This window comes from Myxocyprinus asiaticus, chromosome 47 (assembly GCF_019703515.2).
Source record: "Myxocyprinus asiaticus isolate MX2 ecotype Aquarium Trade chromosome 47, UBuf_Myxa_2, whole genome shotgun sequence".
NCBI lineage: Eukaryota > Metazoa > Chordata > Actinopteri > Cypriniformes > Catostomidae > Myxocyprinus > Myxocyprinus asiaticus.
Window position 1 is genome coordinate 20,571,576 of NC_059390.1, and position 454,310 is coordinate 21,025,885.

The 454,310-nt window shown below is 38.9% G+C and overlaps 7 protein-coding genes across 15 annotated transcripts; 3 read left to right on the forward strand and 4 right to left on the reverse strand.

Annotated features, from left to right (window-relative positions):
- Positions 1-1,103: 1,103 nt before the first annotated feature.
- On the reverse strand, positions 1,104-46,995 carry LOC127436796 (protein lin-7 homolog A). 3 transcript variants are annotated; one of them, XM_051691187.1, is made up of 6 exons: positions 46,847-46,995; positions 32,568-32,686; positions 17,546-17,617; positions 10,004-10,213; positions 7,376-7,591; positions 1,104-2,739 (listed from the first exon to the last, which is right to left on the reverse strand). In XM_051691187.1, the coding sequence occupies exons 1-5, from the start codon at positions 46,884-46,886 to the stop codon at positions 7,376-7,378; spliced, it is 657 nt and encodes a 218-aa protein (XP_051547147.1). In that variant the 5' UTR covers positions 46,887-46,995; the 3' UTR covers positions 1,104-2,739. The 3 variants fall into 3 exon arrangements, with proteins under 3 accessions (XP_051547147.1, XP_051547149.1, XP_051547148.1); XM_051691189.1 differs by lacking the exon at positions 32,568-32,686 and having other exon boundaries at positions 46,847-46,936; XM_051691188.1 differs by lacking the exons at positions 32,568-32,686; positions 46,847-46,995 and adding an exon at positions 24,902-25,000.
- A 20,287-nt stretch (positions 46,996-67,282) lies between these two features.
- acss3 (acyl-CoA synthetase short chain family member 3) lies at positions 67,283-120,825 on the forward strand. Its single transcript, XM_051691169.1, has 16 exons — positions 67,283-67,813; positions 68,997-69,141; positions 70,573-70,761; positions 75,005-75,139; positions 78,617-78,757; positions 82,084-82,164; positions 86,705-86,800; positions 92,812-92,963; positions 98,306-98,409; positions 111,119-111,214; positions 111,371-111,434; positions 113,154-113,235; positions 119,214-119,336; positions 119,444-119,543; positions 119,751-119,926; positions 120,068-120,825. Exons 1-16 carry the CDS (start codon positions 67,416-67,418, stop codon positions 120,149-120,151), a joined length of 2,166 nt encoding a protein of 721 aa, XP_051547129.1. The 5' UTR covers positions 67,283-67,415; the 3' UTR covers positions 120,152-120,825.
- ppfia2 (PTPRF interacting protein alpha 2) lies at positions 120,800-339,154 on the reverse strand. 3 transcript variants are annotated; one of them, XM_051691157.1, is made up of 32 exons: positions 338,933-339,154; positions 328,228-328,485; positions 187,614-187,715; positions 180,499-180,663; positions 178,033-178,107; positions 168,348-168,455; positions 162,290-162,511; positions 160,697-160,843; positions 157,904-158,038; positions 156,987-157,070; positions 155,307-155,438; positions 155,170-155,232; positions 154,978-155,069; positions 154,698-154,836; positions 154,400-154,617; positions 149,714-149,954; positions 149,436-149,465; positions 146,838-146,965; positions 146,542-146,717; positions 146,050-146,143; positions 139,214-139,295; positions 138,607-138,807; positions 135,844-135,906; positions 133,348-133,380; positions 132,751-132,926; positions 131,688-131,785; positions 130,033-130,208; positions 129,874-129,942; positions 129,500-129,656; positions 128,177-128,233; positions 126,006-126,084; positions 120,800-123,476 (listed from the first exon to the last, which is right to left on the reverse strand). In XM_051691157.1, exons 2-31 carry the CDS (start codon positions 328,474-328,476, stop codon positions 126,026-126,028), a joined length of 3,771 nt encoding a protein of 1,256 aa, XP_051547117.1. In that variant the 5' UTR covers positions 328,477-328,485; positions 338,933-339,154; the 3' UTR covers positions 120,800-123,476; positions 126,006-126,025. The 3 variants fall into 3 exon arrangements, with proteins under 3 accessions (XP_051547117.1, XP_051547118.1, XP_051547119.1); XM_051691158.1 differs by lacking the exon at positions 128,177-128,233; XM_051691159.1 differs by lacking the exons at positions 128,177-128,233; positions 328,228-328,485; positions 338,933-339,154 and adding an exon at positions 268,031-268,366.
- A 52,896-nt stretch (positions 339,155-392,050) lies between these two features.
- On the forward strand, positions 392,051-394,418 carry llph (LLP homolog, long-term synaptic facilitation factor). 2 transcript variants are annotated; one of them, XM_051691192.1, is made up of 3 exons: positions 392,051-392,131; positions 393,223-393,447; positions 393,525-394,418. In XM_051691192.1, exons 2-3 carry the CDS (start codon positions 393,234-393,236, stop codon positions 393,692-393,694), a joined length of 384 nt encoding a protein of 127 aa, XP_051547152.1. In that variant the 5' UTR covers positions 392,051-392,131; positions 393,223-393,233; the 3' UTR covers positions 393,695-394,418. The 2 variants fall into 2 exon arrangements, with proteins under 2 accessions (XP_051547152.1, XP_051547153.1); XM_051691193.1 differs by lacking the exon at positions 392,051-392,131 and adding an exon at positions 392,136-392,251.
- On the reverse strand, positions 394,416-406,590 carry hcls1 (hematopoietic cell-specific Lyn substrate 1). 2 transcript variants are annotated; one of them, XM_051691172.1, is made up of 17 exons: positions 406,467-406,590; positions 405,716-405,799; positions 405,462-405,535; positions 404,845-404,974; positions 403,518-403,628; positions 403,338-403,392; positions 403,123-403,233; positions 402,878-402,988; positions 402,662-402,772; positions 402,446-402,556; positions 402,045-402,100; positions 401,876-401,945; positions 398,614-398,759; positions 398,344-398,472; positions 398,060-398,222; positions 397,732-397,800; positions 394,416-395,320 (listed from the first exon to the last, which is right to left on the reverse strand). In XM_051691172.1, the coding sequence occupies exons 2-17, from the start codon at positions 405,797-405,799 to the stop codon at positions 395,187-395,189; spliced, it is 1,665 nt and encodes a 554-aa protein (XP_051547132.1). In that variant the 5' UTR covers positions 406,467-406,590; the 3' UTR covers positions 394,416-395,186. The 2 variants fall into 2 exon arrangements, with proteins under 2 accessions (XP_051547132.1, XP_051547133.1); XM_051691173.1 differs by lacking the exon at positions 402,662-402,772 and having other exon boundaries at positions 406,467-406,587.
- A 142-nt stretch (positions 406,591-406,732) lies between these two features.
- Positions 406,733-442,330, reverse strand: LOC127436781 (golgin subfamily B member 1-like). 3 transcript variants are annotated; one of them, XM_051691153.1, is made up of 20 exons: positions 442,240-442,330; positions 432,067-432,154; positions 431,794-431,964; positions 428,234-428,356; positions 427,554-427,709; positions 426,572-426,691; positions 425,898-426,011; positions 424,616-425,759; positions 424,381-424,463; positions 423,396-423,465; positions 414,852-419,910; positions 414,325-414,748; positions 413,481-413,714; positions 412,549-413,376; positions 410,911-411,071; positions 410,614-410,767; positions 409,773-409,858; positions 409,606-409,677; positions 409,049-409,139; positions 406,733-408,957 (listed from the first exon to the last, which is right to left on the reverse strand). In XM_051691153.1, exons 2-20 carry the CDS (start codon positions 432,145-432,147, stop codon positions 408,820-408,822), a joined length of 9,309 nt encoding a protein of 3,102 aa, XP_051547113.1. In that variant the 5' UTR covers positions 432,148-432,154; positions 442,240-442,330; the 3' UTR covers positions 406,733-408,819. The 3 variants fall into 3 exon arrangements, 2 of the variants coding, with proteins under 2 accessions (XP_051547113.1, XP_051547114.1); XM_051691154.1 differs by lacking the exon at positions 406,733-408,957 and having other exon boundaries at positions 409,053-409,139; positions 409,495-409,677; XR_007896458.1 differs by lacking the exon at positions 406,733-408,957 and having other exon boundaries at positions 409,073-409,139; positions 409,338-409,677.
- Positions 442,331-446,296: 3,966 nt separating this feature from the next.
- On the forward strand, positions 446,297-453,295 carry guca1a (guanylate cyclase activator 1A). The gene is made up of 4 exons (XM_051691190.1): positions 446,297-446,623; positions 449,649-449,798; positions 449,882-449,975; positions 453,147-453,295. The coding sequence occupies exons 1-4, from the start codon at positions 446,426-446,428 to the stop codon at positions 453,272-453,274; spliced, it is 570 nt and encodes a 189-aa protein (XP_051547150.1). The 5' UTR covers positions 446,297-446,425; the 3' UTR covers positions 453,275-453,295.
- The last annotated feature ends 1,015 nt before the right edge of the window (positions 453,296-454,310 follow it).

A 454,310-nucleotide genomic window follows, 5' to 3' on the forward strand; every position in this document is an offset into this window, starting at 1 on the left:
GTTGGTCCATAGAAAGCAAGTGAATGGTGAGCAGACCTTTGAAGCTCAAAAAAGCACATAAAGGTAGCATAAAAGTAATCCATAAAACTCCAGTGGTTAAATTCATGTCTTCAAAAACGATATAATAGGTTTGGGTGAGAAACAGATCGATATTTAAGTCTTTTTTAACTATAAATCTCCACTTTCACTTTAACATGCTTCGTGCATATCACCACCTACTGGGCATGGAGGAGAAAGGGAAAGTGAAGATTTATGGTAAAAAAGGACTTAAATATTTGATAACACTTAAATGAGAAATATTGTTTCTCACCCACAACTATCACATCGCTTCTGAGGACGTGGATTAAACCACTGGAGTCATACGGATTAATTTTATGGTACCTTTAAGTGCTTTTTGTAGCTTTAAAATGTTGGTACCCATTCACTTCCATTGTGAGGACCAACAGAGCTGAGATATATTCTAATATTCTAAAAAATCTTCGTTTGTGTTCAGCAGAAAAAAGTAAGTAATACACATCTGGGCTGGCATGAGGGTGAGTCAGTGATTTAATACCTTTGAAATTTTAATTTTGGGGTGAACTGTTCCTTTAAGTGTTCTGAGTGGCTGTTAGTGTGTTGCTATGTGGTTACTAGGGTGATCTTGTTGAATTGAGGTGGTTGCTTACTGGCCCATATCACAAGAGCCCAATTCTCTATAATATTCTGGTCATTGGATATGATTCGGATCCCTCCTTCAGTGTAAGTCTAATGGATTTTCTCACCTGTTTTATGAAAAATTGTAAGTCTGATTGCCTAAAATAGCACACCCCTCCATAACAAGCTGCATGATTTGAGGTATCATGTCCGTAGCACAAATGGCATGGGACTAGTTAAACGGCAAAATGTAATACTTTGGGTTAAGTTTTTTTTTTTAAAAACATGAGCAACAGTATGCTACTTGGCAAGCACCTCTAATAATGCACCTTTAAATGCCTGAGTACAGGGTGGTCCATTAACCAATTGTTTGTAATTAAATCAATAATTTTAGTTACTTTTTAGCAAAGGTCAGGCATGGATAGATCCAGTTTAGAATGTGAAGCAAAGAAGAATCGAAGCATTGCACACACGCACATATATTTATTTATACAAATATAATATGTATAACAATTGCATATCACTTGGTAGTTTTTTTCCCGCTGTCATAAGATCAGCTTGTCCAGTCTCAAAAATGCAAGTCTTTAATAAGCAAGTCTGTAAGTAAACATATAAAAGGGAAGAGAATCAGTTGAAATGAATGAATCAATTGAGAATCAAGGAACAAATCACTTTCACAGCTTTGCGTGGTTTTGTCTATTAGGATGAAACATTTAAAGGTTACCCACAGTCGGAGGTTACTCAAAAACCAACCATCAAAGGAATCAATTCAAGTATCTACCAAAGTCCTTTGCAGGAAAAATTAGAATTAAATTATAATAACACATATACAATATTACCTTTGATTACTGGTGGTCATCAACTACTTGACGATTTACAGATTTGCTTCTAAACAGTACAACTAAAGCATTGCAATGGATAGACATGTTGCCTGATTTTGTCAGCTTATGTTGAGGGAAAAAGGTTGAAATGCAATCAAAATGTCACTTTATGAAATAAAAGAGAATAATGCAGTAAATTAATGCTTACATCATAAGTTGATTGTCAAAACAGGAGAATGTAACAATGTTTCCAGTAAATGAGGTGGTCGGTTAAGTTAAATATAATGCCATAAAATATACAGAACAGCACAATTAATATTATTTGAAACTTCTGAGATAAACTTGAAAATATAACTTTAAAATAATAAAATACTATGTTATGATTTTCCTTCATTTGTTGATCATATATCTGTTTGACATTCTTTTTGTCCTCGTATATAAAAAATGGTCTTAAATAGAATCTTTCTGAATTAGATTTTAATTTCAGTAGTGACATCACAACCGTAAAACTGCATTGAAACTGTCATCGATGAATGACCTTTCAAATATACCTGCCATACTTATGCCAAATGCACAAAATAATCTCCGTCAATGGCGATACAGTGATCTAACAAAAACATTCTGTGCAAATGATGTTCATGATGTTGTGAGACTTACGTCACATGGGTCATAAGATACAGTTTAGTAATAACTTTACCATCATAAAAACATCTTTTACCCATTATTTGACAATAGAATGACAAAACAAGTGTGTTATTGCTAAATCTACTTTCTTGTCAAAAAATGTCTTGCTACAATATGGTATAAAATACCTTAAAGTTATCCATTCAAGGACATAAAAGCGCTTTCTATTCACAGACACGAGCACCAAAAGAATCCCTCAAAAGGTTACTGTACAAAGCAGTGACAACGAAAATATAACATTGATAAAAACAAAGTCAAATGCATTACAAATATATGTCGAGAAAACACGTTTTCACAAAACTACAAGAGGGACTCAACTTGCGACTAGTTCCAGACAATTGAAATATGAACAATAAATGCAGAACCGTGTACTCGGTGCTCGCCTCCTCTCTGCCATCATGTACATTTTTCCAAGCACCAATTTGGGACACCTATCATGGAGTTTTCGACCTTTTTGAGTAGGTAGTACACTGAAAGAGGACAGTCTTTACTGCGGAACAGTAAGGGTCCTCTTCCGATCTCTTGGGCCTCCTTACATCACTGTGAATGTGATATCGAGTAGCTCGCACTCAGTGTCCTCTACTTCTTCTTTTGGAACAGCCTGTGAAAGACCAAAAGGACAAAAGCTGAGAGACAAGTTTAATGGGACTGTCAAAATGTTTGTTGGTATGTCTGAGCTTTTTGTTTTATTTGTTTGGCTTTTTTAGATTAAAAAATAGTGGACAGTGAGGACTACAAATTTTTGTGAGGTTCCATTTTAATTTAAAATACTGCCTGAGGGGGCCGTTCACACCAAACTCGTTTATGTTCGTTCGCGCTTTTTAAAATTGTAATCGTGCTAGATGGATGTTTTGGACCATTACGTTGCATCTCATTGCTTTTTTCAAAACTGCCTTTTTTGACACCATGTCAGGTTAAAAAAAGAACTTAAACGAGCAGAGTTAATGTCATAGTTTGAGTTAGGCATATCGATCCTAAAATATCCATACTTCCAATTCTGATTTTATCAGCCTGATCTCATGAAAATTGTTGCAAAACTAAATTACGTGCTTCATTACACATTTCGCTGCAGTTTACCAGTGAAATATCCAGCGGGGGGCGCCAACGTGAGTGAAATGGTGTCGTAATCAGACAAGGTTTTTAAGGATGGAGGCAAAACGTACCTCCCTAACCTAAAACTTTAACCTAAACCTAACTAATAGCGTCCTAAATGCAAATGAGAGGTTAACAAAACAGACATCCTTAACCAACACCTAAACCTAACCAATATCCCTAACCGTGTTCTAAAAGCAAATGTGACATGAAAAGTGCATTTTCTGAAGCAACCACATCATTTTGTGTGTCATCTATATTGTTCTTTCGTCTCAAATGTCAGCTTGCATTCCTCGTAGGGCTGGGCGATTTGGCGTCAGAATTTATCTCTCGATATTTTTCAGTAAATTGACGATATTCAATATACATCTCGATAATTATGTTTTTGCTCTAAAATAGCATAAAAGTTTTTTTGTTTTTTTCCAATCAGAGGAACCATCATTTAATCTAAACAGCCACTGTAGCCATGTAGAATTAATATTTCAAAGGTATTAAATAAAAATCAATTTAAAAATGAAGGCATGTTTCGCACAGTTTTTCTCTAAATTAACACAAGGGAGAGTAAAATGTAAACATTTTCAGTAAACTCATATCATACAATCATACATGGAAGCTTAATAAAAATCTTATTTACCTTCATATATTTTTACTAAAACATTTTTCTTTGTGAATGAACAAGGTGTGCAAAAACTACTTATTATTCACAAATTATTACCTGACACAGGTCAGCGTGTCACCAGTTCATTCTGAAGTGCACACAGATCATGTATATCCATCTTAAATCGCAGCCTTTGGCAGTTAAATAATCACATATGATCATTTCTCCATTTTGATGTTATTTTGATTAATTATACAGCCCTGAAGGATCGTGAAATTAGTCTACTGATGCACTGTATGAAACTTAATGGCCAAATAAAAGGCTCATTAAAATCATTGCGATATTCACAAAACTGTTGAATTTTATATCGTCAGCAAAATCATCGCGATTATATCGTGGGTATTCGATGTATCACATAGCCCTCGTTCCTGGCTGGGCTCAAACCACGATTTTCCGAATCTAAAATCAGGTGAGCTACCGCGGAAGCGAATTACACTGGAATAAGTGTGTAAATGTATGCGAGTTTGCTACAAGGATTAAAATATTTTCCAAATGACGCGTTAGATTAAAAGTGTTTCGAAATCATAACATAGCGGTAAAAAAGTGTAAGTAATAGAGTGAAAAATAAGTGTTTAAGTTTTAATCAGCCGTTGTACTCGTGCACTCGATTTGTGTGAAAGTGAATAAGACGCACAGTTGTTGTAGCGCCTCTAGGGTTTCACCAGGAAACTGCAGCGAAATGTAGAACGCAACATGTAAAAGTCAGTTCGCTACTTTAAATGGAGGTATAGTAATGTTCATTCTATAAGACTAGGTTCAATTTTATTATTACTAGTGATTTTACTATTTACAGGTGCATCTCAATAAATTAGAATGTCGTGGAAAAGTTCATTTATTTCAGTAATTCAACTCAAATTGTGAAACTCGTGTATTAAATAAATTCAATGCACACAGACTGAAGTAGTTTAAGTCTTTGGTTCTTTTAATTGTGATGATTTTGGCTCACATTTAACAAAAACCCACCAATTCACTATCTCAAAAAATTAGAATATGGTGACATGCCAATCAGCTAATCAACTCAAAACACCTGCAAAGGTTTCCTGAGCCTTCAAAATGGTCTCTCAGTTTGGTTCACTAGGCTACACAATCATGGGGAAGACTGCTGATCTGACAGTTGTCCAGAAGACAATCATTGACACCCTTCACAAGGAGGGTAAGCCACAAACATTCATTGCCAAAGAAGCTGGCTGTTCACAGAGTGCTGTATCCAAGCATGTTAACAGAAAGTTGAGTGGAAGGAAAAAGTGTGGAAGAAAAAGATGCACAACCAACCAAGAGAACCGCAGCCTTATGATTGTCAAGCAAAATCGATTCAAGAATTTGGGTGAACTTCACAAGGAAATGGACTGAGGGTGGGGTCAAGGCATCAAGAGCCACCACACACAGACATGTCAAGGAATTTGGCTACAGTTGTCGTATTCCTCTTGTTAAGCCACTCCTGAACCACAGACAACGTCAGAGGCGTCTTACCTGGGCTAAGGAGAAGAAGAACTGGACTGTTGCCCAGTGGTCCAAAGTCCTCTTTTCAGATGAGAGCAAGTTTTGTATTTCATTTGGAAACCAAGGTCCTAGAGTCTGGAGGAAGGGTGGAGAAGCTCATAGCCCAAGTTGCTTGAAGTCCAGTGTTAAGTTTCCACAGTCTGTGATGATTTGGGGTGCAATGTCATCTGCTGGTGTTGGTCCATTGTGTTTTTTGAAAACCAAAGTCACTGCACCCGTTTACCAAGAAATTTTGGAGCACTTCATGCTTCCTTCTGCTGACCAGCTTTTTAAAGATGCTGATTTCATTTTCCAGCAGGATTTGGCACCTGCCCACACTGCCAAAAGCACCAAAAGTTGGTTAAATGACCATGGTGTTGGTGTGCTTGACTGGCCAGCAAACTCACCAGACCTGAACCCCATAGAGAATCTATGGGGTATTGTCAAGAGGAAAATGAGAAACAAGAGACCAAAAAATGCAGATGAGCTGAAGGCCACTGTCAAAGAAACCTGGGCTTCCATACCACCTCAGCAGTGCCACAAACTGATCACTTCCATGCCACGCCAAATTGAGGCAGTAATTAAAGCAAAAGGAGCCCCTACCAAGTATTGAGTACATATACAGTAAATGAACATACTTTCCAGAAGGCCAACAATTCACTAAAAATGTTTTTTTTATTGGTCTTATGACGTATTCTAATTTTTTGAGATTTTGAGTGAATTGGTGGGTTTTTGTTAAATGTGAGCCAAAATCATCACAATTAAAAGAACCAAAGACTTAAACTACTTCAGTCTGTGTGCACTGAATTTATTTAATACACGAGTTTCACAATTTGAGTTGAATTACTGAAATAAATGAACTTTTCCACGACATTCTAATTTATTGAGATGCACCTGTATTTACCATGGAAATAAATATATACTGCATCATAAGCTTGTAAGTGGAAAAAAAATAATTTTACTAGCAAACAGATGCATAGAGCAGGAACTAGATCCTCTTCCGCTCGTTTTAATACGCAGAAAGTAAAAAAAAAAAAATTACCCATTTTATCCTATGGAAAAAGTGGTATTACCCATCCCTAGTTATAATGCCTTGTAATGCCTTTGATATATTTTAGATTTTCTGCACTTGGTTTTATAGTTGTGTCCATTTATATAGTTGTTTTGCAGTAAAATTCTATCTTTATTTGTTGGCAGGCTATATAAAGATTACCTACCGTATTGCTCTGTTTTGCAGCAGCTTGTAAAAAATGCTTTTGAATGGTTTCTAGTAAATATAATCTTGTTTTGGAGTGGTGACTAGATTGATCTTGTATTTCAGTGTGTGTGTGTGTGTGTGTCTTGTCCACAAGAGACAAGTGAAGAATCTCAGTGCCCCTCGGTTGATAAATGCACAGTGGCAATTGCCTATCTAAGTTATTTGAAATGTATATCCGCATAGACATGCTTTAGAGCGGGGGTGCTGCTTATAGATTCATTTTAGGCATGGCTGGCTTCTACGGTGAGGTTACATCACTGCCAGCTATCTTACTGCTCAGAGCTAACTGTTACGCTAGCAGCCAATGAGGCAAGAGATTTGCGAGAGTATCTCTAATTTGACTAGAATTGCTTTGGTCTGTCCGGAAAATACTCTTTGACTAATAGAATTCTCTGCTATTTTATTGCATTTGCAAAGAGGAAGGAGGTCATGAGAATATGAGAGAGCTGTTATTTCAGAACAGTGATAATGGACTTGCAAATGGCTGCGTTCTTTATCATTTTAATACAGAAATGGAGGAACTATTTGAGAAGCTGATATGTGAGGTTACTTACTGTACATTTGGTTTTGAGAATGACATCATTTAGACAAAACAGTTAAGTATCGGACACAGTAGCAGTCTGTTTCACTAGTGACAAACCATGGCAGTCCTCTGATCTCCAACAGGCCTCAAAGGATCTGGGGCAGCTAACTTGTCCAAGTGCTGCCCTCTTAAGGTCCTGTTACCCTAAAAGCAATGAAAAGCCTCACCTACGACATGTGGTTCTGCTGAGAGGCCAGGTTCTGCTGCTGCTGTTGCTGTATGAGGAGCTGCTGTTGTTGCCGTCTGCGGGCAGTGCGGAGCTTCTCAAACCGCGCCTCCATCTCCTCCAGGACTTTAGGGGTGTAGCGCACCACCAGTTTGACACTGTCCTTAGCTGCTTTCAGCAGCTCCACGGCCTTCTCATGGTGTTCGCCCTCCACACTCTGTGGAGAATATCCAACATGATCTCATGAGCATTAAAAGGTATTCGTACATAAAGTGTGGTTCTATCATAGACACTGAAACATAACATATTGACATTGACAGCATCTGAAATGTAAACCCTTTTACGTTTGAACAACTTCAGAGATGTACAAATGTTTACGAATCCTTTGGGGTTCAAATAATAGAAATTTCGGAATAATCGCAACAACAAATACCCGTGAATTTCAGTTTCGTTAAGATTTTTACGCCTCAAAAGCCTTGCATATGTTAAAGCACTTGCATTTTATGTGCAGTGAATACATGGATATTGTATGTTTTCGTAACTATCCAAATGTACAAAAATGAACATGTAGGCCTAAGCGTTAGATACAAACATCTACAGTTGCCAGTTTTTCAGAGCAATTTGAGCGTTCATTCCATACAAAGTTATAGTTGCTTTTGTATATCTGTCCATGTTATTGTGGTTGGGGTAGAAATCTTTAAGCATCTCATGATTTGATCTCATTTCAAAACAATTCTGGATGCATCAAAATGATTTGCTCCTGCAACTTTAATATTTCCAAACTCATAGCATTGTCGGTTCACAACTGCAAAGAAAAAACGCTCCACAGTGATGAACATCCAATTAAATTATGGCTCAAGAGAGTTATTAATTTCCTTTTAACTCAGTAAGCATAACATGTTTGGTTTAATGAGAAATTGCTTCTCAAATGCTCAATCACAACACGCTTTCTTATTACAATCTTTGACGCAAATGAAATCAAATGAAACCTTTCAGAAGTCGTCTGTCTTCGATCAAGAAAAAAGTAGACATTAGTTTCTATACACTTACATAAATTACTCTTAGCATAATAAAATCGTCACATACTGGAATGTTGGCAGAAAACAGTAAAGAACCAGACTTCAAAAGGTTTCCCACAGCAATGACTCCGAGCACTTTATAAGAAATGGCAGCGTTTTTTTTAGAAAGATTGTTCAGATTCAGTGAAAGATTAATTTGGACATCTGACAGTGCTTTGTCATTTTAAACATTTACTATAGAGTGAATTAAGAACAGCAACATTTCACTGACATCTGCCCATTTCACTTTAAAATACAGACTCTCATTTTAAGTCTTAATCATCCATTTTCAGTACCTTCATTTCAAACTTTGCCTAAAAAAAGAAATATTAGGACTTTAATATAAATTCAGCATCGGATTAGTCTGAGAGAGTCACAGCTGCAGAGATTGACTCATTAATCTAGTATGCCATGATCTGATCAGCTTGTCAGAAATGTTTGTTCATTAAAATCAGTGGAAAAATCCTTCAGCCATAATAATCTGACTACACTTCACCCCAGGCTGATGTGTTTCGATTAAATGCCAGTGGGTCCTACAGCATTAAGAGGCATGTAATGTAATGACAGCATGGATAAACTTCATAAAATGTATCTGCACAATTGATTTGTCAAGAAAAAAGAAAAATCACTTTTGAAGTGTTTAATAGCAGAATTCCTGGTGGAAAAACTATACAACCCATGAATCTTGAAGAAAAAAGTTACTGCAAACGAACTCTGCAGTGAATCGAGTCGGTCTCCCAACATTCTCAAGCTACTTTACTACTACTACTTTACTACTACTACTACTACTGAACTACTAGGCCTTCTATGTTTTGCAGAAACAATACATTGTTTCTTTAATCAGAATCAACAGCTTCAAATGAATAGTTTTATATATTTTCATCGTTTTTTATTTGATTACGCCATCCGCAATGCTTCATTAGCTTGTCGTTCATTCCCTAATTAAAAACATTAAGCACACATTCTTGTACCTTTTTTTTTTTTTTGCTTCAAATCAAAGCTTGAAATCTTTCTGGTTGGTTTGGTTCATGGCTTGGAAAGCTTTTATGAAGACTTTTATAAAATCGCTATGGAGAAAATTAATCCAAAAAACACTTCAGGAACCAACTAAAAAGTGAGCGTTGCACTCTTTTGGACTTTTGTGATTTTTAGTCCAAGTCTATTAGCTTTGAGGCCATCTATATTCTAGTGCACTCCTAAAAGTTGACAATCAACTTTTAGCACATACTGTATGTACATTTAAATTGTACAGTTTTTCGAGAATACAAACGAAAAGTATTGATGGCTCATCTTGTTCACAAGGGTTATACAAATTTTGCCCAATAAAATGCTCTCTAGAATGAGAACATCTGTCCCCCTAATTAAAACCACCTTTTTCTGACTAGCAATACCAAGTAGCAAATTACGGTTCACGGCTGTGACGTAAACTAAAGACTATTGGCTATTTAGAAAAAGGGCTAGCTCATCTACATTTTAAACTTCCTGTTTCAATAAGAAATACATCAACATAAATAAGAAAACGTACTTTCTTGCATTTAGTGTTAGTTGTGAGTTAAACACTGGCCACTTACCACTCCGTTGACAGACAGGAGCTGATCACCTCTCTTTAGGCCTCCGTGCCTCTCGGCCACGCCCCCAGGGATGATACGGGAAATGTAGATTGGAGAGTTCTGCTCTTTTCCGCCCATCACATTGAAGCCCAGCCCCTCGTCTGTCTTGGGCAACTCCACCACTCTTGGGTGAGAATGACCCTCGCTGGCTGCAAACGCTGCCACTGTGGCCTGGCAGGAACCAAAAAGTTGTAAATTGTGTCAAGAGTGTGTGATCATGAAACCTGAGAACTTGGCAATAGTGATGGACCGATATATCGGGCAGACTGATTAATTGGGAGATATTCATCCACTTTGAGACTATTGTATTTGGTACTGCCTTGTGTCAGTTCCAAAATCTACTGACAGCTTTGTCGATGAGCAATGCACTTTTTCTTTTTTCATATATTCTTGAGTGAATTTCGAGTAAATATTGCGTAGACATTGTGTAGAATCTAATTTCAGCAATTTTGTGTGCATCACATTTGCTTTCATTAAACTGTATTTTATAAAGTGGCCCCAAAATGTATTTGGTCACTTAAGTCACACTTAAAAATGTATGAATGGCACTGTATTAGAAAAAAAATAATAAAATCAAACCAAGTGGCATTTATTTGCAAGAAGCAAAGCACAGGCATGCAAAACATTTCACAAAAAGAAAACTGTTAGGTATAGAGTGATACAACAGTTACATATACTGTTAAAAATAAATACAAATAGGTTTTGGACACTTTCTGGTCGTCGAACAGTTGATAGACAAATATGTCCATAGTAAATGTGATGGACTACAAATGTGGTTACTCTGCTAAAAGACCTGTGTGAACTTAAGGGGAACTTACTTCGCATATCCACAAAAATCTACTAAAATTGACCTTGGCATCATTGTAAAACCCATATTGGTTGACCACTACTGAGATGTGTCCTATGCTTTCAAGAAAGGAATTCTTGTGTTATATGGTTTTTGTAAAAGATCCAATTAGCTGACTGGCATGAGCCCCTTTCTCTTAAATCACCTTTAAAGTGGATTGATATTCAAGGACTGTCAGCCTCTAAAGCCCTCTATACAAAACAGTCCTCTAACATGACATTCTTAAGAGCCAAATTAAACAACTACCAACTTACGAAGGCTTTCTATCTTGACTAATTGAAAGTATGGTCTGGTCATAGTCTATCTTTGTAAAGGCCCTGAATTTTGAGTTGACCGTCCCAGTGATATACTCCTACAGAAAAGTGGCTGTGGAAATACTCGAATACGTGTCTATGAATAAAAATCTCCTCATGGTGGGGGGAATCACAAATGAGATTCAATTGTTTCTTCTAGGCCACAATGAGATTAAACGGAGAGCAAATAAAAATGCTTTTATTAAGTCTCTCATATGTTTCCCCTGAAAAAGGCCCAAATAATCTCAAATGTCTCCTCTATAGAGTTTAAGAAGAGACATCTATGACCCCGTGGTCAGGTCAGACACATCGCTGTTTACACCTGGTCGCTTAAATGCGTCTCCTGTGACCACTTGTGTTCGGATTTGGAGGGGAGGGACTCTGTTTCATGACGACATACATCAATCACTATGTCAGTGTGTTACTGCATGATAATAAACCGCAACAAAGTCAGAATAGACAAAGAAAGCGCAAAAAAAACAAAAAAACAACGCCGTGCTATTTCTCCCTGATGCTGCTGAAATGTAATCTAAGCACAAAAGCAACATTTCGAGCAGAATTGTTAGTTATTTTAGTGGATTAGTTGTATTAACCTGAGCTGCAGATGTTCATGCTTCTTATAAGTGTCCCTGCATGTTGATATCAGACACACTGAAGAAGATCCGTGAAGTTCTCATGCTTGTGTATATATACGCTTTTTTAAAATTTTCCGATTGGATGAGTATTTACTTTTAAATCCGCTCGTAACCGGCAAAGTTTAAACTCTTGTTTTAGCGCAGCGGTTGATTGACAGGTCAGGGGTGGTGCTTTGCTGCTGTCGGGACGCATTCAGGACAGATTAGCATTTACACATCAAATGTGATTCGGTCAGACGCGTTTTTGACCACATATGTGGTTTTTGTGATCTGATCACAAAACATTTTAGACCCCATTTAGACCTGTATTTAGCTCTGACAATGTGATCCAATCACCAAAAACATATCTTAATACCAGGTTTAAACGGGGTCAACAATGTCTCAAACTGTACTCATATTTGCCCAGATATGAAAGTTTGCAATTAAAAGTCAGAGATTTCAATATGAACTCAAACATTTTGCATTGAATTCTTCCAATGCCAAATTATCTGAGCTATGCTTTCAACATTAATTTCCCATCTCTATACTCTGTCAACAATTGTCTCATTTGTGTCTCATATTTACTGTATATCTCCTAAGGTGTTAGAAGGCGAAGTTGATACTTAAATGTAACATAACTAGCAATAGCAATAAAGGTTAGTTGTTGCCTGTTAGCTGCCCGTCACAATATCTTAATATCATGTTCATGGGGGGCCTGGGTAGCTCAGCGATTATTGACGCTGACTACCACTCCTGGAGTCGCGAGTTCGAATCTAGGGTGTGCTGAGTGACTCCAGCCAGGTCTCCTAAGCAACCAAATTGTCCCAGTTGCTAAGGAGGGTAGAGTCACATGGGGTAACCTCTTCGAGGTTGCGATTAGTGGTTCTCGCTCTCAATGGGGCGCATGGTAAGTTGTGTGTGGATCGCTGAGAGTAGCATGAGCCTCCACATGCTGTGAGTCTCCGCGGTGTCATGCACAACGAGCCACGTGATAAGATGCGCAGATTGACTGTCTCAGAAGCGGAGGCAACTGAGACATGTCCTCCGCCACCCGGATTGAAGTGAGTAACCGCACCACCACGAGGACCTACTAAGTAGTGGGAATTGGGCATTCCAAATTGGGATACAAGGGGATAAAAATAAATAAATAAAAACAATATCATGTTCATGGTGTAAATTCAATGAAAAAACATTTGCATCCGATATGCAGAACCGCTGCCCACTTTGTTGTCTGAATTCCTGTGACTATGGAGCTTATTATCAAAGTGCAACCCAGGTAACCAACTGGGAAGAAAGACTTCTGCACTTCCTGCTGATCCAGACTGACTCTAAAGGTGCAGCACTGTGGGACTCCCCTCATTATTAAGGCATTCACCAACAGGAAAACAACACCAAGGATTTTCAGAGACTTTGCAGGCAGCAGATTCACGAAAGGCAAACCAAGCAGTTTTCTGATCTCTGGAACTGAAGTCAAACTCCAAGAAATGCTGTTTGAAAGTGCTCTGCATGCAAGACAATCTACCCACTTCCTACATCCTTTCTAGGGGTAGAAGATGCAAGGGGACATATGGCAAAACATTTTGAAGCCAGGACTTCTTCATTTGCTTGGCTGAGCTATGTAGATGGTCCCAACAAATGTCTCATGTGTCAGCCTGTACTAGGGCTTGCACGACTACTTATATTTACTTGCAACTAGTCTATGTTTACCTTAAGTAAATGAGTCAGTAAATGCTGTGCAGCATCTGCGGTCTGTTCATTTCGGGCAAGGCTTTTTCAGGCAAGTCCTTTGCTTACCTGTTTCTGCTGTTTCTTGGCAACTTGCTTATAGTCTACATTAGCATTTTATATTCCTTGTAATACACAATAGCTCCTTAAAAATTTCCATATGCATTAGTGAGAATCTTTAATAGCAATGAATATTGGCTTTTAACATTTAAATCAGTAATGCATTTGAAATGCATTTAGCGAATGATGAAATGCATCTCAGACCCCCGGAGCTCTATGGCAATCGCTGCAGGGAATCCCATAGGATGACTGGGGCTTTCAGAACTGTTCTCCATCCTATTTATGTGCTATTGATTGAAAACTCTCCCAACGGCATCCATGCAAGCCGCTCACGGCATGCTAATTGCCCTTATGCTGGCGTTTTGCATTCTATATTCTTTTCAAACCTGTAGCAGGGTGCTGTGAGTCATTCCAAGGCTTTTGTAATTTACATCTATATTGGAACTTTAATTGACATGTTAATTTTACTCATTTGGGTAGACTTGCTCATGTAGGATACTAATTAAACAAGGTGCCATGCAATAGCTTTATATTATCAGCACAAGGTAAGCTCAAACAAGGAACACAAATCGTAAAGTTATTGCCTTGTTTTATTTGTGCTGAAATTGTTGCAGTTATTGTCAATGACATCTGGGCTTTCAAAGTATAAATAGTAGCCCCATAAAAAGTCCCATCAAAAATGTATTCTAACTTTGCATTAGTGACAAGGACATTGATTCATTAAAATTCTGAAAGCATACACTGCACATGAATTACCATCCAATCAAGAGATTACAAAGAGGAAAGTCATCGTAGAACATGAAACCATTATCCCAGAATATTCTGTATATCACCTCTTCAACTTTTGTTCTTTGCAAGTATCAGAATAATAGTTTGATAAGATGAAGGGCTATATATGTTTTCCTGAGGCCCACTTATAATGTTAGTCAAGGTTTCTTGCACCAAAAACATCATTTACTCTTGCATAACAATTTTCCAGCTTTTTCCTGATTGTTAGAATTTAGACCTTTTTGTGCTGTTTTGCCTTTAAGACCTCCAAGTAAACAGCCTCTTTGCATGTACACTGTGTAAGAACACTTTGTGGATAAAGACTTACTGTTGGGTCTAACATAGTTGCTGTTCCATCTTTCAATAACAGCTTCTGCAAATCCTGAATTATAGCAACTTGTTCACAAAACAATCCAAGCCAAAATGCCACTCAAACGGTTAATATAAGACCGAAATTACCAGGGAACTTGGCCGTTTCTAACCTTACGTCGAACCAGCCAGGAACAGCACAATGTTTGGCAACCCCAAATAGACTATTACCCTCAGTTTGGGCCACAATTACAACAACACCCACAAGAGCGGCCTATTGAGCTATTCATTCAAGGTATCACTGGGTACCGCTCCGCATTCTTGGTAGCATCCAAACATGCATTGTATTTTCTCTCTCTGTTCATTGACCTCTTTGCTCTTTATGTTCAGCGCTGTCGCTTGGCACGAGCGCTGCTGGTTTGTACACTCAAGCGGGAGAGATTGTGTTGTCTTGATGGCAGTGTGGCCTTTATTTGGCAGGGCAAGCGTTTGGCCAATTGGCGTATATGTCCCTCTGTGTGATGGATCGAGACCAATTCAATGTTGTGGCATGGCTGAAAGTGCTAAATTGAAATTCTGCCACTGAGGCTGCATTTACAGCCAATTATATCAGACGTTTGGCACAGATGAGATCTTGTTGCATGTGTGTGTATACAACAAAAGCACTTATGAGATGAGATTTTTGGGCGTCCAATTTGGGACACTTTTAAATTTAGTTCTAAATCCAATGTGTGTCTGACATCTGGTCATGACTTGTGTACAAATCTCTTAATTCAGGATTTTTTGTCATTGTTAAATAACAGAGGCTTAGGTTACTTGACCTAATGCATGGGAACTCCAAAGTGTGAATCATGGAGGGAGTACATGCGTTTTAAGTGAGTATTAAGTGTGAAAGCGATTAATACTTTATTTAGCACAGTCTTCAAATTTTACAAATGTTTTCCCTCACAATTGCATGTATAATTTAGGTATGTGCAAATCTACCCATTTTCAAAATTGACTAGTCGGTGGGTTGCCTGAAGGACTAGTCAACAAATTGGACCTTGTATATTTTTCTGGTTTCAGGATCAGGCATGTCTCATAGTGAATTTAAAGACACAATGGTTTTACCATTGGGAAGTGATATGGTTTACTGTGCAAACTGTCTATCAGTAAAAGCACAGCAGGCTGTCAGCATGGTGATTAAAACAGCACTATCAAAACAAACAAAAAATTACAGAAAAAAAAAAATTTGTTGGATGACTAGTTGACGTGACGATCGTGACCCATCCCTTGCCTGACTGACAAGTCAACTGTTTTAAGTTTACCTGAGGGGAGTTTTACATTACAGAATGTTAAAAAACTCCAAGACAGGCACAAAAGAATGGAACAGAATGCAGAGGTCTCGAGATAAAACTGACTATTTTTACTTTAAAAAGCAGTGTGAGATGTAACGCTATGGCTGGTGTTAACCCTAAGGGGGTTAAGTTAAAGATTCTAACTTTTCCTAGAGTGTTTTACCGCACAAACTGTCTAACAGCTTATTAACGCACCGCTGCTAAAAATATAAAAACTATGAAAATAAATATCTAGATAAAATAGTCAACCTCACTAATTTGTTATTGGAATACTACTTGACTGCTTGACCATTGTGGCCCATCCTTAGTCAATTTACCTATTACAATAACCCTCAAATTCATGCAGCCTGTTTTATTTACTCACTAAGCACTTTATTAGAAACACCTGTACATATACTTATTCATGAGATCAAATCATCCAATCGTGTGGCAGCAGTGCAATGCATAAAATCAAGCAGATACAGGTCAGGAGTGTCAGATAATGTTCATATCAACCATCAGAATGGGGAAAAAATGTGATCTCAGTGATTTCGACCGTGTCATGATTGTTGGTGCCAGGCGGGCTGGTTTTAGTATTTCTGTAACTGCTGATCTCCTGGGATTTTCACACACAACAGTCTCTAGAGTTTACTCAGAATAGTGGCAAAAACAAAAAACATCCAGTGAGCGGCAGTTCTGTGGACAAAAACGCCTTATTGATGAGAGAAACCAAAAGAGAATGGTCAGACTAGTCGAGCTGACAGAAAGGCTACAGTAACTCAGATAACCCCTCTGTACAATTGTAGTGAGCAGAATAGCATCTCAGGATGCACAACACGTCGAACCTTTAGGGCAAATGGGCTACAACAGTAGAAGACCACGGTGGGCACTTTATTAGGACCACAGTGTTCCTAATAAAGTGCTAAGTGAGTGTAGGTATAACCTGTATGGCAAGCCAAATGTTAAAAAATACGAAATTGTTTTAGTACTATACAGTGCCCACTAATAACCACGTGAACCCACTGGACAGCCCAGAGTGAATCAATTTAATTGTGCAATCCACTGATAACGCATTACAGATCAACTGTCACAGATCAAAGTCTTGTAAATTATCGAAGTAAACACAGTCGGTTATATCTAAAGTGAATGTAAACAGACGGGACATAATATTGGTTCTGTGCTCTAGGCTTTGCAGTGTAAATGCAGCCTAAAACATACAGCAAGACCCATCCTTCAGCGAGTCAGCTCATTCAGTAATTCTTTCCATCTCTTTCTTTTTTTTTTTTTTTAACTCTCCTATCTTTCTCGCAAGATTGTGCTCTTCATACATAGTATACATTTAAAAAAACACTGGTGCAGTGACTGAAGAGTATTTAGGTGTCTGCAAGCACATTCAAAATATTCTCAGTTGGATGTTTCAGCTCAATTTCAGCTTACTGCTCATTAGACTACTGAGAAGGGCTAAAAAGAGGTATGATTATTAGTCTGGCAGACACATAATTTAATGTGTAGTACAGAAACACAGATATTTGAACAAACAGGCAATATACAAACAACAAAGTCAGACCTACCTTAGCCGTGGCACGTGCTTGATACTCCGGACAGCCATTCACCGTTATCGTTTCATGCATATATTGATAGACCTTTTAAAAATAGAGAGGAAGAAAGACAAAGAGAGAAAGACATTTCAGTTGCATATATTAAACAGATCTTTAATTATCAAGATGATGAATATCAGGATGGAAAAGTGATTGATATTCTTCAAAAGGCATGCTGCAACTAACAAACTTGATTTCATGCATTGTTGCATTCTGAAATGTGTCAGTACGCAATTCATAACGCAATGTACGTACATTGCATTCTCAATGTTACTGCAATTATGTGCCTATGATACTTTCCATCCACCAACATACAGGTTCGAAAAAAACAAAATATGCAAGTACAAAAACACAAATGCTTCTAGGTACACAAACTCAATTTCATGCATTGTTGAATTTCGAGATGTGTCAGTACACAATTCATAAAGCAATGTAAGTATGCTTCATTCTAAACATTGCTGCAATTATGTGCCTATGATACTTTACCATTCTCTAAGATGAAGGTTTGAAAAACAAATGACTCCTGTACATAAACATAAATGGTCCTAGGTATGTAAGCTTGATTTCATGCATTGTTGAATTCCAAAATTTTTCAGTAAATATGTTTGAACGCCAATTGCGCAATGCAAGTACGAACTGCATTCCTTGAACTGCCTCAAGGGGCACTATAGTAGGCATTAGTTTCTTCTACGTTCAATTTCCTTTTTCAGATCAACTACTGGAATCTTGCTAAACAAAGTTAGTTAAACTGTTGACATGTTAATTGCGAGCAATTATGTTCTTGTCTAAAATCTTTCGTTGAACGAAGAACCTCTGGATAGTGGTCTTTAGATTAGGGCCTGTTAGACATGATATGATTGCACAAATAGCTGAATAAAAATACTGATAGAGGGATCTAAAGTATCAGACAATATTGTGAGTGCAATATTGTAGAGTATCGCAGTATTTCAATATATGTCTGTATCAGCACAGCCCTATTTCAGATATTATGCTAAGACCTTTGTCAATATGCTAAAGAAACAAGTCTACATGACCATTAGTGAATACAGTGCATCCGGAAAGTATTCACAGCGCTTCACTTTTTCCACATTTTGTTATGTTACAGCCTTATTCCAAAATGGATTAAATTCATTATTTTCCCCAAAATTCTACAAACAATACCCCATAATGACAACGTGAAAGAAGTTTGTTTGAAATCTTTGCAAATTTATTAAAAAATAAATAGATAAATAAAAAAAAAAAATCACATGTACATAATTATTCACAGCCTTTGCCATGACACTCAAAATTGAGCTCAGGTGCATCCTGTTTCCACTGATCATCCTTGAGATGTTTCTACAATTTGATTGGAGTCCACCTGTGGTAAATTCAGTTGATTGGACATGATTTGGAAAGGCACACACCTGTCTATATAAGGTCCCACAGTTAACAGTGCATGTCAGAGCACAAACCAAGCCATGAAGTCCAAGGAATTGTCTGTAGACCTCCGAGACAGGATTGTATCGAGGCACAGATCTGGGAAAGGGTACAGAAAAATTTCTGCAGCATTGGGTCCCAATGAGCACAGTGGCCTCCATCATTTGTAAATGGAAGAAGTTTGGAACCACCAGGACTCTTCCTAGAGCTGGCAGCCTGGACAAACTGAGTGATCGGGGGAGAAGAGCCTTAGTCAGGGAGGTGCCAAGAACCCGATGGTCACTCTGACAGAGCTCCAGCATTTTTCTGTGGAGAGAGGAGAACCTTCCATAAGAACAACCATTTCTGCAGCACTCCACCAATCAGGCCTGTATGGTAGAGTGGCCAGACGGAAGCCACTCCTCAGTAAAAGGCACATGACAGCCCGTCTGGAGTTTGCCAAAAGGCACCTGAAGGACTCTCAGACCATGAGAAACAAAATTCTCTGGTCTGATGAAACAAAGATTGAACTCTTTGGCCTGAATGGCAAGCGTCATGTCTGGAAGAAACCAGGCACCGCTCATCACCTGGCCAATACCATCCCTACAGTGAAGCATGGTGGTGGCAGCATCAAGCTGTGGGGATGTTTTTCAGCGGCAGGAACTGGGAGACTAGTCAGGATCGAGGGAAAGATGAATGCAGCAATGTACAGAGACATCCTTGATGAAAACCTGCTCCAGAGCGCTCTGGACCTCAGACTGGGGCGAAGGTTCATCTTCCAACAGGACAACGATCCTAAGCACACAGCCAAGATAACAAAGGAGTGGCTACAGGACAACTCTGTGAATGTCCTTGAGTGGCCCAGCCAGAGCCCAGACTTGAACCCGATTGAACATCTCTGGAGAGATCTGAAAATGGCTATGCACCCATGCTCCCCATCCAACCTGATGGAGCTTGAGAGGTCCTGCAAAGACGAATGGGAGAAACTGCCCAAAAATAGGTGTGCCAAGCTTGTAGCATCATACTCAAAAAGACTTGAGGCTGTAATTGGTGCCAAAGGTGCTTCAACAAAATATTGAGCAAAGGATGTGAATACTTATGTACATGTGGGGTATTGTTTGTAGAATTTTGAGGAAAATAATGAATTTAATCCATTTTGGAATAAGGCTGTAACATAACAAAATGTGGAAAAAGTGAAGCGCTGTGAATACTTTCCGGACGCACTGTACAACATTTTCGGCCTTTGAAAATTTGCTATGTAAATGTATTCCCCATTCAGTTAATACAAACCTTTATCATGCCTTTTATATTGCTTTGTTAAATAGTCTCAATTTCTTAGTTGTGCTTGATCATGTTCAAGGTATGGACTTCAAAGTCATTTGTAAAGCACACAGCTTGAATCGTCTTTCATCACTAGTTCTATTTCCACAAACAGGTGCATGTACTGTATATCTTTATTCACAGCACCCAGGGACGAGACTATAAGCTTCAAGTCCTTTGTGCATTTGGAGGAACTATGTTTATCATATTACCCAACGCTTCTGAAATGCAGCTGGTGCAACAAGAAGTCTGTCTCTACCAAATAAGAAGTCTGGGGCAAATTCACTAAACAGTTGTGTCGCTTCACCGTGCGTAAGCGATAGCTCATTTCCAATCTTCCTACTGAGACTCTAGTGTGATAAAATACTTTTTTTAAATGTCTCTTTCTATGCCTGTTGCTCTGCCAACTTTAAACAGCTCAATGTAAACCTTCTCAGCAGGCAGGTATTGTTGAGTGGCCTTTAGAAGCTGCTTTAAAAGAAATGATAGTGTCTGCTTAGTGTCAACGCCTAAACAAAATATAGTCGAGTACGAAGCAGAGATGACAACCTGCAGGTGAAATATGCTCAATTCTGAAAGCACTGCCTTTATGATTTGAACACAGCATCTTCTACAGCATGTTGTTCCCCTTATTTATTTACTGCAGTTGTTATTTTATGTATGGCTTGTCATCGCTTTAAAAATTCAGCATGTTTGGGAAGTCTCTGGAGGCTTTGCTGCAGGTTCAATGAAGTCTTCCTCAGTTTAAGGAATGGTTCATTTAAAAATGAAAACTCAGTAATCATTTACTCACCTTCATGTCATTGCAACTGTATGACTTACTTTCTTCTACAAAAGGAATTTCTGAACTCTTTTACCAACAAAATCATAGTGATCAGCCGTCAAGCTCCATAAAAGCACTAAAAGTTCAATATACAGTGCATCCGTAAAGTATTCACAGCGTTTCACTTTTTCCACATTTTGTTATGTTACAGCCTTATTCCAAAATGGATTAAATTCATTATTTTCCTCAAAATTCTACAAACAATACCCCATAATGGCAATGTGAAAGAAGTTTGTTTGAAATCTTTGCAAATGTAATAAAAAAAAGAAAAACAAAAAGAAAAACAAAACAAACAAAAAAAACCATCACATGTACATAAGTATTCACAGCCTTTGCTCAATACTTTGTTGAAGCACCTTTGGCACCAATTACAGCCTCAAGTCTTTTTGAGTATGATGCTACAAGCTTGGCACACCTATTTTTGAGCAGTTTCTCCCATTCTTCTTTGCAGGACTTCTCAAGCTCCATCAGGTTGGATGGGGAGCATCGGTGCACAGCCATTTTCAGATCTCTCCAGAGATGTTCAATCGGGTTCAAGTCTGGGCTCTGGCTGGGCCACTCAAGGACATTCACAGAGTTGTCCCAGAGCCACTCCTTTGTAATCTTGGCTGTGTGCTTAGGGTCGTTGTCCTGTTGGAAGATGAACCTTCGCCCCAGTCTGAGGTCCAGAGCGCTAGTCTCCCAGTTCCTGCCGCTGAAAAACATCCCCACAGCATGATGCTGCCACCACCATGCTTCACTGTAGGGATGGTATTGGCCAGGTGATGAGCGGTGCCTGGTTTCCTCCAGACATGACGCATGCCATTCAGGCCAAAGAGTTCAATCTTTGTTTCTCATGGTCTGAGAGTCCTTCAGGTGCCTTTTGGCAAACTCCAGGCAGGCTGTCATGTGCCTTTTACTGAGGAGTGGCTTCCGTCTGGCCACTCTACCATACAGGCCTGATTGGTGGAGTGCTGCAGAGATGGTTGTTCTTATGGAAGGTTCTCCTCTCTCCACAGAGAAATGCTGGAGCTCTGTCAGAGTGACCATCGGGTTCTTGGTCACCTCCCTGACTAAGGCCCTTCTCCCCCGATCACTCAGTTTGGCCAGGCGGCCAGCTCTAGGAAGAGTCCCGGTGGTTCCAAACTTCTTCCATTTACGGATGATGGAGGCCACTGTGCTCATTGGGACCTTCAATGCTGCAGAAATTTTTCTGTACCCTTCCCCAGATCTGTGCCTCGATACAATCCTGTCTCGGAGGTCTACAGTCAATTCCTTGGACTTCATGGCTTGGTTTGTGCTCTGACATGCACTGTTAACAGTGGGACCATATATAGACAGGTGTGTGCCTTTCCAAATCATGTCCAATCAACTGAATTTACCACAGGTGGACTCCAATCAAGTTGTAGAAACATCTCATGGATGATCAGTGGAAACAGGATGCACCTGAGCTCAATTTTGAGTGTCATGGCAAAGGCTGTGAATACTTATGTACATGTGATTTTTTTATTTTTAATAAATTTGCAAAGATTTCAAACCTCTTTCACATTGTCATTATGGGGTATTGTTTGTAGAATTTTGAGGAAAATAACGAATTTAATCCATTTTGGAATAAGGCTGTAACATAACAAAATGTGGAAAAAGTAAAGCGCTGTGAATACTTTCCGGATGCACTGTACAATATCATTGCAATATATAATATCATATACACTGATCAGCCACAACATTAAAAAAACCTGCCTAATATTGTGTATATCCCCCTCGTGCCACCAACCTGCTCAATACTCAAACCAGCCCATCTGGCACCAACAATCATTACACGGTCCAAATCACTGAGATCACATTTTTTCCCACATTCTGATGGTTGATGTGAACATTGATGTGAACATTAGATCCTGACCTATATCTGCATGATTTTATGCACTGCACTGCTGCCACATGATTGGCTGATTAGATAATCGCATGGATGATTGCTGGTGCCAGATGGGCTGGTTTGAGTATTTCTGTAACTGCTGATCTCCTGGGATTTTCACGCACAACAGTCTCTAGAATTTACTCAGAATGGTGCCAAAAACAAAAAACACCCAGTGAGTGGCAGTTCTGCAGATGGAAACGCCTTGTTGATGAGAGAGGTCAACAGAGAATGGCCAGACTGGTTTGAACTGACAAAGTCTACAGTAACTCAGATAACCACTCTGTACAATTGTGGTGAGAAATATAGAATCTCAGAATGCTTTTCTGATATGCGGGTTGGTGCTGTTATGGCGGCACGAGGGGGACCTTCACAATATTAAGCAGGTGGTTTTAATGTTGTGGCTGATCGGTGAATACATCCATATACAACTTGCTATATTTCACGTCTTCTGAAACAATGCAGAGTATATTACAGTAATGAATCTAAGTAGATAGAACCAATGCCAATTGGCATCAAACCTGACACGTAGCACCCTGGTCTATGGTGTTTGACAAAAGGGTGGGTAAATGATGACAGAATTTTCATTTTTAATGATCTTTTTCCTTTAAAATCTCCACGTCATGGCTTCTGTCTCAAAACACTCAAGTTCACCTTACACAACCAAATTTAACAACCAGTATTTTATATGAAAACTGAACAAAACTTTTCAATCACAATCACCTGTTAGAGTTGCTGCACTAAACTTTTTAGCTCCTTATTTTGTTTAGTGTGCCATTAACAAAGAACCCACTAATAAAATACCTTTTATTAGCAAAAATACATAAATTCAATAGATTTTTGAAGGATCTATACATCCAGACAAAACAATTCAATAGATTTAAGACCCAAGTAAGACTTTCAAGAGCAATACCTCTTTGTGTGTGCGTCTTTACCTGTAGAAGATTGTGTGTCTTGTAATTGTGTCTTGGAAAGGCATGAATATCAATAAAGGTCAAGCTATTTCAGGAGGTAATTTTATAAACTGGCTACAAAAACAGCTAGTGGTTGAAATGCCAATATGATTTATGTTTTGATTTTGTACTTTCTAATAAGCAATTAAATTAAAGCTATTAAACAAAAATCTACACACAAGTTACCCTTAAACTTACTTTTTCTGGTACTATCTCTGATCCTGATATTCAAACCAGTTATTGCTCATCAATATCTATTTGGGATCTGAGATTGAGAAAACAGACCTTGGGAACTATATTATGTTGTACTTCTATTGGAAAACAATCCATTTGCAGTCAGCTAGACTAATAGGGCTCTTTATAACCACTTATCTCATTGTGCTACGCTTTCAATAATATCACCTCTCTCTCTTTCTCCTTTTCAGTTAAAGCTTATGAAATCTGTCAAGATCATGTCAAAGTAATATTTCATGACAAAATCAAAAGAACAAAATATATAAGAAATTATATATTCTTTTTTTAAATAAAGGATGCATATTTTAGGACAATTTCATATTTTTGCTTTGACATTATTTTTGTGGCAATTAAACACATTTTTTCCTTAGTTCTCATACCATAAATAAAAAAGAAAACAAAAAAAAACAAATGTGGAAAAATTATATATTAGGCCTATTTAAATGGTAAAGTATTTAGGCATCATGGTACCATTTTTGTATTACCTTTCATTTATGCTAATTGAATAAAACATTATTGTCCGAAAAGGATAATATTCATTACTGTATTATTGTAGTAATAAGCAAAATGGCAAAATATGCTAAATTGTAATGACAATAATGTTACAATTCCAAAAAATCTTAATGGTCCTAAAATAGGCTCTGTTTACTTTATGCAATATGATATATAATTTCTTATTTTTTCTTTTGATTTTGGGGTGAAATATGACATACTTTGAGATTCATCCTCTCAGTCTTCCAGCTCTCCTTTCTCCACAATCCTGTCTCAGCTTAGTCCTTGTTTCTCAGTCTTCCTTTCTGCCATGTCTACAGGGAGCACTCTGTTTCCTCACAGCTCACTGGGTGTTTGATTGGCTTTCATTAATCCAGATCTGTTTTACCTTAGCGGGAATAGCACACGCATACAGGTGTATTGCCCCTGACTCCTCACTACTCTTATTGAGAGTGGGAAAAAAATGCCCATAGGCCGGAGTGACGTGCTTCATGTAACCATGGTAGCCTTCCTATAAAGAGGAAATGATAGTCTGTAATGTCTGTAAAGAGAAGAAAACAGAGATAGAGATACGAGGGAGGCAGAGTGAAAGGAGACGCCTTCAGTTGTTCTCATTTGAAACGTCCTTCCCTTTTCTCACTCTTTACATCTTTCGTTTACATCTTTAGAGTTTTGTTTGAGGCAGCTGGTCGCTAGATAGTCACTAGGTATTCACAAGTATAATTGTATATTCCACTTAGTTTATTGTCTGTGAAATAAAAGAAATTCTGATCACACATCTACACACATTTCCTCTAATTTCTTTGGAGTTTTCTGTAAAACCATCCTTTGAATTTAGGTTGTTGTTTTTTTTTTCTGTGGCAATCTATTATGGCCCTTTCACATGGCTTCAATGCACCGCTCAATGCAAGCGCCATGCGTCACTTTGAATTCCTCAAGACAAATGCTGCAGATAGCGTCACGGAAGAGCAATTTTGTGAGTTTGCTAGGAAAAAACATGCACTAGTGATGTAACGCTAAAGGCCTATTCACACCAAGGGCTCTGTTTTCGTGACCACGCAAAGCGCAGCGCTACACGTAATGACCGTGCGCTACGTTTTATCCAATTTTTGTGAGGCGCTGATTCTAAGCGCAATTTTCATGCCAGCACAAAATGCAAGTGGCCATGGGTGGGAGTGTTTGAGCTATATGTGGGTGTATATGTGCAAACTGTGGGTGTACTGTATGTTAATGAAGTGGTGCAAAGCGCAATTTGCTATTTTCCTGAGAAATAGGTCACTGCACTAAGACAATTCGGAACCATGTCTGTTTTCAGAGCAAAGTCTAAATTCAGTTCCTGCATTTGCAGTTTGGAGATTCCACCAGCAGGTGGCAATAAAGTTCATGTCCAAACTTTGAAAATATACTTGAACATCAAATTCTGTCCCTGACAATCACTGTTGTAGCCGTTTTATGAAACAAAATTTCATGAGATTTGTGTTAAACTATCTCTAGGTCATGGTTTTATTAAGCTTATATTTACAATTGTATCTATGACCTAATTTGTATTGGTATTTTTCCACCTGTTGTCGTAGAGTGATTTTAAGTCACTGCAAAAGAGGCTGGTGGATGAAGTTGGAGAGGGTAAAATGTTTGGATTTGATATGATTTTTTTGCCACTTCGTTACTTTGATTATATTTTCATTTCATTTGAAGCGTTATTTGAATTTAGAAATATTTTGGGTTTAATTTTTTTGTGTTTCAATAAATTAATTAAATTTTTCAAAATCGACCGGTAGAAGTGAGGTGCGTGCCGATACAATCACTGAACACTAGCCATGATTTGTGTGTTAGTAGATGAAAATGATTAATAATACTTACATTCTATATCATTTAACGGAGCGTACATCCAAATCCTGACGAGAACCACATTTTCCATGCGTATAAAGGAACGTGTCATAGAAATATGCCTGACAATCAACAAGGAAGCAGTTAATACACAAAATTGCATACAGTCCATTTACACTAACAGCTTCTTATGAATGGGCTGTCTCTGTTTATATCACTGGTGCTTGACATGAATTGACTACATAATAGGACGCAGACGGTGCAATAACCGGAGAAGAACCTCTCCGCTTTTGCCTTGTCTTTATATTTGCATAATTTTCAAACGCAATCCCGAACCCAGCTTCTCTTATTTTAATGCCTGGATAATAAAACACTAAGTGTATTGATGATATAAGTACATGTGAAATAATGTACATTAAGTAAAAATAGTATAAAATATGATGCATCAGATCATTAACAAACAAATATAAAAGAAAACACGGGATCACAGTCTTTTCTTTATTTATTGCATATTCGTATTCAGAGTTTCTTGTGCGTGACGTGCAAAAGAACATTGTTAAAGGAATACTTGTGTTGTATAAAGCTGGCATTAAAATAGCAGAGAGGTTTGGCAATGCGTTTGACTAGACTCGAAGTATATATATATATATATGAAAACCAAAAAGACTCTTTATATGCAATATTTGACTACGCGTCTAGCCAAACTAATTGCCAAACCTTGCTGCTATTTGTGATGCCTGGATAATACAACAGGAACAGTGATATTCTAATGTAATACCACGCGAGCAAGAGTGCTGTTATGGCCGTATGTCAGCACCAGTGGCGAATTCTCAGGGCCAGCAAAGCCTAACATGCCAAATAAATAAATATTTTTCATCCTTTCATTCTTAATCACCTTTTTGCCTATGTATTTTTAATCGCTTTCCACTCTTAATTAATCTACAAACAAATAGAGAAAAACGAAAAGTTTATCCAGTAAGAATTTGTTCCTTGATGTTTACAAGTGAAGCGTGACAACTTTTTCACAAATCGCATGCCCAAAGCAGCGTGTGAGAATGAGCTCCAACCTGTCAGGCCTTCAGACTTTCTACAGAATCCCTCAACAGTGCAAATGAATGGGCAACTAAAGTCAGATTGTCAGATTCATCAGCCAATCAGATTGATTTATTTGTTCTTGATGGGTGTGATCTTTAGGATATGTCCCGGTCGAGGCCTTCTAGCTGGCCTTGAGTGACACAATCACACTTTGAGTGATTTGAAAGCAAAGAGCGCGAGATCGTCATCACTGCTGCTATCACCATTGAGAAAGAGATCCTTATGAATTTTAAAACATGAGACGTTCTGCATGACTGTGTGATTGCTTAATTTATTAATCATGAAAGGAGGACTGATTTTCACTTCAAGTAAACTGGTAAGAGCTTTTTGCATTGTTATAGCAACATCAGGAGTTTTCTAAGTGTAAACAGGCTGCTTGAGCATTCAGTGTCGGATCAAGTTGACACAAGGAGTGCTGCATTCCATTCAACTCGGGAAGTCAGATTTTACAACTTCCTACTAGGAAAAGTGCAATGGAATGCATCTTTAAGTCAGAATTACAACTTGTAGGCTTGTGCAGAAATTCTCAACTCCGATTTTGCAGAGATGCAGGGGCATGATGTCACACAAACATGTCGACGCTCAGGGAGATATACAAAGTGCACTTTGTGAATAAACATTCACGTTATTAAGTAATATCGATAAATGAGTTCATTTCCACATTACATGATATTAAAGCTTGTTTAACAAATGCCTGCAGAAACAGGTGTATAAAACATTATAATCTCTTTTGATAATCATACACCTGAAGCACAAATGCTAGCGCTGCAGCATTTTATATCAGTTGGGTTGCTAGGAGACATCTCTAATGAGAGTCAAACCCCTGCTAAGCTAACGGGAATGTTGCAGTTTTGTTTCCTTAAATGTCATCTTCCGAATATCAGGGAATGGATGCATTTATGGTCAGAGATATCAAATAGGAATATCTCACATCCAACTTGAATGGAACGCAGCATAACCGTGTACACAGATGAAACAAAATTTAATGCAAGCAACATTTAAATTGCAAATCTTATTAGATAAATTTTTCCAGATATTATAGACCTCCTTGGTTGATTCATGAAAAATTATGATTTTTGAATTTCTGTTCGGGAGACGTTCATTTCACAAAACAGTCATGCTGCAGTTAAAATTAGGCTTGCTTGAGCGTTAAGTGTCGTTTCAAGTTCTGGCTTTCGTGCGTGGACGTGTTTTTAAAATGTCAGTTGGTATTATTAGTTGACTGCCATGTAATGATTGATGTCTTATTCATTGTGAAACTGTATTTTCTTAATGGCATGAATCGCACTGAAGGCCTAGACTTAAAATGCACGGCCTGCGGCTGGTCAACACGGCTGTGATTCGGCCATAGGCACTCAAGTTCTATTTCAGATATTTCAGATTTACCCACCGCTAAACAGCATGAGAAAACAAAGCCACTGAACCGTGGTTGGTCACTTTACATGTTGTCAGTCCCTCCCTGTCTAAGTGGGCTGGTCTTTGCCAGAAGTGGACCAGACTTTAAGACTCAAGTCAAAAATCTGGCTTCGCAAGGATAGATTCACCGTGACACTTCTCATTTGCATATTTTTCCAGACAAACATGGCACAAAGAGACTATTCCACTTACAGAAATACACAATTTCACAATTCAAAAAGAGAGAATGTGACAATGCTTAAGCATTGACTGACTAGGCTCTCAGTTGATAATGGCTCTGTTGTCGTATTCCTTTGGGATTTGTATCGGAAGTCAAACACACGTTTGCAGAGTTGATGATCTCTCTGACAGACTGTGGGATTGTGGGAAATTATTCTTGCCAACATTAAAGCATTCCATCTGAAAGCTCATTACTGGAAGAAATCATTTTAGGTCAGTCCAGTTTTTTCTGATTTTCAAAAATACATTAGAGTAGCATTAAATGATCAGATACCACTAGAAACAGGAAAAAAGACTGATTTCTCTGTTGGTGTTCAAACAATAGTCAAAGACTAGATGAGAATAGCTGTAATCTAGGACTGACTGAGGTCTTGAATAGGTAAATATACATTTGGTTTGGTTGGAAAGACAAGCTGAATTATTTTGACAGCATGTCAGAGCAATTAAAGCCTGTAGTTCAGAATCAGTCCGTGTTTTGCAGATGGTTAGTGTCTTTATTGATCTTCATTTTGCCAATCACTTTCATTTCACATGGCTAAGAGCTTAAAGACTCATTTGAATGGGTCAGAGCGACACCTCTTGTCATTAAGTACCACAGTTACTGTAGTCATAATCTTCTTTTTCTATTCTTTTTGGAGGACGTTGCATGGCACAGCTCGTCATACTGACATTGTTCCTGCCATGCAGAGCTTTACTGATGGTGCTGTAAACTGAACCAACGTTGTGGCTAGCGAACATTGTCTCACACCCTCGTTATGGGAATGTAAGAGACAGATTGCACCATATGATACCGTGTGCAATGAAATGAGCTCATAGGGCATCAATGCACGGCTCGGAGAAACTGCAGCCTGATGGATGCTGGAAGAGTGAATTGATGTCCCAACGAAAGTTTTTTTACAGTTATGCACTGTACTTTCGGCTGATAAGAGATTGTGATGCTACAGTGGCAAAATGAAACGGTGCTTAATGATTCATCTGTTGTGTCATCTGGTGTGGAGCTTGATAAAATGAATCTCAAATCCAATCTGAAGCATGCCTCTACAGATGTTCCACGTCCAGTTTTGGCACATTTGATCATGCATAGCAACTAGTGTATTAGTATCAGCCTCAGACAGAATACCAGTGCACCGTCTGATGCATATTACACACAAAAATGGCAAGAGATTTTCCAAAATTGCAAGATCTGATTGTCTGGCTTTAAACAATATCCGTGAGTCAGGGTGCATAGGTTTGTACGAATTTGCCAGGAAACAAAAATTACTTTTTTTTAATCATCGGTCTGAACAGTTCTGAGCACAGTGAGTAACGGTTCTAGCAGCATTTCAGCATTTGATGGTACGGTACGTATGCATTTTATTTTTTTAAACCTTGGTGTACTCACAGAAAGCACATGCACAGACCATGTTCTTCTGCAGCTAATATAGTCCTGAATCAACTTTATACTGATTGGGGGTAACATTTGGGAGCAGAATGGAGCACAAACTCATTGCTTTTGGCTTTTTAGCTGTAATAAGCCATAGGAAACTGAACATTATCACAAAGTAAGGCCTAAAAAATTTGTATGGATAATTGAATTTTAATTACAGATCTGCTTCTCAGTCAATATCAGGCTGTATCAAAACTGTATTAATGTATCATATCTAACAATAATTTGTTCCTTGAACCTTTTTTGGACTGTTCCGTGACAAGAACTATTCAGCCTGTTGGGGGAAAAGCTCCTAAAGTCATGTTCACAGGATACAAGCCTACATACTTCAGAGGAATATCTAGGCGCATGTTTTTGGAAGCTTGAGAGGTTCATGGCATCAAATCTTTTTGTTTTAACACACTTAATATCAAATAAATTAGATATCCTTGAGCACACCTGAGTTGTTCTCAGAGAAATGTCTGATTTCAGATTTTCCACCCTAAATGTCACGTAAAAACAAAACGAATTAGGGCTGGGTATCAATACAGATGTCCCGATTCAATTCGATTTTGATTCACATGCTCTCGATTCGATTGCGATTTTGGCTGGATTTGAATAGATTATGATTACTTGGGTATATGAAGGTAAAAACATTGGAGCCGATGAAAAAATATCTGATAGGAGATGCCGTTTGTCGGTGAGTCGGCATAATGTGTCTGATCCTGGGGTACCGGAACTCTCGTAAACAACATGTCGACTTCCCGTGTGATCATGCTGGTCAAACAGCGCACGGGTACCGAAATGAGGAAATAAAAAGTGATATTTAAGATTCTCATTATTTGTGAAGTTTCTCTCTTAACTCTCCTTTGGTTTTGGCCTGTTAATGAGATCAACCAGTGTTTGTCTTGCAATAAATACTGCCATAGAGTAAATGATCTTGTAATTTTTAAGAATCGATATTGTTCAAATGAAGTAGGTGATTAATCAGAAAATCTATTAAAACAAACTGCTGTTAGTCAGATAATGTGTCCATTTTATGGTCTCTTCTTGTCTAAGTTTGCAGTTCTTGGCCAGTATAAGCTCCAAAGTGGACCAGACTTTCTGTCAAAAAATCTTGCTATATGAATGAATGAATGTTACACTTATATAGTGCTTCTCTGACACTACACTCAAAGCCCTTTACATAGTGGACTCTCCTCAACCACCACCAGTGTGCTGCTTCCACCTGGATGATATGATATTATTGGCACATTAAAATAAGGGATCAGTTAATATTCTGTATTGTTTCACAATGAACTATCACAGAGCTATACACACTCACAGCATATAATCATCCTTGTAATAATGAATTAAACAAACATACAAATTAACATTATAATTTCTTTGCTCACCCTTTGCTCTCAGACACCCCTAGATGGAAAAAATATTTCCACCAAGACAGCACATGAAGGCAATATTGAAAAATGTGCCTGTGAGTGAGATAAAGTATGTTGAAAACCATTTCTAGCTGTTTACTTGTGCGGCTCTGCTATTTGAGTATGGAAATGGGCGATGGGGACATCTTAAAATGGCAAGGATGTTGTGCTGCAACCGCACTTAAAACCACAGTGGCCCAGGTCACTATCTACCAAACCTCATTCTCTGAATAAATGTGTTTCAGAAAGTGCATGTAAGAAGCAGGGAAGAGCAGAGAGAAACAGGCATCCGTCACCACTATCTCTGCCTGACAGACACATACTGTCTTCAGACATATAACGCAAGCCTGTCACTAACAACACGCTCAGATGAGGCTGAGATTCCATCCCATAATTGATGATGTTCATTTTATTCCCTTAAAATCTTCACTTCTGCTGTAGCCAACACTGGGTTTTCAGAGAGAGGTAACAGCAAGGCTTATTACAGGTCACATACATGTGACTCACCTCTCTAATGGCCGTGCAGAACTCACTCTGTAGAACCTTCTTCAGGGACTGCAGCTTGTGACCTGGGACATCGCCTGACTCCTGTAATTTTTCCAGCAGTTCAATTGCCCTGGCAACATCTGAGAGAGAAAGAACGAACAAATGTGTTAAGAGTAAAGGAGAGAAAGTGTGCACCACTGTTACATTAGCAGCAAAAGGCAGGGAGAGACGGTGGAGCTGCAGCGAATTGATTGGTGGGATAATGGAAATAGACTTGCTCAGGGCCAGTGGGGCCAGTGAAAGCATTCAGTGCTCTCTTTACATGGAGCAAAAGACGTCACATTGCCATACCCCCTCCATTCACCTCGGCATAGACACGCCTGGTGTTGCAAAATAGTCATGGAATTGAAGAGAGGTGAAAGATTGTTATAGCTTTCACTGACGTAGTCTCTGTATGATTCAGTTCATAATCAAGACACTAAATGGGGATGGTTGGCTAGTCGTCTAAAAACCAACATATTAATTAATGAGTTCAACTTTATCTACTATTTTATGAATTTTTTGTCTTTGGCTTTAAAGGTGCACTCAGCAGTTCCTGAGAAACACTGTTGATATTCGAACTCAACTGCCAAAACAAACATACCCCTCCCTTCAGTGCTCCTTTGGAAGCTCCGCCCCCCCCAAATTCATGCGCGCGAGACGGTTTTACGCACACCAGCTCCAGACACTCACAACTCTCCTGCTACTAAATCTAACATCACAACAACAGCATATATGGGTGCTGTGAAACATAGCAAAATGTATGTTATCCACCTATTGAGACGAAAAAGAGCAACTTCTGCTTCCGTCTTCAAACCTTTTACCTCTCAGAGGTCTCTACACTGCTGAAAAGCCTCGCAAATGTTGACACGGCTCCCAGCCCTCGATTTATAATCCTTCTTTTTTAGTTTATATTCATCTGACCTTTTTCTCTTGGTCTGTTTCTTAGCCATTTGTCCTCCTTGGAGTTTAGAAAGTTCGCATCAGCCAGATTTGCTGTCACTCTTCTAATGAATTTCCCTATCGCTCTGCCCCCACCCCCCATCCTGTGCACGTGCAAGAACCACCCTCTGTTGCCAATTGGCTGGAGTAGTGTTGTGTGGATCAGTCTGATCCACTTTGTTTGTGTCCCATATACAGAGCCAGGGCTGTGTACATATACTAGATTTTTTTTCAGCCCACCCACAGAACGGACAACTAGCAGACTGTGAGGAGATATTTGCAGAATTTGACAAAGTGTACTGGATTAGAATTACTGAGTGCACCTTTCAAGGTGGTGTGTAATTTCTGGCCACTAACACCACCAAGCAGACTAGACCCTTTTCAATGACTGACGACACATTTCTGACTTACTTTAGCAGGGTACGTTTTAGGGCTATTGCTTTAATGTGTTAATTCAGTGCGACTGATTATTTAAAAAATGTGCTAAACAATTTACACAATTAATCATACTATTATTTACTGTAATGCTTCAGATGTATCTGAATATATTCAGATATACAACTTTTTCTGTGGTTTTAGTGTGCTGACAGTATGCTGTGCTTTAGCAAGAAGTTGTCATCAAAGCATTACTTTTGTAACAAATTTACTGCCATGAAAACAAATTTCAATTACTGTCACGTATGAGCAATGTTCCAGTTACTAAGCATAGTCTGTTTATTTGTGAGTGCTATGATAGTTTTGTGCAATAAAGGGTAGCCTGTATTTATTTATTATTAAATGGACTATTAAATGCAGATAGTGGAAACGTGTCAGTCTTAGTTCTTTTGAACTTAAGTGCAGCATTTTAAACTGTAGATCACTGCGTACTCCTTAACAGTTGCATCAAAATATCTTCCAAATCTTTTTTTTGCTGTCTACAAATGCTTTGTATATATATATATATATATATATATATATATATATATATATATATATATATATATTAGCGTTTGGTTGGTATGTAGATATGTAGAATGTGTGAATGTTTATTTTTCTTTATTTTACTTTTAACTATTATAGATTTATTATTGTTTTTATTTTAATATATACATTTTCAAACAAAATTATTACAAATTTTTATACACTTATTTTTGTGCAGTCATGTTCATTGACTTTTAATTTCTGATATGTGAAGCATTCTGAGCTACACTTGATGTATGAAAGGTGCTATACAAAAAAGTTATTATTATTATTATTATTATTATTATTATTATTATTATTATTATTATTATGTTAGTTGTTTTCAAAGCTGTCATTTATTGTTGAATATTTAGTTGATGCTGAAAATATTTAGCTCCTACTAAAGAGGCTAAAATTTTTAGCACTTATCACAGTTGTTTTTTTTTTTTTTGCAATGGCAACCATATGGCTAATTGTGCTTGTACATCTTTTGGCCCGTGAAAAATTGCACCCATTTTTTGTAATGTGCAACACCGCTCAGGGAGAAAAATGAAGAAGATCTTAAAGTAAACACTGTCTCACAAATAGACCCAAACCAGCCTACATGAGGAAATACCTTTGTTTGTACACAGACAGCAGAGCAAAGTGGGCCAAATCCTGACAGGAACTAATAAAACCCAACCCAGCGAAACTAGGGGAGCAAATACAAAAGCTATTAAAGCCTGTGGGCTCATGGGAAAAACAACAAATGCGAGAATGGAGCATCAGAGCAAAATCTCTCGCAGCTTGAGGTCATTTCTGTCCATCACGTCAAGATGAGGTTGCAACCTTTCGCTGAAATCTTTAAACGGCAAATGAGTTTGGCACATTTTTCATCATTTTGTCACATTGCATTGAATTTTTGCACTTATTCACTGAAATTATGTGTTTAAATTGAAGCTCTTCTGTTAATAAAGCATCTTAGATTCTATTAAAAAGTTGACAGCAAGATCCATAACAGCGGTTCCCTGGCATGCCCCACTTGGCTTCAGCACAGAGCTGTCAGAGGAATGTTTGCATGACATTAATCACTCTATTACCACCACACGTCACTAAAAATTGATGAGTGATGCTTTATGGTGAAAAAATAAATACAAGCAATGGCATAAAATGGCCCCAAGCTGCTTTCTGGCTCTTGGGACAGCAGATATCAACTAGGGGTGAAGCAACAGAGGCCCAAGTTGTCACTGGTCCACCAGATTATCATAGTTATTATTATAGTTTGGGAATATTTAAATTTACATTATTCAGAGGCAGATGCTTTTTTTCTTACAGTGCATCCAAGGTACATACTTCATAATCAAATGTACTGTATGTGTTCCCTAGGAATCGAACCCATGAGCTTTGTATTGCTAGCACCTCACTTTACAGGTTGAGCTAAAAAAAAAAAAAAAAAAAAAAAACTGTATTTTGTCATAGACAAAATAGTCATTGCTAAAATATATCGAGTTGCATCAAATTTGAATGCAAATTGGTCATGCCACAATTTTGTGCAGCACTATCCACTCATGAATGAACAGATCGATTATGTACAGATCAATAGTGTCAACCTCACTTCATTTATTTCAGTGTCACTCCACGATATCCAGTGGGCCTCGCAGATACATTTTTGTGCTTATTGGTTTGGTTTGGTAGCATTTGTGAAACATGGCTGATAATATGTTTAAGTAAATAGTGGTTGACCAATATATATATATATTATTTTAATGGCTAATGCCTATACCAATATCTATAGAGCAGGGTGACTGATTTCTGATAAAATGCTGATAGATATACAGTACTGTGCAAAAGTCTTAGGCACATAAGATGTTTAACAAAAACTTTTGTCTTAAGATGGTTATTTATATCTTCAGCTTTAGTGTGTCAATAGGAAATATACATTTTATACTCCCAAACATTCCTTCTGCAAACAGAATAGAATAGAAGAACAGGGAGCCCTGCAACAGATGTCCTGCCCCCACAATGCCCCCCACTGAACATCGAGTCAGTCTGAGATTACATGAAGAGATAGAAGCAACTGAGACAGCCTAAAGAACTGTGGTGAATTCTCCAAGAAGGTTGGAACATCCTATCTGCCAACAACCAAGAAAAATTGTGTCCAGGTGTACCTAGGAGAAATGGTGCTGTTTTGAAGGTCACACCAAATACTGATTTAGCTTTTTTATGTTTACTAGACTTTGGATGATGTTACCTGAAAAATTAAAACTATTTATGGCACTATTTCTGAAGAAATCCTCACTATGCAACATTTTTCACAAGTGCCTAAAACTTTTGCACAGTACTGTATAATACAATTTCATGGTTTCAAATTATTTCTCAAATGGCCTCACGGGCTGGGTAAAATGGTCTCACGGACCTTATACAACCCTGAGGCCTGACGTTCCCCACCCTGATTTAGAACAACATCTGCATATACATGCATATTTGGTGGTTCTACTTTTCTGTGCTTGTTTCAAATCAGTGGTAATTACATATTTTTATTTTATAACTTTGATCTGTCTTTACATGTCTTCCATGTTTCAGAATTACTAGTCTCATTTATAAACAGCCAATGTCCGATTGTGCAGATAATTGCTTTTATCAGCCGATACCCATGTTTGTGCCTCTCTACTATCCAGTGGGTAATGCTTACTTAATTTATTTCAATGTCACTCCACGATGTCCATTGAGCAATGCAGATCATTGGTCTGCGCTGGCAAGCTCAGTTGGCTAGTGTTCATGAAATATGGCTTACAAAATATATCAAAGTCAATAGTGAGATCGACCGATATGGGTTTTAACCCATATTGCGATACCAATATCTCAAGAGAAGGGTGGCTGTTTTCCAATATAATGCCAATAGATATACAGTAGGTAGTCAACCAAAAGGATCCTTACTGCCGCGGAGAGTATCGCCATAACACAGGAAATTTTATGATAGCAAATAACACACAAAATTACTGAATTTATTTTACAAATAATAAAACAGAAAATATGCATCCATTAACAAGGCTTTCCATTAACTGACCAATACAGCACAAGTACTGGCCAATACCAAAAATCTCAAAATGGGCAATATCGACCGATTACTGTGCCTGGCTCAATTATGCAGTTGTACGGAAGGCCAAAACGGAGAGAAAAAGATGCGTTTTCAAACGAAAACATATTAGTGTGGACAAGGCCTAGATCAGAGGTTAGTCATCTTTCAATCGCTTCACTATATTGAGCTGAAACTCTATAACTTCAGGGACAGAAATTATGTCTAATGCCTTATTAACTGTCTAAAGATCAATTACCATAATATCATTTAGTGGGCAAAGTTATTTATGAAAATATAAATGGACTGGTTAATGCATTCGTGCAAAATTTTAATGACTACAGTATATCTTCGAAAGAGCATGAAGCAACACTGAAGATAAATTCATCCATTAACAAAGTTATATGATGAAAAAAGCCTCTAAAAGCATTTTAAGCTCGTGCATCAGGCATAGCTATAACAGATAGGATTAAATTCTCTGTGGCGCCTCAGGTTTTCTTCCAGCTTTCAGTGAAGACTGCACGAGCAGAACATCCGACATGCATTTAGTTCATTTGAACAGGTCTCATCCCATATAAAGCCATTTCTCAGACATCTCAGTGATGTACACAATCATTCAGAAAAGAAAGAGGCACATTGTTGCTCACAGCATGAGTACTCTGAAGTGACAGCAAAGATTGTAAATAATGAAAACTATGATCTACAATGATGATGTGTGATGTGACTTTCTGAATTCAAAGGCTGGTCAATACTACTCCAGTCATTTTCCCTGCATTCCAAATGGAAGATATTATCTTTTTAGAGGACACTTTGAAGGGAAAATAATCATGATAGTCATGTGTATGATTGTTTAAAAGGAAATTTCTAATGAAAAATGACTTAAAAATTGAGATCTGAATGACCGTTATTTTGAGCACACACCTTTCAGCCCTTCAAAGCTCTTACAATGAATGGTAAAGTCTAAGAAGGGAATAGGGCATAGGGAGGATTACTTCTGAATGGAACGCACCCTTTAAAAAGTTGCTTTCAACAACGCACATTTATCGTTTCTATTCCTGGAATGTATTGCAGAAAAAAAACAAAGGCTGCATGTTCGTCACATCACTTAATCAACCTGCATACATTAGGTTACACCAACAAAACTCTTTTTAAGGGTTAGATTAGGTAAATTAAATAGCTCTTTAAGGTAACAACTGCAGGACAGGTTACCACTTTTTACAGCGTGGTTTATAAATCTTGTGTTGTTGTAGGAAAGTCAGGCTGTTGCATCTTCATCAGTAAGAGAGGAGGAGGGTGTTTGTTCAACCTCTACAGGATGTTCACAAGTGATAAAAGATCAATAAAAGTAAAGACTGGGGTAAGTCGTGTCCCCGCCCATTTAAGCAGACTACTAGACATGTGTTGAATACGTAAAGCTATTTTAAAGCTGTGTGCATGTACTTTAAAATTGCTGCTTTGCCCCTGAAGTATACTGTCCTCCAAAAGCCAAGAAGAATTTTTATGTCAATTTCGGGCAAGCCAGCCAAAGTTTGATAAAACGAGGTCATGCCATCTGTGACAAAATAGTGGTCCATGCTTATTAAGACAATTACGGTATTCTGCAGGAAGTCCAGAGAGTTTTTTTTTTTTTTTTTTCATTGAGTTAGTCAGGGAGTCCTTGGTTAATTTATCTGTAAAGTCCTCAAGTAATGAATAAAATGCCCATCCCTACCAACCAACCTTATTTCAAGCACTAAACCTGTTGGATACGTATTTGCATAGTGGCAACAAGCAGTGTGTAAATCTAGCCTGAGATTTACATCAAGTCTACTTGTTCTAGCTCAGAAACTGGATGTTTAAAGGGCTTGTTGTAGACACTCCAGGTCTCTGATTGGTACATTTAACCACATTACCATGGAGACTGTTAAGGGCGTCACTGCAAATGTGTTGGCTACGCAGTTGAGGAGTTAAACACTATTATCTATCTGTTTTCGTAACGTGTGGTCTTAAAAAACGAGAAATAAGCCAGAGTGATTGCGTAATTTCACACCCATAAATGTACAGCCCACGTGGATTTGCCCACCCACATGGATCTATGAGTAAGCACAGGGGGCAAAGATAGCATAGAAAGAGAGTATTCAATCTTCAAATTTAGCACTTTACTCTAAGCATGTGACCCGGCTCTCCATTAAAACCACTGGAGCCTTCAGCTTCACTGCTAATAGTGCAGGGACCAACATGACCCTATTTTTAACTCTGTATATTTGGACCACATACTGAAATACCACTAACCATAGTATTTAGACCATGTACTGAAATAAAGGGCTTTCAATAATGTTTAAAGGAATATCAGTTACCCTCAAAAATCCGTTCGTGTCATACCTCAGTTTGCTGAAACAAACTCTAGGATCTCAGAGCGCAAGCCCAGTCCTGTGCTCGAGCCCCTCTGTTATGGATGGACAGCATGCCAAATCTGTTTACCTTATTGCGCTCCAGGACTATATGAACAAGTGACCTAATGAAATTTTGTTTGCGTTTCTCTGACAAAAATGACCAAGTCAGCAATGGCCATCTGTCAAAAAAGTATTTAATAATTTGTGTGCTGTCTGTAAGTTCTCACTATATTTTACTGTGACGTGGAGGAAGGCGGGCCGTGAGTGTGCACGGCCTGCCCCCAATCGGGCTAATCAGCCGAGGAGAGGGATAAAGCCGAGCCGGGTGTGGCAGTTTGGGAGAGAGAGAGAGCCATACGCAGCTTCCTTGTGTGTATTTGTTTGTGTCTTTAAGTTTTCATTAAACATTATTTTGATGGTTCGTCCAGTTCCCGCCTCGTGCTTACCCATCCTTTATACTGTTACATTGGTCCCAAAACCCGGGAAGCAGGAGGGATGCGCTGTCATGTAGTCCTCGCCACTGTCGTGTGCAGAAAGGAGTCTCCGCTGCCGGCCGCCTGGATGCGGAGGAACGGCCGCCATCCGCGAGAGGAGGAGGGACTCACTGCTGGCCACCTGGAGCTGTAGAGGGGCTCACTGCAGGCTGCCTGGAGTGGTAAAGCTGCTGCCAGGGGTGGAGGGGCTCACTACCGGCCGCCAGAACGCGGAGGGGTCGGAGGAACAGCCACTGTCTGCAGGGGGAGGAGGGGCTCGCTGCTGGCCACCTGGAGCAGTGGAGCCGCTGCCAGGGGCAGAGGGGCGTTCCATCCACCAGGGGTTGGAGGACTCACTGCTGTCCGCCGGGAAGGAGCGGCTGTCCTCAGCCAGAAGGTGGAGTAGTGGTCGAGGACCAGGCAGCACATCGCATCTTCTGGAGAGCAAAGTTTGTTGTCCTCCAACACCCGATGCTTGTGGATGTTTGCTTCGCAAGTGGTATTGCATTGTGCTTGTACTTCTGCTATACTGCAATACTGCATTGCCTATCTTATAAATAACCTCGTCGTCCTTTCAGTCAAAATGGTCCCACGCAGTACTACTTTTTGCTCGCTTCATTTTGCTCCCTCAGCGAAATACGGCTGTAGGCACGTGTGGTTGGTTGCATGTGTCGTCAGGCCCCCATGAGTTGATTGATATGTATAGCCTATTTTTCTTTTACCATGCAGCAAACATTTTTAAATTACTTTTTTTAACTGTTTAACTGATAGTATTAATCAGTCAAAATTCTTACTGTTGTTTAACGGTTTACCAGTTAATTATAATCATCCCTATTCCGCACCTAAATGTATAACTTACTAGGGTTTTTTGGAAATCCCTATCATACTGTAAGGAATATTTATATTTTAACAGTGCTATTAATATTTATAGTGATGCTTGCCTAAAAAAATCAACCCTGATAACAGAGAAATGCTCAGTATATTTCCAAAACATGGCCCAACTCTTTGCAAAAGTTAAAATACAGTGAAATTCCAATGTTCTCTAAAAAATGCTATTTTGTCAGCATGTCTAGAGCAGTGACTAGATATCTACAGAAACCCAGTGTTCCTATTCAAGGGAGTCTAAAACTCATCTTTCACAGCTCTGTTGAGGTTTCCTTTCATAGACAGGATCTAATAACAAGGGCATCAATCTCTGTGGCAAGATTGCGGCGGACGTACACATTGCAAGACCACAATTCAATTCCATAACAAATTACGTTACTGTTTTGAAGACACCACATGATAAGAAGGTGCGACTGAGTGTTGTGTGCATTGTGTTTCAATTAGTTATGTCTTTCATATGATCATCTCAATATGTGGTGCAATACAATTTGCATACAAAACTGCACATTCTAAGGTAGGGATAATGCTGTGTTCATTCAAATCAGAAAGTCAGAATTTCCAACTTCCTACTTGGAAAAGTGCAATAGAACTCCTTTTGATGTTGGACTTCCAACTTGGAAAGTTGTGCGTAAATTTAATTTGATTTCGATGAGATGCAGGAAGGTGATGTCACACAAACCCAGGTGGTGGCATCCAGGGCAATTTACAACATAAAAAGTGATATACATTTGTTTTTAAGTAAATAAAATTTAATAATAGAGTCAACGTTCCTCTATTACTTTATAATAATTGCTAATATTTCAAGCATCTGGCATTATAACGCCTATATGGTTGGAAGTCGAAGATATCAAGTAAGAATCTCCTACATTTGTCATGGCTTTCGATGCAGCATAATAAGGTTAGAAAAAAAGACCATGTTGTATTGAGCACGCAAATCTGAAGGTTGTCAAGCCATTCGATGTGGTTTTCTCAATCCATTTTACTTACGTACAGCAGGCAAAAAGGAAAGTTTTTTCAGAAGCGGAGCAGGTTTTCATAAGGACTTTGGAAACAGTGCCAGTTTTGGACTTCATGTTTACTTTAATTTGTAAAGTTAACATACTGTCAACTATATTTCCTTAAAACGTGTAAACACTGTGGTTCTATTGTGTGCTTTCAAAAAATTACTCCGTCTGTTTGAGCATCAACCAATGGTGTGAGTTTGGAGTGACAGCAGGTTGTCCATTAGAAAGTTAGAAAATAGTCATCTTTTTTGCAATGCTGTTTGATGATTCTTGTGACAGAAATAACATGACAATTACATTACAGTTTTAGGGTGTTCTTTTTTAAATTCAGTTAAACATGAGCATCCTAAGTAAATTAATCTACACTTTTTCCAAGACTGACAACACGATTAGTTGAGACACTTCTGGACTATGTTTCACACATTTGTAACAGAACAATTTTACTGAGGAGTGCACTATCCTCAACATTTTACATGCCAGAATGAATTTCCTGAGAGAGCACTAGCCATCTGCTGCTCTCTCCAAATTCAGATGGGCAACCTTTAAGGGTCAGACAAGCCTGAAGAAAACGCTGGTCTCTGGATAACAGGCTTGCCAAAACAGCAGGAGTTTGCACAGACACAAAGCCATATCCATCTTTGGGGTCCAGCTCGTATCCCATCACCTCACTTTATCAAACCACATGAATTAGCAATAATTTGCCAAACTGTGACATTCCTGACAGCAGAGGCCACATAAATCACCAAACAGTCTAATAGCGCCAACAGAGAATTATGCAAGTGCTGTACAGATGACCTCTCAGTGCTTTTGTGCCTTGATGTTTACTACTGTCTGTCTTTCCTTATGAACCCTGTCTTTTGTTGTATATGCAATTACTGGCAACACTGACAGTTCTGGTCAGATAAAAATAGTCTTAGATATGGTTCCTTGACCTTGATCTCAGGAAGTCTGGTCTTTTATCTTCAAATGGTAGACAGAGAATGTTTGCAATGCAAACTTTTGCCTACAGGAATGATTATATAACCTCTGTTTTATGCAATATAACTAGATGGTACAAGTTGTAAAAGTATCCTAATAGTATGACTCAGTACTCGTAGGATGAAAATTGGAAGTGGTGAAAGCAAGACATATTATTTGCAATAGTTGTCCTGATATTGTTTTGGGTAAATATTCTCTTGGAATGTTCCCAAAGAAATTTGATGAGATTCTTGCATGTCAACTTAAGGCCAAAAACTTCATGTATAATTAAGCAAAGTACTTTGAAGCAAATTTTGTCTTTCTGAATAAAAGAATATTTTACACCAAAATCAATATGACATACTTCATATTGAAGTAGCATGATGTACAGTACGCCAGGTCAGAAGTACTGCTCTGGTTTCAACAGGGAAGCAACCACCATAGACACTGAGGGGGACACATCCCCCCACAAAATTCAGAAAAGTGGACAATTAATATGGGATTTTAAATGGTTGACTGTTAAATGATTACATGAGCATTTTTATACTATACACCAGTGATTATTAGCAGTGTTTATACATAATGGATGACATACTGAATACCCACACAGCATGCTGCATGCCCACACAGCAAGCTATTTGTGAATGTCTGTTATGTACATACAAGAGCAGGAAAATCATAACCTCCAGTTAACCAGCTGCACCCAAAACACAGGGAAACAGGTTATTTTCTCTTTGATCAAAGTATAATTTCAAAGTCTTATTTCAAGAGAGTAAGGTGCCAGTTGAGTAATGTGGCCTGTGGCTTTCTCATATCATAAAACTGTCTCTTTAAATGTGCTTTCCTTAAGCAAAACCATTACTTTGGATTTCTGGAAGTGCTCAAAATATGTAACCCAAACAAATCGGTTTCGGCTAAATGTAATTGTAAATGGGGGTTCTGTGTAAATAACATCAGAATCAGTATACTTACACATACAAGGAATTTGTCTTGGTGACAGAAGCTTCCAGTGCACAAACAATACAACAAGACAGAAATAATAATAAAAAAACAGAATAAAAATAAAAAGTGAATAGAAAATATAAGTATATACAGAAATACACAATAAGACAATATATATATATATATATATATATATATATATATATATATACACACGTATGTACAAACACAAATCTGTCATATACAGATAGTATATAACATACAGTAAATTGATAACTATGGGGCCTTTGCAATTTCTCATATACGCTTTGTAAACCATGTCTAAAATGTATAGGTGGCCATTTTCAGCATTGTGTCCCAGGGATATTTTCATCTAAGGTTTTCATTGAATGGTAATATTAGTCATTATATACTTACATTAGTCAAGTTCACCCTTTTGATAGCCAGAGTAACTGCATCGCATCCATTATGGTTGAGAAATAACCTTATCCAAGAACCAATTGGAAAACAGCAGCCACTCTTGCTATGCAATCTTTTAGTTGATCCAACACTTTGTTGAAATGAATTAAACAAACTGAGCCACTCACTTGAGTGACACTCCACTTATAAGCAAATCTATCTACTCTCCATGCACGCAAAGTCAAGAGCTTAATTATTTATAATAGATTGCAGCAGTCGGGTTCCCAAAATAAAAGTCCTATTCATTCACTCAATAGGTGAATTGATCTTTAACGAAGACAGTCTTTCCATGAGCTCCCAGGTTGTTAACCAGTGGTTTATCTGTTTGTGCTGAAGCCACCAGTCTGCATTATTTGAACTTGATTGTTTGACAATCATGTTTACTAGCAGAATTCCTGTTGAAGAACTACAGCACCTGTGATCCAGCAGAGAAAGATCCACCAATCAGTGAATCACACCCAACAAACTGCGCCAAAAATGCTCCGCAGTGAAACTCTCATTCACATGGTGCACAGTAAATGGCACATTCAAGTCAGTCTCCCTAAACTCTATACTTATACATTTGTACATATCAGCTTTAAATTTAAATCAATAGTTTTATATTTTTCCATCATTTTTAATTCAATTACATCATTCACAATGCTTAATGGGGACTCCCTATGGATGGAAATAATGTGAAAAATACTTTCAGAACCAAGACGGCTGATAAAGTTGGTGGACACAGTTGCGCTCTATAAAGCATTTTGATTAGTCAACTGGGTTGCTGATGTCAGGATCACTTGTAGTGTAGACTGCTTTGTGATTATGTCCTTTGACTGTATCTTTTTTACTTGATCACATATACATTATATATATATATATATATATATATATATATATATATATATATATATATTTTTTTTTTTTTTTTTTTTTTAACACAAGTTCTCATCTGCTATCCCCAAATTTGTGATCTTCATCCAGGATTCTAACTCAATATTGTTAACTTTCCAAACATTTAGTAACACACACACACACACACACACACACACACACACACACACACACATATATATATATATATATATATATATATATATATATATATATATAAACTGTGACTTTATCTGCGAAGTTGATGAATGCCTCGTGATTACTGTATTATTGCTTCTTTTTCTCTCCTTTTTTTAAAGTTAATTTTTGTTTATTTCTGTCATTTAGTGCAGTTGCTTGACATGTTTTTGCTATTGTCATCCTGTACAATTATTGCAATAAAGAATAGCTTCGTGACAGCGTTCTAGAGTTGTAGAGTCTATTGCTTGAATTGCAGAATGTATGCAATTCGGGACAGTCATTTATTCTAATCTGAAATACACACCTAAATCCCATGCATATATCCTTAACCACGATGTGCACATGCCAGAGGGATCTCATTACTCTATAAATATCTCCATTTCCATCACCTTGCATGAGTGCCGCTTGAACTGGCTTCAGTTGCCATAGGTAATCAGTCATTCTGCGCGCTATATAATCGTTACTTAACGAAATTGAATTTGCGGTTTGCTTTCGCGGACATTTAATCGCGCAATAAAAGAACAACAGCGCGCCATCAGCCAGCACATATGGTTGCTCTCACTGTCGCTTGAGTCTTCTCTTCACAGTTTAGACCCTTGGGCACTGACTGGTGTTGTTAAATTAAGCAACGACAAGGTTGCTGCCGTGATAAAAGTCACATTGTGAAATATTTCCTTTATTCCAACAGGACTATGCATGTGTAGGATGTGCTAAAACATTTGTGGTTCATTGTAAAAAAAATTATAAAAATAAATAAATAAAAAATAAAAGCTTTGATTCGTTTTTTACGTGGCATATAAAAACAGAATAATAACGGTCGGAACGCCCGTTTTGCATGCACGAAGTTGGATAATCTTCTGTAAAGTAGAATATAAGGATGGGAAAACCTTGCATTGAGTCGCAGCAAAGTGCATGAAGGAATTAGCGCCTAAAGTGCTGAAGTGTGCGCATAGAGCCCCAAACAACTGTCTGCGGATGAATAATGAATAATAATCATCATACCAAGCCGAAACGAGAAGGCAACATTCACCAAAACATCTACAGCCCAGTGACAATATATCATTCCTCCAAGTTCAATAATCCAAAAATACATAGAAACGCATTGGGCAAAACCCTAAAGTTACCTCCACCATCTCTCATCAAGCGAGAAGTGAATGGGCGTGCGTTTGTCAGTACTCACCACGCTCCAGGGTGATCGGTTGGACCGTCATTGTCGCCATGACTGTGCTGTGTGTTTATATCAGAGAGAGAGTGCGGCTACTGGAGCTGCGGCATCAGCGAGCACACTGGAGCGGGAAAGAGAACGAGTGAGAGCGGATTGGAGAAGCGTGTGGATGTTGGGAGTGGTTGGGAGGGGAACGGGATTATGTGCCACCCGCTTGTTTTATAGAAGCGGCGAAATTCTTAATGCTCAGTGAACGTGGGATAAACCAGATGGAGCTGGGTGTATACATTCGACGAGCGTTGAAATTCAAATTTGTGGGGTATGGTATCCTATCCTGTTTAAAATTTCAATTCCACGCTTGAAATGTAAAATTCTAACGCTCGTCGAATGTAGAATAAATCATACTTTTAAAATCAGGTAGAGCGGTTTATATTCAAATCTTTTTGCATTTAATTTGTCTCTGTGTACATGTGTGTCTTATCCCCGTTTAAAATTGTAAAAATGTTAAGTTGCGGATAGGACAGGCACAGGTATCAAACACAGGGCATGTCGATGCGGTTCAGGTAGACAGTAGGCTACACACAAAAGTTACAAAGGGTTTTCTCATCTTCAAGAATGAACAAGGCTAGAGTAAATAATCTATTTCCTTTGATAATAATTTGGGTTGAATTTAACGGAGCGGAGTATTAATTTGTGCAGCCTCCGGAGTCCTGGTTGGGCCCCGCCGAAAGACGCCGAGCAGCGGTAGCAGTGTGCATACATTCATTGAATACAGTTGTTTCAAATTTTAGAACGCACATGTCGTCCGCCAGACGCGTCTGGTGTGCGACCCCCTAAACTCTCTTGAACGTGTTATATAATCCTACATTTAAAATTTAAATTCCACACTCACTGAATAGATTAAACATTTGAAATGTAAAATTCTAACAAAGGGGCGGTTCACACGAATGCCATTTTTGCGTCAGTACGCTCTGTTTCTCAGTTGTTGTTTTCTATGTGCTTTCTAGACGGATGCCTTTGACCGCTGTTCCACATCTCGCTGTTTTTTCAGTGACTAGATTTACATGAACACCACAAAGCGGCTTATTGCAAGAAAGCAGCGTTACAGTTTACATGCACTGCATAAGCGGCATATTCTTTACTCTTCCATACATACGGATCGTTCAGTAAGCAGCTTTCTCCACAGTAACATAATTTCCCTGCAACGCTTGTGTAAATAACAAATATGGCTTACAAGGAAGACTTTATTTTGTTCTCTGCTGCTTCGCTTTATTTCCAGATATTCCAATATCTATTCCAGATATTGTTGCTGTATTTGTTTCCTTAACTTTGCATCACAACCTGCAGTGGAATTGCACTGCAATAGTGGGGTTACCCTCTTGCGTCAAACTCCGGAATTTCCCCAATGTATGAGCATGTATATGCGAGCGTGAGGGACAGCCGATATTTTACATTGGTGAGAATAATGGGAATAGTTTATAGTGTGTGTGCTTTTCCCATGCGCTCCTAGAAATGTTGAATTCTTTCTGCTGTGTTGACTTGCTGTTGGGCTCCATCCTATAACGTTTGTGATCCGCTCCATTCATGCACATGCACACTCCTCAAAAACCTGTTACAGAGCAGCTTATTTGTTTACATGGCCAAATAAGCCGTGTTCTCCGGGAGAAACTCTGGTGTGTTAAACCACTTTCTCTTAATCTGTTAAGCGGCATAAGGAAATCGCCATTCTCGTTTACATGATGTTTCAGAACCTTGGAATAAACCGTTTTCTTAAATTCATGTAAACATGGTCAGTGTCTTGTGCAGAAGCGTTGCATTTTGGAGACATGTTTTGTTGTATGTAAGAACATGAGAAAAATCAGGTGGAAGCGTGTCTTTATCCCACAGCTAAAATTGTAATTTCTATTGCCCATGGAACATGGGATAAATCAGACAGTTAAGATATAAATTATGTAAGGAAATTGGAGTAAACAGTGAATGCGATGTTGGGGTGCAGCATTTTGATGTTTTGAGTGGGTAACGTTCTATTACGGTGGAGGGGAGGGGAGTTGTTTGTGCTATCCCCCTTGGTCGTTTCGCCTGTCTTTAAAATAATCTAAATATCTAAAGCCCAAAGTATAATTCATTTGAACACTCAAGCCTTTTAAAGTGTACTCCATTTGACCTTGCACGCACACACAGGTGGTTGATGCATGCACGCTATGACTGCTAAGCAGTACTGGACTATTTCTCTTTGGGAGGTTAGATCTATAAACATGTCTTTATAGTCTTTCAGACTCAATATATACAAATGCAGGTATCTCCTGACCTCCTCACACATACTCTTGATGTGCACATATACTGTTGTTGTTTCCACCTTCGTCTTCTGTTGTTCTCTGCGGGTTATGTCATCATCTTGCACTTCTTTGTGAAATCTCAAAGCAAAGGGTTAAATGCAGGACTTACATTAAGTAGAGGCAAATCCCATGCATGGCCTACGACCTTGACAGTGAATTGACAGCAGCAGCTAGCTACACAGTGTGGCACCTTCCACTAATTTGCTCCCTGCAGTGTGAATGCATGCTCTTTATTCCATATTCAGTGGTTTAATGTGTGTTGTACAACTTAACACAGAGAATGCACAAAGTAATCACAAGGATTAGACAATTCTTTGGCGCTTCGGCATCTTTGGGTTCATAAATGAATTGGTAGAGTTAACTTTATTCACTAGTCTCACAAGTAACAGCCAACAGGAAATGTGCTGTGATATTTTTCACTTCCAATTTTCTTTTCTTCATGTCAAGCACCACTCATATTATCTTAAAAAATCTAAAAATCGTGTTTTGCAGTATTGTTACCATTTCAAAATTAAATTTGTTCTCTGTTAAGAAAATTCTTCTGGCTTTGGAAATTGCAACACTGATGCATTGCTCTGTCAGTCCTCCAGCTGCAGACAGATGTGCGTAGTAGCTAATGGGATGGATGGATGGAGGGCTTAAAGCCAGAGAGAAAGAGGGCACAGGGAGATTACGCTCTCGTGGCCATATGTGATGCAGCCTCTGGAAAACAGTTCTGCTGAAAAACATGGGATTAAAAGAGTGCGTTGAGAATGAATTAATTTCGGAATGGATACACCGCTTTGAGAGCAAACAGAAATGGGTGTTTGAGAGGAAAAAGTGAGGAGGAGAGATGTAGTAAAAAGACTATATAAAGGCTGTGTGAATAGGAGTGTTTATGGTAGCTTGCATGATATTACTAGAGATTTAGATTTATCTGAAATTGGTATATTATTTTAGGCCTGTGTGTGGGTGTAATTCAACAAGTAAGGACATAGTATAGTCTTTCCTTTATATTTTCTCAATAGGCTTGTCCAAAAATTCTTCAGTAGAGTTCTACTCCATTAAACAACAACAACAGCAACAGCGTTGAGATGAATCACAATACATTACAATGTTTGATTTAAAGTATGCATTTGAAAATCGGAAAAAAAAGACAAGCACAAGGCTGTGTTCTTAAATTCATTTATGAGGTATTGAGGTATTCATCTCGTGAAGCATTGCCAATTATGTAATCAAAGTAAACACAACTTCAAAATAAAAATCACATTTTTGTAGTCAGTGACTATAAGTATAAACTATATAATTTTAGTTTATTTCAAAATATTCAAATATGTACAAACAGAAAACTGTTTGAGAGTGTAGCGAGACTGACTGAATGTAATTTGCAATGGTTTATGGGAGTGGGTGGCCACTGCTGAGCTTTTTTTACAAGATTCCTCTTTCCATGGTAACAGCGACTACTCTGATTGGTGGATCTTTCTTCAGGATTATGGGTAGTATAGTTCTTTACTTCAGAAACTCTGCAATTTAACACAGTCTATTAAATCTATTAAACTACTAAACAATCTACTAAAATTACATCAAAATCTCACATCTGGCATCTACAGAAGCGTAGGCCTATACTGACCAACCCAGTCTCATCATAAGTCTGGGTTAGGCTATTCCTTACCCTAATATTAAAAGATAGAGAAATCTGAAGAGATCATACAAAAACATACGACTACTCCCACAGAGACAAATAGACGAACCAACGATCAATGCTATTATGATTTTTATTCATATAAGTTTAACTCTTAACCTGAAACAAAACCAATATAAATCAAGGTTTATTTTTAAACCTAAGTAAAGTCTTTATAAAGTCTAAACCCTTATCCAAACCATCCTACCAAACCTACCATCTCACAGGACCTGAAGTGGGAGACCCACATTGACTCCATTGTGAAAAAGGCCCAGCAGAGGTTGTACTTCCTTCGCCAGCTGAGGAAGTTCAACCTGCCACAAGTGCTGCTGATACAGTTCTACTCATCCGTCATTGAGTCTGTCCTGTGTACATCTATAACCGTCTGGTTTGGTTCAGCCACCAAATCAGACAAAAGGAAACTACAACGGACAGTCAGGACTGTTGAGAGGATTTTTGATGCCCCCCCTGCCCACCCTCCAAGACCTGTACATCTCCAGAGTGAGGAAATATGCAGGTAGAATCACTCTGGACCCCACACACCCTGCCCACTCCATTTTTGAACTGTTGTCCTCTGGCCGGTGCTACAGAGCACTCAGCGCCAGGACATCCAGGCACAAGAACAGTTTTTACCCTCAGGCCATTTTCCACATGAACAATTAAACTGCCTTCAGGACTTCCCCATAGAGCAATAATGTAAATGCATACTGAATCTCATGTACACATGTAAATTCACTCATATTTAATTCAATAACTGTACATACCCCTACCTTGCACATATATTGCCACTTGCACATGTACATACACCATTCTATGTTATATGTCCTATTTTTTTATGTCTATTTATACTCTTACCTTGTTTTATATTCTGTGTGCACTTGTTTCTCCTATCACCCAAAACAAATTCCTTGTGTACGTGAGAACACTTGGCAATAAAGCTCATTCTGGTTCTGATTCTAAATGTGTAATGAGGAACAAAATTTGTTTACAGACGTTGCCTTTCTTAAAATAAGGTGTTAGATAGGAGGCTATCTGCCTGTATTGTATCGATTTGAAATTCTGTTTATTGGTTGGTGGGTCTCTATGGGAATAAAAGTTGAAACTTTTCGTTTGAGCTAAGTCGTAATACAATATCTTATGATTTTGCCATTTTGTACAAATTATGACAAGTAGTCATTATGAGATGCTATATGAGTTGTATTGCCTAACCACTCAGAGCTCATTGTAGGTCCTGTGTATACATAATCCAGTGTTGTAGTACTCAAGATTGGACTCGGTCTCGAGACAAAGTCCAAGACCATATTTTCATGGTCTTGGGCTTGTCATGGACTCATGAGCAATTTGACTCGAACAAGTGTGGACTCAGACTTAACCCAGAGTCCAGTTGAGTCCCTTTTCAAAAAATATACTGTGAAAGCTTCAACTTATCTGACAAATATTTTTGACTGACAATATCAGAGATCTTGACGTTTGTCCCGCATTTCAGTCTGTTGCGTAGAATCGGAACTAGTGATGCCCAGTTCACGAATAAATTCTGTCGAGTCGGTTCTTTTTAGCGAATTGGCCAAACAGGTTAGCAAAAAAGTTTGAATCGATTGGCTATTCAGTCCAATTAGTTCAGACTACTATCTCACTGAATAATTTCAGCAGTTTCTCACTCATTAAAACAGCATCGGGATATTTTAGAAAACGGAAAACAAACCAATTGTTGGATAAAGTGGTGTGGAGCCGAGGAGGGCGGGGCCGGGTTGGAATGAGACACACCCGGTCCCCAATCAGCCTGATGGGGCGTGCGAGGGATAAAGGCGGCCGGGGACGACAGTTCGAGAGAGAGAGAGAATTACAGACAGCTGTGCTGTGTTTTTAGTTGTGTGTTTTTGGTTGGGGTTTTGTTTAATAAATTATTATTTGAGTTGTCAAGCCGGTTCTCGCCTCCTCCTTTCCTCTAAACCCCCTTACACTGGTGCCGAAACCCGGGAAGGAGGAGTGTAAGGGGGTTTAGAGGAAAGGAAGAGGCGAGAACCGGCTTGACAACTCAAATAATAATTTATTAAACAAAACCCCAACCAAAAACACACAACTAAAAACACAGCACAGCTGTCTGTAATTCTCTCTCTCTCTCGAACTGTCGTCCCCGGCCGCCTTTATCCCTCGCACGCCCCATCAGGCTGATTGGGGACCGGGTGTGTCTCATTCCAACCCGGCCCCGCCCTCCTCGGCTCCACAAGTGGATATTTACCTACAGTCAACAAAAGACTGCTTTTTTGAGAGGTAACTTTGAGAAACTTCTATTGGTGCTGTTTCTTGGTAATAAGGGGCTGTTCACACCAAACGCGTTTTGCGTCCATCCATGCCGTTTTTCAGTTGTTTTTCTATGTAAACATGCTAAATGGATGTCTTTGATCACTGCATTACATATTGCTGTGTTTTTGCCTTTTTTTTTTTGTGCAGGAGCACCACCATTTTTTTTTTTAAGTTCTTTTTTCAAGATAAAAAGGACATCATCTGTTAAAAACGTGTCTCGAGACACCTGTGTTATACTCTATTCCCTGATAGCACACGTACAACACCCAGACGTCTATTTGATGTGTGTTTACATCTGTAAGACATCTATTTTACGTTGTTAGCTATAGGACGTATGTCAATAAGTATGTTTCAGATGTCAATAAGATATTCAGCAGACATCTTTGAGATCTTTTTAATATGTTTAGCAGATGTTAGATGTTTTCCAGATGAAAAGATCTAAAACAGACATCTCGGAGACGTACTTGTGCTATCTGGGTTTGTTGCACTGCCTTGGTCTGAACAGCCTCTAGTCTTTTAGAACACGTACAGTATTGAAGAAAATGTAAAAATATTTCTCTATTGTCATCAGAATTGAATAATTTCTGAAAACAAAAACAAAAAACGGTTTCTGTGTGTACCTCGAGATAAAATCTTGCAGGCAAAAGTAAGAAGAAATGCTTACTTGACTTGCAGTGAATGAAATATAGTAGTGCGATTGAGGAAATTGTTAACAAATTGAATATAAATGTTTATATTCACTTTCTACATAAACATTGTCAATTGTACATTATTTAAATTATTGTTTGGTGTTTAGGCCCATTTAGTTATAGTACAGTAATACTGTATTTTGTAAAGCAGAAATGTTTACTTGACTTGAATGGAATATAGTTTACATTTAAACCTTTAATTTGAGTTTTTCACTGACATTTTGTTAACACTGACATGTCGTAATTGTAATACCAATTTGTTCACTTAACCTAGGACATGCAGTTTATTTAATTTTTACTCTTAACTTTTAGTACTGTTTAACCAACATAAGGTTAAGCAAATTATAAATTAGATTTATATATGCGCCTAGAGTCAATAGTTCTTTAAACTATACATTTAATACTGTAACAGATAAAGGACGGGCAAGGAGGAGGCGGGAACTGGCTGAACAGTAAACAGAGTTTAATAAGAAACTCAACATAAAACAAGCATAAACAAACACAGACGCACATACAGCATGGCCGAGTGCGTCTCTCTCTCTCTCTCGAACCGGCGCCTCCGGCTTCCCTTTATCTCACTCTCCTGCTGATCAGCTGATTCTGCACTGGCCGTGCATCATCACAGCTCGGCCACGCCCTCCTCCTGTCACAAACACATTCATAAAAAACTCTTGTCTTAGACTCAGCCTTTAATTTACTTGACTCGGACTCGACCCTCTCCGGACTTGGTCTTGACTGTAACTCGACCTACTCTGGTCTCGGACTGGACTTGGACTTGGATGAGCTGGTCTCGACTACAACACTGACATAATCTCAAAAAAATTATCTTTGGAGAAAAATGAATGGGATTTTTTTACTTCTGAATCTCTACTGATGAGCTCTTTGATGCATGGGTACATGATGTAATTATGTAGGCTGCTTCCAAAAACATAATGGCTGACAGCTAACAGCATTTTTGAATGAATGGACCTCTTAAAGACAACTGATCTCAGAACAGTTTAAAAAGGACCTTATTTTAATCCTATCTCTGTATACAGGCTTCAAAGGCAGCATTTTCCAGTTTTCAGACGTAGCCATAGACTACTGATTTCAGCCTGTTTTGAGCAGAAATTTTAAGTGTAACTCTTATTGCTCAGTGTAGAAATACTATTGCATTTTGGATCTGCACTCTCCTTAAGACAACAGCACATAGTCATTTGGCTGTCAGAAAGTTTTGAAACATGACACCATATCCCGGTATGGCATCTCCACAAGTGAAATGTTTTCAGCGCATGGACAGCATATTGTTAGATGAAAGTGTTGGTAGTGGGGCAGTGACGAGATGGCTGCTGTTATCTCACATTTGCGAGTGTGAGTGACAGCTCGCTTTTGTTATTTTTCCTCCGTTTAGGACAGCAGAGGCTATTGTCTGATTTGTGAAATAATGAGATGTATGGGATCATGTGCGTTACTTTGACACGTCTCTCACAAAACAAAACAAACAGTCTTTCACTGTGATATGTCAAATGTGGCTTGTCTTCTTCAAACAAATCCAAATTTTTTAGTGGTGCTCACATAGGCAAGCATCACTATTACTTTTGCTCATACTAAGAGTAAGGGATTTGAACAAACCCCTTGTTGAGGAGAGGTGTGCTTACTTTTGTAAACAATCAGACTTATGAGTTTCACCTGGTAGACAATAAACCGGGTGAAAAAAAATCACACACCCTGCGTTCCAAACAGGATAAATGAGCCTTCAAAGGCCGCCTCAAAGGAATCACAGTCATGATAGTCATGCTGTAAGATTGCTTCAAACTGAATTTCCACTTTAAAGTGAGTTCCGAATTACATTTATTTTTGAGCCCCACACTTTTCAGCCCTCCAAAGCACTCATAGAGGATGGTAAAGTCTGTGAAGGGAATAGGGGCATAGGGATGATCACTCCTGAATGTAACATACCCATATATTTATCCTGAAGGAGGGACCTGAATATCAACTAAACTATCATAGAGACTTGGGTGTGGGCTCTTACGACCAACAACTCGCTAGCAACTGCATAGCAACATGCTAACAACCACTCAAAACTAGAGTTCCACCAATATGAATTCCTTAATAGTTGATGCTGATTCTGATATTTATAGAGGGGGTGGCAATGGCCGATATAATGCTTATTATATATTAATGCTGTTGATTTTTCATATAAAAAAATAAGACAATTAATTATTCATCCTAACCATGTGTAACTTCTGTAATAAGGAATTGTCCTTCCAACTGAGTAACTTAAAGGGATAGTTCACCCAGAAATTTAATTGCTCTCATAATTGTCTCACCCTCATACCATTCCAGATGTATATCACTTTCTGTCTTCTGCTGAATACAAACAAAGATTTTTAGAGGAATATTTCAGCTCTGATGGTCAGACAATGCAAGTGAATGGGTACCAAAATTTGAAGCTCCAAAAGCACATAAAGGCATCATAAAAATAATCCAAACGACTCAAGTGGTTTAATCCATGTCTTCAGAAGCGATATGATAGGTGTGAGTGAGAAAGAGATCAATATTTAAGAAATGTTTTACCAAAAATCTCCACTTTCACATTCACATTCTCTTTCTTTTGTTTTTGGTAATTCACATTCTTCGTGCATATCGCCAACTACTGGGCAGGGAGGAGTATTTATAGTAAAAAAGGACTTAAACATTGATCTGTTTCTCACCCATACCTATTATATCGTTTCTAAAATATAGATTTAACCACTTGAATAATATGGATTATTTTTTTGCTGCCTTTAGGTGCATTTCGGAGCTTCAAAATGTTGGTCCCCATTCACTTGCATTGTGAGGACCTGCAGAGGTGAGATATTCTCAGCATGGTCTCATGAAATTTACGTGAGCATTGCAACGTTTTTGCAAAACTGAAATTACATGCTTCATTACACGTTTGGCTGCAGTTTTCAAGTCAAATGTCCAGCGGGGGCACAAAAACCAAGCAAAATGAAGTTGTAATCAGATGAGGTTTTTATGGTGAATTTTAGATGGAGGTTTTAATAAGTAAAATGTACCTCCCTAACCTAAAACTTTACCTTAAACCTAACCAATAGTGCCCGAAAAGGTAAATGAGAGTTTAACAAAACAGACACGCTTAACCAACACCTAACCCTAACTGATAGTGTTTTAAAATGCAAATTCAAAATGAAAAAACAAAATGACAACAACACATATTTACTGAAGCAACCAAGTAATTTCATGTCATTTCTATGCTACTTTCACATTCGTGCATCTTTGGCTGGATTTCAAACCATGGTTGTCAAGTCTAAAGTCCAACACTCTATCAGGTGAGCTACCAAACAAGCTAATGGTGTAGAAATAAGTGTGTATATGTAGGTGGGTCTGTAATACAAGTGTTAAAATGCATCAGTTTTCAAAGCATGCGTTAATGTAAAGTGTTTTGATATCATAACATAGCGGGGGATGGGTAATGGAGTGAAAAATACATTTTTATAAAGTCATAATCAGCAATTGTACTCGAGATTTGTGCGACAATGATAAAACCCACAGTTGTTGTAGTGCCTCTAGTGTTCATTTCACCAGGAAACAGCAGAGAAACGTAGAAAGCGGCACGTAAAAATCAGTTTGCAAAAATGGATGTAAAGTAATGATAATTTTATGAGACCAAGTTGGATATTCTTCTAAAAATCATTGTTTGTGTTCTGCAGAAGAAGAAGAAGAAAGAAAAAAAAGCCATACACATCTGGGATGTCACGAGGGTGAGTAAATGATGGGAAGGCTTGACTACCACCTTCATATTTTTGTGAGTTACACTCAGCAGGGGGCAGTCAGCACAACTCCAGCTGTTTCGAGGCACGTTTTTCAGTTTTAAGTTTCAAACTACATTTAACTCTAGACTTCATCCTAAAAATGCTGGGTTTATGGTGTGAGGTGCTGACAACCAGGGAAATGCAACACACAACCACAAAATCTTCTGTCTGATGAATGTGTACAAAGACCCACCAAAATAGCACAGACTGATGCAAGAATAAGTCCTATAAGAAAATACCTGTCTACCTCGTACAGGTAGACAAATGCAGTTGCAAAATGGATTGCTGTGGACTGTATGGCAGGTCAATAATAGGCTTATGTTCAATGCTATGAAACAAAGAATATATTGTCTTCCAAAGCCACTATTTGTAATGTTTAATCAACACTTTACTTGTCTGCCGTAACAATGTAATGTCTTTGAATGATCTTTATTATTTTATATTTTTATAATTATTTTGATTATTGTATATTGAATCATCTTTATTTGGGGCCTTTCTCATCAAATATTTATTTATGCAATTAATTACGCCAGCCCTAATACATATATACTGATCAGCCACAACATTAAAACTACCTGCTTAATATCATGTAGGTCCCCCTCGTGCTGCCAAAACAGCTCTGACCCGTACAGACATGGACTCCACAAGACCTCTGAAGGTGTCCTGTGGTATCTGGCACCAATACTTTAGCAGCAGATCCTTCAAGTCCTGTAAGTTGCAAGGTGGGGCCTACATGGATCGGACATGTTGGTCCAGCACGTCCCATAGATGATCAATTGGAATTAGATCTGGGGAATTTGGAGGCCAGGTCAACACTTTTAACTCTTTGTCATGTTCCTCAAACCATTCCTGAACAATTTTTGCAGTGTGGCAGGGTGCACTATCCTGTTGAAAGAGGCCATTGCTATCAGGGAATACCGTTGCCATGAAGGGGTGTATGTGGTCTGCAACAATCTTTAGGTAGGTGGTACGTGATGCCAGGACCCCAGGTTTCCCACCAGAACATTGCCCAGAGCATCATACTCTCTCCACCGGCCTGATTTCTTCCCATAGTGCACCCTGCTGCTATCTCTTCCCCAGGTAAACGACGCACACGCACCCAGCTGTCCACATGATAGAAAATGTGATTCATCAGACAAGGCCACCTTCTTCCATTGCTCCACGGTCCAGTTCTGATGCTCATGTGCCCATTTTTAGCAGTTTGTGCTATAGTAGCTCTTCTGTGGGATCGGACCAGACGGTCTAGCCTTCGCTTCCCACACGCATCAATGAGCCTTGGGCGCCCATGACCCTGTCGCCGGTTGTCCTTCCTTGGACCACTTTTGGTAGTTACTAACCACTGCATACCGAGAAAATTCCACAAGACTTGCTGTTAAGAGATGCTCTGACCCAGTCGTCTAGCCATCACAATTTAGAATATATATGTATGTATATATATATATATGTATATATATATATATATATATATATATATATATATACTGTATACTAATATATATACACTGTATAATATATATATATATATATATATATATATATATATATATATATATATATATATATAGCTCTGGAAAAAATTAAGAGACCACTGCAAAATTCAGTTTCTCTGGATTTACTATTTATAGGTATGTGTTTGAGTAAAATGAAAATTTTTGTTTTATTCTTTAAAGTACTGACAACATTTATCCCAAATTCCAAATAAAAATATTGTCATTTAGAACATTTATTTGCAGAAAATTACAACTGGTCAAAATAACAAAAAATATGTTTTCAGACCTCGAATAATGCAAAGAAAACAAGTTCATATTTAATTTTTAAAAACAAAATACTAATGTTTTAACTTAGGAAGAGTTCAGTAATCAATATTTGGTGGAATTGGCATGATCTCTACCAGTCTTTCACATTGCTGTTGGGTGACTTTATGCCACTCCTGGTGCAAAAATTCAAGCAGCTCGGCTTTGTTTGATGGCTTGTTGCCATCCATCTTCCTCTTGATCACATTCTAGAGGTTTTCAGTGGGGTTCAGGTCTGGAGATTGGGCTTGTCATGACAGGGTCTTGATCCGGTGGTCCTCCATCCACACCTTGATTGACCTGGCTGTGTGGCATGGAGCATTTTCCTGCTAGAAAAACCAATCCTCAGAGTTGGGGAACATTATCAGAGCAGAAAGAAGCAAGTTTTCTTCCAGGATAACCTTGTACGTGGCTTGATTCATGCATCCTTCACAAAGACGAATCTGCCCGATTCCAGCCTGGTTGAAGCACCCCCAGATCATCACCGATCCTCCACCAAATTTCACAGTGGGTGCGAGACACTGTGGCTTGAAGGCCTCTCCAGGTCTCTGTCTAACCATTAGACGACCAGTTGGAGGATCGAGGACTCAAACATCTATAAACATCTATATCAGAGAAACTGATAATTTTGCAGTGGTCTCTTAATTTTTTCCAGAGCTGTATATACAGTATATAATACAATTTAATGAAATCGAATAAGATTACTTATCTATTAACAAACTATTGGTAGATTTTAGAGCAAAAACTGAGTAAAATGACCTTTTCTGTTAATTGGCCAAACGGGCACAATTACTGGCCAATAATTGTCTTGGCCCATCACAACTCAAAACATCTTAGCAACCACATAACAATCACCCACAGAATCCTAGCATTGTGGCAGCTACTTTTGCGTCTGCATGCACCACTCATTATTTTTTTTCTGAAAATATAAAAATATAAGTGGTAAGTTTGAGTTTAAGTGGCAGTCCATCCGCTTCAATTCCACAAATTATATCGCCACTCATATGATCAGACATTAAGTAGAAGAAAAGGAAAGAGAAAGGCTCTTATGTAATGCACTCTGAGCAGAGACATGTCCTTAACAGGGAAGAAAGCAGACAACCAAACAGGCCAGACAAAATAAAAATGAAATATTTCCAGTCACACAGTAGCTGTGCTATTACAGCCAGCGAGAGTGAGAGTTATGACAATATGGTTTTAGAAAATCCTTGTCTGACAAATTGGAGCTGGGAGCAAGTTGACGGGCATTAAGTTCTAAAGGCTTGATTCTTGTCTTGAATTCTGCAACACAAGGAAGAAACTAATTGTAGATGTGCTGCAGTTTGTGTGATGAGCAGGCTGAATGCAGATCAGAGGCGAAGACATGCTGTGAGAGTATTTTGAATGCAAAACCTATAAACAAATACATTCAAATGGAGATCAGCGCATTGAGGCAGATGCCAGATGGCAGGATAGAGTAATTCATGAAGTACTTTTAATCATTCAGCACAAGACTGCTTTATCTTAGTGGGGTCATATCATGAAGAATCTAATTTTCCTTTATCATTCGTTTAAAAAAAAAAAAGAGCTTGATATATTATTAATTAAACATACTGTAACTTCCACAAGTCAAAACTTCATTCCCAGTCCATAAAGAACATTTATTAACCCTGTAAAGCCTGACATAAGAAAGAATTGTCAGAAATTTATATATATTTTTTTAATTTATTTACTTTATTTTTTTTTACATTAAACTGGTTTTAGTACCATTAGACAAAGTATAAAAATTGCACATGCTTTTTTTAATGTATCATATTTGATACATTAGGCTTTAAAGGTCACAATCTTCCTGAGGCCCTGCAATTTATTTTGTATAGGACATTTTCTTATCCCATACATGCTACATTGGTAAATCTTGGGGTATTATCAGTGGACTCCCTGGGCTTTTCAGAGATACCAAATACTTGAGAATTTGGCCATGACAATTTCCTCTCCTTGGTCCATAAATATGGATTGAAATGTATCACAGCTCAATTCAGCACATCAAATACAACATGAATAAAAAATAAAACAATTAAATAAATTTTTTTTTACCATATGTATCTTATGCACCAAACACAATATTGACTTTTAAAAAAACTTTTTTGCTGGGTCTCAGGAACTTATGGTAAAATGACATCATAATAGCTTGTAATGTATAATAATGAGATCTTTATAATGACAGAGCAGGCTGCATATATGAAAATACACAGAAGTATTAGTTCACACTTTAAATATATCTTATAAAAAGTATATGTCAGAATGTTCAAAGCTCTATGATTTTTATATATATATATATATATATATATATATATATACATACACACACACACTACTGGTCAAAAGTTTTGAAACACTTGACTGAAATGTTTCTCATGATCTTAAAAATCTTTTGATCTGAAGGCGTATGCTTAAATATTTGAAATTAATTTTGTAGACAAAAATATAATTGTGCCACCATATTAATTTATTTCATTATAAAACTAAAATTTAATTAAAAAAAAAAAAAAAAAAAAAAAAAACGTTTTTGAAATTGATGACTTGGACCAAATAATAAAGAAAAACAGCCAATAAGTGCCCAGCATAGATGGGAACTCCTTCAATACTGTTTTATATATATATATATACAGTTGTGCTCAAGCTCTACCCTTGGAGAATTGGTAATATATGTACCATTTTTAAAGAAAACATGAGTGAGAAGGCAAAACACATTTCTTTTATTTCTTATGGGATTCATATTCAACTGTAGGTTATAACAGAATGGCACAATCATAAAACAAAACATGGCAACAAAGAAAAAAATGAAATGATCCCTGTTCAAATGTCTGCATACACTTAGTTCTTAATACTGTGTATTGCCCCCTTTAGCATCAATGACAGCGTGCAGTCTTTTGTAATAGTTGTCTATGAGGCCCCAAATTCTTGCAGGTGGTATAGCTGCCCATTCGTCTTGGCAAAATGCCTCCAGGTCATGCAAAGTCTTTGGTTGTCTTGCATGAACTGCACGTTTGAGATCTCCCCAGAGTGGCTCGATGATATTAAGGTCAGGAGACTGTGATGGCCACTCCAGAACCTTCACCTTTTTCTGCTGTAACCACTGGAGGGTCAACTTGGCCTTGTGCTTAGGGTCACTGTCGTGCTGGAAAGTCCAAGAGTGTCCCATGAGCAGCTTTCATGCAGAAGAATGCAAATTGTCTGCCAGTATTTTCTGTTAACATGCTGCATCTTGCCATCAGTTTTCACAAGATTCCCCGTGCCTTAAGAGCTCACACACCCCCAAAACATCAGTGAGCCACCACCATGCTTCACAGTGTGGATGGTATTCTTTTCACTATAGGCCCAATATATATATATATATATATATATATATATATATATATATATATATATATATATATATATATATATATATGGGCATGAATGTAATGTAATAGTGATTGAGAGGTATACCTCAAAAGCCTGTTGTATCGTATTTGATGCATGTAATTTCAACATGCTTTTTCAATAAAATAATATACAAAATTTTAACCAAGCACAAGTTGCTTCTATTCCGCAAATACTCATTTTAAAATATCAATGAAAATATAATCATTACTGTCACTTTTACTTAATTTATTTTTTTATTAATTTATCCCAACATAAGAGTCATTTTTTGCAGAAGTCTTCTGCCATTTTAAATATATCGATATAAACATTGACGCCACATTTTTTTCACAAATAACCACTAGATGGTGCCATAAACATATGATTTTTTTGCTTTTCAGCTGGAACAGAGAATGAGACAGGAGCCATCAAAGGTTGTGTATCATATTTGATGCCTACAGCGGTATAGTGTTAAAACTAAACTGCAAAAATGTCTCGTTCTGAACTTTCTCAGCTTTCTGACATTGAATACATCAACATGGGACCACTCACTTTCACACGTCTTTACACAGGTGAGGTAATACGCTCTAACATTCATTACCCTAACTTAATTGAATGAGATTTTAGAAGCAATTTAATGTCTTTCATTCAGATTAAGTCAGTTTCATTGAGACAGCATAATTTAGTTGGATTAGTTCAAATCAATGTACTAAGTTCATTAAGATCATCAAACTCATTTGCTATGGTTTAATTTGATTAATTTTCTTATGTTGGTCTAACTTAATTTATTGTATTAATCATTAGTATATGCCAGGTGATCAAGTGTAAGGACATTAATTATTGCAACGGAATATAGCACTGAGCAGCACTCAAATCAAGTAACTGAGCATAAGCGTCCTTCTTTACCACAATGGCAAGCACAAAAACCCCAGCATAACAGAGCATTAAACATGAAAAAATCTCCTCATATTCTCATCTTGCTTAAAAATGCATAAAATAAAACTTATTTAAACTCTTGTCTCCCTATCCCGTCCCATGCAAAGCATGCAAGGATTTGGAAATCATCTGCCCAGTTTTATTATATTAACTATATTAACACCACACAAAAGTTGTTCCAACTAAAATTAAAACATTTAAATGAATAGAACGCAATCAAATCAAGTTGTGACAGTGTTCTAGAATCGTGTTGCTTTAATTTATTTTAATTAAGTAAACTGAACAAGCAGCAAAAATCCTTTTTTTTTTTTGTTTGTTTTTTTGTTGAGTGAACAGCGGAAGCAGCAAACAGATAAATGTCACCAACCTTGCAATGCGCATCTTACCGCAAGATCTATTTATCTGATTCAGCTCCATTAAATTCTGAGAAACTCATTTCCTGATCAGCGTAAAGACCCCACTGGAATAGGACCACTAGGCATTAATCGCCTCAGCAACCCTAATGGAAAACATTGCACAAGCGATTTGTAAATCACATCATCCCTTACCTGTCAACCAGATTGATGAATGACTCAATCACCATCTCTAGATTGCACAGTTAACACGGGACTACAGTCAATAGAGTTAATGACTATAGAAAGCTGGCTGAAGAAAAACTCAGTGACTGTATTATGTATTATGCTTTGACTGTTACAATGACCATAGCAAATGCTGTCTGTTGCAAATATGAAATGTAAAACAGTTTATTAATCCTTTTGTCATACAAAACAATATATTTGTAATGAAATAATGCAAAATGCAGTTTCATGGCTGGGGAGAAATATTTATGGCCGGTAATTATTATTATTTATTTATTTTATTCTCATGCCATTGGAAGGTAACGCAAACAACACATTTTGGACCTTGAACGTGAGGGTGAGTAAACGACCATGATGACAGAATTTTCATGTATGGTTGTACTCTTCCTTTAAGAGAAAGAAAGATAAACTGAAAGAGAGGGAGAAAAAAAAGGAAAAATCAAAAATGCAGTCAGACAGGACCCCAGTCCTTGAGAGCACTGATGACACTTAACCCTGATCAGCTATTTATATCTCAACTTGTTTGCCTTTATCTAGTGTTTATTCATCATGAATTTGTCTTTAAAAACTAAAGAAAAATTCACCCAAAATGATCTTATCATTTACTCAGCCTAATGCCATCCCAGATGTGTATGAATTTCTTTCTTCTGTAGAACACAAATGAAGATTTATTTAATTTGTCTTACATAAAGCACGTAAAAGCAGCATTAAAGTAATCCATATGACTCCAGTGGTTATATCAATGTCTTCAGAAGGGATATGATAGGTGTGAGAAAGAGATCAATATTTAAGTCCTTTTTTACTAAAAATGAACACTTTCACTTTCACATTCTGGTGTGGATGTGACTTTCACTTTCGCATTCAGCCACCTTCTGGTTGGGGCTGGTCAAACGTGGAGATTGATAGTAAAAAAGCACATAAATATTTATCTGTTTCTCACCCACATCTATCATATCACTTCTGAAGAAATGGATTGAACCACTGGAGTAGTATGGATTACTTTTATGCCACCTTTATGTCCTTTTTGGAGCTTCTGAGTTCTAGTCACCATTCACTTGCATTGTGTGGACCTGCAGAACTGAGATATTCTTCGAAATATCTTCATTTGTGTTCTGCAGAAGAAAGAAAGTCATACACATCTGGGATGACATGAGGGTGAGTAAACCATCAAATTCCATCAAACTGAACTGAGTAGTCTTTAATATTTTACATTTGATTAACTTAATTTGGTTAAACATTATTCAATTTGATAGAATTTTGTTATTAAATTGAAATGCGTACATCTTAAAAACAGGCTACAACATTTTTGAAACGTTCAATGTGCAGAAGCCTAATGTGTAATAAAATAAATGTTCAGGCTTCATTTACGTATTTCCCCATGATATCAGTACTTTTCTTTTCCAATACAATATAACACAAAGTGAAGATGTATCGTAATTACAATTTTTTTAATAGATTAAATCATGTTTAAATGCTACTTAACGTAAAGAAAAGTTAGTTTTTTCATGTGCAAAACATTTATTGCTTCAGGTTTTTTTTCCCCGTGATCTGTCGCTGAAAATGACAGCAAAATTCTGCGTCTGCAGATTAGGACGTAATGATTTGCAAAATCATACGTTTATAAGTTTTGATGCATTTTGTGTGATTTTTGTGTGTTTGCTGGTATTCAAGGAAATCTGCTTGCCAATTTACAGTATTAGTCTTACATATTTAATTGAGCAGGGGTGTGCAATTATTTTGGTACAGGGACCACATCAGCCATTAAGTAGAACATGGAACAGAGAAGATAAAAAGTTCTGCATAGCTTTATCTTTTAAGCCCAGACATGCACTCAATGAATGATGCACAATTTTCTGAAGTGTATACTGATGGGACCATTCTGCGATTGCTTGAAGTTTTGCTGCTATACTTTCTATCATGTGTTAGTAAAACTGATTAAAGGCTGCATAAAATTATTAATTGATTATTTTACCATACTTCAATGCAGTGGTAATATAGTATTCAATTTAACACTCTACATCAGGAGTCTGGTTTAAAAGTCAAATAAAATATTTGGGAAAGAGATTCTAAAAGCTTATTTTAATGTTGGCCGCAAAGTGGACCCATTTACTTGTTTTATTCTCAGAACATTATCAACCTGTTTACACGCTCATGGGTCATGATGTGGGTCTTGTCAATGTTTGGCACCCCATTCAGCACACCACTGAATAAAACAGGCTGCATGACACTGATAAATGATTACTGCCAGATAACATTAGCATACAGGTGTGAGGGACTTCAGCATTTTACAGATAACACAAAGAGTAAATATATTCCTTTCTCACTTGGTTTTACTCGCGTGTCCCCTCCGTGCACTATTGAGCGCTAAATTGTTGTTTGTTTGTTTTTTGCAGAGAGAAAGCGCGTGCAATCGCATGTATGGTTATAAATTAAGTATGACATAAGATGAAATATTTCCAATTTGTGCAAGTATAAATCTCTGATTGGGGTGTTGCATATATTATCTGCCATCCCTGAGCATATTAAAAGCTTGTGGATGTGCAGTAGGTCCAAAAGCCAGATAAATGAAAGATCTAATAAAAGAAATTCATGATAAATCAACCCGCGGGCAGTAGTTTGCCCTGGTCTGCAATTGAGGGTGATTTAAGGTTCGTTTAGGGGTGTGTAGTACCCTCAAGCACCCCTGTAGGACCGGGCCTGATCTGCTGCAGTCTGGAATGTCTGCATCAGTCTTGCCTCCAAGTGCATTAATTAAACTGGGCTATCATTAGGCAAGCAACATGATTTTCCAATGCACATCACTTCCTATGCCAGATTTGACTGTAAGCAACAGTTCCAAAAACTAATCTCAAATGTTCAGGAATTTATATGCAGATTTAAGCATTGCCTAATTGCAAATGACCTTTAAAATCCCTTATCATTGCGCAACAATGTTATTTCATGGATTGCAGTATGGGCTGCCCCTGCCTGTCATCTGAAGTATATAAAAGTATTGCACGGCCATTTTTGAGTTCGGATTGTCGGAAACGTTAAACTAACGTGGATCAGCCGTGCTCGACTTTAAACAGTGAAGTATTAACGGCGTGATTACCGTCAGCTGTGCGACAACAGACATGCGTCTTTACCAAACCACGCGTTTAAAATACATCTGTGCTGGAAATATTACAGTGTGTAGAGCTACGGAAGTTAACAAGGCAGTGGGGGTTGGTTCAAGATGCTTGTTTGGTGTTAAGTTTTCGTGCACAGCTGTATCTAGACCGTATTACTTGCCGAATGGAAAAATAAACACCTGGCAGCAGTGTAAATCGCTGGTTTGCACGCCAACTACCGATTATAGCACACACCGGAAACATTTCAGTCGTGTATTTTCATCCAAACACACATATGAGGACGCTTTTGGTCAGGCACGGGATAAACCTGAAAAGTTTTGGAGTGAAGCGGCACGTGGTATCAGCTGGTTTGAACATTGGACCCAAACTTTGGATAACACGGATGCAGTGTTTCCAAAATGGTATGTACATCATTGCGTTAGGTTAGGGGGTGTTCACACAGGCAGAACGCTGCATAATAGAACTGAACGCGTTTTAAAAGTTAAAAAAACCTGACGCACCGTCTTTAAACGCGAACGCAAACGTCCGTCTGACGGCCAAATCTTAAAAAGATAGGCTGACGGAACGCCATGCGCTGCCGGAACACAATATGCGTCCGTTGTGAACGCCCCCTTGTAGTCTCCATAAGGCATATGAGTGCATTAATGTAGTGAACTCAGAATATTATATTATTTTCACCAATATTACACGAGTGTAAGTTTTTGGTCGTTGGCAAAAACGTAATGTCATTTAACGATGTGGGATGGATAAAAGTTTTATTTACTCGTGTCACCAGGCATGTTTATGATGTTCTTTTTGCATTTCCTGGAGCGTGAAAGTGTTGAATACGAATGCTGGTAAATTAGCATTCTGATTGCTTTGATTAGCACACGTTACGTTATTCATTTCGTGAGCCACAATACTTAGATTCAACTAATCATGTTATTAAACTGTTGTTGATCAAAGTGGCAGTGAATTTAAAGGAACGAGTTACTCAAAGATGATAACTTTGTCATTATTTACCCACCCTCATATTCTCACATATTCATGCAGTTATTTTCCATACAATGACAGAAGAGCTCAGAATGGACCAAAACACCTTTTAAAGTACCATAAATGTAGTCCGTAGTACAACTTTTGCACTGTACTCCTTCAGAAAGTATTTTGAAGCCAAACGATAGCTTTGTGTGAGGAACGGTGTAAAATTTAAGTTGTTACTCACTGACAATCTTCCCCTTGTACACTGTGTTATATAGCTGTATGTTACGACACATGCAACATCCAGCGGCTTTATTAAATGCGAATGAGTATTCAGGGATTATTAGTACGTTATGACTTAAATTTTGGTTAGTTCTTCAGAAAAAGCCTTTGGATGTGGCTTCAGAAGACCTGTAATATAGTACACAAGTCATATGGACTACTTTTATTGTGCTTTGTGTTTAAAAAAAAAAAAAAAAATGTACTTTTTGCATAAAGAAAACATTTTCTACAGAAAACAACAGCATACAGGTCTGGAATGGCATGATTGGGGGAGTAAATAATGTCAGAATTGTCACCTTTTTGGGAAGAACTAGGCTATTCCTTTAAGAACATCTGTTTCCACAGGTTTGTTGGAGGAAAGCTAAACGTATGTTATAATGCTGTGGATCGGCATGTGGAGAATGGAAGAGGTGATCAGGCAGCTGTCATCTATGACAGTCCCGTTACCGGCACTAAACAGATCATCACATACAGAGAAATGCAAGATCAGGTAACGAGCGTTTTGAGTCTCTGTTCCTTCTCATCTAAAGTGCTGTCTCATTTGCATTCAGTGTCTATTGTTCTGTTATTTTAATGAGTCTGTATGGCATCATTTTTAACCTTGTCCCCAGCCCCCCAGAATTTGTTTATTCTTTGACACTGGCATCAAAACCAGGGCTCAAGGCAATAATACCACCGAAAGTGACAAAAAATGGCCCAGATATTTAAAATGTGGGGCCAAGAAAATCCCCATATGGTGCAAACCATAGTTTTTTTTTTTAATCTGTTATCTAACATTTTAATATATTGCACATGTTCTAATATAAACCTATGTATTGTTGGGGTTTGTATGCATTTAATGCCTCTTCAGACACTGTAGTGACCTGTAACTGTCTGTAAACCTCTTGTCCATCAGAAAGGAGGAAGTGAGAACCGTGTTATCAACCAAAAAGGCTTTTAATAAAACAACACACAACATGAAACTCAGCAGAACAAAACAAATGCGCACACACAAACACGGCTCCGTGTGTCTCTCCCTCTCTCTGGCGTCTCTGGCCCCTCATTATGTCTCTCTTCCGCTGATTGTGGCAACTTCCCCATTGGTCTTCCCTGCCTCCTGGGAAACTGAGTTGGATGAGGGGAGGGAGAGGGGAGAAAGAAAGAGCGGGAAAGCCCGAAAGAGCAAGAGAGAGGGAGGGCAGAGAGACACTCCGGTTCCCGAGCACTTACAATGGAAGTAATTGTGGCCTATCTGTAAATGTTAAAATACTCACTGTTTCAAAAGTATAGCCACAAGACGTAAACAATATGCGTGCTAACATGATTTTAGTGTGATAAAATCACTGTCATTTTCTGTGTAGTTATGTCCAATTTTGCAACACTGTTGCCATGACGACATAACGCTGTAAACCCTAAAACAACCGTAAAAATGACTATTTAAACAACTTTACAGCTCAAATAATACACAAGTATTAAAAAACAATTATTGTAAGTGCTTTTATAAAATAAGCTTTACATTTCTGCCCTTAAAGCCCCCAAACTGGCCCCATTCACTTCCATTGTAAGTGCCACTCTGTAACCTTGATTTTTTTTTTGTGCTTTTGTTTTTAAAGAAAAGGAAGGACAAGTCTAAATTATTTTTGTTATTAATATTACTCCACAAATGCTGTCGATTTAGCTTAACTTGTATTGAAACCGGAAGATTCTTTTAACAGTTTGTTAAAAGCCCGGCCCCGCCCTCCTCCTTGTCACACAGTTGTAATTGTACAGACTGAGAATTTATTTAATTTAATTGATTCATGAGGCAAGAATATGCCACAAATGGACAACACATTTTGATATGATTAGAAAAACATGCCCTTGAAAATCAATTTGATGGGGCAAATATTGCCCCTTACCAAAAAGTGAATTTCTGACACTGTTCCATACCCTTTTTTTGTAGGTGTCCAGGTTGGCGGGTGTGCTGGTGAGGCATGGTGTAAAGATGGGGGATCTGGTGGTGATCTATATGCCCATGGTGCCTCAGGCCATGTTCACCATGCTGGCATGTGCCCGTATTGGTGCCACCCACAGCCTCATCTTTGGGGGATTTGCCTCTAAAGAGCTTTCCATCCGTATTGACCATGCTAAGGTAAGCCACTGTATTTATATAAGAAAATAGGTAATGGAAGCTTTGATTTTCAAAATGTATCAATTTGACCACCAGATGTATCATAAACTTCAAACTTTAAAGGAATAGTTCACCCAAAAATGAAAACTCTCATAATTTACTCACCCTCATGCCATCCCTTTCTTCTGTGGAACACAAATTAAGATTTTTAGAAGATTATATCAGCTCTGTAGGTCCATACAATGCAAGTAAATAGTGACCAGAACTTTGAAGCTCCAAAAAGCACATAAAGGCAGCATAAAACTAATCCAAACGACTGCAGTGGCTTAATCCGTGTCTTCTGAAGTGATCAAATGGATTTTGGGTGAGAACAGACCTAAATGTAACTCCTTTTTCACTTTACATTTTGCCATTGCAGTCTCTAAGTATGATCATGATTTCAAGCTTGATTACATAGTGCATTCATAAAGTATTTAGACCCCTTCATTTTTTTTCTTCACATTTTGTTATGTTGCAGTCTATGCAAAATAAAATTCACATTAATCTACACTCCATACCACATAATGACAAAAAGCAGATTTTTCATAATTTAGCAAATTTATTAAAAAGAAAAAACTGAGATATCACACTGACATGAGTATTCAGACCCTTAACTCAATACTTAGTTGAAGCACGTTTGGCAGCGATTACAGCCTCGAGTCTTTTTGGGTATGATGCGACAAGCTTTGCACACATGGATTTGGGGATTTTCTGCCATTCTTCTCTGCAGATCCTCTCAAGCTCTGTCAAGTTGGATGGACAGCCATTTTCAGGTCTCTCCAGAGATGTTCGATTGGGTTCAAGTCCGGGCTCTGGCTGGGCCACTCAAGGACATTCTCAGAGTTGTCCCTAAGCCACTCTTGCGTTGTCTTGGCTGTGTGCTTAGGGACATTGTCCTGTAGGAAGGTGAACCTTCGGCCCATTCTGAGGTTCTGAGCCCTCTGGATCAGGTTTTTTCTTTAAGGATATCTCTGTATTTTGCTGCGTTCAGCTTTCCTTCAACCCTGACAAGTCCCTCAGTCCCTGCCGCTGAAAAACACCCCAACAGCATGATGCTACCACCACCATGCTTCACTCTAGGGATAGTATTGCGCAGGTGGTGAGCGGTGCCTGGTTTCCTCCAGACATGATGCTTGGAATTGATGCCAAACAGTTCAATCTTCGTTTCATCAGACCAGAGAATCTTGTTTCTCACAGTCTGAGAGTACTTTAGGTGCTTTTTTTTTTGCAAATTCCAAGCAGGCTTTCATGTGTCTTGCACTGAGGAGAGGTTTCCGTCTGGCCACTCTGCCATAAAGGTGAAGTACTGCAGTGATGGTTGTCCTTAGGGCTGTCACAATTATGAAATTTGATTGACGATTAATTGTCAAACAAATAATTGCGATTATGATGATTAATTGTTTGTTTTAAGGCTATGACGATTGATTGTCTGTTTTAGGGCTTTCACAAGTAATTGTCATATACATTTTTATATTTAAGATATAAATCAGATAATAAAATAGGGATTTATGATTTCCTTTTAAGACTTTTTATTTTTCATGTAATTTATAAGTTTATCAAAATATTTCTTAATAGTTTTTGATCAACTTTAGTTTTGGTCAGGTTTGCATTAACGCTGTTGTTCTGGAACTCCTTTATTTTATATTTTATATATTTTTCAAAAAAATAAAATATAATTTACATTTTTTATATTTATATCATTATGCAATAGTAAATATTTCTGCCCTAATTTCTTCACTTTCACACACTTTTTAATGCTCTTTGATTAAACCCACGAGCCCTTATTTCACATGAAGCAAAGCCTTTCAGATGTCGCTGCGTGCCTCTCCTCCGCGGTTTCACTGCGTGTTATTAACACTGCGTATATGAACTCATAATGACTAGAAATATTTGCCATTACACAATCTTTTAAAGTGAAGGCATGCTGCCAAAACATCTCCGACCCGTCAAGGCATGGACCCCATAAGACCTCTGAAGGTGTCCCGTGGTATCTGGCACCAAGACGTTAGCAGCAGATCCTTTAAATCCTGGAAATTGCAAGGTGGGGCCTTCATGGATCGGACATGTTGGTCCAGCACATCCCATAGATGCACAAACAGATTGAGATCTGGGAAATTTGGAGGCCAGGTCTACACCTTGAACTCTTTGTCATGTTCCTCAAACCATTCCTGAACAATTTTTGCAGTGTGGCAGGGTGCACTATCCTGTTGAAAGAGGCCACTGCCATCAGAGACTACCATTGCCATGAAGGGGTGTACGTGGTCTGCAACAATCTTTAAGTAGGTGGTACGTGTCAAAGTGACATCCACATGAATGCCAGGACCCAAGATTTCCCAGCAGAACATTGCCCAGAGCATCACAGTGCCTTCGCCGGCCTGCCTTCTTCCCATAGTGCATCCTGCTGCCATCTCTTCCCCAGGTAAATGACAACAGCGATGCACTGTGTGTTCTGACACCTTTCTATAATGACCAGCATTAAGTTTTTCAGTAATTTGTGCTACAGTAGCTCTTCTGCAGGATAGGACCAGACAGGCTAGCCTTTGCTCCCAACGCGCATCAATGAGCCTTGGGTGCCCATGACCTTGTCGCCGGTTGTCCATCCTTGGAACACTTTTGGTAGTTACTAACCACTGCATACCAGGAACGCCCCACAAGACCTGCCGTTTTGGAGATGCTCTGACCCAGTCGTCTAGCCATCACAGTTTGGCCCTTGTCTAAGTCGCTCAGATCCGTACGCTTGTCCATTTTCCTGCTTCCAACACATGAAATTCAAGAATTGACTGTTCACTTGCTGCCTAATATATCCCACCCCTTGACAGGTGCCATTGTAACGATATAATCAATGTTATTCACTTCACCTGTCAGTGGTTTTAATGTTGTGGCTGATTAGTGTATATTCAGTATATGCATTCACATGTGATTGGAATTTGAAGTGCACAATAATCGCAATTATTAAATAATCGTCTGATCGCGGTTATTTGAGACAACTGCGACTAGATGATTATATAATAATTGCAACAAGCCTAGTTGTCCTCCTGCAAGTTTCTCCCCATCTCCACACATGATCTCTGGAGCTCTTCTTCTCTTACCAAAGCCCTTCTTCCCCAGTTGCTCTGTTTGGCTGGGTGGCCAGCTCTAGGAAGAGTCCTGGTTGTTCCAAACTTCTTCCATTTAAGAATTATGGATGCCACTCTGCTCTTGGGAACCTTCAACGCTGCTGAAATTTTTTTTGTAGCCTTCCCCATATCTGTGGCTTGACAAAATCCTGTCTCTGAGCTCTGCAGGCAATTCCTTTAACCTCATGGCTTGGTTTTTGCTCTGATATGCATTTTCAGCTGTGAGACCTTATATAGACCATTCCAAATCATGTCCAGTCAATTGAATTTGACACAGGTGGACTCCAATCAAAGTGTAGAAACATCTCAAAGATGATCCAGAGAAATGGGATGCACCTGAGCTAAATTTCAAGTGTCATAGTAAATGGTCTGAATATTATGTCAATGTGATTATTTCAGTGTTTTAATAAATTTGCAAAGTTACCAAAAATCTGGGTTTTGTTTTGTCATTATGGGGTATGGAGTGTAGATTGATTTGGAAAAAAATTATTTAAAGAATTTTAGCATAAGGCTGCACCATAAAATGTGAAAAAATGAAGGGGTCTGAATACTTTCTGAATGCACTGTATGCTTGATGCATGCATAGAGCAATGGATGGAGCTAGAAGGTGTAATCAAACTTAAAATCATGATCGCCAAGGAGACTGCTAATGTCAGAATTTATGGAGAAATGGAGTTACATTTTAGGTCTGTTCTCACCCATAAATCCAATGGATTGCTTCAGAAGACATGAATGAAACTGTATGGATTACTTTTATGCTGCCTTTATGTGCTTCTTGGACCTTCAAAGTTTTGGTCCCAATTCATTTGTATTGTATGGACCTACAGAGCTGAGATATTCTTCTAAAAATCTTCATTTGTGTTCTGCAGAAGAAAGAAAGTCATACACATCTAGGACATTTTCATTTCTGCCGAACTATTCTTTTACCTCTATCCTTTTGGTGTCTTGCACCTTCTTGAAATGCAAATCTAGTATATTAATAAACTAATGTTTGTGACTGCGGAGTAAATTGATACATTTATTTAAATCTGAATGCATTTCCATGATGTATCTCTCTACTGAGGTTGGTGAAATCAACTTCCTCCCTTAAATTATAATTTTCCCTGCAGCCCAAGTTGCTGGTGACTGCATCATTTGGCATCGAGCCGGGCAGGAGAGTGGAGTACATTCCCCTGGTGGACAAAGCTCTGGAGCTTAGCAGCCACAAACCACACAAAGTCCTCATCTACAGCCGTCCCTGCATGGTGAGCTCCCACAAACCCACAGCACCATGACACCAGTCTCATTATGAAGCTGGCTGATTGCCTAATAGCTGGTTAAAGTGAAGATGTTGCTAGATATTGCAGCAAGAGACTAAATTACAGTTGGTTTCCCCTTTTTTTTGCTGGACTCAACAGTAAACATGCTATTTTGTTTATGTTTGTGTATATACTGTATGTGTAAAACAAAAATAGTTATGCTATTTTTTTGTGTTGTGTATATACTTTATGTGTAAAACAAAAATAGTTTTCCAGAATTCCCTAGTGTACCTTTAGTTATCTTTATATGTAAATGTACACTCACTGATCATTTTAGTAGGTACACCTGCACACCAATTTATTGGCCATATCTGATTATTGGAGGGGACTTGTCCCCCTCAATGTATATCAGAATCAGAATCAGCTTTAGCTTTATTGCCAAGTATGCTTACACATACAAGGAATTTGTCTTGGTGACAGGAGCTTCCAGTGGACAACAATACAAAAACAATACAAAAACAGCAGCAAGACACAGATAATAATAAAAAATAAAACTAATTATACACATACGTACAGACACACACATACATACATGCACATGGGTAGTGCAAATCTAATACAATCCGTTATGTACAGTGCAAATACAAATCTGTTATGTACAGTGCAAATTATTATAATTTTTTTTTATTTATTTTTTTTCAGAGGAATGAAATGGCAGAAGAGGTTGGGTGTGTTGGATAAATATAAGAAAGACTAAACTGTATTTTACATAGTTATTGCTCAATGGGGCAATTTAACTTCATGAGATGGATAGCCTGAGGGGAAAAAACTGTTCCTGTGCCTGACGGTTCTGGTGCTCAGAGCTCTGAAGTGTCGGCCAGAAGGCAGCAGTTCAAAAAGGTAGTGGGCAGGATGAGTGGGGTCCAGAGTGTTTTTTCCAGCCTTTTTCCTCACTCTGGAAGTGTATAGTTCTTGAAGGGGTGGCAGGGGGCAACCAATAATCCTCTCAGCAGTCCGAACTGTCTTTTGTAGTCTTCTAATGTCCAATTTCATAGCTGACACAAACCAGACAGTTATTGAAGTGCAGAGGACAGACTCAATGACTGCTGAGTAGAACTGTATCAGCAGCACCTGTGGCAGGTTGAAGGAAGTACAACCTCTGCTGGGCCTTTTCGCAGTGGAGTCAATGTGGGTCTCCCACTTCAGGTTCTGTGAGATGGTAGTGCCCAAGAACCTGAATGACTCCACTGCTGCCACAGTGCTGTTTAGAATGGTGAGGGGGGGGTCAGTGTTGGGGTGTTTCTCCTAAAGTCCACAATGATCTCCACCGTTTTGAGCATGTTCAGCTCAAGGTTGTTTTGACTGCACCAGACAGCCAGCTGTTCAACCTCCCTTTTGTATGCAGACTTATTGTCATCTCGGATGAGGCCGATGACAGTGGTGTCAGCTGCAAACTTCAGGAGCTTGACAGAGGGGTCCTTGGCGATGCAGTCATTGGTGTAGAGGGAGAAGAGTAGTGGGGAGAGCACACATCTCTGGGGGGCACCAGTGCTGATTGTACAGGTACTAGAAGTGAGTTTCCCCTGTCTCACAAGCTGCTGCCTGTCCGTCAGAAAGATGGTAATCCACTGACAGATAGACATGGGAACAGAGAGTTGGTGTAATTTATTCTGGAGTGTAGCTGGGATGATGGCGTTGAAAGCCGAACAGAAGTCCACAAAAAGGATCTTTGCATATGTCCCTGGTCTGTCCAGATGTTGCATGATATGATGCAATCCAATGTTGACTGCATCATCCACAGACCTGTTTGCTCTAAGCAAATTGAAGGGGATCTAGAAAGGGTCCAGTGATGTTCTTCAGGTGGGTCAACAGCAGTCTCTCAAATGATTTCATGACCACAGACATCAGGGCGACAGGTCTGTAGTCATTAAGTCCTGTGATTTTTGGTTTCTTTGGGACAGGAATAATGATTGAGCGTTTGAAGCAGCATGGGACTTCACACTGCTCCAGTGATCTATTGAAGATCTGTGTGAAGATGGGGGCCAGCTGGTTAGCACATGATTGAAGACACGCTGGTGTGACGCCATCTGAGCCTGAAGCTTTCCTTGTCTTTTGTTTTTGAAAGTCGTGGCTCACATCATCTTCACAGATCTTAAGTGCAGATTGAGTAGCAGCAGGGGGTTGCAGGAGGTGTTGGTGTTTGTGTGAAGTGAAGGTGGGTGTGGGGTGTGAGATTGGGCCTTTCAAATCTGCAGTAGAACACCTTCAGGTTGTCGGCCAGTTGTTGCTTCCTTACAGGGTTGGGGGTAGGAGTCCTATAATTTGTGAGTTGTTTCATGCCACTCCACACTGATGCAGGGTCATTAGCTGAAAACTTGTTTTTCAGCTTCTCAGAGTATCTTCTTTTAGCCACTCTGATTTCCTTGTTCAGTGTGTTCCTGGCCTGATTGAACAAGACTTTATCCCCACCCCTGTAAGCATCCTCTTTGGCATGACGAAGCTGCCTGAGCTCTGCTGTAAACCATGGTTTGTCATTGTTGAACTTTAAATAAGTCCTAGTAGGAATGCACATATCCTCACAGAAACTGATATATGATATAATAGTATCTGTGAGCTCGTCCAGGTCTGTTGCTGCAGCCTCAAAAACACTCCAATCCGTGCAATCGAAGCAGGCTTGTAGTTCCCACTCTGCTTCATTGGTCCATCTCTTTACAGTTCTTACTACTGGCTTGGTTGATTTTAATTTCTGCCTGTAGGTTGGAAGAAGATGTACCAGACAGTGATCAGAGAGTCCCAAAGCTGCTCTAGGAACAGAGCGATATGCATCCTTTATTGTTGTGTAGCAATGATCCAGTATGTTCCTGTCTTTGGTGGGGCATGTGATGTTCTGTTTGTATTTGGACAGTTCAGTGCTGTCGAATGTTCAGCAGTTCGTCTCTGTTAAAACTGACTGGAAAAAGATTACTAAACATAGGACAAACAAACAAAAACAACAAAAGAACTGAGGAGCTCCACACCGAGGCAGCCATCCGCAGCACCATCATGTCTGAAGAGGGATTCCAGCCCAGGATTGTGGTTACGGCCCTGTTCTGATGCATCCCGACTTAAGACTTAATTCTGTGTTGTCATGGAAACTGTCAGGAAATAGCTTTTTGATTATCCAACAGATTGGGGTAAAGAAACAGTCCCAAATGGTTAGTGGAGATGAACAAAACCAAATTTCAGAAATGTGGAAAAAAAAAGTTCAAATCAGTTTTCATATTTCCCAGCCCCAGAAATATGGACACAACGTTCAATTTATGTTATTCCTTTAGAAGATTCCTATATGCCTCTTAGTTTCTGAAGCTTTTAGAATATTCAGAGTTACCTGAATATACAAAACCGAGAGATTCAGATTTTTCATTTCTTGCTAAACATTTTTATTTAGGCCCCTTTCTGAAGGCCTCAGTACTTTGTAGATAAACATTTCCATCTTTTCCCCAGGAAAAGGTGTCCATGCATCCTGACCTAAGTCTGGACTGGGAGGAGGAAATGGCTACTGCTCTCCCTCATGATTGTGTCCCCGTCCCCGCTCATCACCCGCTTTATGTCCTCTACACCTCTGGCACCACTGGCACTCCTAAGGTAAAATCTTGTTTATGACAATACGTGGTGATAAAACACAGCTGAGGAAATGATTGAGGGTGTTTACTGTGGAATAGATCCGTGTTGTCAGGGTCTATTGCATATTCTGTTTGGAAACCTTGAGCCATACATCTCTATAAAATCTTGTCTGTTTTCAAGTTCAGCATGACCTGTGAGTTTCAAGGTGTGTAGATACACTCTTGTCTGATGCTCTATATAGGCTTTTGTCTGGCTTGTTGTATGTGGCATTTACTATTCATTTAATGTTGATAAAAGAATCTGAATTGGACTTGTCAACTTTTCCCTTAAGTTGACAATAACGTTACTATCAAATCATAGGGACAATGAAATAAGAGACAAAAAGGGGTCTATATTTGAATTTAATAATAATTGGCACCTGAATAATGACATTAAGAAACTTCAAGTTTTCATACAGTTTCAATGTTTGAACTTGTAATTAGAGGCGGCCGATCGTGGATTTTTGCCGATGCAATTACTAAGGTGGTGGGGAAGGCTGATAACTGATAAATTGGTCTATAGTTTTTATTTATAGAATGTTAAAAGTTTCTTATTCTTTCCTTACTGTGATGGGCACAGACAAAGAGGCCACAAGAGCCAAAATGAATAAAGTCCCAGATGCAGTTTATTCTTTAACCAAATTCCCAATAAGAACCAGAAAAAAAAAATTATGATTTGGTGCATAACATGGGACTTTTACCTTATAAACGAGCCCGAAGTACACCAGGGAATCTTATTTTGAAATGTTGGAGACTTGTCTCTGTTACAGTGCTTTAAGTATTAACCAAAATTAAGCTTTAGCCTATATATTAACCAGGCGAAGGGTTTTGTAAATGTATATTTCCCCAGATGAGGTATAATGAGCAATAAGGTTTATTATTATTCACAAGATATGAAGTTGGAGACATGATGTATGTGTTGACGGGGCATGTTTCTATATAGTCACATTTTTCTTTGCATCCCCTTGCTTCAATTTAGAACACGCGATTAACTAATCTAGATAACAAAATATGCATTAAAGAGACGATAAAAATATGGATGAATATTGCCAATGATGACCGATTTAGATACAGGAAATCCCCTGATGATTGTTTTTCTTTCAACTTTAGAGGCTGCTGTTATACTGTGGAACCAATGCGTTCTAACTATATAATCCTCTATCGCTGGCTACAGGAACATGGAGGGAAAAAAAACTATCGGCACGGAATGATCAGTAAAACCGATATATCGGTCCACTTTTACTTTGAATTACAAGTTTGTCAAAGTCGTGAATGGTTTTTAGAAGTCGGCTTCTCAAAATGTAGGCTAAATCTAACATGATATAAAAGTAAAAAAAACTGCTATGAGCCATTGTACCTGACCAATCAGAGACATCCTGGCTGTTAAGCCCCTCCCATTTCCAGGATCTCTTTTTCAGTGCTACTTGCCATTCTGCCCGCCAATTAAATTTTTATGATTCCACCTCTTATTCAAAGACCACCTCTAAATAAAATTTTATTTTCCCCACATGATATTGTGCATGAGGTGAACAGCACTTTGAAATTTTCATGATCATGCCTCAGGTGCTATTCTATCCTGAACATCTCACTTATAGAAGGACACTTCTATAAGCGAGGCAAAAGAAGAGAATAAAAAAAGCGCACACAGGAGGAAGTATCATGGCCTGAAGGCACAGTGAACAAAACACAGCTCTCCATTGACTTAGACTTCAGCCACTGTGAAATATCTGGCCCAAGGCAATACTGCCCTGTACATAAACCACTTGCTAATAGTCCTGCCTCACTTGCTCAGTCAGGCACATGCCTCTCAAATTTATGGATTTGGCACAATTTACCAGGATTTAATTAGCACCCTACAACTCAAAATATACCTTTCAAGCCGACCCTCAGCCTCCATCGTGGTGATACACATGCCTATACTTGGGTGAATCTCACAAAACATGTCAAGAAAAATTTACATAATTTACAAGTTGGCTATTTCGTATGGTCTTGCACATTGTTGTTCGCATAAACGAATTCATCACGTGCAAATTCCCAGATGTCTAATGCGGAAGTAAGCGCGGGTTCCGTGCACGAGGTGTTAAGGACATACTTATTCATATTATGCCCTTACCCAAACCCCTTATCTAAACTTAACCAATCAGTAGAGTGTGTAAACATGATAGGAAACTGTTGTGTGTGACAGAAGAAAGTAATTGTTACGTATTAGAAAGGAAACGTTGTCCAGCGACATCATTGGCTGTAGTGAAAGTCGTAGGATTTCAAACGAGTGCAGTCGCACGATATCATTCGAATTAGCCAAATTTAGAAACGTTGTATGAATCCTGGCAATTTCGCCTTGAGAGTGTGTTTACTCGGAGAGGCATTTAGGGCCATGAAGATCATGACAGTTACGTACATTTTACCCCCTTAATTCTCATTACTGCAGCATTACAAAAATATACTATTTCAAATGTAATGTGTAGTATTTAAATTGTATAGTGCAATAAAATAGTATCTGTTTTACTGTAACTGTGGAAAAAATTATTATTAGCAATGGGATTAGTAAAAGTATAATGTACAGCCATGTTGAGGTAATGCAAATTGGGGGTTAAAATGCATTTAACTGTCATGAAAATAATGTCACAATGCAAAAAAATCTTAAAGGCCCTAAATGTGGGGGCCTGGGTAGCTCAGTGGTAAAAGACGCTGGCTACCAGCCCTGGAGTTCGCTAGTTCGGTAGTTCGAATCCCAGGGCGTGCTGAGTGACTCCAGCCAGGTCTCCCAAGCAACCAAATTGGCCCAATTGCTAGGGATCATTATAATGTGGTTCGTTCTCGTGGGGCACATGGTGAGTTGAGCGTGGATGCCGCGGTGGATGGCGTGAAGCCTCCACACGTGCTATGTCTCCATGGCAGTGCACTCAGCAAGCCACGTGATAAGATGCACGGGTTGACGGTCTTAGACACGGTCCTTAGATTCGTCCTCCGCCACCCAGATTGAGGCAAGTCACTACGCGACCACGAGGACTTAAAAGCGCATTGGGAATTGGGCATTCCAAATTGGGTGAAAAAAGGGGAACACCCCCCCCATTTCTCTATGCAAATATATATATCACCACCCAGTTAGTCATCACGAATGGTAATGTGTTGTGCAAAAACGAGAATTCTGTCTTCATGTACTCACCCTAATGTCCTTCCAAACCCATATGACTAATAAATAAATCTCATTGACTGAAGAATTGGTGTGTTCACATGAAGAAATTATTTCTTGACATTGTGATGTGTTTTCCTGTGAAATGTTCCAATTCTTCTATTCTTTCCTCTCAGGGTGTAGTCCGAGATACGGGCGGATATGCCGTGATGTTAAACTGGACCATGTCTAATATTTACGGACTGGCTCCTGGTGAGGTAGGCCATGATTCAGTATTTTTGCAAGGGGGGAATCAAATTTTCCTTGATCTTTTGAAATTAAAGCCTTCAGTGTGCAATAAAAACATACTGTACATTTCTAAACTTAAACGAGGTGCCCTAGCTAGGGACTAGAATATTGTAGATATGACTCATGGCACCATACAGAGCCAATTTCCAACATTGTAATGACCAGTTTTGCATCTTCTTCAGGCAATGTTGTTTATAAATAAACATTTAGATTTTATTCAATACTTAAAAGTATAGATAAAACAGTTCAGTGTAATTAAAAAATATATTATTTTACCCTGTATTTGTGTGCACAATGTATTTTTATGCTTTTACGTGCTGTTAGAATGTCTCTTGAGATCAATTGAGTTTCTGCCCTTGAAGAGCTTTACAAATCACTCACTTATAAGGTTCCATTATGATTGGAATCTTGTTATTTTGCAGTTTCGTTTGGTGACACTAGTAGCAAAAAAATTACCCACTTCACCTTAAAGGCCTTTTCACAACAAACGCGAATCTTTGCCGCAATTAACATTTTCAGTCAAAACAATGGATTCCTAATGAACCATTCACACCTGGAGTGAACATTTGCACACCAGCAAAGCAAGGCTTTTTTTTTTGAGTGTGTAAAAAAAAAAAAAAAAAAAAAATTCTTCGCCAGGCAATAAAATGCCCTGACCAATAAAATATGAGCTTTGGATCAGGAGCTGCTGCAGTAACCAAAACCAGCGCAACTGGTGGCGCTAATGCACATAAAGCTGTTTTAACCACCGACAATAAATGCTGAAGGAACTCGAGGAAGAAATCCTGAACCATCTGTTAGGACGTGTTTGTTATCTAATGCCTTAAAAACGGAAACTTTTTTTTTTCTCATATGGGTTCTCTTAACATGTAAATGATATAGCTGCATCACTGCCTTTACATTGCCTTAAAAAACTTTCTGATCTTGCTTGGTTTGTCTTCATAATATATTCCATATTGCTGCAATTTTTGCCTTTGCATTTAATCTTATGTGAGTTCTCTATCTCTAAAATAATATAACTTGTGGTATCTTTGCCTTTGTATGAACTTTTTTTAATAAACTTAAGACCTTAAGTGTTTTTCCCCCCCCCAAATATTAATACTGCTGCAGTGACTGGCAGTGCATATACGTATGTCTTTGTGTTCAACATGTCTTTGTATACCAAAAGCTTGGTGGTGTCCCCAGAAAAATTATATAATAGTTATTGCTGTGCTACCATTTACCCTCATTGACAGCAGTTAAATGGCTAGTTCGCCCAAAAATGTAAATTCACTTATCATTTACTCATCCTCATGCCATCCCAGATTTCTATGACTTTCTTTCTTCTGCTGAACACACATGAAGAGTTTTAGAAGAATATCTCAGCTCTGTAGGTCCATACAGTGTATAGTGGTGGCCAAAAATATTGGCACCCTTGGTAAATATGAGCAAAGAAGGCTGTGAAAAAAAAATCTGCATTGTTTATCCTTTTGATCTTTCATTCAAATAATTCACAAAAATGTAACCTTTAATTGAAGTAAAACAATTGAAACCGGGGAAATATCTCATTATTAAATACATATTTTTCTCAAAAACACGTTGGCCACAATTATTGGCATCCCTAGAAATTCTTATGAGTAAAATATATCTGACACATATTCCCATTCATATTTATTAAAAAAAAAAAAAGGGTTGTGCACCTGGGTGTCTAGGAACATGAAATTGTTCAGGCATGACTTCCGTTTCACAGGGGTATAAATATGAGGTAACACACACAGGCCAAATTCCCTTAATCATCAATCACAGTGGGTTAGACTAAAGACTATAGTTCTGATGTGCTGCAAAAGGTTGAGCTTCACAAAATGGGAAGTGGCTATAAGAAAATAGCCAAAGCATTGAAAATGCCCATTTCCACCATCAGGGCAATAATTAACAAGTTCCAATCAACTGGAGATCTTAAGATCGGCCTGGAAAAGGACGTGTGTCTATATTGTCTCCACGCACAGTGCGGAGGTTGGTTCAAGTGGCCAAAGAATCTCCCAGGATCACAGCTGGAGAACTGCAGAAATTAGTTTGGTTTTGGGGTCAGAAGTCTCAAAAAAAATATCAGACATCACCTACATCACCACAAGTTGTTTGGGAGGGTTTCAAGAAAAAAAGCCTTTGCTCTCATCCAACAACAAACTCGAGCATCTTCAGTTTGCCAGACACTACTGGAACTTCAAATGTGGTTCTATGGTCAGATGAAACAAAAAAAGCGCTTTTTGGCAGCAAACACCAGTGATGGGTTTGGCGCACACAGAGATGAAGTACCACCAGTGATCCAAAACAAACATCAAAATCAACACACACATGGTTCACTGACCACAAAATCAAGGTTCTGCCATGGCCGTCCCAGTCTCCTGACCTTAACCCCATAGAAAATTTGTGGGGTGAACTGAAGAGGAGAGTCCACCAACATAGACCTCTGAATTTGAAGGATCTGTAGAGATTCTGTATGGAGGAATGGTCTCCGATCCCTTACCAGGTGTTCTCCAACCTCATTAGGCATTATAAGGGAAGACTCAGAGCTGTTATCTTGGCAAAGGGAGGTTGCAAAAATTATTGAATAAAAGGGAGTCAATAATTATGGCCAATGATTTTTGGAGAAAAATATTTAATAATGAGGTATTTCCCCTGTTTCAATTGTTTTCAGTTAAAGGTTACATTTTTGTGATTTTTATATATATATTTTTTAAATGAAAGATCAAAAGGATAAATAATGCAGATTTTTTTTCACAGTCTTCTTTGCTCATATGTACCAAGGGTGCCAATATTTTTGGCCACCACTGTAAGTGAATGGGTGCCAACATTTTGAATCTACAAAATCCACATAAGGGCAACATAAAAGTACTCCAGATGACTCCGGTGGTTAAATCCATATCTTGAGAAGTTATATGATTGGTGTGGGTGAGAAATAGATTAATATTTAAGTCCCTTTTCCTTCTGTTTTTGGTGAATCACATTCTTTGTGCATATCGTGCCCTACCGGGCAGGCAGGTGTGGTAAAGTATGATTCAAAATTACTTAAATATTGATCTGTTTCTTACCATGCCTATCATATTGTGCCTGAACACATGGATTTAACCACTGGAGTCATATGGATTACTTTTATGCTGCCTTTATGTGGATTTTGGAGCTTCAAAATTTTGGCACCCATTCACTTTAGACCTACAGAGCTGCTTCTAAAAATCTTAATTTGTGTTCTGCAGAAGAAAGTCATGAGGGTGAGTAAATGAAGAGAACATTTTCATTTTTGGATGAACTATCCCTTCAAGTTTTAAAATATCTCATAATAGGTCATACAGAAGATGGGTTTTGCTGGTTGGGATTTTTGTTTTATCGTGTGCATTATATAGACTTTTAAATAACATGTTTAATTTGTAACATTCAGGGTTTTGAACAAATGTATAACACAAGTAGATAGAGAGTACATGGCAATAAGAGACAATCAAACATTTTTTTTAACAGTCATTGTGTGTGCATTACGCAGTGGTTTTAAACAAATGTACTTAAAGGTGCTGTAAGCGACTGAGCCGTTGAATTAGCCACGCCCCCTTATTCCAAAACCCTTCCCTCCAAAGTTAATTTTGAGTCCAAAACCGAGCAAAAGAGCAGCATTGTTTGTTCCTGTGGCTGACAAATTCAACAGTGGCACAATAGCGCCCTCAACTGACAAATATTATGAATCATAGCCTCAATGATCCGCTTCAAATACAACACTATGAGAACTAGCAAAATTATTGACAGGTGAAAAGTGTCGATGCCAGCGGACCGATTTTTGTTTTCTGTTTACAAAGTCTACAGCTGTCACAGAGACCGGTGTGATATCTCAGGAAACTTATTTCATTAAGATAATCAAGGGAGTAGGACATTTTTTTGCATACTTTTCCATGAAAAAATAGCTTACGGCAACTTTAACACAAATATATACAGTATGCATGCTTGATCCGAATGTTGTAACAGCTAATATTATTTTTTGCCCTCAATTTTTACCCTTTCTAATCACTCCTCAGACTGTGTGCACATGATAATACTGCCAGTCAGCTTGTCCAGCAGGTGAACTGAAATAGTTTGTGAAAGTGTTTTCTTTCTCGTTTAACAAATCAACAACAAACTCGTCATCGCTGCTACACCTGGTAGAGAAATCAGTTTTTTTTTATTTTTTTGATCTGCTCAATGGAGAACTTGCTTGCTTGTCTTGGTTGTTTTCAAACTTGTCACCCAAGGCGTGAATGTCAAACATTCGTGTCGCTTTCTATGTGAAAGGGACATTCATCACAATTTGCTCCGTATAATCGCGCCACCTCGGGTGTGAAAGGGCCTTAACCACACCATAATAAACTGGCTTAAATTATCTTTTAGGTGCAAAAAAAAAAAAAAAAAAAATGTTAAAAAAGGAATGGGATGACTCTTTCCAGGTATGAACTTAATTGAAGTTCCTGTTCATTGTGTCTGGCACCATTTGACCAGCATGTCTCTCTTTGTCAGGTTTGGTGGGCTGCATCTGACCTCGGATGGGTGGTGGGCCACTCGTATATCTGCTATGCTCCCCTTCTACACGGCAACTCCACCGTGCTTTACGAGGTACTGGCCATGTGTGTGTGTGAGACTGTGAGTGTGAATGTGTTAAAGCAGTTGGCCTGTGGACTGAACCTGCTAACACTCAATTGTCTGCTGTTGCCGGGTTACTCGATCCTGGTGCTCCGACTGACCTGAGGTCTGCCAAGTCCTTACTGTGGAATTTTATAGACCCTAGCAAGTGTTTCTCTCAGGGAATGCAAGGAAGGAAGAAAACTCATTAAAGTGTTAAAGGGATAGTTCACCCAAAAATGAACACCTTCATTTATTCACCAAACTCATATGAATTACTTTCTTCTTCATAAATAGGAGAGTTTAGGCAGAATGTTAAGTCTCAGCCACCATTCACTGTCATTGCATGGAAAAAAGATGCAAAGAAAGTGAATGCTGACTGAGACTGTGAGTCTGCTTAACATCTCCTTTTGTGTTTCACCAAGAAAGAAAGTCATATGGGTTTGGAGCAAAAACAAATTACAGAATTTGTACCTTTGGGTTAACTATCCCTTTAACGTGTGTTTTGTAACTTGCGTAAATGCTAATGCATTTTCGTTATTCACTTACAAATAAATGATATGTAATGAGGTTGTGCTACAAATAACCATTATATGTCACTTTGAATAACTTGGTTGTAAGTTTTCCGCCATGCTCCGTATATCCATCATTAAATTGTTGTGTTGTGGTTTCTTGGGATTTCTTTTTAATCTGCTCTTGCAATGTGAAAAAGACACACATCAAACACTGCAGCCTTGCAATCTGGTCTTTCGATTTAATGTACAACATTCCATGAATTATTCCACTGGAATATCTTGCTTTTCTCCTCAATTCATCATCCACATCTCTCTCCTGGTCTATTTTCATGGGGGTGCTTTTAAAATGTTATTTTCTCCCCCTTTTCCACTTATAATCCCTATTTGCATCCCCTTTATTGTGGGAATGTTTCTAAAGTAGGGAAATGCAACAGACAAAATCACTTGTTTTTTTTATTTCAAAATAAGAAGCATTTTGAATTGTCTTTTTTGATTTCATAAATGAAGGAAACTATTCAATTAACAGAACCTCTGTAATATTTAAGTACCATTTTCCATTTTGCACGGGTAAATGCGATTGGATCTTTATCTGATAACACTAGAAACAAATTGGAATGTGAGGTGTAAAAGCAATGCAACTAAAAAAATATCCAGATACTATCTAGACACAAAACACATCTATGCTCCTTCAGGACAATCTGTTTGATTTACTGACCCAGTTTGACTATAGTCTTGCATTCAATTTGCTGTTGCTTTTCATTTCAAAAGCTTTTGTGCTGGTGGAAGAGCAGCACTTATTTACTCACCCTCATGGCATCTCAGATGTGTATGACTTTCTTCTGCTGAACACAAACAAAGATTTTTAGAAGAATATTTGAGCTCTGTTGGTCCATACAATCCAAGTGAATGGTGGCCTGAACTTTACAGCCCTAAAACGCATTTAAAAGCAGCATAAAAATAATCCATATGACTCCAGTGGTTTAATCCATGTGTTCAGAGCTGATATGGTGTGGGTGAGAAATGGATCAATATTTAAGTCCTTTTTTACTATAAATTCTCCTCCCTGCCCTGTAGGTGGCGATATGCATGAAGAATGCAAAATGGAAGTGAAAGTGGAGATTTATCGTTAAAAAGGACTTCAATATTGATCACTTTCTGACCAACACTTATCGTATCCCTTCTGAAGACATTGATATAACCACTGAAGTCATATAGATTAATTTTGTGCTGCCTTTGTGTGCTTTTTGGACCGTCAAAATAGTTGCACTATGTGGACCTAAAAAGCTGAGATATTTTTATAAACATTTTTGTTTTTGTTCTGCAGAAGAAAGAAAGTCATACACATTTGGGAGGCATGAGGGTGAATAAATGAGATTTTTTATTTTTGGGTGAACTATTCCTTTTAAGTACTTGTTCTTGTGAATACTATGTAACATAATACTAAATAATATATGAATACTTAAATAATTTGCACTTGGTGGGAGGTGACCTGCCCGTGTTGGTTTTCCATCAAGAGATTTTGCCAGTGGCGTCTCCTCCACTAATTAGACGTGTTGCCTCTCTACACGAGAGAAAATAGAAGATAGATGCTGGCTGAATTTGTTAGTTTGCTACAATGGTAGTTTAATCTCAACAAATCTCTCAATAGTACACTCATAAAAAAAATAAAAAAAAAAAAAATAATGAAAATACAAATTTATTAGAACAGATTAATTAGAGTGCACATACACATTTGAGTTTATTGGCAATGATTGACGTTTTATTTTAACAGCTGATGAAATATGCCAGATATGTTTATTATTAAATAATGATGCTCGCTATAACAGTTAATTTAGCTCAAATTTAGGGTTAGAGATTTATACAAACCATAAACACTAAATATGAAGTGTAGGCATGTAACTTGTCCCACACCACTTGTACATGAACGATTCCTCAAAATGCACAGCTTGAGAAGTGTGCTGTGATTTTTTCAGAGTAAACAGAATTACTATTTTCACCTAGTAGAAGATAAAGTCCCATTGACTTGCATTTAAGAAGGGATTAAAGCCATATCTAAAGACCAGACTTGGCGGTGGACCTTTTTATTATTTTCTCCCCTTTTTCTCCCCAATTTGGAACGCCCAGTTCCACTCTTAAGTCCTCGTGGTGGCGTAGTGACTCGCCTCAATCCAGGTGGCGGAGGACGAATCTCAGTTGCCTCCGCGTCTGAGACCGTCAATCCACGCATCTTATCACGTGGCTTGTTGAGCGCATTACCGCGGAGACATAGCGCGTGTGGAGGCTTCACGCTACTCTCCGCGGCATCCACGCACAACTCACCACGCGCCCCACAGAGAGCGAGAACCATATTATAGCGACCATGAGGAGGTTATCCCATGTGACTCTACCCTCCCTATTAACTGGGCCAGTTTGGTTGCTTAGAAGACCTGGCTGGAGTCACTCAGCACACCCTGGATTCGAATTCGCGACTGCAGGAGTGGTAGTCAGCGTCGTTACTGGCAGAGTTACCCAGGCCTCCCTGGCGGTGGACTCTTTTGATTCCATAGTTATTAATACAATTATTTCTTAATCGACATGTTTATTTTACCCTTACTGTTTTACTGGGATCAGTCAGATAATTTTTTTTATCTTTCTATTCTGTATCTATAACAACACCCAAGTGTCAAAATAGTTGTATTAGCTTTCTTCAATCAAAGCTTGTCTAAGAAAAATCTGTTCATTTCTCATAACTTTAATATTGATTCTCATTATTTTCTAAGCAGAATACACAAAAATGCTCTTCTAAAAATGAGATTTTGATATTCCTGTGTGATCTGTTTGATTTGTCCCAGCTATTATGAAGTCTTTTAGTTTTTAGAGCATTCTTTTTGAGCAGCCAGGAAGAAACATGAATATTTCAACAGCTCAGCGTTGTGCAATGCTTATTGTGTGTAATCTTTTTGCAACAGTATTATTCTGTTTCTTAGTCACTCTCTTGGCCCATCTGCCACCCAGGCACCTTTCCAAACCACTCTCCATTTCAAATACATCCTTCATTGAATATTCTCTCCCCAACCTCTGCAAATGCCCGTGCTGATCCAGTTCGATACTAAAAAATGCTTGTGCCCACTTCTGAATTGGGCGATAATAGAAAATGGAATAGAGATTCTGATTTTACTTTATACTGCAATATATCTGTGGAGCAGTTTTCACAAATTCACAAAAAACAAATACTTTCACTATTGTCAGTTTTACTTAATCCTACCATGATCATGTTAATAATAATAATAAAAATTATTTGTTCCAATTACTTAAATTCAAGTAACCAAGGGAACTTAAATTAACTGAGTTTTTTTTTTAACTAAAAAGTGTCTTGTCTGCTTTACTTAATCTATGTGTGTTGGGACAACATGAAGTTTTATTTGGTTAACTGAAACTGGGCAGATGATTTCTATTTCCCAACCTGCCTTGCATGGGACTCAACAGGGAGAGTAAATACAAATAAAAGTAAATATTAACAAGAATAAGAGTTCAAATCAAGTGTTATTTTATCTTTGTGCAAGATAAAGGGGGAGAATTGTTAGTGTTTTGTTGAGATTTAGAAAAGTTTCTTTTATGTTATAGTTTTTTGGGTACCATTATGGTGAAAAGTGGAGCTTGACCTTACGTTGAGGACCAATAAAGTGTATTTAGAGTATTCTACACTTTGCTTTATCCATTGAGCAGTTCCTGTGCTAACCAGAGCATAGTGACCAAGTTGCATTCCGTTGTGCTTCCCACCAGCATGTGTTTAGCATGCTAACTTTTATAAGCTAGCATATCACTAAAAGAGTTCATTTGAGTTATTTTGACATGTCAGATTGTGTTGGGTTTACTTGATTCAGTTAGGTTCCTTCTACTTGAAGTATTTAAACTGAATTTACATGGTGATTTTAATTTAAGAATCTAATTTCAAATATTTCAGTTACGAATTGTCATGTATCCTGGATTTTTCAAGGCAGTGAAGTTACACATTATGCTTAGCGTTTGCTTCCAACAAGAATGCTACAGACTTCCGGCTCTCAGCTTATACCTATTACCAAGCACTGAAATATCACTATAAACAGTCAAAATGGGCAGAACAGCCTGTCACTAAACATACATCTTTTTCTCAATGAAAGCTGTATATTTACCTATGCTATTGACGTCAATCCCAAATAGAAAGCTACACAATCACAAACATTTACATGGTAAAGTTACTCATTAGACACTGAGCTCTCTCTCTCTCTGCATGCATCCTGTATGTGACGCACAGCATTTGCAATTATACATCAATGTTTTAAAAAGTTAGCAAATGACGGAGAATTCGGGTAATGCATCTTTTGCTTATTGCATCTTATTATATTTACTTATATATCTGGTGCATCTCGAAATGTTTTGGGCGTTGGTAGCTTTTTTTTTTTTTTTTTTTTTGCCTCTGCTGCTCGCCATCAACAGTAGATTTGTTTAGCTGATTATAACAGCTAAGCGGAAGTGTGGAGCATCCGCCAGGAAATATCTTTTTGTAGTGGCACCGAAGCGAGGAAAAAGGTGGATGCTTGCTCAGACAGATGAAAGCTGTATGCTAAAACCTGCCGTAAACATACCAAGTGTTGCAAAAGAGCAGTACAGTATAGACAGCTTTGTTGATTTCAATGGGAGTGATTTAGTTTTGATGTAACGCTTGCATCCGGTGTAGTCACAGTGTGACTGTACTTTGTTTTCATTTGCAAAGCAGTGTTGCAGCTTGGAAAGGCACTTGTCAAATCAGAATAGAGGACCAGAACTAACTGTTGTATAAAATTATTCATACTGGGATTTAAGATTTTGGTCATACAGGCAACAAGGGGACGAAGTAAATACTAAATATTTTTTTATTTTATTGTTTTATCCCCTTTTCTCCCCAATTTGGAATGCCCAATTCCCACTACTTAGTAGGTCCTCGTGGTGGCGTGGTTATTCATCTCAATCCGGGTGGCGGAGGACAAGTCTCAGTTGCCTCCGCTTCAGAGACAGTCAGTCCATGCATCTTATCACACGGCTCACTGTGCATGACACCGCGGAGACTCGCAGCATGTGGAGGCTCATGCTACTCTCCGAACCACACACAATTTACCACGCGCCCCATTGAGAGCGAGAACCACTAATCGCGACCACGAGGAGGTTACCCCATGTGACTCTACCCTCCCTAGCAACTGGGCCAATTTGGTTGCTTAGGAGACCTGGCTGGAGTTACGTAAATACTAAATATTAACATTAATGTTAAAAATGACCATAATTGAGAGGAAATAAAAGGTTGCCCTCTTGCAAAATAGAGCAAATAATTCTATAAACCTTTCCAGAGGCTTTCTGGCTGCCAATTTGGAAATTTTTTGAAATCTTGTCTTAGATACATTTTTGAAAGGCAATGTTGATAAATTTCTTTAGTGTTTGGTTAAAAGAATAATGTTATTTCTGCATTTAGATAGCTGTAAGGAGGTGTTGTCTCTGCAGGGTAAACCGGTGGGGACTCCGGACCCCGGGGCATTTTTCCGTGTGATGTCGGAGCACGGCACAACTTCCATGTTTACAGCTCCCACTGCTATCAGAGCCATTCGCCAGCAAGACCCTCAGGCAGAACACAGGAAACGGTACCAGCTCAGTAGGTAACCAAACATTTGTACCTGTACACAAACCATTACCATTTAAGCAACAAGTCACATAAGGGCCCACAACTGGTGATCTCCTTCATCTGCAGTATAGCATCTGGAAGAAGTGCGTTTTATGTGTTTTGTCCACCAAATTATTAGTTTTCATAGCAAAATCTAGCATAAGTACTCTAGGCCAGTGTTTCTCATTTGGTGGGTCATGGCTATAGAGACTGATTGATATTGTTTTTTTTATCTTAATTTTAAATGTTCAATAACTGATATATGCAGATATGTTCTAAAGGATTTGAAAATAAATAAAAATAAATTTATATTTATAAATAATTTTGTATAGTGTTTTTTAAAAAAATAAATTTTATTGGCTCTATTTTATTGGCTTAGATGCTAATGACTAAATCGGCAGACTATAACAATAAACACGTTCTGCAATATGTGTCATGAATATTAAAAAAATAAAATAAATTTAAAATAATTCATTTGTATACATTTATCTTTTTTATTTTTATTTGAGTTTTTTTTTACTGCCTTTGCCAGACTTTAACAGTAAACACATACTGTGATATTTGTCATGAATATTTTGAGGAAAAATAAAATAAAATAAATTTTTTTTTTTATCTTTTTCTTGGGCTATGTGTAACTGCTTCTCATTTGAGAATGATTGGTTGCTACTTAAAAATTATTATTATTATTATTATTATTATTTTTCCTCCCCTTTTCTCCTTAATTTGGAATGCCCAATTCCCAATGTGCTCTAAGTCCTCGTGGTGGCATAGTGACTCGCCTCAATCCAGGTGGCGGAGGAAGAATCTCAGTTGCCTCTGCGTCTGAGACTGTCAATCCACGCATCTTATCACGTAGCTTGTTGAGCGCATTACCGCGGAGACGTAGCGTGTGTGGAGGCTTCACACTATTCTCCGCGGCATCCACACACAACTCACCACGCGCCCCACCGAGAGCGAGAACCACATTATAGCGACCACGAGGAGGTTACCCGACGTGACTCTACTCTCCCTAGCAACTGGGCCAATTTGGTTGCTTAGGAGGCCTGGCTGGAGTCACTCAGCACACCCTGGATTCGAACTCGTGACTCCAGGGGTGGGAGTCAACGTCAATACTTGCTGAGCTGCCCCCCCCCCCCCCTTAAAAAGTTAAGTAATTATGCAAATAAATGAAGTTATTTCACCTGTGAACACCACTGTTTTCTGTTGAATGCACAGTGGTGTAATGCCGTGATTTGGTGCTAATTTACAAAGACCCTCCAAACAGTGCCATTTTTAGTGCCAAATTGTCAATTTTTCTTTTTAGCCTATTTCATGTGAATAATTTTGCATATGGTTCAGCCTTTGCAGTTCATGGTAGTAATACATTTCATGTTTTGTTTTAAAGGAGATTTTTTTGTACTTTGTACAGTATACAGCTTTGTACAGATTTTGGTCAACAATTGATGTTCAGTGTAAAATCTGGGTCCTGAAGCATAACCAGTTCAGAACCATTGATCTAGGTTTGTACAAAAAGCCTGTTGCTGTTTGGTTTGACAGTGCATTAAGGGACAAATTGAGTCAATTGTGTAGTTACCATGGTGATAGTAATGGGTTTGATTCAATAAAGCAGTATAAAGCTTCTATACTCTACGTCTATTATGGCTTTGATTAAACTAAATCACTGTTGCATTAGACTGTAGCAGTTCCTCTTGTTCCTTGCACTCAAATAATAGTCTGCAAATAATAACAGTTTAGTGCCCATTTAAACACATTATGACAATTAATGTTTTACAACAACATCCAGTTAATAGATGGTTAAGAGAGCTTTTACCTCAGGGAAGAAGAACCACAGGTTTGGGTAAATTATAATCCTCATGTAAGATGCTAAATGTCTTTTATGATATGCGAGTAAAATGACTTTGAGTAAATAATACAGTTACTGGCTAGTAACCCTTTTCGAATTTCTATGTCATGCATGGTTTAAATGTCAATTATTGCTACATTCACTGTATACAGGCTACTGCAAAAAGGTTTTGTCATAAGTACAAAAATATTTTACCTAATTATATATTTGACAGTATCTATTGCAATTAAAATACCTTTGACTTGACTTAATTTGATAGTAAAAAAAATTGTGGCCAGTAAATTCAGTTTTAATTGAATTACATTTTTCAAAAACTAAAAATGTAATTATATTTAAAATATAATTTATTCTAATTGAAATTTAATTTCAGTTTAATTTTTAGTGTTTGCTTTAGGTTTTGTTAATCTTACCAGCATATTGGACTCTGCTAGATAAAAACAGTACTGTCTGTGATGCTTTAATCTGTCTAATTAAAGCATAATAGTCACTGTCATTTACTAGCTTGCACTCGTTAAAATGTTTGCCACCTAATCAATATCTTCTTTAGCATTTAGGTTATGCACATCTTATTAGAAAGAATGGGTTTTTATTTTCCACCAGAAAATTAACATATAGCTACTATTTCCTTCTAAATGTGCTGCATTTTGATCTAGCTCTCCCATTGAACGTTAAACTATATATATTTAAAATGACCCTTAATGAATATATAAGTCACTTTCTTTAGTTAAATCAGCATAATGGCACAATCAAAGACTTATGCACGAAATACGTTCCCAGGGATGAAATAGGAGAATTCAGCTGGACCCAAAGGAGTCGTGAAATGCGTGACTACCACACAAAAGGACAGGCACTCAGTCGTGCAGTGTGTCTTGTGTGTTGGTGCCGTAACCTGCAGCTCTCAGCTCAGGTTTAAATGCATGCTAGAGGGCACAGCTTTACTCAGTAGAATTTTCCATCTCAGAGGATTGTAAGATCAGGATCTGCCCTTTCGCCAGGATCATAAGACTGATATTAACCTACACTTGCAGAAGGTTGCTGTTCTAGATTATGTGCACCTGGCTATGAAATTAATGTACATGCAGAAATTTAAATAAACACTTGAGTTATACAAAAATGCAAAAGCACTCTTTAAAACAACCTTTTCACCCACTCATTCAGACAACAGTAAATTATGCTCGCTCTATATAAATCAGTGCCTCATTTCTGTGTTGTCATTGTCTGTTTTCCACAGGGGGCTGCACTGACTCATTAATGATAGTTTTTTGACAAAGGTGTGTGTATGTGTGTTAATGTACCATGTGTTGTAGCCCCATCACATTCGAGCTTGTTCTCATGCAGATCTCACACACACATCTGAACTTGACTCCAGATAAATGAGTCGTTTGTGCGTTGTTTGACCCTGGAGTGATACAGTGAAAGAGCTCTGCTTTAATACTGTCCTTAATCATAGATACCGACTCATAGAGTCAGACTGCAACCTGGTCTCATAGTGAAAACATGACTCTATATACATTTTTAAAAAACTTGTTATACGTGTCTCCAGGTACAATACTCTGCAGTTTCCAGGTGAAATGAACACTAGAGGCGCTACAACAACTGTGTTTTATTCACTTTCACTCAAATCATGACTTAAATGGCTGATTATGACTTTATAAATAAAATGACATTTTAATGCTTGTATTACAGACCCATCTACAGATATATACTTATTACAAGGTGATTCGATTCTGCAGTAGCTCACCGGATAGAGCATTGGACTTAAAGTCGGATGACCGCGGTTCAAGTCCAGCTATGAACTCAAGCTGACACGTGATATTACAGAGTCATAGAAGTGGCACAAAATGATGTGGTTGCTTCAGAAAATGTGCTTTTTCATTTCGCTTCTGCATTTTAAAACACTATTGGTTAGGCACTGATTTGGAAAGGATGTCTTTAACGTCTCATTTATATTTGAAAACACTATTGGTTAGGTTTAGGCATTGATTTAGTAAGGATGTCTTTAACGTCTCATTTATATTTTAAAAATCTAATGGTTAGGTTCAGGCAAAAGTTTTAGGTTAGGGAGGTATGTTTTACAAAAATGATCTAAAATTCACCTTAAAACCTTGTCTGAATACGACACCATTTTACTTGCTTTTGGCGCCCCCAGCTGGACATTTCACTGGAAAACTGGAGCCAAACGTGTTATACAGCATGTACATTTTGAATAGCAAAAATGTTGTCATGTTCACGTAAATTTCATGAGACCAGGCTGTCAGAATGATTTAATGGTGAAAGGGACCTTATAAATTCATAAAGTCACATCCTTTCCTATTATTTTTAAAATTTAAAGACTTGGAATTTGTACCTAATGTGAAAGGACTATTAAAAGAGCTGCTGTTCTCTGGGAGAGCTGTTTCAAATCTTTCACTGTTAAATTGGCGTTCAACCAATGCTTTTAAAATGTCAGATTTTCTTTTAGAAAAGCCTTTGGGTGGGGGATAGGACACCAGCATCTGAGAGAGAGAATGCAAATGACTGCCTAAATCATTAATATTATCTGTATTTGTATAATATTGTGTAAAATAGAAGTTGCATATATTTCAGCTGCTTTTTCAAACCATATTAAACACTGCTTGTCATAATTTTACAGTTTGTTAAATACTTTTATTTCGTCTGTTCACAAAATAAATTCTGAGCATTCATTCAAAATTAAAATAAATATCTAGCCCTAGATTTAAAGTGTAGGAAATGGATCAGAAGTTACAAATGCTAAACGGGAACCATGCAGGCTTTTTCCTCACATATTTATAATTTTGGAAGCACTTCTGTGACTTTCAGTGGCATTTTCATTTCTGACCCTGGTCATATCCTGATTTGTTCAAACAACATTGCAACATTAATAAACATAGTTATTAATAAAAATGTTAAACTTTAATATTGTAATTATTATCATATTTGTATTAACATTATATTATAACTTATAATATTAGTAACATTATATTCATATTAACATGTTGAATTTGCATTTATTTGCATTTCATTCAGTGCAAATGCAAAGACACTTGTAGGATCTGTGCTTGTGCCTGTCAAGGCTAGAATCACTCACTATTCATAGTATTCATATTAGCATTTCAAACATGCCTCAATGATGAAAAGATGTTTTGACCGTACTTTGTAGCTCTGACAGCCTCCCTTTGGTTTTACTGTTATAGTTATATAAGCAAGAACACCGTAAGTTGACACTAGTCTTATGGAAATGAAAAGATATTATAATGTAACCACATACTGAACATTTTTCATATGTTCATTGTTTGCAAACTGTGGGAGAGTCCTCACCAGTACACCCACTTTGTCTCATCCATCCAGATGCTCTTTTTGTTCCTTTACTATAAGAATGAGCTCAGTAAATATTTAATTCACACCTGCATTCTTTATTTTCACACGTTTGTTTCTTGTGAAATCTGCTATAGGTCCGGTCTAGAGACTTTCTAAGAATTGTTTTTCTTCTATAGGTTGAGGAGTTTGTTTGTTGCAGGAGAGCGCTGTGATATAGAGACCCTTGAATGGGCCAAGAGGAGTTTTGGAGTGCCAGTGCTGGATCACTGGTGGCAAACTGGTGAGTGAACATCTCGGGCTCACTCACTGTAATATTTGGCTGCCTGTTTCATAATACATGTTGTCTCTAAGGGTTTCTTCACTGTTTCTTTCTGAATGTCATTTTTGCAATTGATGAAATTAGATCTTTTCATTTCAGATAGTGTCGTAAATGTTCAGCATACTGTATCTACATTGGTTGCCATAGTAATGACTTGAGTGTCAGCACAATGTCAACTGACGTTGTTCTACGACAACTGAGGGTAGCTGTCATTGTGCAAAGAGAGGATGCACAACTGGAAATTTGACCACAAATCTGATTTAAATGCATTTTGTGCTGTTCACTAAAAACAATGAAACTGATTTGAGTCAAACGTACAAAAAAATAAATCGATTTGTACTGCCTCTCTGAACAAAGTGGGCCCAAATACAGTGGTGATCCTATTTATCAGCTCTACTGAAATCCAACTACTTACACTGATGAGCCAAAACACTCACAGGTGAAGTGAATAACGTTGATCATCTCCTAATAAGGGCACATGTCAAGGTCTGGGTGGATTAGATGGTAAGCAAACAATCAGTTCTCGTAGTCAACGTGTTGAATGCAAGATTAAAGACCTGAGCGGCTTTGACAAGGGCCAAATTGTTATGGCCAGGTGACTGGGTCAGAGCATCTCTGAAGTGGCAAGGTTTGTGGGGTGCTCCCGGTCAGCAGTGGTGAGTACCTACCAATAGCGGTCCAAGGAGGGACAAGCCACAAACCAGTGACAGGGTGTTGGGTGCCCAAGGCTTGGGCACCCAACACCCTGGGTTGAAACGTCTGGTCTGAACCAATAGAAAGTCTACTGTGGCAAAGTCACAGAAAATATTAATGATGGTTACAGAAGGAATGCGTCACAACACAGTGCATCGCACCCTGCTGCGTATGGGGCTGCGTAGCCGCAGACCGGTTAGGGTACCCGTGATGACCCCTGTCCACCGTCGAAAGCGCCTACAGTGTGCACGCTAGAGTCGGAACCGGACCTTGGAGCAGCGGAAGAAGGTCGCTTGGTCAGAAGAGTCCCGTTTTCTTTTACATCACATAGACAGCAGTGTACGTGTGCAACGTTTATCTGGGGAAGTGATGGCACCAGGATGCACTGTGGGAAGACGACAAGCCAGTGGAGGGAGTGTGATGCTCTGGGTAATGTTCTGCTGGGAAACCCTGGGTCCGGCCATTCATGTGGACATCAATTTGAGATGTGCCACCTGCCTAAACGTCGTTGCAGACCAGGTACTCCCCTTCATGGCAACGGTATTCCCTGATGGCAGTGGCTTCTTTCAGCAGGATAATGAGCCCTGCCACACTGCACACATTTCGGAAATGGTTTGAGGAACATGATGAAGAGTTCAAGGTGTTGCCCTGGCCTCCAAATTCCCCAGATCTCAATCCGATTGAGCATCTGTGGGATGTGCTGGACAAGCAAGTCTGATCCATGGCGGCTCCACCTTGCAACTTACAGGACTTGAAGGATCTGCTGCTAATGTCTTGGTGCCAGATACCACAGGACAACTTCAGGGGTCTTATAGAGTCCATGCCTCTGTAAATCAGCGAAATTTTGGCAGCATGCGGAGGACCAACAGCATTTTAGGTAGGTGGTCATAATGCTTTGGCTCATCAGTGTATGTCAGCTAATATTTCTACCAGGTATTGGCACACTGGACCATCTCAGCCAAAGATAAATCAAGTAATGTCTGATTTTGACCAATCAAATACTTGTTTAATTTAATGAAGGTGTGTCTTTATTCAAAATGTGGTAGGAGTTTATTCAGCAGTAGTTTTTGACCAATATGGGGTTTTTAATGTTATACAATACTGTTATAGATAATACAGTTTAATAATAGCAGATAGTGACTACAATATGTTAAATTCATTACAGAATCTTGCAGTTGTTTATTCACTGACAAAGCTATTGGTAGATTCTGACACAAGTGGAACTACCACTACTGTTAATCCACCCATTGGGCATTGATTATTAATAATCTCAAAATGGCCAATATTGGCAGATATGTTGATTAGAGGTTGACTAATATTGGATTTTGCCAATACCAACAACTAAACTTGTAGATAAGGCAAATAACCAACTGGTTAACCTGTCGATAGTTTTGAAAAAATGTATTGAATGTAAAAAATAAAATAAACACAAATAAATGTTTTGTCTTTTCCTTTCTATGACGGGCACAGACATAGAGGCAACAAGTCAAAAATATATAAAAACCCAGATGCAGTTTGTTGTGCAACCAAAATCCCAATAATAACCAACTTTTCTTTCTCTAGCATGCCAGAAATGGATTGTCTGAAAAACAGAACTCATCTTTTTATATTCATAACTCCCACTGCCAGCATGATGCATAAACCATCACATATATAATGAATTGAGTTACTTCCTTCATTCTATACAGTGCAAAAAACATTCAAAATATTTGTATCTTATAAATGTCTCCAAGAAATAAACAAGAATTAAATTGTCCTGGTATCCACCTGCTAGTTGGTACTTGCATACATTTTTTGTGTCATTCAACAACACAAATCTAAAACCAGAGTCAGAACTGTACTGACGTAATGGCAGCACTAATGGTTCTGTGAGCACAGGATCAGAGAGGGTAAAGTACTTAATGTGATGAATGATTCTGTCCTGTGTGTGTGTGTGTGTGTGTGTGTGTGTGTGTGTGTGTGTGTGTGTGTGTGTATGCATGTGTGTCCTTCCATTTATAATTTCACTTGTGCCCTCAAATTCATGATTAAAAGCTTGTTTCTGGATCGCCACCATGACGAGTCGAGTTATTATTTGGCTTGTAATGACAGCCACATTTCCGCTGGTGCCAGTGTCTGCACACAAGCGTACAAACGGCACTCTGTGTTTGAATTGATCAGTGGCACAGAGCGGGATTTGATTAAAAGAGTTGATGAGCTGCAGTGTAATAGCAGTTTGGTTGTGCCAATGCAATCTCTTTTCTGAAATAAAGTGGAAGTGACTCGAACCCACATTATCTTTGTTGTTACCAGCTCAGACCTCTCCAGACTCACACATATATCTCTGTCAACACACACACACACACACACACACACACACACACACACACACACACACACACACACACACACACACACACACACACACACACACACACACACACACACACACACACACACACACACACACACACACACACACACACACATTTCACTTAAACGGAATGCCTTTGCACTAACTTGTAGATGAATATGGAGTAGCGATTATTATAAAATGAATTGTTCAGGTCCCGGATGCTGATTGGTCAAAACATCGTCCCAGCCATACTAAAATTTATGATAAACCGCTATTTTGCGAAACACCTTTTCACCTACTGTAGCTACCGTGTATATGACTGAGCAGCACACTTAAAAGGAATGTTCCAGGTTCAATACAAATTAAGCTCAATCAACAGCATTTGTTGCATAATGTTGAGTACCACATAAATTTATTTTGACTTGTCCCCCATTTTCTTAAAAATCGACGTTTCAGTGAGGCACTTACAATGGAAGTGAATGGGGCCAATTTGGAGGGTTTAAAGGCAGAAATGTGAAACTTATAATTTTATAAAATCACTTGCATTAACTATTCTGTTAAAGCTTATGTATTATTTGAGCTGTAAACTTGTTTAAATGGTCATTTCTACAGTCATTTTAGGGTTTTAGGGTTTGTTGACATTACATCGTCATTATAACGAAGCAGAAAAGGTTTATAAGTGATTTTATTACACTAAAATCATATTAATACACACATTGTTTATGTCTTGTGGCTATTCTTTTGAAAAAGTGAGTTTTTTAATGTTCAAAAACTGGCCCCATTCACTTCCATTGTAAGTGCCTCGCTGTAACCTCGATTTTTTTCTTTTTTTTTCTTTTTTTTTTAAACTGAGGGATGTCGAAATTAATTTTTGTGGTCATCAACATTGTCACAAATGTTGTCGACTGAGCTTAACCCGGAATATTCCTTTAAATGGCCTCCATTTAATGTAAATCGTCAGCATCAGCGTTATCCCTGGTGCAAAGTTCAAACAATTTCAACTTTAAACCCCATTGCCACTGATTTTTCGACACATCAACCAATAATTACTGGACAATTCAGATCACACATACGTGGGCGATTAAGTGCTTCTGCACACGCCAGTTGCGGAGGTTCAGGCCAAATTCCTGCAAAAATACAAGCGAGTGCTTCGGTTTGGAATTTTTGTGAATCTCAAAGGTCTTTCTTCCTACGAAATAAGGGCTTGCGGGTTTAACAGAAGAGCCTTAAAATAACTTGTAAAGAATTAGGACAAATATTTTACTATTGCATAAGACAATACAATACAATAAAAAAAAAAATTACTATTCAGGTTAGCTGGGTTTCAAAAACAACAGTTTAAATGTAAACCAAGAATAAAGTTGACCAAAAACAGAGATATATTTTAAGTATTTGTAAATATTTTGATGTTTAAAATATTATGTTTCTTGTCATATTTTTTTTAAAGGAGAACGTACTGTGCAAAAGTCTTAGGCACATAAGATGTTTCACAAAAACATTTGTTTTAAGATGGTTATTTATATCTTCAGCTTTAGTGTGTCAATAGGAAATATAAATGTTAGACTCCCAAACATTCCTTCTGCAAATAGAATAGATTAGAATAGAATAGAATAGAATAGATTAGAATAGAAGAACAGGGAGCCCTGCAACAGATGGCATGGCCCCACAAAGACCCCCACTGAATATCATGCCTGTCTGAGATTACATGAAGAGACAGAAGCAGTTGAGACAGCCTAAATAGACTGAAGAACTGTGGCGAATTCTCCAAGAAGCTTGGAACATCCTATCTGCCAACAACCAAGAAAAACTGTGTCCAGGTGTACCTAGGAGAATTGGTGCTGTTTTAAAGGCAGAGGTGGTCACACCAAATATTGATTTGGCAATATTTCTGTTTACTGGAATTTGTATGATGTTAATTAATTAATGCAAGCTTTTTATGTCATTATATTTTTAAGAAATCCTCACTTTGAAAGTTTTTCACACGACTAAAACTTTTGCACAGTACTGTACATCCCTATTTTATTATGATTCCAAGTGAAATATGAAAATGTGTATGAACATTAATCATCATAATCATGAAAGGCCTAAAACAGATGATTTATTAATCGTCATAAATCACAATTATTTGTTTGACAATTAATCGTCAGCCAAATTTCATAATCGTGACAGCCCTGCACTGACGCTTTATTCCACAGACTTTAACGGAAGGTCGCCACTTAATGAAATTGCTTAAAAAATATTTAAATGAAAATTTGTATCCTTAAAAGTTAAGTCTGTTATTTATACACAACTACCATCCCCAAACGTAATTGCAAAAATTATGACTCTTTTCAAACATGTCTCATGAACGCTCCCCCGTCTGCCGTTGGTGCCGTTTAAAACATGGAAAACAATAAATGTAAACTTTTAATATATTTATAGTATGTAATGTGCAAATGCCTAACAACACCCTTCAGCCGAATATTCACAGACTATATTCATATCTCAAACTGTATGCACAAGTATATGTAAAAGTGTCAGTTAATTATTATTCTCCGAGGCAGCATGCATCCAGAACATACATAAAATGAAAGGCTTCCGCTCTTGAGACCTGATAATAATCTGTGCTATTTTAAGACCCAGTCCTGCCGTGAAGAGGTGGGGAGCTTGATGATGAGGGCTGCTGATGTCACTGCTGTTGCTGGGCAACTGGTATGTTTCCAGTTGGAAGTATGTGGCAGTGCCGGCTGGCTGCACAAACGACCTTAACACTGGCCTTGAGCGCTGGCACCTGTCTCTGTGCTCTGTGTGCACAGACGGTCACAGTTTTTGACTGGTAAACTTTTTATCTGTCCACTAAATCAACTTTTATGGTGGCAGATGGCTGGCAATAACATTCAAAAACTGGTGATGGCATACCATGAACTTCAAAAGGAACAAATTAGTAATTTTTCTCTCAAAACCTTCAAGGTTATTTGGACCAAAATTGGACTAACACAGTTAAGTTTTCCTGCACTTGATGTCTTGCAGGAAGAAGACACCCAAAAATTAAAATGGCCTTTTATTTACCCTCATGTTGTTCATAACCCATATGGAAACCTGTGTGTGTGTGTGTGTGTGTGTGGCAGTTCTCTATTAATATAGATCTTTTAATAAGGCTTTTCACTTGGAGAAAGGCTTCATATCATTATGAGAACAGGCACTTTCTCCTGCTCTTTCTCTCTCTCTCTCTGTGTGTGTGTGTGTGTGTACACGCTTTATAACCTGTGAAAAGTGTTTGAGGCTTTCTGTATTACTCACATGTGGCAGCAGTGCTAGACAGACTCATGGTGCCACACGCTGTGATGCCAACAAATCTCTCATTCACTCGATGTCTCTCCTCCTGCTGTTCACAGTACTCCTCAAGCATCTGGCTTTGAGATGCAGTAGGACTCAGTCAGGCATCTGTTTGTGAACCCTTTGCTCTGGGTCATGCTATCTTCGAATGATTGTGAAGTATTTTTGCTTTGTGTTCTACCCTCTCTCTGACCCTTGGAATTAAACGCGCTGTTTTTGCTTTACGACTTTTATATTATATACATTTATTACAGGTTGATCGATACATTAGTTTTATTATTTGATTATTTGATGCCGATAACTGCCTTTTGGAATGATTCATTATTGCAAAAATAGACAATAGTTAATTATTGTTTTTAATTTTTTAAATCCTCTGTGTTGGCCAAAACCTTTCATGTAGTAAATATACAGTTAAAGTCAGAAGTTTACATAGACTTAAACCTAAGACATTAAAACTCATTTTGTAACCACTTCACAGATTTCATATTAGCAAACTATAGTTTTCGTTTAGGGCATCTACTTTGTGCATAACACGAGTAATTTTTCCAACAGTTGTTTTCAGACAGATTGTTTCACTTTTAATTGACTATATCACAATTCCAGTGGGTCAGATGTTTACATATACTGAGTTAACTGTGCCTTTAAACAGCTTGTATAGTTCCAGAAAATGGTGTCAAGCCTTTATGAATTTAGCCAATTAGCTTCTGATAGATGTATTGAATTCAAAATCAAATCAAATCAAATCACTTTATTGTCTCACAGCCATATACACAAGTGCAATGGTGTGTGAAATTCTTGGGTGCAGTTCCGATCAACATAGCAGTCATGACAGTGATGAGACATATACCAATTTACAATAACCTCAAATTAACACAGCACAATTTAAACGTCTGATATGCACATAATTACACACAACAATATACAAATAATAACATACACTATACAGTATACAATACGCACAATTTAGATACACATTATTCAATACAAATAAAAAAATATATAAAGTGTATATATAGTAGTGTATATATAGAATGTACAGTAGGTTGTATTGTACTGTATTGACATTCAGGCTGTCGGTTGATAGTAAGTTGTTAAGAGGGAATATAATCTAATAATAATATAATTTATGACAGTCCGGCGTGAGATATAAGAGTAAGGGTAATAAAGTGCAATGCTGATGTATATTGATCGTGGGAGATCAAGAGTTCAAAAGTCTGATTGCTTGGGGGAAGAAGCTATCATGGAGTCGGCTGGTGCGGGTCCTGATGCTGCGATACCGCCTACCTGATGGTAGCAGTGAGAACAGCCCATGGCTCGGGTGGCTGGAGTCTCTGATGATCCTCTGAGCTTTTTTCACACACCGTCTTGTATATATTTCCTGGAGGGAGGGAAGCTCACCTCCGATGATGTGTCTGGCAGTTTGCACCACACTTTGCAGTGCTTTGCGGATTTGGGCGGTGCTATTGCCGTACCAGGCGGAGATGCAGCCGGTCAGGATGCTCTCTACAGTGCAGGTGTAGAACCGTGTGAGGATGTGGCAGTTCATTCCAAACTTCCTCAGCCGTCTCAGGAAGAAGAGGCGCTGATGAGCCTTCTTCACAACAACTTCAGTGTGGATGGACCATGTGAGTTCCTCAGTTATGTGGACACCCAGGAACTTGAAGCTGCTGACTCTCTCCACTGGTGCTCCATTGATGGTGATGGGACTGTGTTCTCTGTCTTTTCTTCTGAAGTCCACCACAAGCTCCTTTGTCTTACTGAAGTTGAGGGAGAGGTTGTGCTCCTGACACCAGTGTGTCAGAGTGTGCACCTCCTCTCTGTAGGCTGTTTCATCATTGTCAGTGATCAGACCTACTACCGTCATGTCATCAGCAAACTTAATGATGGCATTGAAGCTATGTGATGCCACACAGTCATGTGTGTACAGGGAATACAGGAGTGGGCTGAGAACACAGCCCTGCGGGGCTCCAGTGTTGAGGGTCAGTGATGAGGAGATGTTGCTGCCTATTCTAACCACCTGGCGTCTGCTTGACAGGATGTCCAGGATCCAGCTGCACAGTGAGCTGTTTAAGCCCAGAGCCCAGAGTTTCTCATCTAGCTTGGAGGGCACTATGGTGTTGAATGCTGAGCTGTAGTCTACAAACAGCATTCTCACATAAGTGTTCTTTTTTTCCAGGTGGGAGAGAGCAGTGTGTATTGTAGATGCAATGGCATCATCAGTGGAGCGGTTGTTGCAGTAAGCAAACTGCAATGGTTCAAGAGAGAGAGGCAGCACAGAGCAGATGTAATCTCTGATTAGTCTCTCAAAGCATTTGCTGATGATGGGGGTCAGAGCAACAGGACGCCAGTCATTTAAGCAATTTATTTTTGATTGCTTTGGAACAGGCACAATGGTGGATGTTTTAAAGCATGTGGGGACTACAGACAAAGAGAGGGAAAGTTTGAAAATGTCTGTAAAAACACCAGCCAGCTGGTTCGCGCACGCTCTGATGCGGCCCGGAATGCCGTCTGGACCCGCGGCTTTGCGGATATTCACCCGTTGGAAGGATCGGGTTACATCCACTACAGAGACGGAGAGTGAACTAACCTCTGTAGCTTCGGCCGTGAGAGCTCTCTCCGCAAGGGCGGTGTTATTTCACTCAAAACGAGCATAAAAAGTATTTAGCTCATCCGGGAGAGAGGCAGCGGTGTTCATGGCGGAGTTTTTATTCCCTTTAAAGTCCGTGATGATGTTAATTCCCTGCCACATGCTTCTAGAGTTGGTGCTGTTAAACTGTCCTTCAGTCTTGCTCCTGTACTGGCGTTTTGCTGTTCTGAGGGCATAACTGGCTTGTTTATGCTCCTTCACGTTCCTGGAATTAAAAGCGGAGGTCCGCACATTAAGTGCCGCGCGAACATCGCTATTTATCCATGACTTCTGGTTCGGATAGATCCGTATTATTCTGGTCGGAACCACGTCCTCCACGCACTTTTTGATGAAACACATTACGCTATCAGCGTAAAGCTCGATGTCGTCATCGGAGGCGGACCGGAACATCTCCCAGTCCGTGTGATCAAAACAGTCCTGTAGCATAGTCTGATTGGTCCGACCAGCACTGGATCGTTCTGAGGGTGGGTGCTTCCTGTTTCAGTTTCTGCCTGTAAGCGGGCAGAAGCAGAATGGAAGAGTGGTCCAATTTGCCAAATGGTGGGCGGGGGAGGGATTTGTAGCCATCCCGGAAGGGAGAGTAGCAATGGTTCAAACCCGGTCCCCTTGTGTGTTGAAACTAATGTGCTGGTGGTATTTTGGTGCGACTGATTTGAAACTGGCTTTATTAAAGTCCCCGGTCACAATGAACGCGGCCTCAGGGTGCGCGGTTTCCTGCTCACTTATACTCCCATACAGTTCCTTGATTGCCCGGTCCGTGTCGGCTTGTGGCGGGATGTACACAGCAGTGATATGACCGCTGTGAATTCCCTCGGTAGCCAGAATGGTCGACACAGAAGCATGAGAAATTCCAGATCAGGAGAGCAGAAAGACTTGATAGAATGAACGTTCCACTGATCAGACCAGGATTTGTTGATCATAAAACATACACCACCACCTCTGCTTTTACCTGAGAGGTCTTTTGCTCTGTCCGCTCTGTGCATAGAGAACCCCACGGGTTCAATGGCTGAGTCTGGAATCTCCGCAGACATCCAAGTTTCCGTAAAGCAGATAATGCAGCAGTCCCTTGCCCCCTGCGCTTTCAGCTCGCAGAACTTGTTATCCAGAGACTGAACATTTGCCAGTAGAATAGTGGGTAGCGGGGGTCGATTTGCATGGCGTCTTACTCTGATGAGAACGCCGGCTCTGTTTCCCTTTTGCGTTTTCCGCATCCGGACTGCCCATACAAAGGGCTCCGCTTGCGTGTTTGTAAACAGCGGGTCGGCATTGAGGAATTTGAAGTCCGGTTTACGGTGTGAAATTGCTGAACCAATGTCCAAAAGTGTTTGTCTGTCATAGACAATAAGGCAGACAACATCCAAGACAAAAATCATAAGAATTGTGAACAAAACAAACAAAACACTACTATGTTGTGTCGGAGCTCGCAACGCAGCAGCCATACTCGGCGCCATCTTGAGTCCAATCAAGATGGTGGTATAGCTGTGGATGTTTTTTAAAACCTACTTTCAAACTCAGTGCCTCTTTGCTTGACATCATGGGAAAATCAAAAGAAATCAGCCAAGACCTCAGAAAAAAATTGTGGACCTCCACAAGTCTGGTTTATCCTTGGGAGCAATTTCCAAACGCCTGAAGGTACTACGTTCATCTGTACAAACAGTAGGACACAAGTATAAACACCATGGGATCACACAGCCATCATACAACTCAGGAAGGAGATGCATTCCGTCTCCTAGAGATGAACGTAGTTTGGTGTGAAAAGTACAAAACAATCCCAGAACAACAGCAAAGGACCTTGTGAAGATACTGGAGGAAACAGGTGGACAAGTATCTATATCCACAGTAAAACAAGTCCTATATCGACATAACCCGAAAAGCTGCTCAGCAAGGAAGAAGCCACTGCTCCAAAACTGCAATGAAAAAAGCCAGACTATTGTTTGCATGTGCACATGGGGACAAAGATCTTACTTTTTGGAGAAATGTCCTCTGGTCTGATGAAACAAAAATTGAAATGTTTTGCCATAATGACCATTGTTATGTTTGGAGGAAAAAGAGCGATGCTTGTAAGCCAAAAAACACTATCCCAACCATGAAGCATGGGGGTGGCAGCATCATGTTGTGGGGGTGCTTTGCTGCAGGAGGGACTGGTGCACTTCACAGAATAGATGGCATCATGAGGCAGGAAAATTATGTGTATATATTGAAGCAACATCTCAAGATATCAGCCAGGAAGTTAACCAAATCTTCATTTGTTTTCTGTTTCTTATGTAATTTTGGTTGCACAATAAATGCCTCTGGAATTTTACTCATTTTGGACTCTTGCAATTTCTGTCTGGACCCGTCACAGTAAGGAAAGACTACGATTCATTTTTATTTTTTTTACTTTTTATAGTAATCAAATCAATTTTAAAAACTATCGGCCGATTAAATCGGTTATCTGCCTTTTCTACTACCTTAGTTATCGGTATCAGCAAAATCCACTATCAGTTGACCTTTAATATAGATTTATATTTATATATATATAATATAAATTACCTCTCATTGATTCTTGAGAAATGGGACAAAACAGGCTACAAATTTAAGTTTACATGTCATGGAATTATTTTGTATGAATCTGTTAAACATGTTCAGAGGTATTTACCTATTTCTGCTGCTTCCATTTTCTTACAAAATGCATGCTTTTGACTTTCCTATAATTCAGTATGGGTCAACGTCATCAGAAACAAAAAGGCGTCAAATATTATAAAGTTTGACAAGTTTGGCATTCACTTCATTGTATGGATGAATTGAGACTTCAGGATGGTTTTAAACTGATTTTCAGTGCCATCTACTAAATTGTCAGTACTGTCAGACAGTCTGATGGTGTTGAAAAAATAACCATAATTTTCATTTCACTGGGGCAAGGTATCGAGATATAGATTTCCCAAATTTATTTGATTCTGATTTACAAGCTTTCAATTTGATTCAATTCTGATTCATTTGATTCATTCACATAATTTCCATTTTGCTTACATAGGAAAGAAATTCTATCTCGGTTAATTCTGTATATTATACAGGGAAACTTTTACCTTGGTACATTACAAAAAATGTTTTCTGTTAATTAACAACAGGGCCCAAACTATGCAGTTCCATTGATGTTTATTTCACAGATATAATAATCAAACCAACCAAAACTAAAGTCAACTTAAAAGTAGAAGTAAAAGATTGATCTTAAATTAAGAATCCATATCGGTAGCGTTAAAAAATGAATATTGCGATTAATCAGAAAATCGATATTTGCCACATCTATTAAAAGAGGTATATTTTGAAAGTTAACATCTTCCTTCTGTCAGGACAAAGTATCAATATTTGTTTAAAAAGAAATATAAATGTGTATCTTTAAGTTAAATATATTTTTAATCTGTATAATGTATTGATTTATGGTCTGAGGACATGTGGTTTGGGGGTGAGGATAATGTATTATCAATTTGGAAATAAAAAAAAAAACATTTGAAAGAGAATCAAATAAAATGCTAATTTTGTGTTAAGAACATTCTAGTGATGTTTGATTTATTGTATATTTGAATACTGAATAGGTGTTGACATATAAACATATTTCTGAGTGACCCGTTTCTGCAGCTTGATTTTTATTGTTTTTATTTATTTCTCACTGTCGTCACAATCATCATTTCTCTCTCCTGTAGAAAGTGGCTCGGCCATCACTGCCTCGTGTATCGGTCTTGGTTGCTCACTCACTCCTCCTGCTGGTACAGCAGGAAAACCCATACCCGGATACAATGGTGAGATTTCATTTGCTTGAGATTCCATGTGCTGACAGTAATGTGTTTATCACTACATCTGTAGAAACCGTTTCTGCAATTTTAGTTTGTAATAGCCAAACATGCCACTTCAATAAATGCCTGAAGCATTTTACTCTCTTCATCTTTGTCTCATAGTGACAGTGATTGATGACGAAATGCAGCCGGTGAAACCAAGGACTCTGGGTAATATTGTTGTAAAGTAAGTCAATTTCTTGTTCATTTTGTCTTTTTTTTTTTTTTTATTATTTTTTTTTTATTGATGGAGACAGTAGAGAGTGTTCTGCTGGAAATTATTGCAGAGAGAGAGAGAGAGAGAGAAAGGGGGAAAAGGATCGGGAAACATTGCAGGCCAGATTCAAACCTGAATCACCTGCATGAGCACCACAGCTCAATGTCTCAAGCATATGCACTAACCAGCAGAGCAAATATTGTGACATTTTCTCTTTTAGGATAATTTAGTTAATTTTCTCTAAATCTGAGAATAGTTCAGCTAAATCCGTCTGTCACAAGAAAAATCAGTCTTAGAGTTGTGATTTCATTAACTCAAATTTGACAAAAATGTCTAGTTACTGCGTTTTGCACGGCAGCATAGGAAGTTATACATGTATGAATGAACGTTACATTTATATAGTGCTTTTCTGACACTACACAAAGCGAACAGGGGACCCTCCGCAACCACCATCAGTGTTCAGCATCCACCTGGATAATGTGACAGCAGCCATAGTGTGCTCACCACACACCAGCTATTAGTGGAGAGAGTAGATTGATAGAGCCAACTCATAAGAGGGGATTATTAGGAAGCCATGATCAATAAGGGTCAATGGGGGAATTTGGCCAGGACACAAGGGTTACACCCCTACTCTTTACGAGAAATGTCCTGGGATATTTAATGACCACTGAGAGACAGGACCTTGGTTTAACGTCTCATCCGAAAGACAGTGCCTTTTTAAAGTACAGTATCCCCATCACTATGCTGGGGCATTAGGACCTACACAGTCCGCAGGGTGTGCACCCCCTACTGTGCTCCCTAATACTTCTTCCAGCACCAACCTTAGTTTTCCCAGGAGGTCTCCCATCCAGGTACTGACCAGGCTCAGCCCTGCTTAGCTTCAGTAGGCAACCAGTCTTGAGCTACAGGGTGTTATGCCTGCTGGCTTGTACACATAAAAATGAATAAAAGGATCTAAGTACTGTATTTATATTTTCATGTTTTGACAAAAAAGTCTCGACCACCCGAATAGGCCTCTACTGTGTCCTATAGATGATAGTGTAGCCTTTTTTAAATCTTCACAAACAACGGACACATTTTCTCTGCCTTTCATTTCAATCCACTCACCCTCATCTTCCTGCAACACAATAAAGAATTTACAGACACAAAGCAAAAGAAAATCTTTTCATCACAGATCTTTTCACAAGGACATCAACCCCCGAGTCTGAGCTGAATGACTAATGGGCTCTCGTCTCATTGGAAAAGACTATTATAATGTCTTATTTCAGCCTTTCTTCATGTACCATACCTATCGAAGCCAGTGACGCAGGGGGAAATAATCTCATTGATGTTTGTTTTGTATTGGTTTCTGTGTTCTGATAGATTTGATTTTAATTAAGAGCGTGTTTGGAATAAAATGAAATTCTGAAATTCACAAGATATTTGGCTGAAGACTGAATGGATGTTTTATGTCCTGCATGTGGGTATTCAAGGGGAATATTTCTTCGGTCCTGTAACTGATCACAAGTTTATCACAATTTTTAATCACCTCTCATGCCTTTTTTTTCCAAATGATTTTCTTTTCTGATTTTCCTCTGACAATAGTTGTGTTTGTACTATAAAGAATTCTCTGACCCTGAAAGGTTGAAAAACAGCCTGTTTGATGGTTTAAAGAGGAGCAAAGTCACATCAAGGTCTCTCTTTTATCAGGCTTCCTCTTCCTCCTGGAGCTGCTCTCAGTCTCTGGCAGAATCAGAAGCTTTTTAAGGAGCTGTACTTCACCAAGTTCCCTGTAAGAGTCCCTACACACACACACGCACACGCACACGCACACGCACGCACGCACACACGCACTCTAGCTGACTCAAAATACTTGTTTTTTGTCCGAGGGTGTCATACCTACTGACTGTTTTGCTGAGATCCTTCTCTCTTGTTTGTCACTCTTGCTGATTCAGAATAAAGCAGGGATGAGAGACTTACCAAAATTCTCTCAGATTTCCTGTCTGATGGAGCTCGATGAAATAATGTGTAAACAATTATAATAGATTGAAATAGGATGCGATTCATAGAGTAACTTTAGCCTGTGAATGTCTGTGATTGTGTATTTATTAGTGCTGTAAATCGATTCAAATATTTAATCATGAAATGAATGAATCACATAATTTGAATGCAATTAATCACGTTAACGCATTCAGTTCCAAGTAATCGGCCTATGTGTGAACATTGTTCATCATGTTTTTGTGGATGATGCTCATAACATCGTAGATTTATGGATAAGTGTTTCAACAGATTCTGTAGTTCTCAAACTGCATCAAAATACGGGAAATAAAATAATGAAACAACGTTTTATGAAATTCTGTTCCATTGCTATTTACAAGTTGCTGGTGTAGTGGTTAAGGCATAGAACTCGTGATTACCAGAAGGTTACTCATTTGATCCCTGCAAGAAGCGAGCCATGTCATCATCACATTGCCTTGTGCAAGACATTTCACTCATTTTCCATCCTCCAATTTATTGTTTTTAGAGCATCAGTATAATTCAGTCAGAATATCTAAAAACGAGGAGTTTTCATTGAGATTCATTGAGCTATTGGTGGACTGGGTAAAGCACTTGACTCAGAATCTCACTTCATGTGCAGACACCAGTGTCTCACTGGTATGAGCGCTGCAACTGGAGCAGGAGGTCCAGTGTTTGATGCTGACCAGAGCAGGGTCTGCACCGGAACTGGTGAACATATACTAAATCACAAGAGGGGGGATGCCTGAGTGGTGTCCTCCCTGGCTTTCCAGAGAGTTGACCACAGGGGTTATGTGTCAGGTGAGACGGACCGAGCATTATTTTTGTACCATTTACAAAGCACCAGACTCAGAATTGTTTGGCCAATTTCTCAAAACATGTTGTTCCCCCCCCAACTGAAGAGAAATGTTGTACTTGTTTCAAACCAGCGCTCCTTTCGTCTCAAGGCCATTCTCTCCCACCTACCTACACCTAGCACAGGTTCTGTGGGCCTTCTTGTCTGAATTAAATCTGAAGATGAGCTAACTAATCTAAAAACATCTTCAACCTGAAGGGAAGAGCAGCATTGTCGTCTTTGTTGGGATTTGGTCTCAAGGCCATTACCTTCAAAACTGAACTACTACTGATTCCGCCCTTCAGAACAGGTTCTGTGGGCCTCCTTGTCTGCAGTATTTCTGAAGATGAACTAACTATTCTTAAAACATCTCCCATGTGATGGCAGGAAGAGTATTGCTGTCTTCCTTGGGACTTGAACCAGCACTCAAGTCTCAAGTCTATTTCTTTCTATACTTAGCTTACCAATTCTCTACATCTGCACAGGTTCTGTGACCCTCCTTGTCTGAAGTAATTCTGAAGATGAACTCCTCAAAACGTCTTCAATCTTAACAGAAGTACAACAGTGTCGTCTTTGTTGGGATTCAAACCAGCGCTCCCTCTGTCTCAAGGCCATTCCCTTCTGTACTGAGCTACTGACTCCCTACAACAACAAAGGTTCTGTGAGCCTCTTTGTCTGAAGTTATCTGAAGATGAGCTAACTAAGCTCATGTCAGCAGCCATATCACCCTGCAGCTCTAGTCTGGTTGCACACTGAGTTGAGCCTGGTCAGTTTTCCCCAGGAGGTCTCCCATCCAGGTACGAAGGTTGCTGATGGAAGAGGTGTTAGTGAGGCCAGCAGGGGGTTCTCACCCTGTGGTCTGTGTGGGTCCCTAATGCTCCAGTATAGTGATGGTGACACTATACTGTAAAAAAGCACCGTCTTTCGCATGAAATGTTAAACCGAGGTCCTGACTCTCTTTGGTCATTTAAAATCCTAGTGCACTTTTTGTAAAAGAGTAGGGGTTGTAACCCCAGTGTCCTGGCAAAATTCCCCCCATTGGCCCTTCTCAGTCATGGCCTCCTAATAATTCACATCCACGAATTGGTTCTAACACTCTCTCATCTCCACCAACAGCTGGTGTGTGGTGAGTGTACTGGCACACTGTGGTTGCTGTTGCATCATCCATGTGGATGCTGCATACTGGTGGTGGTTAAGGAGAACCCCGTTCACTATGTAAAGCACTTTGAGACTAGTGTCAGAACAGCGCTACATAAGTGTAACATTCATTCATTCATAATCTTAAAATGTCTTCAACATGAAAGGAAGTACAACATATCTTTGCAAGTCATCTTTGTTGGGATTCAAACCAGTTCTCCTTTAGTTTTAAGGCCATTTCCTTCCATACTGAGCTTCTGACTCTGAACATTAGCCCAGCTTTTGTGGCCCTCTTTGTCTGAAGTAATTCTGAAAAAAAATTTTTTTTCCAAAACATCTCACACCCAAAGAGAAGTACAGCACTGTTGTCTTTGGGATTTGAAACAAGTGCTCCTACAGTCTCAAGGCCTTTTCCTTCCATACTGAGCAACTGATTCCTCATTTCAGAACAGGTTCTGTGTGTTAGCAGCCCTTTATACAGCGAGTAAATCACTCGCATATGCAACCAAATTTCGCGCTGTGCGACTAAAATATGTATTTGTTTTAGCCACTTGCGAGTAAATATTCAGATTTTACTCGGCAGAGCTTGAGTTGTGTAGTGACAAAGAAGAACTTGAGTGCCACAATCCTTTTACTAAATAAGAAGCTGGCGATTAAGAAGCTGGATTCAGCCTTGTCTTTTACAGTGTGTTGTGTCTTGTGAGAGCGCGCCCTGAAGGAAACTGACCTTATTTGGCTGCAGTGGGTCCAGATCAGTCATGATCGCGCTGTCACCATCGCTTTAATTCAGCTGCGAAATAACATTTAAATTGCATTTAATGACGTCAACTCTGACTTTGGTTAAACTTTTCCCCAGACTGTTTTCACATCATTCTCCATTTTAAAGCACGGCTACAGACCAGTAACGTGTCTGTTAGAAGGTAAAAGTGTTGCAAAACTTGAGAGCTTGTAGATTTGAATTTTAGAGCATGTACAATAAATATTTGCACAAGCAAGTCATACACATTATACAAGTAAAAGATTCCTTTTGCTTCGTTGCATGTATTTTGTATCCAGAGATGAGACTCAGGCACCCCATTTACATTTCTTGTCTCTTTTAAAATCCTTTTTGTTATTATAGTCAGTTGGTGATCAACAAGATAAAAGAAACATTATTTCTAATTCTACATTGCACACTCAATGTAAATCACACAAGTGCATATAAACAAACGTTACAAAATGTAGTAAGTGTTACAAATGTGTAAATACATACATATTCAAAAGGCACAATCATACATTGTGAAATATTTTAACTTCAGAAAAAACTGTAAATATGAAAGAATTTAACAAATAGGCTTGTGCCGCATCTATGCAAGGGTTTGGTAAAGTTTTTTTTTTTTTTTTTTGCATTGTAGTTTTGATATAGTAGCACATAAATTATTATTTTTATAATATAATTATTAATTCTATTTTCATTAGGTTCCAACCTTGTTTTTGTTAAATTTTGTTAGAAAAAATTAATGAAATTTCAAACAGTGACAACAGCTTGTATCATTATTAAAAATGCAATTTCATGACATCATATAAATTGATAAAATGTGAAATTTGTACACAAGCTAAAATGTGATTAAAAGCATCAAAAGCGATATATGAAAAAAATTACAATCTCGCATACTATATTGCATGAAATCATATGTACACAGTATACAGTATATTATATATATTTACTCTACAGGCCTATTGAATACTTGATTCTGATTGGTTGACAGACGTTCTAAGGTGTGCAATTATTTTCCAGTAAAAGCACGGCTATGAAGTAGTTCCAGGTCTTGACCGCATAACGGTTCCATATCACTATGCCAAATTATTTCAGTTATTTCAGAGCCGTACAGGCTACCACAACAAAATAACCTATTAAAACTAAGACATTGGTTAAGTACATTTGGATAAGAATGGCAAAAAAAAAAAAAAAGAATTTCAGTTGAAAAGCACCCTTGCACTCCCTCTTCCTCTCTCCCTTTCTCTCTCGTCTCACCCACACACACAACGTACACAGGCTACCACAGCAAAATAACCATATAAAACAAAGATATTGGTTAAAGTAAATGTCACGTATAGACAAAAAGTTCTATAATATCCTAAATTTATATAAATTTCGGTTGAATATTGCCCTTGCACTCCCTCTTTCTCTCATCTCACCCACACTTCCACACGCTGACACACATACATTTGCAAGCACGCACACAAACATAGACTCGAGTCGCGAACAACAAACAGAGCCTCAACCCAGCGACTTGATCAATACACCAGTTTCTATGTTATCCGAAATATCTTTTAATGTTTAAATATATTTCGCCCTAATCAGCATCCCAAAGTTACAATGGAAAGCGCAGTCTTGCTCCCCTCTCTTTCGAATGGCAACACTCGCTGTAGCTGAGAAGAATACTTAAACTTACACTTTGGCAATTTGAAGCAATGTTATTTCTGATGAGAGCCGCCCCAAACACAGGTAATTCAACTCGTGATCTATCTGTTTCTCTTACTCTCTCTAAAACACACACACTTCCTTGTTACTGCAAGGCTGAAGAGCAGTGAGTCCTTCGTTGCTAGTTCTAAAGTGACATTTTTGAACTAGCAATGAAGGCTTGAGCTGTAAATTAGTTCCACTCACAAGAGTGTTTTAGGGATGAAAACCAGAAAATTACTTGGGATAAAACCCAAATTAAATTTTAAAGTGTGGTAACTTTTAAAATGTACAACTCTGTTGCGTGTCGTGACCGCATTACAACCTCGGGTGTGCATTATTTTTCTATAATTAAACGGTCCGCCGTAAATTGTTCTTTACATATTATATAGGATGCCCTCTTATCGGTTTTCTTAATATCTTTTTTTAGTATTTAGTTGCATTACTTTTATGTCAAAATACTGGCTAGTAAATTTTTGTTTTTACTTGCCAATGAGGATTCTTTCTCCAATGTGTCTGTAGAGGGTTGGTTAGGTAGGTACATGAGCAGAGTGTTTGTATGCAATGTGTCGTGTGAGGAAATCTAATCATTGATGAACAACTGTATTTAAACAGAGCTGATTCCAATATGGTGATGACGTTGATAATATATATCAAATATACATTTTGGGGTTTTTGGTTAACTACAGTATTTCTTTGATAACAGAAGATCTAGCATGTGATGCCATATCCTTGGTTACAATTTCTGTAGTAATTTTGCATACCGTACATTCAAGTCTCTAACTACTCATTACAAACACCCACACCTCTCACGGCGTTTCTCGTTCTTATCTGTAAAGATTGTTTGTCATAGCATGTTTTTTTGGGTTGTAGTCAGTTTTTTTTTTTTTTTTATCCCAGTCCACAAAATTAACATTCCTTTATCAATGTTTTCTTTCTTTTTGACAGGGATTCCACTGTGGTTTTGCTTGTGCAGTACTGTTTGTTATTGTTATTAGAAGGTTATTACTTCTTCAACATTTTTCAAAGGTTATTTAGAACTTTAAAATGTTTTATTTTCTTTGTATTGTTGTGGGTTACCATAGCTAAATGAAATATATTTTACAAAATGTTAACATTTTATAACTTGATCACGCACATGCCTAAACACATATGACAAATTATCAAAGTAGACTACCTGCAGAGTCTGTTGTTCTTTTATGTGGTGCACAGCGCCATCAAGTGGTACAAACAAGTACTCCTCATCCTATTAGAATAGAATCCATCCAAAATCACCCCTAGAAAAACATGCATTTGCATTGCTTCTGTTTTGATGTCTTTTTGCTACACTCACTCATAGGGCTACTATGACACCATGGACGCAGGTTTTGTGGATGAGGAGGGCTTCTTGTACATCATGTCACGGTCTGATGATGTCATCAATGTCGCCGGTCACAGGTTATCCACTGGTGCCCTTGAAGAGGTACGAGGAGAGGGACCGTCTCACAGATGACACAATGCAGTTCAGTTTAACATAACCACATGCCCATTCTTGCTGTACCAACAAACCTTATCTTGTGTGCCTCTTAGTCTGTCCTGCAGCACCCTTCAGTAGTGGACTGTGCAGTGGTGGGACTGGAGGACTCCCTAAAGGGACACATTCCTCTGGCATTATGTGTGCTCAGAAACAGTGAGGAACAGAATGAAAAAAGTGTTCTTAAAATAACTTTGGAAGCAGGATTGAATGGTTGAGCTTTACAAATGTGTTAATGTCTTGATGTGTTAAAATTAACAGCCTGGAAATTAGCTTGTTTTAATGTTCGATAATCTTCTGCGATGCATGCATAATACAGTTCTCTTTTTTTTTTTTTTTTTTTTTTGCTTTTCTTGTTTGTAGACTGTCAGAAGAGTGAAGATGTGTTGGTGAAGGAGATCGTGAGTTTGGTACGGGAAACCATCGGGCCGGTGGCGGCTTTCAGGAAGGTGCTCTTTGTCAAAGTTCTTCCCAAAACCCGCTCAGGAAAAATTCCACGATCATCTCTTGCTAACCTGGTCAACTCTAGGCCTTATAAGGTATTTTTACCACTTTTTCCATAAAGATAACTGTTATTAAATACTGTTTTAATGTAAATGGAGGTTGTGTATTGGGCAGATGCAAATATTATGGTACTGCAGAGCTTTCTAATTTAGACATTTCTAATTTTAAATGTATAGATCACTCCCACCATTGAAGATCCTGAGGTCTTTAAGGACATTGAGAAGATGGTGAGAGAAACACTTAAAAGACCTGGTAAATAATTCACCATGAGATGTAGACAAATGCACGCATGCAGAGCCAGGTTTCCCTCCAACATCTGACATTGTCAAACTGTGAAACTCATTATGCGTAAAGAATCTAATCATGGTATCCAATAGGAAGTATGGCAGTAATGATACTTACAATAGAACAGAATAATCTCAATGGCTTGGCTTTGTATTAGTTGGACCAAATATAACTACCTGTTGACTTAAAGGAAAAATCTTGAGATAACCCTCTTTGGATGAGTATGAAAGTGTGAATATCACAAAAATGTTATATTTTACCCCAGAATTAAATATATTATCTAACTTTAGGGCCATAAAGATTTGTTCACATTTTTAAAAAAAAATCTCATTACCATTCTCATGGTGTTCAGGTGTTTTTTTTTAATACAAATATTTAAATAAGACTTTTTTTTCCCCCCAAAAAACTATCATGTCAATTATCATGAAAATAATGGTCCTGAAAGTAGGCTTATTTTTGATTTTCCATTTTAAATTTTGGGATAAGACATGTTTTTGGTAGGGTTCGTGAAATTCACCCAAATATGTGTTTTCTTTGCAACCCAAGAACATTCTTTATAAAGCTGTCAACTTGAAGAAATTTTGTAAAACATTTTTGACAATGATTTTTATAAACAAAACCTATTAAACTGTACTTTTTTTATTGACAATGTAAAGTTCTTTGATCACCACATAGTTTTGACCAAAATACAATCATTAATAAAAATAAAAAAAATGGACACAATCAAATTATTCTCGTGCGTGCAAAACAGGGATGTATAAACTGTTGAAGATTGTGTCAGAAATAACTCAAAGACAGGAAGTCAAGATTTCCCCTGCGACCTCGACAGAAACAGAGTTTGAAAACAGTTTTACACCAAAGTAAGTCACAGCAAGCAACAGGTTTGTCTTTTAAAAAGTTTAATCTGGACTTCAACAAGTTGATATACACTCTAAGTTCACTATGAGCTAAGCCTGTCTTTTAGTTATTTCTCCTACAAGAGTCTGAGGCCAGCTGATTGGTTGATGGGTGGTCAGGTGTGCCATCACGCAGAGTGTTGAGTAAAGCGAGTAGTCCATGTCATAGTGGCGATGAGACACGCTGTGCTTTCCTGGGACATTTGTTTTACCCACAATGGGTGACAATTTGATCTAAAATGGTAAGTGTTATGCTTTATTCTTGCCATACAATAATATCTGTGATTAGATGCTTTAAAGTCAACATGAAATCAACATTTACTTTCTGTAAGTGTTCTGTATCTTGCCTCACCTAAAATGACTTTTTGTTTCAACTGACATCACCTAGGCTGCATGGGACGGTGAAAATAATTTTAACCAACAGGCAAATTTTTGGCACCGAGTGCACATTTAAGGTCATGCACAAAAAAATTATTTGTGTGCCAACTTAAAATTTTCCTTACACCGTTTTTGTGCTGCATGTAAACACCTTTACCGGCATTCTTACAGGCTTATACAATGTGCCCAAATGTTGTACACATGCCTGTTTTCGTTTCACCATCAAAAGCAGAGAAAAACCAGATGATTAAACGTGACATGTAAACGCGATTTACCCCAATAACCTCAATATTGCGTCGCATATAAACACCGTTACCAGCGTTTTATCCAATGTGCATGAGCATTCTATGCTTGATTACATTGTAATGTCAAAAGCAGAGAATAACCCGATTATTTCAAATCGCATGTAAATGAGATTTTCTTGCGTTGGATTTTGTCACTATTAGCATATTGGTGTACATGTAAACGCACTCACTGTTGTCATGTAAATAAGCCTTAAATGGTTTTCCTTTATCAGGGTGAGGAAATAATCGGGACACATGTAGATTTTTGCCCATTACCCTGATTTTGCATTGTATGTAAACACCTTTAGCAGCAGTCTTACTGGCTTAAGGGGTGGCCACACTAGGCTTTGAGGACGCAATTTGTTTTCGGACAACGCAACGGACCAGGATATGATTTCATGTGAGGGCTTCTGGTTTAAGTAAATGACACCACACAAATAATATTATATTAAAAATGTTAAAATATACTGTCTCCTCCCTTTCCCCCAACAATAAACATGTATTCTTTGTATTGAACCAAAAGTTCAGTGTGTGACATTTCGATCTTCTATTGGTCTCGTGTCGTATGGATTAGTAGCTCAGTGTTCACCAAACTTGAACTTTCGAAATGCAGCGTAGTACAGAATTTCTTTGCATGAGGTTGCATTTCAATGGGAGTGACTGGAGCACGAAGTGTAGTGTGACTGCCCCTATATCCAATGTGCGCAAGTATTCTGTGCATGACCGAACATTGTGACGTTAAAAGCAGAGAATAAGCCTATGATTTAGACTCTCAAGTAAACATGGTTTTAACAAGCTGATTTTTGGTAGTTATCAGTAAACTCACACACTTGTAGTTCATGTACCTTTTCTAACTGAATGCCGTTTATCGTTAACATAAGTAATGGCAAATATTAACAGACGTGAAGCAGTGTTTCCATTGGGATACTACTGTAGAGGCATTTCCATGTCCCTAAAAAGTGGGTGCTCACAGAGTTTCAGGGGTCATGCAGTCCTCTACAATCCACTTCAAATGGGTATTCACGTCTGGCTCCATTCTAGTATGGATCAGCAACGTTTTATGATCCAATTCCCGATGGATAAAATCACATCGCGCTCTACGTTTTTTTTTTTCTCCTGTGGAACTTAAATGGGTTGCAAATGCTGTTTCATGTAGACTTTAAAATCTCACACCTTGGTAGGTTTGAGCTTCATGATGAGTGATGCAACTGGTAGGACATGATGGGTAAGTACAGCTCTCATTGTCCGACAGCAGGATGTGAGTGGGAGGGGCTTTCAACCACCAGACCACAACAGGCCTCAAAACACATGAACGAACAGCATGTACAAAACATCTCTCAGATCTAGGCTAATAGTTCGAAGAGCAGCATCATTTGAAACCATGACGTTAAGGGACATAATCTGCACAAACTCTGAATATTTTCATCTTTTTTGTTCATCTTTTTATACAGACATGTGTGTGTGTATATATATATATAAAAAAAACAGCTTTATTTATATTAATTTACAGTTGAACCTACACATCCCCCGTAGAATACACAGTATGTAAGCTGAAGTAGAAAGGGTGAGAGTGTGTTAGCACCTGTGGGGGGTGCCTGGGTTGTGGCCTTGGCTTGTTCAGTGCAGAGGAGGGGGTGTGGGGCTGGCACACCGTTACCCGTCCTCGCCCCGTCCTCTGGGGCTTCTCTTGGCAGTGTGACTCGACAGCATTCTTCATTCAGGCCCAACTTCAAGGTACGACTCTAAATACAAACGTTTTACATTTAAAGATTAGAACAAGCTGTTACTAGCGGTTATGGCTAATGTGTCCATACATTAAAAATCCAAGGCTTTTAGGTTAAAGGGTTAGTTCACCCAAAAATGAAAATTCAGTAATTGTTTACTCACCCCTGTTTTGTCATAACCTCATATGACTTGCTGTCTTTTTTTAACACAAAATCTCAATCTAAAAACAACACGACACAGCTGCACACAAATCACAGAACAGATCTTACTAAACATGACTGATGAGTTTGTAGTCAGAGAATAGATGCATTTCGATGCCCAGCCTTATTTGTTTGAAATGGACTCAATCAAACAGAGAGATGGAAGAAGCTGAAGGCAGCCACACATACACACCCAGATGCTACAGTCAGACAGAGAGTACAGGAGACTGCACTGTTTTGGAGGTTTTGCTTACTGAAAGTGCACTGGAAGAACCAGAGAGAAACGTGGAGGGCGCTGGTTTGTGTCACCTCTTCTCCATTCTGAACCGGTGTGTGTATGACAGACCTTCTCTGAAGAGAGCGAGACCTCAGCTAAACATTCGGTAGGTGTAACATTATCGGCCAAAATCATCTGGCTCATGAGATGCTAGATTCAATATACTGTTACGAGAAAGAGGCATTCTCGTACCGCCACACCGCCGCAAATAGAAACTAAGTGATCGACAGAATTTCCTGTCTGTCATTGCGGCTGGTTAGGACAAAAACTCTGATTAACATTGAAAAGATACCTTTTTATTGCATGTCGTTTTCTGCCAGGTTAGGAAACGTCATGCAGTGCGACTGGCTTCATCAGCCTCTTCAATCTCTCTCAGTTTGATTTCTGAACACTCCGTTTCAAACATATAAGGCCAGGCATAGAAATGCATCTCCTCTTCGACTTTTAGATGTGTTTAGTAAGTTCTGTTATTTGGTTTGTGTGCAGCTGTGGTGGACCTGTTTTCGAAATGAGTTTTCGCTTGAACGCCCCATCTCATGAGAGGGTGCAGCATAACTGCTACTCTTGGGCAGTCCATGAACGCGCACAGGACAGCAACGGTTGGTCAAGAGTTTCACTAAATGATACATTTGATTTTGGTTTGTTTCTCACCAACTATGCTTTCATAACAATCATGAGTCTCATAGAATTTATTAGACTTCTGAATTATACTTTTGCATGCTTTTGAAGCTTGAAGAGGTGGTCATCATAAACTGCTTTTGTATGACATCACTGAGCACAAATTTTTTTCACATCTCTCCCTTTGTGTTAAGAAAAAGAAAGTCAAATAAGGGTTATAACAACGACATAATTTTCATTTTGGGGTGAACTATCCCTTTAAAGGAACATTGCGGGTTCAAAACAAGTCGATCTCTCACTATGGACCCTATCTACAGTAGCTCTTTAATTTTTGATGGGAATAACAACAAGGATGTAAGGGATAGACTTAGTCTTTTCAATGAGTTGTTGTTAGTTGGGTCACTGCATTTTTTGCTGCTCTCCAATAGTTTGGTAGTAAAAACAAATCAAATCAAAGGTGAAACAGCTTCAAATCGATGATGCAAGTAATTTCCAAACCCACCGAGGTTTGGAAGAACTTAAAGGAAAATTCCACATTCAAAACAAGTTGAGCTCATTCGACAGTGTGGCGGTACGGAAAACCGGCAAAGCCCGATTGATTACACCGTCTTTAATTAACAGATGAAAGGGGACAGTTTAAAAGATGGCAGACTGAAACGTTGCAAGACCGAAAACAGAGTGGAGCAGAATGCAGGTGTAGGGGCGTTTGGTGCAACGAAGGTGGTGGTTGAGACATTATTGGAGTGTCTGTTCCAAGCACTGCCATTGCACTATCCAATACTACAGAGGCCGTTATGGTGAGTGAGATGTCTGGAGGATCATGTGGCAACGCAGTGACGAAAGCCAATGATTGGAGTCTACACTTGATTTGCCGACATTGATTTGCACTGGCAAGGATGTTGAGGAAGTGTGTGGTGACAAGGTACAGGTATTTGCTTCTAAATGTGTTTCCCACCTAACCCCAGGAGTTCCTAATCGAGACTGAATTTAGCATAATTCAGTTCTTTGGTCGTTTATTCTATAATGATTTGTCAAACTGTTTATGTAAATACATATTTTTTTCATTTGTAACAGGTGGTTTTTAGTTCAGTTAAAGCTGTCCTGGGCAATTGATTTATTTTGACAGGATAAACCTGTCTAGCGCCTGAATACATTTAATTTATTATAAATTTAAATGCAAGTTGGGTTACAATCCACCATTACAACAGCATTTGTGGCACAATGTTGATTACCACAAAAATGTATTTCAACTTGTCCCTCTTTTTCTTAAAAACTGGGGGCCGAGTCTAAATAAATTTCTGTGGTAATCAACATTATGCCACAAATGCTGTCGACTGATCTTTACCCGGAATATTCCTTTAATTCTGTTTTGCTCTAAAGTGTGAAAACAACATGAGTGACTGGATCAGCTTCATTAAATGCGTGTGTGTGTGTGTGGGTATGAGACTCACGGCTTATAGTCTGTCTTCTCTCAGCAAGAGTATGTCCTCACAGTGGAACTGTCCAAACGCTGTAACGCTGACGGCCCGACTGCAAGCAAACAAAGACATTGATATAATAAGCTACCATATGTAGAATAGACTGTTGCGTTCTCTGACCGTGTACACACTGCAACGTTTTGGGAGTGAATGCCCTAAATTATCATTCTGTGTGCGTACAGAATGCTGGACTCACTCCTGAAATTGGGAAAATGGTTGAAAGCTATAAACACTGCATCAGTCTGACATCTCTCAGAATATAGATGCCAACATTGAAACCCATTCGCTATTTATACTTGATATTTATGATGAAAGAGATATTAGGTACTGTGGATTGGAGATATTATTGTCTGACATGAAGTAAATTGTTTTGTAAATGCTCTAGGATGCTAAAATATGCAAGTCAACACACATTCCTCTGTATAGTGGCCTGAATAGTGGAGAGACCGACAAGTGTCAACATTTGTGAATGAGTGAAGACGTACCTCTGTTTATGTGATTTTCTAGTTGTCCATGTCCAAAAATTCGTCGCGTCACTGCCTAAACAACTAGTTGTTCAGTTTCCGTTCACTTTTCAGATTTAATATAACTACCTGATTTTTCCATGAGTAAATATGGTGGCAGAAATAACCAAATTCAGTGTGCGATACAGAACTGAGCCCAATTAAGCACTCAGAAGAGGAGTGAAAACCACATTTTAGGGCATAGGACTGCTCATTTTTACTTGTCGATTAATCATTAGTTGAAAATTAGTCAACTTAATCAGATGTCAAACAATCTCCAATTTCATCAGCGCACATATTGTGGTTTTCTCGTAACGTGATTTGTAAATGCAAAGCGCTTCGGGTTCACTTTATTTTCACTTTTGCGTAATTCCAAATATATTTGGCTGTTACAGGTAATATAAAAATCTATTGTCACACAGTTACACTCGGACGCAGTTTATGGACAGGAATTTACTCCAGCTGTCAATATTTATAAAACAAGCACAACTTGTGATCCATGACTAGTCGACACAAACTAGGCACGTCGATTTGTGGCAGAACTAATCGACTGGTCCGTGCAACCCCTATCGTATTTACCTACAGTGTGTACATGGCCACTCTGTTACAGACAATGTATATCAACCCAGTCACAATGTTCTTTACTCTTGCACCCACAAAAAAAACAAGCAACCAGGACAGCACAAATTCAAAAACAATCACATGGTTAGTTGGATAGTCACCAAGTCAGTGAGTTCCCTAGAGTCTCCCTGCTGCAAGCGGTTAATCTCCACACAAAGACTAGAGGAACCAGAACATGAAGGGAGTCCAGCAACACTGAAGTAAGGCGTTAAAGGAAAGCACCGGTAAAAATGCTGTTCTTTACGCTATGCAAGATGCACCACAACTTGAGAAAAGTGTGAATACATATCACATAATGTAAAAACAGTCGATTTTAACCAGTGTATACTTTTAACGCAAGGCAATGAGTAATGTCGAAGTCACGTTAAGTAATACATACAATTTACATTGATGCAATTTTATGAGGTTTTACTAATGATCTAGTGTGTCCTAATTTGTTCTTGCATAGCTTGGTTCATTTGGGGTGGTTTTAATTGGATTTACAATATCCAACGTAACCATTTACCCAAGTCCTGATCGCACCAAATGCAACGCAACTAAATGACACAAAAGTCTGAAATTTAGAAAGAACACTTTAGGAAGAATTCTTTGAATAAAGTCTAAATACCTCAATTGAATATTTGACATCCAAACCATTTAAAAAGAAACTCATCCTAGCCTATGAATTAAAATGAAAAAGCAAGGGACTATTAAAAGTACAATCATTTGAAATGAGTGTTTTGTTCATAGTATAATTGTCATGCATCTTTTCATGCATGACAATTTTGGATTGTGAATAAAAAAATAAGTTTTGCTAACCCACAACTGCTGGCATACCATGACCAATGTATGCCTTAATGTTGAAGCCAAATACAAATCAGTTGTCGTAGTAACACTCCACTGTTTGCAGTCACTGTAGTTGACAGGTATATTTGACAGTAGAGAGGGAAGGAGACAGTGAGACCACGTAAGGGGGTACGAGTACAGTTTAGGAGTGGGGGTCTGGAAAGCCACACGACTGGAGGCTCAGTTATATCTGACCTTGAAACCAGTCCAAATACATGTCGTCAGGACTGTCATCCATCACCTCATACAGGACTACAGCGGCAGTCCATAGAAAACAACAGAAACACAATCAGACCAGTGTGTGTGTGTCTTTCTTTCTGTTTGATGTCTTCCTGGAAGTGTATGGCCATGTTTGGAGCAGTATACTAGTTTACTTCTTACAGAACACTCCACAGTATGCTATGGAAGCCCATTTCCGCAGCATAAGAAAAAAATTGCACTTTGGTAAGTCAATATTTTGAGGTACTAAGTCATATTTATGATGTAAAAATAATTGAGTTTTGAATCTCATAAATGTGCTTTGGTATTCATTTAGATACCAGTTCATAATTATTTTCATGTGGCAGAAGCAAGCTTCCATAGTATTCTCTGTGTACTGCCTACCTATGATGCACTCAGTAATTTTTTCCGCATTCACAAATTTGACACCTAAAGAAATCGTAATTTTGAAACACTTGTTTAAAATGATTAGCACTCACATGGGATGAAGTCTCCAGTCATATCAGTAACCTTATAAAAGCTGTTTTATTCTACATTAGCGGTTACCAATTAGCGGACTATGGTCCGGGACCGGACCCCGGCTTGGTTTATCTGGACCGTGAGGCATCATGACAGCGGTTGCCCCATCTTACCGTTTCAGTGGGCAACGTGTCAAAACTACAGAGCTGTACACACCACGCTAATTAATATTTTTCTCTACCGCCGAACGTGCTTCATTCCCACTCTGCGCGCATTGCCTCTCTCTCCATGCTATAGACATAAGGTGCTGCATAAACCCTGATAAGTAGAGTTGCAGGCGCGGTTATTTTAACAACAGTAGCGGAGACATGGTAAGCAGCAATATAGATGGATACTAGCATCTTTCTTCTAAACACATTGCAGAAAAAAAAGTGAAACTATCTTCATCTGTCTAATATATGACTCCGATGGTTCAGCTAAGGCAGTTTGTGACATGACAAGTTAACGTGGCGCCTGCTTTTCCATTATTTCACTGTCAGCCTATTTATGCCTACAGCCTATATATCTATATATAGCAAACAGTATTTTTATGCTGCATTATGTAAAATGTTTGTTTATGTTAGTAGATTGTCACTTTAAGGAATATATAAAAATGGTCCATTCAGACTTAAATTTTATCCCATACTGTTTCACTATTTTAAAAAGTAGTAGTTTATATACAGTATACGCAGTGCAGAGAGAGAAGGATGCTCTAACACTACACTGAGTGCTTGTGTATGTGGAGAGTATGTGCTCTGAATGGTAGTGTGTATTTTTGCACATGCAGTTGCAATGTCTCACCCTCGGGTGGCAGTCTGCGTGAGTGTGCAGAGGTGGCAGTGAGACGGAAGCCCGCAGGCAGGGTCTCCGCAGAGCCGGGCATTATGCTGATCCCGTGAACGTCCCGTGGAGGAAACTGCCTCCTCCACGATGGCCCTCTGAAGTCTTTCTCATCACACTGCACACAGTCCAAAGACAGATTCAGACCACAATCATTACATAATGCTGTATCTGCCTTAAGCTTTGCTGTCTGGTGACATTACGTTGGCTTTATTCCCAAAACTAGTAAGCTGCCTACAGGGGCCAAATCAGTCACTTCAGTTAGGATGCTACTTTAGAAGGCAGCTCACTATGTTTTCAAAATTTGTGCAAAATATAAGAAACTAGTGCTTAACCTCATCTAATCGTCTTTCTGTTCCCAGTGCCAGCAAGTTATTGTATTCTCGTTCCAGAATTTGTCTCGCCTGTAGAGGGGAAAAAAAAAATCATTTAAATATTCTTCCTTTAAAATAAAACCAGCAGTAACGGTAGTGCTAGTGAATGTGTGCAGAGACCTGAGTGTTTTGGTTGGGGATCTGCAGCAGCAGGGCCAGACTGCTGTAGTCAAAGTTGTCATCGAGTGCGATAAGCGCCCCGTGCACACCGCTCTCCAACAGGATGTTGGCATAATCACGGAGACCGATGTTTTGAACCCATCGAATCACACGCTCGTTGGTCCACACTAGCACATCTGAAAAAAATAAATAATATATTGTCATATGCATTTTTTCTTGGTCATAATGATTTACAAGAAAGTGTAGTTAGACATGTTGTACAAGTCAGAAGTTTACATACACATTAGCCAAATATATTTAAACTCAGTTTTTCACAATTCCTGACATTTAATCATAGAAAACATTCCGTCTAGGTCAGTTAGGATCACTATTTTATTTTAAGAATGTGAAATGTCAGAATAATAGAGAATGATTTATTTCAGCTTTTATTTCTTTCATCACATTCCCAGTGGGTCAGAAGTTTACATACACTTTGTTAGTATTTGGTAGCATTGCCTTTAAATTGTTTAACTAAGGTCAAATGTTTTGGGTCTGCCCACATCGGATTGAGGTCAGGGCTTTGTGATGGCCACTCCAATACCTTGACTTTGTTGTCCTTAAGCCATTTTGCAACAACTTTGGAAGTATGCCTGGAGTCATTGTCCATTTGGAAGACCCATTAGCAACCAAGCTGATGTCCTAAGTCGTTGCTTCAATATATCCACATAATATTCCTTCCTCATGATTCCATCTATTTTATGAAGTGCCCCAGTCCCTCCTGCAGCAAAGCACCCCCACAACATGATGCTGCCACCCCCATGCTTCACGGTTGGGATGGTGTTCTTCGGCTTGCAAGCCTCACCCTTTTTCCTGCTAACAGTAAAATTTTTGTTTCATCAGACCAGAGGACATTTCACCAAAAAGTAAGATCTTTGTTCCCATGTGCACATGCAAACTGTAGTCTGGCTTTTTTATGCTAGTTTTGGAGCAGTGGCTTCTTCCTTGCTGAGCAGCCTTTTAGGTTATGTCGATATAGGCCTCATCTTGCTGTGGATATAGATACTTGTCTACCTGTTTCCAACAGCATCTTCACAAGGTCCTTTGCTGTTGTTCTGGGATTGATTTGCACTTTTCACACCAAACTATGTTCATCTCTAGGAGACAGAATGCATCTCCTTCCTGAGCGGTATGATGGCTGTGTGGTCCCATGGTGTTTATACTTGCATACTATTGTTCGTATATTTTAACCTTTTTCTGAGGTTTTGGCTGATTTCTTTTGATTTTCCCATAATGTCAAGCAAAGAGGCACTGAGTTTGAAAGTAGGCCTTAAAATAAATCCACAGGTACACCTCCAATTGACTCCAATTAGCCTATCAGAAGCTAATTGGCTAATTGCCTAAAGGCTTGACATAATTTTCTGGAATTTTCCAAGCTGCTTAAAGGCACAGTTAACTTAGTGTATGTAAACTTCTGACCCACTGGTGATTATAGTCAATTAAAAGTGAAACAATCTGTCTGTAACAATTGTTGGAAAAATTACTTGTGTTATGCACAAAGTAGATGTCCTAAATGAAAACTATAGTTTGCTAATATGAAATCTGTGGAGTGATTAAAAAATGAGTTTTAATGACTTCAGCCTAATTGTATGTAAACTGCTGACTTCAACTGTACTTACCTCTGATCTCATGTTGGCTGCTCTCTCTGCGTCTCTCCAACTCTTTCCTGTCATAGTTGAGCTTCTTCAAACACATGATGCCGTACTGCAGGCTGGTTCTGTTACCATTTTGAATAAGCATCAGTTAATGCAGCTTAAAAGGATGATTAATTTGTCATTATCTAATCACCCTCATGTAATTCGAAACCTGTATGGACTGCTTCTGTGGTGCTTTTTTGTCCTTTCTGGAGCTAGACAGTCACTGGTTACTGCCTATTTTCATTGTATGGAAAAGAGCAGCATAAATGTTAATTTCCATGGAAGACAGTAATACAGGTTTGTAACGACGGTGAGTTAATCATGACAATTTTCATTTTTGGGTGAACTAACCCTTGAATAATACAGTAATATTAGAGTCTAAACATGTTAAACAGAACAGCTACTAGAACATTAAAGGAATAGTTCACCCAAAAATGAAAATTCTCTCATCATTTACTCAACCTTATGCCATCCTAGATGTGTATGACTTACTTTCTTGTGCTGAACACAAATTAAGATTTTTAGAATATTTCGGCTGGGAGGAGAATTTATAGTAAAAAACAAAAAGACTTAAATATTGATCTGTTTCTCACCCACACCTATCATATCGTGTCTAACAACATGGATTTCACCACCAGAGTTGTCTGAAGTACTTTTATTTAATTTTGGTCACCATTCACTTGCATTGTATAGACCTACAGAGCTGAGATATTCTTGTAAAAATCTTAATTTGTGTTCAGCAGAAGAAAGTCATACACATCTGGGATGGCATGAGGGTGAGTAAATTATGAGAGAATCTTCATTTTTGGGTGAACTAACCCTTTAATATATTATATAAAAGGTTTCTAAAGAACAGATGGGGATTTTCCACCTTAATCTGTGATAATTTTCACTAGTTTACTCATCTAGTTTACATTAAACTCCTTACTATAATCCTTATCCAAAAGTAGACTTCAGAAACAAGTGCTGATTCAAGGACACGTTCTTTCACTATTCAAATTGGTAATAATATAAGAGTGATTTAATGTAGTTCTGGATCATTTACCTGTGGAAGCTGTCCACCATTTTTAAATGCACTCTGAGGTCTTTCTTGGTGAGATGGTCCAGCATGCGTGCGTCCACCAAACACTCCATGAAGTAGCTGCGGTACTGAGGTAGACCTAGACTGGGCAGCCACTCGTTCCCAATCCATTCATGGTTCATATCGCCATATGCCAGAGTCTAAATGACATATACAACACTTTAGAATAAACAATCATGCCATTGCAGCCTAACTAAATTTTTTTTTTAAAAAAACCTACTTTTGTTTGTCTAGTCTATACACTGAAAGCCCTAATAAGTTCACTTTACTCAAGTGAATTGAGTAATGGCATCTTCAAAACATGTAATTAAGTTCACTTAACTTGGAAATATTGGATCTAATTTTATATTGCATATAAGACAAGATAGGAAACAAGTCTATTACACTATTTTCATGTGAACGTGTGTGTGTTATGGTAATACCTTCAAAAGAGTTTGATAACTACATTTTTTACATTTATTCCAGAACTGTACAAGTGCCCCATAAACATTCAATGTAAGTGCATTTGCAAATAAATGTATGTTGTGTGAGAAAAATTAAAAGAAACTGTTGTACTCTTACCTGTGACCAACTCCCCTCTTCTGACTCTGACTTCTGTGGGGTGAAGCGTAAGAAAAGTGATTTTATCCATACAAGGTCTTTATTTTGTTTCACAATGCACACAATTATTTACTTTGTAAAATAATTGACTAATCTACAAATTCTTCCTTTTGTAATATCAGTTCATACATCCCACATAATCACCCAATCATACAGAGCAAATTTGTTAGGAATTAACATTTCTGCAACACATGTACTGTAAAAGCACAGTCATGCAAACATACAACAGACTTCAACATCATTTTACATCACAAATACATAAAGCATACATGCACTTTAATCACAGTATATCGTTTTCCATTGTGGACTCATGTTCTCAGTTTTCAGTGATTGTTATGTTGATGAGAGGTACAAAATGAGGTGAGCTGTGATTGTGCTCCTGCTCTGACATTGCAGTGAGGCTCAATGGGAAATAACAAGGCTAGTTTTATTCTCTTTCTACTGATTACATTTGATTTGTACATTAAACCATCTATTCAGCCTTGGTTTTGTCAGAGCTGCTCTATGGGAAATTAGGGCCTCTATCATTGCCAGTTCACCCATCTAAAGATCACTAGTCATGCACTTGAGCTGGCAAATTGACCTTTTGTATAAAGGAGTCAAGTAAAAAAAATTGCTTGCATTTGATAAGCAATCTAGAAACTATTTGGAATCTGAAACATTTATTTTTCATTTTATTCATTTTTAAAAATCTTAAGACTTTAAAAATCTAAAAAATGTTTATGTCCAGGTTTAAATCCCAGATTTTCAATGTGGTGTCAGACTTTTGGACCCCAATGTGTCTCAATTATGTATCTTGTGCATGAATGGCTAATGTGAAATTCCTGTGACATGTTTGTTAATGCTCATAGAAATGCTTATTTTAGATAGTGAAAAAAGCATGCAGACATCATAGACGCAGTGTCAGAGGGCATATCTTATAAAAATAGCTGTCTAAATCCGCTCCCTAGTTCAGCAGCATGAAATTTCCACTTTCAGTGGAGCAAAACTCTGTTACAGTGTGGATGAGAGGCGAAAACACAATCAATTCATTTTCAAATGAAAATACACTGGCGGCCAGAAGTTTGGAATAATGTACAGATTTTGCTGTTTCGGAAGGAAATCGGTACTTTAATTCACCAAAGTGGCATTCAGCTGATCACAAAGTATAGTCAGGACATTACTGATGTAAAAAACAGCACTATTTAAAAAAACAAAAAAGTCATTTTTGATCAAATCTAGACAGGCCCCATTTCCAGCAGCCATCACTCCAACACCTTATCCTTGAGTAATCATGATAAATTGCTAATTTGGTTCTAGAAAATCACTTGCCATTATATCAAACACAGCTGAAAGCTATTTGGTTCATTAAATGAAGCTTAACATTGTCTTTGTGTTTGTTTTTGAGTTGCCACATCATGCAATAGACTGGCATGTCTTAAGGTCAATATTAGGTCAAAAATGGCAAAAAAGAAACAGCTTTCTCTAGAAACTCGGCAGTCAATCATTGTTTTGAGGAATGAAGGCTATACAATGCTTGAAATTGCCAAAAACTGAAGATTTCATACAAAGGTGTACACTAACAGTCTTCAAAGACAAAGGACAACTGGCTCTAACAAGGACAGAAAGAGATGTGGAAGGCCAGATGTACAACTAAACAAGAGGATAAGTACATCAGAGTCTCTAGTTTGAAAAATAGACACCTCACATGACCTCAGCTGACAGCTTCATTGAATTCTACTCGCTCAACACCAGTTTCATGTACAACAGTAAAGAGAAGACTCAGGGGTGCAGGCCTTATGGGAAGAATTGCAAAGAAAAATACACTTTTGAAACAGAAAAACAAAAAGAAAATGTTAGAGTGGGCAAAGAAACAGACATTGGACAACAGAAAATTGGAAAAGAGTGTTATGGATCTTAACCCCATTGAGATTTTGTGGGATCAGCTAGACTGTAAGGTGCGTGAGAAGTGCCCGACAAGACAGCCACATCTATGGCAAGTGCTACAGGAAGTGTGGGGTGAAAGGTCACCTGAGAATCTGGACAAACTTACAGCTAGAATGCCAAAGATCTGCAAAGCTGTCATTGCAGCACATGGAGGATTTTTTGATGAGAACTCTTTGAAGAAGTTTAAAAAGTTCTGAACATTTTTTTTTTTTTTCAAATTGTAATAGTAATTCTTCACGTTATTAATGTCCTGACTACACATTGTGATCAGTTGAATGCTACTCTGGTGAATAAAAGTAAAAATTTCTTTCCATAAGAGCAAAATCTGTACATTATTCCAAACTTTTGGCTGCCAGTGTATATTAGTGTGGACATGGTCTTTGTCATCAGTGACCCAAAGTGGACCAAGGCCCTTGCTAATGCCTTAAATCGAGTCCATGATATACTGATTCACGTCACTGAGAACTAGGGAGTGCAATGAGACACAGCCACTGTTATGAAAACAAAGTGGAGAAGGACATGGTGACTGACCGTTTTGGAGGGGGCAGCAAGGGTCTCCATTTCCTCATGGGTTACCCACACGTTACCTGACGGCTACATGGGCGGCAGCAAATCCAACAGGAAGGGCAAGCAGTGTTAAAGAAGAAGAGCAGCAGCACTGTAAGCCAATAGTGTTACAGCATCACAGTCAGATCAGTAGTAAGACCCGCCCACTGAGGCAAAGGCCTGAGACAGCACAACACACAGAGCATCAATCCTATTCACAGGACAGGAAATGCTGCTGGGGAAAACGCCATTGCAACATGCTAAATGAGCTGATGTAGTTAGTAGAATGACTGCTGAGTAAATGAAAAACAAGAACTTTGATAATACAGTTCGTTGGACTGCTGGGATGTGGATGTGTCAGTCTGTGAAAATGTGATTACACAATATCATCACGGCTCAGCTGTCACAGCGAATGCCAAACACACATTACCATGGCAACGGGAAATCGTAATGCTGCAGATGGATTAAAAATGGATGAATCTGAGAATGTTTGGATGGGATTTGTTTTCAAAGCCATGCTTCAACTTTAAGCACTTTCATGTCCCTGAGGTTGATTTGTCTTAAACTTTTCTCTTTTTGTTTTATAAAGGTTTCATTAAAACTGAAAGGAAACATTTTACCAGGCCTTCATAATTTTTTAATGCCTTTTATGTATAGATTTGACCCAGACCACAACTTTCTGGGTCTTATCTGATCCCATTTCTTATACATGTTTAAAACTATGATAATCCAGAGCAACATTTCAGATGCAAGTCCAGTTATGAACAAATGATTGAGTCACATGACTTTTTATGATGCACATCTGATATTAAATTGAGAAGGACTTTATTCTGTACATGTGTTTCTATCATAGTTTATGCTTACTTCTTCTTACTGAATAAAGGTGTATCCACCTCAAGCAAGCGCATATGTTTTTTTATGTGCATTTTGGAGTTTTAATTTGCATCTTAGTTTTTCCATCCAGCAGTTTTTATTAGGGCTGTAACGATACACAAAATCCTCAGTTTGGTTCACACCTCGATTTTTGAGCCACTGTTCGGTTCATACCTCGATATGTGTTTTGATTATTTTTGGGGGGGGGATTGGGGTGGGGTGGAATAATAGGGTTCAAAACAGTGTTACTATGAATGCAAACTTTAATACAGTGAAAAAGACACTATTAGCATAACATAAATATATATAAATAAAGAAATAAAAATGTCCAACATTCTTTTGAATGACCATGTACTAAAATAAAATATTTGATGCCATGAGTGTACCTTCAATTACTTTTACTATTATTTTGAATGGCCATGGAAAATGAAGCAATGTGATAACAATTTTACCTGGTCGCAAAAAAGTAGTCCGTTAATTTACCTGATGAACTTTCACCTTTTGCTGACCCTTTATGCTTCGCAGAGTTAATGTGTGCTTCTAAATCACTTGCACCTTTATAAGCAACTGACACATAAGTGCCAGCATTACATGTCATACATTCTGCTTCCCACGGATCTCGACCTGGACGAAAGCATGGGAATTTTTTGTGCAAATCTTCTGTAAATTTGCACTTTTGTTTGGGCATTGTTTCCACTCAGCTGTCATTTGCTGCTACTGTCAAGCAACTGTTTGATGCCGAACACAACAGCGCTTTGCATGTTCACGGAGAGATTGACAGGCAGGAATTTGGCCAATAGTTGCTGCAAGCCTCTTATAATCGACCAATTGGTGTGCGAGAAGGCGGGACTTACAAAGAGGTGTTAAAGCAATGCAAATATGCACGCACACACAATGAAGTATTAGACCAGATGCACATCATAATGCAACTAAACCCGAATCCCGGACATTTTCACAAACTTAGAAATCCCGGCCGGACGCTTTTTTAAGGTCAGAAAAAGAGGACGTATGGTCACCCTAATTTTATTGTAGTGTGTGTAAAGAGCTCAAGGGGCTGCATCTGTAACTGATGGCAGGCTGCTGGGGTTGGAGAGGGGCATGTGTCGCAGTTCGGTCTTCTCAAGGGAGGATGATTGTATTGCGATTTCGGTTGTGGTTCGCGTATCGTTACAGCCCTAGTTTTTATGCAATATCCCCAAATGCGCAAATAAATAAATATGTGGATGGAAACCCAGCTAGTGAAGAGCATGCTTGAGATGCAATAAGAGACAAGCGATGTCTAAAGAAAACAAAGAAAAATCATGGCAAATATCAAAATTTTTAATCAAGATCTAATTTTGACAAATTACACAATAAGTGTGAAAATGTTATTTAATTATGTGTAACTATATAAAATGCTAGCTATAAAATTAGCCTTCCAGAAGGCAAAATTAGCAAGACAAAGGTGGTTTCAAAAATAATATCAATAATGTAAACAAAATTCAGTTCCATCCACGTCATTTTCACCACGGAATTCTATTTAACACAATACAGAATTTGAGATGTGCTGGGACTAACACTGGAAGGAATTATCATGACTTTCAGAAGAAATGACAAAAAAACTACATAAATATCCTGAGATGCATATACTGTATGTATACTGTTGGACATTGTTATTAAAGTCATAAATATATATATATATTAAGAATGTGAAAAACAAAGTGCCATAAGATGAAATAATGGGAAGTTTTGGGTTCTGCTGCACATTAGAAACCAGTAAACAATACTGGAAATTCAAATTCAACAATTTTGTAAACTCATTTTATAAAATGTATGTTATGGAAAAGAAAACGTAGTGACAAAGTAGTGGTATACAGTGTGTGTGCGTGTACTCACGGTTCTAGATGTAGGGGGTGCTGAGGGGCTGGTGAGTGAGACCATCTCCTGTATGGCCAGGCGTAGTTTGAGGCGGTGCAGCGGGTTACTGATGCCGATCTCTCTCTGGATCTCAGTGTCCGACAGGGCTGACATAATAGCACCGCTTTTCACGTTGGCACGACATGCTGCCACATACCATGCTGGCATGCCCAGCCACAGCTACAGACACAAACAAAAACGCAGTAGCAATTTTTCAACATGTACACATAAAAAGTACAGAAATGTTCTTAAACATGTCCAAATGTGCAATAGATAAATTCCTAGCTCCACCACTAGGTCACAGCATTGCCTCATATAGCCAAAGGATGTTTTGATGTTTTAATGATGAGGTTTGTAATTTCTTCACCACTAGCATCACAAAAATAATGACTCTTTTCAAACAGGTTTCCAGAACACTCATTCTCGCCTGCCACTGGTCGCCCAACAGATACTTCCACCCCTAACTAACTCTGATTAACATGGAAGAGACATCGAGTTCACGTCTCTCACATTGCAAATATACATCATACAGTATATGGGAACAGAAACTGTTAAATTTGCTTTGGGGCAAGTGAATGCCGCCCACCTCCAACCACACAACAACCGTAGGACCGTCCCACTGAGCGAAGGGTAACCCCTTTCTTCTGGCTTCTTCCAACAACTCGTGCCTAAAGAGAGACAGGGAAAGACAGAAAGTAATGTAGATGAGTAGAAAGTACAGAATCAGACCCCTTAAGAAATAATCAACTGAACAGACAGAGAGAGATGTAGAGATAGAAAGTGAGATGCATTATTATCTGTTTCTGCCAGGTTTCCTGTCCTTTAACGGCCAATATCTGTTTATCACCAGAGCAACATGTAACCTAATGCATCACATTTTATTCGATGCTGCTTCCTAATCAGTGTGCTACATGATGAATGCATGTCTTTTAAAGAACTTTGCCATGTAGTCTCTGTAAATAAGCAATGCTAAAAGTAACATACTGCACTGTTTGAAGTGACATCTCTTCAAAATTTAATTTAAGAGTCAGTCTCGTCTCACTCTCAGTCAGGGTTTCCGGTTTCGAATCAAAGACGAGGTTTGGGGTGGGATAAAACAAAGAAAAGAAACTAAGGGAGAAGAAAATCATGCTGAGACTTAAGCTAACAGAAAGTTCCTGTTTTTTTTAGATAAAGACATTGTGACATGTCCTTGCTGTGCCTTGATCACCACCTTTAAAACTGAGATTGTGTTCAGAGCTTCAGGACACTGAAAACTGCGTCTTATCAAGGGAAAACAGAAATTCATTCTCTTTTGATCCTCTGTGTTTTTCTTGATAAATATTTGTGCTTTTAGACAAGAATGCTATAATAAACTCTGATCAAACAATTGTCAAACAAGGTTGCCTCCTTTTCATTTAGCAACTTTACAAGTACTACAAGACTTGTAACTTAGACTGTCCTCCACAATGTTCCAACAAATCTTTCCTAATGTCAGAATGTCAAAAAGCAAGAGAGAAAAAACAAGGATCCATCATCTTCCATGTTACAGTCTGAAAAATGTATTGAACCGTCTTGTAATTTCAAGTCCATTTTTGCTACACTGAATATTTTATGGTAGATGAATGTTGTGGTGGACTTTAAGGCAGAGACAGTGTTGGATGTTCCTCCCTCAGAGAGCAGCTTCATCATCCACATGTTTGCAGGCTGAACTAAGGACACGTTGATGAACTGTTGTGCACAGTTTAACACATGCTACAGTTGACTACAGTTCTGTCTGGACAAACTAATCCTATAACTCACAAAAACGCAAACTTTTCGGCCGAAACGGTGCCATGCTGGAGCCAGTGTTCAACCAGGGGATCACATGTCCACTGACTCGAGATTCGAATAACGGTGTAACTATGTTAACGCTGGGTATCGGCAAGTACGTCACAATACGATAAGTTTTAGAGACATTGATTATAGAGACAAAATAAATACATTTGATTACGCTTATGAGCGGGGTTTCAATTTAACAAAGCTATGTTAGCGCATACTGACTCGTTGGGTCAATTGTAACATGGCATAATGCCACCATTAATTTGCTGCATTTTGTGCATTTTTCAGTGGGCTAACAATCAAATGAAGATAGTTTACAAAGTGTTTTCATTTTGATATTCAGGAAAGTCATATGATTAACCAATACTTATGAAGCAATGGTTTCCATTTATTAAAAAAAGCGGTGTTTTTTCCAAGTTTCAAACTATGCTCAACTTGACAGCAGCCTAAAACGCTGCGTTTATGATGCACCAACCAAAGTGAGACCCTCCAAAAGCGTCCGTCTGACAAATATGTACATTGACGCATCCTTAGAAAAGCCCTTATCATAAGTCTACCTCAGACTAATTGACGAACTAAATTGCAAAATAGATTGCTGTGGACTCTAGGCTATGATATGGTCAGTGGTATGGAAATAAACAATATGTTTCTTTCTAAAGCCACATTTTGTATTTTCCTAATCAATGCTGAACATCCTGCTACAATAATGTAATGTATTTTGATTATCTGAATTATTTTTAATTTTGCGATTTCTTCAGCCGATCACAAACTAGGGATGCTCCAATACCATTTTTCCCTCTTTCGATCCGATACCGATATCTAAAATCTCAGTATCGGTCGATACCGATCCGATACCAGTGTTGTTTTTGTGCATAATCAGTTTCGAATATCTTTACTTATTTACTTAAAATATCTTTACAGCCTATTAAAAAAAAAAAAAGCTTTATTGTTGTTAACTATTCTACTGGATAAAGTAGCAGCATATGCATACTGACTTATAAGACACAGCCTTTTGCGATTCCCAAAGCTATTGCATGTCTTCAAGTGGCTTTGAATAAAATGCACGAGTCATATGAACTATTTTAATGGCGTTATAATGGTTCTTTATGTAACTGTGGGAGCTTGACAGTAATGAACATGACTAACACAGTATCGGATTTGAATCGGGCCCGTCGGACCGATACCTGATCCGCCTACAAATGTCAGTTTCTAAGCCGATACCGATCCTGATATCTTATCGATGCATCCCTATCACAAAACACTACAGTCAAATTAACTGAGTAAGGTTTTTTTTTATCCACTCAGGGCTGCGTTTCCCAATAACAATCGATCTTAGCAGTTAAGAGCATTTTCAACTAGCAATTTTATGAACGTTCGTTATTTTTTACGTACGTTTCCCAAAGCTGCACTTAACATGAACATGCAAGGACAGGCTTTAAGTGCTAATTAAGAGAGTTGCTGTCCATGTGACGGTGCTGAAATGTGACGATATAGTGCTGCTCATCATTGTAACTTCATTATATTTGTGCAATAATTTACCAATTTGTAATCTACCTTATTAAATATTCGAACTACTTAACTGCATATTATTGTTTTTACAAAAATTTTGTGCAGAACGATCTTTTTCTTTTACACAATCTGCTTCCATAATCAGGTGTGCATTTGTAATATTTCGTTTTCAAAATCGATATAAAAGCTTCCGGGATTAGTGAAGACAGTGGAGGCCCTGTGTGTTGATCCTGCTAATTAAAAGCATTCATTGAATATTATTCCGTGTTATAGCGGAGTGCAAAATAAGGAGACGTTTAGAAGATGCCCTTTATGGACATTCACCAATAATACGGAGGTCTGCTCTTGTGGTGACAGCAATGCTGCAGGTGTGGTGCTACACAACTTGTAGTGCTGGTGAGAGTGCCTCTGGGTGTCAGAGAGGAAGAGGAGAAGAGGAGAAAAGCATCTGCAAATAAATTTAGGATGATGAGCAAATATATACGGACGATTTTTATGCACGGCAGCAAGTTAATTACTTTTTTCTTCTCTTTCTAATATTAATTTATACAGTTGTCTGCATCAATCATGCCAAACTTGTTGTTACCAGCTTGTCCAACTAGTCCACACAAATAACTTTATTTGCTTACTATTTAATCTATTCATCCATTTAGACTATCTATTTTATGTATTTCATTATAATAATATGTTCGTTCAGGCAGGTCACATTAGTCAAGCTTGCAATCTATTTCACATAAGTGAAAAATTGTGCCATGCTGCACTGTCAGAAAAAAAGTGCAATAATTGTACCATGTTGTATTGTAATTCTGATGGATCTGTTCTGATACCCCTGGGGAGGTTTGATTTGCTGCTCTCTCTGCTCATGACTGCAGTGATGGGTGTGGAGTTTGCCCAGAACAGAACCATACTGCCAACACCAACAGATTTGCTCTTCAAATTGTCTATATGTCCATAAGTGTTCATTTGGCAAAAGTGGTCCTGACTGAAACAAGCTTAAAAAGCAAACCAGACTTTGTGCCAATAGTCATAATGTTGTCTATGCAGAGTAGTGGTTCACACATGTAAAAGGGCCAGAATGAGCTTTGGCTCCAGCACAAGTTAGCAGACCATTCAGCCGCAGATGAACTTAAAGGCAATTTCAAGTGCTGTAAAGACAATAAGGCCTTCATGGTGGTGATGTTGTTACTCTCATTATCGTTACATGTTGGATTGAATATGTTCAGGTTGTCTATGAGTATATGAGTGACTTCCTTTGAACATACTTGTAGCTGGGGAGGGAGAGAAAGAGTTATGAAAAGTAAAAGAAAAGGAGAGCAGGGAAGTAATCAATGAGTTGACAGTCCATAACCAGAGATTAGACCTGGTTATTGAGCACAGCACACAATGCACACGCGCACACACATAAATACACAAGAGGAGAAAGGCCTCGGAGTGGCAGATCAAGAACAGGTTGTTATAAAGGCACACGTTTTCTCTCCAGGCAGAAATGCATCATCTATAGTACTGCAGAGGGGAAAATCACATTTACAATCAAATGAAAAAGAAGGCAGAGGCGGGGGTCTCAAGATGGACATAGAGGAAATGCGTCGGACCCCCCTGAAGATAGACACACACTTTAGGAACATGGACGACAGACATGGACAGAGCGTCGACAGTGGATAATGCATCAAAGTCTCAGCAACACAAACTAAACTTACCCGCTGATACAGATTCAGATGAGGAGAAAGAGAGAGAGAGAGAGAGAGAGAGAGAGAAAGCGATGGGAGACAAAATTAAATGTTTGTTATTGAGCATACTGTATGTAGACTTTTTCAAACATCTTAGCTTGACGTGCACAAACACGATTAAGTCTGGGAATTCTACTTAAGTTTTAGGTTGACTTATTGGTCACAATTGAACAGGTCTACTTGTCTTGGAAAGTTTTATCATACAGCATGCAGAAAGGGTGACTATGCAATGGGGACGGTGAAGAGTCGTCCTCCTCACAAGGCACCACAATGGATGAAAATAACACAAGTCAAATGACATGAAACGGTCAAATTCAACCAATAGCAGTGAGTCAAAGAAATGTGATACAGCAAGCACTTCAACAACATGCTTTAAGGGCATCAACATATCCAATTATGCAACAAGCTCCCAATCCTGCTATAAAGAGCATAGCATAGGTCTAATGTTAACATTCAGTAAACAAATGGCAATCCTAGAAATTCTGAAAATGTCTTTGTTTAAACAGTAAACCACATGGCAAAAACTGGCTGTTTTCTTAAAGCAAACAGGTATGAAAATGGGCCTGTATTCTTAATTGCACTGAAATTATACATGTTATAATAGCAAATCAGTGGAATGTAAAAGGGCTTTCTCATTACATTAACAGTACTGGGCTATACGGTAGGAACTAAGACTATGTTCACACAGTTAGTGTTTGGAAATGGCAACTGTGTTTATGAACAGGTCCTGCACTGTACATAGTACAGCAGAATGACAGACTGAATAATGTCTGTATAAGCAGTTAACTTAAGTCAGTCACCTTCACCTTACTCATGTTAGGCTTGAGTAATGCCTGTAACCATAGTGAAAGATACTTTGTACTGCTTCTTCAAGGATTGATTTTTTTATTCTAGACTGTTCAGAATTTCAGGAAACTTCCACTGCTTTCATTCTTTCACATTCAAGTGGTCAAAAACTTTTTCCAGTTCAATTTTTTCCCCCTCATCCAGCAAAACACTTACCAGATGTTTTGAAACCTAGTCTCACATAAACATGTTCCTATACCTACATTTTTGATAAATGTTTTTTTACGTGGCTCGTTGTACGTATCACAACAGTTTCCTGGTGAAATGAACAGTAGAGATGCGAAAACGAGTTTGATGGCAAATGAACACTTCATAAACTGTTATGTTTCATCCTGTTCCTCACACATGGCTGATGATATGACATCAAATCACTTACTATAGCGCATGACTGTAAGACGATACATTTTAACGTTTGCACTACACAACCAACTACATTTGCAGAAATTGATTCTTTGCTAAGCTCCGCCCACAGTTTAATCCATGGCATGCTCTTCTCAAAATATATTTAAAGATAAAAAAAATAGAGAAAAAAACAATCTGTGTATCCTCGCGTCACTATTGCAAGTGAGCCAGCAACAAAGTTTTTTTTTTATTATTTTATTTTTTTTATAATTTCTACAAAATTCCACTTAAAACAACTCTAAACACAAATTACTCCCATAGACTCTCATTGGAAAAAAGCAAGTGCTTGTCAAAGAAACGGTGGACAGCAACAGTTGGTAAGATTGGATTTATCAGAAAAGATGGGGCTTAGCGAAGGGTCAATTGTGCAGTAGCTTTACTGGTAAAGTCATTGAAGCGCCACAAAATAACCTGGTTGCTTTAGCAATTCTTTTTTTCATGTCACGTTTGCTTTTTATGACACTATTGTTAGGTTTAGGTTTAGGTTTCAGGTTAGGGTAGGGAGATTGGATTTGTTGATTTAAAACTCCATAGAGCATTAACTATCAAACCCTAAAGGCTGATCTGTTTGGCTGAAAATTTAACTCAGTTTTCGCACCACACAGTGGACATTTCACTTCAGAATTGCAGCGACACCTGTAATATGTCATACATACTTCAATTTCAATGACGTGACAGGTTGTCGACTGTGGTGTCGAGCAAATACCAACCAAAATTTGGTTGCAATGCAGGAGTCACTTCAGTTAGGGAATGCGGTTCTTAGTATTTTTCAAACCCAAATTTTATATAAACAGAATCGTATTTAGCACTCTGAAACAAGACTGACAACACTATATTGCTGCTGTGTGAATGTAGCTTGAATGAATTCCTTTCAGGTGAGCTATCATAAGACACTACAGTGCATTTAGAGGGGTTATTTGTAAAGTATTATTGGTTTGTGAGAGGGGTGTGTGATCTAGGAGAAGCATCTTGGGAAATATGTGTGATTATTAGCTTGAGAAGGAGGATGATACGCGTGATCTTCTGTGTCAGTATTATTTACCTTGTGTTTAAATGTACTTGGGGTCTGGAAGTATTACTTTGAAGATTGTCTGGGATATTTAAATAAAAGATAGTTTGTAAAATACTCAGTACTCACTTCTTTTTTAGTCTGCGATCTTTCTCCGCCTGTGTTCCCAGCTTTCCCACTGCAATATCCTGACCCAGAAGCTCAGGATCAGATACATTCCCTGCTGCAGGAGAAGATTCATTAGTCCATCAGCTAATGATGTTTCATCGTACTTAGTACTATATTTTCAACTCTAGATACAGTATCTATTATACAGTATTTATCTTTAAAAGAATGTTATGGGCTAAATACAACCTAAGTCATACTGACAAGTATCTGTGGCATGCCGTCATTTACCATGGACAATAATTTTCGACTAGGTTGACAGTTACATAATGACAATCGCTCATAGACTTCCATTGCCGGTGGATTTCAGTCATTTTTTGCTTGTTTTTACAAACTGAGTGGCAAAACTATTTTCTGTGGTTATCAACAGCATGCACACCAATGTTTTGGATAGAGATTTGGCTGCATTGAACCCAGAATGTTCCTTCTGTGTAGAGCTGTGTGTATGTATTGTACCTTGTCCTGGTCCCACCATCTCTTTCCCCAGTTGTCCCAGTCTGGCCTTCTCTTTCTTCCCAAACAGTCTGCCAATGGAGGACTTGATGCCTTTTTTCTTTGGCTGCTTGTGGAGGGAGTCCTGACTGCTAGCTACACTGCTCAGAGCACTGGCCTCTATCTCTAATGCAGTCAGCCTGGAGACAAACACAAACACACAAATAAACTACATGAAAGCTGCTAAAAGAGGGCAATTGGGTTGAGCTTGTACACAGCATGTGTCTGATTACTGTTGTTGTGTGCATTTGTCGTCTCACCGTGCATCGTTGTGCGAGGAGGCGGGGAGCGTGTGTGTCATGCGGACTTGGCGAGGTGTGGGAGGTGGAGATGTCTCACATTTAATGGTGGCCTTGTCCTCTCGGCCGTCCTCGTCCACTGCTGCAATCTGTGAAAGGACAGAACACTATAGTGTCCTCAAAGGTGCAACATTCAGAACTGAACTGAGAACGCCTATAAAATTCCTGAATTTGAATTGTGGTAGCAAACAGAATGCACAGATGTACTTAGAATTTGAATTTATAGAAGTAGAATTGAATGTAATGAAATTCCATAAAATTCCTATAACTGCTGATTAGTTTTTAGTAATATATTTCTTTGGTCAGTGGTGCCTGCAGCTGTACGGCCGTACGCACTGTGCATACCATGAGCGCTCCAACTGACATGAGAAGTATTTACTCTCAGAATATTTCACCAATCATGAAGTGTGTCCCGTGGCAGTTTAAAAGAACTAGCGATGACCAATTTGTGAATGGATAATTCTTTTGAGTGGTTCTTTTCAGTGAATTGGCCAAACGGGCTTACAAAACTGTCTGAATCGATTCGTGATTCAGTACAATTCTTTCAGAGCGCTCTCTCACTGAATCATTTGGAGCGGTTTCTCTCACAGTAAAACAGTATCGGGATATTTACGAATACAGCACTGGATACAGTGTAAATTTACCTACAAGTAAATTGTATGTAAAGGTAACTTTAGGAAATGTCAGCTAGTGCTGTGGCATATGAACAAGGGGCTGTTCAAACTGAACGTGTTTTTGCATCCACTCACGCTGTTTTTCAATCGTTTTCCATGTAAACATTCGCTAGATGGATGTCTTTTGACAACTGTGTCACGTTTCACTGTGTTTTTAACATCTCTCACGGGAGCGCTGCATTTTTAGAAGCCACTTTAAGTTAAAAAAAGAACTTCAACTGGGGGGTCTGGGTAGCTCATTGAGTACTGATGCTGACTACCACCCCTGGAGTCACGAGTTTGAATCCAGGGCGTGCTGAGTGACTCAAGTCAGGCTTCCTAAGCAACCAATTGGCCGGTTGCTAGGGAGGGTAGAGTCACATGGGGTAACCTCCTCGTAGTCGCTATAATGTGGTTCTCACTCTCGGTGGGGCGCGTGGTGAGTTGTGCGTGGATGCCGCGGAGAATAGTGTGAAGCCTCCACGCGCGCTACGTCTCTGCGGTAACGCGCTCAACGAGCCACGTAATAAGATACGCGGACTGACGGTTTCAGACTCAATCCTCCACCACACGGATTGAGGCGAGTCAATACGACACCATGAGGACTTAGAGCGCATTGGAAATTGGGCATTCCAAACTGGGGAGAAAAAAGAACTTCAACTGATAAAAACACGTCTTGAGACACCTGCGTTCTGCTCCATTCGTTGTGGTGCGTTTTGCTTTTTTAGCACGAGAACATGTCTGTTCTTTACGGTTACTGGAAGAAATGCTTTAGCCAATAGTTACATGAACGCTACTCATACTCAAGAAAAAAAAAATTATTTCTCAAAGTCACCAGAATTTAATGCTTTGGTGTTGTTTTTGCAAAAACTTATCCCGGGGGAGCATTCCCCCGGACTCCCCTTGACATAAGGTTGTACAAGGCAGATTTCTGCGTGTACCCTCAGATGAAATCCTGCAGGCGCCCATGTCTTTGGTAACACTTTACAATGAAATGTTGTATCCGTTAGCATTAGTTAACGCATTAGTTAACGCAAATTAACAATAAACAATACTTTTACATCACTTATTAATCCTGGTTAATGTTAATTTCAACTATTACTAGTAGATTTTTAAAATTGAAATTTGTTTATGTTAACATTAGTTAATGTGTTATGAATTAACATGAACTAACAATGAAAAAAATCATAAATGTATTATATATTATTAACCAAGATTAATAAATGTTTTAAAAATTGTTCATTGTTAGTTCATTATATCTAATGCATTTACTAACGCTAACAAATGCAACCTTATTGTATAGTGTTACTATTTCATTTTTTTTGTAAGATATATGTTATCATACACATAATGTATGGGCTATTTCCAGAAACATTAGTTGATATAAATAAATGTTTGTAAAAAAAATAAAATGGCACCTATAAAAACTTTGTTTACTTCATTGTATGTTAATTTATTAAACTTTTTATTTAATTAAATTAAATTAATCTATGGACCAAGGTAAAAAGAACACTTAATTTCCCAGAAAGCTCAAATTCACCCAACAAGTCAATATTTATTTTTATGAAATAAAACATTAATAAATAAAAATGTGGTGGACATTTTTTGGTGCTGTATGGCAAAATTAATTGTTAATTGTGAACTTTTAAAGAAATAATTTAGAAAAGAAAAATTACAAATCAGGGATAAACAGACATTAATATGTCAAAATTATTGATGTAATTGTTGCAAACTTTGTGTTAGGACTATGGAAATGTTATATAATATACTATACACATTCATTTCAGCCCACATAAGAATATTTTCAATTCCATTTAAGCTTGTCAGAGCAAGCAGTGGTAGCCAAGATCGGTGGTGCTTAGCAAAGGGTCAATTTGCTTTTTTGTGACTGGAGCACATTAAGTACCTTTCGCCTGTGTTTCCGCAAGTCACTGGGCTGCAAAACAGAAAACAATGAATGTAAGTGTGTTGGCGCCTGTTACTGGACCTGATAGTCATGATGCACTCAAAGCAAATAGATATTTTCATGTAGAAAGCTGTTAATGTATTAACTACCATTGTACTTGAATGACTAATACAATAAAACTTTTGTAAATGAACTACTCTTTTGTTTAGACATTTTACTAGAAACAAGTAAAAACATTTTTTGAAAAGTTACAAATTGATGTTTTGCAGAGTATATACCAGCGTCATGACCCCCATGCGCTCCATGTCGCGGGCAGGGCTGCGGGGGGTGAGTTTGGGGGTGGAGTGTCCGCTGGGAGGTGAGGATGAGGCGAAGGAGGAAGCGGTGGCCGAAGCAGTGATGGAGGCTCCAGGATGGTGCACCCGCGCCAGGTTAAGCCCCTCCAGACTCACGCTGGCCACACGGTTCTCAATTTCCTCCGCCCTCAATTCTGTTGACTCCTTCTCTTCTTGGATCAACCTGGAAAAAACATGAGTGTGAATCAATAAGACATTATCTGACATTAAACTCATGGCACATTGGCCAGCAACTTTACACCAACATTATTTTAGTGCTTAAGAGTTAAAACCAGCTAAAACCAGCAAATACATTGAAAATACACATCGTGCAATTGTAACCGGTCCAGCTCGACCCATTCCGAATGGGATTTGAACCGGCATCTCCAACATTGGAGGCTAAAGGCTGCAGCCTCTAGCATCAGTCGCTAGTGTGCCTCTTGAGGCCAGGGGAGTGAGGTTTACACACTGCACAGCTAACTACCAGCTAGCTACCGATACGCTCACTCCCCTAAACCTCACTCCCATCTGGATCATGGCACCACTGTAACCGGTCCTGCTCGACCTGCTCCGAACAGGACTGGAACCAGCATCTCTGGCATGGGAGGTGGGTGCGCTAACAAGGAGGCTAAAGGCTGCAGCCTCTAGCGTCAGTCGCTAGTGCACCTCTTGAGGCCAGCGGAGTGAGGTTTACACACTGCACAGCTACCTACCAGCTAGCTACCGATACACTCACTCCCATCTGGGTCATGGCACCACTGTAACTGGACCTGCTAGACCCATTCCGACCGGGACTCGAACCAGCGTCTCCGGCATGGGAGGTGGGTGCGCTAACAAGGAGGCTAAAGGCCGCAGCCTCTAGCGTCAGTCGCTAGTGCACCTCTTGAGGCCAGGGGAGTAAGGTTTACACACTGCACAGCTAACTACCAGCTGGCTACCGATACACTCACTCCCCTAAACCTCACTCCCATATGGGTCATGGCACCACTGTTACCGGTCCTGCCAGACCCACTCCGACCGGGACTCGAACCAGCGACTCCGGCATGGGAGGTGGGTGCGCTAAAGAGGATATCAACCGTGAGGCGCTCCATTTAAACCAAAACAGCATTTATTATGCTACTGATATGACATTAGTCTTTATCTAATGTGAGTGCACATTATTTTAAACATACATTCTTGGGTGAAATATTCCTTTAAGTTACTACAATTTTTTAGTGTAATCTATTTGCAGATTCAGTGATATAATGGGTTCATCTCAAGGTGAACGTCTCTGTGAAGACACAATCTTCAGTCTAAGCACAGTGGCTTAGGTCAGACAAGCAAGATTTTTAAAAGGCACTATGCTTTGTCAGGCCTCAGATAGCGCACCGACCGTTTTAAATTGCTCTACCGATGCCAGTCTTCACCAGCTGTGTGCACCTAAAGAGATAAATGGCACGGCCCTGATGACTTGATTATTGCGTTATGAGGGGGAAATCTCCAACAGGAAATACAGTCTGTGGAAACTAATGCTCTCTGGGTCTCAGAAAATCCACATTCTGTTTTTGTGACATGAGGTTATGGCTTCAGGCAGGTTTTTAGGCTGGGCGTTCACGGTGCGAGTTCTGACACTGGAGAGGTCGTGAGCCCAAGCAGATGTTGCGAGTCCGTTTATCTGATAATTGTACAGATGCAGTAATACACGACACAACTTTACAACCTGGCTAATTTCTAAGTAATTGCATTAATGTTCGCCAGAGGAGGATACTGCTTTAATTCCTTGTAGCTTGCCATTTAGAAATAAAAAAGATTGGCATGGCCAGGGGCTGCATTATCTGAAAACTCATCTGCCGATTTAAATAAAATAAAATATGGATAATCATTACAAATGCTGTCCAACATTTGACAGATTCAGATTTTGAAGGGAGGCTGTGTGATTTCACGTCTGCATACTTCAATCATAATGTCAGTGTGTTGCTGCCAGTTACGGCATGACAATAAAGTGCACAAAATGCACAAGATTAAAAAGTGCAGACAATTCATGCACCATTTCTGCCGGTTACTTGGATTTAATCTAAGCGCAAACATGACATTTAGTGCAGAATTCTGAGTTAGTTTAGTGGAGTAGGCTACCTGAATTATTCAGCTTTAGATGTAGGCTACGTCCTTCTCATTTGTGTCACACTGTCACTGCTTGCATGTTGATAGCAGACATACTGAAGAAGATCCGTGAGGTCTTGTCCTTGTCATTGTGCTTTAAAGCCGCAATGTAACAAAGTTTTAAAATCAAGTGGTTGATTGACAGGTAGAACTTTTATCCTTGGTGTCACCAGACTCGCACTTGGGGAGTTGAAAAAATGTATCACATATCCATTATCGTGTGTATATACAATTATAACAGATGCTATACCCCCCTAAATGTCGCCCTAGAACTGAAACGAATGCAAGTATGACAAATAAAAATAGACCATGATGGAAATGTTAAAACTCTGTCCATCAGAGTAATAAAGATTGTTTTCTAGCGCAACCCGTATAGCAGATGGTTTGAAGGGCAGAGAGCAGCATGGCATTTTTGTAGAATCCTTCTCAGAGATGTGGTCGTGAATAAAATGGGAAAAACACAGTTTTAAAAGCTTCATGAACATTTAATTGATCATGTGAGTTGTAACACCTTCTCCTGATTGGTCAACTTCAGGTAGATCTCCAAATTGGCATGTTCAACCTCACACACCTAATGAATTCAAGCCAACAGCGGACACATTTTTTAGACATTTAAAAAAATTGCCGGGAGGTCCTTCGCTGCTCGTAAACCTCTTGGCTTGTAATTCCTCTCACGTGATGCAAGAAAAAAAGAAAAAAATCGGTCGGGAGCTCGCAAGACAGCCGAAAATAACATCATGAACGCCCGTCCTTTGAAAACCTTGCTTTAAAGCTGCTACTTTAAAAAGAGTTTAAGAAAGTAACGTACAAATATTGGTTAGATTTGTCATCCAGAGCACTTCCTGCCCTACAAGTGATGAAAATAAGCCTACAGGAGCTGCACATCTAAATAATGCCATTTTAAAATCAAACACAAATGGCAACCGCAACACATTTTTCTTTCATGATGTGCCGCATTTATGAGTGAAACAGTATATTCTGAGTGAAAATGTAGGACAGGGCATGATTTTATCCATCTGGAATTGATTGGAAAGCAAAACAAATCTGACAGGGGGTTGGATGAAAGGGGTTGAAAAATAAGATGAAAAGGAAAGTCGGCACAGAGTCTGAGCGAGTTATTATATTTTGATGAAAGGCTATGAAAACAAACTTGCATCTTCTTTGGAATACTGTAACATGCACTGGTGGATCACACACCAGGAACAAGAGACCAGGAACATGTATAACAGGGGTCAGCCGATATATCGGTTTTACCGATTTTACAGTATTTATCGGTTTTACAGTATTTATTAGCCTATATGACAATGCTTACTATATAGTGTTTATATTGTAATACATTTTAGATGATTGAAAGACTACATGTTTTCTTTCCCCTATTGGGAGCACAGACTTTACAGATTAAGAGTCCTCAGGCTTGTATTTCCAGCTTGTTTACAGTTATGGACCAAATTTGATTTTTTGTTTTATGGTTATTGTTGGGATTTTTTGTTGCAAAATAAACTGCACATGGGATTTTATTCAATTTGGACTCTTGCTGACAAATGTCTGTGCCTGTTACAGTAAGGAAAGACTTTCTCTTTTTTTTTTACATTCAATAAATTGATTTAATTAATTGGTTCTGCCTTTTCCACTTGCTTAGTTATCGGTATTGGCAAAATGCACTATTGAATGACCTCCAACGTCTTAGTCTATTTTGATTTCATGTTAACATCAAATTTATTTTTCAACACTTTTATAAAAAATATATATATATATATATATATATATATATATATATATAAAGTTAGAAATGGGTACGTTTTAAGCTTTTTCTCTTAATGATAAAACACGTCATAGGTTGAAGGTTAAGTGTTTAACATAAAGAACTGCAAAAATAAAAAAATGGCTTCTACTCAGTTTTCCCAAACACTCTTACCATCCCTTCACCCAAGCCCAGTCTGCCATGGTTTAAACAAACAGGTTGTCCAAATTTAAAATCATTGGTTGATATGTCAGACCTCTGAAACAAACAATGTTTTAAAAGCGCCACTGGGTTTATACTTTTCAGGGAAATCAACCTTCAAATGGTTCACTTAGTTGTCTCTGCATATTAAGCTGGGATACAAGGAAGTATTTTCACAATGCTTCACCCATAAAATGCCTGTCTTAATATGTTTACTCAGACAGAGAATGAATAAAAGTGTTTGCTTAACTGTCTGAAGACTGATGCAGTAGGTGGCAACAGTTTTAGAAATCGCTTGAGAAAATTAACTACTGTAGCAATGAGTGTACTACTACACTCAAACTGAACATTACTGCTCTTGCAGTTTCTCATAGACCTAGATTATTGGATATGTTGTAAAACTACCATCGACCATGCTGCAAACAATTCAAGCATTTAACATGTCTACAGTTGGCCGTCAGACATACAACAGACTCATGACGGATAGCCCTGACCATGACAGGGAAGCAAAATACTGTATAGAGAGTGATCGCAGCGAGTAGACTGACCGGATCTCTTTATTAATGGCGTCCAGCTGTTCTTGCAGCATTATAGCCAGAGTCTGAGCATCTGAATGTCCTCCAGGAGACAGGAGATCCATGGAGCTGAAGAGGGTCTCACGGTCATCGTCATCGATATCTGACATCTCCGTGTCACTATCGAACGGGTGGCCTCCTAGAACGCCAAGCTGCTGAGAGCGCCATTCATGTTCGCCCAGAGACTTAGCCTGCGGGAAGATGAAAAGAGACACGGGAAGACGTGATATTTAACACAAACCTCATGACTGCTGTGGTGAAGAGCTCCTACCTTCTGTTCCTCTATACGTAGACCCATGCGTCCTCTCCTGGGCCTGCGGATCACCTTGGTGGAGCGGTAGTGATCCGACTGCATCTCGGCTAGAGAACCCAGAGAGAAACGCAAATCTCCGGATGCATCCAGATGGGACCTGGAATCAAGATGTAGACACACAGATAACATCTGAAATGCTTTAAAAAATTAAATAATAAAATCTCATGTCTAAAATATCTCATAAGCAGCACATAATTGTTTTGTAAATGGATATTTGGTGTGTTTCTATGTGTCTCACCGTGACAGTGTGGGCTCTGTAAGGGATCCAGTCCTCAGCCGGTACTGATCCAGTTCAGATCTCATTTTGTCCATCTCCTCCGAGAGATGAGACTACAACCACAAAGCACATTAAAGTTTCATTTTACTCAGAATGGTGAGCAAAGCATATTCGTTCTGCTCAGCTGGTTTTCAGAAAATAAAAACTAATGACCTTTTCTTGAATGGAATCTTCCAACTGCTTCCTGTAACTCTCAGAGTCTTGTATTAAAACATTCTGAAAGAGAAACAAAGAATGAATGATGAACATGATGGAAAACAGTCAATGCTAACGTTTGGCTCTTCTTCTACCTTCTCCTCAAGCGCGGCCATCCTTTCTTTCAGATGAAGTTGCAATCGTTCATTTGACTCGGTCAAAAGTCTGTCAACTGTATCTGAGAGACGCTTGTTGTGCTCTTCGTTCATCTTTTCTCTCTGTCGAGCCTGAAAAAATAAACAAAATTTTTAGTTTTACATTTAAACACTAATCTGAGATACAGTATCCACATATTCACACACACTCACTCACTCACTCACACACACACACACACACACACACACACACAAAAAAACTATTTTATCATTTTTATATCATACATACAGTATGTGGACAAGCTTGATGATTTTACGAGTAAACAGTTTTAGGGGCCATTCAGGGCAAATGCGTTAATGTGCAAACAAATAGAACAGAATGCAGTTATCTCAATACACTCTTTTTAAAGTTGATGCTATTTTTACTTCACACAGAGTCTAAAAAAACGTTGCACTCCTGTGACATACTGTAAAAAAACAAAAACAAAAAAAATGAAACGAGGTGAAACACTTATAGACTTCCGTCTAGTGCATGTTTACATAGAAAAACAGAGCAGACGGATGCACTGCAAAAAAATAAATAAAATAATAATAATTCGAAACATTCTTAAAACAAGATAAATTTACTTGGAGGAAAATGTCACATGATGTTTTGTAGCATTTATGCTTATAACAAGAAAAAAACAATTGGGTAAAAAAAAAAAAACAAAAGTTATATATATATATAATTATTTTATTTTTTTTACCCAATTGTTTTTTTCTTGTTTTAGACAAATATATATATATATATATATATATATATATATATATATCTTTTTTTTCAGTTAAAAAAAAAACATTAATAATAATAATAATTTGAAACATTCTTAATACAAGATAACTTTACTTGAGAATGTAAAGATATTTTGTCTTTTTTTTTTTTTTTTTTTTTTTTTTTAAGAGAAATGTTACAAAATTTTGTAGCATTAATGCTTAAAACATAAAAAAAACAAAAACAAAACAAATTGCCAATGAGGTAAAAAATACAACTTAAAAGGTAAAACTTTTAAAAACCTAAAAAAAAAAAAAAAAAAAAAAAAATTATATATATAGTTTTACCTCCCCACCAAAGTTTGTTAGATTTCTCTGAAAACAAGACCAAATATCTGGTCATTTCACTTTTATTTTTGCTTGTCTTAAGGATGTTAAGATATTTTTTACTGGAAAACTAGACAAAAATACGCAGTAAGAAAATAATTTTAGCAGAGCGCAAAACATTTATTCAGGCCCCTTATTATAACAGTGGGTCAGTATGTTCAGAACGGAATACAAGCACACAAAGTACTCCGTACTATTTAAAAAAAAACTGTATGTGAAAAAGTATGCTCTGTGCAACAATTCAGTAGTATGAAACAGCGTTTCATGACCTCGCTATGTTGCATTTTTAATTCATAGTGTCGTCCAACACTAAAACTGTTATTTTGCACTTTAAATACAATTTTGTCTAAAAATATTTGACTCTTAGCAGACCGTCCAAATAAAGATTTAAGAAAGAGATGTTAAAAATCACAATTGATATTCCTGGTTCATTCATCAGACTGGAAATGTAAATACTGAATACTGTAGTACTGTGAGTCATAAGGTACTATGCCATTTCAAATGAACCCTGTGTGCTTTTTAATAATATAAAGTGAAACTGACCCTGAGCAGTTCCTGGTTCTTCTCCTCCAATTGTCCTTCTAAATGTCTCATACGCTCCTCGATACTCCCGTGCCGCTCCTCCGCCTGAACAACACACACATTTAATTTAATCAGATGAGACAAGGTAAATCCACAAATTAGCACAAACAAGCAAAGAAACGACCCCTTGAACCATGACTGTGACGTCAGCTCATGTCTTTAGCCAGATTTATGAGATAGACAGTTTGGTTTATAAGGTACCGTCAGACCAAACCTCACAGCTATGGTTGAGCAGACAGGTAAAGAGGAGTGTGTATTTCCTCAAGCTTTTGTTCTCTCCGTGGTGAATAAAAAGTACCACCTCAGCAACTCAAAGACACAAAGCAGACAGAGACTCTAAAATACATCTAAAAGATAGAGTTAAGTGAATGAAAGAGAGAGAGAGAGAGAGAAATTCCTAAGTCTGCAGTTTATGTCCTGGAATTTAGCTTCCATATCAGACTAGTAAACCACAAAGTACAGAGAATGTAGCGCATCATTAATGATGAATATACAATAGTTTAAATCATTTCTATCAGCCAATATTTACACAGCAGCTGTGGAAAGTATGAACAAGCATTTCATTTCTGTCTTGAACCTCCTTACTTTGCCTAATAATGTCAGCTTTCCCATTAAGCTGCATCCCAATATCCATATTTCCCCCCTGTGCAGTAGAAGACTTTTGAGAATGTCAATGAAATTGCTGTCATAAAATCACTAGAGATAGTCGGTAAAGAATCCTGTGGGTAATATTAGCCCAAAAAGCATGTACTGTATGGATGCATACTTCAAAAATCACCTCGGAAAAAAAGTATACCATCAAACCAACTACATCATACAAATAGTATGCGAACAAGTTAAGAAAGACCGTATGTGTGTGTGTGTGTGGTATACAATACCTTAGTGAGAGCTGCTATCCTCTGCGCTAGTTCAGCCTCTACCTCAGGCAGTGTCTCGGCTTTCCTCATAGTCTGCTGGAGCTTCTGTTCCGCCAACTCCAAGCGCTCCTGTAACTGCCTGTTCTTGTCCTCCATCTGTGAGAGGAACACACACACACACACACACACACAGTCTCTGATCAGACAGTTTATCCTTGTATTGCAGATACCATAAGACAGCCTATCTATGGCAAAACAAAGATCAGCATGCCCAAACAAACTAAATGTCATAACGGCCCATTATTTTTACTGTTTTTGGCACCAGTAAACTCTTAATAATGTAATCTCAGTAACAGAGCTACAATGGAAAAACACTCATTAGAGGGTTTAAAGTGAATGGGGACGGGTGCTCTCATGTACCAAAAAAGTATAATCAAATTATTAATCACGTTTGGTCATAAAACATGCAAGAATTACATTTGTTGTAACAGACGTCAAACCTGACACGATGCATCAAACGGTACTATTTTTTATTTCAGAGTAACAGCAGAGGGCAAGATTATTAGCGCATGACAACTTGTATTAAAGGAATAGTTCACCCAAAAATGAACATTTGCTGATTATTTACTCACCCTCAGGCCATCCAAGATGTATCTGAGTTTCTTTCTTCATCAAAACAGAATTGAAGACTTTTAGGATTTCATTTCAGGCATCCTCCTTTAAACAATGCAAATGAATGTCCTCCATTTTTTGATGGTCCAAAATGCATATTTAGGGTGCATCAAAATAATCCACACGACTCCAGTCGACAAATAAAGTTCTTCTGCACCCAAATGATTGATTATTTTTAGAAATAAAACAATACTTATATACTTTTTAACTACAAATGTTCGCTTCAGTACATCTCTGTGACGCACGCTCATGAGAGGGATGACGTAAGATCGTTGGTAAGGTCACGAGTCACATGGAGGACAAGGAGGCAGGAAGCGCGTCATTGTTTACAAGAAAAGGAGCGCTGTACAAACGTTTAATTGTCTTTGCTGTATATTTGTATTTGTATAAGTGTATTGTTCAAAATGGTCATTTAGTGTGTGCCTCCTGGATGCTTCAACCTTCAGAAACCCCAAAGAAAATGCACGACGGGAAAAATATTAACTTTTCATCAATTGCCTAAACATGATCATGAGCGACTGAAGCTCTGGCTTATTGCGCTGAACATGGATATCAGTACACCCCTACATTCTCTCAAATATTGGAGGGTGTGCAGTGAACATTTTACTCCTGAGGATTTCAGACCATCGAAAGAAACAAAGGGTCGATATCTGAATTCATCGGCTGTGCCCGTGCTGTTTTTCCATTGAACTTAGGTATGTGTGAAAACTTTGTCATTGTCTCACCTCCCTCGGGCTCTGCACCTCCCTCAGCGCTCCGCTCCTCATCACTTGATTTCTATTTCACTGCACGTGCACTTAATTCACTCGCTCATCACTGCCTGCATAAATACGTTTGTGAAGCTTCTCATCTATGTGATGTAACCTGTACCATTGATCTCACTCTGTAAACCCTGTGAATCTCAGTAAACGCTCTTGAACTTGGTTTCACTAACTACAACTTGTGTGGCTTGAATTCCTAACAGCCATATAGCCTATATATTTCTGCTAAAGAAAAAGCACAAGTAGATAACACAACGGCATTGCTCCGAAATAAAGGTTGGTTATTTACTGCAGTAATGTTTTTTTATTATTATTTGGAAATTATTTTTTATTTTGTATTGTTTTGGTTTGTGAACGGCACTTGGTCTGTGGTCTGTGCAGGTTTCTCTTGTAAACAATGACGTGCTTCCTGCCTCCTCCTCCACGTGACGCGTAACCTTACCAACGCTCTTACGTCATCCCTCTCATGAGCGTGCATCACAGAGATGTACTGAAGCGAACATTTGTAGTTAAAAAGTATATAAGTATTGTTTTATTTCTAAAAATAATCAATCATTTGGGTGCAGAAGAACTTTATTTGTCGACTGGAGTCGTGTGGATTATTTTGATGCACCCTAAATATGCATTTTGGACCATCAAAAAATGGAGGACATTCACTTGCATTGTTTAAAGGAGGATGCCTGAAATGAAATCCTAAAAGTCTTCAATTCTGTTTTGATGAAGAAAGAAACTCAGATACATCTTGGATGGCCTGAGGGTGAGTAAATAATCAGCAAATGTTCATTTTTGGGTGAACTATTCCTTTAAGGTCCATTTGTCACACAAATTTCATTTGGCTTCAGAAGACTTGAAATACAGCGAACAACTTGCAAGGACCACTTTACTGATACATTTACGGTGCTTTTTGTCATTTATTAGCTTGACAGTCCCAGTCCTCATTCACTTTTATTTTATGGAAAAGAGCAGCCAGTATAGTTTTAAAAAATGCACCTTTTGTGTTCCACAGAGGGAAAAGCCATAGGGGTTTAGAGTAAATGATGACAGAATTTTTTCATTCCTTTAACATATTTGTCATGCCCTTCCATTATAAAATACCCCAGTAATATGTTCTATGAACATTTTTAATCAGATTAGCACTAGAGACATTCTGACATCTTGAATATGACATCAGAGGAAGAGAAAGTTCTGTTAAAAATGGAAAGACTATTTGCCAGTTATCCAACATTTGAAGCAGCATGCTTTTGCAGTCTTTACTTGAAGTCTACCAAGTACTGTATGTGATGCAAGATATTAAGCAACTGCAGTGCCTCCAAATGATTTGAAATAATACTAAAGGGAAATTGAGAAGGTAATTTGTTTTGTGCATTCACAGGGGTCAAACCTGTCTTAGGAATGCCTCCTTATTGGCCAGTTCGTTTTCCAGCTTGTCTGTGATGTCGTGTAGCGACGTGGACTCTCTCTGCGCACTGAGATAGCGCTTTTCAAGAGTCACGATCCGTTCCTCCATGTCTTCTTTTTGACACATCGCCTGTAAACACACACACACACACACACATGCAGACAATTGGTAAATGGCACTCAGACACACTGAGGCTGGAGCCTGCAGGTGTAACAGTCTGCTGTCAATCAAGAAACCTGCCCTATAATTACATACAGCCTTCAGGACAAATATCAACACAAAAGCAAACACAAACACACATATTGTGACCCAGACATACACTCTTGCTGCGAGCTGCCACAACTAATCTCTATCAATATCTATGTCACCAATCCAACAGACATTTCTTAGCATCTGTCCGGCTGTCACTAATTATTAATTTGATATCGGGAGGCTGTGTTCAAAAGCAAAGGCAGCTGCCTTGCTGCCTCCATACTCAGTTAGTTAGTGCCTTAAAAAACCTTCGTATGCAGGGTTTGAAATTAACACCCACCAACCTGCCAACTGCAGGTGAAAATCAACCGTGGCGGGTAAACGGCGTCAACTCACTAGCCAGTTTGACGGTTATAATTCAATATTCTATCTACCACAATGCAGGCCATGTATCTCAGTGATTCCCAGCTGGCAGTATGCGTACCCCACGGGGTGCTCATTACATCTCGATAACAGGTCAAAGGGGAGGAGGAGAGAAGAAAGTTTAGGGAGAGTGTCCACTGCGAAATTCATTTCTGCGATGAAAGGTTGTTGTCATTTCTGAATAACAGGGAGAGTGGGGCACAATATAATGCAGGGCTAGTTGTAACACATGGTTTAGAAGTTTCCACAAACACTGGTAAGACGAAACTTCATTTGTTTACTTGTTTCCATATGAACATTCTGTAGAGAAAACGAAAAGTTCATTTTACAGATGGGCTGGTTTGAGTATTTCTGTAAGTGCTGATCTCCTGGGATTTTCTCACACAACAGTCTCTAGAATTTACTCCGAATGGTGCCCAAAACAAAAATCATCCAGTGAGCGGCTGTTCTGTGGACGGAAACGCCTTGTTGATGAGAGAGGTCAACAGAGAATGGCCAGACTGGTTCGAACTGACAAAGTCTACGGTAACTCAGAAAACCGCTCTGTACAATTGTGGTGAGAAGTATACATTCTCAGAATGCTATTCTGAGATGCGGGTTGGTGCTGTTTTGGCGGCACGAGGGGGACCTACACAATATTAGACAGGTGGTTTTAATGTTGTGGCTGATCAGTATATAATTAATTTACTTCTCTGAACCACTCTGTCACAGGGCACTTTCATTCTTTCAAACAACCACCGAACTGCATGCAAAGGATTGTGAGATGATATAGACAAATATATCTATACTGCCTTCAAATATAAACCAGATGAGTACATTTCAGAAGATAAGGTATTATGCAACCACTGGATTTGAATGTATACTGCCCGATAAGGGAACATTTTGGAGGTTTCGGACATAGTCCGATTTGAGACAGATGCTTCACTTTTACTGTTTGTGTGACATCCACCAAGATCGCACCTCTTTAATATCTCTCTGGTACTTGTTGTTCATGTCTTCACTCTTGATGAGGTCTTTGCGTGCCGTCTCCAGCTCCTGCTCCACCTCAGACACACGTGAGGACAGTGAGGACATGCGCTCCTTCATCTGTGCCAGCTCATAGTTCTGCTTCTCCAGTAATTCTTGCAGCTCTACCACTTGACTGGCCTCATCACCTGACTCCATCGACCCATTAGACAACCTCTGCAACACAAACACACAATAGATTATAATTTATAATGTATAATGGGAAACTGATCAATTAAATCATGATTTTGTAAATCACTTCTTTAATTTAGTAACACTTTATTAGTGTTATCAGACTTATTGAACTTTCATAAGTCTTTCAAAAGTTATTGACAAACATTATACAATGCTTAGTTGAGATCAGTAGTTCATGTCCATTCAAAATATATATGAATCCAAGGTTCATTTCCATCTTTTTGAACGTACATTAGCTATTTTATTTTTTGAATGTTATGTAATTATATAAACATAGTGCTGCTACTAATTCTGTATGTGCTAATGAGATATTCTGAGTTATTTTGCTTTTAGGAGAGTTCTTTATAAAATATTATTTGACAATCAACTATTGTTAATTTGATTGATTTTACTATGTAACATAATTTTTGTTCCTGGGTAGTAAATGTTATTTCCTAATTGCTTATGCCTCAAAAGTATAGAAAATGGCTATTATTTCCCCTCAAACTTTGCTTTTGTGACCAGGACAGTGATATTTTGAAAATGACCTATTTCCAATGAGAAAACGGGTGAATTTGTGTCTTTTCGTTCACATGAAGTCAGATAAAAACCACATATGAATCCAAATTAACATGTATTTATACTAAAGTAATACAAAAATGACTACAAAAGATTTAGAAGTGAGTCCTTTTTCGAGATTTACGATTATACTGTAAATCACTTTCACGAATCAGCCCCCAAATGTAGTCTCCCATCATGGTCTCGTTATACTGTCCTTGGTAGTGGTGTTCAAAGTCCAGTATATCCTGATGGAAGTGCTCACCTCACTCCTCCTCCAAATACGCTCCCATATTCTCCTTGAATTTATCAAGATGAGCATCAAGGATATGGACTTTGATGGACATCCTACAGCCCATTGTGCCGTAGTTCTTCACCAGAGTCTCAACCAGCTCCACATATTTTTCGGCCTTGTGATTGCCCAGGAAGCCCCGAACCACTGCGATAAAGCTGTTCCGAGCAGCTTTCTCCTTACTAGTGAGCTTCTTGGGGAATTCACTGCACTCCAGAATCTTCTTTATCTGTGGTCTGACGAAGACAGCGGCTTTGACCTTTGCCTCAGACAGCTTAGTGAAAAAGTCTTGAAGGTACTTGAAGGCTGCCGACTCCTTATCTAGAGCTCTGACAAATTGTTTCATAAGGCCCAATTTGATGTGCAGTGGTGGCATCAGCACCTTCCGGGGGTCCACCAGTGGCTCCCACTTGACGTTGTTCCTCCCCACAGAGAACTTGGTCTGCTGTGACCAGTCCCGCCTGTGGTAGTGTGCCTTGGTGTCCCTGCTGTCCCAAAGGCAAAGACAGCAGGGAAACTTGGTAAAACCGCCTTGGAGACCAATCAGGAATGCCACCATTTTGAAGTCTCCTATGACCTCCCAGCCGTACTCATCATACTTCAAGGCATCCAGCAAGGTCTTGATATGTATCCACTTAGGCAGCTGGAACTAAACTGAACTGGTGGGCTTAAGGCCTCTGTATTTATACTACTATTTATATTACTGGAAAGTTCTAGAAAGTTCTAGAAGTTACTCCAAGTTTACTCAACAATGAATTTATCTGGAATGTTCTGGAAAATAGGTAAATTTCAAAATATCACTGTCCTGGTCACAAAAGCAGTTTGTGGGGAATAATAGCCATTTTCTATACTTTTGAGGCATAAGCAATTAGGAAATAACACTTACTACCCAGGAACCAAAAAAAAAAAAAAAAAATTCACAGTGTTTTCAGCACAAATACGTTCACTGATCAAATTCATAATTCTTAATGGTATATTAAAAACAATACACCATATTAAATAGTATTTTATATGGTGTATAACACACTATTTGGTATATTAAAAATAATATACACAATTCTTAATGGTATATTAAACAAAAATAAAAATAATATTAAACAAATGCTTTGAAATATAGCAACTGAAAATGAACTAGAGGAAAATACCAGTAATCAGTATATTTTGTTGAATTATAGTTCAAAAATATGCTACATGTCCATGGTATTTGGAGTCCTCTGTACATGTTTTGCATACAATCACCTTAACGATTAATCAGTCTATAGACCACTCATTTAAATGACAGTCGATTCTAACGATTTCTAAAAATTGACATCCCCAACATTAATCTTTTTATGGCTTAATGTATTCTGCAAGTTCATTCATTCATTCAATCATTGTCCTTTACATTAAGAACTGTGGTCTGTTTTGGATTATTAAACACCCAGCATGCTCATTTCAGTCCATTCAGTCCAACTGCATTATTTTCACAGTGTGTGACACAGAGTGTCAGCAGATCTTTCCTCTGCAGTGCCTAAAATAAAGATTTCTCTCACACTTTCACACTAAAACATGGCACGTCTTATGGCACACTAAAATTAGACTGTATTTCCAGCTTAATTTATGGTGCAGACACCAAGACAGAAGGGTGATAAAATCATTTGCAGAGCACACAAAATGTATTCTGTCAAAGCTGTGAAGCCATGAGCGATCTACACGAGTTCACCAGGAGAGATTCTGTGATCACAAACAGACTAACAAGACAAAGAATTGCCAAGAATACATTCTAGAGAGGCTGGGGGGGGGGAGAATGACTCACTTTTTCTGTCTCTTTCTCTCCCTCCAGCCCCTCTCATTTTCTCTTTCTGGGCATCTGACGGTCAGATGCTCATCCATCCATGTACACTCTTTTTTCCTTACTGCAGTAAATTTTTGTTTAATATGTACTGTTAAGAATTTGATCACTTAACATGTTTGTGCTGAAATGTATTAATCAGCAGTCAATAAGCTTACTCCATACTCCAACATGCTTAATTATTTGCTTCCTTGTTTACTTCCTTACTTTTTTCCTTCCTGCCTTATTTACTAACTTCCTTATTTACTCGCTTTCTTGCATACTTCCTTATTTACTTCCTTCGTTATTTGCTTGCTTCCTTATTTTCTCACTCTCTTCCTTATTTAATTCCTTACATCCTTGTTTACTTCCTTCCTTATTTGCTTATTTATTTCCTTACTTACTTCCTTCCTTAGTTCCTTTCTTCCTTACTTACCCACTTCCTTGCTTTCTTTCTTGCATACACCCTTTTTTACTTCCTTCTGTGATGAGGAGGAGGGTGTGGCCGGGCCGTGAGGGTGCATGGCCAGCGCTGAGTCAGCTGATCAGCGGGAGAGTAAGATAAAGGGGAGCCGGAGACGCCAGTTCGAGAGAGAGAGAGATGCACATGGCCGCTGTGTGTGTGTCTTATGTTTTATGTTGTTTTAAGTAGAGTGTACGTCATTAAAGTTTACGCTGACTGTTCTGCCGGTTCCCGCCTCCTCCTTGCCCATCCTTTACCCGTTACATTGGTGCCGAAACCCGGGAAGGATGAGGGATGCGCTGTTGTGGGGTCCACACCTCTGCTGTCCGCTAGGGGAGGAGCCGTGGCCGTCCACCGGGGGATGGAGAAGTTGCTGCCGGCTGCTGGGAGTCGGAGGAACCGCTGCCATCCGCCAGGAAGGGGAGGGGCCGTTCCGTCCACCAGGGGTCGGAGGACTTGCTGCCGTCCGCCAGAGGGCGGAGGAGTGGTTGAGGACCAGACGACAGCGTGTCCGGGGACGGGCGAGCAAGTTTTTCTTTCTCTCTCCTCTCTCTGTGTCTCCTGCTCACCCTTTCCCTCTCCCCTCTCCCTTCCCTCATCTCTCCCCCAGGTTCCCAGGAGGCAGGGTGGACTACCGGCTGGCAGAACGGCCGAAGGGCAGCATCTCCCCTCCAGAGATGGGGTGGGTGAGTAGGTCAGTCCGGATGGTGCCCCGGCCTCAATCAGGCGGGGGAGGAATGTGATGAGGAGGAGGGTGTGGCCGGGCCGTGAGGGTGCACGGCCGGCACTGTGTCAGCTGATCAGCGGGAAAGCGAGATAAAGGGGAGCCGGAGAAGCCAGTTTGAGAGAGAGAGAGAGAGAGAGAGAGAGAGAAACGCGGCTGCTGTGTGTGTGTGTGTGTGTCTTATGTTTTATGTTGTTTACGTTGACTGTTCAGCCAGTTCCCGCCTCCTCCTTGCCCATCCTTTACCTGTTACATCTTCTTTAATTTGCTTGCTTCCTTCCTTATTTACATCCTTACTTCCTTATTTACTTCCTTTCTTATTTTCTCACTTTCTTCCTAATTCAATTCCTTACTTCTTTATTTGCTTCATTATTTGCTAATTTCCTTCATTGCTTCCTCATTTTCTTTCCTTCCTTCCTTACTTCCTTCTATCCTTCCTTATTCACTTCCTTCTTTAAATTCTTACTACTTGCATACTTCTTTATTTACTTGATTCATCCTTTGCTTACATCTTTATTTTTTACATCATTCTTTATTTACTTCATTCCTTATTTGCTCACTTTCTTCCTTATTTATTTCATTACTTCCTTGCTTATTTAATTTCTTACTTATTTACTTGCTAACTTTCTTATTTACTTTCCTTACTTACATCCTTTTTTACTTACATCCTTATTATCCTACTTCCTTATTTACTTATTTCCTTCCTTATTTAATTCCTTCCTTAGCTTCTTCCTTGCTTTGTTCCTTCCTTGCTTATTCACTTCCGTCCCTACTTGTGTACTCCCTTGTTTACTTCCTACCTTCCTTATTTACTTCCTTATTTGCTTATTTCCTTCATTGTTTCCTTCTCTATTTGCTTACTTTCTCATTTACGTATTTCCTTCCTTATTTTCTTACTTCCTTATTTACCTTCTTCCTTCCTTGTTTCTTATTGGTCAGAAAAACAAAAACTAATGACCTCTGATAGGTGGGTCAGGCTCCTGCATCAGTCACTAGACTGAATATTGTCCATATTGTTACTAAATCGATCATCCATGGTGGAAGATAAACTAGGCTAACTGCAAAAACTGTAAAAGTGCCAGCCTTTCTTATACGAGGCCACACTTTACTAGCATCTCTGTCACCATGCCAACAAAGTCTAACGCCACACACAACACCTGTGAAAGTGAGAGGGGGTGGCACTTCTCTCATCCTTTTGATCCTGTATCTTTTCATCACGAGCGTGAGCCACCGCTCAGAGGAAGATTCCAGCTTAATGGCACATTGAATGTGATCTAGAAATACAGTTTGAAAGAATGAGTGCTTGTGATGACTGTACAGTGAAGGCTTTGTGATTGTACCTGTTCACAAACTGATTTGAAGTAGATTATTTCTGTCCCTTCTAGACTAAAAACTGCTTGTACGTCAAAACAACTGCATCCCAAGACTATAAATATACAGAGTTGGCATGCAAGGCACAAAATAGGGCTGTGTTCCAAAACATAATAAGCTGCCAATGTAGGCAGCATTTTAAGACATCATATGCATGCTCCTGACATATATTTATGCTGCCTTTAAAGATACCCTCGTTTGGCCAAATTCTAAGGCAGCATCATTGGTATCCTTTGTGGAGAAGACAGACATTTAATAACTGTGTGTGCAATGTGTTTTTATGTTTATTAAAATATTGTACTGTTAGCTCAGCAACTTGCTAATGGCAAACTATTAAACTATGCAAAGTGTTTTTTATGCTTACAAAAATATTGTACTGTTAGCTCAGCAGCATGCTAATGGCGAACTATTAAAAATATTTGTGAGTCGACTATCCTGTGCACTGCACAAAAAGTGGTATATGCATGATGCACAGAGTTGCTGCCTATCTAGAGCGTTCCAAATCGTTCACTTCGGAGGTTCCATTTAGGTTAAGATACTGTCTTAGAAGGCTCACTAGGTTTTGAAGGCTGGATGACTTAATTAACCCCACAAGGCAGTTCAAAGTTCTTAGATACCCACCTTGCCATGCACTTTCTGGGCATCAGTGCCCTCCAGCAAGTCTTCACCCCCCTCTCCTGATGCCACCTTCCTCTGGATGTGGGCATTCTGTTCTCTCAAGGCTACAATCTGCAAAAGAGGGATACAGAGAGACAGAGAGACAGAGAGAGAGAGAGAGAGAGCCAGAGAGTATTACTGGCAAATAATAACCAGCAATACTGATATTTGAAAAATGTATAACTATATATTACATTTCTTGCTTACAGGACACTTCATATACAAACACCTGCTTAAAAAACACTACATAACTATACTTTTACATCGTAAGAAAATGTGGGTAGTAATTGCTCATGCAAAACTCACTGCAATGATGCTATGGTTTTGTGGAAGGCTAATGCTTGGAATTATAATACTCTGTCCCTAAGTATTAGCAACAACAACAGTGATGAACCACCAATGATATGCCAAATCCTACTGGCCAAACAATACAGACATAAAACGAACATATGACCATCCTGACATAGGCTTCACTGGTCCACCAAATCCTTAAACCTGCACTTAATCAAATGCTACATCAAATAATAAACTATTAATACTTTAATGCCTTGTGCTTGCTGATGTTGTCTTTCCATTGCATTCCAGGGTTTGTTATGTGGATTAAGACGCGCATTAGCTGAGGATACACAGTTATGTGTCGCAATCTTACTGATTAATATATAATCTTGTAAATGGAAGCCTTATGCCTGTTTATCACTGGCAAGAGGTACATATTTTGAATGCCATTCTGGTGGGTAAACAATATCAACAGTAATTAGTGTTTGTGGATGACAACAATCGGTTATTACTTTTGTCAGGCAGGACGATTGCCAGGTGCCAATTTTATTTTGTAGTTGCCTTGCATTACAGCTCTGTGGAATATCCATTTGGTTTCTATCAGCAGACTTAAACCAGTTTTTCTAGCGTGGGAGGGTTATGTCCCAATGATATTCATATATAATGTTGATTGCTCATGAAACTGCATGCATTGGGAAAAACAGCATTATATATCAAGTGGAGACAGCCTAGAAGTGTTTGCTGCATACATATGGCACATTAACAGCAAGCACAAAGTAATTTTTCCATCAGTTTTTAAATGCAAACACACATTATGAAGGGCACAGACGAGACCAGCCTATCTACACTATTATCTGTGTTCATTCTGACAGGAAATTATTGGGAAGAGAGAAGAATGGGCTGAGAAAGTGTCGCAGGCCAGACTCAAACCTGCATGAGCAACATAGCTCAACGTGCCAGAAGCATGAGTGCTAGCCACTGCACCCCAGCTCTGACAACCTGTATAGGCTTAAGCAACCAAATACACAGTGAAACTGACAAGATTCATTTTCAAAAGGGTCATGCCATGCAACAACAAAAAAAAAAAAATCTAATTTCCCTTGATCTTTTGGAGATTAAACTGTTAAACGTGCAACTTTCAGCTTTGTGATGCATTAAAATATGACAGTCAATATTTACAGTACATGTGAATGACAAGTATTTTGTGTAAAGAACTTGACCCACACAGTCATGATAAGGCAATAAGGATGAATCCCATTATTTATAAATACCAGAAGAAACTACTATTATTCCAGTTTATATATAACCAGCAGTAACAGTATGCTTCTGAAGGATTCCAACATTAGGGATTTACAACTCACAAGTGTTGTTTCTCATTTCACGTGCAAAGAGGGTGTTTACATAAAAGTCTTAAAGGAACAGGCGCAAAAAAAGACATATTTAATGTTAAGGGTCAGAGAGATGGTCATAAAAAACTCAATTATGACTGCAAAAATTAAGTCCCCTTTATTTGACTCCTTTAAGTGCATTAAAACTGATCATCAGAGTGATCGACAATCCACTGCTGTCACATGACTCGAAATCTTGCGAGAAGGTGAGTTAACAACTCTGACCTCACAGGATTTCATTTGTTCCATCTTTGCGCTAACTATAGACAGTGTGGCAAATGTACTTTCAAATAACTGCATACCTCTGTGATGCCTCTTAAAATAGATAAAACAGAGAATTTGTGGATCTCCCTTCAGGATTATGGAGGGTTTAGTTCTTCGACAAGAATTAAACATGTTTCTTAAAAATTAAGTTGAAATTGCACTAACTCGTGGCTTCTACAGAAGCATAAACAATCGCTTTACAACTTAGGAGCTCATGGTAGGTTTGTTTTGAAAGGTTTCTATGTTATTGCAAAAAATCTATTTGTCTATGGAGAAATACTTCTGGAATGCTACTCTTGCACTCCATTTAGGAATTATATCCCTTATGAAAGAGTACTGTGGTTGTACCATGGTACAGTGATGGTATCAGATTTTCACCATTTTCATATACCATCATATTTACATTCTACTCCAAGGTACTTGGTACATGGTATTTCCATCATATTGTCTATTATGGGAGGTTAAATTAGACCAGAACAATCAGAAAAAAATATTAGCTGTTTTTTTTTTTTTGTCAATCCATTCCATTTGCTGTATGTCAAGAATTGGATCAGACATAAACTGGATAGGAGAATTCTGGCCCTATTTTCAAGTAAACTCACTCTAAAACTAATTTATTCTGCAGATTTGGTTTAGGTTTTTAAAAAAATAAATAAATAAAAAATAACTTTAAACCAAGACCAAAACTTTGAAGCTACATCCACCAAACTTGGCCCACACCTTCAGAATGTTCTGACTCGGGTTGCCATGACTTTTCTAACTGATTAGAATTTCGGTTTTCACACAGCGGACGATCAAATATCCCCCCAAATTCCATAGACTTACATTGATGGACTGTTCAAACAAGCCTAGACTTTTCAAATGTCCCAAAAAAAATAAATAAAAAAAATATATAAACAAACACAAAAGACCTTAATCTGCTTTAAAGGTGCTGTAAGCGATTTTAGCGTTCCAGAATTTTCAATGAGACTGAGTCACTGAATTAGCCATGCCCCCTCTTCCCAAAACCCCGCCCTCTAAAGATAATATTGAGACCAAAACCGAGCAGTAGAGCATCATGTGTTTCCATGTCTGTCAAACAGAACAGTAGCACAACAGCAACCTCAACTGACAAATACTATAAATCTGAAAACGGCAGTGAGCCTCAATGATCCGCTTCTTTGGGGGCCTGGGTAGCTCAGCAATTATTGACGCCGACTACCACACCTGGAGTCGCGAGTTCGAATCCAGGGCATGCTGAGTGACTCCAGCCAGGTCTCCTAAGCAACCAAATTAGCCTGGTTGCTAGGGAGAGTAGAGTCACATGGGGTAACCTCCTCGTGGTCACGATTAGGGGTTCTTGCTCTCAATGGGGCGCATGGTAAGTTGTGCGTGGATCGCGGAGAATAGCATGAGCCTCCACATGCTGTGAGTCTCCGCGGTGTCATGCACAGCGAGCCACATGATAAGATGCACGGATTGACTGTCTCAGAAGCGGAGACAACTGAGACTTGTCCTCTGCCACCCGGATTGAGTTGAGTAACAACGCCACCACGAGGACCAACGTGTATAGTATAGTTTATAGTCCTACACTGTCATTTAATCATTAAATGTAGTATTTCTGGACCGGCAAAAACCTGCCATAGCCCAATACCGTAAAACTGCAGTGCAAACAAATATAGCACCAGAAGTTGCTGACCGTGTCCATCAGCATATGTTCCCTAATAAAATAATCTTGTATTCCTCACACGAGTGTCTCTGAAGCAGGCGACCTGACTGATGACCACTGCCACACCAACACACACACACTGCTCTCTCCAGGCTAAAGGGCACTAGGAGATTATTCCACACCCATGTTGAGACACTCTGTCCACTGTGAGCTCAAAGGCAGAGTGACAGATAGACAGAAAAGAGAGATCTGCTTCCTTTTATTTGGTTTATTGCCGCTCGACACACATTCCTTTAATGAGGCGGCAATTAAGGGGATTCTCGCTTTTGAAGGCACGGAAAGGGGTTTGTCTGGCCTTTTTTTAGCCCTGAAAATCAAACAAACTCCACACCTTCTGACTCCACAAAGAGCCGAACTATTGAGTCACCACGCAAATGGGGGTAAATGATAAGTGGAGGCCCAATCAAAGTGAGCATGTCTGCTTTGATGTCCTTCATTTTGTCTCATCAAAGAAGAGCACATATTAGAGTGGCTGATATGTTGGTTTGTTTCAAACAGAAAACAACTACTTCATAAAAACCGGATTCATCTTGATGACGCACCTAAACGGGAAGAGTAAAACAGCTTTTGTTTTATTTTTTATTTATTCCCTTTTCTCCCAATTTGGAATGCCCAATTCCCACTACTTAGTAGGTCCTCGTGGTGGTGCAGTTACTCACCTCAATCCGGGTGGATTGAGGTGAGTCAATCTGCGCATTTTATCACGTGGCTCGTGCATGACACCATGGAGACTCACAGCATGTGGAGGCTCATGCTACTCTCTGCGATCTATGCACAAATTACCACGCGCCCCATTGAGAGCGATAACCACTAATTGTGACCATGAGGAGGTTACCCCATGTGACTCTACCCTCCCTAGCAACTAGGCCAATTTGGTTGCTTAGGAGACCTGGCTGGAGTCACTCAGCACACCCTTGATTCGAACTCGCGACTCCAGGGGTGGTTTTTACTTGTTCAGAAACTGCAGGGACTCGATGAGGACTAATATATGCGAAGAATGATGCGAATGATGATGTCACTCTATTGCTCAAATGTTGCTTTTTTATAGCGTTTATATTTAATTTAGGTTTCAACTTGTCACAAATGTGTCTCTTCTTTTTAAGACAAAAAAATAGACATACATTAAGACAAGCAAGTGACACAAAAAGTTAAAAGTTCCAGTGCTGTTTTAAGAAATAGCAGCACTCATGGAATGCAGCTTTTCTAATCAAATAAGTAGACTGAAACCAGCTGTTGTATAATAACTAGTCCTGTGAGTCGATTAAAATATTTAATCAATATTAATCACATGATTTTTTTATTAATCATGATTAATCGCAGATTTTGAAAGTGCTGAAATTTGACTCTATATACTCCTTTTTTCCAATTAAAATGCATTTAGTTCCTTCTTAAGAAAGAAATCAATATGCAACAATATAGTTTATTAACATTTTCCAAACAAATCCTTCCAGAATGTCATGACAGAAATGCACTAAATAAGCACCAATTCAAGTAACATTAAACATTTACCAAAGTGTAAGTGGGAGTTTGACTAATTGAAAGAACTAGTCCTTATAGGTTGAGTATTCTTTGAAATGAACATTAAATCTCTTAACATTCCACAGGGTTGCTGCAGAGTTTTTAAAATCAAACTTAAGACTTTTTTCAAGACCTGAACAAATAAAATTAATACCGTATCCCCATACCAAAACAAATCTACACAATCTCAAAATAAATCATGTATCACAGACAACATGGCCTTGACATTGTTTATCGGTAAAACAGAGCAGGCAATATGCAAGTTAAAAATACTCAAGCCATGTTTTCCCACATATATCACATTAAAATTGGTTTACGTGCCATTACATAAATAGATTAGAGGTCGACCGATATTGGACTGTGCTGATTCAGTAATGTGTTGAAAGAAATCCAGTTAATCTGCCAGTATTTATTTTTTATTATTTTTTTTTTAATTGGAAGCCCATATTATACTTTTAACTTTGAAATACACTGGGGACTCTTATTTTGAAATGTTTGTGCTTCACTGCTTCCTGCTGCTCAGACAAATAAGGGATATAAAATGTGCACTCCTACAATAATCTACAACATATTACAATATAAACAATTAAAAGTAAACATTGTCATATTTCATCAACACTATATCACCATCATCAACAGTTGATCATTAGTGATAGCTTGTCATAAATTTCCGATTTGGCCTAATGATTGAGAACTGCTCAGCAACAGCAGGAAACACTCACAAGCCCCTGTGTGCTTGGAAAAATACAACAGTGCCGCATTTTCACTTTAAAGGATGCAGCACATGCATTTATTTAATTAAATTGTATTCTTTTGAAGTTTGATAATCACATTAGGTCATATCACGATTCCTGTCTTTCCGCCCCCACATTTAAGACCTCTTTAAATAAAAATTAAGACTTGTTGTATCATTTAAGATATTTAAGACTTTTTATGACCTTACATTTCTGAAAACTGAATTTAAGACATTTTAAGAATTTTAGGAATCCACGGGAACCCAGTTCCTATATTGTTCGGTTATTTTTGACCTAAATCACTTTTTCTGACTTAATAAAATGGGATTCCTTCATCTGAACAGTACAAGCCTTGGTGACTTTTCCTCCACTTGCCATCTGAACACACACATACACACAAAAATGTACTTTATTCGATAAGTCTAAATGGTCGTTAAAAAAAGCAACACCTTTACTGTTCATGGTCATAATTGACCGACCATAGGAAATGAATGGGATTTTTTTTTTCACAATGTTTTTACACTTATACACACAAATATGAACTGAATGAAATTTGTTTTATTTGGTCAAAGAAAATCTATAAATCAGACACACAAACACAAACACAAACACACAAACACACTAACGTACGCACACACAAAGAACAAAGTCTGAGTCTTCAATTTTATACACTAATTGAATTTTCACTGTTTATTGCTGTATATTTCTGGTTATTACTGTTCATTTTCTTTACATTATTATTAAATTACTTTGAGTTATTCAGTTTTGATGTTTGAAACAAATGATTGGTAACAAAATGATTAGCCTGTCTTCTTTTTTTAACACCAGGTCAGGTTTGACTGCAAGCATAATGTGAATGCATTGCAAAAACTGACACTTCAAAACAGTAAAATAAATAAAATTAATGCTAAATTTTGAAAAATAATATTTTGATAATGTCTAAATATACATATCCAACTGCATAACTTGTAATAAAGTTTAGAATTACTTCACAGTAGGTGGTTAAATAGAACACTGCAGCCATCTATTGGCTATTATTGTCATAACATGATTTTCAAGTCATGTAATTTTTATTTTTTCAGCAGATGGCAGCAATCTGCCCCCAATACATGACACATTCTCATACAGTTGTGCTCACAAGTTTGCATACCCTTGGAGAATTGGTAATATATGTACCATTATTAAAGAAAACATGAGTGAGCAGGCAAAACACATTTCTTTTATTTCTTATGAGATTCATATTCAACTGTAAGTTATAACAGAATAGCACAATCATAAAACAAAACATGGCAACAAAGAAAAAAATGAAATGACCCCTGTTCAAAAGTCTGCATACCCTTAGTTCTTAATACTGTGTATTGCCCCTTTTAGCATCAATGACAGCGTGCAGTCTTTTGTAATAGTTGTCTATGAGGCCCCAAATTCTTGCAGGTGGTATAGCTGCCCATTCGTCTTGGCAAAATGCCTCCAGGTCATGCAAAGTCTTTGGTCGTCTTGCATAAACCGCATGTCTGAGATCTCCCCAGAGTGGCTCGATGATATTAAGGTCAGGAGACTGTGATGGCCACTCCAGAACCTTCACCTTTTTCTGCTGTAACCACTGGAGGGTCAACTTGGCCTTGTGCTTAGGGTCACTGTCATGCTGGAAAGTCCAAGAGTGTCCCATGAGCAGCTTTCATGCAGAAGAATGCAAATTGTCTGCCAGTATTTTCTGATAACATGCTGCATTCATCTTGCCATCAATTTTCACAAGATTCCCCATGCCTTTAGAGCTCACACCCCCCCAAAACATCCGTGAGCCACCACCAATCTTCACAGTGTGGATGGTATTCTTTTCACTATAGGCCTTGTTGACCCCTCTCCAAACATAGCGCTTATGGTTGTGACCATAAAGCTCTATTTTGGTCTCGTCACTCCAAATTACAGTGTGCCAGAAGCTGTGTGGCGTGTCAAGGTGTTGTTGGGCATATTGTAACCGGGCTTTTTTGTGGCATTGGCGCAGTAAAGGTTTCTTTCTGGCAACTCGACCATGCAGCTCATTTTTGTTCAAGTATCGTCGTATTGTGCTCCTTGAAACAACCATTCTGTCTTTTTCCAGAGCAGCCTGTATTTCTCCTGAGGTTACCTGTGGGTTTTTCTTTGTATCCTCAGCAATTCTTCTGGCAGTTGTGGCTGAAATCTTTCTTGGTCTACCTGACCTTGGCTTGGTATCATGAGATCCCCGAATTTTCCACTTCTTAATACGTGACTGAACAGTACTGACTGGCATTTTCAAGGCTTTGGATATCTTTTTATATCCTTTTCCATCTTTATAAAGTTCCATTACCTTGTTACACAGGTCTTTTGACAGTTCTTTTCTGTTCCCAATGGCTCAGTATCTAGCCTGCTCAGTGCATCCACGTGAGAGCTAACAAACTCATTGACTATTTATACACATACACTAATTGCAATTTAAAAAGCCACAGGTGTGGGAAATTAACCTTTAATTGCCATTTAAACCTGTGTGTGTATGTAAACATTTGTTCAGGGCCATTTGGGTGATTTCTGTTATCATAATGATTTAAAAAGGAGCCAAACAACTATGTGATAATAAATGGCTTCATATGATCACTATCCTTAAATAAAAGACAGTTGTTTTTTTTTTTGCATGATCAGTAATATTTTCAAAATCAATGCCAAAATTTCACAATTTCTGCCAGGGTATGCAAACTTTTGAGCACAACTGCATATTCTTCATGTTTCAGCTCATAGAAGTGTGGGTTTTTACTTAAGTGAAGTTGTATAAATGTGCTTATTTGCATATACAAATGAATGGTGAAACTGAAAAATATTTATGACAATAAGATCGAAAAAACATAAAATCCCAAAAGTAGTGCATCATTTTATTTTATGTTTTACTTCAGGGAAGAAGAAATGTCATAATTTCTTTAAAAAAAAAATAAAGTTACACCTGTACTTCTTCCGGTCTAAAATGACCATGAACATTAAAGTAAGCCACCCTTCTTTATCAAAATAGCAGGTTTAAACCTTAATCCTCCAATAATTGGCCGGCAGTCAGTGCCTATCCTCTTAGCTAAAGCAATCGTGACGCTGCATTCAAATTATTCACGTCAAGGAGTCAATGCACCACTCAACATCATCATCAAGTGATGCAGTGAGCTCCACATGAAAAGCACTGCAGACAATATCTGCTTTTAGCTGGCACTGCCCACATAATGATACCTTGTATGAACTGTCCGTTAATCATCATCAGCTAACACTTTGAAAGGTCTGAATTTAGGTCCTAATAATATTTATTAAGCCTTTATTTTATAATTAATTATTCTAAATAACCTTTATTTGAATTAAATATTGGTATGCAGTTGATTTGATTAATTCATCGTCTCATCATGTAATTAATTTGATTAAAAATCGTAATCAATGGACAGCCCAACTTTTAACCGAAAACTCTTCACCACAATGCCACGAAAAGCTATTTGGCTCTTGTAGAGAAGACTTTTGAAACCCTATCATTTCAAACGGCACCATCTGGACTGCTAGTATTTGAAAAAAAAAAATACAGCACTAAAATTTTGATGTAAAAAATGAGCAATTTGCTTCGTTACATTTGACACTGATCAGATCAAGCAAAAACAACATGGAATAGCGAAGCATACATCCCATGTTTACTCTGTTTATTTAACTCAATGGTGAGTAGAATTATGCTGTAGATAGTAACCCAAATGACATAACTGTGCAGCAATCATTAATGTGTTTTTTACCTCCTGATTGGCTGCGGTTAACTCCTCCTCCAAGGCAGAGACCCTCTCAAGTGATACCCGCAATCTCTCTCGTACCTGAAAAAACACAAAACTGCAATCACTGTGTATATTCTGATCCTCTATAAATCTGGACCCATGGTGTAACTATTATCTAACTTGGGACAGTATGAAAAATGCCAACAAAAACAAAAAGGATTGATTTGTAAATTATATTCACCCTTTGCTATATTGAAAGCTCTACAACTAAACATTATATGATGTTTTACCTTGTGAATTTCATTGTTTTTTTAAATGTACAATAATTTCAAATCAGATGATTGCAACACACTCCAAAAAAGTTGGGACAGTCAAGTGTTTACCACTGTGAAACATCACCATTTCTTCTAATAACACTTATTAAGCATTTGGGCACTGAAGACACAAGTTTAAGTTTAGAAAGTGGAATTTTCCCCCCATTCATCCATTATGTAGGTCTTTAGCTGCACAATTGTAGTGGGTCTTCATTGCCGTATGGTGTGCTTCATAATGTGCCACACATTCTCAACTGGAGACAGGTCAGGACTGCAAGCAGGCCAATCTAGCACCCACACTCTCTGCTCACACAGCCATGCACTTGAAATCTGGGCAGTATGTGGTTTGAAGTTGTCCTGCTGGAAAATGCAGGGACGTCCCTGGAAAAGATGGTGCTGGATGGCAGTATATGTTGCTCCAAAATTTGTACATATCTGTCTGCATTCATGGTGTTCTTACAGATGTGCAACTTACTCATGCCATGGGCACTGACACGCCCATAGCCCATACAGACACTGGCTTTTGGACCTGACGCTGATAACAGCTTGCATGGCCCTTTTCCTCTTTGGCCCGGATAACACGACGGCTGTGTTTTTCAAAACTATTTGAAATGTGGACTCTTCGGACCAAAAAACACAGTTCCACTGTTCTACTTTCCATCTAAGATGAGACCGAGCCCAGAGAAGTCGGCAGCACTTCTGGACAGTGTTGATGTATGGCTTCTCCTTTGCATAGTAAAGTCTTAACTTGCATCTGTGGATGCAGCAGCGAGTGGTGTTGACTAACAAAGGTTTACTAAAGTAATCCCAAGCCCATGTTCATGATATCCATTATGGATGAATGCCATTTTTTAAGACAGTGACGTCTGTGGGATCAGAGCTCACGCGCATTCAGAAGTGGTTTTCGTCTTGCCCTTTATGCACGAGATTTGACCAGATTCCTTGAATCTTTTAACTATATTGTGCACTGTAGAGGGTGAAATGCCCAAAATCCTTCCAATTTATCTTTGGGGAACACTGTTCTCCAAGTGCTGGAGTATATGCTGAAGCATCAGTTGGCAAATTGACAAGTCTCGAAGGATCCTTGCTCTTGAAGGACTAGGCTGTTTTTGGAGGCTCCTTATATACTATGACACAATTGCCTCACCTGTTTAACATCTCCTGTTTCACATCGCCTTGTTATTTCAACTCGTCAAATTGCTATTTGTCTTAAATTGCCCCATCTCATCTTTTTTTAAGTTAAAAATAAAATTAACAAGGTAAAACAGCATAGAATGTGTAGTTGTGGTGCATTCAATATAGCAAAGGGTGAATATAATTTACAAATCACTCCCTTTTTGTTTTATTAGCATTTTTCATACTATCCCAACTTTTTTGGAATTAGGGTTGTATTATTATTATTATTATTATTATTATTATTATTATTACAACAATGCCTCTGTGACCATGTTTTCTCTTGGTCTTACATGTTAACAACTGATAATAAATCTTTTCAAATTTTTCCAAAGTTCAAAACAGAGAAGAATGAGCCAACAGAAAGAAAAGTTGAATAAAAACACTCCCATCTCTCACTGGCGACCTGTTTGATCACTGTAATCATTCCATTGGGTCCAGTCCTTCATCACTGGACAGACAGTGGTCACAGTGGTCCCATAAATCACAAGTGTTTTCCTGCTGCCTGTTACCTAACGCCTTTTAAATGACACTGTCTGTATAAGGCCTTAGAATGGATTACAGCTGGATGAACACAAGGACTTAATCCATGAATAAAAGGCCACAGGATCAAGAATAGGAGAGGTGGGATGATGCAGGTCACATTTTAAAATAAATATACTTTAAATAGATAGATTAAGCAATTGATCAGTCAGTCTAATGTATGGGTTAAACTTTGACAGATTTGTATTTGGAAGGGTTAATTACATTAATGAGTCTGATCTCATGAAAAAACATGACTGTGACAACATTTTTGGAAATGTAATGATATTACGGTTCTATTACATATTCATGCTTAAAATCTGATGCTACCGGCCGGGTCAAGTTGGGTCACAACTCTCAGGTATGGGGCAAGTTCCGGTCTCATTTTAAGGCCTGTGCAGACCTCTAATTGTGCGTGAGCATATACTACATTGTGACTGCCTCAAATTCAAAAGAAAACCATAGGAACCTCACAATTTACCTTCTCATCCAATGCTTTGTGATGCTCAAACAGGGACTTGAGGGCTTTAAGAACCTCCACCTCACTGGACACTCCTGAAGGAGACTGAGCCTGTCGCTTCACCACCGTCATGCGCAGGGAACGCTCGTGCCGTGACACCAAACACTCCAAATGTTCCAACAGCAGCTGTGGAACACGACAGTTTGTCATAATTACTGTCATCATAATCCACTAATACATTTACATACATAAAAAATAAAACTAATACTACAAATAAAGCTAAAACTAAAGCTAAAAATGTTTTATCTTAAACCAACCTTAGCTGGTGAGCTGGTTGGCCAGACCAGTCTGACCAGTGGAAACCAGTGGCCAGCCAATACCAGCAAACCACCTGAGGCTGGTTTAAGGTGCTGCTTTCAGCAGGGAAACTAAAGCTAAAGCTAAAGCTAAAACAAAATGCTAAAACTAACACTCAAACAAAACTAAAAATAAAGTAAAAATTGAATTTTAAACTTGAACAAAAGCTAAATCTAAACTTAAATGAATACTAAAACTAGACCAAAACCTAAATCTTAAACAAAACTAAAAAATAAAGCTAAGACTACAGCTAAAGCTAAAAGCTAATGCTAAAGCTAGGACAAACTACAACTAAATTTAGTTTGTCTTGAAGTATTCTAATACCAATAGGCCTACTATAATTAATAACATTGATATATATACATAAATACACACATACACAGTAGATCTGCATTTAAATGGTGACGATGATTTTCACTTCTTTAAATGAAGGAGCTGAAAGTTTTTCGTCATGTAACTGCACCCTCAAGGACATTCTTCAAATGAAAACTAATGGCACGCACTTAACACACCATTTTGTCTTTTCTCATTTTAAAAGAGACCCGTTTAAGAAGGTTTACAACATTGGACACAAGAAAACCCATTACATTACTTGACACATTAATGCAGACTAAACAAATTGAAACCCCTTGGACTTGACACAAAGGAGATTATGTTAATGTAGTTACTCTCTGGTCTGGTTCACGGCATACAAAACAATTCAGTCCCACCGTCCCAAGGACACTGAGGGAAAGAAAGAGATAGTACTGACTGGCTTAAATGAGCAGAGAAAACAGTGAACATAGAGAGTTGTGGATGGCCAGATAGAATGTTGTTTTGAAATGCACTGGTAATGTACAGGAAACCTGCTCTGAATAATTCTGCGCTGGATCCAAAGCCTGATGTGGGATGTTCCTACTTGATTTCTCCACCCAGCTCTACTGTTTGCTTTGCAGGTGTTTGGTTGTCAACAAAGAAGTCTTCAGGAGCTGCAACCACATTGTGGGAAAAAAAAAGAAGATTCTAAGCAATGCTCGTATTTTCTTCAAGCTCATTTGTATGATTATCAACAGAGGTTTTGTGAAGTGACTAAGTAGTGACGCAACTGATTTAACTACTTTTTTTTTTTAAGTTGCTGGACAGGAACTCAGTTGTTTTTAAAATAATGCAGCTTTTCCATTAGTACATCACTGTTTCTATTTCTACATTATTTACAGACGAGGGATTTGAGACGATATTTAAACACACTTTCAAGGCATTGAGAAGTCTGAATCATTTTAGTGAATCGACTAGTTCGGTAAATCAAGAAATTATGTACGTAAATAAAGCAGATCTTAAAATAGATTCTTATTTTGTAGTGAATTACAGTTAGATACTGCAGTTAATCAGTGTTAGATTCTGCTGTTTGTAATGGGTTTTTTGTTCCCAAAAATTATTTTGGTAACACTTTGCAATAGGGTTGCATTTGTTAACATTAGTAAATGCATTAAGTATCATGAACTACCAATGAACAATATATATTTTACAGCATTACTGATCTTAATGTTAGTTGACAAAAATACAATTGTTCATTGTTCATTTTAGTTCATAATGCATGAACTAATATTAACAAATACAACTTTTAATTAAAAAAAAAATGTTTTAGTATATGCTGAAATTAGCATTAACCAAGATTACTAAATGCTGTAAATTATTGTTCAATGTTAGTTCATGTTAACTAATGTTAACAAATACAACCATATTGTAAAGTGTTACCATTATTTTATTTTATTTTGTCTTTTATTTTAAAGTCAAATATTTAGCAAATCTTGTGTTTTAGTAATGGGAGAAACAAAACATTCTAAAACCTTGAATCAACTGAACCAACTGCTTCGCAAAATGTGCTGTAAACACCGCACGCTGAGGACATCTGTTTGTCACCTGCGTGTAAATGCAGAGGGACGACTCAAGAATTTAAAATGACTGAGTTCAAATGAACAACTCTTGTTTGAATCAGTCTGAAGTTATTGCTTTACTGACTCGAGATCAGTTACTGCCTGCATATAACACTGATTTAGGGTTTCACTTTGGGAAGAACTCTTCCTAGTGTCCAACTTCGAAACATTTCAAAACGTTTTGAAATGGTATGATGTAACGAAGCCTCATTTTCTGAAATCACATGACTTGGCCAGTTTGATACGTGCTCCAAAGTACTGATTCAAAACAAATGATTTGTAAAGGTTCACGAGTGGTGCAATGCAGTGTTTCGAAAGTGCCTATTACTGTTGTGTTTCCTGTTCTTCTCGTTCCTGTTTCCTGGCCGTTTTGATTTTAACTGTTTTTTTTATGATTGATTATCAATGTTTATGAGTATATAGCCCCCACGTAACAACGTTAACTTTCACTTTCAGATGTAAAAGTGAAAGTCGAGATTTAGAGTTAAAAAAAAAAGACTTACATTTTGATCTGTTTCTCACCCACACCTATTATATTGCTCCTGAAGATATGGATTTAACCACTAGAGACTTATGGATTACTTTAGAAGACAGAAAATCATACACATCTGGGATGGCATGAGGGTGAGTAAATCATGAGAGAATTTTCATTTTTGGGCAAACTATCCCTTTAATGTTGTTCGCTAGGTTGTGTTAGTAGCTCATAGTAGTTAGTAGCTCGTTAGTTGTTAACTATCTTTTAAAAGTGGCCTTGACTGTAGTTTAGCTTGTAGCTTGGGAATGTACCTGCCTTAGGACTGTACTGGCAGCTGTACTGTACTGTGCTGATCTAGAGAGCTACAGAAAAGCTGACCTTTCCATTTCTGTTCGGTTTCATGCTCTCTCATTCATAACCCTGAGTATGTGTCAGCCTCTGTCTTTCCCTGTGCCAGCTCAGCATTAAACAAACTCAACAGCCGGATAATGCTGGTTAGGTTACTTTTTCTATCTTTCCCTCTCCCTCTCTTTATGTGTTTTAGTGGATCGGATTCACACTCGTGCCATCAACAGACAGCCATAAACAAATACGTGTATCTCTCCAGGGTCATGAATTTCAGCTGTTTTTTTTCTTTATACTATGACAGTGAAACATGACTGAGGATAACATTCTGCTTAACATCTCCTTTTGTGTTTCATGGAAGAAAGTCAGTCATTCAGGTTTGGAATGACTTAAGAGAGAGCAAATGATGAAATAATATTCATTTGTGGGCAAACTATCCCTTAAAATAATCCACTCACAATCCACTCATAAAAGCTGTGCCCTGCGTAGGAGACAAACTTCTGCTTAAAATGCTTCAACCAGAGTCTGTTTCTAATCTTACACAACCTTTCCTCTTCTTTCCATATCATTTGTTCTCCTTATTGCCCTTGATCTAAGCTTCCCTACGGTTTTAATACCCTCCAATATCCTCAATTCCATAATAGACTCTTCAAACGTTTGGCTGCGGCCAAGTAACGCAAGTAATTAATTGAATTGCAGCGCAGAGGCTGGAGTGCTGGGTTACATTAGCACAGTGACTTGAGCAGGCGCTGAGGGGTGCAGCAAAAAGAATGGAGGTGAAAATGAGGCAGAACAAGTGAGAATGACTGCTTCCTTGTGAGATGGAAGTGATAGCCAGAGTGGCGGTTCTTCTCAGACCTTTTGGTGGCTTTTTTGTGCTAGATGAAATTCTGCGGTGAAGACAGCTCAGATTTCATCGAAAACGACAGCCTGTTTTATGACTTCCAGGGAATTATGATCTCGCTCTTAGAAGTAATTATTGAATATGCTTACTTACTGTCCTCTCATGACATTGAAAACATGTTGTTATGACTCACAGGCTGTGAATCATTGGTCTATATCGTTGGTCTTTATCTTGGTCTTGTTTCAGAAAAGCGAGTAGGACACTCCGAATGCAGCTTACGAATGGGACATTCTTTCAAAGGAATTCGGAGTATAACATCGTTATAACTCTCACGCAGGTTGAGAGCGATTCGTACTGTCATAGCAACCACGATACATTCTTTTTCCATTTGTTCTACAAAGGCCGTCTTGTTTAAACAAAGCTAATTCAAAGTTGAGGACACTCAACCTAACACCAGCCTTTGAAACGAGACACAGCCAGAAAGACGATTGTTTGTACAGCCAACATATTAAGCATTGCAATGCTTCTATCAAGAAGTTGATTGGCTCTTTAAACTGCAAGGCGGGGCTTCCTTGTCTACAGCTCCATACTGAGCGTTGCTATGGCCTTTATCAATAAGTCGATTGGCTATTTTAATTCTAAGGCAGGACTTCCATTTCCACAGCCACCATACTGAGCTTTGTGATGCCTCTATTAATAGGGCAACTGGCTATTTTTAACTCTAAGGTGGGACTTCCATTTCTGCAATCACCATAATGATTGTTGCGATACCTCTATCAAAAAGGCAAATGGCTCATTTAACTATAAAGTGGGACTTCCATTTCTACAGCCACCATATTTAGCGATGCTATTGCCTTTATCAGTAGATCGATTGGCTATTTTAATTCTGAGACGAGACTTCCATTTCTACAACCGCTATATTGAGTGTTCATGATACCTTTATCAAAAAGACAATTGTCTCTTTTAAATATTAGGTGGGACTTCCATTTCTACAGCTGCCATCTTAAGCGTTGCAATGCTTCTATCAATTAACCGTTTGTCTCTTCTAACTTTAAGGTGGGACATCCATTTCAACATGCACCATATTGAACACAGAGATGCCCTTATAAAAAAGAAAACTGGCTCTTTTAAATATTAGGTGGGACTTCCATTTCTACAGCCGCCATCTTGAGGGTTGTAATGCCTCAATCAAAAAGCTGATTGGCTCTTTCAAATTTAATGAGGGACTTCTATTTCTACAGCTGCCATCTTGAGGGTTGTGATGCCTCAATCAGTAAGCTGATTGGCCCTTTTAACTGTAATGTGGGACTTCTAATTCTACAGCCACCATACTGGCTGTTGCTATACCTCTATCAAAAAGACAAGTTGCGCTTTTGTACTGTAATGCAGGACTAGAGCCGTGATATTTATTGTTACAAATTCCCCAATTACAGGTGCACCTCAATAAATTAGAATGTCGTGGAAAAGTTCATTTATTTCAGAAATTCAACTCAAATTGTGAAACTCGTGTATTAAATAAATTCAATGCACACAGACTGAAGTAGTTTGAGTCTTTGGTTCTTTTAATTGTGATGATTTTGGCTCACATTTAACAAAAACCCACCAATTCACTATCTCAAAAAATTAGAATATGGTGACATGCCAATCAGCTAATCAACTCAAAACACCTGCAAAGGTTTCCTGAGCCTTCAAAATGGTCTCTCAGTTTGGTTCACTAGGCTACACAATCATGGGGAAGACTGCTGATCTGACAGTTGTCCAGAAGACAATCACTGACACCCTTCACAAGGAGGGTAAGCCACAAACATTCATTGCCAAAGAAGCTGGCTGTTCACAGAGTGCTGTATCCAAGCATGTTAACAGAAAGTTGAGTGGAAGAAAAAAGTGTGGTAGAAAAAGATGCACAACCAACCGAGAGAACCGCAGCCTTATGAGGATTGTCAAGCAAAATCGATTCAAGAATTTGGGTGAACTTCACAAGGAATGGACTGAGGCTGGGGTCAAGGCATCAAGAGCCACCACACACAGACATGTCAAGGAATTTGGCTACAGTTGTCATATTCCTCTTGTTAAGCCACTCCTGAACCACAGACAACGTCAGAGGCGTCTTACCTGGGCTAAGGAGAAGAAGAACTGGACTGCTGCCCAGTGGTCCAAAGTCCTCTTTTCAGATGAGAGCAAGTTTTGTATTTCATTTGGAAACCAAGGTCCTAGAGTCTGGAGGAAGGGTGGAGAAGCTCATAGCCCAAGTTGCTTGAAGTCCAGTGTTAAGTTTCCACAGTCTGTGATGATTTGGGGTGCAATGTCATCTGCTCGTGTTGGTCCATTGTGTTTTTTGAAAACCAAAGTCACTGCACCCGTTTACCAAGAAATTCTGGAGCACTTCATGCTTCCTTCTGCTGACCAGCTTTTTAAAGATGCTGATTTCATTTTCCAGCAGGATTTGGCACCTGCCCACACTGCCAAAAGCACCAAAAGTTGGTTAAATGACCATGGTGTTGGTGTGCTTGACTGGCCAGCAAACTCACCAGACCTGAACCCCATAGAGAATCTATGGGGTATTGTCAAGAGGAAAATGAGAAACAAGAGACCAAAAAATGCAGATGAGCTGAAGGCCACTGTCAAAGAAAGCTGGGCTTCCATACCACCTCTGCAGTGCCACAAACTGATCACCTCCATGCCACGCCAAATTGAGGCAGTAATTAAAGCAAAAGGAGCCCCTACCAAGTATTGAGTAAATATACAGTAAATGAACATACTTTCCAGAAGGCCAACAATTCACTAAAAATGTTTTTTTTATTGGTCTTATGATGTATTCTAATTTTTTGAGATATTGAATTGGTGGGTTTTTGTTAAATGTGAGCCAAAATCATCACATTTAAAAGAACCAAAGACTTAAACTACTTCAGTCTGTGTGCATTGAATTTATTTAATACACGAGTTTCACAATTTGAGTTGAATTACTGAAATAAATGAACTTTTCCACGACATTCTAATTTATTGAGATGCACCTGTAATTTATAAAAGAGTGGTCCATCTCCTCAACCTTATAATGTCTCTGCTTCAACTGAACATCCATTAATAAAATGCAGAAGTCGTCGGGTGGGCAGCTGTTAAAATTGTTCATTTTCTGAGGCGCATGAGGGTTGAGGAACACAATCAGTTCTTTGAAGTATCTGGAAGACATATTGTGTGAACTCACTCGGGTATTGTTCCTTTCAGCCTTCAACTCAGAAATCTCCTCCTCTTTCTCCAGCAGCTGTTCTCTGCAGGCGTTCAGCTCCTTTGTCAGGGCGGCAAATTCCTGCAAGACACCAAACAACCATTTTAACATCATAAGCAAACATTGAGCAAACACTTGCAATAAATGGCATAAAACAGGAATGATGTACCTCACTGCACATGATCAAAATACCCTTGATGAGAATGCCTTGATGATATGATTTATGTCAGGACTGCTAAGTCCTATTCCTGGAGATCTATATTCCTACAGAGATTAGCATCCACCCTAATCAAACACATCTTAACCAGCTAATCAAGGTCTTCTGGGTTACTTTCAGCCAAATTACAGACACGTCTGGCATCGAATACTCGAAGAAGAGGACTGGACATCTCTGCTTTGAACTTTATTGGCCCTCTTCCTGCTATCCGTGGTTGCAATTTAGTGACGTCATAGTTTATCATACAGTATTTTTCAGACCTCTTTATGATTCATTTTTCAGCAGTGAAACCTGTATGGTTCCGGGAGAGCAAAATCCCATGCAGAGTGACAGGTACAGATTCAACACGCTAGTGGTAATCTGCATTCCGTGGCATTAAGAGGATTTCAGAAATGGGGCCAGGCATCAATTCAGGCCTGTATTCACTGCAAAAAACATGTGGTGAAACAATTGTTTTTACATGGTACAATTAGGTTCCACAATGAGCCAAATGTGATGAGCAATACAGATAAAGGTCAGAACTGTCCAGGTCAGAATAAACTACTGGTGTTAAGCAACAACACATTTTCCTGCCGACAATAGCCTTCATCCACTCTCTCTAATGACCCGATTCCAGCTTATTTCAGCAACAGGAACATCGCAATGGAGATATATGAAATCTATTTTGTTGCTTGATAATTAGGACCAGCAGAGTTGATGTGAATCCAACTCTGTGACTGGGTGGGCTGAAAATATGCTTGTTTCTTGGATCTAATGGAAACCACTATGCAAACATGTGGACAGGTGGATGGGGAGCCTGATTGACGTGCATGCACCTGCGCATTTTGCAAGCAAAACCAGGCTTCAGTCAGCCTCACAGATGCACATGCCAAATGAAAAGCATATTTAGAACTCGAACAGCACCGTACACAACATTAATATCATTACTGTAAATACGCTGGGGCAGCTGTCGAAAACATTTGAATGCAGGAAAATCCCTGATATTGTTGACCTACTGTATGCAGTTCAAAGTATGCTACTTTTGCACGATGAACAATTCTGGTGCTGTGTTGGGCTGCCATTTGATGTCAAAGTAATGGATCAGAGGTCTTATTCAAATCAGCAGGAGTTGAAGAATCAATAGCTGTAATTTTGATTGATAAACATGAGCTTAGCTGAAGATGATGACAGGCCTGTCTCACTATGACCAGACAGGAGGGATTGGGATCATGTAAAGGTTACCTTCAAGAAACAATAACGCACACCATTATTGATCTAAGCCTCTCCTTTGCTGCAGGGCTCTGACAATAGAGGGATAATTGAACAGGACTCTGTCCAGCAAGGCATCAAAGACTGTAGCAAATGTATTGCTGTAGTTGGCAAGGTTTTGCATCAAGTGGGAGCTCATGGTAGTATGTATATCTACCAAATCAACCTTAATGCAACCACTATGTCTTGCTGTGATGGCACTGACTGCTTATGTTAAGTAATAAAATACCAGAGTACATCAGTATTTGAGCAAACAAGAAGCAAGGCTTCATGAGGTAGCTTTTGAAATGATTTGCTTGAGGTAATCTTGAAAGTCCAATTAAGCCCAGGATGAATCACACAGTTTGCATCTTTGGAGGCCTTAAGATTCAAAAGGTGCATATACAGTATGACAGTATAGACATGGAGACCAAAATAGGCCATCAACAAATCAGCGCTCCATGAGTTGGAATCAGAATCAGACATGATCAAAACTCTCCTGCAGACTCCACAGATTAGTGTGTTCCAGGTCAAAGGTCAATGTTCTAAGATCAAATAGAACTCACGGCACAGGGTGCCTACTCTTTCCTTAGGTAGTAAATGTGGGGGGAGCAAAAGCACTGGATCAACATCTGACAAACTCATTAGTGTACGAAGGTCTCACAGATATATAAAACATATAGCTAATTACTCCATCATCTACCATATTATTGGTGTCTCAGACTGCTTACATTTGCCAAGATACCAAAGAACTCAATATGAACTTATAAATGTTCCAAAACCAAATTACCTGAGCTATGCTACATTTCTTGCCACTGTACATACTCTTACTGCACGTCAACAAATGTCTGATAAGGAATTTTAAGAGAAACTTCAGAGACAAAGTTGATACTTCATTAAGTCTCCTGAGGTATGAAAGAGCAATTTTCCTCTTTTCGGCTAGGGAGCAAATAAAATCACAGCCAATCAGGAATATTTTGAGTTTAACATACAGTTATGTGAAGTGGGATTTAGGAAGAATAAGATAAAAGTAGAAACAAATAGACAGAAATAGTAGATAAAAGTAGATAGAGATTTAAATAAGAGTGTCCATCAAAATGTCTCTTCGCAGCAGCAATGTTGACAATCATTGTGGGTAAGACAAAACTAATTTAAACAGATTAACATGGATTAGATGTGACCAACCACTTCACAGTTTATCGCATCGTGACTTGGTTTTGACATGACAGTTGATTTGTATGGCTATTGAGGGCATTTATATTTCATAATTAATCTCTACAGACTGTAATTAGAGAAAGCCAGGAAGGTTTCAGCAACCCTGAGGACTCTGACCATGGAATATCTCACCATAGTTCTACCATACAGAGGGTGGCAGGGCCCAGAGGCCTGCTGATGGCTGATGCCTATAATGGGCATGATGAAGACGCTGCTGTCTAACAGAAGTCACTCAGTTTGGTTTGGCACACACGTCACTGCGGATCAGTTAGCATAAGCACAAATTAAAAAGTGTTGATTAGAGAGGTGGTGCTGCAGTGGTGTTAGTTTAAGGGGAGAGACAGGCGTAATTACACAGAGGTGGGTAGTAACTTGCTACATTTACTCCGTTGCATTTACTTGAGTAAATTTTTGGAGAAAATGTACTTTTAAGAGTAGGTTTATTAGTGGGTACTTTTTACTCTTACTCAAGTAAATTTCTAATGAAAAAAATTTACTTTTACTTCATTATAATGGGCGACATTACTGTCGTTACATTACTGGTTTTAATTCAATGCGTGTTATTAAAAGCGTAATTTATTGAGAGTTTTTGAATGGGACTTTTACGACTGTGGAACTTATTGCGGCGCTCTGTCACTCGAGTCGAGCTCATCACTCCTCCAGCAAGCGCTCAAACCAAACTCTGTCTTTCGCCAGGCAATCCTTCATTTTACACCAAGACAAGTGGACATGCTTAAGAAAGCATGTTGCGGTAAGTTTTGGCGATTTTGTGATAACATGAGCTTGTCTGTATCATGGTGGTCATTTTCAGGTTGATTCTGTATCTATGGGCTCTTAGGACCTCAGTTTAAACATTTTTATATCAGTGCTGCAATACATCTGTGTCTGTATCCATGTAAACATCTGCGTTAAGTGTAAATGCCTTTTGCTCTGCCCATCACGTGCAGACAGCATTTCTGCGCGTGCACAGCATTTCTTTGTTTGACAGATGCGGCGCGTTTTTCTAATGGACAACAGCGAACAAGCTTTGAACTTAAATAAGCCTAACACGCTTCCAAACACAGAGATAAGGTGCAGTTTACTCTTAGTGTACAGAACTAATGATCTAAATTCTTTCTACGAAATACTTAACCTATCCTGAACTAAGAATCCATGCAGGATTTTAAAAAGCTGTGAAGTAGTAACAGTAGGCATTAATAAAGCATGATCTTGCTTTGTTTTATTCAGCATTATATATAATTGGGCCTGTGGAACATTGTTTATGTTTTTCACCGTAATAATTACTAGAAAGGTTTCCAAACTTTTCTTCTAATTGACAGATTAATCTAAATCTGAAAAGCATCCTTAAAGTGATAGTTTATCCATAAATTAATATTCTGTCATCATTTCCCACCTTCATGTTGTTCCAAACCCATGTGACTTTCTGTATTTTGAGGAACCCAAAAGATGTTAGACAGAATGTTAAGAGACTGACAGTCTCAGTCACCATTCCCTTATATGGAGGGAAAAAAAACACACAGTGAAAGTAAATGGGGAAAAAAGGCGGTCGCACACCAGATGAGAAGCGCCTCGCCGCATCACAGCTAGGATACAGCACAGGTATCAAACACTGGACACATCGATGCTTTTCAGGTAGACAGTACACTTCAAGAATGAAGAACGCTAAAGTAAATAATCTATGTCCTTTGTTAATGATTTGGGTTGAATTTAATGGAAAATATGTGAGTTGTGCTCCGTGGTGCGAGATGCCTCCGGAGTCGTAGCTAGGTGCTGACATTTTTGATCAAATCTAGACAGGCCCCATTTCCAGCAGTCATCACTCCAACACCTTATCCTTGAGTAAACATACTAAATTGCTAATTTGGTACTAGAAAATCACTTGCCATTATATCAAACACAGTTGAAAGCTGTGGCAAAAAAGAAACAGCTTTCTCTAGAAACTCGTCAGTCAATCATTGTTTTGAGGAATGAAGGCTATACAATGCTTGAAATTGCCAAAAACTGAAGATTTCATACAAAGGTGTACACTACAGTCTTCAAAGGACAGAAAGAGATGTGGAACTAAACAAGAGGATAAGTACATCAGAGTCTCTAGTTTGAGAAATAGATGCCTCACGTGTCCTCAGCTGACAGCTTCATTAAATTCTACTCGCTCAACACCAGTTTCATGTACAACAGTAAAGAGAAGACTCAGGGGTGCAGGCCTTATGGGAAGAATTGCAAAGAAAAAGCCACTTTTGAAACAGAAAAACAAAAAGAAAAGGTTAGAGTGGGCAAAGAAACAGATATTGGACAACAGATAATTGGAAAAGAGTGTTATGGATCTTAACCCCATTGAGCTTTTTTGGGATCAGCTAGACTGTAAGGTGCGTGAGAAGTGCCCAACAAGACAGCCACATCTATGATAAATGCTACAGGAAGTGTGGGGTGAAATGTCACCTGAGAATCTGGACAAACTGACAGCTAGAATGACAAGGATCTGCAAAGCTGTCATTGCTGCACGTGGAGGATTTTTTGATGAGAACTCTTTGTAGTAGTATAAGAAGTTCTGAGTTCACGTTATTAATGTCCTGACTATAAATTGTGATCAGCTGAATGCCAATTTGGTGAATAAAAATACCAATTTCTTTCCATAAGAGCAAAATCTGTACATTATTCCAAACTTTTGGCCGCCAGTGTGTGTGTGTTTGTGTGTGTGTGTGTGTGTGTGTATATATATATATATAAACTCAGGAAAAAAGAAACGTCCCTTTTTCAGGACACTGTATTTTAAAGATAATTTTGTAAAAATCCAAATAACTTTACAGATTTTATTTTAAAGGGTTTAAACGATGGTTAATGAACTATAAACAATTAATGAACATGCACCTGTGGAACGGTCGGTAAGACACTAACAGCTTACAGACGGTAGGCAATTAAGGTCACAGTTATAAAAACTTAGGACACTAAAGAGACCTTTCTACGGACTCTGAAAAACACCAAAAGAAAGATGCCCAGGGTCCCTGCTCATCTGCGTGAACGTGCTTTAGGCATGCTGCATGGAGGCATGAGGACTGCAGATGTGGCCAGGGCAATAAATTGCAATGTCTGTACTGTGAGACACTAAGACAGCGCTACAGGGAGACAGGAAGGACACCTGATCGTCCTTGCAGTGGCAGACCACGTGTAACAACACCTGCACAGGATCAGTACATCCGAATTTCACACCTGCGGGACAGGTACAGGATGGCAACAACAACTGCCCAAGTTACACCAGGAATGCACAATCCCTCTATCAGTGCTCAGACTGTCCGCGATAGGCTGAGAGAGGCTGGACTGAGGGCTTGTAGGCCTGTTGTAAGGCAGGTCCTTACCAAACATAACCGGCAACAACGTCGCCTATGGGCACAAACCCACCTTTGCTGGAACAGACAGAACTGGCAAAAAGTGCTCTTCACTGACGAGTCACAGTTTTGTCTCACCAGGGGTGATGATCGGACTCACATTTCTCATCGAAGGAATGAGCATTACACCGAGGCCTGTACTCTGGAGCGATTTTGAGGTGGAGGGTCCGTCATGGTCTGGGGCGGTGTGTCACAGCATCATCGGAATGAGTTTGTTGTCATTGCAGGCAATCTCAACGCTGTGCGTTCCAGGGAAGACATCCTCCTCCCTCATGTGCTACCCTTCCTGCAGGCTCATCCTGACATGACCCTCCAGCATGACAATGCCACCAGCCATTATACTCGTTCTGTGCATGATTTCCTGCAAGACAGGAATGTCAGTGTTCTGCCATGGCCAGCGAAGAGCCCGGATCTCAATCCCATTGAGCACGTCTGGGACCTGTTGGATCGGAGGGTGAGGCCTAGGGCCATTCCCCCCAGAAATGTCCGGGAACTTGCAAGTGCCTTGGTGGAAGAGTGGGGTAACATCTCACAGCAAGAACTGGCAAATCTGGTGCCGTTCATGTGGAGGAGATGCACTGCAGTACTTAATGCAGCTGGTGGCCACACTATACCCAGTACAGTTTACATTTCAAGTTCAAGGAAATTAACTGTTAAAAAAAAAGTTCAATAAATGCATGATGTTTCCAAAGTCAATGAGTAATCGTGTTAAATAATCGTGATCTCAATATTGACCAAAATAATCGTGATTATGAATTTTGCCATAATTGAGCAGCTCTACTGAGTACTTTAGAATGCACAATAGGGCTGAAACTATCAACAACTTCAACAATAAAAAAATAAAAAATTGTTGACAAAAACTGTCATTGTCGAATAGACGTTTGATCTCATTTAACGTAACATGAGATCAGATATGAAACTAATGATTGTGAAACCGGAGCTGCCATTCCACTGAAGCAAAACTTGCATGTCGAGCATCTTTAAAGGAAACACCTCACTGTTATATCTTTAATGCATCCTTTACTAAAGTTCAAATAATTCGGAAGCAGGTCATGTAAATAAGTATAAACTCTGAAACGGTCATTTCTCTGTGCGGTCAGCGCCGCTTCTATGAGTCACGTGATGTGACCCGATCTGAGGGGGAGAGATTGAAACTGCATCCGGCTGATAAACTCTCTTGTGCGGAGAAGCTCATCCCTCGAGCACGCTTAATGCAGCTAGATTATAACGTGATGGCTCGCCACGAAGTGAATCATGATAGATATGTGTTGTAGGCGATATGCAGCTTTATTAATAAGATGGATAGAAGTGAACAGAAAGGTGACAGAGGGTAATCTTCACCCCATTATTAACTGCAACCAAATATGTTTTTGATTTGTTTTTGTTTTGGCTTGTTTTCCAACATAAATATCTAAATCTCCTTTAAAACAACATATATTTACTTTAGCAGCTATACTGCAGAAGAAAAATTTGTTATTTGTGAATGTTGAGTATAACATTTTAAAATCCTCAAAACAAGATACATTTACCTGAAGCAACATATTACATAACAACAAATAAGATATTTAGACTTATATTCAAGATCTATTCTCTGAAAGCAAGTATATTTTGTCTTTACTGCACTCGCAGAAGTATAACCAAGTGAAAAAATACACTTATATACAAAATACACTTATATTTAAGATCCATTCTCTTAAAGAAAGTCTAAATATCTTATGTTGCTTCTCAAGTAAATGTATCTTGTTTTAAGGATTTTTAGACTATTTTAAATGGAAAACAAGACAAAAACATTTGATAACAATAGGATTTTTTGGCAGTGAATTTTTTACTGAATTAAACTTAATAAAAAGTAATTTTTTTCCTTTTAATTCAACGAATGTTATTTAGAGGTATTTTTAAATGATGATTTTGCCCTCTTTATTGTTAGCAAACACGTTTAATACAACCTTTAAGTCGAGGCACAAGCTGAATAATCGGTTAAGAGCAAATGATTAATTGTTGCAATCGGTGAATAGTCGAATAATCATTCTAATAATCGTTAGATTAGTAGATTATCCAAATAATCGTTAGTTGCAGCCCTACTGCATAAAGAAAAAAAAGAGCTAAATTAGAAAGAAAGAGTTTCATTTTCAAATAAACACTTCTGATCTCCTTTCATTCCAACACTCCAATGTTCTGTAAGAAAAGACATTTGCAATCCACAAAAGCAAAAAGCTGCTTTAAAAGGCACAGCCGTTTGGAGCAGTCCTTCAAGACTGGCCCCATGTCAGTGAAGCATAACCAGAGCTAACCAATGACATTAGGAGGAGGAAAGGCCTATATAACCATCAGTAGTCAGCACATCTCATTTCCACTCCTTTAAATATTCAAGAAGGTCATATATGAATCTTCCAGCATCTCTTCAAGAAACGGGCCTTTCTGTTTTGTCGAAGGTTGTTTACAGAAATAGGCCAGCACTTTTGTAAAGACAGCATCTGTATGGGGCATCCAAATGAATCTTGGCTAAGTGGGAAACGGCAATTGCAATGTGGACACAACGTCCTAAAATTGTGTAAGTGTAGAGCTGGGTGATATCCTGAATATATATGATATATATAGTATGATTTTGTTGGCATTGTAAAATTAATCAGCATTTTTAATAGTGCAGTGATTTTAAGGTTTTATTTGGCAAGTGAACGGTTTTCTAAAAACCGTGCCTGGTTTTGTGCCCTCTTCACGATTTGTATGACAGATAATAGCATCTCTTTTTCAAACCACACAATGACAAAAGAGTTGGATCAATTGTTTCAAACTATTTCAGTGATTTGTTTGCGTAAGCTTTTGCAGAAGTCCCTGCATGTAATTTTTTATGTAATTAAATGCTTCAGTAAAATATATATTTAAACAAATATTTCTGTATTACTATATATTATTAAATTGGTAAATATAAATGAATATTATATAAAGATTAATTATATATACATATCATTTATAATATATGTTTAATATTTATAATATTTATTATTATATAAAAACAAAATATTGTCAAAATTCAGATTTCTTTAGCAGGGTATCAATGAAACCACTTGTATAAGCCAGTAAAAGATCATTTTGCTTGAGAAAATAAAATGTTACCATCTTTAATATATTCCCAATTAAAGCACTAAAAATAATGAGCTCACATTGATCCTTAATTAATGACAGATAACGGCAGCAACAAAGTCTATTATTTCTAACGCAATGATCTGCATTCAGCAGTTTACTTTTAAATTAAACTAGCAAGATGCTATACAAGGTCGAGTCAACTTTGAATTAAAACTCTAATTGTTACATTTAATTGCATGAGAAATTTAATGTCTAATGCAAAGTGCTCAATTCCACTCTTTCAGATGCAATTTGCAACATGGGCCCACAGCGGACCTGGTCCCCTGATAGCATTCTTCTATAACCCCGTCTCTCTCTCTCAGCATGAGACTAAACCGTATAAATCCATCGGCAACACACAGCCATGTCACAAAGCCACTCCAGCTCTGTCCCCATGGCTTGTGTGTCCGTAAAAAGCAGGAGTCTGTGCGCTGGAGGGACCAGCGGGCTTGATTTACTATAACCTTTGGCCACAGAACTGAGAGGGGTCGTCGGCAGATGTCGAGCCACCTATAAATCTATAGAGGGGGGTAATTACAGCCCTGGGATTTAGTGCTCGTCACAGGCCTAGTCGGCTAATTCTGTCCTCCTCATGACAATCATTAGAAAGCACAGAAGAAGCTGCTATTCTGAAGACTGAGAGGCTGTTAGAGGTTAATTCAGTCAACTAGCAATCACATTTAAAACAAACCAAAAATAAAAGGCCAAACTGAAATAAAAACGTATGCCAATGCAATAGCTAGTGTTTTACTAATGCTCAAACTCAGGGTAGATATTTGCGTTGACCATTCCAATGCAAATATCGACAACACTTATTCATGTTATTCAAGGAAAACCCATTCTCAGCATTGCAGGACACTAGAATTGAGGGCAAATGAGAACACGGCCACACCTATGTGTAATGAGTGTCACACATTCTCAATTTAAAACCAATCTAGTGGAGCAGTCAGGCAGCAGAACACAGTAACACACATTCTACAAATGTCAGCCCATGCATCATCCATTAACCAGCTGTGAATACCAGCAATGAACAAGACAAATTGAGTCTGAAGCTGCTGACTTTTCAAGGGAATCTCTCTGATCAACCTGAACTCCCCTCTGTTAATGCAAAACACTTCAATACATTGAACGCAGCATGCTGTCTAGTTCCACCTGTGCTATTTACTACTTTATTTTTTACTTATTTATTTATCACACATTATACATTTGCACATATACAGTGAAATAATTTTTTTTTTCCACATATCCCAGCTAAGCTGGGGTCAGAGTGCAGGGTCAGCCATGATACAGCGCCCCTGGAGCAGATAGGGTCAAGGGCCTTGCTCAAGGACCCAACAGTGGCATCTTGGCAGTGTTGGGGCTTGAACCCCCGACCTTCTCATCAGTAACCCAGAGCCTTAACTGCTTAGCCACCACTGCCCCTAAAACATTTTTACAGGGGTAGAAACACCCACTATGACCTCTTCACAAATTTATCTAAAATAAAAGTCATCCTGCCTTTGAGAGTGGACAAAACCAGAAAACAATTACTGTCAGATCAGATAACCACAGCCCAGAGTACGTCTATGTATACGGCCGATAATATAAAAGGGCGAACGGCAGTGTAAGTACCCATAAATCACCTCTACAAGCAGCTGCAGGAAGCTGTTGTGATTGGTTTAAGAATCTGGACATGTCTAGAGATAAATCTTTGGGGAGATCATTGAAATAAGAACTAGTCAGAGACCAAGTCCTGATAGGTGACACAATTTCATTTAGATGATAAACCAGGCACAGGCCTGAATGCATGCTTAACTCATCCTAGTGGAATGTAAAATGTTGACCAGATATAAAGAACAGAACCTACTACTTTGGGTTGCAATACTAGCCCAAACACTCTAAAAACTAAAAGATGTTCATGGCTCACTGGAAGAACCCTCTGGAGAATCTCTAGGCCCCCTTGCAATCTGAGGAACCCCAAATGGTGCCTTGAGTATCTTTTCATTTCAAAGTGTATATTCTTCACTCCACACCTGTACGTTCATCATTAGAAATTGAGCGCAACAGTGCCCGCACACGTTTTCAGCCATCTTGGTTTCTGAAGTATTTTTCCAATACATTTTTTCCATAGGGATAAAAGAGTTGTAAGACATGAACCAAAGCAACCAGCTCTGAGGTGAATCAGCATGGAACTTAACCTATGTATGGTAGGTCTGTCTTGAAAGCTTTATAAGTTATCATTAATAATCAATTTCCCTATGCAGAAATGAATAGGATTTTTACTTCCTGAACCTGACTGATGCGCTCTATTCTCATAAATTCAACAAGCAAAAAATTTAATTTTTGGTAAATTAATAAAAACCATTTCAGAAATGTTCTGCATAAAATCCACACTGTCATCCAACTAACTTGGGAAAGACAAAGTGCTAAACGATTTTTCACTCGTTTGCCTTTTTGTTCTATCCATACTGTTTCTAGATACATAATTCTCTCTTTTTGTTGAGTGGAGCAGCAGGTGAAACGATGGCCATTTGCACCAGGATGGCCTTTGCCCTCACTTTATTCTGTCTTTCAGTGAGTCTCTCAGGAGGCCCGTCTATAAAACCAGACCATTTCACAGAGTTCCTGATGTCTGGCCTCTCTCATTACACTCTACTTTAAAACAAAGGACTCAATTGAAAAATGAGAGACCAGAGAAAATGTTTTGAGGGGAAAAAAACTTCTCAGAGCACAGATGGGACTCGCATTGAGCGAAGACTAAACATGCTGCCCAATTTATTTTACTTAGCCAAAGATGGTATTATCTTCTACAGAAACCATTTAAACACAAAATTATTGTCAACAAATCCACGGACCATTGGAAATACTCAAGTGCTGCTACTGTAAATGGTAGGTAATTTGTTAATTGCCTGCAATTACCACACCTATAATGTCACCACAGCAAAAACGGTAGTAACAGGTTCCAGGGATGGGGATCATTGGGAACATTGTAGTAAGTTAATAGCAAAACAGACCAGCCAATTAACATTCCTGACATCTGTACAGAACTTGCCTTGCATTACCATCCGTTCAGAGTACTCTCAAAAACTACGGAGCTCCGGTATTTATCTGCACCACTAGTTCACAACAATCTTGCAAAATGAAGCATGCAATTCAGAGACGTTGAGCCTGATTAATGTAACAGGAACAGGACTTGATAAAAAAAACTGCTTTGAAAATATTACAGTCAAGGCCATGTCAATACATCAAAACTTTTATCAATAAAATAATAGATGACCTCCATAAAACCACTGACTTCTATTTCTCCATTCTTCATATCCAAGTACACACCAATGTTTGTTAAACCGTTAAGACTTTGGTTTATATTTATCCACATTTCTTGTCGTGTCTTAAGGCTGTTAACAGCCTCTCGTTGAGCTCAGATCCTATCTGCTTTGCCCAGCTTGTTTTTCCATAGACTGTGTTTGGCACTTCGGCTGGCCCATGTCATAAGATTTTAACATAAATCGAAAGCGTAATAACGCAATAAAGTGTCGGTTTGCAGGAAGTGTGACACAGAGGGAGGTTCACTGCAGATAATGGCTGGCCGTCACAAGAGACGAGATGTAAATGAAAGTCCTGTCATTTGCGTCCAGCAAATAAAGTTTGAAAGGCCAGGACGGACTCGGTCTTGAAACCTAGAGTTATGCCCACTATTATGCAAAGTGGTGCAGATAGACAGATACACATCTGCATATGTACAAACCAACCTGTGTGAGACCAGCCAGGCAAACACACATACACACACACAAGCGGCAAGTGTTCACTCTGCATTAGCGTGACGCCTGGTGATGAGAATCTCTGGCATTTTCTTAAAGGTCTTTGGCGTGGAGCTCAGCGCAGGGGGAGGATCCATGTTACCTTGGATTTTGTGTCTAAGAAACACACCATCTACCAACAGTTATTATTAGTTAAGCTCATTTGTAATTGTAGTCCATTTCAGGTCAGTTTATTATAGGGCTTGCATGGCCACTCAATGTTTACCTTGTATGGATAAATCTTTTTTTTTTTGGTAGATTTTCTCCCTAATTTGTTATGCCCAGTTCCCAAAGCACTCTAAGTCCTCGTGGTGGCATAGTGACTTGCCTCAATCCGGGTTGGCGGAGGACGAATCTCAGTTGCCTCCGCGTCTGAGACAGTCAATCTGCACATCTTATCACGTGGCTCGTTGAGCGCATTACCGCGGAGACCTAGCACGTGTGGAGGCTCACGCAATTCTCTGCGGCATCCACGCACAACTCACCACGCACCCCACTGAGAGCGAACCCCACTGAGAGCGAACCACATTATAGCGACCACGAGGAGGTTAACCCAACGTGACTCTACCCACCCTAGCAACCGGGCCAACTGGTTGCTTAGGAAGCTTAACTGGATTCACTCAGCATGTATTTTTCACATTTTAAAAACATTGTAGGATAATTCCAAATGATTATTTCATAAAAATTCATCCCTAAACAGAACATAAAAACAAAACACACTCCAAAAGTGGAGCTGACTTGATTAATGATACTTACATTCTACTATAATTTAGCCAAGCGTAAATCCAAATCCTGATGAGAACCACAGTTTCCATGTGTATAAAAAGAGGGTGTCACTGTCATAGAAATATGCCTGACATTCAAGAAAGACAGTTAATGCACAAAGAACGTAAGTCCATACTATATTTCTATTCTTCTAATTTATTGCATATAGTCTGTTTACACTAACAACTTCTTATGAATGTGCTGTCTTTGTTTATATCAGTGGTGCTTGACATGTAATATCTGTCATTAAATTGCACTTGGCCCATTAGCGCTTTGCATGCGCAATTTTGCCAAACTCACTTGTGCCTAGACTTAGCAGATGCTTGCACGAAAATACCAAAACTTTATGGCCATGCCCACCAACTTTGCACTTCTGACTTATGGCATAGCACTAGGTTTAGCATTAGTACTCTTAAAATAGGGCCCTCAGTGTTTACATGCACTTTAAAGGTTTTTTTTTTTTCCAGTTGCACACATAACATTTTTTTATGTTATGTAGATGCTTTAGTCCAACTAAAATTGTACTACTACGTTTTTTTGCAAAGTTGGACTAACAAACCTAGATAATGCAACTGTACTGTGGCTCGGCTTTGTCCAGCACATGTTAAAAGGACCCCAACTGGCCTTGGAGTTGTGTGCATAATCCGAAACGGAGGTGACGAGCATGTAAGGCATAATTTATCTTAACTGATATCAAAATACGAAGTGACAAAATCAAAGTCAATAAGAACATTTGGGGGTGAATTCACTAAACAGTTGCGCCACTTTCGTACGTGGTATTTCAGCGCATAAATTTGCGTCTTATACACTAACCACCTGCAATCTAGTTTAAGCAGGCGTAATCAGTGCTGAAATTGTGCTGCGTCATTGTCAGTTCTTTCCATGCAAACACGCCTTCGTTCTATGTAAATAAGTTTCATTCACAAAAATTGCCCAGCTCAATTAATATCATGCTGTTATCACCAGATAAAAGCAGGCAGTAAAATGAATTTTATTTTAAAGAGATGTTGGTGTATATTTTCCATCGATCATATCAGGTGTCTGGATCACAGTATTGCTGCACAGTCCCAGCAGAGTTGTCAGATGGTGGTGGTCTGCTGCATCCTCCACTATATAGCGCTCAGAATCAGCCCGCATGATCAGAATTGCGCATGCAATTAGGTCATGATTTTGTGGCCGCGTTTGCACCATTGCCTGATCTGCATAGTTCCTTTAGTGAATCGGCACTAAACCAGCGCATGTAAATAACAAGTGCTTTTACCGGGTGTAATTCATTCTTAATTAATTTCCCCCAGTGTTGTTTAATGCGCTCGTTACTCATTACATATTCATTAACATAGAAGACATGTGACTTCTTAGTCATTCTGAACCAATAATAAGCAGTAGTATTGCATTTGCAGCTTTTAATACTCTGTTTTTAAAACTCTGTTAGATTTTAGCAGACCTTGTCAATTGTTTCATAATTTTATAGATCAGCACATTATAAAATGGTTTAAAATACTCCATCACTGGGGCCTGGGTAGCTCAGCGAGTACTGACGCTGACTACCACCCCTGGAGTCACGAGTTCGAATCCAGGGCGTGCTGAGTGACTCCAGCCAGGTCTCCTAAGCAACCAAATTGGCCCGATTACTAGGGAGGGTAGAGTCACATGGGGTAACCTCCTCGTGGTCGCGATTAGTGGTTCTCACTCTCAATGTGGCGCGTGGTAAGTTGTGTGTGGATCGCAGAGAGTAGCATGGGTCTCCACATGCTGTGAGTCTCCGCGGTGTCATGCAAAACGAGCCATGTGATAAGATGCACGGATTGACTGTCTCAGTAGCGGAGGCAAATGAGACTTGTCCTCCACCACCCGGATTGAGGTGAGTAACCGCACCACCACGAGGACCTACTAAGTAGTGGGAATTGGGCATTCCAAATTGGGGAGAAAAGGGGATAAAAAATAAATAAATAAAATAAAAAATACCCCATCACTGAGTCACTTTTTACATCCCTCTGTTGTGAGAGCTATTGGGATGAGCAGAAAATTATGATTACACAGGCCAAATGACTCTCTCTCTCTCACACATACAAAAACACAAACAGAGAGAAACACACTTGAAGCCCCAGAGTAGCACCCCAGAATTCAACATCACAGTGATGTGGTTGCTTTATTTGGGAGTCCATTAACCAACTACTTCACTAGTTATCTTTTACCACTGTCACATTGGTTATGTTGTTGTCAAAGGTTCAAGTTGTTTTTCAGACTGCAGAAATCAGCAGTGGCTCTGCAGTACAGAATGAGATGTTCTGTCTTTGGGAGGGTCTATTTCCTCCTGCATCATCAGGAACATCTCCAGAGCTTTTGGAGGTATTGTTTTCCTGCTGAGAATCCTGTTAGACCTGCTGTGCCTCTCCAGATATGGTCTTTCAACTGCAGTTGTGCTCCAAACCCCACAATCTCTCACTTTCTCAACCCACTGCCCTTTTGAAACTCGCAAAACTTTCAAGTACTTTCTAGTCTCATTTTCATCTCTTTTTCTTTCTGTTTCCACAGTCCCTGTAAGGACAAAAAATACAATAATATGATTATTTTTGTGTCTTCTGAAACCAAGCAATTGACCAAAATTCAAGTTGCTATTCAATGAAAGGTTTCTTCCCCATCAAAGCTCCATCTCATTCACAATTCAGATTAAAAAAAATGGCACCTCAGTGCGAGTAGTGGATGAAAAGACTGTGGATAAGTGGATAACGACTTACATTTGGATCTGTTCTTCATGTGACTTCAGACTAAATCAACCAGCTCCGAGGTGAATCGAAACATCTTAAACTTATGTAAAAAGTATTATTTGAAAAACAGACAAAAAAGTACTGCGTACCAACCGTCTTTCATGATTGAATGAACAACAACCCCTTGAAGCATTGTGAATGGTGCAATCAAATTAGGCTAACAATGACAGAACAATCTCAAACTATTGATTTAAAGTTGATGATTTTAAGTATAGAAACAATACATTTTAAGTTTATAGCAAAATATTCAGACAAAATATTCAGCAAATATTTAAGTTGTATGGGAGTGTAGGGAGAATGACTCAATTGCAGGGCATCATGGAAGTGGGCGTCACTGCAGAGCTCTTTTGCTGAGCTTTGCTTGCCGCCATTTCTGCCATTAAACACATTTAAAAAAGAAAAAACAGAAATAGAGTCGCAAGTTCGAATCCAGGGCGTGCTGAGTGACTCCAGTCGGGCATCCTAAGCAACCAATTGGCCCGGTTGCTAGGGTGGGTAGAGTCATGTTGGGTTAACCTCCTCGTGGTCGCTATAATGTGGTTCGCTCTCGGTGGGGCGTGTGGCGGTTGTGCGTGGATGCCGCGGAGAATAGCGTGAGCCTCCATGCACGCTATGTCTCCACGGTAACGTGCTCAACAAGCCACATAATAAGATGCGCAGATCGACGGTCTTAGACGCGGAGGCAATTGAGATTTGTCCTCCGCCACCCGGATTGAAGCGAGTCACTACGCCACCACATGGACCTGGAGCGCATTGGGAAATGGGCATTCCAAATTGGGGAGAAAAGGGGAGAAAAGCCCCCACAAAAAATAAATAGAACTGAAATAATGCAGACTGATTGTTTCAATGGAAGCATATAATATTAATTTACAACCACAGAGCTCACGGTAGGTCTGTCTTAAAAGGTTTTTAAGTTATTGTTAAAAATCGATTCGCCTATGGAGAAACTTAAAGGGATTTTTACTTCCAAAACCAGACTGTAGCATTCTATTGAGATCCTCATGTTTTATGCCTATTAAATACTGATGACTTTTTTAAGCTATATAATCTAATGGTAGCTAGTAGTGTAGCTAACTATATTTTCATATTTTCAAAAGGGTAGTTTGACTGTAATTCAACTACTATGAGTTGTGTGTAGCATGAAGCTTGGGAACTTTCAAAGTAGTTTCTCAAACTCTGCTTTGTATGCATACACCCACACATCCTTCTATCTTCACTAAATCTATCAGAGTAGTGTTGTGCTCTGTGTTTGAGAGGATTAACCTCCTGCAGACACTCTACCTGTTCAGTACACCACAAAAACATAAATCACATCCTTCTGCAGTGACGGTAGAGACCAGCTTAGACTGCACGCCAGAATTCAGGTATACAAACAGTCCCAACACACTGAGTTCGTCAATGTGTCCAGTTTTCTCAGTACACAGGTCTTGCGTTCCGTCTGCGCTAGTTTTAATTGTCGCTCCATGTCCATGTGTGTGCCTCAGACGGACGTGTTTGGAGCCTCTCACTGGTATTCAGCATAATAAACGGCCCGTTTTTAGGATGCTGTGTCAAATTAAAGGTAGTGGAAACTTTAAAATCGCATCTCAAGATTCGACCAGATACCCAGAAGAGTGGAAGTTGTCAGGGAGGAGTAACTCCCTAATAACACGCATGATTTCGAAATGAAATGCTTAACAAGCTGTTTTGGTTTGGTGCTTGGGTGTCCGCATACTTTTGGCCAGATGGGAGTTAATTCTGCTTGTCAATCTCTGTGGCTTCCTTACGTTGTTCCTTGAGGGTCTGCGTTCTCTTTTCAGCAATTTGTGCCTTCGAGGAATCCGGCATGAATCTTTTAAAGCGAGATTGCACAGTTAAGATTAATGACTGTGTCAAACAAAGGGTAGAGGGACTGTAAAACATCCCAAAACTACATTTGAAACATTTGCCCTCTAGACTTCGTTTCCTCTCGGAGGATCTGTTTGGTTCCTCACAGCAAGGCATGGCAGTAATAAAAACGCTGAACTTTTAGCTGTCTCGAGCGCACAGGGAGCAAAACTCTGCAATGTTTTTTAATGAAGACAGAGGTTCACTTTAAGGTGAAGCGTCAGGTTAAAGGGATGTGACAAGTCACACAAAGCTAACAGGTTGCAGCATAATGGCACAAGCCACAGAGGAAGCACTTTTCAGGAAATGTTTTCCTGAAAAGACTTTATGCATCACCACTGCAAATGTTGCAGAGAGTGTCTGATCTCATCAATAAATAATCTACCTGAACTATAAATCTATTTAGGTTTTCCCAAAAATATTACATCAGGAAGTCGTAAGCATGTCTGTGGAGAAGACTGAACTTCATAACTATATTGACTTCAATAAACGATATTGATTAGGGCTATTCTGATAGCTGGTAGATTTTAAAAGCTGGTGTATTCCTGAGTTGGCTGTATTCAGGTTTTTCTAGAGGCTGAGGATGCCAGATGGCATGCTGGGCATCTTGTGATTTCTCTGCCAAATAAATAACAATGCAACTGACGAGAGTGCCAAAGAATCATTTATTTCATATGGGTCCTTGTACAATAAGAGCCACCTAAATAAAAAATATGAAACAACAGAAAACAATGATAGGCCTAATAGAAAGATTTGTACTTTATTTATTTATTTTGCTTTGTTCTTTGTTCTTTGATAAAGAATAAAACGATTTTAAAAGTCAGGGCAAATAGCCGAGTGGTTTTAATCTATTTGTTCACAATGCAAACACCCATTTTACCTGCATTAAACACATTTTATCTGAGCCTGCATTCTTTCCCTTGATCAACTGTAATTACTGAATTTTAGCCTAGAGAGAAATAAAAAAAATTCTCCTTGATTTCACAAATTGCTATTAGGCCTATTTCATAATTCTGTTGGCTTGACAAAGCCAACATACTGTTATTCTACAGCCATTGTTTAGGGTTTTTCCAAAATCCCTTAACCAAGACCAAAATGATCTATTTTAACTTCTGGCGCTTTCAAGCTACGTGCACCAAACTTTGCACGAACCTTCAGACTGTTCTGAATTAAGCCTCTATTTTCGTGAGTGTGCAATGTGCAGCGTTACGCGCAACGATCGTGCACATAATTTAAGCACGCTAATTCTAAGCGCAATTTTCGAGCACAAGTGGCCGTGGTTGGGTGTGTTTGCACCTAGACTTGTGCGATCTGTGAGTGTATGTGTGCAAACTTTGGGTGTATTGTATGTTAATAAAGTGGCGCAATGCACAATTTTCTGTTTTCCTGAGATTTAGGTCACCGCGCTAACACGTTTCAAAAGCAGGTCTGTTTTAACGCAAAGTCTAAATTCAGTTCCTGCATTTGCAGTTTGGAGAGTGGTGAAGTCCATGTCCAAACTTGGAAAATATACTGGAAATTATGACCATGACAATCACTGTTGTAGCCGAGATTTGTGTTAAACTATCTATACATCATGGTTTATTTTTCAATTATTATTATTATGTTTATATTTACAATTGTATCTGACCTAATTTGTGTTGGTATTATATGACCTGTTGTTGTAGAGTGATTTTTAAGTCACTGCAAAGGTGGAAGAAGTTGGAGAGGGTGATTGTGAAGGCCGTTATTTATGATTTTTTGACCACTTCGTTACATTTATTATTTTTTGTTTTGTTTCAAGTGTAATTTGAATTTAGAAATATTTTGGTTTAGTTTTTTCATGTTACAATGAATGAATTAAATTTTTCACAATCAAAATCGACCATCAGAAGTGAAGTGTGTGCCGATACAATCACTGTTAATACTAGCCATGATTTGTGTGTCAGTACATCAAAAATGATTAATAATACTAACCTTCTCTATGATTTAACAGAACCTACATCCAAAATCTGACGAGAACCATATTTTCTATGCTTATAAAAGGAGCATGTCAGTCATAGAAATATTTATATTCTTCAAATTCATTGCAAACAGTCCATTTACACTACTAACATCTTATGAATCTGCTGTCTTTGTTTGAAATGATTAGTCTACGTTATTGACAACGTCAACAATAAAAAATTGTCGACAAACATTTTCGTTGTCGAATAGTTGTTTAATCTCATTTAACGTAACATGAGATCAGATACGAAACTAATGATTACGCGCGAGAGCAGCACTGCAGTTCGCGCCTGACTAAGGAGAGAAAACACAGCTCACAGTCCAGATGTACTTTAAACTTTCCAAACAGCTTCAGGTGATGTAGATCGCAAAGTATGAGGGAATTATAATGCAAAAATACCAAATAAGTAAATACAGAAGCACTCTCATTGTGGATTAACTGATGCCTGAGCGTTTTAAAGGAAACACATCTTGTAACAAGCGTTACATCTTTAATGCAGTTATATTTAATGCATTATAACTTTATTAAAGTTCAAATAATACGGAAGCAGATCATGTAAATGGTCGAATAGTCGAATAATCATTCTAATAATCGTTAGATTAACCGATTATCAAAATAATCGTTAGTTGCAGCCCTAGTTTCATTCAATAGTGCTTGACATGAATGGACTATATAACAGGACACAGACGGTGCAATAACCGGAGAAGAACCTCTGAATTAAATTGCTCTTGACCCAGCCCATTAGCGCATTGTGTGCGAAATTTCACCAAACACACTTGCGCCTAGACTTAGCACATTCTTGCATGGCCATACCCATTGACTTTGCACTAGCAAAATGTGCCATACCCACACTAGCACACTTAGCGTGCTATATCTTTTCTAACAGATTGGAATTAGAGTTTCTGCACAGCAGATGATCAAATATAGGGAAAATCCTATAAACTTACATTTGACAGAATGTTCAAATGGGCCAAGATTTTTCAAACATTCAAAAATTCAAATGTAAACAAAACCACACTAGGTCTATAATCTGCATTAAGTCTCTCTCTCTCTCTCTCTCTACCTATCAATCTATATATTAGCTAGCTAGCTTTTTAAACTTTCAGGCTCAGTCAAGCCAACATCAAAGTATGTCCTGACAAACTGGGTTAGGGTTTGTTTGTTTGTTCAGCTCTTAATGAATCTGTATAGATTTGGTTATACTTTATGTAAATGAGAACCATCTTTTTGTTACGTTTCAGCAAATTTTATGTGGTCACTAACGTTTGAGGTCACATTATTCAAACAAATCTCTCTCTTTCTTTGGCACTGAGCTGGTGTGCCTGTGCCCACATGCACCCACCATCAACACAAACAACACATTGTCTATAAAGGGTACATGGGCATACTTACAGTAGCACTGCTGACTAACACAACACTAAGTGTTGATTGATGCTATAGCAACCAGTTCTACTGACAAATGTCAGAGCTTAATATTAGATCTCGACACAATCAAAGTGGGAGTAATTCACCAGAAGCTCAGACAAAATAAAAATGTCAGAGCAATTGTTGGCACACAGTGTTATTCTATCAATATCATCTCAAGGTTTTTTTTTTTTTTTTTTTTTTATATAGGAGAGCTCAACCACAGCTCTCAAATCTATTTCATGCATGTGCTCAGTTCAAAACATTCAAATCGCAATTAGTCACAAGACATGCGAGAACCAATGATGTTTGACAACGTGTCTTGAGGAGCTATACTGTAATGTGCACAAGCATGAATGTGATTATCTATTATGGAGGATAAGATTTTCAGCAAATAACAACATAATTACAATCTGTTTCTCACACAAAGGTATTGTATCTCTTGGACTAAAGGGCACAAGCCATATGGACTTCTTTTATGATTTGAGCTTTTGGAGCTAGTGTCCATCCCCATTCACATTCACCTTAAGGAAACATTCTGCTTTTAAAAAATATGGAAAGACATGAGGGATATATATATATCTATAGTATAGTATAAAGTATATATATATATCATCAGTTAAAGTGATGACAGAAAGCCAAAACAATGTTCTGCTAAATTTCAGACAGTTTATTTAGCTGTAAATGATTCAGCCAAATGGCTAAACCTACAAGCTTAATGTATCTGAGGTTACGGTACTTTTAGTTAATACTGAAATAATATGTGGGTGTCTATGCTAATCAAATCAGCTAGAGTGATTCGCTTTAGCAGCTCAGGAGGGAGAACTTTACATCCTCACTCGAGGGATCTAGTGTAGTTAAAATAATCATAGAGTCAATCTACTTTTGCTATAAGCTAATATTACACAGTCTCAAACAACAATCAGAGATCCAATACATTTTCCACTCATATACTAGTTGTAATACAATTACATAAGACAACATGCTATTGGACCTATTGACAATTCAATAAAATATCACTATTGAAGTTTTGTTTTGCTCATTTTTAAGCTGGCCCTTTAAAATCTTGATTAATAACAGAACTTTAGTGTTCAAGCTTATTAGATCTCTCAAAATGGAAAAAGAAAAATGCATAAAAATGCAGAAATCACTTTGACCCTAAAGGGCGTACTCCTCAGAGGGGTGTTTATTAGAATTTCTCATTAATTAATTGGATAAACATGCTGCATATGGATTTCTAATTGTACTGCCTAAGAAACTGAACAACTAATACGTTTCAGGTTGACTCAGTGGCAACTGCCCGTTAATATATTAGTTGTATTAAATGATTTACACCAATCAGCCACAACATTAAAACCACCTGCCTAATATTGTGTAGAGTCCCCTCGTGCCGCCAAAACAGCGCCAACCCACATCTCAGAATAGCATTCTGAGATTATATTCTTCTCAACACAATTGTACAGAGCGGTTATCTGAGTTACCGTAGACTTTGTCAGTTCGAACCAGTCTGGCTATTCTCTGTTGATCTCTCTTATCAACAAGGCGTTTCCGTCCACAGAACTGCCGCTCATTGGATGTTTTTTGTTTTTGGCACCATTCTGAGTAAATTCTAGAGACTGTTGTGTGTGAAAATCCCAGATCAGCAGTTACAAAAATACTCAAACCAACCCGTCTGGCGGGCTATTAATTAATTAATTAATTAAAATATTGATTTGTGTTGAAATTATGTAATTTAAGAAGAAAGAAATAGCTAAAGAACTGAAATCAACCACCGGTTTGCGCCAGATTTCTGTTGGTGTTTACTTTGTAAAAATGACTATCTGACTCCTCAATATTCAGCCTATTACAAGACTACTTGCCAAATAAATAAATGCACATGAAACATTAATTTGAGTTGAAATTATCTTATTAGCTTACTTGTAGAGATCGCAGAGTGATCTGAGAAGCAGGAAAGATGGCTCGCAGATCCCGGATGTGCGGTAGTTACAGAACAATATCTGACTACTGGATGGTGCCATTAACCAATAAGAATGGAGTATTCCAAAGAACCATGTAATAAATAAAAAAAATAACGCGTAAAAAAAATTAAGCAATTAATCGTGCCCTGACCACAAGAAGTACATAATAAGTATTCCTACCAACGGAGCAATTCTAGCTTGAAGTACCAGCTGTTTTCTCCAGGGGGCAGTAAGCGAAACTCCAGCTGTTTAGGCAATGCGCATCTTATAAATGTAAAACAAACCACAGTTACCCACAGCAGATGGCACAAGATGAGGACTCGTGTTCAAACACAGCTTGATGGAGTGCAAAACCAAATACAGGGATCAATCCTTATATATTGAGGTGTTATTTGAAGGGCTTTCTTAGCAAATATTTGATACATCATGATGGCGCCGTGGATGGCTGCCTCGGTGTGGAGCGCTCCTATTGTTTTGTTGTTTTTGTTTGTTTGTCCTGTGTTTAGTAATCTTTTTCCAGTCAGTTTCACCAGAGACGAACTGCTGAACATTCGACAGCTTATACCAGACAGTCTTTTCCCGGTTTTTGAATATTCAGACGTTTTGCTGGACATTTTAGTTGGCTTTGTTGTTCAGGAGAAGCAGGCGAGGAAGACGAGCCGGTGTGCTGGTCAAACTTCATCGGCAGGGCTTTCGAACAACGCTGCCGAGCATTCATCTTGCCAATCTCCGCTCTCTTCCTAACAAAACGGACGACTGCAGGGCTTCCAGCTGTTCAGAGCAGATCGCATTGCGGCGTTAACGGGGAAAACGAGAGGCGGTGGAACATGCTTTTACATCAGTGAAAGTTGGTGTACAGATGTAACAACGTTAAAGAGGATGTGCTGTCCTAATTTGGAAGCGCTCTTTATTAACGGTAAGCTTTTCTACTCACCGCAGGAGTTTTCCTCGTTTATTCCTCGTATATCGCGGCAAACGCGTATTTGAATGTGGTGCTGCAACAGCTGGCTGATCAAATCACAGACACAGAACAACAATACCCGGACTCAGTTTTTATTATTAATGGGGATTTTAACAAAGCAAATCTCACATGTGAACTGCCCAAATACAAACAGCACATTACATGCCCCACCAGAGACAAGAACATACTGGATCATTGCTACACAACAATAAAGGATGCACATCGCTTTGTCCCTAGAGCAGCTTTGGGACTCTCGGATCACTATCTGGTTCATCTTCTTCCAACCTACAGGCAGAAATTAAAATCAGCCAAGCCAGTGGTAAAGACTGTAAAGAGATGGACCAATGAAGTAGAGCCGGAACTACAAGCCTGCTTCGATTGCACGGATTGGAGTGTTTTTGAGGCTGCAGCAACAGACCTGGACGAGCTCACAGATACTGTTACATCATATATCAGTTTCTGTGAGGATATGTGCATTCCTACTAGGACTTATTTAAAGTTCAACAATGACAAACCGTTGTTTACAGCAGAGCTCAGGCAGCTTCATCAGGCCAAAGAGGATGCTTAGAGGGGTGGGGATATAGTCTTGTACAATCAGGCCAGGAACACACTGAACAGGGAAATCAGAGTGGCTAAAAGAAGATACTCTGAGAAGCTGAAAAACAAGTTTTCAGCTAACGACCCTGCATCAGTGTGGAGTGGCATGAAACAACTCACAAATTACAGGACTCCTACCCCCAACCCTATGGTGGACCAACAACTTGCTGACGACCTGAATGTGTTCTACTGCAGATCTGAAAGGCCCAATCTCACACCCCACACCCACTCTGACCTTCACTTCACACAAACACCTCCTGCAACCCCCCTCCTCCCCCTCCTGCTACTTAACCTGCACTTAAGATCTGTGAAGATGATGTGAGCCGCGTCTTTCGAAAACAAAAGACGAGGAAAGCTTCAGGCTCAGATGGCGTCTCACCAGTGTGTCTTCGATCATGTGCTAACCAGCTGGCCCCCATCTTCACACAGATCTTCAATAGATCACTGGAGCAGTGTGAAGTCCCATGCTGCTTCAAACACTCAACCATTATTCCTTTCCCAAAGAAACCAAAAATCACAGGACTTAATGACTACAGACTTGTCGCCCTGAAGTCTGTGGTCATGAAATCATTTGAGAGGCTGGTGTTGGCCCACCTGAAGAACATCACTGGACCCTTTCTAGATCCCTTCAATTTGCTTATCGAGCAAACAGGTCTGTGGATGATGCAGACAATGGCATCATATCCTGCAACATCTGGACAGACCAGGGACATATGCAAGGACCCTTTTTGTGGACTTCTGTTCGGCTTTCAACACCATCATCCCAGCTATACTCCAGAATAAATTACACCAAATCTCTGTTCCCATCTGTCAGTGGATTACCAGCTTTCTGACGGACAGGTAGCAGCTTGTGAGACAGGGGAAACTCACTTCCAGCACCTGTACAATCAGCACTGGTGCCCCCCTTAGGGATGTGTGCTCTCCCCACTACTCTTCTCCCTCTACACCAATGACTGCATCGCCAAGGACCCTTCTGTCAAGCTCCTGAAGTTTGCAGACAACACCACTGTTTTCGGCCTCATCCGAGATGACGATGTGTGACTTTAGGAGGAACACCCCAACACTGACCCCCCTCACCATTCTAAACAGCGCTGTGGCAGCAGTGAAGTCATTCAGGTTCCTGGGCACTACCATCTCACAGGATCTGAAGTGGGAGACACACATTGACTCCATTGTGAAAAGGCCCCAGCATAGGTTGTACTTCCTTCTCCAGCTGAGGAAGTTCAACCTGCCACAGGCATTGCTGATACAGTTCTACTCAGCGGTCATTGAGTCTGTCCTCTGCATTTCAGTAACTGCCTGGTTTGTGTCAGCTACGAAATCAGACATCATAAGACTACAAAGGACAGTTCAGACTGCTGAGAGGATTATTGGTTGCCCCCTGCCCCCCCTTCAAGAACTATACACTTCCAGAGTGAGGAAAAAGGCTGGAAAAATCACTCTGGACTCCACTCACCCTGCCCATTACCTTTTTGATCTGTTGCCTTCTGGCCGACGCTTCAGAGCTCTGAGCACCAGAACCATCAGGCACAGGAACAGTTTTTTCCCTCAGGCTATCCATCTCATGAACAGTTAAATTGCCCCATTGAGCAATAACTACGTGCAATACACAGTTTAGTCTTTTTTTATATTTCATTCCTCTGAGACAGAGAAAAAAAAAAAAAACATTTGCACTGTACATAACAGATTTGTATTTGCACTGTACATAACAGATAACAGATTTGTATTAGATTGCACTATGTGTGTGTATGTACGTATGTGTATAATTTTTTATTATTATCTATGTCTTGATGCTGTTTTTGTATTGTTTTTGTATTGTTGTACACTGAAAGCTCCTGTCACCAAGACAAATTCCTTGTATGTGTAAGCATACTTGGCAATAAAGCTGATTCTGAAATATTTATATATGTGATTAATTGCAATTAATTGTTATTGACTGACAGCCCAAATAATAATGTTTTAGACCCCATTTTGTATCCTATTAGTGGAAAGTGCCAAGATACTCCAAAATAATTACAACAGGTGTGTCACAATTTGAAATAATCATACTTTTTCCGGGCACCAGTTTTCCAAAACACATGCCAAGTAAAAAAATAAATAAATAAAAAAATAAGAATAAAAACAAAAAAAAAAACTGTAAAAGGAACATTGCATCTCCCTCAGAGTCACACATAATAGCCTAATAAATAGGAAAATCAGAACCAAAAATACAGTGACAGTTCTAATCAATCAATGCTTTTGGTTCAGAGCAAAAGTCATTCAGCAAGACTCTGTGCAAAGGTCCAGCCATGAACATAGTACATTGATCTCAAAGCAAAACACTGGAAGAACATGTGCAGAAACTGCTGCCAACATCTATCTTCTAACCTCCCCACAATATGAGAGGAAACAAATCGAAATAAAACAGTAAATGCTAAATTCACAGTGAATACATGGGCATCTTCCCGTGGGCTGCACCCCACTGATGACAACTCAGGCGCACTGAAAACAGATGCTTATTATAGGGGATCATTAGGCCGCAGTGGGAGGCAGGGGTGACATGCTATTAATTATAGCCAAATCTCGTCAAATGGGAGATAGTAAAAACCAATAAAAATGCTAAACTGTACTGCTGAGGTTACTGAAGTTAACCTTGAACATCTCTGCTTTACCGTATTGTACATATTAAAGAGAGGCTCTTCTGACATATTGACTGTGGTGGAATTCAGTTGCGATAATTTATTTGCAAGAATCTTATTTTTTTTTTCAGCCTTTTTTTCACTTTTTATTGATTTAAGTAGTGCTAACAGAAAAATCAGCAAATGAGGGGGAGAAAGGGACATGATGCAAGCCAGGTTCAAACTTGCATCTCCCACATGAGCGTCATAGCTCAATGTGTTTCGAGAACACACTCGCCAATAAGCCGCAACTCCAACAGAAAGCCACTTTTAAAGGAATGCCGAAACCAGTTGGCTTGAAAAGGTTAAGTATGGTTGCATTACAACTGCATTTGTTGTGAACTTTAATCACACTCTGGGAGCATAAAGAATACAATTTCTACATTAAAGATTTTTTTGTGTGCTGTGGTCAAGAATATTGACTTGCACAATAAGCCATCCAATGCATGCACTGCGGCAGAGCATTCAATGGTAATCTGAACAGACAGTTCCACACTGAATCTCTGCTGAGAAAGGAATGGATTAGTGCCACTCTGAAGAGCTTCTATTCTCACATCTCTCTTCCCAGGACAGATAAAGGTTAGCCCCAGCCAGTGGGATTCTGCACAGGTGGAGCTTTCTCATGTCAAAGTCTATTGAGAAATCACGCTGTCAAGTCTGAATTAAAAACAGACCCAAAAATGGCCACAGCCTTCAAACTGCACGCTCCTGTAGGAATACAACAAAATGCCAATGAACGAACAATCAAACAGCACAAAGAGCACAATATGTTGGCCATACTGTAACTCACTTCAGAAAATGAGCATGTGTTGATTCTGCTGGGTTATCGGTTTTCTTTGAATTCAAAGCCAAGGCACAGGGTTAATATTGCCTTTTGGTACAAAGTTTAGCCTTGAAAAGTGCATAAAAACTGATACTTGCAGAAATCATTAGAAAAGCATTGGCGGGTAATGCACATACCCCGACACGGAGTATCATAGCACCTGTGTTCTCCCTGACTAGTCCTACTCCCAGCCTCAGTGACACATCCCTGGAACGCCCATAGACCGTTCACTGACCATCTAATTTATATCACAAACAATGATGGCAAGAGCTGGCTAAAATTACCAGTACTTATTACTTTTGAAAAGGGTTGGGAACCAAGAACCGGTTCCATTTTGTAAAAAATACAGTAACCAAATTATTTTCATGACTTTCGGTTCTGTTAACGTCTCTCAAATGTGCATTTTCTGTCGATCCAGATTGAATGACACCGTGCTTAATGTAGTCTGACAGTGTTTCCTGCAATATCAATGAGAGGCAGTGCAACACCGCTACTAAATCAGCAGTGCAACCAGTCTAGTCCGATTCATGAACAAATTACTCTTATTGACCAATTCTTTTGAATCTACTGCAGGAAACATGAAGCATGATCAGTGTAGCTCAATTCCCGAACGAATGACTCAAATGAGCCAGTTCTTTTGAATCTACTGCGTGACATATACAGCGCAACCAGTAGTCTGATTCCTGAAGGAATGACTCTCATGAGCCGGTTCTTTTGAATCTACTGTGTGAAATACAGTATACAGCGCAACCAGTGTAGTCTGATTCCCAAACTAATGTTTCTTATGAACCAGTTCTTATTCATCTACTGTGCAAAAAATATAGAACAACCAGTGTAGCTCAATTCATGAAAGAATGACACTTATGAGTCAGTTCTTTTGAATCTACTGCACAAAACAAAGCATCAAAAACTTTGATGAACCAAGAATTGTTACTGTGTAATGTGTTCTTAAGGATCGTGGGACATCCATCAGAGTAAAGACTGAATGATAGTTGATATGACAATGTGTAGTTAAAGATACACATTGAGTTTTGTTGTAATTAGTGGATTGTATTAATAAAATATCTTAAAATGTCTGAGCAAACACACCTTTTTCAAGATTCTGTTCTGTTTAAATATTCAATGACTCATCATTTGGTAACAGTATGAGGGCAGTCTATTAAAGATTTATTTCCAAATATTTCTACCTCAATGATACTAAACGAGCCGTTAATGCACCCGTCAAAGAAACTGAATCGTTAAGAGGAATCAGAATTGGAACCGAAATCACTCAATGTCTTCCGATTCCCATCCCTACATTTGGAGAGACAAGACATTACAAAGCACACAAAGTCTACACACATTTATGCTAGTTTAATCTGTATTTTCTGAATTAGTTTTTTCCACTCCAGTCTTAAATTATGGTATCAACAGTTTCAAATATGCCCGCCTGTAAATGACACATTAAAAACAAAACAAACTGTGGTTGGTCACTAGGGTTGCAAAATTCTGGGAATTTTCAAAGTTGGAAACTTTCTATGGGAATTAAAGGGAATATATGGGAATAAATTGGAAATTTGCAAAATTGCAAACAGGGAACTTAAATTTAGTTGGGAAAAAAAAACATCTTGCAGCATAATCTTGGTTAAAACAACCAGATTTAATGCAAATTCAGTTTAATTTCTACCCTGTGCATTCCTCAATCACATGCACACAGCACACTACTTACAGCAGTCTACTTACTACAGCAGGACTATTGAAGTCACACTACTGCATTTGAGCCCAAGAACTACATCCAGTCAAGTTTTGATGATATTACTAGGGTAAATATATTTGATCTATGGTATTAAAGTTTAACAAGCAAATACTAAATCAAAATGTGTTTATACAGTAGCTAGCTAGCCAGTAAATCAGATATGCTAAATGTAAGCTAGCTAACACCATTTCATTGACAATTTAAGAGGCTAGCTATCATGGTGCTAGCTAGCTCAACTGTGATGCTGTGTCTTCTGCCTTCTGCTAGAAAGTTTTCTGTTATCATACAAGAATGTTGGTTATAGTTTGATTTAGCATGCTGATTGAGGAGTGTTAATCTATTCATCTAGCCAGTTTCTGTTCATTTGTCCATCATCAACTGTAAAATATTTTTAACATTCCAGAATATTCCAATTGTTTAGCTAACTACTTATATATCTGTGCATGGCATTGCATTAGTGCTTTTTACAAACTTTTTTCTAATCTTATTCTACAGAAAAATGCCATGTGCACCATCTGGCTGTGTAAATTTGCAAATACTGTGCAAAGACCTATGTTAAGAATGCCACAAAAATGCAGCAGCATATAGCCAAGTGCCCAAAGTTTTTTCCAATATTTCCAAAATTCCCCAGCTTAACTTCCCATGGAAAGTTTCCGGAAATTTACCGGAAATGTTCTGGCCCTTTGCGACCCTATTGGTCACTTTACATTTTAGTTCGATGGTCTCATCAAAATAAGCTGTTCGTAAGCTGTAAAGTGGACCAGACTTTATTTTGACAGTCAAAAGTCTGGCTATGTGAGACTACGCTCTGAATGACCCTTTCTATAAAGCGGCTAAAAGGGCAAAAATGATTTAAAAGGGTAAAACTGCAAAATTCAGAACTATTGTTTTTGTGGTTTTAAATACTGCCAACAGCAAATGAGTGCCAAATTTCCAAAGAATTGTTAGAAAGGGAAATCAATTACGATGAATCTTTTGTAATATCCAACATTCCCTATTCATGCAACTTATTCATTTCAATAAATGTATGTATTCCTCTTTGGATATACAGGTGCATCTCAATAAATTAGAATGTCGTGGAAAAGTTCATTTATTTCAGTAATTCAACTCAAATTGTGAAACTCATGTATTAAATAAATTCAATGCACACAGATTGAAGTAGTTTAAGTCTTTGGTTCTTTTAATTGTGATGATTTTGGCTCGCATTTAACAAAAACCCACCAATTCACTATCTCAAAAAATTAGAATACATCATAAGACCAATAAAAAAAACATTTTTAGTGAATTGTTGGCCTTCTGGAAAGTATGTTCATTTACTGTATATGTACTCAATACTTGGTAGGGGCTCCTTTTGCTTTAATTACTGCCTCAATTTGGCATGGCATGGAGGTGATCAGTTTGTGGCACTGCTGAGGTGGTATGGAAGCCCAGGTTTCTTTGACAGTGGCCTTCAGCTCATCTGCACTTTTTGGTCTCTTGTTTCTCATTTTCCTCTTGACAATACCCCATAGATTCTCTATGGGGTTCAGGTCTGGTGAGTTTGCTGGCCAGTCAAGCACACCAACACCATGGTCATTTAACCAACTTTTGGTGCTTTTGGCAGTGTGGGCAGGTGCCAAATCCTGCTGGAAAATGAAATCAGCACCTTTAAAAAGCTGGTCAGCAGAAGGAAGCATGAAGTGCTCCAAAATTTCTTGGTAAACGGGTGCAGTGACTTTGGTTTTCAAAAAACACAATGGACCAACACCAGCAGATGACATTGCACCCCAAATCATCACAGACTGTGGAAACTTAACACTGGACTTCAAGCAACTTGGGCTATGAGCTTCTCCACCCTTCCTCCAGACTCTAGGACCTTGGTTTCCAAATGAAATACAAAACTTGCTCTCATCTGAAAAGAGGACTTTGGACCACTGGGCAGCAGTCTAGTTCTTCTTCTCCTTAGCCCAGGTAAGACGCCTCTGACGTTGTCTGTGGTTCAGGAGTGGCTTAACAAGAGGAATACGACAACTGTAGCCAAATTCCTTGACATGTCTGTGTGTGGTGGCTCTTGATGCCTTGACCCCAGCCTCAGTCCATTCCTTGTGAAGTTCACCCAAATTCTTGAATCAATTTTGCTTGACAATCCTCATAAGGCTGCGGTTCTCTCGGTTGGTTGTACATCTTTTTCTTCCACACTTTTTCCTTCCACTCAACTTTCTGTTTACATGCTTGGATACAGCACTCTGTGAACAGCCAGCTTCTTTGGCAATGAATGTTTGTGGCTTACCCTCCTTGTGAAGGGTGTCAATGATTGTCTTCTGGACAACTGTCAGATCAGCAGTCTTCCCCATGATTGTGTAGCCTAGTGAACCAAACTGAGAGACCATTTTGAAGGCTCAGGAAACCTTTGCAGGTGTTTTGAGTTGATTAGCTGATTGGCATGTCACCATATTCTAATTTTTTGAGATAGTGAATTGGTGGGTTTTTGTTAAATGTGAGCCAAAATCATCACAATTAAAAGAACCAAAGACTTAAACTACTTCAGTCTGTGTGCATTGAATTTATTTAATACACGAGTTTCACAATTTGAGTGAAATACTGGAATAAATGAACTTTTCCACGACATTCTAATTTATTGAGATGCACCTGTAGCACAACAATTACCTGGAAATAACATCCCCCCCCCCCCCCCGTTTTGGGGCCCATTCTGCATAACAGCAAACGTCCCGGTTCTCTCGATGGCCAGTCCGACTATGCTCCAGGTCATCCTTTGCATAGATTCATTAAAAAGTCAAAGCTCTGCACCATTCATCCTCAGAGACGGCCAAGAGATTCAGGACAACTTCCATTTAGCAGAACTGACAGGAGGCAGCCAGTGGGACTAAATGCGGTTGCGAGAATAGAATTGAGAACATATGTCAAGGAAGTTTGGCAGCTGTGTGCATGGAGATGGGAGTGGAGAATTCCTCAAGGGAATGTGGTGAAAAGCTCTGGAAGCCTATGAATCTGGTATTCCTTACTGCCATGTTAAAAATACAGCAGCCTGAACCTGAAAATTACACTAAAGCTTCATTTTCACTGACTGCATTATGATGTATGGTAGCCCCAAAATACATTTGGCCACTTTTACACCAGTGTCATAAATTAACAATATTTCCCCTCTGGAACTGATTTTCCGGGGCATTAATTTAACCTCTATCAGGGCTTTTTTATTTTTTTCATAGAAAAATACACACTGTGTATCATCCTTTCATGTAAAATACTTTTAATCAATTCATTAAAATACATTTTCAATCTAATTATTAGGTTACCACCAATAAAATTAAATCAACTCATAGAGTATTATGTTTGATCATAAATTTAACTAAGGCAGGATCCACACTGATATGTTTTTGTTTAAAAACGCATTGATTTTGCTACGTTTGCGCCTCTCATCCACACTGGGACAGTGTTTTGCTCCGCCAAAAATGTAGACCTTCTGTTAGAAACTCTGCTAAACCTTTTCTCAAAAGAAACTTTGAGCCATTTTTAAAATTGCTTTCAACCAAGGTCTCAAGATCATATTTAGCAGATATAGCAAGGCAGTTCCTCTCAATAACTGGAAACCTAAACATCTTTGATAAATGTGTCTGAGCTATATTTAATTAAAAATATTGCCATTGGTTTGGTAAGTTTTAACTAGGGCTGTAAATCGATTCAAATTTAAAATTAAATGTATTACATGATAAGCAGATTTATTAATCAAATGAATCCCAATTAAGCGCATACATCAATATTTGTCGAGAAAGGCCTCCAAATAAATAAAAAATATTCCATATATAATGATAAAATCATTATAAATAATCATATTTAAATAATACAAAAATATAAAATTGTGGTGGTAGGGGCGTGGCCGAGCACCAGCTTGTGAATGGACAGCGAGATCGGGAGATGAGAACGGTAAGGATCATCACCTGTCAATGATTGTCTCTAACAGCTGTTTGTCATTGTAGTGAGAGTTGAGTTGGAGACGGACTTAAGAGCGAGCCTGATGCCAGTGAGGGGAGAGAGAGAGCGACCACGCACACCCCGAGACGGTGCCGTTTATGTTGCCATTTGAAGATTCCGCTGGAAAGAGTTTTTTTTTTTAAATTAAATATCTTTCGAGTTGGATTTTGCCGTCTCCCGCTTCCTCCTTATATCTTCCACAAACTTGTCACAACAATACATATACAATAAATATAATAATTCAGACAATTAAAATACATTAAATTGTTTGGCAGACAAGCGCAGCATTGATTAGGCAGTACAAAATGTGGCTGTAGAAGGCAATATATTGTTTATTTCCATATCACTGAACATAAGCCTACATTGGCCCACAGTCCACAGCAATCCATTTAGCAACTGAATTCGTCAATCTGTCTGAGGTCGATTTTAAGGACGCATCTATGTACACATGCATCAGACAGATGCCTTTGGAGTGTCTCACTTTGGTTATGTTGCATTATTAACCACGTTTAAGGACGCAGTGTCAAGTTATACATACTTTAAAACTTAGGAAACATGCCTCAAGACCCCTGCATTCAGAGTTGCACTCCATCCAGCTGTGTTTGAATGCAAGAATGCGTTCTCATCTTGTGCTATCAGTATTGTGGTTGGTTGCCTGTGCAGCTGGAGCAGCGCTTACTGCCCCCTGCTGAAAACATATAGGTGGTACTTCAAACTTGAATTTCTTCAATGGAAAAAAAAAATATACCTTATTTCAGTCCAGGGGCATGATTGTGTTAATTGATTTTAACATTATATTTTATATCATTATTATTATACCTTTCCTGAATTCTAGAGATTGCACTTACAAAGAGACATGTTAGCTAAAGAAATATTTTAGAGGCGAACTAAAAAAAATAGTTTCCACTATAGAAATGTCCATGACTTTTTAGGAATTGGCTAATTTCAGTAACTTTTCCAGGCTTGGAAATCTCCATTTTAAAATTCCCTGATATTTCCAGGTTTCCTGTGATCGTGCGAACCCTGAAATCAGTATGGGGCTTAATATGCTGTGATAAACGGGAATGCTTTAAAAAAACGACTATTCCTGCAAATGAATTTGACTGAAGAATCCGATTCATATTCATCCATGAAAGACCCATAATAAGACATGAGAGAGCTCTGCATGAACTCAGAGGTTTATCAGAAACCACAGAACAGTGGGTGACTCAAGTGCTCAATCAAGAACTCAGCCAGTAAACCTTTAACACAATAAGAATTATGAAAATATTATTCATTTATTCCACTTTAATTGAGTCTCATTTCTTGAATTAGCACTCCCCCTCACTCAACCTGCTAATAGCAATAGAGCAAAATGGAGAGAGGAGTTGTACACTGATTGGGTTGGCCCCTTCGAGTAAATGTTGCTCCGAGGTCATCCGTTCGCTCGGTAAGTCCGAAATATCACAGCATGTGAGAGACTTTAATCGATGGCTTTTATCGATGGCTATACAATGAAACATCCCCAAAGTAGAATAACTCACTATAGATATCGTGTGAGGTGTCATGGCAATCATTTGACCGATGGTCACGTTTGATCCCCTACTGACTCAATCTGAGTCACTTTACATGCATCAGTTTTAGATAATCTGTGATATACGGAGGACTAAAGGGTGAATGTTGAAAGGTGCTTCTTAAGAGCTAGTGATGGATAGATGGTCTGGACAGAGAGCACCTTTGCAGCGCCCTATCATGTTTTATTTACAGAGGCTGTCAGTCACGTCTTCATAACCACTTTGAGATGGTACAGACACTGCGTGAGGTGATTTTGGCTGTCTCTCATTCAGACTGGAGGACAACCAAAGCTTTAAAAAGAGCAATGTGACACTGGCTTTGTTCAACAGCAGAGGACAAACTATAAACTTAACACCAGAAAAAGTCAGCCTGATCTGATTAAATGTATGTGTCCAAGGCAACATTTTTGCCAACCAAAATTCCGTGCTGTATTATATGATTGGCTGCAGTTTCCCAATGAAATGTCCAATTGTTTAACCTAAACCTAACCAATAGTGTCCTAAAAGATAAATGAGAGGTGAACAAAACAGACATCTTTACCCTAAACCAAAAACACAGTGTCCTAAAAGCAAATCTGACATGAAAAGCACATTTTCTGAAGCAACCACATCATGTTGTGTCACTTTACACATGACACTTTGGTCTCACATGTCAGCTTGCATGCTTGACTGGTCTTGAACTGCAGTCTTTCAAGCAGGGACTAAAAATGGTTCAAGGAACGAAAACTGAAAACAAACAAAAAAATTTAGCAGAACGTAACTAAAAACGGGAACAAAATCCCATTCAATAGTTCTGGAGTGATTTAATGGAACTTTATTTTTAAATGTTGGCAACCAGTTAATAACCGGTTCATTTTGTTTAGATAATTTTTGTAATGAAACCAAAGACCAGTGGGTTTCTCATATAAAATTTTCGGAATTACACCACTTCCACAAACACCACAAAAAATAAGCCTTCTCTCTTTTTAGTAGAACATAAGCATGCGCTTTCATTTTGAAGGACACAGCTAAAAAACAATATATATATATCTAAATCATTTGGCCTGCAAAAGGAGACGTTTAGCCCAAACGAACCCACGCAGTGTGTGCGTGCATGCAGGAGAGAGAGATTTAGGGTACGTTTACACGACAACGATATACTAAAAACGGAAAAGTTTTTCCTTTGTGTTTTTGAAAAGTTTTGCGTACAGACGACAACGTTGTCAAAATGATCCCCGTTCACACTGATCTGCGAAAACGACTAAAATACTGTATTATGCATGCCAAGCCAGTAATTGGCGATGTCACTCTGTAAAGAAACACTACGCATCTGCGCACATAAACATTCTTCCACAGAGCGGTGAATACAAACAATGAAGATGGTGAAAGCATCGAGCAATTTTGTCTGGACGGACGATGAGGTTGCTTTATTACTACACGTGACCCTGGACTATAAAGCACGGCACCTTTTTAAGGACACCAACTGGTGATCTCATGTTGGTCTGTTCGCCCTGGAGGTAAGAACGAAGTTCTCGAAGTTCATGTCTATAGACTGAACACGTAATACATGTGCGCATGACCTCATCGTTTTCACAAATTTGCGTTTTTGTATGTTTACACGGAGGCGATAACGGCATCGTTTTCAAAAACTTGCACTTTGAAAACCGTTTTCAAAAGATTGCGTTTTCAGGCCCCAAAACGCTGTTGTCGTGTAACCGAACAGCCAAAATGCATAAAAAGTTTTCTGTTTTTGGTTGAAAACGTTGTCGTGTAAACGGCCCTTTAGGCTATAAAATTGATTTTAGGTGGCCATATGCATATTTAAAACATTTCTGGGGATATCTTTAGTATTAAGAATACATTTATTGAAAACACGTTACTTTATTAAGGTTAATGTATAATTTGCTTGTTGAATTCTATCCTGAAAATTCCTTTGGGTCCCTAATTTTGACAAGGCGCCTTGTTTCTCTTGGGAGATCTGGAAACCCTGCAACTGGTATTTCACCCACCCTTATCACAGAGTACTGTCATTTTAAAAACAACATTATTAACCATTCTTTTATTTAGTTCTAACCCTTTACCCGTTGGAATGGAGGAATGCTGGAACCAGAATAAAAAATTAAATTAAATACTGTCTTGGCTCAGAACGAACCAAAATGAAAAACATTTTGTTTTTCAGTCCCTGCTTTCAAGTCCAAAGTTCAACACTCTATCAGGTGAGCTACCCCGCAAGCTCACATTGGAATAAGTGTGTAAATGTAGGTGGGTCTGTAATTGCTTTTCAAATGATATGTTACAGTACAAGTGTTTTGATATCATAACATAGCAGTGTGTAAATAGAGTGAAAAATAAGTGTTTGTCATAATCAGCCATTGTACTAGTTGTTGTAGCACCTCTAGTATTGTAGTTTGGATAAGACATGAACAAGTAATACACTATTTTTTACATTACTTAAAATTGTTTTAATTATTATAGTAATTATAAATGTATATAATATTTACAGTATAATAAAATTATAAAAATATGTATCTGCCATGAGGCGAATAAAGCGAGCAAAGTTTTTATTTACATCTTGTGTTTATGTTGATGAAGTCTTTTGAATACCCTTAAAGTTGCAAGTATATTTTGAACATGAAAATATATTATTCATTTATGGCATTGCAAGCAGGCATCAGACAGGCATATGTAACCTAAAATGAGAAATGATTATATATGACCTAATACAACATCTCAAAGGGCAAACAAGGGATGTCAAGTCATCTGTCTGGAGGAAACTGCGTCGTGCAGTGAGGATAGTGAGGCATGGTATTAGTTGAGAAAATGAACAACACCTGAGCTTTGCACTTAATGCATACTCACACACACGGGCACATGTACACACACAGAACCAAGATGAATGGACTATTGTTAATGCAAAGTCACAGCATATATGCTCACCTTAGTGGACTCAGGTTAATCAATGGGGCAAACTGAGCCAATTCATTAAAACATTTTAAATTATAGCACATTAAAATATTCTATAATAAACTTTTATTACTCATTTTATTACATTATATTTCCAGGAAATTAGGTCATATGCCAACTTATGCAAACAGTCCCATACATGAATACGCAACACAAACTCTATCACTTCTAGAAATAATTACATCCTCAAACAGAGTATAAGCTTCAAATTGAAAAATCACATTACAGACCTTAGATTAAGTGAGAGTGTTTTTATTTTCAATAGTCGTTTGCACACAAGTGAGGTTCTGAATATGAATTTATGATGAGACACTTATACAATCAGGATTATTATGTCTTCAAGTACAATAAAAGACTCTGTATTGATAAAAGTAAGATTGGATCATTTTAATTTGAAGGAGAGCCACTTTTATTACAACTAACAAAATGAAATTAATCTATTTTTATCTGATATACTCTAATATAATTACTTTAATTTTAAGCTTTTTGCCCTTCTTGATAGGACATAAACACTTTATTTTTAATAACAATAAAAGTACCAAAAATAACATAGTACCACCATGGTCTATAGATATGTGACATGGTAGAATCGTGGTATTCTTTGAAGCACCTTGGAGTACCATGTACTGTAAATACCATGGTATATGAATATGGTAATAATTTTTTTATCTCCTTTTCTCCCAATTTAGAATGCCCAATTCCCACTACTTAGTAGGTCCTCATGGTGGTGCGGTTACTCACCTCAATCCAGGCGGCGGAGGACAAGTCTCAGTTGCCTCCACTTCTGAGAGAGTCAATCCATGCATCTTATTACGTGGCTCGTTTTGCATGACACCGTGGAGACTCACAGCATGTGGAGGCTCATTCTCCGCGATCCATGCACAAATTACCACACGCCGCATTGAGAGCTAGAACCACTAATCGCGACCATGAGGAGGTTACCCCATGTGACTCTACCCTCCCTAGCAACCGGGCCAATTTGGTTGCTTAGGAGACCTGGCTGGAGTCACTCAGCATACACTGGATTTGAACTCGCGACTCCAGGGGTGGTAGTCATTGTCAATACTCGCTGAGCTAACCATGCCCATGAATATGGTAATCACTGAGTACAATGTTAGATATCAAAGTATTATGGTATTACCATATGATATTGTCAGTGTACCAAGGGACCATTGCATTTGAATGAAAATATTTTAATTTAACCCATCAAAAATTATGTCTTAATTATGTATAAATGTAACAGTCCAATGTACAAAGCTGAACGATTCAAAGGCTAAAAATCTCTATAGTGATGAAACATTTGCATGCTAATGCAGATCTGTTAATGAATTGACCAGATGCAAGCTCTTAGCTAAATGGACCCAAAATAGCTTTTATATGAACTCCCTTTATGATCCCACTATAGCTTTACAAGTTAATGATCGGTAGAATAAGCTTGACCCCACCAGCAAATGAACCACAGGGGTGTGGTTTTCAATCTTAACCTGAGCCCACCAAGCTTTCAAACTCAAAACAACATCGCAAAACCTTTCTTGAGGCCGTCATCTTGGACCATCGAAGCAGAATTCACAAATCTATCCTTTCTGAAGAGGAAAAGCATGCAAAAGAAAAATGACAAGAAAAAGAAATATGAGGGGAAAAAGCAAACAGGACATAGCATGCATAACAGAACATGGTCACTAAGTTTTTGCATACAGATGTCACAAACAACAAAAAATGGATAAGAAAATAAGTATGAAATTGTCAAAATGAGTCAGTAATAAGGACATCATTTCTGAGGAAGAAGATTAAAGGAAGCAATCACTGAGCACGTTTACATGCACGTTTTTACAACAATTATGCTTAATAAGCCTACAATGTGTGTGTGGTCATGTAAACGCATTAAACGCCATTCATTTATATATGCAAGGTCATAAACGGCAAAAGAATAAACCAATCGACAAGGGTAGATTTTGCACATTACGCTGATTTTGCATTGCATGTAAACACCTTATCTGGCGTACTTACCTGCTTATCCAGTGTGCGAAAATATTGTGTGCATGCCTCTTAATGGTTTGACGTCAAAAGCAGAGCGCAACTTGATTATTTCAAAGAGTTATCAGCGTATTAGTGTCCATATAAACAGGCTCATTGACTAGAAGATACTTGAGGATACTGTATTATTTTCAAAGCACAACTCAAAACTATTGTTCGCACAACCACTGCTTTCATACCCTGCAAGTGCACTTGTTCACACTGAAAATATGGCTTTACTTATTCAGGAAGCTCTTTTTTAGTATCCATTCAGAAGCTGCAAAATTGAGATTGAGACTACGTTTAAATCGACACTAGAAAGCGGTTTATTGCAAGAAAACAGCGTTCAGATTTACATGCACTGTATAAGCGGTGTGCTGTTTATTCCTGTATACATGCGGCTCGGTCAGTAAACAGCTTTCTCCACAGCAACGTAATTTCCCCACGATGCTTGTGTAAATAACAAATATGGCATCCGAGGAAGACTTTGCTACTGTAATCTCCGTTGCTTCACTTTATTTCCAGATATTCCAGAGTTGTTGCTGTGTTTGTTTCATTCATTTTCTATCACGACCTGCAGCGCAGTATTGGGGTTTCCCTCTTGTCAAACTCCGGGATTTCCCCAATGTACGAGCGCATATACGGACATGAGGGACAGTTGGTATTTTACATTAGTGTGTATAAATGGGGTTATTTTATAGTATATGTGATTTTCCCTCTGTACTCCCAGAAATGTTGAACTCTTTCTGCTGTGTTGACTTGTTGTTGTGCTCCTATGATGTTTGTTATCCCAGTCTGTTCCAAGGACATACACTCTTGAAACACCCATCTGAACGCTGCTTATGTGTTTACATGCCCACATTAGCTGCATTCTCTGAGAGAAACCTAGGTGTGTTAAACCGCTTTCTTTTAATCCCTTAAGTGGCATTAGGAAATTAGGGTTCTAGTCTACATGACGTTTCAGAATGCCGCTTTCTACTAAAACTCTGGAATAAACCGTTTTCTTAAGTGCATGCAAACGTGGTCAATGATAGTATTTCAATACTGCAGTGACAAACAGTATATAAAAATAATCATATAAAAAGTATCAGCAGTAAGAAAAGATTGATTGTAGTTTATCTAGGAAGTTAGAAGTTTAGTTAGGAAAACTCTCATATCGAAAACACCTTCCTTGGCTCCCATACTGAGTTTAAGCATCATTAAATTATACTGCATGGCTTATAACACCAAACCAATAACTACTAGGGGTGTAAACATTTACTCTAGCAACAATCTGATTTGATTACGATTCTTCACTTATTGATGCATTTGAGAAATCTGGCAATTTCTATTATATTAGTACAATTTACATTTATTTTCAGAAATATGAAGACACAAACGTAAGTGAGGTGCAATTGAAAATGTCTGCAAAAGAATTAGATTAGAGGAAAATTTTAAAAACTGTCAACTGGTCAAGAAGTGTAATAATGACAACCTTTTGCATGATTAGAAATCATTTAAAATAATCTTAATATCTTAATTATTGCACAAGTACTAAATAACTTCAAAAGGACAACAGAAGCCAGCTCAAACTTTCTGAGTGAACTTTCATTATGTTAAAAAGAAAAATGACTTTATGGGAAGCAAAATGAAAACATAAATGAACACGAACCAAATCTGCATTAATGTCATTTAGTTGAAAGAAGAATGTTGACCTGATGTCCGTGTGGCCTGTGAATGTGACCCAGTGAAAATGACATTACTGCTGAGTATCTTTGATCACTGTCACACTTTACAGGTTTAGCAACTGGCTTTGTCTCGCTGTCACGCACTACCACTTTAATACTGGACATCACTGCCTGGGAAGAACATACATTTCAGAAGAGTGAATAAAAACCATGTCTCCTGGAAGAACCACATCTCTGTCTACTGTGGCCATGAAGATTCATTTAATTGTGAAACAAGTCTTGGCTCAATGTACAGTTGTGCTCAAAAGTTTGCATACCCTGGCAGAAATTATGTAATTTTGGCATTGATTTTGAAAATATGATCATGCAAAAACTGTCTTTTATTTAAGTGTAGTGATCATATGAAGCCATTTATTATCACATAGTTGTTTGGCTCCTTTGTAAATCATAATTCTAACAGAAATAACCCAAATGGCCCTGATCAAAAGTTTACATACCCTTGAATGTTTGGCCTTGTTACAGACACACAAGGTGACACACACAGGTTTAAATGGCAATTAAAGGTTAATTTCCCACACCTGTGGCTTTTTAAATTGCAATTAGTGTCTGTGTATAAATAGTCAATGAGTTTGTTAGCTCTCACGTGGATGCACTGAGCAGGCTAGATACTGAGCCATGGGGAGCAGAAAAGAACTGTCAAAAGACCTGCATAACAAGGTAATGGAACTTTATAAAGATGGAAAAGGATAGAAAAAGATATCCAAAGCCTTGTAAATGCCAGTCAGTACTGTTCAATCACAAATTTCAGCCACAACTGCCAGAAGAATTGTTCGGGATACAAAGAAGAACCCACAAGTAACCTCAGGAGAAATACAGGCTGCTCTGCAAAAAAGACAGTGTGGTTGTTTCATGGAGCATAATACTTGTTGATCCCTCTCCAAACATAGCGCTTATTGTTGTGACCATAAAGCTCTATTTTGGTCTCGTCATTCCAAATTACAGTGTGCCAGAAGCTGTGAGGCATGTCAAGGTGTTGTCGGGCATACTGTAACCGGGCTTTTTTGTGGCATTGGCGCAGTAAAGGCTTCTATCTGGCAACTCGACCACGCAGCTCATTTTTGTTCAAGTATCATCGTATTGTGCTCCTTGAAACAACCACACCGTCTTTTTCCAGAGCAGCCTGTATTTCTCCTGAGGTTACCTGTGGGTTTTTCTTTGTATCCCGAACAATTCTTCTGGCAGTTTTGGCTGAAATCTTTCTTGGTCTACCTGACCTTGGCTTGGTATCAATAGATCCCCGAATTTTCCACTTCTTAATAAGTGATTGAACAGTACTGACTGGCATTTTCAAGGCTTTGGATATATTTTTATATCCTTTTCCATCTTTATGAAGTCCCATTACCTTGTTACACAGGTCTTTTGACAGTTCTTTTCTGCTCTCCATGGCTCAGTATTTAGCCTGCTCAGTGCATCCACGTGAGAGCTAACAAACTCATTGACTATTTATACACAGACACTAATTGCAATTTAAAAAGCCACAGGTGTGGGAAATTAAACTTTAATTGCCATTTAAACCTATGTGTGTCACCTTGTGTGTCTGTAACAAGGCCAAACATTCAAGGGTATGTAAACTTTTGATCAGGGCCATTTGGGTGATTTCTGTTACCATTATGATTTAAAAAGGAGCCAAACAACTATGTGATAATAAATGGCTTCATATGATCACTATCCTTAAATAAAAGACAGTTTTTTTGCATGATCAGTCATATTTCCAAAATCAATGCCAAAATTTCACAATTTCTGCCAGGGTATGCAAACTTTTGAGCACAACTGTACATGATGATATGCTACTATATTTGTATGTGTTGGCTGAAGGGAAAGCTAAGCCAAAATGAAAATTCTGTCATCAATTATTTACCATTTTGTTACAAAACCAAACTGTATGACTTTCTTCCACGGAATACTAAAGTTGATGTTAGCCTCAGTCACCATTCACTTTCATTGCATCTTTTTTATGAATGGTAACTGAGGTGAACTATTGCATGAGCAATCCCTTTAAGTTTCATATGTTGCTAGGAGACATTATACTGTCACTAACATTGAGCAATATATTGAATATTTATGCTAAACCAAATATGATTTTGTTAGCGATATATAAAATTAAACAACATCCTGAATATCACCGTGACTTCAATGTGCTTTTTTATTGACTTCCTTAAAGACTATAGGGTAGTTTCGCAAGTGTGAGTAATAATGTAGACACTGTATATATTAATGCCATCTCTGATTTAAACCTCAGTGGCAAAAATTGCAACAGTGTTGGAAAGAGCTTTCGAAAGTTTCCTTTCAATTAATCAGTTGAAATACTGAAAACAACAATTTATTTGCATCCTTACTCAAAAATGTTCACAAAAACGTAAGAGATATAATTTTTGAGCTATATGAGCAAGGCCTTTCCAATCGGTCCTCAATCAATTTCTTAATAAGTTAGTTTCTTAAATGTACTGCAATTGACAAAGTATGCTTACGATACTTATAAAATGATCGTATCTGAACACAAACACATGGCCAGTCCCTATCAATGCTTAACCTTTTCGCACGTACGATCAAACCGGTGCGATTACACTAGGCTGGGCTCAGACGCATACGATCAAAACGGTTTGATCTGCATTCATGCTGCTGTTTACCAGCAAAATCAGTTGTCATAATGACTGAAGCAGTTGTCATATAGTCAAATAGTCTTTTCAACATCACAATATCTTTATTTTTATGTTGGAAACTTTAAAACAATCACTAAATAAACGTATAAAGTTTTGATGCAGCGCAGCGGCCATGTTTTCTGACGTCAAAAAATACACGAACTAGTCAGTCCACTCGAGCCTTGTCCCATAACAAAAATGCTGATGATCGTGCACTCAGGGGTATATGAAATCTCTTGTCCAATAAAATGCAAAGACTGTGAGAATATACCACCTGTATAGCAATAGCACGTAAGCAAATCATGATTCACAGCTAAGATGTAAACAAAAGGCTTTTGGCTTTTTTGAGAAAAGGGACAAGCCCTTCGATATATCTTTGATTATCTGCCACAACAGAAGACTATCCACCAATCCGCACAGCCTAAAATCTAATAGCAGGTTTCAGATTGAAGCTGAACATGTAAAATTGTAGCCCAGTGTCCTCATTCAGTGGAAACTTCTAGGATTTATTCCCAATGTGGTGTCCACTCATCCCTGCACACAGTAAACATGCGTATGAATAATTCAGCAAGCTCAGAATAACGGAGATGTCTGCATATAAGAGCCGAGTCCAGGATCAGTCTGAGGGTGTAAGATTACAACTTTTAACAACAGTTAATCATACAGCACAGAGTATACAGTATAGACTTCCTCTTCAAAAGCACTCTGAGAAAAACACAATGTTTGAAGAGGATGTTCTGCTCCCAGTGAGCCATAGATCAAATCAATTCAACAAATTGGTTTGTGCTGACCACTACAGCCCATGTTTCTATCAAAGTCTTATTTTTCTCCATACAATCCTTCTACTCAGTAGTGATGATTGGACTAGGGCACAACAAAAGAATATGACCACAGCCAAAGATCACAATAATTGTGGTAATACCATTTAATTCTAATATGCAGGTTGAACTACTAGCACAGCTTGGTCATCTAGGGCTACCCTGCTAGAAAAACCAAGTTGGTAGCTATGTTTTGGGAGAGTGCAGATGTTTTCTTGCTTGTCCAAACTGGTCATTAGTTGAAACACGCTGGTCATTAGCTGTTCCAAGATGGACAATAGCTGTTCCAAGATGGGCAATAGCTGGTCTAAGATGGACATTAGCTGTTCCAAGATGGGCAATAGCTGGTCTAAGATGGACATTAGTTGTTCCAAGATGGGCAATAGCTGGTCTAAGATGGATATTAGCTGTTCCAAATGGGCAATACCTGGTCTAAGATAGACATTAGCTGTTCCAGGATGGGCAATAGCTGGTCTAAAATGGGCAATAGCTGGTCTAAGATGGACATTAGCTGTTCCAAGATGGACATTAGCTGTGCCAAGATGGACAATAGCTGGTCTAATATGGTCATTAGCTGATCCAAATTGGTCATAGTTGGAACAAGCTGGTTATTAGCAGGAACAAGCTGGTCATTAGTAGGGATACACTGATCCTGCTGCCAATCTAGATCTGCCGATCTTCATCCTAAATCTGTGATCGGTGACTGGCTGATGTTGCCTAGATTCAGGGCCGATCTTTTATTTTAATTTCAGCATGCACAAAATCATATATACACTGCTCCCCTAATGAATGAGTACTTGCTCAGCGGTCGAAGCATGACACTGCGGCCACTGGAGGATGAGTTATTTGCAATTCTAAGAATTTGTGAATTTACATTTTCAGACATACTGTAATTCAGATGAATATGTTGATTTGTTTTAAAAATATGTATGAATGACGTGTATGAATATGAAGGTGCCCATTTTCAGGAGTCGTTACATTAGTAATTCTGACTCACTGTACGGACAGTGCTGGGCAGATTACTTGTGAATTGTAATCAGGTAGTGATTACAAATTACATGCCAAAAAATTGAATCAGTAACCTAATCTCATAGATAACATTTTTGTGGTAATCTAATCCGATTACTTTTGGATTACTTTCAACCTAATTCTATTTTATTTTATGTCACATGCATTTGAGTAGGATAATCAATCAATTTAACATAAAAGTACAAAGAGAAAGAAAATCTATTCCATTCAATACTACTAACAAAAAGAGCCTCACAAAAAGAGCTCATGACATTTTTAAAAAGTGCATTAATCGTTACATTAATGAAATAAACAGTCAATCTAACAGCAATGACAGTGCATGTCCAAAGTTTATAATTCAAAACACAGAGATCACATTCATTATAAGTGCATAAAACAATAGCAACATTACGAAAATTAATGACCACAAAATCAACAGCAACAACGTTGCTAGGTCAAAGCTTTCATCTAAAAACACTGAAACACTTTTAACCCTTACTGCTTACTGATAGTCCATCACCTATTCCAAAGGTGAGGTGCAAGGTATTATCTTTTGAACAGCAAGAATATTCTGAAAGAGCAGAATATTTTAAAACAGCAGGGTTCAACCGAGTCACACAAGGAACAATTGTGTCAAATTTCATGCAGCAGACTCATGCATCAGTGCATCAGTGGCAACAGTAGGGCGATGGCCTTTGTTCCATATTGCTGCACATTTTGCAGTTGAACTATTGTGCACCCTGCGGGCAGGACCCTTAGAGAAGGCATACACTAAATCCTTCAAAGCAATTAAGGTCAATGTGTGAACTGCACTCCATTGGTGTAATTTCATTCTTAAAAATTAATTATTCTCTTTAGATCCAGTGGTTAAATGCTGAGGTAGACCGCTCCATATTCACCTGGTTGGCTAGTAACGAGATCAGTTCTGAATGCAATACACACAACCCTCCCCCTCTCTTTTGAAAACACTCGAAGATTTACCAAACGTATATCAGCAGTGTGCTGTAGTTCAGAATGAAAAATTTAAAAGATTGAAAAAAGAGAATGATTAGGATGATCAATAAATCAACAATTTACTGCCATTGCCTTGTTAATATGTAATCATGTAATCTATAAAAAGTAATTGTAGTCAGATTACGAGTATTTTAAAATTTAATTTAATCAATTACAAGTACTTAATTTTATAATCTGATTATGTAATCCAGATTACATGTAATCCATTACTACCCAGCACTGGACACAGAGAAGAGAAAGACGCTGCAAACGGATGTATAAACAAATTAAACAAATAAAGATGCAAATACAAATCTAAGTATACATGATGTAACGTGAGTCACTACAGTCAGATGGTGTGTGGAGCGATAGAGACAGTTTGAGCGATTATCCATGCGTTTTGATTTAAATCAGAGATTACAGTTTAACCTTCAATAATGGCACTGCGTCTTCACGCAGTTGCTTAATAATAAGTGATTTGTGTTACAACAAAATGCCAAAGACAGTAAACAAATCATAGATATTAATGATTTCTCACTGAAGCTGTTTTGGAGCTTGTGATGGATATTTCTCTCTTATTTTAGAACATATATCTGCTGTGTGTGATGCTCTCATGGTGTTTACTGGTTACCAGTATGTCACAATGAAATTTGATAGTGACAACTAAATTATTCACTATTTTCAATTAAAATAAATGTCAGCATTTCACAATTAATGTAAATAAAATGTAATTTTACAGTGTGGGACATAAACATATAACTGTGGCATATACAGTAATTTAAGGTCTGGCAGGGGGCTCTTTTAAAAAATAAATATTAGTTATTGGATTGGAATCTGTCAGTGATCGATCAAAATATCAGTGATCAGTACTGGCCTCAAATTTCCTAAAGGCTGAACAACTAGCCATTAGTCCAAGCTCGTCCCAACTGATCAGTAGCTGGTTTAAGATGGTTATTAGCTGGTCCAAGCTGATCAGATGCTAATCCAAGCTGATCAGTAGCTGGTCATTAGCTGGTCCAAGCTGGTCACTGGATGGAACAAGCTGGTCATTAGCTGATCCAAGCTGGTCATTAAATGGAACAAGCTGGTCATTAGCTGGTCCAAGCTGATCAGTAGCTGGTCATTAGCTGATCCAAGCTGGTCATTAAATGGAACAAGCTGGTCATTAGCTGGAAAAAGCTGGTCATTAGATGGTTCAAGCTGATCTGTAGCTGGACCAAACTGATCAGTAGCTGGTCCAAGCTGGTCATTAGATGGAACAAGCTGGTCATTAGCTGGAAGAATCTGGTCATTAGATGGAACAAGCTGATCATTAGCTGGAACAAGCTGATCATTAGCTGGTCCAAGCTAGTCATTAGTTAAAACAAGCTGGTCATTAGTTTGGTCATTAGTTGGAAGAACCTGGTTATTAGCTGGTCCAAGCTGGTTATTGGCAGGTTGACCAGCCACAATGTTTGAAAAAACAGCTTGAAAACCTTAAGCCATCTAAAAGCTTGTCATACCATCTTGACCACCTTAAGCTGGTATGACAAGCTTGTAGCTGGTCCAAGATAGTTTACCAGCTCAGACCAGCGAATGACCAGCTAAAAAACTGCAACCATGTTCAAAAACATAGCTACCATCTTAAGATGGATTTTCCTGTAGGATAGTTAACTGGAAGATTATAACAATAATAATTTAGTGTTTCATTTGAAATATAGTTGGTCATGGGGGCCTGGGTAGCTCAGTGGTGAAAGATGCTGGCTACCACCCCTGGAGTTCGCTAGTTCAAATCCCCATGCTGAGTGTCTCCAGCCATGTCTCCTAAGCAACCAAATTGGACTGGTTGCTAGGGAGGGTAGAGTCACATGGGGTAACCTCCTCGTGGTCACTATAATGTGGTTCGTTCTCAGTGGGGCGTGTGGTGAGTTGAGCATGGTTACCGTGGTGGATGGCGTGAATCCTCCACACGCGCTACGTCTCCGTGGCAACGCACTCAACAAGCCACGTGATAAGATGTGCGGGTTGACGGTCTCAGACGCGGAGGCAACTGAGATTCGTCCTCCGCCACCCGGACTGAGGCAAATCACTACGTGACCACGAGGACTTAAAAGCACATTGGGAATTGGGCATTCCAAATTGGGAGAAAAAGGGGAAAAATCCACAAAAAAAAGAAAGAAATATAGTTGGTCATATTCAAGGATTGGTTTCCCTTATAGTCAAACTGTCAATAGGATAACGGTAGAAAACAGCACAAACGTCATGTTCTAAAACCATTGAGCTCTTAGTAATAAATCATTCATAACTGTATTCTGTCCCTCCAGTGGTTAATGGGTCATCATATTTGTAATCTGTAGCATAACGACTCAAAGTTTTCAATCTGGAAAGCACTATCCCAACTATATGCTTTGACCATACATCAATGTGCATCCACCTGCAAGATCTAAAAATAGTTCACCATTTAATGAAATATTCAACGTATATTGCATGTTAAATTATTGACAACAAAAAGTTAAATGCTCTGGTGACTGAAGGGTGCTTTGATTATCCTCTGCGAACAGAGACATGTGGGTTGGATAGCTAACCCATAAAAATTCTGTTTGTTTTTGGTGCTAGCTCCGAGACCCAGACTATCCTCACAAAAAAAAAAAAAAAAAAAAAAAAAAAAACTGACAAATATCAGCTAGTGCCCTTAATCCCAAAGCCATAACAGCACATATGGTGTGACAAGACTACCAGCGATACGTCTTATTCATTGAGTTTCTACCATACAAGATATGCTAGTCTTTGAAGCAAGTGTTCAATGATGTACCAAGCATAGACTTTTGCAGCTGAAGCTCCTTGGTATTCACAAAGGCACAGAGTATGGGAAGCATGAGTATACAGTCATAAATTATCAATGTGATGTACGACTAATGCAAATGAAGGGGTCTGTCTTGATTGCAATAAGTTGGCAGTCAGTTAGCGGCTGTGCTATTTCCTAAACTGCCAGCCCTTCTAAATTTGCAAAAAATTAACAGTGTTGCAGACAAATCCCTCTTGTAATAATTGGTGGCCTCAGGATTTAACAGACTGTTTATCTGAGTATGTTTATTTCAAAGATGAGGGAAATTGGTATGACGTTGTAAACGCTAGTGGCGTGACTAGCTCAATGAGGAAGATTATTTGTAAACTGGGGATTCAAATTGCCATTTAACAATATGTCAGATCCACAGGGTGTTAAAAGATGAACAGACCCAAACAAATTACACATTAGCGGTCAAACCATGTTTGACTTTTGCAATGAGCTGATCAGACTTTCATGGTTGGAGAATCAGGAAACATTAAGGCCCCTATTCTGACAGAATACCATGTAAACCAGCTTCTTTGAGCATATGAAACTTGACAGCTATGTTTTGCGAACTTCTAACGTTTCACATCAGCCAAACAATGTAGCCCAGGGATCTCTTGGATGACGTTGCCTATCATAAGCTTTTTGCTAGCAACATTAAAAGTTGCTCACAAATCCCTTTTGCGAATGAGCATATTCAAACGTGGCATATTGAGACACGTTGCACCAGCTAGCAAAAGTAGCAGAGAAGGCAAATAAATATTACTCAGTGAAAGCAGTCATGAGCCTCAAAAATTAAATGAGCAAGTCTGTCTAATTTGCAACCCATGTTTCTCTGACAAAATCAAATATTCAGACAACAGGTATGCCATCAGCTTCTATTAACATAGTCGCTACTGATACTAGAAACCACACAAAGATCTGCTCTACATTCTGCAGTACTCTTTTAATAAACAACATGAACCCAATATACAGACATTTAGTCACTTTCAGGAACCATCAACAATTCATGCAAAAGCCACTTGTTTCTCTCATGTGCTCTTGTCCATGGCACAAAAGCCCCTCACATTACAAAGCTGCAAAGAAAGAAACAACAGAGTATATGTATATAGAGTATATGTGTTATATAAATTTCTTTGAATTTCTTTCCTTTTTAATTCTACTTAAATGTGCAGTATGTAAGATTCAGAAACCCTTGTTATTAATGACACCTGTGGCCGTTAAGTGAACTGCAGCCAGCTACCTGTTGCCCGTGATAGCGCACACTCCATAAGGACACGAGCGAGCGAGCATCGACCAAAACAATGAAGTAACGTACAAAGAGGCTGAACGTGATTCACCGACATCATGCTAACAGATGAGGTAGCATAATTAAAATTACACAGTTATGATTGTTTTACTACAAACTTTGAGACTGTATATTATATTTGACTCTCCAGTGCTGGAACAGGGCTAAAACAAAGTGTGGATATAGGTCTGACTATGCGAGACTGTAGTTTGAAGTAATCACTTTTCTTTGCATGATGCATTGACTGCATTTATACAATAGCCTATGTCGACGTTAGCTAGCTAGCCAGCTTTATTAATAGCTGTTAGCTAAATTTGGTGGATGATGACAGTAGCTGTTTATAAAATAGACTGTACATTATAAATACGTTGACACAATTCAACTGTCATTTTGATATATCGATGTGCCATTGTTTTAAAATAATAGAATGTATATATTTTCTGTATAACTAAGTTACGTTACACTAATGAATGGAGCTTTTTGCATTATCTTGAACATTATCTAGCATTCATTTAATGTATTATTGTAGTTTACCTTGCTGAATAATTACAGATTGGCATTGACATTAACCTGACTTTTAGTATAAAGAGAAGATCATTGAAATTATTTCAAAGTTACGAAGCAAGGTAGCTTGCAATTTGTCAGTGTTAGCAGGCAAGATCAAGTTAGCTAAAATTACACAGATCAGTCCTTATGGCACTATAGTTCACATGCTTTGCAGTTTTGTAAGCTTACGTGTCCAATAAGAAGAACACCAATTCAGGGTCGGTTTTGATCCCCAAAACCGAACGAATGTCCCTCCAGTAATCAAATGTCCTGCCGATGTTCACTCTAGTTTTCGTTCGACCACGATCACGTTCCCGCTTAGCCAGATGGGATTCAGTAGATAAATGTTTTTTTTGGCTTACTCGGAGTTTGTGTAGGAGTAGGTGTTGTGCTGGGACCCGGACGTTTGCTGGATTCCATCTCTAAGATAACGTTACCTAGTGTTGCAGACTGTCTGTTGACGCTGTCTGAGGCAAGGCTCTCGGGAGTACACATAAATGTCACATCCTTTGGATTTTCCCGGCAAAAGCGACCCGCTCCCTTCACATGAAAATCAGTCTACAGGCTTTAATAGGCAACCTAGGAAGTCCGGGAAGGGCTCATTTTTTAAGTTGTGTTACAAGCCGTTCACACATTGGCAAAAAAAAGCAAAACAAGAAAAATGTTACATATTGCACCTTTAAACTCAAATTTTAATTACAATTCCACATTCAATTCAAATGCAATTCAAATTCAGGAACTGAATTAGAATTTGAATGAATTTTCCAGGTTAAAAACAAGTTAAGCTCAAATCAACAGCCTTTGTGGCATAATGTTAATTATCACAGAAAATCTTATTTACAATAAAGCACGTACAATGGAAGTGAATGGGGCCTATTACGTTATCATAAACTATGTTTCCATCCAAGGATTTTGTGCGAAAAAAGTTTTAGCGCATCAAAATTAAGCTGATGGAAACGCAAATTATCGCTAACATTTCACAAGTGTCGACATAATATTTTTCCATTTAACTCTAGCGCATAAACTCTATGTCGATACTTCAAATGTCACGAAAAACTGGTTTGGAAACACTTTTTGTCGAGAAAATTGGCATTAACGCAAAAATGTAGTGTCACATGACAGAATTTGCCCCAATCGTTATCCTGTGTTAATCATGACGACAAGGAATACATCCTTGAAAGCCAATTTATTGTACGTGATTATGGATTGATCCTAATGGCATAAAGATACGATCACTGCAAACATGACACTTCCAGGAGTGCCAACACAAATATCTCGTATCATGCACATTGACAAGTGCACAGAGAAGAAATTAATAGCCACTGTTTGTGATTAATGTAATCGCGGTAGACATCCGTTTATTTATTAAAGTTGCTTTTTCACACCATTCAAAATAATAGACAGCAGTCATGGAATAAGCCCACAATACAAAAAACATATCATTTCTATGCACAAAGATGTTTTAAATTAAAAAATATATGCACAATACTAGGAGAAAAGCTTCAGTGTGCTTTTCTGGAACACGAACATAGCCCAATTCTATAAGATTATTGTTTAGCTTTTGGAAAAAATACCAGCAAAATTATATTATTTATATTAAATTAAATAAATTACCAAACGAAAAACGCATTAAATTAAAAAAATAAAACTACCAAACGAAAAAAATTATATTGTTAGGCCTAAATAATTACCTTTTCTTTACATAAACTTAAATTAGCCGTACCCTGTTCTGTAGATGAATAAAGTCGGCTGAATGACATTTTCTACCCTTCAAGACTATAAACTATCAGAACTATTTGTCCAATGAGATCACTTTCAGAAAACCAGCTTTTGAACCTTTTAAAACTTTTACATTTTTTAAATCTAATCCTCTTTACCTCAGATCGCATTTGCTGAGCTTCTTCAGAAAATGTAAATTGCATTATGACGCTAAAATGTATTTTAGATGACAATCAAGTTCAGTTGGTCGTTAAAAGTTGTGGGACAAATATATGGGACATAATGCAGTTGTGATGGCAATGCTTTAGATTATATGACTGTTCAAAATAGCCTGTTGAATATCAGGAATGCATCATACGTAAACCCTGAAATTACACCGCATCAGTTTTTCTTTAATATCTGTGCACACAGTACATACACATCGATGGATGGTCCTTATACTAAGACCGAAAGTTTCCCCCACTACTTGGTGCAGGTTGCCAGCTTGAACAGGGCATGACGATTCGCTTTCGGGTCGGAACCGGTCACAACCTTCGATAGGCGCAACATCAGGACCAATATTACAGTCCTATCAGAAGGGCAGCTGCTCCCTTTTGATTGCAGTTCCTCCTCTTCTGATTGCATTTATTTGTGAAATTAAAATGACAATAAGCTGTCTAATTTCAATGAATTGTCTCAATACTCTCCCCATTTTACCAAAACTTCAGAGGAAACAAATTAGGGACATCTTGGAGTAGAATTAGTGATAAACATACATTTCTGTACGGAAACGGCTTAAGAGCAGATTTCTTTTGCGATAAACCAAAACTTATGCGACAAAGTGTTTTTTTAGGCATGACGTCATCACGCACACCATTTTTATCAATAAAAGGCCATTTGAATGGAAACAGGCAGAAGACGGCAAATTTCGCAAAACATTTTTTTACGCATTTTCACTTTGTCGATAACAAAATAGCGCGAAAAGTGGATGGAATCTAGGCTATAGACACTGTTTCAAAGGTATAGCCACAATAGGTAAACATAACATGAGTTAAAGTGGTGCAATACATGTTCTACATGATTTTAGTGTATAAAATCGATGTACTGGGATAACAGGATTTACTGTTGGAATTTAAATTTAAATTTAATATTGGATATAACTTTACACAGATAAGGTTAGTAAGCGATTTTATCACACTAAAATCATTTTAACACATGTAATGTTCTCATCTTGTGGTTATACTTTTGAAACAGTGCGTATTTTCACTTTATCTTATTTTTAATTTAAACCTTAATGAACAGGCTTCATTCACTTACATTGCAAGTCAAAATTATTTTCTGTTGTAATAAACATTAGGTCACAAATGCTGTCGATTGAGCTCAACTTGTATTAAATCCAGAACATTCCTTTAAAAGGCATTCTCATTTCAATTCTGAGTGGTGCAAAGCGCTGAAGCTCAGCAATGCACAAAAAGAGAACACCACAACTCAGGTAATTGACTCCTGGCACAAAATGCCCAGAAATCTGACAGGTCAAGAGTCCTGTTGATGGGCGTCCCAGGAGAACAAACCTACAGTTCTAATGTTACTTGGGTAATGACTGAAACTTGACTTGAAAATTACAGAGAAAAAAATAGGGCCAATCTCAGCTCTCAACAAACATGGGTGAAGAAGCTCTCAAAAATGTAATCTAGTCTAGCTTTAATTACATTTTGCCTGCAATTTTCTGATGCAAGTTGTCCCCTGTGCTCTGTTATAGAGCTTCTTAACAGACGGCTGATTTTTTCTGGTTAGTACTGGTTTTGGTGCTGGTCTAAAATTGAACTGGTAAGGTCAGTCGAACGACATGGGCTTTCTGATAAAGGAAGTCTGGCTAGTGATGCTAGAAGTCTGGCAGTAACACTAACATCCTATCCCTGCTGAAAAAAAAAAAACCTAGCTGGTTTGTACTGGTCTGAATGGTCTCTCAGCCTGGCCAAGCTGGTGCTCAGCTGGTTTAGCTGATTATTCAGCGGTCAAGTGCCCAAAACCTCTCTATAAACCTAACCTAACCCTAACCTAACCCCTCAAAGCCTAACCTAACCCTTAACCCTATGCCTTCACATTATCCCAAACCCAAACCCCAAAACTAAACATAACCATCAGTGGAGTAAAAATGTAATGTTAGAGGGAAAAATGCAACCTCAAAATTGCTCTAATCACTGATTTTGTGAAAGTAATTACTTGATTACTTCCTGGTTCCAACGTGGTATCCGAACCCGTGTCTCCCACTCTGCTGATGCAAAGCGCTTCCGGCCGTGCCACAGGGTAAGGTAAACACACTGGAGCTGATGCATACATGTCTGATGAGAGATGTTGCTTGTCAGGGAGTCGGCATAATGTGGCTGATCCTTGGGTACCGGAAGTATCGGAAACAACATGCCAACCTCCCATGTGATCATGTTGAGGGACAAGCACTTAAAACATATGCTGGTGACCAGCCATACTGGGTAAATTCAACAGGTATAACTCAAATCCACATAGACCTGGGCATAAAATAAAAGTCATCCAGCTCAGCTGACCTAATTCAGATTTTTTGATTTACTGATATAGGGGTCAGTCTGGCTGTAGTCGTCCATATTGAGCTGCAGCAATATCAGCAGGAGTCAGTACAAGAGTGATGAAATGTGCTGGAAGCGCCATGGGCATTTAAAGCATTTTCAGCACATAAGTTTATTGATTTCTCTGGAATCCTTTGGCTGAATGTCAGGCCATCCTGAGGCGATGCCATTAACTGTGAGCTGCCACAGGGAATGAACAGCCTTCAATTTGCATGCTCCCACAACCATTGTGTTTAGATGAAATCTCTGACAATGTTTGAGAAGGTGCTTCATGAAAAGCTGCTGTGTTGCTGGGGGAAAATTATTTTGGGAAAAGGTATTTCAGTTTTAACATTTCAATCAAATTTGTCCTGGTTGGAATGCCAATTTGACAAAGGAAAATGTCGGGAAACATAGTTGAATTCAATCTGAAGTTGGAAACAGTATTAGGTCTAAAGTACAATACGCACTACGCCAATCCAGACCCAAATATTATACAACTGCACAACTTTAACAGCCAAGCCCATCTGTTTTCACCGCCTGTATTCATAGTCTGGAGAGGTCAAATGTCAGCACTGATGCTCTAATGCCCTGATCATCTCAATGGCTTCACTTCCTCATAAGCTAACAGAAATAACCACTACAGTTCAACTGCAAAGCTAAATAAATCATTTACAGCCGATACCTTACTTGACCTGCCACTAACATCGAATGTTTCTCTATTCCATATTTTAACAGTCTCTTCTCTGCATTGCACTGTTTTAATGAACAAATAAAGGTGAAATATTATTCCCATCAGTGCAGCTTTATGAGACTGTTTCTACCTTATGGAACATCCCATAAATGAGGAAATGGCCAACGCTCAGCAAATTGAACACTGTGAGGCTTTAATACACTTGTATTATTCAAAAATATGAGTGGGCGAAGAAAGGAGTCAACCACTAAGCTATGAATAACTGCTTTAGGGACTGTTCACACTGAATGTGCTCTGGCTCAACATTCAAAGATACATTTTTTAAAACTTGAACTTTAGCATGCTCCTGCTCATGATGTAAGGCCCTGAAGAAAACAGTGAGACATGTCACAACAGTCAAAGGCATCCATCTCGCATGTTTGTTTGTTTGTTTTTTTTTGGGGGGGGGGGGAATTTTCTCCCCTTCTCTCCTCAATTTGGCATGTCCAATTCCCGATGCACTCTTAAGTCCTCGTGGTGGTGTAGTGACTCGCCTCAATCTGGGTGGCGGAGGATGAATCTCAGTTGCCTCAGAGTCTGAGACAGTCAATCCGCGCATCTTATTGCGTGGCTTGTTGTGCGTGTTACCGTGGAGAACTAGCGCGTGTGGAGGCTCACCGAGTGCAAACCACACTATAGCGACCATGAGGAGGTTAACCCAACGTGACTCTACCCACCCTAGCAACCGGGCAAATTGGTTGCTTAGGAAGCCTGACTGGAGTCACTCAGCATGTCCTGGATTCGAACTTGCAACTCCAGGTGGTAGTCAGTGTCTTTACTTGCTGAGCTACCCAGGCCCTCTGTATAACGCACGTTTAAGCACATAGACAATTAAAAAATAGTAAACATTCAAAGTGGTTCACACTGCATTGGCTAGCGCTAAAGCTAGTGAGTTCTTGCATAAAAATATGTGCAACTTTGAAGGAGATTCTCGCACTCATGAATGAGCAATCGATGTCAAGCTTTTTCCTGAAAAATGTCTCACTAAAACCTACCTAATATGATGCACGAGTCGCATCGACTACTTTATGATCCTTTTGGGTTCTTTCTTAAGGTTTACAGTGAGTCACTGTCAACTGCCAATGCAAGACAAACCAGGATATTCCTTTAAACATTCCCTTTTCATTTATGAGTGCACTACTTCTTTCATGTGAAGTGTTTCTTTTCAAGTAATTTGCTTTATTCTTGAAGCAATAAAGGCTTCTATTTCAGCCTTTTTCACCCTACGCAATAATGACGAAAATAAAGGCTGATAAAGGAGTTCATGAGATGTTAGCTACTGTGTCAATTAACTTCACACTCATTTAGAAAGAGAAGAAAGAGTCCGAGACCTAAAATGCTAATCTGAACGACATTCAAAAGAGTGCAAAGATTATTCTCTCTCAATATCGCTCTCTCAGACTCTCTTTTTTTATATTAGCTCATTTAAAGTGATAGTTCACCCAAAAATTAAAATTCTCTCATTATTTACTCACCTTCATGATATCCCAGGTGTGTATGACTTTCTTCTGCCGAACACATTTTAAGAAAAATAAAAAAAAATATCTTAGCTCAGTAGGTCCTTAAAATACAAGTGAAAGGAGATTTTTCTTTGAGGCGCCAAAAATCACAGACAGTCAGCATAAATGTAATCAATACGACACCAGCGGTTAAATTTATGTCTTCTAAAGTGATATGATCACTTTTGGTGTGAAAAGAGATCAATATTTAAGTACTTTTGAACTATAATCCAAAGTGAGGGTAAACTGCACGAGAGGGTGGAGTCCAAGCTGTCTCTCATGTGACGAATTCACGTTGCCAAGACACCAACGTAATCTCACATTCTCCACTCGGTTGAGACAACCAGGATGAGCACACAAATGCACCATTGTGAGTAAAGAAACAGATAAATACATATCTAAACCAAAACCAACCAAGCTACTGTACAGTGTTCCTCCTTCTCACTTGGAAACAGCGCTGCTCTTCCGGCTGTGGAAGCATGATTTAGAGTTAAAAAAGTACTTAAATATTTATCTTTTTTGCACCAGAAGTGATGGTGTCGCTTTAGAAGTAATTAATTAAACAGCTGGTGTTGTATGGATGATATTTATGCTGACTGTCTGTGATTTTTGAAGCTTCAAAAGATAATTCTCCTCCATTCACTTGCTTTTTAAGGACCCACTGAGCTAAGATATTTTTCTAATTTTCTTCAAATGTGTTTTGGTGAAGAAAGAAAGTCATTCACACCTGGGATATCATGAAGGTAACTAAATGAGAGAATCCTAATATTTGGGTGAACTGTCACTTTAATCCCTTAAAAATAAATGTGCATTTGAATTTGTCCAAAACAAAGAATGAGACAGCTACCAGCTACCAAACGACTCGAACAGCCTTGATGCCAACATTTTTTACCTAGGTAGGCAGCTCAATAGAGTTTGGAACAGAGCCAGTGGGAGCAAGAAAAAAATATGGAAAATCTAGGAATAGGTGACAAATGACACACAAATAAAAAGTGTCTAAGGGAAAGGCAGAGTTTACATGTAAAAAAGAAAAGAAACTGGAGAATAAAATAGGGATAAAGTAGGATGAGGTGAAACAGGGTGAGAGAGATTCACTCCATTGAATCTCAAGCTTTCTTAACCCCCGGTGTGAAACATATTCATCACTAGATAAAACAATGATATACTGACCCTGGGGAAACGTGTTCTTCACAGCAAGCCCAATATGCTAAGGATGGCCAAAGTCAGGGCCGGAGTGGCAATCGGGAAGATCGGGAGAATTCCCGCTGGGCCGGTCAAAAATTGGGCCAGTTAGGTCCGCATGTTGATTGACAAACTTTCATCATATGTCGCATAACAATTGCCAACAGTCCGTAACATCCGGTATTTAAAGGATCAGAATTGCGTTCCGTATTATAGCGGACGCAGTCTGTATTTTATCATCTCACACCCAAACAAATGAGAGGGTAGCCTGTGAGAGACCAAACTGATGTTGCGCCGCTTCACTTGACAGCGCGGGAAGGATCACAGAAGATCCATCGAGAACAGATAGGCTACTAATAGCTGAATGGATGAACGTGCTTCAGGTACAAGATCATCACAAGTTTAATACTGACTGCAGTCTCACAATCTCAATCAATTAATCTCTGAAATCCTCTTCCCTAGCAGTGCAGAATGATAAGAGCAAAATTATTTTTTGTCACAAAATAACAGAATACTTAAAGTAAATGAATACAGATGCAACAGCACGACACGGTACGAAAATAATGGGACTTTACAGCGCTCAAACAGATTAAACTCAACGAAACAGACTGCACAAAGTGCCTTCAATGTTGTATCATGCGATAAAACTCTCTTAAAGAGACAGTAACCATACAAATGTGTTATTTTTAGTCTTTTATTTCACTCTTATCATTGTATAATGGCATATTTTTGAATGGCATGTAAAAATGTAAAAACAATCACTCAACCTTAATTGTTTCACTGGATCTGTTGCTATTTTAATTATCTAAAATACTAAGCACTGACCATTTAAAGTGTGAGCCTGTACATCTTGAAAGAGTTATAAACATTTACAGTTCTATAGTGTTATTATGTGCCTAGATAGTCTTTAAAATATACTTAGTTAACCCAAAAATTTAAATTCTATCATCATTTACTCACCCTCATGACATCCCAGATGTGAATGACTTTCTGTCTTCTGCTAAACACAAATGAAGATTTTTAGAAGAATTTCTCAGTTCTGTTGGTCCTTTCAATGCAAGTGAATTGTGACCAGAACTCAGAAGATACAAAAATCTCATAAATGCAGCATAAAAGTAATCCATACAACTCCAGTGGTTTAATCTATGTCTTCAGAAGCGATATGATAGGGGTGGGTGAGAAACAGATCAATATTTTAAAAAAAATTTCTTTTTTTTTTACTATAAATTCTCCTCCCTGCCCAGTAGGGGGCGATATTTTTATGTAAATCACCAAAAACAGAAGAAGAACTCTTGAGAGAGAAGAGTGCTTATGAAAGTGAAAGTGGAGATTTATAGTAAAAAATGACTTAATTATTGATCTGTTTCTCACCGCTTCTCATTTACTTGCATTGAATGGACCAACAGTTCTTCTAAACATCTTCATTCATGTTCTGCAAAAGAAAGTCATACACAACTGGGATGGCATGAGGGTGAGGAAATGATCAAATATCCCTTTAACATTCACTTATTTTTACAACACATACAATGATGTCTTCTGACAAAGTGAAAATCTTAGTGAATGCCGTATGTGGTATAATGACATGGAGAGCTTAAATAATTTTCAGGTAATTACATATATTGCATATTTTTGCTGTGATCTTGTTTTATTGTTATCATCTTCACCACCAACCCCCATTTGGGTGTGGGCTGACTTGGACATGACATATGAATCCCACTCCGGCCCTGGCCAAAGTGGAGAGAACCACACACAAACACGCATGCAGAGGGACCGCAGGCTTTCGAAAGCTTTCTCATCCTTTTAATCGGTGTGGAAGCCACCAAAAGTGGGTCAAACTGCGTCCCATCTGCCCCGCTGAGATTTTGATGCACAGGGCCTGATTAAAACACATACACAGATGAAAATAGGCCACGTTTAGGGTGCTGCTGGACGCAGGAAACTCCTGCATGGGTCTCCGTTCTTTTCATCAAGGACTTTTGCGAGCAATTACGCCAGGTGTCACAGCGGTGAATGAAGGGTCAAAACACTACAATTCCCAAGAGGCTGTCTGCTTGATCAGTGTAAACAAATGCCTTTGTTCTGTTCTTGGCCTGTAACACTACGATCCTGCAATCAGTACAGCTGTATGTGTCCCCACAATGAAAATGGCTTCATAAACATACTTAATGTGTTAATAAAAACGGTTTGTGTGATGGTTACGTTTAGGGGAATGTGTAGGGTTAGAGGATAGAAAATGTATGAGTGTATGTACACAATCACTCAGGATATGGCCTTCTCACAATAATGTAATTCAAAGCTACAGTATGTTGTATTTGTTGTAGTCGTTTATCACAATTAAACACAGAGCATTTTCTAGAGAAATCACAAAGTCATACACTGTAATAATATCATTTCCCCATCTCTTGTAAGCTGGCAAACATTTTCGGTCGTATTTCAGCACTACTGTTATAATCACGCCTCTTTGTTCAAAGAATATCACCATCGTGTCAAAGTCACAAGTCATGCCCTGCTGTCCTAATCCATGTGCATCTGCTGCAAGGAATCTCCATTGTAATCCCATAAGGGCATATATGCGAGAGAAAGAAAGAGTGGTATGTTGAAGCTGGTGGTATTGTGGTACTGTAGATTTAACTCACTGACATTGAAAGACTATCTCAGTTTCAAAAGCTAGAAAACTGCCTCGCTATCTACAGTCTCAACGTGATCTCATAAGAATTCTTATGTATTCTTACGTAAAGTTTGGTTCCATCAATCGTACATTCTCTTACGTTTGCACAGACACTGAAATGTAAAATATTGACTAGGGATGTGCACGAATAGTCGAATACTCGTTTTGCAATAAGTATTAGAAAAGTAAAAATACTATTCGAATTTCACAAAGTTTTGCTTTGCTGGCCATATATGCAGTGAGATGCATGTTAAATCCTGAACAGTTATAACAGAATGCACTGGGTGGCGCTGTTGAGTGTGGACACAAGTTGATCACATTTGATGAGCAAACCGTTCTGTCAGTACGTTCAGATGGACGGGTTATTGCGATGTGGCTTACTGTGAGAAAGCTGTGTTCCTGTTTAAATGTACTGGATAAGCGGTGAACAATTTACTCTCATATATGTGCAGCTGGACAGTAAGCAGCATCCCCGTTGCAACGTTATCCCCGCGACACTTCTGTAAACAACAAACATGGCATCCGAGAAAGTCTATGCTAGCGGAGGGACATTCCATCAATTAAACTGGTGTGTATAAATGAGTATAGTTTACTGAGCACATGGATATGCTTGTTTTTCTCAACAAAAACATGACATGAGATACAATATAAACATAACAATTATACGCCGAGTGTTTATACTCGTCCTGTACGTTAATTGCGTCAGTCTACTTTATTAGCGTTTCTTTTCTTCGCTTTGCATGAGCTTAAATGCTTTCATTCTGTACTTTTTTGTTTTCATGCATTGCTTGTTTAAATGTTTTCAACAAAAAAAAAACTCAGGAAATAATAAAAGCTTGTTTTGGATGTAATTAGAAGCTTGTTTTTTTTTATGGTGATGCAGCCTTTATGATTAAAAAAAAAAAATCATTTTACAACGTCTCTTTCTCATTAATTACCTTCATTTAAATAATAGAATATTCAAGTATTCATTTTTTTTATTAGCTTAAATATTCGAATACCAAATTAATGATGAATGCCCATCCCTAATATTGACGTATTGACAGCATCTAAACGTTATGATTTTACACATTAACACCTATAGAAATGTACAAATGTTTACGTGTACTGTTTGAAATTGATTAATATTGAATAGTTCATAGAATCAATCAGTTAATTACATTTAACTTATAATCAATGAGATTAGTTCAATGCCATCACATTTATTTTACACAGTTGACATCATAATATTACATTTTAACGGTTTCATTCAGTTATGTGTGATTTCTGCTGCCCTATACAATGTTTTAAAGGATTATATCACTTTAACCAAGACTAAACTTTAAAATGTTAATATGAATAAAAACTATAATCGATTAATCGTTTATCATTTTATATTTGTTTGCCATGGGACACAAAAGGAGTTTTCAGGATACGCCAAAAAACAAAATAAACCACAAAAAACACCAAAACAATAATAAAATTAATCCATAAATTTGTTAGCTGTAATCCAAATTTTCAGACTGCTTTCTGTGAAGAACAGACCCAAATTCAAGCCTTTTATTCAACGATCTGCATCTCCATCTGCTGTTGCGCCTGTAACGGTCAACCCGCATTGGTTTTGTTTACAAAATCCAAAAATCGCCTCAAGAAGCATTACGACCAGAAACGGTTTTACTGCAGTGATATCAAATGCTCATTGGCTCTCAAGTGTCTCGTGACCGTTTGCGACATGACGTATTCCGAGAAATGACAGTGCCGTTCTGGAGTGCATCAGGAGAAGATTTACAGCGATTAATAATTTAAATTCTACTCTCCACCTCACACAATGCTATTGTATGCCATCAGGGAGCACATCAGATGCAGCGTATCGCCCTTTGGACTACTTTCGTACTGTATTTGTATTGTGATTCAATATATCTGCCTGTTACATGTTTTAGATGCTTAATAAATGGTTATGGTTTAGGAGTAGGTGTGGGATTAGCAGCTGTAGAGTATATAAATTAACATATTGTAACAAAAATTATTGCAACTGTACATTAATCTACTTGTTACATGTTTTTTATTGTTGAAATGTGGTTATGTTTAGAGGTTGAGGTAGGGTTAAGGGAAATAAAATATCTATAAAACAGTAAAAATGTACAAATATATTTATAATCAATTAGTGTATACAAATATATTTGTAATGGATTCGTCAATATTTTACGTTTCTAAAGCTGTAAATACGTTTAGATGCTTTCAAATGTCTGTACGTTTTAGTGTCTATCCAAACGTACTAACATACATTTAAATGTTACAAATATTAACATAGAAATAGCTACGTTTATTAATGAGTTCAGGCTGACAGTCTAAATAGGCAAACCCCTACTTTCTAAGGAGCTGTTCACATCGAATGTGTTTTTGCGTCCTTCTGTGCTGTTCTTCAAATATTTTTTATGTAAACGTGCTAGACGAACATCTTTGATCGTTGCGGTGTTTATGTCGTATTAATGTCGATTAAAAGATTCAATTACTGTGACATCACAAAATAGGCAACTGCATGGTTCTTCAGAGTAGCAGATTTCAGTGGTGGATATGAGCTGCGCTCCAGTTTCTTTTAAGCAACTGTGAAAGACCTCTGCTTGTTCGGGAAGGTGGAGGCGGGAGCCGAGTGCACATCCAAACATATGACATTTATTTTCACACTTTTCAACACACACACACACACACACACACACACACACACACACACACACAGCTTCTTTGCATCTCTCTCTCTCTCTCTCTCTCTCTCTCTCTCTGTGTCTCTCCCAACTGCAGTTCTGCTTGCAGCTTTACCCTCGCCCGCCAACACCACAATCATCAACAGCCGGACGAGATAATTCGCCCCTGGTGTCCATCCTATCCATGTCTTGGCCCCGCCCTGCTCACCACAGCATCTTTTAACCATTAAATATTGTAATAATGTTTAAGTTAGGCCTGATTGAAGTTATTTTAAAGGGATATCTTTGGAAATATTGTCAAACCCAGTTTTTACTTGATTCAGTATGCCTGTTTGACATGTAACGGCTTGATACATACTCATCCCCACACATTAAACACACCTCTAAAGCCTAAAAGGTGGCGTAAAATCAAAAACTACCATCAGACATCCAATACATGTCTTACCCTCTTGAATAATTGGTCCAGGTGTGGTAAAAAATATGACATATTTAATATTAAAATGTATTAACAGCCGATTTAAATTGACCAAGTTACTGCATTCAGTGAGCACTGTGGTGACGAGACAGGTGCCCATTTGATCCCGTTTGATCTTCAATGGTGATCTTGTTCATGTAAGATCATTGTCAGATCATAATTGGCCTCATTGGCTGCGATTGGAGTTTGTGCGATTTGTGAAAATTTTAAATCAACCAAGAGCAGCAGCGGGGCAAATGGGACTTATTAGAGCAAATGCGATGCCAATGACGGTGATCGTGAAATATGCTATTCATGCCATGTTCTTTATGTTGGCCACACCTCCAAAACAAGCTTGGAACAGTCTAATTACTTTATTGATAATTTATACGAATCAAATTCACATAGGCCTACTTATTAACAAGGCAAAACTAAACCGTAATTTAATTTTTAATAAATTGTTCAAAGAAATCGTGAAACGAGATGAACTAACTCATTACAATGACTGCTGTCACTCACTGCAGGTTTATACTGTTTGAGCCCTGCAGTTCAGCACGAGATCAATGACTCGCGAATGCTCTCATTGAAAACGAAGCAGTCTAATCAGCATAATAAATCAATTATTTACACCACATCTATGCCTTGATTAGAACGGGATCGTTTTAGTTTTGTCATGTTGCTCATTTGCAGTGTATTTACCATCTACGTTCAAAGCGAACGGTGCAATATGCAATGAATCCAAAATAATTCCAAAGTGCTTTTTCGCTCTTGTTCTACAGCTTCTTTTCGAGTGTCAGATGATGTTTCTTCAGTATTAAGTTTTGTGTGCCACCGTGAACAGAGGTGGAACATAAAGTAAGCATCTAAGCATCAGACTGTTTAAAACTTGCGCATTAGGATCAGTTGTCATTACTGATAGGACGGAGGACTAATTTAAGCGGATCTGATTGGCCATTGGCATTTCATTGCTCAACGGACATGTTTGTGATTGGTTAGAATACTCAACCCCTGGGGGCCTGGGTAGCTCAGTGGTAAAAAGAAGCTGGCTACCACCCCTGGAGTTCGCTAGTTCGCTAGTTCGAATCCCAGGGTGTGCTGAGTGACTCCACCCAGGTCTCCTAAGCAACCAAATTGGCCCGGTTGCGAGGGAGGGTAAAGTCACATTGGGTAACCTCCTCGTGGTCGCTATAATGTGGTTCGTTCTCAGTGGGGCGTGTGGTGAGTTGAGCGTGGATGCCGCGGTGGATGGCATGAAGCCTCCACACGCGCTATGTCTCCGTGGCAATGCGCTCAACAAGCCACGTGATAAGATGCGCGGGTTGGTGGTCTCAGATGTGGAGGCAGCTGGGATTCGTCCTCCACCACCCTGATTGAGGCGAATCACTACGCGACCACGGGGACTTAAAAGCGCATTGGGAATTGGGCATTCCAAATTGGGTGAAAAAAAAAAAAAGAATACTCAACCCCTGATAAAAAACTTTGTAAATAGAAAACATTGACGCATCCTTGTTAACATAATCGTGGCAGCCCGAGTCGTAATCGCGCTTAGTTTTTTGATTAATTGTGCAGCCCTACTCATGAGTGCCAAACTAATAGCGCTCCTCACGCAAAGTGGACAATTTAATCGACTACCGCCCAGAGTTGATTCAAATACAGTCTGATGTTAGGAAATAAGAAAAGAAAAAACAGAACACAAACAAATATTAGGTGAAATAGTGCATTTTTTATTTCATGGAACACTTATCAGTACAATAGAAATAAAACGGCCTATGACTAAATCTGACCTGTCGCACTATTTTTACATGCATTAGCTTAAGCAAACCAGCCGTTCTTCGAAATCTGTTCGGCCAGTGGGCACACTTCCTGTGAATCTAAACAGCTGACTAATTACTGATACCACACTGTGTACAATCAGTCCACAAATGCCCTGATGACAGCATCACATTATAGCTCAGAAGTGCTTTGTATGTGCTTATCAGCCTCTTTATATGCATTGACAAGCTGTGTGAGATTTGAAATCGCAGTGCGAACAAAGCACTATGCTGCTAACGTCGAGTTATACCCCAATCCACTTCCCCCCAACACCCCCGTGCTAAATGCTGCAGCGCCCAAAAGTGCTTGCCAAAACAAAACAAAAGTTGCACTTTTGACGAGGAGGCGAGGCTCCATCATCTGTTTCGCCTGACACTTGGTTGGAACATCATCGGAGCGTGTCTGCTCAGACAGAGCTGAGAAAGTGTTTAATTGCTGTGATGAAGTGCTCACGAGGGGAATGAAGAGAGAGAGAGGAGAAAAACTCTGAATTTGTCTAGAACGGTCCCAATGATTATTGCTAGCTTCAGGAAACAAACTGCAAATTCGGAAGAAATACATTCACACAGTCCACACACACACACACACACACACACACACACACAGATGAAGCAAAGACATTTAGGGCTCAGAGATATGGTTAAAAAATTCAGCCATTTTATGATAATCAATATTTTGTATTTTCTTTGAAATGGCAAAATGGGTTTATTGTCAAATGAGGGAAACCAGCTCTTGCCAAGTACAGTATATTCAAAAAGTTTAAAGGAGTAGTTCACCCAAAAGTGAAAATTCCATCATTTATTCACCTTCATGACGTTTGGTCAAGAGACACCCAAGAATTAAAGAAGTTTGTTATCAACATTGCCGCCATATTGGATTCAGCCCTGTTTAGGGTTAGGGTTAGAGTAAAAGGAGTGAGTAGGGTTCGAGAGTAAAAAACTACTTACATTTTGGTCTGTTCATCATACAAAGTGATTGTATGCCTTCAGAAGACTTGGAATATGACGCATAGACAACTTTTATGATACTTTTGGGAGCTTTATTAATCATTAAAGTGAGTTACTATCAACTGGATAAAATGCTGTGTTCTGCAGAAGAAAGAAAGTCACAAAGGTTTGGAACAACAACAAGATGAGTAAATGATGACAGAATTTTCATTTATGGGTGAACCATTGCTTTAATGCATTAAGTAAAAAAATCTAGTTAAAATATTAAAATCAAGGCATGTTTTCCCACTCTGTTTTTTACTAAATGAATGCAAGGAAGAATGATATTAATCATTTTCAATATAACAATACAGTACATTGTAATCAACACCAACATTTGCCAACATATATTTTAAGTAAAACATTTTAAGCAATACATGACAATTGCCACAAGGGGACTTTCGTTAACATTTCTGAGAGGTAATACATTCAATTGTTGAACAAAAGTTATAAAATTGATATACTGAAATTGACCTTTTTTTACAGAAATAAATCATACTTGAAAACTTTTATGCTGTTGCGCCATTTTTGGCTATTAAAGTTCAAATCAGATACAGTATTAGAATATCTGCCTTAACACTCTCACATTCGAAAGTTGCAAGACAACAAAAATCTTGGAACTAATCTAATGTTTTAGGAAACTTAGTGGCCCGATAAAAGGCATTACAACCATTGCAATATTCACAATGTTGCTTAATTTTTCATAATCAGCAACATTATTACGAGTATGAGTATTTGATATTCAGAATCTTGCTTGATTTTTTTTTTTTTTTATAAATGCCAGCAAAATCACCATGGATATATTGTGAACACTGGATATATCATTCAGCCCTAAAGACATTCATAGCTACCTCAAACTGCTCTGGACTTCCTCATATTCAGTTTGTTACATCCAGCATAAACAAACCCAAAGCCATGAATAAAATCTCCACATTAACCTCTCTTTTATGATACAACAAAAGAGCTTTGCCTTAACCCTTGATTGAATAGGGTGTTTAACTGAATACATGATATTTCTGAGCAAAGCAGGCAATGGTGGGTGGACTGAATCACGCTTTTGCTTTGTGACAGGATGCAATTTGTTTTAACCAAAGAGCCACCTGTAGTCTCCTACGAATATCTGCCTTCTCAAGCTTTGAACTGACAAACCCTAATGTGAAAGATTACAATTAAAGAGCAAGTTTATATGGCACAAATATCTCAGGTAGGTGGGATTAGCACCTAAACTGGCCTCAAAATTGTCTTAAACACTGGGTTACCTACATTAGCAATTATTACAGACAAGAAAATATTAACATTTTTTTAAATGTGAGTGGTGCTTGCCCTTGCAAAATCACCACCATGATGCTAGGGTGTTGTGGGTGGTTGACATGGTGCTGCTATGCTGTAGCAAGAGTGTTCCGCATGGTTGCTAGGATGTTGCTAGGGGATTCCGGGCAGTTACTGGCCAAGTCAAAACAGCCCACCCCCAAATCTCTATGATATTTGGGTCTCTTCTTCAATGTTTTTTTACCCGCTTTATTTTTTGCCATCCATCTGCTTAGAAAAGTATAGCACACACCTCCTCAATAAGCTGTACAATTTAAGGTATCATTCATCTGTCGCACAAATGGTGCAGGGCGAGTTATGTGTCAAAGTTTAATACTTACGCTTAAGGGTTAACTCGAATCCTTAACCCAACGAATAAGCAAGTGATACTTACTCTAGCAAGTTTGACCAATGAACTTACTAAACTGACATAGTTTCTTGAATCTTGAATAGGTAACAGCCTTTTTCTATTATTAGTTATTCTTATAATGAATATAATATGACTGTCATTCTCACTATAGTCCATGTCTCGGGACATTCGTGATTGAAAGGGCTTTTCAAAGCTAATCAGATCTGACTGAACAAGGTAACATAACCACAGACCCTGACAGCGAAAGTACTACAGACAACTGGCCAGAGCACCCAATCATGGGTAATCATAGACTGCTGTGAAATGATAACATAAATGTGTGTCCAGATGGCTTCAAACAAGTAGAGTGGCACTAGAATATTAAAAACTCAATGAGAGGTCTATGCGAGACGATGAAAGCCATACTTGCGATGGATATAGGAGTGGCACCAAAAATATATCATAGCTTTGTGCAGATCAGTGTCCTTTTCATTACTAAGCAACAAAAGAGATCTAGATCCTTTAGTTAATTGTTTTAAAATGTATATAACATCAGATTTTTTCATCTCTGTGGCTGGGTCCGAAACTGAAAAAAGCTGCCTTTAGAGGCTGTATGGGAGGTAGGATATAAATAAGGTGCTTTTCAAACTGTTCTGAGACCAGTTTCCTTAAAAGTTCCATTCAATCAAAAACGCTGTCGGCAAAGCCGTTAACTGATTAGGCAGCAAGTCAGCAGCCTATGTTTTGGATGCAGGCTATCATTAGTAATTTGGTCTTATTTTCAACCCTAAATCCAAAGAAAAAAAGAAAAAAATAATTTAACTTTTTTTTTTTTATTCATGACATTTTTATGACAATTGTGCACACACACACACACACACACAAACACAATTACCATAATGCAAAAATCATATTCTCATTACTGTAATGCAAAAAGAAAATATATTTATTATTAAGTTAAATTATTATAAAGATGCACCCAGTCTCTTTTGTGTCTGTCTCATTTTGGACTTACAGTGACACCTAGTGGCCTGGATGCAGCATCATTCAAAATCAAAAGCTTTCAGTTACAGACGGGGCGGACCAGGACTAAAAAGTGGCCCTGGACTTTCTGGCCCAGAGTGGCCCACCAAACCTGTCCCGCAACAAACCACACCATAACACACCGGCTCATTGATTTTAATTTCTGGCTCAATTTAAAATTTTTGTGTTGAAAAAAAATAAAAAAAATAAAATTCTAATGACTGCTAGTCATGACAACAGACCCCACAGTGCAACAATTTTCACAATTTTAAAACATATAAAACCACTGTAAAAGAGAAAGCACTAAAATAAGCGCTTTACAGCTCAGACAAATAACATGTCTGAAAACTTTTTTCCCAACATACAGATGTTAGATTAAAATGTACATGAAAGTACAAGGGAAAGTGTGTATTTTAGGTGCTGTGATAAGTCAGTATTTCTTTAAAGTTTTTGAAGATCTTAATCACCTTTCAACTTTATTCTAGAAGTGCAAATAAAATATTGTCTTAGTTAATATGAGGTTGTGGAAAGAACAAGTATAATTAAAGCTGCAAGCAGCGATGAATGGGCCCTGGCACCCTAGTGCACATTGGGGCTGCTGTGCCAGGGGAATGTCACTAATTTTTTTTTCTTTTTTTAGCATTTTTCAGCACTTAAATGTTGTTAATAGTGCATCACAGTGTAAAACATGTAATTTCCTGTTGCCTGTAGGTGGCGCTATGACTATAACTGAATATTGGCATATAGAAGTGTTCAGGCCGGGACACTTATAAAACATGTCAAGTTTGGAGCAGATTGGACATTTTATGTTTGAGTTATAACAACTTCCTGTTCCATGGCGAAACATCGAACGTCGTTCAAAGAAAACTCAAAAGCTTCGCAATTTGGCATCGCCAAGGCCTTTAGATTAGACTGACCGAATATGATGTTGATCTGATTTAATCTCTAGGAGGAGTTCGTTAAGTACGAGGCCTGGAAATGGCAAAAAACTGAGCAAAAATTGAAGAGAAAAATCACAATGGCTGACTTCCTGTTGGGTTTAGGATATGGTTCTAAGAGACTTTTTTGTACGTGTTGACGTTACATATGCCTACTGATTTTTTTACGTGTGAAACGTGGCGTGAGCGCTGCTTCGTTTAATTTTGTAGGTTGCGCTATCTAGCCATTTTGCCACAATTATTCAGTTATTTCCTGAGTTTGAGCATGAAAGACAGATATCTGAAAACATGTCATCTGAGCAGGTAAGTGCTATATCTTATGCTGTTGTTTTGACTTATTGGAAACATTGATGTTTTGAAATAAATGACGCTACATAAGTTAGGCAATGTTCGTTAACATTAGACATAACGATTGCTAGTCTGGTAAGGTTAAACATTGTAACATTTTTATAACTGCAGGATATTCTGGCCAAACAGACCACGGTAGTAACTAATTTATAGATGTGGTCAACATCATTTCAAGACTCACATGTCCTCGGCAAGCCTAGGACTAAAGGATTTATTTATATAAATTATTGCCGTTATAAAGAAAAATACACACGTGTGCTGGCAAGTGAAAAGTTCTGCACCAATTATAGTATAATTATTGTATTTCACTACACACACACAGACGTGATTTCACAACTATACATAAACCATATCAATAAAATATCTTACCTGTTGAATAAGAAAACAGCCATCTCTGGGTGGTTTTACAACCTGTGATTCCCCTGAGGTTTGCTGTTTTGAATGATCCATGGTCAATTTGTCTCGTTCATTTTGACAACAAACTTTCAGCTTCAGCTACTCCCACACGCGCACTACAGTAGCCAGATCAATTTCCCGCAAAATCCGTCCCGACACCTCTAAAATATTTATAATATAATATCATTATTATAGGTTTATCAAAGTGTATTTGGGTAAAGACATGGTTTGGAAGATGGATTTTTGTTGCACTCTCTCATTAACAACATTGTTATTTTTTAACAAAAAAAAGTTACATTGTGTAGCTTTAAAAAAAAAAAAAAAAGGTGGTGACAACTCCAAGATCTGAAAGGATTTAAAAGCGACCCAGAGATGGCTTTTTTCTTACTCAACAGGTAAGATATTTTATTGATATGGTTTATGTATAGTTGTGTAATCACGTCTGTATGTGTGTAGTGAAATACAATAATTATACTATAATTGGTGCAGAACTTTTCACTTGCTAGCACACGTGTGTATTTTTCTTTATAACGGCAATAATTTATATAAATAAATCCTTTAGTCCTAGGCTTGCCAAGGACATGTGAGTCTTGAAATGATGTTGACCACATCTATAAATTAGTTACTACCGTGGTCTGTTTGGCCAGAATATCCTGCAGTTATAAAAACTTTACAACGTTTGACCTTATCAGACTAGCAATCGTTATGTCTAATGTTAACGAACGTTACCTAACTTTTGTAACGTCATTTATTTCAAAACATCAATGTTTCCAATAAGTCAAAACAACAGCATAAGATATGGCACTTACCTGCTCAGATGACGTTTTCAGATATCCGTCTTTTCCTTTCTTTTGTTATTTATTTGTCCATTCGCTCTGATAAGATGTCCTGTATTCATGTGTACACTGGTGCCTCGAACCACATTTATCTGCGCAGAGGAACAGCGGCGAAGCACAACTTGCGTCATTACCAAGACAACATTCTTCCGCAAAACGCATGCAGTTTTATTTTTTAACCGCTAGAGGGCCAAAAGTTACATAGTGTAGCTTTAACGTTCAATAAATCCATTTTTTAAACTATCAGCCGATTAATTGGTTATCAGCCTTTTCCACCAGCTTAGTTATCGGTATCTGCAAAATCCAATATCGGCTGACCTCTAGTAATATGAATCTAATGAGTGTCAACACCACTGAGAATAGTGGGAATTACAGAAACTCTGGATAAAGAAGGAAAATGTCCAGATGCATTACAGTAAAGAGAACTTTGAGAGAAAATGTTTAACTGACATGAAAAAAAAATGTCACTATGCAAAAAATCTTGATGGTCCTCAAAATAGGTTTCATTTTCTTTATGCAGAATATAATTTATTTTCTTTCTTTTTTTCTTTTCTTATGATTATGGAGTCAAACGTGTGACCAGCTCATGTTTTCATAGGATTCACCATAAAATCATTATACACAAATCATTATTCACTCAAATGATAAAAGCTCTTGCGAACCAGATAACCCTCTCACCTTTAAACTTCTATTCTTCATTAACACAAGGGTCCTGTGCAAAGTCTCTATCCAATTTAGTATTCTGGGCTGGACTGAGTTCTATGAAGGGTCAAGCCATTAGTCTGATTAAACCCACACCCTCACTCTCTCTCAATCACAGTCTCTCTCCATCCAGCTCTCCAATACTGTTTTGACATTTCTCTCTCTCTCACATCATTTCTCATCACCCTCTCATTACTTATCCTTCAGCAGGACAATTACAATGCACTCCTTAAAAAGGACAGTTCTCCTGGAGTATTCTGGGGTCGATTGCCTTGAAAAAGGGCAGATTGCTGACAGACGGTTTGTGGGTCACTTCTTCATCGATTCAAATATTTCAACCACTGCTTATCTGCCACCAGATGTTTATTTTAAACTTTCTTTTTGGTCTTTAAAAATTGCCAGAATGGCTCTTCACCTTTTGCAGTGATCAACCCCCATTAAACACACCAAAGACCCCCAAAGCCACTCTTTTCACTATTCTCGCTCTAATCTCATTGGACGAGGCACTGTAAGCCCCCCTTCATTGGCTTTTTTTTTTTTAATCAGTGCCCAGCCAAAACTGCACTGGCTATGAGGGGAGAGGCTACGACAATCAAATGATACTCTCCATGCTTTGACAGAGCCACAGATGCCAAGGTCTATACATTTTTTAATATATATATATTTTCAGTTGATATGATAGGATCTGGCTTACCTAAAGAACACAATCTATAATTCACTACTATGAATTCTGTGCAGGACCACTATTAGTTTAGACTTAAATTTCCCATATTACAGGAGACAGGTGTGCACTTCCATAGGGACTATTGCTGACGACACGTCTAACGGGCTTCAGTATATTTGTTCCTTGCTTCATGCAAACTCCATTAACATAAGCCTTGTGCTTGACTAACCTTGCATACCTACACGCACGCGCACACACATGCAAACCCACAGACGTACACACAGCTGCCAGGACTGGAGATGTGCTTAGCAACGGCAACACTAATATTGACTGTGCAATGTTTGCCAGGTCTGGCGAGGAATGCTAAGGAAGAAGTGAGAAATTTCATCTGTGCAGAAATGCAAGTGCTAAAAACATTCTTTGAAATTAATATCAGCCTTTATGGAAGCTTTTAATCCCAGGGTTCCCATATCTTTATACCAATGAATTTCCAAGAATTTTCCAATTGTTCATGATTACTGAATGAGTATTTTGAAAGTTTAAGAGTACTTTTAACAGTTTAGAGTTGATTTCAAGAGAGGATTTACATCTGTATTTGTCAGGTATCAATTGTTTGAATCAATACATTTAAACTTTTAAATTTAAAGGAGTGTTCCTGATTTAAAATGATAATAATCTCCATTAACTAACATCTTATGGAGTTTTGTGTTCCTTGCCACAGTCGCCTTCAGCTTGCTCACAGGGGTTCTAAATACAATTATTATTTAATTATTTATTTAATGATTTAAGACACAATTTACAATCATATTTAATCAAACTACACAATGATCACTCTAAGACTTTGTAGATATTACAATTTCATTTTCTGTTAAAGCATGATTTCCTGTAAAGCTGCTTTGAAATGATGTGTGTTGAGAAAGCGCTATACAAATAAAAATGACTTAACTTGTTTTAAGTTAAGCTTAATCAACAGCATTTGTGGCAAAATGCTGATTACCAAAACACTGATTAAATAACTGACTCAACCCTCGATTTTTTTATTATTTAAAAAAAAAAAGCAAAAACCGTGGTGACTGTCTGGAAGTGAATGGGACCAGTCCATAAACAAAAAAGACAATGTTTTTTTTATATGTATAGCCGTAAGACGTAAACATCATACGTTATAATATGACTTCAATGTGATAAAATCACTTACTATCCTTTTCTATGTAAAGTTATTTCCGAAAACAACTTTGTTGTCATGGCAACGAAATGCTGGTAAACCCTAATGGTTTGTCACACTAAAATCATGTTAACACTAATAAAGATCATGTCATGTGGCATTACTTTTTTAAAGAGTGTCTATTTTAACGTTTACACACACAAATGTTTTTTTTGTTTTTTTGTTTGTTTTTAAGATTTATGCATTTCAATGGACCATTCTTTGAATTTAACATACAAAATGCACAAATTAAGGATGACAACTGCTTATGAAGTGGAATATGCATTCAATTACTGTGCTCAGGTTTCCTGCTTCCCATATATGGGCTACTCATTGAACGAGCAAAATGACTTCAAAGAACCTCAAAGTCTTTTGATTGGTTAAACAACAGAATCCGACCACGTCACACAGAGTGTGTTATTTCAGGACACTTAATTCAGTGATATCTATCAGCTAATAGGGACATTTTCTGCATGCCATTCCATAAAAAATAAATAAATAACTTTTAAGATTTTTTAATTCCCTGATATTTCCAGGTTTTCATGACAATGGGAAGTTTAATCCCAAATATGGGAGAACAATCCTAAGGAATGGAAGGCAAGCAATTAAGAGAAATGGTAAACAACCATGCTGCTTTCATAGCTCTAACATGTCTCGACAGTGCGTGTTCAAATAGTTCAGGCTGTTCACGCAGTAGCTGTAACCTGTGAAATAGACCCTCAGGATAGAACACAATACATTGTGCCATTTTACATCAGGGTAAAATCTCTCAGGCTGCTTTCCATAGCGGAGCACCCAGACGCTGGATTCTACACACACACACACTCACAACATAAACAACAGAAACATGTCACTCAGAAGGTCCAAACCTACAAACAACTTTGACGTATACCATGCAAAATAATATTTTTAGAGCCTCTAAATAATCCACAAACAAAAATCAATACAGATGGTTAAACAAGCACAGAGCACCTGTTGAGACTAACACAGACGTAATGATAATTTCTAAAGCCATATTCTCTCACTGATATCATCACTGGCTTGGCCTCCCATGACATAAATCAATATCTAAAGACACTGTGCTCATTCCAATGCATGAGATTTGGGTCACAGCTGAGCAGTGCATGCTACCCAGCACATCAAGACAATCTACCACGGGTGCATAATAATCAAAGCACTTCCAGTGCATTTTCCAGGTTATAAATTAGGTTTCTTGCAAATATATTGAGAAAAATTAGGCGAGGCAAGGCTAGTTTTCACATGGGGAAGCTGTCACAAGGACTATACAGTTTAAGTCAGAAGTTTACATACACCTTAGCCAAATACATTTAAACATGTTTCACAATTCCTGACATTTAATCATAGAAAACATTCCCTGTCTTAGTTCAGTTAGGATCACTACTTTATTTTAAGAATGTGAAATGTCAGAATAATAGTAGAGAGAATGATTTATTTCAGCTTTTATTTCTTTCATCACATTCCCAGTGGGTCAGAAGTTTACATACACTTTGTTAGTATTTGGTAGCATTGCCTTTAAATTGTTTAACTTGGGTCAAACGTTTTGGGTAGCCTTCCACAAGCTTCTCACATTAAGTTGCTGGAAGTTTGGCCCATTCCTCCAGACAGAACTGGTGTAACTGAGACATGTTTGTAGGCCTGCTTGCTTGCGCATGCTTTTTCAGTTCTGCCCACAAATTTTCTATCAGATTGAGGTCAGGGCTTTGTGATGGCCACTCTAATACCTTGACTTTGTTGTCTTTAATCCATTTTGCCACAACTTTGGAGGTATGCTTGGGGTCATTGTCCATTTGGAAGACCCATTTGCGACCGCGCTTTAACTTCCTGGCTGATGACCTGAGATGTTGTTTCAATATATCAACATAATTTTCCTTCTTCACGATGCCATCTATTTTGTGAAGTGCACCAGTGCCTCCTGCAGCAAAGCACCCCCACAACATGATGCTGCCACCCCCATGCTTCACGGTTGGGATGGAGATCTTCAGCTTGCAAGCCTCACCCTTTTTCCTCCAAACATAATGATAGTCATTAAGGCCAAACTGTTCAATTTTTGTTCAGACCAGAGGACATTTCTCCAAAAAGTAAGATCTTTGTCCCCATGTGCACTTGCAAACTGTAGTCTGGCTTTTTTTACAGCGGTTTTTGGAGCATTGGCTTCTTCCTTGCTGAGCAGCCTTTTAGGTTATGTCGATATAGGCCTTGTTTTACTGTGGATATAGATACTTGTCTACCTGTTTCCTTCAGTATTTTCACAAGGTCCTTTGCTGTTGTTCTGGAATTGATTTGCACTTTTCGCACCAAACTACGTTCATCTCTAGAAGACAGAATGCATCTCCTTCCTGAACGGTATGATGGCTGCATGGTCCCATGGTGTTTATACTTGTGTACTATTGTTTGTACAGATGAACATGGTACCTTCAGGTGTTTGGAAATTGCTCCCAAGGATGAACCAGACTTGTGGAGGTCCACCATTTTTTTTTTTCTGAGGTCCTGGCTGATTTCTTTTGATTTTCCCATGATGTCAAGCAAAGAGGCACTGAGTTTGAAGGTAGGCCTTAAAATACATCTACAGGTACACCTCCAATTCAGTACATGTCCTATCGGAAGCTAACTGGCTAATTGCATAAAGGCTTGACATAATTTTCTGGAATTTTTCAAGCTGCTTAAAGGCACAGTTAACTTAGTGTATGTAAACCACTGGAATTGTGATATAGTCAATTAAAAGTGAATAAATCTGTCTGTAAATAATTGTTGGAAAAATTACTCGTGTCATGCACAAAGTAGATGTCCTAAATGACTTGCCAAAACTATAGCTGGCTAATATTAAATCTGTGGAGTGGTTAAAAAATGAGTTTTAATGACTTCAACTGTACTTATAGTAACTACAGTATAAGGTTCAGAGTCACAAGTCCAATCGAAAATTGTTGTGCACGCTTTTTCTAAGTAAATTTTAATGGTAAAAAAAAAAGTAAAATTTTCTTAATGTCATGACATATTATTGATTGAAATAGAGCAAATTTAACTTAAATATTTCTGTAACTTATACTTACAAATCTAATGTACGTTATTTAAATATGTTTAGTAAAGTCTAAATGGTTTGACACAATCCATAAATAAACGGTAGGCTGCAGAAACTATAAACATATTATTTATACATTTATATGCTGTTTTATAAAGCGCTCAAGCCTCGAGAGGAATGCACGCGCTCTTGACAGAGGCTCCCGCGCCCAGTCCAGCTCCTGGTTAACGCCTTTAAAACCTCCAAATCACATCAACATCATAACAGTTTAGCGCTAGACTCAATTATCCGTGAAATGTAAATGCAAACAACTGTTAACTCAACCTATGCCGTGTAAAACTCTGACTGCGCATTTTGAGAGAGCTCTCGCGCCAGCAAAACAATGTAAAACTGTTCTTAAACGGCAAATAATAATCATCAGCCGCATAAAGCAAAAAACATGTTTACATTAGTTGTTGGCTATTTAAGTGTATAAGAGAGCATCCATGTCCTTCTTACATCACATGTTCTTATGCAGGAAAGTCTTTTAATACTCGCCTGGTATGTGTAAAATCTCGTCCCGTTGGGCGGGTGGACCTTCGGGGAGTTAGTTCCCGTCTTCATGTCTGAGAAAATCATATTTCCCCCAATTCAGTGCAGAACTGATGAGCCTCCGACTGCAAAGTATTAATTAAATCCAGATGGTCAAGTTCAGCTGATCGGTGATCAGTCACTCCCAAAGTGATGCTGGACTCCTCACATCCACATAGATGCTCAGACAGGCGCTCTGTATGTAATAATAAGTCAGTTTAAAGCTGACATTGTCGATTAGAGATGTGAAATCTCACTGTTAAATCCAGCAGCAGGCTCCATGATCGCAGCACGGATGCTGGACCAGCCCATCTGTGACCTGAGCTGCTGCCTCCTCTTCGTATTATTATTACATCGTCACAGGCGAGAGAACCAATCACATTTCAGAATCTGAAGTGGGCGGGGTTACAGACTGAGTCGCATATTCATGAGCTGCAACTTTACGCCATAGTGCACCATAAACAACTGTGCAAGAAGTCATTGGGAGAAACTAGTCTGCACATTGTTATATGTTTTTTTTTAAAGCATATCAGTGATTGAACCAGGTGTTGAAATATTTTTTTATGAGTGTCTTTATACTATCAGAGAGACCCAGGATCTCACACTTTTTACTCCACTGAATAGGCTATTTCTCAGGGTAGGATTTCCAGGGTAAGTCAATTCCTACACTTAAAGTCTTAGATTTTTGTAGCAATTGAACATTCCCACTATTTTGCCCCCAAAAAAAAACTTCATTTATCACACGTTGACCTTTTGCGCCAACATGCCCCTACAAGCCACAGTCCACAACATCTGTATTTACAATGTATTATAGGCTACTTAATTGCAATTGCTACCTCGCTGCTGGGGGTTAAACTTTGAATGCCAAACATCTTATTTGTGTCATTAGGACATTTTTATATTTTGTATATCTTAAGTTTCTAAAAAAGTCAACCTTAAGCATGAGATTAATGCATTTCTTATTACTAACATAATGCACAGTAACTCTTCGGTATACATTTTGGAGGTGCACAAATCACAGGGCTGGGAATCGTTTTTTCAATTCCGAGGCATAGGGACTCAGAATTCGACTCCACTAAGGGGTGTGACGTGATCTTTTGTCATTCATCCTAAAAATCACAAATAGTGTGAAGAAAGATTTCAATTTGCCTCCCGTTTTTTCTTATGAATCAAAGTCTAATTAGAAGACAGTTAGTCTGGAATTGTCTCTTGGAAATGAATCCACTGATTTGGAAAACCATACCTCTTTAAAGGTGCAATATGTCAAATTTTTCATGTAATATTCGCCTTTTTTGCCAATGTGTGAACGGCTTGTAACGCAACTTTAAAAAATGTGCCCTTCCCGGACTTCCTAGGTTGCCTATTAAAGCCTATAGACTGATTTTCATGCAAAGGGAGCAGGTCGCTTTCGCCGGGAAAATCCAAAGGATGTGAAGTCACTAGAGCTGGGAGTCTTTTTAAAAAAGAAAAAGAAAAAAAAAGAATAAATTCTTCGATTCCAAGGCATTAGGAAACAAAATTCTATTCAAGCATAACATGCCTTTTGTCTTCATAGTATCAATCATAAATAGTGTGAAGTATGCTTTATATTGCACTGTTTTTGTAAGATTTCACTTTGCCTACTGTTCTTTCTTAAGAATCAAGAAAATTAGTCTGGAATCGAATCTCAGCACTACATAACACAGAAAATAAACACATTTTACACAATATTATCCATAATATACTCAAACATATTGGAAAACAGACCATTTTTCTGTACCACTGACAAAGCTGTCTGCAGATATGACATGAAGAGCTATTACTGTTTTTTATTGCCGAAGCATTCACAGTTATCACCGAAAGCCGTTAATCTAAAATATCAGCTGATTATTTGGCTTGGCCAATACATTGGTCTATCACTACTCTTTATCAACTCAAAATTACAGTAGATGTGTTTCCCAACAGGCATCAAACCAAAAAGTGAGTCTTGACTCTGACCTACAAAACTACTGACTTTTCAAAATAAAGCCAACATCGATTACACATCCGTAGAGAGTGTTGTGAAATGATTCAGAATGTTCTAAATGAAACCAGGTCTACAAGGTCCAAACCTTTGGAGTGTTTGGAATCACTTTGACTTTTTTCCCCCACAACAATTGACCTCTTTCTAAAAGAATGCCACCACAACCTTTTAAAATGAGTTCAGTCAGTATTGACCAGGTTAAGCTTTCTTTCAGTTAATAGAGGAGCTCTTTTAATTCAATTTTTCTACTGACACGGGAACACGGGAAGGTCTCATTCAATTTGGCTTTTCTGAGCTTTGCAATTTTGCTTGGCTTTTCTGAGAATACACGTTGCCATTGTTGAGGAAGATAATCAAATCTGTAAAGCCAGGTTTAGCAGGAGTCCATTTACCAGACTTTATTGAATCAGAGACTCGACTTTTTTCATCCGTGCCTTTAAACATGTTTATCCCATGAGGGTCAGCACACTGCTCGAATTGTACACAGCACATGACTTAATAACTGCTTCTACAGGATTTTTTTTTAAGACAATCTTTATGTCTTTAGGTTTTGTCTAATAAAATAAAACTATGTTTGCCATTGCACACTAGCCATCTTAAAATTAGTTTCATTTTCGGTGGATGACTGAAATAAAGAATAATGGCACTATTATTTTGTCGTGATTCTAGTGTAGTGGTTTTAAAAGCCTTGAAAAACAACTATGGATAAAGTGCTTTAATCAAAACACTGACTTCACTACTTCCACTAATGGAAAGCAGCAGTATTGTCTCATAAGAATCCTATACAGAGCAGAATGATATGATTTTGAGTATCTCTCCTAAAGAGAAGAGAAGGTAGGACTGACGCTACATTCTCCTCTTCCAAATGTCTTGCCAGGGCACAGAGGCATAGAGAGAGGCACCAGATCAACATGATCACACGGGGTCGGCATGCTGTTTCTGAAAGTTCCGGTACCCTAGGATTGGCAACAGTATGCCGACTCACTGACATGCCCTATGTCCCATCGGACATATTCGGAACGGCTCAACAACAATTACTTTCCCTCGTGGCACGACTGGTAGCGTGTTGCGTCAGTTGCATGGAAGACCACAGATCAATCCCCATTCAAACGAGGAAATAATTATGTTTGTATAAACAATCACAAGCATGATAAGGAGGTTGCATTTTTATCCCTAACATTGCATTTTGTCTCTACTAATGGTTAGGGTTAGATTTGGGTTTTGGTTGGGGGGTAGATTAAATAAAATAACAATATATCTTCACTGTTTTACACCATGTTCAGCTGAATTGACTTCTGGCGACCTCTCCTGGATATAAATGGATGTCACACTTGTTTATATGCTCTGAAACACTTACCGCTGTAGCCTCTGGGGGCAGTGTTTTCAAATTCAGTCAACGTATACTGATTTCGGCTAAAGAAAAATCGGCACATACTTACCGATTTTTATGTGAGATCATACTGACCAGATGGGGCTTCAGAGAAACCTGAGAGGACAGCACACACAGAGAGAGTGTGGGCTCTCCCCTGGGGGTGTGCCTGGCCAGGAAGCTTGGCTCATGGCCACAAAAAATGCCAAGCCTCGTCACTCTCCCTGCTTATAAAAACAGCAGCCATCTCTATATGCACAGATGAGTCTGCTTCACTACTGCATGAAAAACAGTTCTACTTCAACAACACAAAGGGAATATTGTTTCCATCTAATAGTCAAGTACATTGCCTATATTTATGAAGATTACAAACAGAGAAAATTGAAAAAAAAAAAAAAGAGAAGTGGGATGAGGGAAGTATATTAAGTCAGGACCTGTGTGTTAACTGTGATGTAGTTGTCTCACCCTTAGGGAGGCGTTCAGACCAAACATGTTCTTGTGCTAAAAAAGTTAGACGCCGTGCAACAAATAGCACAGAACGTTAAAAGATTAAGATCTTTTTTAACTAGGCACATCTAAAACAGACTGCACTGCTGTGCGAGACGTGGTGCAACGGTCAAAGGCGTCCGTCTAGGGCTTGTTAGACACTAGGAGCAAAACATATAGAACATAATGCAGGTGTCTCGATAAAAGTTTTATTTTTATTTATTTTTTTTTTTACTAGAAATGATTTGTTTTTGATTTCAAATTTATTCACTTCCACATTCTTCTTCACAAAATCACTCTGGCCTATGTCACAATAAAAAGAAAAACAAATCAGTGTGCCGATTTAGGTGGCCATTCATCCGTTTGAATCTGTAAGGCCTAACAAGCCTCTCTGCCTGAAAACACTACACTGCAATTACACCTGTTTTTCAATAATATGTCCATGTGTCTGTGTGCTACAGAGCAAAGCTGATGTCTAATTAAAGGGAAACCTGTAACCTTTCTTGAAGAGAATTTGTTACAGGCAGGTAAAATACCCTTCTTGGAGCCACCAGTGCTAAAGCAGTGAGTAACTCTTATCTCACCACAATTGTACAGAGTGGTTATCTGAGTTACCGTAGACTTTGTCAGTTCGAACCAGTCTGGCTATTCTCTGTTGACCTCTCTCATCAACAAGGTGTTTCCATCCACAGAACTGCTGCTCACTGGATGTTTTTTGTTTTTGGCACCATTCAGAGTAAATTCTAGAGACTGTTGTGTGTGAAAATCCCAGGAGATCAGCAGTTACAGAAATACTCAAACCAGCCCATCTGGCACCAACAATCATGCCACAGTCAAAATCACTGAGATCACATTTTTTTCCCCATTCTGATGGTTGATGTGAACATTAACTGAAGCTCCTGACCCGTATCTGCATGATTTTATGCACTGCACTGCTGCCACATGATTGGCCGATTAGATAATCGCATGGATGATTGTTGGTGCCAGATGGGCTGGTTTGAGTATTTCTGTAAGTGCTGATCTCCTGGGATTTTCACACACAACAGTCTCTAGAATTTACTCAGAATGGTGCCAAAAACAAAAAACATCCAGTGAGGGGCAGTTCTGTGGACGGAAATGCCTTGTTGATGAGAGAGGTCAACAGAGAATGGCCAGACTGGTTCGAACTGACAAAGTCTACGGTAACTCAGAAAACTGCTCTGTACAATTGTGGTGAGAAGAATATTCAGAATGCTTTTCTGATATGCAGGTTGGCGCTGTTTTGGCAGCACGAGGGGGACCTACACAATATTAGACAGGTGGTTTTAATGTTGTGGCTGATCGGTGTATGTATGTATGTATGTTATATATTATATATATACACACACACACACACACACACACACACACACTCACCGACCACTTTATTAGATACACCTGTACACCTACTTATTCATGCGATTATCTAATCAGCCAATCGTGTGGCAGCAGTGCAATGCATTAAATCATGCAGATATGGGTCAGGAGCTTCAGTTAATGTTCACATCAACCATCAGAACGGGGGAAAAAAATTTATCTCAGTAATTTCTCATGATTGATTCATAATTTTTCCCCATTCTGATGGCTGATGTGAACATTACCTGAAGCACCTGACCCATGTCTGCTACACGATTGGCTGATTAGATAATTGCATGAATATGTAGATATATAGGTGTACCTAATAAAATGGTCGGTGAGTGTATACTGTATATAGAGAGAGAGATCCCACTTAAAGTTTTGGTTTAAACATTATTCTGGACAGCTTAAATAATTAGTACCATATTAAAGTTTTACATTTATTAAAGTATTAGAGCAAAGACATTGGGTTTGCTCTTCTTTGAGATATGTTTTGTTTATGTTATTTTATTTACTTTGAACTGATGCAATTTTCCCCAACCACTGTTATAATTGAACAATTGTAACACTCATTGGCTTCTTATATTAAATTTGATTATTGATTATTATGATCTAGTCGTTCTCAATGTAAATTCTGAATTTTCTTACTTAGCACATATGTTTCCTATGTTAAACTATGGCAGGTGGAATAGTCTGCTCGTTATGAGGGAAATGTCAAACATGTTACAAATACCTCTGGTATCCCCTATACTACATTACATACAATGCATCACAGACTACTGCATTACGGCAACAACTATGTAGTTGCAGGTGACATGGTATGGTATAAAAAGTCCATGAAGTCTCTATGTGCCGTTCAATCAGTGATTGACAAATGGGCTCACCACTGTAACTAAAAACTACCCCTGCACTGTGACAGGTGAATGCATTTTGACTTGTACAATGCTACCAATAAAAATATTTATCAAGCTGGTGATGTTTACAGGCATACTGTTTCATCATAACATTAAAATGCAGACAGCATGTTACAGAAGAAAAGTCACAATAAAAGGTTTAGCATGCAGAATGCATCATGCAGCGCTATATGGACAGCGTGACTAAAAAACAATACATCACATTTGCAATCAAGCTAACAATATATTCAAAAATATATGAATGCATGTATGCAATTGGATAATGGGGGTTTGGTGAAGTGTTGTATTTATTTTGATACTGGTTTTCTGATAGGCTGCTTTAAAATGGGTTGTGCAGTTTGTATCTCTACAAAGTTATATCCTGGCTGTGAATGTGTAAACAAATACAACATGCAAGCTTTAAACTGCATGAGGGGTAGATAGGTCAGATATTCTTAAATGTGCTGCAATCTGTAGATTAAAATCATTTTTTTGTGTTTGAAGTGCAGAATGAACCCTTGAATGTTATACTGTTTTCTTTGTGGCATACAATAATTTGCTACTGCAATTATAGGTTTCAAAATACTCTTGCAAAAATGCCCTCTGGGAATATAAAGATCATGATAAAAACCCCAAATGTAATTCAGTCTGGTCTACTGGTCTAATCCTAACCCATAAAAAAAAAATAAGGAGACTATGAGCACAAACAGTCAGAGATGGGGTGGTGACCTCAGCCAGACTGTGTACAGTTTTATATTGCAGCACAAATCATCCAACCAGATCTAATATTTCAGTTATGAGATTCCATTTTTTGACGAGCAAATAAACTTTTGAGTTTGTGTCTGAATAAAATAAACGTTTTATATATTGTTGAGTGATATTTATGACTTAAGATCAAAAGCGACATGATTATGGTTTGTCATTACTCTGGTAATGGTAATAAGGTTTTGCTTGGACACCATGTTCTACAGATAATAAGAGGTGTTTTGGATTCTTCATGTAAACAAATGGTACTGCACACACACACACTCATATATGTACAGTAGTATAGTACATTTGAAGTCAGAAGTTTACATACACTTAGGTAGAAGTCATTAAAACTCATTTTTGAACCACTCCACAGATTTAATATTAGCAAACTATAGTTTTGGCAAGTCGTTTAGGACTTGTGCATGACAAGTAATGTTCCAACAGTTGTTTACAGACAGATTGTTTCACTTTTAATTGACTATATCACAATTCCAGTGGGTCAGAACTTTACATACACTAACTGTGCCTTTAAGCAGCTTGGAAAATTCCAGAAAATGATGTCAAGAAATTAGCCAATTAGCTTCTGATAGGCTAATTGGAGTCAATTGGAGGTGTACCTGTGGGTGTATTTTAAGGCCTACCTTCAAACTCTGTGCCACTTTGCTTGACTTCATAGGAAAATCCAAAGAAATCAGCCAAGACCTCAGAAAAAAAATGGAGGAAATCCACAAGTCTGCTTCATCCTTGGGAGCAATTTCCAAATGCCTGAAGGTACCATCTGTACAAACAATAGTACGCAAGTATAAACACCATGAGACCACGCAGCCATCATACTGCTCAGGAAGGAGATGCATTCTGTCTCCTAGAGATGAACGTACATTGGTGCGAAAAGTGCAAATCAATCCCAGAACAATAGCAAAGGACCTTGTGAAGATGCTGGAGGAAACAGGTAGACAAGTATCTATATCCACAGTAAAACGAGTCCTATATCGTCATAACCTGAAAGGCTGCTCAGCAAGGAAGAAGCCAATGCTCCAAAACCGCCGTAAAAAAGCCAGACTACAGTTTTCAAGTGCACATGGGGACAAAGATCTTACTTTTTGTAGAAATGTCCTCTGGTCTGATGAAATAAAAATTGAACTGTTTGGCCTTAATGACCATTGTTATGTTTGGAGGAAAAAAGGTGTGGCTTGCAAGCCGAAGATCACCATCCCAACTGTGAAGCATGGGGGTGGCAGCATCATGCTGTGGGGGTGCTTTGCTGCAGGAGGCACTGGTGCACTTCACAAAATAGATGGCATCATGAGGAAGGAAAATTATGTGGATATATTGAAGCTACATCTCAGGTCATCAGCCAGGAAGTTAAAGCTCGGTCGCAAATGGGTCTTCCAAATGGACAATGACCCCAAGCATACCTCAAAAGTTGTGGCAAAATGGCTTAAAGACAACAAAGTCAAGGTATTAGAGTGGCCATCACAAAGCCCAGAACTTCAGTTCTGTGGGCAGAATTGACACAGTGTGTGCGAGCAAGGAGGCCTACAAACCTGACTCAGTTACACCAGTTCTGTCTGAAGGAATGGGCCAAAATTCCAGCAACTTATTGTAAGAAGCTTGTGGAAGGCTACCCAAAAGTTTGACCCAAGTTAAACAATTTAAAGGCAATGCTACCAAATACTAACAAAGTGTATGTAAACTTCTGACCCACTGGGAATGTGATGAAAGAAATAAAGCTGAAATAAATCATTCTCTCTACTATTATTCTGACATTTCACATTCTTAAAATAAAGTAGTAATCCTAACTGACCTAAAACATGGAATGTTTTCTACGATTAAATGTCAGTTTAAATGTATTTGGCTAAGGTGTACTTCCGACTTCAACTATATATATATTTTATATATATATATATATATTATATATATATATATATATATATATATATATAGTTTCAAACAGGAGTTTAAAACAACCTTAGAATCATTATAGATGGGTTATTCATGCTCGCCTTGTGATATGTGTGTTTACTGGGGACTTTTGGCACTTGGAGTGCTCTGGGGGTAAAATTAACTAAACATCTGGAAATTTACAACAATCTCACCTACATCTCACAGGGGTTACTTTTCTCAGACGGAATGACTTAAAGTATATAGCCTAATTATGGTCCTCCGCTTCAGTCACATGTTTCCCAGCAAGATGTGATGCAATCATGTACTGAATTACATTTATATTATTATTCTTGGCAGATATTTTAACAGGTAGTTAAAGTGCAGTTGATTCAAAATTGTATTTCTGTTATCATTACTTCTTAAGTCTGTATGAATTTCTCTCCTCTGTGGAACACAAAATGAGATGTTAGGCCAAACATTAGTTTAAATCACTATGCACTGTCACTACATTTTTGTCTCCATACAATGAAAGTGAAAGGTGACTGACATTCTCCCAAACTACTATCACTTTAAGAGTACCAGTCAATACTCACCAGTTCCATTAAAAATGGCCATATAATGTCGACAAAATGCACTGAAAATTTTATTTTTACATACTTATTCAAATTAACTGATTCTCAAGGCAGAGAATATACCTGTATACATCAGATGGAGCTCTAGAAAGATGGAGATGAGAGATTAACTGGTGTTTAAGAGTTTCTCTTCAACCTGCAGTAGGTTCTCTTCACCCAGAGTAGTTCTGGTAGCATTTTACACAAAGAATGTTTGCTGTTTCTGCCATTCTTGTCAAATGTGCTGTTTTGTGACTTTCTCAGGGAGCACCATGATATTGCCAACAGGCGTCAAATCTAGATCACTCTGATGTCCCGCGCTTGCATCGTTGACAGCTTTACTTTCTTGATTATAAACAGGCATTATGTTGAGTAAGAGTATTAATAAACCATGTGACATCTCGGCAACGGTGCTCATAATTTAGCAGCGGTGGTGCGCCACTGTTGAAAGCATATAGGGGAAACACTGAGTATATATAGTAGGTCTCTGAAATCCAGAGAATGACTATGCAAGCATTTCTACCATCACACACATTAGTGCACTTTCAGAACATGTTTAAAATAGGACTGTCGGTTTAGCGTGTTAATTCAGAGCAATTAATTTGATAAAAAATAACATATAAACATAAAAAATAAAATAAAAAAAATTTACTCAATCAAGTCCTTGGACAGTCCTAAGGAATATTCCTACCATCAGAGCAATCCAAGCTTGAAGGAGCACCTGTTTTCAGCAGGGGGCAGTAAAAGAAACTCCGCGAATGGGCAACACGCAGCTGTACAGACAACAAACCACACTCAGGATTGCTTGACACTAGTGACAGCACAAGATGTGGATGCTTTCTTGCTTTCAAACAGCTGGACTGAGCGCAGTTCTGGATGCAGGGATCTCAAGATGTGTTTAGTTTCAAACTACGTTTACCTTGACACAGCGACATAGAAATGCTGTTTCTGATGCGACGCAACCAAAGGGAGATGCTCCAAAAGCATTTGTCTGATACATGTGTACATTGACGCATCCAAAGAAAAGACTTTATAATACATCTATCTTGGACAAATTAACGAATTCAATTGCAAAATGTATTGCTGTGGACTGTAGGCCAATGATAGGCTTAATTTCAATAATATGGAAATAAACAATATATTGGATTCTAAAGCTAATTATTGTATTGTCTTAATGCTTTGCTCGTCTGCCACAATAATGTAATGCATTTTAATTATCTGAATTATTATATTTATAATGTATATTTTATTAATAATTAAAATAAAATAACTATTTACAGTATAATTTAATCATATATTTAATTATTATTATTAGAGGGCCTTTCTCAGCAAATATTTATTATATGCAATTAATTTGATTAATCAGCATATTGTGTAATTAATTAGATTAAAATGTTTTATTTATTGACAGTCCTAGTTTAAAAACAAAAAAGATAGTTTATTTAAAAAACAATAAAATTGGATATATTACAAAAAAATAAATGACTGTTGAAAATGTTTTTTTGTTTTTGTTTTTTTTAACTACACGTTGCCATATGAACAACCTGTCAGTATTGATAATAATTCAAGTTTTACAAATCTTAAGTATACAAACCAGCTCTTGCTTCATTACTGGAAGTAATGGTAACTGTACGTGAGTCAAATGTTGATTCAGTAATCGCTCTGAATGATTTAGAGTGAAGATTTCGTCAGACTGATTCAAAACACTCACGAGTTTGTACGTTTTTTTAAATATTCATTAAAAGATTTTATTCAAAAGAGTCATTTTCTCATGAATCAGACTATACTGGTCATGCTGCATTTCTACGGGCAGCCCGTGAGGACAACTCAATAGAAAGACGTGTTTTCTTGACATTATTTTCTGATGCGCTATGTTTTTTCTCTCATTGGATTTAATTTATACTACAACGATCACAACTCGAGTAAAATGTCTTCACAAAATGATTCAGTAGCGGAAAGCGGTTGGGAAACACTGGAACATCAAGAGTACTAAAAGAGTGGAAAGAGTACTAAAAAAATCATCATCAACTAAAAGTACTGTTACTTCCCAAAAAAATGTAGTGTGAGTAGAGTAAAAGTACCTGTCCTAAAAACTACTCAAGGATGAGTAAAAGAGTAGCAGTGAGTACTGACATTGGGTTGCGAATACGATGACCCCTTATAATAAACCCTGTATGTTGTAATTTCAAAATGTAGCATACATACCGTAATTTATATTCCCTTTTATGGCTGTTTTCCAGAAAGAATGAAAAAAATACTGTAGATATTTTATAGGTATTTTTAACTGCCAACTTTTAAAATACATCAGTTATCGATGATAAACACTACGTGATTCTTTATCCTAAAAAATATAAGGGAGACATGATTACAGAGATGAAAAGATGAAAAAGTTATTTTCAATACACTGATTACCATTTTTAATTGTTATGTATGAAACAATATCATTAAAATAAGTTTATGTGAAGGGTCTAAATTTCCCTTAATGCCGACAGAGCAAGTTATTGTTGTGCATAAGACAATTTTCAAGACAAATGCAAAGAATGCAAAAATAGCTAAAAAAGCAGGCAAGTCACATCCCGCACAATAGAGGGGGTATAGAGCGGGGTGGTTTTGGTACAGGGGCCACATCGGGCTTTTAAGTAGTACATTGGGGACCACATTGTATTTCTTCTGTGATAAAATGTTCTGCATTGATTTGATTCTTGTATCTTTTAAGCCCAGAAATAGTTATGTTCTCATTCTAATGCATGATGCACAATTTTCTGAAGTGTATGTGTGTCGATGGGAATGTTCTGCCTGAAGGATTTCTCTACAAAGGTTGATACTTTTCTATCAGGCATTAGAAAAAAACATGATAAAAGCTAAGCATAATTATAAATTATTTTATCATCTCTACTTGTCTGTTAATTTATTATTCAAATTAACACACTCTCTACATCAGGGGTCGGTATTATTAAAAAATTTATAATATTATAAAAAAATATTATTATTAGAATGTCACTGTTTTATTATATTACATTAATACTTTTAAAGCTACTAAAGTTATTCAGCCAAAAGCAGTGAGTAGTTTCGTTTTCTTGTTATTGTTGTTTAATTAATAGACTTTTAAATGGCACACTACACAGTGGTCTATTCGGTTACATGTACACTTCAAGGCTAATTCTGGCACAAATCCACTTTTTGTCCCACTGTTTACGTTCACTTTAGACATGACTGTGTATACATTAATATCTCACCAAGACATGCATTGGTGGAATTATTAAGTATATTTGATCGTTTAGGTGCGTACCCACATTAGCGCTCTTGGAACACGTGTGCATGTAAAGTGCACAAACATAAGACACCTGTCAGTCAAACAGCGCGTGGCTACAGACGTGACGATATAGAAAGTAAATATGTTATATTTATATGTCTTGCTACTGCAATCAACGTAATGAACACCCCTGGTCTAGATGTAGAACATAGGCTAAATGTAGAAAATTCTCAAGTGTATCATCGTTATCGAGATTGTTTTATCCCCGAGCCCTATAACCTTGTGAACATTGTATAAATCTCTCACAGCAGCCCAATAATCTCACTGATAGTTAGCTAATTTACAGGTGTCATAGATACAGAAAATCTAGTAGGCTAAGCAGAAATATGAAATTTACCTTAATATGTTTCTTCAAATTAAACGTAGAATTAATGTCGATATCTCGACTGATTTAAACAAGCTAAATTCACATGACACGATCAGGCAATCTGCGAAAAAGCCCTTTTTTCACTGCGAAAAGCCTTGTTAGGTTCGGCCGTGGATGTTCAGGTGTTGAACTGCTGCTTGAGGTATCCTCCATATTCAAGAGGATTAATAACAGTTGGCACCAGATCTACAGATGCCGTCCAACTTTTCTATGTGCATTTTGATTTGACGGGAGTCACTAGACTCTCCCTAGTCAATCACGGTGATGGCTAAAAAATAAAATCAGGACAGGGAAGTAGCAAATGGAGGGAAAATAGCCAAGTAAAGGTACAGTTACAGCCCTTAAAAAGTACTCAAGTAAAAGTATCCCATTTTAAAACTACTTAAAAAGTAACATTTTTACTAAAGTAAAAAGAACTACTTAATTACAGTAACGAGAGTATTTGTAATTCGTTACTTCACACCCCTGTAAAGGAGGCATGTCAGCTTGTAAGGAATGACAATGACTTAATTGAAATACTTAAGACGCGGTGCTATTTCAGCTCTATTTTATTTTAAATTGCGTCTGCATACACTATATTGCAGGTAGATAGTAAATAAAGGGGCGGTCTTACTAGTCTTTGATCATGCAAACATATGACCAGGATATGATGTCATATGGGAGGGCTTCTGGTGTAAGTAAATAATACAACACAAATAACAAATAATATTATAGTAAAAATCTTCAAATATATCATCTACTCACATTCCTGCAACAATAAAACACACAGCTTTCAAATACGTATTATTTGTGTTGAGCCGAGAGGTCCGTGTGTGACCTTTCGACCTTCTATTGGTCTCGCATACTCTCGTCGTACAAATTCACAGTTAAAATTTCTTCGCATGAGCTTGAGTTTATGATCTACTGCGTTCAGATGCATTTAAATAGGGGTGAATGGAGCGTGAAGAGTAAAAGACGCAGGTTTTTACACAAAAAAAAAAACAGGTGCATTGTTACTGAATCCAAAATGACACAAAACAACCATACTTGAAATGCTGATGACTGAAACGTATCTCAAAAAATCTTATTTTAATCGGATTTCAAATCAAATGACGTTTGGATCTGGTTTGTAAAAAGATTTTGTCTGTATTTTGCTGTTCAGACAACAAACAAGTAAACTGATTTGAATCATTTCCTCCCAAAAATCTGATCTTTGCTTCCTGTCTAAATAAAGAGTGTCACTAACATTAACCCTGAACATCTCAACCAATCACTCAATCACTTTTGTACAGGAAGAGAGCCAATCAGCTCAAGAACTCTATTTCACTGCATTGATGCAGCCTGATCTCATTAATATACATATCTATTTGTACGTTAATATTTGTAACATTTAAACGTACATGTTTGTAGGTTTGGATAGACACTAAAACGTACAGACATTTGAAAGCATATAAAACGCATTTTTACGTATTTACAGCTTTAGAAACGTAAAATATTGACGAATCCATTACAAATATATTTGTAAATTTGTACTGTTTTATAGATATTTTATATCCCTTAACCCTACCTCAACCTCTAAACATAACCACATTTCAACAATATAAAAACATGTAACAAGTAGATTAATGTACAGTTGCAATAATGTTTGTTACAATATATTAATTTATATACTCTACAGCTGCTAATCCCACACCTACTCCTAAACCATAACCATTTATTAAGCATCTAAAACATGTAACAGGCAGATATATTGAATCACAATACAAATACAGTACGAAAGCAGTCCAAAGGGCGATACGCTGCATCTGATGTGCTCCCTGATGGCATACTATAGCATTGTTTGAGATGGAGAGTAGAATTTAAATTATTAATCGCTGTAAATCTTCTCCTGATGCTCTCCAGAACGGAGTCAATATTGTACGTTTCAGTGTCCATGTAAACGTAAGAGAATGTACGATTGATGGAACCAAACTTTATGTAAGAATACATACAAATTCTCATGAGATCACATTGGTTGTTGCTGGGTCTGAGCACTGGTCTGGCTGAACGCATGCGAAACGGGTACTTTCTGTCTGAACACCAGATACTGACACAAGTATGATATGGTGAGTAAATGACAACAGAGTTTTCATTTTTGGGTAAAGAGACTCTAGAAGGTATGATACGATCTCATTACAAAGTAGAAAGCTTTTGGAAGAAAATCTTCTAATTGTGCCATTATTATCTCCTGCGCAAAGATTGGCTATTCATTTGATTTTCGAAATTGGCTACCACACAACTTAAGTCACGATTTAGGTGCGTTGCAGGGCAGGTGTAGACTGGTATATTTTTGTTATAATACTAATGCCGTGTGGGCGGCCCAGCATTCAAAACATTCAAACATGCTCACAAGCGAGTTCAAGCGAGGGTTTTTGCACACAGTAAGCAACAGTCATAAACTCCCTGTACTATTTATACTAACTCATTTGAACAGGAGGCCTACACTCAATTAAAGCTACTTCAAGTTTTTATTCAGTTCAGCTTAAAGTTAGAACTATAATTATTTTAAGAATACTAGAAAATAGATGGGCACAATGGATATTGAGGGCTAAAGTCAAGTTGACAGAATCACATATACTGGTTAGAATCTGTTGTGCAAAAAAACAGTAGGACAGAAAGACCAGTATATAACCAGGGTGTGCATGTTTTTCTCAGTCCGTTAGAAAACAAAATCGTGTTTCAAAAGTACTGGGTTGATATTATGAGCACTTGCGAGGAAGAACTGGATTTGCCCAGTTTGCCATGTTAGTGTAGCATCTAATCTGTTAAAATATTCAGAGTTTTGTTCAAGCCACTTCATAGCAAGTAAACTAGATATTCATAAGCAGAACTTTATATTCCACTAGGATTTCGATGAAATAATTTGTACTTATTGCTTTTGGACAGACATAAGTTCTGATCAAAGTTTACACATATTTCCTTTGTGTTTTCAGGACAAACATTAGTGGAGACCACCATGCTATAATTTAAAGTATTATCTGAGTGCAATACACTGCAAAAAATGTGATTTTTCCAATGCCAAAATATTATTATGGTATCATCTATTTCTGATTTACCCGCCCCTGAAAGGCACAGATAAACATATCAGTCAGATGGTCTCTTCCTGTCCCAGTGGGCGGTTCATGGCCAGAATAAGCAGCAATGTAGAGCACACTTTATGTTGTTACTAGTCAAAGGTCTGGCTACACGAGATTAGGTGTTGAAGGGCAGTTAATAGTTAGGGTTGGGGTCAGGGATAGGGTTAGATGGGGAATGTCATTCCAGGACCAACAAAAGATCCAGCTATCCTACTTGTTCTATTTCTGGTCACCAACAATGGATCCACCACAAACATTGATTTAGGGGGTGTTTCTAGTGCAATTTCTCCAGCCAGCAAACTGACTCTGCTGGCCTGCTATTGAGCAGTTTAACGCTGCTGGATTATTTATGTGTGTCTGGAGACTTTAATGGCCTGAGTGGAGGTGCTTCGGCTAATTGCTGGCCCTGATCTGATCTCCATGTTTCTCTTGAGCTGGGGATCCTCATCAGGGAGACTGATGGTGATTTAATGGAGGAGGAGGGGTGCTGAGACAGTGATGTCATTTTAGACAGGTATAAATTGGTCCATAGATTGATAGGTCACATTAGCTCTGTCCTAAAACCTAGTGAGCTGCCTACCTAGACAGCTTTTTATGGTATTATAAGTGTGCTTCCCAACGTAAAGGTCGTTCCACAAGGTAGGCAGCAAGGCAATTACAAATTCCTTGCCACTAGCTCAGTGAAAAAAGCAGAAGCATATTAGACCAGCCTAAACTGGTTTACTGGTCTTAGCTGGTTTAATATGGTCTCTGAGCCTGAACAGCTGAAAAGTGCCCCAGGGGGGTGTAATCTGACATATGCGAGGCGATAATCTGACGTGCTGCGTGCTACAAGGCATTCATCTGTGTTCTGCGACTGCTATCAGGTTCTTGAATAACATATAACATGCGAGGAAGGGCAGCTGGTGGCATTTCTGGTGTCCCCCTCCCCCCCCCGCAGTCTGTGTAAAATGCATATAGGTAGTGGTGGTACTGATTGTGTTGTTAGCTTAGCAAAATGCTAACATCAAACTAATGGAATCAATAGAGAGTTGAGTCTCCTGTGTGCTTTGTGTAAAGAGCACTATTTATGCAACACACAGAATTGTTGCCTATGTCAAGCATTTCAAATAAGTCACTTATTAGGTTCCATTTTCATTACATGGAAAAGAGCAGCTTGTAAATTCTGCAAAATATCTCCTTTTGTTTTCTACATAAGAAGGACAGTCAAACAAGTTTGTGAGTTCATGAGGCTGAGTAAATGATGCATTGCATTAACTATGCCTTTAAGAGGGATGGATGATGTTCTTGAGCAGGTTATCTTATGGTACAGTCGGTATACAGGAAGTGACACACAAAAGAGCTGCTTTAACAGGAATCAACCCACCAACAGTCCCACATCTGCACTAGCACACCACGAGCAAAGAGTTCGAACAATTTAGCAAGTCCCACAGCAGGTGTAGTAACATTGAGGCACAGACCTAAGAATTTTTCTGCCTGCTTGTTTGGTTTGATCTCTTTAAAAAAAAATTAAAGCACAAGACATTGTTATGTCATGGCTTTATGAAACAACAGAAAAGCAGTTTTTATCGGGAGCAAAGTTGCTCTAAATTGGTGTGATCAATCTTCGACAGTGTACAAACACATCTCTGCCTCATGCTGGTCTGTGGGCGTCTCCATGGCAGCAGCATTTGATTTTACTTTATTTGCAAGTTGAAAGTCATCATTCTTCTCTGGGTGCTGCGAGATCATCTCATAACTTTCCCATTAATGCCCTCAAAATGATGATCAATGCACCTGCGCCCCTATTTGTGGCCCGTTTTTGGGAGAATAACGGCTTTTCTGCACTGCTTTCGTGTCTGCTTCTTACAAGATGTTGGCAAAGCAGGATAAAATTGTCTGTTTTGAAGCTGTGTAAGCAGGTGGCATCCAATCATCACAGCAAAAATCGAGCTGTGAAGGGCAGGTGATGCTCACACATTCAGTCTGCTGCTGGTACTGCAGGTGAACCCAAGATTCTGCAGCATCAATATGTTTGATTGTTTTTTACTATAAAAGAGAGAGTACAGATTTAAATACATACAGTATATTTGCTAAAAGTGAATTTAGTCAACTTTTAAGAGCACACTAGGGACAGTGTAATAATGTGCCCGCTCTTTTTGTCTATGTGAATTAGATTCTTAATTCATCAAACGCAAGAATTGCACTGCAGCCTTTCTACAAATAATGACACAGAAATGCCCATGTATCTAACAGGGCCAGAAGGACAGAGACTTCAATTAATCTGTGTAGTAAATAGGGTGCTTTTCAATAGAGATAAATGAAATGGAGAGGAAAAAATCTTCCGTTATGACAGTGTTGCCGATAAGCATCTCGTTTAACCTGATAGAGTGCGTAGTGGAGTTTAGGGCAGCACTCAGACAGTAATGACCTGTGATTTACTGCTTTGATTTAGCCCTGCTAACATGAACTCATTCATATTTCCTGCCTGATAATGCAGAGATATCAGACGGAACAGAGAACACAGCTCTACCACACGAGTTGATTAATTTTGGCTCTGTGAAGAGTTGAGCTTCATTACAGAACACATCGCTTAAGGCTCACAAGGGCACTTTATGGGACTAAGGCAAAAGTGCAAATGAATGTTAAGTGCATGCATTAAATCTGATGTTCGCATGCCTGCTGCTGGCCTGCATCGCATGCGCTAACAATACAGTAAAATATTTCAAAATGCATTGCACCATCTGCTGGCCACTTCTGATATGGCTTTGACAATTAGCCAAACAAGGCTTTCAAGGTTTTCAAACTGGGATCCGGCTGCATGGGGGTGCTAAGGGGTCAGAAGAAAATGTGCAAAGTATAATAAAATAAGAAAAATGCAAATGTAATATTATTATTTCTGTTTCAGTTAGATTTGAAAAGAATGATCGGACAACATGGATTATGATTATTTTATATTGACAACCATTGTTTCTCTTTTTTTTAGTTAAAAACTCAGCTTCATACAGTTTTGAGAAAAATAAATGAATGTATTTTTAAGTGTTCATCTCTTCTTCCTTACAGCACAACTACTTTCGAGAATAGTTTGTACTTATGTTTTTACAATCTACAAATAAATTTAAATTGAACTGAAAATGCTTCTCTTTAGGATTGCACTTTACAGCCAACATTACTCTAATAGTGGGGAGATAAAATATTATCTGGAAAATAATCTGGGAGAATTTTATTTATTAAAATATAAATATAAGAATGAATAATTTATTTTGGCTTTAGTACAATTCCATTAAAAATGCAATTACTTAATTTTGCAAACAAACTTTTTGGTAATGCATTACAATAATGTTCCATTTGTTAACATTAGAAAACTACATTAGTTAACATGAACTGACAATGAACAATACTTCTACAGCATTTTTTAATCTTGGTTAATGTTCCTGTCAACTTTACTAATACATTTTTTAAAAACAAAAGTTATTTCCCACTTTATATTGTGTCTTTAAATACTATGTACTTCAGCATTTGACACAATGTACTTATGTACATACATGTTGTTGCATTGTACTTACATTTAAAGTACCTGCATTTACACTTGTAGTTACCTTACCCCTTACCCTAACTCTAACCCATAACACTAACCCTACCCCTACTCTTAAAACCTGTGTAGATAGATAGACAGACAGACAGACAGACAGACAGAGACATATAGACAGATAGACAGACAGATAGATAGACAGATAGATAGATAGATAGATACTATTGATCTCAGACAGCATAAATGGGTCTTTACATTAACAAATATACAGGTAGCTGTCTTTTAGGAAGGGAGAAACTAAGCATAGTTTTGCTTGTGATCCTTATGTTTTTTCTTTTTTTTTTCTTTTTTTCTTTTTTTTAATTATTAATGATTCCATAAACATCTAAATGATAATAACTGAATTGATGGATGATTGTTACTGATAATATGTTTTATAATTTTTAAGATTGTTTTGATAAATTGTGGTTTAATTTCCTTTTATTCTCTACCCTAACTGCAATAAGTTTCTCAGTTTTTGCATTTAAACAAAGTCTGTGTGCTTTAATACAAAGTTTACTACTTAACACACACAAGTCCAGTATTTTAGACTTTGTTAATTCTGGAAATGCACTTGTTGCACTGTGCTATCACAATGGCTTCCATAAAAAATAAAATATAAATGAATATAAAACAAACCATTACAATGGCTTTCGTAAAAAGATAGTTCCCTCAAAGATGAAAAATCTATCATAATGTAATCATTCTTGTGTTGTTACAAACTCATATGACTTTTTTCTTCTATGGAACACTGAAAGACATTATTAGGCAGTATGTTAATCTCAGTCACCATTCACTTTTTACTGCATCTTTTTTTCCATACAGTGAGCATGAGAAGTGACTAAGGCTAACATTCTGTATTAGATCTCCTTTTGTGTTCCACGGAAGACACAAAAGCCGCTTTTCCGCAATCGGGCCGAACAGTTCTCATTGCAAAACTACTACTAAATTTAGATTTCACTGCTAGATTTAGAGTTGTTTGTCCAGTGTGTGTAAAACCATCGTTGTTTTTAGTGTCTATAAACAGTGCTTCACCTGTTTTAGAATATTATTTATTGCTAAAGTGTAGCATAATTTTTTTGCGGTGTACTGAAGTCGTGTTCGTTCCCACGCTGTTCACCTCGCGTGACCCGTCGTTTCGGTTGCCCACGTGACTAGCTTTGTGCAAAGTAGCATTAAGGCATGTCCTGCTTTTTTCACTGCATGGCTTGTTAGCAACGTGTATATATTTGACGTGAATGCTGACGCGGAAGTGGTAGCCCTCATGTAAAGCCCTCCTCGTGTGAAGACCTACTTATGTAAAGACCAGCGAGTCTACCTGTGCGAGCAAGGACACGACAAGGCGCCACTCACCATAGCACTTAAGTATCTATTAATTTAATCTCTTTTCTTATTTTCCTTGTACATACTAACATGTCTACTTCACGAATAACATATTCCTTCAAGCACATCCCTGTTATCTGTTACAGACCGTTTACACGATATAGATGCAAGACAAAAATGCAACCCACACAACCTACGGCCACTTTGCACTTCAGCACCTGCTCCGCTCTCTTTCTCAGTGGGACTCTGGAACTGCCAGTCAGCTGTGAACAAAGCTGACTTCATTCCAGCCTTTGCCACACAGTCCACCCTCAGCATCCTGGAACTGACAGAAACATGGATATGTCCTGAGGATACAGCAACACCTCCTGCTCTCTCCAACAACTTCTCTTTCTCTCACATCCCTCGACACACCGGTAGGGGTTGGGGAACAGGTTTGCTCATTCAACTGGACTTTTTCACCACACTCTTCTCTATGTAACAATACTACTTTTGAATTCCATGCTATTACTACAATGCAACCCACAAAAATACATGTAGTTGTCATTTATCACCCTCCAGGTCAGCTGGCAAACTTTCTTGAGGAGTTGGACGTTCTGCTGTCCTCCTTACCGGAAGATGGTAGGCCACTTGTGGTTCTTGGTGATTTCAACATACACCAAGACAAGCCCCAGGGCACTGAACTGAATGCTCTTCTGGCCTCATTTGACTTGGAAAGACTAAGCACCACAGCAACTCACATATCGGGCAACCAGCTTGACCTCATTTTTACACATAACTGTACCAACTCAAATATTCTTGTTACTCCTTTACATGTCTCTGATCACTACTTTGTTCAATTCAACATGACTCTCCCATCTACATTAAATGAGTCTCCACCTTTGGTTTCCTTTCGCCGTAACCTCCGTTCTCTTTCACCCTCTCATCTTTCCACTGCTGTCTCTACCTCTCTTCCCATACAAAATGTATTTTCCACCCTTGATGTAAACACTGCCACAGACACACTAAGCTCTACTTTAACAACCTGTCTAGACAACATCTGTCCTCTCTCCTCGAGGCCAGCACATACTACATCACCCAGCCCCTGGCTCTCTGATGTCCTTTGTGAACATCGGACTGACCTCAGGGCAGCTGAGAGGAGATGGCGGAAATCTAAAGATCCAGCAGGTCTAGGTAAGTATCAGTCTCAGCTTGTAACTTTTTCAGATAACGTTAAATCTGCAAAAACTTCCTACTACCAGAACAAGATCAACAGCACCACAGACACTCGCAGCTTGTTTAGAACATTCAACACACTTTTCTGTCCTCCCCCTCCACCGCCTGACACATCACTGACAGCAGATGTCTTCGCCACATTTTTTACTAATAAAGTTACAGCCATCAGCAAAACATTCTCAGTACCATACCCTGTCAAACACCCACCTCCTGTATGCAACTCCTCTGTCTCTATGTTCTCTCCTCTGACTGACACTGAGGTCTCTAAACTCCTCTCCAACTACCCCACCACCTGTTCCCTTGACCCCATTCCTTCTCACCTTTCCCAGGCCATCTCTCCGTCCATCTTACCTGCACTCACTCACATAATTAACACATCTCTACTTACAGGCACTTTTCCCACTACATTTAAGCAGGCTCGAGTAACCCCGCTGCTGAAGAAACCCACACTTAACCCCACACAAACAGAACAATACAGACCAGTCTCTCTCATCCCATTCATGACAAAAACACTTGAAAGGGCAGTTTTCAATCAAATCCCCACCTATCTCTCACAGAACAAGCTGCTGGATGACAATCAGTCAGGCTTCAAAAGTGGACACTCCACCGAGACTGCCCTGCTGTCTGTCACTGAGTCACTGAGACAGGCGAAAGCTGAATCCAGATCATCCATCCTGATTCTACTGGACATTTCTGCAGCCTTCGACACAGTCAACCATCAGATCTTACTCTCCACCCTCTCTATGCTGGGCATCACAGGAACTGTGCTTGACTGGTTTAATTCCTATTTCTCAGGTAGGTCCTTCAAGGTAGCCTGGAGAGGTGAGGTGTCCAAGTCATATCAGCTACTTACTGGGGTACCTCAGGGCTCAGTGCTTGGGCCACTTCTCTTCTTGATATAAACAACATCACTGGGACCCATCATTCAGGCACTTGGTTTCTCTTACCACTGCTACGCTGATGACACACAACTCTACTTGTCATTCCAGCCAAACGACACCACAGTGACAACTCAAATCTCTGCCTACCTGGCAGACATCTCAGCCTGGATGAAGGAACAGCACCTGCAACTTAACCCAGCCAAGACCGAACTCCTTGTCTTTTCAGCCAACCCTGCTGTTGAACACAACATCACTGTGCAGCTGGGTGCAACTACAGTAACGCCTTCTAAAACGGTCAGAAATCTAGGGGTAACCATCGATAACAAACTAAATTTCACAGAACACATCTCAAAGACCGCAAGATCATGTAGATTTACACTCTACAATATCAGGAAGACAAGACCCTTCCTCTCTGAACATGCCACACAACTTCTTGTTCAGTCACTTGTCATAACTAGACTGGACTACAGTAACGCTCTCATTGCAGGCCTCCCTGCATGTACAATTAGACCCCTGCAAATGATCCAGAATGCAGCAGCATGTCTGGTCTTTAATCAACCAAAGAGAGTGCATGTTACACCACTCCTTGTCTCTCTTCACTGGCTGCCGGTTGATGCATGTATCAAGTTCAAGGCTCTGATGATGGCATACAAAACAGTCACTGGGTCTGCTCCAGCATACCTAAAATCATTTCTGCAGAGCTTCACGCCCACTAGAAGCCTGCGGTCGGCTAAGGAACATCGCCTTGTTGTACCAACACAAAGAGGCATCAAAACACTTTCCCGGACTTTCGGCTTCATCATACCACGTTGGTGGAATGATCTTCCCAGCTTCATCCGTGAAGCTGACTCACTTTCTGTCTTCAAAAAACAGCTAAAAACACATCTTTTCCATGAGCACTTAACCAGTCACTAAAAAAAAAAAAATGTCCTTGTTGCACTTTAATCTGTTTTGAATGCTATTCTGATGCTAGTGAAACTTTGTAATATGGCATTTTTTGTACCACTGTCTCCTTGAGATGATTCGCTTATGTGTTCCTCTTTTGTCAGTCCATTGGATAAAAGAGTCTGCCAAATGAATAAATGGAAATGTAAATTCAAAACCGTACTGTTCCATGCCAATCTGGTCCAGCTGGCATGTATAAGGTTTATTTTTCCACTGTGGTACGTAACAGATCCATCTTTTGAATGAATGAACGTTACATTTATATAGCGCTTTTCTGACACTACACTCAAAGCGCTTTACACTGTGAACAGGGGACTCTCCACAACCACCACCAGTGTGCAACATTCACCTGGATAATACGACGGCAGCCATAGTGCACCAGTATGCTCAGCACACACCAGCTTTTGGTGGAGAGGAGAGAGTGGATTGATAGAGCCAATTCATGAGAGGGGATTATTAGGAAGCCATGATTGATACAGGCCAGTGGGGGGAATTTGGCCAGGACACCAGGGTTACACCCCCTACTCTTCTCAAGAAGTGTCCTGGGATTTTTAATGACCACAGCGAGTCAGGACCTCAGTTTAACATCTCATCTGAAGGACAGTGACTTTTTACAATATAGTGTCCCCATCACTATACTGGGGCATTAGGACCTACACAGTCCACAGGGTGAGTACCCCCTGCTGGGCTCCCTAATACGTCTTCCAGCACCAACATTAGTTTTCCCAGGAGGTCTCCCATCCAGGTACTGACCAGGATCAGCCCTGCTTAGCTTCAGTAGGCAACCAGTCTTGAGCTACAGGGTGATATGACTGCCAGATAACAAACGGCAAAGACACGGACCAAGTCACAAAAAGGAAATTAAAGAGAAAAAGGTGAGAGGTTTTCCATCATTTATTGAGGGCTTGTGTTTATCATCGGACACGAACATGCAGAAAGGTAAAAAGTAAGAATAGCTAAAAAGGATATATTTATTGACCAAATATTATATAAGTATTATATGAAAATAGTTTATGAGAATATATTGATGTATTTTGAGTTTAAATGAGCTATTAATCTACTTCCCTGATGAAAAAGGCGTGTAGAAAAATAAATGAAGTCTACAATACTAGTTAAAAATAAATCATGAAGATACACTAAACGAGTCGCCATGTACTAAACCCATTCTACCAGCACGCTTGAGAACGGTTGAGTACGGTTGAGTATGGTTAGCTAACTGTGCCGAGAATTCCGGGCTGAGAACTGTTTATAATCGTGCTGTGCCGAACCGTGCTCCAGTGGAAATGCTACTGTAACTGTTCCGTATCATGCTCAGAACCGTTCGGCACGATGGTGGAAAAGCAGCTAATATCATACCAGCTAGGAACAACATGAGGGTGAGTAAATGATCACTGAATTTCCATTTTTGGGTGAACTACCCGTTTAAATTATACACCTGTTCACTGCAAGCAAAATTATAGAATTTGTTGATCCACATCAATGTTTTTGCATTCTCCTTTGTGACCACAAGAGGGTGGAGTAACACCAATAAAGAGGTTTCTATGACAGAACATGCACCAAAAAGTGAGGCTTGGACATGATTATTAGTCATTTGATACTGTCAGTATGCATTTTTTTTTTTTTTTAAGACATAGTCTTGAACTAAAATGTGTAATTGGATTCGCTAGGTAGGTAATATTTTGATATTTGGTATACATTTCAGTTTAAGATAATGTCAGGTTTCATGACTAAATGTATGAATTACTCTTGGATCAGTTCTTCCACTTTTCACATTTAAATTGCTTGTTTTATAACAATTGACCTTACAAGCTGATTTTCTGTAATTTTCTGTAATAGGTGAACTATTCAACGGGGAAACATCTGAAAGACCATTACACAAGGAAAAATCACTTTGCAGTAGAACTGCACTTTGGATAACCCATGACAAGAGACAGTGAAGGTTATAATTGGAGTTCAGGGTTCAGATGCAAATGAAACACAGCAGTGCAGATAATCTCGCTTTGAGAGGAAGGGAGATGGAGAGTGTGTGTGTGTGTGTGTGTGTGTGTGTGAGAGAGAGAGAGAGAGAGAGAGAGAAGCAGGCAGACTGTAACAGTGTCTGTGAGTGTGTATAGGTCAGTGATGATTAGTCTGCAGTTCCATTACACTTACTGTACTTTCTTTAGTGAGTTTAGCTGACCTGAGCACAGCAGAGAACACACACACACACACACACACACACACACACACCTCAAAACAGCTAACAGAGAATGAAAGAACATCTTCAAAGCAGCAGATTCTAAAATCGCAGCAGACCAAGGAAAAATATTTGTATGTTACAAGCGTCCATTGTCTGGTCCTTATAAATCCTTAGCTCCAAAAAACATCATAATTAAAAAAAAATAAAAAAAAAAAAACATTTATTACACAAGTTATTTATTAAACCTAAATACAGAGTGTAAGATGGAGAAAGAGGGTGTCTTACCTTTTCCAAAGAAGTGAGGAGAGACCATGGAAAGGTGAGCCATTCATTGGGAGGAGCACAGAAACAGAGAAACAGACAAAGTTCAGAAATTCAGCAAAAACGTTTGTGCAATGTGTCATACCATTAACTGAATCCCATTACTTTGATGTGCATTCCTGTTTTGATGCAATGTAAAAATTGATTAAATATCGGTCACACTTTGCAGTCAGTTGTATTTATTAACATTAGTCAATGCAAAAGTTAACATGAACTAACTATGAACAATACTGTTGCAGCATTTATTAATCTTGGTTTATGTTAATTTCTAAATATACTAAAACATTTTAAACCTCCAAAACTCTTTGGTCATTTTTGACCGATTTGACTTTTGTTTTTAGTTTCTTTTTAAATAGTTTCCTTTATCGGAGAGGTACAAGGCTTGGTGATTTTTCCTCCACTTGCCATCTGAACACACAAACAAATGCTAAACTTTGACAAATATTTGTTTTAATGACGTCTAAATACAGTACATATACAAATTCATAACTTGTGATAATATCTAGAAATTACGTTTGTTACAGCATTGGGTTTCAAAGACCAGGCGTGTGGGTTACTGAAATTGTCATTTCATGCAACTGTTGCTCCAAATGAATGACACTTTATTTCCTAGATATTTTCTTAAGTTAATGTTTTTACAGAAGTGATAGTATAAAATATCTTTATTTTATATAAACAATTCTGTCATTTAGTCATTTAAAAAAATCTAATTAATCTAAATATCATACAATTACTAATGAAATGCAAAAGCTTAGTGAATTTATTGACATTCATTTCTTAAAATAAAAATAAATAAAAAATATCTAAATATTTGAACTGTAATTGTGAAAGACCTGCAATGAACAGTAACAGAGGGTTAAATTAAAAGTTGTACACAATAAACAAAAATATATTTATAAAGTAAATGCATTATGTATCATGAACAAAATTAACAATACATGTTTTAGAGCAGTTACTAATCTTGGTTAATCTTAAATGTTATATTAATTTTAAATCAACATTTTATATTGTTCATTGTCAGTTAAAATAGTAATAACTAATGTCAACATATCCAACTTCTGTTGCTATAAATGATTAAAAAAAATTATTTGTATATGTGGAAAATAACATTATCCAAGATTAATAAGTGCTGTAAACATATTATTTGTTGTTAGTTCATGTTAACTAATGTAATTTGCTAATGTTAATGAATACATCCTTATTGTAAAGTATCACCAACTTACCAAGATTAATAAATGCTGCAAAAAAACGATCCATTGTTAGTTTGATACTAGACATAATGCATAAAGCAGAAGTTAATTATAAAGTGTTACCGGAATATCTTTTTGTCCTGAGAAATTCTGAAAACATTCTCTCCCAATTTGGAATGCCCAATTCCCACTAATTAGTAGGTCCTCGTGGTGGTGCGGTTACTCACCTCAATCCAGGTGGCGGAGTACAAGTCTCAGTTGCCTCTGCTTCTAAGACAGTCAATCCGAGCATCTTATCACGTGGTTTGCTGTGCATGATACCATGGAGACTTACAGCATGTGGAGACTCATGCTACTCTCCTCGATCCCTGCACAACTTACCACGCACCCCACTGAGAGCGAGAACCACTAATCACGACCACGAGGAGGTTACCCCATGTGACTCTACCCTACCTAGCAACTGGGCCAATTTGGTTGCTTAGGAGACCTGGCTGGCGTCACTCAGCACACCCTGGATTCGAACACGTGACTCCAGGGGTGGTAGTCAGTGTTCATACTCGCAGAGCTACCCAGGCCCCCCAAAAAGATTGAATGATTAAACATTTGTAGTCACTTTAATATGCCTGACATTACTAAAACTTCAGAGGGCCTGTGAGAAGTTCCTGTAGCAAAACATCCTAATCCACTTAACTCATGAACAACCATATCTTTGACTTCCCAGAATGGAGTGGGTTTTTCAGTCCCATGACTTCATGATAAGCATTTTAGAACCATGAACCATTAGATCCAGCCACACCATCAAAGGTAACATCAAACTGTGCCACAAAACACTCAACTTTAAAAAAAAAAAAAGATATATATATATGTTTTTTGTTTTTTTTACAGTGTAGGTTCGGTTCGGTTCATTCTTCTGTCATCGCTTTCATTTGGGCCATTGGCAGAGGAGGCACAGGGGCAGAACAAAGGGGCAGCAGTAGGGCAGCAGAATCACTGAGCATGAAGAAACGTGGTCTGGTTCCCCTCTCAGGCAAAGTCACCGCTGGAGGATCAACTGCTGCAAATCACGCAAGACTGGTATGACACTCACTCCATTTGGCCATAGCTCAAAACGCTGAGACACAGCAGATCTACTGCATATGTCTGCTTTTCCTGTAAGCCACTGGTAAGAAAGGATTCAGGGAGAACATATTTGTTGATTTCTATCTCTGTCATGAGAATATTGAGTAAGATTGAATGAGATAAACAGGTAGATGTTCTGCTTTTTGCACACACACACACACACACACACACACACACACACACACACACACACACACACACACACACACACACACACACAGAGAGAGAGAGAGAGAGAGAGAGAGAAATTTACAGACAATCACTCTCTTTTCTCCTTTCAAGCAAGAAAGACAGAAAGCAAGAAGGAAAGAAAGCACTTCTATTATTGAGTGTTCTATTAAATCACTTGTGTTGTAGCACTCCTCATATGTAAGTCACTTTGGATAAACTAAACTGTCTGCTAAATGAATACATGTAAATGTAAAGGCAAGAATGAAAGAAAGAGGGCAAGGACTACAGAAGATGACTAGCTGGGACGAGTTGAGCTTATGTAATTTGCAGGTCAGACTTGTGCAGTGCCATTCCACTTATTAGATGCTCGTGTGCGTGTGTTAGATTCATGCAGTTGGTGCGGATTCTGGGTTCAAGACCTCTGCTGAGTGCTCCCAGATATCCATCCACTCACTGTTCTCCTTTGATAAGAAATTAAGCTTTATCCTGAGGGAGAGCAACCAAATTAACTTGGCTAGTCAGATATTGCATGCAGAAAGAACAGGTACAGCTCCAGCGGCACATTTAGCCCAAAGGTAAAGCGTGTTTTTGTAAAAAAAAAAAAAAAAAAAAAATTCTCCTAATCCAGATTAATATTCATACACAACTATAAGTAAACCAAATGTGGGTCGGTTCTCCTGACAAATTTAACACTGTGGCTCTTTGATGCTATCAAAACATTCCTCAGTTAGTTTGAGCATCCCGACCAGCTCGACACAGCAAGATTGTCTCAACCAATGGCATGAGTTTAGGGCAGGAATATGTTTTAATCTACCAATGGAAGACAAGATAATGTGTTGTGTAACCTGTTTTAAAATGGTCATTATGTATGCATACTTGGCTATAGCTGTTTTGGTGTTTTGTTTTTTGTTTTTGGGGGGGGGGGGGATGAAAAAAAGACATTTCAAAAGTAAATATGTGCGTGTATGAGAGTTTTGGTGGGACTCTGACTCACAGGATTGTGTTACTGTACATCCTGTAAAACACTCAAAATTTACAGTAATAGTGTCTCAAAATTAGAGCTGTCATTCAACTTGTAAGTAGTGATGTAAAGTAGCTCCTTGGGTTATTTGCCTTTTTTTATTTTAGCTCGTAAGATCATTCCTTATTGTGTTGCTCTGTCAAAAATGTCAACACCAGTAGAAGCACTTATTGTGAGCCAAATAAATGTTAAAATATGTGTACGCACGCGTGGTTGTTCAGCAGTTTTACCCGGGCGCACCAGTGGCAGCTCTGAAGGTCAAGGACACTCTCTCACTGTCTGATGTGTGCCCTCAATTACCCACAAGCCATCTGTGCACTCTCTACCTTTCATTCTCTCACCTTCAAAGCTGTTGTGGTGAAGTGCTGCTATCATTGACGGGAAAACAGCATTGGTTAGTGGTGAAAAGGACAATACTGCTTTGTGTGTGAGCCTTTCATTAAACAAGTGCGCATTGCTCACACATTGGTTAGAGAAATATATGCATAGGCCATGTGGGACAAAATGTCAGAGTAGCACTTTTGTACTTTGATTTGCAGCTAAACTTCATGTGCATACACTATGCAAATACGTGAACGAAAACATTCTAGCTGTGCAAGCTTGGTTTTACAAAGTAGTTGTTGCGTTCTGAAACGTGTCAAAACCATTTAAAACATAATGCAATCTCTGTACATGCTGCATTTGCAATGTTGTCTCAACTGTCTGCTTCAATGGTTAAGTTTTTATATTAGATCAGATTTTTTTTTTGTTTCCTATAAACAGTGTGTATATCAGATATCTGATATCTTGTCATCTTACCTACATCTAAAAGCTTGTATCTGATTATCTTAATTCAGGATTTGTCATTACCGTTACACAACAGATAAAGTTACTGAATGCTTATGAATACACATGCGACTATTCTGCATGTAAATTTACGTATAGTTAGGTAATTTTCCTCATAGTTATTTCTGAAAAAATGTACGAAAGAAAGTTTGAAAGAACATTCAAAAGAAAGAATTTATGAAAGAAGGAACATATAAAAGAAAGAACACACAAACAAACAACTGCTTGCACGAACGAGCAAAATAACATACTTATGAAACATAGCGTGAAAGAAAGAAAGAACAAAAAAACTTACGGAAGACAGAACATAAAAAAAGAATATACGACACAACTTCCGAAAAGAAGAAATTGTGAAAGAAAAAGAACGTCTGAAAGAACGTACAAAAGACAGAATGCACGAAAAGAACATACATACGAAAGAAATGTATGAAAGAAAGAACATTCAAAAGAACTGCCTGTGCGTCCACACAAAAGAACAAACTTACAAAAGATGGTATAAAATAAAGAATGAACAACAAAACTGTATGGTACTAAGAACAAAAGAATGTACGACACAGTGTACAAAAGAAACAAAGAAAAAACGTATGAAAGAACAAAGGAAAGACAGAAAAATAACTTACAAAAGAATGTACAACTGATAGATTGAACTTTTGTGTGCAAGACATGTACAAAACGAAGAACAAATGCAGGCATGTGCACACAAATGAACAAACTTATGATAGCATGTACAAAAGAAAGTATGAAATGAAGAAGTATGAAGTAACTGTATGTCAATTTAAAGCATTTATTGAGTTTGATTAATTATATGGAAAAAAAAATGTAAAAACATTCATGCTCTTACCCTTCTACCATTACTTCTAAAAGAATATAATAAATGTGTGGTATCCTTCATCTGGCACTTAATGTAGCCCCTGCTAAGGTAAGCATTGAAAAAGAACTAGTTGCTCCTTTTCCAATAAAGGCATTTCTTTTTTTTCTTTTTTTTCTTTTTTTCTTGGATTTTCTCCACTTACTGGCAAGTCCTCGTGGTGGCGTAGTGACTCACCTCAATCCGGGTGGCGGAGGATGAATCTCAGTTGCCTCTGAGACCGTCAATCCACGCATCTTATCACATGGCTTGTTGAGACGTATTGCGTGTGGAGGCTTCACACTATTCTCCGCGGCATCCACGCACAACTCACCATGCGCCCCACCAAGAGCGAACCACATTATAGCAACCACGAGGAGGTTAACCCAACATGACTCTACCCATCCTAGCAACCAGGCCAACTGGTTGCTTAGGAAGCCTGGCTGGATTCACTCAGCACGCCCTGGATTCCAACTCGTGACTCCAGGGTTGGTAGTCAGCGTCTTTACACGCTGAGCTACCCAGGCCAAACATTTGGTTTGCTTGTTTTGTTTACATGCACTTTTATTTTTGAGCACTGGCCAAAAGCTCTATATAAAATAAACATGTTGTTTTTGATGTTATGTGATCATGAACAGAATGTAGGGGTCTCGAGACACGCTTTTCAAAGTTTCAGATTATGTTAAGCTTGACACAGCATGTTAAAACCCAGCGCTTCTGACTAGAGAGGTAAGAAAAAAAACAGTGAGACTCTCCAAGAGCAACCGTCTGACGCATGAGTACATAGAGCAACAATAAAAGACGGAATTAGGCCTATAACAGGGTTACGTTCAATGACATGGAAATAAAACAAACAATATTTTGACTTTAAAAGCCACATTTTTATCGTATAAATGTTTTAATTGTCTGCTGCCACAAAATGTGTAGTATATGATATAATGTATTTGAATTATCTGCATTATCATTTTAATTAAATATTATTTTTGTAATTATTTAAATTGTCAAATTATCTTTATTTGGAGGCCTCAGTAAATATTGATTTGCGATTATTTGCATATTTTATTATTTGATTAATCAGCGCATCATGTAATTCATTCGATTCAATATTTTTATCGATTGACAGCCCTAGAAAAAACAATAATCCTTCCTCACAGTTAATTATGATCTTTATGGCAAGCAAAGTGCTTTAAAAGAGGAATGAATTTGCGCTATTCAATGGAACTCGCTCAAGTCAAGATTTATTTATTTGCATGATTCACTCTAATCAATTTGGGCAGCATAGCACTTCACTGCAAGGAGTTAGTGTAGGCTAAACAGTGTGTTATTTCTAAAGTGAATGTAAAAAAATAATTCGGATACGTGTCAAAATATTGGATCTGTATATTAGGCCTTGTATTGTAAATGCAGCCTAAGTTTGACCTGTGCTGAGGTCACGGGGCCGCCAAGCTAATCCGATCAGCAGTCATGTGAATATCACACAGGCAATGAGCCAGCACAACTAAAGCACCACTGGCATCGGTTACACACATCCATTACATACTCTCTATCTCTCTTTGTTTCCCTTTCTTTCATTAGATATGCTGAGTACTTCCTCCAGTCTCTGCTTCCTTTTCCCAGAGCACTCCACTGCCCTCCGGATGGATGTTTTCCATCTCTCTCTCTCTCTCTTCTTGTCTCTCTTATCTGCTGTTATGGGATGGTTGAAGTCACACAGAATCTGCTGAGATGATAAGAGGGAATCTAAAATTTAAAGCAGGGATATTCTATACTTTCGTGGCATTCTGTTTATCATTGTAGCTGTCTGTTGGAACATGGTAGCTGGTTATTAACTGGTAGACCATCTTGGATCAGCAACAAACCAGCTACCAGCTTGTCATTCCAGCTTAAGGTGATCTAACTGATTTTTGGAACATGGTGACTGGTTAACCTGCTAATGACCAGTTTGGACCATGTAATAACCAGCTAAGATCAGCTAAAAAACAGCAAATATGTTTCAAATCAGAGCTACCAGCTCAAGGATTTTCCAAGAGTAGAAATTTCCACTTATAATGTCAGTCAAGGTTTCTTGCTGCCATACCAGTCATAACTGAGTTTTCATGACCACGTTCCAGCCTCTCTCTGACCCTTAGAATTAAACAGGCATTTGCTGCTACTGTACCTTTAAGATTTCTATACGAAAATCATCTCTGTTGGGATTATCCTCCACATACCAGCATAAATCACACTTCCATTCTTCAGGCTGGGATGTTCTCTATTCACAGTGCCACTAATAGGCATGTTTATATCCGAGTTTAGCAGTTAGTACACGATTTCTTGCTCCAAAATGCTGTTTTACCAGCGTGGCCTGAATATTATACAACAATAATGAGCCCCATTTAAAGCACATTAGCATCTGCTCTGCCAAAGCACAGTGCTTTGAACAAACGAAAACACCAGGACAGATTATTTCACAAGTGAGTAAAGTGTACAGTGAGGAAACTCCAGCCCCAAGAGCTCACGTCTTAATGTGGGGGCTTCTGAACCCCCAAGGACCAGCACAGAAACACGATCAAGGCGGACCAGTCTAAGCGAAATTATCGAGGAGGAGCACACCCTGATCTGACAAAGAGATAAACAGTTGCCCACCCTAAAGATCAAAATGCCCCCTCAAAGATCAAAACCTGTTAACAGGTTTTTCCTGGCATTGAAAGTTTTTCAGCGCCCGCCCAAGCGAAATTTCAGGCAGCCCAAGTATATTCAATGACATTCATTTCACATTCAGCGCTTCATAAGAGCAAAATTATGCTTCTCATCTGACATGCGCATCTGTGTTTCACATGAGTGTCATGCACGCTATTCCAATATTTGTGCTCCAGAGACAGAAGAGCGCAGAGTGATCACTTGCGCTATTCAACCTGGCTTCTCTCGATATTGCTGCACAGACCACAAAAATTACATGATTTAAATTCTGCTGAGAATTTTTTTTCACCTTAAAGCACTATGAAGTAAGTCCAACATCAGTCCGACATTCTACCCACCACTGACAAGGAAAACATCTACAACAATGTCATGAGTCAAGATAAAGGGTTTTAAAGGGTTTTTTTACACTATGGGTTCGTTCCAAAACAGAGTGAGCTGCCTCGCTGTCTCCTGCCCACATAGGCAGCATCCTACCTGAAATGATTTGGAACACTCTACATAGGCAGCAGCTCCACACATCATTCAACAGCACACGGGGCACTCAACTTGCAACTGATTTGAATACAGGTGACGCGAGGGAAACGACATGATCCTCTAATGAGCATAAATACGCACGACACATACACATTTTGGGTCAAATAGTTGATTATTTATAGATACTTTTCAGTATTGAATGGGTTATAAGTATCTTTATAATCTCAATTTCTTTCGCTTCCTCTGCCATATTTGATTTAATTTTCCGCCAAGCAAATCACAGTGCATTTTGGGATCGCCTACCTGATGCTACATTAGAATATAGTCAAAACAAGCTATCTTAGGAGGCAGCATAATTAAGATACCTTTCTTTTGGAACAGACTTCGTGCCTATCATGTCTTAAAATGCTGCCTCCGGAGGACGCTCACTAGGTTTTGGGAACAGACCCATTATCTCCCTTAGGCCTACTAAAATTTGGTTTAATTGATGCTTGATATAAGGAAACAAACCAGTCATGTCTGCCATCAGATCTTCATATATTCTCTATAGAAATGACTTTAATCATTAAGAACCTGATAAAAAAAAAAATATTCATAAAGTTTCACTAAAAGCACTGTCCCTCAAAAAGTATGGTGCTGTAAGGTGTTAAATCAAGATAGTTTAGTTTGATTTCCCATAACATCTCAAATTTAAAATGTTCCAGATGCTTAGAAAATAACTTTTAATGATATGCAACTACATAATTACGTTTTAAATGAATTAATTGCAATTACGCAATAAACCAACTTCGCATGTATGGACCGTATAGGTCAGCCACCACCGAAGACCATTTTTGACCCAGGAAATCCCCTGGTTAAAGACCCCAGGACATCAAAATCAAAACATTTTCATCCAGGCGATCAAAAAACACTGGACCAATGGACAAAAAATAATGATGACATCTTATTTGCATGGACATATAAAAAATGTTCTCCAATAAAATGTCTATCCCTCTAATACCACCTGCCACTGAAGTAGCAAACAAAGATTTATATCTAGAAAATGTGAGTTGTGCATTGCTAGATCACTGGGTGGTTCCTTACATAGAACCACTCAATATAGACCACACCCAAATCAAGATATCGCCTCCCACAGTGCAAATCTATGGGATTTGACCTCTCCTCAACAAGCTGCACAATTTGCGGTATTATTCATGTCCGTAGCACAAACCAGTGAGACGAGTTAAATTTAATACATTTTAGGATTAGGGGTTTAAACAAACTCCTAACACAATGTATGAGCAATAATAACAATGACACCTGCCTTAGGTACCTGTTTATGATGTGAACTAAATGCTTTTGCCTTCAATGTGCCCTACACCAACTTCCTGTTTTAAAAGGAAATACATCAAAACAGAAAAGAAAAATGTGCTAGTCAAACCATTTTATGGACTCTTTTGTCTATGTGGGACTGTTGGTGGCTGTGGACATACTCTTGCATTAGCTGCAGTTGTCAGTCAAACAGCTGTGTCATTCCTCTGTAAATGCTTCAGAATGCTTTAGGCTCTGTTCTGACCATCACACACACACACACACACACACACACATGCACACTGTTCATATTCCTGTTTCCTCTTGGATGACTTTATTTAAATTTTTCTTCTGCGTATATTCATGTGTGTGTATCACAATGACATACACAACGACTCCGCTGTCAACAATGCTCACTGCCAGACTACATTTATACATTTGCACTTACATTCATTCATTTGGTAGACGCTTTAATCAAAAGCGACTTGGAGTGCATTCGAGGCAGGCTCCAAAATGTTCTTTTTTCACACCTGACAATCTGTCAATTTGTCCCTATGACGAATTATTTAGTTTTCCCCTATTTGCAGCAAACGGAGGAGGTCATTGTCTTTCACTGCATCATATAAACAGCCTCTCTTCAAATGCCACCTATCACAAAAAAGCGTGGATTGAAAATATCAGTATGAGTGAAGATTTTGTTCCTCATATTTTTTTTTTGGTGGTATAATGGCAGAAATGTGTCTCCGCAAAGTTCTGGGGTAATACAGTATTACGATAGAAGAAATATTAATCTTTTAAGTGAACGAGAACAATGCGTTCAAGTTTTTTTTATCAAATCAAATGAGTCAATGATTGACGCTCATTTGTCGCCACCTACTGGTGTTAATATGCAATCTCCAGAAATGGTTACTGGACGAATCAGTGAATGAAATCAAAATGAATGATAAATCAAAATCCCCACCACTATTTGGAAAGTCTCGAACATGCAGAAGTGAAGTGATAGTGAAGCGTCCCCTTGGAATGCCGCTCAGCAAAATCAGATTCAATGACTGGAACTAATTGTTGTGTAAAATAGTTTTTAGATTGTTTTGATACTTTTCTGAACTTAGCATATAGTTTGTATCTCTTTGATTTGATCTACTCACGTTGATGCCAGATAAATAAAATGACCAGTAACCACGATTTATTTACTCAAAGCCAAATTTCACTTGCATTTGTGAATGTTAATTTTGGGCCCTGATTCTAGGTATACACATTTTATCAGTATATGTTCCCTGGGAATCAAACCCATGATATTGGTCTTGCAAGAGTCATGATCTACCAGCTGAGCTTTAGGAACTGAAACAAAACTTATTGGATGTGAGAATTAGCTGCATTTAGAACCCACTGGTTTAAAGGTCAAATTACGACAGCACAGGAAAGAGAATTCACAGTTCCCACCCTAAGAGAGATACAAGAGATATCTTTGGATGCTTTTTGACTTGCTAATTAGAGGGTGGGCTCCATGAACAGAGACAGTATTCACTCTAACCCAACCCTCCAAGATAACACATACACTGTATAAAGAAGAATCTGCAGAGACAAACAATGATTAACCTCCAAATTTAGAAACTGTGATGATCTCATTGCTGTGGGTGTGACCCTCGAGATGTCCCTGTTGCCGTCATTACAGCCCACCCCTGTTAAATGACTGCAGAGCTTACGCACACACACATTCACAGTTTTCACTTCAGTCCTCTCTCTATTGAGTGCCTTATTCAATACTAAGGCAAAATTATTACCATTAATGGTATGTCTCATAATACCCACCATAGGAACCTTCTGAGAAACCTGAGGAATTATGACACCTTGATTTGTCATGCTGCTTTCAAACTTACAAAGTTTAAATTAGTTCCTTTGAATGTTGCTTTTGCTCGCTTGTTTAATTAAATGTTCCACTGACTACATTTTGAAAACTGGCATCTGTTATCATGGTTCATGGGTCAGGAGAAGAGGGGACGTGCCTCTATATAAAGTAGCAGCTCTATTCGAAAACTAGCTGACTACGTAGATAGCATTTTAAGGCATCATAGGTATGCTTCTGATCCGAAGACTGTTCCAAACAGTTGACAAAAAAAAAAGTTTAAAAAAACAACAAAAAATCATCCAAGATGGCAGGCAAAAGGGTTGCGAGAAATTATGATTACTCAAATGATGATCACTGAAAAGAGGATTATGGAAATGATGATTACTCAAATGATGATCACTGAAAAGGGGATTATGGAAATGATGATTACTCAAATGATGATCACTGAAAAGGGGATTACGGAAACGATGATTACTCAAAGGATGATCACTGAAAAGGGGATTACGGAAACGATGATTACTCAAATGATGATCACTGAAAAGGGGATTACGGAAACGATGACTACTCAAATGATGATCACTGAAAAGGGGATTACGGAAACGATGATTACTCAAATGATGATCACTGAAAAGGGGATAATGGAAATGATGATTACTCAAATGATGATCACTGAAAAGGGGATTACGGAAATGATGATTACTCAAATGATGATCACTGAAAAGGGGATAACGGAAATGATGATTACTCAAATGATGATCACTGAAAAGGGGATTACGGAAATGATAATTACTCAAATGATCACTGAAAAGGGGATTACAGAAATGATGATTAATCAAATGATGATCACTGAAAAGAGGATTATGGAAATGATGATCACTCAAATGATGATCGCTGAAAAGGGGATTATGGAAATGATGATTACTCAAATGATGATCACTGAAAAGGGGATTACGGAAATGATGATTACTCAAATGATGATCACTGAAAAGGGGATTACGGAAACGATGATTACTCAAATGATGATCACTGAAAAGGGGATTACGGAAACGATGATTACTCAAATGATGATCACTGAAAAGGGGATTACGGAAACGATGATTACTCAAATGATGATCACTGAAAAGGGGATTACGGAAACGATGATTACTCAAATGATGATCACTGAAAAGGGGATAACGGAAATGATGATTACTCAAATGATGATCACTGAAAAGGGGATTACGGAAATGATGATCACTCAAATGATGATCGCTGAAAAGGGGATTATGGAAATGATGATTACTCAAATGATGATCACTGAAAAGGGGATTACGGAAATGATGATTACTCAAATGATGATCACTGAAAAGGGGATTACAGAAACGATGATTACTGAAATAAAATGATTACTTAAATGGCAATTACAGAAATGACGACTAATGAAATGGCGATTACGAAAATGAATATATATACATACATACATACATGTATACACACTAGATATGAAATTAATGAAATTATATTTTTGCAGTTAGAGTAGGACCATTAACATTTTTTGCATAGTGACATTATTTTCAGGACACTTAATTGTCATTGTTAATAAAAAAAAAAAACTTCAAATATTACTATCATTTTAACATTTGAATGCTTATTTCTTAAAAAAATAATTAAAAAAGGGGGCCTGGGTAGCTCAGCGGGTACCGACACTGACTACCATCCCTGGAGTCGCGAGTTCGAATCCAGGGCGTGCTGAGTGACTCCTGCCAGGTCTCCTAAGCAACCAAATTGGCCCGGTTGCTAGGGAGGGTAGAGTCACATGGGGTAACCTCCTCGTGGTCGCTATAATGTGTGGTTCTCACTCTCGGTGGGGCACGTGGTGAGTTGTGTGTGGATGCCGCGGTGGATGGCGAAGCCTCCACACGCGCTATGTCTCCACGGTAACACGCTCAACAAGCCACGTGATAAGATGCATGGACTGACTGTCTCAGATGCGGAGGCAGCTGAGATTCGTCATCCGCCACCCGGAGTAAGGCATGTCACTACACCACCACGAGGACTTGGAGCGCATTGGGAACTGGGCTTTCCAAATTGGGGAGAAAATCAAAAACAAAACAAAAGAAGAAATAATAAAAAAAAAAAAGATATTTTACACTACTCATTCAAACATTTCTTTTTTCAAGAATGTCATCTTTTAATTAGACTTTTATTCAGCTTTTATTTATTTATTTTACCATCTCCGGACAGGTAAACCACATGGTTAAACCCCAGAAAAAAAAAAAAAAAAATGAAAATAACTGAACTCATCTGTGTATTCAAGTAATGGCTTTGTTAGGCTTCATTTTCTATATGCTAAATATAATTTCTCATTTGTTTCCTTAGATTTTGAAGTAAAATAGGACCAGGACATTTTCTTGACAGGTTTGCTGAGAATCATCCTTTTTAGTGGGACGTTGCTGCATATTTATTTCACCAAAAGGAATCCCCCTGCTGTATCTCCGCCCTGCTTCTCTCTCTCGCTCTATTCATCCGTCTCTCTTCCTGTCAGTCTCCTCTGCCATGCATCTGTGAACACAGCTGCTGGCAAAAACATTCACAAAATCACTATCACTAACAAATCACATTATTTAGATTTGTTAAGGAAGAAGTTGGTAAATTCAATGAGACAGAAGGTAGAGTTTCATAAAACAACTCTCCGCATCTGATGTTATACATTTGAATCAATCAGTAACTAGTGTCTGTTTAAAACAAAGACACAATGAAAGTTAATGCGCTCCTGTACGCCACATGTACACCAGCCGGGGAATTACAATCAGCCCCTCACAGAGGTCATTTTTAAAAGTTACAGGTATAATGATTAGGCAGGGGTCTGCAGCTGGAGGGGTGGCAGCGTTTGCCTGGCGCAGTGGAGTACCTGTGCACTGATTACCCTGACCGGAGCAGTGGTGGGCTGCAGGCGGATGGCGTTGCATGAACGAACCTAACAGCTGCGCCAGCTGTGGGTGGGCAGAAGTCCTGGCAATGAGGAAAGCTATGCTGTAATTATCGCAACACAGGGGCACAGAGAGAAAGAGAGAAACAAGGAGAGACAATAACAGTAGCCAAAGACGTGAATGCTAACTATCTGCCCTAAGTACTCCTCACAACTATCTGGAGTCAGGCCCCTTGCTGTGATCAGGGACAGTCCATGTATGAATTATTCAGGAAAAGTCCCAGAGAAGGTATTAGGGAGTCAATCAGCATGCTAGATCGGATGCCTTTTTTAGTGTTGCTTCTCAAACAGAGGGGATGAATAACAACAGTGTGATGAAGCTGCCATCTTGGTTTTCACCCATCCAGCTCTTTCTAATATCAGTGCTTATAGAACAGGAGAAAAAGAAAAGAAACCATCTAGTCTTAACTCATATCATTAATAATCTCGTAAAGAGTCCTACAGTGTCCGCCAGCCATCTTGGTTCCAGAAGTATTTTTCTCATTCATTTTTTCTGTAGGGATTTGATAAAATCCTTCATAAAAGAGTTCAAAGGAATTAAACAAACCAACCGGCTCCAAGGTGAATCACAACATTACAAACTTTGATTTGGAGTTGTTAAAGTATAGAATCAAAATAGTTTAGCACATGGGCCTTCAACGGACACGCCAACCAAACCGTGGAGAAATATAGTTTTAAGCAAAGGAACAAAATCCCTTTTAAATGATCCATTTAGGTTTATATTTTTCTGTATTATAGTGCTATAATTCATTTTTTTAGGAAATTGCATTGTTTATCCAGCTCCTATAAGGGGTGCACCATTTCTAAAAAAACATTTTCAATAATAGTTCATGGTTGCAAAAGAGGCATCAAAGGACTCTTTGTTAACAATAATTATTTTCCAGAAAAACAAGGACATGTCTGAGGAATACACTAACGTTGTCATAACAGCGCTTCTTTTTGAAATTAAAAGAGCCTTATTTATTATGTTTCCACATTTCAGTGCTATCACACCCGTAACATATTAAAGGTTAGAAAAGTTGATATCACTCAAACAATATTCATTCAAATAAGTTGATACTTTGTGTATAATGCTAACTTATGTTAATGTCAAGTATGATGAATAAATGCTCCCCCTTCTTTACTTTAAATATAATAACGCGTTATGGACTTGACAGTTACGGATGCAATCATATTGATATCAATGAGAAAATCAAACATCCACCACCCATTCTTTTACCAGATCACTGACTATTGCTTTGATCCGTGATGTACTTCAAGCTTTCTGCATCTATATCCAACATTTAGGAAGGGATCATTTTGACAAGCTTTGTGATTCTAGCTTTTTGCAGTTAAGTAATCGTGCAAGGCCATATGGCAATTTCAGTCGTATTTCACCTCATCTTGCTACCTTGAAAGACATCATACCGATGTCTCGGACATAAATTTTCCATATTTATGTGAAAACGGTGATGAAAGCAAATTATACTTTACATGTTCTTAGAAGTGCCAACCCTTCTACATTCTGTGGCTATAATTATTTCTGGATCTTTCACAGGATTTTTTACAAAGTGTGTGCAGTTGCTAAGGTGTTTTGAATGGTTTTAAGTATGTTGCTATGTGATTGTTCAGGTGTTGTTTGGTGGTTGCTAAGGTATTCTAGGTGGTTGCTAGGTAGAAGCTTACAAGCCCGACTCAGAAGAGTCCATCTTTCTCTATGATATTCTGGTCCCAATTTGGTTCAAGTCCTTATTGCAATTTAAGTCCATTAAATTATTTGGCCATTTTATATATTTGCCACATTATAGCGACCACGAGGAGGTTAACCCAACGTGACTCTACCCACTCTAGCAACTGGGCCAATTTGGTTGCTTAGGAGACCTGACTGGAGTCACTCAGCACGCCCTCAATTCGAACTTGCGACTCCAGGTGTGGTAGTCAGCGTCTTTACTCGCTGAGCCACCCAGGCCCCCCTCTGTATGCAGCCTTGATTAGGTTTCATTCAAGCTGGCAAACCACAAAAAGACACACGTGTAGCTGAAAATACATTGTGTATGCTATTTGAAAAATCCATGTCCTCTGATAATGATTTGGGTCAACTTTAATGGAAAACTATGCAAGTTGCGCCCAACGGCACTGCAGAATTTTGAGCAGCCTTCAGAGTTTTAGCTGGCCACATTTATGAATGCGCTGTGTCGTCCGACAAAGAGTCCAGTGTGTGACCCCCTTTGGGGTTAGGGGTTTAGAAAAATAGAAATAAAGATGCTCGCCTTAGCCAGCATTAATTATACATCTTGCTTCGGGAGACACTGAATATAGGGCAAAATTTGAACATTTCACTTTGGAGCCTGTGCATGTTTGAAAGACAGTATAAGGCCTTCTGGATGATTGTAGTGACAGAGAAATTCTTACAATCTACTGTCTATTGATCCTAGCTCAAGCGGACTGGTACAATAGACAAAGAAATCCAACTTTAAACTTACCACTGTGGTTTTATGGCTTTGTAAATCACATAACACTCCTGATGTTAGGCTTAACGGTGCCAAACGGTCAGCAAGGGCAGCTGTATTTAAATGCAGATGGCCTTTTGACTAGGAAATGTGCAGCTGAGAATCTGACCCATTTGAGTATCCTGTTGTTACCTAAGCATTCCAAGCAGAGTGTCTATGACATCATCATCTATTTATGGCACTCAAGTTAGGCAGTCAGAAGTTAAAAGGTATCCATTAACGGCCAGCTGCATGCACAAAACATCAGCTCCCATTCTACGTCTGTGAATCAGTAATTCTGTGCTATTCATAGACCGGACATGGCTGATTGGTTTGGCAGCACTCTGGGACTGATCAAATGTTAACGTTATGGCCTGCATCTCATAAATGACCATTACTTTAACAAAATATTGCCCAATTAAGTCAAAGAAAGGGGTTTAAGTTGTTAATGAGTTAGTTTAATTAATCTTGGAGCATTAGCCACTCTCACAACATATTCTAAATCAAATTTGATAGAAGTTGTTACTACTATGCTATAAATAGTTATTTAACTATTAATAGACTATGAATAGCAAAAGAAGAATGTAAAAACACACATATGGCCTTCTGGGTTACAACATCTATTGGGAGTTTTAATCCTGTTAGAAGGACAGAGAATGTAGCTCCATGCTAGAGCATTCTGTCAGTAGATATGACTTCAGGATTTGGGGCTCTGCTGAGAAGATAAGATTTCCTGACACTTCTAAGTAGCTAAATGGATACTAAATTTAATAACAACAAGACAGCCAACCTCATTTACTGTTCAGCTGGTACAGGCATCTGGTTATACACCTGAAATGCTTTATTAAAACACTTTATTTCAGACTCATTAATACTGAACCTCGCCTCAGCAGTGAGTCATGCTGGTTAAGGGTGTAACACTGTCACTGACACTGTCACCGAGAGGAGCCAATCAGTAGCTAACAACTGTAGATTCTGTTCTTAGATGGTGCATAATCAACTAAAAACCACACAATGTCACCCCTCAAATGCTTACTAATGCTTTTATAAAAGGTATGACCTAATGTGATATGCTACAATATAACCTAACGTATTAGTCAAATCAGTTTCTGATGAACCAATGGACGTATTGACCTACTCACTCGGGTACAGGAGAGTGAAGTACTTGAGTAATTGTGCTTCATTACATAAGTATTATCCACCCTTTTCCTGAACGTGGAAGTGCATGTATGATGAAGAACCATCTCCCCAGAGGACTGTGCATACATCCTCCGCTACCTTCTCTGTTCAAAGCTTTAGTTCCATCCAGCCCCTATCAATCACACCTTGATGAACACCCGTGGGACGTGGCCAACCCCTTCCCATCGTACCTTACAATCATTCATATGTGTAGCTGACTGATGATAACAGAATGAAGTAGGGAGTGGAGATGTTATCTATTTTGGTCCCTGCCTAAGCTTCTATTTTAATAAACGTTGTCAATATGCGTGTAGTAGAAGACAGAGTGCACGAAGCAGAGCTCTTTACTGCATTAATATAAAAGTAGAGCTTTAAAAGAAAGAACTACAAAAGAAGAGGTTTCATAAAGCATTTTTCCAGGGAAAATAAGCCCATCAGTGCTAAGAAATCAGTATGTAGGTAGGGATGGGATGAAATGGTTCTCACGGTTTGCTTCGATGTAAGACATTAGGGTCACAATTTGATATAATCTCGATTTGAATCAACTACAATTAAATGACAAAGTATGACCATTTGTGTTTTTTGTTTTTAAAAACGATTGAGCAAAATGCACAATAAAGTTCTCTAAGGTGGGGGGCCTGGGTAGCTCAGTGAGTAAAGACGCTGACTACCACCCCTGGAGTTAGCAAGTTCGGGCATGCTGAGTGACTCCAGTCAGGTCTCCTAAGCAACCAAATTGGTCTGGTTGCGAGGGAGGGTAGAGTCACACAGGGTAACCTCCTCGTGGTCGCTATAATGTGGTTCGCTCTCAGTGGGGCGCGTGGTGAGTTGTGCATGGATGCCGTGGTGGATGGTGTGAAGACTCCACACGCGCTATGTCTCCGTGGTAACGCACTCAACAAGCCACTTGATAAGATGCGTGGGTTCACGGTCTCAGATGCGGAGGCAGTTGAGATTCGTCCTCCACCACCCGGATTGAGGAAAGTCACTATGCCTCCACGAGGACTTACAGCGCATTGGGAATTGGCATGCCAAATTGGGGAGAAAAAGGGGAGAAAAAAATAAAGTTCTCTAAATCTTTGTTTGCACTGCAGGTAAAATCTGATTTTTTTTCTCAAATCCAATTTTTTAAACTGACTGTCCAAACTGCAGGTTATATGTGGACAGATCTGATTTTTTCTGTTCAGACTACAGTCACTTTTGCTAGCACGTTCACATTGGTTGTCATAATGATGCAAAATTGTACCAGTGTGGGTTACTGCACTGTAGTGCATCTCTTTGGGTGGGTAAAGTCAATGTCTGTATTATTTTAAAGAGGTTTGCATTGCTTTGGCTGCCCAGTTACATATATATGACATATGGGTGTGTCCCATTCAGAAGTGAACATCGCTATGCCATATTTCCCTCATAGATTTTACATTATACTCTTGGAGGGATTAAAGTAATAAAACAGTGATTCTGAACTCACTTAAGTCATGTTATATTGAAAGTTCTCTTGTAAAGATCAAACAGCATGGACCATTATTGTTTTCCCTTCGAAGTGCCCAGTGAAGGCATCATTTATGCCTTTTAGAACGCAGTATACGTCTTTGTTGCAACAACTGATGTAACAACCCATTGCGCTCAACAAATGACGAAAAAAACACATGAAATCTGATCTGACAGATCAGACTGGGACGCATTAACAAAAATCTGATTTTAATCGGATTCCAAACCACCTTCAAATAAGGTTTGGATCAGGCATGTAAAATTTTAAGATAAAGATTTTACGTGTTTTTTATAAATACTTTTATTGAGTTTATATTCATTTGTATAACAATTGCTAACATACTATCTCTTCAAGAATGGCAGTTTTTCGGGGGGTCCGAGTAGCTTAGCGAGTATTGACGCTGACTACCACCCCTGGAGTCACATGTTCCAATCCAGGACGTGCTGAGTGAATCCAGCCAGGTCTCTTAAGCAACCAAATTGGCCCGGTTGCTAGGGAGGGTAGATTCACATGGGGTAACCTCCTCGTGGTCGCTATAATGTGGTTCTCGCTCTCAGTGGTGAGTTGTGCGTGGTTGACGCGGAGAATAGTGTGAAGCCTCCACACGCGCTACGTCTCCGCGGTAACATGTTCCACAAGCCACGTGATAAGATGTGTGGGTTGACGGTCTCAGACGCGGAGGTAACTGAGATTCGTCCTCCACCACCCGGATTGAGGTGAGTCACTACGCCACCACGAGGACCTGGAGCGCATTGGGAATTCCAAATATGGGAGAAAAGTGGAGAAAAAAAAACTAAAAAAATGGCGGAATTTCAACAAGTGTCTTGTACAGAAGTGTTTCAGTTAAGCACTTAAACGACAGTTTCTTTATTGCATCCGTGCTTTGCGTGATTAAAATTAATGTTTCTTTTTACTTTTTGATCAAAAACTGACAGTAAAGAACAAAAATGAAACTAAAAGAAACATTAGTTAATGAAAGTGGAGAGTGTGTCTCATCTTTGATGGACACATCGCACTGAAGAAATGTTCCGGTATACTTTCAAGTACTTTTCAGCGAAACAAGTCGATTTTCCAGGTATTCCAGTACTTATATTTCTAAAAGCTAAATTCAAGCACTTTAAACACTACAAGGACATTGTGCAAACCCTGTAAATAGTGTATAAAAAAAATCAACAGAGAGATTTTGATTTTGACGTGTTATTTCATTTATGATCACGTGGACAGAAAACGTTGTTGCAAATTTAGAAATATCGAATTTTGCCTCGATATGGTTCGTCACTTATGTTGGTCTGCAATATTTCAAAATTCAACATATTATCCAATCCCTAAATGTAGGAAACAATAATTTCAGAACTGTGTGAATTAATTTGTGATGTACATTAAAACAAAAACTGAGCATGTTGTTCGTTTTTCCTTCAAACTCTCTGTATTTGTATCTCACTCAACACGTCAGTCGTTCATGTAGCCTAGGGGTCAAGTGAAATAGGGCACAAACAATAACTAATGATCCTAGACAAATCATGCGCTGCCATGGAGGAAACCAGCTGACTGCATCAGCCCTGAGCAAAGAGAAAGAATCAGACAGATATAAGGAGGGACATGGGGAAAGAAGATAAGAAAAATGGATTTATGAATTTCTTACCCTTCAGTTGTTGTTTTTTTTTTTAGCCATTTAATCATCTGATTTTCCACACAGCACAACAATCACAGCTCCCCGTATTGTAATGGCACATTCCATGACCACGCAATCCCGCTCACTGATTGGACTGTAAGAAACAAGTTCACTCTATTTTTTTTTTTTTTTTTTTTTTTTGAGTAAACTCAACTTGTTAGGGTTTAAAGTGTTGAATATGCTGTTTTACTCAAAAATATGTTACTTTACGGATATAACGGGGTTGCGAACACAGTCTCATGTTGCCTTAAAGGGAAACCAAACATGTATTTATCATATGCATTCTTCTCTTGAACCAGATTAGCATTCAGCACATCGGCTGGCATTTCTGCACAAGGCAAATATCAATAAGCGCCATCAACATTATGCATTCAAGCCAACATGGTCATTTGCAAAGAGTGAAATCCTTTCAGGCAATTCTGCTCCAACTCACAGCTAAACAGACTTGGTGCAGCATGATGAGTCGCTGTAGGGAAATCTAGTAAAATCTCTGCCTTCATTACAACATCTGTGAGACTGATCAATAACTGGTTCCGGTTCTACAGTGAGCAGATGGACCTGTGCTCTAGTGGATCTATAGTTTTATGTTACAAAGTATATGGCACTGGTACAGTATTAATGGAGTTTACATTTGGGATGAAGGTATTTAATAATCCAATCTTGGCTTTGATTGGTACAACAGGTGTGTATAAACATGGTGACCCTGATATTTGCAAGTAGGATGTGTTCTTGGATTAACGTCTGAAAACAGAATAGTCTTAAAAACCTGTATGACTTTCATTCTACTGTGGTGCACAAAAGGTGATAGAACGAATGAATGAACGAACAACAGTGAGCGTGTGAATTCAATGCTGTTTGTCTTGGTGGGCATTGTTAGGTCTTGACAAGTGCACCTGGATCCTCCGAATGAGGCAGACATTGTCCTTCCTTTCTCTCTCTCTGTTTTTCTTCCTAAAACTTGCTGACCCAGACTCAAACTGTGGCATTCATGCGAGCACACAATTTGCACTGATGCGCAAGCAGAACTCAACATACACAGACAACGTAAGTCTGCGATTTAGAAGACAAAATGAAAGAGCAACACAGGACATTAGAACAGGTGAAACTAGACTCTTAAAGGAAAAGTTCCCACCTAAAAAATGAAAATACTCTCATCATTTACTCACCCTCATGCTATCCAAGATGACTTACTTTCTTCTGCAGAACAAAAAATGAAGATTTTTAGAAGAATATTTCAGCTCTGTAGGTCCATACAAAAGTGACTAAAACTTTGAAGCTCCAAAAAGGACATACTGTAAAGGCATCATAAAAGTAATCTCCAGTGGTTTAACCGATGTCTTCTGAAGTGATCCAATCGGTTTTGGGTGAGAACTGACCAAAATGTAACTACTTCTTCACTACAAATCTTGACATCAGCAGTCTCCTTGCCGATCATGATTTCAAGCTCGATTACACTTCCTAGTGCCATCTAGCGCTCTGCGCATGCATCAAGCACTAGGAAGTGTAATCGTGCTTGAAATCATGATTGTGCCTAGAGACTGCAATGGCAAGATTTATAGTAAAAAAGGACTTAAATGTTGATCTGTTTCTCATATCACTTCTGAAGATATGGATTAAACCACTGGAGACATATGGATTACTTTTATGCTGCCTTTGTGCTTTTTGGAGCTTCAAAGTTCTGGTCACCATTCACTTGAATTGTATAGACCTACAGAATTGAGATATTCTCCTAAAAATCTTCATTTGTGTTCTGCAGAAGAAAGAAAGTCATACACATTTGGGATGGCATGAGCATGAGTAAATAATGAGACAATTTTCATTGTTTGGTGAACTATTCCTTTAAAGAGCTCATTATGTAGTTTTACATGACAAATTTCCCCCCTTTGTCTGATCCTTAGAATATTAATAAGAGCAATATTAGATTTTTGACGGGGATAAAAAACAAGGCTGTGAGGGATACACTTGCAATCTCTCTAATGGGTTGTGCTGTTGTTTAAAATGTTTTGGATCATTCCATTGACAAAACATTGAAAGACACATCTTTATTAAAAAAATAAATAAATAAAAAAAAATCATTAGGCAACAAACTCCAGAAAGCACAAGTTGTACAAATTAGATGTGATCTAGGACCTTTGTAGGGCTTTATACAGTGCATGCCATTGACGAGACTGTAAGTCTAACCCTCACAGCCCCACTTTCATTTCTGTCAATAATCAAATATGGCGCTACTATGAATAAGGTCTATTAAACAGGCTGTTTCAGCTCCTGTGCCTTCAAAACTTCAATGTAACTTCCTCCTTATTACCTCACAGTGACTGAACGGGCCAAGTGTTTGAACACAGAATAGCTGTTGTTGTCGTCATATACACATAAACTCCATTTTTGCAGCTTAGTTGGAATAGATCTCTTTGGAATGGGAAAGAATGTTTGAAGCCTGATCTCATGACGTGACTTGTGATGAAAGTTACTTGGAGGAGAAAATCAATGGTACCGATTCTGTTCTAGTCAAATACCTAAAGTATTTGCAAATATTCTCAATCAACAGCATTAGTGGCATAATGTTGATTACCACAAAAATGTTTTTTTTTTTCTCTCCCAATTTGGAATGCCCAATTCCCAATGTGCTTTTAAGTCCACGTGGTCGCGTAGTGACTCGCCTCAATCCGGGTGGCGGAGGATGAATCCCAGTTGCCTCCATGTCTGAGACCGTCAACCCGTGCATCTTATCACGTGGCTTGTTGAGTGCATTGCCACGGAGACAGCGCGTGTGGAGGCTTCACGCCATCCACTGCGGCAACCACGCTCAACTCACCACGTGCCCCACCGAGAACGAACCACATTATAGCGACCACGAGGAGGTTACCCCATGTGACTCTACCCTCCCTAGCAACCCGGCCAATTTGGTTACTTAGGAGACCTGGCTGGAGTCACTCAGGGATTCGATCTAGTGAGCTAGCGAACTCCAGGGGTGGTAGCCAGTGTATTTTACCACTGAGCTACCCAGGCCCCCACAAAAATATATTTTGACTCATCCCTTTTTTTCTTCAAAAAAAGCAAAAATCTGTTACAGTGAGGCACTTACAATGGAAGTGAACGTGGACAATTTTTGGAGGGTTTAAACAGAAATGTGAAGCTTATAATTTTATAAAAGCACTTGCATTAATTCTTCTGTTAAAATCTGTCTATTATTTGAGCTGTAAACTTGTTTAAATGATCATTTTTACAGTCATTTTACGGTTTTAGGGTTTGTCACACCTGGCTCAAAGATGTGACATTAAAGGGAGACGACACGGCAAAATGAATTCAAAAATAATTTATTACAACAAGGATAAATGAAACCACATAATCAAAAATATCCGTAACCAATAATGTTAGTCAGTAATGACTCCAAAACAAATACATAAATGAAAAAATGTTCTCAGAAACTGGAGCATGGGTCTGGCAAACTGACTAAGCAACAGCTTAGTGGCAGCATCACTTCACAACTGCAAGTTGCTTAAATAAGGTGCCATGAAGAGATTCAGGTGCGCTCAATTCATGCCCCAATCACCAATCAGACCTACAAACGACAAAAGAAGAAACAACCAAAACCACAACAACTGTCATAACAGGTTTGTTGACATTATATCGTCATGGCAACGAAGTTGTAAAACTGAATATACCTTTACACAGAAAGGATTAGCAAGCGATTTTATCACACTAAAATCATATTAACACGCATATTGTTTATGTCTTATGGCCGTACTTTTGAAAAAGTGAGTATTTTAACGTTTACAGATTGGCTCCATTCACTTTTACTGTAAGTGCCTCACTGCAACACAGATTTTTGCTTATTTTAAAGGAGGGGCAAGTCAAAATTAATTTTGTGGTAATCAATATTATGCCACAAATGCTGTTGATTGAGCTTAACTTGTATTGAACCCAGAATATTCCTTTAATACTCATTATAAATGACTTGAACTTAAGAGGTGTTGTAAAAGTTGTAAAAATTAAGACTTCTCACTGGCGAAATAAAACCGTAAAAAGTGACCCCCATTAAAACACTTGCACTCCTTGCTAGTATAAAGTTTAACCTGTGTGCTGCCCCTTGGCATAACAGTAAAAGGCTTGTTAGTAGAATTTGCTAAGTCAAGCATCACTATTACTATTGCTGATGCTTGAACATTAAGCATCAGTTTATGATATGTACAAGAATAAGTGTTTTCACATGTAAAACAATCTGTTGATAATTGTGAAAAAATGGTCACTCGTTATAAAAAACCTACAATGCAATAAAACCGCGTTTACGTGAGATTTTGAAATCGTCAAGTTTTCCTACTGTTTTGACTTCAAAACGTGAACAGAAATGTGCACAAATTGTCGCAAGAACGCAGGAAAGGTCACCACTCAGCTTTGACTGACGCATATTGACAAGTTTTGTGATGAGAGAATTTTCAGATTTGAATTTGATGTATGACAGAGAGAGAAGAATAGAAAGAAAGAGTTTAAGAATCAGCTTTATATTAAAAAAAACAATCGCTGCAAACAAGTGGCGAAACCAGGCCACTTCCTATCCGCATCACTCCACCTTCAATCTACTTCCTCCCCCCTCCCTGTCTCTACTGCTCTTCTTCCACAGACGAGTTCACCCTGCAGCGATAATTCAGCCTATTTCATCTCCCTGCTCATCAGAGCCCAGATTTAACGCAGTCAAAACCACGTGTCCAAAGCTCAGATGTTGTCAAACCCTAAAGGAGGTCAGAGCGTTGTTTCAGAAACGTTCCACATGTCTGCAAGCCGTAGACCTGATTCAGACAACCTGCTTACAGCAACAAAATCAGGACAAGCCACAGGATAGAAAAATCACCCATGAGACATGGCCATTGGCCCCAGATTAACCATGTACCCCCCAGACACGTTAATGCCTCGGTTGACTGCGAAACAACCAAGCCCCAACCTTCCCTAGTTGGAGAGCAAAACAAGAGAACCCATTGCCCACCCTTAATTCAAAATGCCCCCTCAAGATCTCATCATTTCTCCCTTGTTTCTCCAAGATAGCGATAAGATTAAGGGCGTTTTCACACCTGGCTCATTTGAAACATTTATTTCGGAACCTGGTGCATTTTCTCCCTTAGTTCGGTTAGACATATATGAACATGGCGATCACACTCAGATTCGCATCAAAACATCTGTCCGATTTCAACTGAACTCTGAATCAGTTCGCTTGTAGTGCGAAAGCAATTTGACCCAAGAGAGCAACAAACCAACCGATATCCCATGAGTACTGCAGGTCAAGACGTCACTGTAATTCAAAATTAAAAGATTTAGCATTCAGTTTAATACTGGAAACCTTTCTGGCAACTATATTAGATATAATTACACATTTAAAAGGCTACTATTTAATAATACCTGAAGTAATTTTAGTATGAACGCTTCTCTCTCTTGGCAGAACAGACACAGGTAGGACGGCTTTAGCAACTTTTTGACAGATAAAAACCAAGAAAGGAAACCAATGGGGCATGGGTAGCTCAGCGAGTATTGACACTGACTACCACCCCTGGAGTCGTGAGTTCGAATCCAGGGTGTGCTGAGTGACTCCAGCCAGGTCTCCTAAGCAACCAAATTGGCCCGGTTGCTAGGGAGGGTAGAGGCACATGGGGTAACCTCCTCGTGGTCGCAATTAGGGGTTCTCTCTCTCTCAATGGGGCGTGTGGTAAGATGTGCGCAGATCGCGGAGAGTAGCATGAGCCTCCACATGCTGCGAGTCTCCACGGTGTCGTGCACAGCGAGCCACGTGATAAGATGCACGGATTGACGGTCTCAGAAGCGGAGGCAACTGAGACTTGTCCACCGCCACCTGGATTGAGGTGAGTAACCGCACCACCACGAGAACCTACTAAGTAGTGGGAATTGGGCATTCCAAATTGGGAGAAAAGGGGATAAAAAAATAAATAAATAAATAAATAAAGAAAACCATTTTGGAGGCATGAAGTAGGACTACCTCTTCAGTTTTAATTTGAACCATCTTATCTTCACTCTACTCTACTGAGTGCATGTTTGAGAGCTCTGTGACCATGAGAACAGAAATAATAGGGAAGTAACTAATGTTTATTTGTAGTGCAACCTCTGATTGGAAAGCACATTCTGTACCATTCGGCAGCAGTTTGCATAACTGTGACATAAGCAATACTCGAAAATTTGTACCGGATGACAAATTTTACCGGCATTAACCGGTATATCGATGTATGAGTGAAATCCCGGTACAGAGAACATACATTCTGACCAATAAGGCCACAGTTTGCTCACGTGTGTCTTTTGTTGACATCCGTTTTGCAAATGTTAAAAATGTTGCTTTGTGCAAGCGAACCAAACTAAGGAGAAAATGCAACACTTTTAGCCCATTTCAGAAAAACTAAAACAAGCTACAGGTCTGAAAATGCCCTGAAAGGAGAGCAAATAGAGACTTCTGCTCATGTCTCCTGCTTATCTGATTTTGCTCAAATATTCTAGACATCCCCTCAAGAGATATAAACAATGTCTCAAAGTGTGCTTAGATTTGCCTAGATACCAAAGTCTGCGATCAGAAGTCAGAGATTTCAACATGAAACAGATTTCAATATCAAACATTTCTCATCAAACTCTTCCAAGATCAAATTATCTGAGTTTTGCTCTCCACATTAATTTTACACCTTGTCTACACCGGGTGCGTTCATTTATGTGACACACCGAAACGTCTTGAGGCTGTCTCCACTGGATGCATTGAAGCAAACGTTCTAGGCCTTTTATTTGTCTTATTGGCAAGAGTAGCACTGCAACGACAAGTGTAGACAGCTTCATTGATTTTAATGGGATCTGTTTGCTTTTGATGTGACCTGGTGCTCACGTCCGGTGTAGACAGGGTGTCATAGTTCTATAGTCTCTACTTCATGTCAACAATTGTCTCATTTGTGTCTATTTTTATTTCTACTAAGGAATTTTAGGAGAAACATGAGACAAAATGAATACTTCAACCAGATGTTGTAATTTGTGTGCCACTAGCCTGACAGACCAGGATCACATATATAATGATTGTTTTCAAACAGGTTTCCTGAACACCCAACCGTCTTCACTGGTTGGACAAACAGATAGTCCCACCCCCAAACTCATGCCATTGGTTGAGACAATGAGCACATTTACATGCACGTTTTTACACCGATTATGCCAATAACACGCGTGGTCATGTAAACGCAATAAACAGCATTCCTTTATCAGTGTAAGAATAAACTGGTCGACATGGGTAGAGTTTTGCCAATTACACCGATTTTGCATGGCAAAATCAGAGAATAACGCACATTTTCAAATGTCATGTGAACGCAGATTTCTTGCTTTGTCTGATTTTTTAAATGAGCTTATTTTTGGTAGTTATCAGTGTACTGGTGTGCTTGTAAGCATGGTCAGTGTTTCTATGTCGGGCCGGACGGGTAACTCAAACAGAGCAATGTTGTGAAGGTGCCACAAAGTTGCAGTGTTCAATTTTTGGGAAATCAACCTACAAATGGCTTACTTATTGTTGTCTCTACATATTAAGCTGGAACAGGAGGAAATATTTTAACATTGAAAAATTTAATTTAAATTGAATATAAATGAAAACTATTACATCTCCTGAGCTGTAAAAAGCTAACCTTTGCGCAACTAACTTTTACTCTGGGAACACAAAGTTATAATTGCGCAAAGCTGTAAATAAACTGATAGTTTGATTATCACTCTACAAAAGCCTGCATTCAACATACAATTAGTGTAAACTGCATAAAGTGCCCATTATAACCACCACTGAACAATCACTGTGAATAAAACCTATTTTGGACACAGAATTTAGGGGCAGGACCCAAAAGCAGAGTTAAAAATAAGGGGATTTATTTAAACAAAAAGAAAGGCTAAATCCAACATAAACTCCCACAAGGGAGAAGAAACAAACATAAACTACCCCATAAGGGAAACAGACAATCCTGGCTGGGGCAGAGGAGAACGGGGCACAGGACCGATCAGACCGAGCTGGTACGAAACAGGACCGACATAGGGGAACAAACAAGATGGACTGGCACTGGACAGCACACACGAGGAGGCTAAAATAGGGAGAGAAATCAAAAACAAAGCCACGTGCTCTCACAAGACAACAAAATGGCATGAGCGCACATCACTAAGACAATGAGGCAATATATGCCCATGCCAACTGACAAACAAGACGAGAGAATGCGTAGCAATGGCAAACAAAGCAATGCCACGCATTCTCACACCAAACGAAACCTGAGCATACATCGCGAGGCAACGACATGCGATGCATGCAACAGGCGACAAAAACAAGACAGGACACTTGTGCGAGATTTCAGCCACACACACACCCGACACCGGTCCGAAGTGACCGAACCTCAGCACAACATGAAGACAGCTCGTGACCCGGGCACGCAACACAAGCGCAACGTGAGGCGCACCCGTGTTTGCGAGAGCCAGACATAAACTACTGATGCGAGTGCATGCTGCCAAGATGACATAAGCACGATGCACCCACGTCAGTAACAAACCGAACATGGAGCATCAGTGTCCGGATCCCGACACAGACCGAAACTGAACCAGACAGGAAGTCAGGATCCAGACACCATACTCCCGACATGAAGCAAGACAGACCAAAGAGCGCACGGCAGGGAATACAACCAAAACCACGTGCTCACACAAAGACAGACAACGAAACACAAGACAGACATGGGACGATGATGTCACGGTCCTGTCACACAAAAACCAGGACTGACAGAGTGACAGGACCGTGACAATTTCATTCATGTTTAAAATACATTAGCAGACACCGCTCAAGTTTTCTTCATTATAGCAGCTCATAATAACATAGCATTCCTGCTGGTACACATCTTTAGAATTACCACGCCAAAAAGCCTCATAAAGCATTAGAGTGAAGTTGATGTTGCATGAGCTAATAAAGCTCTGCCATGGTTATTAATGGAATAGTTTGTGCGTGTGTAACGTTGGGGAGAAAGATACAGATCAGGAGACGTAACATCTCATTTAATCCATTGCCGTGTGATTAGTGATCAGTCAACGTTGTCACATAATGACAATCAATACATTATCAACCAGCACTTCAACGGTGTAATGCTTGTAAAACGATCTGTGGCATGTGGGGGCGTGGTCATGTGTCGTCTGCGGGAGAGGGAGAGCGGTAAGGCTCGTCACCTGGGTCGTAATTACCTCTAACACCTGTCTCTCATTATAGTGATGGTGGAGGGAGACCTGATAAGGCACGCCAGATCATCAGTGGGAGAGAGACAGGTGTTAGAGATAATTACGACCCAGGTGACGAGCCTTACCTCTCTCCCTCTCCCGCAGACCGACACATGACCACGCCCCCCATGCCACACGATCATATAGCACTGGCTAGTAAAATATTGAGACGTGAGTCAAGAGGGCAGATGCTAATGTCCGTATTTCACATGGAGACAACAGGCATATATGATTTCTTTCATTATTTTTTCGAACTAAACCTGCATCTTTACCAGGACCAAAAGGTTCATTGCGGGAATGTGAGAACTACCACACAATAAAACCTCTTCTCCTCTGCCAAGACCACAGAGACTTCTAGAAGGAGAGCGGTAAGGACTTGTGACTAGAATTACTGACACACTTTTCCTCCGAGTGTTGATCTAATCTGGGTTTAGGCATGATTACATAAGCAGTCACTTTTCCTATGTCTCCGGGCGATGGTAGTGCAACTGAAAAACGCGTTTGCTGAGGAGCAACTTGGACACAGATTTTAGTATCAGCGGTTTCAGCTGCTGCAATCACACATGGCCAGCTGTGACATGGCCATATTTTCAGAGTCTCTCAGCTGTGGTAAAAATATACCGAAACACTCAGCAAAGGAACGAGCTAAAACTGTATCTTATAACTGCGAAATGAATATTTATCAGCTCCTCTCACAACACCTCTGGTTCTCACATATCCTTATTGGATTTAAAGACACAAGTTTCGCCGATGTTCAATTTATAGATGAACCGATGGCAAGAGCTCACTGATATCGCCAGTTCCTGATTGGTTGGCTTCTATGTGAATTCCGGAAGTCAGGACGAACAGTTTTTGCAATGAGCACTTGAGGAAGAACTAGTTGCTGAAATTTGCTCACTCACATTTCAAATTTTTTTGTGAAATTTGCTCAATGGCTCACTCAATAAGTAAACTAGATATCCTTGAGCATACCCGAACATTTGTTCTCAGATTTCAGATTTACCTCCCCCTAAGCTTCCAGTAAATAAAATAGTTTAATAAAAAAAAGTTTAAAAGTGAACTTCTCTTTAAAAACTGTATTTATTATTTATGAAACATTCAATTGCCTGAAAAGTTTCAGATTATTCACTTATTATAACAAAACTCAAAAATGAAAATGTGCATCTTAAACCGCATGCTGCCATATGACCAGTTAGTAACTGTTTCAAGTCTCACGAGCCTTGCGTACACATAACACAGTAAAAGTTTTTTTGAATGACAATAAAGCTTAACTTAACTCACTAATAAGTGACAGTTCATAAAAGTTCAGAAATCAGACAAAACTGGTCGCGCTGTATATTGTTGATTCACTTACAAGAGCCACTCAAAAGAGTCATATGTTTGGAAATCAGACAACATTTGTTGTAATTTATGTTTCACGCTTTACATTCAGTAGTGGTGTCTTGGTGCTGCTGAATACTGGTGCATGAAACATGGTCTTAATATTTTATATGGTTTCCGGTAGATCTGCAGTTATAATGTTACTCGATCTCAGTGCTGCATTCGATTCAGCTGACCACGCTATCCTTCTTAAACTTTTAAGGGATGAGGTTGGCATCCAGGGCACTGCTTTAGATTGGTTTACATCATATCTCTCAGATAGGACTGTGCGGGTTACGATTGGAAATTCTTCCTCTTCCTCTGCATTGCTCACTTGTGGGGTACCCCAAGTGTCCCTATTGGGAACCATTCTATTTTCTCTCTCTATGCTCCCTTTGGGTTCTATCATGAGGAAATTTACTATTTCATATCATTGCTATGCCAACAATACTCAGCTATATATTCCTCTTAGTTATGTTTACTCATGCTCTGTTCTTCTAAAATACTTTGAAGACATTAAATGCTGGACTGCAAAAAACTTTCTCCAATTAAATAAGAGCAAAACTGAGGTTGTTGTGTTTGGTCTCCCTGGTGCTGCCTCTTATATCACTAGGAACCTAGATACACTGTCTTCAAATGTTCATCCTTTTGCAAAATACCTAGGAGTGATTTTTGACTCAGAGCTACATTTTGGAAAACAGATAAATGCTGTGGTGAGGAGTAGCTTTTTTCAACTAAGGCAAATAGACAAATTAAAACCACTGCTCTCATTTAAAGATCTGGAGATAGTTATCCATGCCTTCATCTCATCTAGACTTGACTATTCCAATGCACTGTTTATGGGTCTAAATCACTGATCTCTGTATCACTTGCAGTTGGTTCAAAACGCAGCTGCAAGGTTGCTTACTGGTGCTAGGAAGAGGGAAAACATTTCACCGGTTTTAGCATCTCTTCACTGGTTACCGGTGCAATATAGGATCCATTTTAAGATCTTGTTATTTGTTTTTAAAGCTTTAAATGGTGTGGCCCCTTCCTATCTGTCAGAACTTCTGAGCTATCAACAATCCGCTAGAATCCAAAGATCCTCGGACAAATTTCTCCTGCAAATACCTTGCTCTCGCCTAAAGTTTAAAGGGGATCGTGCTTTTTCTGTTGCTGGCCCTAAACTATGGAATAGTTACCTCTGGATGTTAGGTCTGCCCCTTCCCTTCCTGTTTTTAAATCACGCCTGAAGACGTATCTGTATTCCTTGGCTTTTACATGAATGTTTATTGTGGATTTTATGGGTAATTTGTACAGCACTTTGGTATACACTAATTGTTCTTAAATGTGCTATATAAATAAATTGACCTTGACCTTTCCTGTCCACATCAACGAAAAAAGCGCATTCGAGAACCGCTAATAGAACCAATAATCATGAAAATCAGGTTGGCTTGGCGGAAGTTTATTTCAGGTGGTTGTTATAGGGATATTGGTTGGCTCTTTGGTTCACTGGGTTGGATTGGATTGTATTTCAGCCAAAACCGAACTGTTCCAGAGTTCGCTTGAAATCGGATGACTGTTTTGATGCATATCCGAATGCACTTGTCATGTTCATATATACCTATATGAACTTAACTAAGGTTCGAATTACTCACAAGGTGACGAATCAACTGCTCCCAACAAACTAGGTTTGCAATGTGGACCAGACTTCATTTTGATATTCAGAGACTACGAGTTTCCTTCTTAACAGCTCGCTGTTTGTGTAGTTGTGTGTGTTGTACCTGTGGCAGTGCGGAGCTGAGCTGACGCTGCAGTGAGTCTCGGTCGTAGATGACATCCTGCAGGTGTTCTTGGGCGAGGGCCAGGCTCTCTTGTGTCTCTCTCAGGGTGTCCAGCAGACGGTCCCTCTCGTCCAGCATGTTCACCATCAGCTGCTCGAAGTGTGAGTCCGGGTCGGAGGCGCTGCTCTGGGAGCCACGCTGGCTCAACGCAGTGTCCTCGCTGATCGTGGGCATTACCTCGCACATCATATTTACCTGCTGAAAGACAACAAGTCCTTGGAATACATGTATAGTATACGTATGTAGTTTAGCAAAGACTGGGTATTCATACTAGGTACTCATCTGAGATCAAATCCAAAAATGTTTGCACTGAAAATACAGTATATCAGTTGTTTAGGGCCAAAAACATGCTCTATGCAAGTACGCAAACACAGACGTAAATACTTGGCTAACACTTTGCAAGCGTGCAGTCCCGTTGTACATACTTGTGCATTCTTGTGTCTACCATGTCATTGACCTGAAAAGTCGAGGAAGGCTACACTGCCCTACAAAACCAAAACGCAATAACTATGCCAACAAATAAAAGTGAGGAAAATGGCTACAAAGCTTTGATTGTCCAGCCAAATGTGCATTATAAAATAGTCTTCTTTCATCTGCTGAAAGCTGTTCTAACGTCCAACAGGAAACATTTTAGCGTTGCACCTTCAAGATGAAAATAACCAATAGACATCTTGGTAATGTGCATGTGCTATCACTGAACAGATCTTCACAATTATGTAAATAACAAATCAATCAACACTTTGTGTTGTGTAAAAACAATAATATATAAACCATCCATCCATAAGCACTGTTTTTCTTCTTTTTGTTTCTATCTGTACAAGCATTTATGCGCTCAGACAGTGGCGGTTCTAGCTTGTATGGCACCCTGGGTGAACCGCCCCTTCAGCACTCCCTCCCCCCAACACAATCCTGAAGGGGGGGTCCGTGCCGCCCCGGGCGGCTGCCCATGTCGGCCATGCCTAAAGCCGCCACTGCACTCAGAACATGTGCGAGAAGACTGCGTGTAGACTGTATGTACATCGTGTTTATGGCTGTCTACTCTTGTCAGACTCAAAGCTGTCAGAATTGTGGCGGCTGGTTGCTGTAGGGGAGACAAGCATTAAAATATGACGGGCCACAGAGCTCCACGCCTGGACTTTGATGATACAACAGAGGCAAAGCGGGTGGAGGAATCTTCTGGCAAGGACGAGATGTGTTTGTGTGTTTGTAGGAAAACCGCAAAAAAAAAAAAGAAAGAGTCTTGGGAAGGAAATCTTGAATATACAGTATACAGAGAGGTCTAAAAGCCTAATTTAAATCTGGAAAGAAACAGAAAGCTTTTGGATTTTGACAAATTTAGAACAAGGAAACCACATCTAGACCAAAACCACAACTTGTGCCACTGATCTCTCTCAGGTGGCTCATCTATTACACTATGCCTGAGGATGTTATACTTAGTATGGTATTCTTAAAACAGAAGCAAATTAATGAGATGGTAGCAATTCCTATCTAATAAAACATGCAAAAAGCCCCTAAACAAAAATAACGGTAGTCTATTGCATTATATCATTTGCAGGTGGCATATTCTTATTTTCAGCCACTGTATGTATACACTCAGGCCTGTCCCTAAGCTGACTCTCGCTGTTATTGGGCACTCCAGTCACCCTGTGAACAGGCTGTTAGCCAGAGTCCCACCATCTCCCAGCTAGCCACTAACCGCTAACTTTAAGCCCACAAACACTCTGGGCTGCGGCCAGCTCTCCTGTCGACAACTGAGCGTGCAATGGAGAGTCCTGAAGCAGCCTGAAAAGTGGGAGATTTTCCCCGACTGTGGATAAAAAGTTTAAAAAGAAGAAATTCCCTAATGTCGAAATTCTTCCACACCGCAAGTTTCCATATCAACTTTTGGTTCAACCAATGCCGTGAGTTTGGGGTGGGACTATCTGTTTGGCGACCAATGGAAATGAAAATTCTATCTTATTATTATTAACTCTCATTTACTCATGTTGTTCCAAACCAGTATGACTTTCATTCTGTGGAACACAATTATCAAGCTTAAAAAAATAAATAAAAAAAACACAAAAAAAAACACGATAAAAGCACAGTTAAAGTAAACGATGTGACTCATGCACTACATTCCAAGTCTTCTGAAGTGATACATTTTGTTTTGTTCTTCACACAAACTGATCGTAAGTCTATTCACTCTCAAATCAAATCATATTGATAAAGCGCTTAAAATATGAAAGCTTCATTGATAACATCAAACCTCACTTGTTCTCATGGCATCTCATAAGCAAACATCATGAAGTACGTTTAGTCATGTGATGCGATGAGAACCAATGAGGTTTGATGTTACTGATACAGATTTATAGGATTTTATTTTGTTGTTTGTTTGTTTATTTTGTTCGAGCTTGACAGACCAGAGTCACTATAAACTTACATTACAGCAAATAAATAGGGCTGGGTATTGATACAGATTTCCAGATTCAGTTCAATTTCGATTCACAAGCTCTCGATTCGATTTGATTCTAATTTTGATTAAATGGGTTTGTTTCAGTTATAGTGTCCATTTTGCTTACAAATAAGATAAATTCTCTCCCAGCTAATGCTGTTAATTATACAGGGGACCTTTTAACTAGGTACATTAGGAAAATATACATTTTACTAATTATATTTTATTACTTTTTCATCATTTTGGTCACACTCTGGCTTTTTATAAATGAACAAATAAATGTATTCAATAAATATTGTTATATACTTATTGTTAAATTGCATAATTTGTACTATTTACAAGTATTTACATTGATTTGTTGAACACGTGCCAAAACCGGTACTGTCTCTTTAACAAAAAAAAACGGCATTTCTGCATCTGTGCAATGCATGATTAGAATTAAACAAGAGACAGTATTCAATGACAAATGGGTTGCATGGATCTCATCTTGGACACACATTACACGGAACAACATTTACACTCTGTGTAAGGATCTCACTGCTGAACACATCATGACTAAACTACACAATTACTGGTGAGAGAAATGCAAACATTTACCAGCCAGTTGCCAAATATATTAACTTTAGTCACATAGCGCAATATTTGGTTGCAAATGCGAGCGATTTCCTCTCATTGTAGTAGAGGGTTGTGCACTGAGTGAAAGATCGATCTTGGGATTTAAGAATCGAGATCATTCAAAGATCAATATTTTTACCCACCCATACAAATAAACCATCTGAAGACTTTTTAAAAATTATTCTTGTGTCCCACGGAGCAAGAGAGTCACACATGTTTGGAGCAACATTAGTAAATAATGACAAACTTATAATTTTTCATCAATCTATTCCTTTAAGAAATAACGTGTTTTTACACATTTTTAAAATCTGAGAGTATTTTCTCAAGAGTATAGTGCTGCCTCTTTTGCAGACTTACATGGCCACTCTTCAGGTAGTTATTGGGATATTCACAGTTGATCAATACAATCACCAGCACTCCTTACCCTTGACGCTTTCAGCTTGCTGCTCAGGAAAAAAAAATTTAATAGGAGAACAACAACTGTAAAACAGACGGCAACGAAAGTCAATAAATCAGTGCAGTGGAATCACTATAAGGACGGGGTAAATCAAACCCCAAATCATAAGAAGGGTAGTGATTGGGTGTTCTTGTTTCCATCACCAAGTGGAATTAGAGAAATATCTGGGGAATAAAGGAATAATAGGGAGATGTGTGCGAAGGGAAGAACAAAGGAACTGAAATAGTAGCGTTATCTCAATGCCATATGCCAATCAATAAATTGTTCATGTGGGACACAATCTGGGTTTCCCTCTCAATCACTGCACAAGCATTTACACACAGAGACCACAGACAGTCCTTACACATACAAACAAACAATCCAGCTGCAATGGAAAAAAGGCCTAAATTAGTTTTTTACAAAACATTTACACATTCAGTCACCCTCTGACAGTGACGTCAAAGGCAAACATCTACTGCAGCGCTAAGCACTGACTCGCACTAGCCTGGATGTGCCACACAGCTTACACACTGCATATTACATCATCATTATACAATGACACCACAAACTGGACAAATCCAGGATTGTGGTAACATATTCCATTTACACATTTAAAATAATACCACTGATAAAAGTTCATTTGGAATCTTTGAATCGGATGTGAAAAAAAGTTTTTGTTTTGTTTTTTTTCACTAAAAAGACCAAGCTCAAAAGAGATATTATTTCAGGAATCGAGCTACACTGGTTCAACTGTAAATTTTTGATTCACTAAGAACCAGCTCCTAAGAGTCACTCATTCAGGAATGGGACTATACTGGTCTGGCTGTATGTTTTTAAATCACTCAAGACTATCTCATAACAGTCATTCATTCCAGAATTAGACTCCACTGATCCAGCTGTATGTTGCTGATTCAGTCATTCGTTCAGGAATTCAAGAATCAGAATACCCTACTTCAGCTGTATAGTTTTTATTTACTACAAAACTGGCTTATAAGTCATTTGTTCAGGAATCTGACTACACTTGTATAGCTGTGAGTTTTTGATTCACTAAAAAGAACCGGCTCATAAGATTAATTTGTTCAGGAATCGTACTACACTGGTCCTGGTATGTTTTTGATTCACTTAAAATAACCAGCTCATAAGAGTCATTCTTTCAGGAATCGGACTACACCTGTCCAGGTATGTTTTTGAGTCACTAAAAAGAACCGGCTCATAAGCGCTGTATGTATCATGCTGTAGATTCAATAGTGGGGTTGTCGCACAATTAATACAGTGCAACAAACACTGTCAAAGAGTATTTTACTATTGTGTTCCGTCCACATCAATAAAAGATTGCAAGTTTGAGGCTACAGAACTGAACGCAATGAAAATCATTCAGACCCTGTATTTCTTAAACATGGAACAGTTGCAAAAAATGATTCTCGGTCAACATGATCACAAGGGAAGTTTCTGTGAGTTCCAGAACCCCAAGGATCGGCCACATTATGCCGACTCACTGACAAGCATCATCTCCTATCAGACAATTATGCATGAAGAAAGGTCAACCTAATGTTTCACTGTGAGATCTGTCTGTTTCGGTTCCCAATCGTGTTCCAACTTGTTTCAAACAAATGATAGACAAATTATTCATTAATTTGAAATGAATCACCAACCGTAGCACGACTTTTCAATCTATAGGTCGCAGCAAAAGAAACAAAGAATAATGCAGCAGGATTGTAAAAGTGGAAAAGAAAAAGCCATTACAGCTGCTAAAGTGAAGAGGACTCCCATCTATATTTCGTAAAGCCAAACAGCTCTCACATCAGCAACGGGCCTGGCAAGACATCAAAACTTTAACTGGGGAATGATCCAGAGCTCAGCACAGGGAAGAGCACCCTCTGAGATACATACTGGTATTCAATGAACATAAACATAGTGGAATCCCACATTTCATTGGGGAAACAACTGATTTATTTGGGCTGATCCAAAAAACACAGTGATAATATAGTTTTTTACATGACTCCAGGGACTCACGGCCAGTTGTAAAGGAACATCTGATAGAAATAAAGCCACATTCTGGTGGCAATTCAGATTAAATACTGTATGGTTATAAAAAGGCCTACACAGTATCTGCAAGCATATAGTACTCTTTTAAAAAATACCATATTTAAATACATTTTAGATTGTTCCCAAAACCAATTGTGAAATTGTGAAGGAAAAAAAGACTTGAGATTCCATCTGGGCCTGGTTATAATGTATTTTATAATTATATGGTAAATCTGGACTCCTTGCATCGTAACCTGCCATCAAAAAGAGTGCCATAATATACAGTACTAACAGTAGTTAATTAAGGCCTCATGACTGGTTAATAAAAACTGTGTCAAATATTCCAATGATGGCCAATACTAAATCCTTGCATGTAGGGGGTGGTCTACATGTCTGTGTATTGGAATGAATAAACAAACAAATGATTTGGGAAAGTTATTGACTATTAGCACATGGCAGCTCAAATCTTAACAAAAGTTCAAGGGCACAGAATATTTGGAGGGTTTTGGCATAACAGCAATGCACTGAAATTTAAGGCAAATGGGCACAAACCCAACACTGCTCAATAACACATTTGGTGCAACTGAGTGCTGTACACTGTATATTACACCCACATTTCAATCTGAGTATTGAGTGGAGCACAAAGCAGTGCCCAGAGTAAAAGCCCCACTGATGAGTACAAGAGGGATCATATTCCACACACTCTGTCTGAATGAATGAATGGCTGTGGGAGGGAAAGAGAGAATGAGAGAGAGTGAGAGGAAGAGGGAGGGCTGAGGTGAGAGGGTTCAATGAAATCTCTGGATTTGTACTGATACAAGATAGAGTAAGAATAATGGGGAATGACACATACACAATCAACTACACTCATTATGGCTGTGCAAAACTATTTTTTAAAATAAGCTAGGCAGTGGGAGGTCTCAATGACTGGTCTACTAGTCGGTCTAAGGGCTAGGGCAGTGTTTCCCAACCTTTTTATTGCCACAACACACTTTTTACGACAAAGAAATTCTGCGGCACACCACTATCCCACATAGGCTAACCATCGTCAATATTTTTCCTTTTCAAGAACTTGTCCATGTTTTCTGTCCATCTTAGTAGCGTGTTTACTTGTAATGTTTGAAATACGGCTATGCAAAAAAAAAAAAAACAAGTTGCATAGGTAGGCTACGCTGTGTGAGGTCACAGGTGGCGAGAGCGCTAAATGGGTAATGAAAAAACAACAAATTTGCTTCTTTTCTAATGTGTAGGTTTGTTCTTCCAATGCCACAACAAATTACAGGGATGCAAACTCACGAGGGGCGAAAAAGGTAAGACAATCACTGGTCCACGAAAATGTTTTCTGGAGATTTTGTTTTTTAAAGAATAAGCTAAAAGCACCAATTCCAGCTATTTTAGTGATTCAAGTTTATTCAAGTTTACAATTGTGCAGAATTAGCTGCAAAATAAAGAGTATTTTGGTGAGGCTTGCTTCTGTGAGTCATTTACGACTGAAATCTACCAAGAGACTTTATAGTGTTTAAGCATTAAAAGAACAAAGCAGATCTACAGTCTTCCTTCAGTCTGAGCATTATTTTTCATCCAAAAAGACAACAATAATAGTCTAATAATAGTGAGTTTCAATAACGTCCTTACCTTCTCCTTTATTAAAACTTGCATGGCTACAAATCTACTGACTTCAGTATAAGAATTATAAACACAAAGCAGATCTACGGTATCATTTTCCTACAGTAGCCTATTTAAACTGCTGAGCATGGCTTTAATCAGAAAAGACCACAATAATAGACAAATAATAATAATTTTGAGTTTCAATAATGTTCTTTCGTCATTGTATAGAGCAATTCACATGAGTTGAGTCGAGGCGTCAACGCTCCGTTCAATGCCAGCGTCAAGCGCCACATTGCCCTCCACATGACAAGAGTTGCAGAGAGAGTCACAGAGGGGCGCTTTTACGAGTCTGCCACATAAAAAAGTGGGAGGTGTGCACAATAAACTTTGAAAACATGTATTTGGAAGAGAGAGAAAAAGCTTTCAGTTGCTTTGATAGCAGAAAGTAATAAAAGGGCTCATTTATGTTTAGGTCTAAGCGTTTTCTTGGTGAATTTAAATTAGTTCAATTACTGATGTCTCTGATATTCGTAAATAAGGTAATATTTGATTAAAAGAAATTGAGACATTCAATGTGTCTTCAGAAATGTGGACAGTTTTTAAATATTTCTTGTTGCTTAGTACTCTCAAAGACATTATTGGTGAAGCAAAAACGTGTGTGTGAAAAACACTTTGGTGTAAAGTGGCGTCACTTCATAGACCTCAATGTATTCTGCAGCGCTGACACGAGTCATGTGAAAGACCCTTAATGCATATAAATATCAGTCACATTTGCACATGAATCATTGCTCTTCACAATCACAAAAGTGACCGATTATGGTTTCAAAATAGCGAATTTCTCCGAAAGGTGAGGAGTTTGGATCCCTGAATTTTTTTTTTTTTCATGCATTTATTTATTGTGTGGAATTTGATAATTTTCCACAGCACACCTGACAATCTTTCACGGCACACTAGCGTGCCACGGCACAGTGGCTGGGAAACACTGGGCTAGGGTATACTTAGTTTTTCAACATGCTGCTCAGTATCGCGCATGGTCAAGCACTCTAGTCTATCGAAGTCTCTATACTCTTTTGACCACAAGCCCACATGGAAGAGTTTGATGCATGCATGCTACGATTGTGGACACTCTTTTGGTACAATCAACAGCAGGTGCAGATGGTGCGCACAGTACGACTAGATCACGTGTCTAAAAAAATTGGCTGAACGTGGACAGGTTGCGTGTACAGTGCTGATGAAGACATCTGCATCATGTGCAGTGCGACAGACAGCGGTACTTGGAAAACCAAAGTATACGTTGGCCTATGATGCTAAAGTATACTTCTGTCCCCAAGACATAGTGTCACGCTAAAAACCAAAGTGTACGTTGGCCTATGATTCTAAAGTATACTTCCGTGCCCAAGACGTAGCATCACGCTGAAAACCAAAGAGTACGTTGGCCTATAATGCTACAGTATACTTCTGTGCCCAAGACGTAGCGTCATGCTAAAAAACAAAGTGTACGTTGGCCTATAACGCTAAAGTATACTTCTGTCCCCAAGACGTAGCATCACGCTGAAAACCAAAGTATATGTTAGCCTTTTAATGCCAAAGTATACTTCAGCATATACAGCGTGCCGTTACATCTCTACACAGTTCATGTGATGAAAATTTCATCATAAGCACAGTCCGCGCGGACTATCCTCACGCAGCCTAAATTTTGTAACGTTGCACACCTGAATGCATCTTTGCATGTGCCTGGAGTTGACTGTACTAAAAAGCATAGGTATCAATACACTAAGAAAATCTCAAAGCAGTCATAGTGTGCATGTCGACGTGTCCATTTGGAATTGCAGTCCAAACAGAATATTGGATGTATTCGTTCATTGACATTCAAGACCAGATATTATTACATGAATTTCAGTGTAAATGTACACAAACTAGCATGCACATTTTCTGTGGTTTGAAGAAAAAGTTCTCCACATTCCCCCTGCAAGGTCATATAAACCATCAATAGCTGTATGTATGATGAAATACAGTGAAAATGGCTGAGCCAGAACGTACACACTATCAACAGGGTCAGTGGGACACGGAGGGCGTCCTATTCTCAGCCTCTCTCTCTCTACAGTGGTATGGACCATTAAAGGCAAGTAAGAACATCAGTGTTGCAGCTACGTGTCTCATTCAACATGACCCAGTCATGGATTCCACATCAAATGGGTTGCATGTTCTTGGCTGCGAAAAATATTGGGAAAGATCCAATAGTAACTACAGACTGTTTAGGATGATAGCAGTGTGTGCTTTGTCTCATTTGGACTGATTCTCTGGCCTTGAACTTAATGAACATTCTGATTTAAATAAAAGATGAGCTTTATTAATAGAATCTGTGGCATGCTGATGTTTACAACAACAACAAAAGTAAACATTTTTACTTGGTTGATGCAGTTATCTGGAGAGCAGGGCAGCCAATGGCCGAAATAATGCCAGTATGTTTAACTCAATTTAATAACAGCACATAAGAAGTATTAAGTATAAATTTAAATGAGGGCTGTCGATTTAACATGTTAATTTAGTGTGATTAATTAAATAAAAAATAACGCATTTAATCATGCCCCCTAACCGAAATATTTCGTACTAAAAGTACATATTTTCCTTGAAGTATTTGTAATTTCGTTTTTTTATAAACCAATGCAGCAGGGGGCAGTCCATGCGCCTTAAACCTTACAATCACAACTGAAAGCAGGGTTTTTGAGACTTGATTTTCAGTTTCAACTACTTTTTAACTACCACAGCATCCAAAAAATGCAGCGTTTATCAGCATTATGCCAGAAATGCTGTTGATTGAGCCTAACTTGTATTGAACCCGGATATTCCTTCAGTGTTTCACATTTCAATAAATTTAACAATTGGCTCAAGTGTTAATCCTGTGATTACTCAGATATTCTTTGTTTGTATTAACGTCCATTCATGTATTTGTATGTTGAAGCATCTCATCAATGTTCACTCATCCAGACAGCACATGTGAATCAGATCCAATTACAGCTGGACTACAGGCGCGTGGGACCTACAGGAACAATTCCCCTGACATTCCCACAACACATACCCGGCCGGCATGTTATAGTGATCTCATCTCTTTCCAAACGGCCTTTTCCGCTACTGTGACTCTAACTGGAGAATCCTCTACCATTGTCTCAAGCGCATTACATCATGCCTGTCTTTGCCTCTCTCTTTGCCCCACTCTCTCTCTCTCTCTCTCTCTCAGCGTCTTCCATTGATCTATGCACCTTTTCCCTGATTGACATATAGTGGAAGATGATCATGCATTCAACAGAATAAGCATGCACTCATTTATTCATTTATACATTGATGACACTCATTCATAATTCATTGATTGATCCCTGTTACTACAGCCATACCTCTCACATCTGTTGGAAGTTTCCTTGCACTAAAGGGACGGCTTTTCTAAATCACCTTGAGAATGTTGCTCAAACAATACTGAAATCAGACACAATGCATGACTGTTGCATTTGATAGCGCATGCTGTCTATACTCACTGTTCTGTTCAAAAGATCAATGACAGCTGCAGTCTTAAGCGCGAGCGCACAGCTGCTCCAATCATCTGATTTACTATAAGGAAGCTTCAGTGACTAAAACAGCACTTTTCCGGTGAAACACACGTAAATGTTCACCACTAGCATCCTCAGAAACGCGATACTGTCCCGTACATCGATGACATTTTAATTTCCAGATATGTCCATTAGTAATAAAATGGCACGATAAAGGGATTCAGCGGCGAGAAGCAGCGGCAGTCGGTAGAGACCATTGCTTAAGAAAACGGGGGGAGTGCGTCTCTGTCTTAAAGTTGCAGGTGTGCAATTTTTTGACGCAAACCAAACAATCCTATTCGTTTCCACGTTTAGCTATGGATATTTATGGGTTTTATTTTTTTAATAACAAAGTTCAGAAAATTTGATAAAACTACAGAAAATACAGGGCGCGTTCACACCGGAAGCGGTATTGCGTCCATCTGCGATGTTTTTTAATAGAGTGCAACAGTGTCCGCCCACTTTGTCAGCCGTCTGGGTTCCGGAAGTATTTACCCCATTCATTTCTTCCATAGACTTTTCATAAAATCCTTCATAAAAGAGTTCTAAGCTATGAATCAAATCAACCAGCTCCGCGGTGAATCACAACATTACAAACTTTGCTTTGAAGCAAAAATGATTTGAAATCAGACAAAAATACAAAGGGATAAAACTGTTTACCTACCTTGTTTCACAAGGGCACGAACTAAAATCCAATGAAGCACTGTGAATGACGTAATCGAATAGAAAATCATGGATATAAAAAAAAACTATTGATATTAGGTTGTTGATTATAAGTATAGAAACAATATAGTTAACGATTATTGAGACACATTCCGATATATACAAGTATATAACTTGTTTGAGAGTGAAAGACCGATTGGTTTGCTTCATTCACAGTACATCATGGGAGTGGGCAGTTGTTTCCGGGCTTGTTTGGCGGGCTTTCTTGGCCTTAGTTCTCTGATTGGTGGATTGGTGGTGTGTGGTTGTTCACCAGGAACTCTGCTATTAAACGCGATTTATAAACAATAAAGTTAATAACGCAGAGATAACGCAGACTGATGGCTTGAACAGAAGCATATACCATCGATGAACAACCTCGGAGCTCACGGTAGATCTGTATTTAAAGGTTTGGTAAAAATAAATTAGTCTATGGAAATAATGAATGGGATTTTACCTCCAGAACCCAACTGATGTGCTTTATTGTTTTACTATGCAAGCACGTGCTTGACGGACGTTTTTGACCATTGTGCCACATCTCGCTGTGTTTTCAGCATCTCACAAAGGAGCGCCACATTTTTTAGATGCCGTGTCGAGTTTAAAAACGCATCTCGAGGCACCTGCATTTTTTTATATTCGTTGCTCTTTTCTTTCTTTCTTTTTAGCATAAGAAGTAGTTCAGTCTAAAAGGTCCCTTAATTAGGGTATCTGAACATGAGAATATCATCATACCACCAGGATGTAATAAAAAAAAAAATACATCAAAAGTGCATATTTCAATGCGTATTTGTGATAAATATGGACCCTTTTCCCATGTTTTTGAAAGGAAGTAAGTGACTGCAGGGTAAACTTTGTGAATGGGAGTGGATGGAAGACTACGCCAAATATAATTTTTGCTTACCCATTTTCTCCAACATCAAAAGAAAAATAGCACTTACATTTCCATTAATTTTTTTTTCTTTTTTTTTTTTTTTACATTTTCACAGATGGCAAATTTACTGTCACTCTTTCAGCAGCTGTACTTGAAACCTCATTGCATCGGTGGAAACTCATTTTTAAACTAATTCCAGGGTAAATTAATACAAAGTATAATGTTATTAATTTACACAAAATAAAAAATATAAAAAAAGTTTGTTAGAGGATAAATTAGGAGGAAATGCATCATCATAGTCTGTGAAAAGGGTCCATTACTTCGTAACATCTGTTCTTGACAAACCCTGAATCTCTTCAAACCAGAAGCTGGAGTGTTTTCCGGAACACACCTCCAGGTCCTTGATGGTCTCAACCAAGTTACAGTATATAAAGAAATAAATCATGTAGTCATAGATTCAACGCACATAATTATGTGTACAATTCCCCATACATTTTAATCCATTCAGTTATGACATGCTCTCATGCCAAGTGTGAATCTTCAGAAGAAATTAGAGGGAAAAAATACCTATAAACTGTTGCACAATGGTGTGAGATGCTGATGCATGAGGTTTCAGACAACTAAACTAAAATCTTAACTGGCCCAAAACAACCTGCTTACATCACACTACCTGTTGAAAGTTGAAAAGTCTTCATTGTTTATTTCTTAATTTCTTAAGGAAAAACAAGCAATTACCTCAGTCAAACTCTTTGTATTCCTTTACACATGGGAGACTGTGTTGCATTGTACAATGTAAAAAGTAGTGGTTAACCGATATGGGTTTATAAATGACAGATGTCGATACTGGTATTTAGACAGCTTGAAGGCCTATACAAGACTGATATACTGTATATAAATCATGCAATTTAATTATGGTAATCAAATCGTTCCCAAACTGCATTAAATACAATTCTTATTTTATACAAAATACACTCAATATTCACTGTGTTTGAAGTTTTCACCTTTATAGTTCTGCTTGGATTTAAAATGTGAGTTTTACTTATCTGCATCATTTACACTATTTTTAAGTATATAGTTTCTTAGTGAGAAAGACAGCAGGGATTTTTTTTCATATACATGATATAGAAAGATGAAATAGAAAAAGCTACGTCCCTATGAACATTTTTACATAATGACAATACACTTACAAATTCCACCATTGACTGTAAAGGTGAAGTTTATAATTTCTGCACCCCTAGCAGCACAAACTGAATTGCAAAATGAACATACAGATTACCAAAACACTCCCGTCATTCATTGTTCAACCAAACAGGTAATCCCATGTCAAACCCGTACCATTAGAGCCAGAAGCTGACGGGTTGGACTGCTTAAACATAGCAATGTTTTAAAAATGTCTCAGTGACACAGTGTATACTTTTCAGGGAGTCAGCCTGCGAAAGGCTCACTTATAGTTGTCTCCACTTCAAATTGGGATTGGAGTAAGTATTTTAACATTGAAATGTTTTGGTTTATATTTGGCTGTAGGCTAGTATTATGATTAAGAGCAATTCATACACTGATTTTCCATAGCTCACTGTTTTGACCATGGACAGCAGCATTTGGTTCTCACGGAAGCAGCACCACGGACAGCGACAGATTCGTCAGCATCAGGACTCCCCTGCGGATGTGACACTGTACACATTACAGCTCCAAAGTCAGTTTCTACTGCTTTAATATCTGTCAATAAAGAACAAATGTTCAAAGAAAAGAAGGGATATTCTAGCTGTGCTAGAATATTCTAGCTGTGGAATAAAAAGTGAATAAAAACCACTGACCTAAAATATACATGGAGTCTGCAGTATGTAGGACTACTAACATTAAAAATGTTTTATTTATTTAATAAATAATTAAATTAAAACACTTGAGAGGGTCGTATTCAACCAGTTGTCTACTTTTCTGTCACAGAACAACCTATTCGACAGACATTAGTCTGGCTTCAAAAAAGGACACTCAACAGAGACTGCCCTCTTGTCAGTAGCTGAAACCCTGCGACTGGCGTGAGCTAACTCCAAATCATCTGTCCTCATCCTCCTTGACTTGTCTGCTGCCTTTGACACAGTGAACCACAAGATCCTCCTGTCCACCCTTTCTGACCTGGGCATCACAGGAACTGCAGTTAGATGGTTTGAGTCACATCTCACTGGTAGATCGTTCAAGGTCTCCTGGAGAGGAGAGGTGTCCAAGACACACCAGCTGACCACTGGGGTTCCTCAAGGATCAGTACTTGGACCCCTCCTCTTCTCAGTGTACACAGCATCACTCGGACTGGTCATTGAGGCACATGACTTTTCCTACCACTGCTATGCAGATGATACGCAGCTCTACTTGTCATTCCAGCCTGATGACCCTACTGTCTCAGCTCGTATCTCTGTCTGCCTCTCGCACATTTCGGCCTGGATGAAGAAACGACACCTTCAGCTCAACCTTCCAAGACAGAACTCCTCGTGGTCCCAGCCAACTTATCTGTTGACCACAACCTCATTATTCATCTTGGTTCAATTGCACTGTAAAGAGGAGACGAGAAGCAGTTTTCCTGGTTCAGGTTATAGTTTATTTTCTCTCTCTCTGCAGCACAAAGTTAATCATCACTCGCACACCGCTTCACAAAAATAAACTCTCAACGTTTGTAAAGAAACTCCTAGCTTCTTGCTCGGGTCTGTCGTGCCCAGGCTCTCTCTCACTCCTATTTGCGGTGTGTCTCTATTTATGCCGCTCTCCCCGTGCTCACTGAAATTAGAGACAGGTGTTATACATAATTTAGCTCAGGTGTAAGCGCCCTTACCGCTTTTTCTCTCTCCGGAGAGATGCTTGACCACGCCCCCGCTGCCACATGCACTAACACCAACCAGAACAGCCTGGAACCTGGGAGTGGTGGTAGATGATCAGCTTAATTTCACTGCACACATCTCATCAACTGCCTGGTCTTGCAGATTCGTGCTTTACAACATCAGGAAAATCAGACCTTTCCTGTCTGAATATGCTACACAGCTCATGGTCCAATCTCTGGTCATTTCAAGACTGGACTACAGCAATGTTCTGTTGGCTGGCATTCCAGCTAACACAATTAAGCTGCTGCAGATGATCCAGAATGCATCAGTGCATCTGGTCTTCAATCAGCCAAAAAGGGCTCAAGTCACCCCACTCTTGATTTCATTCCACTGGCTACCTGTAGCTGCCCGCATCAAATTCAAGGCTTTGACTCTGGCTTTCAGGACAGCTAATGGAATGGCACACTCTTACTTCAATTCCCTTCTTCAGGTCTTTGCTCCAACTCGCTCTCTGCGGTCTATGAATGAGCGACACCTGGTGGTCCCATCACAAAGTCTATTTCATGATTGTTCAGTTTCTCTGCTCCTCTGTGTTGGAATGAACTTCCAACATCCACACGATCTGCTGTTCCCTTCTCAACATTCAAGAACCAGCTGAAAACACATCCGTTCTGCGAGCACTTAACCAACCCACACTAATTGCACTTACTACTGCACTTAACCTGCACTTAATGTACAAAAAAAAATAAATAAATAAATCATTTTCTGTCTCTTTCTTCTGTGCTAGCATCTTTACTACTCCAGCCACTGTGAGAACTTGGCAGTCTTATGCTGCAGATGTTGTTAAATTTTGTATGTCAAATTGCTTGCTATGTGTCTCATTTGCAAGTCATTTTGGATAAAAGCATCTGCTAAATGACTAAATGTAAATGGAAATATTTAAAACAGCATTCTTTTACACAAAGAATGTAAATTTGCAATTAAACGTCAAGATATTTAAAAAGAAGTCACTAAGACTAGAGGAATGAGGAGGAGGGAGAGGTGAAGTATGTCACTACATTAATTTTCTTGCACTGATTTTTTCACTCCTTTTCATGGTCACTGCAAGGACATAAATGCCAGCTCTTAGGCTCAATGGAGGAGTTTAGTCACGCAAACCCCTTAATAATCTTTCAATCTTTTTTTTTTCTTTTGTACCTGTTATAAAAAAATTAAATAGAAAAATCTTTGTCCATATGAACATATTTAATCTCTCTTTTTTCACACATAATGACAATACATTTTTAAAATCCACTGTTGACTTTATCGTTATGTCAGTTATTTCGACACCACAAGCAGCACAAATGTGGAGGATGAAACCAGCAAAAATAATAAAAGTAATACAATATAAAACATAAATAAATGGTTGGGCATATACATTTTATGTATATATATATATATGTAATCATTAATTTATTTCTTTATGTAGTTCTACTTTTCTTTTCTTTTTTTACTTTGCACAACATGCTAATGAGAGGATGTCAACAGCCGTTCAGGTATCACAGTCAAAATATCAAGTGATCCTTGTCAAATGTAGCTGCTAACTGCCCCAAATCATTGAGCATTTCCAGGCCTCTGGCTGTTGCTAGTCTGGGTTCGTCCATATCTTCTCTCTGTACATTTAAGTATCCTAATGTGCAGGCAAACATAGTCATGCCCAGCACTTTTACAATGATCAGCCAATGGTGTCATAAATTCTGCTTGCTGTTTGATAGACATCCTCTCATTAGCATATTGCACAAAGGAAAAATAAATATAGAACTAAATTAAGAAATAAATAGATGATTAAAGAAATACAGAAATATAGAATTAAAAATCAACGTTTGATTAACATTTTTGTATTTCCCCATCCATTTATGTTTTATATTGTATTATTTTTTGCATTGATGGGTGCATTTATTTATTTATTAATGTATTTATTTAATTATTTGTATATCACTTTGCACATTTAATTATTTATATATGTTCAATACATCCAGTATACTGTATATGTAAGAAATAATTGACGATGGACTGTTGAATTATTGATTGAATTATTAAATGATTCAATTATTCCGCTTATACCACAGTTACCACACCTTAAATACATCGTTCAGGGTTTTATCTCAAGACATTTTCTGGTTTTCGTCCCTGAAACGCTCTTGTGAGTGGAACTACTTTCTTCCGCCACGGATTCAGCGCCTTGCTTTGATACAGTCCAAGCCTTCATTATTAGTTTGAAAACATCACTTTAGAACTGGCAACGGAGGATTGCGAGGCTTGCGCTGCTTTACTTGAGCACTTACTGGAATAATAAGGTAGTGCGTTTGTACATGTTTGTGTGTGAGTTTGTGTTTGAGGGATCGAAAGAGAGAAACTCATATACCGAAAGAGATCGCTTCTGGGATTACCATTTTTGTTGCAGCTGTCGTCAGATGTAACATCGCTTCAAAATTGGCAAGATGTAATTTTAAGCACAGTTCTCAGCAACAGCGAGTGTCGCCATTTTTGTATATAGCTTTTCTGTTGTAAACCTTAAAAATTGTTTTTAACCCCACTGAGATGCAGGTGTGTGTTGACATGATGGCTCTGTTTTTCGCATGCGAGCAACTGTGTGCTGACATGACGGCTCTGTTTTTCACTTGCGAGTAAGTGTGTGTGTAATGCGTTTATGTACATGTGTCCACGTGTGTGTGAGAGAGCTTAAGAGAGGAGGAGGGGGAGCGCAAGGGTGTTTCCCACAGATTTTTCAGATAATATAGAAACTGTTGTATTGATCAACTGTATCTAGCTTTGATACAGCTCAAGCCTTCATTGCTAGTTCGAATACGTCACTTTAGAACTAGCAACGGAGGATGCGCTGCTTTTCGGCATTGGAGAAACAAGGTTGTGTGTGGTTTGGTTTTGGTGGTTTTGGTGGTCTGTATGTACTATGTGTGTGTGTCTGTGTGTGTGTGTGTGTGTGTGTGCAAGAAAAAGAGAAAAACTGAGAGAGATCACGTGTGGAATTATCTGTGTTTAAAGTGGCTCTCGTCAGGAATAACATCACTTCAAATTGCCAAAGTGTAAGTTTAAGTGTCAGCAGCAGCGAGTGTCGCAATTCTTGTACAGCTTTTCCATTGCTAAACAACTGCGTTTACTATCCCAGTAGCGGGGGTGCTCTGACATTGCTCCCGAGAGAGTTTGTGTGACAGCGAAAGAGAGGTGGAGTTGTAGCGTTTCCACTATAGCTATGTGAGACTGATTAGGGCGAAATACATTGGAACATAAAAAGTTTCACATATTAAAAGTTATTATGGATAATAGAAACTGTTGTATTGATCAAGTCGCAGGGGGTGCGGCTCTATTTGTTGGTCGTGAATCAAGTCTCTGTGTGTGTGCGGGTGAGACAAGAGAGAGAGAGAGAAAGAGAGGGTGCCCAAGGATGTTTTTCAATCAAAATTGAAATAAATTTAGGAAATTATAGAAATAGTTTATCATTTTTATCTGATGTACTTAAACAGTGTCTTTGTTTTAATTGGTTATTTTGTTGTGGTAGCCTATATTGCTCTGAAATAACTGAAATAATTTGGCGAAGTGATATGGAACCATTATGCGGTCAAGACCTGGAACTACTTCATAACTGTGCGTTTACTTTAAAATAATTGCACACCTTAGAATGTCCGTCAACCAATCAGAATCAAGCATTCAACAGACCCGTGGTATATATATATATATATATATATATATATATATATATATATATATATATATATATATATATATATATATGTATATTTACTTTATGTAATAGCTATGAGTAAATAATTACAGTATATATTTGTTTAGTTATTTATTTATTATTTTTGCAAGTTTAGTCCTCTAAAGCACAAATGGAATGTGCTGCTAGTGGAGTAGAAATTACACACTTCACCTTTAAATTCAACATGAAATACTGTATTTTTGACTCTACTTCATTTTGAACACTGCATTGGTGCACGTTACTCCAAATAAAATATTTCTGTGTCTTTGTAATCTTTAATCAAAATATAATAACTTGTTCTTTATCTACATTTAACATTATCCAATAGCCTGCACTTCCTAAGAGACTATTATGATTGTTAGGAAAGTTGTTTAACCAAATAGGTATTTAGGCATTATTTTAGCAAACTCACATATAGGTCTGGCTTCATTTTGATACAGAACCCACTTTTCACAATCCAATTAATTCCCAATGGACAAAATATACAGTCGTTTCACCCTTCTCATTGAAAATATAGTTTCACCTGTAAAATGGGTTATGATTGCCATTTCATATTGAATTTATGTAGGCATCTAGTGATCAGTGATGAGCTGAACTCCAGCCATAAGGGACAGATTCCTCAGAGAGTGACTGAGCCGTTTACATGAATCACTGCCATTCCACATCAGCAACATTCTACGCTGCACTTCTCTCTTGGGTCAGAGGAAATAAATATCTCACTTTGCATCTTTACATAGAGCAATTCCCTCTTGTAGGGGAGAACTATATCTCATTTGACTAAGACATCATGTAAATGGCTTCAATAATATAGGTAATGTAGGGAATGTGTTTTCTTTGCAGCATAGTTCACATGCTGCAGCATAAAACGTAACAGCCCATTCAGATTCAAGAAGACTCAATTGGGAGACAAGACTTGATTGAAAACATATTGCTGTGGTGTCTTACAGAAGGATATTGAGAGGATATTGAGAAGGAGAAGGATATGAAGGATATCCTGTTTTGACATATTTCCTATTTCAACAGAAATCTGAGGCGGGACATGTCAAAGGGCTCAAAGGGCAAAAAAACAAACAAACAAAAAAACAAAGCAAATAGTATTTAGTTTACGTCACAGCCCAAAAAAAACCCCCAAACAACTCATTGCCACAATGCAAAGAAGATGGCCATTATGATATTCTCATTACCATAATGTGACAAAATTATATATTATTTTAAATTGTATCATATTGTAGAGAGTTCACATAAACTGAAAATTCCTGCAGGTGCGTGGAGCCATAGAATTTTGTCCAGATTTTAGAGATTGTTGTCTGCTTACTGGAAAATGAAAATGTTTTCAGTGTGTGGACAGCAATCTCTAAAAAATGTTACCATATTAAAACATCATAGTAGTATTCCCTTGGTACTGCCTTCCATTTTTGCTGATTTTAATTTAAAAATCATTGAACAACATCTTTTTACTGTAATACAGTAAAGAAAAAAAGAAAAAAAAAGACTGTTACGTTAATGAGAATCATCACTGGAAACAATGAGAACAGTAAAAGTAGAATTTGCAGACATGTACTCTTGACATTTTCTCAACCAACTTCTTGAGGTATCACCCTGGGATGCTTTTTAAACAGTATTGAAGGAGTTCCCATCTATGTTGGGCTCTTATTGGCTGCTTTTCTTTATTATTTGGTCCAAGTCATCATTTAATTTTTTATTAAATTTTAGTTTTATAATGAAATAAATTAATATGGTGGCAGAATTATATTTTTGTCTTCAAAACTAATTTCAAACATTTAAGCATACACCTTCAGATCAAAAGATTTTTAAGATCATGAGAAACATTTCAGTCAAGCGTTTCAAAAGTTTTGACTGGTAGTGTGTATATATATATATATATAATTTTTTTCATACATGGGATTAAATATCGCCAAGACACTTTCTTGACATATTTTGTGAGAATCACCCCATTGCTGGTTGGAGGTGGTATTTCTCATTCTAGAGAGCATTTTACTGGACAAAAATTTGTGACCACCCCTGAACAGGAGAGGATGTCATCAATATTTTTGGTCCATTTTTCCAGAAGAGAAATACACATTTAAAAGGCAGAGGCTATTTGAACTAAGTGTAAATAGCAACAAAAAGCATTTTCTTTGTAATAAGTGCAAATAGCGTTTGATGCTATTACACCCCTGTTTAAATACTAATATGCAGTATAGGGACATCACTGTAGTGTGTTTATTGTGTTTATTTAGAGTCCCACAGACACCGTACACCTACCCCTAAACCAAACTTTAACCTTCCTTAGCAAATATTAATCATGGTTTTACTACAGCAAGCATAGTATCACCATGGTATTTTGAAGTAAAATCATAGTAACACAAAACTGGTTTCTATATAGTATAAACAACATATTACTGTAACACCATGAATAACTGAACATGGTTGAACAAAAACATGGTTACTACAATGTTACTAAAACCATGGTTAATTTTCAATCCTTTCTCTCAATTCCCTGAACTTCACAGTGACCAAATCACTGAAAGAATCACCTTTATTTATTGTTATAAGTACTATTATATGAAATATTAGAGTGGAGATGTGGAAAAAAAATTTGACAAAAGAAGGGATTCAAACCCTAGTTGTAAGCATGAATAAACACCTTTATACCATTGTTACACTCTGAGCCACTACATGGGAGAGCATGTTTGTCATTAACTGGTGTGTTTCCACCAGATTACTGGAGCACTTAGTTCACATTTCTCTTAATGTCTAGCCCATTAACAAGTTCAACGTGTCTACCCCATCGCAAAAAATTTATATATGAATATGCCCGCATTCATTTGATCAGCAGTTGACCCCAAAGAAATTTGTCGTGGCTGTCTCAAGCTTGGTCTGAGCAATGATGGGCGGAGTTAGTCTTAATAGCCTTTGCCAACAAGAAGGGCTATTTGCACTTAGTGTAAATAGACACTCCGAATTTAATATTTACAATCTGTTAAAAGTTAATTCAACTTTTAGGAGTACACAAGAATATCAATGACCTTAATCTAACAGACATAAACTGAAATACACACAACTCCAATTTTGATTTCATGGGGTCTTCAACATGCCTTTAATATTTACAATAAGGAATTTTGCTATTATTGGTTGAATGTTTCTTCACTTATTAAAATATCCCGCCGTTCTGCCCAGGATCTTAAGTCCACAAAAATGCTGATGCTAAAATAGAAAATCTCTGAAAATCACGTGAATATTAATCAACATGGTAAATACTCCCACACAGCTTCGTTTGAATCTTTCAGTCCCATAATAGGCCTAATTTCGCCTGCATGAGGTGCCTGGATTCTGTAGCTTAGCTTCTTGATAGATCAAAGAGAATGTGTTTTATCAAGCTTGACATTTACTCTGGCTTTACAAGCTCTTTTTAAGGCTTCACATTGGCGGTGGTATCGTGCTGCATCGGTTGATTCCCACTCAGCTTGACAAATTCTCTGCTGATTTCACACCAGTGACTCAGGTTAATCAAACACAAATCGGCATACGACAACTGGGTTAAAGAGAGGAGAGTAGATAAGCTTGTAATCTTTACTGCACTCTATGACTGAGGTTTGGATAGAAGGCTTTGTGTTTTAAGGAGTGTGAATGTGTTTGATGCAAAGGAGAGGGGGAGATGAACAAGGCCGGTGTTTGCGATAGCCCCATCATAGCTGGTCTGAGAGGGATTACAAGAGTCTGTGTTCTGATAAACCATGTTATCAGTCCTATCCCAGTGGACAGCATGTTATTACACTTTGTCAGGGTGTCTAATAGTGTGTTAAATCATCATAAACCCTTGTAGTAAAGCAGTTTAAAGGCTCACATCACAGTAATGGATTTCGAAAAGAACAGGGCAATAAAAATATGCAATTCAACATGCAACAATAATAATTACTGAGATAAAAGCTATAACTTGTCTTTTATAGTTTGCATTACTGTTAAAGTTTGATAGGTGCTCTACATGGCTGCTCAAATGAGCCATTGGATAAATTTAGGAGATCTGTTCTCTTAAACCTGGTATGGAAAAGATAAATTCCACTGTGGCTAGCATAATGCTAATTACTGGATTATACAACATTAATGTAAATCAAAACACCCACATTATGCATCATACATCACATATGAAACATCATGACATCCTTCGAGGGGCAAATTGGTAACTTGCGCTGCTTTTGAGATGTCACTCCGTTAGCTAATATCATAGAGAATTTGGGGTGGTCTCTTCTGACTTGGGCCATTAAGCAACAGTGTTGGGTGTCATCTGTTTAAAAAGCTTTTAGATATTGTAACCAAATTAATTTTTTGTCAAAAAGAAGTGGACACATTACATTTTCAATTCTTGTAAACAGATTGTTGGTACTGACTTTCAATTAAAGAAATATTCCGGGTTTAATAAAAGTTAAGCTTAATGGACAGCATTTGTGGCAATCAGAAATCGAGGTTACAGTGAGGCACTTACAATGAAAGTGAATGGGGGCCCATTTTTGGAGTCAGAAATGTGAAGCTTTGATTTTATAGAGGCACTTACATTAATTCCTCTGTTAAAACTTGTGTCTAATTTGAGCTGCAAGGTTGTTGAAATTATAATTTTTAAGATAATTTTAGGGTTTTAAGGGTTACACCGTTACGCCATCATGGCAACGAAGTTGTAAAATTGCATAACTTTACAGACAAAAGGTTAGTAAGCGATTTTATTATAAAAAACAAAATTTTTAAAAGTAAATTATGTATTGTGACAATACTTTTGTAACCGTGAGTATTTTAACTTTTACGGATTGGCCCCATTACATTTTATTGTAAGTGCCTCACTGTAACACAGATTATTTTATTTTTGTTTTAGAAAAGGAGGGGCAAGTCAAAAATATTTTGTTATGTTATGCCACAAATGCTGTCGACTGAACCTGAAATATTTCTTTAAGTTCATTACTTTTCAGTATTACTTGGGTTACACATATTTCTAAATAGTATTTATATAGAATACATTTAAATGCTCATAATCAATAATCTGATTGCAATTTTCAGAAAGGAATTAGTAATCTGTAATGAATTACTTTTTTTTTATAAAAAAGATATAAATTATTTTGTTTTATAAACAATTTTTATTGATTCCATTCAACAAATTAAATAAACATGACAGAAAATGCAAAATCAATTTATATAAAATAAAATAATAATAATAATAAAAAAAATTAAAAAAAGTATACTTTCAAAAAACAATAAAATTGCACAAACACATTTAAAACTAGAGATCCCTCTTCACTACCCCTCCCTGAGAACCTTCCAAAAAGGCCAAATATCTGCCCCACTTCCCATCAGATAACCCCAGACTGCCCAGCCTTCTATACGAATGAATTACTTTTGAGTAATTTAACCAACATTGTTAAGCAAACACCTACCGTACATGTAGCAACAACCAGAACACCATAGCAACCATCCAGAATACCTTAGCAACCGCATCGCAATGTCCTCTCAGCCACCCACAACACTGTAGCACTGTGGCAGCAACTTTTGCATAGGCAAGCACCACTCACATTTTCTTCAGAAAATATAAAGATCTAGTTATATGACCATCAAATTTCCATTTGTTCATTGCATGTGTTTGCAGCGAGGGTGTTTCAATTATGAAATAAACAGAAAGCAGTTTTTCATGCATTCTTATATGCATATTTTACAGAGTATCCATGCAGAAAATGCCCTCTCCATATTCTCACTCCTCACTCACACAGGACTTGAATCACAATCAAACAGTATTAGATCTGAAATAACAAACCGCATTGCTTTAAACAAGCATTTAGGAACAACATGAATCCAGGATTGGTCTGGAAACATGTGTTGGAATGAACAGGCCACAAAGCTGAGGTGAGATTCTGCTGGACACATCTCTCTTATTTAAATGATCCTTCTAATTAGAACAGCTCCTATCAACGTGCCTGTATGAACATTTACATATCAAACACAGAGCTCTTCAATTATCTCCTCCTGTGCTTTTTTTCTGCATTTTTTGTAGAGCCCAGTTGCCAAGCCACTGATGGGATTCCCAAAGTCCAGTACAAAGAGAGAAAAATGGTAACAAACACAAACTGTACGGGGCATTCAAACACATTGGCCTCTTTCAGCTGGGAGTTAATTGGACCGTGGCATGGGACAAAAGACTCTGGTTTCAGACAGGATGAGGAACCTGGTTTTTCCTGCTGTAAACTTGCCCTGCTGCCCCAACATTGGCTCTCTTTTTATATTCTCCATTTTTTCCATTTTTTCCACACTGCTAACTCACCATGGTACCATGGTAGGAAACAACCCAGAAGCCCATGGAGTAAAACGCAAATATGAGCCCATGCATACACTGCATATTACAAAAAAAAAAGAAATAAAAAGTACAAATATGTGTGTGTATGTGTGTGTGTGTGTGTGTGTGTGTGTGTGTGTGTGTGTGTGTGTGTGTGTGTGTGTGTGTGTGTGTGTGTGTGTGTGTGATTTATGTGGTTAAAATCATGGGGTAAGAAAAATAAGCTTGCTTTTTCTTAGAATTAAATTTTTATTTCTTACCGTATCAGCAAATAGAGTTTTTTTTCTTGTGTTTAACCAGAATTATGATCTCATTTTGCTTCTTGTAGTGACTGAAGGCAGAAAAAGTATTAGGAGAATAATACAGAGGCCCTGCAGTCCACACCGGAAATCCCTAAAAGCCATAAAACTAAGAGACTGCCAAAATGGCACCCTAAAGTCTGGCATGGCCCAGCTAAATGAGTTGTACATCTGCCTAAAATGTAACTGTCACAAAACAAGGGAGGGGGGTCCAGGAACTCCCAACCTTTTAACCCAAAATTCCTCAACATTATAAGGACTCTGCTTTGCTAGGCACCGAGGAGTCTAGCTGAAGCTTGCATCTAGCCAATAAAACTGTCAATGAACAAGTAACACTTGTCCAAGATAGCACATACTGAAAACATTCATGTTAATAATTATTCACATGACTTGAAGACTCTTCGAAAGAAGACCCCTACTGCTTTAAGCAGAGTTTTAAGGCAGAGTTGATGGGCAATAAAAGATCAAGAACACACTCCCTGAAAACCCCAGGAAAAGCTAAGACACTCTCCTTTTGTCCTTCGATATAAACTAATTTGCTACACTTAAAGTAGACTCATCAGATCACGAGACATTGTGATCGTTATTCTGCAAACAGCAGCTATTCATAGCTATCTATGAACCGTGACACAATTCTAATACTAAGACCTCTCATCTTAATCCAGGAACATTTCACACAAAGTCACAGTACTTGTGAGTTAACCCTCCAAATGCACAGAATCTACCTGTTTGTACCACAGTGTACACAATACCTAGCTTTGCTTGATAATTCTGAAAACAAAGGCTCATCAATCACCATTCAGAACGAGGGAAATTACCATGTGACTCCGAAAAGTCACTTCTGATTGACTCAGGACACTCTCGTACCAAGGAAGCTCTCTCTCTCTCTCTCTCTCTCTCTCGAGTTCCTCTTTTCTTGCTTCTTCACTTCCTCTGCACTCTGCATCCTCCGCGCACTTACCCTTGTGGCTTGCAGCCTCACCCCGGCATCCCTCAAATTCCGTACCATGTAGAAGTCCAGGAAGGCTCGGACACCAAGTTCTGAGGAAGCCTTTCTCTTCTCTGCACTACGACTCACAAACGTGACGGTAGTCACAAGTCTCCTTTGCAGAAGTCCTCACTTCAAAGCCCCAACTCATCATCACAGCAACAAACATCCACAATCTTAACAGAGGTCCAAAACATTGATGGAACAACCAGAACTTTCTACTGACACAGCCAAAGAACCAAAGCAATGCAAGGAAACACAAGTACATCTCCAGACTTTGCTGAAAGTGCTGGTGTCTCTCTAATATAATTAGAGTTACCCAATTGCAAATCGAGTTAAACTAAATTAAGTATCAATGGTTCTCAAGGCATTATCTACAGACTCCATAAAGTTAATTTTCTCTGTATAGATCATTTCCATTCAAGCTACTCTGTTCACTTTACTCACCGACTTGTTTGTATGTGTTGATTAGTTTTTATGTTTAGATTAGCAATAAAGTCTTGTTTGTATTCAGAGATAATTTGACTGTGGTATATTTTGATAATCTCATCACTTGATTTTAAAAAATCTTGCTTCAAAGCTCGGAACCATATTAAAATGTTGATGATATTATTTTCAATAAGCCATGAGAATAATATCATTCCAATAAGTGAATTAATCCTAATTCCTTTATTAAAGCGAATTCCTTACAATAGAAATTGTGAGCGGATACAATGAGCCGTTGTATTACGATTTTAATGGTGGAGAATTTTATTCAGACAAATAATCTAGTTATTTGTCATTTATCTTTCTTATAATGGTTGTCGAATGTGGCTAATTCCATTATACATTTCCTTACATAGTGATGTAGACATACGGACAGTTTAATTTAATTCCTAGCACACATACTGTTTCCTACATAATGATGGAGGTACATGGGCACTTTAACTCATACCGTGTACATTTACATAAACCAAAATATCCTACATTAGCATGTATCTTGTTTAAAGGATGTTTAGGTGTGTATTATTTATTCTTTTTACATATTTTTATTTATTTATTTATTTATTTTTGCAATGTAGGCTTTAAATTCTGAGAGAAACCCACTATTAATACTAGAAACCCTAGAGTCAAAGTAAATACATTTTCAACCTACAACACTCAACATGAAATCTGGATGATTTAGGAAATTTTGAGCAAAATTTACAAAAGTTATGACAGTGGTATTGGACTTTATGCAAATATTTATCAGCAAATGTAAAGTTTCCAGTTACCAGTGCTATTGTAGAAATACCTGATTCACAGGTGTTTTTGTCACCCATTATCACATTTTTCAACCTAAAGTGTCCAATTCACACAGTTATACTACTCACTAAAAGTACTTTGCCAGTAATGGGCAAGTCCTGAAAAAGTCAGGAAAAAAAACCTTCACAAATTGTTCTTGTGAAATTGGTTTTGGCCACAATTACCTAAAAAAATGCATTCACAGACTTCAAAAATCCACCAGTAAAAGTATATCACTTGGTCACATTTGGCATGCTATTTTCAACGTACTATAATTTGGGACACAGTTTCTCACTATGTACTGCATGATGGATGGCAAGTGAATTGCAGTGCAGTTAAAGAGAGCAGTGTTTCATGTGAATGACCCATACTTACGTGCAATAAAACTGCTTTTTGTGTGCCTCTTATATTTATAAGACTAGAGTACTGGAGTTTTCATCTCATCATCATGTGAGTGTAAATCATTGTTTACATAAAGTGAAGTACTATTAAAGAAATATGTCGAAAATCCTACATGTATTCATTTCTTTAAGTTTAAAACTTTTTGGGGAAAAAACCTACTTGCTACACCTTTTAAACATAATAGATTCTTTATTATTTCATTTCCACTACACCTTTGAAATACACAGAATTCTTATCTGTCCTCCCACCATGTCATTTTGTAAACAAACTTTAAAAGCATCTTCCTCAGACAAGACTCAACACAAAATAGTCACATTTGTCCCTAAAGCCCATTGCACAGTTATGCAAGGATGAATCAGATCTCGATTCAAAAACATATAGTCATAAGCCTTCAAACAAACCTCTGTTTGGAGTCTCTGACTCATTGAATAAAACATGAATAAAACATTTCACACCTTGACGGTGCAGATATCTGATTGTTTTGTTTTTTGTTTTTTACATCGTAGACCTGTGGGAATTCTGCTAGAAAAAAGCAAAATGCAAGTTTTTATACTGCTATAAACCAGATAAAAATGTCTTTTATGAGATCACAATCTACTAAACAGACAGTGTTTGCATATAGAGATGAATTTGTGCAGTTAATGCAGGTATTGCAGAATGCAGAATTACCTGACTGAATAAAGTTTACACCAAGATCCAACAGGTTTTAAGAATCTTTAAGAATCCATATAATTTTGAGTTAAAATTATTTTGTTTTTGTTTCAAAAGCAAAGAAAGACACTAATAAAAATAAAAATAAAAATGTCTTTAGAGGTCAACAAATATCTGTGGTGGCAGAACAAACGAGAACACCTTAGCTCCAAACAAACTCCTCTTTGGCCCGATGTGTTTCTGAGACATTTATATTATCTTTGTAAGACTATGTGAGTGGAATTAAGAGGTGATCCTTGGCCTCCTTTATGCAGAATAAACTCCTCATACACACGCACTGATTGACCGCATAGGGTCTCAGTTGCCAAGCAACCATCCAGCAGTGGCTGAAGCTTGCTGACAAGCAGCTGCTAATGGCTGTTCAACCCTAAATTGCAGCTTTAGTGCGATGCGCAACACAGCATAGCCAGTCTTCTGTCGGCCAACACGTAATGCACATGCATGAGGCGGCATGTGAGACCTTTAGAGCTAACCCTTCATGCACTTGCAGTCTATATATTCACTCACTTCAAAGGGATGTATCAGAGCAGAGATGTGGCAGAGATTCTCGAATATCTAATATAGATGCAACTACATCCATAAACAGAGATTGTCTCAACTTGACATGATTAATGAAGCTTGGGAACTTGAAATTCTAGAGCAATGAGTTTGACGCAATTTTCAGCACCATTTACGCCACGAATATTCAAATGCAATCTCAATGGAGGAGACATTTTTTGATATTTATGGAACCACACATACAAACAGTACCATGGTATTAACATTATTTTCTGGTACTATGTGGTATTCTTTGAAGTACCTTGAAGTACTTAAAATATGTATGAATATAAATATATAAATGAATATAATAATAATTCAGTTCCATGTTAAAATATAACATCACTGTTCCATGGTGCTTTTGTAAGGGCAGTATTTAATATAAAGTTTTCAAAATACTTGACAGTTTTTCCTTTACATTTATGCATTTGGCAGACTCTAACATCCAAAGGCAATTTATTCAATGTTTATATTTTATCATTGAGTGTTTCCAGAATGTTCTCACTGTAAATTCAATGACAGAATAAGTTGAAAGTTCTGCTGCTGAAAATCAGTCTGTGCTTACCGAAATTTAAACTACTTCCCCCAGTGGCCAAAGCTGGAAGTGTTGCTGGAGTTTTAGCGTGAAATATCCACAGAGTGGCGCCAAAAGCGAGTTGTATTTTTAGTTTTAAAGACCCTGTGAAATCAAAATGAAAGTTTTGCTGCTTTTAGTCCATATCTATAAGCTTTAGGTTCATCTATATGCCAGTGTACATCTAAAGGTTGACAAATTTCATTTTCAGAAGACATAAGCATTTCAGTTCTGCAGTCTCACTCTTCCGGCTAGAAAGACACCGTCAAATCATGACGTCAAACTGCACTAGAGAAACTTTGTCCAATCAAATTCTAGTATTCTAGAACAAGAAGACACCGCCCCATTAATCTGCACACTGCACATGGCTGTGTTTTTACCTGTGCTGATGGTTCCTTCACAGAGCACTTCAAAGAGAGCACAATCCATGTTGTGGGGTCTTTACATACAGAATTAATAATCACTGTAGAAGTGAGTTGTGACGTACCGTTATCCCCTTTTAGCCCCCTGAAGCCTTCAAAGTGGAGGGTAATTGTCTTTGAAGGGAATAGTGCATAGGGACTATCAACTCTGATTAGAATTGGGTGGTTAATGAGGACATTTTTTTAGGTTACAAACTGGTAATTACAAGGGTATTATGCTATAAATATGGTTTATGAGGACATTTGTTGTGTCCCCATAATTCAAATTGCTTAAAAAAAAACATACTAAACGATGTTTTTTAAAAAAAATGTAAAACTGTTTTGTGAGGGTTAGGTTTAGGGGTAGGGTTAGGGTTGGGGGATAGAATCTATAGTTCGTACAGTATAAAAATCATTATGTCTATGGAGAGTCCTCATAAGGATAGCCGCACCAACATGTGTGTATGTGTGTGAGTGGGACTGCGCTTATTGACTAAGTCCCGCCCCAACTTCATGTTTTAGTAGGAAATAAGTCAGTGTACAGTAAGCTGTGCTTTTCAAGGCACTTCACGGGGACTTTAAATTATGTAATAAAGTCAACAAGAATGAATATTTTATTAACTCTACCCCCTAACCCAACCCCATTCCTAAACCTAACTGTCAGTGGAGTCAAAATGTAATCTTAGAGTGAAAATACAACCTCAGAATCGGGCTCGCCATTGTTTATGTGATGCCGCTTGTCAGTAATTTGACAGAATGGGGTTGATTTCAGGGTACATGAACTTTCGGAAGCAACATGTTTATTTCCTGTTGTGGTGGTGGAGGCGTGGTTGAGTGCTGGCTTGGGAATCGAGAGCAAGATCAGGTGATGAGAACGGTAAGGATCATCACCTGGCAATGATTGTCTGTAACAGCTGTTTGTCATTGCAGTGAGAGTTGGAGACGGATTTAAGAGCGAGCCGGATGCCAGTGAGGGAGAGAGAAAGTGACCACACACACCCCGAGACTGTGTTAAGTTGTGTGCGCTGAAAAGCGTGATTATTTAGTGAAGTGCTGAAAAGGCAATTTTGTGTTATAAAATAAATACCCTTTGAGTTGGACTCGCCATCTCTTGTTTCCTCCTTGCAACCCCATTACAAACTTTTTTACACCTGTGTAATCATGTCAGTGTTTCTTGGGAATCTAACCCATGAGTCATGACCTTCATGTTGCTAGCACCACACTCTACCAGCTGAGCTACAGCCACAGTTTTCAAACTGGGAGGTGTGGAGATTGATGATAATTTCAGCAAGTAATATCAAAAGATACCTAAATACAATAAAAATGTATTGTGAAGATAAATGAAAATTATTGGCATAATGGACCATAGTCCAGCTTAACAGACCGAAGCGCTATGGCGTTATAATACTGTTAAAGTCGAGAGCACAACATGCATATCATGTGAGAGCGCATTCATGTACCGGCTACACCACAAACTGTCTGACCAGGAAGACAAATAATGCAATTTCCTCTCCCTGGACATGTGGTGAGTAGATGTATTTTAACATTTTGAAATAATAGTGTTGTAAAGTCAGAAAACCTGGATGTGTTTATAAAAAGTGTCATTAACGAACTTGTTGTTAGTCTTATAAAACACAAAATGTGACATTTGAAAAAGTTTATCATGACTTTCCTCTGTTCCAATGAGTAATGTCTAGAATTCTACCGTGCTGACATTTTAATTTAAGGGCACGATTAGCTTGAATTGTCAAAACCGAAACAGTCAATACCGTAAACAAATTTTGTCATTACCGAACAAGCTATGGATGTTTTGGCATTGACGTATTTGTTTTGGTAGTGATATTAAGTTTAAGATATTAAGATAAAAATATTTTATTTTCAAAATATATACATAATTTATACATATAATACACACACTTACCGAGCACTTTATTAGGAAGACATGTACACCTTCTTATTCATGCGATTATCTAATCAGCCAATCATGTGGCAGCCATACAATGCATTAAATCATGCAGATATGGGTCAGGAGCTTCAGTTAATGTTCACATCAACCATCAAAATTGGGAAAAAATGTGATCTCAGCGATTTCGACCGTGGCATGATTGTTGGTGCCAGATGGGCTGGTTTGAGTATTTCTGTAACTGCTGTTCTCCTGGGATTTTCACACACAACAGTCTCCAGAGATTACTCAGAATGGTGCCAAAAACAAAAAACATCCAGTGAGCAGCAGTTCTGTGGACGGAAATGCCTTGTTGATGAGAGAGTTCAACGGAGAATGGCCAGACTGGTTCGAGCTGACAGAAAGGCTACTGTAACTCAGATAACCACTCTGTACAATTCTAGTGAGCAGAATAGCATCTCAGAATGCACATGTCGACCCTTGAGGCTGATGGGCTACAACATCAGAAGAACTAGTCGGACACTTAATTAAGACCATAATGTTCCTAATAAAATGCTCAGTGAGTGTAAATCTATGTACAGTATGTTTTTACTTGTAGACTGATACAGGCAGATAGACACAAGAGATGCAAATGTGCTCAAGAGTACAGCTGAGCGCCTATGTTAATATTGGCAGAGGATCAGGGATGACCCCATAAGATATCAACAATTAACTTATAAAAAGAAAGAGAATAAAAAATGTAAGACAAAAGCAAGAGGGAACATTTAAAAATGTAAAATACTTGACAGACAGGGAGAAGAGATACACACGTGCAAGATGGAGCACAAGTCAAAAACAGCATAGGGCACAGAAAAAGCACAGAAAGAACTAGTAACCTTCTGCAGGGAAACAACTCCAACTTGTATGTCAACTGAAGGTAAACGTACACCAGACCACAATATAACTGAAACCTGAACATACTTGTGACATACAAGTCACTTAAGTGTCATTAAGTGACTTGATGTGTAGAACAAATAAGTAAAGGGTGTTCCATGAAAATAAGGTCACTACCAAAACATCAAGGTCAAAGGTTTTTTTTATTTTATTTGTTTTTTATATGTATTCTATGAATATCAACATTGTATCTTCAGTATTTTACAGTTAGCAAAGGAAAAAGGGATTGATTTTTACAGTAGTTTCATAAATTAAAGTATAAAAGAGAACAGAAAATAGTTCTGAAATTACTTAAAAGTTAATATAGGCACCAACAAATTTACTAAAAATTATTATTTTATGTTGAATCAACAAAACTGAAGAATACTTGGTTGTTTCCTATTTATTAAATTTTTTATTTTTTTTATGTTTCGGTATAGACGAAAATAGGGACGCTGTCTAAAATTAGGAATAATTGTGAAAATTCATTAAAAGATTTCAGTGTACCCATAGTGAATTTATAAATTTCAGATACAGTGCAATAGAAATCTAAAATACATATGGGAAGAAATTATATTAAAAAAAAAATGTAAACTCATCCAACCCTGAATTTGCACCACTTCTGTAGAATTACCCATATATCTTTGCACATTTCATGGGATATATATTTTTGCACTCAATCCCAGGCAACAAAAGTAAATCACAGACACATTCTTTACATGACAAACTCATATCCTGCAGCAACAGGATCTAGATCGATCCACCATGGATGATTACAGCAATTCAGTAACAGGAGCTGTTATTCCACTGTTGGATATGGTTGGATGTGGATATGGATATGGTAACCATATGTTAAAACTTGCAATCTGACCACTTTTCTCAAACAAAACTTTTAATGTTAAGACAAACTGTTGTGATCTACTTGTAATGCATGGACTGCTCTGTGCAGCACAGATCAAGAAAGCTTCATGCCAATTTCATTGATAAATATGATAAGTCTCTATTGAGCCATTCAAGACCATTTTTAGAAAAGTAAAAGCACATCACACCTTAACAAGATGCATGATTTAGGCTTCATTCATGCCTGTAGCACAAACCTTGCGGGATGAGTAACATACAGAATATTTAAGGTTAGGGGTTTGTTCAAATCCAAGAACCCAAGTATTGGCAATAGCTGTAGTGAGCTTTGCTATTGCAAACACCAGAATGTCTTAGCACTCAAATACAGCTCAATAGTGCCAAATTAACTCTGAATACCTCAGTCTAGTTGGCCCTAGTCAGGTATCCTTAGAGAGCTTGGCTAAGGAATGAAAGAGAGTCTAGCCAAGAATCAGAGTGCATCACACTGTTATTGGACTGATGTACCTGACTGTGCAATACTGCAGAAATAATCTCTGCTCAAGGAGAAAAAGAGAGAAAGTGCACAACAAAAAGCAGTGTGAGTCTAATGGAAATCATAAACTTAATCTAAAGGTATTTTTATGCTTCCTATATGTGACAGTTGATTTATCACTCTTTATGAGAGTTTGATGGTTGCAGTGTCATAAAGGCTGAAACATCAATATCAATAATTGTCATTTCAAAATGTCTTACACTCTCTCTTTTTACAATACAGTATATGAGACTGCACAGAACGACAATTAATTTCATGGAATATATTCGTTGCTCCTTTTGGAATTGTTCTCCAAAAAATACAATTATGACATACCCTCATGTTGTTCCAATCCTGTAGGATTTTCTTCTGTGGAACCCAATATAAGAAATATAGAAGAATGTACAGAGTGCTCCTTTTCAGAATGGGGACAGAGACAAAGACAAAAAAGCACCATAAAATTACCATTTTAAATTGTTTTAATTAAAAACCTAAATAACATTTGTGTTTGCATACATTCAAATAATGTCCAATGATTTTCTTCTCATTGACATTAAACCTTCTTTCATATTCATGTTCTTTCATCTTTCATCTTCTTCTTTCAAGTCAGTAAAGTCGAAAGTTCTGCTGTTGAAATTGGTCTGTTTACCAAAATTCAAACTACTGCCCCCAGTGGCCAAAGCTGCAAGTGTTATTGAACATATGGGCAAGTGCGAGCTCCAGGTGAGTGTCCACAGAGTGGCACCAAAAGCGAGTTGTATATTTATTTGTAAATGATGTAATATAATTAACAAGAATGCATTTTTGATTAACTCTATTCCCCAACCCAAACCCTAAACCTAACCGCCAGTAGAGTCAAAATGTAATTTAAGAGCAAAAATGCAACCTCTGTTTTATGTTTACCATTGTTTAATGTAAATGTGATTACTTCCTGGTTCCCACGGGACCAGAACCTGTATCTCAGAGGTTGTTCCAGAGCACCAGAGAGAAAAGGTCAACACATTTGAACTGATGCAAAAATGTCTGATGGAGGATGGTGCATATCAATAATTGGCAGAACTGGGTTGATTTCAGGGTACATGAACATTCTGAAGCAACATTTCTCAATTTCCTCAATTTCTCAATTTTTGTATTTCAGCTGTAAAAAAATTGTAAATTTGTGAATTACTGTCAGTATTTATATAAATATTTTATTATATTCATTCAAGCCTGTTTTAATTGGGTTATAGAGTATGTAACAAATCCATGACTAATCTACATAAAAAAGGTGCGGGTGTGTCTTTGCAAGCAGCATTTTTAATGAAGATATTTCTTTATAAATTTACAGACAAAATAACAGGAAAAAAGATTGAAATTGAGGGACAAGAGAGAAGAAAAGGGCAATACAAATGAGGAATGGAGACTTCAATGCCAAGCCAACAGAACTACAACTACAACTACTTACCTTCCTCCTTTAATTGTGAATTGGAGACAGTATTCCCTCTGCTCACGCCCTATTCAACCTCAACATAAAAAATGCTTTGGCATTGGCTTGGCAATCCAGGAAGAATTCCAATGGCTAAATGGGATTATTAATTCAGGCAACATTCTGCATAGGGCACAGGGACATCCTGGAATATTTGGGACAATGATCTTGCCACGCATAACGTATGGACAGAGTAGAAGAAGGGGAGAATGAATGTTGGTGATGAGTCTCTGGTGAGTTTAACGGAAAAGCAAGTATTGGCTGAGAGGAAATGGAGGTCTGCTAGCCTCTTGTTGGGGGGAGCAAAGGTAATATCATCGCAAGATGTGGTCTGAAGATCCAAAGGGACTATTGAGAGTTCACTGCTTGGAGTGGAGATAGATTAAGTCATTCTAGAGAGCAAGTGATGGCTTTTCCTGCAATAATTTCAGACAGTAAGTAGAAATGGGATCTTCAAGAAGGTTTCAAAGTGGTTAATACAGATAAAAATGTCTTGGTGTGAAGAACCATAAAAGACAAAATTGCCAAAAATTATCTTCCAAGTCGGTAAAAGGATAAGCTTTGATTTAATAAACCACTAATAAAACCAAGGTATATGACCAAAATGTTAACTTTTTAATTCATCCAAGACACAAAGAATACCATGGAATTACAATGGTACATGTACATGGTATTACCATACTATGTATCTAAAAGGTAAAACAAAAATAATTCTTTATTGACATGGAATTTGACCAAAATACATGAGGTGCATTCCAAACCACACACTTCTGCACTATTCTTTGTCATTTTGAAGTGTAAGTAGTGCAAGTAGTACCTTAACACTGAAAATGCGTGAGTGTGCGATGTTGGATTCTTCATGCACTCAGTGCTTGAGGCTTGCAGTATGTAGCGTACGGGGCGGAGTAACCTGACTGCGTTGTTGGTCTGACAAAACAATTGTAAATAATGGAGAATGTAGCAAACAGTGAAACTTAAGTGAAGGCAGCACCTTACAAATGTAAGTTAAATGCTTTAACATCACTCCCACGCTGTATGAGTATGATGTAATTTGAGATACATGTGTTGAACTGAGGTTGGCTAATGCGCTAAAGCTAGCAGCAAAAAATTGTATGTGTTTGAAATGTCATTTCCATCAGGTGTTAAACGGCGAATACTTTTGTATAGTAAAAAACAGAAGGTGTTCCAATTGGGACAATAATACACTTTGAAAATTCATATACTACATGGCTGAGTGCATAGTACATTTTAAGTGCATAGTCTATAGTGCGTCATTTAGGACACAACTGCTAGTACCAAAATATATATATATCCAAAAACATGCGATTAATATAGTGTACATAAAAAAAAAAGAATAGTATTACCAGGTTAAAGTCAAAGAAAAAAAAAATTACCATGGTATACGTTTTATTGCATGATACTTTGAGTAATTCATCCAAGGTACAAAGAATACCATGGTTAATGGTACATGTCCAAAACACGGTATTAACAAACTATTTAAAACAATGATATTACCATGCTAATACCTCAAAGAAGATTTTTTTTTTAAGTGCATGTCCAAAAAGCATAGTATAACCATGCTCAAAGCATCAAATAATTTTTTTTTTTAAATACTAATATACAATACCAAAATGGTGATATACCTCTAAAATCACGGTATTACCATAGTATTATATATATAAAAAACATGGTATTACTATAGTATATGTCCAAACACATAGTATTTCCATGTTAATATGTCAAAGAAAATATATATATTTAAATAGCATGATACTTTTTGGTTCTTTTTTTTTGTACTTGTAATTCATCCAAAGTACAAAGAACACCACAATATTACCATGTTACCACGTAGAAAACATGGTAATTGTAACGAGTGGCTGCTGGCAATGACGAAGACAATGACGATGAAATGAAGAACCCAAGTGCAATTTATTTATCCAATCCAATCCAATAAACCCTAACTATAAACATGAATGAAACATAAACATGAACTTGACTTGGCTTAAACTTGACATAAACTTGACTTAACATGAACACGTTACCAAACACAATACCTGACAAACAACAATGGAAAACATGAGGGCTTAAATACTTGGATATGGGAGAACATAAACCAATGAACAAACAGAACTCTAAACAAGATAATCAAACAATGAACCAATGAAAACAAGACACATGAACATGGAGGGAAAACAGTACATCACATGACCAGGAACACATGACATGAAACAGGAACTAAACTCTTCAAAATAAAAGACATAAAAAACATGAATCAACATAATACACATGACATACCCCCCCCCATGAATGGCATGGCGTAGGGCGTAGCCTGGCGAGACAGGGCATGGGACCAGGGCAGAGTCAATGGAAGGTGGGGCCCAGAGAGGCTAGAGGGGTGGAGCCGTGGAAGGTGGGGCTGAGAGAGACTTGAGGGGTGGAGCCATGGAAAGCGGAACCGTGAGAGACTTGAAGGGCGGCATCAGGGAACTTGGTACCCAGAGAGTAGCCGAAGACTCAAAGGGCCAGGGTGGAGCCGAGGGTAGGGAGGACCAAGGCAGCGCTGGAGGCTCGGAGGAGCAAGGTGGAGCTGGGAGATCGGAAGACTGAGGCGGAGCCTGTGGGACTGAGGACCAAGGTGGAGCCATAGGGAAGGAGGTCCCCAGTGGAACTGACAGATCGGAGGGAGGAGGCATAGCCAGAGGATCAGAGAGCCAAGGCGGAGCCAGGTGACCGACAGACCAAGGAGGAGCTGGAGGGACGAGGGACCCCGGTAAAGCCAACAGGCTGAAGGACTGCAGTGGAGCCGAGGGAACGTAGAGCCGAGATGTTGTCAAGGGATCGACAGGCCAAGGCGGAGTCCAGGGCTCGGAGGGTCTAGGCAGGTTCAGAGGGTCAAAAGTTCCCTTTGCCTGATCATGAAGCATGCATAGGGTGGGTACAAGGGCGGGAACCCGCCTAGGTCTAACAGCTCAGATGTGGCCATGACATGGCGTGGAGCAGACTCAGGCGTGGCTGTGACATGACATGGATCAGGCTTATGTGTGGCTGTGACATGGCATGGAGCAGGCTGAGGCATTGCTGTGACAAAAGATGGCACTAGCTCAGTGGCCATGACGTGAAACTCTGGCTCGGTGGCCATGACGTGAAACTCTGGCTCGGCGGCCATGGCATGGGACGCTGGCTCGGCGGCCATGACGTGGGATGCTGGCTCGGCGGCCATGACGTGGGACACTGGCCATGACCCCACACTCTTTAAAAAAGGTGATTCGGTCCCTCACACTTGTCCAAATGGTGGATTTGTATACAGAATTATTTGCGTTTTGTTACTTTGGGCTGATTAAGCAACCATCCAGCCAATCACAGATGAGTTTCATGAGCCGAAACAATCCTTATGTAATACGCTGTCCAGTCTAATCAACACAGCTCCGTTAATTTCCACAAAGTTGCTTTCAACAATGCTCATTTATCCATGTTTTTTATTGAAATTAATGTTGATCTAAATTAATAATCTAGAGATGAGGAACACACGAACTAGAGCTATTTATCGGCATATCATTCTTGATTGACAGCATTACGTGAAATGCACTGCAGAAAAACAAAAACAATGGACAATCCTTCTTTTAAGCACACATTGTAAGTGGAGTTTCTATCAGTGCATGAGTCTTCATTAAGTTATGTTTTTGAGGTACTAGTTTGATAGGTTGTTTTGGCCAATTTAAGCAGATTACTAGATCTGTTTTAAATATGTAAAGCTATTTTTAATATCATCTCCTGTTTTTTAACTCTATGTAGGTGTGCTGTCAACAAACTGTAGGAAAAAAGATAGATCTGCTGTGTTCTTAGAACACTTGTGCATTTTAATTAAGTCAATAGATAAGTAGACACGCTTTGTTATACTTGAAAATGAACGGATTGTTTATTCCGTATTTATTGTTGTCTTTTGATAAATGAGTAAAACGTACCTCCCCAACCAAAAACTTTAACCTAAACCTTCCTTATAGTGATCTAAAATCAAATGAGAGGTAGACACAAAACAGATATCCTTACCATAAAACAACACCGAAACCTAACCTATAGTGTCCAAAAACAAAATAAGAAATGAAAAGCAAATTTTCTGAAGCAACCGCTTCATTTCGTGTCGCTTCTATGATGCTGTCGTCTCACATGTCAGCTTGTGTGCTTGGCTGGTTTCGAACCGACTTCAGAGTGCAGGCTAATTGCTCTGGAATACTGTAAGTGTGTAAATGAAAGAGGGTCTGTAATAAAAGCATTAAAATTGATAGTTTTTCAAATTATACGTTAGAGTAAAAGTGTTTCGAAATCATAACTTAGCAGTGTTTGAGTGATTTGAGTGAAAATGAATAAAATGCACAGTTGTTGTCGCACCTCTAGTGTTCATTTCACCAGGAAACTGCGACAAAACTTGGAATTCGGCATGTAAAAGTCAGTTTTCAAAAATATAGTTACAGTTACATTCATTCTATGAGACAAGGCTGGAAAATTCATGAGTTTAAATACACGATGACAGAATTTCATTGTTGGGTGAACTATCCCTTTAATAGACAACAGTTAAGCTAACAGGTCCGCAGCCATGCACAACCAGTGTGTTGGTGCTCATGCAGAGTAGATGCAGTGGCTAGTCTCTTCCTGTGAGCTACTAACACATTCTCTCTGTCCAAAGCACACTGCCAATTTTAATCCTCCCTCTCACTATGCAGCCTCATGAATCATTCATCAATACTATAGGAAAGAAGGACGAGTCTTTCAGTGGGAGAATCAATGCTGGTGTCAGGGGGAAGCCCTCTCTCGCCGTCTGGACTGTACACACAGACACTTCACTCTCAAATAACACCATAGAGAGCTCTTCACCGACAGCACTTGTGATATTGTGCAGTACTCAATGCACAGGAGAATAACGGCCATTAACATCAATGACACGCAGCATGATAATAGGAAACTAAAGTACATTTTTATTAATTGTACATTTTGTAGACCGTGGACTGACTATCTTTTGCTGACAATGTAATTCAGTCAGGATGGAGCAAGTTGTCACATGTGTTTTATATGTTGTAGTTGCATATAATTCATTAAAGGGGTCATGACATGCCTTTTTTATTAGTTTAATACACTGATCAGCCACAACAGCCAAAACACTGCCAACCCCATCCCCAGACTTGGCCATGGTCACATCCATTATTTAAAAGTTACCAACCTTATATGGTCAGGACAGAAGATGAAAGACTTGATATAACATTGCGCAGACATGGTTAGCTAGCAATTTCATCACACAGGTTTCATGTTAAAACATTTAATGTATAATGTCTTGTGGCTATACTTTTAAAACAGTGCATATTTTTTCATTTATCCCAGATCAATCCCTGGCAAAAACATAAAATTACACAGACTTCATAGATATCACAAAAGTGAAGATGATTCTCTAACACTCAGTGATGACACTCAGGGCAATGCTTCACCCTCTTCGACACAGTTCTCAGGCGACAGACATTTGGGTCACTTGTAAGCCGACAAACAGTGACGTGCAGTAGAGAATGAGTAAGGGGTGTGTGAGTAGACAGATGCACAAACACATGCACACGTCTCTCCACTGTTAAGGCAGCAGAACATTAAACTGGACTGGAAACATGTTGCTAGGCAACAGATGCTGATTCAGTGTAAAGGCAAGATGTTCATTGCGTCTGTGAGCGCTAAAGCACCATGGTGGAAGACCAAATCGTCTGTCCGTCTAGACTATGAGAAAGGATCATTAACCAGGCTGCAAACAAGGTGAGCACTGATTTACAATTAGAATCAAATTACTCCATTAAACTGTATTCAGACAGTTTACTGTGGAGGAATTTGATCTGTCGCAACGGTATTGTAAGCATTTTTTAATCGTTATTCACTAGTGCATTTGCCTTTGTCAGGTTATGGTAAAAGCTTAGAGTCCCATCAATTTCACGATCGATTTACAATAATCTACCTGAGCTGTACAGGGTCCCTGTGAGCTCAGAGACCCTTCAGTTCTGGAGTGTGTCCAAATCCAGGCGAACAGTGAAGGGGGAAGTCCTCCCAAACCCATTCATCAACAATCTGCCTCCTAATTTCTGTGAACACTGAACAAAAGTACACACACCCCCAGAGACTCCACAGCATTTACAGAACACTAGAGAGAATATATAGTCAACACAAAGTAGAAATTTAGCACAAACAAGAGTTTGAAAATTGTCATCCTTGCCAAAAAATGTTACTGACAGTTACTGTGCTGAGAAGCCAGACTGATTTCGCTGTGAATGCGATGACAATAGGTCGAACGTTTTTTCTGCTGAAATCAGTTTGTGCTTACCGAAATTAAAATTTCTGCCCCCAGTGGCCAAAGCTGAAAGTGTTGTTGAACATATGGTCAAGTGTGTGCTCCAGTTTTGAGATAAAATGTCCACAGAGTGGTGCCACAAGCGAGTTTTATTTTTAGTTATAAATTATGTAATACAGTTAACAGGAATACATGTTTTCAACTCTACCCGCTAACCCAAACCTCAACCCTAAACCTAACTGCCAGTGGAGTAAAAATTTAATCATAGAGGGAAAATGCAGTCTCCAAATCTTGCTTATCACTGTTTATGTAAACACCATTAATTCCTTGTTCCCACAGGACCAGAACTTGTGTCTCGCACATCACTTTATCTGTTGCACAAATACTGTAAATTGATGCGAAAATGTCTGTTGGGAAGGGCACTTTTCAGTAACTCAGCAGAATGGGGTCGATGTCATGGAACATTCGGTAGCAACATGTTGATTCCACGTGTGATCATGTTGGAGGAACACAATAGATTTAAATGCAACATCTATTCTCACACTTTAGAATTTCAGATTTCTGAAACATTTCTCAAACCTTTCCAAAAATTGCCAGTAGAAAGACAGCCAATGAATGTGGTGGTGTGTCGATTAAATTCGTGGTATAATGTTGACTACCACAGAATATCATTTTGATGATTGACCCACAGTTTGCAAACAATAATGCACTTAAAATGGAAATCTTTGAAATGCAGGGCTTGTATTTTTGTGAAATCACTTATATTAATTCTTCTGCACAGAAATGTGTGCTACACAATTTGAGCTGCAAAGATGTGCACATTTTCCTTCTAGTGGTGGGACTACTTTTCTAGGCAGATGTGGTTGATGAAATTCCTGTGGGTTATTTTGTTTTCTATGAAAACTAAGTTCCCACTTGCCTTCAAAGTACAGTTATGTGCAAAACCATCAAAACGTTTTTGTTTTGCCATGCAACACCACATATTTTTTATTTTTTTATTTTTTGGTCTGGACAAGAAAATCATATCTTGAGGCTTGAAGAACTTAAATAATGACAAACAAACAGACAAAGGCGTGCATTAATAAATACATTAAAGGGACAGTTCACCCTCATGTGAACTGAAAATTCTCTCATCATTTATTCACCCTCATGATATCCCAGGTGTGTATGACTGTCTTTCTTCAGCAGAACACATTTGAAGAAAATAGAAAAATATCTCAGCTCAGTAGGTTCTTAAAAAAAAAAAGTGGATGGTGATCAGGCTTTTGAAGCTCCAAAAATCACAGACAGTCAGCATAAACGTCATCCATATGACTCCAGCGGTTAAATTAATGTCTTCTAAAGTGACACGATTGCTTTTGGTGCAAAAAAGATAAATATTTAAGTACTTTTTAACAATAAACCATCACTTCCGGTAAGCTTCACGAGAGGGCTGAGTTCACGCGGTCTCTCGTGTGACGTATTCGCGTTGCCATGTTCTGGACGTAATGTCACGTTCATCTCTCGGTTGAGACATCCAGGATAAGCACAAAAACGCACCATTGTGAGTAAAGAAACAGATACAAATACAGATCTAAACCAAAACCAATGATGCTTCTGTACAGCGTTCTTCTTACTTGTAAACAGCGCTGCTCTTCCAGGTGTCACACGTGCCTCAGTTCTTGCGTGAACATGCCAACGCGACTACGTTGCATGCACATACCGCTGCTGACCAGAAGTGATGGTTTATAGTTAAAAAAGTTTTTTTTTTTGCACCAAAAGTGATCGTGTCGCTTTAGAAGACATTAATTTAACCGCTGGAGTTGTATGGATGACGTTTATGCTGACTGTCTGTGATTTTTGGAACTTCAAAAGTAGGGATGCACTGATCCGATATCGGATATTGTTCCAATACTGACTCAAATTGCTGGATGGGGTATCTGTGGCAATGAGGCTGATCTATTGAATTCTGTTATTCAATAGAACGTGCGCATACGAACGTGCACGTACAACGTCATGCGTCAGCAGTGCACTGGTAGACCCGTACATTTTGCTAGAAGGAGAGTTAGCTAACATAGCATGGAGGAAGCTAACTACAGAAGGTCTGCAGTTTGGAGATATTTTACGCTTGCTACGACAAGTTCTATGGCTACTTGCAATATCTGCAAAGCCAATGTTGGGCAGCGGCAGTAACACTGCAAAATATAACACAACCACCTTAATCAAGCACCTCCAAAAGCATCATGCTAAAGAACATGATGAGTTCAACCAAACAAAAAAAGCGGACGCTTCGAAGAATCAGTAAACCTTTTCGGGCGCATTGCAAAGACGTGAGAACTTCCCAGTGACAGTGTGAAAGCGACAAAAATAACAGAAAAGGTTCTCGAATTCATTGTTCTGGATGAGCAACCCCTGACAGTTGTTGAAAACGAGGGCTTCCGCCGGCTGATTGAACACTTGGAACCACGGTATAGTTTGCCATCACGGAAATATTTTTCTGAGACTGCTTTTTCATTTCAATTTTAATTCCTGACCAATTTGTTGCTGCATTAAATGGTTGAATTGTAATTCCTGTTAATTTTGGAATTAATAATTTTTTAATTTTTTTTACCAGGTTGCTGGTGCACGATTATTTTAATAATAAATAACAATTCAGTAAATTTGAATACATTGATTTATTTGTTACATTTCGCTTTACAGTGTTAGGAAAGTAATGTTTAAATCAAGCCTGAATCCTTACACTAATAGAATAATTCCCAGTCTCTCCTCACAGTGAGGATTACAGCTTATTAACACTTTCAGCCCAGGTATCGGATTGGTATCGGGACTGAAAAAGTTGGATCGGATCATCCCTGTTCAAAGGGGGGGGGTCGCTGTCCTTTTCTGCATATCGCGGCACAGTTTTGTGGCCCGTTCTGCATAATGCGGCAGCTCATTTCAGCTTAGTCCCGGTTCTCCCGATGGCCAGTCCGCCCCTGATCGGCCCCAAAGTGCGTCGGCCCACCAGGAAAATGCCCAGTATGCCAGATTACCAATCCAGCCCTGATTGCCACAAAGGCAGAGCCAGCAATCTCATTCTAAAAGACAATCTGCATATTCCTGCTTTTAATAACTACTACAGCCATCACCCATCTATAGGGGAAGTGGTGGCTCAGCAGTTAAGGCTCTGGGTTACTGATCAGAAGGTTGGGGGTTCAAGTCTCAGCACCACCAAGATGCCACTGTTGGGTCCTTGAGCAAGGCCCTTGACCCTATCTGCTCCAGGGGTGCCATATCATGGCTGACCCTGCACTCTGACCCCAGCTCACATGGGAGATGTGAAAAAAAGAATTTCACTGTATATGTGTGAAAATGTGTGACAATAATAAAGGCTTTCTTTCTTGTTTTAGTTTCTCAAACATCATGTTGATTTATCGCAGTGGACTAAGACTATCTAAAAGATCACCCATGTGCAGTATATAAAAATGACAAGATGACGGTGTCATCAAGGTGATATGATAACCTCTTTCTATAAAGCAGAGAAAATCAATACAAGCAGTGTGTTATTGATGATGGCCTGTACATACTGTCTCTCACTTTTCATAGCTTTATAGATGCAAGAGACTCGGCTCTGAGCAATAAGTCATTTTTAGTGGTCCTTGGAAAGACTGAGGTTGACTTTCTTGAGCCAAAGTCAGTCGGTGGCGCTTACCTAAATTTGAAGCACTGCGGTTGAAGTGGGAAGTGTTTTGGATCATAAGAGCACATGTGAACTCCAGTTTTCGAGTGAAATGCCCTTAGAGGGGCGCCAAAAGCGAACTGTCCAAACCCCAACCCTAAACCTTACCGTCAGTGGAAAATGGAACCTCTGAATCATGCTTGTCAATGATTATGTGAAAACAAATATGCAAGCAACACAACTTCCTGGTTTCAACACAGGACTAAAACCTGGGTCTCCCACATAGTTGATGCAACACACTTCTGGTCACGCCACAGGGTACTGAAACATTTGAAAGCAACATTCAGACTTTTCATGTGATCATGCAAGTATTCAATAAAAATATGCTTTTCTTCAGAAATATCAATAACACTTTACAATAAAGGGTCAAGTAGTCACAAAAGGCCAATGTGCAGTTCAATGAATCAATCTTTTTTCCTGGGCAATAATGGTGTAAATGTGCATAGCTTTTAGTAGCCAAGACTTTAACATATGTGGCTATGCAAAAATGACTTGTTACTGGAATAAAAAGTGTGACAACTAGCCACCTTCGCTAATTATTACAAATTCTTTACGATTCTGCACTATTTCTAGGTCACTAATGAAATAAGCAAATCTGTAACTCCTTCTTACAGGTGGTCAGATTTCTTTGCTTCCATTAAAACACAAAATATTTGGAACATTTTGAAATCATGCTGGAATCACATGGAACATCTGGTTTTGCATAAACTTGTGGAGTCTATGCCAGCTCGAGTGCTTGTTGTCATAAAAGCACAATGGGGACATACCAAATTCTAACTTTACACTGAAATTGTTATGATAATGTAGTTTGTAACAGGAAAAATGTATTCAATTAGAAAAGCATGAAAAATAGAAGCTTCTCATTAGTGGTCTCAGACTATTGTACCCCACTGTAAAAGCATATAGGTGTTAGAAACCAAAAGGATTTGTCTGTAAGGGATAATCAAGTGATTTAACGCAGCTGTACAATAAGAACCATCTATGGAAGCAGACAAATGTGATGAAAATCTGTTCCTCTGCTTCTGTGCAGTGGTGTGTGCTGTTTTATGGTGGCCTGTTAGTGTCCCCAACTAGGCATTATTGGGCACTGATGCCCAGGGCAGAGCACTCAGCCAGGCATCTCTCTGCACACTATCTGCCCTCCCCATGTGGCAGCTGCCCAACTGTATATCTGCAAATTCAAGCCCTCAAACTGTTGCTCCCCCTGCTGGGCGGGAGCGGTGATCGCTCTGTCTGCTTTAAGGACTGATAGGACTTATATAAGCGACCTATTCTGAATGTACAGAACAAGCGTCACCTCAAGGTAAGAACATGTAGCACAGGATGACGACGCATGTTGACTGAGTGATTATAAAACGAGACAGTGACAGCTCCATGAAACATGCCACACACTGCGAGTGAAAGCACACAGATCACAGCAATTTTACTGCAAAAAAAAACACTGTCCAGTGCAGCCCGATTTACAAGCCTCACTGGTATGTTAGACCATTATGGAACTCTACAATATACACCATATGCACTACACTAAATAATCTTGTCACAAAAATATGCCACCCGGGAGGCTTTTGAATCTTGGATGGGTCATATTCCACACTTTTGTAGCATTAAATTAAATGTTAGTCTAAGTTTCTTGCATCCAAACATGTTAATTTAGTCCAACCACTTCTATCAAACAGGCTGTTTATGCTATTGTACCGAATCATTCTACTGAATCGGTTTATCCTAAACCATCCTGTGTCTCAGACGTAGCTTTGGAAAATTCAAGTCAGTCTCGTGCAGGGGTTTTCAAACTGGGGTCCGGGAACCAGTTTTAATTACAGTTTTATTCTGTATTCTAAAGACTGGTTGAAAGTAATGAGATTAATCATGATTATAAATAAATCTGAATATAGGTGTCAGAACCAGGAATCAAACTTGGGTTTCTGGCACAGGAGTCTTAATTTCTACCAATGAACCACAGAAGGGAGTTGAATCCAACAGTCAGACCCACTCTTAAAAGAACTCAGAAGAGTTTATTAACAAAAACAGCAAAAGAGTACAAAAGCAATTTCTTACTGACAATCACAAAAAAACAGAAAAATCTTCAGTCCAGAAAAGAATCCGAAAGGAGGAAAAAAATAATCTCCAAAAAACTCAAGAAAAAGACGTAAAAAAACCAGCAAAAAAATAAACACGGGGAAAGAACAAACCAAAAAGCTTACAAAGTTTAGTACTTGGAATTAGAGCAGACTTACAGCAGTAACTAGCTAGGAACATCAATAACCAAGCAAAGAAATAAAGGAAGTGATCAACTTAAATACACAGTCCAGAAGGAGGCACAGGTGAAAACAATAACACATGATAAAATGGCGGGAAACTGAAATGAAATACAATGAGGACCTCTAGTGGCCAAAATAAAACATTAAAGCAAAAAACTCTGACAATAGGTTTGGCATATATATATATATATATATATATATACACACACTGGCGGCCAAAGGTTTGGAACAATGTACAGATTTTGCTAGAAAGAAATTGGTACTTTTATTCACCAAAGTGGCATTCAACTGATCACAATGTATAGTCAGGACATTAATAACATGAAAAATTACTATTACAATTTGAAATAAAATATTCAGAACTTCTTAAACTCCTTCAAAGAGTTCTCATCAAAAAATCCTCCACGTGCAGCAATGACAGCTTTGCAGATCCTTGTCATTCTAGCTGTCAGTTTGTGCAGATACTCAGGTGACATTTCACCCCACACTTCCTGTAGCACTTGCCATAGATGTGGCTGTCTTGTCGAGCACTTCTCACACACCTTACAGTCTAGCTGATCCCACAAAAGCTCAATGGAGTTAAGATCCATAACACTCTTTTCCAATTATCTGTTGTCCAATGTCTGTGTTTCTTTGCCCACTCTAACCTTTTCTTTTTGTTTTTCTGTTTCAAAAGTGGCTTTTTCTTTGCAATTCTTCCCATAAGGCCTGCACCCCTGAGTCTTCTCTTTACTGTTGTGCATGAAACTGGTGTTGAGCGGGTAGAATTCAATGAAGCTGTCAGCTGAGGACATGTGAGGTGTCTATTTCCCAAACTAGAGACTCTGATATACTTATCCTCTTGTTTAGTTGTACATCTGGCCTTCCACATCTCTTTCTGTCCTTGTTAGAGCCAGTTGTCCTTTGTCTTTGAAGACTGTAGTGTACACCTTTGTTTGAAATCTTCAGTTTTTTGGCAATTTCAAGCATTGTATAGCCTTCATTCCTCAAAACAATGATTGACTGATGAGTTTCTAGAGAAAGCTGTTTCTTTTTTGCCATTTTTGACCTAATGTTGACCTTAAGACGTGCCAGTCAATTGTGACAACAATTGTGACTGTGACAACTCAAAAACAAACACAAAGACAATGTCAAGTTTCATTTAACAAACCAAATAGCTTTCAACTGTGTTTGATATAATGGCAAGTGATTTTCTAGAACCAAATTAGCAATTTAGCATGATTACTCAAGGATAAGGTGTTGGAGTGATGGCTGCTGGAAATGGGGCCTGTCTAGATTTGATCAAAAATCACTTTTTTCAAATAGTGATGGTGCTGTTTTTCACATCAGTAATGTCCTGACTATACTTTGTGATCAGTTGAATGCCACTTTGGTGAATTAAAGTACCAATTTCCATCCGAAAGAGCAAAATCTGTACATTATTCCAAACTTTTGGCCGCCAGTGTTTATATACATACATACATATATATATATATATATATATATATATATATATATATATATATATATATATATATATATATATATATATATAAACTCCGCAAAAAAAGAAACGTCCCTTTTTCAGGACACTGTATTTTAAAGATAATTTTTTAAAAATCCAAATAACTTTACAGATCTTTATTTTAAAGGGTTTAAACGATGGTTAATGAACCATAAACAATTAATGAACATGCACCTGTGGAACGGTTGGTAAGACATTAACAGCTTACAGACGGTAGGCAATTACGGTCACAGTTATAAAAACTTAGGACGCTATAGAGACCTTTTTACTGACTCTTAAAAACACCAAAAGAAAGATGCCCAGGGTCTCTGCTCATCTGCATGAACATGCCTTAGGCATGCTGCATGGAGGCATGAGGACTGCAGATGTGGCCAGGGCAATAAATTGCAATGTCTGTACTGTGAGACGCCTAAGACAGCTCTACAGGGAGACAGGAAGGATAGCTGATCGTCCTCGCAGTGGCAGACAACGTGTAACAACACCTGCACAGGATCGGTAAATCCGAATATCACATCTGCAGGACAGGTACAGGATGGCAACAACAACTGCTCGAACTACACCCGGAATGCACAATCCCTCCATCGGTGCTCAGACTGTCCGCAATAGGCTGAGGGAGGCTGGACTGAGGGTTTGTAGGCCTGTTGTAAGTCAGGTCCTTACCAGACATCACCAGCAACAACATCACCTATGGGCACAAACCCACCTTCGCTGGACCAGACAGGACTGGCAAAAAGTGCTCTTCACTGACGAGTCACGGTTTTGTCTCACCAGGGGTGATGGTTGGACTCGAGTTTATTGTCGAAGGAATGAGCGTTACACCGAGGCCTGTACTCTGGAGCGGGATCGATTTGGAGGGTCCGTCATGGTCTGGGGCGGTGTGTCACAGCATCATCGGACTGAGCTTGTTGTCATTGCAGGCAATCTCAATGCTGAGCGTTACAGGAAAGACATCCTCCTCCCTCATGTGGTACCCTTCCTGCAGGCTCATCCTGACATGACCCTCCAGCATGACAATGCCACCAGCCATAATGCTCGTTCTGTGCATGATGTCCTGCAAGACAGGAATGTCAGTGTTCTGCCATGGCCAGCGAAGAGCCCGGATCTCAATCCCATTGAGCACATCTGGGACCTGTTGGATCGGAGGGTGAGGCCTAGGCTATCCCCCCAGAAATGTCCAGGAACTTACAAGTGCCTTGGTGGAAGAGTGGGGTAACATCTCACAGCAAGAACTGGCAAATCTGGTGCAGTCCATGAGGAGGAGATGCACTGCAGTACTTAATGCAGCTGATGGCCACACCAGATACTGACTGTTACTTTTCCCCCCCCATTTGTATCCTACATTTTGGGGTTTGAGTCTCATTGCCATTTGGATGTAAATGTAATCCTCCTCTTAATGTAGAATTATATTTCACAATGATCAAGTTTATACTATTTCTAAATGGAACACTCCTGATAACACTTTTATTATTTATTGCCATTTTCAGTGAATATACTCAAATGTGGATACCCAGACGTCATGTTATTTTCTGTTAATAAATAATGTCTACATACTGTAGCCTTTATCAAACCCTTATTTCAAAAGATCAAGGGCATTTACAGGCTATTTTTCCTTCAAATTCCACTGGAGGGAGGAACTTCATAGAATGTTTGCCAGTTTTGCCATTAAAGGATTCACAAAGTTAAACTGACTCATTAATATCAAGTGACTATATACTGTACAATCCCATTCATTATTCATCAGCTACCATTTATGCCATACATTTTAATGAGTCTAATCATGGCAACACACATTCAAGCTGATGATTGGTTCACATGCCATCCATGGCATAATGGTGCAGATGAATAATCACAGCTCTGTTTGCATTTCTTCTCATTTAATCTTGTTTTGCAGCTATTAATGAATCTGCTTTTCTGTGAGTTTTTGCCGAAAGTGGATTCCTTCAAGCAAGTGTAAAAGGTTTATTTGGCACTGCACTGAGCTCACTAAAAGCCACATGCAAGTTAACAAGAGCAACACATTAGCAAAAGCACAGATGGGCCGTTTAAACGCCATCCGGCTGACTGAATTGGAGGACATTTCGGTATTGAGTCCATATGCATCTTGTTTACAATATTGTTTGCATCAGTTGGCAACAGATTACTGTGAGATTAGATGGCTTCCACTAACAATACACATGTCGGACAGTTTAAAGGAACAGTTCACCTAAAATGATACATGCTAGACTCTGTACATTGCTTTTGTACATTTCCCACATCATTTTAATTGAAGGGAGAGGATAGAGAGACATTACTCTGTTATTATTAAAATAACTCAATAAAGCTTTTCTCACCGAGAAACTGAATGGGCGTGCTGAGAAACCTCACTCAACCATCTGATTTTAAAATTAGAGCCATAAGCACAATCAAATCGCATAATCAAAATCAGCACATCAGCACCAATCACTGCCTTCTGCTGACAACACACGCATGGAGTAATATAATCCGTCATTACAGTGTAATCACCTACCTCTATGATGAAAAAGTAATAGAGATGGTGGAATATGGCTTGCGGCTATAATATCTCTATGTAATAACACAGTGCTAAAATGGCCTGCCCTTTAATAACACACATGGCAGCCGTGTGTATGATATCATAATAAAAATGGCCAGAACTAATCTAGATCCCATTTTACAAGGAGTAGGTTATGAAGGCCGAAATTTTCTTCATATTTTGGTGGCATATTACTCCATATGCTTTAAACCAGAAACAGAAAAAAAAAGTTGACTAAAAACATCATCCGCAATTTATTTACTTATGTGATGTATTTCAGTGTAAAGCTACTGTAAATATTCAACAAGATATAGTAGGGCAGGACATGATTTTATACATCAGGACTTAATTGGATCCTGAAAAGTGGACATTCAATTCCAGACTGCAGCTTAAATGTCAGTTTGCAGTTGATTGTGGAGGACACTGCCTCCTGAAATACCAGCGGTGCCCACTTTTGAGGAGGCTTTTGACAGGGACGTGGAGACTGAAGGTCATGGTCATCCTCATGAGTATCTTGACGACTAAAATTACTGCATTAATTACTGGCAAGATTTTAGTAAGGCTGTATCACCTACAAGAGTAGCCTAAAACAGGGGTTTTCAAATCTTTTGATGCCAATGACAACCAAGTATGATGATCAAGGCTTGCGAGGGAAAATAGTTCATTCTTGGGATTTGGTTATTTTTAAACTTGTAATTATTATTAATATTTGTTTATTTTTGTAACTACATTTGATGAATTGTCTGAATACTCCACAACATTAGGCACATATTCAACCTCCAACAAATTCATAGCTTCCCACATCAGACATCAAAGCTTTTTTTATTGTATTTTATTTTTTCGGATTTGGACACCTTCTGTTCTAAACTCCATCACGGACATAATGGAAATGGTTTGAAAATGATTCTAAACAACATTTTTTATTAAATAAACATCTACCTACTATGTGTCCCTACAAATATAACAATTAATAAATTTCTACAAATATAACATTAAGTTTTCTAATTTTTTTATGTGATGAAGCTGCAAATGTTTTAAATTCAGATTTTTAACTAAAACCCCAATTTTTTTGTGCTTGCCCTTAACATGTCAGGCTGTGGTCAGCAAACAATACATTGATTTTTACTTGTGTTCCCATGCTCGGCTCCATCCCGTCACAAATCTCCTACCACTTGGTGACTTGCACCCACATATTTTTAACACATCATATTTCATTCAAGTAAATATATAGACTATGTATAATATATTGACTATTCCATATTTTTGTTACAATATTCATACATGTAGCAAATAACTTAACCCCGTAACAGTTTGACAGTGAAAAATGTGACAGGGTTGTGTGAGGTTTTTTGCTTAAAATGACCACTGTTCCCCATGTGATGTAGGACAGAAGTTCACATAACATGAATGAAATTCTATATACTGTATATTTATGGATTAAAATATCATTTTGAAAAGTACTTGTTTAATATTTTAATTTCATGTGACGGGGTTGAGTTGTAGAGCTTGACGATACCCATCTAACTATAACAGACTTCAAATAATGACTTCTTACATGTTTCTGGACCACACTGTTGAAGAAAACGTCCTGGTTACTTTCGTAACCTCCGTTCCCTGATGGAGGGAACGAGACATTGTGTCGATGTAGTGACACTAGAGGTCACTCTTGGGAGCCCCAAACAGGGGGGGTATTTTGAGTGGAAATATGTCACATGGTCTTACCGAGTCTTGTCGGAAGTATGTCATGTGGAGAAGTCTCATGGTAGGTCCTACCCAAAGGGGGAGGAGCTCTACAAACATGGTGACCGGAGGCAGAGGAACCTCTGCCCAAGGAAGACGCAGTTTACCATCAGGGAAACGATTTAGCGGAAGATATATCCCATGGGGTCACCTATGGGGAACCAGCGCATGTGGAGCACCTACCCCAGTACAGGGCTTAGTTAGTACATATACTGGGCCAGCAGCGAGTTTCTCCACAAACTCGTCTGCCACAGGGCTAAGGAGGAAAGTCATCCAGGGATCACAATTTGTGAACACAACTGGGAGTCAAAAGCGCACGTCTTCACCTCAGGGGAGGGGAAAGGCACCATGCGCAAGCGGTACACCCGGCCAGCTGTCCCGTAACTTACCTGCTCGTACCTGACAATACACGGGACGAGACCGGCTCAACCCGGAGATTGTAGAACCTCGAAAAGGTGTTGGGTGTTGCCCAGCCCGCTGCTCTGCAGATGTCTGCCAAAGAGGCGCCATTGGTCAGGGCCCAGGAGGCCGCCACACTCCTAGTAGAGTAGGCTCGTAGCCCCACAGGGGCGGAACGTCCTGAGTGTGATATGCCATCATGATGGCGTCAATGACCCAATGTCCTCTGTTTGGAGACAGCACTCCTTTTCCGCTGTCCGCCAAAGCAGACAAAAGCTGCTCGGAACTTCTAAAGCTCTGCGTATGATCCAAATAGAAGTGTAAAGCACGCACCGGACACAGCAACACCAAGGCTGGGTCTGCCTCCTCCCGGGGCAGTGCTTGCAGGTTCGACACCTGATCCCTAAACGGGGTCGTGGGAACCTTGGGCACATAGCCCGGTCAGGGTCTCAGGATCACGTGAGAGTAGCCCGGACCGAACTCCAAGCATGTTTCGCTGACAGAGAACGCCTACAGGTCCCCTACCCTCTTGATGTAAGTGAGCGCAGTTAGGAGGGCAGTCTATAAAGAGAGTGCCTTAAGCTCAACTGACTCTAGGGGCTCGAAGGGAGCTCCCTGTAGACCCTGAAGGACTACAGAGAGGTCCCACGAGGGGATGAGGTGTGGTCTGGAGGGATTCAACCTCCTAGTGCCTCTCAGGAACCTGATGATCAAGTCGTGCTTCCCCAAATACTTAACATCTACTGCATCGTGATGTGCCGAAATGGCAGCTACATACAACTTCAAGGTGGAGGGAGACAGCCACCCCTCCAGCCTCTCCTTCAGGAAGGAAAGCACCGATCTGACTGCGCATCTCTTGGGGTCTTCACGTCGGGAAGAACACCACTTAGCGAACAAACGCCACTTCAAGGCATACAGGCGCCTCGTAGAGGGAGCCCTAGCCTGAGTGATCGGGTCTACCACCGCAGGTCACTTAGGTCTTCCGGGTCCCATCCAAGGGCTAGACGTGGAGATTCCAGAGGTCTGGTCGTGGGTGCCAGATGGTGCCCCGTCCCTGAGAAAGAAGGTCCTTCCTCTGGGGAATTTGACGGGGGGGCTGACGCGAGGAGCGTGAGGTCCGAGAACCACTTCTGGGTGGGCCAGTAGGGTGCTACTAGGACGATCTGCTCCTCGTCCTCCCTGACCTTGCACAGGGTCTGTGCAAGTAGGCTCACTGGGGGAAACGCATATTTGCGTAGTCCCGGGGGCCAGCTGTGTGCCAGCGCATCTATACTGAGGAGTGCCTCGGTCAGGGCGTACCAAAGCGGGCAGTGGGAGGATTCCCGGGAAGCAAACAGGTCTACCTGTGCTTGACCGAATCGACTCCAAATCAACTGGACCACCTGGGGGTGGAGTCTCCACTCTCCCATGAGCATAACCTGTTGTGACAGCGCATCCACTGCGGTGATGACGTCGTCCGGGATGTGAGTGGCTCGCAGCGACTTGAGGTGCTGCTGACTCCAGAGGAGGAGACGACGGGCAAGTTGTGACATGCAACAGGAGCATAGGCTGCCTTGGCGGTTGATGTATGCTAGCGTCGCCGTGTTGTCCATCTGGACCAACACATGCTTGCCCTGGATCAATGGCCGGAGCCTCCGCAGGGCGAGCAGTACTGCCAACAACTCAAGGCAGTTGATGTGCCAACACAGCCGCGGGCCAGTCCAAGAGCCGGCGACTGCGTGCCCATTGCATACGGTGCCCCAGCCCATCTTGGAGGCATCCACCATAACCACGACACGCCTGGAGACCTGCTCTAGGGGAACTCCTGCCCATAGAAATGCTAGGTCGGTCCAAGGGCTGAAGAGGCGGCAACAGATCAGCATGACGACCACGCAATGTGTCCCGCGGGCGCCATGCCCATCTCAGGACTCGAGTCTGAAGCCAGTGCTGAAGCGGTCTCATATGCATCAACCCAAGCGGTGTGGCCACCGCTGAGGATGCCATATTCCCCAGGAGCCTCTGAAAAAGTTTCAGTGGAACCGCTGTCCTCCGTTTGAATGCCTTCAGACAGTTCAGCATTGACTGTGCTCGCTCGTTCGTGAGGCATGCCATCATCGAGACTGAGTCCAACTCCAGACCCGAGAAAAGAGATGCTCTGAACCGGGGAGAGCTTGCTTTTTTCCCGGTTGACCCGAAGCCCCAGCCGGCTAAGGTGCATGAGCACCAGGTCCCTGTGCACACACAACACATCCCGAGAGTGAGCTAGGATTAGCCAGTCGTCAAGATAGTTGAGGATGCGGATGCCCACTTCCCTTAGCGGGGCAAGGGCTGCCTCTGCGACCTTCGTGAAGACGCGAGAGGACAAGGACAGGCCGAAGGGGAGGACCTTGTACTGGTACACCCGGCCCTCAGAAGAAAACCGCAGGAAGGGTCTGTGTCGAGGTGAAACCGAGATGTGGAAGTACGCGTCCTTCAGGTCTACCGCCGCGAACCAGTCTTGATGCCAAATGCTCGCTAGAACGCGTTTTTGCACCAGCATCTTGAACGGGAGTCTGTGCAAAGCCCAGTTCAGTAATCACAGGTCCAAGACTGGCCGCAACCCACCGCCTATCTTTGGTACGATGAAGTAGGGGTTGTAAAACCCCTTCTTCATCTCGGCCAGAGGGACAGGCTCTATCGCACCCTTCCGTAGAAGGGTAGCGATCTCCGCGCACAAGGTAGCAGCGTTCTCGCCCTCTACCGAAGTGAAGCGGATGCCGCTGAACCTGGACGGTTGCCTGATGAACTGAACTGCGTAGCCGAGTTGGACGGTCTGGGTCAGCCATCACGACAGGTTGGAGAGCGCAAGCCACGCATCCAAACTCTGGGCGAGGGGGACCAAGGGGACAATCACGTCGGACATACCAGTGGGTGGGTCTCGCGGCAGAGCCTGATGCGCCATGTCGAGGGGGCTCGAGCCCCGTGGCTGTGATGAGTCCAGGGACATCGAAGCACTTACCTGGCTCCTGATACCCACCATAAGATTGGCCGGGGAGGGGGGAGGAGGAATATTGTCCCCGCAGTCTGTCGGAACCAACCCGGTGTGGGCGTGATCGTGCTGGAACGCCGAACCTGCCGAAATGGGAAGGTGGACAGCGGTCGTGACGATGGCTGTGCGCACTGGATATGTGACCCAGGGAACAAAAAAACGCTCTTTTGTTGAACTTTTGGGTACCGCAGCCTCTTGGGCATGCGACGAAATAAAATGAAACAAAAGATTCTCCTCCCGGCCCTCCACCGGGGGATGGATTGGTCTGTCCACCAGCTCCAGAGTAGCGGGTTTCCTCGTCCCTGGGTCGCCCATCTCAGGGGCGCTTCGAAGCCTTCCTCGGGTTCTTGGCGGCTGGCTGTGAGACGGGTGGTGTCTGCTTCCTGCGGTGGGCTCCACGCCGGGGCCGGGCCGCGGGGGCGGGCTGCGGCGGAGCGGTGTTGTGGCTGCAGGAGGACACCCTTGGCGACGAGCAGACGGGGTGTGGGGTCTTGAGCCGTGCCGGGGCAGGATGTGTATATGTATATATATATATATATACAGGCATGGGAATTAACACAAGGAACAGCCGTGAACACTGATGATGGTACTTGCTGGGAATTGTAGTGTGCGGAACTACAACATGAAGGTGTTAAACTAAAAGTCTGTGAACATGAAGGAAAGGTGAGATGAAGGGATGTGACAGACCCCCCTTAAAGGGCAACTCCTGGCACCCAATGACGGATGGAAAAGAGGGCATTGGCTCATTGACCGTGGCAGGCGTGGCAGTCCTCCAAGGGAACTGCAGCATCGTAAGACCACATTGGCAGCTTGAAGGCCTCCTGAAAGTGGGTGATGAATTGAGTCAAAGGATTGAGTTACTTTACCTCCTCGCCACCAGATCACAGATTCAAGTTATCTCTGGGATAAAAACGGGATGTGATACATGCGATCATCGCTTGCACTGAAAACTGTGTGGAGAACTCTGGAACAGGAGAAGACTTTGGAGGAATCCATGGCACTCCTCGGCGGAACCAGAAAAGTCGGAGAGGCCAGTAGATTGCGAGGAAGTTGAACCAGAGAGTCAGGAAAGGAGTTAACAGAGTAGGCCACTGTAGTTCTAGCAGCACTGACCAATGATGGAGAGTTGATAACAGGAACTCTCACTATGGGATCCAGTGCATGTTGAATCTGACGAACGACAACCCCAAAAGGCTGCATAACTTGCTTGTAAGCATCGTGGGGTTGTTGCAGGTAATTGGGTCCTACTGGGTTCATTTTTGCAGGTCTAGTGTTCTGTCAGCAATGAACAAGGAGAGTGAAGATAGTGAACCCAAATGCAATATTTAATGAAGACAAATACATACAAATAGCATGAGGCTTGATGAACAAAGAAACTACTTAGCTCAATACTACAATGGACAAGACTAGATAATGAGTGAGGAAACATGAGGGAATATATACAGGCATGGGTATTAACAACATGAGGAACAGCTGTGAAAACTGATGGAAAACAAGTGAAACTAATGATGATGGAGCTTGCTGTGAACATGAAGGAAAGGTGAGATGAAGGGATGTGACACCACCACATCAAAAAGTCTGGGGGACTGAAATATTACCGAATCCCAGGAATGACCCTAACCAATTATAACCAAACTTTCTGTGTCTGTGTGTGTGCATACAGTAATTTAGGAAAAATAATAAGAAAGGAGTCACAGCAAGGCAGCTTGCTAAGATTTTGAAAGAGATTTGTGCCTGTATATCCATAATTTTGTCATATCTAAATGAAATCGAGGGCAATAGTAGGTATAAAAACATTTGTAATGGTTCTGCACATAACCAGAGCACATGTGAGATGGTGTGTGTTTGTGTGTGCTGCTCGCATCCTGGTCATTTCAGAACACAGTATCCTGGGACTTCATTATACCACGCACAGCCGCGTCACGAACCCTAATTGGGTGAGTCAAAACACACAACTACGTTCACAAAATCCCCCCTGCTACAAAGACACTCAGCCGACTGCCAAGGGCAGTGTCACTTGAGCAGCCTGGCAGATGGGCCTTTCAAATTTGGTTCCTTCTGATGATGAGAGAACTAGCTGGTCCCATGGTAGGGTGGTTGCAGGTTGTCCTCAGTGTGTTTGTCATTTTTTTTGCCATGGTCTAATTCTGTGAGGTTTAGCAAAAAGCTGCTTACATGAATTGTGGGGCTGCAGAGGGAAAATGCAACTGTTGCTCATTTTAAGGCAACTGGAAGGAGTCAATTTCGCCTCAATGTCCTTCTGTTAATGATGTAAGTGTGAGTTCATGAGCAACATCAATACTGATGAAAGGAGGAGACAGAGGAGGTTTTTAAAGGAAATTTCTACTTAAAAAGCACCTCATTCAACTTACTGCCAAATCAGAATCAGAATCAGCTTTATTGCCAAGTATGCTTACACATACAAGGAATTTGTCTTGGTGACAGGAACAATACAAAAACAATACAAAAACAGCAGCAAGACGTAGATAATAATAAAAAATAAAAAATAAAACTAATTATGCACATATGTACAGACACACACATACATACATACACACATACACATGGGTAGTGCAAATCTAATACAATCTGTTATGTACAGTGCAAATACAAATCTGATATGTACAGTGCAAATTATTATTTATTTATTTTTTTTCAGAGGAATGAAATGGCAGAAGAGGTTGGGTGTGTTGGATAAATATATGTAAGAAAGAAAATACTGTGTATTGCACATAGTTATTGCTCAATGGGGCAATTTAACTGTTCATGAGATGGATAGCCTGAGGGAAAAAACTGTTCCTGTGCCTGACGGTTCTGGTGCGCAGAGCTCTGAAGCGTCGGCCAGAAGGCAACAGTTCAAAAAGGTAGTGGGCAGGATGAGTGGGGTCCAGAGTGTTTTTTCCAGCCTTTTTCCTCACTCTGGAAGAGTATAGTTCTTGAAGGTGGGGCAGGGGGCAACCAATAATCCTCTCAGCAGTCCGAACTGTCCTTTGTAGTCTTCTGATGTTTGATTTCGTAGCTGAACCAAACCAAAAGTTATTGAAGTGCAGAGGACAGACTCAAGTAAAACTGTATCAGCAGCGCCTGTGGCAGGTTGAATTTCCTCAGCTGGCAAAGGAAGTACAACCTCTGCTGCGCCTTTTTCACAATGGAGTCAATCTGGGTCTCCCACTTCAGGTCCTGTGAGATGGTAGTGCCCAGGAGCCTGAATGACTCCACTGCTGCCACAGTGCTGTTTAGAATGGTGAGCAGGGTCAGTGTTGGGGTGTTCCTCCTAAAGTCCACAATCATCTCCACCATTTTGAGCGTGTTCAGCTCAAGGTTGTTTTGACTCCACCAGACAGCCAGCTGTTCAACCTCCCTTCTGTATGCAGACTCATCTTCATCTCGGATGAGGCCAATGACAGTGGTGTCGTCTGCAAACTTCAGGAGCTTGACAGAGGTGTCCTTGGCGATGCAGTCATTGGTGTAGAGGGAGAAGAGTACATCCCTGTGGGTCACCAGTGCTGATTGTACAGGTGCTAGAAGTGAGTTTCCCCTGTCTCACAAGCTGCTGCCTGTCCATCAGAAAGCTGGTAATCCACTGACAGATAGACATGGGAACAGAGAGTTGGTGTAATTTATTCTGGAGTATAGCTGGGATGATGGTGTCGAATGCCGAACTGAAGTCCACAAAAAGGATCCTTGCATATGTCCCTGGTCTGTCCAGATGTTGCAGGATATGATGCAATCCTATGTTGACTGCATCATCCACAGACCTGTTTGCTCGATAAGCAAATTGAAGGGGATCTAGAAAGGGTCCAGTGATGTTCTTCAGGTGGGCCAACACCAGTCTTTCAAATGATTTCATGACCACAGACGTCAGGGCGACAGGTCTGTAGTCATTAAGTCCTGTGATTTTTGGTTTCTTTGGGACAGGAATAATGATTGAGTGTTTGAAGCAGCATGGGACTTCACACTGCTCCAGTGATCTATTGAAGATCTGTGTGAAGATGGGGGCCAGCTGGTTAGCACAGGATCGAAGACACACTGGTGGGATGCCATCTGGGCCTGAAGCCTTCCTCGTCTTTTGTTTCCGAAAGACGCGGCTCACATCATCTTCACAGATCTTAAGTGCAGGTTGAGTAGCAGGAGGGGGGTTGCAGGAGGTGTTGGTGTTTGTGTGAAGTGAAGGTCAGTGTGGGTGTGGGGTGTGAGATTGGGCCTTTCAAATCTGCAGTAGAACACATTCAGTTCGTCAGCCAGTTATTGGTTCCCTCCAGGGTTGGGGGTAGGAGTCCTGCAATTTGTGAGTTGTTTCATGCCACTCCACACTGATGCAGGGTCGTTAGCTGAAAACTTGTTTTTCAGCTTCTCAGAGTATCTTCTTTTAGCCACTCTGATTTCCCTGTTCAGTGTGTTCCTGGCCTGATTGTACAAGACTTTATCCCCACCCCTGTAAGCATCCTCTTTGGCCTGACGAAGCTGCCTGAGCTCTGCTGTAAACCACGGTTTGTCATTGTTGAACTTTAAATAAGTCCTAGTAGGAATGCACATATCCTCACAGAAACTGATATATGATGTAACAGTATCTGTGAGCTCATCCAGGTCTGTTGCTGCAGCCTCAAAAACACTCCAATCCGTGCAATCGAAGCAGGCTTGTAGTTCCCGCTCTGCTTCATTGGTCCATCTCTTTACAGTCTTTACTACTGGCTTGGCTGATTTTAATTTCTGCATGTAGGTTGGAAGAAGATGAACCAGACAGTGATCAGAGAGTCTCAAAGCTGCTCTAGGAACAGAGCGATATACATAATTTATTGTTGTGTAGCAATGATCCAGTATGTTCCTGTCTCTGGTGGGGCATGTGATGTTCTGTTTGTATTTGGACAGTTCACGTGTGAGATTTGCTTTGTTAAAATCCCCAAGAATAATAATAACTGAGTCCGGGTATTGTTGTTCCGTGTCTGTGATTTGATCAGCCAGCTGTTGCAGCACTGTGTTCAAACACACGTTTGGTGCGATGTACACACTCACCAGAATAAACGAGAAAAACTCCCGCGGTAAGTAAAAAGACTTACAGTTAATAAAGAGCGCTTCCAAATTAGGACAGCACATCCTCTTTAACGTTGTTACATTTGTACACCAACTTTCATTGATATAAAAGCATGTTCCACTGCCTCACGTTTTCCCCATTAACGCCACGATGCGATCTGCTCTGAACAGCTGGAAGCCCGGCAGATGTAACGCGCTGTCAGGTTTCTGTGAAGCACAAGGCAGCAGAGGTTGAAAAGTCCTTGTTTGTGCAGGTGAGGAGATGTAGTTCATCCGTTTTGTTAGGAAGAGAGCGGAGATTCGCTAATTAAATACTCGGCAGCGCTGTTCGAAATCCGTGAAGACGGAGTTTGACCAGTGCACCAGCTCGTCTCCCTCGCCTTCGTCTCTTGAACAGCAGAGCTGTGCCTCCAACTAAAATGTCTAGCAAAATGTCTGAATATTCGAAAACAGGGAAAAGATTGTCTGGTACATGCTGTCGAATGTTCAGCAGTTCGTCTCTGTTAAAACTGACTGGAAAAAGATTACTAAATACAGGACAAACAAACAAAAACAACAAAAGAACTGAGGAGCTCCACACCGAGGCAGCCATCTGCAGCACCATCATGATGTCAATGAATGCAGAGTTGATGAAAGGCAGTTTAAAAACTAATGGTGGAGACTGGGGCTAGTTGTCACACTTCTTCTTCCAGTCAATATTTATCTGGGAATGTTTATCTTTTAAAAGTCAGTTTATGTCTTGGTTAAAAAAAAAAAAAAAAAGAAGAAAAAAAAGCTATCGAACATTTCATTATTGTCCAAGAAAACAGTTCCCTGAACACATGTCATTTTTTGTGATAACCTGCCCCAAACAATTACGACAACAAACACGGTGCTATTTCTTTTCAAAATATTTTTTTTAAGCACCTCACTCATATTTGAAAACGAAAGAGGATTGTGAGATTACTGCAGGTGCAGTTTGATGTTCATAATATCGCAGTTTTGTCTCCATCTACTGAACGAATGTGTGTACTACTGCGCGCGACTATTCCAGCCGTCAACACGCATGTGTCTATTAGAAAGTAACCCTACGGCAGCCTAAGTCTCGCGAGAGTCTCGTTCGTTGTTACTACAGTTAGGTTTAGGGTTAGATTTAGTGGTAGGTTTAAGTTTTGTTTAGGGTTTAGGGTTTGAGGTAGATGTATGGTTTCTTTTAGACTCCAAATAAACAGTGTGTGGACGTAGTATGCGGCTCTCGCGAGACTTTAGGCAACCGGGCGGTTCCCTTCCACACACGACCCGTCAACGCAAGACGTTGTGTCGCAAAACAGGAGCCGTTGACGCAAAAGGTCATGTTTTGCGGCAGCTGTGTCCGGTCCAGACCCACGTGTGTTTAGTGGACTTGTGCGTTTACACGTAAGTTTTATATAGCGAATTTAATAGGCTTGAAGAGACAATGAAACAATACTGGCAACAAGCATTATACAGATGATAGGAGTTTATTACTTCAGGATCGTTTAGAGGAGAGATCTCTGTGTATGTATGAAGTGGCTAACAACAATCATTTTATTTACTGATTAATGTATCTTACACCATTTTAATGATAGAACAGCGTTGCTTCTGTTATGAATATATGAAAACGAAACGTAAGATTATTACTTAGTGTTTAGAATGCAAAAATATGAACTTTTAATAGTATTTGTCATGTTGTGTGTAGTCTTCGGCAGCACTGCAAGGTGTCTCATCTTACGAGATATCGACCGATATTTCTTTGTTTTTTTAAATCGCAGATACGATACCGATTATTTTTGTGTCCAAAAACCGATATGCATAAAGCAGAAATAAAACAAGAATTAAAAATGGATTAAGGTACAATTACAACTTAATCATTGATCACTAACTTCTGAAGGCGGACTGCTATACAAAACTAAGGGTAGTATTAATGTTGTGTCTAAAAGGAATTGATTTAACTAGTTTTAGTTGCAATATACACTTGTGCAAGGTCCCTCACTTAATATCTATCATTTAAAGTATATTGTGTCTAAATGTATCAGTAAAACAGAGGCCTGTTGCAAGAAGCTGGTTTTAGTGGCTGATGAGTTTAATCAGATGTGTGAAATGAGGAGACATACAAAATACTGTTAGAATCCAGGATCAGGGCCGGTGTTGGGTTGAAGTTTCCCCGTTGGTATCTGTTTACCCCCGGCACTACAGTACCCTATCTACCCATAACCTACACTAACTACACTACCCTACCTACACTATCCTAACCCCATACCCTATCAGGGCTAGGGGTAAACAGATTACGATGGGGAACACAATTCGATACAACACCGGAAAAACACTAAACGGATCAAGCAAGTTGATCAGAATATTACTTTGCAGTTACATTTTCAATGTGTAATATTTTAGAAATGAATGATACTGTCATAATTTGCCCATAATTGTCTGTCAGAAATGGTTGCTGTTTTGTAAGCACCTCACAGTAACACATTTTCTCACTTTAGTCTCCATCAGGATGGCGAAAAGTTTACGCAGCAAGTGGAGGAGGAAGATGAGGGCAGAGAAGAGAAAGAAGATTGCCCCCAAAGAGCTAGTACGACTCAAAGCAATGCTGGGCCTGGGAGAAAAAGGCGAGATCACCATGAAAGATGTAGCCGAGGTCGCCACCGTAGTGCCAGCTGAGAAAGTGAAAGAGAAGCCAAAAGACGTAGAGATGCAGGAAGACAATGGTGAGCTTGGCTTTTTATCAAATTAATCAAGTTGTTTTGCTTTACCTGGTTAAATGATCTCTGTGGTTGTGTTGCAGGGGATGCTGGAAAGATGGATTTGGATAGTAAGCGCAATAAAAAGACAATGCTGGATGATCAAGGGCGGTATCCTGTCTGGATGAGTCAAAGGCAGGCGAAGAAGTTGAAAGCCAAACGTATGACTAAAAAGAGCAAACCTAACAGTAAAAAGAAAGGAATTGCCTGGTAGATGAACGGATTTGCCTGTGTATGGACACCATTCCTGTAATAGTTGTACAGGAGCTTTGCTGTGCATCATTTTGATGTGCAATTTGGACATTTCCATGGACTGATTATGCAGCCTTGTGCAGACAAATACTTCACAATGTTTGCAGTTGTCAAATGTAATGACAATCTAGTAGGCACTGTTTATGGCTTATCATGGAGAATGTGAGATGAGATCAGAAGGGAATTCATTGATTGAAGAGCATATTTAATGAAATTATGGGGGAAGAGAGTCTATGTGAATACTGTAAGTACTCTGGATTCAGCATGCTACCTGGCTGACTCTTTCAATAAAATGTAGTCTGTCCCTCTCCGACTAAACGTTTATTTTTTCACCATTTGGATCTGCTTAAATTTTGAAATTGTAAAGTTTAAGGAATTGTTCACCCCAAAATGAAAATTCTCTCATCATTCACTCACCTCATACCATCCCAGATGTGTATGACTGACTGACTGACTTCTGCAGAACACAAATTAAGGTTTATTTGAAGAATATTTCAGCTCTTCAGGTCCTCACAATGCAAAGTGAATGGTGGCTAGAACTTTGAAGCTTCAAAAGCACAAAAAGGCAGTAAATGATGAGCATTTTTATTTTGGGGTGAATGATCTCTTGAAAAGTGTGTTTCTATGCAGACAGAATTATTATGGATGCGCATTACTTTTTATCTTAATAAATCCAATATACCTCACGGTGAAGTTTGTCTTTTATTTTGTGATTAAAACAAATGCACACATTGAAACAATCAATAAAGGCATACTTGCCTACAATATTGTAGGTCCATGACCATACATAAATTAGTGGATTAGTTTTTAAACCTAGTACATGCATGATCCAATGTCTTAATAATTGCTATGAAGATTGTAATTAACAGCAAACTGCTTCCAGTTTTAATCTCAATACATATCCAGTCTCAACGTATGTTGATTGACAATTGCACATTTGTAAAACCTCTCAATTCCTTGCATAAAACAGCACTGTTTTAGAATATACTGTAATATATTGGTAGTTGACATGTTAAGCAGGTACAGCAGTATCCTACAGTGTGACATGCTAGATGCCGTCTAAAGTTTTTAAACAGCATTTGTCTAATCCCTTCATAATGATTTTGTGAAATATTTGCACTTTTAGAAATTTGTCACACTTGAAGATGACTTATAATCCACGACCCATTATACATATATTTCATAATACATTCATATACATTTTAGCCTAAAATCTTACTGTATAAAAAGTGTGTTCATGTTGTCTGGCAATTACCCATATGCCTTCAATGGACCATTCTCTTTAGCCAGAGTTTATAGGCCCTTAAAACAACCAAGAAAAAGTAATTTTCTAAAAGCTCTGAATTTTCATTAAGTACATGTTTGTATATATCATACTTGTATTGTTTTAGAAAATGCAATCGGATAAAAAAATGTCATGCAAAGTGGCTAATGATCATAAATTATCATTAAAACTACATGAGCTGCACAAAGGTGGCAGGAAACAAGCCTGTGCGCCCATGACATGTTCCTTTCCACCAACCCTCGTCCACCATCTCAATGTTAGTGATGATGTCGTCTGGCATGAAGGAGATCTCATCACTGGCCTCTGCAAAAGTAATGTTGTTAATTATAAAAAATATTCCTAAAAGACGAACTAAAGTCTAGGAAACTATTCTTTAAAGTTTAAGTCAATTAAGTAATTATGAACCAATGATGATGCATTTCTGCTAAATTAACAACTTGCATTTTATTAAATTATAACATTTTTGTTTGTGTTATATTTCCCTGGCATTAAAAATAGTCAACACTGCTGCAGAGGGGTTTCTAATACAGCTGCTAATGGAGCCACAGTAAATTTGAAATTGTTCTCCTGAATGCTGTAATCCATCTCTTTTTTTTCATGGAAACTTAATAGTGTTTTTTTTTTTTTTTTTCCTTTTACTGTTGGAGCAAAGGGATGCAAAAATATTTGCTGTGGTCTCCCATTTACTGATTTACTGCTATAGAAGTTTAACCTGCTATAGTTTAGTGATGCAATGTTGAGATTTATCTGCCAATTATTGACCAAATTAAAACCTGCAAATCAGTTGTAAGCATGAAAATGCATATATATATATATATATATATATATATATATATATAATTGTGCTCAAAAGTTTGCATACCCTGGCAGAAATTATGAAATTTTGGCATTGATTTTGAAAATATGACTGATCATGCAAAAAAACTGTCTTTTATTTAAGGATAGTGATCATATGAAGCCATTTATTATCACATAGTTGTTTGGCTGCTTTGTAAATCATAATTCTAACAGAAATCACCCAAATGGCCCTGATCAAAAGTTTACATACCCTTGAATGTTTGGCCTTGTTACAGACACACAAGGTGACACACAGGTTTAAATGGCAAATAAAGGTTAATTTCCCACACCTATGGCTTTTTAAATTGTAATTAGTGCCTGTGTATAAATAGTCAATGAGTTTGTTAGCTCTCACATGGATGCACTGAGCAGGCTAGATACTGAGCCATGGGGAGCAGAAAAGAACTGTCAAAAGACCTGCGTAACAAGGTAATGGAACTTTATAAAGATGGAAAAGGATATAAAAAGATATCCAAAGCCTTGAAAATGCCAGTCAGTACTGTTCAATCACTTATTAAGAAGTGGAACATTCGGGGCCTCCAGTGACCTTGGCTTGGTATCAAGAAAATTGCCATTTAAACCTGTGTGTGTCACCTTGTGTGTCTGTAACAAGGCCAAACATTCAAGGGTATGTAAACTTTTGATCAGGGCCATTTGGGTGATTTCTGTTATCATTATGATTTAAAAAAGAGCCAAACAACTATGTGATAATAAATGGCTTCATGTGTTCACTATCCTTAAATAAACTATATTTTCAAAATCGATGCCAAAATCTCACAATTTCTGCCAGGGTATGCAAACTTTTGTGCACAACTGTGTGTGTGTGTGTGTGTGTATATATAATATATACAATGGTTTATTTAAAATTAATTAGTAACACACTTTGTAAAAACTCAAATCTGTAAAGGGTTGGCACTCCTAAGAATATGTAACATTTAATTTTTATACCTTCTTGTTCTCACGTTAATGTGGAAAAGCCACCGTAAGTGGACGTGACAGTTGTAAAAGCGGAACTTTGCTATAGGCTACATGATGAGGGAAACCATCCAAAATGCTTTGACACCAGCAGGCTTTGACTTCTGAGGCATCGGTATATCCATTAATGCTGCATGATTGATTGAATTCAGATTGAAATCACAAAATGGCTTTGCACAATTACTAATCCTTAAAAGGCTAAATTTAAAATATAGTCTGCATTCAGCGCTTCAGTCAGCACTCTGTGAGCTGAGTGGCACCCTTTAGCGGTCTGAACAGCATTATCCCGATATAATACAGAATTTAAAAGAGGGTTTTGTTTCTTTGGTTAAATCTTTTTATTTTTTTATTTTATGATGTGGTGGACATTTCAGTGGATTTGCCCAACATATACATAGTGTGAATTTGTAATGTTCTATGATAAACAGTGCATACATGCAAAATGTGAATTCTGTTGTTTTGAACTGCAAAACAGAAGTGCAAAAATGTTTTAGAAGAACAAATGAACCTTTTTTTCTTATCAATCATCATGTTATTATATTTAGTTATTTTTTGTATCTTCTATTTATCTTTTATCGTATCTCTCTTTAAATTTTTGGCCTGTCATGTGTTCAACAGATACAATCCATGTTCAATATAAATTATTTATTGTTAGAATAGTAAAAAAAAGTATCTGTATCTTTTTGTAAATTCTTAAAGCATAATTCGTAAGTAAAACAGTGATTTGATGACAAAACAAGGTGAGTGGCAAATATCTGTATCGGCCTATAGTTTTTTGTTAAAATCTGTACTGGCCAAAAATTTTGATATTGGTGCATCCCTACTACAGTTTACTTCTGTGTTACAAACCCGGAAATGTGAAAATGGTCCATTAAATTGTTATGACTTATGGTTGTACATACCTCCTTGGTAGTCATAAATGGCCATGGCTGACTGTCCACCACTTAGATCTTCATAGTCATTATCAGCAACTGTTGGAGAAGCATAATAGAGGAATTACAGCCATTAACATTCAGAAACATTCAAATCAATCCTAATGAAACAATCTGTTTTCTCTCCTTGTGGCCTTAATAACACTTCGAGCTCTGTTAGATCAAACAGCTGCTGAGAACATGGATTCATTTCCTAGAACAATCTAGTACATGGGAATTTACTTCAGTTGTGAAGCAATGGGCAATCCAATTAGTTAGGTAGCAGGGATAGTACAGTACATGTAAAGAGGTTGTAAACCTGCAGGAGTGTATGTGTCAATATCCTCGTAATCTTCATCCTGTGGTATAGGAGGAGGAGAAACACAACTAGCATATGGTTCCTCCTGCTCCTCTTCCTCCAGGAGGTCGGCAGAGCGGGGAGGCAGAGATGGCGGCTCCTCATAGTCCGGCTGCTCCTCCACCTGCACATTAGGCCTACTTGTCTTAAAATGATCACGTGCCTTACATTTCACTGACTTGCATGCTATAGAAAAAACAGTATACATTAATCTTTGACTAAGTTAAGGTTGTGCATGGTCTTGCCTGTACTTCAGTCTCTGGTTCATCTCTGGGAATTTTAGGCAGTTCTCTGAATGTCTGTTGGGGTTTCTGGGCTGTTGGTACAGGAGGAGGCTTCTGGTTCTCTTCCTCTTCTTCATGCCTGCTCTCCTCCTTTAAAAAGAAAACAATCAGCAAAACATTCATTAGCACAAAGAAGTAAAGGCTGCTGCATGTGGGTGTTTCTATTTAAAGTGCACTGTGCATAGCTATTTTTGCATGTGTGGTAAACATGTTTTGAAGACATATGTGAACCTGTCTGCATCGAGCCTCCTCTTGTTCTCTCTTCTCTCTTGCGAGCCTTCTGGCTCTCTCTTCCTCTGCTCTCTTTCTGTTCTCTTCGTCTGAGGCCTTTGCCATGTTCTCAAACCGAGCCTTGAGGTTTCCAGCTCCAACGCTTGCTGCAAACACCAGCAACAGATTAGCAATCATCTGCAGTGGCCCAAACAAGTATTTGGACATTTAAAATGTATGAATATCAATGCATTAAGTAAAACATACTGCACTACCTGTAGTTACGGCACTGTTTCTGAGCCATATTCCAATTACTTTTAACCAACTGTCTATTAATTAGGGCTGTCAATTTAATGTTAATTCAATGTGATTATATAAAAAAAAAAAATTACACATTAATAAAGAATAAATGCAATTAATAATGTCCCCAGACCGTAATAAGGAAAATTCTTACAATTCTTAAAAGAAAGAAATTCAAGCTTGAAGTAGCACGTTTTCAGCAGGGGGCAGTAAGCCAAAGGCAACGCACGGCAGTACAGACAACAAACCACACTTTTCAGACAGCAGACAGCTCAAGATGAGAACATGTTCTTGCAGTCAAACACTGCTGGACGGAGCGCAATCAGAGATTTTTTTTAGCCAGAGATGGACCACTTGTATTAAAATGAATGGGAGAAATTGGAACACCCAATATGGCGGATGTAGAAAATGAAGTCCCGTCTTACATGTAAAAGAGCCAATCACCTTTTAGATACAGACATCACCTGTCAGTCAACTCGAGAACACACATGTGCATTAGCTGGAATAGCCTATGCGTGATCTGAGCTAAATAAGCACAATTTATCGGGGGCCTTGGTAGCTCAGCGAGTATTGACGCTGACTACCACCCCTGGAGTCACGAGTTCAAATCCAGGGTGTGCTGAGTGACTCCAGCCAGGTCTCCTAAGCAACCAAATTGGCCCAGTTGCTAGTGAGGGTAGAGTCACATGGGGTAACCTCCTCATGGTCACGATTAGTGGTTCTCGCTCTCAATGGGGCGCGTGGTAAGTTGTGCGTGGATCGCGGACAATAGCACGAGCCTTCACATGCTGTGAGTCTCCACGGTGTCATGCACAGTGAGCCACGTGGTAAGATGCGTGGATTGACTGTCTCAGAAGCGGAGGCAACTGAGACTTGTCCTCCGCCACCCGGATTGAGGCCAGTAACCACGCCACCACGAGGACCTACTAAGTAGTGGGAATTGGGCATGCCAAATTGGGGAGAAAAGGGGATAAATAAAAAAAGGAAGCACAATTTATGATGCCATTGTTGTAGGGCTGCAACTAATGATTATTTTGATAATCGATTAATCTAATGATTATTAGAATGATTATTCGACTATTCAACGATTGCAACGATTAATCATTAGCTCTTAACTGATTATTCAGTTTGTGCCCCGACTTAAAAGGTTGTATTAAACGTGCTTACTAACAATAAAGAGGACATAATATTTTTTTTTTAAATACCTCTAAATAACATTCACTGAATAAAAGGGATTTTTCTTCAGTTTAATTCAGTAAAGTAATTCACTGCAAAAAATCCTATTGTTATCAAGTGTTTAATCTTGTTTTCCATTTAAAATTGTCTAAAAATCCTTAAAACAAGATACAATTACTTGAGAAGCAACATATAAGATATTTAGACTTACTTTAAGAGAATGTATCTTAAATATAAGTGTATTTTGTATATAAGTGTATTTTTTCACTTGGTTATACTTCTGCGAGTGCAGTAAAGACAAAATATACTTACATGCAAGATCTATTCTCTAAAAGCAAGTCTAAATATATATGTTGCTTCTCAGGTGAATGCATCTTTTAAAGGATTTTTAGATATTTTAAAATATTTGTATTTTTAATATTGTATTCAACATTCTCAGATAAAACAAATTTCTTCTGCAGTATAGCTGCTAAAGTAAATGCATATTGTTTTAAAGGAGTTTTAGATATTTATATTGGAAAACAAGCCAAAACAAAAGCAAATCAAAAACATATTTTGTTGCAGTGTATTATGGGGCGAAGACTACCCTCTGTCACCTTTCTGTTCACTTCAATCCATCTTTAACTCACAAAACAAACAAACTCTCTCTTATTAATAAAGCTGCGTATTGCCAATTTTCTTCACGATAAGAAATGCACAGTGACACATTTATTATGAATCAATAAGTCGAGACTCACGAGCCATCATGTTATAATCTAGCTGCATTAAGCGTGTGCGCTCGAGGGATGAGCGTCTCTGCGACAGTGTGCATCAGCTGGGTGCAGCTTCAATCTCTCCCCCTTAGATCGGGACACTTCACACAACTCATAGAAGAGGCGCTGATCACACAGAGAAATGACCGTTACAGAGTTTGTAGTTATTTACACGACCTGCTTCCGTAATATCTGAACTTTAATAAAGCTATAACGCATTAAATATAACTGCATTAAAGATGGAACTTCGGGGTGTTTCCTTTAAAGACGCTCGACACACAAGTTTTGCTCCAGCTCCAGCTCCACTTATTCAACAACGAGAGTGCTTCTGTATTTACTTATTTTGTATTTTTGCATTATAAATATATGTGCTTTGATCATAATCTTGACTAACTGTTTTGGAGATTTCTGTCTTTCCCCATTCAAGTAGATAGGAACTGTGCTTTTATGGCACTTTACTATCCATGGAAAATAGAGTGGAAAACAGTGCCCACTTTTCCAGCCATCTGGGTTCTGGGAAGTATTTTCTCCATTAATTTCTTCCATAGACTTTCCATAAAATCCTTCATAAAGAGTTCTAAGCCATGAACCAAACCACCAGCTCTGAGGTGAATCACAATATTACAAACTTTGTTTTGAAGCAAAAAATCTGACAAAATGACAAAGGTACAAAACTGTGTATGAGAGCACGAACTACATTCCGATAAAGCATTGTGAATGACGTAATCAAATACAAAGAGATGGAAATATATATATATCCTAGTAACACGGGTGTAGTTCATCACATTAAATATGCACATGTTCCACTAACGTTTGACAACCAAATATTTTATTCCACTTATTTCATTTTAAACATATATATATTAAACCTAACAAACTTTGCTGTACTTCTTTAAAATAAATGCCAATTGGTTTGTTGTCTAATGCAATGACATTCACACATTTTCAAGCATGGCTTTAGTGTCTAAATACATTTTGGTGTCACTGTTTAACACAAAACTTACTACCCAAAACCAATCAGATCAAATGTAATATCTTGCATTAAAGACACTCACAGGCCTCAAAAGCTTGAGGTTTTTCATATGATGATGTTGGAGACTCCATGTCTTTGAATGAAGCTGCACTCTACAAGAAAAACTCTCAATGCACATTTACTGGGAAATTATCAAACATTTTGCTACAAACCAAGAAATATATAATGAATCTGTTAGGTCTCTTAATTACCTTATCCATGCGATCTGCCTCGACTCCATAACGTCCTCCAAAGCCCTTTGCATAGTCTGAGAGACATAATGAGCCCTTATGCTACTTTAAGTATACTTGCACATTATGTAAAACAGATCTAAATGAATTACATCTTGAGATTTGCTTCTCAGTTTAATACATCACATTTGGTGATAATAACTTCATTAACAGTCTGTACTTGAAGTTTTGTCTTTGTATTCATAAACCTCTATTTTTCGTCACCCCACAATACATTTTACACCAAAGCCTTTGACATAATCTGGGCAATGCAAGACAATTATGGATGGCAGTTGATGTGATACTAATGCAGCATACAATATGAAGAGTGATTTTAAAAAAGGTTCTCTTGAGGTAAATGACTACGAAATACTTTATAGTACCTTTTTGTGACTGATGTTTCTCTGTTTCTCCTTTGTAGTCGTAACCCAAGGCAGCCTTGTCCACCTTCTCTTTTTCCACTCCGTATTTCCCCCCAAACCCTTTTGCATAGTCTGCGAGAAGTCAAGACAACACAATTTTGCTACTCTTCCTTCAAAAGGAGGCCTCAGTATGGACTAAGGACCAGGATGCTGGTCAATATCAGTAACAGAAAGTACCTTTCTGTGACTGGTGTTTCTCAGTCTCGCCTTTGTAGTCGTAACCCAAGGCAGCCTTGTCCACCTTCTCTTTTTCCACTCCGTATTTCCCCCCAAACCCTTTTGCATAGTCTGCGAGAAGTCAAGACAACACAATTTTGCTACTCTTCCTTCAAAGGGAGGCCTCAGTATGGACTAAGGACCAGGATGCTGGTCAATATCAGTAACAGAAAGTACCTTTCTGTGACTGGTGTTTCTCAGTCTCGCCTTTGTAGTCGTAACCCAAGGCAGCCTTGTCCACCTTATCCTTTTCCACTCCATATTTTCCCCCAAAGCCTTTTGCGTAGTCTTTGAAAAGTCAAGAGAACAGAATTATGCTTTATATCTGCTCTTCCTCCAAAAGGAGGCCAATATACAGTATACACTGTATATTGAGGACAAGTATGCTGGTCAATATCTGTAAAAGCAGAGCTCTAAATGACCTTTCTGTGACTGGTGTTTTTCAGTCTCGCCTTTGTAGTCGTACCCCATCGCAGCCTTGTCCACCCTCTCTTTCTGTACACCATACTTGCCACCAAAACCTTTGGCATAATCTTGGTGAAAGCACAAAGTTTACCATTAGAAGTGACTGCAAAAAACAGGAAAGTAAACAATTATGAGTGAGGTTCAAATATGAGATATTTGAACGTATAACTACCTTTCTGAGAGGCATGCTGCTGTACTTCACCCTTATACTCATAATTCATGGCAGACTAATTGAGTAGAGAATAAAGAAAGATAATAGGTAGAGACCAACAAAGTTACTAATCCATGTGTGCAAATACAGACTGGTTTATCAATGATTACTGTAGTGGACAATGGACAGAGAGTTTCTAACCTTGTCCACACGGTCCTTCTGTACTCCAAATTTTCCCCCGAACCCCTTCGCTGCATCTGTCTGGGATGAGTGCTGCTCTACCTCTGCCACATAGTTGTGCCCTAAAGCACCCTGGATAAATTCAACACACAATCTTAATTTTTTTTATTACAATACATGTGAGAACCAGTGGTATTTGTTGTCATTGACATCAAACCTGCCGCAGCGCATCTTGATGCGCCAAGTTTGAATATGAGCATGCGTAAATGAGATGAGCACTATGGCGAAGGGAAGATTGTTAGTAAATAATGCCTTACATTTCAGTCTATTACTCAAGCAAAACTACTGTATGGATTCAGAACCTTTGGAATATAGCATATGGGTTGAATGGGCTACTTTTGGAGCTTGACAGCCCCTGGTCACTGTGTATTCACAAAAAAAAAAAAAAAAAAACGAACTTTCACTATCGTCAGCTTTACTCAATCCTCCCATGTTCATATTACTCAAAAGATTAATGTAACCAAAGGAATTTAAATTAAATAAGTTGATTAAACTGTCTTGTCAGAATTAGGTAATCCATTTGCGTTGGGACAACATGAATATTTTTTGTTTGGATGACGGAAACTGGGCAGAGGACTTCTTGTTCCCAGCTTGTTTTGCATAGGACTCGACAAGGAGTGTAAATGTTAAAAATGTTAAAATTGTTTGTGTTATTTTATGTGTCTCTGTGCGAGATGAATATAAAAGGGGAGACTTGTTAGTGTTTAAGGTTTTATGTTGAGATTTAGAAGAATTAATGTTGTAGATGGTAGTTTCTAGATTGTAGAGGTTACCATCATAGTGAAGAGTGGAGCTTGAGCTTACGATGAGGACCACTAAAGTTTGAGTTATTTTGACATGTTAAATTTTGTTGGGTTTCCTTGAAGTATTTAATTTGAAATTACATGGCAATTTTGATTTAAGAAAACTAATTTCAAACACGTGGAACCACTGCCTATGATTGAATCAAGTTCAGCCAAAGAGTTTTTGGGTGTTGTTGCACGAGCATTTTCCAAAACACCTCCTTTTGTACGGAAGAAAGGTATATGGTTTGGAACTGGAATGGCTAAATTATTATTTTAAACTTAATCAACTTCAAATGAATTATTTATTTATTTTCAATCGAATTCATTCAGTTCTTCCTCAAAATTAAGCCAATATGATGTTACTAAATCATCAATTAACTAGGTTTCTTAGTTATCTATTGATACATGATGAAAACAAAGAAAGAATGAGAGTTAAACACCTTTAGGGAGCAGATATGATTCTAACTTAGATAATAGATCATATCATTGGTCTTGAGTCTAACCTTGTCCATTCTGTCTTTTTCCACTCCAAATTTTCCTCCGTAACCGTAAGAGGCTTTAGGGCCCTTCTCCATCTCTTGCTTCTTAACCACCTTATGTTCTTGGGACACCTTCTCCCTGAGTTCTGCAATACTGCACACAAACACAGGCATGCTGCATGTTACTACATGTTTCTGCATGTTGCACATGACAAGGGAATTTGGTAGGCACTCAACTTGATTTCAACATAAATTCTTTGTTGCAGAATTTAAGGGTGCACATTCTGGTTTAGCATTTATGGCTCTATTTTAAAGCTAGTGGTATAGTTCAACCTCTTATTCCGCTTCTGAGTTTTGACATGATGTAACTTCACAGTTATCTGTCCATATTTGGAAATACAACTCAAGTCGGCAGCAATTCTACTTCCTATTTCCTCTCTGCAGTCAGTGACGCTCCTTCTGCTGTGTTTTCAGTTCAATGCAAGATGGTGCGAATACAACAACCTGCCTTTGCTACATGCAAGATACAGTAGTCTTAAATAATTTCAGAAGGACGACTGAATCTGAGATTTAACAAAGAATAGATCAAATTTCAAGCTCTCTAATATATGAACCATTAGCTAATTTGTATTAGGAATTACCTGATATGTTCTTTTCGGCCTGATCCTTCAATGGTCTTGGCACCCCATCTCTGCTCCTGCTCTGAGACATCATTCTAAAACAGACACATCTTCTCAGTTCTCGATGTGTTTGAGGCATTATTTGTGCATCAAATTATTATATTATATTACATAGTAAAATATATGGAAGAAAAACATGTTAACAGCAACTGGTGAAATATCTAGTGTGTCGGGGTAGGTGGAGATGTTGGAAGGGTGTTTTCCTGTCTGCATACCTCAAAATTTGGATCTGTCTCCCAGTCATCCCCCTCCGATTCCACCTTCACATTAACATCATGTCCTACCACAGATTTCCACATCTATAGAGAAACAGAGAAAGCAAAGATTCCATGGCTCACGTTACATTTCCTTATGCATGCTTAGGTTTAAAATGCATCCTTAAAAAATGACAAATAAATAAATACTCACAAATGTCTGATATACATATTTTGATCAGAAAGTGACTTATAAACCTGGTGTAAAAAGTAAATAATTTAACAGTAGCCTATAGCTTTAGTGGTGTCAAAATTAAAACTTTAAGAACTTGATAATGTAATCCACATGTTGCATATTTATATATATATATATATATATATATATATATATGTTTCCACATATGGAAGTTTTTTATTATTGCAGATTTACATTAATATTTAACTTGAATGTAATGTGAATATAACGAGTTAGTGTTGTTGCACTTTGCAAGTTCCTCATTTTCACTAGAGTATCAATATAAATTCATGCCCACAGTAAATAATAATAATAATTACAATTTTTACATTTGTTTAGTGATCTAAATCACGAACACCGTGATACATGCGCAGTTACATTGGCGACAGTATAATGAAATACACAAATTTGACTTCCTGCAACGAAAAAAGTTCATGCAACTCACGATAATTCACCCACTTCCGGACAAAATGCACTTGCGTTTTTTCTTAAAGCTTCGGGTGGTAACAATACGCGCTGATAAAAATGATTACTCACATTACAATGCTTGTATTCCCGGTTGTGTGTCCGTACAGTATCACTATCGGTGCGCGATAAACCCCAGACCAGACACGCGCTCAAATGCGCGCTCTTACTACAGACGCGCGTCCACGTGACGCGCAGCTGAGATTAGTCAAAAATGATTTGAGAGACCCCACGCATGAAACTACGCAACACACCGTTTATGTCTTCCCATAAATAGACTTTATTTCCAAAAAAAATAGCCCCTACAACAGGGTAGCAGGAGGAAGAGGAGGGATCATTTACATAGATAAAACACTGACTGGGCTGTGCTTAAAATCTCACTGTTAATAGAGACAATATTTGAACCACAATCTACTGCAGCCCTATGAGATCAGAGTGTGAACAGGAAGTCTTTCGGCTCTGGCTCAGAAAACTGCTATGAAAGCTGAGCATTAATGACTTTATGAAGCATACAGTATCTAAGAACTGAAACAGTCAAAATATTTAAACAAACTGGTAATAAAATGATCCAAGTTCAAGCTATTTAAGCCACAGAAGGGGAAATAAATGGAATAGTAGTCCAGAGATGGACCAAGCATGATGCATTAAAGGACACAAAACAACAACAAAGAAAACAAAGAAAAATGACAGTATTGCACCAAGTTGGCAAATGAGTCAGCCATAAAATGGATAAACACCCTTACACAAATCTAGAGTTCTGGCAAACTTGCTGATCTTTAATTTTACATGCAAATTATCTTGTATTTTGCTGCAAATTATTGCCGGAAGTTTACAGATCTTCACCGGTAGTGGTGAACTTGTGGCAAACCTTTGGCAACAATGGACAATTTGCCAATACTGGTAAACACTTCTATGGCAAACCAGTGGCAACAATGAAGAATTTGCCACCGGGGTATTGGCCACCGCCAGGAGTCTTGATTTATGTAGCACACTGGGACAGCTGCGAAGACTGCCGACGGGTCTCGCCTAGTACAGACATGCAGCATCCGCATCATATGCCATTACATTTCATCTGAATGTTTCCATTTTATGAATGCATAAACAGGCAGATTACAAGTAAACAGATTACAGGAAGTCGGAATGTGGTTGAAACAGTCTTATGCCTAACTTTACACAATCGTGCATAAAGACAAAATGAAAGACCCGCGATCCTAATATGTAAAGAAACAAATATATAGACCCTGTACAGTGTCAACTCAATTTACATTTTTTAAATTACATTTGAAGATGCATAAAACAAGTCCTTCGTTCATGAGATAGCAACTAGTGCTCTAGTGTTACTGGTATGAACAAGCCCCACTAAAGGGATAGTTCACCCAAAAAAGAAAATTCTCTCATTATTTACTCACCCTCATGCCATCCCAGATGCGTGACTTTCTTTCTTCTGTAGAACACAAATGAAGATTTTTAGAAGAATATCTCAGCTCTGTAGGTCCATACAATGCAAATAGTGACCAAAACTTTTAAGCTCCAAAAAGCATGTCAAGGCAGCATAAAAGGACTCCAGTTTTTAAATCCATGACTTCAGAAGTGATATGATAGGTGTGAGTGAGAAACAGATCAATATTAAAGCCCTATTTTTTTTTAATTTTTTTTTTAACTATAATCTATTTTCAAACAGTCCTCCTATGCACTTTCACAAGAGTTCTTCTTTGTTGTTTTTTTGCTGATTTGCATTCTTCATGCGTATCGCCACCTACTGGGCTGTTGTGAAAATATTATTTATTTATTCTTTTCCATTGCTTTATCCCTCCCTTTTTTCTTCTTTCATCTCCCTGCTCAGTAGGTGGCGGTATGCTTCAAGAATGCACAGAAGAACAGTTCCGTACTCTCATGAACACGCATTGGAGAGCTGGTGAAAGTGGAGATTTATAGTAAAAAGGGACTTGGATATTGTTCTGTTTCTAACCCACGCTTATCATATTGCTTCAGAAGACATGGATTAAACCACTGGAGTCGTATGGATTACTTTTATGCAGCCTTAATGTGCTTTTTGGAGGTTTTGTCACCACTTACTTTCATTGTATTGACAAACAGAGCTGAGATATCTTTGTGTTCTGCAGAAGAAAGTAAGCCTTACACATCTGGGATGGCATGAGGGCAAGTAAATGATGAGAGAATTTTCATTTTTAGGTGATACTATCTCTGTAAAACAGGGTGGAGCTGATTTTGGCAAAGAGCATTCTGACAAAAACAAACAGATTAGATGTAACTTTGGTAAATAAGCAAGAAAACAAAAACGTAAATTAACCCTGTGTTAATTTATGTGTCAATTTGATTTGTATAATAAACCAATGAGTATGTAACTGTCTCTCTTTCAGTAAGGCGTGCTCTGTCTTTCTCAGTATTGTGTTCTGGGTCTCTTTCACAGATATCCTCCCATGCATAACAGCAGCAGCACGTGAACAGTTAGCAGGTACAGTGACACCAGCAGAGGGGTGCGCTGGCGAGAACAGAATGCGACTCGCAGCATCCGCAGCAGCCCAGGTCCACCACTTCGAGTCTAAGTGTCATAGAAACATTATATCATGTTATATCATGGCTGTATGTATTATACAAGCTGTTATTGTACTGTATTCAGGGTTTGTGATTACCCTTGTAATGGCGCCCTCTGGTGGCTCAATAAGGACAGCAGTCTCCGACATCTTCGCTTCAGATGCTGTCTGCCACTCTCCCTGCGTATAACTGTAAAGGATGAAGAAAATATTCACATTTCTTATTTAATGGTTAATAAATATTGCATGTTTATGTTTAAGTAAGGTACATGAATTTAAACGTAAAGTCGATATGAAATCAAAATTGAACCTATTTACTTTCTTAATACACGTTTAACGATTAACAATTTTCACGATTCAATCAACATTCCGATGGATAAAAACCCACCCTGATTTTTTTCTCTTTGAATATCAAGCTGCAATTGGAAACATATCACATTACAGAAGTAAAATGGGTTGCAAACGCTGTTTCACATTGACTTTAAATCTGTACATCTTTTTGTAAAAAACTCAATTTGTTTCAGATGTATATATTTCTGTTTCACTGTTTAAGGTGGTCATTGGTCTTGTCTCATCACACTGTGAACATCCTGTCTATGGCAGTCTGCAGCAAGAACGGCCAGAGTCCGGAAGGTAATCTGAGATTATGGTCAAACCGTTTGAGGTGATCCTGTGTGGCAATGAGCTGCTCCTCTACCCTGAGTCTCTGTTCTGTCTCCTCATCCAGCCTGACCAAAACACACATATCGAAACGTTACTGTACATCAAGGAAAATTGCTTGATTAAGCATAATTGATGATAAGACTAAACTTGGAAGCAGCACCTTCTCTGGAGTTCAATGCACTCGGCTTTATATCCCTCACTGTGCTCAAGAGGGCCACCAGGGGCAGCATCTACTGCAAGGTTTCCCTAAAAGACACAGCACATGAATACCTCAGCACTCTAGATCATTGATTTAAATTATAGAGTTATAAAGTTATATATTGTAAAGAAACAGCCTATTGTGAGGATGGGTAAAACAACTTAAAGAGCCCATATTATGCTCATTTACAGGTTCATAATTTTATTTTGGGGGTCTACTAGAATAGGTTACATGCTTTAATGTTCAAAAAACACATTATTTTTCTCATACTGTACATTGCTGCAGCACCTCTTTTCACCCTCTGTCTGAAACGCTCTGTTGAAGCTTCTGTCTCTTTAAAGCCCCCCTTTCCGAAAAGCCCAGTCTGCTCTGACTGGTCAGCTGGCCCATTCTGTTGTGATTGGTTAACTGCTTAGGGTGTGTCGGAAATGTAACGGCCCTTATCACAACCGGGTTTCAGCTTAAAGTAGCCCTTAGGCGGGCATTATGCAAATATGCTACATAGTGGCATAGGTAAGTCACAGAAGTAATGGCTGGACTGCAAACCAGGCGTTTCAGGCAGTTCAGGAGCGGAGAGTAGCTCCCTTTGGCGTGGACTTTGTGCTTTGTAACTTTGCAGACCTTTTACATGTACAAACAGCTATATTACACACTAAAGGAAAGGTAAAATCCTAAAAAGCATAATAGGGCCTCTTTAAGTTTTACAACATATAAACAGAATATAAATGTCTCTAGCTAAAAAAAAAAATCTGTTCATCTGTTTTTCTGTTTCTCATTCTTCAATAGCAGAGCATTGCTTTACCTGTCTTTGAGTGTGCTCGTGCCGTAGTTTTGATGCCCGTGCTTCCTCCAGCATGGCAGTAAGCTGGCGCACCTGTTGGTCCCGGTCTGAAAGGGTGGTCAGGGTCTGCTGCTTCAGGAGTTCGGCCTGGCCCTGCCAGTCCATCCTCTCCAGCCTACACATAGAAAACATTTCAAAGAAGTTTAATTGATGTCTATAATACTTGGCCATAGGTGTTAAAACAGCATTTTATTCAGTGAAATAGCATCACACTACACATTTATCAATACAATTGAACAATTCCATACAAATTCTCACCTGAGCATCTCTAGTTCTTGCTTGTCTCTCTCCATCTGGGCCATGATCTTCTCTCTTTCTCCTGTCCTTCTCCTCTCTTCCTCCAGAGCCTGAGTGAGCTGGGCCAGTTCACCTGATCCGAGCCGGTCTAATTCAGACCTCTGCAACTGTAGCTGTTCCAGCTAAGAAAGAAGGACCAATTTAAAAAGAGATAGTTCACCCCAAAATGAAAATTCAGCCATTGTTTACTCACCCCTATGTTGTTATAGCCCCATTTGACTTTCTTTCTTTTTCTTAACACAAAGGGAGAAATTGTGAAAAATATTTGTGCTCGGTGATGTCATACAATGGCAGTTTGTAGTGACCACCTTTTCAAGCATCAAAAGGAAGTATAATTCAGAAGTCTAATAAATTATTCCATGAGACTCATGATTGTTATGAAAGCATACAATGAGGTTTGATGAGAAACAAACCAAAATCTAATGTATTATTTAGTGAAACTGTTGACCATTGATCTCCTCTGCGTGTTCGTGAGAGTTCACGAGAGCAAGTTCAAGCAGCCTCTGCTTGTGAAATGTTCTAGCGAAAACTCATATTTGTTTATCTAAAAACAGGTCTGCCACAGCAACATTAACAACAGAACACAACACAGCTGCACACAAACCAGAGAACGGAACTGACTAAATATGTCTTATGAGTTTGTGGTGGTTGATTGAGTACTCTGTTTAAACAAATGAGGCTGGGCATAGAAATGCATCTATTCTCCGACAACAAACTCATCAGACACATTTAGTAAGTTTGATTCTCTGGTTTGTGTGAAGCTGTGTTGTGTTCTGTTGTTTCTATCGCTGTGGTGGACTATCGCTGTTAGATAACCAAAAGAATTGTTGCTTTAACGGCCCATTTCGCGAACAGTGGCTGCTTGAACTTGCTCTTGTGCAGTCTTGTAAACGTGCAGAGGAGAGGAATGGTCGGTCAACAGTTTCACTAAACAATACATTAGATTTCGGTTTGTTTCTCACCAAACCTTATTGTATGCTTTCATAACAATCATGAGTCTCATTAAATAATTTATTAGACTTCTGAATTATACTTTTGAAGCTTGAAGAGGTGGTTACCATAAACTGCCATTGTATGACATCAATGAGCAAAATGTTTTTTCTTTGTGTTATGAAAAAAAAAAGTAAAATAGGGTTTTAACAACACAGCGGTGAGTAAACAATGACTGAAATTTATTTTTTGGGTGAACTAACCCTTTAATAACACTACAAAATATTATTAGTCATTAGAATGCAAGAATACAAGGGGCTGTTCACACCGAATGCTTTTTTTTTTATTTTTTACATCTGCTGTTTTTCAATTGATTTTTAAACATACACTAGTAATGAATTCTTGACCATTGCGCCACGTCTAGCTGTTTTTTCATTGTCTCACGCAGTGCCATACTTTTTGACGCCATGTTAAAAGTGTGTATCGAGAAGCCTTTATTCTGTACTATTCATTGTGCATGTGTCACACATTTGGTGTGAACGGGCCCCTAAGGACATAGCATTTTATATCAAGTGTCCCTTCAGATAATACATAAATTCATTATCCCTTGTATTTAAGTTTTCAAAAAAGGTTAAGGAAAGCCAGAAAGCATAATGCAGGGTCACGCACCATTCTCTCTCTATCATTCTGAAGTGCTGATAGGGCATTTTTGAGACTCCACACTTCGCCTTTAGAGCCACTTGGGAGAGATGGTGAGTGACTTGTCCGGTTATGTTCATCTAAACGTAGCCGCAGCTCCTTGGCCTCACTGACAGCCTGATCTCTTGTGGCCTGCAGAGAGGCCATGGCTTGACCAAAGGACTGGTTCTGAGCTCGAAGCTGTGCAGCTGCCTCCCTCTCCTCTAGAAGCTGCTGCTCCATCACCAACAGGTCGCGTGCCAGCTCCGCCACCCTCTCCTCGGCTGTTTCAGCCTCAGTTCGCAGAACACCGCCCTCCCAATGCAGCTTCTTCAGCTCTTTGCTGTGGGCTACCTGGGCTTCCCTCTCCAATTCCAAGGTCTCTTCCAAGGTGGTGATGCGCTTCATAGCAGCCTCGAACTGCTCCCTCAGCTTCTCCACCTCTGTCCCTGGTGCATCACTATTATCTACCCTAACACTTCCATCACTGGCCTGGCTCAAGTTTTCCTTCTCCAGTGGAGAAATCTTTCCTTGCACAAGATCTGTTTCCAGAGCCTGAATATGGATCTTGAGTTCTTCCTTCTCTCTTTCCAGGACACTGATGTGCTCTGCTTGGGCAGCAAGAATTTGCTTGTGTTGGGAGTCCTTCATGGCAAGAACCTGGTTCAGGTCATTTCTGTAGCCATGAAGCTGGGCAGCCAGCTTGGCATTCTCAGCATTGAGGTCATCCCGCTGTGACAACAGGACTCGAAGCTCCTCCTTTAGCCCGTTATTCTCACCTGCAACCTCCTGGATAAGGTTGTCCTTCTCCATCATAACCTGAGAGACCATGAGATCAAAGATGAGTCAGAATATATAAATGCTCTGAACATAAATTAAATGCAAACAAACAAATTTATTTCTTTTTTGACAACCAACATTACTTGGAGGTGTCGTTCCTCTAGCTGTTTGTATTGGCTGAGCACCCTGTCTCTATCATCCTGCAGGGAGCCCATAGCCTTGGTGAAAGACTCCAATTGAGCTCTGCTCTGGAAGGCATTCTCCTCAGCTTTACGAAGTCTCTCCTCTAAACCACGCAACTCCACTCTCCTCTCCTCCAGCTCTTTCTCTGCCATGTCTGCCCTTTCATCTGCATCTTTCCTGGCCTCCTCTACAGCCTAAAACATAAGACAATATAACATTTTATTTGCATTTTAAAAAATGACAACTAATAAAGAAAATAATAAGGGATATGGCCAGAAACATACTTCATACAAGTACGCATACACAGATGCAAGTGCTTGGAAAAAAAACATGACAACACGTGGTTGACAATACCAAACTCATTACTCACTGAGGCGATCAGAGTTACCTTCAGAGGCCTGTGCCATTAAACTGGGTGTGTTATTATATAGGTAAGTTCCTATAAATATATTGACTTCAACTTACTTGCTCAGCAATATTTTTATCAAACTTTTGCTCTGCCAAGACAGAAGTAGGTTTAAAAAAAAAAAAAGAGAAAACTCACTGTAGAAATGGACAGCTCACACTTATGTCCACTATAGCTCCCCTTGTGGCAACATTGAGAATGCAACGCATACTTGCTTTGTGTTATGAACTGTGGACTGACACATTGTGGAACCTAATCAAGCTGGCATAGCTAGAAGCGTCTGCGTTCATGTACTTATGTAGAATATGTCTTGGCCTTCAATATGCATGTATTTCTGTCTGAAAGTCTTGCATTCTGTATTTGTGATTCTTTTTATTTGAATTTTGTATACTGAGTACCTGTGTCACAGCTTGCTCTTTCTCACCAAGGAGCTCCAATTCTCTTTTTTCCTTCTCATCCAAAGCTACCTGAAGGGTTTCGGTAAGGTTCTTTGAAGAGCCCAGGTCTGTCTCCAGTTGCTCCAGCCTCAAGCATAGTCTCCTTTCCTCTGTCTCTCTTTCCTTAATCGCTGTATGTGCCTCATTAATCTCACTCTGAAGCTTGACTACTGTGTCTTCTAGAGCTTTAGCACGGTGGCGGAGTCCCTCTGCTTCTGTCTCCAGGGAGGTCAGCTGGGAGCGAGTTTGGGCCAGGTTGTTCTCTACCTGAGTAAGCTTTTGCTGTAAGTCTTCTTTTTCTTTCTCAAGAGCTGCAAGGCTTTCACTATGTTTATTTTCCACCTCAGCAAGTTGTAGCTGTAGGTTCTCTTCTGCTTTCTGCATCCTGAGGACATACAACATATTGTTTATTTATTATCTATGATTCAAAAATTAACAGTTGAAATACAATGTGAAAAACAGTGAGTTAAAAATGAGACAAAACAAACCTTTCCACTAAACTCTGCAGTTCGTCTTTTTGGGACATCTCTTTCTGCAGTTTTTCAGCGAGTTCTTTAGCACGAGTCTCAGCTTCCCGAACATCAGCCTCTTTTTCCTGTAGTTCGCTATGAAAGCGATTCTCCCATTGCTTTGCTTCATCCAGCACTCGATCACGATCATCCTGCAGAGAGGACATGGAGCGCGAGAAGGCAGCCAACCGAGCCAGCGCTTCATCCAGACGGGCCTGCATTTTCTGGGCATGCCTGTCTGCAGCCTCAGTAACACTCCTTGCCTCCAGAGTTGCCTCTTCCTCCTTCTCCCGTTCCCTGTAGGCTTTTTCTAGTCTCAGTTCCATCTGCTTAAGCTCTGCTCCAAGCCGATACCTGACTTCATCCAGGGTACGCTCCGCATCTGCTTTCAAGTCAGCCTCTTGTTGTTGTGCCTTTTGTTCAGCTGCCAGTTTGCCTGCCTGGGCCTGCTTCGCCGCCTCCAGTGCCATGTCCAGTTTCCCTTTACATTCTGATAGCTCAGATTCAACACTTGTTCTCTCTTGCATAATCTTTGCGACTTCCAAGCGCGTTGCCTCAAGTTCACCCTGCACCTCATCTCTACCCAACAGCAATGACTTAACTTCTTTACCCAGTTCGCTGATTCTTTCCTGGTACTCAATGCAGTCTTTCTGCAGCTGACGGACTTCCAGCTGCTTCTCTCTTAGCAGTTCCTCGAGCTGACGTGTTCTGTTTTGACAACCTTCTTTAAACCTCTGTGCTGATTTCAACTTTTGCTCCAGCTCTCTCTGTTTGCCTGCCTCAGCCTCTGCCTCAGCTCTCTTTCTTTGGGCCTGCCTCATGTCCTCTTCTATCCTGGCTGTCCGGTCCCTCTCACCTGTCACCTCAGCCTCCAGCTCAGCTCGCTCTCGCTCCAATTTCTCTAGTTCCCCCTGCATGTCTGTGAGGCGATCACGACTGTCAGCTGCCTCTTGCTGGTAGCCTGCAATGCTGCCATTAAGCTGGGCCAGTTGGTTCATCAACCGTTCCTCCAAGTCATCCCTTTCAGCCTCTAGACTGGTGCGCAGTTCCTGAAGTTGGTTCTCTTTCTTTGAGATCTCTTCTTTCTGGATTGCCTCTCTTTCTAAAGTCTCCAGAATTTGTTGCTTGAGGGAAGCTAATTCTGATTTAAGCATGGATTCTTGCTTGTTTCTGGATTCCTTCTGATCCTCAAGAGCAGATTCAAGTTCTCTTATCTTACATTCTGCTGTTTCGAGAGAGGTCTCCAGTTCCCTGAGCCTTTCCTCTGCTTGGGAAATCATTTCAATATTTGCTTGCACTTCCGTTACTTCATGATCAAGTACAGCAGAAATGGATTCTTCTGGCTGTAGTTGTAGATTAGACTCTGGGGAACTAGTATTGCCCAGGTACTGTTGGTTTTCAATTAAATCTGGACTTCTCTGCCGTGTGATGACTCTAACATCTGTTAAAGTCTCTATGGAGCTTGCACCCAGAGTTTCACTGTCTTTTCTGTCCATTTCTTTAGCCAAACGGTTTCTCAACTCCTCAGCGTGCTGTTCCAAAGAGTTTTTCTCATCTATTACAGTATTGTAATTTGCCTTTAAGGTCTCAAACTCTTCTTTGACTCTCTCCAGCGCTTGTTTAAACTCAGTTTCTGCATGTCTGGCCCCTTTCTTCTCCTCTTGCTCCCTAAGCCTTTCATTCTCCTCCTCTAGATCCATAATTTTCTGATGCTTGACCTTGGCAAACTTCCTCATTTTCTCTTTCATAACATCCACCTCCTTCATAGCTTCCTCTGCTAGTCTCTCTGCCTCTTGTCTGGCTGTCTCATGAGCTCGTGCCTTGGTTGCCAACTCTTGCCTCTCCTGTCGAGCAGCTTCAAGCACTCGTCTCACTCGTTCAGCCTCATCACTCACATTCTCATATGATTTGAGGAGGGTCTCATACTCCTCTTTCATGTTTTGCACTTTTTCTTCCAGCTGTTTGCACATTTGTTTGGCTTCCTCTTTGGCACTCTCAGCTTGATGTTTGTATGCATCCTTCTCATTCAAAACACCCTCCATAGCAAGTTTAAGACTCTCACAGGAGGCACTTAGACTCTGATTTTCCAATAAAGTTCGACTCACCTCCTCAATTAACTTCTCCTTTTCTTCTCTTGATTTGTTCAGCTCCATTTCCGCAAACTCAAGCTTCTGTTGTAGCTCTAATTTAACCTTTTCAGCAGCAGTGTGTTTTTCCTTGAGGGCCTGGTTCTCTTTGAGAGCCTCCTTGCGTGACACAAGAGCGGCCTGCAGTTTGCGCTGAAGCTGCTGTAGTTTGGCATTGTTACCCTTCTCTTCTTCCTCTCGTTGTGGTATTTCTGCTTCAAGTTTTTGAATCCTATCTTGCTCAGCTTTAAGTCCTTCTTGTAAGGAAGCAATCTGCTGATCTTTCTCTGATACAGTTTCCTGCATCTTAAGTAAAAGGGACCTTTGTTCACTCAACTGTTGACTTAGATCAACAATCTCATCATTCTTGTTTTTCAGAAACTGTTGAAATTCCTCCACTTCTGACTGAAGAGCTCTGATGGGGGACTCAGCATTTGAGATGCTTCTTTTAGCTGCTTTCCAAGCCTCATCTACCTCTCCTTTCAGCATTTCTGTATGAGATTCTGCTCTCTGACACTTCTCTCTAAGAGCCTCCATCTCCTTGGTGAGAGCATCAATCTGCCTCTCCTTTTCCCTCAAACCTTCAAGTTCCTTACAAAGTTCTTGGAACTTGATATCTACATTTGACTGGGAGGCCTGGCTTTCTTGTAGCCGTAGCTCTAAGTCCACATGGTCAGCTTGCTCAGCTTTAATCTCCTCCTGGACAGCATTAATAATTTCATCTTGATCTCTCATCTGTGGAAGCTGCTGACCAGATTTGTGCTGCTGATGTGTTTCTGTCTCAGCTGAAGAGAAATCCACCCAATCCTCTTGAACCCAATCGTTTGTCTCTGTTTTTTCTAGATTCTGTAAGGTAGACCCAACATTTCCCTGTACATCCACACTCACCACTTTATCTACAGCAGTCTTTGATTCTATAAGACCCTCTAGTTCCTTAATACGATTCAACAACTCAGATTTCTCTCCCTCTTCAGTTTGGAAGCGCTCAAGAAGGACACTGTACTCTTCTTTCTGCTGTTTCATCTGCTCGAGATGATGGCAATCTTTCACAATAGCATCTTCATTGGCATCAGTAGCTTCCTGGAGCTTTCTCTGCAAAGTTTCAATGTCAGATTTCATGGATGTTATCTGTGAAAGAAGTCTTTTTTTGTCCTCATCTGCCTGCAACATTTGTTGTTCATTCATTTTAACATACTGCTCTGTCAGACGCTGTATTTCTGCATGTGTCTCAGACAATGCTTGCTCTTGGTTGTTGATTTTTTGTTCCAAATGCACCAAGGTCTCATCCTTTGAATTCAAGACTTCTCTGGTCTCTTGCAACAATGCTTCAAGCTTCTGTATTTCCTGCTCTTTTTCCTTAATTTCATATTTGAACTGAAGAGTCATACCCTCATTATCATCACTTTCCTTTTCTTCCCTGCTCTCAGCCTCCTTCTTAAACTCTGCTACTTTTTTCATCAATTCCTTCCGCTGTATCAGAGCTGCCTGCAGCTTTTTCTTTACCTGCTCTCCATCTTTCTTTAAAGCATCCATCTGAGCAACCATGTCTTCTTTCTCCTTTCGTAAAGCAAAAAGCTCCTCACTTTCTGCTGTTTTATCATCTTTGCTTTTATGCTGCTCATCCCAGGCCCTCTCAAGTTCAGACATTTGCACTTTTAGCTTTTTGACTTCATTAGATATCGCAAACTTTTCCTCTCCAGCCTGGAGTAGTTTGGCAGTCATGCTATCATTAAGCTCCATCAATTCCTGGTCTTTCTGTGAAAGACACTTTTGTAGGTCTTCCAGCTCTGCAGTCCTGTCAATGAGTGAAGCTTTGGTCATGTCGGCCTCCTGAGAGATCTGCAGTAACCTGCCCTCCATATCCAAGAGCTTCTGTTCCAGTTTGGAGGAGGTGAGCTCTCTGTCCTCCAGTTGAGCAGCCAGCATTCTAGCTTGTCCCTCTTGTTCAACAAGACTTCGCTGGGCTTCATCTAGGTCTACCTGTAAGACTTGCATCTTCTCATCTTTGTAGCGAACCTCTTCTTGTAAGTTCTCAAACTGCAGAGTGACACTTTGTGCATCTACTTTTTTTTGCTGGATCAATGCCTTAGCTTCCATCAGCTCTTTTTCACAGATGTTTGCCCTTGTTTCAGCCTCATTGCTGTTCATTTTCACTGACTTCAATTCTTCCTCCAGCTGGTTGACTTTCTCCTGGGATTGTAAGGATGATACTCTCAGCTGCTGAAGCTCTCCCAGAATTTCACTGTATCTTTTCTGAATCTCTTCTGCTAATATCTGTGCAAAATCCTGACCAGTGCCTGAATCAGAATTTAGCAGACTTCCCTCCTGCTGGCCAAGATGTACCTGTACATTTTCATGGATAACTAAAGATGGTGACTCAATATCAACTATACAGCTGGTTGATGTGACCTGCTCTTCACAAGTCTCCTCCCAAGATTGAGTTGTTAAGCGTAATGAGGCAAAATCCTGAACTTGGGGAGGCCACTCTTGAGGGCTGTCTTGGTTTACTGCTTCCAAAAGAGTCCAGCTGCTATGTGCTACTTCTGAATCACTGCTAGTCACCATTTCATCTGAGGAAGTACCCTTTGATTCTCCAGGGGACTCAAGCTGTGGTACTATAAGCTCAGGGCTACTCTCATTGCCAGCAGAGATAGACAGAGCAGAGGTGTCCACTGCAACAAGTGTCGTCTCTTCCTCTGGTGTGTCCTCGAGAACCTCATATAGAGCTGTAGAGTTGTCGTGCAAAGTGCTTACAATGTCAGCACTTTCCAAATCTGGCATTTTCAGAGTTTGGTCAGTGGTGAGCAACAGTTTTTCTTTAAGATCATAAAGCTCCCTTTCCCTGTCCGCAATCTGCTGCTCCAAAAACAGAGTCTGATCTGTCTGTGATGCAGATGCATTTCCACTGCCATCTGAGAAAGCAGAAAAACAATTATGAGATTGTTATCAAATAATCACAAAAAAATTTAAGCATTTGAAATGCATTAATAAAATATTTAATACATGTATTATTTAAAATACATAATGTTTCGATATTATCTGTTTATTTCTTAACTTAGCCCTGCAGCCATTTCACCCTGTAAAGACCTCCTGGAGAAAACTAAGGTTGCTGCAGGAAGAGGACTTAGTAAGGCCCACAGTGGGTGCTCACCCTGCGGCCTGTGTGGGTCCTCATGCCCCAGTGTAGTGATAGGGACTCTATAGGGCTGGGTGATATGGCCAAAAATATTATCACAATATTTTTTTTCATATCGTTTGATATTTATCATGATATACATTTCATACCATTAATGGGGGAGGAAATTATTTCCATGTTTGTTAGTCCACAAGAATGTAAACATAACTTGTTTGTTTACAAGTAAACTCCAGAGGGTAAGCTACCTTTAAAAGTATACTCTATTTAGGATTTAATTCTAATCTTAATTCGGATCCCAAGAATCATTGCCAATTTCAATGACAGCAGGCCGAGGTAGCCACTAGCCTGCTAATACTTCCTAACAGGCTGATTTCATGACTGTGATTCAGTTAGCTAGTTGTGTGTATAACTGTGCCGAACTGCTTGCATTTTTAGTGACATACAAGATCTGATCGTCTAGATGTAGAACTTCAGCTAAATATTGAAAATTACTCAAAAGTTTATCATTGATATGTGAATAAATTTTTTTTTTCTATAAATATCAATATTGTTTTATCACCCAGCCCTAGGACACTATACTGCAAAAAGGCACCGTCTTTTGGATGAGACGTTAAACCGAGGTTCTGACTCTCTGTGGTCATTAAAAATCCCAGGGCACTTCTCATAAAAAGTAGGGATGTAACCCCAGGTTCCTAGCCAAATTCCCCCTATTGGCCCTTATCAATCATGGCCTCCTAATCAGTGTTGGGTAACGTTACTTTTAAAAGTAACTCGTTACAATATTGCGTTACTCCTTAAAGTAACTTAATTAAAAAGTTAATTGTTATGGAAAGTAAAGTGTTACGTTACTCATGCATTATTTTTGCATTACTTTTTTCTCACAGCCACTTTCTCTTCTGCTATGTAATGCATTCCATACAAATAAGCCATGCATTGCATACAAGAAACATTACAGGTTATGCTCAATCCTGTACAACACTTGTGTCAAAACAACATAGTAAACAAACAGATATTTAGAAAGTAGGTCCTCACGTCATATTTATAATAAAGAATCAATAACGTGAATATGCATGATTTGTTTTTCCATCGACATGGCAGCCAATGTGAATAATGAAGAATAACCACTGTCTTACCTAAAGCAGCAAAGTCCAACATCCAACACTTGAACCTGCATCATTATGTCATCATGTGCTGTACCCATCAACAATATCACAGTCAACTTAAGATGTTTTTCAAAAGTCAGCATCAAATTCAGTGGGGAATGCCAGCCTAACATGTTCAAGGAATGTGTCTGATAATAAAATTTTTCACTTAAGTCATCTCAGTGCACGCTTGTTTTGAGCTGATCCACGGTGCGTACAGACGCCACTGGTTGATTGCATACAACTTCGAAGGCGCATGTTGATACAACTTGAATGGAATCGTTTTTAATGCTACCAAAATGTCATAAAAGTGGTTAGTTTCATGAATCAAACTACTTGTTTATTATAAAACAAAAATGTAGAATCTTTTTAGAAACCAAGACATTTTCTTTGCATACACAATCGATGTAGAACGTTGCTCGGAGCCACTGATCCAGAGTCAGCTTTTCTCATCCCATTCTCCCAATTACGGGGAGCTTTAACACAGGACAGTTCGGCTCCATAAGTCAGTGAATTGAGTGAATATTTCACCCTGTGTATCATGTTGTGGCCAGCAGAAGACTAATCTTATAATCCCTCTGCCTAAACGCGTTTACTGATTTTTTTAATGCAGTGTGTATTAACACACAAATCAACTGCGTTTCACTCAACTGAATGTTGACCTCGTATTACGCTAAAACGCAATTTTCCCGGCTTCTATAGCTAATGTGCATACGTGTTAGCGAGTTGATTGACAGGTAATGTCTGTATCTAAAAGGTGATTGGCTCTTTTACCTGCAAGGCGGGACTTCCTTTCTACATCCATTGACTGTTGGGTGCTAAAGCTTCTTGGTTGGGTGTTCCAATTTCTCCCATTTATTTAAATAGTGACTCATCTCTCTCTGCTAAATAGTCTCTGGCCTCATGCTCTATAGAACTACAATGCCCATCATGCACTACGTCTCCTCCCTGAAGTTTGCACACTTTTACTCCTGATTTCTCGCAATACAGGGAAAGTAGAGGTGTACAAAAGCAATGCGTTACTTTACTTAAAAAGTAACTCCGATATTATGGTCAAAAATAAAATAAAAATATTGCGTTACTTTAGTCGTTACTCAAAAAAATGTATCTGATTATGTAACGTGCATTGCTCCTAATAATCTCAATCCATTAATTAGCTCCTCACTCTACTATCTCCTCTTCACCAATAGTTGGTGTGCGGTGAGCTTACTGGCGCACTATGGCTGCTGTCACATCATCCAGGTGGATGCTGCACAATGGTGGTGGTTGAGGAGAGTCCCCTGGGTCCGGTTGCACCAGCTGTGCATAAGTTAAAACTTAGCCTAGAGTGTGGCGTAAATGGGCACTAAGTCACAATTTATGCACTATAAATTAACCCCTTATTTATTTTAGATACAGTTCCTATATATTGTTATTTACACAAGTCAAATATATTTATCAAATCTACTTTTATTACGCATCATATTTTAATGGGGATATAATTTATTACAGCTGACAGTTATGTGAGCAAACAAGGTTTTCTAACAAGATCAAATTTAAATTCATGGCTGTTTAACAGTTCTGTGTACAAATTTGAAGGCTGCTTATTAGATAAATATGGGTAAACATCATATTATGCGACTACGCATCACTTTACGAAGAGCTTATGACCTACTAGTTAAGTCTTGCCTTATGAACAGGTGGTGCAACCAAATTAAGCACTGACTTAGTTACAAACTAACTAGTAGTTACTAAGCCCTTAGTTTGAACTTTACGTCCCAACTTACGTGAGAACTTACGCACAGCTGGTGCAAACCTACCCTGGTCACTATGTAAAGCACTTTGAGTGAAGTGCCAGAAAAGTGCTATATAAGTGTAATGTTTATTTATTCATTCATTAACTTCCTGTTATTTTTTGTGTTGTGACTGAGCCCGTTGCACTGTGACAGGGGGAGGAAACCTGTCTTTCAAGTTATCAACATTACAAACATTGTAAACATTTGAAAGTAACAACAGTATTAAAAGGTCATGGACTCTACACTACAGAGCAATGCAATAAGAAGAACAGGAGGAGTGTTGCTGAAAGAAGGACTCCAGTTCAAAATGCACTCAACTGTACAAAAGAAAACAATGAACTCACCCTGGTGTGCCCTGTCCAAATCCCTCACAGTCAGGTCAGTCACATGATCTCCTAATGACTCACCAGCAACCTAGGTCCATTACAACAGTGTGCTTAGATTATTAAGACAATGAAGTTCTTACAAAAACCATACAATTGCACAATAGCACAACACAATACCACTTTTAAGACAATTAAGAAAAACAGTCAGTAGAATATGTTGACCCAAAGTATTGAGGGAAAATATTCATAAAACAAGCATTCAAAACAGATTATAAAATGTGTCAGGATTATGATATCTCTGACCTAATATGCTGAGAGACAAACTGTCTAGAGATTAATGTCACCTTGAGTCTGTTGCACCACACACAGCCTGGGCTATATACATCCTACTGAGTTACCAAATGCAGACATACAGTCATGATGGCCTAGAAGGGTAACTACATCTATTCTGTGCCAAAGGGGCATGTCCAGTGCATTAAAAAAATAGATTTTTAAATCTTTTAAAGAAAATGTGAGTGGTGCTTGCCCATGCTGCCAGGATGCTAGGGGGTTGTAGGTGGTTGCAAGGACATTGCTAGGTGGTTGCAAGGGTGTTGTGGGTGGTCGCTCACTGTCTCGAGCTAAAAAAGCCCACACCCAAATTTCTATTCTGGTCCCTGTGCATACTTTGAGTCCCTCCTTCAATGTCTAGGATTTCTTTGCTTGTTTTTTCTTTTTTTGCTTGGCAAAAATGGTGAGACTGATCACTTAGAAAACTTCCGCTTAACATGGTGTATAAGGTATTTTAGATATCATATAATCGAACCCCTATCTTTAAGCATTAGCAATAGTAAAAGGGATGATTGCCATGACAAATAATTGGATCCAAAGGATTCAAAACATCAACTGTTGAAAAGATATCCAAAGGTTTATTGACAGAACAAATGTTTATCAAAGTCCTGTGTTGAATACCCAAAGCACTGTTTAAAGCTCTTACGAATTTTTTTTTTTGCAATACACCTACCTGAAGAGTGAGAAGTTGTTGTTCCAGTTCCCGTATCCTAGCAACTGCTTCCTCTCCTTCAGCTGTGCTTTTATCCAGTTGACCTAGAGCATTGGGTGCATTGAGACATAATTACTTTTTGATCACAGTGCAAACAATTTGCCCTATGGTGTGGCTTTGGCTGATAAAGTGCCTTCAAGGACAGTTTACTCAAACCACAAATCTGCTTTGAACTTTGTCCTCCTGGGCTGTTTACCTTGCAAAAATTGTAGAGTTAGAGTGATTTGAGACATTCGTGTTTGACTCTCCTGCTGTTCAGCTGTAAGTTTGCCCAGCTGGGCTTCCAAGGTGGGTAACACCTCTAAGAACTGTGCAGGATCAGTAGGGGTAGATATTTCCACCTCTTCTTCCTCAACAATCGTCAAAGAATGAATCCCTCTCCACAGTTTCTCCAGTGCATCTTTTGCTTGGAGTCCTGCTTCTTGTTCCTCTTTGGTTGCATCCAGTCTCTCGTTTAAGGACTCAAGCTCGTTTTGCATCTGTGCTAAATTATCACGTTCAATCTTAGATCCTTCCTCCCTCTCTCTCTCCACTTCATCAAGCTTCTCCTGGAGATGCTGAAGCTCTACCAGGTGACTTGTGACCTCCACCTCTAGCTTCTTTGTCATCTCCTCTTTCTGTTTCTCTGAAAATTCCAAACTTTCGCGCAAGTTGGCCAGCTCTGTCTCAAAGTTTGTTTGTTGCTCTTGTACTGTCTCCAGCCTTTCTCTTTCTTCAGCTGCAAGTTGTCCCCTCAATTCATCTAGTTCTGTCGTCTTTTTTAGTAGTTCAGCGTTGAGAGCATTAATGGTCTGCTCTCTCTCATTTTTGGATTCCTCCAGTCTGGCTTCTAAAAACGATTGCATGTTGGCCAGTTCTGTCTCTCTCTCTTTTAATTTCTCTAGACCTTCATTCTTCTCTCTTTCTTCAGCTTCAAGTTTAGCTCTCATTTCATCTAGCTCTGTGGTCTTTTTCAGTAATTCAGAGTTGAGAGCATTGATGGTCTGGTTTCTTTCACTCTCAGATGTCTCCAGTCTGGCTTCCAAACACGCTTGCATGTCGGCCAGTTCAGTTTTGAAGGTAGTCTCTATTTCTCTAAATTTATCCAGCCTTTCAACCTTTTCTCTTTCTTCATCTTCAAGCTTAGCTCTCATTTCCTCAAGCTCTGTGGTCTTTTTCAGTAATTCAGAATTGAGAGCATTGATGGTCTGGTCTTTCTCATTATCTGATGCATCCAGTCTGGTTCTAAGAGCCTGCATTTCCTCATCAGTTTGCATGATCCTCTGTTGCCTTTCCTCTTCTCTCAGTCTTTGGGCTTCTGCTAACTCCAATTCCATCTGCCTGAACTGAGCAGTCAGAATCTGCACAAATGAAACAGTATTATTTATGCCTTGACATTTCAAAGGTCTTATCACTTACACATAAGGGCTAACAAATATTTAGGCTTTCTGTACATCTTATAGAAGAGAATATACTTTTTTGTTTTTTACTATGCTGACCTGTTTTTGCTGGTCTGCACTGTTGAGCTCCTGTTGCAACATTTCTAAGACCTCTGAACGAGAGCGCAGGGATTCCTCCAGCTCCTCTATGCGTTGTTGGGATGCACACAGAGCCTGTGAATCAATAGATAGGCTTAAAGCAAAAGGTATATAGACAGGTGCTCTTAATAAAGCTGCTGTGCTAGATTTATCAGAGGTGGACAAATCTTTACAAGATAGAGCTTGATCCGAGCACATTTAAAGCTCTGTAAGAACCAATCCAACAACGTGAAGTCAGTTGTAGGATGCTGCTCAAAGAATGTTATCTACAAAATTACCAAGGAAACAATGAAGAGTCTACTTGAAAATGGCATGCAAATGTGGCTCAAACACCTCTGGCTATCCCAAAAATGAGCCAACAAATGTGGAAAATTAACAAGGCAGTCTTGACAATATTGTTGTCTTTGTTTATTATTGGATAATATCAAAGGCAGCAGTTATTTGCCAAATACATAATGGTACTGATTTCATATTGATTAAAAAAGCAACATAGGGCGAAGATCAACACTATAATTCATGTTAACTGCTTCTTCACACACTTGGCCAATAAAAGTTACTGGCCCCTGTCCTAAATAATGTGCTCTGATGTAGCGCATTAATTCTGACGTCGTAAGAATTGAAAACATGAGTGATACCTGCTGTAAATCACTGTTGTTTGAGGCCTGAGTGAGACTGAGGAGTTCCTGTTCATGTTTAAGGATTTGTTCCTGGAATCGGACATCCTTTTCCTTCACCACAGTCTGCAGGACACGCACCTGGATAGCATTTCAGGGTTGAAAAATAAAATAGTGGATATTAAATTTCATGCTTGCGAGCTGCGAACTTATCATTGTCAGCGCTTATTCTGAAATAAAAAAGAAAACATCTGAACTAAGAATATCAAATAATTCTACTGATTAAAAATATATACAGTACTGTGCAAAAGTCTTCGGCACAGTCTAACATTTATATTCCTACTGACACACTAAAGCTGAAGATATAAATAACCATCTTAAGACAAATGCTTTTGTGAAACATCTTATGTGCCGAAGACTTTCACAAAAGCATTTGTCTTAAGCTGGTTATTTATATCTTCAGCTTTAGTGTGTCAATAGGAATATAAATGTTAGACTACCAAACATTACATTTGCAAATAGAAAAGATTAGAATAGAAGAACAGGGAGCCCTGCAACAGATATCTTGGCCCCCACAATGCCCCCCACTGAACATCGTGTCAGTCTGAGATTACATAAAGTGACAGAAGCAACTGAAACAGTCAAAATATATAGAAGAACTGTGGTGAATTCTCCAAGAAGCTTGGAACATCCTATCTGCCAACAACCAAGAAAAACTGTGTCCAGGTGTACCTAGGAGAATTGGTGCTGTTTTAAAGACAAAGGTGGTCACATCAAATATCGATATAGCTTTTTTTGTTTACTGGACTTTGTATGACATTAAGTGATGAATGAAAACTATTTATGTCATTATTTTTGAAGACATCCTCACTATGCAACATTTTTCAGAAGCGCCTAAATCTTTTGCACATTACTGTATATATACATCTCCTTTTACTTGAGTTTATATTGCCAAATTTATTTATTTATTATCTGTAATTGTAATGTGTGAGGTCATGCACACCTGCTCTGCGTGTCCCTCTTCTCTAACGCGCTGTTCAGCTTCCCAGAGCTGCTGCTGAAGGATCTTGTTGGATGATTCCGCCTGACTGAGCTTCTCTCTGAGCTGTTGGAGTTCCTCCTCCACTCCGGGAGCCATCGTGAAGGAGCTCTCTGAATTCTGAAAAACATCCAGAGTTTTTCATCAGCATAATGCAGCAGTGATGGAAACCTTTAATGCAAACAGGGATCAACTGCTCCAACATCACAAACAGTTTCGTCAACAAAACAAAAGGCGATGATGCAATTGTGGAAATCATTAAGTGGATTTGGTAGATAATAACTGACATTACTACAGTCATACACTTTAAGAGAAATAAGATAAAGACAGGTCCTACTACTGAGACAGATGTTTGTGTGTTCTGGGTGGTTGCTGAGGTGTTGCTCTTACTGGTAACAGAGCCCACCCCCAAATCATATTCAGGTTCATAAATATGGCTCGGGTTAATGGCAAATTTTACTTTTTTTTTTTTTTTTACTTAATGCTTTCCTTAGCAAACACAACTAATAACAACTGCTAGAATTAAAACAACAGAATTGGAAAATATTTATTATATAAAAGTAAAAAAAAAAAAAAAGTAAATAGCGCTTGCAAAAAGGTATCCAAGACCACTTCATGGTCAATAAGTAAGCCTGTCTCTTTACCTGACTGCTGTTCAACACTTCTTGTCCTTTCAGCTCAGAGATCTGTTTGTTTAGGGCAGCCATCTTGGCTTTGGCCTGCAGTTTAAGCTTTGTAAACTTGACCTCTGCTTGTTCTTTTTCCTCCTGCATGAAGACAAAAACAGTTTGTTCATGAACTGCAAAATCAAGCTTAAGATCTGTTAATATTCAGTGTAGTTAGAGGCACCAGAAAACGTCCTTCTTCCTCAATCAGTATGTTTACATGCACAGTCGAGCTACAGTGGGTTTTTCCATAGTCCAGCTCAAGTCTTCATCTGTCTGTCCAAGTATACATGACAAAAGGGTAACCTCCTCGTGGTCGCTACAATGTGGTTCTCGCTCTCGGTGGGGTGCGTGGTGAGTTGTGCATGGATGCTGCAGAGAACAGCGTTAAGCTTCCACACGCGCTACGTCTCCGCGGTTACGTGCTCAACAAGCCATGTGATAAGATGCGCGGCAACTGAGATTCGTCCACCGCCACCCGGATTGAGTCACTACGCCACCACGAGGACGCATTGGGAATTGGGCATTCCAAATTGGGGAGAAAAAAAAAAAAAGAGAGACTAATGAAGTGTTTATTTCCTTTGATATATACACTCACCAGCCACTTTATTAGGTACACCTGTTCATCTACTTACTAATGCGATTATCTAATCAGCCAAATGTGGCAGCAGTGTAATGTATAAAATCTGTAGATATGGTCAGGAGCTTCAGTTAATGTTCATATCAACATGTATCACCTGGAATTTTCACACGCAACAGTCTCTAGAGTGTATAGAAGATGGTGCAAAAAAAAAAAAAAAAACATCTGTGGGTGAAAACGGCTTGTTAATTACAGAGGTCAGAGGAGAATGGCCAGACTGGTCCAAGCTGACAGGAAGGTGACTAACCCTACGTTACAACAGTTCTATGAAGAAAAGCATTTCTGAACATACAACACATTGAACACTGATGCGGATGGGCTACAGCAGCAGAAGACCTTTCCGGGTACCACTAATGTCAGATTAGAAGAGGAAACTGTGACTGCAGTGAGCAGAGGCTCACCAAAACTGGACAGTAGGCGACTGGAAAAACATCACCTGGTCTGACAAATCAGTATTTCTGCTGAGGTACACAAATGGTAGGCCCACTGCAGCCTCAATTTTCTGTTCTTGGCTGACAGAAGTGGAACCCAACATGATCTTCTGTTGTTGTAGCCCATCCGCCTCAAGATTTGACGTGTTGTGCATTCTGAGATGCTATTCTGCTCACTACAGTTGTACAGAGGGTTTATCTGAGTTGCCGTTGCCTTGGTGACAGCTATAACCAGTCTGGCCATTCTCGGTTGACCTCTGTCATCAAGGTCAAGGTGTTTTCGTCCACAGAATTGCCACTCACTGGATGTTTTTTGTTTTTCACACCATTCTCTATACACTCTAGAGACTGTTGCACGTGAAAATCCCAGGATATCAGCAGTTACAGAAATACTCAAACCAACCCTTCTGGCACCAACAATCATGCCACGGTTTTAATCACTGAGATCCCCATTCTGATGGTTGATGTGAACATTAACCGAAGCTCCTGACCCATATTTGCATGATTTTATGCACTGCACTGCTGCCACATGATTGGCTGATTAGATAATCGCATGAATAAGTAGGTGTACTGGTGTACCAAATGAAGTGGCCGATGAGTGTATATATATATTTTTTTTACTTATGTACACTATATTGCCAAAAGTATTCGCTCATCTGCCTTTAGACGCATATGAACTTAAGTGACATCCCATTCTTAATCCATAGGGTTTAATATGACGTCGGCCCACCATTTGCAGCTATAACAGCTTCAACTCTTCTGGGAAGGCTTTCCACAAGGTTTAGGAGTGTGTTTATGGAAATTTTTGACCATTCTTCCAGAAGCGCATTTGTGAGGTCAGACACTGATGTTGGACGAGAAGGCCTGGCTCGCAGTCTTCACTCTAATTCATCCCAAAGGTGCTCTATCGGGTTGAGGTCAGGACTCTGTGCAGGCCAGTCAAGTTCTTCCACACCAAACTCGCTCATCCATGTCTTTATGGACCTTGCTTTGTGCACTGGTGCGCAGTCATGTTGGAACAGGAAGGGGCCATCCCCAAACTTTTCCCACAAAGTTGGGAGCATGGAATTGTCCAAAATCTCTTGGTATGCTGAAGCATTCAGAGTTCCTTTCACTGGAACTAAGAGGCCAAGCCCAACTCCTGAAAAACAACCCCACACCATAATCCCCCCTCCACCAAACTTCACAGTTGGCACAATGCAGTCAGACAAGTACCGTTCTCCTGGCAACCGCCAAACCCAGACTCGTCCATCAGATTGCCAGATGGAGAAGCGTGATTCGTCACTCCAGAGAACACGTCTCCACTGCTCTAGAGTCCAGTGGCGGCGTGCTTTACACCACTGCATCCGACGCTTTGTATTGCACTTGGTGATGTATGGCTTGGATGCAGCTGCTCGGCCATGGAAACCCATTCCATGAAGCTCTCTATGCACTGTTCTTGAGCTAATCTGAAGGCCACATGAACTTTGGAGGTCTGTAGCGATTGACTCTGCAGAAAGTTGGCGACCTCTGCGCACTATGCGCCTCAGCATCCGCTGACCCCGCTCTGTCATTTTAGTTGCTGTCATTCCCAATCGCTTCCACTTTGTTATAATACCACTGACAGTTGACTGTGGAATATTTAGTAGCGAGGAAATTTCGTGACTGGACTTGTTGCACAGGTGGCATCCTATCACAGTACCACGCTGGAATTCACTGAGCTCCTGAGAGCGGCCCATTCTTTTACAAATGTTTGTAGAAGCAGTCTGCATGCCTAGGTGCTTCATTTTATACAACTGTGGCCATGGAAGTGATTGGAACACCTGAATTCAATTATTTGGATGGGTGAGCGAATACTTTTGGCAATATAGTGTATGTTTCCTTTTTTATATTGCTTTGAGAAGATGTCAAGTTTCTTAAGGAAAATTTACAATAATAATAATACTTGTAAACAACATCAGATTGAAATGTGGCATAATGTGAAATTTAGGTAAGGCTGATTTAAACCAAATTGATTTTCTTTTTTAACTTGTTTATCAAGTTCCAAATGAAGAGAAAAGAGGAAGTAGTTTTCATTTATAAAGTATTTAGTTCAGTGACTGGATTATTCAGAAAAAAAGGCATTGCAATATAGTAATTTAATAAATAAAAAAACATTTGAGTTAAAAAAAAAAAAAAAAAAAAAAAAAAGATATTGTGATATTTATCGTTATCATGACAAAATTATTTATATTGTGATATAGGATTTTGGTCGAATCGGCCACCCCTACTTCCGGGTTAAATATACGCTGCCCATCACTCACTTAAGCCTAACCCCTAACCCACCTAACCTAGCCAACTCCAATTATAGTTCGATTAACGTGTATACAAGCCCAACTTTACAAAAATCGGAATTTCAAACTAAAGCATTTGCATGACATTTTAAAAAGACAAATTATTGTTGTCATTTGAAAGGGGCATGTAAACAAATTGATATTTCATGTCCTCACCTTAAGCTGTCTCTCAGTGCAGGCGAGCTGGATGTCCTTATCTCGAATCAACTCATTCAGTTGAACCACCAGCTGCTCTGTCTGTGCCAGTCTCTCCAGGGCCTCTTCTGAGGGTCCCGCGCACTCCAGGGATGTTTCTGCATCAGGCTGGGGTTGAGGGACCAGACCATCCTGCTCCAAAGCCATTTAAACATTTAAAATATAGGCAGGGCTCTCTAGATTGTTAATCTATAGTCATCTCCTTCTAACCAAATTAACATTTTGTCTACACACCTGGGAGTCTCCATCGGAACGTTCCTCGCCGGAGAGCTCGTGAAGGACGGAGGTCACCCCCTGGGTCAGCCGGCTAAACATAGCTGACCTACATGCAGTGATACAGTATGCAATGAAAAGCTGGCATTTTGAAATAAGTTCTTTACTATATGCTTTACTCTAAATGTTTGGACAGGTTTAGGAAATAGGCGTAAAAGATGCGTTTTCAGTGATCAGATCACATGTGGTCAGCTGTGACCACTTGTGTTCGGATTTTGAGGGGAGGGTCTCTGATTTCATAAGGACATACAGCAATCACTGTCATTATGTTACTGCAAGATTATAAACCACAAAAATGCCATATAAAAAAAAAGCGCAAATAAAACTGACGAGCTGTTTCTCCCAGATGCATCTGAAATTTGATTAGATTACCTGTATTAAAGGAGATTCAGATGCGTGTGTTTCATCTTTGTCTCAGCATGTTGATATAAAACACACTGAAGAAGATCTGTGAAGTTCTCATGCTTGTGTATGTATCCACAATATTTCTAATCAGATGGTTATTTCCTTTTAAAGCCACTCATAACCGGTAAAGTTTAAAGGATAGTTCACCCAAAAATTAAAATTCTTACATCATTTACTCACCCTCATGGCATCCCAGATGTGTATGATTTTCTTTCTTCTGCTGAACATAAATGAAGATTTTTAGAAGAATACTTCTCCTCTGTAGGTCCATATAATATAAGTGAATGTGTGCCAAAATTTTGACACTCCAAAAATCACATAAAGGCAGCATAAAGGTAATCCAAATGACTCCAGTGTTTAAATCCATATCTTCTAAAGTGTTATTATAGGTGTGGGTGAGAAACAGAGCAATATTTAAGTACATTTTTGCTTGAAATTCTTCCCCCTGCCCAGCAGGGTGCATATGCATGAAGAATGTTAATCACCAAAACACGAGGAAGAGGATGTGAACATGAAAGTTAAAGTGGAGATTGACTGAGCAGGGAGGAGAATTTATAGTAAAACTTTACTTAAATATTGATCTTTTTCTCACCCACACCTATCATATAGCTTCTGGAGACATTGATTTAACCACTGGAGTCATCTGGATTACTTTTATGGTGACTTGTGTGATTTTTGGAGCTTAACAATTTTGCATTGTATGGACCAAAAGAGCTGGGAAATTCTTCTAAAAATCTTAATTTGTGTTCTGCTGAAGAAAGAAAGTCATACACATCTGGGATGGCACGAGGGTGAGTAAATGATGTGATAATTTTCATTTTTGGGTTAACTATTTAAACTCTTGTTTTAGTGCAAAGGTTGATTGACAGGTGGGGTGTGCCACTTCACTGCTGTATGCACGCATACAGGACGGATTAGCGTTTACATCTCAAATGTGACGTGGTTACATGCGTTTTTGACTACTTCCGTATGTGGTTTTTGTGATCTGATCACAAAACAATCTGGACCCCGTTTAAACCTGTATTTAAAGCTGACCATGTGATTGAATCACCAAAAACGCATCTTAATACCAGGTGTAAATAGTTGGATGGAATAGGGATTTGTGGTGTTAGCCAAATAGGAACGTTTTTCTATTTGGAGAGGTGGAGCAAGTTATTATATTTTGATTAAAGAGAACATTTTTATATTTAGAACAATATGCACAAAATAAATCTTGCTCGATCAGGCCAGGAACATGCATTAAGAAAGTAATTAGGGTACATTTTGCTTTAATTTTGACTTGAACAACTACAGCACAAAATATTAATTAACAGATTTCAAACAACCTTTTGTTATAGATGTTTAAATTTTGGAGCAGAACATGGTGCAGGAGCACACTAACAAAAAGTACCATGCTATCTGATATCAATATCATCTATTGTAAGGGCATTATAAATTATGACACTGAATTAGCAGCTTAATATTAAACCTTCACTATAAAGAGAATAGATTTAGGCAACATTACTCCTTTATTTTACATTATATTCCTTTTTTTAAATAATCAAATGCTTATGATTGGACATGCACTGACAACATAAGATCATGGCACATCATATGTATAACTAAAAATATATGCATGCATGTATAACATATCCGGTTACTCTTGTATCCTCGGTTCCCTGAGATGAAGGGAACGAGACATTGCTGAACGCTTTGGGGAATTCCTTTTCCATGACCTAGTTGAAGCCTTTGTATCATAATGCCAATCTTATGATTGGCAATAGTGTTTGAGCCCCGCCATTTTAGGCACGCATTTGCCCTATATAAACAGGCACTCACACACCATTTCTTCAGAATATTCAGACTGAGGACAAGAACGCATCACTCATACCTCGAAACTCTGAAGTAGTCAAGTTTGCAATGTCTCATTCCCTTCATCTCAGGGAATCGAGGTTATAAGAATAATCGGAGACGTTCCCTACCAATTCAGTTCACAAGACTTTGTTGAACGCTTTGGGGAACGGAGTCTCATCATGCCGCGCTACGTAACGTAATACCCTTGGATGCACCAGGGAATAAAACACTAAGAAGAATATCTATATAAAGGTCATAGGCCCGTCAGGTGGTGACTTAGTATAGTATCTCTTTAGTGTGTATGAAAATGAATAACCACACATGATGAAAACCAGACAGGAAGTTAATAAATTTTATAAAAGTCATATAATACACAGAGTATAATGTAACTCCTTCATACCAGAGGTATGGAGAGGTTTTATTATTTTTATTGGAAGTGCTTGTGACTTCTAGTGGGAGTAAATTGAGTAACAGCCTACACAGGTGACTGTATTAAAATATAATAGGTAGCCCGCCCATGATAAGGGGTTCGGGCTCACCTGCCGGGTGTTGGAATAGTAAGTTCTCTAGACAGAGAATACTCGTGAAGCGATGGACGCCACGTCTAGGTTATAAAACCTTGTTAATGTGTTTTGCGAAGACCATCCTGCTGGAAAGCATATATCCTATAGGGATATTCCATATGCCCATGAAGAAGCCATGCCTCTAGTTGAATGCGCTCACACCAATAGGGCATCTCATGCCCTGTGATTCATAAGCGAGGGAAGTTGCATTAACGATTCAGTGAGATAGCCTTTGTTTGGAGACGGACATGCCTTTTGTGCATCCTCCATAACACACAAAGTGCTGATCTGACAGTCTAAACTGGCAAGTGCACTCCACATGCATGTGCAATGCCCACACGGGGCATAATAAATGCGCTAACTGCTTCCCATCCAAATTAGATGGTGGAGAAGAGAAAGCTTATAGGTGCACTATCTGAGCCCTAAAGGGTGTGGAAAGCACCTTAGGCACATAGCCTTTTATGGGTTTGATGGTGGCTTTTGAAAGCCCAGGACTGAATTTCAGACATGAACAGTCAACCGACAACGCCTGTATATTGACAACCCATTTGACTGAGGCCAGAGCCAACAGAGGTGCGGTCTTTAAAGAGAGAACACGTAACTCAACAGATTCCAAAGGTTCGAATGGGGGGGCTCGTGAGCACTCTCAGCACCAGATTCAAGTCCCATGTTGGAACAATAGCAGGGCAAGGAAGGTTCAAGCGCCTCGCACCCCTAAGGAACTTTATGATTAGATTGTGTCTGCCTATAGAGGAGCCAGCCTCTGGGGCTGAGATGGTCTCTACATAAACCTTAAGCGTTGACAGAGTAAGACCTGCATCCAACCACTCTTGAAGAAATGTAAGGATCTCCGTTACGGGGCAATTCACTGGGTCTTTGCTGTGTAAAGAGCATCAATCCGCAAAAACACACACCATTTTAGTGCATAGAGGCGTCTTGTAGACAGTGCTCTAGCCTGCAAAATGGTGTTTATTACAGACTGAGCCAATTCTGGCTCGTTCGTTGCACTCCATTCAGGGGCCATATGTGTAGGTTCCACAGCTACAGCTGGGGATGCCAAATGCTCAACACTGGTAGCGATCGAGTGCCGCCCTGGCGATTTATGTACGCTACCACTGACATATTATCTGAACGAATCAGAACGTGATGATTCACTATGTCGGAATGGAAAGCTTTCACCGCTAAGCAGATGGCTAGCATTTACAAGCAGTTGATGTGCCACGCTCGTTCCGCACCTGTCCAAGTGCCGAAAGCCAGGTGTCCATCGCATAGTGTGCCCCAACCCGTGTTGGACGCATCCGTGGTCATCACTTTCCATCTGAAAACCTGACCCAGCATCACACCCTGCTGATAAAGGTTTGGAGCTGTCCATGGTGCTAGAGCAGCCAGGCAGCGGCGAGTCACAATAATGCACATGAGTCCCTGATGCCAGGCGTGACTCGGTACATGGTGTTTGAGCCAGCACTGGAGAGGTCTCATGTGTAAAAGACCTAACGGTATGACGGCAGATGCTGCTGCCATAAAACCGAGCATTTTCTGAAAAGACTTCAGTGGAAATGTTTTTCCCAGTTTGAACTGAGACAGACACTGGTGAATGGTCTGGATGCGCTTGCTCTTGAGGTGCGCATGCATACTCATGGAGTTGAGTTGAACCCCCAAAAAGGAGATTTGTTGGCTGGGGGAAAGTTTGCTTTTCACCCAGTTGACATTGATACCCAGGCTGTTCAAATGGTGAAGTATAATGTGCCTGTGCTCGCATAGCAGAGCCTCTGATTGGGCCAGTAATAGCAAATTAATAGCTAATTTAGAATGTGCATGCCGTTCATCTACAAAGGGGTGAGCGCCGCATCGACACATTTCGTGACTTTGATTTGATATGTCATCCCTTCGAACGCAAATCTCAAGAACAGCCTGTGGTGCGGTACAATTCGGATATGAAAGTACGCGTCCTTTAGATCTATTGATGCAAGCCAGTCCCATGGGTGGATGTGCAATAAGATCTGATTCTGAGTTAACATCTTGAATGGGCGTTTTGCGTGCAATTCAAGAGTCTCAGATATAGGATTGGCCGAAGCCCGCCATCTTTCTTCGGAAAGAAAAGGTAGCAGCTGTAAAACCCTTTGCGGCTGTGGCAGCTCGGAACAACCTCTATCTCATCTTTTGCGAGGAGATTGTGAATTTCTGCACGTAATACAGGCACGTCCCGTGATGGAACCATCAAGGACAAAACGCTGTTGAAGCGAGGCGTTCTGCGTGCGAACTGGATCGAATACCTGTGTTCGATCGTTTTTAGCAGCCAATCTGACACGCCCGTGAGCACCCACCATGCGTTCATATAATGGGATTGCGGCCACTTTATATTTGAACTAATTATGATAGCGCGCCGCTCACCATTGAGAAACGGTTGTGCACAGTGTGTGAAATAGTGAAGCAAGGCAAATTCTCAAAAATGGTCTGAGCCAAAGTTAATAAGTACACTAAGGTATGGTTTATGAGCATGCAAACATAAGAGAGAGAATTGTTTGTATGTGATCATTATGAACAAAACTCAATTCAAATGTCACAGGTGCAGATAGGCCAGAGGCCACCGTCTTTCTGCGTTTTGATAAGCAAAGTAACTGCTGTGACATTCTCTCTGTGCACCGTACAGGGAACGACCCCATTGCCTCTCTCACAAAGAAGGGCATGTCCTGCACTGTAACGTGGAGGATAGAATGCTAATGTATAACCGCACACTACCGTTTTTTTAACACACTGAGAAATGCTCAGTAACGCGCCACGCGACCGCATAATGCGTGGGTGGGCGCAGAGTTTCACGCATGTGTTGAGGGGAGCTGCCGTTTATAAGACGGGAGCATCCTGTGTGGAGTGTGGGTTGATTTTTCTCTGAGATGCCCAGAAGTAGCTGCCGCTTATCAGAAGGGAGCTTCTCAGTCAGAGCGTGTAACGCATCCGTGTACAGCGCTAATAGTGTAAAGACTCGAGCGAGCTAACAATAGACACCAATCACTCACGGTTATCATGGCGAGCGAGTTTGGCTGGAGAGTAAGAAAGAGCTTTTTCAGCCTTCAGCACACATTGAGCAGCCTCTATGAGGTACGCGTGCTATTCAAGCAATGCATAGGAAGCGTTACAATAAAAACTGACTCGTTCCCAGCGAAAATAGTGGAGAAGGGCGAATTGAAACATAACAGAAAAGGCATGAGCTCTAGATTCCTATAAATGCTATACTTCCAGGGGAATTCTTCCCGCTGGGGACTGACAGCGCTATGTGCGTCAGAGTACAAAGATGCTTAAATATGCCCGAGGATGGCAGCCCCTTCGATCTGGGTTCGATCTCAGTAAGCTCCGTGTGAACCTCAGGGAAGAACGACACTGCTTTCTGAACCACGGTCTTTTGACGGCGGATGGTGTGCAGGAATCATTCATTCAGATGATAATTTTCCAGCTCAACAGGAGACAACTCAAGGCCGAGCTCCTCGACCGCCCGCACAATGACGCGGAGTAACTCGTATCAATGGCTAGTGCGCGCTCCTCACCCTCGCTGGGGGGAGGGGCTGCAGCATTCTCCATGGACCATTCTTTCGATGCTGCGAGGGACACGCATCATTATCATCATCAGACCCGCCGAATATGACAACACCATGCTCATTCATAGAGGGTCGGGGGTCATCACGTGCATACTGCACTGGCGAAGACGCTGCGTGGGAAGATCGAGGGACTCGTGGGGCTTGCGCCGGGGCAAGATCCTCCTCGGTTTCTTCCAGCTCTACCTCGTGGCCCTGGTGTGCTTCCTCATGTGGTCCCTCGAGACTTAACATAGAGGAAGCGGTCGGGAGGGCGTGTGAGGTAGAATTGTCAATCAGTACAAGGGCGACCCTAGAGCGGAGCGTCTTGAGCGTCATGTCCTCACAGTGTGGGCAGTCTTTCCCCATGAGAGCTGTTTCAGCGTGGATGGCCGAGGCAGCTCTAATGTTGGTCTGACGGAATGATGTATCACTCACAGGAACACTTGCAATACGACATCTTTAAAAAGACTCGTACACACAAGCAGCTCTTTTATGAGTTTTTACGTCACTTGGATGGAATATTACAATATATATATATATATATATATATATATAGTAGTAGATGTCTTGCTGAGTGAAGAACCTGATCTGGCTGCGAGGTGGAGAGACTTCTTCAGCGGAACACTAGAGGGGGCGGGTGATCCTCGCTGCAGGCGCTGAGAGTTAGGCAAAAAACTTCCTGATGCGTCTGCAGGGAATCCCATTCGCTGATGGGTTGTCAATGGCAAAGAGAGTAGTGATGGGAAGTCTGATTCTTTTCCGTGAACCGGTTCTTTCGGATGGTTCGTTTCAATGAACTGGTTAAAAAAAACAATTCACCAGTTCGTTTACGTCATCACGTAATGACATCACTATATATAATGCTAATATGCCAGCATCGTAGAATACACGCACAAACACATTCAACAGACACAAGCTCCCCAGCTCAACAGACACAAACACAAAGTGATTAAACTAGTCTTCAAATCAAACATATTTCCAGTATGTTTTATTTGTTACACACTCTGTTGTTCAGCAAAATACAACTGAAACATACATTTCACCCATTAATCACACACATGCTCAATGTCAGCAGCTCATCGGTTCTCAGTATGTCGGACACCTCTGAAAGAGCTTATTCTCAGTGTACTGTTGACTCGAGAACTGTTTCGAGCAACTCATTGAACTATTGACTCGAGAACTGTTACGAGCGACTCGTACTGTTGACTCGAGAACTGTTACGAGCGACTCGTACTGTTGACTCGAGAACTGCTGCGAGCGACTCGTACTGTTGACTCGAGAACTGCTGCGAGCGACTCATTGTACTGTTGACTCGAGAACTGTTACGAGCGACTCATTGTACTGTTGACTCGAGAACTGCTCGAGCGACTCGTACTGTTGACTCGAGAACTGTTACGAGCGACTCGTACTGTTGACTCGAGAACTGCTGCGAGCGACTCATTGTACTGTTGACTCGAGAACTGCTGCGAGCGACTCATTGTACTGTTGACTCGAGAACTGTTACGAGCGACTCACTGTACTGTTGATTCGAGAACTGCTCGAGCGACTCATTGTACTGTTGATTCGAGAACTGCTCGAGCGACTCATTGTACTGTTGATTCGAGAACTGCTCGAGCGACTCATTGTACTGTTGATTCGAGAACTGCTCGAGCGACTCATTGTACTGTTGACTCGAGAACTGCTGCGAGCGACTCATTGTACTGTTGACTCGAGAACTGCTGCGAGCGACTCATCACTGTTGACTCGAGAACTGCTGCGAGCGACTCATCACTGTTGACTCGAGAACTGCTGCGAGCGACTCATCACTGTTGACTCGAGAACTGTTACGAGCGACTCATTGTACTGTTGACTCGAGAACTGCTACGAGCGACTCATTGTACTGTTGATTCGAGAACTGCTCGAGCGACTCATTGTACTGTTGATTCGAGAACTGCTCGAGCGACTCATTGTACTGTTGATTCGAGAACTGCTCGAGCGACTCATTGTACTGTTGATTCGAGAACTGCTCGAGCGACTCATTGTACTGTTGATTCGAGAACTGCTCGAGCGACTCGTACTGTTGACTCATTGCACTGTTGACTCAAGAACTGTTACGAGCGACTCGTACTGTTGACTCGAGAACTGTTACGAGCGACTCATTGCACTGTTGACTCGAGAACTGTTACGAGCGACTCATTGCACTGTTGACTCGAGAACTGTTACGAGCGACTCATTGCACTGTTGACTCGAGAACTGTTACGAGCAACTCGTACTGTTGACTCGAGAACTGTTACGAGCGAATCATTGCACTGTTGACTCGAGAACTGTTACGAGCGAATCATTGCACTGTTGACTCGAGAACTGTTACGAGCGACTCATTGTACTGTAGACTCGAGAACTGCTGCAAGTGACTCATTGTATTGTTGACTTGAGAACTGTTACGAGCGACTCATTGTACTGTTGACTCGAGAACTGCTGCAAGCGACTCATTGTACTGTTGACTCGAGAACTGCTGCAAGCGACTCATTGTACTGTTGACTCGAGAACTGTTACTAGCGACTCATTGCACTGTTGAATCGAGAACTGTTACAAGCGACTCATTGTACTGTTGACTCGAGATCTGTTACGAGCGACTCATTGTACTGTTGACTCGAGAACTGCTGCAAGCGACTCATTGTACTGTTGACTGTTGCGACCTAAGCATTCAGTCCGATTTGTGAACTAGTTGGAGCAGTTCATTGCAAAGAAGAGTTGGCAAAAGCAGATATCACCAGTTCTAGGATCATATTACTCCCGGTTATCGGCTCATTTCGATTCGGAGTGTCAGGCACATCCGAGAGACAGGTTAAGATACTTGTGGATAAGTGTTGACTCGAGACGCGATCTGTTTCAAACGATTCAGGTCCGATTTGGTGTTAGTTCAACTCGTTCACTAAAAAGAACAGGTTCAAAAGAACGATTCGTTTACGAACTGGACATCACTAGAAGATAGGCTGATCCAGGTGCATTGTCAAGACGAGATGATGTCAGTCTTGAAGGAATAAAATTCAGAAGAAATGGTTTGTGAGCGCTCGCTTATAAAGGGCAAATGCGTGCCTAAAAGTGCGGGGCTCAAACACCATTGCCAATCATAAGATTGGCGTTATGATAAAGGCTTCAGCTAGGTCGTGGAAAAGGAATTCCCAAAAGCGTTCAGCAATGTCTCGTGAACTGAATCGATAGGAAACATAATTTATCATGCATAACCCAGGTCTCTGAGCTCAATTGTGTCTCCTTTAATGGCTACGTAATGGGCTTTAAAAATGTCGCCTTACTGATCAAAGGGGGCGTGAACGCATACATGATAATAACACAGCAGTTATTGTTACGCTTATCTCTCTTATAATAAAAAACCTTCTGTGTCAGGCCCATAAAGCGAAGATAAACGAACAGAACCGAACAGTACCGAAACACACAAGACTCGCGACTGCGGCTGCGTCGCTTTCATTTTGTCTACACAACAGCAAAGATTATTGAGCGACTCATCTTCTCTCTGTTTTATAACCGAGTAATATCAGAACTAATGATCGAGACACATACAGGTATGATTTTATTTCCTATAATGGTTTCCAAACGGCATTATTAAAGCACGAGATATGACGAGCTTTAAGTGGGCTCGTGCTGATGACTTGTAAACAACTGTAAGGATATTTATACATTTACGTGTGTTTTTGCATATGCTGGATATGTCAGCGGCTGAAGACATTTACAGGCGACTTGTTAATGTTATTAAGCATGAAACTGACCTGTTTAATCGGCGCAGGGAAGAGCTGCGTGGTTTATTTGATCAATTTCGTCTCCAGGATTTCAGTGCAGAGCCACATCACCAAACATCCCGGAAACATAAAGAAAGCGCCGTGATTGGACCGCACAAGGGAGCGTCTGCAAACTATAAGTGAATCTGTGACACGCATAACTGTACACTAAGGGACTGTCAACAAATATAAAACGTACAATCGTAAAAACAAATCTAAACTGTCATGCTTTCTTGAAAACTTTCATAGAAACCAATTGGAAATATTATTTTCAGTTGGGAATTTCCTAAGGGTCCAAAACAGGATGGGAGGGCATGATTTAAAGGTTAGCATGATTGTTAATTATGGAAAGCAGTTAGGACGCAGTCTACTTCTGTTGGCACACTACATTACAGTGTTTGTGAGCTTTGTTTCTCGGTCTGTGAACTGTTTTGCGGAAATAATCAAATGGATGTCACTGTTTGCCAGATACACAGTGGCGGTATTTGATTCCGTTCACAGGAGCCTGGATTGGTGGACCAGAAGACGCAGCAGGGTGGCCATAGATATGCTTTCCAGCAGTGACACTGAGTCAGACTGAATGGCATCAAGTTGCTATCAACTCAAAGGAGATTTCCATAGCAAACAAAAATCCATTATGACAAAGATAAACATTTTTCATGGATGGACACAGAGCTACATTGTACATTGCAGGAGCAACACTATCCTGCAACATAACGTTTCGTACAAAGCATTAAGCTTTTTAGCATTCCTGTACTAACTGAGCAGGTGCAGGGCTGTTTCTAGCTATGAGCGGTATAAGCGGCCGCTTAGGACCCTGAGCCACCAGGGGGCCCTGCAAAGCAAGTTATTTATATATATATATATACTAAAAGCTGGGAGTAAGACTCAAGCAGCTGTTATGGCTAAATTAGACAGTTATAGGGGCCCCCCTTGTGGCCCGAGAGGGAAGGGAGAATGTAACTACAAGGGCAGAGTTGTAGCTAGATGTGACAGGGGCCTCCAAGTAGGATTTCGCTTAGGGCCCTCATATGCTCAGAAACAGCCCTGAGCAGGTGCTTGTTTTTGTTTTTGTTTCTTCTTACATTTCATTGGGCTTATCTAAAGCCCTGAAGTTTATTGGTTAAGTTTTAACACTTTTAACCACTGTTATAATCACACCTGATGGACTGGAGACTCATAACATACCTGTTTTTCAGGTCTAAACCAGTACTGGTAGGAGCCAAGCAATGCATACAAGTATTCTGTTTCGTTTGGCCTCCCAGTTTACAGTGACGCTTTTGCCAACCAAATTCTTTCTTATATCATTCCATATCCACTGAACAAGGTTTAACTGCTAAGTACAGTTAAAGAAAGGAGTGAATTTAATGTATTTTCACTGACCCCATTGGAGATTACTTGCACTAAGCAAGTAAATGTTTGTAAAAAGGGACCTGTCATCGAAAATATGGCATAATTAGTGTCGGAAGTGAAACTTGGGTACTCTAACAGGTTCATTCTTTTGATGGGATAACCTGAGCTAATTCAGCTTCAACAATGTGATAACTATATTAAAAGTACTTCATATTAGGAATGCAAGCTTTGTATTTTGTCTGTATTAGTAGTTAACCAATGACTGTGAAAGTGTTTACTCCTGTAACTTATTATGATTTTAAATGTATGATTCATATTTTGCACTAAAAATGAACTCTTAAAGGAGCAATATGTAACATTGACATAAAGCGTTTAAAATGGCTACTGCAGTCCAAATCAAAATATTGGAGAATTGTCTCCCCCGCCCCATCCTCCCCCTGCCCAGACTCAAAGCTCACGTGGGTTGCCATATTGAGGACATGCAACAGGAACGAGCAAACTGACAATGGCAAGGGACGAGCCTTACACTGTAAGTTGATCAGCTTATGTATACGTTTGCAATGTTTTTATTGTTTGCAAATTATAAACCAGCTCATGTGGATTTTTTATAACTCTGTCAATGTTAGCTAGATGTATTGCTGGCTTCCATGGCTGCAGAGCTCTGTGTTTGCCTGCTAAGTTTCAAATCTGGCAAACTGGGGTGTCTAAATACTAATGGGAAATGGGCAGTGGGCGGGATCACACAGACCAAAACACAAACAGAAATTCCGGCCCGGAATGGACATATTAAAGTAGAATATACTGGCTGTATCATTGTTTCCGGAGAAGCCAGTATTTCAACTTAGCATGTTTCCTAAATCTCTGATAACATATTATGATAATTTTATGCTTTATTATAGTAAATATATTACAGATTGCTCCTTTAAATCTCAGTCCAGACAGTTACAGTAACAGATTAACTGAATTTGACCTTGAAAAGAGAAATTCTTTGGGAAACTCCAAAATTTTGATATGTGAATATTTGTGGTTTAATGTGTGGTGTCAAATAGTATCTCATACAAAAGCTGAAGATAATGTTTTAGTTCTGTATTTAACCCTTTTAAAGGAACATTCTGTGTTCAATACAAGTTAAGCTAAATTGACAGCATTTGTGGCATAATGTTGATTACGGGGAGAAATCGACTCAACAATGGAGGTGAAAAGGGCCAATTTTTGGAGGGTTTTAAAGGCAGAAATGTGAAGATTATAATTTTATAAAAGCACTTAGGCCTACATTAACTATTCAGTTAAAACTTTTGTATTATTTGAGCTGTAAAGTTCATTAAGGGGCAAAACATACTTTATGCAAGTTCGTGAATGCAGACGCATCTTGCAGCATGAGCTCGATTTCATGCGTCATCGGACCGCAAATCATTGCCCAATGCAAGTACAGTACACGTTACATTCTGAACATTGCCGTAAGGACCACTATAGCGCGATTAGTTTGAACAGACCACTTCTAATGTGTTTCTGTTTTTTTTTCAAGTGAATTACTGTCATGGTGGAGCAACAGTTTGAAGAGAATATTGCAGAGCACTTAAGTTAAAGTCAATATATTTGAAGCAATTTACCAGAATAAGAATACATCTAGTTTAATGTCATTGGCTTTTGAAGGTAACTCTATCACCCCCTTGAGTACTGACAGTGAGTATTTTAATGTTTACGGATTGGCCCCATTCACTTCCATTTTAAGAGCTTCACTGTAACCCAGATTTTTGCTCTTTTTTCCCTATTTTTTAAAAGAAATTAGACAAGTCTAAATAAATTTTTGTAGTATCAGCATTATGCCACAAATGCTGTCGACTGAGCTTAACTTGTATTGAACCCGGAATATTCCTTTAAATAGCACTATGAAATGCATAGCATTTCTTTGATAGAATATGGAAACTGTTTCCTGACCAAAGTACTGTAGATACAGTAAGGATGTCTTATTTGACAATCAGATACCAGTTATTCCTATGAAGGATGTAGAGGCTTCAATGTTCAAACTAAGCCCCATATTTTTGGCACTGTAATATTTGTTTTCAAATGTATTGTTTTGAATCAATAGCAAAATTGAGTATATGTATACTGTACATCATTATTATAAAGGCTCTGACATGTATGTTGAAAATATCTGCTGAAGCTATTGTTACCATATAGCACTATGACAATGGATCACAAATGTAGTATTAAAAATTAACATTTCAGAACACAGAATCTGCACTTTTGAACTTGCTTCACATTACCTCTTGCATAATAAGCACAGACGCTGACTACTTCTGTTGCATTCATATAAATACTTATGTCTCATTTGATGGTTTCTAAATACATTTAGAAATGACTTGGGACATATACAGTACCACACATTTATATCATAGTTGTCCTTTCGGGCAACAGCTTTGTCACTAAAACCTCTGTGAAATGTAAAAATGCTGATTCAGTTGTTGCAGTGCATCTGTTCACAAGATGTCACATGGGAATGTTTGTCAGCATGTCCTCAATCTCACATGCAATTACAAATGGACATCCCAGCCATGGGCCTCCTTAAGCCCCACATACAGGGTTTGAGCTGGATTAGTCGCAGTTAATATCAATAAGGTGGAGTTGCTGGGGCGTGTCTGATTCCAGGCTGGTACAAAAGCCTCCTAGGAGTGCCCACCTCTTCCTTTGGTCCAAGTGTTGTGTGTCTGTGAGATGCGAGACTTTCGCCTGCACAGCAGACCAATTGGGCTTCTAGAAAGATTGATATAGACTCTCTAGTCTAGAGTTCTCTTCTCCAAAACAGTCTAGACTCAGCTGAGTGATGGGTAATTCTACGGGCTGCACTGTGGACGACCTGCAGGCCATTGAAATGCATCTTTGGTATAAGAAGTTCATGACTGAGTGTCCATCTGGTCAGCTCACACTGTATGAGTTTAAACAGTTCTTTGGTCTCAAAGGTCTGGATCCAGAAGCCAATGCCTACATAGAGCAGATGTTCCGCACCTTTGACATGAACAAGGTGAGTGAACGACGCCTAAAAACAAGCCTGGATATTAGAGTCTGAGAGTTTGAAAAAGACAGTCTGAGTGGAGACGGAGTATTTGATCTGTCAGTTTGTATTAAAACGTTAGCTGTAATATGCAGGTTTTCACGCTTATTGCATTCTGTTACATCAGTCTTGAAACTTGTTTTCAAAGTTCATGTTAGACTGACTTATCCTGATGATTCCTGTAATCTTTCCTTCAGAGAATTGAGACGTACCAGCTTGTGTGGAAACTATAATAGTTTGGTCCACAAGTAGTGACAGGGCGATATATACCAGACAGGCTGATTAATCAACTGATATTTGGCCTGGTTGGGCTTATCGACATTGGCTGATACACTGTAAACCCTAATGTTGTCATTACTGAAAATATCAAGTTGTCTTAATTAAACATTAATTGAAGTGTCAAGTTTTGGGCTCATAACTCAAATATCTATGTTCCTTGAACATATTTATCTTAAAAATCGATAGACTTAAGATTTTAAGTGTTAATAACTCAAACGATTAAGTACAGAATCGAGGCTATGGGGAATACCCAAAATCCCTCGCAAGAATGATTTAATTGTTTCTTTGGTCAAAGGGAACTTATAGGGGGAATTTAAATAGTTGTTATTAAGAATTAATAGAGGTTTTAGCTCTTTTGTAGTATTGTTTATGTTGTTTTGTTGCAAATCATTTTTTGTTTCTTGTGATGACATCATTAGGGTGATCTGTGTCCACTTTGGTCAGATTGGATCCTGTTAACACTATACATGTACATGTGTCTATGCATTTCAGTGGAGAATTAAGTTTATTTAATGATTGACTTAGAATCACTGACATTCTTCTTTATTTGAGCTTTCTTATTGTATGATCTAAATTTGAGTCAATTCAACTAAAATGATTAAGTAGAATCAACAATATTTAAATAGCAAATCCGAGTTTAGTCTACTTGCATCTAGTTACCTTAACATAAATAGTCAAGTTCATTCTATATGAACACCATGTTAAGTGATAATTTGATTGATAATTTGATAATTTGCAATAAATTGAGTAAAGTGAACTCAAGTTATTAGAGTTTCCAGTGTAGCTGTGTAGCTGTGCTTGTCAAATTTACAGAATTGGTCATTCTTCTTTGTGTCAGTTTTAAAAGGTACCAACAGCTTTGTCAATAGATAATGCAATTTTTTTCCCTGTTTTAAAATATTCTTGGTAAATTACAAGTGAATACTGTGCAATAATTTTAGACTAATAGTATAGACAGACAGATTTAGTCGAACACTATCACAAGTCAACACCCCAAAATACATTAATTTTCAAATCAGATGAGTACAGAGCTTAGATCCTTTCTACTCTGTTGTCTGGCTCAGTATTTATAGTGCTATATTTGGCACTTCCTGTCTGCTTTCATTACAATGATTCATATCAATACAAAGAATAGGGGGCTTATCTATGAGATTAAGATTTAGAGATTGTTAAGGATTGTATTATGGAGACTGATCCTCATTTACATGCAGTAACAGCTGCTTTATTTTTTGAAGTCAAAACATGTTCTCATAATAAGGTCCCAATGGGATTGTAAGCACAACTATCATAAGACCCATGGTACTTCTTGATATTAGTTCTCGCATCTTGATATGAGCGTTTCATACAAAAACAGCATGTACCGATATTATTTTAAATATACTCAACTTAATATGGGATCTAATTAAAATGCCATTAACTGCCTGTTAATGTAAATATGCATCACTGACCTAAACTCCACGTTTCATTATTATTATTTTTTTATTGTATCTGGGTTGTTGAAATATAACGTCTAGTATGAACTTTTTTTTTTTTATTTTAGCTTGACATGTATACGTAGAAGGGAAAGGTATGTTGAAGGTGCTCAGCATGGGCTCTAATTATTTTGAGTTTTTTGCCGTTTTTAATCAACATAATATTTGCCTTCACAGTTCATTTTTAAATTGTCCTGTGACATATGAATTTTTAAAATTACAAATATTCTGTGTAGTCTTTCAATGAATATGAGATCATAAAAGCTGAATGCATAATCACAGCATACACAGCATTTTTCTCATTCTTTTTAAAATAGTCATCACACCATCATCTTCTCAAAAATAATTTAATGTTAACTACCCATCATTACTTTAATATATTAAAGCATTAAGGCTTGTTTTATGGTCAAAGAAGCAGGCCTTATGTTTCACTTATTGTGCAAATATTAAATATGATAGATATATCACCTTGGAAAATAGATACACCTTTCCAAATGACTCTTACTAATGCCAGCAAAAATATTCTCCAGATTCCTGATCAGTTACTCAACAATATGCAACCAGAGAAACATGCATCACCAAATCAACAAGAAGCAACACAGATATTGTCCTAGACAGTCAGGATCTGAGTGACACAAACAGAGGTGACACTCAGGAGAGAGTGCTGACCTGAGGATTACAGCTGTAAAGTGCCTGTATCTGTCTCTCAGACACAGACCTGGGAAAGTAATCCTCCAGAGGGCAGCCTTATCATCCTAATCATGATCCGTATGGCTTCCATCATCTAAATATGTGCAGACTGGGCCTCATGAAATAGCCTTTTGATAATGCATTGTGGCAAAAAAAGAAACGTTGAACATGCCAAATGACAGATGATAGTTCTGCTCCTGGATGCTGATTGGTCAGCATTCTAGATGAGTTTATGTGCACAATAGAGTAACAGATATGATGTGAAATACATTTATCTAGCTACTGGTTTTATCTCTATCCCACCACAATGTCCACTATTAATCTTAGTTTAAATGGCAGGGAAAATATCTTCAAGAGGAAGGTTGCTTTAAGGAACTTTAGGAATTTGCTTGATAAAATAGTATGTTTTATTTAGAAATGATTTTATAAAAGCAATTTGGCATTGCCTAAAAATGCCCTTTAGCCATGGCCAAACTCACAATATAGCATGCCTCGAGTGCCTTATAGCTTAAATAAAGCCATAGTTTCTTAATGTAATAATTGTCTCATTTCAGGATGGCTACATAGACTTTATGGAGTATGTGGCAGCTCTCAGTCTAGTCATGAGAGGCAAGATGGAGCACAAACTGAGGTGGTATTTCAGACTTTATGATGTGGATGGCAACGGCTGCATAGACAGACACGAGCTCCTAAATATCATCAAGGTAGGAAAGAACACATTTGCAGAACTTCGCTGGTATGGTACTCTGTGTACACATCTATAAACACCCTGTTTCTCTTGCATTAGGCCATCCGCGCCATTAATGGCAGTGAGACGCAGGAATTGAGCGCTGAGGAATTCACAAACCGAGTGTTTGATAGGATTGACATCAATGGAGATGGTAAGTGCAATAAATCTTGGGAATTCTTATTCAGGCATTGTAATGATAAAGCCTCAAAATTCTAAATACGTTGGAACAATCTTACTAGCAAATACAAAAGTAGACTATATGATATAGTCACTGTTTTTTTTGTTTTTTTTAATAAATACAAAATTATAATTTTTATAAAGAAAATGCAGCCTATTTTAGGGCCATCAAGGTTTTATGCAATGTGAAATCATTTTAATCACAATTAGTGACAGTTTCCCTCAAATTCTCATTACTGTAATGCAGAAACTTTCCCACAGCTGTTATGGAAAAAAGAAACCAATTTGTATTAGCATATACATTAATAAAAAACTGACACAATTACCTTAAAAAAATAAATAGGCTAAATAAATTCAGTACAACAAACGGATATGATGTCAGGCGCGAGGTATTCTGATTTTAATAAGTAATAAATCCCAAATAAAAAATATTATATTCTAAATGTTCAAATATTCCATCTACTCACTTTCCTGCAACAATAAATAAGACGTAGCTTCGAAGTCCATTTTCTATTGGCCACGCATCTTCTCGTCATACAAATGTCCAGGTCAGTTAACAACTAGAACTTTTTAATCCGCAGCAGAGTGCAAAATATTTCCGTGTTCGGGTGCATTTGAGAGGAAGTAAATGGAGTACGAAGTGTAGTTGACCGTGCTTTACAGTACTGGCAATGAGATTTAATGTGCTTAATTGTCATGAAAATAATGTCTCAATGCATATAAACACCGATCAGCCACAACATTAAAACCACCTGCCTAATATTGTGTAGGTCCCCCTCGTGCCGCCAAAACAGCGCCAATATAGCATTCAGAATATTCTTCTCACCACAATTATACAGAGCGGTTATCTGAGTTACCGTAGACTTTGTCAGTTCAAACCAGTCTGGCCATTCTTTGTTGATCTCTCTCATCAACAAGGCGTTTCTGTCCACAGAACAGCCGCTCACTGGATGTTTTTTGTTTTTGGCACCATTCTGAGTAAATTCTAGAGACTGTTGTGTGTGAAAATCCCAGGAGATCAGCAGTTACAGAAATACTCAAACCAGCCCATCTGGCACCAACAATCATGCCATGTGATTATCTAATCAGCCAATCATGTGGCAGCAGTACAGTGCATAAAATCATGCAGATACGGGTCAGGAGCTTCAGTTAATGTTCACATTAACCATCAGAATGGGGACAAAATGTGATCTCAGTGATTTGGACCATGGCATGATTGTTGGTGCCAGATGGGCTGGTTTGAGTATTTCTGTAACTGCTGATCTCCTGGGAATTTCACACACAACAGTCTCTAGAATGATTCCAAAAAACATCCAGTGAGCGGCAGTTCTGTGGACGGAAACGCCTTGTTGATGAGAGAGGTCAACAGAGAATGACCAGACTGGTTTGAACTGACAAAGTCTACGGTAACTCAGATAACCACTCTGTACAATTGTGGTGAGCAGTATAGCATCTCAGAATAGCATGATAGCATGGTTGGCGCTGTTTTGGCGGCATGAGGGGGACCTACACAATTTTAGGGAGGTGATTTTAATGTTGTGGCTATATATATATATATATATATATATATATATATATATATATATATATATATATATATATACACACACACACACACAGCTGCAATCGAAATTATTCAACCTCCCCCCAGACAGTAAGGATTTACAAAGGTAAGCTTATCTGATGCCCAGACTTTTTAAACTTTACATCTATATCAGTTGTGTGACACATTCAAAGTCAGTATGAATATATAACCTAATATTTCTAAATAGCAGGATTTTTTTTAAAATACAGCCATGCCATAATTATTCAACCCCTCTTGCATGTAGCTGTTTCTTAAATATGTAAAGCTACACAAGTAATTGTTTTAAAACAAAATTAAGTCATCAATCTGCAATGGCACTTAAGTTTTAAAATTTAAGTTTAGCGTTGTAAGCAAAAATTTATTTCTATGCAAAAAATGCAATTAAAAATAAGCTGTCTCAAAAGCTAATAGAGGAGATTATTTCATTACACAAGAAAGGTCATGGCTAAAAGTACATTTCCAAGGCACTCCAATTTCCAATAGACAAAGTTGTCAGCACCATTCATAAATTTTTTAAATATGATACAACAGCAACCTTCTTGGGGTGTGGAAGAAAGCAAAACTTCACCAAGGGAAGTGTTGACTTGAATATTCAAGAAGTAATTAGGAAAGACCTGTGGAGTCCTGGAAGAAGGTTTTATAGAGGTATGACACTAAACTGAAAATGAGTTTTAGACTCATGGGTCAGCAGTACGTCTGGAGTAAGATGAAAAGGTGATGGCAAGAATGACACCATCCCCACAGTCAAGCATGGAGGTGGGTCAGTCCAGTTATGGGGGTGTTTTGCGGATGCAGGAAACGGCTACCCTGACTATGTGACTGACACCATGGATTCTTTCAGGTATCAGGCCATTTTGGCATGAAAAATGTGATGCCTTCAGTGTGCAAATTGAAGCTCGGTGATCACTGGACTTTCCAGCAAGACAATAACACCAAGGATACATCCAAGTTGTCCAAAATCTGATTCAGGGATAGGTCGTGGAATGTCCTTAAATGGCCCTTCCAGTCCATCATTAAAATCCCATTGCAAACCTTTGTTGGGATTTCAAGGAAGCAGTGGCAGCACAGAATCCAAAGAATGTCAATGAGCTGGAAGCTTTTGCTCATGAGAAATGTGTAGAAATTCTAATAGAGAGGTGTCCGAAGCCTGAGAACACTTACCTGAAACATTTATTTGCTATTATTAAGGATAAAGGATGCTCCACAAATGATTGACTTTATGGGTTGAATATTTTTGACATGACATTTGTGGAGAGAATTAGTTATTTTTTATTTTTAAATTTGGGTAAACTGAACTCTTTGTTCTCAAAATCACTCAATTGTGTATTAAAAACTTTGACTGTTTACTGAGGTTCTAGTTGATGTGTTTCAATTCACATCACCAGAATTTATTGCTGGTCAGGGGGGTTGAATAATTTTGATTGCAACTGTGTGTGTATATATATATATAGTGAATATATATAGGCATTATTTTCACAAAAACACATTTTTCCTCTTTAAATGTTGAATGAAATATGACAATTCTTTGTGAGGTTCACCCAACAGTTTCTGTCTCAACAGGTGAGCTGTCACTGGAGGAGTTTGTAGCAGGGGCACGCAGTGACGAAGACTTCATGGAGGTGATGATGAAGAGTTTAGACCTCTCGCACATAGTTGCCATGATCCATAACCGGAGACACAGTGTATAAGAGCCTGTCCACATTCACACATCTGAATTTCCTGTTCTCTTTTAGAGTCCCACTGCAACAATCAAAAGAGCAACACCCACTTAATTTTGAATTCAGGGATATTAAAACCATCTTAATTTTGTGGGTGAATGAGACTTTCTAATAATACAAACACTTTAAAGCACAAGTGGTCATTTTAAACACAATGAGACCGAGCAACAGGAGCCAAGAGATGTTATTGGTGTGGGATGTCCCACGTCTAATATAATAATTGTTTCCCAAAAACAGCCTTCTCTCAAAGCACAGAGAGCAGCTTCATGGGAAAAGAGTCAGCATGATGTAGACAAGTCCATTGGTAGGGTTTTATTATTATCATTTTAAATCATATTTGGCCAAAAGAGATAAAAACTTAGTATCTTCATTGTTTTTTTTTCATATATTGCTCGTATTACATTTAAAAATAACTGATTAATATCAGGTAGTTTTAAATATCAAGATTTTGGGTTAAATGTATATGAATATGTAATGTACAGTATATATATTAGGTGCTGTGTCTGGTTCCCATTTGATTTCACCATTTCCACTATTTTAATCACTTTTTAACTCTGAGGTTCACTTTAATAGCCCTATATGTCAACAGAATTTTTAAAAGTACAACAAAAATCCACTGATGAGGTTATAAACTTCATGCATAGTAATTATACAAGAATTTGTTTTTAAATTAGCTAATGTAAATAAATGTAATATGTCACACAGCAAGACTTGAAATTTTATCACAACTACCCTAATATAACCTATACAAATTCAAGAATGTTTTCTTTAAAAGATATGTACATACTGTATTAGTCTCTACAGTGTATGAGTGTGAATGTGGCTTGTTGTATGTTTGCATATCTCTTCTACAGTTTCTTTGAAGCCATAGTCACTTTATGAAGGTGCCTCCTGTTTTAGGACTACAGTATTTATTTTGGGCTTGTTCATGAACTGCTTGTGCTTACATTTGTACATTAAAAATGTAATAAATTACATTATGCATGAAATAATTAACTTCGGACAC

Coding starts and splice junctions, on each gene's coding strand:
- llph (XM_051691192.1), top strand. CDS start 393,234: ATGGCGAAAAGTTTACGCAGCAAGTGGAGGAGGAAGATGAGGGCAGAG. Junction 393,448..393,524: donor AGAGATGCAGGAAGACAATG/GTGAGCTTGGCT, acceptor GTTGTGTTGCAG/GGGATGCTGGAAAGATGGAT.
- ppfia2 (XM_051691157.1), bottom strand. CDS start 328,476: ATGATGTGCGAGGTAATGCCCACGATCAGCGAGGACACTGCGTTGAGC. Junction 158,039..160,696: donor AGGAGGCATTCCTAAGACAG/GTTTGACCCCTG, acceptor TTCCTCTCACAG/ATGGAGGACAAGAACAGGCA. Junction 155,233..155,306: donor TGGCCGCGCTTGAGGAGAAG/GTAGAAGAAGAG, acceptor TTTCTCTTTCAG/AATGTTTTAATACAAGACTC.
- hcls1 (XM_051691172.1), bottom strand. CDS start 405,799: ATGTGGAAATCTGTGGTAGGACATGATGTTAATGTGAAGGTGGAATCG. Junction 403,234..403,337: donor GCAGCATGCCTCTCAGAAAG/GTAGTTATACGT, acceptor GCTTTCACCAAG/ATTATGCCAAAGGTTTTGGT. Junction 395,321..397,731: donor CATTTATGACTACCAAGGAG/GTATGTACAACC, acceptor TTACTTTTGCAG/AGGCCAGTGATGAGATCTCC.
- acss3 (XM_051691169.1), top strand. CDS start 67,416: ATGCGTCTTTACCAAACCACGCGTTTAAAATACATCTGTGCTGGAAAT. Junction 82,165..86,704: donor ACGGACTGGCTCCTGGTGAG/GTAGGCCATGAT, acceptor TCTCTTTGTCAG/GTTTGGTGGGCTGCATCTGA. Junction 119,337..119,443: donor CCACTGGTGCCCTTGAAGAG/GTACGAGGAGAG, acceptor TGTGCCTCTTAG/TCTGTCCTGCAGCACCCTTC.
- LOC127436796 (XM_051691187.1), bottom strand. CDS start 46,886: ATGGCGACAATGACGGTCCAACCGATCACCCTGGAGCGTG. Junction 32,687..46,846: donor ACCGATCACCCTGGAGCGTG/GTGAGTACTGAC, acceptor TTTCTCTCTCAG/ATGTTGCCAGGGCAATTGAA. Junction 17,618..32,567: donor TCTGCACGGCCATTAGAGAG/GTGAGTCACATG, acceptor TATTTTTAAAAG/GTCTATCAATATATGCATGA.
- LOC127436781 (XM_051691153.1), bottom strand. CDS start 432,147: ATGTTTAGCCGGCTGACCCAGGGGGTGACCTCCGTCCTTCACGAGCTC. Junction 419,911..423,395: donor TTTGGACAGGGCACACCAGG/GTGAGTTCATTG, acceptor CTGCTTTCTCAG/ATGGCAGTGGAAATGCATCT. Junction 409,678..409,772: donor TGCATTGAACTCCAGAGAAG/GTGCTGCTTCCA, acceptor TGTTTTGGTCAG/GCTGGATGAGGAGACAGAAC.
- guca1a (XM_051691190.1), top strand. CDS start 446,426: ATGGGTAATTCTACGGGCTGCACTGTGGACGACCTGCAGGCCATTGAA. Junction 449,799..449,881: donor AGCTCCTAAATATCATCAAG/GTAGGAAAGAAC, acceptor CTCTTGCATTAG/GCCATCCGCGCCATTAATGG. Junction 449,976..453,146: donor GATTGACATCAATGGAGATG/GTAAGTGCAATA, acceptor CTGTCTCAACAG/GTGAGCTGTCACTGGAGGAG.